General features: G+C 47.3%; 3 protein-coding genes, 3 long non-coding RNA genes and 3 other non-coding genes across 22 annotated transcripts; 4 read left to right on the top strand and 5 right to left on the bottom strand.

The window, feature by feature from the left end:
* The first annotated feature begins 39,467 nt into the window (after positions 1-39,467).
* Positions 39,468-107,737, top strand: LEPR (leptin receptor). The gene is made up of 19 exons (XM_039914687.1): positions 39,468-39,541; positions 51,052-51,110; positions 55,258-55,587; positions 59,008-59,131; positions 64,024-64,235; positions 72,267-72,412; positions 73,334-73,481; positions 81,941-82,231; positions 83,406-83,523; positions 86,571-86,770; positions 88,219-88,367; positions 89,016-89,178; positions 89,284-89,366; positions 95,055-95,271; positions 97,614-97,796; positions 101,239-101,334; positions 103,857-103,962; positions 105,083-105,158; positions 107,465-107,737. Exons 2-19 carry the CDS (start codon positions 51,071-51,073, stop codon positions 107,480-107,482), a joined length of 2,700 nt encoding a protein of 899 aa, XP_039770621.1. The 5' UTR covers positions 39,468-39,541; positions 51,052-51,070; the 3' UTR covers positions 107,483-107,737.
* Positions 46,912-48,024, bottom strand: LOC120638986. Its single transcript, XR_005661065.1, has 2 exons — positions 47,961-48,024; positions 46,912-47,088 (listed from the first exon to the last, which is right to left on the bottom strand). It is a non-coding gene; the product is annotated as an uncharacterized LOC120638986 (long non-coding RNA).
* Positions 81,658-81,796, bottom strand: LOC114805541. Its single transcript, XR_003753513.1, has one exon. It is a non-coding gene; the product is annotated as a small nucleolar RNA SNORA7 (small nucleolar RNA).
* A 38,019-nt stretch (positions 107,738-145,756) lies between the features above and the next one.
* Positions 145,757-440,622, top strand: PDE4B (phosphodiesterase 4B). 7 transcript variants are annotated; one of them, XM_029083418.2, is made up of 17 exons: positions 145,757-145,954; positions 189,360-189,469; positions 194,238-194,473; positions 343,587-343,781; positions 345,286-345,322; positions 346,263-346,333; positions 350,634-350,683; positions 394,473-394,585; positions 421,395-421,488; positions 426,049-426,227; positions 427,877-427,975; positions 428,917-429,081; positions 431,246-431,345; positions 433,280-433,434; positions 433,816-433,938; positions 434,971-435,153; positions 439,803-440,622. In XM_029083418.2, the coding sequence occupies exons 2-17, from the start codon at positions 189,428-189,430 to the stop codon at positions 440,151-440,153; spliced, it is 2,193 nt and encodes a 730-aa protein (XP_028939251.1). In that variant the 5' UTR covers positions 145,757-145,954; positions 189,360-189,427; the 3' UTR covers positions 440,154-440,622. The 7 variants fall into 7 exon arrangements, with proteins under 7 accessions (XP_028939251.1, XP_028939250.1, XP_028939249.1 ...); XM_029083417.2 differs by lacking the exon at positions 145,757-145,954 and adding an exon at positions 155,401-155,424; XM_029083416.2 differs by lacking the exon at positions 145,757-145,954 and adding an exon at positions 188,521-188,544 and having other exon boundaries at positions 194,241-194,473.
* On the bottom strand, positions 208,065-208,202 carry LOC114805582. Its single transcript, XR_003753553.1, has one exon. It is a non-coding gene; the product is annotated as a small nucleolar RNA SNORA7 (small nucleolar RNA).
* On the top strand, positions 224,948-294,418 carry LOC114818266. Its single transcript, XR_003766119.2, has 2 exons — positions 224,948-224,987; positions 293,990-294,418. It is a non-coding gene; the product is annotated as an uncharacterized LOC114818266 (long non-coding RNA).
* LOC120638967 lies at positions 234,732-242,920 on the bottom strand. Its single transcript, XR_005661031.1, has 2 exons — positions 242,727-242,920; positions 234,732-234,997 (listed from the first exon to the last, which is right to left on the bottom strand). It is a non-coding gene; the product is annotated as an uncharacterized LOC120638967 (long non-coding RNA).
* Positions 247,579-247,716, bottom strand: LOC114805531. The gene has a single exon (XR_003753503.1). It is a non-coding gene; the product is annotated as a small nucleolar RNA SNORA7 (small nucleolar RNA).
* A 27,383-nt stretch (positions 440,623-468,005) lies between the features above and the next one.
* SGIP1 (SH3GL interacting endocytic adaptor 1) lies at positions 468,006-566,447 on the top strand. 8 transcript variants are annotated; one of them, XM_029046843.1, is made up of 25 exons: positions 468,006-468,059; positions 492,151-492,214; positions 497,846-497,870; positions 501,833-501,904; positions 505,395-505,451; positions 507,437-507,491; positions 509,098-509,273; positions 514,548-514,559; positions 520,944-520,955; positions 522,907-522,931; positions 524,405-524,456; positions 526,542-526,627; positions 528,221-528,313; positions 529,914-529,988; positions 534,494-534,922; positions 540,804-540,931; positions 542,778-542,904; positions 548,403-548,462; positions 554,788-554,899; positions 556,074-556,229; positions 557,659-557,791; positions 561,237-561,439; positions 562,120-562,184; positions 563,018-563,182; positions 565,180-566,447. In XM_029046843.1, the coding sequence occupies exons 1-25, from the start codon at positions 468,050-468,052 to the stop codon at positions 565,200-565,202; spliced, it is 2,415 nt and encodes an 804-aa protein (XP_028902676.1). In that variant the 5' UTR covers positions 468,006-468,049; the 3' UTR covers positions 565,203-566,447. The 8 variants fall into 8 exon arrangements, with proteins under 8 accessions (XP_028902676.1, XP_028902673.1, XP_028902680.1 ...); XM_029046840.1 differs by having other exon boundaries at positions 534,467-534,922; XM_029046847.1 differs by lacking the exon at positions 501,833-501,904.
* The last annotated feature ends 10,269 nt before the right edge of the window (positions 566,448-576,716 follow it).

Raw genomic sequence — 576,716 nt, 5'->3', positions numbered from 1 at the left:
CTATTTGAACACCCACACGAGAGTTAGAGTTAAGCGGAATGAATAGAAATTCATGTCTGTTGTTTTCGAGGAATGAGGCATTTCCAAGTTCTCACTGAAATGAAATGAGACGTGGCCAAATGACTTTTAAATAGGAGGTTTTGTTGGTGCCACATGCCAACGAAGGAATCAGATAGTCATCGCCTCCCGAAGATTCCGTTGACTAAATATTAAGTTTTTTCTTTGGAGCAGTGCAGGCGATGTGACCGCATGAATCCGATGGAAAACGTTCCGAGGCATTTCTCTTCTGCTTTTAGCTGCCAAGAAATCGTTTTTGTCACCAAAATGATGACCGCCTTCTCTGATGCTTCTGGGAGGAATTTGTAGTTTGTTGAGGTTGGCATCCCATGTACTGTGCCTGCAAAATCCTTTTTGGCCCATCCACTTTCCACGAGCACCTGACCAACTTCTCTCTCTGGACTTGCCTTTTCCCCTCGGCTGGGTGCGAGGGAAGAGGTCATCCTTTCAAAAGCAGAAATCGGTCGAAGAACAGTGTTTATCGAGCGCTTACTCTGTGCAAAGCCCCTTACTAACTGCTCGGGAGATAGCCATCGATCTCCGTGTCGAAAGAATGGCATTTTTCCTGCAGTGACCTCTTTGACCCTGCAAGTCTTAGCGGCTTTTTTCACATATGGATACCCTCAAATATAGCACCCTCTATTTCTTCTTTATGGTGTTCGTTAAGCACTTACTATGTGCCAGGCTCTGTACTAAGCGCTGGGGTAGATACAAGTTAGTTTGGACGCGGTTCATATCCCATTTAGGGCTCACTGTCTAAACGCCTGTTGTACGGTGAGGTAACAGGCGCAGAGAAGTTAAGTGACTTGCCCAAGCAGACAGTTGGCGGAGCCGAGATTAGAACCCAGTGTCAGTGAAGTCAAATACCATTTAAAAAACCCCTCAAAAACCCTAATGTACTCTCCCAAGCACTTAGCACAGTGCTCTGTGGTGGAAGGTGCTCAGTAAATAGCACCGATGATGCTGATGATTGTCCTGCTTTATACCACTACAGGGATACATAGAGAGAACAGCATGGCAGAGCGGCTAGAGCACGGCCTGGGAGTCAGAAGGTCATGGGTTCTAACCCCAGATCTGCCACTTGTCCGCTGTGTGGCCTTGGGCAAGTCACTTCACTTCCTCTGTGCCTGAGTTAGCTCATCTGTAAAATGGGGATTAAGAGCGTGAGCCCCATGTGGGACAGGGCCCGCCGTGTCTAACCCCATTTGCTTGTAACCACCCCAGCGCTTTGTCCAGCCAGTGCCTGGCACACAGTAAGTGTAGAAGAAATACCACAATTATCATTATTGTAAGCGCTTAACAAATACCACAATTGTTATTATAACATCTTAAATGGTGCTGGCCAACTGTGGTCACCCCGGCGGCTCTCTCTCGAACAGAATTCCTTAACCTTGGTTAGAAGAATAAACAGCAGGGTTTTCTGGGCACAGACAGGCAGAATTATCAATCGATTAATAGTATTTGAGTGCTTACCATGTGTAAAACACTCTAGTGAGCGCTTGGGAGAATACAGTACGAGCGAATTGTGCAACAGAACAAGTCCGGATCATTTAGGGTTTCCCCCTGAAGAGACTAAATTAAGTCAAGGGAGTGTAGAAGTGCTGGTCATTAAGTGGGTTTCCCTTATTGGCCCACTTTCTCTCCTAAATCAGCGCTTAGAACAGTGCTTGGCACATAACGAGTACTCACATACCATTATTATTATTATTATTATCACTGTTCATATGGCTCGTTTCCATCTCCACCTCCCTTGTCCAGAGCCAGCTTCTCTCCCTCCAAGCTGAAAGGCCGCTGGGTGAGACTAGGTCGGAGTCTAGACTGTCTAGACTGTGAGCTCATTATGGGCAGGGAATGTGTTTATTGCTGCATTGTACTCTCCCGAGCGCTTAGTACAGTGCTCCGCACACAGACAGCGCTCAACAAATTCAACTGAATGAATGACTTGACTATAGGGCCGCCCACCCTGGGGCGCATTGTCAGCTGGGAATGTGTCTATCAACTGTGACGTATGGTTCTCTGCCAAACGCTTAGTACAGTGCTTCTGCAACGGTAAGCGTTCAGATCAGTGTCACTAATTGATTACACTCAACAGATTTCCTCCCCCCCCCCCATTCATTCATTCATTCATTCAATTGTATTTATTGAGCACTTCCTACGTCACAGCACTGTACTAAGCACTTGGAAAGTCAGTTTGACAACAAAGAGAGACGATTCCTGCCACAGCGGGCTCACAGTCTAGAAGGGGGGGAGACGGACATCGAAAAGCTGGAGCACCACGGTGAGAGTGAGGAATCAATTAATGGCATTTATTGAATTCCTACTAAGCACCCCTCTAGATTCCTAACCTCGTTGTGAGCAGGGAAATGTGTCTTCGTGCTTAGTACGGTGCTCTGCACACAGTAAGGGCTCAATAAGTACGATGGATTGCAGAACGCTTGTAGTAAGCGCTTGGGAGAGTAAAGTGCGGCAGAGTTGGAAGACAACTTCCCTCCCCAAAAAGCGCTTACAGCCTGGAGGAGGCAGGCATTAATATAAATAAATAATTCATAGTATATAATTTGTAGAAGACTTAGAGATAGAGCCGGGCTCATTTTCCAACCTATCCTTGCATTTTTCACGATCGCAGGAAGAGATGCTTTCAGAAGCAGCATGGCCTAGTGAAGCAGCTCGGCCTAGTGGCAAGAGCCCGGGCTTGGGAGTCAGAGGTCGTGGGTTCTGATCCCACCTCCGCCACTTGTCTGCTGTGTGACCTTGGGCAAGTCATTTCACTTCTCTGTGCCTCAGTTACCTCATCTGCAAATGGGGATTGAGACTGTGAGCCCCACCTGGGACAACCAGATCACCTCGTATCTACCCCAGCGCTTAACACAGTGCTTGGCACCTAGTGAGCGCTTAACAGATACCATCGTTATTATTCGGGTCTGGAAAGAAACGTGGATCCCAGGGCCTGGCACCCAGTTTGGCTTGGTTTGGGCTTTTCCAGCCCGACACTTGGCTTGGATTTATGATTTGGGTGCTTAATGAGGACAGATCTGAGTAACGGTCAGTGACGATTCCACCACTGCCCCTCTTATCCTTCAATGGCCTGTCTGGTCCCACACTGCCACTCGGTTATGGGCCCGAGCCTAATTTTATTCTCCTCCTTAAACTCTTTTGCGAGGTGCAGGTAACGAAAGAGACTGGGCTTAAAATCATTATCAAGATGGATCGATGAATGTTTTCCTGCAGCACTTTGTAGAATCACATTAGTCGGTTAACATTTTCCCAGGTTTTCTGCAAGCTTTTTAAGCGTATTAGAGTTGAATTTATCACTTTGACTCTGAAAGAGTAAATGAAGGAAAGGTTTCGGGGGGCTATTTGAGCATTTAGGAAATTCAAATGACCCCAAAAGGAAGGCCCTGTTTCAGATGAGGGTTTCGTTCATCCCGTGCTACTCCAGAAACTGCCCCCAGATCAACCAAGAGCCCTTCCCCGTGTCTGACCTCGACATAGCTGTCTTCATTCAGTCAGTCAGTCATTCAGTTGTATTTATTGAGCGCTTACTGGGTGCAAAGCACTGTACTAGGCACTTGGGTGAGTGCGATGTAACAATAACATATTCCTCGCCCACGATGAGCTCACAGTCTTTAGTCCTCGAAGATGCCCCTGAAGTGTCGTGAGACGGGAACGTGTCTGCCAGCTCTGTTCTACTGTGCGCTTAGTATGGTGCCTGGAACGTAGTAAGCGCTTAAATACCACAATTATTATTATTCTCCCAAGCGCTGAGTCCAATGCTCTGCACACTGGAAGCCCTCAATAAATACTATGGATTGATGTGGCCAAAAAAGCCCACGCAGGATTCAAGGCGGCAACCCTGTGTCGGTACACACAGTCCCTAGCTGGGCTGGCCTGAGCCGTCCGGCCGTTGGCCTGCGGCGAGGGCATCGTTTTCGCGTTCGCTTCCAGATCTTTATAGACCTCTAGACCGAAAGCCCTTTGTGGGCGGGGAGCCTGTCTGTTATACTCTCCCCAGCGCTTAGTAAAGGGCTCTGCGCGCAGGCAGCGCTCAATAAATACCATTTATCGATTTGGACTCTGCTCCAGAAGAGCCCCTTTGTCTTTGGATTGCCAGGATGCCCTGCAAATGGCTCCCGGGTCCCAGCTGGGACAAAAACATTCGCTGAGGCTCTGTTTCACTGTGTCCCTTTAATGTTCCCACTGTCCTCCACACAAATGACAGCAGAGTGGCCAGGTTAAGAAGCGACAGGGGCAGAGGAGGAAAAGACAGGAATCTCTGGAGGGACTGTTGCTAGCATTAGGAATGCAAAGGAGTAATCCACGTGGAGACGTTCTCAAAGTAAGCTTATTGTAAACTTGTGTTGAATCAACAATTGACTGGATAGGTTTTTCAATTGATATATATATCAATATATAATCTATCTATTCAATCAATTGTTCCTTGACTGAACGATTGTTCAATTGACACACATGTATAAACACACACACACACATATATATATCTATATATATATATGTGTGTATTTGTGTTTAGTCAATTGACTGAACTGAACAATTGACATAGAATGTATTTGCATATAGATGTGTGTGTTTGTGTGTACATATTCATATGTGTATATAAATATGTATATATATATATATCCTATTTATTCAGACTTAACTGTTTGCAAAGCTCCGTACTAAGTACTTGGGAGAGTACAGTATAACAACAAATAGACAAATTCCTGCCCACATCGAGCTCACAGTCTAGAGGACGGACGAGCTCACGGTATGTGTGTTTGTGTGTGTAATAAGTGCTGAGGGTGGGTATAATTAAGTCCGTAGGTGCTACCTAGTCCATTATCTGGCCGGTATAAACATGAGAGTTAGAACAAAGAAACTTGCCTTGATATGTTCGTTCAATCGTATCTATTGAGCGCTTACTATATGCAAACCACTGTACTAAGCACTTGGAATGTACAATTCAGCAACAGATAGAAACAATCCCTCCCCAACAATGGGCTCACAGTCTAAATGAAAAGAAAATATACAGAAGCACTTCCCTGCCTCAGTTTCCTCATCTGTAAAATGGGGATTAGGAGTGGGGGACATGTGGGACAGGGACTGTGTCCACCCGATTTGCTTGTATCCACCCCAGCACTTAGTACAATACCTGGCACATAGTAAGCGCTGAATAAATACCAGAATTATTATTATTATTATTATTATTACAGGTGGTTGGTGGGGCTAAACAACTCGGAGTGCTGGGTATTAATTGGGGAAGACCATTTGGAGCAGGTGGAATTTCAGGAGGGCTTTGAATATGGGGAGAGCTGCGGTTTGTCTCATTTGCGAGGGAGAGGATCCCAAGCTGGGAGAAACACGGGAGCAAGGAGACAGAGGCGGGAATAGTCGGGAACGAGGGGCAGACAGGGCAGGTGCGGACAAGAATCACAGAGAGGTTTTCCCAGTGTTTGAGAATTTTTTTAATGGCATTATGAAAAGTGTTTACTACGTGCCAGGCACTCTACTAAGCACTGGCATAGACACAGGTTAGGTTGGACACAGTCCCTGTCCGACGTGGGGCTCCCAGTCTCAATCCCCGTTTTACAGATGAGGGAACCGAGGCACAGAGAAGTGATGTGATTTGCCCAAGGTCACACAGCAGACAAGGGGCAGAGTCAGGATTAGAACCCAGGTCCTCTGACTCTCTGGCCCGTGGTCTCTGTCACTTGTCAGCTGTGTGACTGTGGGCAAGTCACTTCACTTCTCTGTGCCTCAGTTACCTCATCTGTAAAATGGGGATTAAGGGTGTGAGCCCCACGTGGGACGACCTGATTCCCCTGTGTCTACCCCAGCGCTCAGAACAGTGCTCTGCACATAGTAAGCGCTTAACAAATACCAACATTATTGTTAGACCGCGCTGTTTCCAAGGTGTTAGTGTTCCACCCTAGCAAGGAATACACCAAGGAATTCTAGGTGCAGCGGGATCTATGGGGAGGTCTACTCCGTGCCCTTGGGAAGCCTGCGATCTTCTTAACAGAGGAAAAGCCCAAATTTTTATGGACTTGTTCCTGGCAATTTCCCCAGCCCTTTGTGAAGAGAGCTCAACCGCGGTCCGTTATCTGAACGATACCTCAAGAGTCTGTCTCGTCACAACGGGAGCAGAAGCCAGTCCGTGCCAAGACGACTTGGCAGGAGGAGAGGGGGAGACACCGCATTAAAGCCTCCCAACGGCAGCGGTTTCCAAACCGGATGTGGACAGGACGGAGTTGTGGCCTTGGGACTGCGCCCTGGCCACCCCCATCACTTGACCCGTCTCGGGGTGATTTCTCAACGTGGGAAGTGGTCAGAAACAAAGTTTATGCTACTCCCCCTCCAACTGTTGGGAAGACCTGAGAACGGCCAGCCAGATGGAATAATAATAATTGTGGAGTTTGTGAAGCGTTTAGTAGGTGCCAGGCACTGTGCTAAGCGCTGGGGTAGATACAAACTTTAATGTTGGTATCTGTTAAGCGCTTACTACGTGCCCAGCGTTGTTCTGAGCGCTGGTGTAGATGCAAGGTAGGTTGTTCCACGTGGGGTTCACGGTCTTCATCCCCGTTGTACAGATGAGGTAAGCGAGGCCCAGAGAAGTCAAGTGACTTGAAACAGACTGGGTTGCGCGCAGTCCCACGTGGGGCTCACAATCTCCATCCCCATTTTACAGATGAGGTAACTGAGGCCCAGAGAATAATAACGACGGCATTTGTTAAGCGCTTACTACGTGCCGAGCACTGTTCTAAGCGCTGGGGTAGATGCAAGGTAGGTTGTCCCACGTGGGGCTCACAGTCTTCGTCCCCGTTTTACAGATGAGGTAATTGAGGCACAGAGAAGTCAAGTGACTTGCCCGATGTCACACAGCTTATAAGGGGCAGAGCCGGGACTGATTGATTCATTCAATCCTATTTATTGAGCGCTTGCTCTGTGTGCAGAACACTGTGCTAAGTACACTTCAGCAATAAAGAGAGACAGTCCCTGCCCACGCTTAGACCGTTAGGGATGTTGGATAATCTACCCAAATCCGTGAGGGTGGACGTCCGGGAGGGCAGCCTCAAAATCGGCCTCTGAGCGTCCGGTGGCTCGGGGGGCCAGAGTCCCGGGCAGTTTGGCTACCAGTGTGACCCGGGCTAGCTTGGCTCCCCGTCTTATGCGATGAGGAACCCGCACGCTGAAAACCTGAAATCTCCACAGCTCTTCCCTGCCGTGAAACCCTAGGCAACGGCATGCGTATATGGGCCGTCTCGCTAATGACACGTTTCCAAAAGCGCCTCCGTACTGCCGGGGTCGATGTCAGAACGTCACTCCCGGAGGGCCGAGGCGGCGGCGGCCGAGCCACTCCGTACATCACGCAGTCCACCGCCGGGGGCTAAGGGGGGCAGCCGTGGAAATAGCCACTGGCCTGTAGGCTCGGAAGAAGCGAGGGCAGACCGGTGGAGAATCCGCCGGCGGGTCACCTGGAAGTCGGGCAGTGGACACTCTTGCCTCTCACTCGATCCATCGATCGGTGGACTGGAAGCTCGTTATGGCCGGGGAACGTGCCCGCTTATTCTGCCGCACTGGACTCTCCCAACCGCTCAATACAGTGCTCTGCACATAATAAGCGCTCAATAAAGGCCGTCGATTGGTATTTATTGAGGGAGAGTACAATCCAATGAAGGGGGTAGACAAGATGATCCCTGGCCTCAAGGAGATTCCAGTTTAGAGTAGGGGTGGGCCTCAGGGATAACCACAGGGGCCTGGCTCACCAACCCCTCAGAAGTTAGAGATTGGATTCTCTTCACCTGGAAGCAGAGGAGGTGGGGAAGAAGGGGGATCAGATAAGAAGTCTCGCTGCCCAAATGACCCTTGAAAATGATTTTCCAAATCAGGGAAGGGCACCGGGCAATATTTATTTATTCAATCCTATTAATGTCCATTCCCCCCTTTGGACTGTAAGCTGGTTACGGGCGGGGAATGTGTCTGCTAATTCTCGTCCTCTCCCAGGCGCTTAGAACACTGTTCTGCACCTACTAAGCGCTCAATAAATGCCATTGATTAGTTAACGTCAGCGATGGACATTCTGGACACCAAAGGACTTGGCTCTGTGGACTGTAGGTGAAGAAGAGGAAGTGTTGGGAGGGACACCAGAGGGAGAAATTTCCGTGGGAGAGACAGGCTCTGTCTGTCCCAGAGCCTGGTGGAATTGCACCTTTACTCTGTGGCAAGTGCTGGGGTGGGATGCAAGCAAATGAGGTCAGACGGTCTCACGGGGGGGGGGGGGGGGGGGGGGGGGGGGGGGGGGGGGGGGGGGGGGGGGGGGGGGGGGGGGGGGGGGGGGGGGGGGGGGGGGGGGGGGGGGGGGTGGGGGGCTTTGATGAGCTGTCTTTTGGGAGACATTTTTTTTAGGGTAGGGTACTTTGCTATGTGCCAGGCACTGTACTAAGCGCTAGGGTGGATACGAGTTAATTCAGGTTGGACTCGGTCCATGTCCACATGAGGCTCACGGGCTTAATCCTCATTTTACAGATGAGGCGTAGAGAAGTGAAGTGACTTGCCCTAGGTCACACAGCAGACACGTGGCGGAGCGGGATTAGAATCCAAGACCTTCTGACTCCCAGGCCCGGGCTCTGTCTACTGGCCCACGCTGTTTGTCACGCTGCTGCCTTTGATGAAAATCCTCCGAGTTGCCCCGATGGAACCCAGTCAACAGAAGGGATGTTCAGGGGTCTTAACTGAGACAGTAAGCTCAGTGGTGGACCACCACCCTCCACCACAGGCCACCCACCACCGCTCATTTTCTCTTCCCGCAGGAGGTCGGAAAGAGCACTGGGGCCTGGGTCAGGCAGCAGCAGGGTCCAAACCTCACCATGCTAGAGAGGAAGCAAAATAGAGAATAAATATAATAATAATAATAATTGTGGTATCTGTTAAGCCCTTACTATATGCCAAGCACTGTACTGAGCGCTGGGTAGCTACGACTAGATCAGGTCCGGCACGGTCCCTGTCCATATGGGACTCACAGTCCTAATTCCCATTTTACAGATGAGATAGCAGAGGCACAGGGAAGCGAAGTGATGTGCCCACGGTCACGCACAGGAGACAAGGGGTGGAGCTGGATCAGAACCCAGGTCCTTCTGACTCCCAGGCCGGGGTCTAGCCCCTAGGATACGCTGCTTCCCCTGGGGTCTCATCTGGAGACAACTGAAGAGGGAGGAGGGAGAGAGGCGGGCTAGTCAAGAGCCCTTGGCAATAATTTTCCAGCCACTCGGTGGGGGCCTCGGCGCGGGTGTCGGAGCGATGTTCGTGTGTCTTCCCGACGGGCGCAGAACTCGCCGCTGGCCCAGCGCCAAGAAGCCGGAACCCCGGCTCGACATTTGCCCAGCTTGAGAGACTCCCAGCGGACCCCCCCGGCTTTCCAAAATAACCTCACGGCGCCGCTGTCTCATTAATGTCTTTGGGCCCACCGCTTGCCCAGGGTGGCCCCGGTGAGCCGGAGGGGAGAAAATGAGAAATCTCACCTCGCCCGTGTACTCAGAGAGCAGCCGTGATATTTGCCCGGAGATTAGCTCGGACGTGCCCCGAAAAGCCTGCCAAGGGCAGGATGCGCGGTCGGGAAGATCCGAAAATGGCCCGGGAGAGGGATCCCATCTCTTTTTTTGAGGTTCGAGGAGAAGGCCTCCCCTGCCCAGCTGTTCTCTTCCTCTCTGTCTCTGCCAGAGAGGCCTCCGTCTCACGGGCAGCCAGATGTTCGGCTGGGGAGCCGCTGACCCCCTCTGGGCCCCTCCCACAGAGCCCGGCTCCGCCACCTGTCAGCTGGTGACTTGGGGCAAGTCACTTACCTTCTCTGTGCCTCAGTTACCTCATCTGTAAAATGGGGATTAAGACCGTGAGCCCCACGTGAGACAACCTGATTACGCTGTATCTACCCCGGTGCTCAGAACGGTGTTCGGCACGTAATGAGCACTTAAATACCAACATTATCATTGTTCCCCGCCAAGTGTCCATACAGGGAGGCAGTTTGGCTTAATGGAAAAGCCCCGAGGTCAGAGAACCTGGGTTCAAATCCCAGCTCTGCCACCGGCCTCCTGTGTGACCTAGGGCAAGCTACTTCACCTCTCTGGATCTCAGTTTCCTCATCTAACAATAATAATTGTGGTATTTGTTGAGTCCTTGCCGGGCACTGCACTAAGAGCTGGGGTGGATACAAGCAAATCGAGTTGGACACAGTCCCTGTCCCCGTGGGCTCACGGGCTCAATCCCCGTTTTACAGATGAGGTAAACTGATGGCCCAGTAGGGAGTTGAAGTGATTTGCCCAAGCTCCACAGAGGGCAGGCTAAAGTGGGGGAGTTATGGAGCCACATGACCCTTCCGACTCCGGCCAGGTCCGGCGCTCCATCCACGTAGGCCCGTGCTGCTATTTCAACCGTATAATGAGGATAAGGTATCGGCTTCCCCTCCCCTTAGGCTGGGACCCAGGGTGGGACAGGGTCTTGGGTCCAAACCTGATTACACTGAATCTACCTCAGCATTTAGTACAGGATTTGGCAACGTAGTAAGGCCCCGTCGTCAGTTAGCGTAATTAACTAAATTAACTAAATTCCTGGCTGTTTCCTGAAGCTCCGCAGTTCCAAAGTAGGCATTACCTGGAGAAGGAGTACGGCGCCGGGAGTCAGAGGACCCTGGGTTCTAATCCCAACTTCCCCCGCTTGTCTGCTGTGTGGCTTAAATTCTCCTGCGCCTCAGTTTCCCATCTGTCAAATGGGGATGAGGACTGTAAGCCCCATGAGGGGCAGAGACGCCGTGTCCAACCTGATAGCTTGCATCTAGTCCCGGCGCTTAGTAGAGTGCCTGCCACAGAATAAGCGCTTTATACAATGCCAACAGTTGTCATTAGTAGTAGTAGTAGTGTATATTAATGTTCCGAGGATGTCAGAAATCGAATTCTGTGGCTCAGTTGAGAAGCTTCTGCTTACCGCTTTTGTAGCTCAACAGGATCAGACCATTCTTATCGAATAGCTGGGGTTTTCAGTGACATCCCACGCCCAAGACAAGGCAACCGTGATTCCATCGTAGCTTGCCTTTAGGAAAACTCATGTGGCAGCATTCACCCCATGCCTGATACCGCACACGGGTAGATATCTGGGTTTCTGACACCTCTTGCACCTGCCCTGAAGGCCTGGGTTCTAATCCCAGCTCTGCCGCTTAACTTCTGGGTAACTTTGGGAAATCGCTCAACTTCTCTGAGCCTCGGTTTCCTCATCTATAAACGGTGATGAAAGACCTGTTCCTCATCCCCCTCGGATTGTGAGGTCCTTGTGGAAGGGGACTGTGTCTGACCTAAACATCTCATGTCTACCCCAGTTTTTAGCACAATGCCTGGCATGTAGTAAGTGCTTAATACCATGTTTTAAAATTATTCTCTCCTAACACCCAGCACACTATATCCAGACACACACTGTTGGATTTAGTAATTTATATTAACATCTGTTTACCTCCCTAAACTGTAAGCCCATTGTGGGCAGGGAACATATCTACCAACTCTGTTATACTGTACTCTTCTCAGCTCTAGTACAGTTCTCTGCACACAGTGGGTGCTCAATAAACTGCATTGATTGATTGATACAAGTGCTGGCACATTGTAAGTACTTAACAAGCGCCATTAAAAAAATACTCTACTATAGAGTAGTCTCAACTCTTAGTAAAGTGCTCTGCACACAGTCAGCGCTCAACAATGGGGATTGACTGGAAGAACCTTCTGTAATTCTGCCAGTGAATTCTAGCCAAAATCATTAGCGATACCCCGTGTTCTAGCAGAACTGAATTCCGAACAATCTACAAAGCATCGTGTTGGATATCCCTCCAAGCCTGTACTCCGCTCCATCTACTCTCTGGAAGGCACACCGCCCCTTTTTTTTTCTTTCTTTTTTAAAATAGTATTTGTTAAATGCCTGTACTAAGTGCTAGGATAGAAACAAGCTAATCAGGTAGGACACAGTCATGTCCCACATGGGGCTCACAGTCTTAATCCCCATTTTACAAATGAGATAACTGAGGCACGGAGAAGTGACTCTGCCCATGGTCACACAGCAGCCAGATTTAAGAAACCAGGCCCTTCCAGGTCCCAGGCCCGTGCTCCACCCGCTAGGCCTCACTGCTTTCCACATCTGCTAAGAGATTGAAAAGATGAGGACTCTTCGTGTGTGAGGTGCCGGCCGAGAAGGGTCGTTATTGGTTTACAAAGTCGTAAGGGCGAAAGGGAGGGCGAGAGACCCTACTGCAGTAGGAGGAGGAGGTTGGTTTTAAACAAGAATAAAGGAAATACCTTTTCAACCCAATGGATGGAAAATAGGGAATTTGTGACCAGAGAAAACTGTGGACAGGAAAATACTAGTAGCTTGCAGAGGGGTTAGGAGAAATTCATGGGTGGGAAACCCACTGTGCAGAAGCAGCGTGGCTCAGTGGAAGGAGCCCGGGCTTAGGAGTCAGAGGTAATTGGTTCGAATCCAGCTCCGCCGCTTGCCAGCTGTGACTTTGGGCCAGTCACTTAACTTTTCTGTGCCTCAGTTACCTCATCTGTAAAATGGGGATTAAAAAAAACTGGAAGCCCCACGTGGGACAACCTGTTCACCTTGTATCCTCCCAGCGCTTAGAACAGTGCTTGGCACATAGTAAGTGCTTAACAAACACCACCACTAGTATTATTATTACTGTTATTGTGGAGTACTAAAGGGAAAGGTAGAGTGTAGAGGGAAAAGGTGGAGATGGTTAGCGTCTCCATCTTTAATCACACTGGAATGGGTTGATTTATCAACTGTTCTGTCATGTAGGCTTTTCCCAGCCTCTATCTCCAGGTTTGAAGAGAAGGAGCGTTTTTTTCTGGGAGAGAGAGTAGGGAAATCCGGATCGAAGGTGGCAATATCCAAGACAAACCCCTAGCCACTGTTCCCTTTCCCGGTGTTTTTCTCTCTTGTAAAACATCTCCTCGACAGTGAGGCAGACGACTCTGAGCCTGTAAATACAGAAAGACCCATATCAAATCAGGGTTACTGGGTAACTGCACCCGATCTCAAGGCTTGCGCCATGAACACAGTCAACAGGACTTGTGAAGAGAATGGATGACGACCAGATACCCGAGCACACACCGGATGGGGACACGTACCACCCCGGAAGGTGGAACACGGCGTGGCCTAGTGGGAAAAGCACGCGCCTGGATTCTAATCCCGGCTCCGCCACTCGTCTGCTGTGTGACCTCGGGCAAGTCACTGCACTTCTCTGTGCCTCGGTTCCCTCGTCTGTTGACTTAATAATAATAATAATAATAATGTTGGTATTTGTTAAGCGCTTACTATGTGCCGAGCACTGTTCTAAGCGCTGGGGTAGACATAGGGGAATCAGGTTGTCCCATGTGGGGCTCACAGTCTTAATGACTTCAAAGTTCCAGGTCTATGAGACCGGAAGTGAAGAATAGTCCTCAATGATACGTTCCCCGAAGGGTGCTCAAGAGCTATTTCATTTTCATAGGGGCAGAGCAGCTCTTTAAAAAAATCCTTAAAAAAAATGACTCCCCAGCAGTCATTCGGTGGCATTTATTGAGTGTCTACTGTGTGCGGAGCACTGAACTAAGCACTTGGGACAATACAATATAGAAGACACGGTCCCTTGCTCTCAGGGAACTTGCAATAATAATAATGAAGGTATTTGTGAAGCGCTTACCATGTGCCAAACACTGTTCTATGCGCTGCAATCGAGCAATCCATTTTGCGCCTTAAAGGTTTGCTCTCTTGCTGGGAAGGAGCATGGCGTAGTGGGTAAAGCACGGGCCTGGGAGTCAGAAGGTCATGGGTGCTAATCCCAGCTGGGCCACTTGTCTGCTCTGTGAACTTGGGCAAGTCGCTTCACTTCTTTGTGCCTCACTTACCTCATCTGTAAAATGGGGATTGAGTGTGTGAGCCCCACGTGAGACAGGGACTGTGTCCATCTCCATTTGCTTGTATCATAGTTTAGGACAGTTTCTGGCACATAGTAAGTGCTTAACAAATACTGCATTTATTATTATTATTATTATCATTACCTGTTGACATTTGTTGAGTCCCAAGGTTGTGTTTTCCAGAATTCTCTTTCTGAGTCCGCCTACAAAAAAAGTCCTGATTTGAAGTGAGAAATGAGATCATAGGACGACAAAGAAGCTGCAGCTGGCTTTCCCATTTCCAAAAAGCCTTCTGGTCCTGAGTCCTTGGTCTGGGTTTCAATGATTACAAACGAAAAAGGTTTTCCGACCTGTAGTTTGAGCATCTTTTCAGTTCTCCGTACGATCCCCGGTGGCCGGGTCTTATTAGTTTCTGATGTAAAAATAGGAATTTGAAATCATAGGATTTTGGAAGAAATGGTTTCCAGTTGACTCCAGACCTGGCCGACAAGTTTCCGTAGGGGAATTCATCTCCCCGGATCGCCTGTGAAATGGAAGGAAACTTCCCAAGCAAAGAGTGGCCGCCAGGACTTCATCGTAAACAGTCGATCCAGGCTTGAGTCACGCTGGATTGGCTTCCCAGATGAGGAACGAAGTAAAGCATTCCTTCTTTGGAAAGGGATGCTCGGCTCTGAAGTCCGATCCAACAGCTGGAACGAGACAGCGAGTAAATACGAGGTTCGGCCAGAGGGTCTGGTGCGAGGAGCAAGGAGGGAATGAGATCGGTCCTCTAGTTCGTGGACGCGGAGAGAAGAACCGGACGATATTCGGAGGGAAGACACCCCAAACGCAAGCTACAGGAAATAAGTGAAAGTGTTTGGCCTTAATATTAATCGTAGAATTTTTTTAAACACTTACTCTGTTCCAACCACCGTAGTAAACCCTGGGGTAGATAGAGGATAATCAGACTAGGCACAGGGGCTGTTCCCTGTTCCTCATGGGGTCTCAGTAGGAGCGGGAACAGGTATTGAATCCCCATTTTACAGATGAGGAAACTGAGGCCCAGAGAAGTCAAGTGATTTTCCCAAAGTTACCCGGAAGGTAAGTGGCAGAGCTAGGATTAGAACCCAGGCACCAATAATAATAATAATGATAATAATAATAGTAATGATAATAATAATTGTCATGTCTCCTTGATTAGGCCACACTGCTTCTCTAACTCCCAGACCTTGGGGGAGACTTTGGGGCTTTCAAGGCCGTGTCTGTGGCAGTCCAGTGTGGACCTTTAAGTGGGCCAGCCAGCTGCCACTGGTGATCTGCATTAGCTTGGCCTAGTGGAAAGAGCCTGGTCCTGGAAGTCCGAAGGACCTGGGTTCTAATCCCGGCCCCACCACTCATCTGCTGCGTGACCTTGGGCACTTCACTTCTCTGGGCCTCAGTTACCTCATCAGGAAAATGGGCAGTAAGCCTGTGAGCCCCATGTGGGACGGGGACTGCGTCCAACCTGATCAGCTTGTATCTCTCTCGGCACTTAGTACGGCGACTGGCACGGAGTAAGCGCTTAACAAACGCCGTGAAAAAATTGGTTTATTATGATGCTGATCAAGTGCTTACTGTAGGATAAGCCCTGGACTAAATGCTGGGCTAGAGAATCAATAGCATCGATGGTATTTATTGCGCCCCGACTGAGGGCGGCAGCCTGTACCACCTTCTTGGGAGACGCAGGGAAAGAGTCTGTTTATTATTGCATCGTTCTCTCTCAAGGGTTTAGCACGGTGCTCGGCACATAGTAAGCGCTCGCTTAATACAACTGACTGACACCACAGAAGTCCGTGCCATCTGGTGGAAGGGGCTACTTTGAGCTTCCAAAGGTCCAGAGGGGGTGGATGTGGATAAGGCCTTCCCTGACTAAGCCCTCCTTTCCTCTTCTCCCTCTCCTTCTGCGCCTCCCTGACTTGCTCCCTTTTTTTCCCGCCCCCCTCCCAGCCCCAAGGCACCTACATCCATATCTGTCATTTATTTCTATTAACATCTGTCTCCCCGTCTATACTGTGAGCTCGCTGTGGGCAGGGGATGTGTCTATTTATTGTTCTTTTGTACTCTTCAAGCGCTTAGGAAGTGCTCAGTAAATAAGAGCTTAAAAAGACCCCTTGGCAGGACGGGGACGCCAGGCCATCAGGAGGCAGCAGTCCCGCCAGCGGTGACTCCTTGGCACACATCCCAGGCCCCCCGGCATTCCTCACTGACCCCTCTCCAGGATCAAATGTGTGTGTGTGTTTCCACCGTCCTGCCCATATCCCCACCGAAGCCCCGGGCTTGCCCACGTTTGCAACTCTGTGAATAGTCCAGCACAGTTTTCCGGGTTTCTCAGTTCACATCCTCCTCCTCCCTAGAGCTCCTAATTTGTGAACTCTGCGAGCGAACTTCGTAAGTGGCAGCGTACTGCTCTCAGGGCTATTTAAGCTCATTTCCCGCAGCTTTGCATCCCTCCGGTGTGGCTTTCAAAGTTACTTAGGGCGTTCTGGGGAGAGGACATTGGCGGCTATTTCGGTTCCGGGAGCGAAGCGCAGCGGGAGGTGGCTGGACGCTATTACGGCTAAAACTATGCAGCTCCAACTTCCCCGTTGGCTGGGGGTTTCTTTGAGGTCTGCCTTTTGCCTAAACAGGTTATTTCCCAAGAGCAGGATGTGGATTTGAAAACACGAATCTCAGGTCGACTCGGGCTGTGGGACGAGGAGAGTTCTGTCTGTTTATTCCACTTCCATTATTCAATTTGTTTCTTCATTTTATGATTACTTTTGTTGAATCTCTCATTTGCCTTTGGTTCCCCTTTCGCGTACCCCGTCTGTGCTTGCCTTTCCCCTCTACTGGACTGCAAATCAATCAGAGGTATTTATTGAGGGCTCACTGTGCTCAGAACACCGTACTAAGCACTTGGAAGAGTACAAGATACAACGGAGTTGGAAGAAACGTTCCTTGTCCATAAGGAGTTTAAGGTCTAGAGGGGGAGACAGGCATTAATAGAAATAAACAAATGACGGATAGGTACATAAGTGCTGTGGGAATGAGGATGGGGTGAATAAAGAGTGCAAATCCAACTGGAAGGGAGTGGGAGAAGAGGAAATGAGGGCTTGTTTGGGGAAGGTCTCTTGGAGGAGATGGGCCTTCAGTAAGGCTTGGAAGGTGGAGCTCCAGGCCGGAAGGTAGACGTGGGCGAGATGATGGCCTGGAGATAGACGAGACCGGAGTTGAAGATAGCATTTAAAGTAAGCTACTCGGAAGAGGGTCTTCCCTCTAGACTCTAAGCTCGCTGTGGGCAGGGAAGGGGTCTACCAACTTTGTGATATCGCACAGTCCCAAGAGCTTAGTACATACGGTAAGCACTCTCTGCATACAGTAAGTGCTCATTAATTATGATTAATCGATTCTATTTTCATTTCACGTTCCCAAGCATCTCAAACAATTCTCCGAATCCAATAGAAGCAACACGGCGTAGTGGATAGATAGAGCAAGGGCCTGGGAGTCAGAAGGACATGGGTTCTACTCCCTGCCCCACTCTTCGTCTGCTGTGTGACCTCAGGGGAGTCGCTTTGCTTCTCTGGGCCTCTCTTCCCTCATCTGTAAAATGGGCCGAAGACTGTGGATACAAGCCAATTGGGTTGGACACAGTCCATGTCCCACATGGGGCTCATGGTCTTAATTCCCATTTTACAGATGAGGTGACAGGCCCAGAGAAATGAAGTGACTTGCCCAAGGTCACATAGACACGGGGCGGAGCCGGCATTAGAACCCAGGTCCTTCTGACTCCCAGGCCCGGGCTCTAGCCACGAAGCCTAGATTAGAAGACCTGTGTGAGACGGGGACCGTATCCCCCCGATCCTTAGATATGCCAAGCCAGAACGGGCACATAGCACGCACTTAATAGCGTTAAGAGGGGTCATTTCAGGGGGCAGCGTACAGTTCACTAGCCAGCCTATGATTCAGTAGCCTTCGGACTGGTTTGGAGGGCCCCGATCTCTGATCGAGACCTGAACGGAGCGTTGGATCAAGAGCTCCGCAGAAAGTACAGTGCTCCGCACACAGTGCTCAATAAAGATGAGTGAACGAATGAAATAGTTACACGTGGACTGGAGAGAGAACATCTGGACTGCGTGTTTCAAGGTGCGCAAACGTTCTCCTAAAGGGGGATCCCGGGGAAGCTGGCCTGAAGCATTAATTAGCCAGGACCATTCAGGAAGCGGTTAGAGTCAACCCAGACACGTAGCTACAGGTTCACGTCTGCCTGGGGCAAAGACAGTACCTCCAGCCAGACCCCGAACCAGCAGCAACGGCAGGAGAGATTCCCCACCACCCCCTTTCATTTTGGGAGGAAATCCAGTGAGAGCATGGAACTGGGGGGGGGGGGGGGGGGTCAGGAAGTCATGGGTTCTAATCCTGACTCTCCTACCTGTCTGCTGTGTGACCTTGGACAAGTCATTTTACTCCTTTGGGCCTCAGTTACCGCATCTGGAGAATGGGGGATTGAGACTGTGAACCCCACGTAGGACAGGGACTGGGTCCAACCCAATTTGTTGGCGTCCACCCCAGAGCTTAGAACAGTGTCTGGCACAAACTAAGCAGCGTGGCTTAGTGGGAAGAGCCCGGGCTTGGGAGTCAGGGGTTGTGGGTTCTAATCCCGGCTACGCCACTTGTCAGCTGCGTGACTTTGGGCAAGTCACTTCACTTCTCTGTGCCTCGGTTCCTTCAACTGTAAAATGGGGATTAAGACCGTGAGCCCCACATGGGACAACCTGATTATCTTCTATCTACCCCAACATTTAAAACAGTGCCTGGCACATAGTAAGCGCTTAACAAATGCCACTAACAGATACCGTAATTATTACTGTTATTATAGCGACCCTCAGAGCAAGCAAGTTGTTGGCTAAATGAGCTCTTGTCAAATGCCTGTTGTTTCCTCTTTCCGATCCCAAGTTGTCTTATTTTTCTGCTCTGTTCCAAAAGCAGATTATGAATGACACAGCCCCTATTGCCTCCTATTACCCCCAATTTATTCACTCAGCCCACGATGTTATTCCAACGCAACCGCGTCGGAGCAGAAATGTTCTTTCTGGAGGACTGTGTCCTTCCTGCCCGTTTTCACAATATCGACCGAACAGAAAGTACAACGCGAGAAGAATGGGAGCGGGCGGAAAACAATCAGGCTCGTTGGAGGAGCTGCCATCCTCCTCCTCGGGGCCCAGCAATGGCCCTGGGCTCTCCCTCGGTGTCCTTCACTGTCCCCCTCACTCACTTAGATCATGCCTCCTCCTCCTCCCCCCCCCGGCCCCCGGCCGGCTAATTCTTGTCAGCCCAGGTCACCGTCCCCCCGGGGGAGCCGATGGAGGTTATTGAAATCTTTTTTTTTTTGCTTAAATGGTATTTGTTCAGCACTTACTAGGTGCCAGGCACTGTACTAAGCGCTGAGGTAGATATAAACTAATCCGGTTGGACGCAGCCCACGTCCCACATGGAGCTCACAGTCTTCATCCCCATTTTACAGATGAAGCGACTGACGCACTGAGAAGTGAAGTGACTGGTCCTGGTTTAGGAGAAGCGGAGTGGTTTAGTGGAAAGAGCCCGGGCTTGGGAGTCAGAGGTCGTGGGTTCTAATTCAGGTTCCACCAGTTAGCTGTGTGACTTCGGGCAAGTCGCTTAACTTCTCAGTGCCTCAGTTGCCTCATCTGTAAAATGGGGATTAAGACCGTGAGCCCCACATGGGACAACCTGATCACCTTGTATCTATCCTAGCGCTTAGAACGGTGCTTGGAACAGAGTAAGCGCTTAAAAAATACCATCGTTACTATTATTATTATACAGCAGACCAGTGTATTATTACGCAGCAGAACCCAGGTCCTCTGGCTCCCGGGCCCGTGTACTTTCCACTAGGCCAGGCTGCTTTCCTGAGAGTAGGGCTCTGAAAATACCTCTGCAATTTTGTGAGGCTTCGACCGATCCAGGCAGGAAGCGGGACCCGCACATCCCAGGACTAAATCAGTGCCGAGAGCTACTCGGAGAGACCCACCCTCTTTCCTCTCCCCACCCCAAGAATGGTGGTGACGGCCCACGTCGCTCACCCACCTTCAGGGAGATGAACCAGCCGGCCGGGAAACCCTGCACTGCTCAGGCTGTAGACCCCAGACTTGGGAGTCAGAAGGACCTGGGTTCTAATCCCCGCTCCGCCACTTGTCTGCTGTGTGACCTTGGACAAGTCACTTCACTTCTCTGGGCTTCGGTTACCTCATCTGCAAAATGGGGATGAAGACTGTGAGCCTCACGTGGGACAACCTGATTACCCTGTATCTACCCCAGCGCTTAGAACAGTGCTCTACACATAGTAAGCGCTTAACAAATACCAACATTATTATTATTATTATTACAATTCGGCAACAGATAGTTGGGGTGGGGGCTTCTCTGAAGGGCAGAAGGGTGGACCCCCTCCAGTTGTTTTCTACTGACTCTGGCCAGTTAGGCCCAGAAAAGACTATCAAGTTGGAGACCGAGGTAAAATACATGAGGGAAAACCAGCCAGGCTTGTCTCCTGTTAATCCCTCCCACCCCTGCCCCCGGCCCTGTGGTATTTGAAAAGTGCTCACGTATGCCAAGCACTGTTCTAAGCGTTGTGGTAGATATAAGGTTGGACACAGTCCCTGTCCCACATGCAACTCTCAGGACAAGTATGAGGAAGACCAGGTATTGAATCCCCTTTTTACATTTGAGGAAACTGGGGCATAGAGAGAAGCAGCGTGGCTCAGTGGAAAGAGCACGGGTTTGGGAGTCAGAGGTCATGAGTTCGAATCCCAGCTCTGCCACTTGTCAGCTGTGTGACTGTGGGCGAGTCGCTTAACTTCTCTGTGCCTCAGTTACCTCATCTGTAAAATGGGGATTAACTGTGAGCCTCACGTGGGGCAACCTGATGACCCTATATCTACCCCAGCGCTTAGAACGGTGCTCAGCACATAGTAAGCGCTTAACAAATACCAACATTATTATCATTAAGTGACTTGTCCAAGGTTACACAGCAGGCAAGTGGCGTAACCTGGATTAGAACCCAGGTTCTCTGACTCCAAGACCTGTGCTTAATCCACTAGGCCACGTTGCTTTTCATTTCCTGGACCCCTACCGCCCGCACCTTATTCATCCCAATCTGCTTTCCTTCTCTCCCTCCCTCCCTTCCACCGGCTCCCCACAGATAGGACCCAGTAGAAAGCAGATCTGGAAGTCAGAAGGACCTGGGTTCTAATCCTGGCTCCACCACATGTCTGCTGGGTGGCCTTGGGCAAGGTACTTCACTTCTCTGTGCCTCAGTTACCTCATCTGTAAAATGGGGATCGAGACTGTGAGCCCCCCTTGGGACAGGGACTGTGACCAGCCCAATTTGCTTGTATCCACCCCAGCGCTTAGTACAGTGCCTGGCGCATAGTAAGCACTTAACAAATACTATAATAATAATAAGTCCCAAGTGAGACAGGGACGGTGTCCAATCTGATTAACTTGTATCTACCCAGTGCTTCTGACAGCGCTTGGCACATCGTTAATGAGTATTATAATTATTATAATTATTAGTAACCGCTGCAGCCCCCAGATTGTGCCACCTCTCCCACCTCCCCTGGGCCATGAGTCTTTCCTGCTTGCCTTGAGACCTTAATCATCGTCCTCAACATCATCATGGTATTTAAGTGTTTACTTTGTGCTAGACACTGTGTTCTAATCACTGGGATGAGTACAAGCAAATCGGGTTGGACACTGTCCCTGTCCCAAATGGGGCTCACAGTCTCAATCCCCATTTTACAGATGAGATAATCGAGGCACAGAGAAGTGAAGGGACTTGCCCAAAGTCTCACAGAACACAAGCGGTGAAGGCAGGATTAGAACCCATGACCTCTGACTCCCAGGAACGTGTTCTATCCACTAGGCCACGCCGCTTCTCCAATCACTCGCTCAACTCAATTATATTTATTGAGCACTTACTGTGAGCAAAGCACTGTACTAAGCGCTTGGGAGAGTAACTAAAATGGAGTTTTTAGATACAGTCCCTGCCCACAATGAGCTTACAGTCTAGAAGGGGAGACAGACGTTTCTATAAATAATAATGTTGGTATTTGTTAAGCACTTACTAGGTGCAGAGCACTGTTCTAAGCGCTGGGGGATATACGGGGTCATCAGGTTATCCCACGTGAGGCTCACAGTCAATCCTGATTTCACAGAAGAGGTCACTGAGGCACAGAGAAGTTAAGTGACTTACCCAAAGTCACACAGCTGACAAGTGGCAGAGCCGGGATTCGAACGCATGACCTCTGACTCCCCAGTCCGGGTTCTTTCCACTGAGCCACGCTGCTTCTCAAATAATTCAGCGGTACCACCAAAGAGTTCCAGAGCAAAGCCCGACGTTGCAGCCATAACTCCAAGATGGAGGGGAGGAGACACTGCTCAGTGAACATCACCGATTGACAGGCCCAGAAACAGTCACCCCCAAGGCGGCCTGCAAGCCGCAGAGCAGTTGGAAAGCTCCAATTCTACTCAGAGACAAAATGTACATTTTCCTAGGCACTTAAGTGAGGCAGCAGAAGGGACTCTTCAGATAACTGAGCTGAAATCCTGAAAATGAAAGAATGCTTTTCAGTGCAGCGGGAGTTGAAAAGGCAGCAATAAAATTCTCCTCGTTTCCATTGAAAGCGAAGGGGGTTGAATGCAGGCCTGTGCTGTGATTCGATTCCCAAGGCTGGGAAATGATGCTATCAAAGACTCTCAGAAATATCGGTTGGCGTCGACGGAGAACTTGACCCGGTAGCGCGGGCGGTGACGTAACATCCAACTCCGGGGGGCTTACCAAGTTTCGGTCTTCGGGGGTGTGCGGAAGAGATGGAAGGCAACAACCGATTTCCACGGATACCATTTCAGCGTACGGTGACACCCGAAGAAAACGCGGCCTGCTCGGTTGAAGCAGTAGAGATAGTATTTATCGATCCCTCGCTAGGTGCGGTGCTTTGGGGAAGGTATGAGTCGTAGTGGTGAGAATAGTAGTAGTAATAGTAATAATGATTAATAATGACGGTATTAAGCGCGTACTAGGTGCCAAGCACTGTTCTACGCACTGGGGTAAATACAAGGTAATCAGACTGTTCCACGTTGGGTTCACAGTCTCAATCCCCATTTTACAGAGGAGGTCACTGAAGCCCCGAGAGGTGAAGTTACTTGCCCAAGGTCACACAGCAGACAATAATATGTTGGACACAGTCCCTGTCCCAAGAGAGGCTCCCAGTCTTGATCCCCATTTTACAGATGAGGTCACTGAGGCCCAGAGAAGTGAAGTGACTTGCCCAAGGTCACAGAGCAGACAAGCGGCAGAGCCGGAATTAGAACCCGTGACCTTCTGACTCCCAGGCCCGTGCCCTCTCCACTATATAACGCCAGTGTTTGATAGTGGTAGTAATAGTATTTATCAATCAAGCGATTGCTGTGAAACAATTTGTCGCCGACCCTAGCCCACATCCATCTTTGGCCTGGAACACCCTCCCTCCTCCAATCCGACAAATCCAAATCCCACCCCTTCAAAGGCTCCTCCGAGAAGCCTTCCCAGACTAAGCCCCCCCTTTTCCTCTCCTCCCATTCTCTTCTGCGTCTCCCTGACTTGCTCCCTTCGTTCTTTCTCCCCTCCCAGCCCCACAGGACTTACGTCCACATCTGTCTTTTATTTATTTGTATTGATGTCTGTCTCCTCCCACCTAGACTGTAAGCTTGCTGTGGGCAGGGAATGTGTCTGTTTATTGTTGTCTTGTACCTTCCCAAGGCTCAGTGCAGTGCTGTGCGCACAGTAAGCGCTCAGTAAATACGATCGAATGAATGAATGAATACACAAGTGGTCTCTCGGTGGGGCTCAAAATCTAAAAATAGAAAGGAGGGGAGAAGACTGGAGACGGGCACATGAGAGATGAATCAACACCAAGAAGTGACATGTTCACTGCCTCAGAGGAGCTTATATGCAGGGAATGTATCTGTTAATTGTTATATCATCATCATAATAATAATACTTACGATTTTGTTAAGCACTTACTATGTGCCAGGCACTGTACTAAGCTCCGGGGTGGGTACAAGCAAATTGGGTTGGATACAGTCCCTGTCCCACATGGGTCTCACAGTCTCAATCTCCATTTTACAGATGAGGCAAACTGAGGCCCAGAAAAGTGAAGTGACTTGGCCAAGGTCACACAGCAGACAACTGGCAGAGCCAGGATGAGAACCCACGACTTTCTGACTCCCAGGCCCGTGCTCTAACCGTTAGGCCATACGTTCCCAAGCACGTTGAACTCTTGAGTTATGAAAGTTGCAACTTGGGGAGAAATATTTGGGCCCCGCCACCCAAGATTTGGACTAAAGTCTGGACATCAGAAAAACTTCAGAACCCACAAATTCAGGGTTGAGCAGTTCAGAATTGTTTATTAGAGAGGAACTGAGGCAAATACAGGGAAAAAGGGAGGGATGTTGGGTGGCTTATTTCTAACCATAAGGATGGCTGGGCACAAGTTTCCACCAAATATCTTGCTGTCTGGGCAGGAGAGAGACACTAGGCTGGATGGACCACTGTCTGGTCTAATCATTCAATCAATCAATGGTAGAGAAGCAACGTGGCTCAGTGGAAAGAGCACGGGCTTGGGAGTCAGAGGTCATGGGTTCGAAACCCAGTCCTGCCACTTGTCAGCTGTGTGACTGTGGGCAAGTCACTTAACTTCTCTGTGCCTCAGTTACCTCGGCTGTAAAATGGGCATTAAGACTGTGAGCCTCACGTGGGACAACCTGATTACCCTGTATACCCCAGCGCTTAGAACAGTGCTTTGCACATAGTAAGCGCTTAACAAATACCGACATTATTATTATTTACTGAGGCCTTACCGTGTGCAGAGCACTGTACTAAGCTCTTGGGAGAGTATAAGGCAACAGTTGGTAAGAACGTTCCCTGTCCACAGTGAGCATCCAGTAACGGCATCATTTGGGTTCTCACGATGAACAAACTTAATGTGAGCAGGGAATGTATACTGGACTCTCCCAAGCAGTTAGTTCAGTGCTCTGCACACAGTAAGTGCTTCAAAAATGCTATTGATTGATTCAGTGGCAAGCATTAGCCTGACCTTCAAGGGAAATGATTCAAAGGACCTTCACAGGCCTCCCATGTCAAAATGTCATCCTCCCCAACCCAGGAAAAAAATCAAATTCAGAAACAGAGCGGGGAATGAACGGATTGTAAACCCTTTTTTCCTTGTGACTGCTTTGCCACTCCATATTTTAGCCTCTTACAATAGCCCGCAGAGGACCTGCACTGAAGTGCAAAGATTTCTGGAAATGCATTAGGGAAAGAGGCACTCTGGATGGTGGACCTTTTAGTCATAATGGTTTTTAAAAAGTCAAGTACAGGGAGGCTATATAGTTCTCTTTAATTCTCAAGAAGACCCCACAGAAACGCAACCCCGCCCAAAATGAGGGAGAGCAGGTACCTATCCCATTTGACAGATGAGGAAACTGAGGCCCAGGCTGGTGAATTCTCTTGCTGGAGGTCATACAACAGATGAGTTTCAGAGCTGGGATTAGAACCCAGACCTCCTGAATCTCAGGCCCAAGCCCTTTCCCTAAACACGCTGTCTCCCTCAAAATCTGGGGGGTTGCACTGCTCAAGGCCAGGGTCTTAGATCAGGGGCAGTTGGGAGCTGGGGAGAGAGAGAGAGAGAGGGGCAGGTCACCGCTAATTCTCTCAGCCGAGTTCAGATAAGCAACCTCTAGCTGATCTGAGGGAACTTGAAAGAGCTTTCCATTGAACTTGGAAATGGGAAAATTACTGATCATGTGCCGAGTTCCTCCTCCCTGTCCCAGGCAGGGTCAACACGGCTCGTCTAGAGAAGCTGTGTAGCCCAGTGGATAGAGCACGGGCCCCGGAGTCAGAAGGACGTGGGTTCTAATCCCAGCTCCTCCACTTGCCTGCTGTGTGACCTTGGGAAAGTCACATCAATTCTCTGTGCCTCAGTTCCCTCAGCTGTAAAATGGGGATTGAGACTGGGAGCCCCACGTGGGACAGAGACTGTCTCCAACCTCATTTGCTCGTATCCACCCCGAAAGCTTAATACGGTGCTTGGCACATAGTAAGTGCTTAGCAAATACAACAATTATTATTATTATTATTCTAATAATATTTTTCTAATCCTGGCTCCTCCACTTGTCTGCCGGGTGACCTTGAGCTAGTCACTTCACTTCTCTGGGCCTTAGTCCCCTCATCTGTAAAAGAGGATTAAGACTGTGAGCCCTATGTGGGACAGGGACTATGTCCAACCCAATTATCTTGTGTCTACCCCGGAGTTTAGAACAGTGCCTTGCACATAGTAGGCGCTGAACGAATACCACAGTTATTATTTTTACCACTCATTTTTAACATAAAAGGAACCGTAAAGTCAGGCCAACTCCCTGTCTTTCAGGTTTTTCTCTATGATGCAAACAGCAGTTCATCTTGTTGCACCCCATGTCAGTAGATTCTGACTCCAAAGGTCTGGAAAATGTAGGTTTTTTTCCTTGGCTGCCTAAACTCCTGGTTATTCTGCTTTCTTGGCTGCATATTTGGAGAGGAGAAACGAAATAAATTATTTCTAGGTTCTTTCTTTCCTTAGCCATGATGAGAATAGTTCTGGCAGGTATTCTGTGGGCGTGAGTTGTTGGGAGGTCGGATTTGGGGAGTTCTGTGGCCGGTTGAGGATAGCCAGGAGGGTCCAGAAATTAACCAGACCCTCGAATCCCCTGACGAGCCTTCTTCAAAGCCCTTTGAAAAGTCCCCCCTCAAGGTTTAGTGGCAAGAGCACGGACCTGGGAGTCACAGCTCGAGGGTTCTAATCCCAGCTCCACCACTTATCAGCTGTGTGACATTGGACAGGTCCCGTAACTTCTCTGAGCCTCAATGACCTCATCTGTAAAATGGGGATTAAGACTGTGAGCCCCACGTGGGACAACCTGATTACCTTGTATTTACTCCAGCGCTTAGAACAGTGCCTGGCGCATGGTAAGCGCTTAACAAATACCTTCATCGTCATCATCATCCAGGAACCTTCCCTGATGAATCCACCACGCCCTAGTTTCATCACCTTTAGCATTTAAGGAAGCAGCGTGGTTTAGTGGAAAGAGTACGAGCCTGGGAGTCAGAGGAGTTGCTTTCTAATCCCAGCTCTGCCGATTGCTGTGTGACTTGGGCAAATCACTTGATTCCTCTGGACCTCAGTTGCCTCATCTGTAAAATGGGGATTAAGTCCTCTCCCTCCGCTTAGACTGTGAGCCCCATGCGAGACAGGGTCTGCATCCAACCTGATGATCTTATATCTCCCGTAATTAGTACATTGCTTGGCACAGAATAAGTGCTTCACAAGCACCATTAAATAAAAATAAACTAATAAAATAGGTATTTTACTTCTATCCTCAGAACGTATGTGCCTAAGTAAATTTATTTGAATTATCAATGACTTATTCAGCTATTTCATCTGACCCATCTGTAGTTTTTTTCTGATATATCATTCTTCTTAGTGCTCTCATGCTTTGTAAATAATTTTTTCTGTCTGTCTCCCCCATTGGATTGTAAACTCTTTGAGGGCAGTTAACATAGGTCTTGCTTCTGTTGAACTCTCCCAAGCATTTGATACAGTGCTCCGCATTCAGTAGGTGCTCAGTAAATACTATGGATTGATTGAAGCAGTGTGGCCTAGTGAGAAGCAGCATGGCCTAGTGGGTAGAGCACGATCAGGAAGTCAGAAGGACCTCACTTCTCCGGGCCTCAGTCACCTCATCTGCAAAATGGGGATTAAGTCTTTGAACCCCATGAGGGACATGGACTGTGTCCGACCTGATTACTTTGCATCTACCCCAGTGCTTAGAGCAATGTCTGGCACATAGTAAGCCCTGAACAATTACCAAAAATTGAAGTCGGGAGAGAGACCCGCCATGAGACGATGCCTCTTTGTCCAACATTTTTCTCCAGTTGCTTGGGCACAGCGTGGTGAAACTGCGGCCGTAGCAACCACCAGAAATAACTAATCGCGGCAGGACAGAGCTGGCCTTCCCAACCGGAGCAGACGGCTTGACCCTGACATAACAGAGCGGCTTTTCTTTTTCCGTTCACATTCCTGACCCTTGACGCCACTTAGAATTGACTTGTAGGCCTGTGAATGGGACTCAGAATCGCCATTTGGTCCCGGGTGAGCTCGCAGAATTAGTTCGTAGGATTGGTATAGATCCAACAGTTACTATGCCGAGGCGGCCAAAGTGGTGGCCTAGTGCCCAGCCACTCGACTTTCACAGTCTAAGAGGCAGGGGAGAGTAAGAATCTCTGGCCTAGTGGATAGAGCCCGGGCCTGGGAATCAGAAGGACCTAGGTTCTAATTCCGGCTCCTCCCTTTGTCTGTTGTGTGGCCTTGGACAAGTGTCTTCACTTCCCTGGGCCTCAGTTACCTCATCTATAAAATGGGGAATAAGACTAGGAGTCCTATGTGGGACAGGGACTGTGTCCAACCCAATCCACCCTGGCGCTTAGAACAGTACATGACACATAGTAAGTGCTTAACAAATACCCCGGTTATTGTTATTGTTATTATTCCCTGAGCCTCAGTTCCCTCATCTGTAAAATGGGGATAAAGACCGTGAGCCCCATGTGAGACAGGGACTGTGTCCAACCCGATTGGCTCTACTCCAGCGACTGGGACAGTGCCTGGCACATAGTAAGTGCTTAACGAAATGCCATAAATAAAATATCTTATCCCCTAGATAGAGACGAGGAAAGCGAGACTCAGAGACTTGCCCCAAGGCAGGCTAGCGGCATAGCTCGGATTAGGACCGAGGTCTCCGGTTTCCCAGGCCCGTGGTCTGTCCACTAGGCCAAGCTGAAAAAACAGTGTCAAAAATAACAGATAAAAAACATTTATTTCTTCACGGCCTTTTTCTTAGTGGCTGAAATCTGAGAAGAAGTCTGGCAGGGGTCTTCCTTTTTAGACTCAGGGCAACCCTGCTGGGGTCTCGGGGGGGGGGGGGGATGCTTTGCTCAACTGCCTACTCAGCATCTGCCTCCACACTTGGGATAGAGAGGAAATGTTTCAGGGTTCCTCAGAGAACTCCGCGGTCATCTCCTGCAAGAAGGGAGGGGAGAGAGCCAGCAGAAACGATGGCAGACGCTCACCACTGTCCATCGCTGGTGCATTCTTAGCTGGAATCCTTCTGGACCATGGTAGAAGAGCACTGTTAACCCATCAAAGTGTGGCTTAGTGGAAAGAGCCCAGGCTTGGGAGTCAGAGGTCGCGAGTTCCAATTCTGTCTCCGCCACTTGTCTGCTGTGTGACCTTGGACCATCCACTTAACTTCTTTGTGCCTCAGTTACCTCATCTGTAAAATGGGGATTAAGACTGTGAGCCCCATGTGAGACAACCTGATTACCTTGTATCTACCCCAGTGCTTAGAACAGTGCTTGGCAAATAGTAAGTGCTTAACAAATACCATAATTATTATTACTATTATTGAAGGCACACCTCCTCCAAGAGGCCTTTCCTGACTAAGCCCTCCTTTCCTCTTCTCCCACTCCCTTCTGCATCGCCCTGACTTGCTCCCTTTATTCATCCCCCGGCCCAGCCCCACAGCACTCATGTCCATATCAGTCATTTATTTATTTATGTACAGATCTGTCATTTTAAAATTTCAATTAATGCCTGTCTCGCCCCTACCTCCTGCCAGACTGTCAGCTCAATGTGGGTAGGGATTGTGTCTGTTTATTGTTATATTGTATGCTCCCAAACACTTAGTACAGTACTCTGCACATAGTAAGTGCTCAATAAATATGAATGACTGACCTACTGTCTTATTATACTCTCCCAAGCACACAGTACAGTACTCTGCACACAGTAAGTGCTCAATAAATATGATTGACTGACTGTTAAAATGCACTCTCCCAAGCGCTTAGTTCAGTGCTCCACACACAATAAGCGCTCCCTAAATACGACAGATTGATTCGTTGATAGATAAGTGCTAGAGGTGACTGCTGGACTGATAATCCTTGGGGTGGTGGGCACGTCCATCCTCAGGGAAACTCAACAGGTTGGGAGCATCATCATCAGAAAACCTTGAATCCTCCTGCGAGAGCTGTCTCGGACCGGGCCTCGGGAAACTCACTCCCAAGGAGACGGGTGGACATTTGGAAGCTCTTCCCGGAATCAGCGGAGCCCGACAGATTGACGGTTAGTCCCAGGAACACCGACGTAGGTATCAGTTTGCGCTTGGCAAGTCGCCCTCCCCAGTGGAGCTGAATTCCACCGGACAGCTAAGGGGCCATCTTCCATATCTCCTCTCTTGTCACAAACACAAGCCAGCACCTTTTGGGGACATTATCCTGGAATGTTTTCACTTATTTGCTCCTTTCACACATTTCCCACCCAGTTCTTTTTAACAGCAAGAGAGTTCTCCTCAATTTGATTTGTGTACAAAGTGGCGAGAAGTTGAGGCTTCTCTTCCTTCCCCGATGCCCAGTTCTGGCACCAACAAGTAAACAGGGATGACTATCATACTTTCCCAAGTGCTTAATACAGTGCATGTAGTAAGCACTACGTAAACACCATTGACTGATTGAATATATTACCTCTAGCATGCAGGATAATAACAGGAAATATTTCCGGGAGGGAAAGAAGGAATTTCAAATCAGAACAGGCTCCCGTGTGGTTGATAATCTGCTTTATAAATAAATAGCTGTCCTTCGAAATCGAAGAAGATGCCATTTGATGGTGAAGTTCATTTTTGAATGTGTGTGTGTGACTAGAAATGCCCTTAAAGAAAGACATAACCCCAGCCTCATTGGGCACCCAGAAAGGTTGTCCCTCTGTTGCTCTAATTCAAGTTTGGAGCACATCGATAAACTAACAAGCCCTGTTGAATGGATTGCCAACTTTGTCAGCTCTGGGAAGTTTTCTGGCAATAGAGCCCACAGATAGATCCTATTTGTGAACAGGTCTCTGTCTACCTCCTGCTTAGAGTGTATAACTCCACATAAGAGGCGAGTATATAATAATAATAATAATAATAATAATGATAGTATTTGTTGAGCACTTAATTTGTGCCAAGCACCATTCAAAGTGCTGGGGTAGATCCAAATTAATCAGGTTGGACACAGTCCCTGTCCCACATGGGGCTCACATTCTTTGTCCCCATTATAAAGATGCGGTCACTGAGGCCCAGAGAAGTGAAGTGACTTGCCCATGGTCCCACAGCAGATATGTGGCGGAGCCAGGATTAGAATCCAGGTCCTTCTGACTCCCAGGCCTGGGCTCTAACCACTAGGCAATGTTGCTGCTTTTTCTGTTGTATCTCCAAAATGCTTAGGATAATGCTCGGTACTCAACAGGTGCTTAATAAACACCAGTATTATAATTACTACATAATTGCTTTCCCCTCAATCGATAGATCAATATTTATTGAACACTTGCTACGTGCAGAACACTGTAGTTAGCACTCGGGAGAGCACTAGACGACAGAGTTAGCAGACATGTTTTCAGCCCACAGCGAGTTTAGGTCTAATGGGGGAGACCTCAGACCTGACTAGCACTGTAGTCTGGGGGACATCAATAAGTGACCCCAAGTGAGCCACTGTGGACAAGTTTATTGTTATATTGAACCCTCCCAAGCGCTTAGTACAGTGTTCTGCACAAAGTAAGCGCTCAATAAATACAATCAAATGGAAGAATGAATGAATGGAAAAAGGGAAATGAGTCTGTGGGAGAGAAATAGGCAACAAGGGTCAAGAGTAAAAGATTAGGCGTCAGGAGACTTGGGTTCAAATGCCGGATATGCCACTGCCCTGCTGTGTGACCTTGGGCAAGTCATTTAACCTCTCTGGGCCTCAGTTTCCTCATACTGTAAGCCCGGTGTGGACAGGGATTGTCTGTCTTTATTACCAAACTGTACTTTCTAAGGACTTAGTACAGTGCTCTACACAAAGTAAGCGCTCAATAAATATGATCGAATGAATGAATGAATGAATGAATCTGTAAAATGGGGGTACCTGATTCACCCCACATAACAAGGATGTTGTAAAGATAATTTGAGATGACTGATATGAAAGCACTGAGGAAACATGGAAGTACTCTATAAAAAACAAGGTTTTGTCATCATCATTGTTATTATTATTAGTAGTAAATCTATTGCCTCATGGCAATGCTGTCCTTATCCAGAGCAAGGGCCCGGGCGTGTTAGCTGCCTGGAGTGCTAAAAACCCCCGGAATAGTCCAAGTTCTTAGAATTCCTCATGGCAGAAGAGCAAGTTTCCTATAATAAACATGAAATACAGCTGCAAAAATACCTCCATTTTCCTTTGCCTCCCAAAGAGTCACAGAATAATTATAAAAAGGGTTGCACCGTTGCCAAATCATTTCAAAATTTCCTTAAGGGACAAGAATCAACTGTAAGCTGGTTGTGGGCAGGGAACACGCCTACCAACTCTGTTATTATTTTGTAGTCTCCCAAGTGCTTAGTACAGTGCTCTGCACACAGTAAGTGCTTAATAAATGCCATCGATTGACTGATATTTTATCCTCAGTACTTTATCCTCAGTTACCTTAATCTTGGTACTTATGTGTTTATATGCAACTTATATGCAACTAAAATATTTATAATTTTCCTTCATCTCTGAGGAAACCACTGATGGTGAAATCACCCACAGGTGCAGGTGACTGAGAAGGCCAAGTCGGGACACAGACTGTACTCACGAAGACCATCACTCGGTATGTTGTCATGTTTATTAGTAGTAATAACAATGATGGTATTTGATGATGATGGTATTGGTCTAGCGCTTACTGTGTGCCAGGCACTGTACGAAGCGTTGTCGGGGAATACAAACAAATTGGGTTGGACACAGTCCCTGTGTGACCTTGGGCAAGGCACTCCATTTCTGTGGGCTTCAGTTTCTGCATCTGTAAAATGGGGATTAAGAGTGGGAGCCCCATGTGGGACAGGGACTGTGTCCGACTTGATTATCTTGTATCTACCCAGTGCCGAGTACAGTTCCTGGTATTTAGTAAGTGCTTAACAAATACCCAGGGCTTAGAATAGTGCTTGGCACATAGTAAGTGCTTTACAAGCGCTATTACTATTATTATTATTATTGTTAACTGGGCTGCAGCATTGTCTGAGCTTCCAGGAATCAGTGCTGGGCGCATAGTAAGCACTTAACAAATACCATAACTATACTTATTATTAATTAGACTAGCCAAGCACACACCTAAGAGTTGAGAAATTCTATCCACGTCCGCCCCAAGGAAGCTTGTTTCTGCCCTAGCTAAGATTTATGGATGGGTGATGAATGTGGCCCAGACTCACTTTTCCATTATTTTCTATTGCCACAGCACAGCGGATACCCTCAGTTAGAAGCAGCATGGCAGAGTGGCTAGAGTCCAGGCCTGGGAATCAGATCATGGCTTCTAATCCCAGCTCTGCCACTTGTCTGCTGGGTGACCTTAGGCAAGTCACTTCTCCTCTCTGTGCCTCAGTTACCTCATCTGTAAAATGGGGATTGAAACTGGGAGCCCCTCATGGGACAGAGACTGTGTCCAACTCGATTTGCTTGTATCCTCCCCAGCACTTAGTACAGAACCTGGAGCATAGTAAGCGCTTGATGAATACCATTATTATTATTATTATTGTTACCTTATATGCTCCCAAGTGCTTAGTACAGTGCTCTGCACACAATAAACGCTCAATATTACTGAATTCATTCACTCATTCACTCGATAGTATTTATTGAGCGCTTACTATGTGCAGAGCACTGTACTAAGCGCTTGGAATGTACAATTTGGCAACAGAATTAATTGAACATCATTGTTCAATCATGAATTGAACAACTGAATGAACATCATATGTGAAAACTTGGCATTTGGGGTAGTCACAAACTGATAATTACAGTGACCATTCCATTGCTTTAAAAAATTGCTTTGAAAACCAGTTTAGAGCATAACAAAGAATAGATGAGTTTTACCTCTTTTAATCCCTACTTCATTTTATTAATAATAATAATAGTAATTGTGGTATGTGTTAAGCTCTTACTATGTGAAAAGCACACTGTACTAAGCTCTGGGGTGGATACAAGCAAGTCGGGTTGGACACGGTCCCTGTCCCGCATGGGGCTCACAGTCTTAATCCCCATTTACAGATAAGGTAACTGAGGCACAGAGAAGTGAAGTGTCTTGCCCAAGGCTACACAGCAGACCATTGTACACTAGGGGTTGACTGTTTTGCAAACACCATTCATGATGTCACTAACCACAACGTTTGAACAAAATCCTCCTTCACTTCTTATTAAACGTTACTATGGATTCAGACCCTCGGACTGCTCCCTGCTGGATTGCCGTTTGGGTAAATAAGCCTATTATGCATTCAAAAAGGATTAGTGTCATTACACTTCCTTTCTTATTCCAAACACACTTTTTGGCTTTCTGACTGAGCGACTGGGGTTACTTGCTCTCAGCAAGACAATTCCTCGGGTCCTTTTTTCTAGCACATTTTCCAACGCGGCCGATCGCTGTCTAGCAGGCGGATGTCATAAATTCTTCCCACCCCTCCACCCTTGTGGGTTCAAATGTGGGTTCGCACCGGTGAGAGCTTGCTTTAAGCGTCTTCTAGAGTGTGACTCCTCAACACAGTTTGGGTTGACAGACCCACGGTATCTACCTGAGGGACGATTCTCTGTCCATGTGTGTTTGTAGCCGCCCCCCCCCCCAGTCTTTTAATTATTTGCAGAATAATAATAATAATACTTGTGATATTTGTTAAATGCTTACTATATGCCTGGCACTGCACTATGCACTAGGGTGGATACAAGCAAATCAAGTCGGACACAGGTCCTGTCCCATAAGTGGCTCACCGTCTCAATCCCCATTTTATAGATGAGGGAACCGAGACCCACAGAAGTGAAGTGACTTGCCCGAGGTCACACGGCAGACAAGTGATGGAGCTGGGATTAGAACACATGACCTTCTAAGTCCCAGGCCCGTGTTCGATCCACTCCACCATGCTTCTTTTCAGGATGATAATAATAGTAATAATAATAAACCTTGTGGTACATTCACTCCCTTTTGCGTCGCCCTGAGTTGCTCCCTTTATTCACCACCCCCTCAGCCCCACAGCACTTATATCCATATCTGTCATTTATTTATTTCTATTAATGTCCATCTCCCCATCTAGGCTGTAAGCTCGTTGTGGGCAGGGAATGTGTCCATTCTTCTAGTGTACTCTCCCAAGCACTTAGTACAGTACTCTGCCCACAATAAGTGCTCCATAATTAGGATTGAATGAATGAATACAAGAGAATCAGGTTGGACACAGTTCCCATCTCTCTTGAGTCTCACAATCCCAAGAGAGGCATTTATCCCCATTTTACAGATGAGGTAACTGAAGCCCAGAGAGGTGAAGTTGCCCCTCGTCACACAGAAGGCAAGCAACAGAGCCGGGATGAGAGCCCAGGTTGCCTGATTCCCAGGCCCTTGTTCTCTCTGCCGCTTCTCTCCTCTTCTCGGCCCTAGAGCAAGGAGTTGCTATGGATTGAGGCTCTTTTGTATCTGGCTTCTACCAAAATGCACCTCCCGCCCCCTGCCTGACTCCTCTTCTAGCCACTTAGTCAGATTTATTGAGCGCTTACTGGGTGCAAAGCACTGGACTAAGCGCTTTGGAGAGGACAACAGAACAATAAACAGACACGTTCTCTGCTCGCAACGAGCTTCCATTTTAGAGACGACCCATCGCTTCCACTGCCTCCTTCTCTAGTCCAGATATGAGCCCCATGTGGAACGGGGATGGTGTCCAAACTAATTAGTTTCTATCTACCCCAGCGCTTAGAACATGCTTGACACATAGTAAGCGTTTAACAAATACCATCACTATTGTTATCTGCTTTTTCAAGGATGTGGTGACCCTTTCCCCCCTCCCACACTTCTCGGGTGACATCCTTTATTTCAACAGCCACATCGCTTGACAGGCAGAGGCAGGCAGGCAGAATAGGGTCATGGATACCCTGGATCGGAAAGGACCACATCAGAAGTCAGAAGGACCTGGGTTCTAATCCTGTCTCCACCACCTGTCTGCTGCATGACCCTGGGCAAGTCACTTCACTTTTCTTGGCCTCAGTTACCTCATCTGGAAAATAAGGATTGAGAATTTGAGCCCCCTGAGGGACAAGGACTGTTTCCAACTTGATTAACTTGTAGCTACCCCAGCGCTTAGAAGAGTGTTTGGCACACAGTAACTGCTTAACAAGTATCATAATGACAATTATTATTATTATTGAAGTCCCTCAAGCTCAGCTCCCCATCTAGACTGCAAGCTTATTAATCACTGTGGTATTTTTTAAGTGCTTACTGTGTACCAAGCACTCTTCTAAGCGCTGGGGTAGATACTAGGTAATCAGGTTGGACATAGTCCCTCTCCCACATGGGGATCATGGTCTTGTGGACAGAAAATGTGTCTACCAATTCTGTTGTATTGTACTCTCCTAAGTGCTTAGTATAGTGTTCTGCACACACTAAGTGCTCAATAAATTCCACTGATTGACTGAGTACTCACTCCATGAGAGCACTGGACAGCCAATCGGGGTCACCTTAGGTCTCCGACAAAACCTGAGACTTTCCAGTCTGGACTGAAAACACCCACAATGATGACTTTCTGACCCATTAGCTATTTGAAGTCTGTTTTTTATAGCATTTGTTAGGCGGTTACTATGGACCAATCACTGTACTAAACACTGGGGTAGATGCAAACTGTCTTAATCCCCATTTTCCAGATGAGGTAACTGAGGCCCAGAGAAAGGAAGTGACTTGCCCAAGGCCACACCAGTAGACAAGGAGCTGGAATTAGAGCCCAGGTGCTACTGACTCCTAGGCCTGTGCTCTATCAACTGGGCCACACCACTTCTCTATTCACTAGGTCATGTTGTTGCTTTTTGATCCTCACCCAACCCCAAATCCTTGTCCCCTTGTCATCCCCTCACTTATTATGAAAAGTTATTAATAAATAATAATAATGATAATAGTGGTATTTGTTAAACGCTTACTTTGTGCCAGACACTGTTCTAAACGTTTGGGTAGATACAAGTTAATCAGGTTGGACACAGTCCCTGTCCCACAAAGGGATCACAGCCTAAACACCCATTTTACAGATGAGGGAACTGAGGCCCAGGGAAATGAAGTGACTATGTCTGTCCTGATTTGCTTGTATCCTCCCCAGCGCTCTGTACAGTGCCTGGCACATAGTAAGCACTTAACACATACCACATTTATTATTATTGTTATTATTATTATTAATACAGTTTCCCCTCACCCTTTAGACTGTGAGCCCCATGAGAAACAGGGTCCGTGTCCTACCTGATTATCTTGGATCCACCCCAGCTCCTGGCTGGCTTGACTTCCTTTGTTTCAGAAAAGCAGCGTGGCCTAGTGGAGAGAGCACAGGCTAGGAGTCAGGAGGACCTGGGTTCTAATCTTGTCTCTGTCGCTTGTCTCCTGCGTGACCTTGGGCAAGTCGCTTAACTTCTCTGTGCCTCAAATACCTGAGCTGTAAAACGGAGATTAAGACTGTGAGCCCCATGTGGGACGGGGACTATGTCCAACCTGAATTGCTCATATGCTTAGTACAGTGCCTGGCACATAGTAAGTGCTTAACAAATGTTACAGTTATTTTTATTATTCATAGTAGTAGTACGGTGCTTGACTCAGAGCAAGTCATTACCAAATATAATAATAAAAGTCAGGGGTCCTGCAGCCTCCCCAGCCGTTCTGGAGCTCGTCGCGGGCAGGGCTGGTCACTTTTTATGGCTGTATTGTCCTCTCTCAAGCTTTCAGTCCAGTGCTCTGCACACAGTAAGTGCTCAGTAAATGTGATTAATTGAATGAACCAGACCTGAGCTTTGAAAGACTGTGAGGGAGGCAGAGGAGGAGCCCCGAAAGAGACTCACTGAGCACTTACTGGGTGCAGAGCACGGTTCCTTCTCCAGGAAATCTGCCTAATCTGGAAACCCAGACTTTTCCAAAAGTGCATGTGTTTTTTCCAAGGATAACTTTTGAGGTGCAACTTTTCCCTTGAATCCCGAGACTCTCTGTGTCTCTAGAAACCCCCCAGCTGTGGGGCCATGCCTCCTGTGGGTAGCTAGGGCGGGAGGGACCCAGGAGTCCAAGGTACTCCAGCGGGTGATGGGGTGGCTCTGCCCGGGTTTTGGCTGGGCCCAGGGACCTCAACTCCCTTCTTCTCGCTCCCCTCAACCCCTCTCCCTCCTGACCTTCTTTCCCTCCCCTTCCCACCCTCTTTCCCCCTCCTGTCTCCCCTCCTTCTTCCTATGTTCCTTCCCACCCTCCTTCCCCTCTCCTTCCTGCTCTCTTTCCCCTGTCCTTCCCACCCTCCTTCCCCTTTCCTTCCCGGCCTCCTTCCCCTCTTCTTCCTACCCTACTTCCCCTCTCCTTCCTGCCCTCCTCCCCATCTCCTTTCCCTCTCCTGTTTACACTCCTTCTCTTTCCTATCTACTTTTCTCACCCTCTCCTTCCTTCGCTCCTCCTCTCCTTCCTGCTCTCTTTTCCCTGTCCTTCCCACCCTCCTTCCCCTCTCCTTTCTGCCCTCCTTCCCCTCTGCTGTGTACCCTCCTTTCCTTCTTCTTCCTACCCCACTCCCCCTCTCCATCCTGCCCTCTTTCCCTCTTCCTACCCTCCTTCCCATCTCCTTCCTACCCCGCTTCCCCTCTCCTTCCTTCTCTCCTTCCCCTCTCCTGTTTGCACTCCTTCCCCCTCCGGTCTACCTCCTTCCCCTCTCCTTTCTGTCCTCCTTCCCATATCCTTCCTGCTCTATTTCCCCTGACCTTCCCAACCTCCTTCCTGCCCTCCTTCCCCTCTTTTCTACCCCACTTCCCCTCTCCTTCCTGCTCTCTTTCCTCTCTCCTGTTTGCACTCCTTCCCCCTTCTGTCTACCCTCCTTCCCACCCCACTTCCCCCTCTCCTTCCCCCTCTCCTTCCCCTCTCCCTCCTTCCCATCTTCTTCCCACCCTCTTTCCCCTCTCCTTCCCTCCCTCCTTCCATCTCCTTCCCATCCCGCTTCCCCTCTCCTTCTCCCTTCCTGCCCGTGCCCCCTTTACCCCATCCCGCCTCCCTCTCCCATCTTCCCACCACTTCCCTCCCGCCCCCACCCCCCTTTCCCTCTTCCTCCTTTCCTGCCCCCTCCCCTTTCCCTTTTCCCCTTTCCCCCCCGTTTTTTAATTCCCGTCCTCTTCTTCCCATCCCTTCCCTTCCCGCATCCTCCCGGAATAATCGGGCGGCTGCCCGGGAGACGGCGGACAGAAGGAGGCGGCTCCTCCTGGGGTGGGGTGGGGGTGGGGGGGAGGGGAAGGGGAGGTGTGCGCTCTGGGTGTGCACTCTGCGTGTGCCCTGCGTGTGCACCGCATGTGCCCGGCGGACGGCGAGGCTCCCGTGTCCACCCTGGCTTCTCCCTGTCCCCCCAAGGACCCTGGCCGGAGCCGGAGAGCGGAGTGGGTGAGTGGGTGGGTGTTTTGGGGGTCGGGAAGGTGGTTGCACCAGGGGGACAAGGGGCTCAGAGCTGGACAAGGGGCTCCGACCACCCCCAAATCTGCCTCCTCTCCAAGCTGGGGGTGGGGTCCGGTCTCCTGGAGCCGGCGGGGGTCGACCCCCCCCCAAAACCCATCTTCCAACCTGGTCCCTTCAACTTCCCAAACGTCCTCCGTCCCAGCCGGAGCCTCTCGGGATCCAGCCTGGAGAAAATGGGGCGCCCCCACTCTCCATCCCCCCCCCCCAAGTCATCCTCCCTTCTCCCCTCCCTCTCTCCTTCTCATCCCCCTCCTCCCCCTCTTGCAACCCAGGCATCCCAGGCCCCCAGTGTGCGCCTGGGAGGGCTGGAGAAGCACTTGGATGGATCCCGGTCTCCCCAACAAATTCCAGTAACGAAACACATTTATCCCAGGGTGGACCGGTGAGCTATTTGGTGGGGGGACTTGAGCAAGGGGCTACAGCTGCTGCTGCTTGGGGGGTAACTCTCACCCCTTGCCCCCTCTCCTATCCCTCCACCCCCGGCAGGGTCCATCCTTTTATTCCACGCTCTGGGAAATGCTGAGTGTTGGAGAAGCATCCCCTCCTTCCTTTTCTATCATCAGCTTCTTGGAGGTTCCAGTTCCCCGGAGCAAAAGCTCCCTAAGTTCGCAGGGAAAAACTAGCTGGAGGAAAGGGTATTTGCGTCTGAGCGATGCTCCGAGTTTTAAGGATCAAAAGGAGGAAACGTGGGAGCAGCACAGCATCACACCGATCCATCTTTCGTCCGAGCTGCTCGCTGAGACCCACTGCCCAACCCCACCCCGTCTCTGAGGATCGAAATAGCAAACCTTTAAATGTTTTAAGTGCTGAGATGTTTATCAGACAAACCATTCACCTTGGATCCTGGCGGTTATTAAGGGGTTCGACGTGGTCCACTTGGTTGAACGGACAGTTTAATTTGGAGTGGTGGGGGGAAAGGGGCTTTATGTTTTCAGTTAATTGTGAAGTGTTTGCTTCTCACTTTCTGAAAAGTTACTGTGTGTGAAGAATGTTGAGGAAACAGTTTGAATCCCCCGTGCCAAATGAGTAATGCGTTTAGCCCGCCGGGAATTAATCCCAGAAAATTACAGAGGTTAACTAAACATATAAACCACAGATTCGGAGCTGGCGAAACAAAATCTCGTGGAAAAGGACGGAAGATGTATTCAACTGGTCCACTGAAAGGATCCTTTTTCTTTTTACATCTCGTTCAAGAAACAACCACCCGGACTTGTCCGCCGCCTGAAAATACAAACTATTCGGCTAACGGGCCCTGGGCATTTCGTGTACCTTATGCCCAACGCTGTGGTGAGGGAGATGCAAGATAGTCAATATCAGAGTCCCTGTCCCGCAAGGAGCTCACCGCAGTTTCAAACTGATTTGAAACATGAGTAGCATCGTTTAGTCGGAGTTTGGGATGACTCCGGGCAAGTCTGTGGTGCGTTTGAAATTGCAGTGACCTAACAGGAATCTCATCTTGGCCAGATCGGGTAGTTGCATAACTTGAAAGAAGAGAGTCAGTGTAAAATGATCTGCTTCTGTTGTGGTGGTGGTGTGATGGGGTGTGTGTGTGCATGTATGTATGGGTGGGTGTGTATCTGTGTCACCCGTGTGTTTTGGGAAGAGCATAAGGAAAGACAAAATCTTAGTGTGCCGGCTATATTGCACTGAAGACCTGATCAGTAATATTTTCAATTTATTAAAACGTTTCCTCTTTACATGTCAGAGCTTCCCATTAGAGGCAGTCGATGTGTCAGTGGCATATACTGAACACTTACTCTACCCAGAACGCTGTACTAAACATTTGGAAGAGTATGGTGTAGAGGATAGATCACGGGCCTGGGAGTCAGAAGGCCCCGGGTTCTGATTCCAGCTCTGCCTCTTCTCTGCTGGGTGGCCTTGGGCAAGTCACTTCATTTTTCTGTGACTCAATTCCCTCATCTGTAAATTGGGGATTAAGACAGTGAGCCCCACGTGGGACAGGGACTGTATCCAACTCGATTTGGTTGTATCCACCCCTGAGCTTTATTCAGTGCCTGGCACATAGTAAGCGCCTAACGAATACCACAATTATTATTATTATTATGATATAACAGAATTGGTAGACATGTTCCCTGCCCTTAAGGAGCTTACAGTCTTGAGTGGGAGACAGACATTAACATAAGCCCGGTGTGGGCAGGGATTCTCTCTCTTCATTGCTGAATTGTACTTTCCAAGCATTTAGTACAGTGCTCTGCACTCAGTAAGTGCTCAGTAAATAGGATTTAATGAATGAATGAATGAGTAAACGAATAAAGGACAGTTACGGACATAAATACTGTGGGATTAAGGGTGGGGTAGACAAAGGGTGAAAACCCAAGTGCATCTGATTCATCTTTGTCGTTGTCACCTCAGATAGGAAGGGGAAAATAAGCTCTCTCCTGTCACAGCACGTTTTGGCTATAAAGCTGTTGGGGGAGTAAGAGAATATTTGTCCGATCTCAAGTGTCTGCATACAGCGTGACAGTGTTAGAGGAAATGGTTGTGCCCATGCATGCAGCATTAGATATGTGCCAAAAACCACAATCACCTTGTGGGCAGTGTTCATGCTTTTCCCCTTTGTTGAACTGTCTTAATTCTTTGGTACCATGCTTGTCACACAGTGGGTGCTCAATAAACAGGATGGACTGATTGGATGAGTGCAGAGAATCAGTCAATCAATAGTATTTAGTGAGTGCTCACTGCATGCGGAGCACTGTATTGAGCAGTACAGAGCAGCAGAGTGGATTGATCACAGACCTGGGAGTCAGAAGGGTCTGGGTTCTAATCCCAGCGCTGCCACCTGTCTATGTGACCTTGGGCGAACCACTTTACTTCTCTGGGACTCAGTTACCTCATCTGTAAAATGGGGATTTAGACTGTGAGCTCCATGCGGGACGTGGACTGTGTCCAACCTATATAGCTTGTATCTACCCAGGGGTTAGTACAGTGCCTGGCACATAGCAAGTGCTTAACAAATACTTAAAAAAAGCAGTGCCTGGGAGTATACACTTCAACAGAGTTGGTAGACACTTTTCTGCCCAGAGGGAGTTTACAGCCTAGAGCACTGTACTAGAGAAGCAGAATGGCTGAGCGGCCTTGAGCAATTCATTTCACTGCTCCCTGCCTCAGTTTACCTCATCTGTAAAACAGGGATTATGACTGTGACCTCCATGTGGGACAGGGACTGTGTCCAACCTGATTAACATGTATCTACCCCAGTGCTTAGAACAGTGCTTGGAACATAAGGTTAGCACTTAAATATTATTATTATTATGAGGGTAAAGGTGTTGCTGATGGAGATACATTTTTTAAAAAACATGACCACCAGGAACATTTTCTATGCCTATTTAGTGTTTCTCATTACCCTGAGGCAAGCTTTTGCTGAGTGACTTGGTCAGTCCTTCTAGGCTGTAAGCTCACTGTGGGCAGGGAATGTGTCTATCAACTCCATCATATTGGACTCTCCTAAGTGCTCAATACAGTGCTTTACACACAGTAAGGCCTCAATAAATGTGATTGAATGAATGAATCAAAAACGATAGTTGTGAGCGTGCGTGCTCAGGTCTGGATCCAGAGCAAGTTTTCCTTAAGAGGGGATTCTGCAAGAATGTCACCCCTTCGTTTTTGGAGGACGGTACAATATTTAGTTTGGTGCTCTGCACACAGCAGGCATTCAATTAATCCTACGGATTGACCAACAGATTGATCGAGGTACACACCTGGACATTTCCAAAGGTTTCGGCGAATTACAGAATGTTCTGAGCCTCATTGTTCCACTATTGGTATATTCATAGTAGATATATTATTGCTTTGGTAATATGCTTTAAAAATGGGAACTCATGTTTAAGAACAGCTGTTACCGTGCCTCTGTTTGCCGTGAAGGCAGGAAGGGTTTGGGTGAACACAGAATTACATTCTCATTTTGCATTACCTAGCAGCTGTTATTTTAGGTGACCACATCCACAGAAATGAAGAAACTTTAAGCATCGGCTAATTGAGCAATTGGATTTCTACCGACACCAGAAACCGTTTCTGACTCAGAATGGCCAGTTTTCGGCAAATTAGATAAATGAAAACAACAAAGACTAGCACTTTTTTTTTTTTGGTTGGCGGGGGGGAGGGTATTGGCATCCTTCCAATCTTTTGGGATGCCTGATCCTTATCAGTTAATCAATCAACCAATCAGTAGTGTTTATTGAGAGCTTACTGTGTGTAGAGCACTGTATTAAGAACTTGGGAGATCGCAGTACATCAGAATTGATAGACACATTACCTGCTCACAGAGAACTCACCATCGAGAAGAACCTTGATGGCAACTCTCCATTTTTGAAAGTGCTTTTAATAATGGTATTTCTTAAGCCATTACTGTGTGCCAAGCACTGTTCTAAGCACAGGGGTAGGTACAATTTAATCAGGTTGGACACAGTCCCTGTTCCACACGGAGCGCACAGTCAATCAGTGGTTGTTCCCCCCCACCCCTTTCCCTCTGCTCCTCCTCCCCTCTCCTCCCCCCGCCACTGCCCTCTGCTCTTCCCCCTTTCCCTCCCCTCAGCACTGTGCATATTTGTATATATTATTTATTACCCTGTTTATTTGGTTAATGAGGTGTATATCTCCCTGATTCTATTTATGCTTGATGATGTTGTTTTGTTCTGTTTTGCTTTGCTGTCTCCCCCATTTAGACTGTGAGCCCTTTATTGGGCAGGAATTGTCTCTACCTGTTGCCGAATTGTACATTTCAAGTGCTTAGTACAGTGGTCTGCACATTTAAGCACTCAGTAAATACTATTGAATGAATGAATATTTGCCGAGAGCTTACTAAGTGCAAAGCACCGTACTAAGCGCTTGCGGGAGTACAATACAACAAAATTAGCAGATGTATTTACTGCCCGTAATGTGCTTACAGTTTATAATCTTAGTAGGAGAGAGTAGGATTTAATCCCCACTTTATAGATGGGGTACCTGAGGTACAGAGAAGATGTAAGTTGTAACTTTAAAAAGTTAATGTGAAAGTGTGCTGATTGTCTTGATGCTTTCTCCCTAATTCTTTTTAAGGTATCTGTTAGGCCCTTACTATGTGCCAGGCATTGAACTAAGCACTGGGGTAAGTACAAGCTAATAGGTTGGACATGGTCCCCGTCCCAAACGGGGCTCACAGTCTTAAAACCCATTTTAGAGATGAGGTCACTGAGGCACAGAGAAATGAAGCAACTTGCACAAGGTCAAGTCAATTTAGTGCCTGATTTAGCAACGTGACCTAGTGGAAAAAGCATAGTCATGAAGGACATTCATTCATTCATTTATTCAATAGTATTTATTGAGCGCTTACTATGTGCAGAGCACTGTACTAAGCGCTTGGGATGAACAAGTCGGCAACAGATAGAGACAGTCCCTGCCGTTTGATGGGCTTACAGTCTAATCGGGGGAGATGGACAGAGAAGAACAATGGCGATAAATAGAGTCAAGGGGAAGAACATCTCGTAAAAACAATGGCAACTAAATAGAATCGAGGCGATGTACAATTCATTAACAAAATAAATAGGGTAATGAAAATATATACAGTTGAGGTCATAAACAATGGTTAGAGGGATGGCTTACCCAACTTAGGCTTCTGCCTCCAAACGTTGGGAGTATCGAAGTAGTGGGTGCCGATTACACGGGAGTGTCCTTCCCTCATCCCTCTTCACCCCCGCCCCCCGGTGCTTGGGCTAGAATAATAATTAATAATAATTATGGTACTTGTTAAGCATTCGCTATGTACAAATCACTGTTCTAAACTCTGGGGCTAGATTCAAATTAAGCAGGTTGGACACATGGGGCTCACGGTCTCAATCTCCATTTTACAGATGAGGGAACTGAGGCCCAGAGGAGTGAAGTGACTTGCCCAAGGTCACACAGCTGACAAGTGGCGGAGCTGGGATTAGAACCCATGACCTTCTGACCCCCAGGCCCGGGATCTAGCCATTAGGCCATGCTGCTTCTCTGATTCAAGGTTAGGGATTAATCAGTCGATCAATCAGTAGAACCATCATTCATCATTCATTTCATTCATTTATTCATTCAGTCAATCATATTTATTGAGTGCTTACTGTGTGCAGAACGCTGTACTAAGCGCTTGGGAGAGGACAATGGAACAATAGACTGACAGACTATTATTGTCTTACGAGCTGACTGTTACTGTCTACAGTCTATTACTGTCTTACAAGTCTAATATGAGCTTATAGTCCAAAGGGGGAGAACAGACTAGAAAGGGAGAACAGTGCTCACTGTGTGCAGAGCACTGTATTAAGCACTTGGGAGAGTACAATATAAGAGAGTTGGGAGATAAGTTCCCTGCCCATGGTGGACCATTAAAATCCTCCCCCACCCTCTACTTTCCACGTCCATCCCTAACTTTCCCTCCATTGGACCATTTTAGACCTCTTAGATGTATCCATGATAATGGAGACCAAACAGCTCGTTAAGCAGGAAGGAAGACGGTTTCAGGTTTTTCCAGGAATTCCCAAAAGACTGGGACTTAAAAAAAAATAATGAGAAAATGTGTTATCTTGATAATTCTCCCTCATTTAATGGCTAATTTAACAGCATGGCCTAATCTTGGTATTTGTTAAGCGCTTACTATGTGCCGAGCACTGTTCTAAGCACTGGGGTGGACACAAGGGAATCAGGTTGTCCCACGTGGGGCTCACAGTCTTAATCCCCATTTTACAGATGAGGTAACTGAGGCACCGAGAAGTTAAGTGACTTGCCCAAAGTCACACAGCCGACAAATGGCCGAGCCGGGATTTGAACTCATGACCTCTGACTCCAAAGCCCATGCTCTTTCCACTGAGCCACGCTGCTTCCATGGCCTAGTGGAAAGAGCATAGCCCTAGGAGTCGCAGGACCTGGGTCCTAACCCCAACTCTGCCACGTGTTTTCTGAGGGACTTTGGCAAGTCTCTTCACTGTGTCTCAGTTACCCCATCTATAAAATGGGGATTAAATTCTACTCCCTCGTGCTTAGACTGCGAGCCCCATGTGGGACAGGGACTGTGTCCAACCTGATGAACTTGTATCTACTCCTGTGCTCAGAACCGTACTTAGCATACACTAAGCTCTTAAGAAGTATCATCATTATTTATTTATTCATTCATTCATTCAATAGTATTTATTGAGCGCTTACTATGTGCAGAGCACTGTACTAAGCGCTTGGGATGAACAAGTCGGCAACAGATAGAGACAGTCCCTGCCGTTTGACGGGCTTACGGTCTAATCGGGGGAGACGGACAGACGAGAACAATGGCACTAAACAGCGTCAAGGGGAAGAACATCTCGTAAAATATTTATTTAGAGGTCTTCTCCTTAATCGATTCAGGCCCCATCAGAGTCATAAAGGACCAGTAAAATATTTCCCAGTTAACGAGCGTGGATCTCAGTGTGCCTGCCCTTTCATCATTTGAAAGTCATCGGGTAGAATTCCAGATCTTCTTTGCACTGCAGAGAAATGAACCATCAGAAGATCGATCTTTTCCACAAAATCTTCATTAGATCCAAATGGAGAACTGAGTCATATACGCGGTGTAGCTCATACTTACATGCTGTTGGTTTTTTTAAAAATAATTCAATTAACTGCCATGAATCTATTATAGCCCAGTCTTTACACCAAGGAAATAATTTTCCAAATCACTTTTGTCCTTCAGCTTTGATTCCATTCCTCTCCCAGTGTCAGTAATTGATCTTTGTTAAAATGGTTGTCATTAGTTTGTGGATGATTAGATACACCATCTATCAATCTCCATTACTAGATTGAAAAATTCAGGGTCAGAAAATTGGGCTTTAAACTTTCTTCCGGTGGGTTGAAGTGGGGTTTGGATAAATTCTTGGATGAGAGGTCCAAACTGAATATTCAGAGAAAAAAGTTAATCAAGGGCATTCACTGAGTACTTACTGGGTGCAGACACTGTATTAAGCACTTGGGAGAGTATAATATAGAAGAGTGGGTAGGCATAAGGAGTTTGTGGTTTAGAGGGGGAGAGTGGGAAGGTAAGTTAAGGCTAAGAGTTAGAGTTAAGGTGTCACTAACCATTAATAATAATAAATTATTAAATAACTATGGTATCTGTTAAGTGCTTACATTGTGCCAGACACTGTACTAAGTGCTGGGGTGAATACAAGCAAATTGAGTTGGCCACAGTCCCTGTCCCACGTGGGGCTGCCAGTCTCAATCCCCATTTTCCAGATGAGGTCACTGAGGCCCAGAGAAGTGAAAGGACTTGCCCAAGGTCACACAGCAGACAAGTGGCAGATCTAGGATTAGAACCCATAACCTTCTGACTCCTAGGCCTGTGCTCTATCCACTACCCCACCTTATGAAAGAGGGTTATCATCAGCCAGCTCCTCCATTGCCTCCGTCGGAGAGACAGAATCCTGGGCTGGATAACCTGTCGATCATGGCATTGTTTATGTCACGATCGTGTAATCGAGGCATTGAACACGTGTAGTTCACAACCAATCTGCAATCTAAAACTATTGCCGTAATATTTATCGACTGCTCGACCATCTGCAGAGCCTTGTACAAGGAGCTTGGGAGAGCACACCAGAAGTAGCTCAAAGAGCTACCCATCTAATTAAAGGTTTGTTGATTTAATTATAATAAAAGTTCACTATGCTTCCTTTCTTTGGGCCAAGGTAGTTCAAGTCAATCAATCAGTCGGCTGGGTGTGGAGAACTGTACTAAGTGCTTGGAAGAGTACGATTAATAAATAGACACTATCTCTGCCCTTGTGGAGTTTGTAATCTAGTTTGGGAAACAGACACTAAAAAAATTTCCAGAAAAAAGAGGGGATAGGTTTTTTTGTGTTTTTTTTTTAAGGTACTTGTTATGTTACTATGTTTCATAAACTTACTATGTTTCAAACGCTGTTCTAAGCTCTGGTATAGGTATGGGTTAGTTAGGTCGGGCCCAGTCCCTGGCCTGCAAGGGCCTTGCAGTCTAAGGAGGGAGAACAGGAATTGAATCTCCATTTTAAGTTGGGGAAACTGAGGCATAGAGAAGTGAAGTGACTCACCCAAGGTCAGGCAGTCGACAAATGTCAGAGCTGGGATTGGAAACTAGGTCCTCTGACTTCCAGGCCTGTGCTCTTTAGAGAAGCAGCATGGCTCAGTGGAAAGTGCACGAGCTTGGAAGTCAGAAGTCGTGGATTCTAAACCCGGCTCCGCCACTTGTCTGCTGTGTGACTTTGGGCAGGTCATTTAACTTCTCCGTGCCTCGGTGACCTCATCTGTAAAATGGGGATTCAGACTGCGAGCCCCTCCTGGGACCACCTGATAACCTTGTATCTCCCCCAGCTCTTAGAACAGTGCTCAGTACATAGTAAGCACTTAACAAATACCATCATTATTATTTCCACTAGGCCATGTTGCTTCTTAGTAGATAGTTGCATAATATTTGCCTGAGTCAGTCCTTAGGTAGAAGGGTTTGTGAGATGTGAATTGAACCGCTACTGACTTTTGTGGGCCCCGCAGTGCTTAAGAGATGCCGGAGTTCTAAAGTGATCTTTGAGGGGACTAAAATCTGGGGAAGATGAGACATTAATGGGAAAAGTCCTCTTGGAGGAGGTCACTGTATAGCATTTATTGACTCCTTACTGGATGTGGAAAGATCAAAGACGTGATCATTTTCTACAGTTCGTCCAGCCTCTGTAGAGTGCATACTCCTTGTAAGCAGGGAACAAGGGGCTTTTTGGTTTTCTACTTTGAAGCACTTATTACAGTACATCGCACCAAGACTATTACTACTACTAGTCAGTCATTCGTATTTATTGAGCGCTCGCTGTGTGTAGTGCACTGTACTAAGTGCTTGGGGGAGTACACTAGAATAATATAAAACACATTCTTCCTCCTCCTCCTTCCACCACCACTTTTATTCCTCAATTCAAAGTGGGGACGTAGTCCGAATTGCTCCTGAACAAAATCCCGGAGTTTGGAGTGCGTGTTAGCCATGTTGGTGACAAACTCGAGGGAAAAAAAATGGAGACTTTTACTTCACTTCCTAAACAGTATTCTTCAGAGACAATGCACACCCTATCTGATAAACATACGTTCATTACTGTGTCCCACCTGGTTATCTTGGATCTACCCCAGCGGTTAGAACGGTGTTTGACACATAGTAAGTGCTTAACAAATACTGTCATTATTATTATTATTTTCCATTAGGCTCATATAGGCACCCAGCAGCCCAGTTATCAGCAAAACATTGTAAAAATCAACCCCAATAATGATTGTGGTCTATGTTCAATGCTTAATACGGGCCAGGCACCTTACTAAGAGCTGGGGTTTATACAGGCAAAGTGGGGTGGACGCAGTCCTTTTCCCACATGGAAAGGTTCACAGTTTGAATCCCTATTTTACACATGAGGTAACTGAAGTCCAGAGAAGTGACATGACTTGACTAAGGCCACACAGCAGACAAGTGGTGGAGCCGGAATTAGAACCCGTGATCTTCTGACTCCCAGGCCCGTGCTCTATCCGCTGCACCATGCTGATTCCCTAACCACGAACAACAATACTCATTCATTCAATAGTATTTATTGAGCGCTTACTATGTGCAGAGCACTGTACTAAGCACTTGGAATGTACAAATCGAGAGGATGAGTTCTGTTCCCCAAGAACTCCAGCCCCTCAGGGGAACAGTTCCACTGACGTCGGCATTCACAGCAAATTTTCACAGGTCATCTTGTTGGGAATGCATTTCAAGACCGTTTGGAGTAGGGGTCAATCATTCATTCCTTCAATCTTATTTATTGAGTGCTTACTGTGTGCAAAGCACTGTACTAAGCACTTGGAAAGAACAATCCAGCAACAGATGAGATGGCGCTTTGCCCCTGGAAATCTGTCAATTTGTAGGTGCTCAGTCACTGGGTCTTAATTGAATTCTGCAGCTAACTCTCCACCGTTAAAACCTTAGCCCTCCTGTGCAGTGAACAGTGACCATGTACAGCGATGCGGCTGAAATAAGGTCTGCCATTTGGACATGAATATAGGGCAGTCACCTTCACTTTCCTGAAACAGGGAGATCTAAAGGACTGGGATAAAGACCTAGACGGAAAGGGACCTGGAGTTCTTCGAAAAAATGTAGATGAACTGAAAAATGAGGTCCCGTTGGAACGATGCTACACTGGTGGTTCCGTTTTGAATGACCACTTGGCTCTTTACTTCCCCCACTTACCTAGGAAAAAGGAGCAAGATGACTTGGGGATTATTTCTGTTTTTTTCTTGAAGTTGTGCTGGAATATGGGGGACTTATGCAGAGCTCTTTCTGGCTAATGCTGAGTGTTTTATGAGAGGTTCTCATGGGAAACCCAAGGGCACAAATACACTTAGACGATTGCCTCAACAGAATCTCCCATTTCATCATTTCTCAGTTTAATTTTCTTCATGAAATCTTTTGTGTTTCAGATCCGCCGTTCGGAACGCGATGTTTCGGCCTAGGCTCCTTGCTGTCTTACTGCAGTGGGGTAAGTCGTCGGCCAGCGTGGTGAGGGACAGGTTGGGAGAGGTCTGGTCCTCCTGTATTATGTACTTGTTAAGCACCTACTATGTGCCAAGTACCGTTCTAAGATCTGGGGTGGATACAACCTAATCAGGTTGGACACGGTCCCTGTCCCACATGGGGTTCACACTCTTAATCCCCCTTTTACAGATGAGGTAACCGAGGCCCAGAGAAGTGAAGTGACTTGCCCAACATCACACAGCAAAACGTCAGAGTTAGGATTAGAACCCAGATCCTTCTGAGTCCAAGGCCTGAACTCTATCCACTAGGCCATACTGCTTCTCAACTTCTCTGACCCTCAGATGCCTGCAAAATGGCAATTAGCTTTGTGTTCTCCCTCCTACTTAGGCTGAGACTGTCTGATCTGATTCTCTTGGCTCTCCCCTGGCTCTCGGTACAGTGTTTGGGACATAATAATAATAATAATTATAATAATAACCATGGTATGTGTTAAGTGCTAACTATGTGCCAGTCACTTTACTAAGCACTGGGGTGGGTACAGGTTAATCAGGTTGAACACAGTCCCCGTCCCACGTGGGGCTCATAATCTCAATCCCCATCTTCCAGATGAGGGAACTGAGGCCCAGAGAAGTGAAGTGACTTGTCCAAGATCACGCAGTAGACGGGGGCAGAGTCAGGATTGGAACATAGTTAGCGCTGCATAAATACCACTGTGATTGTTCTTCTTCTCCCTAAAGGTGGCGGTGAGCTGGGCTGGCAAAATGGCCATTTCCAATCCAGCCCACTCACCCCTTCATCGCTCCTCTCCCTGAGCCCCTTTCCAGCTCAGGTCTCTCCCTCGAACATGGTGCACCAGCGTTGTCCTCAACCCCCTGTTGTCCACGAAAAAGTCTCCAATAACCAGCCACCCTGCTTGGCACCCCTCTAGACTACAAGCTCGTTGTGGACAGGGAATGCATCCGTTACTCTGTTATATAGCACTCTCCCAAGCACTTAGTACCACACTCTGCACACAGTAAGCTCTCAATAAATACAACTAGCTGACTAAGAGGCACGTTCATCCAGATGATCAATCTCTCTGTTGCCTACACAGACATACTGCTACGTTCTTGTCATTTCAATATAATCATCATCAGATTGCAGGCTCATTTTCTGTTCAACCAACTGAATCCTCCAACTAGAGTAAAAAAAAAAATGATCATTACATCTTTTTGGCTTTGCGTGCCAAGAATGAGGAAAGCAGCATGGCTGGGAAGCAGTGAAGCTTAGTGGACAGAGCCCAGGCCTGGGAGTCAGAAGGTCATGGGTTCTAATTCCGGCTCTGCCACTCATCTGCTCTGTGACCTAGTGTAAGTCACTTCACTTATCTGCACCTCAGTTGCCTCATCTGGCAAATGGGGTTTAAGAGGGTGAACCCTATGTGGGACAGGGACTGTGTTCAACGTGATTAGCTTGTATCTTTCTCAGCGTTCAAAACAGTGCTTGGCACATAGTAAGTCCTTAACAAGTACCATAATGGTTATTATTAATTATTTTTACACAATCACCCCAAAAAGATCAGGCCTGAAAGGGTGAGAATCTACTTCTTCAGCCTCCTCCTGTTATTTGCCAGTCTGGTTTAAAAATTCTGAATTTGTCATCTGGGTTGTGACTGAGCCTCATTTATTATGAAATCTCTAAGTTATGTATTATGAATTATTCATTTATATCAATGGCTGCCTCCTCCTCTAGAACATAAGCTTGTCTGGATAGAACAAGTCTTTCAAATCCACTGCACTGTACTCTCCCAAGTGCTTAGTATAGTCTCTGCACACAGTAAGTGCTCAATAATTACCATTGATTGATTGAGTGAAATCGAGATTTTTTTTCACCCCCAAATTTGCCTTTCAGTGCCGCCTTTAAAATTTTACCCATTTGGTGGTGTTATGGGCAAAAGGTCAAAGGATAAAGCTCCTATGCATCTGTCTGTAGAGTATTTCTCAGAGTAATGTTGGGCCAGAAATCAGGTTCCTAGTTTGCCACCATTTTTGAAATATCCTGATTATTTAGGGGCTTCATGTCCAGTTTGTGGATTATTCAGCCCTCTTGTTACAAAGAGTTCTAGAAAATCATGCTCCTCGCTTGATTTAATTATATTTTTGAGACAAGTACACTCTCTGAAAAAAATAGCATCATGTATTTGGAGCAAGCTCTTAGTGGGTCCATTAACTACCCACTGTTTCTGCATCATAAAATGTGGTGTCTTCACTCTCGCATTTAACACTGGGCAGCAGTTTTCCACATTACAACAAGAAAGATGCTTGTTTTTCTTAGCAAGACGTGGTTGACCTTGGGGCTCCAGTGGGGTGAGGGACTTTTTTTAAAAAAAGGAGGTCAGGGATTATAGCCTGAAATTATTTTAGGATAACAATCTACTCTAGACTGTAAGCTTGTAGCGGGCAGGGAATGTGTCTGTTTATTGTTGTACTCTCCAAGCCCTTAGTACAGTGCTTGGCCCACTATAAGTGCTCATTAAATACAATTGAATGACTACTATTACTACTAATAATAACAATAATAACTATGGTATTTATTAAATTCTTACTTTGTACCAAGCACTGTACTACATTCTGGGGTTGATACAAGCTAATGAGGTTGGACGCAGTCCTTATCCCACATGGAGCTCACTGTCTAGGGAGAACAGTTATCGAATCCCCATTTCACAGATGAAGAAAGCGAGGCACAGAACAGTCAACTGACTTGCCCAAGGTCTCACAGCAGGAAAGTAACAGAGCTGATTTTAGACTCGTGGGCTGCACTGCTGCTCTCATTTCCTTGAGTTTGTTTTCACATTCAACTCTCAAATCAGACTCTCCCAATCTATTAGCGACTCAGTGCAGAGGAGGATCGACAAATCGGCCGGTCAGTGGTACTTACTGAGCACTTTGTGCAGGGCACTGTACTAAGCATTGGGGAGAATACAGGGCAACGGAGTCGATAAACCTGGTCCCTGCCCACAGGGTGCTTGCATTCTAGAGATAGAGTGACTTAGATTACTTGGTTAGTTAGTTCCGCCCAGGCTCTGGGAATGGGGCCGTAAACGTTAGTTGCCCTGCTTCGAGAAGTGAAACCGAACTGCTGGGAAGAAAGAGGACCCAGGCAGCCTCCAGAGCGGACATAATAGATAATCCCTCATGGGCAGCACTGAGCACTGTGCTAGATATTATGTAGACACATGGTTTGTGTCCAATGACATGCTTAAAGCCTCGATGAAAGAGCCCCTTGCATATGACTCAGTTCAGATGCAGTGTGTCACCATGGGGAAGCGATTTCTGCTAGGTTTCCTATTATTTTTATATTACTGTGAAATGCTACAGGGCGTCAGTTGTGGTATGCCGAAGTAGCATATAATGATTATTACATTTAAAAGTAATTACTAAATGCCAAGCACTGGGCTAAGCACTGGGCTAGAAACCAGATAATTGGATTATCAATCGGTGGCATTAATCAGGCACTTACTGTGTGCAGAGCACTCTACTAAGCATTTGGGAGAGGGAAATGTGCCTGCTAATGCTGTTGCACTATCTGAAGCGCTTAGTACAGTGCTCTGCACACAATAACCACTCAATATATGCCATTGATTGGAGTACAGTACAGTGGAGTTGGTAAACACATTCCCTGCCCATAATAATAATATGAATAATAATAATAATAATAATAGCAGCAATTGTGATACTTATTGTTTGCTCTGAGCCAGGCATGGTACTAAGCACCAGGGTGAATACAGGCAAATCCATTTGGACACAGTTCCTTTCCCATATGGGGCTCACAGTATTAATCCCATTTTCCAGATGAGGTGACTGAGGCCCAGAGAATTAAAGTGACTTAACCAAGATCACACAGCAGACAAATGGAGGAGCTGGGATTAGAACCCAGGTCCTTCTTTCTCCCAATCCCGAGCTCACAACAAGCTTACAGTCTAGAGGGGTGATCAAGCCCCTTCCCCATCCCACATTGGGTTGGTATTTTCGATTACCATTACATCACACACAGTCCTCGTTAGATATTGACACCCTATTTGTTTAGGTTATCATCATTACACGGTAGGCATAACCCATTTTAGATCACATATGGTCATTATTCTGTTTTCTTACTCTCTTTTGTCCTCCCAGATTTTATCCAGCTGCTGGTGGCCCGGGACACGACATTCCAAATCCCCCCTTGGAGTTTCACCTGGTCATGCGTGGCCCCAGATCAAACCTCGGAATTCCCCGTGGCCGTGGAGGGGTCGTGGAGCGGTCGGCGGCTGACCGGGGACCAAGGGGCCATGGAGGCGAGGTCTAATTGGAGCGATGCCTCACTGCTCCTGCTGGAGTCCAAGGAGAGCCTCCGCTGCTGCCTCTGGAGCAGTCAACAGAAAAATCGTTCCTTGCCCGGAGACGGCCTAGAAGAGAAGTCTTGCATTTCTTCACCAGTACCCACCTCTGCCCTTCAGCCAACTGGTAATAATAATAATAATAATGGTATTTGTTAAGCGCTTACTATGTGCCAAGCATCATCCTAGGTGCTGGGGTAGATACAAGTCAATCAGGTTGGCTCACAGTCTTAATCCCCCTTTTACAGATGAGGTAACTGGGGTCCAGAGAAGTGAAGTGACTTGACCGAGCTCACACAGCAGACAAGTGGTGGAGCCGGAATTAGAACCCAGGTCCTTCTGACTCCCAGATCTGTGATCTTTCCACTACACTATACTTCTTCAGCAGTAGATCTGAAGCAACCTACCTTATCAGGCGAAGAGAGTTTTGAGGGTTTTTTTGTGGTATTTGTTAAGCCCTTACTATGGGCCGGGTACTCTACTAAGCCCTCGAGTGGATACAAGTTAAACTGGTTGGACACAGTCCCTGTTCCAAATGGGGCTCAAGATCTTAATCCCCATTTTATGGATGAGGGAATTGAGGCACAGAGAAGTCAAGCAATTTGCCTAAACTCACACAGCAGGCAAAGGGTGGAGCCAGGATTAGAATCCAGATCCTTCTGACTCCCAGGCCCGTGCTCTATCCACTAGGCCATACTGCTTCCCTGAGTTGGTTTCCCATCCCACTAGAGTGAAACAACAGTAGAAGTAGAATGGTGTAGTGGATAGAACATGGATCTTGTCTGTTGTGTGACTTTAGACAAATCACTTCACTTCTCTGTGCTTCAGTTCCCTCATCTGTAAAATGGGGATTAAGGCCATTAGCCCCATTTGGGACAGGGACTGTGTCCAAACTCTTTATCTTGTATCCACTCCAGCATTTAGTAGAGCACCTGGCCCATAGTAAGTGCTTACTTACTATTAAATAAATTAAATAATACCATTAAATAAATTAAATAAATAAAGAATACCATTAAATAAATACTTACCATTAAGTACCATTAAAAAAACAGAAGACCCTATGTGCTGATAGGGATGCCTACCCACTGAATTCAAAGTTGGGGTTTCCATTTGATGGGTCCCCAGTTCTGGCCTCTGACCATATGCAGGGCAGTCAGAAGTCCAGTGAGCCCAGACCAAAAGGAAGAAATAATATCGATAATAATAATGTTGGTATTTGTTAAGCGCTTACTATGTGCAGAGCACTGTTCTAAGCGCTGGGGTAGACACAGGGGAATCAGGTTGTCCCACGTGGGGCTCACAGTCTTCATCCCCATTTTACAGATGAGGGAACTGAGGCACAGAGAAGTTAAGTGACTTGCCCACAGTCACACAGCTGACAAGTGGCAGAGCTGGGATTCGAACTCATGAGCCCTGACTCCAAAGCCCGTGCTCTTTCCACTGCGCCACGCTGCTGGTCATTTTGCAAGGCAATTTCTTTCTTTCAGCTCTATCTTCTACATGAAAGAATGCTTAAATTCACCTTAACATTGGGGCAAAATGTTCCCCTTTGCCTGTTTTCAGAAAAAAAAAAAACCACAAACAAAAAATCCATTGGAATCATTTTCAGTCAGTCAATCAGTATTGACTGAGAGCCTACTGAATGACTTGGGAAAGCCTTGTCTTGTCTTTTGCTTTCGAATCATCTCCGACCCATAGCGAGGCCCCGGGCACGTCTCTCTCACAACGCCCCGCTCTCCATCTGCAATCGTTCGGGTAGTGGATCCGTAGAGTTTTCTTGGTAAAAATAGGGAAGTGGTTTCCTTTGCCTACTTCCATTCAGTAAACTTGAGTATCCACCCTTGACTCTCTCCCGTGCCGCCGCTGCCCAGGCCAGGTGGGTTTTGACTTGTAGCAGATTGTCTTCCCCTCGCTAGCCACTGCCCGAGTTAGGAATGGAATGGGTAGGCCTCTGTATGACTCTCCCTCCCGTAGCTAAGACTGGTAGCTTGGGACAGTACAGTTGAATTATACCGTATTATAATAGAATTCTATTAATAATAATAATGTTGGTATTTGTTAAGCGCTTATTATGTGCAGAACACTGTTCTAAGCGCTGGGATAGATAAAGGGTAATCAGTTGGTCCCACGTGAGGCTCACAGTTAATCCCCATTTTACAGACGAGGTAACTGAGGCACAGAGAAGTTAAATGACTTACCCACAGTCACACAGCTGACATTACAATAAGTACAATAGAATTATACTGCACTCTCCCAAGACTGAGCAGACATCATCCTTTCTCTCAAGGAGCTTATAGTCTAGCAAGGGAGACACACTAAAATACTCTATAGATACGGAAGAAGATGGAGTACAGATATGTTCTCTTGACTGTAAGCTACTTGTGAGAAGGGAATGTGTCTAATAACCCTGTTATATTAGGCTCTCCCAAGTGTTTAGTGCATATATAGCACCGTAGAAAAGATCCATTGATTGATGTGTTGATGAACGAGCACTTAATAATAATAATAATAATAATAACGTTGGTATTTGTTAAGCACTTACTATGTTCAGAGGACTGTTCTAAGCGCTGGGGGAGATACAGGGTAATCAGGTTGTCCCACGTGAGGGTCACAGTTAATCCCCATTTGACAGATGAGGTAACTGAGGCACAGAGAAGCGAAGTGACTTGCCCACAATCACAGAGCTTAAGGAATAGAGTGTGGGCCCAAAAGCACTATGGGTAGTTGTGTCTACATAAGTGCCTATAGAAAGAAAAATAAAAGCTCGCAAGCAGAATAAGGTGGAATTAATTTGTTTTTTTTTGATCGACTGATCCCGAATTAGCCTATTTGCTGGGCCAACTCTGATGTGAATTTAATACTTTTTTAATGCTCAATATTCAAAAGGAGACACTGTTTTCTGGAGGAGGGAGGCATCCTTATCAGTGATTTTTACTGAGTGCCTATTGTATACAGAGCAGCGTACTCAGCATTTCAGAGCACAAGAGTAACAATAATAATAATAATGTTGGTATTTGTTAAGCGCTTACTAATGCAGAGCACTGTTCTAAGTGCTGGGGTAGAGACAGGGGAATGAGGTTGTCCCACGTGAGGCTCACAGTCTTCATCCCCATTTTACAGATGAGGGAACTGAGGCAAGTTACACAGCTGACAAAGGGCAGATGTTCCCTGCATTCCGGGAGCTTAGAACTTAATGAGGTAAAGGGGTGGAAAGAAATTATGAGCAAATAGCAGAAGCAAGAAGAACAAGAACTGAAGAAGCTGCAATGTGCAGTGGAAAAGCCCATGTAAGTCATTTCGCTCGTGTGCCTCAGTTTTCTCATCTTTAAAATGGGGATTCAATTCCTATTCTCCCTCCTACTTAGACTGTGAACCTCACGTGGGACAGGGACTGGGTTCCACCTGATTAACACATTTCTATCTCCAAACTTAGAACAGTACCGGATGCGTAGTAAGAGCTCAAATACCATGTTGATAATAATAAGTACAGTGCCTAGCTCTCGAAAGGCCCTCAGCGTATACTGTAATTTGTTTGTTTTTTACTCAGTTGCAAGTTGGAACATCCTCTGTTGGACGAAAGGAGACTTAAAGACTTTCATTTGCCATCTAACGACATTTTCTAAGATATCTTTCAAGAGTTATGACTTCAGGCTTCGCCTTTTATACGTCATGTAAGTACTCAATAAGCAGACTTGGTTCCCTTGCATAATACAATTCTTTGTTACGCATCTTGAGATCCAAAGAGTGGATTTCCTCTTCTCCCACTCCTGTGGTGTCCTTGCACTTGGACTTCCTTTATTCACCCCGCCTTCAGCCTCACAGTACTTACATACATAGCCATAATTTACTGATTTCTACTAATGTCTGTCTCTCTCTCTACACGGTAAACTCACTTTGGGCAAGGGAATGTGACTGTTATATTGTTATATCATAGTCACCCCAGCGCTTAGTACAGTGCTCTGCACTCGGTACATGCTCAACAAATCCAATCGATCGATCGATTGAATTTTCCCGAGTGCCAGTGGAGAATTAGGGCACATTTTTCCAACAGCGTACAGCTGTCTGGACAGAACTGGATGCAGCGTTGGAAGGATCGGTCGTGGACGGATCTGGTCAGAGAGGTCAATTAGAATGTGGGGTTAGAGGAGAGCTGAGTGCGTTCCATCCTCAGATGGTCATTTGGTTATCATCTGTTTCGAACACAAGGCAGTCAGACCCTCATGGGTATTCATTACCCCACTGAAGCGGCATGGCCTAGTGGATAGAGCCCGGGCCTGGGAATCAGAAGGACCTGGGCTCTAGTCCCGGCTCCTCCACTTGTCTGCTGGATGACCTTGGGCAAGTCGCTCCATTTCTCTGGGCCTCAGTTCCTTCATCTGTAAAATGGGGATTAAGACTGTGAGCCCCATGTGAGACAGAGACTCTGTCCAACCCCATTTGCTTGTATCAACCCCAGGGCTTAATTCAGGGCCTGACACATAGTACGCACTTCTCATGTCACAACTCTTATTATTATTATCATTAGTAAATAGCAGAGATATGATTAGAACCCAGGTCTTTCGACTCTCAGGATCATACTTAATCCATTAGGCCACGCTACTTCCCACCAAGGAGGCAGCAAGGCCTGTTGGGGAGAGCACGGGTTGGTTTCACTCATTCATTCATTCAATCATATTTATTGAGCGCTTACTGTGTGCAAAGCACTGTACTAAGTGCTTGGAAAGTACAATTTGGCAACTGATAGAGACAATCCCTACCCAACAATGGGCTCATAGTCTAGAAACGGGCTCACAATATACAGCAGTAGGCTTGTTATGAAATGTTGCTTTTCATTACCACCTTTTGATGCTCCAAGGCATTGATCTGTGAATCTGTGCCTTTTTATCACTCCCTCTTGGCATCAGGCATTGGTCTGGGAGGCTGCCCTTCTCTATTGCCCCTTGGTGGTACTAGGGCATAGTTCTGTTACCCTGCAACTTTATATCACCTTCCGGTGGCAATGATTTTTTTTTTTCCCATGGTGTCTGTGAAGCCCTTGCTATGTCCCAACCACTGAACTAAGTGCTGGTTTAGAGATAAGATCGTCAGATTGGACGGAGTCCAGGTCCCACATGGGGCCCCCAATCCTAATCCCCATAAAGATTAAAGGGGAGTTGCAGCATGGTTTCAATCCCTGCTCTGCCGCTGGCCTGCTGAATGACCTTGGGCAAGTCATTTAGCCTCTCCGGACCTCAGTTTCCCCATGTGTCAAATGGGGATAAAATACCCACTCCTCCCAATCCCTCAGATTGGAAACTCCATGTGGGACAGGGTCTAGGTTAGTTCCGCTCCTTACTTATCAACCTCAGGACTCAAGTCCACACTTGGACCATAGTAAGTGTGTAAATACTTAGTAAATGCCATCATTATTATTGTTGAGGTAATTTCTATTCAGGAATGATATTTTGGAAGAGCTCCCTTCCCCATAATTGATGCATTCTTTCAGAAAGAAGCCAGGGCCTTGGAGACTCATATTTGGCTACTGACGTTTTTTCCTCCCCGCAAAAAAATGGCCCACTGGGGAAAAGGCTAGAGAGTCAACGACCCCCCAAACCATTCACTGAGTTGGCCAGGGAGAGGTGGGAGTTGGGGAAAAGGTTGTGAAGGATTTAGTGCGGGTTGTCGGGGCGAGGCGTTGGGCTTTTTACAGGCTGCATTTCCCAAGCTCTTTGTCCCCTGGCATTTGAAACCAGTGTGTATTTGGAAGGAAATTGAATCTGCGTGGATTTGATTTGTTTACACTTAACAAATCAAAGTTTCAGAAGGATTGTTTGATGTCCAAAAAAGTCTTAGGATCGTTTCTGGAAGTCTTTCGTCAGGCGACCGAGGAAAAGTATTTGCTCAGTTGACCAGCCAGAAAAATTGGTGGATTATCCCTTTCAGACCGGCTGGAACCTGGAAAGACTTTCACCCCCTCAAATGCCAACTTCTGCTCTTTGCCCTTGACAAAACCCGATCCCTTGAGTAGGTGGGAGAAGAGACAGGCCCTGTAGGAGGAGCTCATGCACAAGTATTGAATAATAATATTAATAATAATAATAACTGTGGGATTTGGAGAAGCAGCATGGTGTAGTGGATAGAGCACGGGCTTGGGAGTCAGAAGGTCATGAGTTCTAATCCTGGCTCTACCACTTGTCTGCTGTGTGACCTTGGGCAAGTCACTTTACTTCTCTACGCCTCAGTTACCTCAATGCCTCAGCCCCACATGGGACTGGAACTTTGTCCAACATGATTTGCTTGGATCCACCCCAACGCTTAGTACAGTGCCTGGCACATAGTAAGTGCTTAACAAATAACACAATTATTATTACTACTACTATTATTACTACTTGGCACTTAACTTGTTGCCAAGCACCGAACTAAGCACTGGAATAGCTACAAACTAATTAGTTTGAACACAGTCCATGTCCCACATGGGGCTCACACTCTTAATCCCCATTGTACAAATGAGGGAACTGAGGCCCAGAGAAGAGACTTGACCAAGGTCACACAGCAGACAAGTGGAGAATCAGGATTAGAATCCAAGTCCTTCTGACTCCCAGGCCTGGGCTCTATCTAATAAGCTACGCTATTTCTCTATCATTGCCTTGTCTCTCTAGGGAAGAGACGAGGTAACAAAGCCCTCCAGTAGAGCTCTCCTTATCCTCCCACCTTCCCCTCTGCAAAATTCCAAGCCTCAGCCCTCACCAGTTCAACCCACAACTTGTGGGTCCCTCCCTCCCTCCTTCCCTGCTTCAAGGAGTTCCAACTGCCTGATCAACCTGGTGGCCTTTCTCTGATCCCACCCTCAGCTCTCAATCAATCAATGGATCAGGAGTTCTTTTCCTGAAGGCCTACTGTGAGCAGAGTTTGGGAAACTCCAGAAGGATTTAATAGACGTATCCCTGCCTTTAAGAAGCTTTTAATCTAATGGGGGAGGTGGAGTCCAGAGTAAATTGCGGGTAGGAGGAAGTGCTTTGATGGCAAAAGAAGGGCCGATGGGGAAGTCGGGGGAGAGAGAATGAGGAGATCGGAAATCAATCAGGAAAGCCACCTGTAATTTCAGCTTTGAAAAGCCACCTGTAATTTCAGCTTTGAAAATGGGAAGAGTGGTGATTTGGCAAGCATGAAGGGGGAGGGAGTTCCAGGCGGGGGGTGGGGAGGGCTTGAGAAGAGGTCGGTGGTGGGAGAGATGAGGACGAGGCCCAGTGAGTCGTTTAATCATGGGTTTAGGCCTCCGTCAAGTCCTTCCTAAATTCTGACGGACCAGATATTCGAGCAATGTTCGAATAGCACGGTTTTCAAGCACCTCTCTTAAGAGTGCCTACCTGGGTCTCCAGCACCTCCAGATTGACTCCAGAAGTGCCTTGAAATTTCCTCGATGCACCCTGTGCCTCCTCTCACTGGGAAAATAGAAAAAGAGGAGCCACTGAGAGGGAAATAAACCCTTTCCATGCTAGGAAAATTGCACATCTGCTCCTCCCACCCACTCCTTCCAAACTTACTCTCTCCACTCTTCCACCTCCATCTCCCTGCACATACTGGTCCCATGGCTGGAAATCCTCTTCCTCCCCCGTTCGGCAGACCACCACTCTCCCAATATTCAAATCCCTTTTAAAATAAAAACCCTCATCTCTTCCTACAAGCCTTCTCTGCTTAATACCCAATAGTCCAAACCATACCACCCTACCAGCCACATCCAGGACTTATATAATGATTTCTACCCATTCTGGGTATTCCGTCTATATTCACCATTCACGTAGATATTTCACTATGCATGTGATTACTCTAGTTGTAAATATTTTTTATGTCCATCTCCTCCTTTAGAAGGTGCGTTCCTTGTGGGCAGGGAACCTGTTATTTCTTTGTGTTGTACTTTCCTGATGTCTAGTGCAGTCCATTGCATCCAGAGGCTGGTCAGTAAATACAAGAATTGGAATGTGCCTAAGTTTTAGAATGGCATGGTGCCAGAAGAGGCTTCTGGTCTGAAAGAGGAGGTGCCAGTGGGCAGAATGTCAGGATCAGGGTCAGGGAAACAGCATAGCCTACTGGATAGATCACGGGCCGGGAGTTCAGGAGATATTGGGTTCTAATCCCAGCTCCTCCCCTTGTCTGATGTGCGACCTTGGGCAAGTCACTTTGCTTCTCTGGGTCTCAGTTGCCTCATCTGTGAAAAATGGGGATTAAGAGGGTGAGCCCAGTGTGGGATGGGGACTGTGTCCACCCTGATTAACTCGTATCTGCCCCAGGGCTTAGAATAGTGCTTGGCACCTAGTAGGTGCTCAACAAGTACATGTATATATATACTTGTATATATCTGTAATTTATTTATTCATCTATCTGTCCATTTATTTGTTTATATTAATGTCTGTCTCTCTCTCTGGACTGTGAGCTCGTTGTAGGCAAGAATGTGTAAGTTTGTTGTTATATTGTACTCTCCCAAGTGTTTAGTACAGTGCTTTGCACACAGTAAGCGCTCAGTAAATCCGACTGAATGAATGAATAAAAGTACCATAATTGTAATTATTATTATGCTCCCACACAGGTCAGAATTGCCCCCGGAAGACTCATCAATGATGCCCCAGAAAGACAGTTTTAAGGTCATTCCGTGCAACTGCCGAGTTCCCGAGGGCTGTGAATGTGAAATCCCCCTGCCTGCCACGAAGCTCAACTGCACTCACATCCTGTACTTGGAAATCCTAAATGAAGTGACATCTCTTCAGTCTCCTATCATGGCAACTCAACCCATCAACGTAGGTGAGTCTAAAACTCACGCGGACCATCTCAGCCCTCACTTTATAGCTGAATTCAACGAACATCCTTCCGCTGGCACGTCCAGTTTTAACGGGTGATGTCTTCTGGATCCATCCGGTCCTTTCCGCCCACATCGAGGCCACCCTGGTCCATGCTCTGACTAGACTATTATCGCATCGGCCTCCTGGCCGATCCCCCAGCCTCCAGCGAGAGGCTGAGGGATGCAATCGATTCAGACCAACTCCCTGAAGCATCGCGTGGCCCCCAGGCGAATCCACTCATCCAAACTCTCCAGTGGATCTCTGTGTCTCTTCACCTCCAACAAGAACTCCTCACCACAGCTGCTAAAGCTCCTCACTATCTGTCCCCACCTTACCTACCTGCTGTCTTCACCAATTACGCTTCAACCGTCTGCCTTCGCTCAACGCCAGAGGCGGGATGTGGGTGAGGGGTCGGTAGCGAGAAAGATGAGAGCGAGGTACAGTGATTAGATTGGCATTAGAGAAGCAAAGTGTGCGGGCTGGGTTGTCCAAGGAAATTAGGAAGGTGAGGTGGTGGATGGTAAAGACTTCCTGTCTGATGCCGAGGTGGATGACAACCACTGGAGGTTGTTGAGGAGCGGGGAAACATGGACTGAAAAATTTTGCAGAAAAATGATCTGGACTGCCAAATGAAATCTGGCCTGTGGTGCGGAAAGACAGGAAGGTCAGCAAGGGGGCTCATACAGTAATCAGGATGAGGTAGCAGAAGGGTTTGGAATAATGTGATAGCAGTTTGGATGGAGAGGAGAGGGAGGATTTTAGCGATATTGTGAAGACGGAACTGACAGGATTGAATATGTGGGTTGAATGAGAGAGGTGAGTCGAGGATCACGCCAAGGTTGCGGCCTCGTGAGAAAGAAATGATGGTGGTGTTATCAACAGTCACAACAGTGCTGTCAAAAGCAGCGTGGGAAGCAGTGTGGTCTAGTGGATAGAGCACGGGACTGGGGAGTCAGAAGGACCTGGGTGCTAATCCTGGCTCTGCCAAATGTCTGCTGAGTAACCTTGGGTAAGTCACTTAAGTTCTCTGGGCCTCAGTAACTTCATCTGTAAAATGTGGATTAAGACCGTGAGCCCCATGTGAGACAGGGACTGTATCTAACTCACTTAACTTGTATCTACTTCAGTGCTTAGAACAGTGCTCAATTCATAGTGAGCTCTTAACAGGTACTATTCTTATTAATTATTATTATTTGTGGATGATTTCCGGGGGGGATGGGGGGGAAACACTTAATCTATCTCAGACCCAGTGGGTGAGTGGAGATTTTTTTTCCAAAAGCATCTTCGGTAACTGTGGTCAGTAATTAAAGATCTCTAGAAGCTGAAGGAAGCTAGAAATGAAAAGCGAATATGAACAGAAATGCAACTTTGGCTCGAGGTCCAAAGCCATAGCAACCAAATACATAGCAACAGAGTGAAGAGCGCATCACCGCCACATTGATCCAACCCAGTGGGGAGACCGAGGGATGGATTTATGTGTTTTTGCGTTGCTTTTTTTTAAGAAATGCCTCTCTGACCCGTAAAGAGCTCAACGAAGATCTTGCTGGCAGCATTTCATTCTCTTTAACCTGCCCTCCACCCCGGGCTAGTTTATGGTGCATGCCAGTCAATCAGACCATCGTAATTATTGAGCGCTTACTGTGTGCAGAGCACTGGACTGATCCCCAGCTGGTTTTTCAAACTGGGACTGATGAGGGGGAGGAGGAGGTATACCCTGTTCGAAGTCTCCTGTTTGGAGAAGCAGCATGGCTTAGTGGATAGAGCCTGGGTCTGGAAGTCAGAAGGGCCAGGGTTCTAATCCCAAGTCTGCCACATGTCTGCTGTGTGACCTCGGGGAAATCCCTTCATTTCTGGGCCTCAGTGACCTCATCTGTAAAATGGGGATTAAGACTGTGAGCCCAGTGTGGGACATGGACTGTGTCGAAACCGATTAACTTGTATCTACCCCAGCGCTTAGAACAGTGCTTGGCAAATGTAAGCGCTTAACAAGTCCTATAATTATTATTATTATTACTATAATTAGTATTATAACAATATAACAATTAACAGACACATTCTCTGCCCACAACGAGCTCACATCTTGAAGGAGAAAGGTGAAAGATCAGATGGCATCAGCCATTGAGATGTCTCACTATCCAAGTGCTTAGTACAGTTCTCTGCACACAGGAAGTGCTCAGTAAATACGATTGAATAAAAATTGAATGAAAATGAATGAATGAATACATATGTTTGGCATCACTCCTTGGAGAGGGAAGGGAGAAAAAGCTGGTGAACCGATGGGTCCTGGTATGATGGAGATTTTACACCAAGCAGCATGGCATAATGGATAGAGCGCGGGTCTGGGAGTCAGAAGGGCATGGGTTCTGATCCTGGCTCTGCCACTTGACTGCTGTGTGACCTTGGGCAAGTCACTTCAAGTCACTTGGGGATTGAGATTGTGAGCCCTGTGGGGGTCAGGGACTGTGTCCAACCAAATTTGCTTATATCCACCCCAGCGCATGAGTACAGTGCCTGGTATAAAGTGCTTAACAAATATCATTAGTATTATTATGATTTTTATTTTACGGTGTCTGTGGTGGGAGCTCTTCTAATTTTCTCCCCCCACCTCCCAGGCCCTGCCAACTCTGCCAGGTAATGGAACCTCGGTAATCACATTCGGGGGCAGGATAATTTCATTTTCCTGAAGAGGAGTTGGGAAGCTGAGCCGGCCCTTCCAATGGGGCTCCCAGCGGCAGGGAATGGTTATAGATAATAATTCCAATCTGTATTAAACATTTACTCTGGGCCAAGCACTATGCCGAGCCCCTTGGGGTGGCTACCAGGTACTCCGATCGCGCACAGTCCCCACCCAACTTGGGGCGAGCTGTCTGAGGAGGACAAAGTGGAGCAGGTATCTTTTCTTCGTTATGCAGGTGAGGAAATAATAATAACTGTGGTATTTGTTAAGAGCTTACCATGTTCCAAATGTTCTAAGCACTGGGGTAGATACAAGGTAATCAGATTGACCCTCGTGGAGTTCCCCATTTTCCAGACGAGGTAACTGAGGCACAGAGAAGGGAAGTGACCTGCCCAAGATCACACAGCAGGTATGTGGCAGAGCTGGGATTAGAGCCCACGTCCTCTGACTCCCAGGCCCGGGCTCTTTCCGCTAGGCCATGCTGAGGCATGAAGAGATTTGATGATTTGTTTAAGGTGACCCGGCAAGCCAGTGGCAGGGTGGGGATTAGAACCCAGGTGCCCTGATTCCCAGACCCGTGCACAGCCTATTAGGCTTCACAGCCTCTCCAGCTCAAGTTCAAACTCGATTCCTGTTCTGAGCCTTGGGCTACACCGTATGACTGCATCGATTGAATAATAATAATAATAATGTTGGTATTTGTTAAGCGCTTACTATGTGCCGAGCACTGTTCTAAGCGCTGGGGGTGGATACAGGGTCATCAGGTTGTCCCATGTGAGGCTCACAGTCTTAATCCCCATTTTACAGATGAGGGAACCGAGGCACAGAGAGTTAAGTGACTTGCCCACAGTCACACAGCGGACAAATGGCAGAGCCGGGTTTCGGACCCATGACCTCTGACTCCCAAACCCGGGCTCTTTCCACTGAGCCACACTGATTGAAGCAGCATGGCCTGGTAGGTAGATCCCGAGCCTGGGAATCTGGAGGACCTGGATTCTAATCCTGACTCTGCCACCTGTCTGCTGTGTGACCTTGGGCAGTTCACTTTACTTCTCTAGGCCTCAGTTACCTCATCTGGAAAATAGGGATTGAGACTGTGAGCCCCACGTGGGACGGGGACGGTATCCGACCCAATTTGCTTGTATCCACCCCAGCGCTTAGTACGGTGCCTGGCACACAGTAAGTGCAGAGAAGCAGCGTGGCTCAGTGGAAAGAGCCTGGGCTTTGGAGTCAGAGGTCATGGGTTCGAACCCCGGCTCTGCCACTTGCCAGCTGTGTGACTTTGGGCAAGTCACTTAACTTCTCGGTGCCTCAGTTCCCTCATCTGTAAAATGGGGATGAAGACTGTGAGCCCCACGTGGGGCAACCTGATTCCCCTGTGTCTACCCCAGCGCTTAGAACGGTGCTCGGCACATAGTAAGCGCTTAACAAATACCAACACTATTATAAGTGCTTCCGGGATTCCGCAGCTCTCTTCTCCGAGTGACAACCGGCGCCAAAGCAGCTCCCCAGTCGTGGGAAAACCTGTCGCCTCCTTATCCAGCTTCCCCAACCTCCAGGAGTTTGCTTCTTTGGAAACGTCGAAAGAAGTTTCCTTTACTCCTCGAGGGCGTCTACCCACTTTATTGTATTGGACTCCCCCAAGTGTTCAGTTCCGAGCTCTGCACACTGTAAGAACTCAAGAAACGCCACCGATTCACTGAAACGTGCATGTGCCTCCAAGAGGCCTTCCCCGATTCAGAACAGACCACCCCCCGAGACACCCTGTCCCACAGCTGCCCTCTGCACAGACTCGACAGTTACGTAGACGCGCTGATGTATTTCTTCATTCTGCAGCTTCATTTCCATCCGGTCCCTCTAACGTCCTATTTTATCCTCGTTCTCGCTCCTCCTCCCGCTGTTTGTGCCGGTTCTTTTGTACTGTACTCGCCCCAGAGCTCGGTTCAGGGCTCTGCACACAGTAGAGTGCTCAATAATATCATGGATTGATTGATAAGAGATAGCGGCATCGGTCTCCCCGTTAGATTGCAAGCGGGAAGGCAGGAGACAGATGTCTTTTGCTTTTGTTGTCCAAGCTTAGCCAAGCACTTTATTAATAATAAGAATAACAATAGTAATGATAATTATGATACTTGTGGTATTTGTTAAGCGCTTACTACGTACCAGGTACTGTACTAAGCCCCGCAGCGGATACAAGCAGCGTGGCTCAGTGGAAAGAGCCTGGGCTTCGGAGTCAGAGGTCGTGGGTTCGACTCCCGGCTCTGCCCCTTGTCAGCTGTGTGACTGTGGGCAAGTCACTTAACTTCTCTGTGCCTCGGTTCCCTCATCTGTAAAATGGGGATTAACTGTGAGCCTCACGTGGGACGACCTGATTCCCCTGTATCTACCCCAGCACTTAGAACAGTGCTCTGCACATAGTGAGCGCTTAACAAATACCAACATTATTACAAGCAGATCAGGCTGGACTCGGTCCCTGTCCCTCTTGGGACTCTCACAGATTCGGTTCCTCTTTTACGGGTGAGGGAACTGAGGCCCGGAGAAGTGAAGTGACTTGCCCAAAGTCACACAGCTGATAATTGGCAGAGCTGGGATTTAGTACAGTGGCAACACAGGGCCTGAGTAAGTGTTGGATCAAACCCATTGATTGATCCATCGATTGATTTACTGGCCTAGCAGGAGAGCAGTTGCCTTCATCTTTGGGGTTTATGAAACGAAAACAAGATTCCCGAGGCCTTTTGGTGTTTCCCTGACATAGCCGCGGTGGAATGAGATGTTTGTTTGCCTGCAGTGACGCAGTTATCAGATTTTAAAATAATTGAAAACTCTCCTTGGTGAAATGTGACCAATTCCATTTCAGCAGCAGTTCAGGACATCATGAGCTTATCGGTGAGTCAGATTTTTCCGGCTCCTCAGTTATTTCCTGTGAATCCATCTGGTTGTTAGGAAGGGCTCATTAACTCTTTCGGGCCAAGGGGACTCCAGGTTCCCGCCACCCGGCCCCAAATGGAATCTGGTGGTCTGGAAGGATACGGTGATCCATGCTACCGTTCCCTCTGGTGGAAGCCAGGGGAGGGCGTAGCAGAGAGTGTGAGAAGCAGCGTGGATAGTGGATAGAGCACGGGCCTGGGAATCAGAAGGTCATGGGTTCAAATCCCTGCTCCACCGCTTGTCTGCTTGGGCAAGTCACTTCACTTTTATGACACTTCAGTCACCTCATCTGGAAAATGGAGATTGAGAGCCCCACATGGGTTGGGGACTGTGCCCAACACATTTGTTTGTATCCTCCCCAGCGCTCAGTACGGTGCCTGGCACATAGTAAGTGCTTCACAGATGCCATCATTATCATCATCATCATCATCACCACATCCCAGAAGAGGCACTGAGTTCAGTGGAAAGAGAGTAGGACGTGGGAGTCCAATGACCTGGATTTAGTTCCTTCCCGCTGGGTGACCTCAGGCAAGAGACTTAATCTGGACCTCTATTTCTTCTTCTTCTTCAAATGCCATTGAGGTATTTCTGACCCATCTTGACTCCATGGACACACCCTTTCGAGAATGTAATAGAAATAGTAACAATGGTATTTGTTAAGCGCTTACTATGTTCTAAGCACTGGGGAAAATACAAGGTAATCAGGATGTCCCACATGGGGCTTCCAGTCCAAATCCCCATTTTATGGATGCGGTAACTGAGGCACAGAGAAGTTAAGTGACTTGCCCAAAGTCATACAGCTGACAAGTGGTGGAGTCGGGATTAGAACTCATGATCTCTGACCCCCAAGCCCATGCTTTTTCCACTGAGCCAAGTTGCTTCCCATCTTCTGTCATTAAGTCGTTCCGGTATGTGTCTCTTTAGAGGTTTCTTGGTAGAGATAAGGAAGTAGTTTACCAATGCCCCTTTCTGCGCTGTGAAAACTGGAGTCTCTGCGGTTGTCAATCAACTTTGTCTGACGCTTTGACTTAGGCCTTTCCATTAGAGATGTTCCTATATGGCACAGTTCTAAGCTTCATCAACACACACAAACTCTCCTGCCACGATAAAATGTCGAGCCATAGGAGAGGGACCTCTATTTACTTGCCTCTAAAATAGGCATAATAATACCTGCTTCTGATGGGAATGTTGTGAAGATAAAATGAGATCTTTGAGGTGGAGAGTGCTTGGAAAATTCAAAGTGGGTTACAAATTCAGTATCTATATTTTACGGTACTTGTTAAGTGCTTACGTGTGACAGGCACTGTACTAAGCACTGGGGTAGATACAAAATAATTGGGTTGGGCTCAATCTGTGTCCCACATAGGGTTCCCAGTCTTAATGCCCATTTTACAGTTGCGGGAACTGGGCCCCAGAGATGTGAGCTCGTTGTGGGCAGGGAAGGTGTTTGACGTTATAGTACACTCTCCCAAGTGCTTAGTACAGTGCTCGGTACACAGTAAGTGCTTGATCAATTCGATTAATAATAACTGAAGTGATTTGCCCAAGGTCAAACAGCAGATAAATGGAAAAGTCAGGGTTAGGACCCAGCTCCTCTGCCTTTCCAGCCCATGCCTCTGGGCCACACTGCTTCTATTGTTAGAATGTGGATATCCTGACTCCAGTTCTGTGATTTAGTCCTGCTTTTCATTCCCCCAACAAAGAGCAGGACCCCCACATTGGTAATGAGCTCACTTTAATAATAATAATGTTGGTATTTGTTAAGCGCTTACTATGTGCCGAGCACTGTTCTAAGCGCTGGGGTAGACATAAGGGAATCAGGTCGTCCCACGTGGGGCTCACAGTCTTAATCCCCATTTTACAGATGAGGGAACTGAGGCACAGAGAAGTTAAGTGACTCGCCCACAGTCACACAGCCGACAAGTGGCAGAGCTGGGATTCGAACTCATGAGCCCTGACTCCAAAGCCCGTGCTCTTTCCACTGAGCCACTTTCAGAGCTGTGTAGTTAAAAGAAGAAGCAGAGTGGTCTACTGGCTAGATCCTGGGCCTGGGAGTCAGAAGGACCTGGGTTCTAATCCCAGCTCTGCCACTTGTCTGCTGTGTGACCTTGGGCAATTCACTTCTGAATTTCTCTGTGTCTCAGTTACCTCACCTGTAAAATGGGGATTGAGACTGTGAGCCCCTGTGGGACAGGGACTCTGTCCAACCTGATAGTAAAATTGTAAGAGCTTAACAAATGCCACAATTATTATTATTATTAGGTATCCCAGCGCGTAGTTCAGTGCCTGACACATAGTAAGCGCATAACAAATACCACTAAAGAAAAAAAGGAATCCGAAGATCGGACTTTTCCTTTTCTTGAATTTTCCTTTCTGCTTGGTTGATAGTGAAACCCGATCCGCCGATCCGTTTGCAAATGGAGATGGTGGAATATCGCCAACTGAAGGTCTCCTGGTTGAGCCCACCCCTGTCACCCTACCCGCTCCGGTACCAGGTGAAGTACTCGGTGAACACCACCAAGACGGCAAAGCAGGTCAGTGGGGGTTTAGACCCTAAGCGTGACATGGTCAGGGACTGTACCTAGCGACTCTGTTGTGTTGGACTCCCCCAAGCACTCAGTCCAGTGCTCTACACATAATAAGAGCTCAATAAATAGCATTGATGGATTGATTGATTGAAGAAGGAACCTGGTGGGTGAGAGAGGGTCTGAGAGGGTGGTACCGGCATGGGGCCCCTGACCCAGGCATCTGAGGAGTGGCCAGCCAGCGCCTCGGGGAGCCCCTACGGTAGGGTGGCCATGGGGTGGCAACGGTTAGAATTTGGGCAACACCAGGCAGGGTGGGAAATGGGGCCTGTGGGAGCTGGAGCCTGGGCAAAACGCTAATGGCTCTGGAGAAAGGGGTGGGGGTGGGGGTCGGTCCAGGGGCGCCATCCATCCATCCCTTTCCCCCGAAGAAATGGTTTCGGTCTGGGGGGCTCAGGTGTGTGGTGTCACACATGGGAAGCAGCACGGCCTAGGGACAAGAGCACAGGCTTGGGAATCAGAGGATGTGGGTTCTAATCCTGGCTCTGCCACTTGTCTGCTGGGTAACCTTGGGCAAGTCACTTCACTTCTCTGTGCCTCAGTTACCTCACCCAGAAAATGGGAATGAAAGTTGTGAGCCCCAGGTGGGACAGGGATAACCTTATAGGAACCCCAGTGCTTAGACCAGTGCTCGGCACATAGTAAGCACTTAACAAATACCCCAGTGATCATTATTATTATTACATTGCCCAGCATACGCAAGCGGCACAGTGTAACCCTGGCATCCGCCACGGGACGGGGGAGGCTGGCCACTGAAGGGGGAGTGAGAACTACAAGGCAACGTGCACATCCTCCAAACCCAGTTGTTTAGCTAGAAACTCGCTTTCACGGGGGTCTCGATTTCTCTTATTTTTTCTAAACAAAACGTAGCAGGTTGCTGAGGTGGTGTCGGCCACCTCCCTGTTGGTGGACGACGTTCTGCCTGGTTCTTCATACGCAGTTCAGGTCCGGGCCAAGAGACTTCAAGGTCCAGGTCTCTGGAGCGACTGGAGTCCTTCCCACGCCCTCAACATACAAGGTTCGTGATGCAAGTCGAGGGGCTTCTTCGGGCGGGGGGAGTCGATACCCAGGCTCATCCTTGGTTTGCGGGACAACCAAGATTAGGTTGGGGTGGATTGGTGGGCTATAGGTGCAGAATAAGAAAAGCTAAATTTAAATGACCCCTCTCAGGGTCGCACCTGGAGAGTTTTCAGTACTCTACCCGTCTCCACTACGAGACGGGGAGTCAGACAGAGGCCTATCCACTCCGTTCCTAGCTTAGACAGTGGCTAGTGAGTGGAAGTCGATCTGCTACAAGTCCAAAGTCACCCGCGCTGGGCAGCAGCAGCACGGGAGAGAGTCGAGGCAGAGACTCAAGTTTACTGCACGAAAGGAGAGGATGGTAAACCGCTTCCCGATTTTGACCAAGAAAACTCTGTGGATCCACTACCAGAATGATCGCAGATGGAGGTGGGACGTTCTGGGAGAGATGTGTCCGTCGCGTCGCTGTGAGTCCGAGACCACTCGTCAGCATAAGACAAGACAAATTTAAATGGAGAGTTCAAGTGGAAGCTCCTTGTGGCTGAGGTTCATATCTTGTGCTTCTGTTGTATCTCCCAGTGAGTCGTACAGTGCCTGGTGCTTAGTATAGTGACCGACACCCAGATGGTGCTCAGAAAATGCCGTTACTACCAGTTTTGAACTGGCAGAGAATCTTGCTTGTCCAACCGTGACGCCTAGGTGTTGCTTTTTCCACCACCGGACTCTTGGTGGCCCAGACCAGGGCTCATACTTTACTGGACACTGTTATAGGCTGTGCCTGACTATCTTTAGGACTCCATCCATCCTTGCATGTTTTTACTTCTTCCCTGGGATAACCTTGCTCTTCCAACCATCTGTAAATTATGTTAGTCTATCTGCCTCTCCTGCTAATTATGGTATCTGTTAAACACTTACTACGTGCCTGGCACTGTACTAAGCACTGGATCCAAGCAAATCGGGTTGGATGCAGTCCTCCCACTTGGGGCTCACGGTCTCAGTCCCCATTTTACAGATGAGGTGACAGAGGCACAGAGAAGCGACTTGCCCGTGATCTAACAGCAGACAGGTGACAGAGCCAGGATTAGAACCCATAACCTTCTAACTTCCAGGCCCATGCTCGCTCCACTACACCATTCTCACTAGAATACAAGCCCCTGGGAGCAGAGGATGTGGGCCTCTCTCTGTTTCTGTTCCTCCTGGGTCTTGAAATACTGCCTCGTTTCTACCTTTATTTCATCATCATTGTTATTGAGCTCCTACTGAGTGCGAAGCACTCAACTAAACAAGATGCTCTTTCACTGCCCTCAGGAAGCTTATAGTTCTAATGGACAGACAGCAACCAGTTAGAGTAGGAATAATAATAATAATAATGATAAAAAATAGTAATATTTGTTAAGTGCTTACTACATGCTAAGCACTGTACAAAAGGCTGAGGTAGGTACCTGATACTAAAGTCCCACATGGGGTTCATGGTCCTAACTCCCTCCTACCCGGATTGTGAGGCCCACTTGTATCTGCCCCAACACTTAGAACAGTGCTTGCCCCATAGTAAGCGCTTAACGAAGCCAATCATAATAATAGAAAAGGGAGCAAGGATTGAATCCCCAATTTGTAGTTAAAGGAACTGAAGGATGGAGAAGGGAAGTCAGTCGGTCAATCGTGTTTATTGAGTGCTTATTGTGTGCAGAACACTGTACTAAGCACTTGGGAGAGTACAATAATAGCAATAATGTTGGTATTTGTTAAGCGCTTACTATGTGCAGAGCGCTGTTCTAAACACTGGGGTAGATACAAGGTCATCAAGTTGTCCCACGTGAGGCTCGCGGTCTTCATCCCCATTTTACAGATGAGGTAATTGAGGCACAGAGAAGTTAAGTGACTTGCCCACAGTCACACAGCTGACAAGTGGCAGAGCTGGGATTCAAACCCATGACATCTGACTCCCAAGCCCGGGCTCTTTCCACTGAGCCACGCTGCTACAAGTGAAGTGACTTAGTCAAGGTGGCACAGCAAGTACCTGGAGGAGCTGGGATTAGAACTCAGGTCTGGTGTGCCTTCCACTAAGCCATGCTGCTCCTCAAGAATCAGGAAGAACTAGAACAGAACGGGCAATTTCCTAGATATATGGAAAGCAGCGTGGCTTAGTGGAAAGACCTCGGGCTTGGGAGTCAGAGGTCATGGGTTCTAATTCCAACTCTGCCACTTGTCAGCTATGTGACTTTGGGCAAGTCACTTCACTTCTCTGTCCCTCAGCTACTTTCATCTGTAAAATGGAGTTTAAGAGTGTGAGCCCCACATGGAACATCCTGATTACCTTGTATCTACCCCAGTGCTTAGAACAGTGTCTGGCACATAGTAAGCACTTAAGAAATACTATTATTATTATTATTATTATAAAGCAGTGGCCACATCTGCCTACCCAGCTCATGTTTATGCTTCCCTTAATCGGGCAGAAATTCATTCATTCAATCCTGTTTATTGAGGGCTTACTCTGTGCAGAGCAAGCACTTGGGAGAGTAAAATACAAGAATAAATATACACCTTCCCAGAAATGTGAATTAGTAAATTACACTGAGAAAGTGTTCCGTCTGCTTGGATCAGTCCCTCTAGACTGTAAGTTCGTTGTGGGCAGGGAATGTGTCTGTTATATTGTTCTATTGCACTCTCCAAAGCGCTTAGTACAGTGCTCTGCATATAGAAAGTGCTCAATAAAAACGATTGACTGACTGGGGGTGGGGTGGTGAAACATGTTTTGAGTTTGTCTCTATTTTTGAATTTTTGAAGGGCAAAGCCTTGTTTGGGTTTTAGAACAGCTCATTTTTCCATCTTTTAGAGAATCGCTCAGACAGACTGTTCGAGGCTGTGCTGTAATGGAGGGCTTTTGGGAGAGGTCAACAAGCCATCAGACCCAAGCTAGGCCCCCTCCTCCGCCCGCCTCCCCGCTCTCAGCGGTCGGTAATGCATAAATGCTGGTGGGGGAATCTCAACCCACACAGATAAAAATCTAATGGACGTGTATTCTCCACTCTGCTTTGAACTGCGTAGCTCGACACAGTTCCGGTTCTACCCTAGACTGAGAAAACCCAAACATCTCTGGAGAAATAATAATAATAATAATAATAATAATGATTGTGACATTTGTTAATTGCTAACTATATTCCAGGCACTATACTGAACTTGATTCTATTTAGTTGCCATTGTTTTTACGAGATGTTCTTCCCCTCGACTCTATTTATTGCCATTGTTCTTGTCTGTCCATCTCCCCCGATTAGACTGTAAGCCCGTCAAACGGCAGGGACTGTCTCTATCTGTTGCCGACTTGCCCAAGCGCTTAGTACAGTGCTCTGCACATAGTAAGCGCTCAATAAATACTATTGAATGAATGAATGAATACAAGCCAATCGGGTTGGATACGGACTCTGTACTACGTGGGATTCACGATCTTAATCCCCATTTTACAGATGAGGGAACTGAGGCACAGAGAAGTTAAGCTATTTGATCAAGGTCACAGAGCAGACAATAGAGGAGCTGGGATTAGAACTTCTGAATCCCAAACCCAGGCTCTTATCCACTAGGCCATGCTGCTTCTTAGCAGAATGAAACTGAGGGACCAAACTATAAAGAAAGCCTAGAAAGAGATTCTGAATAATAATGAGAAGAATAAATGTGGAATTTGTTAAGCGCTTACTGTTTGCCAAAGCACTCTGTTTAGCATAGGATAATCAGACCGCACAGTGGGCTCACAATCTAAAAGGGGACGCGAGGAGATAAGCCCTTTGTACAGATGAGGAAACACCGGCACAGAGGGGTGAAGTGACTTGCCAAAGGCCACACAACAGGCCTGAGCAGTGCACAGCCGGTCTCCTGGCTCCCAATTCCTGATATATTACACTTTCTACTAGGCCACCCTGCCTCTGAGGCGATGGAGTCTAGAGGTTTGTCTACAAATGAACCTTGCCCTCACGCTAAAAGCAGGGGCAAGCATGAAAAGTACATGAATTATTTAATTAATTAATTCAGTCGTAGTTATTAAGTGCTTACTGTGTGTAGAGCACTGTACTAATAAGCGCTTGGGAGATTATAATACAATAAACAGATGCAATTCCTGCCCACAACAAGCTTACAGTCTAGAGTAACATGTCCCTGCATTGTTGCACACTCTGTTGTGACTGATAAGTAAATTGTAATAGTTTCAGTCTTGTTGAGGCTAGCTCGCTGGTGGCAAGGAAAGTGTCTGTTGTACTCACTGTTGTACCCACCCCAGCGCTCAGTACAGCAAGTGCTCAATGAATATGATTGATTGATTGATTTTCATTAAGATGAATGGAAGCTTCATCCTGAAAGCAGTGAGTTGGGTGGGTGGACATTCCGACTGCTGGCAAAAAACGGCTAAACTTCACAAGCAGCGTGATTAGTGGATAAAGCCCGGGTCCGAGAGTCTAAAGGACCTGGGTTCTAACCCCACCTCCGCCACATGTCTGCTGTGTGTGACCTTGGGCAAGTCAATTCACTTTTCTGGGCCTCAGCTCATCTGTAAAATAGAGATTAAAAGTGTGAGCCCCATGGGGGACAGGGATCGTGTCCAACCTGATTAACTTGTATCTACTCCAGTGCTTAAAACTGTGCTTGGCACAGAGTAAGGGCTTAAGAAGTGCAGTTATTCTTATTTTTATTTTAATATTATTTTTATTATTACGAGCCAGGCTGCTGAGTCCTAAAGACAGAGTTTCAGAAAAACGTTAGAACGTTCAAAAACTTTCACTTTGTTTTGCCAACACTCAAACGTCCACCCACCCGACTCACTGCTTCTCTTGGGGAACCGGGGTGGAGATTTTTATAGCATCTCCTCTTCAAAGAGAGACAAGAGGCAATCTTTGAAACAGTGCGTATTTCAGTGCCTGCCACGCACCCTTAATGCATTTTGTGGCTGCTTGTTTCTCAAGCAGCAAAACTACGAGAAAAAGACCATCAGTCCATGAATCATATTTATCGAGTGCCTACTCTATGCCAAAAACTATACGTGATATTTGGAAGAGTACAGTGAAAGTTAAAGACGTAGCACCCGTCCTCAACAAGTGTATAATAATAATAATAACAGTATTAATAATTGTGGTATTTCTTAAGCATTTACTATTTGCCAGGCACTTTACTAAGCTCTGGGGTGGATAGAGTTGAATAGATATGGAGTATTTACCAACAGTAAGAGTGGGAGAAAGAAGAGTATTGTAAATTGATCATTCAAAAGACCTTTGTGTATATTTCAGTCAATCAATCGATTATATTTATTGAGCACTTACTGTGTGCAGAGCACTATAAAGAGTGCTTGGGAGAGTACAGAATAGCAATATAATAGACACATTCCCTGCCCACATTGAGCTTCCAGTCTAGAGGGGGAGACACAAATTGATATAAATAAATAAATTACGGATATGTATATAAGTGCTCTGGGACTGGGAGGGGGGATGAATAAAGGGAGAAAGGCAGGGTGATGCAGAAGGAAGTGAAAGGAAAGGAAATGAGAGCTTAACCAGAGAAGGGCTCTCGGAGGAGATGTGCCTTCAATAAGGCTTTGAAGGGAGGAGAGTAATTGTCAGATAGGAGGAGGGAGGGCGTTCCAGGCCAGAGGCCGGAAGTGGGCGAGAGGTCTGTGAGGAGATAGACTAATAATAATAATAATAATGTTGGTATTTGTTAAGCGCTTACTATGTGCCGAGCACTGTTCTAAGCGCTGGGGTAGTCACAGGGGAATCAGGTTGTCCCACGTGGGGCTCACAGTCAATCCCCATTTTACAGATGAGGTAACTGAGGCACAGAGAAGTTAAGTGACTTGCCCAAAGTCACACAGCTGACAAGTGGCCGAGCCGGGATTCGAACCCATGAACTCTGAGACTAGACTGTGGTACAGTGAGTAGGTTGGCATTAGAGGAGCGAAGTGTGTGGGCTGGGTTGTAGTAGGAAAGTAGCGAGGTGAGGTAGGAGCGGGCAAGGTGACTGAGTGCTTTAAAGCCGGAGGTGAGGAGTTTCTGTTTGATGTGAAGGTGGATGGCAACCACTGGAGTCTCTTGAGGAGCGGGGTGACATGTCCAGAACGTGTTTCTTGAAAAATGATCCGGGCAAGCAGACTGAAGTATGGACCGGAATGAAAAGAGACAGGAGGCAGGGAGACAGGGAGGTCAGCATCAAGACAGTGCTTGCATTAGTGGTAGAGGCACTTTGCAGTGTCCTCACCCCTTCCCATCTAATTGCTCATTGCATTCCAGACCCCAGCAGGAGCAAGGCTGGCAGGAAAGAGAGAGGGCAAGTGATAGAATGCTACCGACATGGCTTATCAATCAATCAACTGTATATATTGAGCACTTACTGTGTGTAGAGCACTGTTCTAAGCTCTTGGAAGAGTTCGTTATAACTGAGTTGGTAGGCACGTTCCCTGCCCACAAAGAGCTTACAGTCGAGAGGGGAAGGCAGACATTAATAGAAATAAATTATGGAGATGTACAGAAGAGACGTGGGCTGAGGAAAGGGTGAATAAAGGGAGCAAATCCAAGTGCCAGGGTGATGCAGAGGGAGAAGAGGAAATGAGGGCTCAGGGAAGGCCTAACGGAAAGAGCATGGGCCTGGGAGGCAGAGGACCTGGGTTCTAATCCCCACTCTGCCATTTGCCTGCTGTGTGACTTGGGGCAAGTCACTTAACTCCTCTGGGTCTCAGTTTCCTCATCTGTAAAACAGGGTCTGAATACCTCTTCTCCCTCCCAGTTGTGAGACAAGAACTGTGTCCAACCTGATGATCTTGTATCCACCCCAGTGCTTAGTACAGTGCTTGGCACTTCACAGACTGCACTGTGTTTTAAAAAGGAATGTCCGAGACAAGTTGATTATTACTAGCGCTTCTTCCAGCACTGGTAGGGAGAGGCGGTTGAGCGGCAGAGACTCCCTTGCTAGTCAAGGCCAGTTCAACTTCAAGCGATACAGAGTTTCTTTATATCCCGTTGGTCCAACATTCAAACGATCAGAAGAATAAAATACAAGAGAAATACTTTAGGATAGAAAGAAGTAAGACCCTCTGGCGTTTTCTGTTCAGCCTTGTTCTTGCTTTGTTCTGGTTGATCTGATACTGCTGTTAAGCAGGGCCAGGGGTCTTGATGAACTCAAGGGAGTAGTTTCATGGCATAGTGGATGGGCCTGGGAGTCAGAGGGTCATGGGTTCTAATCCTGGTTCCAGCACTTGTCTTCTGCGTGATCTTGGGCAAGTCACTTTACTTCTCTGTGCTTCAGGGATCTCACCTGTAAAATGGGGATGGAGACTGTGGGCCCCTCGTGGGGCAGGGACTGTGTCTAACCCGATTTGCTTTTGTATCCCCCAACACTTAGTACAGTGCCTAGCACATAGTAAGAGCTCAATAAATACCATAATTTTTTTTCCTTTACTCAAATCTAGCACGGCTACTCGATTTGAGTCGATCGAATCATCAAGTTATTTGACTTAAATAGCCAGGCTTAGCTTGCGTATATCACATCTTCGGGCACACCCAGAGTGGTCAAGCAAGCCTAGGGCAGAGGGGAAGTTCAGAGAGAAAAGGGAAAAATGCAGGACCTTGACCATTGTGCTTCCACAGCGCATTACAATGAGAAGCAGTATAAGCTAATGGATAGAGAACAGGCCTGGGAGTCAGAAGGACTTGGGTTTTAATCACGGCTCTGCCATCTGTCTGCTGTTTGACCTTGGACAAATCACCTAACATCTCTGGGCCTCATTATACCATTTGTAAAATGGAGATTAAGACTGTACATCCTATGTGCTCTGTGCACAGTAAGCGCTCAATAAATACAATTGAATGAATGTGGGACAGAGACTGTGTCCAACAAGATTAACTTGTCTTTACCCAGCACTTAGTACAGTGCCTGGAACATAGTAGGTGCTTAACAAAGACTATTAAAAACACGCCATCATCACTGACGTATGCTGTTGAATCATTTCTGACCCATAGCAACTCCAGGGACACATCTTTCCTAGAATGCCCCATCTCCACCTGCAAACACTCTGGTAGTGGATCCAGAGAGTTTTCTAGGTAAAAAAGCCCAAAGTGGTTTACCATCACCTTCTTCCATGCAGTCAACTCGAGTCTCTACCCTTGACTCTCTCCCGGGCCACTGCTGCCAGGCACAAGTGAGTTTTGACTTGTAGCAGATTGCCTTCCACTCACTAACTACTGGCCAAGCTAGGAATGGAATGGGTATGCCTCCGGTTGACTCTCCCTCCTATAGCCGAGACTGGTAAAGTACTGGAAACTCTCCAGGTGCCATCCTGAGCAGGGCCATCATCATTACCAGCGCTATAATCAACTTCTCTCAGTCCTGAAGTCTCTGTGCCCTGTCTGAGGCGTGTCCTTTCCCCATTGAGGCGATTCATCTAAAAATGTCTTCTTCCCTTGTTTCCCTCTTTCTCCTCCCGTACTACAGAAGTCATGTACTTCCCCCCTAAAATTCTGGCAAGTGTTGGCTCCAACGTTTCCTTTCGCTGCGTTTATAACAACCAAAACGAGAGCATCTCTTCAAAGAAGATTGTCTGGTGGTTGAATTTAGCCGAGAAAATCCCCCCGAGCCAGTATCAGATCAGGAACGACCATGTGAGTGAAGTAACCCTCCTCCACCTGAACGCCACGAAGCCCAGAGAAAAGTTCATGTACCACGCGGTGTACTGCTGCCATGACAACGAGTGTCATCACCGCTACGCTGAACTGTACACAGTAGGTAAGCCTCCATGCTTTTTTGGCAAGACGGTCGATCCAGCGGAACCTCCAAAAAAAAAAACTGTGGTACTTGTTAAGCGCTTACTAAACAACTGTTCTAAGCGCTGGGTTAGATTTAACCAGTTAATCATGTGGGGACATTCCCTGCCACACGTGGGGCTCACACTCTTAATCCCCATTTTACAGATGAGGGAACCGAGGCCCATTCATTCATTCAATTGCATTTATTGAGCGTTTACTGTGTGCAGAGTACTGTACTAAGCACTTGGGAGAGTACAGTAGAACAATAAACAGGTACTTTCCCTGCCCACAGTGAGCTTACAGTCTAGAGGGGGGAAGCGGATATCAATACAAATACATAAATTACGGATATGCAAAAAGTGAATGAAGCGACTTGCCCAAGGTCACACAGCAGACGTGACGAAGCTGAAATTAGAACCCAGGTCCTTCTGATTCCCAAGCCTGGGCTCTATCCACTAGGCCACACCAGTTCTTTACAGGTGACCCCAATGGCCCTCTGATACTTAGAACCTGGGGATACATGCTCCACCTTTAGCTCGACAAACCCCCAAACTCTGGAAGCTCCAATATCTTCGGGATAAGTCACTTCCTCTGCCCATGCCTTCCTCCGCTCTACCCACCCACCCCGCCCTGCACACTGGGGGCACCTGCCCCACTCTTGCTACAGTTAGGGACCCAAAGACCCTCCTCTGGCACAGGGTAGCATCAAGAGGGTGCAAAGGGAAGAGGTAGAAAAAGGGCTGCGAGCAAGGGGGGAGAGGGATGGTGCCATTCACCTGTGCCGGACATACATCCCAAGCAGGAAGATGTACCAGGCCACCCAAGGAGGACCCCCAAATCATCAGGTAACCACATTACCTTAGGATCGAGTCACACTTTTAATTTCTTTCCCAAACCCAACAATAGTTTAGTGTTGTCAAGCATCCCGGTAGAACCTATCGTTTGTCCAGAGCTTTGAGAACAGATCCAAATTTTATAACACACCTATTTCTGGAAAAAGACCCCCGCGGTGAATCAGCCACATTTTCTAGGAACTTAGCCCTACTATATTAGGGGGTGTCTGGTATTCTGAATTCCAGTTAAATACTGAAAGTCTTTATTCTCCTGAAACGTTCTGTGCCATTTCCCTTCACAATGTAATTTGTTTCAAATAGATGTCAACATCAATATCTCATGTGAAACCGATGGCTACCTAACAAAAATGACCTGCAGATGGCCTGTGGACCCAAAGACATTGCTTACCGGAAGTACTTTGCAGTTACGATACTATAGGTGTGTATCTTTTATCTTTTGGCATCAAACTTCTTTTTTCTAAGTTACTTTTGGAGCAGTAGGTCCATGGACTCTATTCTAGTCCATGGGTAGAATTAATTTTTAATTAATGGCAAGTCAACCCAAATCTCTCCTGTGAATAATTTTCTTTGAGAAAATCCTGTGGCTTTTCCCCCCTCCTCAAAAATCTCCAGTGGTCACCCATCCACCTCCGATTCAAACAAAAACTCCTCACCATTGCCTTTAAAGCAGTCCATCACCTCAAAGCCTCCTACATCACCGTGCTTCTCTCCTTCTACAACCCAGCCCACACACTTCGCTCCTCTAATGCTAACCTTTTCACTGTGCCCTGATCTCGCCTGTCTTGCCGCCGACCCTTGGCCCACGTTATACCTCTAGCCTGGAATGCCGTCCCTCCTCAAATCCACCAGTCACTCTCCCCACCTCTCCACATCTCCTCCAAGAGGTCTTCCCAGACTAAGCCCCACTTTTCCTCATCTCCCACTCCCTTCTATGTCGCCCTGACTTGCTCCCTTTGCTCTTCCCTGCCCCCGCAGCCCCACAGCACTTATATATATATCTGTCATTTTATTTATTTGTATTAATGTCCGTCTCCCCACCTCTAGAATGTGAACTTGTTGTGGGCAGGGAACGTCACTATTTATTGTTGTACTATACTTTCCCAAGTGCTTAGTACAGTGCTCTGCACATAGTAAGCACTTAATAAGTACAACTGAATGAATGAGTGAATGGATGGATGAATGAATGAATAAGAAACTCAGTGGCAAAACAAGAAGATTTGGGACTAGGTAAAAACATTTATTTTCCATTAAAACCAATTGAAAATATGTACCTGCATAATGAATGGAAGGCACTGGACTAAGTGCTGGGAAGTATGATAAAAATACAGATGTATTCCCTCTCCATAACAGGCTTACGCCCTAAAGAGGGGGAGAAACATAGAAATACGTACAAACAGGGGAACAGAATAAATAAAATTGAATGTTCAGTCAACTATAGAGGTATACACCTGCTGATGATGGGTATAAACCACTGCCAATTTAAGTGCCAGAGTTGTTTGAGAGAGCAAGAAACAGCTTGAGAAGCAATGTGCATCTGGATTCTAATCTCAGCTCTGCCACTTGTCAGCTGTGTGACTTTGGGCTAGTCATCTCACTTCTCTGTGCCTCAGTTACCTCACCAGTAAAATGGGGATTTAGACTGTAGAACAGGGACTGTGTCCAACCTGATTATGTTGTATCTGCACCAGTGCTTAGTACAGGGTCTGGCACATAGTAAGCGCTTAACAAATGCTATTAAAAGAAACATGAGTTTTGATTATTTTGGATTCTCCCAAGTGCTTAGTGCAGTGCTTTGTGTTCAGTAGGTGATCAGTAAATACCATTGAGCCTTTTTTGAAGTCACGTACCATTACTATGAAAAAAAATCCATGCATCGATCAGTCCATCAGTAATGTGGATTTACTAGGAGAGTACCACACCACGTAAATATATGTACATATTTATTATTCTATTTTATTAATGATGTATATATATATATACTATTTATATTGATACTATTGATGCCTGTCTACTTGTTTTGTTTTATTGTCTGTCTCCCCCCTTCTAGACTGTGAGCCCGTTGTTGGGTAGGGATTGTCTCTGTTGCCAAATTGTACTTTGCAAGCACTTAGTACAGTGCTCTGCACACTGAAAATGTTCAATAAATCCGATTGAATGAATGAATGAAGAGGAAAACACAGTCGCTCCCCACAAGGAGATGCTTACAGTGTAGTGGAGGAGGCAGGCATCAAATAATTTACAAATGGGAAGAAGTTACCAGTGGCTTTTTTATACCATATATTAGCTTTGCATCCCCAGGCCCTGCATCCACCAGTGTGGCATCCTCCGATATTGCATCTGCCAGGGTTGAAGAGCACGCTTCCATTTCAGCTGAACAATAGACTAGACTGGGGCTTGCTGGGATTTTTCGGAGTCCATTCTGGTTAAGAACCCAGTCTTCCCGGTGCCTAAGTTTAATTCGAGGTGGCCACTGAGAGGATTAAAGAATGCCAAATATCTCCCCTCTAGACTAAAAGCTCCTTCTGGGAAGGGAACATGTCTATCAACCCTCTTGTATTGTACTCTTCCAAGCACTTAGTAATAATAATAATGATAGTACTTATTAAGCGCTTACTATGTGCCAAGCACAGTTCTAAGCGCTGGGGAGGATACAAGGTGATCAGGTTGTCCCACAAGGGGCTCACAGTCTTAATCCCCATTTTACAGATGAGGGAACTGAGGCACAGAGAAGTGAAGTGGCTTGCCCAAAGTCACACAGCTGACAAGTGGCGGAGCAGGGATTAGAACCCATGACCTCTGACTCCCAAGCCCGGGCTCTTGCCACTAAGCCACGCTGCTAAGCCACACAGAGTACAGAGCTCTGCAAACAGAAAGTACTCAGTCAAGACTATTTGTTGGTTATCTTACCCGCTGTGTGAGCTAGGCCAAGTCACTTAGCTTCTCTGTGCCTCAGTTTCCTCAACTATAAAATGTGGATTTTTATTTTTATTATTATAACTGGGGTATTTGTTAAGTGCTTACTATGTGCCAGGAACTGAACTAAGCACTGGGGTGGATACAGGCAAATCAGATTGGAAATAGTCCTTGTCCCACGTCGGGCTCAATACCTCCCTTTTACTTTCACTGTGAGCCCCTGGCGGTCCCTGATGATCCACGTATCTACCGCAGAGCTTAGAACAGTGTTTGGCACATAGTAGGTTTATTATGTCTCTGCTCCCGTGGCCCACCTGGATTCAGTTCCCGGTAGGCCTCAGTTACCTCTTCTGGAAAATGGGGCTAAGAAGGTTACACTCCTTCCCCCACAGAGATGTTGCACTTTCCAAAACTCAAAGGCAGTTCATGGGGCTGGTCAGGTGACGCGAAAAGCAGAGGTGTCGGGAAGCTGCCTTCTCCTGGGTGCTTTTATTGTCGACGGGGTTCCGAGGATGACTCCTCTCTGACGGATGCCTCTCATCTCTCTTCAAGGAGCAGTCTCTACTGTGCTGACTTTCCCAGCGCTCACCACGCCACAGATGCAAAGGATTGCCGTTTTCAGGACGAAGGTTTTTACGAGTGCACATTTCAGCCCATCTACCTCTTGTCGGGATACACCATGTGGATAACGATTAGTCACCCATTAGGGACCCTGGAATCTCCGCAAAAGTGCGTGGTCCCCGACTCTCTGGGTAAGCACAGCCTTCTCTTCTGACTTCCTTTTCCAAGAACAGGTTTGGACGGCACATCTATCGGGGCTAATAGTGGCCACTGGGGAAAAATGTGTTCTCCCTGCAGGAAGATAAATAGACATCACCATTCTGAACTTTCCAATCATACTTTGCTTTCAGCCCCCGGCTTACTATCTTGGGGAAAGTAACTGTTTGTCCCCCACCCCGGCCCCCGCTCCTAACCTTTGGCTGAAAAATAGGTTTTCTCCATTCTATGGGAATTATCTTCAGACCATTAAGGGAAATGAAAGTCAGTACAGAAACTGTAAATATGCTCCTGATTTTTTTGTTTGTTTGTTTCTTTGGATAGATCTTTTTTAAATGCCCCCAGATCAATCCTGATTTCACCCGTAATTTGGGAACCTTGATAAAGCAATTGGAGCTTTCATAAGTGAAGGAGTTAAAATAGTCAAAGCCCAGGCCTTAAAAGATCCCCAGATTCAATGTGTGAGTGCATTTGTGTTTGTGTGTGTGTGTGTGTGTATCTGTGTGTTAATGTAAGAGAATCAGCATGGCATAATGGGTAGATCATGGGTCTGGGAGTCAGAAGGTCATGGGTTCTAATCCTGATCCACTACTTCTCTGCTGTGTGACCTGGGACCAGTCACTTCACTTCTCAGGACTTCAGTTTCCTCATCTGTAAAATGGGGATTGAGACTATGAGCCCCATGTGGGACATGGACTGTGTCCAACCTGACAACTTGTAGTGATCCCAGAACTTAGTACAGTGACATACACATACAGTGCTTAACAAATACCGTTAAAAAAAATCAGTCAATTGTATACATTGAGCACCTACTATGTGCAGAGCACTGTACCAAGGGCTTGGGAGAGTACAATACAAGAGTTGGTAGACAATTTCCCAGCTCACAAAAAGCAGTTTAGAGGAAATAGGCAGTTCTTTTACAAGCCGCCCCCCAGCCCCCAACCCCAAAGTGTGTATTTCATACTGTGTGGGCACAGCGATGCCTTGAAAGGGCTGCCCTGTTTGTACTTAGTGACCTAAATGGAGGACACTAGGTCAGTCAATCAACAAATCAATTGTATTAATTGAGCTCTTACCAGGTACAGAGCACTGTACTAAACACTTGGGAAAGTACAATATATCAGAATTATATTGTTGAGAAGGATCGAGGCTTAATGGAAAGAGCAAGGGCTTGGGAGTCAGAGGTCTTGGGTTCTAATCCCAGCTCCGCCACTTATCAGCTGTGTAACTTTGAGCAAGCTTCTGGGCAGGGATCACGTCTACCAACTCTATTAGAGCGTACTTCCCCAAGTGCTTAGCACAGTGCTCTGCAAATAGGCACATGGGAAATACCAGTGATGGATTGAGTGGAGGGCAATGTGAATGTCTGACAAACATTCCTTAGTATTAATGATAATAAGAAAGGCTGTCTTCAAATTTCTAGTAAAACCACTGCCTCCCTCCAGTATTAAAGCAGAAATCACCGTGTACACCGGCCTGCTGAATGTAAGCTGGGAGAGACCGACCTTTCCTGAGAACCATCTGCAGTTTCAGATCCGCTATGCCGTGCGGGGAAAAGACGGGCAGTGGAAGGTATAATTTTGGACTTTCGAGCCGAGTGTCTATGTCCTTCAGTGCTACCACCTATTTACGGCATTCGCAAATGCAGACCCCTTTTTAACAGGCAGCACTGACCCTAATCAGCACGTTCTGGGTACGGGATGTGTCTGCGAATTCTCCTGTATTGTTCTCTTCCACACGCATAGTACAATGCCCTGCCCTTAATAAGCACTCAATTAATACTGTTGATTGATCAGATTAATGACAGGAAACCAGCATGGAGTAGTGGATAGAGTATGGGCCTGGGAGTCAGAAGTTGTGGGTTCTAATCCCACACTTCCACCACTTGTCTGCCCTGTGACCTTGGGCAAGTCACTTCACTTCTCTGTGCCTCAGTTCCCTCATCTGTAAAATATGGATTAAGACTGTGATCCTTAGATGGGACAACCCAATTACCTTGCATCTACCCCAGGGCTTAGAACAGTGCCTGGCACATAGTGAGTACTTTACAAATTCCATACCTCTTCTTCTCTGTGCCTCAGTTCCCTCATCTATAAAATGGGGATTGGGACTGTGTCCAACTCGATTTGCCTGTATCTACCCGAGTGCTTAGTACGGTGCCTGGCACACAGTAAATGCCTAACAAACATCATCATTATTTTTGTGTGTCTCGTTTGGCAGACGTATTTGCACAGCCCTAAGGCCAAGTCCGAATCTGCCAGCATAGAGGTGCTGGACCTCTGCGTGGTGTACGTCGTTCAGGTTCGCTGCAAGAGGTTGGACGGGCTGGGATACTGGAGCGAATGGAGCAATCCAGCCTCCACGCTCATCAGGGACGTTAAAGGTCTGCCCAAATTTTGGTGAACGCACTTCGCGTGCTGTTTTTTCTGGAACCCTTTCCCCTCCAGGAGCCACTGACAGCCCGGACTTCTGTTGTGCCATTTTGCAGCTCCTGTAAGAGGACCTGAATTTTGGAGAGTCATTAAAGAAGACTCCGGGAAGAAAGCGAGAAATATCACGTTATTCTGGAAGGTATAACGCTTTTGGCTCTGCTGCCTTCGCTAAGTTTCTGCCTCTCGATTGTAAGCATTGCTACTTCATTCTTGTGAGCAATGATCCTCTGAATTCTGTGGTCCCCAAAAGTTACTTTAATTTGACAGTGGAGAAAGCACTGAGGAGCAGGTTGGCCTAATGGATAGAACCTGGGCCTGGAAGTCAGAGGACCTAGGTTCTAATCTTGGCTCCAATACTTGTCTGTTGGGTGACCTTGGGTAAATCACTTCACTTCTCGGGCTCAGTTGCCTCATCTGAAAAATGGGGATTAAGACTGTGAGTCCCATGTGGGACATGGACTGTGTCCAATTTGATTAGCTTGTATCTACCCCAGTTATTAGTGACTGGCACATAGTAAGGGCTTAGCGAATACCATAAAAAAGGCAATGAAAAGAGTAGGGGAATAGGAGTTTGGAAACCCAGATTCTAGTCCCTGCCCTTCCCCTGGTTTGCTGTGTGACTTTGGGCAGGCCAATTAATATCTTGGCGGCCTCAGTTTCCTTAGAGAAGCAACATGGCGTAGTGGCTAGAGGATAGGCCTGGGAGTCAGAGGTCAAGTGTTCTAATTCCGGCACGCCACTTGTCTGCTGTGTGACCTTGGGTAAGTCACTTAACTTTTCTGTGCCTCAATTGCCTCATCTGTAAAATGGGGATTGAGAATGTGAGCCCCATGTGGGACAAGGGACTGTGTCCAACCCGATTCGCTTGTATTCATCCCAGAGCTTAGTACAGTACTTAGCACATAGTAAGCGCTTAACAAATTCCATAATTATTATTATCTATAAAATGGCGGTAAGATACTTTCCCTCTCCACCTTTAGACTGGGTGGTCCTTGTGGGACAGAGACTCTGTCTGATCTGATTACCGTCTGTCTAATTCAGCACTTAGCACAGCACTTTAGCATACCAGCATTATTAGTATTTGGATGAAAACATGTAAATGATAGAGAAGAGCAGGAAAATATTCCATTTGATTATTCAACAACAGTGTAGAACAATCTACACTCCCATCTCCGCCAGATACTAAAGGCAATTTAAAATAAGATGCAGATCAAACAGTGGTATTGATTGAGCACCTACTGAGGGCAAAGTGCTGTCCTAAGCACTAAAACTGAAAAAGGAGTCCTGATGATGATGTTGGTATTTGTTAAGCACTTACTATGTGTCAAGCACTGTTCTAAGTGCTGGGATAGATTCAAGGTAATTAGGTTGGACACAGCCCCTGTCCCATATGGAGCTCACAGTCTTTATCCTCATTTTACTGATAAGGGAACTGAGGCACCGAAAAGTGAATAATAATAATAATGGTATTTGTTAAGCACTTACTATGTGCCAGTCCCAAGGTGACATGGCAGACAAGTGATGGATCAGAATTAGAACCAAGGTCCTTCTGACTCCCAGGCCCGAGCTCTATCCATTAAGGCACACTGCTTCTCCTGAAAGTGAATCAGCCAGGTAGATGCAGATTTGAAAGCATAACCACTCTCTCTCGAAATAGATCAGTTCATTTAGGTTGCATGGATTTAGCTGAGGGAAGAAATTAGGAAATCTGGGGCTAAAAAGCTCAACATTTATTGAGCACCCACTGGGTGCAGTATACTGTCCTAAGCACTTGGGAAGTACAAAATAGGGAGGTGACATATTCCCTAATCAATCAGTGATTTGTTAATGTGATGTACATCACCTTGCTTCTATTTACTGCTATTGTTTTTGTCTGTCCATCTCCCCCGATTAGACTGTAAGCCCGTCAGTGGGCATGGACTGTCTCTATCTGTTGCCGATTTGTACATTCCAAGCGCTTAGTACAGTGCTCCGCACATAGTAAGTGCTCAATAAATACTTTTGAATGAATGAATGAATATATTGAGTGCTTATTTTGTGCAGAGCATTGTATTAAGCATCTGGGAGAGTACAATGCAGTGGTGTTGGTAGACATGATCCCCATCCACACGGAATTTACACCCTAATGAAAGAGGCAGGCATAAACATATTTACAAAGCAAATAATCCAAGTAAATGTCCTCAAGTGCAGAGGATGGTAAAAATAGCCACTCTCATCCACAGCGTGGATATTTGAAGATCGACTGTTCGCTTAGTTTTTTTCTGGGGGCTATTACCCGTTGTTTGTTGAAACTGGGAATCGCCAGAAGCCGTCAATCCGATGTTCAACCCAGCATCTGCCTTTTGTCCATAAATAATACCACTGCTGCATTATTCTTCTCCATTCAAATCACGTATTTACAGTTCCAACTGAGGCAGCATCACCCATGCCCTGTCCTCAGATAGGACGAGTAATGGATGCTCACAGATTTTGCCCGTGAAAGGGGGCTCGGTGCTTTAGAAGCACTTCATTGGCGAGGGCTGATAGCCAGCAGTAGCCCATCCCCACTCTGTTCAGCCAGGCCCCTCCGCCCCTTGAAGTCAAAGGGTGAAACCTGGACATTCCTTGCCTGAAATTTCTCTATTTGGCCAGTGTGTTCCAGACCACGGAAGGGGGTCTGAGGAGCGACGGGGAAGGGTGTGGGTTTGAATCCCGGTTCCCCCTCCATCAGGCCAGAGCTATCCCCAAATCCCCCCGCCCTCCCTCTCACACACTTCGCTCCTCTAATGCCAACCTTCTCACTATACCTCGATCTCATCTCTCTCGCCGCCAACCCCTCGCCCGCATCCTGCCTCTGGCCTGGAACTCCCTCTCTCGTCATGTCCGAAAGACAATGACTCTCCCCCCCTTTCAAAGCCTTACTGAGGGCATGTCTCCTCCAAGAGGCCTTCCCTGACTAACCTGTACTTTCCACTTCTCCCACTCCCTTCTGCATCACCCTGACTTGCTCCCTTTCTTCATTCCCCCTCCCAACCCCACAACACTTGTGTATATATCTGTAATTTTAATTATTTATAGTAATGTCTGTCTCCCTGTCTAGACTGTAAGCTCACTGTAGGCAGTGAATGTCTCTGTTTCTTGTTACATTGTACTCTCCCAAGGGCTTAGTACAGTGCTCTGCACATAGTAAGTGCTCAGTAAATGTGACTGAATGAGTGAATGAGTCAGCATGGTCTGAGCAGATGGGAGTATAAGCAAATAGTGCAACAAGAAAAACAAATAGGAGCTCAGCTGGGGGTGAAATTGTTTAAAAGTTAATAGCCTGTGGCAAGAGGATGAATCAGAATCACAGGTTTCATTCTTGTCTGTTGAGATTCTCACCTCGGTTAAACCAAGCACTGGATCAAATAGTAATAACTGTACTTACCGAGCACCTAATGCACTATATTAAGTTGAGCACTTGGAATTGAACAACAGATCCACAAGACATCTCTGTCCACAGGGAGCTTACATGTTAAACAGGAGAGACAGGCATAAAAATTCAGACAAATAGAGAAATCGGAATGACTCATTAAACATATGACTGACTATCTCTATATTCACAAGAGCTGAGGAAAGTTTAGAGGCGGCTGCTGGATTCATATGACTCGGGGGTTGGGAGTTCACTGAGGAAAGTTTGTTGGATGAAGGTGGGATTTTAGGAGCTCTTTGAATATGAGGGGAATTGTAGCCTGCTGGGTTTGGAGGGCAGGAGTTCTTAAGATGGGGGAAGCCAGAGGATGAAGAGGGGAAAGTTGAGAGTGTGTTGTAGCAAATGCAGTTAGCAGGTTTTCTTGGGAGGAGGGAAGAAAGCAGGTTGGACAGTAGTGGGTGAAGAGAGCAGATAGATAAGGTGGAAACTGGAATCAGAGAGCCTGGAAACCAGTTAGGAAATGTTTTTACCTGATGTGGAGGGGAAGAAAAAGTCAGTGGAAGCCTGGGGAAAAACCAGTGCTAGGGCTCTGGAGACAGTGTGGTAAAAATTGTGGTTCTCAATGACCTGATCCATTCTATCTTGGATCTGTGACCCGTAGACATTTGATGTTCGCCACCCCCTCCCAACCCAGCCCAGCCCCACAGACCTGTATTCATATCTTTAAATTGTATATTGCAAAATTACTCATTTCTTTATATCTATGTCTGTCTCCTCACCTAGACTGTAAGGTCATTACGGGGAGGGAACGTGCCTGGTAATTCTGTTGGATCAGACTCTCCCAAGCGCTAAGTACACTGCTTTGCACATAGTAAGCGTTCAGTAAATACCACTGATGGAATGACTGAGAGGATGGGCGGGGGCATAGCACATTGCAAACAAAGCACATGCAATAGTAGAAAATAGTAGTTATTATGTATATACTGTGTGCAGAGCACTGTACTAAATGCTGGGCGTGCAGCCTTTACCTGATTTATCTGACCAAATGTTCTTGTGCCTGTGCCGCTGCTTAGTACAGTGCTTGGCACCTAAAAATCACTTAATAAGCACCACCAATTATTATCATTATTGTTATTACTTGCCCATGTTGGCAAGCTATAGGCAAACCCTCTGCTAGAACCCAGTCTCCCAATTGCCCGAGTGGCTCTCTTTCCACTGGACCCACCACAGGGAAGACAAGACCGACAAACAACACATAGCCAGCACAAATTGTTATATCATTCTATTATACTCCTAAGTGCTTAGTACAGTGCTCTGCACATATTAGGCACTCAATCGATACAATTGATTGACTGACGGGTAGCCGTGTGTCCTGGTAGAAAGAACACGGGCCTGGGGGTGGTCAGAGGGCCTGAGTCCTAATCCCAGCTTCACCACTTTCTTCTTGAGTGACTTTGGGCAAGTCACTTAACCTCTCTGGGCCTGTTTCCTCATCTGTAAACTGGGAATTCAAAACCTGTTCTCCCTCCCACTTTAGACTGCAAGCCCCATGTGGGACAGGGACAGCATCCAACCTGCTTATCTTGTATCCATCCCAGCGGTTAGTACACAGTAAGCGCTTAACAAAAATATCATCCTCATCACCGTCAAGCCAAACAAAGATAATTATTGGCAGAATGGGTTAAGGGAGAGAAGTGGTCATGGGTTGTGTTGAGTTGAGCTGGGCTGCCTGAAGGGGCCTCTTTTCCAATAACAATAATAATAATTATGGTACTTGCTAAGCACTATGTTCATTCATTCATTCAATCATATTTATTGAGCACTTACTGTGCGTAGAGCACTGTACTAAGCACTTGGGAAGTACAATTCGGCAACAGATAGAGACAATCCCTACCCAACAATAGGCTCACAGTCTAGAAGGGGGAGATAGGCAACAAAACAAAACAAGTAGATAAGCATCACTACCATCAAAATAGATAAATAGAACCATAGATAAATGTACATCATTGATAAAATAGAGCAATAAATATGTACAAATATATACAAGCGCTGTAGGGAGGGGCAGAGGGTAGAGCAGAGGGAGGGAGTAGGGGTGATGGGGAGGGGAGGAGGAGCAGAAGGAGAGGTAGGGCTCAGTGTCAAGCACTGTTCTAAGTGTTGGGATAGATACAAGATATCAAGTTGAATACAGTCCCTGTCCCACATGGGGCCACACTCTTAATCCCCCTTTTCCAGATGAGGTAACTGAGGCCCAGAGAAGGGAAATGACTTGCCCAAGGTCACCCAGCAGGCAAGTGGCAAAACTGGGATTAGGCCATGTGTCAGACCAGGGATTAGAACCCAGAACCTTCTGGCTCCCAGGTCTGTGCTCTAACCATGAGGCCACACTGCTTCTCTGACAGCAGGGGCGGGGTTGTGGGGTGGTATTTCCCGCAGCCGCTGACCAGGAACCAGTCTCTGTGTAGCGTGAGAAGCTATTGGGTGGAGCATCACACCTCCAACCAGGTGACCTGGACCCACGATGCAGGAAACAGCACCGAATCCACCTTCCCCTGGACGGGGCAGGATCACACCGTGTCCGTCGTCGCCACCAACTCCGTCGGTTCTTCCTCGGCCAATTTCAACTTGACGTTCTCACGGCCCATCAGCGAGGGTAAGAGCTGCCTGCCGTCGCCCTCCCAGCAGCTATTTCCTTCTGAAAGCCTCTTCCCTTTTGAGACCAGAGTTTCTAAAGCTAATTCTCCTCTCTTTCCCTAGCTGCTGTAACTCCTGCTAAAGTCAAGATAATAATAATTGTGGTATTTGTTAAGCACTTACTATGTGCGGGCCCTGTTCTAAACGCTGGGTGGAGACAAGCAAATCAGGGTGGACACAGTCCCTGTCTTACATGGCATTCACATTCCCCATTTACAGATGAGGTAACTGAGGCTCAGAGAAGTGACTTGCCCCAGGTCACACAGCAGATGCGCAACAGAGCTGGGATTAGAGCCAGATCCTGCTGATTCCAGGTCCGTGCTCTATCCACTAGGCCATACTTCTCAAGATAAACTCCATGTAAAGAATAGATTAGGTGCCCTACCCCTGGCTATAGATTGTCTTACTATTTAATTTGGGTGTGTTGTGCTTTGCTATTTCCACCATCCTAATTGGATTCCTTGGAATCAGGAGTCATAGGAGAAGTCTCTGGCATAATTCTCCTGAGTAACTGGGAGAAGCAGCACAGTCCAGAAGAACAGAGCTTGGGCCTGGGAGTCAGAAGGACCTAGGTTCTAATCCTGGCTCTGCCACTTGCCTGCTGTGGGACTTTGGGCAAGTCACTTGACTTCTCTGCACCTCAGTTTCCTCATCTGTAAAATGGGGATTTAGTACCCATTCTCCCTCCTACTTAGACCGTGAGCCCCATGATTATCTTCTACCTACCCCAGTGCTTAGCGGCCCATAGTAACTGCTTAACAGATACCACTATTATTTTAAACCATTATTCTTCATCATCATTATTATTATTGCTAATAATATATTATATTATTATAGTACTATAAATCATTATATTATTGCTAATATAACCAACTGCATCATGGAAAGTTATATCCTGCTTTTCTACATCTGTAGTTGTAAAAACGCTTTCACCCTTATCAAGGAATGCAATGCACCTACAGACTAGTTTGCTCTCTTAACTGATCCTATGAAAATAGAGTGTTAAGCCAAAGAGCGCTAGATCGACTCTGTTTTCCCGTAGGAAATAATTAGAAGTGTTTTAATGTGTTCCCTAGATCTAAAAAAAACCTTGGCTATTTGATAATGTAACTATATTTATCGGAATATTTCATCAAAGTATTTTAACATATTTATGTTATTTGGGTCCATGTTTTGGATCTTGGGAACACATTAAAATAAATTTATATTGTTTCCTAGGTGAAGGATATCCTTTAGCACTGTTTTGCTCAGTGTATTATTTTTATGGAATTAATTGAGTGCTAATCTTGGGTAGAGCAATGTAATGGAGGATTCCTGTATTTAGCAGGTCACTAGAACCATGACTTTATTTTTTTAATGGTATTTGTTAAGTACTTATTATATGCCAAGCTGTACTAAGTGCTGGGTAGATACAAGATAATCAGGTTGGACACAGTCCCTGTCCCATATGGGAGTCCCTGTTCCATATGGGCCTCACGGTCTTCATGGGTTCTGATCCCACTCTGCCACTTGTCTGCTGAGCGAGTCACTTCACTTCTGTGTGCCTCATCTGTAAAATGGGGATTAGACCGTGAGCCCCATGTGGGACAGGGATCGTGTCCCACCCGATTTGCTTGTATTCCTCTCCAGTGCTTAGAACAGTGCCTGGCACATAGTAAACGCTTAACAAATACCACAGTTATTAATTCTCATTTTATAGATGAAGAAACTGAGGCTCAGAAAAGTCAAGCAACTTGCCCAAGGTCACACAGTAGTCAAGTGGTGGAGCCAGAATTAGAAAGCCAGATTTTCTGACTCCCAGGACCGGGTTCTTTCCAATAGGGCACACTGCTTCTTTTGAAACTTACTTTTTTAATCTCATTTAAGCTCCCTAGATTTAATGTTCTCTTCTTAGGGTTGCACCTGGAGAGTTTCCAGTACTCTACCAATCTCGACTATGGGAGAGAGAGTCAAGCATTCCATTCCATTCCATTCCATTCCATTCCATTCCTAGCTCGGGCAATGGCTAGCGAATGGAAGGCCATCTGCCACATGTCAAAAGTCACCTGTGCTGGGCAGCAGCAGCACGGGAGAGAGTCGAGGGCGGAGACTCAAGTTTACCACGCGGAAGGAGGAGATGGTCAACCACTTCCATATTTTTACCGAGAAAACTCTGTGGATCCACTACCAGAGCGATCGCAGATGGAGAGTGGGACATTCAGGGAGAGATGAGCCCGTGGCGTCTCTATGGGTCGGAGACGATTCAGTGGCATAAGGCAAGATTTAATGTGTTTTCTTTTTATTCGTCTTTGTCCTCCCCAGTGGACATCGTGCAGTCCCTTGGGGCTTACCCTTTAAACAGCAGTTGTGTGATTCTTTCCTGGGTGCTCTCCTCTCACGGGTACAACCTGAAGTCCTTTGTGATCGAATGGAAAAATCTTAATGAAGATAATGAAATGAAGTGGCTTAGAGTGCCCACCAATGTTAACAAATATTACATTCATGGTAAGTTACACATTCGTTGGATTCCTTTGCTTTTGGGCTCCTTTTCCTTTCTCATTTCTGCTCACTTGACACCATTCAACCCAGGTGACCAGATTCATGAGTTAATCATTTCTTTGTGGAAACTTCCGAAAGGAAAACAAAATGAACGGTGTGGGCCTGACAAAGCTTCCAACCGGTTTAATCAGTCCCAAGGGAGCTTCACAAATTCCCATGGATAGTGTTCTGAGCTGACCTAGTGGCCCATAATTCTACAGGAAGACCTCAAGAATTCAGACCCCACTAACTGAGAATTTGCTCAAATTTAGACAGGTTTGACTGGGCAACCATTTAGAGTAGTCACTGGCAAAATCTGCCGCAGACAATGGTTGTAGTAGGGAAGAGGAAGTCAGAAAATGGAAAGGCTTGGGATTAGAGGTAGGGCAGAAGACAGTGGAGAGACTAGAGAGGGGAAGAGCAGAACGGAAGATGCAACAGGGCGATTTTCAAACATCAGTGATCCTAGGATTTGGGGAAAGGTGTGGCTGCGGTTATGTCAATACTTGAGAACTGTCAACATCTCTGATTCTTCCTCCCTTCCCCCTGGCGAATCAGTTTTCTACAGAGAAAACATCCATACTGCCTTCTTATTTCTGATGGATAATAATAATAGTAATAATAATGATAATTACATTTATTAAGTGCTTACTATGTACCGAGTACTGTTCTAAGCTCTGAGGTAGATACAAAGTTAAGCAGCTTGGACACAGTTCTTCTCTCACATGGGGCTCACAGTCTACAGAGGAGAGAGGACAGGTATTTAATCTTCATTTTACAGATCCCGTAATCCAGTGAACTATACCTGATTTTCAACAAATTGGTGTGTATGTTCTTCCCCTCTAACTCAATCATTTTGTCAGATTTAGTGGAATTGGATCTCCTAAGACTCTTATTTTTTATGGTATTCCTTAAGCACTTACGATGTTCCAGGCACTGTACTAAGTACTGATGTAGACCCAACCTAATCGGGTTGGTCACAGTCCATGTCCCACATGGCGCTCACAATTTTTATCCCCAGCTGAGGTAACTGAGGCTTAGAGACGTGACTTGCCCAAGGTCACCCAGGAGACAAGTGGCAGAGCCAGGATTAGAACCTAGGTCCTTCTGACTTCCAGGGCTGTGCCCTATCCACTAGGCCATGCTGCCACCCCTGAGGAGCTGGGGTTAGATCTTGAGGGGTGACGGTCAGCAGGAGGGTTTATCTTCTTTCCCAGGGACAAAGGGGACCCACCCTATGATGGCCACATTCAAGAAGACCGAGGTGAACAGTCGGTGTCCAGGCAAGGGATCAGACTGCTTCCCAGCATCCCACCGTGCCAGTCAGGCCTCACTAATATGTTCAAACGCTTAGTATGGTGCTTGGTACTCAGTAGACACCCAATAAATCCCACTGACAACCATTCCATAAAGAGGAAGTTGAAGATGACAGTCGGACAGTCACCAGTCAGTCATATTCCCCCGATCTCCCCCGATTAGACTGTAAGCCCGTCAAACGGCAGGGACTGTCTCTATCTGTTGCCGACTTGTTCATCCCAAGCGCTTAGTACAGTGCTCTGCACATAGTAAGCGCTCAATAAATACTATTGAATGAATGAATGAATGAATATTTATTGAGCACTTACTATATGTAGAGCACTGTACTAAGTGTTTGGGAGAGCATAATATGACCGAATTAACAGACACATTCCCTGCTCATGATAAACTTACAGTGTAGAGAGAAGCAAGCCCCAGGCGAGAAGAGCGTAAGAGTAATGGTGCAGGCTTCGGACATGGACACCCTGAGGAGAGGAAAAATCCACCTCTGCCCTGTAACATATTAAGTCATTATTCATTCAATAGTATTTATTGAGAATTTATTGTGTGCAGAGCACTGTACTAAGAGCTTCCTGTACATGAGCATGTGCTTGAAAGGAGCAATCTCATGAAGAAATCATTGTCTCTATTGCTGAATTGTACTTTCCAAGCGCTTAGTACAGAGCTCTGCACACAGTAAGCGCTCAATATATACGATTGAATGAATGAAATCCTTTTGTTCCTCAATCAATCAGTGATATTTATTGGCCATTTACTAGAGTGTGCAGTACTCTATAATGCTGCAAGGTGTACGATACAAGAGAACTAGCAGATATGGCCCCTGCCCATGAAGAGCTTACAGTCTAGAGGGGGAGACAAACATTAATAGGAATAAATAAATTATGGAGCTGTACATAAATGTTTGTGGGGCTGAGGGTGGATTCAATCACGGGTGCAAATCCCAGTGTAAGGGTGATGCAGGAAGGAGTGGAAGAGGAGGAAATGAAGCAGAGTGGCTTAGTGAAAGAGCATGGGCTTGGGAGTCAGAGGACGTGAGTTCTAATCCCGGCTCCGCCACTTGTCTGCTCTGTGACCTTGGGCAAATCACTTCACTTCTCTGTGCCTTGGTTACCTCATCTGTAAAATGATTAAAAATGTGAGCCTCAAGTGGGACAATCTGATTACCCTATGTCTACCCCTGTGCTTAGAACTGGGCTTGGCATATCGTAAGCGCTTAACAAATACCATAATTATAATGATTAAATGAGAGCTTCGTTGGGAAGGCCCCTTGGAGGAGACGAACTTTTAATAAGGCTTTGAAGGTGGGAAAAAGGATATGAAGCCGGGGGAAGTTCCACAAAGGACATGGGCAAGGGGTGAGGGGCAAGATAGACGAGATGGAAGTACCGCAAGTAGGTTAACATTAGAAGGGTGAAGTGCGGTGCAGGCTGGGTTGCAGTAGGAAAGCAGGGAGGTAAGGAAGAAGGGGAGAAAAGGAGATTGACTGCTTTAAAGCTTTAAACCATCTGGTCCCATCTGCTCTCTAACCCTCAACTCAGTCTCAATTCCTCCCCGCTAACCTTCTGGCTGTTTCTCACCCTTTATTCTTCCATCTGATCCCTATGCTCCCGCTCTTCCCAATCTATCAATCGATCGATACCCCAGCTTGGACCTCCCTCCCCACCAGGTCTGAGAGACTGAGCCCTCCCCACGTTCAAAACTCTCCTAAAAACCTCACCTCCTCCCACAAGCCTTCCCCAATTAATTCCCAAATAATCTGTCACACCAACCAACAACCACCTCTAGCACTTGTCTTAATTTTTATCCTTCCTCTTCACTTTAGTCTATAGGCTTAGTCAATGATAAAGTCGGTTGTTTACTTAGAGATCATTTATAAATATTTTCATGGCTGTTCACCACCCCTTCCCCTCGCCTTAGAATGTAAGTTCTTTGAGGGCAGGGAACACATCTTGAATATCGGTCATACTTTCCCAAGTGCTTAATAAGGCACACTGCTCCACAGCTACTACTCTGTGCCCATGTTAAAGAGCTCCATGTATTGATGGTGTTGAGGTGGTGGAAGATGGATGTGTATGACCTATTTTCTTTTCAGACCACTTCATTTTCATTGAGAAGTACCAGTTCACTCTTTACCCAGTGTTTCTGGAAGGAGTTGGGAAACCCAAAATGACCAACCAGTTCATCAGAGGTAAAACTGCTCTTCTCGGCTTCGGCTTTCAGTTTAAACAATTGGGCCTGTTTCTGGCTAAGGGTGCCGTCTGGGTAGGGATGCTTTCTCCGGTGATTACAAAAATATGCCTAAAGAAAAAGAGAGGTAGAGATGCTCAGTGAAAATTTGGCTGCTGGAATTTTCTCAGAACGGTGGAATTTCATATCTGTGGCGTTTTGGGGTTTTTTTAAAATGGCATTTGTTAAGCACTTACATGTGCCAGGCATTGTACTAAGCACTGAGGTAGTTACAGGCTAATTACTTTGAACACAGTCCATGTCCCACATTTTATGAATGAGGTAACTGAGGCCCAGAGAACTGAAGTGACTTCACACAGCAGACAGTTCCCTCATCAGTAAAATGGGGATTAAGACTGTGAGCCCCATGTGGGACAGAGACTGTGTCCAACCTATCTTGTACCTACCCCAGTGGTTCAAACAGTACCTGGTACATAGTAAGCTCTTAACAAATACCATCGTTATTATTAATAATAGAAACAGTGTGGCTCAGTGGAAAGAGGATGGTTGGGAGTCAGAGGTCATGGGTTCTAATCTCAGCTCCACCACTTGTCAGCTGTGTGACTTTGAGCAAGTCACTTAACTTCTCTCTGCCTCAGTTACATCATTTGCAAAATGGGGATTCAGACTGTGAGCCCCACATGGGACAATCTGATTACCTTGTAATGCCCCCCCACCCCAGTGCTTAGAACGGTGCTTCACACATAGTAAGCGCTTAACAAATGCCATTATTATTATTATTATTATTATTAATTATTATTAAATGGTGGAGTAGGGTTAGAACCCAGTTCCTTCTGACTCCCAGGCCTGTGCTCTATCCACTAGGCCACACTGCTTCAATAAATGTGGATGGGTGAGTTAGGAGGGAAGGAGGGAAGGAGGAAAAGGGGTTATGAGAATCCTTAATAATGAAGGGTCTGAGAGCAGAGTTGGCACCTTTGAGCAGCTGTTTGCTCTGGAGAGTGAAGGGCAGGGCAACTCTTAAGCATCCTCCTCTTTCCACATTCTTTTCCACAGCCTAGGAGTTGGCTGTTGTGGCTTTTCCTTCTTGCAGACTGTTGATATTTATCGAAGCCCCTTAAGTCCCCCATGCCACCCCCCCCCCCGGCAGATGCTTAAAGGTTTCTCAGGATAAAGGAAACTCCTGTGCTATCCTGTGGGCCCCTGTGGAAATAACAGTCCTGACAGGGAGAATTGGGAGAAAGAGGAGGCTCAAACAGGTCCTAGGGAAAGGAGGAACTGGTTCAGGATGAGTACCAGCCTGGAGTAACTACCCTGCTAAGGTGGGGGCTTTTCAGTACTTTGGGGATAATTTATAAGCGGTATTTGTTAGGCCCTTACTATGTGTCAAACACTTTTCTAAGCGCTGGGGAAGGTACAAGTTAATTCAGCTGGCCACAGTCCCTGTCCCCCATGGGGCTTACAGTTAAAGTAGGAGGGAGGACAGGTATCCTCATTTTACGTTTGAGGAAACCGAGGCCCTGAGAAGTTAAGCGACTTGCCTAAGGTCATACAGCAAGCAGTTGGCAGAGCTGGGATTAGAACCCAGGTCCTCTGACTCCCAGGACCATGTTCTGTCCACTAGGCCATGCTGCTACTCGATAGGGCTGTAACCCCGAGCCCCATTTTAGTTCCTGGGCAAAGACCATGTCCCCTCCCATTCTCACATTACGAATCACAACTTCCAAAGTTTCAGCAAGATTTCTACCCCATCTGAATGCATTTCATTATGGAACAAGTCTTTTATCTCCAGACTTTCAAAAGTTCCATTTCCCATCCAGAAAGGAACGGCAAATTCCTTCCCCGTCAGCCTTTCCTCAGACCTGAACCAGTTTCCTCCCTCAGAGGCTGGTACACTTGCTTTTCAAAGTGCTGGGGTCGCCCAGTCGGATCAGCGGTTTAATCGTAAAGGAGCCAGGAGAAGGGAATTGACATGTGGGTGACATGGGGCCCACGCTCTGGGGACATTCTTTCCGGTGATGTAGCAGGAGCCTCCTTCAAAGTTCGTCCGTCTGATCTGTCAGCAGTATTTATCGAAGGAGCAGATGCCCCGAAGGCAGGTAAGGTCACCTGGATAAAGCGGGGAGCCAATTTGAGAAAATGATATTTCTCCAAGATTATCCCAAGGTTTCTGTAGTTCTTGGCTCCGAGCAGGTAAGAGTTGTCTTACATGTAGTTTTGGAACATTCCGACGGCTAAGTTATAGCTGTGGAAACTGCTGCTCTCCTTTTCGGTTCAGGAGATCGTCTGCTAATCAGCTATGTGACTTTGGGCAAGTCACTTAACTTCTTTGGGACTCAGTTCCCTCATCTGTTAAATGGGGATTAAGACTGTGAGCCCCATGTGGGACAACCTGATTACCTTGTATCTACCCCAGTGCTTAGAACAGTTTTTGGCACATAGTAAGCGCTTAAAAACTACCATCATTATTATCATTATTATTCATCAACATTCTCAACGACGTGCCTTCAATTTCCTTTCTAGATGAGAATGAAAAGCGTCAGAGTGATGCTGGGTTGTATGTGATTGTGCCGATAATAATTTCCTCTTCAGTCTTACTGTTTGGGACATTGCTGATATCACACCAGAGGTATGCAGTCTTGTTTTTTTATGGCAAGATTAGTTAGTCATGGTATTTATTAAGCACTTATAATAATAATAATAATGTTGGCATTTGTTAAGCGCTTACTATGTGCCGAGCACTGTTCTACACACTGGGGAAGGTACAGGGTGATCAGGGTGTCCCACGTGAGGCTCACAGTCTTCATCCCCATTTTACAGATGAGGTAAATGAGGCACTGAGAAGTTAAGTGACTTGCCCAAAGTCACACAGCCAACAGGTGGCGGAGTTGGGATTAGAACCCATGACCTCTGACTCCTAAGTCTGTGCTCTTCCCACTGAGCCACGCTGCTTCACTTATGATTTACCAAGCACTGTGCTAAGCTCTAGGGTAGATGAAAACATGAAAGCCCACGTGGGGCTCACAATCTAGGTGGGAATAATATTAGTACTAGTGGCAGAAACACAAGATTCCGAGACAAACCTGAATTTGATCTTGCAGAAAAATTAGGATTCCCAATTTGGGCCCAGCAATGACAAACCTTAAAAAGGATTTGTTCAAGGCTGCACAGTGAGGGGGCCGGAGGTGTGACGATTGACGGAGGTGTCCGCGGGAGGGTCTGAAAATGCTCCAACCATCCCACGGAGGGCCAGGAGAGGTAGTTGGCCTCAAAGGGTTCATTTGTTCCTCCGTTGGGTGCTATTTCGCTCTAAAGCGGTTCCAAATGATTTGGTTTGGCTCCCTCCCCCGCTGGGTCTAAATCCACCAGAGAATTCCCAACCCTCAGATCAACTCCGCACCCGGCAGGGCATTTTTCTCCTTCCTGGCTCACCCTTGGATCAAACCCTCAAGTGAGACAGAGAGCTGGATTCTGGGGTTTAATAGCATCATCCCGTTGAAGCGGGCTGGACGGTTGTCCCCTAGAATGAAGTTTTGAGTGGAACTAATTCTCACACTTATTTTTTCTAGCTAGACTGTAAGCTCGTTGTGGACAGGGAATGTGACTGTTTATTGTTATATCGTGCTGTACCAAGCACTTAGTACAATGCTTTGCACACAGTAAGCGCTCAATAAATACAATTGAGCGAATGAAAAAAACACATAACCATCCCCGCTTAAGTGCCCGGTTGAACTCCCTCTCCTTTTCAGAATGAAGAAGGTGTTTTGGGAAGATGTTCCGAACCCCAAGAACTGTTCCTGGGCCCAAGGGGTGAACTTCCAGAAGGTTCGTATGACTGCCCTCTCTTCCCCGCAGTCCTTTCCCATGGTTGGAAACTGAAAACGCCCGAAGAACCGAGCAGGGTAAAGGCTTTGGCTCTTATCTCGAGCATCACTCAATCCAGTAGGGCAATTTTATGGTGCCAGAACCTAAGCCCCTCTAGAATTCTGATTCTGCAGTTATTTTTCACAGCCGAGATCTGACAGTAGGTAGTAATCAATCCATCAGTCATATTTATTGAGCGCTTACTATGCGTGGAGCACTGTACTAAGCGTTTGGGAGAGTACATTATAACGAAATTGATAAACCTGTTCCCTGCCTACAACCAGTTTACGGTCTAGCATAGTAGTCCCCGTGTTCGTGGACTATCTATTAGGTGCAGCATGCAGGGTGTCCAGTACAGTGGCAGCCCACGGTACATTCCCTACCCACAAGGAACTTACACTCCTAAAAGGGAGGCAGACATAGAAATATTTTCAAAAAGAGGAATTAGGATAAATAAATGCACTTACAATTGAATATACATAAAGACCAAGAATGAATACAAATCATTGCCTAAGTGTTAGAGGTGGTGGTCGTGTTTGCTGGGAATTACTTGGCCAGTCAGTTAATCCGTTGTATTTATTGAGCGCTTACTGTGTGCAAAGCACTGTACTAAGCTCCTGGGAGAGTACAATAGAATAAGGGTCTCGGGCCTCAGCAAGGACCAGCTTAGAGTAGGATGGCCCATTCAGGGGTTCTCTGGAAACGAATATCCGGGTTCATCTTTTCCTGAGGAAAGTAGGACTGACTGTCTCCAGGCAAAGGTTTCAGTCCCCATTCGCTGACCCCATAATCATCCCCATAATTGCCGAAATCAATTTGAACACTGTACACGCAAATGTGTCCTCGAACGTGGCAGCCGGAAAGCTAAAATCAGCATCACCACGATGCTAACTTTTATGCACAACCTTCCACTCCAGGCAAAGCCATCACAGTCAATTAGCTCATTAGTGGTAATTAAAATAGTTTCTGTTTTTTTCCGGATTGCACATTTTCCCAAGAAGCTTGAAGAGGTTTACTGTTGAACTTCATTAATTCTCTGTTTAACTGAAAAATGGACCATCATTTATTATAATGGTATTTACTGAGTGTCCTGCACACAGTAGGTGCTCAAAGCAGTGCCCGCCTCACCGTCGGTAATGCGTACAGCGCCCTGTAGGAAGGAGACGCCCAATCCATTGCTCTCTCCACAGAAAGAGCTCAGTCCAGTGCTCTGCTCATAGAAGGTGCTCAGTACAGTACACTATATTCCGATGAATGCGTGGATGAGGAAAGGAGGGCATGAGGAAGAGGTGATGGTTGACTCTACGGTGGTTGTTGGCTCACCTTTTCTTATCCCCACAAGGCAACAGTACGGGGAAATGGGCCTGAATTGCAGCTGGAGGGATTCAGGTCTGAGTGGAGGAAGAACCAGCTGCCAGAAAAAAGCCTAGGCCCTGGCAGGAGTTCCGGAAGGAGGCTGGAGAATCCCTTTCCCCAGAAAGACTTCAAGCAGCATGGCCTAGTGGATAGAGCATAGGCCTGGGAGTCAGAAAGACCTGGGTTCTAAATCTGACTCTGCCACTTGTTGCTGTGTGACCTTGGGCAAGTCACTTCACTATTCAGTGCTTCAACTACCTCATCCGCTCTGTTTATCCTGTGAGTGCTGTAACTTCTTGTTTTCCTGGTAATGCTGGGGCTGAAGTGAATCTTTTGAGTGCCCACCCTGTGGCTTTGGTGAAAATGTGACTGGAAGACAATTATTGGGTGGGGATCTCTGGCAGGTATGTTCCCCTCCTCTGCTCCTCACCAATGAGAGGATCTTTGGCATTTCTTAAAAGGTATTTATTAAGTGCTTCCTATGTTCCAGGCAGAGTACTAGGCACTGGAGTAGATACAAGCTAATCAGGTTGGACACAGTCCATGTAATAAATGGGGATCACAATCTTAAAGCCCATTTTAAAGATGAGGAAACTGAGGCCCAGAGAAGTAAAGTGACTTGCCCAAGGTCACGAAGCAGGCAAGTGGCAGAGCCACACGAGAACCTAGGTCCTCTGATTCCCGGGCCCGTGCTCTTTCTACCAGAGCATGCCACCTTCCCCAAATCAACGAGAAGAGTTGGGGGCATATGAAGGCCACGTGGGAGCTGATCTGGAAAGCCAGACAGGAGGAATTGGCCGGGCCAGGCCACAGCTAGGCTAGAGAAGGTCATGTGCTGGCAGACAGAATTCCGGGCTTAAAACCTCCAGCCTTTGATGTCTTGTTTTTCATCTCTCATTTCATTCAAACAGAGAGTGGACATTCTTTGAAGTCTATGCATGATCTCTACCCGCTGAGCCATGTACCGGCTTCCTTTACAGAGTTGTTAGAAGATTTTTGTGCTGGCGTTCAGAAGGAGGGCAACACACACACACACATACACACAAACACAGACATGCCCCCTTCCGCACCCCCATATGCTTATCTGTGCTGCGCCACACGGTTCCAAATCCACCCCAGAAGAAGTCTTGTTCCCAACTAAGGAAAGACCCACAAAACCCAGGTCAGTTGCCTCCCTTGCAGTCCGACGGTGTGAGTTTGATTGGTTTCCGGTCTCCCCAGAGGAAAGACACTTGATTCTTGAGGAGTCGCCGAACAACTCCCCTCAGACGAGGGCTTGGACCTGGGGCTTTTATGGTTTCACACTCTCAAATCCTTTCCTACCGGTCCTTCAGACACTTTCCCAGCATAGGAGTAAGCATCCTTATTGGATGCCCCCAGTTCCCTTGGATGACACTCACAATTCCCACTGGTGCCCCTTGGAGTGGCTCTGGGTGGAGGGCAGTAGACGGCCAGTCAGTCATTTGTATTTATTGAGCGCTTACTGTGTGCAGAGCACTGTACTAAGCACTTGGGAGCGTACACTATAACAATATAGCAGACACATTCCCTGCCCGCAGAGAGCTAGCAGTCCAGATGGCCGACTGCGCAATGGGACGGTTGCTTGAGGCAGACTACCAGCTGGCCTTGCTTGGCCCAGGTATCTGACAAGACCGGTTCTAAAGATCCAAAATGGGGGCTTTTGAGGCCTGTCCCTTCCCAGTCTCCATTTCCCCTAATATCCCTTCCCTCTCCCTGCCCCCTCACTCCCAGTGAGAAGTTGGAAACTTAGTAGTTCTGGGCCTGGTCTACCCGTCGTATTGCCTGCCAACTGGTATTTGTGGGACAACTCATCACCGATCAAGGTGAGGGACAATTAACTGGTGGTATCAACTGAAAATATTCTGCATTCAGAGCACCATACCAAGAGATTAGAAGGGTACAATAGAGGTAGAAGACACAGCCCCCGCCCTCAAGGAGCTCCCGATCTAGTAGGGAAACTGGTTTTGCTGGGCTTTGATTTTTGACTTTTTGATATGGTCCAAACTGTCCCATTGACCACCAGTGATAAAGTCCAGGGAAAGTGGAGTTGGAGCCTGATTTTGTAGCAGTGGTCAAGAGACCACCATGTTTTCCCTGAGAGGATCTCCGGGTGTGACGCCCAGCAGCCTGTACCATCTGTTCTTCACTACTCTGAATGTCACAGGGAAATGATCATTTCCCAAGAGGCAGAGTGCTCACTCAAGTCCAGACCGGGAGAAGCACAAAAAAACAATGAATTGCTCCGATTCACTCCTTGTGTCTTTCCCCCATCCATGGTTGTGAACGGATTGCCCCGGGACATTTAAAATGAAAAGTTGGGAAAAGGAAAATCAGTTCATTTCTAGCCTATGGAGCTGTGTTTTAAAGCACATATATGCTATTCATCCCGAGAGCAGGGAGAACGTGAAAACTGCCGACGGAAACATTCAAACAGCCTGTGGACTTTTAAGCTAGGGTTTCGAGCCGGCTGCTGGTCCCTGTTTGAAAAAGCCAGGAGACTGAATACAGCTAAGATGGAAATCCCTTTCAGAAAATAATAATAATAACTGTGGTATTTGTTAACCACTTACTATGTACCAGGCACTGTGCCAAGTGCTGGTGGATACAAGCAAATCAGGTTGGGCACAGTCCCTGTCCCACATAGGGTTCACAGTCTTAATCCCCATTTTACAGATGAGGTAACTGAGCCTTAGTGAAGTGAAATGACTTGTCCAAGGTCACCCAGCAGACAAGTGGTGGAGCTGGGATTAGAATCCAGGTCCTTCTTACTCCTAAGCCTGTGCTCTCTCCACTAGGCCATGCTGCTTCTCTAAATCTGACAGTCATGAGAGCCATGAGAGCACTGGCCAATGTCCATACGGGGAAGCAGGATTATTTGGTTGCAGCATATCACCCAGTTCCCGTTATCTGTAAGTGAGGCGGAGCAAAGTACGATGGAAGTCAGGTATGCCAGCCCAAGAATTCCTGTCAGTTTAGCAGGATTTCATAAAGTAGCATGCTTAACATGCAATCTGTGGAATTCTTTCCTGAATACAATGAGGATGGGACTTAAAACAGTACACTGACATTATGCAAATAAGGTTGCATTTTGCAACCGCTTCAGAATAAAACTATGCAGAAGCCACAGAATCCCTTTTAATCTCTTTAAGCAAAAAAAAAAAAAAACAAAACATGTTTAAAAAAATTTCTGGGACTGTTTTATGAAAATCATAATATTCTGACAGAAGGGTGTCGTAAATGGCACAGTAGCAAATTTCTTTCTCTGTGCCTTACATTCAAAGGGTAGCCTGAAAAGTTTTTTTTCATGGAATATTGGTTCTATTGTGAATTATAGCTTACTTCGATAATATCTATATAGACAAAGTAGTTTTGTTTTCCCTGCTGTTTAATGTACTTAAGTGTTTTATATGTCCTGTAGTTGATTCAACAGGTGGACACTTGGCTTAAGGAATTATGGTTTTTTTGTATGCAACGCATTCGACATTATAAGCAGTAGTCTTGGCAGACCACTAAGTCAGAGAGCATTTCTGAATCCAGACTTTTGGGAAGGGAAGGGACATTTCACAAACGCGTAGCGTAGCGGGTAGCCCGTTGGTTTGAAAACGACGATTTGTGGCCGTTGGTTGTAAACCCAAAAGTTTTCAGTTTTGCACCTATCCCTTTGCTACGGTGTCACTCATAAAATATGTCATGACAAGCTTCTTCCAGGCACGGTTCTGGCTGCTGCAGAAGGGCGTCTGTTGCGATGTGACATCTGTCTGGTTTGCCACTATAAACAAAATCTGTTGTTTTTCATGTCTTGCTTTTTATTTGTCTCCATACCATATGTCACCGTGCAAGATCGCCGTAAGCGAGTCTGGTGATCGGCGATCCGTCAATCCGTGCCGCCACATTTCACCTTCACACCCCCGCCTCCCCTCGCAGGATTGGCTAAAACTCATCCATCGGCACGAGAACGATCGTTGGAAAAGCGCGGCCGTGGTCATTCCCCGGGCCTGAAAATCCATCCTGGAGGGGCCCGGGAGAGGCCGCCCGTCCAGCGGGTGCCCCGTGAGGGTCAAATCTTTCCTCCGAACCTTCCCCGCCTCCTCCTCCTCCACCTAGCCACCATCTCACCTCCGCTTCTTCCTGGAGGAGGGCGCCGCCCAGGACCGTGGGAGGATGACTGAGCATTTTTAAACCGTGTGTTTTCTTCCAGCCCGAAAGCTTTGAGCAGCTTTTCACCAAGCCCCCGGAGGCCGTAGCCTTCGGCCCCCTGCTCCTGGAGCCCGAGGCGGTCTCAGAGGACGTCACCGTGGACAGCCCGTGGAGCGGCGAGGGGGAGCAGTACTCGGTCGCCCACGCCTCGCTGCTGCTGCTCGCCGGGACCGGAAAGGCCCAGCCCGGCTCCGCTTGCTCCAGTGGCCCGCGGGCCGGCTCCAGCTTCTCGGAGGGCCGTGGGCCGGGGAGCCCCTGGCGGGCGGCCCGGAGGCCGTCCAACGTCAAGTACGCCACCCTAGTGAACAACTCCAAGTCGGGTGGCCTCGACGAGCAGGACAGGGGCGCCAGCGGCTCCCTGGGCCGTGGCTTCTCCAGCAAGAGTTCCCTCCTCAGAGGGGCTCAGGACGGGGAGTCTGAGGCCCGTCCGCCGTATCCGTTACCCTCCTCCAGTGGCCTTCCGGAAGCTGTGGCTCAGGGGGTCCGCCGTCCTCGGGACGGCGGCCCTGGCCAACCTCTTTACTACCCCAGTCTCCCCCTGGGGAGGAGTGGCCAGAATGAGGCCTTAGTCGCAGAATCTCCTGGGCTCACGCCCGGCCCGTCCGCTGCAGACCCCGGTGGCGGGGGCGCTCCTCGGGACGCCGGCTCGGAGTTCAATCCCTTTGTGGAACAAGACCCCCAGATGGGTGCTCCTGGGAAGAGGACCTTTGTCTCCTACATGCCTCAGTTTCAGCGGAGCACCGTCAGAGCCCAGGAGGCCGCGGAGAGCAAAACGTGTCACTTGTCCGCATAACCGCACGCTAGAGCTGCTTCTGCTTGCTGCCATCATGGAGGGCGGAAACCCGCCAAGTTCCTTCAAATATTTCTGATGAGGAGAGGATGGGGAGAGCAGGCCTCCTTGAGATCGGGAGCAGGGTCCTTCCTGGTCACCCACCAGTCCGCCCGGCCCGGGGCGTCATCTCCGGTGGGGGTAACGGGGCACCCGGAGGAAGCGGGGCCCGGCGGCCCTCCTGGACCCCCACCTCACGGTTAGGGAGGGCCTGGGTCTCTTCCTCCCAACTCCCCGTCTCTCAAAGCCATCATGGGACTCTCTCACGTGCATCCATCGTCCAAGTCCTTGAGCCTTTGCCCATGCCCAGTTGTCCATCCAAACCTTTCTTGACCCCAAAGTTGAACCGGATCCCCCAGGACCAAAGCTTCTCTCCGGGAAGAAGCTGTCCTTGCTCCTTTTCTAGGCAAGATTTCAGTTCTCTGCCGATGACAGAAATCCACCGTCGGGGGCCCTGGCATCCCCGGTCATGGGGGCCGGATAGGGCAGGGAGAGCCAGTTCCGGGGCAGAGATGGGGCCAGTGGGGCTGGGAGCATCCTCGATTGATCAATCATATTTATTAAGCGCTTACTGTGTGCAGAGCACTGGACTAAGCACTTGGGAGAGTACATTATGACAATAAAAGACAGGTTCCCTGTCATCCCTCGGGGCCCCAGGCTAACCACAGCGTGGCTCTTCCCCTCCCAGAAAGAGACAGCCGCCTCCATTGATCCTTCAGTCATCCCCCGGGCAGGAGTGACCAGGTCCTTGGTTTCCTCGACAGGTGGGGCCCTGGGAACCATTCCTCCTTCCTTGGGAAGTGGGGTGTCCTGCTTGAGTGAGGAGTGGACACGGCCCGGGTGTTTCTTGGTCTGCTGCCACCCCCACGACCAGGGGTACCCCAGAGGGTCCAGATCCCAGCAGCGAGGTCTCCCCTCTCGTGTGGGGCACCCAGGGATGCAGCCTGGAGCGGCGTGGCGGAGGTGTTGTCCGGCCGGCGATCCCCGCCCAGTTCTACCGGGCCCGCAACAAGAAAGGGCTCCGGCTTGCAGAGGGTACCGTGGGTATTCTCTGGCCCACGTATTCCCTATTTGGGCACTGGTTCTCACCCACGCCGGCCCAAGGAAGTCACAGCATCTGCTAGCCAGTTGGTGCCTCAATGGAGACGGGATAGCATCATTCCCGTGTTGGCGCATTTGGCATCCAGAAAGCCAGGGAAACCCTGGGGAAAGACGGGTGGAGTGAGAGAAAAACATCCGGTCTAGGATCCGGTCCTGGGTTAGAGATTTGTCTTTGCCACCGGGCTGTGTGACATGGGACAAGTCCCTTAACCTGTCTGAGCTCTCTGAGCTGCAGCTCCCTCACTTTAAAGAGGCAGATGGCTTTTGTGTCATCCCCACCGCCGCCCCCCACACCTCATCTTCTGAAGGACCGACTGGCCCTAAGTGGCCAAGCTTCACACTTGGAGAGGCGGGGAAGTGAGGGGTCCCCACCCTCTCCCTCTCCCCATATCCAGCCTTCGTCCTTTCCTTCCCTCTCCTCCACCCTCCCCTCAAGGAAAGGCCCAGACTCTGTCCAGCACCTGCTTCAGCCTCCCACCCCTCAGCTTGGGCCTGCAGGCTCGGAGCCCATCCCAGAGTCTGGGGCTTGAGAGGGAGGGAGAGGAGGCCCAAGGAGGCATGAGGTACCGGAGGGCACTTCTCGCTCCTCAGAAGCCAGGGCCCAAGTCACAGAGAGACAGCACCCCATGGGCATCGGCTAAAAAAGGCCAGAACTGCAGGTGTGGACGGAAGGCCCCCATCTTCAACCGTGTGCCAGAACCCCGGGGGAAGCTCCCTCCCTCCCAATCTCCACAGGCCTCTCTGGGGACCAAATTAGGAGACTGGCACATCTCAGTGGGCCTAGTCCCCTCAAGTCACAAAGATACTTGATGCATGCCGCCAGCTATGATTTTCCCATCAAAATCCTAGCTGGCTCAGCCTTCCGTGGGGTCGGAGGGGCTGAGCATGAGTCGGGAAAGAGCCAGCCTGGAGCAATTTTCAGAGGTTTACCTTCTTGGGAAGCAGGGTGGCCAAGCTGTTCTCGACGGGGTCTTGGGGGGCATAGGGGCTTGAGGGGGTCCTCCCGCCAACCTAGAAGGGGGCCCTTCGAGGCCCACAGTGAGGCCAAGGCTCCCTCTGACCTCAGATGGCCTCTCAGCACCCTTTCCTGGAAATCACTGATTCTCCAGCCAGCCTAGCCTATTGCTTGGCCTACTACCCCTGGTTTCACCCCTCCCCTCCTCCCTGCTCCGTAAGACCACCGTGGAAAAGAGCAGCTTCCCGCTATCCCCCAGCCTCGTACCATCGGCCATTCTCCCACCGCCGCCGCCCTCTCCCTCCTACCCTAAGGTCACTGCATGTGCCGGAGAGGAACTACACGATGGTTGTCTCTCTCCCTGATCTGCCCCTCCTCACCTTGTCCTATCCCACCCCATCCCACCCTACCCCAACCCTTCCCGGCCTCACCACCCCCAGCTCTGCCCCAACTCTCCCTGTTTGTCCCCACCCCATGCCACCCACCCCAACGGATCTTATCCAGGTGTCCCTCGCCAGCAGTGGAGGATTTGTTCTCCGGGCATGCCAAACGCCCACTCAGGAAATCAAGGCTGGGAGCTGGGCCCCGAGTAGTCGATCCTGAAACCCAGTGGGGGTTTGGAGGATAGTCCTCAAAGGGGACCGAGAGGAGGAACAGGGTTGGGATCCACTGTTTCTCCAGGAGGAGTGGAGACAGGGACGAGAACAGCATTCCCTGCTCTTCTTCCCACAGTCCTTTGCTTTTTGCTCCAGTGTAGCTAATAATAATAACTGTGGTATTTATTAAGTGCTTACTATGTGCCTGGCACTGTACTAAGCACTGTGAGGGGGAGTACAAGCAAATCAGTTTGGTTACAGTCCCCGTCCCCCTTGGTACTCCCAATCTTAATCCACATTTTACAGATGAGGGAACTGAGGCCCAGAGAAGTGAAGTGACTTGCCCAAGGCCACACGGGCAGACGAGTGGCAGAACTGGGATTAGAACCCATGACCTTCTGACTCCCAGGCCTATGCCACTATGCCATACAGCAGCTGACTGAGGCCTGGTACTTGCTGCCTTCTGCATATGTCGGGGCTCAAGTCGACCTTCCTTAGTGTTTTTTCCTCGGGAAACTGCAATTTATGATGTAACCTTCCAGCAGAGCTAACTCTGGGGCTAGTTCAGCCCTGTTAACTCCTTAATGTGGGTATTTATTAGCTCTGACTTTATGCTAAGTACCGTGTCAAGCACTAAGGTAGCTTCATGATTATCAGAGCAGACACAGACAGTCTCTGACCGAGATGAGGAAAGGTCAAGGGGAGGGAGACGAAGTATCTCATCCCCATTTTACAAATGAGGAAACTGAGACCCAGAGAGGTTTAGTGACTTTTCCAAGGTCACACAGAAGGCTAGTGGCAGAGCCGAGGTTGGAATTCAAGCCTCCTGAGCCCCAGTCCTATGCTGTTAATACCACTAATAGCTGTGGTATCGGCTAAATGTTTCCTATGTGCCAAGCACTGTGTTAGATGCAAGATAATCAAGTGGGACACAGTCCCCTCATGGGCCTCACAGACTAAGTAGGAGGGAGAAGAGGCATTGAATCTCCATTTTACAGATGAGGGAACTGAAGACCAGAGAAGTGAAGTGATTTGCCCAAGGTCACCCAGCAGGTAAGTGGCAAAGCTGGAATTAGGATCCAGGTCCTCTGACTCCCAGGCCTGTGCTCTTTCCACTAGGCCACGCTGCCTCCTGGTAGCTCCAGTCTTCCCAGGGAAGAGAGTCACAGGACCGTCAGGTAGAGCCAGGTTTCCCTCTCCTCGACCTGGACCCTGACCCTTCCCCCTTGGCCCCCAATATTTTTTTATGGCATGTGTTAAACGCTTACTATGTGCCAGGCACGGTGTTAAGCACTGGGGTAGATACAAGCTAAGCAGGTTGGACGCAGTCCCTGTCCCACATGGGGCTAAAAGTCTTAATCCCCATTTTGCAGGTGAGGTAACAGGCAGGGAGAAGTGAAGTGACTTACCCAAGGTCACACAGCAGAGGAGTGGCAGAGCCGGGATGAGAACCCAGGTCCTTCTGACTTTCAGGCCCGGTCTTCAGTCACTAGGACATGCTGCTTCCCAGGGTGGTCTAGTGGACAGAGCACAGTACCGTGATGGACTTGAGGCCCCAGGACTCCCAGATGTCCCTCGACTCCGGGTGGTGGCGGCGGCCCTGCCCTCTCCTCTGCCAGTTACCCCTCCCCACTGCCAGGCCCACTGCTTTGCCCGCTTTCCACCCTGCCTGAGAGGCATCACAGGGCATTTCTGACTCCCAAAGTGGAAAGCAGAATTGGGACTGCTCACTCTCTTGCTCTCCCAAGTGCTCAGTATAGTGCTCTAGGCACGCTGTCGGGGCTCGGTAAATATCACTGGGTGGAATGTGTTTGGGTTATAGGGTCATCAGCAGCACAGCAGCAAGAACCAATTATCATCTTCAAATTGGAGGAGCCGAAGGAACCGTCCCTGGCCAAGTTAGAAGGATGTGGGACTTTTAATTTCCTCTCTCCCACCTCTACTTCCTCTTCCTTTTTCTCCTCCCGATCCTCTCCCTCCCCCTTCTCCTCCTCCTCTTCTTCCTCTCCTCCTGCATATCTTCCTCCCTGGCAACAGGTGGGGAGGGGCCTTCCTCATGGCCCTCACAGAGCAGTTTGGCTATTTCCCCTCCAGGAGCAGGGCGGGACTTCTGCTGGCAGTGGTGGAGTCTTCCAGCACTCTCACAATGCCTCCCTCCGACCCTTGGGAGTTAGAACCACTCCCCATTTTGCACAAAAAGTGGTAGAGGGCTGGGGAGCGATGAAGCACGCAGCAAGATCCCTCCCAGCTGGACGGCGTGACTCAGTATGGCCATGGGAGGTCAGTGACCGTGACTAGAGGCTTTGGTGGCCGGACCCGGAGGCAGCGGGTCCCCCAGTCCGTCTATCCGGCAGCACCCCATCGCTGCAGAGTATGCGGCCTTCTGCCAGCAGGCCGGAGTTGGAAATAGTCATCAGACAATCAGCGAAGCCTAATGGAAAGAGTCTGTGCCTAGGAGTCTGAGGACCTGGGCTCTAATCTCAGCTATGCCACTTGTTGACTGCGTTGCTTATTTGCTCTAAGTCACTTAACTTCTCCGTGCCTCAGTTTCCTCAACTGTTAAATGGAGATTCAATACTTAGACTGTGAGCCCCATATAGAATAGGGACTTTTTCCAGCCTGATTAATTTAGAACAGTGCTTGACATATAGTAAGCGCTTAACAAATGCCATTAAAAAAAATCAGTGGTGTTAATGAGCCCCTGGAGTAATAAGAATAATGATGGTATTTTTTAAGTGCTTACTATGTGCCAAGCACTGTTCTAAGCCCTGGGGTAGATACAAGTAATCAGGTTGTCCCACATGGGGCTCACAGTCTTAATCCTCGTTTTACAGATGAGGTCACTGAGGTACAGAGTAGTTAAGTGATTTACCCAAGGTAACACAGCAGACAATGCTGGTTTTTGTTAAGCGCTTACTATGTGTCAAGCACTGTTCTAAGCATCGGGGTAAAAGGGAATTACGTTGTCCCACGTGGAGCTCCCAATCTTCATCCCCATTTTACAGATGAGGGAACTGAGGCCCAGAGAAGTTAAGTGACTTGCCCACAGTCACCCAGCTGACAAGTGGCAGAGTCGGGATTAGAACCCATGACCTCTGACTCCCAAGCCTGGGTTCTTGCCACTAAGCCAAGCTGCTTTTCTGGGGTGTGCAGAGCACTATACTAGATGCTTGGGAGAGACCAATACAGTAGAATTAGTAGGCATATAGTTTCTCTTCTCAAGGAGTTCACAGTTTAGTGAGGGCTTATAGACACTAAAATAGCCTTCAGAAGGAAGAGCGGATCTGGAGATGAGTGCAGGTTCAAGTAATGGCCCAGAGAAAGTTACTAGGTGCAGAAGAGTGCATCATCATAATTTCTACTTCTCCATAATAATAATGATACTTGTTAATAAGCACTTACTATGTGTCAAGCACTGTTCTAAGCACTGGAGAGGATAGAAGTTAATTAGGTTGGACACAGTCCCTGTTCCACATAGGACTCATAGTCTTCATCCCCATTTTTAGAGGTAATTGAGAGAAGTGAAGTGACTTGCCCAAAGTCACAGAGCAGACAGGATTAGAACCCAGATCCTTCTGATTTCCAGGCCCGGGCTCTATCCACTAAACCATGCTGCTTCTCTGTTTCCCCTCACTAGTCTGGGGGCAAGGAGGACACAGGGGAGTCTTGCAGGGAGGAGGCTTCCAGAGAGCAAACAGGCCGCAAAGCCACCATTTTGGAGTTCTCCGCTCACCCTTACCCCCTCCAAAATGGAAACTCTCAGAGACTGTCAGCGACCTGGGGTGAGTGAGGCTGGGAGCCGGCTCAGATGTTTCACTTAGGGGGGCCATCATGCCTTGGACCCCTGGCGGCAGGCACCTCTGCTCCGGGTGATGGTGACAGGGAGAAACCAAGTGTGGAATTGGCACAACGGGGCCGCTCCATCGGTAGCTGGCCGGACATAACCTGAGGAGGTGGGTTTCCAGGAGGGCTTTGAAGCTGGCAGAGCAGAGGTCTGGCGGGTCTGAAGTGGGAGGGAGAGCCGGGGGGTGTGAGACGAGGAGGACATAATAAGATGTGACAACTTTGGGAGTGATTCCTTGGGCAGGTCACGTCTTAGTGCCTCTATGCCTCAGTTACTTCCTCTGTAAAACGGGGATCGATACTGTGACTCACGTGGGACAGGGCTTGTGTCCAGTCGAATTTGTTTGTATCCACCCTAGCACTTAGTACAGTGCCTGTCACATAGTAAATGCAAATACCATAATTATTATTCTTATTATTACTGGGGTCTCCAGCTCCTTCTCGGCCTTTCCTCCTCCTCCTCTTCATCCTCCACTCCCTGGCTCCTACCTGGGGTCCTGAACCAGCCCAGCCCCTTCCCCCCCTGAACCCCGACAAGTCTTCCTTTTTCCAGGGAACAGCTGGGGCCGGGGTTGGGCGGAGGTGGGCCCTGTGTGGCCCCTCTGGGCCGGCGGACCCCAGCTTGCACATTTTAGGGGACAGCGTGGCTCTCAGCTCTGGGTCTTTCGGCCCTCTCACCCTGACCCAGTCAGCCCACCCCCACCCATGGCCCTGGGCCTATCCCACCGAGCCCAGTGTCTGCTTGCCGTGGGTCGTGGATCTGGGCCACCTCCTGCCCCCCAAGATATGGAAATCTGTGGGCCCTGGTCAGGGGGCTGGGCATGGGACAGGCTCAGAGGTTGGCATGAGCTGTGAGAGCTGGAGGGGAATGATATCACCCCTTCCCCTAACTGGACGTTTAAAGGAAACACACGGCCCAGCTCTGCTACCTCATCCTGATGACTGCAAGGGAACCCCAGAATTTCCTTCCACCCATGCCCTCCCCCCCCCACTTTTCTTCGTCATGGGTCCACACTCCTTCTACTCCTCCTCCCCCGACAACTTTCCCTGAGTCCCCCTTTCTCTTTCTCCTTAGTTCTTATCTACAGGATGATAAAAATAATGCTGTGGTCCAAATGATCAAATATCCCTAATTTGAGGAGTCTAAATTATTGAGCTTTTGTTGTTTCCAAGTTGGGAGAAAAATAGGGAGCTGATGAATAGGAATGGTTACGACATTTATTAACTGTTTACTGCGTGCTAATTTATAACTGCAAAGTTATAAGCCGACCTGAGGCTCACAACCTACCTTATCCCCATTTTACAGATGAGGAAATTAAGGCCCAGAGAGGTTAAGTAACCTGTCCCAAGGTCAACAGCAGACTAGAGCTGGGGTTAGAGTCTAGGGCCCCCCTCTAGACTATAAGCTTGTTACGGGCAGGGAATGCATCTGTTATATTGTTATATGGTACTCTCCCAAGAACTTAAGTACAGTGTTCTGTACACAGCAAGCACTCAATAAATTCGATTGACTGACCGACTGTCAGGGCCACCGACTACCCAGTACTTTCAACTGGGCCTCGCTGGCTTGAGAGCGGTCAACCTCCCCCATGGTGAAAGGGGAATCTGGGTTGGTGGAGAGAGAGCTGTGGATGCCGAAGGTGCTCTGGAGATGCTGAGAGAGAGTGCCAGAACAGTATGGATAGAAGCCACGCCAGCCTGGATATCAGCTGCACCCTTCTGGGGAGAAGCCCAATCAGAAGTCTGGGGTAGGCCCATTTTTCGGTTGCCTCCAAAACCACCCTGGAACTCTCTGGGACCTGCATCCGTTTCGGGGCAAGGCAAGACCCAGTGCAGGGGGAGGGAGCGATCTGTTTGGTCCTTGTGTCGCTGTGCAACCATTTGTCCCCGGAGCTGCTTGGCATCCCTGTAGCCGGGCGGTCCGGCCTCCAACAGCAGGGTGCTGTGAAACCTGTGGCTTGGGGGTCCTCCCCACTCACCGTTGGAGGGGCTCCTGCTTGCACCCCAGCTGTAGCTCTCGAGTCGTGCTCTAGGATCACGAGGGTGATCGCCGCGGAGAAGTCATTTTGTATCTATTTTTGTGAATAAAATGCTAATTGTTGAAGCTGAATGCTCCTCCTTCTCCTCAGCATCAGTATACAGAGAGCTTTCCCTCTGCTCAGAGGGCTTTGATAATAATAATTAAAAAAGGGTATTTGTTAGGTGCTTACTACGTGCCAAGCACTGTTCTAAGTGCTGGGACAGATACAAGGTAGTCAGGTTGTCCCACAAGGGGCTCACGGTTCTTAATTCCTATTTTACAGATGAGGTAACTGAGGCACAGATAAGTTAAGTGACTTTCCCAAGGTCACACGGCAGACAAGTAAAGCACATCTCCTCCAAGAGGCATTCTCTAAGCCCCCATTCCCCCACTCCCTCTTCCTTCTGCATCACCCTGGCACTTGGGTTTGCACACTTTATTCATTCCATCCTCAGCCCCATGGCTCTTCTGTCCACATCGCTAATTTAATTAATTTTATTTAGGTAATTTTTTTATTGGTAATTCCATTTTACAGTCCTCTAGACTGTAAGCTCCTCTTGGGCAGGGAATATGTCTATCTACTCCATTATATTGTACACAGTACAGTGTTCTGCACACAGTAATCACTCGATAAATATGATTGATTGACAGCAGGAGGCCTCTGGGGCAGGCGGAGATGGAGAAATGAATTGATATAATATTTTCACACCTCATACCTCTTTTGCCCCATAGCATCCCTGAGAAGGAGGAGAGGGTACTGTTAGCTCCATTTTAAAGATGGGGAAGGAGACTCAGGGAGGTTAGGTGACTTGTCCAAAGTCATCCAGCAGGGCAGTAGTGGCAGTGCCAGGGCCTCTTCCATAGACCACACTGTTCTTTTGGGTTTCTTTAGCTGGAGAGAGCAGATGTGAGGCAGAGACTAGCTACCCGAGAGTCCTACGGATGATAAAATGTGGAGACTTTTCTGTGCCAAAACAAGTCTCGGAAACAAGCCCTGTACATGGGAACTTCTTGGTTCTTGTATTAGTGGCCATGGAAGGTCCTTCCTGCTTCCCTCTCCAGCCTGGCACTTCCTATCTTTCCTCCCTCCCCCTCTCCTTCATCCCCCTTTCCCCCCCTCCTCTCTCCTCCCCATCTTTCCTCTCTCCTCCCCTTCTTCCCCCCCTTCCTTTCCACCTTCCCTATCCCTTCTTCTCCCCTCCCCTTCCCTTTTCCCCCTTCCCTTCTTCCCCTTCTCTTCCCTTCTTCCCCCTCCCTTTCCTTTCTTCCCCTTCTCTTCTCTCTTCTTTTCCCTTTTCCCTTTCTTTTTCCCTTCTTCCCCCTCCCCTTCTCTTCTTCCCCCTCCCCTTCTTTTCTTCCCTCTCCCATTCTCTTCTTCCCTCTTCCCTTCTTCCCTTTTTTCTTCTTCCCCCCTCCCCTTCCCTTCTTTCCCCTTCCTCTTCCCTTCTTCCCCCTTCCTCTTTCCTTCTTACCCCTTCTCTCTTCTCCCCCTTCCCTTCTTCCCCTTTCCTCTTCTTCCCCCCCCCATTTTCTCCCTCCCTTCCTCCCCCTTTCCTTTTTTCTGTCTCCCTTCCCTTTCCTTCCCCCCCTTCCCTTTTCCCCCTCCTCTTCTTTCCTCCTTCCTCTTCCTTCCCCCCTTCTCCTCTTCCCTTCCCCCCGCCCATGTCTGAGCAGGACATGAGGGTGAGGGGCCCCCCGGTTGCAGCCGCCACTGGCGCTTGCCCCCTGGCAAAGGCAGGGAGGCGGCTGGCAGACAGGCAGGGGGCACCTGGGGCAGTGCCTGCTGTGGCAATGCCTGCCTGTGGCACCGCACACCAATGGGAGCCAGCTGTGCCCAGTCACCGGAGAGATGCTGGGCACCTCGACCCCCACACCCACCCAGGAGACGTCGGAGCCCAGAGGCCAGAACGGAGGTGAGGGTCCCCCCACCTGATGCCAGGGAGGCCCGGCTGGCCTGCCACCAATAACAATAATAATAATAATACCGTTACTTGGTAAATGCTCAATATGTGCAAGCACTGTTCTAAGGTTAAGTTAATCAGGTTGGACACAGTCTCTGTCCCACATGGGGCTCATACTCTTAATCCCCATTTTACAGATCAGGGAACTGAGGCCCAGAGAAGTGAAGTGGTTTGCCCAAGATCAGCCAGCAGACATGTGGCGGAGTCGGGATTAGAACCCACGTCCTCTGACTCCCAGACCTGGGCTCTAGCCACTTAGCCACACTAATCAGCTCTTCCAACAGTCCTCAGCACTTAGAACAGTGCTTGCCACATAGTAAGTGCTTAAATATCATCATTACGGCAGGTTGGGCACAAGAGGAGGCTGTGGGGGTCTCTGGGCGCCTCCCACTGCCAAGGTGAGAGGGAACGACAGCCCACCGGGCCCGGGCTACTCCACCTTTTGGAGACAAAATGAGGTTGGGCAGGGGTCGTTCCAGCCTGGCCCCGGGTGGCAGCTGGGGGGCCAGAACTCCCAATTCAGGCCCAGAAACTTTCAAGGACCTGCAGGCTCCTCTGCTCAGTGCAATGCGGGTGTGCGCTACTCACCCACTAAGGGGAGCAGGAGGGTGAGCAGAGTGTGCCCTGGGGGGCAGGGTGTGCAAGATGCGGTGCTGTGGACGAATCGGGGTGGGCTTCCTGGAGGAAGTGGGTCTTCAATCTGGGGAGAGAGCATGGGTCTTGCAGCTTTTTGGGGGGTGGGAGTCGCGGGTCTGGGTGGAGCGGGCCAACTGCTGGAATGGGAGCTAGGAATAGCGTCCCACCAATTTGCCCAGTTTTTCCAAGTGCGATATTGGGTTCACCCCCCAATTGTGAGTTTCCAGATTCCCCCGTGGCCTGGTGTTCCCGCCTTGTCGGCAGACCACGGGGGCTCCGGCGAGGGCTGAAGGTGCTGAGCACCAATGACTCCTCCCCCACAAAAAGCCTTACTGAAGACCCATCTCCTCCAAGGGGCCTTCCCAGACTAAGCCCCACTTTTCCTCCTCTCCCACTCCCTTCTGCATCACCCTGACTTTCTCCCTTTGCCCGTCCCCGCACACCCGCGCAGCACTTATGTATATATCTGTCATTTTATTTATTTATATTGATGTCTGCTTACTTGTTTTGATGTCTGTCTCCCCCAGACTGTGTGCTCACTTTGGGTAAGTATTGTCTCTCTATTGCTGTACTGTACTTTCCCAAGGGCTTAGTACAGTGCTCTGCGCACAGTAAGTATGACTGAATGAATGGGTGAATGACCGGCTGTTGCAGGAGGAAGGCTTCTCTGTCCTTGTGCAAGCGCTGAACTTGAGCCAGCCTCTGCTGCCCTCAACTGGCCTTTGTCTCTGTGCTGCCCACGGGGGCCAGTTGGTGACTGGCCGGGCTCCCCCAGGCCCAGGGCTGAGCTTCCTCATCCCCACCTGCAGGTGTTGTTCCCTGTGGACTAATAATGTTGGTATTGGTATTAAGCGTTTACTATGTGCAGAGCACTGTTCTAAGTGCTGGGGTAGATACAGGGTCAGCAGGTTGTCCCATGTGAGGCTCACAGTTAATCCCCATTTTACAGATGAGGTAACTGAGGCCCAGAGAAGTGAAGTGACTTGTCCAGCGTCACCCAGCTGCCAAGTGGCAGAGCCGGGATTCGAACCCATGACCTCTGACTCCCAAGCCCGGGATCTTTCCACCGAGCCACGCTGACTACCCCCGATCAGGGCTGGCAACCTCTTTCCCTTCAGCTGGTAGCCCAGCCCCTGCTCTAGACTGGAAGCTCCTTTTGGGCAGGGAACGTGTCTGCTAACTTTGAGAAGCGGCGTGGCTCAGTGGAAAGAGCACGGCTGTGGGAGTCACAGGTCATGGGTTCGAATCCCAGCTCTGCCACTTAAATAAAATAAATGTTGGTATTTGTTAAGCGCTTACTATGTGCCGAGCACTGTTCTAAGCGCTGGGGTAGACACAGGGGAATCAGGTTGTCCCACTTGGGGCTCACAATGGCAACTGTGTGACTGTGGGCAAGTCACAACCTCTCTGCGCCTCAGTTACCTCATCTGTAAAATGAGGATGAAGACTGTGAGCCTCATGTGGGACAACCTGATTACCCTGTATCTATCCCAGTGCTTAGAACAGTGCTCTGCACATAGTAAGCACTTAACAAATACCAACATTATTATTATCATTAACTCTGTTGGATTGTTCTCTCCCAACGGCTTGGGAGAGTGCTCTGTAAACTAAGCTATTTTTAGCTTAGTAAGGGCTGTGGTGGAGTGGAGAGCAGTAGCTGGAGAATAATAATAATAATAATAATGATGGTATTTGTTAAGCGTTTACTATGTCCCAAGCACTGTTCTAAGACCTGGGGTAGATACAAGGTAATCAGGTTGTCCCACATAGGGCTCGCAATCTTTATCCCCATTTTCCACATGAGGTAACTGAGGCCCAGAGAAGTGAAGTGACTTGCCCAAAGTCACACAGCTGATGAGTGGCGGAGCTGGGATTAGAACCCGTGACCTCTGACTCCCAAGCCTGTGTTCTTTCCACTAGGGATTGGGACCAGTGCTTTACTGGGGGCTCTGCCATCTCTCCTGGGGGCTTTTTCGAGGAGAAAGGGGCTCACAGAGAGAGGAGGGTGGACCGGGAAGGGACTGTAAGGTCTAGACTGTAGGCTTGTTGTGGGCAGGGAATGTGTCTGTTAATAATAATAATTATATAATAGTAATAATTGCTGTTGTGATAATAATAATTTTGGTATTTGCTAAGTGCTTACTGTGTGTCAGGCACTGTACTAAGTAATGGAGTGGATGCAAGCAAATCAGGTTGGACACAGTCCCTCTCCCACCTGGGGCTCACAGTCCCAAGCGCTTAGTACGGTGCTCTGCACAAAGTAAGTGCTAAATAAATACATTCGACCCACTGAGGGGAAGGTAGAGAGCGTCAGCAGGTAGACTGAGGGGGAGGGAGGCATGGTAGTAATCAGAGGATTTGTTGAGCATAGCACACTACCTTTGTAAATATATTATAAATTATTTATTAACGTCTCCCTCTCTAGACTGTAAGCTCGCTGTGGACAGAGAACATATCGTCCCACTCTGTACTCTCCAAAACACTCATTACAGTGCTCCGCACGCAGCGCTCAATAAATATTCATTCACTTGTATTTATGGAGTGCTTACTGTGTGCAAAGCACTGTATTAAGCCCTTGGGAGAGTAATATAACAATAAATAGACACATTGCCTGCCCACATCGAGCTCACAGTATAGATGATGGTGATCAATAAGTACGTCATTGCTAGAGAAGGCTGCTGGGAGCTGGGAGTTAATCAGTGAAGGTTTCCTGAAGGAGGTAGGATTTTAGGCAGGCTTTGATCTCATGAGGATTTTAGGTCTGGAGAGGAACAAGGTGGGCAAATCCAGCACCCAAACCCTCCATTCATTCATTCACTCATATTTGAGCGCTTAATGTTTGCAGAGCACTGTTCGAAGCTCTTGGGAGAGTACAATACAACAGTAAACACACATTCCCTGCGCACAACGAGCTTACAGTCTAGACGGGGGGGAGACAGACATTAATATAAAACAATAAGTGACAGATATGTACATAAATGCTGTAGGGCCGGGGTAGGAGGGAAGAACAAAGGGAGCAAATGTTGGGGTGATGCAGAAGGGAGTGGGGGGGGGGCTTAGTCAGGGAAGGCTTCTTGGAGGAGATGGGGTCTGCGATAAGGCTTTGAAGTGGGGGGAGAGTCATCGTCTGTCGGATGTGAGGAGGGAGGGCGTTCCAGGCCAGAGGCAGGACGTGGGCCACGGGTCGGCGGTGAGACAGACAGTGAGTGAGCCTTTGTGAGGCAGCAACAGAGTCTGATCAGATTATCCTTCCCCCACCCTAGCACTCAGCATTTAATAAGTGCCTAATAAATGCCATCATTAATTACTGTGAGCCCCACATGGGACTGGAATCGTGTTTCCTCACGTCTGACAGATAGTAAGTGCCTGCGATTTCAGATCTGTAATTTATTTATATATCTGCAATGTATTTATTTTCTTGATGTCTGTCTCCCCCCTTCTAGACTGTGAGCTCATTGTGGGCAGTGAGTGTGTCTGTTATATTGTTCTATTATACTCTCCCAAGTGCTTAGTACAGTGTTCTTCACACAGTAAGTGCTTAGTAAATACAATTGAATGAATGAATAAGAAGGAGGGAGGATAGGAATCTTATCTCCATTTTACAGATGGGGCAACTGAGGCTGAGAGAGCAGTTAAGTGATTTGCCCAAGGACATACAAACAGCGGGCCAGGGGAAGAGCTAGGAAACTTGTGCTGGAGGCACAAGCTTTCACTAATAATAACAACTGTGGTATTTGTTAAGCTCTTACTATGTGCCAGGCACTGTACTAAGCGCCGAGCTGGATACAAGCAAATCAGGTTGTCAGCATGGCTGCTTAGCAGAAAAAGCATGGGCTTGGGAGTCAGAGACCTTGGGTTCTAATCCTGGCTGTGTGATTTTGGGCCGGTCACTTCACTTCTCTGTGTCTCAGTTTACCTCATCTGTAAAATGGAGATTAAGACTGTGAGCCCCATGGGGGGGCAACGTGTTTACCTTGTATCTACCCCAGCACTTAGAACAGTGCCTGGCACATAGTAAGCACTTAACAAATACCATAATTATTTTTATTATTATTATTACACAGTCCCTGTCCCACGTGGGGCATTTCCTCCCCATTTTATGGGTGAGGGAACTGAGGCCCAGAGAAGTGAAGTGAGTTGCCCCAAAGTCACACAGCAGATGGGTGGCAGGGCCGGGATTAGAACCCGTAACTTTCTGACTCCCAGGACCCAGCTCTGTCCACTAGATCCTGCTGCTTCCCTACCATCCCCTGAACCGGCACCCCTGACTCCCCAAGCTGGAAACCCCAGGCCACACTGAGAGGTGTCGTCCTTTAAACCCAGACGGTCTCCCGAGGTGGCGTCACGGGAACTACAAATCCCAGAGATTGGAATGCAGTTGCCCTGCTGCTCTGGGCCCTGCATCTCCTTGGCAACAATCCTGAACAAAGCCCTCCGATACTGGGTCACGGTCAGCTGCCTTTCCTCTCCCAGCCCGGGAAGCTTTCCTGGCGGACCTGATGCTAAGCCAGGGACACCTCGCCTCCTCAGTGCAGACGGCTTTTCCTCCCTTAGACTCGACTTGCCTCCCTGGCTCTCCCTCGCCTGCCTAGCCCTGTGTGTGTGTGTGTGAGAGAGAGAGTTTTGGTCTCCCTGGCCTGCCTAGGCCGTTGAATGTTGCATTTCTGCTGGTCACCCTCTGCTTCCTTCCCTGGCTTTCCCCCACCTCTCCAGGCCTGTGTGCGTTTCACTTCTGGCCTCCACAGGATCACCTACTTTCCCCCCCATATCCTGGGCTCACGTGTCCACCCAGCCCTTTCCCGGAGAAAGAATACTGGGGTGGTTACCCCAGACCCCACCCTAGAGAAGCAGATCCTGAATTTGTCCCCAAGAGAGCAGTCTAAGTGAGGAACGTCTGTTCCAGAAAGTACTTCTGATCTGTAAAAGAAGCAGAAAAGCAGTGTGGCTTAGTGGAAAGAGCATGGGCTTGGGAGTCAGAGGTCCAATTATCACCTGTGTGACTTTGGAACTTCTGTATGCCTCAGTTACCTCATCTGTAAAATGGGGATTAAGACTGTGAGCCCCACGTGAGACAGCCTCTTTACCCTGTATCTACCCCAGCGCTTAAAACAAGAGCTTAACAAATACCATCATTATTATTATTATTATAGTGGGGATTGAGTGGGAGTCCCATGTGGGACAGGGACTGTGTCCAACCTGATTAACTTATTTCTACCCCAGTGCTTAGAACAGTGCCTGGCACATAGTAAGTGCTTAACAAATACCATAATCATTATTCAAATCCTTCCCCCATTTCTGCCTCTGGGATTTCCCCTCCCTCCCACCCCCTGGCACTCTGGCACTCTTCGATGACCTGGCTATTTCGTCTTCGGAGCGGCTGGCCCCATAGAGTGAAGGGAAGCCATGTCCCATCTTTCAGTTTTGTGGCACCATAGGCGGACACGGTCCTGAGACGCTCGGCGAGGTCGTGGCCTCGACACAACTCTGTCCGAGAGCCTTTTCTCTCTCAGTCCCTGAGCTGCTCTCCGAGTCCTCTCCATTACTGCGTCTCCCCGGGGACCACAGGTTCAGGGATGGGAAACCGTGAAATGGATTCTGATGTTGAACCCAGCCTAATACAATGACAGGGAGAGAGGCTCTGGATGAGCTAGTTAAGTTCTTTCCAGATTTCAAAGACGGCTAAGGCTGTCTTCCTGTCTGAATCATTTTCTAAACCAAGGGAAGCCGGCTTTGAGCTCTGCTCCAGTGAACCTGAGGTCTTAAGTAGAAATCCAAGAGAGAAATTTCGGTCCATAATTGCGGCTTGGAAGGAGCAGAGAGAATCCCCCCCACAGAGGAACCGGGGGCGGGGTGGAGGGGTCACCGAATTTCCCTTACAAATAGGACCGGGGCACTCGATCTAAGAGGTAAAAAGAGCGGGTGGTCTATCTAAGAGGTAAAAAGAGCAGGTGGGGTAAGTCATTTTACAGATGTAAAATGTACAGTTGTATTGTACTTTCCAAGTGCGTAGTACAGTGCTGTGCACACAGTAAGCACTCAATAAATACTATTGATCCAATGAACTCCGATTTCCCTTGGCCTCAGGCAGCTAAGAAGCAGGCCCATCCTCCCCCTCCGCTCCAAGCGGCTCCTTCCCTCCCTCCCCTTCTCCCTCCCTTCCAGCTGGCCAAGAAGGGCATTTTAGTAGCCGAACACAAAGGCCCACGTCCCCCTGGGTCTTTGGCATCTCCCGCTTCCTGCCCGCCATCTTGGGCTGTGGTTGCTGCTATTGTCATTGTGAGGAACAGGAATGAGCGTCGTGTGTCCAGAACAAGGTGGTGTTTCTCTCCAGGATCCTATAGGCTGGTGGGATGGGAGGGGGTGCAGGTTGCTGTGGGATGCTGAGGTGGGACCCTCCTCCTGTAATCCCTTGAGGTCCCCACTGCCCACCAACTATTGCCTCAGCCAAGTATTGACCCCTCAGTTGGTTCCTTAGATGCTCTAACCCCTGCTTTCCCCCTCCCTTGCCCCCTTCAACTGTGGTTGTTTCCAACCCCATCTCCTGGTAAACTCAAAGGTGGAATGCTAAGATAATTATGGTACTTGTTAAGCACTTGGGGAAGCAGCGTGGCTCAGTGGAAAGAGCATGGGCTTGGGAGTCAGAGGTCATGGGTTCTAATCCCGGCTCTGCAGCTTGTCAGCTGTGTGACTTTGGGCAAGTCATTTAACTTCTCTGTGCTCAGTTACCTCAGCAGTAAAATGGGGATTAAGACTGTGAGCCCCTCATGGGACAAAGTGATCACCTTGTATACCCCTCAGTGCTTAGCACAGTGCTTTGCACATAGTAAGCACTTAATAAATACCAGCATTATTGTTACTTACTAATGTGCCCAGCTCTGTTCTAAGTCCCAGGGTAGATACAAGTTAATCAGTTTGGACTCAGTCCTTGTCTCATAGGGGGCTCACACTCTTAATCGCCATTTTCCAGATGAGGGAACTGAGAGAATAATAATAATAATAATCAATAATAATTATCGTATTTGTTAAGCACTTACTATGTGCCGAGCACTGTTCTAAGTGCTGAGGTGGATACAGGGTAATCAGGTTGTCCCACAAGGGGCTCACAGTCTTAATCCCCATTTTCCAGGTGAGGGAACTGAGACCCAGAGTAGTGAAGTCACTTTCCCGAGGTCACACAACAAACAGGTGGCAGATCTGGGATTAGAACCCAGGGCCTTCTGACTCCCAGACCCGTGCTGTGTCCACTAAGCCTTGCTGCTTCCCTATATTAAGCACCAAGCGCTGTGCTAAGGAATGGGGTATTTATGAGGCAGTCAGATGGGACACAGTCTCTACCACATGAGACTCACAGTCTAGAAGGGAGAGCTGGTATGTTACCTCCATTCTATGGGTGATGAAACAAGCTCAGAGAGGTCAGATGACTTGCCGAGATCACACAGCAAGCCAATGACAGAACTGGGAGTGGAACCCAGCTGTCCCGATTCCCTGACCTGTGTTCTTTCCACTAGGCCATACCGCCTCCCTCCCTCAGGGAAGTTGGTGAGGGAGCTTGGCAGATAAAGACTAGGAGGAATTAGCTTGCTGTGGAGAGAGAGAGGCTGATCCAGGGAGAGACAGAATTTATTTTTGATTAAATTACATCCTTGTGAATCCCTGTGACAGCCTGGACTTTGTCTGGGAAAAATAAAAGTCTTTGGATTTCTGCCTTAGCCTATGCCCCCTCAACTGTTAAAAGAGAAAACTGTGGGCTGGCCAACTCCAGCCTGGGTCGGGGGGGACCCCTGGGTTTCTGTGTGCGAGGTTGGGGCTCAGAGAGGGGGCCTCAGAAGCAGCATCATTAAAAGCTGTGCTCTCCTGCCGGAGAAGAACGGAGCCGTGACAGAACAAAGCTTTTATCTGCAGGGACACTGTGTGCGTGGTTTGCAGGCCCTCTTAGCTCTCATCTCCAACTAGAGAAAAGAATTCAATATGCAGTTATCTCTCTAAGAGTTAAAGAAAACCATCTCCGTTGGAAATTTCTGTTCAGGCTTGGCTCATCAGCACCGGAGATTGAATCCCCAAGACCCTCTCAGCGGGATGGGGGTCTTGCTTTCATTTAGGTTTCTTGAGTCAGAATTTGAAGATCTATCTCCTGGGGTGGTCTCCACTATTCCCCCACCGTTCAACGATTTCCCCCAGATTGTTGAGGGACACAGGGGAGTGTTACTTAAGGGCAGAGAACTGAGGCACCCACCCGAGTTCTCAGTTGAGTGCTTTACACTCAGGTGCTCAATAAATACCGTTGATTGTAAACTCCTTGAAGGCAAGAAACAGTGCTCTTGATCTGTGGAACTTCCCCAAGCGCTCAGTAGAGAGCTTTGCATTCAACAGGTGGTCAATAGATGCCAATGATTATTAAGCTCATTGCGGGCAGGGAATGTGCCTGTTTACTGTTATATTGTATTCTCCCAAGTGTGTAGTGCAATGCTCTGCACACTGTAAGTGCTTAATAAATGTGATTGAATGAATGAAAAGCACCTTAAGGAGCTGGTTATAATGTCTCCCAGCTCTGCCAACTTTCCCAAGTGCTGTGGTTCTTTGAGGGCAGGATGTTGCGTCTACCAACTCTACTGCCTTGTACTCTCCCAAGTACTTAGTACAGTTCTTGCGACATAGTAAGCATTTAACAAATACCACCGTTATTATTATTATTATCATCAGTCTGTGATACAAAGTGTGTGCCTGCTGAGTGCTAAGCTTGTGCTTTTTGGGACAGATATCATTTCCCTCTCCAGCCCCTCCTTGATTGACCCACCCTCATGTCCTTCACCAGCCCAGCGTCACAGAGTTGGGGGGAGGGGGAGGGACAGTCTCCCTGGGGTTGGCTCCCATTTTTTTTTTTTTGTGGTCTTAGTTAAGCATTTACTATGTGCCAGGCACTGTACTCTGCACCAGGGTAGATACAGGATAATGGGTTGGACACAGTCCTTGTCCCACATGGGGCTCATCACTTTAATCCCCATTTTACCGATGAGGTAATTGTGACCCAGAGAAGTGAAGTGACTTGCCCAAGGTCAGACAGAGCCAAAGTGGTGGAGTCAGGATTAGAACCCGGGTTCTTTGACTCCCAGGGCCGTATTCCTTCCTCTAGGCCAAGCCCCTTCCAAGCCCCCATATCCTGCTTTCCTACACACTTAGCATCAAACAGCAGACTCTTTTCCTTTCCATTCCAACTGTCACCTCAAGCACTAGGTCTCATAGTAGTAGAACAAAGACAATAGGACACTTTTTGTATCTTTTGTGCTAAAATAGAATACCTGTCAGTCACCAGGCTACTAGTGATAGACAGAGGTAGAAGACACACAGCCTCCTTGTTTCCAAGAAAAACTTGTCTTTCCTACCCATTCTATCTCTCCCCCTCCCCTTTTCTTTCTCCTCCCCCTGGCTCTCCCTCGGATATTCCTTCTTTATTAACGGGATGCGGATTCTTCACGTTGATTTTAGAAACTTTTTGTCTTTGGTCTCCACATTTCGCCTGAAGTACGTCTCCTCTGCCCTTACTTGCCCAAAGCCTCACAGCAGCCGGCCAGGGGCTGATTTGGGGCTAGAGAGCTTGGGTCTCTCGACGCCTCTCCCCTACCCACGCTGCCCACCAGGCCACACTCTCATGTAATGGTTGTCATTCCTGGGCTTCCAGAGGAAACTTGTCCTTCTACCAGGGCCTTGGCCTGTGGAGGTGTAAATGGGGTTCCCAAACCCACCGGGTAGGGCCGGCAGAGCCTGTCAGGGTGGAGGCTTCTAGGAGGATCATAGGAAATGGCTTCTGATTCTATTGCAGCAGGCTAGGAGGGTGTCTGGTGCTGCTGGATCTGATGCCAGCTGGGTGCATTTTGTGGCTGCTACTTTTGTATCCTGTCCTCGTCGGGGCCGGGCTCTCAGCTGGGGGAGGGGGTGCCGTCTGGTGACAGGAGGCCTCCAAGACACAGCCAACCAGGCCCAGGATGGGCCTCTTTCAGGAAAGCAAAACACGGTGGAAAACAGGCTCCCATTTTGTCCCTGCATCCAGGTTTAAAAAGGAGGCAGAGGGATCTACAGGAAAGGGTGTGGGACCGGGAATCAAGAGAGCTGGGTTCCAATCCCAGTTTTGTCACTGACCTGCTATGTGACCTTGGGCAAGTCACTTAACCTCTGTGGGCCTCAGTTTCCTAATCTTTATAGTGGGGATAAGAGCCGTGCTCAAAAGTCATGAGTTCTAATCCTGCTCTGCCACTTGTCTGCTGGGTCACCTTGGGCGGGTCACTTCACTTCTCTGTGCCTCAGTTACCTCATTTGTAAAATGGAGATTGAGACTGTGAGCCTCACGTGGGACAGAGACTGTGTCCAACCTAATCTGCTTGAATCCACCCCAGTGCTCAGTAGAGTGCCTGGCACATAGTAAGCACTTAACAAATGCCATTATTATTATTTTTAGTCTGTGAACGCTGTATGGGAAAGGAATTGGATCTGATCAGATTATCTTGTATCTGTGCAGTGTTTAGTGGGGCTGGGCCAGGGCGGCAGGAGCAGAGTGTACCAGTGTCCAGGTTCCTCGAGGGCACCACCTTGTCTACGCCCGCCTGTTCCCTGCAGCCTCCAGAGACTGTGCTATAAGTACTTACTATGTACCAGCAACTGTACTAAACTTTGGGGTAGGTACAAGCTAATCAGGTTGGATGCAGTCTCTGTCCCAAATGGACCTCTCAAATCTTATCCCTATTTTCCAGAAGAGGGAAATGAGACCCAGAGAGGTAAAGTGATAAAGCGACTTGCCCAAAAATCACACACAGCAGTCAAGTGGCAGAGCTGGGCTTAGAATCCAGGTCCTTCTGACTTCCAGGCCCCGGCTCTATCCACTAGATCACGAGATGTGCCAGCATCTGTTGTCCAACCCCTCCAGGCAGGACCAGACCCGTTGAACTGGTGGCTTTGAGGGAGCTCCAAGGGAGATCCAGAGGGATTTTAGAAGCCAGATTCGTTCAACTTTGTCCTGGCTGCCTCCCGCTGGCCTCAGCTGCAGACACCAGTCCCCCAGGGGAAGGAGGTGTTTTTGTAGAGGGAATTTGTCTTTGCATTTCACAGAGATAGATGAAAGAAGCTTGGAGCCTATTTATCCCTTCCTTCTGTAGGCTCTGAAGCTCATTCCCTGCTAGCATAATAAATTTCACTGAGTGTATTGTGTAGATTTCTGGGGTCTATTAATTTTGTGCTCCCTATCTCCTCTTTTTTTAAAAAAAAAAGAAGGTATTTGGTGAGGGCTTACTATGTGCCAGGCACTATGTGAAGCGCTGCGGTAGATACAAGTAAATCAGGTTGGACACAGTTCATGTCCCATATGGAGCTCACAGTCTTAATTCCCATTTTATCAAAGTGACTTGACTTGCCCAAGGTCACACAGCAGACATGGTGGAGCTGGGATTAGAACCCAGTTCCTTCTGACTCTCAGGCTCATCCCCTACCCACTAGGCCACTTCCCAAACGTGGAGTACAGTGCATGGCATCAGGTAGGTGTTCAATGAATGCTGGAGAAGCAGCGATGCTCAGTGGAAAGAGCCCAGGCTTGGGAGTCAGGGGTCGTGGGTTCTAATCCTGGCTCTGTCACTTGTCAGCTGTGTGACTTTGGGCCAGTCACTTAACTTCTCTGTGCCTCAGTTCCCTTACCTGTAAAATGGGGATTAAGACTGTAAGCCCCATGTGGGACAACCTGATTACCTTGTATCTCCCCCAGTGCTTAGAACAGTGCTTGGCACATAGTAAGTGCTTAACGAATACCATCATTATTATTATTGCTATTACCAACACTACTGAAAGGTCAGGGATATCCAGCCTGGCAGAAAGAGCACTGGCCTGGGAGTCAGAAAACTTGGATTCTAATCCTGGCTCTACCACTTATCTGCTGGATGGCCTTGGGTAAATTATCTCACTTCTCTGGGCCTCAAGTTCCCTGATCTGTTAAAAAAAATAAAAATAAAATGGGGATTCATTTCATTAGTCCTACTTAGGCTGTGAGATCCATGTGGGACCTGATGATTTTGCATCTACCACAGAGCTTAGTGTAGTGCTTGGCACACAGTAAGCAATTAACAAAAAACACATTATTATTATCTCCAAAACTCCTCCCAGAGGCCTTCCCTGCTTAAGCCCATTTTTCTCCCACTTCTCTCTCCCTTCTGCATTATCTATGCCCTTTGATCCATTACCTTTGGACAGTTGATATTCACTTCACTCCAAACCCTAAAGCACTTATGTACAGGTACTTAAATTATATATTATACATTACTTATTCATGTTTATGTCTGTCTCCCCCTCTAGATTGTAAACTCTCTATGGGTAGGGAACATGTCTGCAAGCTCTGTTGTACTTACCGTTCCAGGTGTTTAGTAAAGAGCTCTGCACATAGTAGGCACTTAATGAATACCATTTTATTATTATTATTATTATGATTGTTATTTTCAGCAGACCTCTCCAGAGATTTCTGAGTTGGATTTGCTCGAGAGCTCTTCTTGCATTCATTCCTGTTGTCCCTTGGACATGAATGTGTCTTGTAGTTTAACTGCTCATTCAGAGGTAAATTGCACCTAGCTTAAGGCTAATAACAGCAATACAAGTGAGAAGAATTGTTGTATTTACCCTGTGTTTAGTATATTGCTTGGCAATAGTAAGCGCTTAGCAAACACCAAGATCATCTTTCCCAGGTTCCTTTGACCCTTTGGATAGATAAGACCCTCACCCATATAACCTCTCCTCCAGCTCTGCCCAGGCAGGACCATTTATGACTTTATTGGGGAGCATTCCACCTTTCTTTCCCACGGCACATTTTACGCGACAGAGATCTGGGAGGAAGATACGTGGGTAACACCATCTTTAAAAGCATCCTAGAGGAAGCCTCCAAAACGAGGCGTCTCCCATATGGCACAGGACATATTTAGTTCCAAAGGCCTGGCTTCTTATAAAGAGAAGTATCTTTCAGAAAAGAATCTATCTAAATATAAATCTTTTAGAGTTGCCTTTGACAGGAAGGAGATGTTCTCTGAAGGTGTCAAGAATGGGGGTGACCACATGTGGCCTTTTACCACCTTATTGGAATGCCTTGAATCCACAAAAGTTCTAAAATGCTTTGATTTTCTTCAAGCCTCATGCTACAAAAACCCAAGCATCTTTTTTTTGGTATTGTCCTCACCATAGTGATGATGATGATGGTATTAAATGATATGGCAAGTGCTGGTGTAGATCCAAGGAAACCCCTGGAAGAATGTTTGCAATCTGAGAGAAGGAAAGCAGGTACTGAGTTCATTGTCAGAAATGTGGATGGGCAACCGTTGGATATTTTTGAGTGTTGGGGAAATGTGTGCTGAAGAATTTTGTAGAGAAATGATCCAGCCAGCAGAGTGAAGTATGGATTGGAGCCGGAAGAGACAGGAGGCAGGGAGGTCACTGAGGAGGCCGATGCAGTGGTTGAGGTGGGATATGATAAGCGCTTGGAGTAATGTGATATCAGTTTGGATGGCCAGGAAGGGATGGACTCCAGAGATTTTGTGAAGATAGAACTGAAAGAATTTTAGTGGCTGAATACATGGGTTGAATGAGAGATTCATTTATTCAATCGTATTTATTGAGCGCTTACGGTGTGCAGAGTATTGTACTAAGCGGTTGGAAAGTACAATTTGGCAACAAATAGAGACAATCCCTACCCAAAAACAGGCTCACAGTCTAGACGGGGGAGACAGACAACAAAACAAAACAAGTAGGCAGGCATCAATAGCATCAAAATAGATAAATAGAATTATATACACATCATTAATAAAATAAATAGAATAATAAATATGTACAAATATACACAAGTGCTGTGGGGCGGGAAAGGGGGTAGAACAGAGGGAGGGAGTAGGGGCTATGGGGAGGGGAGTCGAAGCAGAGGAAAAGGGGGGCTCAGTCTGGGAAGGCCTGAGAGATGAGTTGAAGATGATGGCAAAGTTATGGTCTTGAGATGGGGTGGTGGTTGTGTTGTCTACAGTAATGGGAAAGTTGGAAGAAGCAGAGAGTTTGGGTGGGGAGAAAAGTTCTGTTTGGGACATGTTAAATTTGAGGTGTCTGAGGACAGAAGCAAAGTTAGGGCTCAAATCTGAGTCTCCTGATTTCTGGTCCATGCTGCCTCCTTGTCTTACTGAGTCCCTAATTGGTGCATAGTCTTGTCCTGGGCACTCTCGTTAAAAAGATTCAATATAATAATAATAATAATGATGATGATGATGGAATTTGTTAAGTGCTTACTATGTGCCAGGCACTGTTTCTAAGCGCCAGAGTAGATACAAGGTAATCAGGTTGTCCCACATGGGGCTCACAGTCTTAATCCCCATTTTACAGATGAGATAACTGAGGCACAGAGAAGTTAAGTGACTTGCCCAAAGTCACAGAGCTGACAAGTGGCAGAGCTGGGATTAGAACCCATGACCTCTGACTCCCAAGCCCATGCTCTTTCCATAAGCCAGGCTGCTTCTCACCTCTTCAGTCGTTTCAGCTGGACAAAAGCAGGGCATTTTTCAAAACTGCAAAGCGGAAGTTTGTAATCAGCAGCATTGAATGAGCGTCTACTGAGTTCTGGGCACTTGGAAGCACAGGAATAAAAGATGTGATCCCTGCCCGCAAGAAGCTTCCAGTCTCACGGAGGAGGCAAGCAGACACAAGTGGTCAGACGCACAAAAAATCCTGCAGCCTACCCATTCTGCTTGGTTCCGGGGAGCTCTCTAGAGGATACGGAGTGCCGTTATTCCCCCCGGCAGCCTCATTTAGAATCATCTAGTTTATGAAATAAGCTTGCTAACTTGCGTCATTCTTGGGCTCCATGCCTGTGCTCTGCACTGCCTCCCACCCCCCATTTTATCCTGCCCTCCATCACACTGTGACTTAATGAGATAGACCCTATTTTCAGTCCTGCATTTTTTCCGGTTTGAATCAGAGCCGAGGTCCATCCGGCCCAGTTGTTTGTCTGGCAGTGGCAACAGAATGTTTGCGGGGGGAGTGCTGTAAGGTTTCCTTCTTGACAGCTCCATTTTAACAGTTCTGGTTGCACCATCTAACACTCTGAATTTTTCCCTCTACATCTTTCGTTTTCCTCCTCATCCGTGCATTTATCCAAATCGCTCCTGAACTGGCTGATATTTTCCAGCTGCACAATTCCCTGTGTAACAGATCCTTCCGGATCTGACTCCTCCAAGCTGGATGGAGCGGATCCTTGTTTGGACTCTCCTCCCGACCCTGGCCCTCAATCCCTGTCAGGGGGGCTTTAGTGAACAATGACTCCGAGTCCTACCCGCCCTCTCCACTCCTGAATTTTTAAATTTCAAATCCCATCCCCTCTCAGCCCATGTGTTGCTGAAGATTCTTAGAGAAGTGATATGGCCCAGTGAAAAAAGCCCCAAACTGAGATTCAGGAGACCAGGCTTCTAGTCCCAGCTTCTTCACTTGCCTTATATGAGATGGGAAATTCACTTAACTTCCCCATGCCTCAGTTTCCTAATCTGTAAAACGGGGATCTGTTCTCCCTACCTCTTAGTGACTCCGATGTGGGATAGGGTCTGTGTCTGATTTGATTTTTCTGAGCTTAGTGCCTAGTAAAAGCTGAACAAATACCTCAGCTAGTATTATTATTATTATTCTCTCAATAATAAGCACTTAACGGGCCATCCCCTGCCACTTTCTCCTCAGGCTATCTTCCCCAGTCCCATATCCCGTGTGGGTGTTCTTTAGCGCTAAAGATGCTGGAAAGGGAAAGAGTTTGAGGAAAGATAACCTCATTGTGTTGGCCTGTCTTTCCATCACTAATTTGCTGAGCTCATAAAGCACCTGACCTGTATGTGACCCCAGACAGCAAGAAGAGATGGCTGAGGATCATCTAACACTGTTGAGATTTCACTTGACATCTTGAATTTTCCTCCTTGTCCGTGCATTTATCCAAATCGCTTCTGAACTGACATACTTTCCATACACCCAATTCCCTGTGTAACACATTTTGTCAGATTGGCTCCTCCGAGCTGGGTGGAGAGGTAGTTCCTTGTTTGGACTGTCCTCCTCTCTCCCCGGCCCCTACAAGTTTTCGCTCATGTCCAGCACAGGTAATGCCATCCAGCTGGGGAAAGTGCTGATTATCCAGTAGTTTACTGAGCAAATTCCTAAATGCCCTGCTGTAATCCCACCCCATCAGCGTGAATTAATCCTCCTCCAACACCTCAGCTGCTGACAGTCAAATCACTGCCTCTCGGCTCTGGCTGGGAGGTGCTAAATTCCTAATAGTAGCCAGTTAGTCAATCGTATATCTTGAGCGCTTACTGTATGCAGAGCATTGTACTAAGTACTTGGGAGAGTACACTGTAATAGTATAAAAGACACATTCCCTGCCCACAATGAACTGACAGTCTAGAAGTGGACACAGACATTGATAGAAATAATATTTTTGGCAAACCTACTGAATGTAATGCATTGTACTAAGCACTTGGTAAAGTCCAGCAAAAGACATGTTCCCTTCCCAAGAGTTTATGTTCTAATAGGGGAGGTGGGTGTAGAAAGGTTCACAAGCACTGAAAGAAGAAGTAAAACTGCATGTTCTGTTGACTACACAGCTGCACCCAGGTGCTGAACATTGGGATAAATAGAAGCAGTGTGGTCTAGTGGATAGAGTCCAGGCCTGGAGGTCAGAAGGACTGCAGTTCTAATCTCTACTCCACCATTTGTCTGCTGTGTAGCCTTGGGCAAGTTACTTGACTTCTTCTGGCCTCAGTTACCTCATTTGTGAAATGGGGATTTAACCTGCAAGCCCCATGTGGGACAGGGATTGTGTCCAACCTGATTTGCTTGGATCCACCCCTGTGCCTGGTGCATAGTAACCGCTTAACAAATACAACAGTCATTAGCCTTGAAGCCTATGCTAGGGGATCTATGCTTGATACGGAGGGAGTTGGGCAAGCAGCGGAGGGTTTTCGGGAGAGGGGAGACCAATGCCGAGTGACATTCTGTGAAGAAGAGCCTGGCAGCAGCGTAGATCATGGGCCTGAAGTGGGTAGAGGCTGGAAGCGGGGAGACCAGTGCCGAGGCCAGTAGAGTAGTCCATTCGCAAAGCGACCTGAGTTGGGACCACCAGCATGGCTGGGCTAGTGGAAAGGAAGGGGCAGGGGCTACAGATGTTCTGAAGAAAGAGCAGAGGGCTTGAGTGGTGCCCTGGCTGTGAGGGCAAGAATGACAGTGAGGAGTCAAAAATGATGAATTGAACAAAGGTGGAAATGTAGCCATAGGGGAAGGAGGAGGCGTTGAGACCGGGGCCACCTTCGGACATTTGACTCCTCAAGGCTGGACTGATTTGCGGCCATCTCCCATTCCATATGGTGTCATTATCTTACTCTGAGCATGCGGTGGAATGTGATAAAGTCATGTGGAAGCCACCAAAATGTAGTGTTTCTTGTGTGTGTGTGTGTGTGTTTGTGTGTGTTGGGAGAGTGGTAGGGAAGAATCACCCCGACCCTCCCCCCATCCATGCTCTGAAGCCACTGTTTCCCCACGCAGTATGGCGCAGTGTATATAGCATGGACCTGGGAGTCAGAAGGTTATGGGTTCTAATCCCGGTCTGCCCCTTGTCTGCTGTGTGACCTTGGGCAAGTCACTTCACTTCCCGGTGCCTCAGCTACCTCATCTGGAAAATGGGGATTGAGACTGTGAGCCCCACTTGGGACAGGGACTGCATCCAACTCAATTTGCTTATATCCACCCCAATGCTTAGTACAGTGCCTGGCACATAGTAAGCACTTAAAAATACCATCATTATTACTTCTACCTCATGTGCTTTCAAACTTTCTACCAATGACACTGCCCCACGGTCCCCTCCTCTGCCCCTACTGTGCCCTGAGGCGACAGCTTCCTCCCACTGTGGCTGTCGGAAGCCGGCCCCCAGTGCTCTGCTTTCACATTGGCCGGATGGGCACAGAAGCAGACTCACATAAAAGACTGATTTTGAGCTAAGAGCAAAGGAGTAATAGTACAAATACTACCGATTGATACTATTAAGCACTTGCTGTGTGCGGAGCACTGTACTAAACACTGGGACAAAATACATAGGTGGGAATTAATCATGGTCCCTCTCCCTCATGGGGCACACAAGCTAAAAAACCAGTGGAAACATTGGTTTTTCTGGACTCCCTTTCTTTGCTCTGTAGCACTTATGTTCATATCTGTAATTTCTAGAAATTCTTCCCCTCCAGACCGTAAGCTCATCGTGGGCAGGGAATGTGTCTGTTTATTGTTATGTTGTACTCTCCCAAGCACTTAGTACAGTTCTCTGAACACAGTAAGTGCTCAATAAATATGATTGACTGATTTGCTGGCTCTAGGACAGCAGGCTCACGCCGGGTGGGGTTGTCCTTGGAACCATCTCCTTCAAGGTGGCTGCCAGGCTGTTTCCTACCCCGGGCGCGATGACTCCATCTTCCTTCCAAGGCTGTCGTTCCCGACACTGGCTCCAAACCACGCGGTGATGAAAAGAAACGATTCCGGCCCCGTGCTAACCGGGTGACTCATCACCGTGAATACCACCCCCTGATCCTGCACTGGGAGAAGGGAAGGGGGCAAAGTGGTGATATTATTCTCATGGTTCTGGGGCCTGTCCCATCCCCTCCCACCGGATTAAAGAGGGTTGGTAGGAATCGGAATGTCCCATTGCATAATGTTGGCACACAGTTGGAGGGTTTTGCCCACCCAAACCCTGATGGCATGCTTTTCTGTCCACGATGGAATTGCCCGAGAGGCTCGCTTGCAAATGGCACTACTTTATGGACAGAAAGGAAGTGAGAAGCAGCATAGCCTGGTGGATAGAGCATGGGCCCGGGAGTTAGAAGGACCTGAGTCTAATCCCGGGTCTGCCACTTGTTTGCTGTATAAACTCATCTCTAGGCTTCGAGGTCATTGTGGGAGTGTGTCTGCTATATTGTTAGATTATATTCTCTCAAGGACTTAGTACAGTGCTCTGCACACAGTAAGCACTCAACAAATACAGTTGACTGCTTGACCTGGGACAAGTCATTGCACTTCTCTGGGCCTCAGTTCCCTCATCTATAAAATGGGGATTAAGACTGTGAGCCCCATATGGGACATGGAATCTGTCCAACCTGGTTACCTTGTATCTACCCCAGCGCTTGGAACAGTGCCTAGCACATAGTAAGGATATAACACAAACCATAAGTCATTCATTCAGTCGTATTTATTGAGTACTTCATTTATGAAGAGCACTGAACTAAGCGCTTGGGAGACTACACCATAACAATAAGCAGGCACATTCCCTGCCCACAGTGAGCTTACAAAAAAGTACAGCTTTAATGGGGTTCATCCTCTCGAAGGAACCTTCCCAGGAACAGTTCCAACTCCCCTCACCCTCCTCAGGCAGGAAAAGGCTCTGTGACTAATCCGCCCGACACCCCTCCCTCTCCCCGCCACCACCCCCACAGAGGAAAGAGGCAGTCACCACCATTTTACAGATGGTGCCTCTGTCAGAGCCAGGATTAGAAGCAGGGGATCTCTGGCTCCCTGCCCCCTGCTCAGAGACACTGGCATTCCCTGTCCTTGGTCCGGCCTGGCCTGCGGGGGTGGAGAGCAGACATGAATCTGCCGGTCGTGGTCCGGCCTTCTGTCAAGAATGGCGGATGAGCCTCAATCAATCAATCGTATTTATTCAGTGCTTGCTGTGGGCAGAACACTGTACTAAGAGCTTGGGAGAGTACACTATAACAGAGTTGGTAGACACGTTCTCTGCCCACAACGAGCTTACAGTCCAGAGAGGGAGACTGACATTAATATAAAGAAATTATGGATATGTACATAAGTGCTGTGGGGCTGAGGGAGGGTTAAATAAAGGGTGCAAATCCAAGTGCAGAGGCGGTGTAGAAGGGAGTGGGAGGAGAGGAAATGAGGGCTTAGTCAGGGAAGGCCTCTTGAAGGAGCTGTCTTCACAAAAGCTTGAAGAGGGGGGAAGAGTGAATGTCTTACGGAAATGGAGAGAGGGCGTCCAGGCCAGAGGCATGATGTGGGCGAGAGGTCAGAGGCGAGGTAGATGAGATGGAGGAACAGCCTCGGTTCTTAGATTCCAGGAATCTGCGTGGAGGAATCAATCAAAGCCTTCTCCAGCCTCTAAGTTCTATTTCAATAGAGGAACCAGAACCACTCCTGCTGCAAGCTGCCTGGGGATGGGGTGGGGGGGGAGTTCTGGAGACAGGTCACGTCTCTTCCGGGAGGCCTTCCCCGATTAAGCCTTCTTTCCCCGGACTCCCTCTCTATTCTGTATCATCTATGCAGTTGGATCTGTACCCTTCAGGCACTTAGTATTCAGTTCACCCTCAACTCCACAACACTAACACACATATCCATAATTTATTTATATTGTCTGAATCCCTTTCTAGACTGAAAGGTCACTGTGGGTAGGGAATGTATCTGTCAACTCTTGTATTCCCACGAGTACTTAGTTCAGTGCTCTACCCAGAGTAAGCACTCAAATGCCATTGATATATGGATTTATTTACTGAGGTTTTTCCCTGCAGAGCTCCATACTTTAAGTTTGGGAGAGCATATTGCAACTGGGAGATCTGTGCCTTGGAGAAGCTTCAATCTAATAATAATAATAATTATGGTATTTCTTAAGCACTTACTAAGCGTCCAAGCACTCTACTAAGCACCAGGATAGATACAAGGTTATCAGTTTGTCCCACGCAGGGTTCTCAATCTCCATTTTACAGATGAGGTAACTGAGGCACAGAGAAGTTAAGTGGCTTGCCCAAGATCACTCAGCAGACAAGTAGAGGAGCAGGGATTAGAACCCACGTCCTCCGACTCCCACGCCCTTGCTCTTTCCACTAAGGATTAACTCCAGGTGTAGACTGTGAGCCTCACATGGGACAGGGACTGTGTCCAACTCGATTTGCTTGTATCCACCCCAGCACTTAGTACAGCGCCTGGCACATAGTAAGCACTTAACAGATACCATTATCACTATTAGAGGATTGCGCTCGAAGACCCACCGGGAAAGGAGTGCAGCGAGCAGGAGAGCAGCAGGCACTGGGCAAAGGTCTTGGGGGCACTGGACTCTGTCACGGCCCAAGTGACGACAGCACAGTGCTTCTGCAGTTGCGGAGAGCCGTGACCTGGCGGGCGTCTTGGTGGGAGCTGTATCTTCAAGGCCACGTCGGCCTGCTGTCCGGATTCCCGCTGGGCCCATCTCCTTCCCAGAAGCAGTGTGGTCTAGTGGGTAAAGCTAGGGCCTGGGAGTTAGAAGGACCTGAGTTCTAATCCTGACTCCACCACTGGTCTGCTATGAGACCTTAGGCAAGTCACTTCGCTTTTCTGGGCCTCAGTGACCTCATCTGTAAAATGGGGATTAAGACTCCATGTCCCACTTTATTAGTTTGTATCTACCCCAGAGCTTAGTAGTGTCTGGCACATACTGGAGAAGCAGCGTGGCTCAGTGGAAAGAGCACGGGCTTTGGAGTCAGGGCTCATGAGTTCGAATCCCAGCTCTGCCACTTGTCGGCTGTGTGACTGTGGGCGAGTCACTTAACTTCTCTGTGCCTCAGTTCCCTCATCTGTAAAATGGGGATTAAGACTGTGAGTCCCATGTGGGACAACCTGATTCCCCTATGTCTACCCCAGCGCTTAGAACAGTGCTCGGCACATAGTAAGTGCTTAACAAATACCAACATTATTATTATTATTATTATTATGGAATGGGAGGGGAGTCTACAGGCAGATTCTGATGCTTCCACTTGACGGGACCAAACGATCCCCTCTGTGCGTGCTGGTGTTGGCTGAACCACGTCCAGGCCCAGGTTGGGCTGGCTGGGTTCTGCAGTGTTGCCGCCGGGATGATCTTGTGCTTTCTCTGGCATGCTTATCTCCTTGGAGTTGGCTCTCCATATCCATAGCTTGAAGCATTTCCGCATTCCCCAACTTTCATATTTGGAGAGAAAATGAACCAATTTGGGGCCATTAGATGCTAGGGCATGTTTACCTACACACATGGTTATATACGCAAACACGCACACACACATGTACACAGAGTCACTGTGGCTCGCTACACTTTTGGGGAGAAGGGGAACATAGTCACTGTGGCTCGCTACCTTTTTTGGGGGGTGTCAAAAAGTCACTATGGCATGTTACATTTGTAAGGAGAAGGGGGATACACAGTCACTATGGCTCGCTACCTTTTTGGGGGGGACACACAGTCACTATGGCTTACTACTTTTTTGGGGGGACACAGTCATTATGGCTCACTACCTTTTTGGGGAGAGGGGGGGACACAGTCACTATGTCTTGCTACCTTTTTGGGGGGACAGTCATGACTCACTACCATTTTTTTGGGGGGGGACACACATAACTGTAGCTTTCTACCTTTTTTAGGGGGGGACACAGTCACTATGGCTCGCCACCTTTTTGGGGAGGGAGGGACAGGTCCCCATCCTACCCAACCACCCCCTCCCCAGAAACTTCATCATCACCATCCCCCCACTGTGGGTTAGACAGAACCCCTGGCCCGTTGTAAGCTCCACCCCAGGTCCCGGGGTGCGGCTGCAATGCGCGCAATGGGGGTGGGGGGGTCGGGGTCCTGGTCCTGATCCTTTGGGGCCGGGGGGGCTACCTTGCAAGCCCCCCAGAGGACCACGCGTGCCCGTGGCCGGTCTGCATTGGGCACCGCTTTGTGCAGCGGGAGGAGGGGGGATGGGGGAAGGGGAGGAGGAGGAGGAGGAAGGATGGAGGGAGGAGGAGGAGGAGGAGGAGAAGGAGGAGGAGGAGAGGAGCCGGTGGCTGAATGGCAGGTGAAGCGCGCATGCCGGGCTCCGGGCTGGGGGAGCTGGGGAGGGGGCTGGGGGGCCGAAGGAGGGGAGGGGGCTCCCTCATCCTGGAGGGAGACTCGGGGGGGCCCGGGAGGGGACGTTTCCAACGGGAGCCCTAGGTTTCCCGCTTGGCACAGGCCAGAGGGGCTACGAGCCACCGGCTGGAGAAGGACCGGCTGGTGCGCGCAATAGTGGTGGCGAGGGGGCCGGGGACCGGGGGCCTGGGTCCTCCCCACCCCGCCCGACCACGCCTTGGACCCCCGGAGGACGGGCCCGGAGGGGCTAGGGCACCTCGCCCTGGCCGGGGTGGGCACCGGAGCCTCCCCCGTGCCCCCCACTCCCCCCATCCCTCCAGGCGAAGGAAGCCAGCCAAGGTAAGGGGCGACTGAGACCGGGCCGGGGGCGACCCCAGCCCCCCAACCACTAGCCCGGAGAGCTCTCCGCACGCCTTTCCCATCCATCCAATTTCGGGCCAGAGCGTTTTGGGGAGGAGGAGATGCCTGGGTGGGCCCCCTTGTCCATCCCACCCTCCTCCACCCCCCATCTGTCCCGGGGGTCTTCTAGACTGTGAGCCCGTTGTGGGCAGGGATTTCTCTATTTGTGGCCGAATTGTACTTTCCCAGCGCTTAGTACGGTGCTCTGCACACGGTGAGCGCTCACTAAATACGATTGAATAATGAATAATACTAAGGAATTTGTTGCTGAATTGCACTTTCCAAGCGCTTAGTACAGTGCTCTGCACACAGTAAACACTCACTAAATACGATCGAATAATGAGTAATACTAATGAATTTATTGCTGAATTGTACTTTCCAAGCGCTTAGTACAATGCTCTGCACACAGTGAGCGCTCAATAAATGTGATAGAATATTGAATACTAATGAATTTGTTGTTGAATTGTACTTTCTTTAGTACAGTGCTCTGCACACAGTAAGCGCTCAATAAATACAACTGAATGAATGAATGAATGAATGAATGGGTCCCTTCAGGGCGGGCCGCCCCGCTGGCCCAGAGCCAGGCAGCGGTAGCCACCCACCGCGGGGTAATAATAAATTAATAATGATGGTATTTGAGAAATGCTTACTATGTGCCAAGCGCTATTCTAAGCACTGGGCCAGATACAGGGTCCCATGTGGGACTCACGAACTTAATCCCCATGTTACAAATGAGGGAACTGAGGCACAGAGAAGTTAAGTGGCTTGCCCAAAGTCACACAGCTGACAAGTGGCAGATCCGGGATTAGAAACCAAGACCTCTGACTCCCAAGCCCCAGAAGGGAACCAGATCGGGGAAAACTGGGGATGAGGAGAGTGTCCATTCCCAGGCAGGGAAGAGGAGGCCCCCAACGACAAGTTTGTTCCCACCCTGGCACTGCCTGCCCGGATCTCAGATGAATGTCTCGTCTCCACCTCGGCGCTTAGCACAGTGCCCGGCACGTGGTAAGCGCTTACCAAATAGCACTGTTGTTCATTCAGTCGTAGTTATAGAGTGAACAACAGTGCTATTTGGTAAGCGTTTAACGTGTGCAGGGCACCGTTCTAAGTGCCGAGTGGTTAGCATCAGGTGCTTTCCCTGGTCTCACTTGGGTTTTCCGGAGTGGAGGGAAGGGGGCACTCTGGTCTCTTTCCAGAGCTCCCTAAGAAGTCAGGGGACTCTCAAAATGCTTGTTTTGGTGGTCGTCATGCTTTCTGGTTATTGTTTCTGGTAATCTCCCCTTTCTGCCCCACTCTCCCCAAGCCTACTTTGCTCATTGTGGACAGTGAACCGGCCTCCCAACTCTGTCATCGTGTGCTCTCCCAACCGCTTAGTACAGTGCTCTGAACACCGTAAGCACTCAATAAATACAATTAATTGATGGCCTTCTGTGAGGGGCATGGAGTCCAGGTGCTGCTTTTCAGCTCCTACGATTGCATCTCCCCCCCCCCATGCTCCCTTTCAGTAACCCCCCCACTTTATGAGTGTGGGTGTACGTGAGAAGCAGAGAGGGGCAGGGAATACAATTGAGCTTTCTTACCCAATGAGTTCGATGGTTCGGCGCTGTGCTCGGAGTAATGTTCATCCCATAGGCTGGAGCGTTGAACATAAATACTGTGCTGCTCGCAGTACCCGCCACATTGTTTCCGTGGTTCTAGTCGTTGACCACCTCTGAGCTGCATGGGCAAAATCCTAATGCCGAATAACTTTTCGTTATTTTGTTTTTAGCCTGGAGTCGCACCCCAAAAGGAAACCTGTCCAATTTTTTTTCCTGTTGAAAGCTAATTTTTGTGCTGTCAGTCTTAATGAAAAAAGAAAAAAGGATTGCTCATTCACCTCAAAGGGAGATCTACTATGATAGGCAGAGGGGCGGCAGGGGAGAGTTCACCCAGTAACAGGAAGGGGCCCATTGTCCCCTCGGGTCAAGTATTCCTGTCCCCTCACCTTCTCTGACCAACCCCCCCTCCTTGCCCAAGAATCCCACTTGTTTATAGATGCTCCTCATCCTGCAGTGTGATTCCCAGGAGAGCAAATTCCCCTTTGAACCTGAAAGCACTTGGTTCTAGTCCCAAAGGGAGGGTTCACCCTCCTCTCCCCTGGACACAACAAAACGGAACAGAACTGTAGGAACAGTTTTTTCCTGCCCTTTCCACACATGTGACTCATGCACAACTAATGTGCAAAAGAGTTGCCTTGATTTTTCCTAATTCACTTAAAACACACACACACTCATACACAGAACACACACCAAGAAACACATTTCTGACCAAGGTACGTTGGTCTAGTGGAAAGACCGTGTCCTGGGAGTCAGGAGACCAGGGTTCTAGTCCCAGCTCTGCTATTGGCATGCTGTGGGTAACCTTGGGCAAGTAATTTAGCCTCTCTGGACTTCAGGGTGAGATTAAAATGCCTGTTCTTCCTCCTTGTTAGACTGGGAGGGCGGTTCAGGCAGAGATTTTCTCTGACCTGATTATCTTTCCTCTTCTCCAGTGCTTAGCACATAGCAAACACTTAATACTTCGATACTCACCCCACCGCCTGGCTCTTCTGTGCATGTCATTATACTCTGTGGCTTACTCTGTCAGGAATTTATTCTAGCCTTGTCCCCACTAGATTGCAAACTTCTCGAGAGCGGGGAATCATGTCTACCAGCTTTATTGAATAGTCCCTTCCCAAGCTTTTACTACAGTGCTTTGCTCAAAGTAAGTGCTCAATAAAAAGCAGGACTTCCATTATTTTGAAACGTTTCCTCAGCTCCAGAGGGCACTGCGTCTCAGAGCTTTTGTGCATTTATGGTCGGAGTTGGTTTGAATAGGGGATTAAAAGGGACATCCAGTGTGGTCTTTGCCAGAAGAACCTCATGGTCATGGCTTCCTTCTGGACCCTCGTTTCTTCCTGCTACCCTCCAAGCACTGAGGCTCAAAAACGAGGAGGAAACCAATATCGACGGTTCCAGGTCGATTCAGAGAGGATGGATTCCTGATCCTTTGACGCGCGAGGCTCCCGGTGGCCATGAGATCTATCACAGTTTCCTTGAGTGGTAAGACAGGATTTGCAGGAAAAGTTCTTAATGAAGAGAATCCTCGCAGGACCTGTAGGTTGTAAGGTCCTTGTGGGCAGGGATAGTGTTTACCTATTCTATGGTACTGCACTCTCCCAGGGGATTAGTACAGTGCTTTGCACATAGTTAGTGCTCAATAAATGTCACCAGTCTACTGACCAGACCTGCTAATGATGGTGGTACTTGTTAAATGCTTCTTAGGTACCAAGTACTTTGCTGAGTGCTGGAGAAGGTCAATCATCAGTGGTATTTATAGAATGCTTACTATGTGCTGAGCACTGTACTAAGCGCTCGGGGGAGTACAACAGTTATCAGACACTTTCCCTGTCCACAACGAGCTTACAGCTTAGAGGGAAGATATGAGATAAACCGGCACAGTTCCTGGCCCAAATAGGACTTGCATTGATGTTTTGCTTTATTTTTCTCAAGCTCCAGATCCAAATAAGATGATGTTAAAAATCGTACCCCTTTGTATCTGGTAAAGGGGCAGGCAATCGTCTGTGCTCCAGACAAAAACAAAACAGCAGGAGTCATAGCATTTATTGAGCGCAGTGCACCCTGCTTAATGCTTGGTGAATACAAAACAAAGTGACATGGTTCTTATCAACAAGGAGCTTCCACCCTAATAGGAGAGACAGACTAAAATCATTTATAAAACCTAAATCTCTACTTGATTGAAAGTTTTGGCGAATCTCCACTATTCTTCCTTCAGGTTTGTTGGCTGACTGCTGTTTTCACCTGTTGCTCTCTCCATTCCTTTCATCTCCTTCTCTGGAAACTCATTCTAACAGATTTCGGGTTGACGTGCTACTGAATTTAAGCATTCGGCTGCTGTCAGCAACTAGAATGTTCATTTCAGGTGACTAAAAGATTTCTTTTTTCCTCTAGATGCATTGGAATGATTCCTCTCATTCATTCATTCTATTATATTTATTGAGAGCTTACTGTGTGCAGAGCACTGTACCGAGTACTCGGGAGAGTACCATATAGCAATAAACAGACACATTCCCTGCCCACAGTGATTCCTGTTAAGTCCCCATGCTTTCCCCTGTTCACATTATTTGCAAATAATTTTTGTCTATGTCCCCTATTAGGGAGTTAATAATAGTGATAATAATTGTGCTATAGAGAGCTTATTATATGCCAAGCACTGTCCTGAGTGTCAGAGTAGATACAATATAAGCTATGACACAATCCCAGTCTCTCATGGGGCTATTAGTTTATGGGGGAGGGAGACCAGATATCTTATCCCCATTTTTTCTACAGATGAAGAAACCAAGGTCTAGAGAAGTTAAGAGACTTGCCCAAGGTCACACTGCAGGCAAATGGCAGAGCCAGGATTAGTGGGCAGGTTTTCTGGCTATCGGGCCTGGGCCACACTCCTGGGAAACTGTGTTTCTTGCTTTTTATTCTTCTGTCTGCTTTAGTTCCCCGCTGTGGCCTCAGTAGGCCTAGAGAATCAGTAGGGAGTAGTGGACAGAGCACAGGCCTGGGAGTCAGAAGGTCATGGGTTCTAATCCCGGCTCTCCCACTTGTCTGCTGTGTGACCTCGGGCAAGTCACTCAACTTCTCTGTGCCTCAGTTACCTCATCTGTAAAATCGGAATCAAGACCATGAGCCCCATGGGGGACAGGGACTGTGTCCAACCTAATTGGCTTGTATCTATCCAGGCACTAAAAACAGAGCTTGGCACATAGTAAGCGCTTAACAAATACCACAGTTATTATTATTATAATTATTTCCCTAAGCTGGCCACGGAGCTGGTGACACCTGCCGATGGTTGACAGAGGCTACCGCCTCCGCATTCCGAGCCCCGGAGACTAAGATTTTAGCTGGGTTAGGTTCTGTGGGTGGGTAATAATAATAATTGGGGTATTTGTTAAGCACTTACTATGTGCCAAGCACTGTTCTATGTGCTGGGTTAGACACTAGGTAATCAGGTTGGACACAGTCCCTGTCCCCCATGGGTTTACAGTCTTATTGCCCATTTTACAGATGAGGGAACTGAGGCCCAGATAAGTAAAGCAACTTGCCTAAATTCACACAGCAGGCGTGGGGCAGAGCTGGGATTAGAACCCAGATCCTTCTGACTCCCAGGCCTACTAGGCCAAGCTGCTTATTATGTTTTTTCTGTACATATGGCATTGCCGTTTGTAACCAAGCACCTGGGTCAGGTCCTCATGGATGGCAGAATATGCCATCAGAGAGGGTTTGGGTAGGCAAAACTTTCTGACAGTGTGCCAGCATTGTGCTTTGGGAGCAGCATGGCTTATTGGAAAGAGGAATGGCTAGGGAGTCAGAGGGCGTGGGTTCTAATCCTGGCTCTGCCACTTACCAGCTGTGTGACTTTGGGCAAATCACTTAACTTCTCTGTGCCTCAGTTCCCTCATCTGTAAAATGGGGATGAAGACTGTGAGCCCCACGTGGGACAACCTGATTACCTTGTATCTATCCCAATGCTTAGAACAGTGCTTGGCACATAGAAAGTGCTTAATACCATTATTATTATTATTATATTCTGCTTGCCACCCCTTCAGAGGCCTCACACAGGCAGTGGGTCAGAAAGTCACCACTCTTCATCAGGACCCAAAAGAGATAACACTCTCAGGGCTTGGCAGACACCAGGGGTGAGCCAGTTCAGCTTTGATGGGTGGGTGTTGTGGGGATGGGGGGTGGGGGCCCCATCGCCGCCTTCCTATGATCCCTATTGATGGGGGTGAAGTAAATGAGCTCTCTAGATGGGTTCAGTTATGCCTGGTTGATCCTTGAGGCAGACTCTGTTCGCTTAAATACCTATCTTGTGTGTACTCCCAAGAAACCATGGAGTCATTCTGGGCCAAGCACTGTTCTAAGTGCTGGGAGCCCCATGCGGGACAGGGTTTGTGACCAACCTGATTACCTTGTGTCTTAAGAGAAGCAGTGTGGCTCAGTGGAAAGAGCACGGGCTTTGGAGTCAGAGGTCATGAGTTCGAATCCCGGCTCGGCCACTTGCCAGCTGTGTGACTGTGGGCGAGTCACTTCACTTCTCGGTGCCTCAGTTACCTCATCTGTAAAATGGGGATGAAGACTGTGAGCCCCACGTGGGACAACCTGATTCCCCTGTGTCTACCCCAGCGCTTAGAACAGTGCTCGGCACATAGTAAGCGCTTAACAAATACCGACATTATTATTACTCCAATTCTTGGCACATAGTAAGTGCTTAATAAATACCACAATAATAATTATTATAATTCAATCATTCAATCACATTCACTCTGGGCAAAGCACTATTCCCCTCCCCTCAGCACTGTGCTCATTTGTATTCATTATTTATTACCCTATTTATTTTGTTAATGAGGTGTACATCCCCTTGATTCTATTTATCTTGATGATGTCTTGTTTTTGTTTTGTTCTGTTTTGCTTTGCTGTCTCCCCGGTTTAGACTGTGAGCCCGTCATTGGGCAGGGATTCATTCATTCATTCAATACTATTTATTGAGCGCTTACTATGTGCAGAACACTGTACTAAACGCTTGGAATGTACAAATCAGTAACAGAAAGAGACAGTTCCTGCCCTTTGACGGGCTTACAGTCTAATCGGGGGAGATGGACAGACAAGAACAATAAAAAAAAATAGAATCAAGAATCAACAGAATCAGGGATTGTCTCTATCTGTTGCCGAATTGTACATTCCAAGCGCTTAGTACAGTGCTCTGCACACATTAAGCACTCAAAAAATACAAATACGATTGAATGAATGAATGAATGAACAAACACCTGCTTTGAGGGGTTGGATGTTGCAGGGTGTCTTTGTTTCTGGATTGGGATTCCAGGGTGAAGTCTGTTTTGGTTCGATTTAGCTTTCATTTCCCTGTTCGGAGTCCTTATCGGCAGCATACGAAATGGAAATGTTATTCTCAGAAATGAATTAATTTTGGCAGAAGCAATTTTGTGTAATCGCAAGGTGGATAACCTCAAACACCCTTCAGAGTGGCACTGTGCAAAGAGGGCAACTAAGTGCTGTGCCCGCTCTAATTTCAGCCAGTCCTCCTGCTATCGATATGCTTCCAGCTCTTATGTGAATCCCTTGGACCATTAGTTAACAGAGCACGTACTGTTCCAGGAGTGGTGCCCTGTGCCCCGCGGATATTGATATTTTCACTGCACTTTTTCTCCAAGAAGCAGTGTGGTCGACAGGAAAGAGCATGGGCTGGGAGTCAGAGGACCTGGGTTCTAATTCCAGCTCCGACACTTGCCTGCTCTGTCAGGGAGTCAGGGGTGCCGGTTTGGAGGATGGTAGGGAAGCAGAGGGGCCTAGTGGACAGAGCAACGGGCCTGGGAGTTAGAAGGTCACCGGTTCTAATCCTGGCCCTGCCACTTGTCTCTGTGTGACTTTGGGGCAAGTCACTTCACTTCTCTATGCCTCAGTTCCCTCATCAGCAAAATGGGGATTCAATACCTGTGCTGCCTCCCACTTAGGATGTGAGCCCTATGTGGGATCTGATTAACTTGTATCTACCCCAGTGCTCAGTACAGTGTTTGGCACAGAGTAAATGCTTAAGAAATACCACAAGTATTATTATTAATAATAATATCTTCTTGGTTAGTTTCTGGTATTCTACTTGCAAGTTTTCCTTTTTTAAACTCAATCCGTAGTGGTAGTTTGGTCTGAGTTGTCTGTATCAGGGTTGCACTGAGTTCCATTAGCTGGGCCTGTTTTTTTTGTGTTTTTTTTTTAATGGTATTTGCTAAGTGCTTGCTCTTTGCCAGGCACTGTACTAAGCACTGGGTAGATACAGGCTAATTAGGTTGGACACAGTCCATGTCCCTCATGGGGCTCACACTCTTAACTGCCATTTTAAATATGAGGTAACTGAGGCCCAGAGAAGTGAATTGACTTGGCCAAGGTCACGCAGCAGACAATAGGAGGGAGCAGGAATTAGAACTTAAGTGTTTCTGACTCCCAGGCCTGTGCACTAGTCACTAGACCACACTGCCTCCCTGGGTTGATCTCGGACGTAGTTCTGCATAGTTTGTTGGGGGCTCAGTAAATCCACCGACTACTTGCTGGATTCCAGGCTCTTTAAGATGACTCAGGTCCAGGCTCCTCTCCACAGAATTGCATGGCTAATCAGTGTGGTAGAAGAGCTGGGGGAAAAGTCCAAGATTGCTCCAGCCATTCTCAAGCTATTGTAGTCTTAGTCTTAGTCCCAGGAATTCAGTTATAATACCAAGGGAGAAGAAAGGCGAGAAGCCGGGAGGCCTAGCCAAAATAAAATGGCCAGGGACTCGGAGGACCTGGGTTCTAAAATAATGTTGGGATTTGTTAAGCGCTTACTATGTGCCGAGCACTGTTCTAAGCGCTGGGTAGACACAGGGGAATCAGGATGTCCCACGTGGGGCTCACAGTCTTAATCCTCATTTTACAGATGAGGTAACTGAGGCACAGAGAAGTTAAGTGACTTGCCCACAGTCACACAGCTGACAAGTGGCAGAGCTGGGATTCGAACTCATGACCTCTGACTCCAAAGCCCGTGGTCTTTCCACTGAGCTCTAGATGGGAAGTTTTTGGTGGACGGGGAACGTATCTACCAACTCTCTTATAGTGTACTCTTCCAAGGGCTTAGTACAGTGCTCTCCACACAGTAAGCATTCACTAGCCAGTTAGGTGACACTGGGCAAGTCATTTCACTTCTCAGTTTCCTCATCTGTAAAATTCCCCTTCCCCCTTAAACTGTGAGCTCCAACTGGGACAGGGACTGTGTCTGAGCTGATTAAATTGTATCTACTCCAATACTTAGTACATATTTAGACCATAGTAAGCCTCTAACAAATGCCACAATTTGTTATTATTAGTGTTATAGTTATTAGAAAGGCGGGCCAGATATAAATATTTTTCCAACTCTAGTTATACAAGCTTTAGTAAGTAGATGTTTTCATAAACACACAAAATCAAATAAATGCGCAAACTTTCTTGGACCTGAACTCTGGGTTCACTGCCTGGAGACAGTAGAGCGAGAGGAAGGGAAGGAGGGAGGAAGAGAGAGGGAGTCTCCTGAATTTAAAATCTCTGCCCACTTGCTGTGTGGCTGGTTCCATCTCATTGTATCTCATCTTATTCTCTTTCCTCCAGACTGTAAACTCGTTGTGGGCAGGGATCATGTCTACCAATTCTGTTATATTGTACTCTTTCAGGTGCTTAATACAGTGCTCAGTTCACAGGAAGTACTCAAATGTGATTGATTTCAGGAGGGTCCAATGTTCCAGAGGATTCTGTGAAATACGGTATTACTGGCTCCCAGAAAATGTAGTATTGGGGAAGGCGAACACGGTAAGAATAAATTTACCACCCTTTCTCAGGTCTTTCTGATTACCATTACTCCAGCCATATAAACCCGAATGTTCCTGCCAACATCTTATGTTTATATCCTCTTTGAGAGACTCCTCTGTATCATGTCGACCAATCAGAGGTATTTATTGAGCGCTTACTATGTGCAGAGCACAGTGTAAGCACTTGGGAGAGTACAATCCATCAGAATTAATGGACACATTCTGTGCCCATAACGATCTTACAGTCTAGAGTATCTATTCAGGTGGCTTCCCTGTCCCCTCAGGCTTGAGGGTGTGTTTGTGGTGAAGGAAAGCAAACCTGGTTAGCATTTCCCATCAGCATCATTGGCATTTACTGAGTGCCCATCATACCCGCTCCACCCACCCCAGCTGCCTACACCGCTCTCCCTTCCTCTCTACCCCTGGCTCTCGGTTCCTGCCCAGCAGGAAGGAGAGCAAAATTGTCTGCTAATTAGTCCGTTGACTCCCTGGTTGGTGGTGTTGGCCTGAGGGTGTTTGACTTATCCCTGGAGATGCTCAGAGGGAAGAAAGCTCAGATCTTCAAGGGGAATTCAGCAGAGCAGGACCTGAGGTGTTTTTAGAGCCAGGTACCACATCTTAAGGAGGGTGGCTTTAACTGGGTTTTGTGGTGAATGTCTGTCAGGTTAGATTTAGAGACATAGGTGCTAATTCCATAAGGGAAACTGGGACTCTTATGCCTGTGGTTTATAATTTTCACCCACAAAATTGCCTTTTTTGGTGGGGAGAGGGAGGGAAACTTGGAGCCCCTCTGCTTCCCTCTTGCCAGGTGTCCATCTGGGTCTGAAAAACCCCAATCAGGCCTTTCTAGTAGTAATGATGATTGTGAGAGTTAAGTGTTGACTATGATCCAAGCTTTGTAGTGAGTGCTGTGGTAGATAGAAGATAATCAGGTTGGATGCAGTCTGACTGATTGACTGACTGACTGACAGCCTAAGTAGAAAGGAGAACAGAGATTAAATTTCCATTTTACAGATGAGGAAACTGAGGCCCAGGGACACTAAGTGACTAGCCCAACTTCACCCAACGGGCTAATGGAAGAGGCAGGATTAAAACCTAAGTCCTCTGCCTCCCAGTCCCGTCTTCTTTCCACTAGACCATACTGCTTTCTGTCCCAATAACTCCTTGAAGCCTACTTATCATTCTCAAACCTACTTCTCCTGCACCCTTCCTCCAAGTCCCCACTCTTCCCCGCCCCACAATCCTCCTGAACTCACAGTCGGGCAAGGTTTGAATGCCCGCTGAGAGCAGGGCACTCTAGTAAGCGCTTGGGAAAGTATGACACAAAGAAGTGAGGCTATTCCATGCTCCACGCTGATTCCATGCTCAAACAGGAAAACCAGACATGAAGACCTTTACACCTGGAATGACATAAATAATTAACCAGATATCTAAGCAAAGGTGCTGAGGGGGATGTGAATAAATGTATCAGTGCTAGGGATAGGGAGTCTGGGATTAAGCAGGGATGGCTTCTTGGAGGAAGTGGGGTTTGAAGAGGGGTTTGACTATGAGGAGAGCTGTGGTCTGATGGATGTGGGGCATTAAGGACGGAGAAGCAGCAAGGCCTAGTGGATAGAGAGCAGGCCTGGGAGTAGGAGGACCTGCGTTCTAATCCTAGCTCTGCCACGACTGCTTTGTGACCTTGGGCAAGTCACTTAACTTCTCTGGGCCTCGGTTACCTCATCTGTAAAATGGGGATTAAGACTGTAAACCCCATGTGGGACAGGGACGGTGTCCAACCTGATGATCTTATATCTACCTCAGTGCTCATTACGATGCCCAGTACATAGAGATTAACAAATACCATAAAAAAAAGGAGTTTCAATTTGAGCACCAAGAGGGAATGAGAGTTGGTAGATGTGATCCCTGCACTTAAGGATCTTACAGTCTGCTGTGTGCAGATTGATGAACTAAACTTTTTTTATGGTATTTAAGCGCTGATTATGTGCCACACATTGTATTAAGCACTGGGGTAGATACAAGCTAATCAGGTTGGGCACAGTCCAAGTCCCACATGTGGCTCACAGTCTTCATCCCCATTTTACAGATAAGGGAAATGAGGTACAGAGGAGTGAAGTGACTTGCCTAAGATCACCCAGCAGACAAGTGGCAGATCAGGATTAGAACCCAGGCCCTCCTGACTCCCAGGACCGAGCTCTATCCACTAGGCCATGCTGCTTCTCAAAGTAAGGGAGGATCCAGCGAAGGTGGGGAAAAAAGTCGCCAAAACAAGCAATAGCAAGGTGGGATTGTTTGAACCGCTGTTCTAGAAGCTCGAAGACATTCTCATGGGAGACGGTGTCTGTTTGTTTTTCTATTGTCCTCTCCCAAGTGCTTAGTACAGTGCTCTGCACACAGTAAGTGCTGAATAAATATGATTGAATGAATGAATGAAAGTTCTGGGACCTCGTTTCTGAGCACGGCAGGGAGGTGTGGAACTGGCAGCAGCCCCAGCTTCTAGTTTAGCGGAGGACAAGGCACTACAGCTTGCTTCCTGACAAGACCCATCCCTCCTGCAGAGTGAAAGCCGTTGTCGGATCTGAGCTACTTCGATCCGTCCGCATTGTTGGCAAGCAGGCTGAACGTTATCCCTGAACAGATGGGCAAGCTAAGCCTCAGAGAGGTCACGTTCTTTGACCTGAATCCCCAGCGGATCTTGGAGAGGAGGGCAGGCAATCAATCAGTGGTTTTTTTGAGCTCTTGCGGTGTGCAGAACACTGTACTGTTTGGGAGAGTTGTAAGAATAATTGTGGTATTTTTTAAGCACTTACTATGTGTCAGGGACTGTACAAAGAACTGGGTTAGATACAAGACAATCGTGTTGGACACATTCCCTGTCCCGCATGGGGCTCACAGTCTTAATGCCCAATTTGTGCATGAGGGAATTGTGGCACAGAGAAGTGAAGTGTCTTGCCCAAGGTCACACAGCAAACAAGTGGTGGAGCCGGAATTAGAACCCGGGTCTTTCTGACTCCCAGGCTCGTGTTCTATCCACTAGGCCATGACAGAGTTGGCAGACACGATCCCTGCCCACAAGAAGCTTCCAGTCTAGAGAGCTCGTCAGCCAGCCCCTTCCCCACTCACACCACCATTTCCAGCAGGCTTTGAAGGCTGAAAAAGGAGGAAGCTTATTTTTTCAATTGGATAGCCTGGATTGAAAGGAAGAAGAGAGCAGTGACAGAGAAGCGACATGGCCTAGTGCATAGAGCACAGGCCTGGGAGTCAGAAGTCAAGTGGTAGAGCTGGGATTTGAACCCAGGCCCTCCTGACTCCTAGGCCCATGCTCTATCCACTAGATCACGGTGCTTGTATGAGGTACTATGTGAGCACACTGTGGGCAGGGAATGTGTGTTTATTGTTATATTGTACTCACCCAAGTGTTTCTGAACAGTGCTCTGCACACAGTAAGCATTCAATAAATAAGATTGAATGAATGAAAGCATAACATGGGTCCTAAGAGCTTGAAACGGTGCATTGGAACCCATTTAGAGATGGGGAAGAAGTGGATATCTATAGGAGCTTGTGCTTAATAGTAGGATATTAAAATCGGTGTTTGCTGACACATTACAAGTGGTTGAGCTTGCTCAAGTGTATAGTTGGAGCAGTGTAGGTCTGAAGAGGTAGTTGTGGGGATGATTATTGCCTGGTGCGGGGAGGGGCAGTGAATCTGGGAAGGCTTCTGGAGGAGATGTGATTTCACCCTGGAGTTTTGTCAACAAGCAATCGGGGCAGGACAAGCTGCCCCCTCCTAATGCGTGTGCGTCCTGCCAAACCCTACCCGCAGACCCATTCGCTCTGGAACATTTCTGCCTCCTGGGTTCTTCTGGCCTCTCCCTGGAGGAGGAAGAATTGCAGGTGTTTCCTAGGGGAAAAATAGACCTATTTGCAACGTGCCATTATTTTGTTGTGATTCAGCTTCCTAATGAAATCATTCCTGGCTCAGAGACTTGGAAATTCATGTCAGACTCCTCTTTCAGCCATTCTCTGGGGCTGCCCTGCGTTTCTTCCCAATACCGTTTCCCCAGCAAGGACAGTGAAAGCAGTCACAAATCACACTGTCCCAAATATTTAATGATACATGGGAGGGGGGTGGGGGAAGGCGTTTGTTCCCCCTCCTCAGGCAGGCAGTCTGTGAAAAGAAAAAACAAAACAAAACTCCTGGCAGGGCTCCAGCTTGTCTGCTGTTCTGTTCGCATTCGGGGTTGGAACAGCAACAGTTCCTGCAGTTTGGGAATTACCTTCCCACTGTGGCACCCCCCTCCTCCGGTCGCCCTCCAAATAGGAGCAATTTATGGGGTTTTTTTTGTTTGTTTGTTCTTATATCATTTGCTAAGCGTTTACTATGTGCCAGGCACTGTTCTAAGCGATGGGGTAGATTACAAGGTTGGACACAGACCCTGTTTTACGTAGGGCTCATGGTCTTAATCCCCATTTTATAGATGAGGGAACTGAGGCCCAGTGAAGTGACTTGCTCAAGGTCACACAGCAGACAAGTGGCGAAGCTAGGATTAGAACCTTTGCTCTATCCACTAGGCCAGTGTGCATCCAGGTAGATGTTACATCTTTGCCTTTCGAAAGTCCTTCGTAGGAGCCTTATCTGCAGGCAGAGCTGAGTTTGCCCAGGTGGGAATAACAGGGGCTGAAGTGGTCCTGTGGCGGGGGGGAGGTGATGTCATCTCAGTAATGGCTTTTCAAGGAACCTGGGTGATTTGGGTCAGGGTCTTACCCTCTCTGTTCTTTAGCCTCTCAGTCAACAACCACGATGATAGAACCCGAACCTGGGAGACAGGAGACCATCTTGTAAAATGGAGATTAAGATTGCCAGCGGCAAGTGGGACTGGGATTGAATCCAACCTGATTAGTTAGTGTTTACCCCATTAGAACAGTGCCTAATAAATAGTCAGCACTTAACAAATTCCACAAAAATAAAAAGGGAAGGTGGTGGTGGGGACACTGTTCATTCTGAGAACTCTATCTGTAGGTCTGTCTTCCCTATTAGAGCTTAAGCTCTTTGTTCATTCATTCATTCAATCATATTTATTGAGTGTTTACTGTGTGCAGAGCAGTGTACTAAGTGCTTGGAAAGCACAATTCAGCAACAGATGGAAATAATCCCTACCCAACAATGGGCTTTGTTGGCAGGAAGCCTGTCTTGATTATTTTGTAACTTGCCAAGGGCCTAGTACAGTGCACTGCTCTAGGTGGATGCTCAATAAATGCTGTTACTTTGACTTGATTTACCTTCAAATCTGAAGTCCTCCCCAAGTCCCAGGCCCTTGCATCACAAGTGCCTGGGAAGCAGAGTGGCCTGGTGAAAAGAGCATAGGCCTGGTAGTTAGAGGATCTAATTCTGGCTCTGCCAGTTGTCTGCTGTGTGACTTTGGGCGAATCACTTCACTACTCTGGGCCTCAGTTACCTTAACTGTAAAATAGGGATTCAACCCTTGTTCTCCCTTCCACTTAGATTGGTAGCCCCATATGGGACAGGAACTGTGTCTGATCTGATTAACTTGCTTTTCATTGTTAATATTAAGTGCCAGAGGTGCTGTAACTGGGGACGCACCAGATGCCCAGGAAATGGGGCTCATTAGCTTAATCCCCAGCCCACCTTGGCATCCATCTTTAGTGCTTGTAGTAAATTCCACAGGTTTGTAGATGATGGGTTGGGGTGGGGTCAGCTACCCCTATCCGGGCCCATTTTGGGGCCTGAGTGTCCCAGGGGAGGAGCGGAGGGAAAAATCAGGCTTATTTAGAACACCAAATGTGTGACCTTGGACAAATCACTTCACTTCTCTGTAACTCAGTTACCTCATCTGTAAAATGGGGATTGAGATTGTGAGCCCTCTGTGGGACAGCGACTGTGTCCAACCCAATTACCTTGCATATACCCTAGCTGTTAGAACAGTGCCTGGCACGTAGTAAGCCCTTAGCACATATCACTATTATTATTATTAATAAAATACTACTAATAACTATTAGCTGTTACATTTGGGGATGAGGAGTGGGGGGTAGGTGGCCTTCAAAGAGCTCATAGGCTAGAAATCCACCAGTCTAGGGTTTTCAGCACCGATCAGAAATGTTCAGGACTTGTCAAAGGCCAGAAATGAGCATTATGGGAGTCTAGATGGAGAAGCCGAGGAGGTAGCAATTGCCTCCATTGCCCAGAGGTAGAGCCGGGATTGAAACAGACCTCTCAAATCCCCATCCTGGTATCTTTCCACTAGGTCTCACTTCCTCCTGGCAGGGAAAATGGCAGTGGTGGATTCTCAAATGGCTGATCGTGGTGGGCGGTGGCGAAGCAGAGAAGGCTTCACCCCCCCTGCAAGACTGTCCAGATTTTGGTCAATTTAGGGGGGCAGTTGCAGACAGTAGAGCAGGTTTTTTAGCCATGTCAATGTTACCACATATTCCCACCTTTCATACTTAGACTGTTAGAACTCGTGAGCTGCTCCTTGCAAAATCTAAACTTACCTTACTTGGGCAGGGAAGTGATCTGCAGCACATCACTGGGTTTTATTCCAATTTGCTTAAGGAAAGGTTTGAATTTGGGAGCATTTTGTCATTTTCATTGTGTTTTATTTTTCCTCAATTAGAGATTATTCTCTTTTTTCTGTCAGGAAATTAAGTTAGCCCCCATCGTACTCGTAGTCTTAATCCACCTTTGCCGGTCAGCCTATGATTATTGGGTCTGTGGTCTCATTCCTGGAAATTCTACTTTCCAGCTGCAACGGGACACAGGGCTCTGTCAAGATGACCACCCTCTGGGAGAACAAAGATAAATGTTTTCTTAGAAGATTCATCCTGTGATGGGTTCAGAGAAACAGCCTCTGATTGTTGTTTTACTCTGCGGAAGCTGGATCCTCTCTGCAATCGATTATATGTGGGCTGTGTTTTCACGGAGGTGGATTTGGTAGGTAAAAGGGGGTCATCGCTGACCGGTGCTGTGGGCCCCCCTAGATGCCACCCCTTGTCTGGACCCTTGTGTGGCCAGAAAAGATATGCCCTGTGGCTGTTCCAGGTTAGAGTCGTCTTTGATCCGTGCCTCTTGGGGCGGGCTAGGTTTTCAGTTTGCAGCAATTAAGGTCCCAAAGCTCAGCCTCTCCTAGACTATGGTATTTGTTGAGCACTTACTATGTGCCAGGCACTTTGTTAAGTGCTGGGTTAGATACAAGGTAATCAGGTAGGACACAATCCCTGTCCCACATGGGGCTCCCAGTCTTAATCCACATTTTCCAGATGAGGGAACTGAGGCTCAGAAAAGTGAAGTGATTTGCCCTAGGCCACACACAGCAGACAAGTGGCAGAGCTGGGATTAGAATCCATGACCTTCTGACTCCCAGGCTTGTACTCTATCCACTAAGCCGTGTTCTCCTTTGGCCGCTCGGCTAGGAAAATGGTTGAACGGGCAATTTGGCCGAGTTAGATAAGGTCACGGCTAAGGAGTGTCCCACCTCGGGGTGCTCTGCCAGTCTGTTTCTTCTCTGGGGATTGAGACTGGTCAACAAAAAGGGAGTCACTCAAGTACGGCTTCCCATCTCCACCTTTGCACAGACAGGAATCTCTTCTGGAGTCGAGACACCTCACGGTGGAGTTGGGGGCAGGGGCAGGAGCAAATGGCCAAAGAAAACATTTTAAACCAGGCCTACTCCAAATGGTCCTCCCTGACAGGGGTAATATTGTCGTTATATGATGCTCAGTGTCAAACAACAGCTCAGGAACAGTAAGGGGTATTTATCGAGTGCTTACTAGATGCAAAGCACTGTAGTAATAATAATAATAATGGCTATCTCCTGCCCCTCTAGACTGTAAGCTCACTGTGGGCAGGGAATGAATTTGTTTATTATTGTATTGTACTCTCCCAAACACTTAGTATAGTGCTCTGCACACAATAAGGGCTCAGTAAATAGGATTGAATGAAATATGATTGAATGAATTATATTAGTGGTAGTTTTGATACATTTACTGTGTTCTAAGTACTGTACTAAGTTCTGGGATAGAAGTTAATCAGGTTGGACACAGACTAGTACCTAGTACAATGCCTGGAACACGGTAAGGGCTTAAAAAAATCATAATTACCATTATTATTATTATCATTGCAAGATAATTGGGTTGGACAGTCCCTCCCTGTCCCTCTAGACTGTAAGCTCACACTGTGGGCAGGGAATGTATCAGTTATATTGTACTCTCCCAACTGCTTAGTACAGTGCTCTGCACACAGTAAGCACTCAGTAAACACGATTGACTGACTGACTCATCGGGCTCATAGTCTAAGTAGGAGGCAGAATGCTTATTAAAGCCCCATTTTCAGATGAGGAACCTGAAGCCCAGAGAAGGTAAGTGACTTGCCCTAGGTCACATAGCAGGCAATTGGCAGAATCAGGATTAGAATACAAGTCCTCTGACTCCCAGGAACGTGCTCTTTCCATTAGGCCACATGCCGGAGAGAATACAATACAATAAAGTTGGTAAACATGATCCCTGCCCTTGAGCTTAGAGTCTAACTGGGGAGGCAGACCACCAAAGGAATCCTGGAACGCTACCAGCTCTCCAGCATTGAGGCAATAACCCCAGCATCCCAGGGGAGGTTATCGAGAGGAGGCATAGAAACAGTAGGACACCCAGACAGTTATCCTTGGGGAATTGGATTGTTGGTGGAGGGGAGGAGGAACAGGCCACCCTCGAGGATGGAAAAGTGTTTTGAAGAGAGAGTAAAGCACAGTCTCAAAACAATGAGGTCATCGTTTGAGTTGAGTAGGCAGCAATCAGGAGAGGAGCTGCTGCTGTCCTAAAGTGGAGGATGCTGGAGATTGCTGCCGTGGATCACCAGCTGACCAGGCAGAAATCAGGAGAGGGGCTGCTCTCCTCCAGTAGAAGATGCTGGGAGCCACTGCCTTGGGCAGACCAACTGGGGAAGCAGCAATCAGTTGAGCCAGCGTGGCTCAGTGGAAAGACCTCGGGCTTGGGAGTCAGAGGTCATGGGTTTGAATCCCAGCTCTGCCATTTGTCAGCTGTGTGACTGTGGGCAAATCACTTCACTTCTCTGTGCCTCAGTTCCCTCATCTGTAAAATGGGGATTAATTGTGAGCCTCATGTGGGACAACCTGATTACCCAGTATCTACCCCAGCGCTTAGAACAGTGCTCTGCACAAAGGAAGCACTTAACAAATACCAACATTATTATTATTATTATTATTATTATTATTATGAGCTGTTCTCCTCAAGCGGAGGATGCTGGGAGACCGTTGAAGCTCTCAGACCAGCTGGGTGGGCAGATATTGGGACCAGGGTTGATTTAATGTTGTCATTTAAGAGCTTACTTTGTGCAAAGCACTGTACTAAACACTAGGGAGGGTACAGGTGATCAGGTTGTCCCACGTGGGGCTCAGTCTTAATCCCCATTTTTCAGATGAGGTAACTGAGGCACAGAGAAGTTAAATGACTTGCCCAAAGTCACACAGCTGACAAGCGGCGGAGCCGGGATGTGAACCCATGGTAATCCATGATAATCATGAACCCATGATTTCCCAGTGGCGGGCTCCAAAACAGAGACAGATCAAGTGAGAGACAGTCACCGACTCCTGTGGGATCCAGCCGTTCTTGGAAGCAGAACGGGAAAGAGTGTTGGGTAGAATCTCACTGTCAGGAGCTCCATCTCTGAAAACAGGGACAGCTACATGTACTGATCTATTTGTCCTCCCCGTCTTATCATACAAACACTGGGAGAAAAAGGTTTCAGCTTTTGTCACTTTAAGCAATGCATCATTTGGGAACAAAGATCTTTACAATAACTTTAGCTCACAGGAAGTGATTTCCATAGCAACCTCCTCCTCACCTCCTTTAGGTATGGATCTGGTAGCAGGTTGTACCTTTGAAGAAACATTCCTGTCTTGAAAGTTTAAAACAATTGACTTGAGTAGCCTTGAGACTGAGTTAAGTCTATGGTATTTACTGAGGGCTTGGAAGAGGGCAGCGGAGAAGCAGCGTGGCTCAGTGGAAAGAGGCCAGGCTTGGGAGTCAGAGGTCACGGGTTCTAATCCTGCCTCCGCCGCTTGCCAGCTATGTGACTTTGGGCAAGTCACTTCACTTCTCTGAGCCTCAGTTCTCTCATCTGTAAAATGGGGATTAAAACTGTGAGCCCCATGTGGGACAAACTCATCACCTTGTATCCCCCAGCGCTTAGAATTGTGCTTTGCACATAGTAAGCACTTAACAAATACCACCATTATTATTAAAAGTATAACACAGCAACATAGCACTCATTCCCTGCCCACAACGTGTTCGGGTGGGCTGCCACTACTAATCAGTCAATCAGTCGATCGGTGGTATTTATTGAGAACTATTTATTGTGTGGGAGCGGTAGGGAGAATAAACCACACGTTGGGAGACCCGTTCCCCGCCCTCAAGGAGCTTATGGGCTAGAGGGGGGAGTCAGACAGTAAAATAAATTACAGATATGAATATAAGTGCTGTGGGAATGGGCTTCATATCTACCCCAGAGTGGAGGTTGCTGGGAGACTGCTGCCATGGATGACAGTACCTAGCACATGAGAAGCGCTTAACAAATACCATAAAAAAGGGTTTAAAGGGGATAGAACCAGTGTAAGGGCAGCATGGCCTAATGGATAGAACACAGGCCTGGGAGTGAGAAGGACTCACTCACTGTCACACGGCAGATGAGTGGCGGAGCTGGGACTAGAACCCAGGTCCCTGGACTTCCAGGCCTGTGACCTTTCCACTAGGCCAAACTGATACCGATCTTCAGTTCTTGGGGATCCTCTTCAGAGACGTGGCTGGCTATGGTGTCCGCCCTGCCGGATTGTACTTTCCAAGTGCTTAGTACAGTGATTGAATGAATGAATAAATGAATGACTCCACAGCTTTTATATTAGCTCCACCAGGGTAAGGTCGTCATGCTGGGGGATACAACGAGGGAGGGATCCCGTTGCCAGTGGCGGCAGAATGCCATTAATCCCTTTGGGGGAGACTCTTCCAATTTGAGCACCATTAAATGGCTCAGAGACAGCTTCCAGGAGGTGGTTGTTCAATGCCCATGGAGCATTCTCACAGCAAGAGGCAGGAAGATGTGCAAATGATTGGGAATATGGATGCCTCCCCCTTTGCTCCTTTTGCGCAGGGAATGTGTCTCCTAATTCTGCTGTATTCTACTTTCCCAAGCACCTAGTACAGTGCTCTGCACAGAGTAAGCACCCAATAAATATGATCGATTGATTTATTGGACTTTAGTCTTAGTAGGTAGTGGTGTCCTCGAAAATGAAGGACCAGGTGCCAGGGCGTTCCAGTTAAGTCACTCCACACTTTGCTCCTCTAGTACCAACCTTCTCACTGTACCTCGATCTCGTCTATCTCTCTGCCCACCTCTTACCCACGTCCTGCCTCTGGCCTGGAACGCCCTCCCTCTTCATATCTGCAGATCATCACTCTCCCCACCTTCAAAGCCTTACTGAAGGCCCATCTCCTCCAAGAAGCCCTCCCTGACTAGGCCCTCCTTTCCTCTTCTCCCTCTCCCTTCTGCATCGCCCTGATTTGCTCCCTTTATTCATCCTTCCCTTAGCCCCAGAGCACTTATGTTCATATCCATTAGAGAAGCAGCATGGCTTAGTGGAAAGAGCATGGGCTTGGGAGTCAGAGGTTGTGGGTTTTAATCTAGGCTCTGCCACTTGTCTGCTATGTGTCCTTGGGGAAGTCACTTCACTTCTCTGGGCCTCAGTTAGGACTCAGTTAGCTCATCTGGAAAGTGGGGATTAAGACTGTGAGCCCCACGTGGGACAACCTGATTACCTTTTATCTACCCCAGCACTTAGAACAGTGCTCGGCATATAGTGGTGCTTAACAAATACCATTACTATTATTATTATCTGTAATTTATTTCTATTACTGTCTGTCTCCTCCTCTAGACTGAAGCTTGTTGTGGGCAGAGAATGTGTCTACCAACTCTGTTATATTGTACTCAGTTACCTCATCTGTAAAATGGGGATTAAGACTGTGAGCCCCACGTGGGACAACCTGATTCCTCTGTGTCTACCCCAGTGCTTAGAACAGTGCTCTGCACATAGTAAGCGCTTAACAAATACCAACACTACTCTCCCAAGTGCTTAGTATAGTTCTCTGCACTGTACAATTAAATCAATCTTATTTATTAAGCGCTTACTGTGTGCAGAGCATTGTACTAAGTACTTGGCAGAGTACAGTATAAGAGAGTTGGGAGCCCCCTCAGCCCCCAAAGGACAGGGACAATATCTATTTCCACCGATGTATTCTCTGTCACCTCTTAGAAGGTGAACTGCACATAACAAGTGCTTCATAAGTATTATTACTAATATTAACAACTATAATTGCCGATATGTACATTCCAAGCACTTAGTACAGTGCTCTGCACAAAGTAAGCGCTCAATAAATACTATTGAATAATTGTGGTATTTAAGTGCTTACTATGAGCCAAGCACTGTGCTAAGTGCTGGAGCATATTCACAAGATAATCAGGTCCCCCATGAGGCTCACACTTTAAGTAGGAACAGAGAGAGAGTGGAAAGCACAGAGAAGTGAAATGCCTCGCCCTAGGTCACAGAAGAGGTACATGGTTGAGTCAGGATTAGAACCCATGTCTTCTGACTCTCAGGCCTGGGCTCATTCCACTAGAACATGCTCCTTCCCTACTACTGCTACAACACGCTCCCTGCCCACAAGAAGCTTGTGCTTAGAGGGGGAGATGGACATGAGGTGAGTTTGGGAGAAGCTAGTGAAGAGAGCTGCAGTGTTAGATCGTCATCAGCGATATTTGTTGAGCATTTACTGTGTACAGAGCACTGTACTAAGTGCTTGGGAGAGAGGACGATACAACAGAGTTGGTAAACACATTTCCTACCCTTATAGTCTTGGAACAAGTTGGTCTTGAGATGAAAGTACCGGTGATACTGGTTGATTCCAAAGGTTTCATCTGTGCTATTTGTTTTTCTAAAATGGTATTTGTTAAACCCTTACTATGTGCCATGGGAGGAGGTAGTGAAGAGAGCTGCAGTGTAAGATCGTCATCAGCGATATTTATTGAGCATTTACTGTGTACAGAGCACTGTACTAAGTGTTTGGGAGAGAAGACAAGAGTTGGTAAACACATTCCCTACCGTTATAGTCTTGGAACAAGTTGGTCTTGAGATGAAAGTACCAGTGATACTGGTTGATTCCAAAGGTTTCATCTGTGCTTTTTTTTTTTCTAAAATGGTATTTGTTAAGCCCTTAGTATGTGCCAGGTACTGTTCCAAGTGCTGGGGTAGATAAAAGGTAATCTAGTTGGACACATGCCCTGACCCATGAGGGGTTCACGGTCTTAATCCCCATTTTACAGATGAGGGAACTGAGGCCCAGAGAATAATAATAATAATGTTGGTATTTGTTAAGCCCTTACTGTGTGCAGAGCACTGTTCTCAACTCTGGGGTAGATTTACAGGGTAATCAGGTTGTGCCACGTGAGACTCACAATCTTAATCCCCATTTTACAGATGAGGTAACTGAGGCACAGAGAAGTTAGGTGACTTGCCCACAGTCACACAGCTGACAAGTGACAGAGCTGGGATTCGAACCCATGACCGAGAAGTGAAGTGACCTGCCCAAGGTCACACAGCAGACAAGGGGCAGAGCCCGGGTTGAGAACACTTGTCCTTCTGACTCCCAGGCTCAGGCGCTTTCTACTAGGCCATGCTGCTTCTCCACCCACTACCTTCTCATGGCAGAAACTAGCGTTACCAGGGTTTATCAGACCCAAGTCAGCTGAGCCCCTCAGTGTTCTGGCAGACCGACCAACCGGGGGTACAGACCGGGCAGGCAGAGACTTCTGGGGGGGGCCTCCGCTGGGAGCCTCTCCCTCTCCTTCCACTCCTCCCCTCCCCTACTATAAAAATAATAATGATGATGTTGATATTTGTTAATTACTATTATGTATCAAGCACTGTTCTAAGCACGGGAAAAGATACAAGCTAATCAGGTGAGACACAGTCCCTGTCCCACAAGGACCTCACAGTCTTTATCCCCTTTTTACAGATGAGGTCACTGAGGCCCAGAGACGTGAAGTGATTTGCCCAAGGTCACACAGCAGACAAGTGGTGGAGCCAGGATTAGAACCCGGGTCCTTCTGACTCTCGGGCCCTGGTTCTAGCCACTAGGCATGCTGCCCCCCTCTGCCCCCAGTTACCCTAGAGGCAGTGACAGTTATGAGCAGAGGGGCTGGGGGTGCATGGAGCAGCAGGCAGCTCTATGGAATGGCAATGGCGAGGGGAGCATTAGTGACCCCTGGGGAGGAGGAAGAGGAGGGACCCAACTTTTATAGAACTGCTTTTTGCTTCGTTTGTCTTAAATGTCACCTCTGTGCTCTCTGCCAGCTCGCTCCCAATCTCTAGAACTCTCTGTCCAGTCACAAACATAAATGGAAATCAGATTTAAAGCCAGGTTGATCGTGAAAGGAAATTGGCCAGAGGCTCACATGACAGAGGTTCACTTAATCTGAAAATCAGCAATATGTCTTGACCTTCATCTTAGGTGGAAGATCCATATATTCGTCGCCGTTGTTGTTCTGGTCATTTTGCTCTGTTGGACCACAAGGGGAAATAAAGCCGTATCTATTTCTTTTGCCCACTTTTTCCACATTTTGTGTTCCTTTCCAGCATATTCTCTATAATCGTAGTTGTTCCTTCGGCTCGGCCAGGCCGTGTGCTTTCACTTTGCAGAATGGCTGGAAAGCAATGGCAGAATTAAGGAATATCCTTCTGACAACGCCCGTCTGATTACAATGCCTCATGATGTTTTGTGCACACGTGTGAGTCGTTGGAAGAGGTGAGGATATTGTTGGTGGCAGAGTGAGAAGATCCCGTTTCTGGGAACTGGGAGACCTGGATTCTGGTCCCGGCCACACGCTCAGGAAAATGTTTGCTGAGGCTGAGGCATCCAGTGCTTAGTACAGTGCCTGGCACGTGGTAAGTGCTTAACACATAGCTTCATTATTATTATCAGTGGGAGAGGCCTCTTTTCTTTTTTTTAATGACATTTGTTAAGCACTTACTAAGTGCCAGGCGTTGTACTAAGCTCTGGGTCATGGGTTCTAGTCCTAGCTCTGCCACTTGTCTGCTGGGTGACCTTGGGCAAGTCACTTCACTTTTCTGTGACTCAGTGACCTCCTTGAATAATGGGGATTCAGACAGTGAGCTCCATGTGGAACATGGTCTGTGTCCAACCTGACTAGCTTGTATCTACTCCCGTGGTGAGTATAGGGCCTGGCACATAGTAAGCGCACACCAAATAACATAAAAAATGATCACACCCTCCATTTGTGGCAGTTTGAATGACAAGCAGGTAAAATAAATATCAATCAGTAATCCTGATTGCAGAGTACTATACTAAACATCTGAGAAAGTACAAGAGAGTTAGTACAAATTAGTATGACAGATAGTTAATTACTCTCCCCCACTTCAAAGCCTTATTGAAGGCACGTCTCCTCCAAGAGGCCTTCCCTGTCAAAACCCTCCTTTCCTCTTCTGCCATTCCCTTCTGCATCACCCTGCCTTGCTCCCTTTATTCATCCCCTCTCCCAGCCCCAAAAACTTATGTTCAGGTCTGTAATTTATTATGTTGTCCGTCTGTTTTCCACTCTATTCAGGAAGTTCGTAATGGGCAGAGAATGAGTCTGTTTATTGTTAAATTGTATTCTCTCAAGTGCTTATTATAGTGCTCTGCACATAGTAAGTGCTCAATAAATATGATTGAATAAACAAATGTCTTAGGAGAAATTCTGACCCTCAAGCTTCCAATCTAGCAGGGGAGACAGACAGTAAAATATTTTACAGACAGGAGGAGGTGTGGGGGAGAAAAAATTTCTACATATATGTACATGAATGATATATGTACATAAGAGCTATGGGAGGGGGTGAGTGGACAAATATCGAGCAAGTAGATAGAGGAAGGCATGGTTATTACTGTTGTTGCTGTGGGGAATTTGCTATGGGAAGAAGAAAGGCTTACCGACAGCTCACATTCTGATGCTTTATCTTTGGCGTCCGCTGTTCTTCTTTCTGTCTATCAGATTTCCAGCCCGAGCTACAGAATGTGAAAATTGTATGCTGTTCCCTTCCACATCTTCAGAAAGTGTCATTTCCTCTTACACCCTTTCTTTTTGGAAAAAAAAAAACCCAAGAAGTCAAAATACCTAGCTTTATGCTGAAGGAAAAAAGATATGTGGGTGTTGTTTTGACTGTACCACTTAGCGATGAAATGACCATTAGAAAATTTTCACTGGAAATTGCAGCAGAGAGGGAGTGTGAGAATGGGAAGATAAAATTGCGCAAGGATAATGCCATCTTTGGGTCAGACCAGTGACCCTTCCATTACAGGCTTCTGTCTCCAAACACCAAACGGGATGCTGGGAGGATCTAGGTGTTTTTGTGGATATTCATCTTCCTGGCTAACCATCGGTCAGTTATGTTTATTGATTGCTTATTATGTAAGCTTGTTATGGGCAGGGAATATATCTGTTTACTGTTATATTATCCTCTTCCAAGTGCATAGTACAGTGCTCTGCACACAAAAAGTGCTCAATAAATGAGATTGAATGAAAGAGTGTTCAGAGTACTGTACTAAGTGCTTGGGGGAGAACAGTAGAGATGAGAAAACATGGTCCCTGCCCTAAAGGAATGCCAGTATAGCTGGGGAGATGGGTCTTCCTGATAGGAAGAGGAAGGGAAAGGGGAGAGTTAATATTAATAAATTATAATAGTAAGAATAATAACAATGGTGTTAAGCATTTACTACATGCCAAGCACTGCACTAAGCACTGAGATGCCTGATACAGGATGATCAGGTCCCACATGGGCCTCACAGTCTAAGTAGGAGGAAGAAACAGGTATTGAATCTCTATTGCAGATGAGAGAACTGAGGCATAGAGAAGTGAAGTGCACAAGACTGCCCTTGCCAAAGAGTTGTATGAGTTAGTGCTTAAGTAATAAAGGGGGTGTATTTAGGGTGTGATGTGTTGTCACCCATTTTGAACCCCTCATTTAAGAATTTCTCCAAGCCCCTCTTAAGCCGCCTGCTTGGTGCAGCCTGAGCCATCCCCTGTCTTAGCAAATTCCATATGTGTGAAGAAGAAGCAGAATAGCCTAGTGGATAGACCATGGGCCTGGGAGTCAGAAGGACCCGGGTCCTAATCCTGACTCCACCGCTTGTCTGCTGGAGGACCTTGGGTGAATCACTTCACTTCTCTGGGTCTCATTGACTTCGTCTGTAAAATGGCAATTCAGACTGTGAGCCCAAGTGTTCTGCACCCAGAAGGCCTTAATAAATATGACTGATTGATTGATCCCCAGCGCTTAAAACAGTGCTTGACACATAGCAAACACTTAACAAATACCATCATCATTATTATCATTATAATTATGATTAAATATGGGACAGCACCAGGTTGTTAAGACTATCAGAGAATAGGTGAAGTTCCTTAGGACGTCCCTGTCATCTCCGGCTGTGAGGTAATCTGCTGGAGGCCCGTTTCATACCTTTGGGTGGCAGAGGGACAATGTCCCTGCGAGAGCTGCTGTGGCCATCTAAGCCACCTCTGATGGTCTAGCCAATGCCAACACTGCCCCTCGGTGCCCTGGGACCATCAGATGGTGGACTCAAACTCAGACCTCGGAGGCTTGCATAGCACCGGCACCATTCTCCCTGCTGACTCGGAACATGCCCCGCCTCTGGAGGTCCGAGTGGGTGGGCCTCTTGCCAATGTTCCTCTTTATTTATATTAATAATAATAATTGTGGTATTTTTTACGCACTTACTATGTGCCAGGCTCTGTACTAAACACTGGGGTAGATCAAGATAATCAGGCCGGACACACTCCCTGTCCCACTTAGGGCTCACAGTCTTAATCGCCATTTTACAGATTAGGGAACTGCAGCCCAGAGAAGCGAAGTGACTTGCCCGAGGTCCTACAGCAGACAAGTGGCAGAGCCGGGATGAGAACCCAGATTCGTCCGACTCCCAAGCCTGGACTCTAGCCACTAGGCCACGCTCCTTCTCTTTCCTGACTTGTGCACCGTGCCGGGGGCAGGAGGCCCGGGAGAGGAAAAAAAAGCCAAAATTGCTCTTTTAATGGCTGCTAGTTCCATTTTTCGTGCCTAATTTCCCAGGCCTGCCTACGGGAGCAGGGGAGAGTTCATTGTTCATCAACGTCCTCCGGGCCTGTCACTGGTTAATTATGCTTTTCAAATGACTGGGGTTTGACTGGTTTTTACAAATGCCAACTCTTACCCCATTTAGAGGAAAAATCACTCACATTTGGAGAGAGAGGCGAAGTTGTTTTTTTTCCGAATGTTCTTGCCATGTTGTTTTGGATTCCATTTGAAAACATTTTCAAGAGCAATGGTCACATCTGTGAGTAATGAAATTTGTGTTTCATCAGAGAAAAGGTAACGATCAGTGACAGAAAGTGAACCCGGGCAGGGACAGATTCGGCCCTTGAGCCCCAAGATGCCATCGATTGAGATATTTCTTAGTTAGGCCGGCATCTAGCCTGATGGGAGGCAGTTAAAGGTCACCCCCATTGACGTCAGCAAAGGTCAGCAGGAGCCGATGATGCTTTTGAGAAGCGAGGGAAGGACTATGGCAATATCCCAGGGCAAACTGACTCTGTTCTCTGCCTCGATTGGTTGGGGGCACGGAGGAAAGGAGGAATTAGTGAAACATCTGGCTTTGGCATCCCGGAAAGCGGCAATGTGAACTCCAAGGGTGGGGTCGTGGTGGGCAGGATACTGGGGCAGCTGAAGGATATCGAGCGAGCAGTACTGATGAGTCCCCACTGTGCACAGAGTCCTGGCCCAAGAATGTGGATCCCATACAAAAAGGGGGCAAGACCCAGCCACTGCCCTCAGGGTCCTTCTGTTTGAGAGGGAGGGAGGCAGAAGGAAGCAGTGTGGCCTAGTGGCTAGAGCACAGGCCTGCGAGTCAGAAGGACCTGGGTTCTAATCCTCAATCTGCCACTTGTCCTCTGTGTGACCTTGGGCAACTCACTTCACTTCTTTGGGCCTCAGTTACCTCATCTATAAAATGGGGATTAAGATTGGGAATCTTATGTGGGTCATGAACTGTGTTCAATCTGAATACCTTCTATCTTCCCCAGTGCTTAGTACAGTGCCTGGCACATAGCAAGCACTTAGCAAATGCCACTATTATTGTTATTACTCCCGGGCCCATGCTATTTCCACTAGGCTATGCTGCTTCTCATTATTATCCTGGCCATTGGCTAAACAAATGGTTTGATGAGAGTGTTATCTTCATTCTGCAGTGACGAACATTTTCAAATGTTGTCTCAGAGGTTATTGGGTTTGGTAGTCATCAACAGAATGTGACCTCAGAGGATGAGCAATAGCATTAGCATTATGGGCTTCGTGATCAGTGCATCGCCTCCATTCCCAATCCCTCTACTCAGCAACCGCTTCTCGGTTCATTCAAAAATCAGGCATCTGCTTTTAGTCTCTGTTCCTCTGCCCTCAAGCCGAGGGGAGTGAAATTGAGCTGTCTGGTGTGGTAGACAACCTTTGACTGTTCCTTGAAGCTTCCAGGGGTGTGAGAAGTCAGAGATATAAGCCACACTGCTTTTCTTTTTGGCCTTTTCTGCCCGCCTCCAGGAATTTAAAAGTGGGCCTCAGGAGGTGTCGGCGATGGGGCCTCCAGTGGAGGACGGAGTGGTTGAACCTCAGGCTGGGGCTTCCGGTTGTCCAGGAGATGCATTTGGAGGCTGAGGCACTGGTCACAGGCTCTCGACACATTTCTCTCTGGCACCTGCCCTCAGCGCGGTCAGACCGAGTGGTGGTCCTGGCTCCGGGAGGACCCATCTTGTTGCCTGCGTTCCCACATGGATTTACTTTTCAAGCGCTTAGTACAGTCCCCTGCACACAGTAATTGCTCAGTAAATATGACTGAATGAATTCCCACAGCTAAGTCACTGTAGCTCTTCCACTTGGACAGCTAGGGCTCAGCCCTCCAGAATAGATTGTGTTGGGCCTCCTCTTATTGTCAAGTCAGTCAGTCACATTTATTGAGAGCTTACTGTGTGCGGAGCACTATACTAAGCGCTTGGGAGAGGACAAAAGAACAAACAGATACATTCCTCTGGGGCCAGAGGATAGCCCAGAGGCAGCTCCTTGGGGTCTGAGACCCCACAGTACACTGGGAGCTTGGTGTCTGGGACAAGGCCAGCCACTTGTTGCCTACCGTTGTCTGCCCGCTGTCTGTCCCCATTGGCACAGTCAAGGGGTTCGAGGCACTGTCGATAGCAGTGTGGCCTAGTGAATTGAACCCGGGCCTGGGAATCAGAAGGTCATGCTCTGCTGCTTGTCTGCTGTGTGACTTTGGGCAAGTCACTTCACTTCTCTGTGCCTAATTTCCCTCATCTGTAAAATGGGGATTATTAATAATAATAATAATGTTGGTATTTGCTAAGTGCTTACTATGTGCAGAGCACTGTTTTAAGCACTGGGGTAGATACAGGGTAATCAGGTTGTCCCATGTGAGGCTCACAGTTAATCCTCATTTTACAGATGAGGTAACTGAGACAGAGAGAAGTTAAGTGACTTGCCCACAGTCACACAGCTGACAGGTGGCAGAGCCGGGATTCGAACCCACGGCCTCTGACTCCCAAGCCCAGGCTCTTTGCACTGAGCCATGAGCCCCTTATGGGACAGAGACTTTGCCCAACCCAACTATCTTGTATCTATTCCAGTGCTTAGAACAATGCTCTGTCCATATCACCATGGTATGGTATTTGCTAGGCACTTATTATGGGTCTCAGTTCCCTCATCCAAAAATGGCAATAATAACGCCTGCCTCTCCCTCCCATGCGGGGGTGTGGGGAAGATGAAAATGAGACCGCTGACGTGAAAGTGCTTTGGCAAAATTATTAATCACCACTAAAAAAAAGAGGTATTTTACTTAGGCTTCCTGATGAGAGGATTTGAAACGATGCCATTCCTACACCACTCTGGATGGTAGACGTTTGCTAGAACACCCAAATCTTGCAGGATTTTGAGCAGCTCATTTTTCACCAACCGCTGAAAGTTTGGGCCAGGTGATGAGAATGAGAAATCCATGTTGTTTCTCTGACGCAAATCTGTTAGCCTAACGACCTCAACCACTCGATGCTGTCTGAAATGAAAATGTTTAACAAGAACGACTGTGATCACAACAAAGCTATTGACCAAAAGATGAAAAAGAGAAAGGGTCTGGTGTTGCAGCACCTGATCCAGAAAGGTGAAAGTGTATCTCTGAAGTGAAAGCAAGTTGTAGACTTCTCCTTCTGGAGAATTCCTTAACTCTTGGTTTCCCTATTCAAAGTAAATTCCATTATCTCTAGTATAGAGTATCAGCAAGTCCTAGTGGAGAGAGTACGTGGCCTGGGAATCAGAGGACTTGGGTTCCAATCCCGGTTCTGCCATGTGGCCGATGTATAACCTTGGGCAAGTTCCTTAACCTCTCTGGGTCTCAGTTTCCTCCTCTGTAAAATGGAGATTCATTGCCTGTTCTCCCTCCTCTTTAGACTGTGAGCCCCTTGTAGGACTGGGATTGTGTCTGACTTGATTGATGGATCAAAGCACTCAATCCCCTCACCCCCTCTTACAATCCAGCCCACACACTTTGCTCCTCTAAGGCCAAACAACTCACTGTACCTTGATCCTGTATATCTCACCATCGACCTCTTGCTCACATCCTGCCTCTGGTCTGTAACACCTTCCTCCCTCACATCCGACAGACGGTCTCTCTCCCCCACCTTCAGAGCCTTATTAAAAGCACATCTCCTCCAAGAGGCCTTCCCCAACTAAGCTCTCATTTCCTCTTCTCCCACTCCCTTCTGCATCACCCTTGCATTTGGGTTTGCGCCCTTTATTCGCCCCTTCCTCAGTCCCACAGCACTTATGTACAGCCCCATAATTCATTTATTCAGATGTATGCCTGTCGTCCCTTACAGACTGTAAGCTCCTTGGGGGTAGGCAGTGTGTCTACCAAATCTGTTATGTTGTACTCTCCCAAGCACTTAGTACAGTGCTCTCTGAACACAGAAAGGCTTAGTACGTTTGATTGATTTTCACAATGCTGCATGTGTTCAAACCCTGAACTCTGATTGTTTCTCCGGGGGATCCTAACCCACCCTCATCCATGGAAAGCTGAAATGTTCCCCTCCCAGGCTCCTGGGGACCCCGAGATGTGGGGTCACTCAGAGCCTTCAGAGGTGGGGGCACACAGGAGCGAGGAGACTGGAGAGGAGAGAACGAGGTCCGACAAGAAGCTTGGCCTGGGAGTGGCAGCAGGGGAGGAAAACAGAGAGGCAGAGCTGGGCCCCAAAGGTGGCTCTGGGCTGTGGACACAGGGTGGACTGGGGCCTGGCTGGCCTTACCCCACTCCCACGGGAAGACAGCCCTTCCTTCGACTTAGGCTTTAATACCCTTATGGGGCCGGTACTGTGTCTAACCTGGTAAACCTATATTTACACTAGCTCTTAGAACAGTGCTTAGTACAGAACATAGTAAGAGCTAAACAAATATCACTAAAAACAAGCTAACAGACAAAAAAATTAAAGAAGACTGGCATCAGCTGTGTGGCCTGGGGTGGCTTCCGTTGGATCCCTGGGAGGATGGGGAACCCCAGCGATACCTCCCTCCAGGTTGGCCACTGTTCGTCCGTCTGTTCTCGATTCTTTCCCGGTCGCTCCCAAATGAAGTGTGTTTTTCTGACCTGGGTGGTCTCTTCCTTTGACAGAAGAAGAAAGGAAACGGGAACATCCCGCTGGTCTCATTAGTGTTCAGTACCCAAAAGCGGAGCCACTAGCATTTACCGGTTTCTAGGTGATAGTGTAAAGCGACATCTTGTGTACCTCAGGAAGCAGCCTCCATCTGGGCTGCGCTACGACAAGTGAACAGAGTGGCGCATTTATTGATAAGCGACCGTCCGAAGTCCATCTCAAGGATGGTCCTTCCTGAGGATCATCACTGTTCTCTGCCCCAGGCTGGGAATTTTTCCCGGGCCCTGTAGATGTCGAGGAGTAAGAATAGTAATGGTATTTATTGAGCATATTTGTGGGTGCAAGGCTCCATGAGTACTGAGCAATTGAGAAAGCACATTAGAAGAAATAGGCCCATTCCCTGCCTTCAAATAGAGCAAGCAAAGTAATTGATTGACTGTATATTGGTTTGCAGAAGCAGAGAAGCTTTTTCTGTGAGAAACAGTGTTGCCTAGTGAATAAGAGCATGGGCCTGGGAGTCAGAAGGTCATGAGTTCTAATCCCGGCTCCACCACTTGTCTGTTTTGTGACCTTGAGCAAGTCACCTCACTTTTCTGAGCCTCCGTTCCCTCATCTGTAAAATGGGGATTGAGACTGTGAGCCCCACGTGCGACAGGAACTGTGTCCAACCCGATTTGCTCGTGTCCACCCCAGTGCTAAGTGCAGTGCCTGGCACATTATTATTATTATTATTACAATATAACAGAGTTGGTAGACATGTTAATAATAATAATTATAATTATGGTATTTGTTAAGTGCTTACTATGTGCCTGGCACTGTACTAAGCTCTGAGGAGGATATAAGCAAATCAGGTTGGACACAGTCTCTGTAACACATAGGGCTCACACACTTAATCCCCATTTTACAGAGGCCCAAAGAAGTGAAGTGACAGTCAAATGGCAGAGCTGGGATTAGAACCCAGGTCCTTTTGGCTCTCAGACACGCGCACTATCCATTAGGCTTCTCTACCCTCGACGAGCTTATAGTCTAGAGGGCATGAGGCGGTCTCTTCTTCAGATCCTACCAATGTTGAGCCTTGGCGACTTTGGGCTCGAGAGATGGTTGTCGGCTGATCAAGGTAGTTCCTTCAAAAGAAAAGATCTTTTGGCTTAGCAAACACTCCCAGCTGAATACACACTGGCACATTTGATCATGCGTGAGTCATTTCTCAAAATAAAAGCCAGCTACTTGTTTCACTGGTCAGTGGGGATTTACTGAGGGCCAAGTGTGAGCACAATACTGAACTGGGTGTGGTTTTCATTCATTCATTCATTCATTCATTCATTCAATCGTATTTATTGAGCGATTTCTGTGTGCAGAGCACTGTACAGAGTCCCGCCGTGAGAACGTCTTTGAGCTTCTAAAACAGCGGCTCAGACCATCCCACCTTGCTATCGCTTGTTCTGGTGAAATTTTTTCACCACCTTCACTGGATCCTCCCCTACTTTGAGTAGCAGTGTGGCTTAGTGGATAGGTCTCAGTTCTGGGGTTTTCTTTGTGACGGGGTCATTTATGACAAACCACAGGGAGAAAATGAAGTAATCCTAGTAATAATAATTGTGGTATTTATTAAGTGCTTACTGTGTGCCAGGCACTCGTTCAAGCACTGGGGTGGATACAAGTAAGTCAGGTTGAACACAGTCCCTGTTCCACACCGGGCTCAAAGTCTCAATCCCCATTTTACAGATGAGGTCACTGAGGCCCAGTGAAGTGACTTGCCCAAGGTCACACAGTAGACAAGTGATAGATTAGAACCCATGACCTGACTCCCAGGCCCGTGCTCCATCCACTACACCATGCTGCTTCTCTTAGTTCTACTACTGGTCAAAGTAATGTTGCTTATTGAGCACCCACTGGGTGTAAGATACTTTAATAAACTCCTGGGAAAGTCAGAAGCACAGGCGTGTTTCCTCCCCTCAAGAAGCTTGCACTCTCTCTGTTGCAGGGGGAGACGGACAGTACTCTCAGTGGAATAGAATTAACTGGCTGAAAGTTCAATCGTCTGTGCATAAAATAAAAACACAGGCACACAAATACACAACTGGGACTAAAGAAATGCCTAAGTGTTCAAGGTGGCAGTGAATTGATAGGATTCTGGTTGATGGGAATTGATTGAGTAAGGCTTGTTGGAGAGGCTGGGATTTTAGGAGGGCTTTAAACTTAGGGAGAGCAATGGCCTATTGGACCTGTGGGAAATGGGAGGAAATTCCAGGAAGGGGGGATAGAGACAGAGGAAGTGGGGAGGGAGTTTAGCTCAAGAAGAACAAGGAGACCAAGCTGGAGAGGAGCAGATGAAAAGTCAGTATGGTAGGAGGAAAGAGTCAGTGGAGAACTGTTTTTTGTGGTCTTTGTTATATGGCAAGCACTGTTCTAAGTGCTGAGATAGATACAAGTCAATCAAACCTGACACAATTTTTGTCCCACATGGAGCTCACAGTTTAGGAGGGAAAACAGGTATTAAATCCCCAGTTTGCAGTTGAGGAAACTGAAGCACAGAGAAGTTAAAAAAGCCTTGTCCAAAGTCACACAGCAGGCAAGTGGTGGAGCAGGGTCGTCTGGCTTCCAGGCCCTAGTTTCATCCACTAGGCCACTGGAAGTCGATCACGAAGAGTCGATCTAACATTTTTTTTCCTCCACAACTAGCTTGTAGCTAAATACTAACACCCTCTGGTGGGTGGATGTTAAAAAAAAAATCCAATTTTCAAGTATAGAAGCAAAGCTTTTTTCAGTGAAATATTATCCCAATTCAACAGAAGTCTAAGGTAAAGTTTCTGTTCCTCAAGATGCTTTAATCTTTACCTTACCTGTAGGCATTATCTGACTCTTTGGTGAAAGAAAATCCCATAAACCCGGTTAAGTGTTTAGTTATTACATCCAGCAGTTTAGAATTAACGTGCCATTTTAGAAAAAAATCCTGAATCTACGCATTTCTTAATGATAATCATTCAATCCATTTTTGAGTGCTTACTATGTGCAGAGCACTGTACTAAGCACTTGGGAGAGAATACCAATCTTTTCAGCCCCGTTTTAAGGACGGGTAAGGATCTTTCATTCATTCATTCAATAGTATTTATTGAGCGCTTACTATGTTCAGAGCACTGTACTAAGCACTTGGAATATACAATTCAGCAACAGATAGAGACAATCCCTGCCCAATGATGGGCTCACGGTCCAATCGGGGGAGACAGACAGACAAAAACAAGACAACATCATCATGATAAATAGAATCAAGGGGATGGACACCTCATTAACAAAATAAATAGGGGAATAAAAATATATACAAATGAGGACAGTGCTGAAGGGAGGGGAAGGGAGAGGGGAGGAGCAGAGGGAAAAGGGGCTTAGCTGAGGGGAGGTGAAGGGGGGGAAGGGGAAGGGAGCAGAGGGTGGAGGGGCAGCAGAGAGGGAGCAGAGGGAAAAGGGGTAGCTCAGTCCTGGAAGACCTCTTGGAGGAGGTGAGCTTTCAGTAGGGCTTTGAAGAGGGGAAGAGAGTTAGTTTGGTGGATGTGAGGAGGGAGGGCATTCCAGGAGAGCGGTAGGACGTGGACCAGAGGTCAACGGCGGGATAGGCATGAACAGGGGACAGTGAGGAGGTAAGCAGCAGAGGAGCAGAGTGTACAAGGGTGGGTGGTAGAAAGAGAGAAGGGAGGTGAGGTTGGAGGGGGCAAGGTAATGGAGAGCCTTGAAGCCAAGAGTGAGGAATTTGTTTCGGGTGGGGGTCTTGACGTTGTACACTTGAGTCTGTTTACCAGAATTAGCCGAGACCGCCATCTCCTGGTTATAATAACAATGATAATAATAATGATATTTAAGGACTTACTATGTGCTAGGCACTGTGCTAAGAGCTGGGATAGGTACAAGGTAATCAGGTCGGACAGTCCCTGCCCTCCACGGGGCTCACAGTCTTACTCCCCATTTCACAGCTGAGGTAACCGAGGCCCAGAAAAGTAAAGTGACTTGTCTAAGGTAACAGAGCAGACAAGTGGCAGAGTCGGGATTAGTATCCATGTCCTTTGATTCCCGAGCCCGTGCTCTTGCCACTAGGCCGTACTGCTTTTCAGGTTTATCCACCCTGCTGACGGTCCATCGGATATAACCTGGTTCGGACAGCATGCGATTATCCTCTCCGCATTTCACTTGTGGATTTAACTTCTCCAAATCCTTCTTGGTTCAAAAGATGGAGGCCTTGGGGGTTGAGTAGGTGGGTGGGCTCAGAAAGGAGTTGGCGGGATGGGTTCCGTCTGTCTCTGGGTTATATTCCTCCAGGGCACATGAATTCCACTATGCGCAGAAGAGAGCTACAGGGCGAGGAACGAGCATTTTACCCACCATTCTTCTCTCTCATTTCCATCCTCTGCGGTTTAAAATGTCTCCGGAAGATATCGTAAGAGTTGGTGGCCACTTATACCCCAAAAGTCTATGTGGCATTGTCAGACATTTCCCCACCCTGTTTTGTTACAGGGTAGTAAAGAAGGTAAGTCTAAGAGAAGGCACCAGAGGAGGCTTCTCCAAATATAAATAAAGAAGGATGTGGCAGGGATAAAAAAATGTAATGAAAACAGAACCATTCACACACTCCCTTGCGGCATGTTCAGAATGAAAAATAGTAATTTGTTGTGTTTTCCCAAAGATTCAGCTTTTAAACACTTTTCTCTGCTTTCGGCATAAACTCATTTCGACCCTCATTAAAACATTCTATCTAGGAGAAGGGATTGAGTGTGACTATCTTCCACTGTTTCGCTTGTGTTATTGATGATTAAGATGCAACCCAAGGAATCCCACACGGAAAATGATTTATTTTGGCCTTGTCACCGTGTGTATTGATTTAACGTTGGCGCCCCATGATTAATATGCAGATGATGCAGCATGCAATAAAAGCGGTCGAAAGTGGTTCGGGGGAGGCAGACTTTGTGTCGTGAATTACTGAATTGTAGCTGTGTGGCTGGTAATGAGGGAGAGAGGTGTCTCAGAGTGGTCTATGAGGCGTTTCTTCTTCCTTTCAGGATGGGCTAATGGGGGAAGTTGTTATTTCTTTGTATTTCTTTGTGTTTCTCCTGTAAGTGCTGAGTGCCCATTATTGAATTCACCTCAGTCACGACTTCCTTCCCATCACCCTCACCCACGGAGGAGAGTAGGCAGGAAGGAAAATGTTGGGACTGATTCTCAGTCAGTCAGTCAGTCGTACTTATAGAGGGCTTACTGCGGTGCAGAGCACTGTACTAAGTACTTGGGAGAATCCAATATAATAATAATGGTATTTGTTAAGCGCTTACTATGTGCCAAGCACTATTCTAAGCATGGGGTAGATACAAGGTAATCAGGTTGTCCCACGTAGGGCTCACAGTCTTCACCCCCATTTTACAGTTGAGGTAACTGAGGCACAGAGAAGTTAAGTGACTTGCCCAAAGTGACTCAGCTGACAGGCGGCAGAGCCAGGATAATGATATAATAGACACAATATGATTAATGATGTTGGTATTTGTTAAGTGCTTACTATGTGCAGAGCACTGTTCGAAGCGCTGGGGTATACAAGGTAATCAGGTTGTCCCACATGAGGCTCACAGTCTTAATCTCTATTTTACAGATGAGGTAACTGAGGCACAGAGAAGTTAAGTGACTTGCCCAAAGTCACACAGTGAACAAGTGGCAGAGCTGGGATTCGAACCCATGACCTCTGACTCCCAAGCCCATGCTCTTTCCATTGAGCCACGCTGCTTCGATATAATGATATAGTAGACACATTCCCTTGCCCTCAACGAGCTTACAGTTTAGAGGGGGAAACAGTGTGGTTTAGAGCATAGGCTCTGGAGTCAGAAGGGCCTGAGTTCTAATACTGTCTCCACCACATGTCTGCTGGGTGACCTTAGGCAAGTTGTTTCACTTCTCAGTGCCTCAGTTACCTCATCTGTAAAATGGGGAGCAAAAGTGTGAGTCCAATGTGGGACAGGAACTATGTCCTACCTGATTATCTTTTATCTACCTCAGTGCTTAGAACAGTGCTTGGCACAGAGTAAACACATAACAATCACCACACTAATTATTATTATTATTGTTATTGGGGGAGATGGACATAAATATAAATAAATTAGCTGAAAAGCAGGCCCAATGAATCAATTGGTCCTGCTTTCCACTGTGGCCCAGTGGATAGAGCCTGGGCTAAGGAGTCAGAGGACGGGGTTCTAGCCCCGGCTCTGCCACTTGTCTGCTGTGTGACCTTGGGCAAGTCAGTTAACTTCTCAGTGCCTCAGTTCTCTCATCTGCAAAATGGGGACTCAGTATCTATCTCTCCCTTCTCCTTAGACTGTGAACTTCATGTGGGACCTGATGAACTTGTAGCTAACTCTGCACTTAGTATAGTGCCTGGCACATAATAAGTGCTTAGCAAATAACATTTAGAAAAAGACAATCAATCAGTGGTATTAATTGAGCACCTACTGGGAGCAGGGCACTGTACTGAGCACTTGGGAAAGTAAAATAGAAGACATGATTCTTGCTCCAAGGAGCTTACAGCCAAGTTGGGGGAAAAGGTACAAAATAGTGTGCAAAGTATCTGTAAGCTCCTTGGGGGTAATAATAATAACACTGATGGTATTTGTTAAGCGCTTACTATGTGCCAGGCACTGTACTAAGCACTGGGATGGATACAAGCAAATCAGGTTGGACACAATCTCTGTCCCTCGTAGGACTTAATCTCGATCTTCATTTTACAGATGAGGTAGCTAAGGCCCAGAGAAGTGAAGTGACTTGCCCAAGGTCAGACAGCCTACAAGTAGCGGATCAGGGATTAGAACCCAGGTCTTCCTGACTCCCAGACCGGTGCTCTATCCTCTAGGCAGTAGGTAGGTAGGAATGCCGCAGGCGGTGAGATGCATGTCTCTTGCCCATGTTAGTCTGGCTACGGGGAGGAGCTGGGGCTCGAACCCAGATGGCGCCTCAGAGGGGCAGCCCCTGTGCCCCTACTTTCGTCTCGGTTCGCCCGCCTTTTGTCCAGGGAGGACTGAGTTCCAGATGGAACATTCTGCAGAAAAATGATCTCCAAAAAGAAGGCTCGGCCTGTGTCGATCCGGCCTGCCAGCCGTGCATAATTCCACGGGGTCTTGACCGGAACAGCAGTAATGTGCGAGCGTATATATATAATTGATAGATCCATGTCTGGCTCTCCACTTATCCACAGATACTCATTTATCTTCTCCTTTGTGTGGGCAAGGAGGTGCATGTGCATCCTAAATTGGTGGCTAAATTTAGAAAGTCGCCTGAATGCATAATCGCTGAACGTGATCCGGTCTCTCGGAATTGGCCGGGGGCCAAGATTCGCATTAAAAATTAGTGATTCCGGAGCAGGGATGGGCGGTGCCAGTAACTGTTCGCTAGACCGTTTCTCCCCACGATGATTATCTCGGTAGCGGAACGGGCTTGACACCCTGTCTGCCCACGTGCTGACGGTAAGCTTGTCGAGGGCAGGGCACATATTTACCAACTCTGATATTTTGTAGTCTCCCAAGTGCTTAATTTAGTGCTCTGAATACTTAAGCGCTCAATAAATATGATTGATTCATTGATTGATGTCCCTGGGGGCTCAGCCCTTGACGGTGGGGCCAGGTGCCAGGTTGGCAAGGGTAGCTTCGCAGTCCCTAACATAAGCACTTAGTACAGTGTTTCACACACAGTAAGCACCAATAAATGCAATTGAATAATAATAATGATGGTATTTGTCAGAGCCACAGTGGAAGATTTTTTGTCCTATGGTATTTGTTAAGTGCTTGGCTTACTATTTGCCAGGCACTATACCAAGTGTTGGAGTAGATACAAGCTAATCAAGTTGGACACAGTCCGTGTCCCACCTGGGGCACTCAGTCTTAATCCCCATCTTACAGATAAGGTAACTGAGGCCCAGGGAAGTGAAGTGACTTGTCTAAGGTCACACACAACAGACAAGTGGTGGAGCTGGGATTAGAAGCCAGGTCCCCTGACTCCCAGGCCCAGGCTCTATCCAAAGCCGGGTCCCCTGACTCCCAGGCCCAGGCTCTATCCACTAGACCACACTGCTTCTCATAGATGATAAGTGAAATGGTGGCTTTTAGACCATGAGTTCTGAGGGGGCTAGGGTCTGTATGCTCACTTGGAGAAGGGTCCCCTCAGTTCTCCCATAGAGTGCAGATGATATTCCTGGGAATCCTGCCTGGTTTTATTCCTGAGAAGCTTGTCCCTTCCTACCTTACCTCTCATTTCCTACTACAACCCAGCCCACACACTTCACCCCTCTAATGCCAGTCTACTTCTCTGAAACTCCATCTCGTCTATCTCGCTGCCAACCCCTCACCCATGTCCTCCCTCTGGCCTGGAACTCCCTCCTTCTTCACGTCCGACAGACGTTCAGTCTCCTCACCTTCAAAGCCTTATGAAAATCACATCTTTTCCAAGAGGCCTTCCCCGACTAAGCCCTCATTTGTTCTTCTACCATCTTATACCACCTTGTATCACCCTTGCACTTAGATTTGCACACTTTATTCACCCCTCCCTCAGCCCATAGTACTTATGTCCATATCTGTAACTTAATCACATTATTGTCTGTCTCCCCCTATAGACTCTAACCTTACTATGGTCAGGAAACATGTCTACCAACTCTGTTATATTATACTCTCCCAAGCTCTTGGAACAGTGTTCTGTACACAGTAACCGCTCAATAAATACGATTGATTGATTGTACAAAGGGCTTGACCTGCACCTCATTCTCCTGAAGGACCTGTCTCCTTTCTGATTAGCAGTATAAGTACTGCATTCTTAAGCGCTTACTATGTGTCAGCACCTAAGCGCTGGGGTAGATACGAATTAATTGGGTTAGACACATTCCCTGCCCCTTGTGGGGCTCACAGTTAAGCTCACCTTCCAGTGCCTATTTGTCTGCCCAGGCTGATGTGGGTTGTTGGAAGAGCCTTCCCAATAAACAGCCTTCTACCCAAATAAGCAAGACATGCATTTTGAAAGAACTGGGTACATCGATCTCTGAATTCAACCTCCCTGTTGCTTCCTGCTCATTGATCCGTGTTAGAAGAAGCGCTACCATCTTTCTGTCTTCTCTAGAGTGTAGTGGTAGGAATAATAGCATGAGAAGCAGAGTGACTTATTGGATAGAGTGCGGGCCTAGGAGTCAGAAGGACCTGGGTTCTAATCCTAACTCTGCTACTTGTCTGCCGTGTGAACTTGGGCAGGTCACTTTTCTGTGCCCCAGTTACCTCATCTGTGAAATAGGGAGCCCCATGCGGGGCAGGGACTATGTCTAACCTGATTATCTTGTATCTACCCCAGAGTTCAGAACAGTGCTTGGCACTTAGAAAGTGCTTAAAAAGGATCATAATTGTTATAATTGCTATTATTAGGAATAGTATTTATTCATTGCTTACTATGTGCGGAGCACAGTACTAAGCACTGGGGAAGAATACAGTGATAGGAATTAGTCATGGTCCCTGTCCCTTGAGGAGCTCACAGTCTAGGAATGTAAGCGGGGGAGAGGAGGCTGGAGACAAATGCATCTGGAGCGATGAAACTGTAAAACATTAAAGGAGGAAAAAAGACAAGAACAGGCACAAAGCACAAAATGAAAATGAAATCCATAGAGCGGGTGAGTAGAGGAGCAAAATTTCCGGCTCCTCATGGCTCAGGACCTAAGTCCCACCCATAACCACAGCAACTTCTACCATAGCCACAAAACCAGAGGGGTCTTTCTTGCTGACATGTTCTAGCCAACGTCTGAAACCCCCCCAGCCAGCCTCATCTCTAGGAAATCGGTTCCAGTCGAGTAGAAACTCATCTGAGCGGCATGGGCTGCCAAACCTCTTCCTAGAAGTTTTCCAGCGAGGCCAAGTGATCCCTGCTCCTCTACACCGTCCCTGCCACGTGCCTGTAAGCATGCCCACGTGTGTGTGTGTGCGCGCGCGCACACACACACACACACACACACAGAGTCTCCTTGCCTCTCTTGAGCTGCAACCTCAGCTCCCACAGACTCCATCTGAGCAGTCCCACGATGGCTTTGTTCTAGCCCGCACCCCCGGTTTCCTGGGCGATGATGCAGTCTCGCTCCTTAGTATTCCCAGGCACAGAGTAAAAATTCCATCGTGCGCCTCGCCTACATATGTATATATATCCTGGTGGCGGAGGGGCCCCCCCCCCGGATACGGAAATGGGCACAGAAGGAAGCTGCGGAAGCTCCGGACATCTGCCTGAGGCCGAGCGGAGATGCAGAACGCCTCCATGGTCCAGGTTGGCGGGACCAGGCCAGACGGGATCGGTCCTTTCCGGTCAGGGGCCCACGGGCATGTCTCTCTGCCCACAGGGATGCAGTGAACACCAAGGGCCTGGGGAAGCCCCCCCCAGACCCTCCAAGTGGCTGAGTTTTGGGGAGCTGGGAAGCTGAAGCCCCATCCCTCAGACTCTGGCACATCCACACTGATCTGGCTGAGGAGATCATTGGCCAGTGAGTCAAATGGGGAGAGCTTCCTGGAAGACTGGCCCTTTTCTCGGGGACACCATGTGGGTGCCGTCGTGTCTAGAACCTCGAATTACTAGGTGTCAGTCCATGTGTGGCCCTGATTCTCAGGAGAACAAACACTAAGGAAGCTTGGGAATTCTGCCTCCTTCCCTGTGTGGGTAGGTGAGGTGGGGGGATCGTGTTTGGCTTGGCCTTGGGGGCAACACCGGAAGGACCGTTCCTATTCCTGATTACGCCCGGGATTGAGGGAGAAGGGGGAGCTTAGTTCTCGATTCATAACTTCATGGTGTTTGAATTTCCGAAATGGATTATTAATAATAATAATAATAATAATGGCATTTGTTTAGTGCTTGCTATGTGCCAAGCACTGCTTGTCAATAGTTCAAGAGTTCTTTTGGAGTGAAAAGTTGCTATCATTCATATCGCTTTGAATTTATGTCTCTGGGGTTTTTTATTCTTGTGTTATTCTTTTAATTAATATACCATTAATTGCTGCTTATTAGCTTGGAGGTCGGGGGACAAAAAACATTGCTTATGATATGAAAATGTTGACCTCTTCCTTTTTTATTTTGTTTGTTTTGGGTAGGAGTTCAAATTGGGACCTGGTGGAATTCAGTGGTTGTTTTGAAAGAGGGAGCCATATCCATCTCTAGGATGAAGAAAAGCAGGAGCGTCATGACGGTGACAGCTGATGATGTGAGTTCAAAGATTTGGCTTTTCTCAGCTCTCAATCAATCAATCAGTCATATTTATTGAGCTCTTGCTTTGTGCAGGACACTGTACTAAGCACTTGGGAGCATGCAACACAACTATATAGCATACACATTCTCTACCCACAATGCTCTTACAGCCTAGAGAGGGAGACATCTCCCCCTTAGATACCCACAGCTCTTTGTGAAAATAACAGTCATCATTGTGGTATTTTTAATTGCCTACTCTGTGCCAGCACTATACTGCAAAGTAAATGCTCAATTAATCAATCAGTGGTATTTATTGAGCTCTTACTGGGTGCTTACTAAGCACTTGGGAGAGTACAGAGTTGTTAAACACATTCCCTGCCCACAACAAGCTTACAGCCTAGGGGAGGTGACAGGCACTAATATAAATAAACAATTTACAAATATGTACATAAATTCTGTGGGGCTGAGGACTGAGGTGAATATCAAATGCCCTAAGGGTAAAGATCCAAGGGAGTAGTGGTGAAGAGGGAGAGGAACTTGGGGAAGAGAGGGCTTAATTAGGGAAGGTCTCTTGGAGGAGATGTGACATTAATAAGGTTTTGAAAGTGGGGAGAGTGGTGGTCTGGTGGATATGGGAGAGATGGGAGTTCCAGGCAAGAGGGAGGATGTGGGAAAGGTCTCAAAGGTGAGACAATTGAGAATGGGGCTCGGCGAGTAAGCTGGCGCCAGAGGAGTGAAGAGTGCAGGCTAGCTTGTAGTAGGTAATCAGGGAGGTGAGCTAGGAGGGGGCGAGCTGAATGACCACTTTAAAGCCAATGGGAAGGAATTTCTGTTTGATGCAGTGGTGGATGGGCAACCACTGGAGGTGTTTGAGGAGTGGGGAGATGTAGACTGACCTTTTTGTAGAAAAATGATCTGTGCGGCAGAGTGAATGAACTGGAGTGGGTAGAGATAGGAGGCAAAGAGGTCAGCAAGGAGGCAGATCAGTAGTCAAGGTGGGATAGGATAAGTGTTTGGATCAGCATAGTAGCACTTTGGATGGAGAAGAAAGGACAGATTTTAGCGATGTTGTGAAGGTAGAACCGGCAGGATTTGGCGACATTGAATATATGGGTTGTTTGAGAGAGATGAGTGAAGGATAATGCCAAGGTTGCAAACCTGTGAGATAGGGAGGATAGTGGTAGTATCTACATTGATGGGAGGACAGGGTTTGGGTGGAAAAATAAGGAGTTCTCTTTTACACATACTCAGTTTGAGAAGCAAGGTGGCCTAGTGGAAAATGTATGGGCTTGGGAATCAGAGGACCTGGGTTCTAATCCCAACTCTGCCACTTGTCTGCTCTATGACCCTGGGCAAGTCACCTAACTTCTCTGTGCCTCAGTTCCCTCATCTGTAAAATCTGAACAGGGATTGTGTCCAGCCCCATTATCTTGTATCTACCCCAGCACTTAGTACAGTGCCTGGAACCAAGGTGGCACTTAAATACCATTAAAATAAAAAAAGTTTCCTCGTGAAAGCAGGAGGAAATGTGAGACTGCAGAGAAGGAGAGAGGTCTGGGCTGGAGCGGTAAATTTCAGAGTCATCTGCATAGTGATGGTAGTCGAGGTTATGGGAGCAAAATAGTTCTCCAAGGAAGTGGGTGAAGATGGAGAATAGAAGGGGACACAGAACTGGGACTTGAGGGACCCTCACTGTCAGAGGGTGGGAGGCAGAGGAGGACCTGGTGAAAGAGACTGAGAAGGAGCGGTCAGAGAGATGGGATGAGAGCCAGAAGAGTATCAGTGAAGCGTAGGTAGGAGTTCAATTTTATGATCCCAAGAACTTATGCACAGGAAGCTCTTAATCAATCCTGGTAACAGTGGGAGAAGAATCCAGAGGAGGTGCCTAGGAAAGAGAGTTCATCAAAAAAAATTTCCTAAATCTATGGAAAACTTTTTTTCTGCCCTCTGTCCCTGAGCACATCAAAATCTTCCCAAAAGAAATAGAAAGCAACTTCTGTAGGGAAAAAGATTGTGTTTGTTAGTCACCCTGTCCACTGAAAGGCAGTGTTCTGCTCCAAATCCTTCATGGAAGAAATCAATAAAAGGCTTTAGGCTTAGTTTTAGTGCAATACTAAAATGAGGACAGTAGGAACATAGAGTTTTTATTAAGCACTTTCTATCTTTGTGTCTAACCAAGCCCTGGTGTAGATGCATAGATGCAAAGCTAATCATATCAGACAGAATTCTTGCCCTACTTGGGGCTCATAATCTAAAAGGGAAGGGGAGCAGGTATCTTGTGCCCATTTTACAGATGAGAAAACTGCCTCAGAGAGGCAAACAAACTTGTCCAGGGTCACGCAATGGGCCAGAGACAGAACTGGAAACAGAACTTGGTTTCCCGGTTTCTGGTCCCATATTGTATCCATTCATTCATTCAATCATATTTATTAAGCACTTATTATGTGCAGAGCATTATACTAAGCATTTGGGAAAGTACATTGCAGCAATAAAGAGTGACATTCCCAGCCCACAACGAGCTATCCGTTAAGCCTCATTGCCTTTTTTGAAACTGATGACAGCAAAAGTATAGCTAGAAGAATAAATGGTCTAGTGGATAGAGCCTGGGTATGGAGTCAGAAGGTCATAGGTTCTAATCCCAGCTCTGCCACTTGCCTGCTGTGTGACCTTGAGCAAGTCACTAAACTTTTCTGAGCCTCAGTTACCTCATTTGTAAATGAGAATTCAATCCCATGCCCTCCTATTTCAACTGTCAGTCCCATGTAGGACAGGGGCCGTATCCAATCTGATTCTCTTCTACCTATCCCAGTTCTTAGTAAGCACTAAACAAATACCACAGTTATTATTATTAATAATGATAATAATCCAGTGGCTGAATGTGGGTGTGGAAAAGTATGTGTGCCCTGCTGCTGGATATCTTGGTACCTGTTTTAGATGTAAAAATGGATAGGGTTTTCCCCCCTCTTATCTTTAACCTCTTCTCAAGTAGTCATTGTCTTTTCCTCATCAGATAGCTCCTCTCCAACCCCCTGAACATTTTGTATCCAACAGGGGCCTTTGTATTGCAGGCTTTTCCCTTCCCCGTTGGCCACTTTAGATCCTCTCCTTTTTTGAACCATGCTTCTCCTCGCATCTGATGCGATTTTTTATCCTTTGAATGGGCTTTATTGTTATGAGGAATATTCTGAATGAACGGATTGCTTTTCATAATGCAAATCTGTGCCTGGCAAAAATGTCACCTAATTTATTTATAAACCCAGATAGATTCGCCACACACCCAGATCTCTGGCACTGGGCACCTTTTCGATTCAGCTGGATCGCAGGGTTTGGCAATCCAAAATGATTGACCGTGATGGAAGTGAGACCATGTTAAACTGAATTCTGGTTAAAAATTCTCAAGATGAGGTTGCAAAAATCCCCAATGAAAATGCGTGAAGCCACAGTTCAAGCTGCTGCAGAACAGCCCCAAACAGGTCGTATCTCTTCAGGAAGTGCAGAGGGTAAAAATAAAAGCGTCAAAATGAGCCTCCTGTACTGTACTGAATATCCAAATGTGGTTCTAACTCTGTTTCCCCTTAAGCTGGGGCTTTAATCAGTCAATTGTATTTATTGTGTTCAGAGAACTGTACTAAGCACTTGGGAGAGTACAGCATAACAATAAACAGGCACATTCCCTACCCACAATGAAATTACAGTCTAGAGTGGGGCACAGACATTAATCTAAATAAATAAATTACATGATGGATGTGGACATGAGTGCTGTGGGGCCAGAGGGGTGGGGATGAATAAAGGGAGCAAGTCAGGGTGATGCAGAAGGGAGTGGAAGAAGAGGAAAGGAGGGCTTAGTCATGGAAGGCCTCTTGGAGGAGATGGGCCTTCAATAAGGCATGGAAGTTGGGAGAATAATTTAGATGTTTGTGTCTCCTTAGCACATCTTAGTACAGCGCATGGCATATAGTAAGCACTTAACAAATACCACAGATACTATTATTACTATTAGACTGTGGCCTTCATGTGGGAAAGGGGCTGTGTCCGATCTGATGGTACTGTGTCTACCTGAGTGCTTAGTTCAGTGCTTGGCTCATAGTAAGTGTTGAACAATTATTATTATTATTAATAGAGAAGCAGCATGGCCTAGTGGATAAAGCCCAGACCTGGGTACCAGAAGGACCGGGGTTCTAATCCCACTCTCACCACCTATTTGCTGTGTGAACTTAGGCATGTCATTTCACTTCTCTGGGGCTCATTTCCCTCATCTGTAAAATGGGGATTAAGACTGTGAGCCCCCTCTGGGACGGGGACTGTGTCCAACCCGACTTGCGTGTATCCACCCAGTACTTAGTACAACTCTTGACACATAACAGATGCCAGTATTATTATGATTGCTATTATTATTAACAGTAGGAGTATTGCAGCATGGTGTAATGGATAGAGCACAGGCCTGGGAGTCAGAAGATCATGGGTTCTAATCCTGGCTCCACCACTTGTTCACTGTGTGACCTGGGGCAAGTCACTTCCCTTCTCTGAACCTCACTTATCTCATTTATAAAGTGGGGATTGAGACCGTGAGCCCCATTATAGGACAGGGACTGTGTCCAACCTGATTTGATTATATCCACCCTGGCGCTTACTCTGGTACCTGCCACGGAGCATGTGCTTAACAAATACCAAAATTATTATTATTATAGTTATTAAGAAGAACTTGCTGGCTACTTTGGCTAATTGTACTTCTCTCCCTTGCCCCCTCGCCCCTCTGCCATTCCGGCTCGGCATCTCGGGCCCAGCAGGCCAGGGAGGATGTGGACTGCGGCCTGAGTAAGTCGTACAGCTCGTCCAGCCACACCCTGGGCATCGACCTGTGGAGAGGCCGGCGCTGCTGCTCGGGGAACCTGCAGCTGCCCCCGCTGGCCCAGCGCCAGACGGACACCGCCAAGACCCCCGACGGAGACCTCTCCAGGCCCACCACGCTGCCCCTGCTCACCCTCCCCAGCATCGCCATCACCAGCGCCAGCCTGGAATGGTGAGTGGTCGCGCTCTTCTGGGATCTGGGGGCCGGGGCCAACCGTGGCGGTCCCCGACTCTAGTGGCCCGCTTTGGGATCCGCCGCGAAACACGGGTCAAGGCGGTTGGTTGTGGCCGGAACGGTGGGCTGTGGCCGCGGCTGGACTCGGTGGAGTGGTCCAGCCCTGTGGCCGAAACGAGAAGAGTGTTCACGCGTGTTTGCCTGGGCACGAAGGGTCACCAGAGGAACATGTCCAGACAATGAATGGGGCGGGGGCGACTGTGTCTCTGGGAGAGATGGAGACGGTCGCTAGCCACAGGGCTAGCGAAGTGTGGATCTGGCAGTTCAGTGGACCTGGGGATCGGGTCAGGACTCGGGGCTGATAGGAGTTTTGGAAGGATGCTGGGATGCAGGGCTTTTGGGGGGCCTGGGGAAGGCTGGCCTAGAGCATAAAGGAAGGAACACAGGTTCTGGCTCAGGGAGGAGACATGTTGGTGGTCATTGTGGGCTGTATGGGTCCGGCCTAGCCCCAGAGAAGAAGGAAAGGATCAGAGTGCAGCTCCAGAGCTCTGGTTTTGAGGGGAGTGGAGGGTAGGGGGGTCTTGATCTCTTTCTGGGTAGGTTTTCACACCTTTTAGGGACGCCATCAGTCTACCCAATCATTAAGCCCCCTCTAAACTGTAACCTCGTTATGGACAGGGAATGTATCTGTTTATTGTTAGCTTGTATTTTCCCAAGTGCTTAGTACAGTGTTGGGCACAAAGTAAGCTCTCAATAGATATGACTGAATGAAGATGGAGTGTGGGCTTTCAGCTTTAAAAGGGATCTAGACTATAAGCTTGTGTGGGCAGGGAATGTGTCTGTTTATTCTTAGGTTGTACTCTACCAAGTGCTTAGTTCAGTGCTCACTAAATATGATTGAATGGATCTATTATGGGGAGCTGATGATCATATTTAATCCTTTGTGAAACAGTGTGGCTAGAGGGGCACTACTCCATACTGTGCTTAATAAATATCATTGATTGATTGAAGGATTGACTGAACTCCAACCCAGCTTTCTTGAGGTGGCGGAGAACCTGCCTCTTCTGCTGAGATGGAGGTGATGGAAAAAACCTGCTCCATTGCCTTCAATCGTCCCGGCCAGAGTTTGGGTGGGCCTTTTTGTTGACAGAATTGTGTGTGTGGTTTTTTTAAGGTTTGCTACTTGCTAAGTACTGGGGTAGTTACAAGGCTATGAGATTGGACACAGCCTCTGTCCCACCGATGGCTCACAATTTATTTTATCCTCATTTTACAGATGAGGAAGCTGAGACCTAGAGAGTATATTGTATTCTCCCAAGCGCTAAGTACAGTGATCTGCACACAGTAAATGGTCAAATAGTCTGGGAAACAGCGTGGCCTGGTGGAAATAGCCCAGGCCTGTGAGTCAGAGGACCTGTGTTCTCATCATGGCTCTGCCCCGTATCTGCTGTCTGTCCTTGGGCATGTCTCTGGGCCTCGGTGACCCCAGCTGTAAAATGGATATTAGAACTGTGAACCCTATGCGGGACATGGTCGGTGTCCAATTTCATTCATTCACTTGTGTTTACTGAGCACTTACTGTGTGCAATTGGATTATCTTATACCTATCCCAGTGCTTGCCACATAGTAAGCGCTTAAATGTCATTAAAACAAAAGACATGACAAATATCACAATTGTTAATGTTTGCTTTAGGGCTCTGGTGTTCTTAGAATTTTTTTATTCCACTACACGTACCTATTTGTGACTTTGCTCTGAGGTGTTGTTTGTGAATGCTCAGCTCTTATCCTTCCCCGGCCTCCCACTAGGCTCAATTCTAGTATGCAGGTAGAGGATACTCAGGAGACTAAGCACTTGGGAGAGAGAACAGTATCGGTTTATTATGAGGAGCATCCTCTTACTAACTGTAAGGTCCTTATACTAATTCTTTTTTTGTTTAATGGTATTTGTTCAGTGCTTACTATGTGCCAGGCACTGTACTAAATGCTGGGGTAGATACAAGGTTGGACCCAAGTCCACGTACCATAAAGGGCTCACAGAGAAGCAGCGTGACTCAATGAAAAGAACCCGGGTTTGGGAATCAGAGGTCATGGGTTCTAATTCCGGCTCCACCACTTGTCAGCTGTGTGACTTTGGGCAAGTCACTTAACTTCTCTGTGCCTCAGGTCCCTCATCTGTAAAATGGGGATGAAGACTGTGAGCCCCACGTGGGACAACCTGATTACCTTGTATCCTCCCCAGTGCTTAGAACAATGCTTGGCCCATACTAAGCGCTTAACAAATACCATCATCGTCCTCCTCATCATCATCATCACAGTCTTAATTCCCATTTTACAAACGAGATAACTGAGTACCCTTGGAAATATGTTTTTAAGATTCTACTTTTCCCCCTTAGAGGCGAAATGAATCGTATTTGTATTTTATGATATTTAAGTCCTTACTCAAATAAGTAAGACTTACTTAAAAAAATAAGAGTAAGTAATAAGTTCTCCTCCCAGCTCTGCCACTTGTCTGCTGTGTGACCTTGGGCAAGTCACTTCACTTCTCTGGGCCTCAGTTACCTCATCCATAAGATGGGGATTAAGACTGTGAGCCTCACGTGGGACAATGTGATTACCCCATATCTACCCCAGCGCTTAGAACAGTGCTCTGCACATAGTAAGCGCTTAATAAATACCAACATTATTATTATTATTATCATTATGAAGACTGCGAGCACCATGTGGGACAGAGACAGGGTCCCACCTTGCATCTACCTTGCATCTTAGTGCAGTGCCTGGCACAAAGTAAGCGTTTAATAGTTACCACAATTGTTAATCGTTATTATTATTATTGATTGATTGATTGATTGCCTCCAGACCCTTGGAGGATGGCTCAGGAAGTGATTGGCTTCTGGTCAATCAGTTTCTTTCAGAACACAAGGGGGAGCTGCCGCTCCTCTCATCGAAGGCAGAGCTGGGTTTCTTTGCGCAAAAACCTTCCATCAAAAGCTCATCCAGCTGCACCTCACTGTGAAACAAAATTTGGCAACAGTGTTCCCCGAACCGCGCCTGGAGCTGTTCTCTCTCTGCTGTTGATCTGCTGGAGAAGCAGCGTGGCTTTTAGTGGATGGCGCACGAACCTGGGAGTCAGAAGGTCATGGGTTCTAATTCCGGTCCCACCACATCCCCTCCTTGATCTGTGGAAAGTCACTTCACTTTTCTGGGCCTCAGTTATCTCAACTAGAAAATGGGGATTAAGGGTGTGAGGCCTATGCGGGACAGGGTCTAACTTGTATCTACCCTAGTGGTTTGAACAGTGCTTGGCTCGTACTAAGTGCTTAACAAGCACCAGAATTATTATTGTTGTTGATATCATCCCGGCTCTGCCCCTTGTCAGTTGTGTGACTGTGGGCAAGTTACTTAATTTCTCTGAGCCTCATTTCTCTCATCTGTAAAATGGGGATTAAAACTGTGAGCCCCACGTGGGACAACCTCATCACCCTGTATCTCCCCCAGCGCTTAGAACAGTGCTCTGCACATAGTAAGCACTTAACAAATACCAACATTATTATTATTATCTCCAGGAACCCATTCCAAAGGTTTTAGGTGAAGCACCTAGACTGTAAAATCCCCTCTAGACACTCAACTTCTTGTGGTCAGGGGACAGCTCTACCAACTCCGTTGTATTCTCTCCCAGTCAGTCAATCATTCATTCATTCAATCATATTTATTGAGCACTTACTGTGTGCAGAGCACAGTAGAAAGCGTCTAATCCCAGCTCTGCCACTTGTCTGCTGTGTGACCCTGGGCAGGTCACTTAACTTCTCTGTGCCTCGGTTACCTCATCTGTAAAATGGAGACAAATTTTGAGCCCCATGTGGGACAGGGACTGTCTCCAACCTGATTTGCTTGTATCTGCCCCAGCGCTTAGTACCGTGTCTGGCACACAATGAGTGTTTAACATACCACATTTATCATTATTATTATTACTACTACTACTACTAATAAAATATAACAGAGTTGATAGACACATTCCCTTGTGTGCAGGGACCATGTCTACCTGCTATATTGTTTTATTGTACTCTCCCAAGCCTTAGTACAGTGCTCCACACAGAGTAACCGCTCACTAAATACAAATGATTGATTCCCTGCCCGCCTAGAACTCACAGTCTAGAAGGGGCTCACAGCCTTCAGGGAGTTTACAATCTAGGCCCAGTGCTTAGCCTAGGGCTCTGCAACCAATAAGCGCTCAATAAGTACGATTGCTACATTGAGCAATTGAGTGAAGCAGATGGATCAGCGGCCCTCAGAGAATGTGAAATTCACCCGGAGGTTTTCACTGAGGATATCAGCCTCCCTTGAAAACGTTCTGTAATTTTTCTCCATCTGTTACTCTCGGGAACCATATGTACCCGAGGCCCAGAGACATCAGATTTTTAATCCACTGAGATCTTGGGACACAATAAAGCTCTCCATCCCCTTGCCCCCTTCTACCTCACTTCCCCTTTCTCCTTCTACATTCCAGCCCACACACTCCACTCCTCTGCCACTAACCTCCTCGCTGTGCCTCGTTCTCGCCTGTCCCGCCATCGACTCCTGGCCCTCGTCCTACCTCTGGCCTGAAATGTCTTCCCTCCTCAAATCCGCCAAACAACCACACTTCAAAGCCTACTGAAGGCTCACCTCCTCCAAGAGGCCTTCCCAGACTAAGCCCCCCTTTTCATCAGGTCCCTCTCCCCTCCTCATCGCCCCTACTCGCTCCCTTAGCTCTGGTCCCCTTCCCCAACCCCATACCACTTATGTATATATGCAAATAATATAATTCTATTTATATTAATGCCTGTTTACTTGTCTTGATGTCTGTCTCCTCCGCCTCTAGACTATAAGCCCTTTATTGGCAGTGATTGCCTCTACTGCTGAATTGTACTTTCCAAGTGCTTAGTACAGTGCTCTGCACACAGTAAGCGCTCAATAAATACAACTGAATGAATGAAGGAATGAATGAATAAAGAATTACCAGATATACTGTCAGCTCCTCAAGAGCAGAAGCAAACCTGCTAACTCTGTGGTACTCTCCCAAGTGTTTAGTATAATGTGCTGCAAATAGTAGATGCTCAAGAAATTCTATTGATAACAATAACAGAGCTTACAGTCCAGAGGGGGAGACAGATAGAAATAAATAAATTACAGCTATGGACATTGGTGCTGTGGGGCTGAGGGAGGAGTGAATATAGGGAGCAAATCCAAGGGCGAAGGCTACGCAGGAAGGAGTAGGAGAAGAAGAAAGGAGGGCTTAGTCAGAGAAGGCCTCTTGGAGATGTGCCTTCAGTAAGGCTTTGGAGGTCAAGAGAGTGATTGTCTGTCAGATATGAGCATGGCTCAGTGGAAAGAGCACGGGCTTGGGAGTCAGAGGTCATGGGTTCGAATCCCAGCTCTGCCATTTGTCAGCTGTGTGACTGTGGGCACGTCACTTCACTTCTCTGTGCCTCAGTCATCTGTAAAATGGGGATCAAGACTGTGAGCCTCACGTGGGACAACCTGATTACCCCTGTATCTACCCCAGCGCTTAGAACAGTGCTCTGCACACAGTAAGCGCTTAACAAATACCAACATTATTATTATTATTATATAAGGAGGGAGGGTGTTCCAAGCCAGAGGCAGGACGTGGGCGAGAAAGGTCAGCAGTAGTAGAGATGAGATAGAGATAGAGTGATTAGGTTGGTATTAGAGGAGTGAAGGGTGTGGGGCGGGTTGTAGTAGGAGAGCGGTGAGGCAAGTCATTTTACAACTATCTTAGATCATGGCCGGATCAGAGGACCGCAGCAATCCCAGCCCAGAGAGCTTTCCCTGCCCTCTCCCGACCGAGGCTCAGCGGGATTCATGTTTTCAGGAAAGATCTCTTAATATTTTCAGGAACGAAGGTAGGAGGTGACCTCGATATCTCTGTTCGGTTTTGTGGTTCCTGCCAAAACACACTGGGAAATTGTGATTGTGTCTGCGTGGAGCAGGCCTAATGGCAGATGGGAAAATTTTTCCCAGGCTCCAGCGGTGTCTTTGCGGTACTAATGGTCTCCGACTCGTTATCTAACTAACAATGAGGAGGATTGCTGCTGATACTTCTTTGTTGGCTTTCAGCAGGCGGGGACTGGAACCCAGAGAGGAGTTGTCCAGTCAGGGAAAGTTTGGCATGTATTTTTTTAATCATAGGAGTCTGCCCGATGACATCAGCTAGCAGGGATAACATGGTGGTAGTTAATACGCGTTTACTATGCTCCAAGGGCTCTGGTAGATGCAGAATAATCCGATCAAACTTGGGCCTCGTCCCTGCCGAGACTCACAGTCTGAGTGTAAACTCCCCTCTAGTCTGTAAACTCACTGTAGGTAGGGAATGCGTCTGTTTATCATTGTATTGTCCTCTCCCAAGCTCTTAGTACAGTGCTCAGCACATAGCATGCGCTCAATAAATACAATTGACTAAGAGGAAGGGAGAGCTGGTGGCCTATCTCCATTTTAACAGAGAGAAGGCCCATAGAGGTTAAATGGCTTGCTGGAGGTCACCCAGCAGGCCAGTGGCAGAACAGAATGAGAGCTCAGGTCTCCTGAGTCCCCAGGAGTATGTTCTTCCCAAAGGGCTACAGGGCCACACTAAGGTTATGTTTTCCCAACCTCATCCTGGGGATCAGCTGGTGTCATCTGGAGGGTTGAGGGGACCAGGATTTGGGGAGCAGGATTCTAGGAAGGATGGTGCGGTCAATCCAGGCCTCAGGCCAGCAAGGGCTCAAGCATTCCCCCTGCCCCTACGCCCCTCCCCGCCCCCCAGCCTGGAGAACCACTGTCTGCCACCAAGTCCCCCAACCCACAGCTCTCCCCATCTTCAAAGCCCTCCTAAAATCCCAACTCCCCCAGTTGTAGCAACCCAGCTCATTCAATCGTTCACTCATTCGATTGTATTTATTGAGCACAAAGCACTGTACTAAGCGTTTGGGAGCATACAGTAGAACAATAAACAGATATATTCCCCTATAAGCACTTATGATTATTTAGCTCCATCCTCAGCCCCTTGTGTGCATGTATCTTTTCTTCTGTTTACTCCATTTGCAGATATTCTGTGGCTGTCTTCCCCCATCGAAGGGTAAGCTCCTTGTGGGCGGAAAACCCGACTTATTCTTCAGTGGTTCTCTCTCAAACACTTAGCCCAGTGCATTGCACCCAGTGGATGCTCAGAGAATTCTGACTGCTCACCCCCATCTAGAAGAGGGTGCCCTGTTTCTCAGTTGGGCATCCCAACAAATTTCCTAGTAATAAAATAATTATGGTATTTGTTAAGTGCTTACTATTTGCCAGGCACTGTTCTAAGGGCTCGGGTAGACAGAAGGTAATTGATTTGGGCACAGTCCCTGTCACAAATAGGGCTCACAGTCTTAATCCCCATTTTACAGATGAGGGAACTGAGTCCCAGAGAAGTGAAGTAACTTTCCCAAGGTCATCCAGCAGACAAGGGGCAGAGTAGGGTTTAATAATTATGGTATTTGTTAAGCGCTTACTATGTGCCAGGCATCGTTCCAAGCACTGATAATATTTGTTAAGTACTTACTATGTGCCAGGCACTGTGCTAAGTGTTGGGTGAATACAAGCAAATAGACGCTGGGTGAATACAAGCAAATCGGGTTGGACACAGTTCCTGTCCCACATGGGGCTCATAGTCTCAATCCCTATTTTACAGATGCTGTAACTGAGGCACAGAGAAGTTAAATGACTTGCCCAAGGTCACGTAGCAGATAAGTGGCCAAGCCAGGGATTAGAGACAGGTCCTTCTGTCTCCCAGGCCCGGGCTATATCCACTAGGTCTTAAGAGCCAACATGAGGAGCTTAACCCCATTTTGCAGGTGAGGAAACTGAGGTTCAGGGAGGGTAAACGATTTGCTCAGGGGACGGATAATTTGCCCAGCAACACATGGCCAATGAGGAAGCAGCTAATGATGATGACCTAAATCCTCTTAGTGCAACCAGCAGGCCCTCCTCCTGTTTGATTGCCATTTGACTTTTCAGGGCCTTAATTTGTTTTCACAGAAGACTTCTCACACACAGACACTTAATTATTCGAGTTAAATACGCAACTCATGTTTGAAAAGACGGTTGCATTTCTTTGGGCCTACACTTATCTCAGAAAAAAAACACGCAGGTCAAGAATACTCCTTAGGAAATATAATGTGGTCTATGGGAAAATGGTTCTTAATTATAATGCGGTGGTTCTGGACCGAATAAATGATAGCTTGGAATTGAAAGGAGAATTACTGTGATTACCATAAGTCTCCTTGACAACAAGCTAGATGTCATGAATATCAAATTTTTTTTTTCTGGATGCAGGTTTCAGGGTGACATGTCTCCTCTTCTGTCTGTATCTTGGTGCTCTGAAATGCTTGCAAATTCCAGACAAGGGCCTTATTTTTCTATTATCTTTGGGTCACCCGGTTCTCTGGTATTTTGGGTTTTTGGTTTTTTTTTACCTTTTCCTGAAGTTCACATTCTTCCAAGTACCGCCTCAATCAATCAATCAAATCATTAGTATTTACCAAGCACCTAGAGCACCGTGTTAGCGCTTGGGAAATTGTAACCCTCTTTGCTCTCACTGAATCGATCCTCAGTATTTACTGAATGCCGATTTTGCACTGAGCACTGATCTAGAAGCCCGAGGGAGTACGAGAGAGTCAGTAGATATGATCCTTGCCCTCAAAGAGCTGACAGGCTGGTGGCAGAAACAGATACAAAAATCACTTGTAAGTAGGAGGCAGCAATTGAATGTCAAGAGATATACACAAAAGTGTTGTGGCAGGTGGTGGGAGGAACGCAAGTAATGATGTGGCAGAAGGGGAGAAGGGAGACGATAGCTTCATCAGGGACGACCTCCTGGAGGAGGTGTGGTTTTAGGAGGGCTTTGAAGAAGGGGAGAGAAGTGGTCTGCCAGATATCAGTCAGTCAGTCAGTCAGTCAATCGTATTTATTGAGCACTTACTGTATGCAGAGCACGGTACTAAGCGCTTGGGAGAGGACAATATAATGTGAAGCGGGAGGGAGTTCCAGGCAAATGGGAGGGTGAAATACAATTGTGTATATTGGTTTGCACACCCTACCATTAATGATGATGATGATGTTAGTATTTAAGTTTTTACTGTGTGTCAAACACTGGGCTAGATACAAGTTAATCAGGTCCACACAGTCCCTGTTCCACATGGGACTCACAGTCTAAGTAAAAGAGAGAACAGGTATCGAATCCCTACTTCACAGTTGAGGAAACTGAGGCACAGAGGAGTTAAACGGACCCAAGGTCACACAGCAAGCAAGTGGCTGAGTCGCGATTGGAACCACTAGAATGTGTCTACCAGTGCCATTGTACTGCCCCAAGCGCTTGGTATAATGCTCACTAAGTGCTCACTAAATAACACTGATTTTGATGACGGAAAAGTGACCGACCGGAAAAGCGACATGACAGGGTCAACTTAAGAGAAGGAGTGTGACCAAGTGGGTGGAGCATGGGCCTGGGAGTCAGAAGGACCTGACTCTTGTTTGCTATGTGACCTTGGGAAAGTTATTTCACTTCTCTGTACTTCAGTTCTCTCATCTGCAAAATGGGGATTAAGACCGTGAGCCCCACTTGGGGCAATGGATTGTGTCCTCCCTGATTAACTTGTACCTATCAATCAATGGTACTTCTTGAGTGCTTATTATATACAGAGCACTGTACTAAGCGCTTGGGAGATTCCAATCCAGAGTTAGCAGACTCATTCCCTGCCTGCAAGGAGCTTATGGTCCAGAGGGGGAGGGAAGGGTCAATAGAAAGAATTCTGTACTGAAGCCACGTTTGCTCACCTCTCACTCCAGCCTCCAGATAGCCTCTGCCCCAGCGCTTAGTACAGTGCCTGGCACATAGTAAGCGCCCAACAAATACCACCACAAGCACACAGAAAAACCTACCAGACTCCATTCATCGCTTAGTACTGGCTTTGGCTGGGATCCCAGAAGAGATCCCAAGAAATGACAAAGTTTATGAGAGGGTAAGGGCTATCTGCTCCTATTGTTCTCCCTCTTCCTGGATCTAAATCTCATTCCAAATAAGGACTTCTGTGGATGACCTGGGAAATAAAAAAATTCCTGCCCTAAAAATCGTTCACTACCTCCTGACCACTGGTCAGAGTTCAAACCCCAATCCTTTATTATTACTTATTTATTATTGTTATTATTATTATTATTATTGTATTTGTTAAGCATTCACCATTGCCAAGCACTGTTCTAAGTGCTGGGGTAGATACAAATTAGTCAGGTTGGCACAGTCCCTGTCCCACTTTGGGCTCACATTCATTAAGAAGTCTCCATTTGACAGATGAGGGCATTGAGACCCAGAGAAGTGAAATGACTTGCCCATGGTCACAGGGCGTGGTGCCCTGTCAGTTGCGGAAAGAGCACGGTCTTGGGAGTAAGAGGTCGTGGGTTCTAATCCCGGCTCCACCACTTGTCCGCTCTGTGACTTTGGGCAAGTGACTTAACTTCTCTGTGCCCCAGTTACCTCACCTGTAAAATGGGGATTAAGACTCTGAGCCCGATGTGGGACATCCTGATAACCTTGTATCTACCAGTGCTTAGAACGGTGCTTGGCACATAGTAAGCACTTAACAAATACCATCACTATTATTATTAGTAGTAGTAGAACCCATGACCTTCTGACTCCCATTCCCAGGCTCTTAAACCCAGAGCTCTCCCTGAGATGGTTTCCTCTCAACTCAGAACTGGCAGTCTCTAGTGTGAAGCTGCGTTGGCGCTCCGGGAATAGAACGGGGAGATGAAATTTGATTGTTGGAGTATGCCTGCTCTCTCAGCAACGTTCAACCGGCTGAGCATTCCTAATTAAGGCATTTATCCATCGGGGAACCCTTTTTGAGAGGGCTGGACTCTTCCTCTCCCAAATTCCACTTCACAAATTCCACAAGCATCTGAGATCTGCTGGGATCCCAGAAAAGCACCGGCATGTCTTCGAAACTGTCCGGGGCAAAAATTGCATTTCTTAAAGGAAAAATGGGTGTCTTCTAATTCTGGAACCGCCGCACTCATTGCATCAGCAGAGACCAATTATACCCATCACTTGTGGATCGGTTGTTTTCAGAAGGCAGCTCTTAGAGGGTTAATAAAATAAAGAATCCGGCCTGGACAACTCAACTGGGTGGGTTTTTCGAACAACGGAAAATGGATGGATCCCAGGGCTGCGGCTGGCTTTCTTCAGTGCTCAGCAGCCTTTGTAAGGAGGCAGAGTGCTTGGGGTCTCTGGTTCTGAGGCCTGGGGTGTGATCTCATGGTTGGAGAAAAGAATCGGATGGAAGTCGTGGGCACAGTCTCAGGCTGTGGATTTGAGAATTTCAGTCATTTGCTCTGAAGTCGAGCCTTGTCTTCTCCCCACCGGCTTCTCATCCGAGCCTTCCTCGGTTTGCGGTATTTCAAGCATTTTAAATGCCTTTGTTTGGGCTTTTTTTTTTTTTTTGATGACGGTGGAAGTTCTGTTCGCTTAGAACCCGGGCGGTAGCAGGACCTATTAATTTTAATGGAAATGCTACCTATGGATCCCACACAGTGGGGGAGGTAGTGGGGAAAGCTGAAGGTGCGGAGGGACCCCAAAGGAAGCGAAGATTTAATGAATCCTTTAAAGGTTGGCCTTAGTTGGTTAAGCTGAAAGGGTCAGAGGGAAATAAATTCCATATCAGTGGAGCTAAATTAGGTTCATTAGCAAAAAGCTGCAAAGATGATAGAACAATGTCATTCAGGTTATTACCGCCCACAAAAAGAAATAGAAAAATACGGAAAGTAGAATTGTAGAAAAGCCAGCACCAACTAAGACGATGACAATCTAACCCTAATCATAATGAATTTGGGAACCTTTCCTGTCCTCTTTGATAGGTGACTGGAGTGTATTAGGTGCCTGGCGAGTCACCCTATCATTCATTCATTCGTTCAAATTGTATTTATTAAGCCCTTACTATATGCAGAGCACTGTACTAAGAGCTTGCGAAAGTACAGTACAAGAATAAACAGTGACAATGCCTGCCTACAACGAGCTCACAGACTAGAGGGGAGGAGAGCAGACCAATACAAATAAATTAAATGACAGATATATAAGTAAGTGGCATGGGGCTGGAAGGGTGGGGGAAGAGCAAAGGGAGCAAATCAGGGTGACACAGAAGGGAGTGGGAGATGAGGAAAATGGGGTTTAGTCAGGGAAGGCCTAGTGGAGGAGATGGGCCTTCAATAAGGCTTTGACGGGGAAGAGAATCGTTGTCTATCGGATTTGAGGAGAGAGAGCATTCTAGGCCAAAGGAAGGACATGGGCCAGAGGTCGGCGGCGAGAGAGGTGAGATTGAGGCACAGTGAGAAGGTTGGCACCGTCCTCCTTGATAGGTGACCAGAGTATAGTAGGTGATCGGCGTGGTGCCCTGTCAGTTGTCAATTGTACTTATCAAATGCTGTGTGTAGAGCACTGTACTCAGCTCTTGGGAGAGTACAAGATAACAACATAACAGATACGTTCCTTGCCCACAACAAGCTCCTCGTTAGGTGACCGGGGTGTAGTAGGTGTAGGATCTATCCTCCTCAATAGATGATGGGGCTGTAGTAGGTGCTCTACTTGGAATGGCACCCTGCTCAAAGGTCGGTGTTAGGCTTGATGTGCTACCCGCCGTAGTTATTCAACTGGCACCTCATACCCGGTGGGGACTTGGTGCCACCCCCTGCACACCATTAGCATGGTCGATTCTGCAAGGCCATACTAGGGAGAGGCCGCCCTGAGGTGGAGAGCCCATGGATTGTGACAGAAACACGAAAGCCTGTGTGTTGTCATCGTGAGGATGGAGGTACAGCGAGCTGGTCCTTGGTCGTCCACAAGACCATCTCAGGAGCCCGTCAGTCAATCGTATCTATTGAGCGCTTACTGTGTGCCAAGCACTCTACTAAGCACTTGGGAGCGTACAGTATAACATTATAACAGACACATTCCCTACCCACAATGAGCTTACTTTCTAGAAAAGCCCCAGCCGAGGAAACGGGAATAAGGGTCTGGCCGATTTTCCTAGTAACGTACATCAACGCGCAGTGGGTGGAGATGGGAGAATCACGAATGTAGAGAACGGGAGCCTGGTTGCAGCAGGTTGGAGGTTTGTGTGTGTGGTTGGGTGGGTGGGAATTGAGGCTTCAGATTGGATTCTGGGAGCAGCTGGGTGCTGGTGATGGAAGGCTGGTGATGGACTCTACCACTGAGAAGGCTTGATGAACCTCAGGGCTGAGATTTAGGTGTTGTGAGTAGGGAATGTGTCTATTTATTGTTCTATTATACTCTCCCAAGCCCTTAATTGTCGTCTTATGCCGTCGAGTTGTTTCTGACCTTTAGCAACACCACGGACACATGTCTCCCAGAACACCCCGCTCTCCATCTGCAATCATTCTGGTAGTGGATCCAAAGAGTTTTGGTAAAAATACAGAAATGGTTTACCCCTGACTCCTTCCATGCAGTAAACCTGAGTTTCCGCCCTTGACTCTCCCCCGTGCCGTTGCTGCCCAACATGGGTGAGTTTTGACTTGTAGCAGATTGCCTTCCACTCACTAGCCACTGGCCAAGCTAGGAATGGAATGGGTAGGCCTCTGCTTGACTCTCCCTTCCATAGCCAAGACTTGTAGAGTACTGGAAACTCTCCAGGTGCGACCCTGAGAGGAGCAAGCCCTTAATACAGTACAGTTAATACAGTGCTTGGCACACAGTAAGCACTCATGTCTCCTGTGTGACCTTGGGCAAGACACTTCACTTCTCTGGGCCTCAAATGGGGATCTGTAAAATGGGGATGAAGAGTTTGAGCCCCATGTGGGACAGAGACGGTGTCCAACCTGATTCCCTTGTAACAATAAATAATGATAATTATGGTATTTGTTAAGGACTTATTATGTGCCAGGCTCTGTACTAAATGCTGAGGTAGACCCAAGCAAATTGGGTTGGACACAGTCCATGTCTCATGTGGAGCTCACAGTCTCAATCCCCATTTTCCAGATGAAGTAACTGAGGGCCAGAGAAGTGAAGTGACTTGCCCAAGGACACATAGCAGACGGGTGGCGGAGCCAGTATTAGAACCCATGACCTTTTGACTCCCAGGCCTCTACTCTATTTACTACGCCATGTATCTACCTTAGTGCTTAGAATAGTGCTTGGCACCAAGTAAGTGCTTAACAAGTAGTATATTAATAATAACAGTGATTGATTGGTTAGTGATGACAATAATGGTGGCGTTTGGTAAGTGCTTACTGTGTACTGAGTTCTAAGCCCTGGGGAAGATCCAAGATAATCAGGTTGGACACAGTCCCCGTCCCACATGGACCCACCAATCTGAGTGCAAGCAGCAAAATAAAACCCAGGATGTCTTTTCTGTTTCCACCAAATGATCCCCTCCAGGAAGCCTTCCTGGATTAATTCTCCACACCCAAGTCATGCCAAACCAACAGCCACCCCGAACCCTTAGGTATTTCCACCTTGTCCCTAGCCCTTATGTGTGTATGTGTGTTTATTTGTGTTTTTATCTACTTTATTCTACCTGATACAGTTGCACTAGTACCATGTTTATCCCTGTTCTTCTTTCTGCTTCCAATCTTTGTCAATCATTTCTGGCCATTTTCCCTATTAGAGGGCAAACCCCCATCCTCCAGAGGCCTGGGAATGCATGGTTTGCTTCAGCTGCTCTCTCCCAAGCATTTACAACAGTGTTTTGCACTCTGCAGGTGCCCAGTGAATACTGTCCATTGACCAAATCGATCAAAGGAAATAGGGTCCCCCCTCCCACACCGAGTGAAGAGGCAGGTGGAATTTGAGTTCGGTATGCTCCACGTGCCCCTTAAGGTCATGGCCATCCGAAGGGATTGTGCTAGAAACTGCTAGCTTCTCCACATTTCTTGTTCATTTAAATATATGGGGCGACACCTGTGAAATGGGCTTATTCTCTGTTCTCTAAGTCTGTCTGACTTTCCTGGGAATGGTGAGAACCAAGAGGGCTGCTTTAGGGAAGAGAGACTTCGTGCGCTCCCAATCAGCTGTCTGGAGTTGTTCCAAGGGTCCTTAGGGGCAGTGATGCCTAGTGGAAAGACCACGGATCTGGGAGTCAGAGGACTTTGGTTCTCATCCCGGCTCCACCATTTGTCTGCTGTGGGAACTGGGACAGTTCTCTGGGCTTCAGTTTCTTCATCTAAAAAATGGGGATTAAGACTGGGAATCCAATGTGGGACAGGGACTGTGTCCAACCCAATTATGTCATATCTACCCCAGTGCTTAGTACAGTGCCTGGCACATAGTGATCGCCTAACAATTACTACAGCCGTTTTTATTATAATTATTATTATTAACCCCCGACCGGTTACCATTTGCCCGTTGGCCCCGGGGAATGACAGTAGGTTCTGCTGAGCCGTTTCTCCCAACACCTGATCTCTGAGCTGTTTCCTCTGTCCGTGGGTTCTGACTCATCCTGGCTAATGTCTCACCCTGTTACAATGATCCGGAAAGCCGAAATTCCCTTTCTTGGCCGGGTTTGTTTAAATCATCTGCCTTCCCCCGGGGCTCCTCGCACAAGAAGCTCCCGTTTCCTCTCCCAGGAGACAGAAAAGATGGAGAAGAGCCAAGTCTAATGGTCCTTCGCATCCAGATCCCCCTGGCCCGAGTTACGTGGCTGGGGATAAGTCCTGCTTTATATGCCATGCTGGGTCTTGGCAGACAACACAGAATAATAAACCCAGTCCTTGATGCGGAACGAAGAGGTTGGATTTGGAGAAGTCCCAGGGGAGGAGGTGTGGGAGGCAGAGTGAGTATTTATTGAGCGCTTACTGTGTGCAGAGCACAATACTGAGCACTTGGAAGAGTACAACAGACATATTCCCTGCCCGGTCCATTCCCTGCCATTCCTGAGACTTTTCCATGGGGACGGAGTCCGGTTTTGACCAGCATGGCCTAGTGAATAGAGCACAGGCCTTAGAGTCAGAAGGACCTGGATTCGAATGCTGCCTCCACCACTTGTCTGCTATCTTACCTTGGACAAGTCGCTTCACTTCTCTGGGCCTTAGTTATCTCATCTCTAAAATGGGGATTAAGACTGGGAGCCCCATGTGGGACAGGGACTGTGTCCATTGATTTGCTTGGATCCAACCCAGTGCTTAGCAGTGCCTGGCACATGGAAACACCCAACGAATGCCACAGTTATTATTATTGTTACTACCAAAACTCATATTCTGAGTGCAAGTGAGGGGTAGAAGCTTTTCTGTGATACGCAGCTTGGGACTCCAGAATTCACTCCGTGAAGGGCCACTTGAGAAAGCTTCTTTCTCTTCGGCATAAAGTGCTCAGATCATTAAAGAAGTCACTTCCTGAAGTCTGTTTAAAAGACTTACCACTGTCGGTGCCTTCTTCTTCTTCTTCAAATGCTGCTGAGTCATTTCCAACCCAGAGCGACTCCATGGACACCCCCTCTTCAGAACATCCCATCTTCTGTCACAAAGTCATTCTGGTATGTGTTTCTGTAGAGTTTTCTTGGTAGAGATACGGAAGTGGTTTACCATTGCCTTCCACGCAGTAAATTCTTCAGTCTCGGCCGTTGTCTTTGATCAGCATTTTGATCACTTGATCTTCCGGCTTTGACTCTTTCCCATGCTGCACAGGTGAATCGACTTTGACGCTTTGGCTTAGTAATATTAATAATTATTATTATTATGGTATTTGTTAAGTGCTTACTATGTGCCAAGCACCGTTCTAAGCGCTAGGTAGTTACAAGGTAGTTGGGTTGTCCCAAGTGGGGCTCACAGTCTTCATCCCCATTTTGCAGAGGAGGTAACTGAGGCACAGAGAAGTTAAGTGGCTTCCCTAAGGTCACCCAGTTGACAAGTGACGGAGCCGGGCTTAGACCTTTCCATTCTGGGTAGCCCTATGTGGCACAGCTCCACGCTTCATCAGCGCACACAAACTCTCCTGCCACGATAAGGCATAGATTCATAGGAGAGATTGGTGCCTTAAAGGATGCTTATTTCCTACTATAGAGAGATTCTGGAAGAGGAGTCAGTTTGGTCTGCAGAAACGCTGGAGAGCGAAGTCTTAAAATATAATAGCTATGTTTAGCGGAGAATGTAAGTATCTGAGCAGAGTGGATTGGCCTCAACCACTCCTGGTTGAGGTTCCTGTGAGCCTGTGGGTGTTACTACGTGAAACGGAAGCGTAGGCCTTTTCCGCCAAGATATTTCGTTGCCGTGGTCTCAAGTAGTCCCTTTGGCGACTGCTTTTAGGGTGCGGTGACCACATCCACAGGATTTCGGCCGGGCAAACGGTGTGAAGGAATGAATGGTGTTCCACGTGGACAGCCGGGGAGGGGTGGTGGGTGGCGGTGACTGAGACAGGAAGATGGGGGTAGTGTTCGCTGTTAGCGTTCTGGGGATGGGAATGACCTCAGAGAGGGGAAGTCAGAGGAAACGAGAGGGAAGAATTGACAGAGTGAAGAGCGAGGTTAGGAGGTGATGTCAAAGGGAAACCAACCAAAGGAGAAGCCATCAGTCCTATTTACTCTCCTTTTAGACCGTGAGCCCATCGTTGGGCAGGGATTGTCTCTATCTGTTGCCAAATTGTACATTCCAAGCGCTTAGTACAGTGCTCTGCACACAGTAAGCGCTCAATAAATACGATTGAATGAATGAATTTACTCAGCACCTACTATTATTGCTGTTAATAGTAATAATAATAATAGTAGGGAATGTGTCTGTTTATTGTTATATTCCCAAGCACCTACTACAATGCTCTGCACACAGTAAATGCTCAATAAATAAGATTGAATGAACGAATAATAATGATGGTGGTGTTTAAATGCTTACTATGTGCCAGGCACTGTACTAAGCACTGAGGTAGATACTAATTAAGTTGGACACAATCCCTGTCCCACATTAGACTCGAAAGTCTTAACCCCCATTTTATAGATGAAATAACTGAGATACAGAGAAGTGACTTGCCCAACATGACATAGCAGACAAGAGGAGGAGCTGGGATTAGAACTCAGGTCCTTCTGACTCCCAAACCCAGAAAGTGCAATAGAGTTAGTAGTTAGAATCCTTACCCTCACAAAGCTTACGTCTTAGTGAGAGGGAGACCGTAAAAAAATTGACTTGAAATTTAAAATGATTTAAATTTGAGAAGCAGTGTGGCTTAGGATAGAGCACAAGCCTAGGAGTCAGAGGACCTGGGTTCTAAGCACGGCTCCGCCACTTGTCTGCTGTGTGACTCGGGTAAGTCACTTCTCTGTTCCTCAGTTACCTCATCTGTAAAATGGGGATTAAGGCTGCGAGCCCCATGTGGGACAAGGACTGTGTCCAATTTGACTAGTTTGTCTCTACCACAATGCTTAGTGCTTAATAATAATAATAATACTGATGGTATGAGTTAAGCGCTTACTATGTGCCAAGCACTGTTCTAAGCACTGGGGGCAGGGGGATATAAGGTAATCAGGTTGCCCACTTGGAGCTCACAGTCTTAATCCCCATTTTACAGATGAGATAACTGAGGCACAGAGAGGTTAAGGGACTTGCCCAAAGTCACCCAGCTGACAAGTGGCAGAGCCGGGATTAGAACCCATGACCTATGATGACTCCCAAGCCGGGCTCTTTCCTCTGAGCCATGCTGCTTCTCTGAAGCACCAGACCCCATCCTGGCTAGAGCCAGGAGTCTGACCTGAATCTCCGGAGACATTAGAATGCGTCTTCCTTCATTCATCCCTGATCTTAATCCTTAGCATTTCACTTCCTCCGCCCAAACTCCCTCACCACATTCAACTTCATGTTGCCTTTCCTCCAACGTATTTCTAAGGCCCGGTGACTTTCACGTGGCACGCTGACAACTGGTCATCGGGGTCCTTTTTATTTTTCCAACCCGATTATTCAGATGATTGCCAAAAATGGACCGTAAGGGATTTCTTTCAAAAAAAATCCGCTAGTGAACCCCCTGGTAACTGGTATCAGCATAGTATTTATTTTTGCAGCCAGAACATTCAGTCGATCACAAAAAAATGTACTGTTAGGGATTTCTTTCAAACCTAACCCCAGGTGAGCTACAAACCATTTAGCTGCAACCTGAAAGTTGCGCTAAAATCTCCACCCTTCTTTTCCCCTTTGGCAGTCCTTAGGCAAGTGCGAGAAATCAGTCGTACTATTTATTCTCATTATCTGTGTATATCTATCATTTATTTATTTACCTATTTATTTGTTGCTATAAATGTCAGTCCCCTCACCGCCCCCCCACCACAAGACTGTGAGCTCCATGTGGGCAGGATTGTGTCTATTTGTTGTTATGTTGAACTCTCCGAAGTGTTTAATACAGTGCTTTGCACACAGTAAGCACTCAATAAATACGATTGAATGAATGAGTGTGTGTGTGTGTATGACTGAAAAGGCCAATGTGGGCCCCACCGTTCCAGCCGCACTGTGCACACAAAAAGCCTGAAAGTTGTGTTGCCCTGCTCGATGTTTGCCGGGCCGTTACTGTTTTTGCTCTTGCCGCTTTGTTTCAAGGTTCTGGTGCAATTCCCCCAGCTCTTAGTACAGTGCACTGCACCAAGGTGCTTAATAGATACCGTCATTATTATTAGTACTACTATTCAGGTGGTTCGGAATGGTAGTTTGGAAAAAATTGTGTCTTCCCAGTCAAAGTTTTCAGGGATAAATGTAGACCATCCCTGTCTACATGTCTTCTTTCAAAGGTGCCCCAAGGCTGCAGCACGAGCCATGGAGAGTGGGGTGCAGTCCCCCCTCAAAATCCCTTTCTTAGTGACCCTTATGTTGGTTGCCGGGCATAAATGTATTTCCGTGGTCTTCCCCTCCTTTTTGGGGGAGGGGAGGGGGGTATTTAAGTGCTTACAATGTGCCAGGTATTGTTCTAAGTGCTGGGGTAGATACAAGCTAAATCAGGTTGGACACAGGCCATGTCAAAATGGGGCTCACTTATTCTCCATTTTACAGATGAGGTAACTGAGGCACAGAGAAGGTCATTGTTTCTTGTTTCCTTTCTCTTCCCTCCCCCAAGTACTGGAGCCCCTGTTATGTGACCTTGGTCAGCTTGCTTAATCTCCCTGTGCCTCAGTTTTCTTATCTGTCATATGGGGAGGAAATTTTAGGTCTCCCTTTCTTAGACTGCGAGCCCTTTGTGGGCCAGGGACTGTGCCTAACCTGATTATTTTGCATCTCCCTCAGTGCGCAACACATAGTCAGCACCTACTATCATTAATATAAATGAATAAATTAGGGGATCTGGTTGAAAAGGCCAGCTTTTCACCTTTATTTAAAAATATCCCCTGCTCACACCACCTGTTGAATGCCTCCTTGTTCACTTGGGTAAATTTTAAAGAAATTGCTTTTCTTTTATGACAGCATAATGAGAGTCATAAATCATTCATATTTTCAGTCACGCACCCACCAGATTGCTAAGAAATAATGAATGATGTCATTGTGACAGGCCCTAGTCCCGGATTCAAACTTCAAAGTGTGGTCCTTTATTAATTTGATTAATTGGTTATTATTTATTTAGCAAAGAAGACATGCACGAGGCGTGACAGCCGTGACACTGAGTTTAATCCACCAATAGTGCTTATTGAGTGCCTTCTGAGTTCAGAGCACTCTATTGAGCGCTTGGGAGACTAGGGAAGCAAGGTGGCCTAGTGGATACAGCATGGATAGAGAAGCAGCGTGGCTCAGTGGAAAGAGCCCGGGCTTTGGAGTCAGAGGTCATGAGTTCGAATCCCAGCTCTGCCACTTGTCAGCTGTGTGACTGTGAGCAAGTCACTTAACTTCTCTGTGCCTCAGTTACCTCATCTGTAAAATGGGGATTAAGACTGTGAGCCCCACGTGAGACAACCTGATTCCCCTGTGTCTACCCCAGCACTTAGAACAGTGCTCGGCACATAGTGAGCGCTTAACAAATACCAACATTATTATGGGCTTAGGAGTCAGAAGGACCTAGGTTCTAATCCCGGCTCTACCACTTATCTGCTGTGTGACCTTAGGCAACTCACTTCATTTCTTTGGGATTAAGACTGTGAGCCTCATGTGCGGCAGGGACTGTGTCCAACCTGATAAGCTTATATCTACCCCAGTGCTTAGTACAGTGCCTGGCACATAGTAAGCACTTAACAAATGACACAATTATTATTATTATTATTACAGTTGAGTTAGCAGACATGCATTCCCCCCGCCTGCCTTCAAAGTGCTGACAGTTAAACCGTACACACAATCTTTCAATTGTAGATGAATTGGGGGTAGCTGTTCTGGGATGGTTGCTCCTAAATTAGAGACGGGGTCCCTCAAGGAGTTAAGGGTCTTGCTCCTCCCCTCCCATGAGTCTCTCTCTTGTCAGAGGCCACCTTTGGACACTGCCTTTTTTTAAATGATATTTGTTAAGCATTTACTAGGTGCCAGGCATTGTACTAAGCGCTGGGGTAGATATAAGATAATAATAATCATGGTATTTGTTAGCACTTACTATGTGCAGAGCACTGTTCATTCATTCATTCATTCATTCAATAGTATTTATTGAGCGCTTACTCTGTGCAGAGCACTGTACTAAGCGCTTGGAATGGACAAATCGGTAACAGAGACAGGCCCTGCCCTTTGACGGGTTTACGGTCTAATCGGGGAGACGGACAGACAAGAACAATAGCAATAAATAGAATCTAAGCGCTGGGGTAGATACAGGCTAATCAGATTGTCCCCCGAGGGGTTCACATTTTTTAATCCCCATTTTTACAGATGAAGTAACTGAGGCCCAGAGAAGTTAAGTGACTTGCCCAAAGCCACACAGCCGACAAGTGGAGGAGCCGGCATTAGAACCCCCAACCTCTGACTCCCAAGCCTGTGCTCTTTCCACTAAGCCACGCTGCTTCTCATAATAATAATGATGGTGCGCTTACTATGTGCCAAGCACTGTTCTAAGCGCTGAGGTAGACACGAGGTGATCAGGTTATCCCACTTGGGGCTCACGATCTTAATCCCCATTTTACAGAGGAGGTAACAGGCACAGAGAAGTTAAGTGACTTGCCAAAGCCACACAGCCAACAAGTGGTGGAGCCAGAATTAGAATCCACAACCTCTGACTCCTAAGCCCGTGCTCTTTCCACTAAACCATGCTGCTTCTCCAAGATAATCCAAGCATCTCCAAGATGCTTCTACAAGATATCAGGATGGACACAGTCCCTGTCCCACATGGAGCTCCCAGTCTTAATTCCCATTTTACAGATGAGGGAACTGAGGCCCAGAGAGGTTAAGTGACTTTCCCAAGGTCACACAGCAGAGAAGTGATGGGGTCCGGATTAGAACCTGGATCCTTCTGACTCCCAGGCCCGGGCTCTAGCCACTAGGGCATGCCTTGTGCGTGAGCCTTGAGCCCTCAGTAGTTGCTCAGAGATACTGCGTCTCTTATCTCAGTCCTGTGGGTCTGAATGATAATGATAAATATGGCATTTGTTAAGTGCTTACTATGTGCTAAGCACTGTTCTAAGTGCTGGGTTAGATACAGGTGGGAGACAGTCCCTGTCCCCTATGTCCAAGTGGGAAGTAGAACAGGTGTTGCATTCTGCTTCGGAGTCAGAGGGCATGGCTTCGAATCCCGGCTCTGCCACTTGGCAGCTGTGTGACTGTGGGCAAGTCACTTAACTTCTCTGTGCCTCAGTGACCTCATCTGTAAAATGAGGATTAACTGTGAGCCTCACGTGGGACAACCCGATGACCCTGTATCTACCCCAGCGCTTAGAACGGTGCTCTGCACATAGTAAGCGCTTAACAAATACCCTTGGGACAGGTGAGGAAAGTGGTGAGGCCCGGAAAAGTGACTTGACCAAGGTCTCACAGCAGACGCGTGGCAGAGCCAAGATAAAGACCCAGAATTGCTGCCTCCCAGGCCCATGCTCCTTCCACTAGGCCACACTGCCACTGTAATGAAGTGGCTCAGTGGAAAGAACCCGGGCTTGGGAGTCAGAGGTGGTGGGTTCTAATCCTGCTCCGCCAATTGCCAGCTGTGTGACTTTGGGCAAGTCACTTCACTTCTCTGTGCCTCAGTGACCTCATCTGGAAAATGGGGATGACGACTTTGAACCCCACATGGGGACAACCTGATTACCTTGCATCTCCCCCAGCGCTTAGAACAGTGCTTGGCACATAGTAAGCGCTTAACAAATACCATCATTATAAGCAGTTAGTACAGTGCTCTGCACACAGGAAGCACTCAATAAATAGCTCTGCGCACAGTAAGTGCTCAATAAATATGATTGGATGAATGAATGAATGAAGCACTCAATAAATATGATTAAATGAATAAATAATAATAAATATGATTGAATGAATGACCATTGTGACCGCTTAACAAATACCATCATTATTATTATTGTTGTTAAATGCGATCGAAGGAATGGATGAACATAGGAGTGCTAACAAAGGCCATCATTATTATTATTATTACTGTTAAATGCGATCGAAGGAATGAATGGACATAGGAGCGCTAACAAATACCATCATTATTATTATTATTGTTAAATGCGATCGAAGGAATGAATGGACATAGAAACGCTTAACAAATACCATCATTATTATTATTATTGTTAAATGCGATAGAAGGAATGAATGGACATAGGAACGCTTAACAAATACCATCATTATTATTATTATTGTTAAATGCGATCGAAGGGATGAATGGACATAGGAGCGCTTAACAAATACCATCATTATTATTATAATCGTTAAATGCGATCGCAGGAATGAATGGACATAGGAGCGCTAACAAATACCATCATTATTATTATTATTGTTAAATGCGATCGAAGGAATGAATGGACATAGGAGCGCTTAACAAATTCCATCATTATTATTATTATTATTATTATCATTGATAAATATGATTGAATGAACATAGTAAGCACTTCAGAAATACCATTATTATTATTATTATTATTATCATCATCATCATCATTAGAAGCAACATGGCTCAGTGGAAAGAGCTCGGGCTTGGGAGTCAGTGGTCATGGGTTCTAATCCCAGCTGTGCCACTTGCCAGCTTTGTGACCTTGGGCAAGTCACTTAGAGAAGAAGCGTGGCTCAGTGGAAAGAGCCCAGGCTTAGGAATCAGAGGTCATGGGTACTAATCCTGGCTCCGCCACCTGTTAGCTGTGTGACTTTAGGCAAATCACTTCACTTCTCAGGGCCTCAGTTACCGACTGTGAGCCTCAGGTGGGACAACCTGATGACTCCGTATCTCCCCCAGCACTTAGAACGGTGCTCTGCACATAGTAAGCGCTTAACAAATACCAACATTATTATTATTATTCGCTGGGCCTCAGTTTCCTTATCTGTAAAATGAGGATTAAAACTGTGAGCCCCACGAGGGACAACCTGATCACCTTGTATTCCCCTCCCAGCGCTTAGAACAGTGCTTGGCACATAGTAAGCGCTTAACAAATATTATTATCATTATCGGGCCAGTCACTTAACTTCTCTGTGCCTCAGTTCCCTCATCTGTAAAATGGGGATTAAGACTGCGAGCCTCAGGTGGGACAACCTGATTATCCTGTATCTCCCCCAGTGCTTAGAACAGTGCTTGGCACATAGTAAGCGTTTAACAAATACCAACATTATTATTATTATTATTATTCGCTGGGCCTCAGTTACCTTATCTGTAAAATGAGGATTCAAACTGTGAACCCCCACGAGGAACAACCTGATCACCTTGTATTCCCCTCCCGCTGCTTAGAACAGTGCTTGGCACATAGTAAGCGTTTAACAAATACCAACATTATTATTATTATTATTATTATTCGCTGGGCCTCAGTTACCTTATCTGTAAAATGAGGATTCAAACTGTGACCCCCACGAGGGACAACCTGATCACCTTGTATTCCCCTCCCGCTGCTTAGAACAGTGCTTGGCACATAGTAAGCGCTTAACAAATATTATTATTATTGTTATTATTATTATTATCATCACTGTTAGGGAAGCTTTGACCGGCTTGGGGATGGGGGCGTGGCCAGGGCTGACGTGGGGGGAGGGGTGGGAATTGGGGGCGTGGCCAGGCGATGACGTCCCCCGGGAGGGCGGGGATCGGAGGAGGGCGGGCCTCGGGGGGCGGGGCCTCATTTGCATATTAATGAGCGGTCCCTCCGCCCTGCCGCATTTTCGGAGGGACCGACCGAGGACCGGCCCTGGGAGCCAAGGCGCTCGCAGCCTCGCGGGGAGGAGGAAGGGTGTCGGCGACATGTCGGGCAGGGACACCCGCCAGGGACTGTCGGCTCCCGACGGCCAGGTTTGCATCCGGACTTTCAAGGAGCAGATGCACCTGGAGCTGGAGCTCCCGAGGGCGTCGGGGAAGCGGCCCACCTCCCCCAAGATCTCCCCGAGGAGCTCCCCCAGAAACTCGCCCTGCTTCTTCAGGAAGCTGCTGGTCAACAAGAGCATCCGCCAGAGGAGGCGTTTCACCGTGGCACATACGTGGTAAGACTCCCCCCCTTCCAACCCCACCCCCCCAAAATAATAATGTCGGTATCTGTTAAGCGCTCACTATGCTCTGCTCTAAAAGCTGGGGTAGACCCAGGGGAATCGCGTTGTCCCACGTGGGGCTCACAGTCTTCATCCCCATTTTCCAGATGAGGTCACCGAGGCACAGAGAAGTGAAGCGACTTGCCCCCCAGTCACACAGCTGGCAAGTGGCGGAGTCGGGATTCGAACCCGTGACCTCTGACTCCAGAGGCCCGGGCTCTTTCCACTGAGCCAGGGCCCCACGTGGGACAAGCTGCTTCCCCTAGGTCTGCCCCAGCGCTTAGAACAGTGCTCGGCACATAGTAAGCGCTTAACAAATACCAACATTATTATTCTCTATGATTAAAATAAAGAAACTCAGCCCGCAGGACCGGCCGGGTAACTGTTGAGCGCCCACTGTGTGCGGAGCGTTGGGCTTAATAATAACAATGATGATAGTATTTATTAAGCGCTGGGGTAGATGCATGGTGATCGGGTTGTCCCACGTGGGGCTCCCAGTCTTAACCCCCCTTTTTACAGAGAAATAAATGGTGGTATCTGTTAAGCGCTTACTATGTGCAAAGCACTGTTCTAAGCACTGGGGGATACAAGGTGATCAGGTTGTCCCACGGGGGGCTCACAGTTTTAATCCCCATTTGACAGATGAGGTCACTGAGGCCCAGAGATGTGAAGTGGCTTGCCCAAGGTCACGCGGCTGACAGGTGGCAGATCCGGGATTAGAACCCACCACCTTTAACTCCTAAACCCGTGCTCTTGCCACTGAGCCACGCTGCTTCTCGTAGCAATGGTATTTGTTAATAATTACTTCTTAAGCGCTTCCTCTGTGCCAAGCACTGTACTGAGCGCTGGGGGAGATGTGATCAGGTTGTCCCACCGGGGGGGCTCCCAGACTTAACCCCCGTTTTTACAGGTGAGGTCACTGAGGCCCAGAGGAGTGAAGTGGTTCGCCCAAGGTCACACAGTAGACAAGTGGTGGAGGCGGGATTAGAATCCACAACCTCTGACTCCCAAGCCCGGACTCGATGAACTGAGCCACGCTTGGAAGAAAGGGAGGGTTTGATGTTGAGCTAGAGGGGACGGGGGGGGGGGGGGGCAGTGCTGTTTCCCCTGTTTTGGGGGGGCTCCTCGGATATCCACTTGGCCGTCGCTTCAACTGGCAGAGATGGGGGGTGGGAGAGGGTCTGGGAACGCACATGGACTTTTGGGGTCACCCCCACCCCTGCCTTCAACGCAGGGAGGATCTCAGGGATGGAGAGAGACAGAGATTCAGAGAGAGACAGAGACTGACGGAGAGAGGGTGAGAGACAGAGACCTGGAGCCACAGAGACAGAGGCTGAGAGGCAGAGACAGAGAGAGACACTGAGCTGGAGAGAGACAGAGACAGAATCCTAGAAAGAGACAGAGCCCGAGAGAGTCGGACACCTACAGAGAGAGATTGAGCCAGAGAGACAGAGACTGAGTCAGAGACAAAGAGGGTCAGAGATCTACAGAGAAACAGAGCCAGAGCCGAGAGAGACAGAGCCCAAGAGACACAGAGACCTACAGAGAAAGAGATTGAGCCAGAGAAAGAGACAGAGAGACAGTGACTGAGACTGGGAGAGAGATTAACCCAAAGAGACACAGAGAGACAGAGATTTACAGAGAGACTGAGCCCGAGAGAGATTGAGCCAGAGAAAGAGACTGAGCCAGAGACAAAGAGGGTCAGAGATCTACAGAGGAAGAGACAGAGACTGAGAGAGACAGAGCCCGAGAGACACAGAGACCTACAGAGAGAGATTGAGCCAGAGAAAGGGACAGAGAGACCGTGACTGAGACCGGGAGAGAGATTCACCCAAAGAGACAGAGACAGAGAGAGTCAGAGATCTACAGAGACTGAGCCAGAGAAAGAGACAGAAAGACAGTGACCAGAGAGACAGTGACTGAGACCAGGAGAGAGATTCATCCAAAGAGACAGAGAGAGACAGAGGGAGTCAGAGATCTACAGAGAGAGACTGAGCCCGAGAGAGAGATTGAGCCAGAGAAAGAGACAGAGACTGAGAGAGAGAGAAACATCCTGAGAGACACAGGACCCAAGAGAGACAGAGACCTACAGAGAGAGACCTAGCCAGAGAAAGAGACAGAGACTGAGAGAGACAGTGATTGAGACCGAGAGAGATTCACACAGAGACAGGCCCAGAGAGACAGAGAGAGACAGAGCCCGAGAGAGTCAGAGAGCTAGAGAGAGAGACTAAGCTCGAGAGAGAGATTGAGCCAGAGAAAGGGACAGAGACTGTGACTGAGACCGAGAGATTCACCCAGAGAAAGAGACAGAGACTGAGAGAGAGGGAGCCTGGGAGAGACGGAGCCCTAGAAGGAGTCAGAGACTTACAGAGAGAGACTGAGCTCGAGAGAGATTGAGCAAGAGAAAGAGACTGAGAGAGGCAGAGAGAGACAGTGATTGAGACCGAGAGAGATCCACCCAGAGAAAGAGACAGAGACAGAGAGATATAGCCTGGGAGAGACAGAGCCCTAGAGAGAGACAGAGTCTGAGATGTAGTTAGAGACAGAGAGAGACAGGGACAGAGCCCGAGAGAGACAGAGACCTACAGAAAAAGACTGAGCCTGAGAGAAATTCTGCCAGAGAGAGCGAGACGGTGACTGAGACCGAGAGAGATTCACCCAGAAAAGAGACAGAGACTGAGAGAGATAGACCCTGGTAGAGACATTGCCCAAGAGAGAGACAGAGCCCCAGGGAGATTCAGTTGGAGAAAGAGACAGAGAGAGACAGAGACAGAGAGAGAGTGATAGAGCCCGAGGGAGTCAGAGACCTACAGAAAGAGGCTGAGACCAAGAGAGAGAGATTCAGCCAGAGAAAGAGACAGAGAGACTGAGAGACAGACACAAAGCCCAAGAGAGACAGAGACCTACAGAGAGAGACTGAGCCAGAGAGACAGAGACAGTGACTGCGACCGAAAGAGATTCACCCAGAGAAAGAGACAGAGAGTGAGAAAGATAGAGCCTGGGAGAGACAGAGCCCTAGAGAGAGACAGAGAGAGAGACAGAGACAGACAGGACTGAGTGACTGAGAGGGGCAGACACAGAGACCTACAGAGAGGCAGACAGAGATGGAGAGAGACAGAGCCCGAGAGAGTCAGAGACCTGCCGAGAGACACGGTTCCCTAGAGAGACAGACATCGAGAGAGTTAGAGACCTAAAGATAGAGACCGACACCTACCGTGAGAGACAGAGACCTATGGAGAGAGACTGAGATAGGCAGAGATAGAGAGGGATAGAGGCCGAGAGAGACTGAGTTCTAGAGAGACAGAGACTTGCAGTTAGAGACTGAGACCTACAGTGAGAGACAGAGACCAAAAGAACCAGAGAGAGAGGCCGAGATCCAGAGAGAGTCAGAGACCGAGAGAGAGACCTAGAAGGAGAAAGACCTATGGAGGGAGGCAGAGACTGAGAGAGACAGATCATATGAGAGATAATAATAATCATGGTATTTATTAAGAGCTTACTATGTGCCAGGCATTGGGGTGGGTACAAGCAAATTGGGTTTTACCTTAGGGGGAGACCCAGTGAGTTTGGGCTTTAGTCACCTGGAGGCTTTTGGGAGAAGGGAGGGTTCAGCCAAGTGAGATGAAGCGAGGGAATGAAGAAAAGCCATTCATTCGAGCGTATTTGTTGAGAGTTTACTGTATGCAAAGCACCACACTAAGCGCTTGGGAGAGTACAATATATGGAAACCGAGGGAGGAGATGGGGTGGAATCTGTAACTGGAGATGGAGACCGAGAGAGAGGCAGAGAGACAGAGAGAGAGAGCACCCCGGTTTGGGCACTCCTCACTCTAGTGTTTGTTGTTTTATCCCCAGGAGGTATCATTTAATGCAGAGGGTGGAATGATGCTCTGCCTGATCTGGGGTACATCAGACCCGGAGGGATTTACCTGTGGAGAGAGTGTTGGATAGCCTTAGAGTCAGGGAGGTGGCTCTCTGAGCTGCTTCCCCTATTTGAACCTGTCATTAGGAAAACTCGGCTCTGCTATCGTTTTATTTCCTTAACATCTTCCCCCTCATCATTTCCACTTCATCTTCATTTGTGCCCGGGTCATTTCTCTTGGACCCGCAAGACCTTGAATTTGCGACTTCGGCCTCACCGTTATTGGGAGCCAGCCAAGGGCAAGGGAGAGGGGCTTCTCCCTCTGAAGGGGAAGGGCGGGAAATGAGAATTTCCCCCCAGAGGTTTCTGGCTGCCATTATCAAATCGCAGACTCAAAATGCATTTGGGAATTTGGGGGAAGAGCAGGAAGCCATTGGGATTTAGAACTTCCCGAGAAGAGAATGAGCACCCGCGTTCCTCAGTGGCTGTTGGCAGTGACTGCAGAGGGGGCCGTGGGCCAGTTCGGAAATCTGACGGAAGGAAAATGAAAACTGCAGCCGGCCCAACTTTAACGGAGAGAGCGGGGAGGCCGGGTGGACGGAAGTTTACGGGGGTGGGCGTTCTGATGTCTCTGAGACGTTAAGCGTACCCTTCCAAATCAGTCTTCCCCGGCTTCAGAGATAGGTGTCTCTGCCAGTGGCCATTTGGGTCACACAGGGTCTCTCCCGTCTTGCGGCTTCAGCCGGCTCCTGGTCCCTGCTCGGATGCCTTTTCACTTGGCCCCGCGTCTTCTGATTTTGGATCCTGTGTTTTGCCCTCTCCCGCTGCACCATGGATTGATAGATTAAAATTAGCTCTGCTCCGCTGCAGCCTGCTGTTCAGGGAGACACAGTATAATTAGCAAACGGAGGCATACTTTGATTAAACACGGGAGACGTTAGGCGGGACTCTTTTAATAGAATACTTTGGGCATAAAAATTCTCTCTCTTTCCTTGATGACCTAAAAACCGATTGTGATGAATTTGTTCACTTCCGCTATTCATTCGGTTACGGCCCTGCTACGACCCTCCTGGTATGTGTATCTTTTTCTAATGTACCAATAATAACTTTCCTAGAAAAGGAAGGTTTTCCATAGAAGGGTAGATGAGATAAGCATCTAATTATTCCATTTCTATGGGGTCAGAGTGTTTCCAGGTGATTTGTTGAACTGTCTAGCTGAACAGGAAGATGGGTAGGCGTTTGGCTAAACAGTTATTAGGGAAACACCTAGCTGCGATTCTGTGGTTAAACAGCCCTCAGATGCATTCCTTTAATCAGTATTTTGACCAGGGGCAAAGCATTGTGGTGATTTTAATCAGCCGATTTTCAACAGAGGAAATTGAACTGGATCTCTGCGAACATAATGGTTTCAGTCAGGTGAAAGCATTCCGATCGGCTCAGATTATCGGCAGCTTTCAGGGGCATTTTAAAGAGAACCACCATTATTTGACGCAGGTGACGGTTTTCTGTCTTTCTTCGAAATCAATCCACTGGGGCCTGGATTACCATTTGTGTTAATCTCCTGTCAGGCAGAAAATTTAAGGCTGTTCCATAATGGACCACACTTCCCTCAGGATCAGGAGGGCCGAGGCAAGTTCAGGAAAGGACGATGAGTAGATGTTAGCCGGAGAGGCCGAGGGAATCAATCGGTCAGATTCACGGATAAATGAACTTTGTTGTCTTAATCTAAAAATGAGAAAAATCCACTATTTTTTTTTGGGGGGGGGGTCTAGGTATGTAAATATTGAACTCAACCCTTTCACCGTCAAATGTAAGAAGAACTTGAAATATAGTGTTTGATTTCTACCTCACGACGACTCCCGGGTGCCTACTGCCGGTTCAGTGCTCTGAGCCCCTCGGGTGCTCACCAACACACCTTCTCTTGATACAGTGCTCTGAAACTCTTGGGTGCTCACCAGCACACCCACTCCTAGGTATTATTCTCTGATTGCTGCCTCCGTCTGGGACAGCGGACGCTCAGTAATGCACGCACTTCTGGGACAGTACTCAGAATAATAATAATTATTATGGTATTTAAGCACTTACTATGTGCCAGGCACTGTACTAAGCGCTGGGATCTCTTGGGTGCTTACCAACGGGTCCATTCCCAGGACAGTGCTCTGAAACTGTGGAGGCTCATCATGCCATTTTGGGTCCAGAGCTGCTCAGCAAATACTTGTTGATAGACATATCAAATGACTCGTAGGAATTCACCTTATAAAACGGTATTTGACACTTGATCTGCTGCTTCCCTTTTCTCCATTCCAGAAGATCTTTAAGCCTTTATATCTTTTGTTTAGCCCCGAGATCTATTCCATGCCCACTCTGTGGAGCTATGCTTTCGGAGGTCATTTTTTCCACGCAGCCATTAGAATTTTCTGGGGTAAATTTCTTTTTGCTTACATAAGTGTTCAGTTTTCTTTGATCTGTGAAAAATGGGTAGTCATTAATTAAGACTGGCATCTTCAGAAGTTGATATTTAAGTTGGAAATAGATGTGCCCGATTTTTTTTTTTTTAAAACGGGTTATTATTCTCACATAAAAGTCAATCTTCTTTCCGTGAGTCTGAGCCATTATGATTCTTGTTTGGAAGTGAAACTAATCCTTGTGTGGAAATTAAACACTCCAGAGGGGGCAGTTTTAGTCCAGCTCTTCGAACTGGTGTTTATCTCTCTAATTATTTGAAGATCTTTGGTTCATTGTCGCCCGTGGAAGTTTTCACATAGATCACTGTCAGATGGGCCCGTTTGTTTTGTTGATACAGCTAAATTCATTAAATTTTATTTATTGAGCACTTACTGTGTGCAGAGCACTGTGCTAAGTGCTTGGGAGAGTAGAACAGACACATTCCCTACCCACAAACAGGGTAGGCTAATGACAACCTGTTAGACTTCAAGTGGTCAATCAATGCAGCAGGGAACATGTTGACCAACTCTGCTGTACTCTCCCAAGCCCTTAGAACAGTGCTCTGCACACAGTTAGTGCTCAATAAATGCCATTGATTGACTCATGCTATTTACTGAGGTCCTACAGTGCTAAGTGTTTGGGATAGGGCATAAACCTCCACTCTGATCAATTAGTGGTATTTACTACGCACTTAACATATGCAGAACTCTGATCATTATGATAATTGTAGTATTTGTGCTTACTATGTGCCGGGCAGAGCACTGTGATGGTTATAAGCAAATCGGGTCAGACAGTCTCTTTTGCACATCACAGTCTTAATCCCCAATTTCCAGATAAGGTAACTGAGGTCCAGAGAAGTGAAGTGACTTGCCTAAGATCACATCACAGATAAGTAGAGGAGTGGGATTAGAACCCAGATCCTTCTGACTTCCAGGCCCCTGCACTATCGTTTAGGCCATGCTGCTTCTCTGTTGATTGGTCCCAGTCTTTGGCCTCTAAGCAGATCCCTCTCTGTGCCAAAAAACGATACACCTGTCCTATTTACCCAGATCTCCGGACAGGGAGATCCGTCCCAGTATCCTCTCTTCTGTCTGACCTGAATCCCCCAGGCTGTCACAGTTTCAGCCCATTTCCTGGTGTCCTGTCCTCAGGGGAGAGGACGAACTGCCCGTTCCCATCCTTGTTGAGACCATTGTGAAATCGCTGCTCAGCTACATCTGCCCCAGGAGGAACCGGCTAGCATTTCAGTAACGTTTTTTTCTGTTTTTGAAGCTCGAATCTTCCTTGGGGGCCTCCTCTGACTTCTCTCCTCTCCGGGATTGCAGGCTTTCCTTGGGTTGAGGACCGAGGGTAAAGTGTAGAGAACCTCTCTCCACCACTTGCCTGCTGTGTGACATTGGGCAAATCACTTGCTTCTCTGTTCTTCAGTTTCCTCAACTGCAAAATGGGAATTTGATGCCTGCTCTCCCTCCTACTCAGACTCTGAGCCCCATGTGGGTCAGGGTCTGTATTGACTTGTATCAACTCCACTAATTAGAACCCAGGTCCATGCTCTATCCATTATTCATTCATTCAATAGTATTTATTGGGCGCTTACTATGTGCAGAGCACTGTACTAAGCACTTAACACTGTACTAGACCACGCTGCTTAACAAATACCATTTAAAAACAAACCAAAAACAAAAAACAAAGCTGCCTCCCAGTTCCTTCATTCTGACCACCTCCTTGGGTCCTACCATGGTTGGGATAGGTTTGCCAATGACTGTTTGTTACCACCTGGTCGGCTTGTTGCCAACTCTGATTCCTGTATTATTTTTTTAAGCTATTTATTGTTAAGTGCTTACCATATGCCAGGCTCTGTACTGAGCACTGGGGTAGATATAAGCCCCTCAGGTTGGACACAGTCCATGCATGGGGCTCACAGTCTTACTCCCCATTTTACAGATGAGGTAACTGAGGTCCAGAGAAGTGATGCGACTTTCCCGGGCTCACACAGCAGACAAGTGGCGCAGCCGGGCTGAGAATCCGGGTCCTTCTGCCTCCCAGGCCTGGGTTCTATCTAGTGGGTCGTGCCTCTTCTCTGCCTCTACTTCTCTTCTTTTTCTGCCGGCTTAGCACACCTGGTCTTTTATCCTAAGTGGCTTTCCCCACTGCAGTCGTTGGGGCTCAACTCCGTGCTTTGGTTTCTGAGCAATTCGGTTTCCAACTTTGAACTTGGATTCTGTCTTCCAAGTTCCGAAGCTCCTTCTCTGGAGGCCAGGAGGCCACTGCAGGCTTAAGAAGCATGTTATCTGCTCCGTCAGATGAACCTTTTTAAACGGAGGCCAGGGCCTCCCCTGCCTGGCTCGACCCCCGAAAGGTCAATGGACATGCCAGCCCCTCTCATACCGCATCATTGCCTCATGGATGGAGTTGGGAGTCAGGAGGACCTGGATAATCCCCGACTCTGCCACTTATCTGCTGTGTGACCTTGGGCAAGTCACTTAAATTCTCTGTGCTTCAGTTACCTCATCTGTCTATCCCAATTTGCTGGTATCCACCCCAGCGTTCAGTACAAATCCTGGCACATTGTAAGTGTTTAAAAAATACCATTATTATTATCACTGATGCAGTGAGGCCTAGTGGAAAAACTATGCATTTAGTCTCGATTTCATCTGTAAAATGGGGATGAGGCACATTTTCTTACCCTCGGTGTACAACCTGGGAGCTCCAGGTGGGAAGGAGCTGTGTTGCATCTGATTATCTGTATTAATCTCAGCACTTTGCACCTTCAGCCCTTTGGCTGAAAGGAAGAACTTGATAAAGACCATAATTATTACTATTATCAGTACCCTAGCGTTAAGCACAGTGCTTGGCACTAGTAAGAGTGGTACTAATAATGATATTTTGTAAGCATTAGTAAGTGTCTAACACTGTTCTAAGCACTGGGGTTGATAGAAATAAATCAGACTGGACATAGTCCCTCTCCCGTGCGGGGCTCACGGTCTAAGTAGGAGGGAGAACAGGTTTTCAATCCCCATTTTACAGTTGAGGAAACTGAGGTGCAGAGAAGCGAAGTGACTTGCTCCAGGTCACACAGCTGACTTTTCTCAAATGATCAGTGAAAGCTGTGGGTTATTCTGGAGCAGTGATGGGTCTTCTAAAGCCAGGTTGTTTCATACCATCTGGGAGTAAAGAGGTCAGAGTTCAGCTAACTGGGCTAGGTTTAATCTACTTCTTAGTTGCATTTGGGTCTTGGTTCGGCCTCTTAGTCACGGAAAGAATTGTTCTGTGGTTGAAAGCCATGCCTTCATTTCCTCACCTATAAAATGGAGCCAGTGATGTTAGTTCTTGGCCGGCCTAAGGCTTTGAGTGAATCAATCAGTGGTGTTTATGTAGCGCTTACTGTGTGCCAGACACTGAACTAAGCACTGGGGTTGGACACGGTCCCTGACCCACCCACAGCTCACCATCTTAATCCCCATTTTACAGATGAGGAAACTGAGGCACAGAGCAGCAAAGTGACGTCCAGGGTCACACAGCAGACCAAGTGACAGAGCCGGTATTAGAAATGAGGTCTTCTGACTCCTAGGCCCGTGCTCCGTCCACTAGGCCAGACTGCCACAGAGAGCGCAAGCAAGCTGTCTACTTGGTGGACTAGTCAAGAGGCCAGGATCCAACCTGCCTCCCTTCCCTCCTCCCCTGCCAGAGCCCCCTTAATCCAAGCTGTTGGCAATCTTCCAATAGCCAATCTCATTAAAAGTCTTGTTTTTCCGAACTGACCCTGCTCTGGCTGAGCTTTATACCTCTCCAAAATGCCGGCCTACTGGGGGGCCCTCAATAAATAAACAGCCGTGGGCAGGGGTCTGCGAGGACCCCTTGTCATCGCACCTCAGGGGCTCGAGCCAAGGCCTGAGCTGTGAAAATGGAGCAGGACCCACAGGTGTGAAGGCAGGAGGGTTCTGAAGGTCTTGGTCCCAGATGCCCCTAGAACGCTATCCAGACAGCCCACTCGCTGGAGGGAGACATTAATTGGCACCATCGGTGCTGATTTTTCAGAGAAAAACGGTTTAGGAGGTCTCATTAAACGGGACCATTTCCGGAGGGCCGCCTTCCCAAGGCTGCAGAAGAGCGACAACGCAAGTAGTCGGAGCATTAATGAATCGACCTGGAGTTCAGAAAAAGTTCGGTTAGATCTGCCTCTCCACTAAAGGGCTCAGCTAGGGGTTCCCCCCGAACCCTCCCCTCTACCGTACCCCACCAACCCACCCACTCTCCCCTCACTCCAAGCCCTCAGTCTCCCCCCGTCTAATCTTTCCCTGATGAGTTCATGCACCTGCTCCAGCCTCTGTAACCTTGTGTTTCTCGCTCTTCTAGTGCCTCCTCTCCTCAGGCTTTCTTTTTGCGTCATCTGTCAGTCAATCGTATTTATTGATCGCTTACTGGGTACAGAGCACTGTACTAACCATTTGGGAGAGTGCAATACAATAATAAACGGACACATTGCCTGCCCATGATGAACTGTCTCCTTTCTTTCCCTTTCTTTTTGCCCTGGATCCAGATCTCTCATTTATTTCCAGTGGTTTTATGATTACAGCAGTGCCATGGTTCATCCAGCCCAGATTTCTGTCTTCCACCAACCTATCAATTTTATTTACTGAACATTTACTGTGTGCAGGGCACTGTCCTAAATACTTGGGTGAGTATAAAAGAGCAGAGTTGGTAGATCCATTCCCTGCCCACAAACAGCGTAAAGTCTAGTGGGAGAGACAGATATTGATAGAGAGAAATAAAATATGAATGTGGGGGTTAAGTACGGTGGGATGTTGAGCTGCTTTCGGTGTTTGGAGGAACTCTGTGATAGCTGCTTATTCATTCATTCAACTGTATTTATTGAGCGCTTACTGTGTTTAAAGCACTGTACTAAGCTCTCTTGGACATCCTTCCCCAAGGTTTTATGGATTGGACACTGTCAATGTGAAGGGTCCGGTAGCTTAGTACAGTGCCTGCAACATAGTAAGCGCTTAAATGCCACAGTAACAATATTACTTTATTATTATTACTGGCTAGTGAATATGCACTAATCAAGACATGGTACTTAGCGAGGAATTTACAGCCTAATGGAATGCATCTACTGACTCTGTTATATTGTTCTCTCCTAAGCGCTTAGTATGGTGCTTAGCACAAGGTAAGCACTTAACCAGAATACCACAGTTTATCATTATCATTCTGAGGGCCAGGGTGGGGTTCTGGAAAAATCTGGGCACAGGGATAGAAGGCCCAGGGATTAAGCCCCAGCTCTGCCACTTGCCTGTGACCTTGGGAGAGTCGCTTAGCATCTCTGGCCCTCAGTTTCCTCGTCTGTAAAATGGGGAGAAAATTCCCTGCCTCTCTCTACTTCACAGGGATGTCACGAGGACAAAAACGAGATGTTGTGTGAAAACAGTTTGGAAATTGTAGTACCTTCTGAATTCGAGGGGTTTTCTGGTAATGTCACCAGGTCCCTCCCAATCCCACGTTTCATTTTCCCTTTGCCCGGGGTGCTCGGAGGCAAGAGGAGACTTAAAATCAAGGTGGAACAACAAAGATCCACTGTGTGCACAGTTGCAGGTAACCTTTCTCCAAATGACTTGGAGATATTTAAATTAAATTTCACCTTTCATCTCCGTTGCCACCACGGTCGGGCAGGAGGGGAAAACAAAGGAGAGAGCTTATCGTGTCTCTCCTGCCCAAGCCTTCCCCCTTCTCCCAGTTATCACTGCCCGGGAGTCCTGCTAATCAGGAGGTCTCATCTCACAGATTGTGGGATTGGGTTCGGATGCACTGGCATTTCACTGAAAATACCGCTTCCGAAGCAGGCTTAGAAAAGGCAGACAAGAAAAGGCTACTGGACAGTGTGGAGAGTCGGGGGGCATGGGTCTCGATGATAAGCAGCGTGGTCTAGTGGGTAGAGCCCGGGCCTGGGAGTCAGAAGGACTTGAATCCTAATGCCAGTTCTGCCACTTGCCTGCTGTGTGACGTTGGACAAGTTACTTCATTTCTCTGTGCCTTTGTTATGTCACCTGTAAGATGGGGATTGAGATTGTGAGCCCTAGGTGGGACAGGGTCTGTGTTCAACCTGATTAGCTTGTATCTACTCTAGCACTCGGGGCAGTGCCTGGCATATAGTAAGCGCTTAACACATACCACAATGATTACTATTATTATCATGTCGATTGGCGGGCCGAAGTCAGACTGCGATGAGAAAGCCGACAGGTCGACCGGGTCGAGTCCTTTCCACATTTTAGCATTCTTCATTAGCAATTAACTCATTAATTCAGTTGTATTTATTGAGTGCTCCCAGTGTGCACTGTACTAAGTGCTTGGGAAAGTTCAATACAACAATAAATAGTCACATTCCCTGCCCACAGCGGTAAGGTGCTAAGGCATTTCTTTCAACTCTCTCACTTGATAATCCAGCAAAGTTTACTTTGGTCTAAAAACCTTACTTCCTTTCCTCTTGACCTTTTTGAAGTACTCTGAATGATTGGAAAGTGGTGGTGGAGGTGGGGGATGAAAAAGCCCACTTGAATGCAGAATTAGGTAACATATCTATTTAGCATAGATAATGGCAGATTCTAGGTGTTTTTACAGGGTAATTTTAAACTGAATAGAAGGGAAAGAAAAATGTTGTAAAAAATCACTTAGTTATGTAAGAAAGAGAGACTTTAAGGCATTAATGTTGGTGAAATTCACCCAGGCTTGCCTGTGTGACTATGGTAGAATTTGCTAAGTAGATATGTAAAAAATCTAATTCATAGTCTTTTATCATTCTTACATGTTTGATATTATCTGATCATGTAATTTTGCATTGTTTTTATCACTGTTCTGTAGTCTAGGTAGATTGTTTTGATCAGTTTTTTGGATCTGAGGAATGCATTAATCTACATTGTTTCCTATGGGAAAGGAGACTTCCTTGTGCAGTATTCATTCATTCAGTCGTATTTATTGAGCACTTACTGTGTGCAAAGCACTGTACTAAGTGCTTGGGAGAGTATGATATAACAACAAATAGACACATTGCTGCCCACAGTGAGTTCACAGTCTAGAGACAGACATTAATATTAGACTGTAAGCCCGTCAGAGGACAGGGACTGTCTCTGATACCGATTTGTACATTCCAAGCGCTTAGTACAGTGCTCTGCACATAGTAAGCGCTCAATGAATACTATTGAATGAATGAATTAATATAAATAGATAAATGAATAAATTACAGGTTTGTACAGAGAAGCAGTGTGGCTTAGTGGAAAGAGCACAGGTTTGGGATTCAGAGGACGTGTGTTCTAATCCTCCCTCTGCCACTTGTCTGCTGGGTGACCTTGAGCAAGTCACTTAACTTCTTTGTGCCTCAGTGACCTCATCTGTAAAATGGGGATTAAAAGTGTGAGCCCCACCTGGGACAATCTGATTACTCTGCATCTACCCCAGTGCATAGAACAGTGCTTAGCATAGTAAGCACTTAACAAATACCATCATTATTTTTATGTGCTGTGGGGATGGGCCGGAGGCTAAATGTTGGAGCAAGTGAGAGCGGCGCAGAAGGGAGTGGGAGAAGAGGAGAGGAGGGCTCAGTCAAGGAAGGCTTCTAGTTCGCAATAGTTCAGACTCCTCAAGTTTCCTGGAACCAGTTAAGGGTGTGAAGTGGGGTAGAGCGGTGAGTGAGGCTTGAGCCTGGTAGATCTGCAGAAATCTGGAGCTGCGGAGAAAAAGGGCGGGTGCTCAAGGTTGTATTTCCAGCCTAACCACCATGGGGTTGAACCAGCAGCCGCCTGTCTTCCCCTGGCTGAACATCTAGACATAATAATAATGACCTTAGCAGCAGCATGGCTAGTGGATAGAGCCCAGGCCTGGGAGTCCAAAGGACCTGAGTTCTAATCCCGGCTCCACCACCTGTCTGCTGTGTGACCTTGGGCAAGGCACTTCACTTCCATGGGCCTCAGTTCCCTCATCGGTAAAATAGGGATTGAGACTGTGGGCGTGGGACAGGGTCTGTGTCCAACGTGATTCGCTTGTATCTACCCCAGCGCTTAGACCAGTGCCTGACGCATAGGAAGCGCTTAACAGTAAACACTGTGCTAAAGGCTGCGGCAGATCCGAGATAATCCGGGTCACGTAGGAGTTCTCAGTCTCAGAGGTGAGGGAGCAGACTGAAGTAGCTCTGAAGCCAAAGAATGTGGGGTGGGGGTATTTTTATCTGAATGTGGGCACCGATCACATGGCCTGTGCACATCTAGGCCAGCCTCGGCCTTGGGTTCCCAGAGAGCCGATGGGCACTTAGCAATTAGCCGTCAGGAGGAGTCAGACTGTAGTATTTTAAGTGAAAGCTTTGGGAGGGATGGAAGAAGCACTGGTGTTACGATCAGCCTATTTTTATAATGAGAACAAAAGGGAGAGAGAAAAATAGAAATTTAAAAGCTGTGCGGGTCTCTGGTCTCTGCTATAAATACCAGGGATATTCATAAGTTGCTTTTAGAAATAGACTCCACAGATTCCAATAAGTGAAGAAATGGGTCCTGTAGGCTGTTAGCTTCAAATGTTTTTCTGGGTGAAATTCTGTTTTCCACTTTCTTCCTGGTGGTGCTTAGGGAGGCCATGAAGCTCAGCAGAAGGGGCACAGGCCTGGGAAGGAGAATGGAGAGCAGGAGGTCCAAATTTGATTATTATTACCAGTATTATATTAAGCACTTACTAAGTGCCAGGCACTGTACTAAGCGCTAGGTTAGATACAAGCAAATTGGGTTGGACCCAATCCCGGTCCCACATGGGACTCAGTCATAATCCCCATTTTATAGATGAGGAAACTGAAGCACAGAGAAGTGAAGTGACTTGCCCTAGTTCACACAGCCTACAAGTGGTGGAGCGGGGATTAGAACCCAGATCCTTCTGGCTCCCAGGTCTGGGTTCTATGCACTAAGCAACACTGCTTCTCAAATGCTAGTCCCAGCTCTGCCCTTGATCTCAGTCAAGTCACTTCACCTCCCTGCAACTCTGTGTCCTTCCCAATGCCTAGCACAGAATAAGAGCTTAATTAGCACCTTAATAATAATAATGATGATAATAGTGATATTAAGCATCTTCTAACCTTTCTCTTCCTTCTCCCCTTCTGTCTGCCTTTTTTCTTCTCTTTTATTTCCCTCCAGCTCCCCTTATTGCTAAACTCAATTCTTATATGGTCCCATGTAATAGCCCCTCTCCTGTTTTTTAAGTGCAAAAATTATCCTCAAAAGTGGAGTGGTTTTGTGAGTAAACACGTTAGATAGTGGGGCAATCAAGTGCATTGATCGCCGAGGTACCCGGGGGATCTGTCAGAAGGACCTGAGTTCTAATCCGGGCTCCGCCACTTGTCTGCTGTGTGGCCTTGGACAAGTCACTTCACTTCTCTGTGCCTCAATTTCCTCATCTGTAAACTGAGGATTAAGACTATGAGCCTCATGGGAGACGGGGACTATGTCCAAGCCCATTTGCTTGTATTCATCCCAGTACTTACTACAGGGCATCTAATAAGCACTTAACAAATACCACAATTATTATTATCTGTAGCAGTTGTTTTGCTGAACACCCAAGGCAAAGTGATGACATCGTAGGTGCCATTTTATGGATGTATGTGGAGTTTGTTTGACCCTAGAGTGTTTCTCTGGGGAGGGAGGGGGCTGTCCTCTCTTGCTCCCATCCTGTGACCCACGCTCTCAGGCTGACACATTCCACTCCCAGAGCCCCTAGGGGTTCAAGCGCCACTACTGAGCCGTGGACCTCAGCGGCTGACATCATGGCCGAGGGAGACTGGCTGTGAAAGATTAAAAATATCTGGCATAAAACCATTTGGTGCCGTATCCTTATCGGTTAGCAGAAAGACCACCGAGGATAACACCAGGCAATTAGTCACCTGAGGAGCAACGTGGTCTCATGGGTAGAGCATGGGCCTTGGAGTCAGTAGAACCTGGTTTCTAATCCCCGCTCTTCCACTTGTCTGCTAAGTCACCTTGGGTAGGTCACTTCGCTTCTCTGGACCCCATCTGTAAAATGGGGATTAAGACTGTGAGCCCCTTGTGGGACAGGGACTGTGTCTAGATTGATTACTTTGTAGCTACCCCAGTGCTTAGTACAGAACCTGGCACCTACTAAGAACTTAACAACTGTCATAAAAACAAAACATAACCCCCCAAAAAAACTATGTGGTAAGCACTGGGGGGAGATACAGAGTAAACAAATCTTCCTCCCAAAATATCGAGTTGTGTGTCGAGAAGGAGGTAGGGTGGTTTCTGTTGAAATATTTTTTTGCTGTCACGTTGGAAGATAGGGAGGAAGGAGAGGGGACAGGGATTATTTAGAACAGGATGGTGTTATAACAGGACGGTAGTTAAAAGGTGTCCACCCCAACGGGGTAAGGATTTGGAAATGATTCAGTTCAAAGAATTACTAGGACATGCATACATGAAGGAAAAGGCCTTCAGTTTTCTTGTTGTCTACTGCATGTACCTGTAAAATGCTCTGTCAGCTAAAAGGACGGGATTGATTTGGGCGTGAAGGCAATGGATGAGAATCCAGATAAAATGACATCTTTTGTAAGGGAGATATTATCTGGGGAAAGGTGTACCCCACCTTTCTGTTTTAAGAGGAATTAGCATCTTAAACAAAGAGGAGAATTTAACCCTGTTTTCCTGGCTTAAACACAGCCCAGTGATGACTCTTCATCCCCGGTCCCTGACTGGGCCAGCTCTTGGAATTAAGAGCCGACTGCCTGTTTGATTTCCATTTTATTGCAGCAACAAGCCAAAATTTATCAGTGGTTTTTGGAGGTAAAAGAGCAGAAGCCAAGACCCTCCAACCTACTTTATTAACACCATCTTTTGGAGGCCTGGAGTCTGAAGTTCATAGCTGTAATATAAGGGGCCCGTGATGATCTAAAGGCAACTTTAGTGGGTGAATTCTTCCTCCAGAGAGTTCACCCACTAAAGTTGCCTTTAGATCTCCTTTTTACTGTAGACTAATAATAATTATAACAGTAATTAAAATGAGAAGCAGCATGGACTAATGGATAGAGCATGAGCCTGGGAGCCAGAAGGACCTGGGTTCTAATCCCAGCTCCGCCACTTGTCTGTTGTGAGACCTTGGGTGAGTCACTTCACTTCTCTGTGTCTGTTACCTCATCTGTAAAATGGGGATTGAGATTATGATCCCCATGTGGGACAGGGACTGTGTCCAACCTGATTAGCTTGTTTCCACCCCAGCGTTTAGAGTTGTGCTTGATGCCCAGTAAGCGCTTAACAAATACCATCATTATTATTGTTATTAATAGTATTTGTTAAGCACTTATTATACACCAAGCAATGTTCTAAGCGCTGGGGAAGGTACAAGATAATCAGGTCAGACACAGTCCCTGTCCCATACAGGACTCACAGTCTAAGTAGAAGCAGGGACAGGTATGGAAACCCCATGTTACAGAAGAGGTAATTGAGTCACGGAGAAGTTGTGGCTTGGCCAAGGCCACCCAGCAGGCACGTGGTGGAGTCAGGATTAGAACCCAGGTCCTTTGACTCCCAGGCCCCGGCTTTTTCCAGTAAGCCACGCTGCTCCTAAGGCATTGTTTTCTAGGAGTTCCACGCTGCTTCCTCAGTGATTCACAATCATCATTCTCATCCTAGGCTGTGTCTCTTCCCCCAACTCAAGTTCTTCTCCTTCCTCAAAGCTCTCTTTACTTGCCTTGCAGTGCCAGTTAATCAGCGGCGAGTATTTACTGAGCCCCTGTTGGGTGCAGAGAGTTGTTCTGAGTGCTTGAGAGATTACGGTATCTTTATAAGACACTATCCCTCCCTTCAGGGAGTGTAACCTGTAGCAGGGAAGGTAGATAGAGTAATTCACAGAAAGGAAGAGCAAGCAAAGCAGGTAGACTGTGAGCTTGTTGTGGGCAGGGAAGGTGTCTGTTGTTATAGTGTACTCTCCCAAGTACTTTAGTGCTTTGCACACAGTAAGTGCTCAATAAATGCTATTGAACTGAATAATAATAACGTTGGTATTTGTTAAGCGCTTACTATGTGCAGAGCACTGTTCTAAGCGCTGGGGGAGATACAGGGTAATCGGGTTGTCCCATTTTGCAGTTGCGGGAACTGAGGCACAGAGAAGTGAAGTGACTCGCCCACAGTCACACAGCTGACAAGTGGCAGAGCCAGGATTCGAACCCATGACCTCTGACTCCCCAGCCCGGGCTCTTTCCACTGAGCCACGCTGCTTCTCAACTGAATGAATGGATATGTAGGTGTGAGGGCATAGGTTGTCAGGCGTGTGCAAAAGTACTATGGGTGGTTGACACAAAAGTGCTGGGGTGTTCGCTGTGGGATGAAAACTGGAGGAGGAGAGAAATGAGTCAGGAAAGACCTCCTGGAGGAGGAGGAGGGATTTCAGAAGGGCTTAGAAGATGGCGAGAGCTGAGGTCTGCTGGATATGAAGATGAGGGAGAGTTCCAGGCAATAAGGAGATGGCAAGGGGTCTCAGTTGTTACTAAGGGCTAGAGTAATTTATTAATATTAATGTCTTTTTCCCCTTCTAGACTGTAAGGTCATTGTGAACAGAGATTGCTATTTTGTACTCTCCCAAGCACTTGGTAGAGTGCTTTTCACATAGTAAGCACTCAGTAAATACCATTGAATGAATGAGTTAATGGGTAAATTCAAGATAATCAGGTCCCATATGAGGATCGCAATCTAGGTAGGAGGAGGAACTGGTATTGATTCCCCATTTTGCAGATGGGGGAAATGATGTATAGAGAAGTTAAGTGACTTGATTTAGGTCACAAAACAGGTTTGTGGTGGAGCTAAGATGAGAACTCAGGTCCTCTGACTCCCAGGTCCAGGGTCTTTCCACTAGGCCATGCTGCTTCCCTATATCAAATTTTTTCAAGATCTGGAGCCCAGAATAACGTAACACTGGGAAGGGAGGGAATGCTATAAACTGCAATTAGATTGATTTTCTTTGGTCTACGTCATCCTCAGTTGAATTTGATGTACAATGTTAAATATTTATTCCTTTACTGAAAAAGAAGTTAGAGGTAGGCTTTTTTTTATATATTCTCAGTGAAGAGGAGAGCAATCTTCTAGAAAGGGTGCATTATGTCTCTACCTATTTATTTTTCTTCCACAGCTTTGCAAGCATTGATTATACTTTTGTGACCGTGAAGAATTTCTGACTTTGGTTGTGGAATTTCAATCATGATCATTATTGTCCAAGCCACATTTGATTTCTTCACACACAAATATATCTGCTCAGAATCCATGTTGACTGGCGTTTCAGAAATCAATCAATCATATTTATTGAGCGCTTACCGGTTGCAGCGCACTGGACTAAGCACTTGGGAGAGTACAATATAACAAAATAGATACATTCCCTGCTCACAACTAATTTACAGTCTAGAGGATGAGCTGGCAAAAGAGAAAGGAGGTTTGCCGAATGGTGAATAATAATAATAATAATAATGGCATATTTGCTTGTATCCACCCCAGCGCTTAGTATGGTACCTGGAACTTAGTAAGCACTTAACAAATGCTATCGTCATCATCACGTTCCAGGCACTGTACTGAGCACCGTGGTAGATACAAATTAATCAGATTGTACAGTCTCTGTCCCACATGGGGCTCACAGTCTTAATCCCCATTTTTCAGATGAAGTAACTGAAGCATGAAGAAGTGAAATGACTTGCCCAAGTTCACAGAGCAGACAAGTGGTGGAGCTGGGATTAGAACCCATGGGAGAGTATGGTACAACAATAAACAGACATATTCCCTGTCTCCTAAGAGCTTACAGTATGGAGAGTCTTATCCCTTGTGGGATAAGGACTGTGTCTGATCAGGTCAACTCGTATCCACTTCATCACTTAGTTCAGGCTCTTGGCAGATAGTAAGCGGTGAATAAACGCCGTGATAATAATGATCATATTTTGATTATTGCCTTTGTTGGCAACCTTATCTGGCATCAGGCCTGTGGGCTCCCCCTTTCCTGAGGACAGTCCTAGTAATAGTGTATGGATTTTTAACTCTTTGGGCACATACGTTTCCACTGGACACAGACTCAGTGTGTCGTTCTAGCAATAAAGTGTTTCAAAGAACACTAAGGGATAAAGCACGGGCCTAGGAGTTAGAAAATCATGGGTTCTAATTCTGGCTCGTTCTAATTCTGGCTCTACCACTTGTCTGCTGTGTGATCTTGGGCAAGTCACTTCACTTATCTGGACCTCAGTTACCTCATCTGTAAAATGGAGATTAAGACTGTAAACCTGATGGACAGGGACTGTGTCCAACCTGATTTACTTGTCTTTCCCCCTCCTCCTGCCCCCCAGTGCTTAGTGCAGTGCCTGGCACATAGTTAGAACTTAACAGATACCACATTTATTATTATCATTATTATTGTTACTAATAATATGAAATTTCTACTCTCATGCGGAAAGGTTTAAGGGTCAAGCCTCCTTCCTTGCATGAGCGAAGGGGATGTGTGAGGCCTAATTATATCTGGAATTACTCATTGAAGGGGAAAGGATCTTAGGAAATGAAAGATTTATAAGCTCCTCGCTAAAACATCCCTTTTAGCTTCCTGCATGGCTTAATTTAGCTTAAAAATTCATTAAAAGTACATTTTTCACTCTCCGAAACTCTCTGCCCATTACACTGACAGAGCAGTGAAAAATGGAGAGATATGGGGTGCACCAAAGGTAAAAGTGAATTTCTTTTACATTTTGTTAAGACTAGCCCCCTCATAAAACCATTCCAGAGTCACGTACACTACGTTCTCACAGAAGGAGGGGGTTACATTCTCGATGTACCTTGGGTTGAGAAAACTTCATTCACAATGCCCGGGCCCATTACATGGCTAGGCACGTGCACATGACCATTTCTTCCATCTATCTGGTCCCGCCCAGTCTGGATGGACACCCGTTGGGAGAATGCTCCCTAATTAGACCTTTACACTCCAGCCTAAATGGGAGTGGTCAGTTTCTTGTGTTTTTTTTTTAAAAAATTTAATGGCATTTGTTAGGTGCTTACTTTGTGCCAGGCATTATAGTAAGCGCTGGGGTAGATGCAAAATAATCAGGTTGGAAACATTCATTTCCCATGTAGGGCTCACGGTCTTAATCCCCATTTGACAGATGAGGAAACATAGGTCCAGAGAAGTGAAGTGACTTGCCCATAGTCACAGAGCAGACAAGTGGTGAAGCTGGGATTAGACCCAGGTCTTTCAGACTCCCAGGCCCCGGCACTGTCGACTAGGCCTCTCTATGTGCCTCACTTACCTCAACTGTAAAATGGGGATTAAGACTGTGAGCCCTACCTGGGACAACCTGATTACCGTGTATCTACCCCAGCACTTGGAGCAGTGCTCGGCACATAGTAAGTGCTTAACAAATACCGACATTATTATTATTATTACTTTTCAGGGGGCTGGGTAGTCCTGTTGTCAGTGGCACCGTTACCTGGATTGGTAATCCCAGGTTTGGGTTCGGTGGGCATCTCCTGTCTCAGTCGATCACTCAGTGCTACTTACTGGATGCCCACAGTGTGCACACCACTGTGCTAAGCATTTGGGAGGGGACAGTTGATGTTGAAGGCACTAGAGGAGTGGACAGTGTGGTCTCATCAGAGCTACTTACCTGCAGGGCCAGTTGTGGCTATAGCAAATGCATTCTTTCTTTCCTCTCCTGGTTTCTTAGTAGCCACCATTAGAGGGGGAGACACTGAATGAGGGAGAATTTGGAGGTCAGAGTGGGGATATTAATAATAATAATATGTGGCTCAGTGGAAAAGAGCCTGGGCTTTGGAGTCAGAGTCATGAGTTTGACTCCCGGCTCTGCCACTTGTCAGCTGTGTGACTGTGGGCAAGCCACTTCACTTCTCTGTGCCTCAGTTACCTCATCTGTAAAATGAGGATTAACTGTGAGCCCCACGTGGGGCAACCTGATTCCCCTATGTCTACCCCAGCGCTTAGAACAGTGCTCTGCACATAGTAAGCGCTTAACAAATACCAAGATTATTAATAATAGTATTTAAGCACTTACTATGTGTCAAGCACTGTTGTAGGCGCTGGGGTAGATACAAGGTCATCAGGTTGTCCCCCATGGGGCTCAAAGTCTTAAATACCATTTTACAGAAGAGGTAACTGAGGCACAGAGAAGTGAAGTGACTTGCCCAAAGTCACACAGCAGACAAGTGGCAGAGCCGGGATTAGAACCCATGTCCTCTGACTCCCAAACCCGTGCCCTTGCCACCACACCATCTTGTTTCATTCTGGTCTTTTTCAAGCACTTACTCCGTGCCAAGATACAAGGTGTTCACATTAGATATCAGGCCCTGTCTCCCACAGGACTCACGTTTTAACAAGTAGGGCGAGCAGATACAGATGGGAAGACCGAGGCCCAGGGAAGTTGAGGCTTGCCCAGGGCCACTCAGCAGGCCAGTGGCAGCACTGGAGTCCTGGCCTCCTGATTCACTGCCTCCTGCCCTTCCCAAGATCCTTGCTGTCTGCTGGGGCAGTTCAAGCAGCGGGCACCCGAAGCGTTTGGCATTAGGCGCCAGCCGTTAAAACCCTTGTCGATCAGCCTCGGAACGTTGCCATTTTTCTGCCAACTGATACTCCTCGCCTATTTGCATTTAGATCATGACTCAAAATTGGCCCAGTGCAGCCCCTCTGTCACATCTTCCCTTATATGTTGATCTTCTAAAGGCCCAGCCTGAGGCCTGGGGGAGGGACTTATTCATGGGTTTTGTTTGGATGACATTTCCCTTCCCCAAACCTTCAGAAAACATCTTATGGAGATTGAAGTGGGCGTGTGGCTGTTAATACAGGATGAACTCCTTATTCCTGTGGTATCTTGAAGCTGAGAGGGCTTTGTGATTTGGAACCGACCTGAAATTTGGGTGAAATCAGGGGTGCCTGCAGTCAATCACTCAATGGTATTTACGGAGCACTTACTGTGGGCAGAGCACTGTAATAATGTTGGTATTTGTTAAGCGCTTACTATGTGCAGAGCACTGTTCTAAGTGCTGGGGTAGACACAGGGGAATCAGGTTGTCCCACGTGGGACTCACAGTCTTAATCCCCATTTTACAGGTGAGGTAACTGAGGCACAGAGAAGTTGTGACTTGCCCACAGTCACACAGCTGACAAGTGGCAGAGCCGGGATTAGAACCCATGACCTCTGACTTCCAGGCCCATAGTCTTTCCATTAGGCCACGCTGCTTCTCAACTCTACCAACTCTAATGTGCTCTGCCAAGTACTTACTACAGCTGGGAAGCAGCATAGTTTACTGGAAAAAGCACGGACTTGGGAGTCAGAGGTTGCGGGTTCTAATACCGGCTCTGCCAGTTGTCAGCTCTGTGGCTTTGGACAAATCACTTAACTTCTCTATGCCTCAGTGACCTCATCTGTAAAATGGGGATGAAGACTGTGAGCCCCATGTGGGACAACCTGATTACCTTGCACTTAGAACAGTGCTTGGCACATAGTATGCGCTTAATAAATTCCAGCATTATTGTTATTATTACAGTATTCTGCATCCAGTAAGTGTTCAGTATAAATCCCTTTGATTTATTGATTGACTAACCATGATACTCGGGGGAAATTTATTATGTATTATGTCCTAACTAACCTCGTAGCCTTGCACCAAAAACTGGAACAGTTGGTGCTGATGATTCAGCTACCTATTCATTTGAGAATAAGCCCACTGTGGGGGGTGGCAACTATTATGTCAAAAAAAAACAACCCCAAACTCCAGGGAATATATAATATTTTCCACTGCACTGGGTGGGAGTCAGGCATTGAAGTTTAAACCTATTGTCTGACAACTGGTGAAAAGAGGGATAGTTCAGACTGTAAACCTGTCCTGTAGACAGTTATGGGCAGGGAAAGTGTCTGTTGTACTCTCCCAAGAGCATAGTACAGTGCTCTGCACATAGTAAGCGCTCAATAGATAGCATTGATTGACCAAGGGTGTGAATTAAGAATTAAGGGTGTGACTTCATTCGAAGGTATGTATTATAGAATGTATATAACTGTGTCCAACTTGATTAGCTTGTACCTACCCCAGTGCTTAGAACAGTGTTTAGCACATAGTAAGTGCTTAACAAATTCCTTTTTATTATAATTTACCACCGGGGTACAGGAGTAGTAGGGGCTGGTTAGTCCAAGTGTCTGGTTAACTGAGAGTCAGGGCTGACTGGGAATGAATGGCTTTATATAGGGCCAGTAAGGGCTAGCAAGAGTCACTTAATTCAGAATGGAGTCTCTACACTGCCTGAATCAATCGATCAGTGAATCAGTGGTACTTATTGAGCACTGTACTAAGTGCTTGGGAGAGTACAATACAAGAGTCGGCAGATGTTTCCTGCCCTCAACAAGCTCAAAGTCTAGAGGGGGAGACAGGCATCGATAGAAATCAGTAAATTATGGATACAAACATAAGTGCTGAGGGGCTGAGTAGGGAGTGGGAGAAGAGGAAATGAGGGCTTAGTCAGGGAATCAGTCAGTTGCATTTTTTTGAGGGCTTACTGGGTGCAGAGCACTATACTAAACGCTTGGGAGAGTATAATACATATAACATGGTTGGAAGGCACATTCCCTGCCCACAGCGAGCTTACAAAATAGAGGGAACTTCAAAAAGCCTTTGGGTGCTGAATTTGGAAATCCCCCAGTTTAGTACAGTACCTTACATATAGTAAGCACTTAACAAGTACTACAATTACTATTATTATTATTATGTGCCAGGCACTGTCCTAAGCGCTGGGGTGGATACAAGCAGATCGAGTTGAACACAGTTCCCGTCCCTTGTAGGGCTCACAGTCTCATTCCCTATTTTACAGATGAGGTAACTGAGGCCCAGTGAAGTGAAGTAACTTGTCCAAAGACACACAGCAGACAAGTGGCTGAGCTGGAATTAGCACCCATAACCTTCTGACTCCCAGGCTCGTGCTCTAGCCACTATGCCATGCAAGGATCATATAATCCCCTCCACCCCACAGCTAACTATCTGAGCTACTAGCCTTAGCTAATCATATGCTATTGCTTTTCTCTTTCTAGAGTAGGGAGTTGAGGCGGAGGCTAAGGATTCCTTTGTGTTCTCTCTCCCTCTCCCTCCCTCCCTCTCTCTCTCACACACACACACACCCCACACACCCCCAGTGCTGCTGGCAACAGTCTAGGCTTTGGAGGAAAAAGAGCTTACCGTTGTTGGGTAGGTATTGTCTCCGTTGCCAAATTGTACTTTCGAGCTTAGTACAGTGCTTTGCACACAGTAAACACTCAATAAATAAAACTAAACAAAGGGTCTTCCATTCATTGGCACCAATAAAATGATCTAAAGAGTCTGAATACAGTCCTGGATTTCCCTCTCCAAAAGAGTGGAAAATTATAATCCCGTTAGAGACAGATATCTCAGTTAGTAAAGAGGGTTCAACATTACAAAAAAAAAATTAGAATTGCTATGGACCGCCTGGTGAATTAATTACGTTATTTAGTAAACACTTCACTCTCTCGACTTTCCCCTTATGCTCCTCCTAAGGGTATGGTATTAAATGCTTACTATGTGCCAAGCGCTGTGCTAAGTGCTGAGGTGGATAATCAGGACTCACAGAGTCCCTGTCCCATGTGGGGCTCGCAGTCTAACATGGAGGGAGAGCCTGGATTTTTTTTAATCCCATTTTAGAGATGAGGAAATGGAGGCACTGAGCGGCTCAGTGATTCCTCTGTGGTCAAACAGCAGTCCAGGGATAGAGCCAGGCTTAGAATCCTGGTCTCCTGCCCCCCCCCAGTCCCTTGAGTGTCAGGAACAAGGAATTTCACACTGTAGTTTTGAAGAGAAGGTAGAAAGGGTACTGTGGAAGTGCCTATTACAATCATACAAAGTACCTAATTTTGCTCTGAGGTTTGGAAAATGAAATAGGGATCGCTAGCTGTAGGAATGTTCCTTCTGTAGGACTAAACACACCGTTATATTTTTACTTCTGCATTTACCCCTCAGAGCAGGTATTTTAAGACACACAGGTCTTGTTAACAATTAGGCTGTCTGCAGGGAGTAGATATTCATTGAGTAAGAGCATTAAATGCAGGGCTCCAGAATCTGCCTGGATTTTCTTTGCTCAGAACATCCCGTAAACTCTCAATAAATACGATAGATTGATTGTGCTGATTGTGCTCTCCCTTGCCAAGCTTGGTCCCCCTCCTCCCACCTCACCTCCCCCCTAACAACCTTCTCAGAGCAGGGCACAGGAGAGGTGAACATGGCTTTTCTCTTCGGCCGGATCGATTTGAGCGGGACCGATTCCATTAAGGGATAATCTCACCAGCAACTTTTAAGTGTCGGCTGAAGGGATTTGAAGAGCTCTGGCAGCCGTGGGGCTGGAGCCGGCTTCTGAGGTGAACGTGGGGGCGGGGAACATGCCTGCTAACTCTGTTATGGTGTACTCTCCCAAGCGTTTAGTACAGTGCTCTGCACACAGTAAGCGCTCCATAAATACGACAGATTGATCTCATTGTGACTGAGGTTTCCTGGCTTCTACCACCAGCCATCTTCTTGGACTAAAACCTTCGGTCTGTGTTTCCCCACTCCTCCAGTGGTTGCCTATCCACCTCTGCATCAAAAACACTCCTTACCATCAGCTCTAAAGCAGTTAATCATCTTGTCCCCTCCTATCTCACCTCGCTACTCTCCTACGACAAACCAACCCACACACTTTGCTCCTCTAATGCCAACCTACTCACTACCTCACGCTTAATCTCATCTATCGACCTCGCTCCCAGATCCTGCCTCTGGCCTGGAATGCTCTCCCTCTTCATAGCCAGCCGACAATTACTCTCGCCCCCTTCAAAGGCTTACTGAAGGCGCATCTCCTCCAAGAGGCCTTTTCTAACTGAGCCCTCATTTCCTTTTCTCCCACTCCCTCCTGCGTCACCCTGATTTGCTCCCTTTCACCCCCGCCACCAGCACTTATGTGCAAATTGTCTTGTCTTATGCCGTCAAGTTCCTTCTGACCCATAGCAACACTACAGACACATCTCTATCAGAACGCCCCGCTCTCCATCTGCAATCGTTTTGGTAGTGGATCCATAGAGTTTCCTTGGTAAAAATACAGAAGTGGTTCACCATTGCCGCCTTCTGCGCAGTAAACTCAAGTCTCCACCCTTGACTCTCTCCCATGCTGCTGCTTCCCGGCGTGCATAAGTTTTGACTTGTAGCTGATGGCCTTCCACTCGCTAGCCAGTGCCCAAGCTAGGAGTGGAATGGGTAGCCCTCTGCTTGGCTCTCTCTCCCGTAGCCGAGACTGGTAGAGTACTGGAGACTCCCCAGGTACGACCCTGAGAGGGGCTATGTGCATATGCATCATTTATTTATATTAATGTCTGTTTTCCCCTCTAGATTTTAAGTTCATTGTGGGCAGGGAGTGTGTCTGCTGTATTGTTAAACTGTACTTTCCCAAGCACTTAGAACAGTGCTATGCACACCGTCAGCGCTTAATAAATATGATTGACTGGACACCACCTTCCCATCTCCCCCAAAATACCATTTTCCACCATCAGTGCAGTATAATGAACGATATTGAACGGTTTTGTTTTGTTTGCAAACATACTTGGCCCCGAATACGGGTTTGATTTTTATTTCCCTTTAATAACTGTTGATGGGGGATAATGACTCAGCTGGTTCCGAATGGTCTTTTGTGTCGGTGGCCAGAGGCAGGAAAGAAGGCTGGATAGGGGCACTGCCGTATCCATGACACTAATGACATCACTCAGCAGCAACAGCATTGGGAACACTTGGGAGACAAAAGAGCCGTTCCCCTGGCTTTCTGCAGAAGAAGTCGGCAGGAGGGCTCAGAAAGGAAATGCGCAGTCTTAATTGCTCTGCCTGTTATGTGTGGGAAAAATGAAAACTGTAGTTGTTGGGAATTTCTGTTATCAGAACTTGGGTAGAAGAGGGGTGACGTGGAGATATAGAAATATGAAAATCCCATACCTGATTCTGAAAGTGATACATTTAATGTCATAAGACTCAGGAAGGAAGATTTTTTTTAAAATGGAATTTAAGTGCTTACTAAGTGCCAGACACTGTACTAAGCGCTGGAGTAGATACAGGCTAATCAGGTTAGACACAACCCATGTCCCACAGTGGGCTCACAGTCTTAATTCCCATTTTGCAGATGAAGTATCTGAGGCACAGAGAAGTGAAGTGATTTGCCCAAGGTTGCACAACAGACAAGTGGTGGAGCAGGGATTAGAATCCAGGTCCTTCTGACTTCCAGGCCCAGACTCTAGGCACTAGACCACCCTTGCTTCTCTGTTTTCTCACCTGTTGGTCCTGATGCCAGTCAGGAACCTCAACATATGTTCCATAAAAGATACAGATGCTTTTTATTTATGGTGTTGGTTAAACACTTATTTTGTTCCAGATGCTTTACTAAGCCCTGAGTTAGATACAAGCTAATCAGGTTGGACCCAGACTCTGTCTTGCATTGGGCTCACAGTCTTAATCCCCATTTTACAAGTGAGGGAACCGAGGCACAGAAAAGTTTCTTGATTTGCCGAAGGTCACACAACAGACAAGTGGCGTAGCCGGAATTAGAATCCAGGTCCTTCTGACTCCCAGGTTTGTGTGCTATCCCTTAGGCAACACTGCCTCTCAAGGCTCAACTCTTCAGCTATTCTGAAAGGCCAAAGGAATAGGGCCTTCATCTCTTCCTAACGGAAATGAGCGCAGGCCAATTCACCGGAAATTGTCAATGAAAGCACAGGGGGTTCAAGCTCAGAATTTCTGACAGAAGCCCAATATCCTGACCCCTTTTGGTTCTAAGCATCCTGCCCCTTTGACCCAGGTCACCCGGTCTCCTTATGTTACAAGTGGAACGTAAGCAGTGGCGGCCTAGTGGATCGAGCATGGGCCTGGGAGTTTCAAGAAAACTTTCTCCTCACCTTCTACTCTCAATGAGCACAAGCCAAATCCAAAGACTGTCCGTCAAAGCCAAAGGGAGAATGGATCAGAGAACGTTGTAACCTAAGATTTAACAAATGGAGTGCAAGGAGAGAAGGCATATGGGAATGAGAATCAGGAAACCTGGGATTGTAGTTGTGGCTTTGCCCCTGGCCAGCTGGGTGACTTTGGACAAGACACCCCTAGGCCCCAGTTTTTTCCTCTGTGAAATGGGGATAGTAATAACTGCCCCTCTATACCTTGTGGAATGTTGTGAGGATGAAAAGAGATAATAGATGAGAAAAACAAAGATGCTATACCCCCTGTTCCTCCAAAAACAAATAAGGTTATTTTCTCGATGCCCATGGAAGCTTTGCTGATTATTTGTAAAGTGAATGAATAAATGGTGAAAATGATTATTTTGGACTTTTAACCTCACTTCAAAAAGAACGAAATTTTTAAATCCTCTGATAAGTATTATTCATAGGCTTGTTTTCTGGTTGTAGACAGCTTTGAATAAATTCAGATAGCAAAATTGATATTAATCACCCTTTTGATGTGTGTGATTAGACTTAAAAGAGAGAGATTGCTTCCAGAGAAGGTATAATATTCTCTGGAATGATTTAGATTTATAGATGCATATTATTCAGGGACTTGTTTTGTGCCTTAAGTTCATTTTCAGTTGGGAAAAATTTATATGAAGCACTTCTTCTGCCCGTGTCTAGCATTGGAAAGTCATAGTTAAATTGCAAGAATGTCTCAGCGTTTTAGGTCTATTACAGAATCGAGAAGATTTTCTACTTTTATTTGGCTTGTCCACATTCATGGAGATTTGGGGTGCTCTGTCCAAACTTATTTTATTACTAATAATGGTAATTTATGAAGCACTTATTATAAGCAAGAGGTGTACTAAAAAGACACTGGGATAGATACAACATTATCAGAATGGACACAGTCCCTGATACCGAGTCTCAGAATCTGCCCCCCCAAAAAACAAATGGACTGTTATTAGTATTGCCAATAATAATAATAATCGTAATATCTGTCTCCCCCTCTAAACTGTAAGCTCATTGTGAGCAGGTATGGAGCTCTACAGACATTAGTCACTCAATACCATTGATTGATTGAACATCATGAATCCTGTTATGCAATCCCACCTCTTTTCCAGAAGGGTCTTCCCTGTTAAAGTTTTGTTAATTTTCTCAAGAGCCTGTTGAATTCCATGGAGTCTGATATTTTCTTGTCGTCAAATGTAAAACAAATTAGGATATGATATTCTTGTCATTTTCTGTTAGCTGGCAGAGGGAGTAATGTGGTGGAAATGTAATCTGCCTTGTTTCAACTCAAATGTGTTTAGCTCTTGCTTGAAGGGTCGAGCTTTTTTTTTTTTGGTTGTTGTTTTTTAATGGTATTTGTTGAGCTCTTACTATGTTGCAAGCACTATTCTAAGTGCTGAGATAGATACAGGGTAATTGGGTTGGACACAGTCTCTGTCCCACATGGGGCTCACAGTCTTCATCCCCATTTTCCAGATGAGGTAACTAAGGCACAGAAAAATGAAGTTACTTGCCCAAGGTCACACAGTGGCAGAGCCAAGATTAGGACTCAGGTCCTTCTGACTCCTAGGCTGTGCTCTATTCACTAGACCACACTGCTTCCCAGTCTACTCTTTGGTACAATGGATCCCTAACGTTTTTACAGTTGGCATCAGAGAAAGCAAATAGTTGGTCTGATTTTGCTGGCCTCGAATCACCCCTCCAATGGAGCTCCAGCCTCAGTTTATCAGGTCCCTCCTCTCCATCCTCCCCCCACCCCCACCCCAACCCCTCCCCAGGGAACACCTGCTACCCTTTTTCATTCAGCAACTCTTCAGTCCAGAAGGCTGAGCCATCTCTGTTATAACCATGTCCTCTTCTCATCCCATCTATAAATTACTTCAGAGTCTGACTCCCCTATTTAAAGTGTAAACTTCTTGAGGACAAGGATCCTCTCCACTAACTCTATTCAGTCACTCAGCAGTATTTACTGAGCACTTCCTGCATGAGAAGAGCACTGTTCTAAGCACTTGGGAGGGTACTACATGATCCCAGCCTTCGAGGAGCTTACAATCTAGCAGAAGAGACAGTTACTAAAGTAGAAGCAGCGTGGCTCAGTGGAAAGAGCTCGGGCTTGAGAGTCAGAGGTCATGGGTTCGAATTCCGGCTCTGCCACTTGTCAGCTGTGTGACTGTGGGCAAATCACTTCACTTCTCTGTACCTCAGTTACCTCATCTGTAAAATGAGGATTAAGGCTGTGAGCCTCACATGGGACAACCTAATTACCCTGTAGCTAACGCAGCACTTAGAACAGTGCTCTGCACATAGTAAGCGCTTAAATACCAACATTATTATTAAAGTAAGTTACAGGTAGGGGATGTGTATCTAAGAGCCGTGCGATACTGGGGTGGCATAATAATTATAATAATTTTGGTAATGATTATGGCATTTAGTATTTACCAAGCACTGTTCTAAGTGCTGGGGTAGATACACAATAATTAGACTGGATACAGTTCCTGTCCCTTATGGGGCTCACAGTCTTAATCCCCATTTTACAGATGAGGGAACTGAGGCACAGAGAAGTTACACGATTTGCCCAAGGTCACACAACAGACAAATGGGGTAGCCAGGATAAAAACCCACATCCTCTGACTCCCAAGACCATGCTCTTGCCACTAAGTCATGCTGCATCTGTTATATTCATTATATATATAGTATATATGTATAACATAGTAAATGTTATATTCTCCCTCTCTAGACTGCAAACTCATTGTGAGCAGGGAATGTGTCTGTTTATTGTTATATAGTACTCTTCCAAGCGCTTTGTACAGTGCTCTGCACACAGTAAGCACTCAGTAAATGTGCTTGATATCCTTCCAAGTGCTTAGCACTGTGCTCTGCAATAAATGCACTTAATTGATGGATTGATTATCACCTCCACCCCACATAAGCAGGTTCTAAGGCCCTCCAAGAAGAGCCGGCCAGAGGAGCGCTCTGAATTTCCCTTCAGCCTCGTGGCCCTGGCCTCCTTCTGGTTGGGGACAGAAGAGGATTGTGGGAAAATCCTGGCTGTAGATAAGTAGGCGGATAGGAACCCCCTTCTACCCTGAGTCCCCCAGGGGCGTCAGGCCAGCGACTCAGGATTCCCATGGCATAATAGACCGTTTGGCTTCCTGGTGGAGATGGCTCAGTTCCCCAGTAAAATGCCCCAGGAAGACTGAGTCATGGGCTTCAGACTTGCCAAGGGCCATCGTTCAGTTCCTGCATCCAATCCACTGTGGAGGCCCACATCCTTTTGGATCTCAGGGACCCCAGCCAGGAAATGAGATTGGTTGGCAGGCATTCACCTGGCGTCATCCATCACCCCGCTGCCAGAGTTTATGGACTGGATGACTGGGAGATAGTGGATAGACGATGTTTTCATTTGTGTTTTCTTATCTCCTCCTTCCATGCTCTTGATATTGTAGCAGGGGATATTACCCCACCCCGCTTCTGCCTAAGCCCTCCCAAATCAGGGGATTGCATAGGCTCAAGGTAAGCCTTCCTTTGATAGGAATTGGACTTTTTTGTGCATGTCCACAGTGTAGAAGAGGAACGCAGACATGTAGCAAGATCTTTACCTGGAAATGAGACCACTCAGGTGACAGCTCACTCCAGAGTAAAAAAAGAGCAGAGTTTTATGGCATAGACCATGGGCCTGGGAGTTAATAGGTTACGAGTTCTAATTCCAGCTCTGCCACATGTCTGCTGTGTGAACATGGGCAAGAGACTTCACTTTTCTGGTCCTCAGTTCCCTCATCTGTAAAATGGAGATCGAGACTGTGAGCCCCACATGGGTCAAGGATTCTGTCCAACCCAATTTGCTTGTATCCACCCAGGTGGTTAGTACAGTGCCTGGCACATAGTGCTCAACAAGTACCACAATTATTATCATTAATAATAATTATTATTATTAGGGATAAAGAGATGGCAAAGATCATCAGAGGTGAGACCTTCTGTTCCACCCATCAGCTCAAAGCTTGCTTTTCTTTCAGGTCGGGTTTTATCCTCACGTTAATTACTTCATTAATGTCTTCTAGATTGGAATCCTCTTGTGAGCAGGGATCATGTCTACAAACTGTACTGTACTGGTACTCTGAGTTGTACTGTATTGTCCTGAGAAGCAACTTGGCCTAGTGGCAAGAGCATTGGCTTGGGAGTCAGAGGACCTGGGTTCTAATTCCATCTCTGCCACTTTTCTGCTGTATGACCTTGGGTAAATCACTTAACTTCTCTGGGCCTCAGTTCCCTCATCTCTAAAATGGGGATTAAGAGTGTGAGCCCCATAGGGGACAGGGATGGTGTCCAACCTAATTACCTTGTATCTACCCCCTCACTTGGCACATATTAAAGCAATTAATAAATGCCATAATTATTATTAGGCTCCTAACCACTTAGTACAGTGCTCTGCACCCTGTAAGTGCTCGATAAATACTATCGCTTGATTAAATTTCCATTGGGAAATCACATTCCCCCAAACTCCCGAGACTTAAAAGAGCCAGGCTTCTGGTCATTTTCATCGGATTGATGATTTGTTCGCGAGCCTCTGAAAGACTGTGCTTGAAATGAACCGGGAGTGGGAGGAGGGATGCGAGAGCATGTTAGGCTGAGGAAGGCTTTTGTTCCTTGATGAGCACCTCTCAGTTGAACTTCAAAGGAGCAGCTTTCTAGCCACCGGTCTATTGAAAACTTAGTGTCTTCTGGGTTGCACCTGCCTGAAAGGTGTCTTTTCACTTCGTGTCTGACCCAGAATTACTCTGCAAGTTGCTGGGTGGTCCCCATTCATGGGAGTGGGTTGGAGGTGGGGCATATATTTCTCCCCCGACCCTCCCCCACCCACTCCAATTTCCCTGGTTGCTGGTGAGAGCTCGTTTCAGAAAACCAGGTGAGGCTCCCAGGAGCCCTCTCACACCTGAAATCCCTCTGGTTTACACAGCACCTAATCTGTAAATGAGAATGATGATGGTATTTGGTAAGCACTTACTATGTGCCAAGCATTGTTCTAAGTGCTAGGGTAGATACAGGGTAATCAGTTGCCCCACGTGGGGCTCACAGTTTTAATCCCCATTTTGGAGATGAGGTAACTGAGGCAAAGAGAAGTGAACTGATTTGCCCAAGGTCACACAGCTGACAAGTGGTGAAGCTTAGATTAGAATCCACGACCTCTGACTCTCAAGCCTGTGCTTTTGCCACTAAGCCACACTGCTTCTCTGGGTATTTATTGAGGGCTTACTGGGTGTAAAGCACTGTTCAAAGCATTTGTTTATATTATTTATTACCCTATTTATTTTGTTAATGAGATGTACATCCCCTTGATTCTTGATCCCCTTGAAGGGAGAGGGAGGAAGGGGAATGAGGGGTTAATGCATTCATTCATTCAATCGTATTTATTTGGCACTTACTGTGTGCAGAGCACTGTACTAAGCACTTGGAATGTAGAATTCAGCAACAGATAGAGACAGTCCCTGCTCAACAACAGGCTCACAGTCTAAACGGGGGAGACAGACAGCAAAACAAGTAGACAGGCATCAGTAGTACCATCAAAATAGATAAATAGAATCATAGACATATACACATAATTAATAAAATAAAGTAATAAGGGAGTAGGCTTTTGGAGGAGATGTGATTTAAATAGGGCTATGAAGGTGGAGGGTAATGGTCTGTAGAATATGAAGGAGATAGGATTTCCAAGCCGAAGGGAGAAAGGAGTCCCACTCTTAAGCAGGAGGGAGAATGGAGATCGAATCTCTATTTTACACATGGAGACACCGAGGCATGGAGAAGTTGAGTGACTCGCCAAGATCGCCCTGAAGCAGTATGGCCTCGAGGAAAGAGCACAGGCTTGGGAGTCAGAGGACCTGCGTTCTTCTAATCCTGGCTCTACCGCTTGCCCGCCGTGTGACCTTGGATGAGTCACTGCACTTCTCTGGGCCTAGTTCCCTCATCTGTAAAATGGGGATTAAGACGTGGGACAGGAACTGTATCCAACCTGATTATCTTGTATCTATCCCAGAGCTTAGTACAGTGCCTGGCACATGACTGTCTCTATCTGTTGCCGACTTGTTCATCCCAAGCGCTTAGTACAGTGCTCTGCACATAGTAAGCGCTCAATAAATACTATTGAATGAATAAATACTATTGAATGAACATGGTAAGCACTTAACAAATACCCCATTTATTATTATTATTATTACCGGAGTAGAACCTATTGGAGGAAAAAGGGAATGGGAAATGCTTAATAAATACCACAGTTAATATTATAACCGAGATTAAAACCTATTGGAGGAAAAAGAGAATGAGACGTGCTTAACAAATACCACAATTATTATAATCATCATTATAACTGGGATTAGAACCTATTGGAAGAAAAGGAGAATGGGAAGTGTTTAACAAATATTACAATTATTATCCTAACTGGGATTAGAACATATTGGAGGATAAAGAGACCGGGAAGTGCTTAACAAATACTACGATTATTATTATGACCGGGAGTAGAAACTAGTAGAGGAGAAAGAGAGTGGGAAGATAGCGAGGTGGTTAAATGAATGCCTAAATATTAGTGCCTTCCCACCCTCCCCCTACCCCTCTGCCCTCCCCTTGCTCCCCGCCCCCCTGGGCCTGCCCGTGAGCATGCAAGCCACCCCCAGGCTTGGCAGGAGAACATTGGCGCCTGTGTTCTGAACATCGAAATCGGTGTTGGAAAAGGTCAAGATGAACACCAGGCCCTCTCCCCACCCAGTGCTTAACCGGCTCGAGCCTCTGGCAGAGCCGCCCCCACCGGGGAAACACCGGCCTACGTTGTTGTGCAAACAGGCCAAGTGTTATTCAAACAGAATTAATTTTTCTCCTTTAGTGTTTCTCCCCTCACCATCACTCCAGCTCCTTCACGCACTGGGTTCCTTTCTCAAACCCGGCCACATGACTCTCTGCCGCTACTGATTTGCACCCCATTTTAAGCCCTCTGAATCTAGCAGCAGGGCCGAGGGGATAGAGCCCGGGCCTGAGCGTCAGAAGGACCTGGGTTCTAATTCCGGCTCCTCCACTTGTCTGTTGTGGGACCATGGGCAAGTCAGTTCACTTCTCTGGGCCTCAGTTACCCCATCAGAAAATGGAGATTAAGACTGTGAGCCCCATGTTGGGGACAGAGTGTGTCCAACCCGATTAGCTTGCATCTACTCCAGTGCTTAGTACAGTGCCTGGCACAGAGTAAGCACTAAACAAATATCATCTAAAAAAAAAAAAAGAAGCTGGTGACGGCTTAATTCTCCTAGAACCTGTTTGTTCACTCCTGATTTGGCTGGAGACTAACACATAGTAAGCGCTACAAATACCACAATTATTATTATTATCTCTCCTATCCAACCTTGCCCCCTTACCATTGTACCACTTAACTGGAATGTGGCAGTTTTGGGTGAGGCTGCAGCTACCCTGGTAGCTTTATGGAAAGGGCATGGGGCTGGGAGTCAGGAGACCTGGGTTCTAACCTGTTGGATGATCTTGGGCAAGTCACTTAACTTCTCTGTGTCTCAGTTTTCTCATCTGTAAAATGGGGAATCAACACCTCTTCTCCCTCCTACTTGGACTGTGAGCCCCATGGTGGACAGGGACTATGTCTGACCTGGTATCTGCCCCAGTACTTAGCACAGTGTTTGGCACAGAATAAGTGTTTCTTACAGTTACTGTAATGTAAGCTCGTTACGGGCAGGGAATGTATCTGCTAATTATTGTACTCTCCCCAGCGCTTAGTACAGTGCTCTGCGCCATAGTAAGTGCTCAATAAATAGCAATGATTTATCGACTGATTAATCATTGGAAGTTGGGCCAAGCGGCTTGTTCACTTCTGTCCTTTGTGTCTGCTGCGGGAGAGGAGCACAAAAGAATTCCCAGCCTCGCCAAAAATAATTGTTGATATTTCTGTTGAGAAAACCAATTTTACCTCTGAATCCAACCTCCCCGCTTTGAAATTAGCTCTGTGGAAATGTCAGTGGGGAGGTGATGCGTCGTGGGCTTTGAGAAAAAGGTCAAGGACGATGTGAGATTCCAGGTGGTTGGCTTCATTGTCTCTTTCCAGTATTCCAGCATGCTTTTCCAAAGGATTCTGGAGTCTCCATCGTGGCCGAGGACTTTTAGATTTTATGCCTGATCACCTCCTGAAGAAATCCAGGCTTTTGGAGATGTGGGGAGAGGAGTTTAGGTCCAAACGCTCAGTCACTCGTGTTTATTTTCGGAGCTCTTCCTGTGGGCAGGGCACTGAACTTGGTGCTTGGGAGAACACGATAATAATAATAATGATGGTATTTGTTAAGCGCTTACTTTGTGCCAAGCACTCTTCCAAGCGCTGGGATAGACACAAGGTAATCAGGTTGTTCTATTGGGGCTCACAGTCTAAATCCCCAGTTTACAGATGAGGTAACTGAGGCCCAGATAAGTGAAGCGGCTTGCCCGAGGTCACACAGCAGACAAGTGGTGGAGCCGGGATTAGAAGCCACGTCCTCTGACTTCCAAGCCCGTGCTCTTGCCACTAAGCCACATTGCTAATGTAAGAGGGCAAGATCCCTGTGTTCAACAATCCATACCCACTTTCTGGACCCTCAAAGAATTAACCATCTAATGGTTGCAGGGAAGTGCCAAACTAGTTTCCCCTTTTAGACTGTATGCTCGTTGTGGGCGGGGAATGTATCTGTTTATTGTTGTATTGTACTCTCCCAAGCGCTCAGTTCAGTGCACTGCACAAAGTAAGTGCTCAGTAAATACAATTCACTGTCTGAGATGGGGAAAACATCAGGACAGGGAACTGTGCTCAGCAACGGTGAAAAGAGATATAACGATCGGCCTTATGGTGTCGATGGAGGAGGCGATCGATGAAATCATTTTCCCCTTGAAAATTTGTCCAAAACTTTTACTCCACCGATTCTCTTTCGGCCATGAAAATTTGGTTTTGGGCTGGAAGTTTTGGGGTAGTTTCCATTGCTCCTCGTTGGCCATGGGGAAAGAATGGGGATGGCTTGTGGAATTTTATCCTAAAAAAAAAAAGCGGACTAATTGAAGTTTCCATGGAAACAATTAGCAAAGTATCGATCTTCCAAGATAGATAAATGAGCCTTAAAGAAAGAGGTTGTTTCTATGGAAATGGAGCCATTTGAGAAAACACCCCTTAGGAGATTCTTGGTTGTTTTTTAGCGTGTGTCTCTCTGGCTTTTGCTTGTTTCTTTTGGTCAGAATTTCAGATTTTTTTTTAATTTGTATTTGTTAAGCACTCACTATGTCCTAATGACTATGCTAATCACTGGGGCAGATGCAAGCTAATCAGGTTCGACACAGTCCTTGTCCCACATGGGACTCAGAGCTTTAATCCCCATTTTACAGATGAGGGAACTGAGGCCCAGAAAAGTGGCCCATTCTGACCCTGACTGAAAACAACACAGGGTTTGTTAACTCTCTGCTTTGAATGTTTTCCGCAAGTACTGGTTTTTTAGGGAGGGGGAGGAGAAAGATATGGGACATTTATGGGATGTGATCAGGTTCTTCAGTAAAAAGATGAAATAGACAAATTCCTTCCAACCAGCCTTCCCTGATTAATTCCCAGGACCCCGAGCTGTTCTTAGATTATGAACCCTCTGAGAGACAGGGACTATATCTAATGTATTACATTATAAATTACTTATTTATCTATATTAATGTCTGTCTCCCCCTTGAAACTGTAAGCTCATTATGTGCAGGGAAAGTGCCAGCTAATTCTGTTATACTGTACTCTCCCAAGCACTTAGTACAGTGGTCTGCACATAGTAAGTGCTGAATAAATACGATTGATTGAGAAGCAGTGTGATCTAGTGGATAGAGCATGGGCCTGAGAGTCGGAAGGACCTGGATTCCGATCCCGGCTCCTCCACTTCTCTGCTATGTGGCCTTGGGAAAAACACTTTGCTTCTCTGGCCCTCAGTTACCTCATCTGTAAAATGGGGATTAAGACTTCATCCCATTTTTACAGATGAGGGAACAGTAGCGCAAAGAAGTGAAGTGACTGGATATTGCTGTAGTAAGCATTGGGAGAGAATACACAGGTGAAAATTATTCTGTCTTTTTAATGGTACTTATTGAATGCTTGCTATGTGCCAAGCGCTAAGGTGCATACAAGCAAATCAGGTTGGACACAGCCCTTGACTCATGGGGCTCAAAGTCTCAAGCCCCGTTTTACAGATGAGGGAACTAAGGCATAGAGAAGTGAGATGACCAGTCCAAGGTCGTTCATTTAGTCAATCGTATTTTTTAAGCTCTTACTGTTTGCAGAACACTGTACTAAGCACTTGGGAAAGTACAGTACAACAATGAACCGTGACAATCCCTCCCCACAACACGCTCACGGTCTAGAACGGGGGAGACAGACATCAATACAAATACACAGACATCAATACAAATACAAAAAATGACAGATATGTACATAAGTGCTGTTGTGGTGCTGGGAGTTGGGGAGAGCAAAAGGAGGAAGTCAGGGTGATGCAGAAGGGAGTGAGAGATGAGGAAAAATGGGGATTAGTCTGGGAAGGCCTCTTGGAGGAGATGGGCCTTCAATAAGGTTTCACAACAGACAAGTGATGGGGGATTAGAACCCATGATCTCCTGACTCCCAGGCCCATGCTCTATGCTCTTAGCCATGCTGCTTCCACGTACATGCATATCCAAGCACACAGGGAAGCTCACTATGGTAAGCTTACTATGGTCAGGGAATGTGTCTGTTATATTGGACTCTCCCCAGCACTTGGTACAGTGCTCTGAACACAGTAGACGCTCAATAAAAATGATTTACTTACTGACTGCTCACACAAATGCATACACACATACATCCTCCTACTTAGACTGAGTTTAATGAAGGCCAGCGACTGAGTCTCTGGTATTATCCTATCTTTACCTCCGCCCTTAGTACGGTGATTGTCCCATGATAAGTGCTAAATAAATGCCATTATCATTATTAGTATTAGTATTAGTATTGCACACATATAGGCTCCCATATCTTCTCAAAGAAAGGAACCCTATAACAGCTTGCCGTCTGTGGCGCTCGAGGATATTTTGGGATGTTTGCACGTCAGCTTAGTTTACAAGGAAGGGGAGAGAGTGTTATTTTTAAAGCACGAATTGTTGTTATAGAGAATCTAGTTGAACTCTCCAAGGAGTTGAATATAGAAAGCAATGGGGTAGGGAGGGTGACTTAAAGTTGGTTATTTTTCAAGACTTAAAGGGAGAGTAAGCTTGTTTTTCTTTAGTCACTCTCATTCCATTATTCACCGATTTATTTGGAAGATGACCCTTTGAATAAAAATAGTGGCATTGATCCATCCATGCTATTTAATAATAATGGTATTCGTTAAGCACTTAACTATGTGCCAGGCACTAGTATTTGCTGAGTGCAGAGCACGGTACTTGGGAGAATAGAATATTATAGAGTCAGTGGCCAGGAACCCTTAGTACAGTGCTGTGCAGTAAGCGCTCAATAAGTGTGATTGAATGAATGAGTGATGGAATGAACCCTGACCTCAATAGGCTTTTGCACTAGAGGGGATAGAGACCAACCGCCCTGCTCAATCCTAGAATAGATAGATGTTTATTGTTGTATTGTACTCTCCCAAGTGCTTAGTACAGTGCTCTGCATACAGTAAGCGCTCAATAAATTCGATTGAATGAATAGTTACTAGAGCAGGAGATTTGACCCAGTCTCCGTCTCCATCTCACATGGGATGCCCAGTCTGAGAGAGGAAGAATAGGCAGATTTATCCCCATTTAAAAGATGGGACAACTGAGGCTCAGAGAAGTGACTTGCCCATGGTTGCACACAGGCAACTAGGAGAGCTGGGGCTAATAATATTAACTGTGGTTTGTGTTAAGGGCTTACTACATGACGAGCATTGTACTAAGCGCTGTGGTAGCTACAAGATAATCAGGTTGCAGAGCAGTAGGACACAGAGACAACGGCGTGGCTGGATCCGATCAGTGACCCTCAAGGGCGAGAGATGCCCAAGGAGTAGAGAAAGAGACACCTTCCTCCTGGTAGCTTTCGTAGTTTTCATTGTCATCATCATCAACAGCATCACTTGAGCCTGGACTGTGTGCATGTCAGGGGTCATGTCTGCCGTGGTCTAGTGGATAGAGCTCAGGCCTGGGAAGCAGATGCACCGCTTGTCTGCCGGGTGACCTTGGACGAGTCATTTCGCTTCCCTGGGCCTCAGTTACCTCATCTGTAAAATGGGGATTAAGATGGTGAGCCCCTTGGGGACATGGACTGTGTCCAACCTGATTAGCTTGTGTCTTCCCCAGCGCTTAGTACTGTGCCGGGCACAAAGTAGGGACTTCACAAATAGTATTTGAAAAAACAAACACAAAAGTAAATATGGCATCTCCACTCATCACTAGTTCAGGTGGAGCCCCCATCTGATGGAAGTGATGCAGTGGGAAAGCGCGTGGCTTCTGTGTCAGTGTGTCCCTGCTTATTGTGCCGGCCGGATTTTGGGGGTCAAAGGGGCATTAAGGGCCTTGAGCACCACATGGAAGGCTTCTGTTTGACCACCTCAGTTTATTGTGTGATTCGGAGCATCTCTGAAGGCAAAAGATCCGACGGAATATTTTTCTGCCCCAAAATCACTTTTTGTTGGAGATTTCCCAAACCTAAGTGGCCATCAGGTCTTGGGGCTTTTCCTTTTAGGGTGAAGGTCATAAAATCCAATTTTTGAGAGAGAGCCCAGGCTTGGAAGTCAGAAGGGGCTGGCTTCTAATCCTGACTCTGCCTCTTGTCTGCTCTGTGACCTTGGCCAAGTCATTTCACTTCTCTAGGCCTCAGTTACCACAGCGGGGATTAAGACTGTGAGCCTCAATGGACTGTGTCTGATTTGATTAGCGTGTATCCACCCCAGTGCTTAGTAACACTGCCCGGCACATAGTAAGCACTTAACATAGACAATAAAAAAAGAAACAAATAGAAAAAAAAAAAGAAGCAACCCAGCAAAAGCGGGAGAGAAATGTAATCCCAGGGAGCTGCTTTCTGGAAAGGAAGAACCTCTTGACAATGGATGTGGGAATTTGAGACATAAGGGATGGGAAGGAAGTCCTTGGTGGGATTTGAGAGGGGGAAGTATTTAGTAGAACACCAAGAGATGGGAGGAATCTCACTGTGCAACTGGGAGGGGGCAGAAGTATTGATGAAAGAGAGCTGGAAGGCTTGGAAGGATAAAAATAAGCACACCGCATGCACATTCTATATATATTAGTGTCTGACTCCCCCCTCTAGACTGTAAGTTTTTCTAGAACTGACAGGGAACGTGTCTACCGATTCTGTTGTATTCTTCCAAGCATTTAGTACAGTGCTTTGCCCACAGTAAGTGCTCAATAGCATTGATAGACTGATGGATTGGTTTGGAGAGCTTGAGAAATGAAGCGCAAGTAGCAGCATGGCCTAGTGAGATGTGGGACAGAGACTGTGTCCAATGGCTTAACTCGTATCTACCCCAGTGCTTGGAACAGGTATATTGTCCTTTCCCAAGTGCTTAGTTCAGTTCTCTGCACCCACTAAGAGCTCAATAAATACGACTATATGAATGAATGAACGGTGCTCGACACATAGTAAAGCATAACAAATACCATCATTATTTTTATTAAGGGCGAGTCCCAGTTTGGGGAAGGAGGTGCCCGTGGGGAGAGGAAGAGAAATGGGTGAAGTGTAACACTTTGTGAGACTGTTTTACTGGGACAAACCCTTTCAGGCTGTTAGATTGAGCGGACGTTCTGTCTGGCTTGGGAGCCCAAAGGAAACTGAGAAGGAGAAGAAAAAATGGAGTTAGGAAAAGGAACAGATGGAGTGGAGTGTTAGAATCAGGAACGTATCTTAATGAGGGGAAATATTGTAGTTTGGAGACAGCCCTGTCGGTGGTGAGATTACATCCATGCGTGTGTGTCATCGAGAGAGACTCTTGCACGCTTACTCACTTCAAAGTGAGAAGCAGCGTGACCTAGTGGATAAAGCACGGGCCTGGGAGTCAGAAGGATCTGGGTGCTCATCTCGGTTCTGCTACTTTTCAGCTGTGTGACCACGGGTAAGTCACTGCCCTTCTCGCTGCCTCTCTTCCCTCATTAGTAAAATGGAGTTAAAGACTGGGATCCCCATGTGAGACTTGGACTATATGCAACCTGATTAGCTTGTACCTACCCCACAGCACTTATGTACATATCTGTAATTGGATTTATTACAATTAATGTTCTCTCCCCCTCTAGATGGTAAGCTCGTTGTGGGCAGGGAGTGTTTGTTATATTGTACTCTCCCAAGTGCTTAGAGCAGGGCTTTGCACACACTAAGCGCTCAATAAATATAACCTATATAACAACAAAAAACTTGCACACTAGGCCATGAACACAATTTTGCTTTTACTATCATTGTCTTATGCCGTCAAGTCGTTTCCGACCCATAGCGACCCCGTTGACACATCGCTCCTAGAATGCCCCGCTCTCCATTTGCAATCATTCTGGTAGTGGGTCTTTACAATCATTAGAAATAAAATAATATTAGTAATAGGAATAATGGCCACAGTAGGATGGCAGGAGAAAGGGGGCTTTTGTTATTTTGGCCATTATCAAGTGTGGTGTGCAGAAGGTGAATGGGAATCAGCATGTCCTAGTGGATAGTGCATGGGCCGGGGAGTCAGAAGAACCTGGGTTCTAAATCCGGCTCTGCCACTTGTCTGCTGTGTGTCCTTCGGCAAGTCACTTCACTTCTCTGGGCCTCAGTTACCTCATCCAGAAAATGGGGATTAGTCAGCGCTTAGTCCAGTGCTCGGCACATAGTAAGCACTTAAATACCGTTATTATTATTATTAAGCGACAGCAGATAGGCAAGACAGTGCCCAACTGCTATCCTGTCGGAAATGGCTACGCCAGAAGAGTATCCCCCACGGAACCTTTCCCCATCAGCCGGATCCATTTCCCAGTAGGCCGGGCGAAACCCAAAGTGTAGAATGCACATCTTTCAGGGGCTCCCGCAACAAGGTGTTGTGACGGCTCATCGAGGCAGGCACCGCCGCGGGGGATGAGCCAGCCGACCCACGCAGCTTTTGTGTTGGATTATCTCTCATTTGTTTGTTGCTGGTTTTCACCGGCACAACACAGGAATCGGAAGAAAGAGCCGAGCCAAAGCCACCCGGCTGCTTATACGCGGTTGCTGCTTAAATGCCGCACTGGGATATTGCTGGGCTCCAACTGCAATCGCCGCACTAATGCGGCCATATCTAGGCAAGGATTGTTTATCAAGTCTGGGGAATACAATGCCTGGCACGCGGTCGTTCTAAGGGAGGAAGGGAGCCGTTAAAAAAATGCCAGCGGGGTTCGAATAAAATGATGCTTATATAGCCTAATATGGAGGCATGCATTTAGAAACTTGTTCAAAGTAGGGATGATATTAGCTGACCGCTTACTGAAAAGCAGCGTGGCATACTGGATAGAGCACAGACCCGGGAATCAAAAGGGTTCTAATCCTGGTTGGCCACCTGTCCTCTGTGTGACCTTGGGCAAGTCACTTTACTTCTCTGGGCCTCAGTTACCTCATCTCTAAAATGAGGATTGAGACTGGGAGCCCCATGTGGGACAGGACCTGTGCCCAACCCGATTTGCTTGAATCTGCCCCAGTGCTTGGCACATAATAAGGGTTAACAAATACCATAGTTATTAATTATTATTATAATTACTAAGACCTTGAGAGATATTGCAGTAGTAGGAAGCCCATTCCCTGTCCACAGGGAGCTTACTCTCCACCCGGGGGCTGGGAGTGGGGTGTGGGGGTGGGGAAATGACATTGAATTGTCAACTTTGCTTAGATCCCTGAGCTCCAATGATCAATCAGTCAGTCAACCAATGGTATTTATTGAGAGCGTACTGTGTGCAGAGAACTGTACTAAATGCTTGGAAAAGTACAGTACAATAGAAGTAGGAGTCATGTCCCCTGCCCAGAACGAGTTTGCAGTCAAGCCATTCATAGAAATAAAATTTGTAATGTATGATTTAAAGATAAGTAAATAAGTGGTGATGTGGGATTGGGAATGGGGTGAATATGAACTATCCAAAGGTACAGATGTCACAGATCCAAGGGCATAGGAAATGATGATGACGATGGATGATCTTTTGAGGATATGTAGAATGAGACACGATAGTACTGCAAGGGTGTCTGGCGTGGGTGATGACCTCCTTTGTTAAGGAAGCCTCTCATTTAACAATAATAATAATAACTGTGGAATTTAAGTGCTTAGTATGTGCCAGGCACTGAGATACAAACAGGCAGAAGTCATTTCCAAATAGCAGAGGGATGCATCGGGAGAGCAAAGACAGAGGAGGAAAAAGCGCAAATTCTGTAATTCAACTTGTTGAGGAATAATCATGCTAGAAACAGCGTGGCTTAGCAGAAAGCGCCCAGACTTGAGAGTCAGGGGACCTGGGTTCTAACCTTGGCTTTGCCACTTGCCTGTCGAGTGACCTAAGATGAGTCACTTAACTTGTTTGTGCCTCATTTTCCACATCTGTAAAATGGGGATTCGATCAATACCTGTTTTGCTTCCAACTTGTACCATGAGCCCCATGTCGGACAGGGCCTGTGTCTAGCCTGATTGTAATAATAATAATAACAACAGTAATCATAATATTAATAATAATAACTGTGGTATTAAGCACTTACCAAGTGGTGACCACTATCCTGAGCACTAGAGTAGATACAAGATAATCAGGTACCACATGGGGCATGCAATCTAAGAGGAAGCACAGGTATTGAATTCCCATTTGCAGATGAGGGAACTGAGGCACAGAGAAGTGAAGTGACTTGTCCAAGGTCACTCAGCAGATAAGTGGCAGACTTACCAAGTTCTCTGACTCCCAGGGTCTGGCTCTTTCCACTAGGCCATGCTATCTTGTATATTGCCCAATGGTTAGTACTCAGCTTGGCCCATAGTAAATGCTTGACAAATACCATTATTATTATTTAATATTGGTAGCCCAGAAATATCCAGATTGTCCACCTAGACAGGCCTGAATTGAATATGTAATTGCTCAGCCCACGCCCTCCTCTGGTCGCTCTGAAATGGGCCAATGTGCTCAAGGGAATAGGTTCTCTATGGTATTTCAAAGAAAATAAGTTCTTTCCGATTTCAGCTCTTAAAATGTGATTAGGCTTCAAGATCAGAGGAGATGAGCAGACATCTGACTGTGGGCTGTTTAATGGTTTATTGAGGGTTCGTGACTATTAAGTTTATAGGATAATAAACTAAATTGGCTGAAGGGTTGACAGTTCTTTTGTGAATTATTAATGACTTTCAAAGAAGTACACCAAATCTTCCTCGTGGTGCACTTTTCATGCATAAATCTGAACCCTGCCCCAAGGTGAGCTCATTGTGGGCAGGGACCGTGTCTACCAACTCGGCTACATTGTACTTTCCCAAGTGCTTAGTACAGTGCTCTACACACAGTAAAGTGCTCAATAAATGCCTTGATCGATTGATAGCATATATCCAAACCAGGTTGGCGGTAACCTGTGATTTAAGAGCACAGAGACTTCTAGAGAAAGTATACTTGAAGATCCTTGATTTATGAGCAGATAACTCTACAGGCACTCATAATTCCATTGGAGTTAATGGGTTAGGGGGTAGGTGGTTTGAAGTGACCATCTTGACCGATATTTTAAAACACAAACACCTATATTATTTTTATGTCCCCCCAAAATAATGGTGTTTTTTTAAATCAGTTGTATTTTTTTTAATGTGGTACTTAAGTGCTTACAATGTACCAGGCACAGTTCTAAGTGCTGGGGTAGATAAAGAGAATCCAGTTGGACACAGTTCATGTCCCACATGAGGCTCATAATCTTAATCCCCATCTGACAGATAAGGGAACTGAAGCCCAGAGAAGTGAAGCGACTTGCCCAAGGTCACACAGCAGATACATGGCAGAACCAGGACTAGAACCAGGTCCTCTGATTCCCAAGCCAGTGGTTTTTCCACTAGGCCTTGCTCCTTCTCACCCAGACCCAACTTCCTCCCCTGAGCCCATGTCCCGCCCACTGGGTTCTGGTCTTTCTCTCTGTCTCTCCTCTGTTTCCTTCCTCTCTCTCTTTCTTCCACCAGGCTGAGAGCTCCCTGTTCATCACTAAGCGCTTGGGAGAGTACAGTATAACAGAATTAAAAGATACGTTTCCTGCCCATGACGAGCTAAGTGCTTAATACGGGCCAAGCAGCATGGCTTGGTGGAAAGAGCATGGGCTTCGGAGTCAGAGGTTGTGGGTTCTAATCCCGGCTCTGCCATTTGCCTGCTGTGTGACCTTGGACAAGTCACTTAACTTATCTGGGCCTCAGTTCCCTCATCTGTAAAATGGGGATTAAGACTGTGATCCCTACGTGGTATAACCTGATTACCTTGTATCTACCCCAGCTCTTAGAACAGTGCTTGGCACATAGTAATGGGCCCAACCCCTGTCCCATGTGGAGCTCACTAGCAGAATCAGTCAGTTAGTGCCCTCCTTTCTTCTTCTCCCATTCCCTTCTGTGTCTCCCTGACTTGCTCCCTTTGTTCATCTCCCTTCCCAGCCCCCTATTGATTTCCATTAATGTCTGTCTCTCCCTCAAGACTGTAAGCCTCTGGGGAGGGAAATTCTCTTTATTGGTCTGTTGTACTCTCCTAAGTTCAGTGCTCTGCACACACCAAGTGTTTAATAAATATGATTGAATGAATGAATGCGTAAATGAATTGATGCTCAATAAAATCCATCACTGGTACCGCTAGTTTGGCTTATTTGTATATCCAGGAACCTAAAATATGCCGAAGGAGAACCATCGTAGGTGGCAGTTTAATGATCTGACTGTTTGTCTTTTAAGAGAGCCGGCTGAAAAGCTGAAGACGCGTCTCTGTCGGCGATTAGCTTGAACAGATAAATGCATCCTTCATTTTGAAAACCCCCAAAGCGCAAGAAAACAGGGTGGAGATTATCATCACAATAGCCCACAGGAATGGCTACCCATCATGTTCATGGTTTTATTACTTCTCAATAAATAGAGTTCCCCCAGATAGAATTATTCGGGTTTCCCCGAGTGCCTGGAGGAGTATAAAACCAGGAAAAATGAGGTTCCTCTGTCAGGGGACTTGCACCCTGGAAAATTAAGATTGCTGAGACCAGGTCCCTAGGGACAGCACACATGTCTCTGGTCACCCGGACCTTATTTATTCATTCAGTCTTATTTATTGAGAGCTTACTGAGTGCAAAGCACTATGCTAAGCGCGTGGGAGGGTACAAAACAACAACACATATTCCCATTCCTCTCTGCATCCAAAGGGTTCCATTTCACAGTCCGAAGAGAGCCCTCTCTTTGGCATTTTGGACGTTGACTCTCCTCGCCTTTAAAGACAGGCGAATCTCCTTCAAGAGGCCTTTCCTGATTAACCCGCACTTCCCACTTCTCCCATACCCTTCTGTGTCGTCCTGACTTGCTCCCTTTGTTCATCACCCTCCCCGCCCAGCCCCACTCATGTCCATATCTGTAATTTATTTCTATTAATGTCTGTCTCTCCCACACCCCACCAAGACTGTAAGCTCGTTGTGGGCAGGGAATATGTCTGTTTGTTGTTCTGTTGCACTTTCCCAAGTGGTTATACAGTAATGCTCAATAAATATGACTGAGTAAATGAATGAATTGGGGGACCAGTGGAAGCAAAGATGAGACTTCCCTCTTGTCACTGGGGGTGAACTGTTAGGAGACTCGATCCCTGCTTTACCCTGTCCCTCTCTCAAATGCCTCAGCAGGCCCCCATCCTGTATATAGCTATCACCCTCAAAGAACCCACTGCTATCAGACATAGGACCGGTGGGACTGAAATGACCAAGGCAGGACCATGGTGTGGTAAAGTGCTTACTCTGTGCCAGGCACTGTACTAAGTGCACGGTCTTATAGGGTTGGATACAATCCCTGGCCCACATGGGGTTCACAGTCTCAATCCCCATTTTACAGATGAGTTTACTGAGACCCAGAGAAGTAAAGTGACTTCTCTAAGGTCACACAACAGACATGTGGTGGAGCCAGAATTAGAACCCAGGTCCTTCTGACTCCCAGACTGGTGCTTTATCCACTAAACCATGGTCCTGGCTGCCCCCCTGCCTCCACATACATACTCTCTCTCCTTTCTCTCTTTCCCTCTCTCCATCCCTCTCTCCCTCCCTTTTCATGTTGTCGTGTCTGAAGCTTGCCAAGCAGGTTCCTGTTTTCACACTTGAGACCTTGTTCCTTCAGTCGATTGCAGTGCTGCGTGCTGGCCCCTCTGCAGCAGCTGGGACTCCCAGCTTTAAGAGCACTGTAGTGAGTGCCCAGGAGAGTACAATAGGAGACGTGATCTCGGCCCTCCGGGAGCTGTCAGCCCGGGGTAGGAGACAGCTATTCAAGTAAATTACAGATAGGAGGGAGAGAGAAAAGTGGAAATGGAGATGAGTAAATCCTTAAATAACAGGGCTGGTAAGCCTCTCCTTTGAGAGGTTTTGTTGGCAAGGGTGAGGGCATTAAGTGCTTAGATGCCAAGGAGGTTGTATGTGGGAGATGTGGTGGGAAGGTCCTGCCCCATCCCGGCTTATCAGAAAGGAGCCTTGGTTGGTTGGGGGAGCAAGAGGTGGTATTCCTTTCTGCTTCTAGCCCTCACGCAGGCTGCCAAGCCCCAGGGAAAACTGTGATTTCAATCGCCTAAAACGCAGATTGCATAATGTGAGGAAAATGAGTTGACTAAAATTGTAATTAGCATCCTTCCAGGAGGACGGTGTCTTTCCCTCCCACTGCGTGGTAGACACTCGCCAGCTTTGTTGTGCGGCCTTCCCCACCCTGGCTCTGTCGCACGCCTCGGTGCCCCCCGCCCCCATCTTGCCGCAGGGGTCCGGGTTTTGTGGATGTTGAGGAGATGCCGTCACCTCGGGAGGGCGGGTGTGGCATCAAGCTACGGGGAGAAGCCGTGGCAATCAGCCCCGTTGGAAGGGGGGGAGGGACGCTCTGGCATTTCCCTAGGGTATTGACCTCTGGTAGGCAGAAGGAACATGGAGCAGACCAGGCCTGAGGATCCAGCAAAAACATCGTTCTTCCTGGCCTTCTCCTCTTTGTGGGGCCTGGAATTGGAATTTTCCCTCTGTTCACATTCCTTCATTCATTCATTCATTCATTCAATCAATCATATTTATTGAGTGTTTTCTGAGTGCAAGAGCACTGTACTAAGTGCTTGGGAGAGTACAGTAGAACAATAAACTGACACATTCCCTTCCCACAAGGAGCTTACAGTCTTAGGGGGGAGACAGACATTAATTCAAATAAATAGAGATATGGACATAAGTGCTGTGGGGCTGGGAAGGGATGTTGAATAAAGGGAACAAGTCAGGGAGACACAGAAGGGAGTGGGAGAAGAGGAAAGGGGGCTTAGTTAGGGAAGGCCTCTTGGAGGAGATGTGCTTTCAGTAAGGTTTTGAAGGGCAGGAAGAGTCATTATCTGTTGGTTTTAAGGAGGGAGGGCATTCCAGGCCAGAGGCAGGATCCATGTTGGATGTCAACAGACCGAGGCTTAAAGCCTTCCCTGGCGCTCCAAGGGGGGTGTATTTAGACTCAGGGAGGGGGATTAGCATAGTGAGAAGGGGGACCTCCCCCCTAGGCTATAAGCTTGTTGTGGGCAGGGATTCTGTCTCTTCAGGTATTGTTATATTGTACTCTCCCAAGTGCATAGCACAGTGTTCTGCCGAAGGTAAGCACTCAATACATATGATCGATTGCTTGACCCTAAGACACCTGGCGGGGACATTGGGTGTGTCTCCAGTTTGCATTCCTCTGTCTTGTTAAATGAGTGAGCAACTTTGCCAGGTGCCTAGATGCTAAGATGGACAGAGACTGTTAACCCCATTTTACATATGAAGAAACTGAGCCCCGGAGAGACTAAATGATTTGCCCAAAGTCACAAGGGAGGCCAAGGTACCATTTGTGAGATGGATCCGGCCTTCTTCTCCCAGGATAGCTACAAAAAAAATTGAAAAAGCTGCCCCAGCCTCATCCTCCCCAAACTCCTTCTTCCCTTGGAAGTCTGGGCGGATGGTCACTCTACGACTCCTCTTATACTGCTAGCCTTCCCGACCCCCCCAGCTAGTCGATCCGTTTTTAGTTCATCACCCATTTAATAGCAACAGGGCCACCATGAATTTATGTTGTACTTTCTTAGCACTTTGAGATAATTCATCTCATTTTGTCCTCTCGGCAGTGCAGATGAATCAGGTCGAAAAAGGCTGAATGAATACGAGCGCAGAGGATACAAGTACAGTGCGAAAGGGCGAAGTGTGGGTGGTGGATCTGAAGTGATCGGGGTGTTGGGAATTAACCGGAGGAGGTTTCCCGGTTGGGGGTGGCGTGATCAGAGGGCTCTGAAGATGGGGGTGAGCCGGGTTCTAAGGGGATAAGGAAATTCAGGGCAGAGGGGAGGGGAGGGAGAGACCAAATGGTTGAGATTGTAGAATAATTAGGTGCTTGGTAGGAGCAAAAAGAGTGCAAGCTGGTGGTGCAGGAAGGGAACGTGTCTTCCAACTCTGTTGTAGTGAACTCTCCCAAGCACTTAGTACAGTGCTCCGCATACAGTAAGTGCTTGATGAGTGTGATTTATTGATTGTTAGGCGGCAAAAAGAGCCAACACTCAGAATGGAGAAAGCTTTTAGAGGGTCTCGTAGACAAGGGTGAGGAACTTCTCGTTGATGTAGAAGGAGATGTAAGGCATATGGGGGTGTTTGAGGGTTGCAACTAGGGAATGTGTCTGTTTATTGTGGTATTGTACTCTTCCAATCACTTAGTACTGAGCACTACACACAGTAAGTGCTTAAAAAATACAATTGAGCAAATGAATGAATGTTCCGAGACAGACTGAAAGAAGATGATCCAGGTAGTAGCCTGGAGTATGGACTTGAGGAGAGGGGAGAGACTGGAGGCAGGGAGACCGCTGAGGAGGCCGATAGCAGTCTAACCATTACTGTGGGAAAAAGGGACGTTGACTTTTCAAAAGCTACCTCACTTAGACACTTCCGGCAGGTGACAGAAAAGAGATGGTGGCTCTCAATTTGCTCTCCTCTCCTCCCCCGCCTCATTGAAACACCGTCGCGAAAGGCGGGGAATTTGCAGTCAGAAGTATCAAGACTAAGTGACTTTTCCATCTAAGGATATAAATCACATGGGTAAATGGCAACCCAAAGGTTAATATGTTTATCCAAGGAGAACATTTTGCACTGCCGATAAAACTCCGAGATTCATTACCGCACAACTCCAGATGTCCTGGGTTTGGAGGAGCTTTATTTGCATTTAATATTTTAAAGCGAATGATAAATTTACAATTGTAATTGCTATAGAGATTTTATTTTAACTGGCATTTTGCAAGGGAAAACATCAATTTACATCGTTTTGCAATGAGGAAAAAATACTTAATGAATTATGAAAAATTGGTTTTAATTAAAGCTGGAATAAAATTGCTGTTATTGCTCTAAGTTATAATCATTTCATAGTACACGATCCCATTATTTTCCTACATATGTTTTACGTTCTCTGCGCTAGTCCATAATAAGATAAATGTAGTCATTGAATTCCATAACAGCGCTATCAAAAGTAGTAGCACAAATATGAACGAGGAAATGGACCATTGGGTTGTAAAATGCACATCATAAGGCCTCTTTGAGCAGCATTAGAGAATAGATTTACATAGATGATAATTGCGAATTTGTGACTTGGCTGAATTTTCTCATTTAGCACTCATTAGGCAGTGAAATTGGCACATTGACATTATAATAATAATACTAATTATGGCATTAAGCGCTTACTATATGCCAGGCACTGTACTAAGCACTGGGGTGGATACAAGCAAATGGGGTTGGACGCAGTCCCTGTCCCGCACAGGACTCACAGTCTTCATGCCCGTTTTACAGGGAACTGAGGCAGAGAGAAGTGAAGTGGCTTGCCCAAGGCCATACAGCAGACAAATGGCAGAGCTGGGATTAGAACCCATTTCCTTCTGATTCCCAGGCCCGTGCTCCATCCACTACGCCAGCTGCTTCTCAAGCTTAGAGCTGCCAGGGGAGGAAGAGAGGAGATTTTTTCTGCCCTACTGATCCTCTTTCTCCCTCCAGACTCCCCTCCGCTCAGAGAGCAGGTAGGAAGGGGTCAGTCTTCCCAGTATCTTCCCATTCACTGCCATTCATACTGGTGGGATGGTCACCCATCTGGCTGTTATAGCAAACATCCACTGGACATTGGAGAAGCAGCATGGCTTAGTGACAAGAGCATGGGCTTGGGAGCCAGAGGACGTGGGTTCTAATTGTGGCTCCACCACTTGTCAGCTGTGTGACTTTGGGCCCGTCACTTAACTTCTCTGTGCCTCAGTTACCTCATCTGTAAAATGGGGATTAAATGGAGATGACATGGGACAACCTGCTTACCTTGTATCTACCCCAGAGCTTAGAACAGGGCTTGGCACATAGTAAGCGCTTAACAAATACCATCATTATTATTATCATGAATCTATGAACAGCCCAGGCTGTGGCCTATGCAGTTGGGAAAGAGCATGGAGGCCAAAAGAACCAGAAACCAGTTACCTCAGTTGTAAAATGGGGTTTAAGCCTGTGAGTCCCATGTGGGACAGGGACAGTGTCCAATCTGGTTAGCTCGTGTATACCCTAGCACATACCAAATTCCATTAAAAATAAATAAAACACCATTAAGGAATTAATAAATCAGTGGTGTTTATTGAACACTGAACAAATACCATTAAAAAAAAATCAAGGAATTGATCAACTAGTGGTGTTTATTGAGTGCTTACTATGTGCAGAGCATTGACTAAGCGGTTGGGAGAGTCCAAGTATTCTCTGAAGAGCTTAGTACGGTGTTTTGCACACAGTAAGCACTCAATAAATACGATTGAAAGAATGAATGAATTAGCAGGCGTGTTCCCTGCCCACAGCGAGTTTACAGTCTAGAGTGGTGTTACAGACAATATGAATAAATAAGTTATTTATAACATATTTTAAAGATATGCATAAAAGAGCTATGGGTTTTGGGGGTCGGGGAAGCATAAATGGAACAGCAAAGGAAAGGCACATGAAAAAGCCCAAATGCAGTGTAAAGATGGGGCCAGGCTGGGGCTGGAGTGTGATAAACTCTTGGTCCCTGGCCCAGTGATCCCTGCACTAATTCCAGCTAGCTGCTTATTAGACAAGCGGAGTGGCAGGAGGGCATGCCTCCCCATGGACTTCATTAGGACATCCGAGTGTCTCATGTTTGTGGATTATTGCCATTTGTATCTCTGATACTTCCCAAAGTTCCTCTGCGACAGAAGCATATTGGCATAGGGGATATAGCATGGGCCTGGGAGTCAGGAGGTCATGGGTCCTAATCCCAGCTCTGCCACTTGTCTGCTATGTGACCTTGGATAAGTTACTTCACTTTTCCGTGCCTCAGTGCCCTCATCCGGGCACAGGTGCCAGGTCCTGGACTTCTGTACCAGAAACTCTTCCTCTCAGCTGCTGTTCCCCTCTCCCTGCTTCCTGGTTACTCAGCGTTCATCTATCTCAGATTAATCCTCTCCAAGCTCTGACAGACCACGTGACCGCTCAGTCCCCCCGGGCTGGTAAACTGAGGGTCCTGGGTTTCCTCCTTGGGCTCAATCAGTCAGTGGTATTTATCGGGTTCCTCCTGTGTGCAGAGCACTGTACTAAGCACCTGAGAGAGTACAATAGGAATAGTAAACACACTTCCTGCCCTCCCGGAACTTTACATTTGAGCCGCAGAGGCAGACTCTAAAATAAATTCCAGACTGGAGGAACCAGGAAAGGGGAATCTGTACGTGAGTGAAAGAGATAAGGAACAGGAACCCAGGCACACGCTGGTCAAGATGGCAGTAGGGCAGGGGTGGTAGGGAAGGGGGTGAAGGCCCCCACTGTGTCCCGGCGATTGGGTTCAAGAAAGCAGAATATACTGTGCCCTCATTGGGGTGATTTCTGTCTAAAGGGAGGGAGGGAGAGGTAGAGAAATAAAGAAAGGAAAATAAAAGAAATGAGAGCGATGAGGTGTGTCCTGAAATGGGGAGCGATTTTTCCCCTGCTCACCTCACTAGTCTCCGTTTTTGTTCCGGGTTCCGGGGAACACCCAGCCGATCGCACCTTGGCATTTGGAAAGGTGTGTGTTTTTCCACCCACGCCTCGGCACTTTCTTCCGTCCTGACCTCTCATTGTTCTGGCAGCAATGTGGCCAAGAAGAGAAAGTCGTCAAACTCAAATCCACCTTCAGAATAGTAGTTTCAACCCTGAGTCTATTGAGGGTGGTGAGTATAAACTTGACCTTTCTTTGTAACTGCCTTATTTTCTTTTTTTAAATGTTTTTGTAAAGTGCTTACCTTATTCCAAGCACTGTTCTAAGTACTGAGGTAGATATTAGTTAATTAGGTCTGATGCAGTCCCTGTCCCACACGGGGCTCACACTCTTAATCCTCATTTTATAGTTGAGATAACTGAGGTCCAGAGAAGTGAAGCGACTTGTCCAAGGTCACACAGTGGACGAGTGGTGGAGCGGGGGTGTCCCTATCCACTATGCCATGTTGTTTCTCAACTTGGTAATGTTGTTGACCGTGATACAAAAGTTAGGAGTCATGTAAGAAGCTCTTAATGCTCTTATCATTTTTTCTTTTGATTGAGCATTTTAAAAAATCCAGATGGACAGTTGAGATGAACTCATTTCAGAGATGATCCAATTAAGAATTCGGGTGATTTCCATTTCAATATTTGGCACATTGAAGCTGCGTGTATTGAATGGGTTGACTGCAGTCAAACTCAGTGAATTTTTGTATCGAGTGTTGCTTCAAGTGTTGAAATTGCTGGTTTTGAATATTTTTCTGGATTAAAATAGGTTGAACCTGGCTCCAGCTACCAAATATATTTTGCTTAAAATTCTGTTCGTCTAAGGTGAGTTTTGTTTCCAAGGAAACTAATGTGCTACACTTTCATTGCAAGAAATATTTTGTATAAAAAAATAAAAAAAAATCCATAATTCAGCTCTGGGGAGATAGTGTCATTAAAATGTTTTCTGAAAAAGGATTTCATTTTTATCTCTTAAAATTCTCTGTGCATTGGTGAAAAAATGACTTGAATGGATTCCCACCACACAGCAGAGGCATTGTTGTGCTTTTATTATTTATCCTATAATGCAGTTCCTTGAGAGAGAGATTTTTCCCTTTCTCGACTGGATGTTCAAGCTTGTTGTGGGGAGGGAATGTGTCTGTTTATTGTTATATCGTACTCTCCTAAGCACTTAGTACAGTGCTCTGTGCTCAGTAAATACAATTGAACGTGAAAGGTATGCAAGATGCAGAAGGAAAGCTTCCTTCCATGCCATTCCTTTTCATAAAGATGATCCCTTCTGCTCCACAGGAACAAGTTTAAGGCAGCGTCTTAAGCAAGGGAGGTTTGAAAAAGCTTGTCAACTGACTGATCAATCCATCGGGGATTTTAATTGCGCTCCTGCTGTGCTCAGGGCACTGTACTGATCACACGGGAGAGTCCAGAGGAGTGAGTAGCCTTCGAGGAGCCATCAGTCTTGGAACTCCTCCTTTGCTGGTCCCCTCTAATCTGTAAACTCGTTGTGGGCAGGGATTGTGTCTGTGTATTGTTATATGGATCTCTCCCAAGTGCTTAGTATGGTGCCTTGCACACAGAAAGTGCTCAATAAATGATTTAATGAAGACCGAGTGGATATCAGGAGCTGGGCAGGTGGGCACATTTGGACTCTGGTGCTGGGCAGAGTGGTCGTTGGCTCGATGCCTGACTGAGTGGGCGATAGAGGGAAGGGAGATGGTGAGGAGCGATTCGGAAAATTCACTGAGATTGAGGTCAAGCTTCCCTGGACTGTCATTTAATTAAGGGGGATGAGACTCAGTTGTCTGGGAAAGCCTGTGTCCGGAGGTGGATGGAAGGAAAAAAAGAGATTTTGGGGTGTGGGGTTATGCCAGGCCAACTCCACGCTAGGCTCCAAGACCGCTTCGGGCCGGTTTGGGGGTTCCTGGGGTGGCGGAGGGCTGACCTGCAGACCCCTCCACGGCCTGCGGCAGGGATCAGTAATCTCCTCATTACCAGCTTTAATTCCCATGCCTTGGCCCAGAGATGAAGACTCTGGGATAGGACTGCAGGCCCCCCAAGACTGTAATCTCCTTATTCTTTTTTTAAAATTCATTTTTTATGGCATTTGTTAAGTGCTTATTATGTGCTGGGCACTGTACTAAGAGCTGGGGTAGGTACAAGCTAATCAGGTTGGACACAGTCCATGATCCACATGGGGCTCACAGTCTTAATCCCTATTTTACAGATGAGGGAACCGAGGCACAGAGAAGTAAAGTGACTTGCCCAAGGTAACACAGACAAGTGGCAGACCTGGAATTAGAACCAAGGTCCTTCTAACTCCCAGGTCTGTGTGCTATCTACTAGGCCAGACTGCTTTTCTAAAGACACAAAAACTTGCCTTAGCCAGGGTTTTTCGTCTTCAGCTTCACTTAGTTGCATTCCCTCTAGTATAGATGACTAAAATAGTTCATAGAAAGGTTTGGTTTTAAGGCAAGAGAAGTGCTACAGATGATGGACAAAGAGAAGCAGTGAAGTAGGATGGCCTAGTGGAAAGAGCGCGGGCCTATGATTCAGATGGACTTGGGTTCTAATGCCGGCTCCTCAACTTGTCTATGTGACTTTGGACAAGTCACTTCACTGGGCCTCAGTTACCTCATCTGAAAAATGAGGATTAAGACTGTAAACCCCATGTGGTACGTGGACCATATCTAAACTGATTAGCTTTTATCTTCTACGGTGCTTAGTATAGTACCAGGCACATAGTAAGTGCTCAACAAATGCCATAAAAAATGACCATCAATCTGCTTCTTGGAGGGTGTGAAATTAGATGAACACTATAAAACTCTTACAGTTGTTGTTGTATTTATTAAGCGGTAACTATAGGCACCTACCTAAGCACTGGGGTAGATGCAAGAGACCATGTCCGACCTGATTATCTGGTATCTACATCAGAGCTTAGTATGGACCTTAGCTCGTAGTTAATCACATAATAATAATTAATAGCAATTATGGTATTTGTTAAGTGCTTAGTATGTGCCAGGCACTGGACTAAGCGCTGTGGTGAATACAAACAAATCGGGTTGAACACAATTCCTGCCCCAAGGAGGCTCACAGTCTCAAACCCCATTTTACAGATGAGGTAACTGAGACACAGAGGAAGTGAAGTGACTTGCCCATGGTCATACAGCAGACAAGCGGCAGAGCCGGGACTAAAACCCGTGACCTTCTGACTCCCAGGCTTGTGTTCTATCCACTATCCATGCTGCCTCTCAGAAAATAACAAATATCATATTCATTCAGTTGTATTTATTGAGCACTTGCTGTGTGCAGAGCACTGTACTAAGCACTTGGGAGAGTACAGTACAACAATAGACATATTCCATGCCCACGATGAGCTTACAGTCTAAACCACCATTTTTATTATTAGTTTCAACACAGTCCCTCCCTCATCCACAAGGGATTTGTAATTTGTAGTCTCAGATGGAGGGAGAGTAGGGATGTTATCCCAATTTTACAGATGGGGAAACTGAGTCCCCACAAGAAGTCTAATGACTCTCCCAAGGTCACACAGCTGGCCGGTGGCAGAGCTGGGAATACAACCTAGTCCTGACACTCAGTTCTACGCCCTTTCCACTAGGCCACACTGCCCCAGTGATAAGGGCCTGGTTTTCTGAAAAAGAGTGGCTGGTTGGAGAGCCCTTCTCCTATCAATCAAACAGTCAATCATTTATTGAGCACTTAATGTGTGCAGAGCACTGTCCTGAGCACTTGGGAGGGTACAAGATAAGAGTTGGTAGACACGTTCCCTGCCCACAAAGAGCTTCCAGTCTTTACCTTCCTGTTCTTGGTCTTTCCAGCACTAGTGCCACACACCCTCTTGGGAACTTTTCGTTTTGAAGCCTGCGAAAGAGATTTAAAAACAGCCTCGCACCGTTTTGGGCCTCCGCCTGGGTACCATGATACCACACACGCTCGCTCTGGCAGCTGCCACGGAAGGATTTGACTCCTTGCCACCTGCCTGCAATTCCAACTGGCTGAAAACCCAAATGAACGGCGGGCTGGGGAATTTGAGTTGTCGCTCTTTTTAGCTTATAGAACGTTTAGGAGATTTTAAATGCCAGAGCTGACTGTAGTAAGCATTGCCCATATGCCGCTGTAACTTTCCTCCCAATTTCCCAGAATCCATCCAGGCTTTGGAGGATGCCAGTATGGCCCTGGGTGGGAGTGGACAGGTTTGCACAGGGCAGGTGAATTTTATGCTGTAATAATAGTGATCGATTGAACAGCAGTAATGGTATTTATTGAGTGCCCCTTGGGTGCAGGGCACTGTATTAAGCACTTGGGCAAGTTCAACGGGCACACTTTTTTTTTTTAGTGGTGTTTAAACACTTACTATGTCCCAGGCACTGAACTAAGGGCCGGGGTAGATGCCGGGTTGAAAGATTGGACACAATCCCTGTCCCACGTGGGGCTCACAGTCTTAATCCCAATTTTACAGATGAGAGAACTGAAGCACAGAAAAGTGAAGTGACTTGCCTAAGATCACAGAGTAGAAAAATGGCAGAGCCAGGATTAGAACCCAGGTCCTTCTCACTCTCGGGCCCGAGCTCTAGCCATTAGGTCAAGCTTCTTCACATTCCACAGCAGATGCAGACATAAAAATAGTTACAAATTGAGTAATCAACACAAATATGATCATTGACTGGTAGCTTCCTTGAGCTGTTGGCTCTTCGGAACCTCTCTCCTCCTAGTCCCCCTCGCCCCCTCACTCACAATGAAAAGTTGGCCCCCTACATCTGTGTGGCCATGAAATCTGACAAAGAGGCCCAGAGAGAAGCAGTGTAACCTGGTGGAAAGAGCAATAGGCCAGGGACTCAGAGAACCTGGCTTCTAATCCTGGCTCTGCCACCTGGCTGCTGGGTAACCATGGGCAAGTCAATTACCTTCTCTGGGCCTCAGTTTCCTCATTGTAAAATGGGGGTTCAATTTATGTTCTCCCTCTACTTAGACCATAGGTCTGTGTGGAAAAGGGACCGTGTTTGACCCTCACCTGTAAAATGAGGATTCAGTATCTGTTATCCCTGCTATTTAGACGATGAGCCTCTTTGCTGACCTCCCAGCCTCCTGTCTCACCCCTCTCCAGTCCATACTTCACTCTGCTGCCCAGATCATTTTTCTACAAAAACATTCAGGACCTGTCACCCCCGTCTTCAAAAAACTCCAGTGGTTGCCCATCCACCTCCGTGTCAAACAAAACCTCCTCGCCATTGGCTTTAAAGCTCTCCTATATCACCTTGCTTCTCTCCTACAACCCAGCCCGCAAACTTGGCTCCTCTAGTGCTGACCTTCTCACTGGGCCTCCATCTCGCCTGTCTTGCCGCCAGCCTGTGGCCCACATCCTGCCTCTGACCCGGAATGTCCTCCCTCCTCAAATCTGAGACAATTACTCCCCCCCCTCCCCGCTTCAAAGCCTTACTGAAGGCACATCTTCTCCAAGATGCCTTCCCAGACTAAGCCCTGCTTTTTTCCATCTCCCACTCTCTCCATGTCACCCTGACTGGTCCCTTTTGTTCTTCCCCCCTCCCAACCCCACAGCACTTAAGTACATACCTCTAATTTTTTTTTATTTGTATCGATGTCTGTCTCCCTAGCTCTAGACTGTGAGCTCATTGTGGGCAGGGAATGTCACTTTATTGTTGTACTTTCACAAGCGCTTAGTACAGTGCTCTGCACACAGTAAGTGCTCAATAAATTCTAATGAATGAATGAATATCTTGTATCTACCCCAGCACTTAGTACAATACTTGACACATAATAAGTGTGCAACAAATACCGAAATTGTTATTATTATTATTACAAACCCCTGCACCTACAAGCTTGATGCATATTTCTTTCCTTACCTCACTGCTCTTCTACCTTATCTCACTGTTCTTCTACAAGCCAGCCCACACACTACGCTGCTCCAATGCTAACCTACTCGCTGTACCTCGATCTCATCTATCCCGCTCCCGACCTCTCGCCCACGCCCTGCCTGTGGCCTGAAATGCACTGTCTCTTCAAATCCAACAGATGATCACTCTCCCCGACTTCCACACTTTATTGAAGGCCCATCTCCTCCATGAGGCCTTTCCCCTACTACGTCCTCATCTCCTCTTCTCCCACTCCCTTCTGCGTCACCCCTCCCTCAGTCCCAAACCCCTTATGTACATTCCTGTAATTTATTTATTTGTATTAATATCTGTCTCCTGCTCTAGACTGTAAGTACAATGTGGGCAGGGAATATGTCTACCAACTCAGTTATACTGTACTCTCCTAATCTCTTAGTAAAGTGCTGTGATAATAGCAAATGCTCAATAAATAAGATTGATTGATACTAGGCGTTTAAATACCACAACTATTATTATTATTAATATTGTTAGAGAGTTGATATAAACTTTTGGGAAGAGAAAAAATAGGCTAATTCTGTTGTATTGTACTCTTCCAAGTGCTTAATACCGTGCTCTGCATATAGTAAGTGCTCCAAAAATACGATTGAAGATGATGATGATGATGAATTCTGGATTAGGAGCAGCATGGCATAGTGGATAGAGTCCAGGCCTAAGAGCCAGAAGGTCATGAGTTCTAATCCCAGCTCCACAACATGTCTGCTGTGTGACCTTGGGCAGGTCAGTCACTTCACTTCTCTGTGCCTCAGTTACCTCAACTGTAAAATGAGGATTGAGACCCTGAGCCCCATATGGGACAGATTTGCTTGTATCCACCACAGCACTTAGTACAGTGCCTGGCATGTAGTAAGCCCTTAACAAATGCTATTATTATCATTATTATTATTTTGGCGTGATCAGGAGTCTGTGTACTTCTCCCAGCACATGGAGCGGCTTCCTTCCGGATTCCGACCAAATTGTGTTTGTTTTCTTGCTGAAATGCCTCCCCTGCCCTCCCCGCCCCCACGCGTCCCCCCACACGTCCTCCTCTCTCCCGTTCCCCCACCGAGCCCCTCAGGGTCCCTGTTGCTCTAGTCTGGCCCTCGCACACCAACTCGACCTTAAAATGTCAGAACATCTCAGCCCTCAAAAAGGCCCTGCATCACATTCACCAGATTGGCCATTTTGTTCCTTGTCTTCCCAAATTAACCGCGCTTCCCTCTTTCGCCAAGAAAGCGGTATGCAAATATTTTCTAATGAAGAAAAACTATAAGAGGACTTGTGATTCTCTTGTACCGTGCCAACATACTGCACGAGGTTTTTTTGGTGCTTTTTTTTTTTTTTAGGAAAACAGGGAACAACATTAGACAGCAAAGCACAATAGAGTTCATTTACAGAGACACCTGCTGGAAAAAGGGCCCTTTTGTTCAGAGAAAACGCTTCACAATAAATAGCTCCACGTCATGGAACCGAGTATGGGGGTGGATCCACAAAGGCGGACACCCCCAGTTTTCCCAGGCGGAGGGGGTGGTGGGCCACAGAACCCCACGTTCGGGAAGACCCGTGGTGGCGAACCAACAATGTCTGCTGCATGTGTATGCATGGCTGCTTCTTCCAGCACTGCGATAAACATTCCCTAATCCCAACAACAGCAACCTCGATATGCTTCTCATGTTGTAAAAATATGGACCACAGCAAAACCAAATGTAGGCCGTCAGTGCCGCTTGAGTGTCTGAATAATGATAAGAATTGTGGTATTTGTTATGCACTTACTCTGTGCCGGGCACTGTACTTAGTACTGGGGTAGATACAAGTAAATTGAATTGGACACAGTCCCTGTCCCACATGGGGCTCACAGTCTCAATCCCCATTGTCCAGATGAGGTAACTGAGGCCCCAGGAAGTGAAGTGACTTGCCCGAGGTTACATATTCTCAACCCCCAAATCTGACATTTCTTCCCCTTCTTAATGGTGCCCCTCTTTGCTGGCCACCGTGGATGTGAAAGCTTGGGTCTAGATGGCAGTGATGAATCCAGGATCAAGAGCTCAAGTACCCTTATCCCCCCCTTCCTTCGAAGACTTATTGAAGGTACTCCTCCTCCAAGCGGCCTTCTCTAAGCTCCCCTTTCCTCTTCTCCTTCTCCCTTCTGCGTTGCCCTTACTTGCTCCCTTTATTCACCACCCTCTCCCGTCCTACAGCGATTATGTCCGTATCTGTCATTTATTTCTATTAATGTCTGCCTTCCTGTCTAGACTGTTGTGGGCAGGGAATGTCTCTTATATTGTTGTATTGGACTCTCCCAAGCGTTTAGTACAGTGCTGTGCACTCAATAAGTGCTCAGGAAATACAGTTGACTGACTAACGGGCTGCTCGGAGCAGCTATTTTAGAGACCCTTGCCACTCCATGGCTCTCACTCATTCTTGCTGAAGGCCACATGAAGCCCAAGAGGAATGACGGCCTGCCATCTTGATTGCAGCTCCTTGCTCAATTTTATCAGGTGCTGGGCTTGTCATGCCCTGGTTAGGCTCGAATTGTTTTCCAACTTGGGTTTTGGCCTCTGGAGAATCTAGAAGAGGGTAACACCCACTCCCTCTTTCCAGACAGTCATTGCTGGGGGAGGGGTTAATGATATTTATTGAGCACCCACTGGATTCAATCCACTTCACTAAGCTTTTGGGAAAGTACACCCAAAATATGACACTCATTCCCCGTTCAAAGGGAGCTCAGAGTCTGATGTAGGAGACTGATACTAAAAATATTTACAAATATTATACATAGATGCATCATTAGTGGAGACCTTCTCCTTCTAATTATTGCCTTGGTGGCTTATGATTCCAAGTCATAGAGAAGCAGCATGGCATAGCGGATCGAGCATGGGCCTGGGAGTTACAAGGTCATGGGTTCGAATCCCAGCCCCACCACTTGTCTGCTTTGTGGCCTGGAGCAAGTCATTTCACTTCTCTGGGACTCAGTTCCCTCCTCTGGAAAATGGGCATTGAGGCTGTGAGTCCCACAGGGACAGGGACTGTGTCCAACCCGATTAGCTTGTATCCACCCCAGTGCTTAGTACGGTGCCTGGCACATAATACTTGCTTAACAAATGCCATGATTCTTATTATTATGAAGTCATTTTCCCTGCTCCTCAGAAGATAATTCTGTTTCAAATTTGTTTTGACAATTGCCGGGATTTTATTCTTGTTCTTCAGTTTCCTTGGTTTCTGAAGAATGCCCAGGGAGAGGGGAACATCCAGCTGGAGAGGAGGGGAAACAGTCTTTAGTCAGAGCCCACCATTCACCTGATGCTAGTTTCTTGTGTAGACCTGAATCAACAATTATCTCTAGGATCACTGAATACTGAGGAAAGATACAACCAGGTGGGGGAAAAGATTCATTTACTCACTCATTCAGATGTATTTATTGATTGCTTATCCGGTGCTGAGCACTGTACTAAGTGCTTGGGAAAGTACAATACAACAATCAACCATGACATTCCGTGCCCACCACGAGCTCACGGTCTTGAGCTGGGGAGACAGACATCGATAAAAATAAAAGAAATTAGAGATATGTACTTAAGTGCTTTGGGGCTGGGAAGGGGGAAGAGCAAAGGGATAAATAAAATAACAGATATGTTCATAAGTGCTTTGAGGCTGGGAAGGGGAAGAGCAAAGGGAGCAAGTCAGGGCGATACAGAAGGGAGTGGGAGATGAGGAAAAGTGGGGCTTAGTCTGGGAAGGCCTCTTGGGGATGGGCCTTCAATAATTGATTGACACCAATCAATCGATGGTATTTATTGGGTGCTTGCTTTGTGCAGAGCGCTGTACTAAGGGCTTAGGAGATTTCAATACAGTGGAATTGGTAGTAATAATAATAATTATGGCACTTGTTAAGCATTTACTTTGTGCCAGGCACTTTCCAAGTTCTGGTTTAGATACAAGATGGGTTGGGCACAATCCCTGTCACAAATGGGACTCCCAGTCTTAATCCCTATTTTATGAATGAGCTAACTGAGGCCCAGAGAAATGAAGTGACTTGCCCAAGGTCACACAGCAGACATGTGGCGGAGCCAGGATTAGAATCCAGGTCCTTCTGACTCCCAGGCCCCGGGCTTTATCCATTAGGCCATGCTGCTTGTTACTGTTTCATCACCCCTGATATGTCTAACTCCAGTCCCTCCTCCTCACTTCTGTCAATCAATTGTATTTGCTGAGCACTTAGTGAGCACTGTAGCAAGTGCTTGAGCCTCCAAGGGGCAGGGATTCTTACCTAGCACTCAGTAAATTCTATCAATTGATTGATTAAAGCTCCCTCTCCAGGTCCACCCCATTTCCGACCGGAAGGCCTGTTCTAGCCTGGGTTCCCTGAGTCTCCGGGTCCTGCTTTTCTGCTCTCCCGCCCTTTGCCAGAAATATTCTGATCCAGACTGACTTTCTCGGTTGCATAAGCCTGGGAGTTAGAAGGACCTGGGTTCTAATCCCAGCCCTACCACATGTCTTCTGGATGACCTTGGGCAAGTCACTTTATTTCTCTGTGTGTCAGTTACCTCATCTGTAAAATGGGGATTAAGACTGTGAGCCCCATGTGGGACAGGAACTGGGTCCAACCTTATTAGCTTGTACCTACCTTGGTGCTTAGAACAGTGCCTGGCACATGGTAGGCACTTAGCAAAGAGAAAAAAAAGTGTGGTGATGAATTCTCTCAAGTACTTAGTACAGTGTTCTGCACCCAGTAAGCATGAGCTTGCTGTGTGCAGGGATTGTCTCTCTTTATTGCTGTATTATACTTTCCTAAGTGCACGGTACAGTGCTCTGCACACAGTAAACGCTCAATAAATATGAATGAATGAATAAATGAATATATATGATGGATTGGTTGATTGATTTTCCTTCTGTTGCTACACCGGCAAAGCGGTTAATTCATTTCAGAGTGCACAATCCATACTGAAGTGAAAGCATTGTTTTCAATGCAGGCTTGTAGTTTTTGGGGGTTTTTTTTTTTAAGCATGGAGGCATAGACCTCCTCATTTGAATGTTCTTTTCATGGAAATTAATTCTGGTGGACTGGGATGAAGTGATTCATTGTGCTGTTGGACTTTGAAATGCAAATGAAAAAGTGATTTTCCCCGTCCCCCGATTTGTAAATGAAACAAAAAGACTCTTCCCCCAAAGTTAGCCCTGAGCCAGGCAGCGGGGCATCTGCGGAAAATGATTTCTCTCTCCTCGGAGTTGGAGAAACTTGTTTTTGGCTTTTTATTTGCCCTCGAAGAGTCTCTCTCATCGAGAAGGATAGCAGTGCCTCGGTCGCTGGCACAGAGACCCGAGAACCTCGAATCCACGCGGGAGGATTGGTCATTGTGGTTTGTGCAGTGCCACTCTCTAGACTGTAAGCTCATTGTGGGCATGATCTATAATTCTATTGTAATAATAATGGTATTTGTTAAGCGCTTACTATGTGCAAAGCACTGTTCTAAGCGCTGGGAGGGGATACAAGGTGATCTGGTTGTCCCACGTGGGGCTCACAGTCTTAATCCCCATTTTACAGATGAAGTAACTGAGGCACAGACAAGTTCAGCGACTTGCCTACAGTCTTCCAGCTGACAAGTGGTGCAGCCGGGATTAGAACCCATGACGTCTGAATCCCAAGCCCATGCTCTTTCCACCGAGCCACGCTGCTTCTTCTTGTACTCTCCCAAGCGCTTAGTATAGTGCTCTGCATCCAGTAAGCGCTCAATCATACTTCTGACTGATGGACACTCTCCCTCAGCCGTCCCTACTGGTCGTGGTCCTGATGGCCACCTGCAGCCATGGGCTCACAAGCGTTTACCTCGCCAAGCCAGCGGAGCACCAACCCTGAGAAAGGGTATTTAGTCTACTGCACAACCGCTGCCAACTGTAGTCGGCAGGGAACATGTCAGTCGACTCTGCTACATTGTCCTCTCCCAAGGCCTTCGTACAGTGCTGGGATTCGAACTCATGAGCCCTGACTCCAAAGCCCGTGCTCTTTCCACTGAGCCACGCTGGAAGGCTCTGCACACTATAGGCACTCGGTAATAGAAGCAGCGGGGCCTAGCAGCTTGGATTTGGGAGTACTTTCCCAACTGCTTAGGGCATTGCTGTGCACACAGTAAGCGCTTAATAAATACGATTGAATGAATGAGTCGGAAGGACCTGGTTCGAATCCTCCTTCTCGCCTCTTATCTGCAGTGTGAACTTGGGCAAGTCACTTCACTTCTCTGTGCCTCAGTTACCTCATCTGTAAAATGGGCATTAAGATTGTGGGAAAGGAACCGTGTCCAACCTGATTAACTCGTATCTACCCCAGCCTTCAAAACAGCGCCTGACACATAGTAAGCGCTTAACAATACCACAAGTGTTACTCTTATTATTTACGTTGATTACTTGCAGAGGTGTCGGAAGTATAAAGCGATGAAAACCAAGCGGTCTCACAGAAGTTTTTTTAAAAGAAAGAGGCCTCCACACAAGATTGGATTATTTAAAAAAATAATTTAGTGTCAAACTAATCAAACGGAGAGCAGCGTAGCCTAGTGGATAGAGCAGAGGCCTGGGAGTCAGAAGGATCTGGGTCCCATTCTCGGCTCCACCACAAATGCTTTGTAAGGTTGGGCAAATCACTTCACTTCTCTGTACCTTCGTTACCTCATCTGTAAAATGAGGACTAAGACCGGGTGCCTCATGTGGGACGTGGATTGTGTCCAACCTGATTAGCTTGTATCTACCCAGTGCCTAGTATATTGCCTGGCACATAGTAAGCACTTAACAGGTACCATTAAAAAAAAAATACAAAACTGGAGTTTTAATCATAAAAGAATTCAGAAACTCATTTTTAGTTATCTAGGAATTCTTTAACAATAATTTTCTACCCCAACAAAGCACTTGTTTCTTACTTTTTAGAACTATCATCAAAGCAGATTTCATCTTTCCTGTGGCCCTGTGCAGCACCTTCCTGGTCTTGCAGTGTCATTCTTTTGAAGAGATCAAAGCCCAATCTAGATGTTATCTCGCTAATCCTTACTTAAATTCCACATCGGTATTAATTTATTCCCCTGCAAATGCAGCCGTGGAGTTCCCCCAGAAAGAATCGTAATGGAGTCGTCTAATTTTACAGTTCTATTCCTCTTCATCTAGGTCATAAAATTGTTCTGGAGCTATATTGATCCCTGAAAAGGAATAATGCACTGCAACGCGATACCATTTTGAATACCACAGCACCCGATTAATAATACATGGTGGAAGACAGCCGTGAGACTCCATCTCACACTCGTAAAAGGGGAGGTAGTTATTTTGGTCAGCACGACTGCCTGTTCTGAAGCTGTTTGTGGTTGACCCCGCAAGAGGCAGAATGGGGCTAGGTGGAGGCGGGGGAAGACGTTACCATAATAAAGCTTCCTGTAACTGCCACTTGTAATTTGTTCAGTCACAGTTGATGCCTGGATCCAAGTCAGAATGAAATGCCCGTTTTAGAAGAAGAGCCTTTAAAGCCCACTACGCACTTGGAATTTTAAATGGCGACATCGTGCTCCTAAAATATTTTTCTTCTCTCGAATTCCCATTCAGCGACAATAATGCTTACGATTGCCCTAAGGGTTGGGTATATATGACAAGCCATGGGGATGCAGGATAATCAGATTGGACAGGGCCCCTGTTCTCTTGGGGTTTGTGATCTATGTGTTTGGGAGAGCTGATGTCTTACCCCTGTTGTATGGATGAGGAAACTGAGGTCCAGCAAGTAGTTCATTTTGGGTTTCGGTTCACAGGAGAGTTGGGTCCGTGCATGGTGTCTAAACTGAGTTGCCATTCCAAGGGCCCCAGGATGGCCTTGACTTACTGGTGGGGGGTGGTGCGTGTTTTTGTTTTTTTTATGGTATTTGTTAAGCGCTTACTCTATGCCAGGCACTGTACTAAGTGCTGGGGTAGATAAAAGCAGCGTGGCTTATTGGCAGGAGCCTGGGCTTGGAAGTCAGAGAACATGGGTTCTACTCCCCGCTCTGCCCCTTGTCTGCTGTGTGACCTTGGGCAAGTCATTTCACTTCTCTGTGCCTGTTACCTCATCTGTCAAATGGGGATTAAGACTGTGAGCCCCAAGTGGGACAACCTGATTACCATGAATCTACCCTCTTTGAACAGTGCTTGGTATATAGTAAGCACTTAACAAATAGCATTATTATTATTATTACTAAATAGGTTGGACACAGCCCCTGTCCCACATGAGGCTCACAATCAATCTCTCTTTAAAAGATGAGGGAACTGAGGCCCAGAGAAGTAAAGTGGCTTCCCCAAGGCCATACAGCAGACAAGTGATGGAACCAGGATTAGAACCCAGGTCTTTCAAATTCCCAGGCCCATGCTCTGCCCATTAGGCCACGTTGCTCCAATAGGGTTTGTCTCTGCATGGGGGATAGGGCTAAGCCCCTGAGGATTAAATGCCCAGTCTTAGAGGTACTGACCTCTAAGAGCTTCCAGGGCAGGAGTAGACTGTAAGTTTGTTGTGGACAGAGAATGCGTCTGTTTATTGTTGTATCGTACTCTCCCAAACACTTAATACAGTGCTCTGCACACAGTAAGCAGTAAGTAAATATGATTGAATGAATGAATGAATGAGTGTGAAGGATCACCAGTGAATGAGCCAAAACGTGCTTATTCAATTAAAGGTTTATCATGGGGTGCAAATAATGGAAGTCTTGGGGGTCAACACCCCTTTTTTAAAATGGTGTTTTGTTAAGTACTTACTCTGTGCCAGACACTGTTCTAAATTTTGGAGTAGATACAAGATAATCGGGGTGGATACAGTCCCTATCCCACATAAGACTCACAGTCTTAATCCCAATTTACAGATGAGGGACCCGAGGCACAGAGAAGTGAAGTGACCTGCCTAAGATTACACAGTATTCAGGAGGTGGAGCCAGAGTGAGAACCCAGGTTCTCTGACTCCCAGGCCCGTCCTCTTTCCACTAGGCCACGGTGCTGCTCTTAAATAAAGTGGAACTTGGGCCAAAGCTGAGGAGAAAAATAAAAAACACTTAGGGTTAGGAGAGAGGGGAATCTGTGGAGAAAATTTCAGTTTTAGTCCTTTTTTTGAGGGAGGTGGGATGTTGTTGGGAGGGAAGGACCATGTACACCTCCCTTGGAACATCACAGAATTCCACCAATCCCAAGAAACCCTGGCCTGGTGACACCAGTGTCCAACCACATAGAGGTAGTCAGAACTTTCCAGCAGATGCTAAGCCACATGGACGGCAACAGCCAAGTCAGGTGGGGCAACCGTAAGGCCTTTGAAAGGTGAGACGAGACCCAAGCCGGCTTCACTTAGCTGCGAGGCCGCAGGCCTGGGGAACAAGGTCCCCCGGGCCTTGTTTTGGACCTTTCACTTCTCTTCGTGCATGGCAGGGACTGGGGTGGGAGGGCCCTAAAAGGCTCCATCCCCCTTCCCCCACCCACCCGTGCAAAGGGGAAAAAGAACTGCTACACGCAGATGACAGTGAGTGAACAGTCACCCCCTGCCTCAGGAAACTTGCAACGCCCTTTTTCTTCAGACAAATTCTCCTTTGTTCATCCGGAGAGCCACAGGCCGAGTAAATCCCTTTCCGGGTTGGCTGAAGCTGGCGTCTTCCCCATTAGGCTGAGATTGAAGGGGGCAAGGACTGGGGTGGTTCTCTCTTCAAAGCTTCCGGGTACCCCCGACATCCAGGGCGGATCCTCAGCTGAGCTCGGTAACTATTTAGTGATGGGGCCCAAAAGGAACCTTAGCCCAGCTTCAATTTATTATTATTACTAGCAATAATGATAGTAATATTTGTTAGGTTCTATGTGCCAAGCACTGCTCTATGTGCTGGGGTAGTTACAAGGTAATCAGGTTGGACACAGGCCCTGTCCCATATAGGGCTTACAGTCTTTTCCTCATTTTACAAATGAGGTAACTGAGGCACAGAGAAGTGACTTGCCCGAGGTCACACAGCAGGCAAGTGGCAGAGCCGGGATTAGAACGAGTGACTTTCTGACTCCCAGGCCCATGCTCTTTTCATTAAGCCATGATGAATTTGTGAAGTGCTTGCCTCTTTACAAAGCCTCTTCGTATCCCTGTGTTCAAAGGCTTCCTGAAATACCACCTCCCTCAGAAAGCCTTCCCCGATTCACTCCCACCACCGAGTCACACTCTCCCACAGCCGGGTCTGGCACTGACGTCTTTATTCATACGTTTCTTCCTCGGCAGTCGCTTGTAGATGTATAAACGAGGGTACAGTCAATTTTTGGATGACTTCATTTGTAAATATTTTAAGTCTTCCCGTTAGTGGGTAAGCTTCTCTCGGGCAGTGAGCATGTCTTTTTTTAAAAATGGTATTCGTTAAGCACTTACTGTGCCAGGAACTGTACCAAATGCTGGAGTTGATATAAACTAACCAGATTGGACACGGTCCACTTCTCACATGGCATGGGGTTCAAAGTCTTAATCCCCATTTTACAGATGATATAACTAAGGCCCCGAGAAGGGAAGTGACTTGCCCAAGGTCCCATAGCAGACACATGGCAGAGCTGGGATTAGAAACCAGGTCCTCCGACTCCCGTGATCTTTCCACTAGGCCACACTGCTTCTTGTGCATCTGCTTGTTTAGGGCTAGAGCATGAGCCTGGGAATCAGAAGGACCTGGCTTCTAATCCCAGCTCCACCACTTGTCACTTGTCTGCTGTGTGACCTTGTGCAAGTCACTTAGTTTCTCTGTGCCTCAGTTCCCTCATCTGTAAAGTAGGATTAACACTGTGAACCCTATTTGTGTCCACCTGATTACCTTGTATCTACCCCAGTTTTTAAAACAGTGCCTGGCACATAATAATAATGATGGTATTTGTTAAGGGTTTGCTATGTGCCAAGCACTGTTCTAAGTGCTGGGCGAGATACAAGATTATCAGGCTGACCCGAGTGGGGCTCACAGTCTTAATCCCCATTTTACAGATGAGGTAACTGAGGCACAGAGAAGTTAAGTGACTTGCCCAAAGTCACACAACTGACAAGTGGCGGAGCTGGGATTAGAACCCCTGACCTCTGATTCCCAAGCCTATGCTCTTTCCACTAAGCCATGTTGCTTCTCAATAATAATAGGCGCTTAACAAATACCATAATTAATAATTATTAGTACAGTGCCTTGTATCACTGGGCTTCCAATAAATGCTATCCCAGCTACTACTGCTCATTTTTGTCATCCCCATGGCCCATTTTATTCCCATTTTACTGGGGAGGCAGCTGAGGTACAGGGAGATTAAACGGCTCACCTGAGGTCTCCCAGCCAGGCAGGGACAGAGGTGAGACTAGAACCCATATCTCTCCTCACCAACCCCTGACCGGACCCTTGCCCTTTCCACTAAGCAGTGCTGTCTCCTGTTATGACTGGAGAACTCTGAGTTCAAAGGCTGCATTCAAACAGTCTTCTGGGAGTCAGAAGATCATGAGTTCTAATCTCTGCTCTGCCCCTTGTCTGCTGTGTGACCTTGGCCAAGTCACTTCCCTTTTCTGGGGCTCAGTTTCCTCATCTGTAAAATGGGGGTGCCTTTGGTGTTCTAGGAGTTTAACCTGCAAGAGCCAGTGAGCTTGGCCTAGTAGAGCATGATGTTGTTGAGATAATGAGATAACTCTGTGCATTTCTGCAAGTGGAGTCCCAGTTGACCAGAAATGAAAAAACAAAAGGCCATCCCCCTTCTTCCCATTAGCACTAAATTAGCACCTTGGCTAAGCAGACAGAACTAGGGGGAGACACTGCAAGAATAAAACAGAATCACTTGATGCTAATGAAAGGACAGAAAATCCATGAACTTAATAGGAGAATATTGGCAGTATTGATTACCTCTGCCTCAAGAGACCACGAACAGACTTCATTTCTATGGGAATCTGGGGTGTGAGCACTAATTAGTGAACTGGACTAATACCGCCTCTGAAAGACTGTAAAGAAACTGACTTTGAATATCAAGTATTAAAGTCTGCCGTCTATCCAGGCTGAATCTTAAAAGGACTTGGGTGACCATAAACAATGTCACTCGAGGTTTGGAGATTCTGTTTCTGAAAGTGACAGCGGGAATGTGCTGGAGGATTGTGCGATGTCATCTGGCATTGCCCTCCTGGACATCTATCCTTAAAGTTGAGAAGCAGCGTGGCCTAGTGGAAAGAGCCCGGGTCCAGGAGTCAGAAGGACCTGGGCTTTAATCCTGGCTCGCCCACTTATTTGTTGTGTGACCTGGGGCAAGTCACTTTAATTTCTCTGTGCTTCAGTGCCCTCATCTGTAAAATGGGGATTAAGACTGTGAGCCCCATGTGGGACATGGACTGTGTTCAATCTGACAACCTTGTACCTATCCTGTTCCTGAGTACAGTGCCTGGCACACAGTAAGTGCTTAACGAATACCGTTTTTTTAAAAAAAGAAGTTTAGGGATGGAGCATCCAACATCGTTAACTCTTTCCTCAGTGAATTCGTTAGGTATTGTTTGCCTGAATTTGTCCAAAGATTTCTTAAACGACTGATATTTCCAGCCTGGGGAAGACTTCCATCTGCTACCCACCTGCCGGATGAAAAGGCGATTCCTTTGTTCTGCTTTGAGCCGAGAACCTTCCGGCTTCAGGCTTCAGCCCCTGACCTCCGAGAGCAAGGGATTGCAAAACCGAACGTTTCTCTCCCCACTTCGTCCAGTTTAAAAATCGCCGCAGAAGAGCGGAGCCAAATGAGTCGTGTTTTAACATGCAGAGCGATTTCTCATCCCAATAATTGGTACATTGTCATCTAAAATTGCACCGAGGATGATCACAATTAGTGAAACGAAGGCAGCGCTGATGCGTGTCGGGTTCTTATCTGTCCTGCCTGGCTGTCCATCACATCCCAGATTGCAGATGGCAGGCAGCCGATGGAAGACACGCTTCCTGCGTGGAAGCGTGACTCAGTATTAAACGCTCCTCCTTGCTCAACCTGGGTTGTTTTGGTGTCTTTCAGGCTGTTGGGTGGCTGATGGGCAGCCTGCCGTGTTTTGGGGCACTTAGCATTAATTCCTCGTCGCTGCACTTCCTCGTGACTTTTAAGCACAGCTCAGGAGGTGGGGCCCATGACAGCACAGAGTCCCTGCTAAAGTTCTACTTTCTTGGAACTTAGAGAAGCAGCGTGGCACAGTGGATAGAATACAGGCCCAAGAGTCTTGCCCAGGAGGCAGATGAGGAAGGCAGGCTTGGTGTCAGGAGCCTCCTGCCTGGCACTGCCCCAGATCTGTTCCAGCGCCACTCTAGACCTTGTGAGGTTTTGCTGCCTTCCCTCCACACCCCAGAACCTCCTCCTCGGGCCAAGGTTACCGCCCCCGTTGCGGTTGAGGCCTGTGAGGAAATCCCACATCACACAGAGCCGTATGTTGGCAAGCCAGTCAGCCGGGTGACCCCACAGCCGTCAGCTCCTTGTAGTAATACTAATAACAATGGTATTTGTTCGGCAGTCACTATGTGCCAGGCATTGTACTAAGCGCCGGGGTGGATTTGAGCAAATCAAGTTGGACACAGGCCCTATCCCGTGAGGGACTCAGTCTCAATTGCCATTTTACAGATGAGGGAACTGAGACCCAGAGAAGTGAAGTGATTTGCCCAGGGTCACCCAGCAGAGAAGTGGTGGAGCCAAGATTAGATTAGCCATGACCTTCTGGCCCCCAGAACCGTGCTCTATTCACTACACCATGCTGCTGCTTGTAGCTATTGTCGAGAGCCCGGCATCCCTCACTGCCTAAGGGGCCCGACTATCCCTGGTCACTGGACGGGGAGAGGGGATCGAGTGGGCTCACTGGTGGCAGAGCCCACCCAAAATCACCCTGCCCCCAAAAGGGTGCGGGAAGACCATAGCTAATGTCCTTAGCGCCTACTCTTCATGTGAGTGCCAGAGGGCGTCTGAATTGACACCCAAGATGCCAACCCCTGGCAGCAGAGAGGGAGAGAATGGGGATCAGAAATTTGGGCGAGCACGTAAACGGGGAGGAAATGGGAATGGATGAAAACTGAGCCAAGTTCCTGAGGGGCGAAAGACCGCGTTCCATCTCGGAAGATGTCGAACGTGAACAACTCGCCCCACGGACGTCAGTCACGGATACAGTAGGTGCTTGCGATTGATTGGCCGTCCGAGGGAAGGAGCCGGGGAACGGTGTCATTTGGAATCCCACAGAGCAACAGGTACTTAGTCGCGCAGAATTCTGAACGGGGAAGCAGATGTTTTGGTAAAACTGTCAGCTTAGGGAAAATATTTTTAACACAGGCATAAATTCTAGCTCTGAATGTCTCGTTTCTTGGTTTCCTTGTTAGAGCAAGAACTGTAATAATGAATCGCTGAACACCATTCGAGATTTGAGTGTTAAGAATAAATTATGGTTTTTTCTCTGCTGTTAAGTGTTTGACTAGAAAGCGTAGTGGTTTTTTTTAATCCCTCGCACAGTTCTTTAATTGAAAGAATATAGATTTCAAGGGAAACTCAGGCCTCAAACGATGCGTCACGTTTCCTTAAACACCCAAAGATACCTCCATTTTCTGTTTACAAGATGGTTTAAATGGAAGTTGTTTAAAGAGAGATTTCTAGGGCAGTGCCCTTGAGTTATAACAGAATCAATCAATCGGTGGCATTTTTTGAGTGCTTACTGCGTACAGGGTGGAGGAGTCACTTCCCCATTAGGACAAGTGACGACCAAGATCATACAGCAAGCCAGCTGCAGAGCTGGGACTGGGATGTGAATCTTCTGCCTCTCAGATCTGTGGTCTTTCCACTTAGAAGGCACTGCCTCCCATCAGTGCAAACGTTACCCTGAAATACTGGCACGGTAAAGCCACGGTAAACACCACTGATTTTAACATTTCCATTATACTGACTCACAGCATTTGTTTTCCTTCACCATATGACCACCTGAAGGATGCAGGCTCTTTTAATGGAGGAATTCAAAATGTACGGCTTCCCAAAAAATAATGTTTCAGTGTAATCAGTGGAAGTTGCTTAATAATGTAATGTGTGGAATGAGGCTAGCTATTATTAGGAATCAATCAATTAATAGGATTGAGTGCCTATTGTGTGCAGCTCACTGTGCTAAACACTTGGGAGAGGGCAATACTGCTAGTGGAAACAATCCCTGTTCTCAAGGATTTACTGTTTACTGTTTGCAGAGCATTTAATAATAATAATGTTGGTATTTGTTAAGCGCTTACTATGTGCGAAGCACTGTTCTAAGCGCTGGGGTAGATATAGGGTCATCGGGTTGTCCCACGTGAGGCTCACAGTTAATCCCCATTTTACAGATGAGGGAATTGAGGCACAGAGAAGTGAAGTGACTTGCCCACAGTCACGCAGCTGACAAGTGGCAGAACCGGGATTCGAACCCATGAACTCTGACTCCCAAGCCCAGGCTCTTTCCACTGAGCCACGCTGCTTCTCTAATTTGGGAGGGTACAGGAGATTGACTGAGTGATGATCCTTGCCTGCAAGGACCTTACAATCTAACAATCTGAGAAGCAGCATGGTGTAGTGGATACAGCACGGGCCTGGAAATCAGAAGTCTGTGGTGGGCAGGGATTGTCTCTGTTGCTGAATTGTACTTCCCAAGCGCTTAGTACAGTGCTCCGCACACAGTAAGCGCTCAACAAATACAATTAGGACCTGGGTTCTAAACTCAGCTCTGAAATTTAATAATAATATCATCATCATAATATTGATGATGGTATTTGTTCAGTGCTTACTATGTGCCAAGCACCACACTAAACGCTGGGGTAGATACAAGTTTACCAGATTGGACACAGTCCCTGTCCCATGTGGAGTCCACAGTCTTAGTCCTGTGGGGCTCACAGTCTTAATCCCCGTTTTACGGATGAGGTAACTGAGGCACAGAGAAGTGAAGTGACTTGAGCAAGGTCACACAGACTACTGGTGGAGTCGGGATTAGAACCCAGGTCCTTCTGATTTCCAGGCCCATGCTCTATCCATTAGGCCACATTCATCACTTCACTTCACTTCTCTATGCCTCAGCTCATCTGTAAAATTGGGATTGAGATTGTGAGCCCCATGTGGGCCAGGGACTATGCCCACCCTGATTAGCCTTTATCTACCCCAGTGCTTAGTACAGAGCCCGGGCGCATAGTAACCGCTGAACAAATACCATTAAAAAGGGGAGTAGAGCATAGTACATTTCATTCTTTTGAATGAGAACAGCACTGAATGAACGGATGTTAACCAGTCAGAACAATAAAGACTTGTCCGTCCTTGATTCACAGCCAGTGATGGATAAATGGGCCTTTTTTTGCACCGTGGCAGACCTTATATAAATGGTATTTGTTAAATGCTTACTAAGTGCCAGGCACTGTACAAGCAAATCAGGTTGTACACAGTCCCTGTCTCACTCGGGGCTCACGTTCTCAATCCCCATTTTATGGGTGAGTTAATTGAGGCCCAGAGAAGTGAAGTGACTCACCCAAGGTCATACAGCAGACAAAGTGGCAGAGCCAGATTTAGAACCCAGGTTCTTCTGACTCCCAGGACCTTCTGATCCAGTTGCTTTCTGGGTTCACATATCTGCCTACCACCCAGTTTGTCCTGTGGCTCCGTGAACCTGGGTGAAGCAGGTGAGATTCCACCAGATTTGAATGGCCTTATTTGCTCCAAGATAACACATTCTTTACAGTACTCGGCACACAATAAGCACTCGATAAATGCACTAAAGCCGAGAGCCTAACGGTCCTCATCACCGAATTGACTAAAAACATCATGAGCCTGCATTGCCACCTTCTCTCTTTCCACTCTCATTCATTTAGTCATTCAATCGCATTTATTAAGCGCTTACTGTGTACAGAGCACTGTACTGAGCACTTGGGAAAGTACAATACAGTATACAGTGACAGTCCCTGCCCACAGTGAGCTCATAGTCTAGCTTCCACTCTTTTGCCCCCAGAACCATCTCTTGCCCATCAGTGGTATGATGTGGGGCGGGGGCACCTCTGAATCAGCTGTCCCAGGAACCTCCCCCCCACCCATTTCTCTTCCCGAGTGCTTGGGAGACTATAACATAACAGTTAGTAGATATGTTCCCTGCCCATAAGGAACTTCCAGTCTAGAAGTTCTAGACTGTTGCATGTGATTTCTGCAGGGCCTGGCACTACTTGATTTGGCTTCTCTCACACAATCCTCTCATGGAGTCACTTCTGTCCGCGCCTACCGGTCAGTCAGTCAATGATATTTATTGAGCGCTTACTATGTACAGAGCACTGTAGTGAGGTCTTGGGAGAGGACAGTATAACAGTAAACAGACTCATTCCCTGCCCTCAAGGAGCTTACAGTCTAGCGGTCTGCTGGCCACGGTGGTCTCCCAACTTTCATCCGCGGACAGTGTGGTCCTGCTGGTGACTCAGATGGGGGGCAGAGTCATGGAGTTCCACAAATCATCTGCGGATCCTGGGTCTCCAAATCTGGGCATTTGAGATTCCCCATCTCTCTCCTCTAGCTTGATGTGGGCAGGGATAATCATCATAATCATGGTATTTAAGTGCTTCCTACGGGCCAGGCACTGTTCTAAGCGCTGGGGTGGATACAAGATATCTGGGTTGGACACAGACCTTGTCCCACATAGGGCTCACAGTCTTAATCCCCATTTGACAGATGAGGGAACTGAGGCACAGAGAAGTGAAGTGACTTATCCAAGGTCACACAGCGGACAAGTGGCAGAGTTGGGATTAGAACCCATGACCTTCTAACTCCTAGGCCCGTGCTGCAATTGTGTCTGCTATATCGTACTCTCCCAAGGGGTTAGTACAGGGCTCTGCACACAGTAAGAACTTAATAAATACGATTGACTTGATTGACTGGGAAAGTACTACATCGTATGGCCTCGAAGGACAGATGGCATTGGTTCATTCATTCAGTTCTATTTATTGAGCACTTACTGTGTGCAGAGCACTGTACTAAGCACTTGGAAGAGTACAGTACAACAATAAACAGACCATTCCCTGCCCACAATGAGCATTTCAGACAGAGCCTCTTCATTTTTTTGAAATACCCTTAGAGTTTGACTCTTCCCAAGAGGACTACTCTTCCTACAGGCTCCCAGCAACAGCTGTGGCTCTGTCTCCTGTCCATTTTGCCGTGTTTCAACGGCTCTCCCATCTCGGGGACTTCAGCCGGGCCATCGGGCGTCAGAAGGAGACCGACTTAATTTCAGGGAGGTCATTTCTAGTCCCGTTTTGATGACAGTCAATCCAGGGGAGTGCAGTTTCTAAGAACACAATCGCTTCTTAGCAGTTCACGAATGGGGCCCAGGTGTCATATGGACCACTTGGAGTGTTAATAACAATCAGGGCAGTGAAGATGGTGATGGTAATAACCCTAATTATAGCAGAATTCTTTCTTTTCTTTCCTCAAAACCCTTCCCATCAACAATGTCATCTTATCGTGGCAATGTTGACGAGAGTTAGGGAGAAGAAGGTAGAATGTTTCCTATTTTGCAGAGGAAGAAGCCAAAACCCAGGACAGGGCAAGTGACTTGCCCAAAGACATACAGTAAACTAGGAATAATAATAATAATAATAATGATATTTGTTAAGCACTTACTCTGTGCCAGGCACTGTACTTCAGCGCTGGTGTGGATACCAGCAAATCAGGTTGGACACAATCCCTGTCCCGCATAGGACTCACGGTCTTATTCCCCATTTTACAGTTGAGGTAACTGAGGCACAGAGAAGTGAAGTGAATTGCCTAAGGTCACTCAGCGGACGAGTGGCAGAGCTGGGATAAGAACCCATGACCTCCTGACTCCCGAACCTGGACCCTATCCACTACACCTTGACATCATCATCAAATGCCGTCGAGTGGCTTCCGAATCATAATGACTTTATGGATTTCATCCGTAAAGTTTTCTTGGTGAAATAAGGAAGTGGTTTACCGTTGCCTTCTTCCACAGAGTAAAAACTTGAGTCTCCGCTGCTGTCTTTGATCAAGATGTTGATCACTTGATCATCCAACTTTGATTCTTTCCCGTGCCGCTGCTGCCTAGAAGAAGTGAACCAACTTTGATGCTTTGGCATGGACCTTTTTCCATTCTGGCTAACCCTGGTGAGAGAATATCTCTCAGTGGCACAGCTCTAAGCTTCATTAGCATACGCAAACTCTCCTGCCATGATAAGGCACTGATTCATAGGAGAGTGACATCATCGATGGATAAATAAGCCCGGACGTTTGATTGATTGCTCAGGTGAGTCAGCCGAGCACTGGATCCAAGGCCCCTCTGAGGGCTTCTGGGAAAAGCCAACCTGCGTCTCACCTCAGCGGCTTTCCTGGGAATGGATCTGTGGGAGGCAGGATACCCGGGAAACCTGGATGACGCGACAGCTCAAAGCCAGTCCTGGTTCTGGGTATATCCTGAATCAGGCAGGGCTCTGCCCAGCGTCGAAATTGATCGGTAGTATTTATTGAGTGCTTCTACCTTGCGCGGAAGGCTATACGAAGCACTCATTTTGGGGGTTTCTAAGTACTTGTATAGAGAAGCAGGATGGCTCAGTGGAAAGAGCATGGGCTTTGGAGTCAGAGGTCATGGGTTCAAATACCGCCTCGGCCATTTGTCAGCTGTGTGACTTTGGGCAAGTCACTTAACTTCTCAGTGCCTCAGTTACCTCATCTGTAAAATGGGGATTAAGACTGTGAGCCCCACGTGGGACAACCTGATTCCCTTGTGACTACCCCAGCGCTTAGAACAGTGCTTGGCACATAGTAAGCGCTTAACAAATTATTATTATTATTATTATTATCTGGGTCCCCCTCTGGAAGGGGATCTTTTTGTGGGCAGAGCATGTGTCTGGTTGCACTTTCCCAAACCCATAGTCCAGTGTGTTGCCCCCAAGAGTTGCTCAATACATGCAGATTGCCTAATGGCTGGAGCCCGGGCCTGGGGGTCAGAAGGACCTGGGTTCCAATCCCGGCTCCACCACTTGTCCACTGTGTGACCTAGGGCAAGTCACTTCACCTCTCTGGGCCTCAGTTACCTCATCTGCACAATGGGGATTAAGACTGAGAGCCCCATATATCCAACCTGACAACCTTTCATCCACCCCAGCACTTAGTCCAGTGCCTGGCACATAGTAGACGATTAACAAATACCACAACAACAACAACAGCAACAATAATAACTGTGGTATTTCTTAAGCACTTACTATGTGCCAGGCACTGAACTAAGCCCTGGGGGTCAATACAAGCACATCAGGTAGGACACAGTCCCTGTCCCCCGTGGTGCTCACAGACTTAATAATGATAAATTGTTATTAATTACCATTATTATTATTAATAATAATGGATTTATTACTACTCCTTGGAGAGTACAGAAGAGGTAATAGGCCCAGGCCCTGCCCTCAAGAAGCTAACAGTCTGCATGACACTTGAGTGACTGAAGAATCCAGCTGGCACAAATCATCACCCTATCAGCTGGTTAAAACTTCGTACTTGCTGGAATACAGGAATTTAATCGATTGATAATTGGAAAACAGCAGAAAACAAATGCTTTAAATAGAGCCCCTTCTCTGACCCCCCCCTCCAAATTGATCTGTGGGACTCTAAAACCGATGAAATACAGTATATTGAAAGAGAATTGGACCATAAAATGAGTAGGCTATCTGTGACTGCAAATTAGGAATTCATTTTAGAATTACCACCCTTATATTTGCTTTCCCAGAAACAATGCCACTGGTAGTTTGCTCTATTTCAGCTGAACACTCCTCCTTAATTTTGACATTATTCTCACGTCAGCCAAGAAAAATGTAAACCCAACCATAATACTTCATTTTACATCTATTCTACGAAGGGCTTTGTACAGTGCCCTGGACACAGAAAGTGCCCAGTAAAGATTGATGTCTCCTCTACACCCGTTACCTACTTTGGGAGGGAGCCCTGCTAGTTAAGACTTTGAGATCTGGGGATTTGCTTTGTGCATCTTCAGGGAAATTCATGGCTCACTGGGGCTTTGGGCTTTCTTGGCCTCCTCGAGGTGGAAAGTCATTTTCAAGCTTTTACGTGGAGGAGCATTTTCAGTTCCTGCTTTTCGAGTCAAGATGTGAAAGCCTGCAAGAGTTTTTTCTTGTTTTTTGTGGGATTTTTTTTTTTAAAGTATACCCAGTACTTTTGGGGGTTGTGCCTGATTAGTAATCTGGTTCTGATAAACAACAACAATGGTGCTATTTGTTAAGCACCTTCTATGCATCAAGCACCGTTCTACGTGCTGGGTTAGATACAAGTTAATCAGATTGAACAGAGTCCCTGCCCTGCATGGGGTTCATAGTCTTAACCCCCATTTTACAGATGAGGTAACTGAGGCACAGCGAAGTGAAGTGACTTGCCCAAGGTCTCACAACAGAAAGGCGACAGAGCCAAGATTAGAACACACATCATGTCTGACTCCTAAGCCCGAGCTCTATGCTGCTTCTCTGCCTTGAGCACGAGGTAAGCGTTAGGACTCCTGGGGTTTGGTCTTAGGGTTGTATAAATGCTTCTTCCTACCACAGACCCTCCAGGCGGGAGCAGAGAAGCACCGTGCCCTAGTGGCAAGAGCCCAGGCTTGGAAGTCAGAGGACGTGGGTTCTAATCCTGGCTCTGCCATAGGTCTGCTGTGTGACCTAGGGCAAGTCACTTAACCTCTCTGTGCCTCAGTTCCCTCATCAGTAAAATGGTAATTAAGATTCTGAGCCCCATGTGGGGCAGGGACTGTGACCAACCTGATAAGCTTCTATCTACCCCAATGGTTAGAACAGTGCTTAACACATAGTAAGCGCTTAACAAATACCATTATCATCATTCTCTTACCTTGTCCAGAGCTAGTTGGAAGGCGGAGGGGCTCCCTATCCACCTGCAGACAAAAGGGGTTCTGGGGAATGGATTTCAGTCCTCAATAATAATGATGATATTTGTTAAGCGCTTACTATATGTAAGCACTGCTCTAACCGCTGGGGTAGATACAAGGCAATCAGGTTGTCCCATGGGGGGCTCACAGTCTTAATCCTCATTTTACAGATGAGGGAACTGAGGCACAGAGAAGTTGTGTCTTGCCCAAGGTCACACAGCAGACAGGTGACGGAATCGGGATTAGAACCCACAACCTCTGACTCCCAAGTCCCTGCTCTTTCCACTAAGCCATGCTGCTTCTCAATTCCGCCTCCTCCTTCTCTTGGGAGATATGTAGAACGATTAAGAGACACTAAACTTGCCGCTGCCGCCGAAGGCCAAGGCGACGGCTAGAAACTGGGACAGATCGGAGTCCGGACAACAAACTCCCCGGGCTTTGGGATGGAAGCAGCCCCGCGAGGCCTGCCCTGCGAGAGCGTCTGCCTCGTTGCCTGGGAGGAGGCTGGGTGAAGCTACTGCAGTAACATCTTCTGCTTGCGGGGTCTCTTGATTCCTCCGCGGGCGGCCGAGGGTCCTGAGTGAAGCCTGGGGGTCGGGGGAGGGAAGAAGGAGAGACAGAAAGAAAGAGAGAGTGACTTTTACTCTGTACACAGTGTTTTGCAGTGGAAGGGCAAATGTTTTCCTATGCACAAGGAGGGCTTTCTGAAAAACAATGACTGTTCTGTTGGAGTGAGCTTGCCTCTGTTCCCGGAGAAAGTGCTGGGCTTTGATGCGAACACCAATGCTGAACAATCACATGATTCTTTCTTGCCAATTCGGACCATTCCCAGAAAAAAAATAAAAGAAAAAGACATCTCTCTTTAGCTAGTGGAGTTAATGCAATGGATGGCGTTCGTGGGTTTTGTCTTTTTTTCTTTTTCCCCTGAGACGAGCTCCATTGCTAAGCTCTGCTGATAATGAAGCGAAAATCATTTAGGGTAATGGGGCTGACTGGCCCCTGGAAGGGAGAGGAAGGTTATGGATTGAAATGCCGGGTCCTCCTCTTATCTGCTGTGTGACTGTGGGCAGGTCACTTCACTTCTCTGTGCCTCAGTTACCTTATCTGTAAAATGGGAATTAAGACTGTGAGCCCCATCAATCAGTTGTATTTGTTGAGTGTTTACTATGCGCAGAGCACTGGACTAAGTACTTGGGAGGGTACAATACAGCAGGATTAGCAGACACATTCCCTGCCCGTAACGAGCTTCAGAGAGACGTGGGCTGCGTCCAACCTGATTATCTTGTATAATGTTGGTATTTGTTAAGCGCTTACTACGTGCAGAGCACTGTTCTAAGTGCTGGGGTAGATACAGGGGAATGAGGTTGTCCCACGTGAGGCTCACAGTCTTCACCCCCATTTTACAGATGAGGGAACTGAGGCCCAGAGAAGTGAAGTGACTTGCCCACCGTCTCACAGATGACAAGGGGCAGAGCCGGGATTTGAACTCATGACCTCTGACTCCCAAGCCCGGGCTCTTTCCACTGAGCCATGCTGCTTCTCTTGTATCTACCCCAGCGCTTAGTACAGTGCCCGACACACAGGAAGCGCTTAACAAATACCATTAAAAAAAGAAATAGAAAAGAACCCTTTTACAGGCCGTCACGCATTAACAGAAAGACAGACATTGTATACTTCTGAGAATGTGGTCTTTGTTGTCGACTCAGGGTGAAGCAGCGTGGCTTAGAGGATAGAGCCCGGGCCTGGGAGTCAGAAGGATCTGGGTTCTAATCCTGACTCTGCCACATTTCTGCTGTGAGGCCTAGGGCAAGTCACTTCCCTTCTCTGGGCCTCAGTTACCTCATCTGTAAAACGGGGATTGAGACTGTGAATTCCTGTGTGGGTCAGGGACTGTGTCCAACCTGATTACCTTGTATATTCCCCAGTGCTTAGAAGAGTGCTTGAAACTATTATTATTATTATTATTAGGTGATTCATAAAGGTGGCCCTTCATACTCCCACTCCCATCCCCCTGCTCCCTGAGAGAGGCAATAGACCTTAAGTTTGCGGAAAGGCAGGGTCTGCTGCAGGACGTAAATAATGGCAAATCGAATGTGGATAACTGGGACATAGAGGCTTGTGCAGAGATGCAGACCACGCAGAACCGTCTGGATCTAATCGTTTTCCATGTCCTTCGGCCTTGGCCAATTTGGTTAGCGCTTAGACATTAATGATTCTCAATGTCCCTGCCGTCTAGTCTTACCTGGTTGTGTTCTGGCTGAGAATTCCAGCCTGGCTCAGTTTGGAGATGGAAATCCTCAGGAGGTCATGTTGGCTAGTGGATAGGGCACGGCCCTGAGAGTCAGAAGGACCTGGGTTCTAATCCTGGCTCTACCACTTGTCTGCTGTGGGACCTTGGGCAAGTCGCTTCACTTCTCTGGGCCTCAGTTCCCTCATCTGTAAAATGGGGATTAAGACTGTGAGCCTCATGTGGGACATGAACTGTGTCCAACCTGATTATATCGTATCTACCCCAGCACTTAGAACAGTGCTTGGCACACAGTAAGCACTTAGCAAATACCATAAGAAAAAACCCAACAATGATGGACAGGAGAAATAACGGAAGGAGTTGGGCGTTCAGTTAAATGCTGTTATTGTTACTGCTCTGTGGTGGGACCTTGTTTGTCTCTCAATCAATCTATCAGTGGTATTAATTGAGTGCTTACTAAGCTCAGAGCATTGTACTGAGTGTTTGGGGGAGTCCAAGATAAGAGTTGGTAGACACATTCCCTGCCCACAACGAGCACTCCCCACTCCATTACACTCTCCTCCGTTCTGCTCGATCTCGCCTGGGTTGGCTGCCTGCTATCAGAGCTAATGTTGTATAGGAATTTGTAGCAAAAACCATCAGTTGTTAGGAGAACTTTGATCCATCTATGCCTCCTAACCCAACTCTCTGTGTCCACTCAGTGGTTACTCTATCGCTATTCTCCTGACGTGAGGTTTTCAAAAAAATCAGCCATCCCATTTTAAGGAGACTCCCTGCATTTCTCTTTGTATTTTTGGTCTTTCTGTTGGGCCCACTTTTTTTTTTTTTTTAGGATATACATTAAGCACTATGGAGTGGGTATGAGCAAATCAGGTTGGACACAGCCCCTGTCCCCCATTGGGCTCACAGTCTTAATCCCCATTTTCCAGATGAGGTAACTGAGGCACAGAAAAGTGAAGTGACTTGCTTCAGATCACGCAGCAGACAAGTTTTTACTTGTCAGTAATTTCTGCCTGTCTTCCCCCATTGGATTGCAAGCTCCTCGAGGGCAGGAAATATGTGTCTAGCTCTGGCTTTCAGGAGAGCGCTTCGCTCTTAGGAGGTGCCCTGGAAACACCATTGATTGGTTGAGATCATGATCATTTGGTAAAACGATGCTGAAGTTAGGACCGAGTTGAAAAATAGTGAGAAATCAATGCCCTAGATGCTCAACACCTAACCCGGGGCAAACCAGGGCTTCTTTTCAGAAATAAAAAGAAAAGAAGGGAACAGTAATGCTCGGAGCGAGGATGTCATTTTCCCTTTGTTGTTTCAGATTTAAATTGGAAAAGTCATCCGGCTTTTGGGTTTGCACTTGGGACTGAAAGAGAAAACTAACAAAAGGCAAACACCATCGAACAATACCTTTGGGCCCCATTTGATATATACTGACGCGGCTCCAAAATATTTCCTCCCACATCGGAAAAACGCGGGACTTCTGACGGGTTTGCACACCGTCTCCGGTGAAAAAGATAAAGGGAACAGCTCCTTCCTTGAGTTGAACTGAACTATTCTGATCAGCATGGGCCCTGGTCGGATGAAACATCGAACGAACGATCCCCTTAATTGGAGCGAACGCAAATATTCCTGGGAGGAGAAGGTTGGGTCAGGCCCTCTGTGGGTTGGAAGCTTTTGCCATTTTGAATGACAACGTACCTTCGATTTGGAGGAGAGGGGAGGGGGTGCCAGGAGGAGATCTGTCTCAAATGTCACCCTGAGAGAAAAGAAGAAAACCTCGGTAGACACGGCGCACTGCAGCTGTCTAGCTGAGCTCTAATTTCGCTGCCCTATTGACGTCATTGGGAGGTTTCAAACCAGTCTGGTGTGGCTAGTAAACTTGCACATAAATGAAATGAAGAGACTGGAAAAAAAAATGCAGCAAGGCAGCTCACCAAATTGGAGAGTCAGGGCCAGGGTAAGGTAAAGGTAGTTACTTCCTCTCTCAGATCCGGGGCAGATCTTTCTTTATTTCATCATTTTCTGATATCTGAAAAAATGTGAAAACCTTAACAGGCCTCTGAACCATGAAAATCACTCAGTGGTATTTATTGAGTGCTTATTATGTCCCGAGCACTGTACTAAGGACTTGGGAAAGTACAATTTCAATGTGAACGAAATAAATTCTATTGAATAAATACAATACAATGGAATTAGCAGACACTTTCCCTGCATGTAACGAGCTTCCAGGCTGGAGGGGGAGACCAACATTAATATAAATGAATGTTATAATATAAAATTTAAAGATATGTACATAAGGTGCTGTGGGATGGGGAGTGGGGTGAATAGCAACTGTCCAAAGGTCACATATCCAAGTGCATAGATGACACAGAAGGGAGATCAAGCCCGGGGAAAAGTGGACTTAATCAGGGAAAGCCTCTTGGAAATGTGACTAGTATCAAGCCATTGTAGAAAGTGGATTATGTAGGGACAGATTCTCCATCTTTCCTCGGTGCCTCAGTGTTTCCTCAGTGAAGCTTGTTTCGATGATTCATCCGACGAAGACCCATGCCGATCAGAATAGTTCAGTTCAACTCAAGGAAGGAGTTGTTCCCTTTATCTTTTTCACTGAGACGGTGTGCAAACCTGTCAGGTCCCGGCATTTTTCCGATGTGGGAGGAAATATTTTGGAGCCGCATAGTTCGCACCCAGAGCTGTGTCTATCGACTCTGTTATATTGTACTTGCCCGAGTGCTTAGTATCGTGCTGTGTAAACTGTAAGCACTCAGTAAAAGTGATTGGTTGAAAGCTGTGAAACACAAGGGATTTTTGACAGGGTGTTTGTCGGGGGGCAACTTTTTCTGGAGGTCATTAATTTCTGTTATCTCACCAAGTCCCTTGGCTTGAGTTCCATTTTAGGTGCTTGGGGAAGTACAGTGCCTGGTTAACAAATACCTTAAAAAATAAGGAAAAGCATGTTTTCCAGGGTCGACTGTGAACTCTGTAGCCTCTTTGGGTAGCATGTGTACCAACTCTATTATATTGTACTCTTCCAAGCGCTTAGTACACTGCTCTGCACCCAGTAAGTGCTCAGTAAATACTACTGAATGATTTACTTACCTTAAGAGACCTGGAGGATAACGCCAAGCAGACATGCTCCTTGTCGGATTAAAGCAATAAACGCCACCAATTTTGTTTGTCTCAAAGTTTAGTGTGGAGAGTGTTCTCGTGAGCTGCCGTGCCCTGATTTAGTGAGCTGGCTAGGAACAGCCAAAGCTCGTTCTGAAACTTCCAAGAGGTAATGAGGTCTAAATGTCCTTTGATAATCCACCCCCTACCTGCTTCTCCCAGTGGAGAATCACAACCAGTGTGCTGAGGCCGTGCCCCAGACAAAGATTTACACTGGATCAGAAGGGCCAAACACTCTTCTTCTTGGGAAATTCTGGGATGGGCATTCTGATGGTGGAGGGAATGCGTGGAGTGAGTTGAGAGCAGGGGCTGTGGAACCTAGAATCCTTTGCTTCTGTCTGTCAAATAGTCTCTCTCCCATTTGTTCAGAGAGGCCAGACCGCTTCAATCAATCAGTGATATTTATTGAGTGCCCAACTTTGTGCAGAGTGCCATACTGAGTGCTTGGGAGAGTACAGTTCCATAGAATTCCCATGCTCCCCTGCAGTTGCCACCCTCAGGACCTGGCTGGAGGGGCGAATGCTGGGGAGGGAGAGACTGTGAGCACGTCATTGGGCAGGGATTGTCTCTCTGTTGCCGAATTGTCCATTCCAAGCGCTTAGTACAGTGCTCTGCACATAGTAAGCGCTCAATAAATACTATTGAATGAATGAGAGAGTGATGAAGGGGGAGGGGAGGGGAAGGCAGCAGATAGGAGGGAGATGGGCAAGAGAGTGAAAACAGGGGTTCAGGGGGCAGGGGGGGAGAATGAAGGGGGAAGGGGAAGAGAGAGAATGGGGTGATCATTGGTAATTAGCCTGCCGTAAATTATTCAGTCAATCAATGGTATTTATTGAGCGCTTACTGGGGGCAGAGTAGTATACTAAGGACTTGGGAGAGTGCAATATAACAGAATTGGTAGACATGTTCCCTGTTCAAGAGTATTCAGTAGTATTCAGCCAGCTGATCGTGTCTACTGAGCGCTTGATGTGTGCAGAGCCCTGTACTAAGCTCTTGGGAGAATACCATAAAGTAATAAATAGATGCATTTCCTGCCCACAGTGAGTTAATAATAATAATAATAATGGTGGTATTTGTTAAGCACTTACTATGTACAAAGCACTGTTCTAAGCGCTGGGGGAATACAAGGTGATGAGGTTGTCCCACGTGGGGCTCACAGTTTTAATCCCCATTTTACAGATGAGGTAACTGAGGCACAGAGAAGTTAAGTGACTTGCCCCAAGTCACAGAGCTGACAAGTGGCAGAGTCGGAATTAGAACCCTCGACCTCTGACTCCCAAGCCCGTGCTCTTTCCACTGAGCCATGCTGCTTCTCTGAGTTTATAGTCTAGAGGGCTTCAGTAGAAGCAGTAATGGACCAGTGGGAAGCAGTGTGGTCTAGAGGAACGAGCACAGGCCTGGGAGTCAGAGGACCTGAGTTCTAATCCCGACTCTGCCATATGTCTGCCGTGTGACCTTGGGTAAGTCACTGAACTTCTCTACACCTCAATTCCTTCATCTATACAGTGAGATTCACCACTTTCTCTCCCTCCTATTTAGCCTATAAATTCCACATTGGGAGAAGCCTGTCCAATCAGATTAGCTTTTGTCTGTCTCTGCTCTTAGTATGGTCTTTGACTCGTAGTAAGTGCTTAACAAATACGACTATTAGACTAGGTTAAAGAATGATTTTGATCAACGCTTCTATTCTGTTCCCTAGCCCTTCAGGGCAGAGGAGAGCTCAACATGTCATAAATTCAGTAAAAATGTTCAAACCTAGTTAATATACCCATGTCAAAAAATCTGGGAGAATGTGAAAGAGAAAAGCCCTCAGAAAAATGGTCCTGAATAAGTTAGTGTTTGTACCAGTGGGAAAGCCCTGAATGATAATAGATTTATTAAGTAAAACAACTGAGAAAACATTTATTAAGACGTGCAGATGCATAGGTTAAGAATCTGTTTCTAGAAGGTGGGTGATTGTTTTGAATCAGAGGCAGATAATGTTGAAGCTGCATTTCGATGTGACATTTGGAAAATAGTTTGATCATGACTAGTAACTCTGTCGTACTTTCCCCGTTCTTAGTTCAGTGCTCTGCACACACTAGATTTTCAGTCATTACCCTTAATTGTTTGGTCATTCAGTATGATCTGAGTTGTGAACCCAGCTTTTGTAATCACAATGAGGCTAGGATCCATTCAAAGTCAGGGGTTTGGAAGAGTTCTCCTTTTATGAATGGTTTTCAGGCCTAGAAGAGTATGAATGAATGAAAGGATGAATGAAAGAATGTTTGAGTGTCTTTTGCCTTTGCGGCTGAGAATATGGAGTTCAAATGGTGAGAGGAAGATATTGAGAAATATAATCATTGTGCTTTTAAAAATGTTCAAAGGAGAGGTGTTTCACATGGGAAAGAAACCCATTGTTTTGCAGTTTATTTCTCATTGAAAAATTTGCATTTTCCATTTTGCTTCCTGTGGTGATTTCCACTTTTATGCTAATACATCACACATTAATATACATTATGAAAATAGTACTAAGCTCTGTATTGGAAGTCAATAAAAATGATACCTAGGGTACAATTGCCTCACGATAATGGGAACTTCTTAAGAAGTAATGCTTTTTATTTGTTGGTTTTTATACTCTGCATAATTATGAGCCATTAATGATTTATGGTGTCTATTCCATTCTGGGAGTAATTTATATAAATGACTCATATTAATCCATGGTGGTTTTATTATGCACATGCATTTAAAGCCAGTTGGGACTCCAGGGGTTTACAGAACCAGAAACTGGATTTTTCTGCAAGGCACCCAGAATCATCTTGTCCTGGTTGAACGACAGAAACTGTCCCTTTGGGGAGGGAATGCTTCAAAGGCAACTAGGGACTCCGTGAAGGTAGAGAAATGTGGGGAACCACCAGAGTGGGTCTGAATTCAGTCGAATCAATAGAAATCTCTGGTAATGACCTCGGTTTAATGATGATTTAATGCCTTCCTGTAGAACTGAAATTTTCAATCCTAAGAATAAGCTTGCTGTAGGCAAGGGATATGTCTACCATCTCTGTTATATTGTACTCCCCCAAGTGCTTTCATTCATTCATTCATGCATTCAATTTTATTTAGCACTTTCTGTGTACAGAGCACTGTATAAGCGCCTGGGAGAATATAATACAAAAATAAATGGAAATATTCCCTTCCCACAACAAGCTTACAATCCGAGACAGACATCAATAAAAATAAATAAATTATGCATATGTACCGAAGCTGTGGGACTGGGATGGGGGAAGAACAAAGGGAGCAAGATAGGGTGACGCCGAAGGGAGTGGTGAAGGAGGAAAGGGGGACTTTGGGAAGATCTTTCAGAGGAGATGTGCTTTCAATAAGGCTTCGAAAGGGGGAGAGTGCTGCACACAGTTCTGAACAAATGGGATCATCTCCTGAGGGAGCGAGCCTCCTTGACAGATGGAACCAAAGAATTTGGGGCTTCACAGCCCCTGCCCTCACCCCGAGGGCCGATGCTCCCCTGAGAGGCCAGAACCAACAGCAATGATATCTTCCTGGACCACAGTCCAACCACCATGAGAGCCGGGTTCTAGTTCCACCTCTCTGCCACTGCCTGGTGTGTGACCTGGGACAAGTCAGTTAACCCCTCTTAGCCCCAGTTTCCTCATCTGTAAAATAGGGAAGATCCTCTAGACTGTAAATTCCTTGTAGGTGGGAAATGCGTCGGTTTATTGTTATTCTGTACTCTCCCAAGAGCTTAGTCCGGTGCTCTGTGCACAATAAGCCCTCAATAAATACGATTCAGTGAATGAATGATCCCTGCTCTTCTCAACCAATCAATCTGTTGTATTTATTGCACGCTTACAGTGTGCAGAGCACAGTACTAAGAACTTGGGAGAGTACAATACAACAGTGTAACAGACACATTCCCTGCCCACAACGAACTCCCAGTGTAGAAGGGTAGATAGATATTAATATAAATAAATGAACTACAGATATGGATGTAAATTCTGTGGGCTGAGGGAGGGGTGAATTAAGAGAGCAAATCCGGGCGACACAGAAGGGAGTGGGAGAAGAAGAAATGAGGGCCCAGTCAGAGAAGTCCTCTTGGAGGAGGTGTACCTTCAATAAGGCTGTGGAGATGGGGAAAGTGATCGTCTGTCGGATGGGTGGAGGGAGGGCGTTCCAGGCCAGAGGCAGGACGTGGGCGAGCGGTCGGCAGCAAAAGAGACAAGATAGAGGTCAGATGAGAAGGTGAGCGTTAGAGGAGCAAAGTGTGCTGGCTGGGTTAGAGTAGGAGATTAGCATGGTGAGGTAAGATGGGTCAAGGTGGTGGAGTGCTTTAAAGTCAGTGGTGAGGAATTTCTGGAGTTCCTCACCACTTAGTTTGGGAGCCCCCAAGTGGGACAGGGAATGTGCTGGATCTGATGATCTTACATTTACCTGAGTGCTGTAGCACAGGGTCTGGCACAGACTAATTAATATAATAATAACAAATCTACCCAGATCCCAGCGGGGCCTGAATTAATGTCTGTCCATATCAAATCCCTCGGCTCTTGGCTCACCCGCCATCTCGGCTCGCCCGGGCAACGATTTGTCTTGGCTGAGTTAGCGAATCCGCGTTTCGTCCCAAATTATTAGTCACATGTATTAAGCATCTCCAGTAGGCAAAACCCTCAATGGAGGACAGGGGTGATCCCAGGAACATCCATCCAGACTCAGTTCCTGGATGTCCCCTCCCCCGTTACCCCCATTACCCTATCATCCCCCCCTTTCGCACCCACCCCAGGGGCTCGATGGCAGAGTTGCACAGAGAACAATGAGGACACAGTCCAGAGAGCAGGAAAAACTGGTTAAAATCCAGCAGTTCAAAACAACAGGAAAATAGGATAATAAAACACTGTGCTCCGTTCTCCTCTCTGAAAGTGTCATGTTTCTGACAGCCTGACACTGAGGAAAACTCAGAACATAATACCCATGGCTTCCCTGGCACCACATGCGTGAGCAAACCGACTCTTCCTCTAGACTGTAAGCTCGTTGCAGGCAGGGAACGTGTCTACCAACGCTGTCGTATCGGACTCTCTCAAGTGCTCAGTCAAGTGCCCTGCACACAGCAAGCACTCAATAAGTACTTTTGATCGATCGATTCTGACATCACAGCTGCATTCTACCCCAGGCAGGCACGTGCTGCCTCGATAACATTCCCGAGTTTTCCTGACGGCGTTCTGCCCGAACCACGTTGTGCAAACGTGCCCCCCGGGAGGATTGGGGCTGAAGGGGAGGGTTGCCCTTGGGGGTTCTTCCCCCGCCGTCCCATTCCGGCCCTCTTCCCATTGGGTCACTAGGATTAGTTCTCGGTCAGCGTCTTCTCTGCATATGAAGGGAGAGGCAGACAGAGACTCCACTGCCCAAGTGACGAGGCGGAGTCAAGCAAAAGTCTAGAGAATTTCAGCCGAAGGTGCCAGGAGAACAGATCAGTTCTCCAGAGCCTCGGACCTACCGATAGTATATATTGAGCTCCTCCTGTGTGCAGAGTGCTGTACCGAGAGCTAGGGAAATGAGAAATATGTCAGCACTCGGAGCCCAAAGATTACGAATTCAAAGTCTCTCGGCCCCACTATTTCCCCACCACGGAACGCGGGGGCCTGTTGATTGCAAGAGCGCTCTGAGGTTTAAATCACGTGGCTTTATTTATGAACAACAATTAAGCAGTAGCCCTTCTTTCACATGGAGATTAGCCAAGTGAGGAACATAAGGAAGAACTCCGATTTCAGAAGGCTTTTGCGATAATAATGCTGTGTTTTGTTCACAATGTCGAGACCTTCTAAAAGAACAGCTTCCTCCATCATTGTACACTGAGCTTGAGGAATTTCTCCCTGCTGCTTTACACATCCTGGAGCCTACATGGAAGCAGGGAGTTCATCCTGGCAGTGATACTGGCTTAATAATACGGATGGTATTTATTAAGCACTTACTGTGTGCCAGGCACCATATTAAATGCTGGGATGGATACAAGCAAATTGAATTCTACATGGTCCCTGTCCCATGTGGGGCTCACAGCCTCAATCCTCATTTTAGAGATGAGGTGACTGAGGCCCAGAGAAGTGAAGTGGCTTGCCCAAGTTCACACAGCAGACAAGTGCAGAACTAGGATTAGAACCCATGACCTTGGACGAGTGTGGATAGTTTGACGTTAGCAATCAGTCAGTGGTAATAATTGTGTTGTACTTTCCCAAGTGCTTCCTACAGTGCTCTGCACACAAGTGCTCAATAAATGCCATTTTTAAGTGACATTTGTTAAATTCTTACTATGTTCCAGGCACTGTGCTAAGCGCAGGGGTAGATTCAAGCTAATCAGGTTGGACACAGTCCATGTCCCACATGGCTCTCATAGTCTTAATCCCCACTGTACAGATGAGGTAACTGAGGCCCAGGGAAGTGACTTGCCTAAGGTCACAGAGCAAAAAGTGGGATTAAAATCCAGGACCTTCTGTCTCCCAAGCCCGTGCTCTCTCCACGAAGCCACTCTGCTTCTCATTGATTGATTGATTGATTATTCAGTGATTCGCTCAATCAGTGGTACCTGTTGAGGGCTTACTATGTGCAGAGCATTGTATGAAGTGCGTGGGAAAGTACAGTACAATAGAGTCGGTAGCCTGCAGATGGCTTATAGCCTAATAGTAGAGACAAATGTTAAAATAAATTACAAATGGGAGGGAGCAGTCGAGTATAAGGGTATGGACGTAAGCGCTGCATTTTCTGAGGGAGTCGATGACTCTGAGACCCAATAGATTTCTGAGGCCGAGGCCTCCATTACCAAGGGGACCTTCCCCTCCCCCCCAAAATCCCCGGATCATCTGAGCCATTTAGGGGTTTGGGCAAACCTGTCAGATATTTGATCTTCATTAAGGAATAAGGAGATAGCCCACTCTGCGATTAAGTGTTGGCAAAAGGCAGCATGGATTTCAATCGATCAATCAATCAGTGGTATTTTTTGAGTGTTCATCGGGTGAGGAACACTGTACTAAGTGCTTGAGAGATTTCTCCAGAAACCGAACGGCTTTCCTCACCCGGGGTTCCGACTTGACTGTTTGGAAGGGCAGGGGTGGGGAGAGAGAGAAGAACCTGAGCTCATTGTGGGCAGGGGATGTGCCTGTTGTTGTATTTTCCTCTCCCAAGGGCTTAGTACAGTGCTCTGCACACAATAAGCTCTCAATGAATATGAAGGAATGAGAAGAAGCTGAGCTCACTTTATCACACCCTCAGGTTGGAATTTGTCCCTGTTTTGCAAGTCCAGTGATGCAAGGATAAACAAGGAATTAGAAAACTACATCAGGAAGGCTTTTGTCAGCCCCTTGGGAATCGGCTTTAAGGGAAGCAGCGTGGCCTAGTGGAAAGAGCAGGAGCCCGGGAGTCAGAGGACCTGGGTTGTAATCCTGTCCTCGCCAAATGACATAGTGGATGGAGCAAGGGCCTGGGAGTCCGAAGGTTATGAGTTCTAATCCTGGCTCTGCCATTTGTCTTGTGTGTGATCTCGGGCAAGTTCACTTCTCCGGGCCTCAGTTCCCTCATCTGCAAAATGGGGATTGAGACTGTGAGTCCCACGCCGGGCAGGGATGGTGTCCAGTATTATTTGCTTGTATCCAGGCCAGTACTTAGTACGGTGCCTGGCACATAGCAAGTGAAGCAGCGTGGCTCAGTGGAAAGAGCAAAATGGGGATCAAGACTGTGAGCCCCACGTGGGACAACCTGATTCCCCTATGTCTACCCCAGCGCTTAGAACAGTGCTCGGCACATAGTAAGCGTTTAACAAATACCAACATTATTATTGAGAAGCAGCGTGGCGCAGTGGAAAGAGCATGGGCTTTGGAGTCAGGGCTCATGAGTTCGAATCCCAGCTCTGCCACCTGTCAGCTGTGTGACTGTGGGCAAGTCACTTAACTTCTCTGTGCCTCAGTTCCCTAATCTGTAAAATGGGGATGAAGACTGTGAGCCCCACGTGGGACAACCTGATTCCCCTGTGTTTACCCCAGCGCTTAGAACAGTGCCCTGCACATAGTAAGCGCTTAACAAATACCAACATTATTTATTATTTAAAAGTGCTTAAAAAATACTGTTATTATTATTATTATTAGAACCCAGGGCAAAGTTGGGGAATAGCAGCTGAAGAGGGTAAACAGGTAAGGCAGGGCCAGATGGTGGGGAACCTTGAAGTGAATTTTGGGGAGTTTGTGCTTGTTGCGGAGAAACCTGAGGAAGCAGTGAAACTCTGTGGAGAGATGAAAATGGAGAGCTAAAAGAGGACAGGCAGTAGAAATACTCCTGAGACACCATAAAGTAAAACCTCTGCAGTGTGGCAGAACAGCCGACGGTTGATATGCAGACCAGAAAGTGGCACAGCCCCAGGGGCTTCGCAAAGATCTTTACAGGAAGACTTTCGGAGAAGGAACAGAAATGGCACCAGGCAGTGCAATGAAAACTGCAATATGGAAGCAGGAGGGCTTGTATTTACTCGCTCAACTGTGTGGAAGGGATTGGACATTCTACAGTCTGGTCAGCCAGATACACACACACACACCGATCAAACTCGCCCTGCCTGCCGTCATCTTTGGGCCCAAAAGACACACACACGTATTGATAAAAGTCTCTGCCCATAGTTCTCTTTGAGCCCAAATGATGGTAATTGTGGTACCTGTTAAGCATTCGCTCTGTGCTTAGCACTGTGCTAATGTCTGGAGTAGATAAATTATAATCAGATCAGATGCAGTTGTTGTCCCACACAGAGCTAATGTCTGACCTGTTTGTGATTTTTCTACCCCAGATAGCTACCCTGACTCACACGGAGCCCACGGTCTAAGAGGAAGAGAGAACTGGTATTTATAATCTCCATTTTCCAGGTGAAACAACTGAGGCACCGAAAAGTTGAGTCATGCCCAAAGTCACATTAGAGGCAAATGTATGTGTCAAGATTAGAACCCAGGCCTCCTGCTCACTCATTTATTCATTCAATCGAATTTAATTTATTAAGCACTTACTGTGTGCAGAGCACTGTACTAAGCACTTAGGAAAGTACAATATAGCAGTAGAGACAATCTCTGCCCACAGTGAGCTCACAGTCTAAGCCCGGGGGGCGCAGGAAACAGACATCAATACAGGACTCCCAATAATACTGTGCTCTTTCCACTGCTTCCCTAAGACCACACACACCCCCAAACATACATACACACACATACTTTTGCACTTATGCCTGCAGACACATTCATGAACAAAGAAGGCCTCAGTGTGTCTGTGAATTCTTCTGAATACACCTTTCTTAACTTATGTCAATGAAGGACCGAGAGAAAGAACATTTATTTTGGTTTCTGTTTCCTGATTTTAGCACCCAGTTCATATCTGGATTGTGCCCAGACTGAATAAATGAGGTTAGAGGGTATCTGATTAATCGGTTTGATTTTAGCATAATAATAATAATAATTGTGGTATTTAAGTGCTTAGTATGTGCCAAGCACTGTACTAAGCGCTGGGGTGGATACCAGCAAATGGGGTTGGACACAGTCCCTGTCCAACTTGGGGCTCACAGTCTCAATCCCCATTTTACAAAAGAGGTAGCTGAGGCACAGAGAAGCAAAGTGACTTGCCCAAGTAACACGGTAGACACCCGGAGGAGCTGGGATTAGAACCCATGACCTTCTGACTCCTAGACCCGTGCTCTCTATCCACTGTGCCATGCTGTAAAGAATTAAATTCGTCCATCCTGGGGTGGGATGGGATGGCCTAATTGGTAGTTCCCCTAAATTGCTCTGGGCCCCACATTTCCAGCATCTTCTCATTCCATTGCCACAAACCCCCTAGACTGTAAACTCATTGCGGGCAGAGAATGTGTCTGTTACATTGTCATATTGGACTGTCCCAAACGCTTAGTACAGTGCTCTGCACACAGTAAATGCTCAATAAATACGATTGAAAGATTGAATTTGTACTATAATTTATAGACCTGTATATAAGTGCTTTGGGGCTGAGGGTGAGGCAAATACTAAGTGCCCAAAGGTCACAGATCCAGGTGCAACTTGAGCCTTAGAGAAGATTTCCAGTACAGGTGGCACCAAAGAAAACGCTGGACGGTTGGTTTTGGAAGGAAGTTACCCTCCCCAAACGTCTTATTTGAGGAGAGGGAAAGGGACTGGGGAATCAATCATTGATGAAAGAAGGAGCCTCTGAGCGAGAGGAAGGGAAGCAACAGCATGGCCTAGTGGAAAGAGCCCGGGCCTAGGAGTCAGAGGACCTGGGTTCTAATCACTACCCTGCCACTTGTCTGCTTTGTGATCTTGGACAAGTCACTTCTCTGTGCCTCGGATACCTGATCTGTAAAATGGGGATTAAGACAAGAGCCCTAAAATTGGGACAGGGATTGTGTCCAACCTGATTAGCTTGAATCTACCCCAGTGCTTAGTGCAGTGCTTGGCACATAGTAAGCACTTGACAATATCGCAGTTATTAGGATTATTATTATGGGGCCGGGACTGAGGCCAATCTGATTCTCGTATATCTACTCCAGTGCTTAGCACAGTGCTTGGCATATAGCAAGGGTTTAACAAATATGACAATTAATATGCTTATCATCATCACACTAGCATAATTCACAGGTAAGGAGGAAGATTAAAAAGGGGCTCTGTAGGTGAGAGAACACTTAAGTAATGGGGTATGATTCTTTTAGGAGATCCTGAAGTGAATTCAGTGCTATTGATGGAGGGGAACATGTATGGGAAAATATTTTGTCCTCTTCTTCCCCGCTGCATCATTTCAGCATTGGAGAAAGCAGCATGGCCAAGTCTCACATTCTGGATAGAGCCCTGTTCAATCTTGGCATCGGCCAATGTTAAATAAACCCTCTTTTCTGTACGAAAAAAGGAAAATAGCACTGAACATTCCCAGGAGCTGCCAATAGCATTTGGACAGGGTTGCCTTTTTGAAGTGACATTGGTAGGAGGGGAAAAACATTCTGTCTTGCCAGTATTTCTGGCTCATCGCGAGAGCAATTAAAACTCTTTGGACCGAGGGCAAGGATCATTGCTTCTGTGTGTTCACCAACCGCCTGGTATAGAGCTGTGCATATAGAAGGCTCTCGGAATCGCCGGTGCTCACTACAGTGCTCTGCACACACTGCCCTTCTAGACTGTGACCCCGCTGTTGGGTAGGGATTGTCTCTACTTATTTCTGAATTGTAGTCTCCAAGCTCTTAGTACAGTGCTCTGTACAAAGTAAGCGCTCAATAAATACAATTGAATGAATGATTTGGGTGGTCTGAACAGTGCGCTGCACACAGTAGACATGCAACATGGAGCTCGGCGCATGGTGGATATAAGGTTCAGTGTTCAGCACATAGTGAGTGGTTGGCACATTGTTCTGCACACAGTGGACACTTGCTACAGTCCTTTTGTGCAGTAGATACTCAGTACAGCACATGGTACATCTCCCTGTCCAATACACACCCACACAGTCACGGGGCAGGCAGTGTTGCCTAGTGGATAGAGCACAGGCCTGGGAGACAGAAGGACCTGGGTTCTAATCGCGGATCCGCCACTTGTCTGCCGTGTGGCCTTGGGCAGATCACTTCACTTCTCTGTGCCTCAGTTACCTCATCTGCAAAATGGAGATTAAGACTTTGAGCCCCATGTGGGACAAGGACTGTATCCAACCTGATCACCTTGTATCTGCCTCAGCACTTAGAATGCTGCCTGGCACATAGTAAGTGCTTAATGAATACCATTTAAAAAAAAAAACCCAACACATTTAACTTCTCTGTGCCTCAGTTTCCTTAACTGTAATGTAAAATGGGGATTTGATACTTGACCTTCCTCTTATTTAGAACGTGAGCTCCTTGTGGGACAGGGACTGTGTCCGACTCTATCATCTTGTATCTCCCTCAGGGCTTTATACAGTGCTTGGCACAAAGTAAGTTCCGCCCTCCCCACCCCACAGCACCTGTGTATATATGTGCATATTTATTATTCTTTTTATTTTATTAATGATGTGTGTATATTGTGTTTATATCTATAATTCTATTCATATGGATGCTATTGATGCCTGTTTACTTGTTTTGATGTCTGTCTCCCCCTTTCTAGACTGTGAGCCCGTTGTTGGGCAGGGATTTTCTCTATTCATTGCTGAATTGTACTTTCTAAGCACTTAGTACAGTGCTCTGCACACGGTAAGTGCTCAATAAATACAATTGAATGAATGAATGAATGAACAAATACCACAGTTATGAGAGGTCAGGGCTAGAAAAATAGATTTGAGCATCAACTGCAGGGAGGTGATAGATGTTTAGACTGTGAGCCCGTTATTGGGCAGGGATTGTCTCTGTCAGTTGCTGAATTGTACATCCCAAGCGCTTAGTACAGTGCTCTGCATATAGTAAATGTTCAATAAATACTATTGAACAAGATTGTAAGCTCCCCTGCTACACTGTCAGCTCGTCTTGGGCAGGGATTGCGTCTGTCGGCTCTGTTATACTGTACTCTCCCAAGCACTTAGCGCAGTGCTCTGCAAACAGTAAGCACTCCGTAAATATGATCAGTCGAATGATTGAAAGCATTACAGACGCTCACACCCTAGAGAGTGGGTCTAGCATGAGAAGACTCAAAACTGCTCCTTGGGGGGACTCCCACCGTTAAGGATGAGAGGTTTTGAGGCAGACAGGTGGATGGATCCGATAAGTTCAGACAGTTCGGAAGAGAATCGGGTTAGTATTGTACCCACTGGGGTCTCCAGGGAATCCTTCCTTCCTCATATCGAACAATGACTCTCTCCCGGCTTCAAAGCCTTATCGAAGGCCCATCTCCTCTAAGAAGCCTTCCCTGACTAAACCCCCCTTTCCACTTCTCCCACTCCCTTCTGCATCATCCCGACTTGCCCCCTTTATTCATCTTCCCTCCCAGCCTCACAGCACTTATGTCCGTATCTGTAATTTATTGTCAGTATTAATGCGTGTCATCCCCTGTAGACTGCAGTCTCCTTGTGGGCAGGGAATGTGTCTGTTTATTGTTATATTGTACTCTCCCAAGTGCTTAGAACAGTTCTCTTCACACAGTTAGTGCTCAATAAATATGATTAACTGGCTGATTGACTGACGGTGTCAAAGACAGATGAGAGGTCAAGGGCGATTGATAAGAGAGGCCCAAACACAGCTCTGAAACGGTTCCAAAGCAGCCCGTTAATAATTAATAATTAAGAATTGGGGTATTTGTTAAATGCTTACTATGTGCCAGGCACTGTACTAAGTACTGGGGTAGATACAAGGTAATCAGGTTGTATACAGTCCCTGTCCCACACTGGGCTCACAATCTTAATCCCCATTTTACAGGTGAGGGGACTGAGGCACAGAGAAGTTAAATGAGTTGCCCAAGTTCAAACAGCCGATTGCCCCTGTCCTCTCTGTGATCTTCCCCACCCACATCAGCCAGCTGTTTTTCAGGATTTCCGGTGGCCTTGTCCTCAGCTCTCAAAACCTGGGCCTTTGAGAAACAGCATGGCATAATGGGTAGAGCATGGGCTTGGTCGTAAGAAGGTCATGAGTTCTAATCCCGGCTCTGCCACTTGTCTGCTGTGTGACTTTGGGCAAGTCACTTCACTTCTCTGGTCCTCAGTTATCTCATCCGTAAAAGGAGGATTGAGATTGTGAGCCCCACCTGGGACAGGGACTGTGTCCAACCTGATTTGCTTGTATCCACACCTGCGCTTAGAACAGTGCCTGGCATATAGGTAGCACTTATGAAATAGCATAATTATTATTATTACTATTGTCCCTGGTCCCACAGCAAGGCTGATGCCTCACTAGCGCTTGGGAACAAATCCTCTTTCCCCTCAGGGCCCTGACCCAGGTCCAAAAACGGGATCCATCAAGGCGAGGTTCCTGGTTTGGTGCAACAAACGGAGGAGGTCCAAATGCCTCCCCCTTCCCACGCCGCACTGAGCACAGAGGAACCTGAAAAGGCAGTCACCTTGACGTCTGTCAGAGCATAGACAGGAGAAGGCTCAGAGGAAGGGCATATTTTCTCTGTTCCATCGGTTTAGAAACAACGACAGAGTTTAGAGACGCCTCCCCACAGGGCCGATAAAAAGAGCCAGGGAGGGGAGGGGGTCGGGGAGGGCTGAGGAGGAAGGGAGGGGTAGAGGCCCCGCCGGAGGTCTGTATTTTCCTCCGCTCTTCTTGCCACCATCGACTGGGTTCTAGACTCCCGTCATCACATCGGATGACGAAGGCTTCCGCTGTTATTCCATGCCACTTCCGGGTTCTGGAACCCATTTTAGATTTTTGAGGCAAAGAGTCATTCTTCGGCCCTCAGTCAATTCTTCAGTCAATCAGTGAGACTTACAGGGCACTTGTACTAAACGCTTGGGGAAGTGCCACTTGTCTGCTGCCTGACCTTGGGCAAGTCGCTTCACTTCTCTGTGCTGCAGTGACCTCATCTGTAAAATGGGGGTTAAGACTATGAGCCCCATGTGGGACACGGTCTGTGTCCGTCCTGATTACCTTGTATCTACCTCAGGGTTTAGAATGGTGCTTAGCACTAGTAAGCGCTTAACAAAACCGTAAAAAAAGGAGAAAGGGGAGTAGGAATGAGCAGAGGATGAGGAAATGTTAGATTAATCGGGGAAGGCTTCCTGGAGGAGATGTGATTTCAGGGGGGCTTTGAAGATGTGGAGAGCAATGGTTTGTTGGATGTGAAGCAGGAGGGCGTTCTGGGTAGAAAGGATGGTGCAAATAAGAGTCTGGGGGGAGAGGGATGAGAAGGAGGTGCGGTGAATTGCGTGGTTTTCAGAAGAGCAGAGCATGTGAGGTGGGGTGTCGTGGGAGAGGAATGTTTACAAGATCTTTCATCAGGTAGGTAGTGAGAGATGAGCCTTTGCAGGGTCCTTTATCAATCTTACGATATTTGTTAAGTATTTACTATGTGTTAAGCACTGTTCTAAGTGAGGTGGGGTGGATAGAAGCTAATCAGGTCAGACGTGGTCCCGATCCCATATGGGGCTCACAGTCTGAGGAGGAGGGAGAGCAGGTAGCGAGTCCCCCTTTTAAAGTTGAGGTAGCTGAGGTACAGAGAAGTGATAATAATATTAATTGTGGCATTTGTTAAGCATTTATTAGATGCCAAGCACTGTACTAAGCATTGGGGTAGATACAAGATCCCACATGCCCAGAGGAGGGAGAACAGTATTGAATCCCCATTTCTGCAAGTCAGGGTATTGAGGCATAGAGGAGTTAAGTGACTTGCCCAACATCGCACTGCAGTCAAGTGGATGAGCCGAGATTAAAATTCAGGTCCTTCTGACTCTCAGGCCTGTGCTTTATCCATTAGGCCACACTGTTTGTTTCGTGTTGACCTGGTGGGATTCCTTCCCCCACTCCTCATTTGGGTTTATCTCAGCTGCCATTGAGTTGTCGCGTGGGCAGCGGGATCTCTGTCATTAGAGTGGAAACTCTCTGTGGACAGGAAATATGGCTTCTGTGGCTCATCACAAGCGCTTAGTACGGGGCACGGCGTTCAACAGGCGCTCAGTAAATGCTGTTACTAGGCCGGGAACATCAATTAGGTCAACCATCGTTTTGGTCTAGCCCAACTGTTGACTTTCAAAGTCTAGTCTCTGTTAGAAACTAACAGAAACTCCTCGCCGTCGGCTTCAAGGCATTCATTCACCTTGTCCCCTCCTACCTTACCTCATCGCTCTCCTACTCCAACCCAGCCCACACATTTCGCTCCTCCAATGCCAACCTACTCACAGAACCTCGATCTCGTCTATCTCGCCGCCAACCTCTCGCCCACGTCCTGCCTCTGGCGTCGAACGCCCTCCCTCTTCATATCCGACAGACGATTACTCTCCCCACCTTCAAAGCCTCACTGAAGGCACATCTCCTCTGTGAGGCCATCCCCGACTAAGCCCTCATTTCCTCTCCTCCCACTCCCTTCTGCATCACCCTGGCACCTGGATTCACTCCCTTTGTTCACCACTTCCTTAGCTCCATAGCACTAATGTCCATACCCGTAATTCATTTATTTCTATTAATGTCTATCTCCTCCTCTACACTGGGGAGGGAAAGTTTCTACCAACTCTGTTATCGTGTACTCTCCTAAGCGCTTAGTACAGTGCTCTGCACACGGTAAGTGTTCAGTAAGTACGATTGATTGATCGATGGTTCCTCAGAGGGCAAAAGTGACAGAGCCACACTGAGAAGCTGCTTGCGTTGCCCTGACTTGCTCTCTTTATTCATTCAATAGTATTTATTGAGCGCTTACTATGTACAGAGCATTGTACTAAGCGCTTAGAATGTACAATTTGGCAACAGATAGAGACAATCCCTGCCCACTAACGGGCTCACGGTCTATTCGTCCCCCCTCCCAGCCCCACAACACTAATGTCCACAGCCATCATTTATTTATTATATTAATGTCTGTCTCCCCCTCTAGACTGTAAGCTCGTTGTGGTCCCGGAATGTGTCTGTCTATTGTTCTGTTATACTCTCCCAAGTGCTTAGTACAGTGCTATGCACGCGGTAAGTGCTCAGTAATTATGATTGAATGAATGGAAGCGGCAAGAAGCAGCATCGTTCTCTGGCGGTGGGGGAATGCAACAAGCCTCCAAGAAGGAAAGGCTCAGGAGCAACAACTGCATGTTCACCACCAATCAGTCAAGAAGGGGCACCACATCGGTCATGACCCAATGGGTGTCAACCGAACAGAGTCACGCCAACCATGACAATCTCCCCGCTTATGGACACCTTCCCTCAGACATATTCTTCCGCTCTCGGTCCTCTTCTCCATCTGCATCCTTCCATGACTGGTTGGATGTGCTGGGGTCTGCTCCTCTCTGTGGCGCCTCCCCCCAGTCTCCTGGTTTCAACTGGTTTCAACTAGGGTCTCATGGTAGGTTCTTCCTTCCATGCGCCTTGTGGAATCTTTTCTTCTGGAGGGCAGGCCTAACTTGTGCTCCTCTAGACTGTAAGCTCAGAGCGCGCAGGGAACACCTCTCTTATATTGTTCTTTTGGACTCTCCCTAGCACTTAGTACAGTTCTCTGCACACGGTAAGTGCTCAATAACTATGACTGAATGACTAACTTGTCATCTTAGTCCCGGCTTTCCACCTCCTAGTGAGAAGCAGCATGGCCTAGTGGATAGAGCGCGGGCCTGGAACTCAGAGGGCCTGAGTTCTAATTCTGGCTCCGCTACTTGTCCGCTGTGTGACCTGGGGTGTGTCACTTAATTTTTCTGTGCCTCTGTTTCCTCATCTGTAGAATGGGAATTAAGACTGTGAGCTCCATAAGGGACAGGGGCTGTGTCCAAAACCATTATCTTATATCTACCCCAGCAGTTACTGCAGTGCCTGGCGTATAGGAAGCGCTTAACAAATACCACCATTATTATTCCCTGCCTTTCAATGCATAAGCCTACATGCCTTCTCCTTCGTCTATGCCTACCCCTACAGTCTCCTCTACCTGGATTGTGAGGAAAGAATTCATAATACTTTGCCCAGAACATCTTCAGCAACAGCAACTGTGGAGCGTATTGCAAGCATTGTCTTTATCTCTGAGTGTGTGTCTCCATGGAAAAAAGGAAATCAAAACCCCAAGCCCTCCCAACAGCTTATATGAATCAATGGTATTTACTGAGCGCTTACTATGTGCAGAGCACTGAACTAGGCAGTTGGAGTACAGTGCAACAGAATTAAACTGTAAGCTCGTTGTAGGGAGGGATTGTCACTGTTTATTGTATTGTACTTTCCCAAACGCTTAGTACTGTGCTCTGCAAATTCATTATGGACAGGAAATGTGTCTGCTATTTCATTCATTGAATCATTTATTGAATGAATGAATTAGCAGACACATTCCCTGTCCATAACGAATTTGCAATTACATATTTTCATCCGTTTCCAGGGAATCCAGGGAAAATGACTAGAGAAAAAGACAGGGAGGGTGAAAGAGGAATTGATTGAGGGTTATTTTTTTTTTTAATGAAATTCTGGAACCGTTTTACCATTGAATCGAAGACTCATTAGCGTTTCTGTGAATTTCAAATATTTCTGTAAATAATACCCAGATCCGAGGCGAAGGAGTTACCATTCTGACACCGGTTATTACTCGATCGTATATTTTTTTAACAGCGTTTCAGTTAGGCATGTGCATAACATGTGGGGTAATAGCCATTTAAACCTAAAACAGTATTTCACCACGGCTCACTGAAGATCTAGGTTGTAACTGTAGACAGACAGCTCATTACCTCTCCCCAAAAGCAACTTTTTCAAAGCTGTAGTTTTCTGGGTTCTGAAATAACCGCATAATAATTTTTATCCCGATGGGGTTAGTAGCTGCCCTCTCCGAAGCTGAGCCCCTCTCTTCATTTAGTGAGAATTTTAGCTTAATTTCTTGTGTGATTCACAGACGCATGACTATTTTGGGCCATGGTACCATGCTAGTGGTGAGTCACCGGCTTCAGCTCCAGTAATGATCGGAGAATCTATTTATCACCGTCCTCCTAAGCCTCTCTTAGAGGCTCATCTAGAAATTATGTAATTATTCCTCCTGGATGGTCTTTCTTATTGGTTTGTAATTACAAAATATTCTTTGAACACTTCTGTAGCCTGAAATTAAGCCTTCAGCCGCATAAAGACGCCTGGGTTTTGGTCTCATCTCCGAGCATTGTGTTTTATTTCACCAATTAGTAGGGTAGCTTTCTCGAGGTTAAATTATATCTTTCACGTGTTTCAGATGGTGGCGGGTGGGGTGGAGGGAGCCCCTAGTGCCATCCTGAACCCGATTTCAAAAATCTAAAAAAGTTTCTTCAGAGGGCTTGCAACATTGGGGAGGTCAGATTGAAAGCTGGTGCAGGAAGCTGCAGCAGTTCAAGATTCCATTTCATGGTCCATTTGGCTTTTCCTGCTAGTTATTAAACGCTGACTCCGGGCCAAACACTGTACTAAGCGCTAGCATAGATATAAGATAATCAGACCGGATGCAGTCCCTGTCCCACATGGGACTCACAGTCTAAAATCAACCCATAGTATTTATTGAGTGCTTACTATGAGCAGGACACTGTACTAAGCGCTTGGGTGAGTATAATATAACAGTCAGTGAGCATTTTCCCTGCCTACAGCGAGCTTACAGTCTAGAGGGGGAGAAAGACATCAATAGGAATGAATTACAGATATGACATGAGTGCTGTGGGGCTGAGGGAGGGGTGAATAAAGAGAGGAAATCAGGGTGATGCAGAAAGGAGTTTAAAAGGGAGGGAGAACGTGTCTCTTGTTTCCAGTTTACAGATATGGAAACGGAGATTCAGAGAGGCTAAACGCCTTACCCAGGGTCACACAGCCAAGGAGCGGTGGAACCAGTATTAAAACTCAGATCTCCTGACTCCTGGACCCGGGCTCTTTCCTTAGAGAAGCAGTGTGGCTCAGTGGAAAGAGCACGGGCTTGGGAGTCAGAGGTCATGGGTTCTAATCCTGGCTCTGCCACTTGTCAGCTGTGTGACTTTGGGCATGTCACCTAACTTCTTTGTGCCTCCGTTACCTCATCTGTAAAATGGGGTTAAGATTGTGAGCCCCACTTGGGACAACCGCATTACCTTGTATCCCCCCAGCGCTTAGGACAGTGCTTAGAAAATAGTAAGCGCTTAACAAATACCATTGTTATTATTATTATTTGGCCCCACTGCCTCCTAAGCGCTTTACTAAGCATTTGGGAGAGTACCATATAACAGAATTGGTAGACCCAATCCGTACCCTCAAAGAGCTTACAGTCTTCCATGGGTGCATTCTCTGGCGAGGGAGTAACGGAGAGTAAGTGGGATTATTTGTGTTCCTGAGGACCACCTTGGGTCCAGCTGCAATCAGTTGTATTTACTGAGTGCTTACTATTGTCAGAGCACTGTACTAAGCTCTTGGAAGAGTACAATATGACAGAACTGGCCTGCCCGGAACGACATTACTGTCTAGAGGCAACTAAGCAAATGATCAAATTTGCCAGTGTGGAAAGTCCAAAGTAGTTAAAATGCCGTGCAATTCCCTGCCATCTGCCTCCACTATAGAAAGGCAAAGGGGCAGCTTCTATCCTCTAGTTCTAACCTTCTCATTGGACCTCAATCTCATCTATCTCACCACCGATCCCTTGCCCACGTTCTTTCTACCTCTGGTCTGGAACACCCTCCCTCCTCATATCCGACAGACAATTGCTCTTCAACCTTTCAAAACCTTATTGAAGGCATATCTCCTCCAAGAGGCCTTCCCTGGCTAAGCCCCCCTTTCCTCTTCTTCCACTCCCTTCTGTGTCACCCTGACTTGCTCCCTTTATCCATCCCCCTCCCAGCCCCACAGCACTTACATCCCTATCTATAATTTATTTATTGCTATTAATGTCTGTCTCCCCCTCTAGACTTTAAGCTCGTTGTGGGCAGGGAATGTGTCTACTTATTGTTATATTATACTCTCCCAGGCACTGAGTACAGTTCTTTGAACACAGTAAGCACTCATTAAATATGATTGAATGACTGAATGAAGCTGTGGATGACTCAGACAGACTTGCCATAATCAATCAGTTATATTTATTGAGCACTTAGTGCAGAGTACTGTGCTAAGTCCTTGGAGTGTTCAATGCTTAGAACAGCTCTTGGCACATAGTAAATACTTAAATGCCATTATTATCGTTATTACAATTCAACAGAATTAGCAGATACCTTCCCTGCTAGAGGATGAACTTACAGTCTACAGTGTATAATGCATGTTTATACTAGGAGTTTTGGGTAACCACAGCCAGAAAATTAGTGATCTTCCAAGACCCTCAGTTACCTCATCTGTAAAATAGGGATTATTCATTCATTTATTCAGTCGTATTTATGGAGCGCTTACTGTGTGCAAAGCACTGCATTAAGCACTTAAAGCTATGAGTCCCCTTTGGGAGATGGAATGCATCCAGCCCGATAACTTTGTATGTACCGCACATTTAGAACAGTGCACTTAACAAGTACCATAAAAAAAAAAAAATGGGACACATAAATTGTAGCAGGAAGGACAGCCACACTATAAACTCCTTCAACACAGGGGCTGTCTCCCCTAACACTTTTGTACTCTCCCAAGTGCTTGCTCAGTGCCCTACCCAGAGTATCGATTGGCTGGTTGATCCTGCCCGAATGAGTCCCTCCCCAATTAAGTGATGGATGCAGACCCCCACCCAGCCACCACTTAGCCACCAAACAGGGGCCACACCTGAAATCAATTGGGTGTATTTACTGAGCACCAACTGCGGGCAGAGCACTATGCTAATCCCTTGGGACAGCACAAGAGAGTGAGTAGACAAGTTCCTTGCCGCCAAGGAGTTTACAAACTAGTCGGGAGACAGATGCTCAAATAAATAACAAATAAGGGAGGGAAGGAAAGGGGGATTTGTATGTGAGTTAGGGCGAAAGTAACAGGACTTGTAGGGTGTGAACAAAAGTGCTACAGGAAGTTGCGAGGTCGAAAGTTCCCAGGTGGTGCAGATGGGCTGAATAGGCAGGAGAGGGGATGTAAGCAGGGATGATGAGAAATCAATCAGGGGGGCATCACCTGGAGGAGGTGGGCTTTTTGAAAAGGGGGAGAGAAGAATGGTCAGGAAAATTGGAAGGGGGAGGGAGTGTCAGGCAGGTGCAGGTGGGGAGGACAGGAAGAAGACATCAGCAATGGGAGAGATGAGAACCAGGCATAAGGAGTAGGTTGCTTTGAGAAGAATGAAGAGTGCAAGCTGGGGTGTAGTGGGAGAAGAGGGCAGTTAAGTAGTGGGGAGAGAGCTGTTAGCTTTAAAGCCCAAAGTCAGAAGTTTCTGCTTGAAACTCCTCCATGCCCCTCTCTTCTCCAACCTTTCCAGCTCCCCTTTCCCCTTCCTCCTCTCCCCCTTCCAGTGGGGAAATAAGATTCGCTGAGTTTTAGGACAAGATGCTGATTATCCCAGGCTGGGCCTGCTCCTGCTGGGCTTCCTTCCTTTAGTGAAAATGGGCTGTGTTTTTCTGGGCAACACATTTCCCCCACTTCCCGAGAGATAAGAATGCGCTGTGTTTCTTGGTAACAATTTTAGCAAGAAAGGATTTCTCCTGTTCCCGAAATTGGACTAATCACTTGGTCCAAGTTTGTCGGCATCTACTTATATAACGGCGTGCGAAAAAAGAAAAAATCAATGAGATCTTCTGATCTATAATTTATGCCCTAATACTCGGTGCCGTTTCATCGCATTAAGAGATCGGAGGAATGAGAGTCGTCAAAGCGAGGTGGCAAAGGAGTGACAAAATCTAGGTAGCGTTCAGTCCAAATAAGCTTTTATTCATTCAGGCCGCTTTACGATACGGACAGTCTCCCCATGCTTCCCACCCACACAATCCGTTTCGATGTACGCATTTAGCATGGAAGCCCTAGTAATAATAATAATATTATGACATTTGTTAAGTGCTTACTATGTGCCAGGTACTGTACTAAGCGCTGGTGTGAATACAAGCATATCGGGTTGGACCCAGGACCTATCCCACATAGGGCTCATAGTCTCAATCCCCATTTTATAGATGAGGTAACTGAGGCCCAGAGAAGTGAAGTGACTTGCCCAAGGTCACACAGCAGATAAGTGGCAGATAGTTATGGGACTGAGATCTAGACTCTAAGATCACTGTGGGCAGAGAATGTGTCTGTTTATTGTTGTATTCTCCCAAGCACTTACTAAAGTGCTCTGCAAGTAGTAAGAGCTCAATAAATATGACTGACTGATGGGACGCGTAAAACTTCAGGCTCAATCTTTTGAGATGACGATGTTATTTGGCTTCCGATTAAGAGACCCCCATAATGGTCAACAGTGACAAACCTCGCTCTTCACCCCGGTTGCGTTTTTCCATTTGAAAAATAATAATTGGGGTATTTGTTAAGCACTTGCCACGTCCCAGGCACTGGATTAAACACTAGGGTAGATATCAGCTAATCGGATTGGACACGTCCCACATGGGGCTCACAGTCTTAATCCCCATTTGACATTTGAGGGAACTGAGGCACAGAGAAGAGAAGTGACTTGCCTAAAGTCACACAGCAGACAAGTGGCAGAACCGGGATTAGATCCTAGATCCTTCTGACTCCCAAGCCCTGGATCTAACCAATAGGCCACACTGCTTCCCTCTAGTGCTTCTGAAGGGTCCTCTGACGCTGCAGAAGATGGTGAAATATCAGCTGGCGCAGGGCTACTTAAGGATCTTCCTAGAGACAGTCAATCAATTGTATTTATTGAAGATTTACTGTATGCAGAGTGATATTGAAAGCTGTACGATAGAGTTTCCAGAGCTTATGGGGCATTCAGTCATTCAATTATATTTATTGAGCACTTACTATGTGCAAAGCACTTGGGAGAATACAATAGAGAAATAAGACTTATTTCCTGCCCACAACGAGTTTATCCACTGACCCCCCTCGTCCCGACGTCCGGATTTTCTCCGGCCTCATTCTTTCTGGGGGCAGAGTCAGTCCTCACCTCCCTGGTTCTGGGCACCAAGAAGACCACCGTTCCTCTTTTTTTTATGGTATTTTTAATCGCCTACTGGTTGCCGGGCACTGTACTAAGTGCCGGGGGAGATGCAAGCTAATCAGATTGGACACAGTCCCTATCCCCCATGGGGCTCACAGTCTTAATCCCCATTTAACAGATGAGAGAACTGAGACCCAAAGAAGTGAAGCAACTTGCCCAAGGTCACAGAGGGGACAAGTGCTGGAGCTGGGCCCGGGCTCCATCTGCTAGGCCGCACTGGTTTTAAGCGGAGAAGAACAGTTACTGGCCAGTTTTCTGAAGGGAGAGATCACAAGGGATCACTGCTGGACAGAGGGCAGAGATCTTGTCTGCTGACTCTGTTGTATTGTACTTTCCCCAGTGCTTACTACAGTGCTCTGCCCAGAGTAAGTGCTCAGTAAGTGCCTTTATTTTATTGAGTGACCGAATGATGGTGGGCCAGTGCACTGGGACTTTGACATTCAGCGTGGCTCAGTGGAAAGAGCACAGGCTTGGGAGTCAGAGGTCATGGGTTTGAATTCCAGCTCCACCACCTATCAGCTGTGTGACTGTGGGCAAGTCACTTCACTTCTCTGTGCCTTAGTTCTCTCATCTGTAAAATGGGGATTAAGACTGTGAGCCTCACGAGGGACAACCACATAGCAGGCATCTAACAAATACGAACATTATTATTATTACTCCGACCAGACTCAGATCAAGCATACCCTCAGACTCCGTAATCTCCATTTGGCTGGTGTAAAGGAAATCAAAAATGGAAAAGCAGAAGAACAGAAAAGGAGTGTTTTCTTGTTACATCCCAGCCAGTACCTGCAGCAACTGACGTGTTAAACTCCATCCCCTTGTGAGGGAAGATTTGAGATTCCTGGAAAAAGGTGATGCTGGGGAGCCCTCTTCTGGCTTATCCTGGAGTAAATTTTGCCCTTGAAATCAGCTTCTTCCTCCGATCAATCAATCGATCATATTTATCAAGTGCTTTCTGTGTACAGAGCCCTGTAGTGAGTGCTTGGGAGAGGACAACACGACAGATTGGTAGATACATTCCCTGCCCACAACGAGCTCGCAGTCTAGAGGCGGGAGACAGATATTAATAGAAATAAATGAATTATGGTTATGAACAGAAGTGCTGAGGGATGGGTGTAAAAGGGAGTAAATTCCAGTACAAGGATGACACAGAAGGGAGTGGGAGAAGAGAAAATGAGGGCTTAGTCAGGGAAGGCCTGTTGGAGGAGGCGTGCCTTCAATAAGACATTATTATCTTGTATCTATCCCAGTGTTTAGATAATAGTTTTTCCTCAGTTTCCTAGAAGCCCAGTGTTACTTCCAACCGTTTAATCAATCTATCAATCGATTGTATTTATTGCATGCTTACTGTGTGCAGAGCACTGTACTAAGAGCTTGGGAGAAGACAACCTAACAATATAATAATAATATTCGTATTTGTTAAGCGCTTACTATATGCAGAGCACTGTTCTAAGCGCTGGGGGAGATACAGGGTAATCAGGTCATCCCACGTGAGGCTCACAGTTAATCCCCATTTTACAGATGAAGTAACTGAGGCACAGAGAAGTTAAGCGACTTACCCCCAGTCACACAGCTGATAAGTGGCAGAGCCGGAAGTCGAACCCATGGCCTCTGGCTCCGAAGCCCAGGCTCTTTCCACTGAGCCACGCTGCTTCCCTATAACAATGTAACAGAGTGGTAGTCACACGCCCTGCCCACAGTGAGCTTGTAGTCTAGAGGATAATATTATTAAGTCCCTGCTGTGTGCAGAATGAAGTGCTAACCTCTTCAAGTTGTTCATGAAGTAGACATGAACCCTGCCCTCCAGGATTTTCTCATCTAGTGGGTGAGATAGTAAATTAAGTTGAGGAGAAAGAAGAAAAAGAGGGTAAGTACAAGAGTTGGTGCTTTAGTAATAGAATTAAGTGCTTAGGAAGTACAGAAGTGTTAAAGGTGGCAGTTGGAGTGATATAAGCAAAGATGAGAAATTAATTGGAGGGAAATTAGAAATGACTCCTGGAGGAGATGTGGAAAATGGGGAGAGATCCGAAAGATTTGAAGGGGAAGGAAATTGGAGGCAAGTGGGAGGGAGTGAGCAGGGGGTCGGCACTGGGAGAGATGAGAATAAGGCATAGTCAGAAGGCTAACTTGAGGAGATTTAAGAGTGTAAACTGGGACCTAGTGGGAGAACAGAGTGGATAAATAGGAGAGAGAGAAAGAGAGAGAGAGAATGAATGAGAATGAATATACCAACGGATTAGATGCCATAATGCCAGGATAATGTCAAGTGTCTGGATCAGCATGGTGGCTATTTAGATAGAGGAAGGAGTCAAGCATAATGCCAAAGTTAGAGTCTTCAGAAATAGGGAGGATAAAGTAGAAACAGGGATTATAGGGACAAGAGAAGCAGTATGATCTAATGGCTACAGCATGGGCCTAGGAGTCAGAAGGACCCAGGTTCTAGTCCCAGCTCTACCACCTGTCTGCTGTGTGGCCTTAGGCAGATCACTTCACTTCTCAGGGCCTCAGTTTCCTCATCTCTAAAATGGGAATTAAGACCGTGAGCCCCATATGGAACAGGGACTATGTCCAACCTGATTAACTTGTATCTTCCCCAGTGCTTATACAGTACCTGGCACATGGTTAGCCTTTAACTTCTCCCCTCTAGACTGTAAACTCATTGTGGGCATGGCATGCATCTGTTCTGTTGTGTCATGCTCTCCCAAGCACTTAGTACAGTGGTCTGCACACAGTAAGCACTCAAATACGATTGATGGGTTGATTGATTAACAAATACCATAAAAAAAGGGAATCCACATTTTCCAAATCCCTTATTCTCCCCAAGGTTCAACCTCTTTCTCCAACCGACCTCTTTTCACTGCTGCTAGTAAGGACCTGAATTAGCAGAACTGAGTTTGGCCTCTCTCTGCAAGTGCTGTGCAGAAGTAAAGGGAACCTCCATGAGATAGCTCGTTTGGGGCAAAGGAATTTTATTGTCCTCTCCCAAGTGCCTAGTACAGTGCATTTCACACAGTAAGCACTCAATAAATACAATCGATCGAATGAATCCAGTCTCAGGAAGGAGGAGAAGCCACGGGCCTTACTAATCCACCTGGAAAATCAGGTCCTGAATCATTCATTCATTCATTCATTCCATAGTATTTATTGAGCGCTTACTATGTGCAGAGCACTGTACTAAGCGCTTGGAATGTACAAATCGGTAACAGATAGAGACAGTCCCTGCCCTTTGACGGGCTTACAGTCTAATCGGGGGAGACGGACAGACAAGAACATTGAATCATTGAGTAGAACTGTTTTTTTATTCCTGCATTGCTCCAAGATCCTGGCCTTGCTGGTCCAGCAGGAGGTAATAAGGTATTATTCTGTGCAATCTAATTTGACTTGCGAATTATGCTGTATCCACATGGCATTATCTTTACCCCTAGATCTATAAGGGATGCTTTAGAGATTCCAAACGCCATGAACCCGTTGGTTAGAATAGGAGGAGGCAAAATTTCAGCCGGGGGTCCGGTGAATCAAACAGCTGTCCGTTATAGCATCTTAAAAAATGGGACTTTGGTTTCTGTTGATGTTACTTATTGAAGTTGCTACAATAGCATTTTGTTCCGTACACCAGAACAAAAGGATGTGTTCATGCATTGGGACTTTGGTGTTGTAAATTAGAAAGCTTCCTGCTCTCTCAATCGCCGGCCTTTTCATGTTGTTCATTTATCACCCTGCCTTTGATTTATCTCCAGTTGCGTGTGTGTGCGCGCACACAATTTCTCTCTCTCTCTCTCTTACACACACACACACGCAGAGAAATATGTGTTGCTTTGACAGAGTTATTTTTTCCTTAGTAGTTGTGATTTGGATTTACTGTGAAATGGCTGGGCAAAAATAGTGCCTCAAGCAGGTGTCTTGAATTTATACCAAGCTTTCCCTGATTCGAAGTGGCCAAGATAGAAGTGACAGCAGGGTGGTTTGAAAAAGGGGGTGCATCCCCAAGGAGGAGACGCAGGTGTGACCCCTTTGCGAATCTCCCAGGAGCTGGAAGGCAGCCACATCAGCTCCTCCCACTGTTCCTTGGGGCCCGTCAGAGACGGAATCTTGAATTGTGTGGGCCTGGGCTGACCCAGGGGGGCTCAGGGAGGCCAGTTGTCCATTTGTGAAGTGGACAGTCTATTTCATAGCTGGTCTGCCCCTTGACTGGTCCCAGGTACTTAATGTCCATTTGTATTTTCAATTGCTTGTCAGTGGTATTCATTGAGCGCTTACTCCATGCAAAGCGCTATGCGGAGAGCTTGGGAGAGGCAATGAAGTGATTGTTTGGGTGCCTAGATTCTCTCCTCCACAGTTCTTGCACTGGGTTTTGCATCTGGGGTGTGAGGGCCACATCCGTATGGACCTGGGAGGGAAGGGCACCGGCTTCTGGACGTGTTGAGAGTTAAGTCAGTCAGTCAAATGTATTTATTTAGCGTTTAATGTGTGCCGAGCATTTGGGAGAGTATAATATAGCAATAGACAGACACTTTCCCCGTGGGGTGGACACAACAAGCTTTATCTCCAGTTTATCTAGAGGGGGAGACAGACATCAATATGGAACGCCCTCCCTCCTCATATCCAACCGACAATTACTCTCCCCCCGGCCCAATGCCTTATTGAAGGCCCATCTCCTCCAAGAAGCCTTCCGTAACTAAGCCCTCCTTTCCTTTTCTCCCACTCCCTTCTGCATCTCCCTGATTGTTTCCTTTATTCATCCCCGCTCCCAGCCCCACAGAAATTTTGTCCATAGCTGTCATTTATTCACTTATATTAATGCCTGTCTCCCCCTCTAGACTGTAAACTCATTGTGGGCAGGGAATGGGTCTGTTAAATTGTTATAGCATCCTTTCTCTAGTGCTTAGTACAGTGCCTGGCACACAGTAAGTGTTTAACAAATACCACAATTATTATTATTATCATTATCATCATTATTTTTTACTGGCCCCGGCATTTACTGCACATGGCAGCTTGGATCTGTCGCCCTGGGAGGGGGACAGACTAGACTGACAGCATCCTACATTCTTGGAAAAAGTCACCGTAATCTGTCTCCAGGGGCAGAGGGTGGGAGGACACTGTTTCCCACTGGCCACAGTGGATAGTGTGAAAGGAGTAAAAATAATAATAATAACTGCGGTATTCATTAAGCGCTTACTATGTACCAGGAACTGTACTAAGCTCTGGGGTGGATACAAAAAAGCGGGTTGGGCAATCGGTTATTATTATAATTATTATTATTGTATTGGTTATTTTGTGTCAAGCACTTTTCTAAGCTCTGGGGTAGTTACACATGAATTAGGTTGGACCAAATCCTCATTTCTGTTACTTTCTCTCCCTTCTGCATCACCTATGCACTGGATATGGATCTTTTAAGCACTTCACATCCACCCCATGTTTAGCACTTATGGACATATCCATCATATATTTTAGTACCTGTCTCCCCCTCTCGACTGTATTCTCCCTGTGGGCAGGGAATGTGTCTACCAACTCTACCAAGTGCTTAGAATAGTGGTCCATAAATGCCATTAATTGATTGATTGATTGACCGAGAACTGGCCCATGGCCCCAAATGGGAAAGGTTTTTGAACGTCCACCACTTGCTTTTCGATAGCATCATTTTGTCTCCTGAAATGTTGGGAGAAAAGGATGAAGACAGGAGGAGCCAGGGTGGATGGGAAAATAGAATTACACCGTAATCTATTTTCCACTGGACGAAGCCCTACAGATGTGAAATGCAGAAATGCTGATCAGCGGACAAGCTGGAAGGTGGATTTCAGGCCGAATGAACCCTGAGCTTTTTATCAGGCTTCTCTCTGCGGGGGCAGGAGCCGCCGAGCACAGATACCAGGCCTCTAGGGAGCAGATAGGAGAGAGCATCTAGTGACCTGATTTCGGCAAGAGCGATTGAACGGGGGGAAGAGAGATGGGGCCATTGAGAAGCCATGTGATGTCTACGAGGGGCTTGCAAAAGGCCAACAGGAGAACCGAAGAGGTTGTTCCCGGTGTTTCGGGGGGTGGGGAAGAGATGACAACTGGCACTGGAAGTAATAATAATAAGAATAATTATAGTATTTGTTAAGCGCTTACTGTGTGCCAGGCACTGTAGACCACCGAAGAGGCAAACGGGCAGCCTAGAGATAGAGGATTGTTTGATCTGTGGGATTTCTTTCATTCAGTTGTATTTATCGAGCACTTACCATGTGCAGAGCACTGTACTAAGCACTTGGGAGAGTTCAATAGAGCAATTCCCAGTCCGCAATCCTTTCCCCAGACTTTCACTTTCACTTCTCATTCCGATAAATCATTCAGCCAAACTATGTGAAGATGATGGGAATTTTCCTTCATTAGTCCCTCCCCTCGGTCTGCAAGATAGAATAATGCACTGCGCTAACAAAATCCCCCAAACTATATGGGGGATATAGATGTTATATAATATACTATAATATAATGGCTTTAATGATATGTTGGTTTTAATTTCATTCTGACTTTATTTCTTAAGCGACAGGACCTGGTGCAGAAGAGCCATTTTGTAAAAGGTCTTGCCCCCGAGTTAAATTTATCACTCCAAATAAACCCAATTCGAGGTCATTACATGGAGCAAAGGGCAGAGGGTGAATCCTTGCTTAGAAAAAGCTGAAAGGAGCACTAAAAATCATATAGAAGCTGTTCCCAGTGGGAGCTCAGGACCAAAGGAATCCCCCCAGTCAGGTGATAATAATAATAATAGTATTTTTTAAGTGTTTACTATGTGTCAGGCACTATTCTAAGCTAATCAGTTTGTCCCATGTGGGGCTCACAGTCTTAATCCCCATTTCACAGATGAAGTAACTGAGGCACAGAGAAGTTAAATGACTTGCCCAAAGTCACAGAGAAGACAAGTGGAGGATCTAGGAGTAGAACCTAGGACCTCTGATTCCCAGGCCAGTGCTATGTCCACTAGGCCATGGTAGAAACTTGCCTAGCAAACTGGCAAAGGTCAAGCTCCTTAGGGTCCGGGGTGACGATGAAGAGGGCGAGAGGAAGAAATGGGTAGAACCAAGCCCCGTCCATTTCCCCACCTCCGGGAAGCCTTCACTGATTAATTTACATCTCCCAAGTCATGTCAGTCCAACAGCCACCCTCTGCACGCATGAATTTCATTCCTGTCTTTGGCACATGAATATATGACTCTACTCAAGGAGCATATTTCTCATCTCTGTCATATTGTATTCTCCCAAGTACTTATAGAGTGCTCTGCACATAGTAATCACTCAAGAAATACCACTGATTGAGAATTCCACTTTTCAGTCCTCTCATTCAACCCGGCCTCTCTGCTCTGCTCCTTGTTCTACCTTCCGTTCCCCCATTTGCAAATCATCTTTGCGTGACTGTCTCCCCCTTTAGACTGTAAACTCCGGGAGGGCAGGGGCTGGCTGCTCGCTTCTCTCGTGCTCTCCCAAGGGCCCGGTACGGTGCTCTGCACTCAGCCTCTCAAGAATTAGGTTCATTGATGAGAATGGTGAGCTCCCTTCCCCTCAAACAAAGAACAGAGGTCATTCACCTAAGAGGCCATAAACCCAAAGCGGATGTGTATGTGGGTTTTGGGGCGTGTTGTGAGTTTTTAACTGGAAGAAACAAGCATTTAACTGGAAATTCCACATGTGTGACTCAGGGAGAGACCCAGAAAGTGAAACGACTTTCCTTCGGCAGAGCCGGGGGTAGCGGGGTCAGGCCAGAAGTGGGTTTGCGTGGCCAGCAGCGGACTACGAAGGGACTGGGCTTGGCATTAGCCCATGACCTAGGTTGGTGGCCACACTAACCAAATTGCAGCGATGGTTAGACCCTCTGTGGAGTGCCAGTTCGCTCCTAGACCTAAATTCAGCCATTAAAATATCTTGGCGTAGTGGAAAGAGCCCAGGCCTGGGAGTCAGAAAGTTCTAAACCCAGCTCTGCCACTTGTCGGCTGTGTGACCTTGGGCGAATCACTTCACTTCTCTGGGTCTCAGTTACCTCAACTGTAAAATGGGGAATGACACCGTGAACCCCACTTAGGTCAGGGACTGTGTCCAACCCGATTTGCTTGGATCCACTCCAGTACTTCGTACAGTACTTGGCACCTAGTAAGCACTTAACAGATGCAACAGTTATTATAATTATTTATATTAATAATAAAAACACTCTCTCATGGTGGGGAGGCAGTGTGGTCTAATGGGAAGAGCTTGGGTTGGGAAGTCAGTCGTAGCAAGCGCTTACTCTGTGCAGAGCACTGTACTAAATGCTTGGGACAGTATGCTATAACAATAAACAGGTTCCCTGCCCACAATGAGCAGACATTCTAGGCGTGGAGACAGACATTAATAGAAATAAATGAATTACAGATGTAGACATAAGTGCTGTGGGGCTGGAGGGGGAGGTGAATAAACGAGCAAGTCAGGGTGTTGCAGAAGAGTGTGGGAGAAGAGGAAAGGAGGGCTGAGTCAGGGAAAGCCTCTTGGAGATGTGCCTTCAAGTGACGAACAGAATTTATGTACATATCTATAATCCATTTATATTAATGTCTGTCTCTCCCTCTGGACTTTGAATTTGTTATGGGCAGGGAACATGTCTACCAACTCTGTTATATTGTACTTTCTGTTTTTACGATATTTGTTAAACACTTATCGTGTGTCAAGCAATGGGGTAGATACAAATCAATCAGTTGGGACACCAATCCCTGTCCCGTATGGGGCTCACAGTCTACTTAGGATAGAGAACAGATGGTATCGAATCCCCATTTTACAGTTGAAGAATCCAAGGCACGGAGAAGTGAAGTGACTTGCCCAAGAACACCTAACAGGCAAGTGGTGTTGCTGGGATTAGAACTCCGACTCCCACGCCCATGTTCTTTCCACTAGGCCAAGCTGTTTCCCAGTGCCATACAATACAAACTACTGTATTCTACTCTCCCAACTGCTTAGTACAGTGCTGTGCACACAGTAAGTGCTCAATAATAATAATAATAATGGTATTTGTTAAGTGCTTGCTATGTGCCAGGCATTGTACTAAGCACTGGGATGGACACAAACAAATTGGTTTGGAAAAAGTCCCTGTCCCACATGGGGCTCACAGTCTCATTCCCCATTTTACAGAGGAGGGAACTGAGGCACAGAGAAGTGAAGCAACTTGCCCAAAGTAACACAGCAGACTTGAGGCAGAGTCCGAATTAGAGCCCATGACCTTCTGACTCCCAGGCCCAGGCTCTCTCCACTAGGCCATGCTGTCAGTAAATACGATTGATCGATGCATTTGCTGATGAGTGGCTGAGGGCGGGGAGCAGAGGGGTTGTCAGCCAGAGGTCAGCGGAGTTGAGGAATGAAAGGAAGCGGCCAGCCGAGGGGTCAGTGGGGTCCACTAAAGGGGGAAGCTGAACCCCCCAAGGATCAGAGTACGATCTGAGCCCAATTCAGTCACATAATTTTTGGTGAATGTGTCCGTTTATTGTTGTATTGTCCTCTCCCGATGGCCTAGTACAGTGCTCTGCACAGTAAGCACTCAAAAAATACGATTGAATGAATGAATAATTTGCTTGGGAGTCCGGAACAGTAAATCTATGCAAAAAAGCAGATGTCTCTCCCACCTCTTCTCTCTACCTCACTCCTTCTCCCCTCTTTCTCCCCCTTTTCTCTCCTTTCTCCTTCTCCCTCCCGCTCTGTATCTGTCTCCAATCACTCAATCAATCAATCAAGGTTATTTATTGAGCACTTACTGTATGCAGAGCACTGTATTAAGCATTAGTGAGAGTACAATGCACCAAAGGTGCCATTCATTCAATGGTACTTTTTGAACACACACTGTACTAAACGCTTAGGAAAATACATTATAACAGTGAACAGACACATTCCCTGCCCACAGCGAGCTCACAGTCTAAAAGGGGAGGCAGACATAAACATTTCAACTCTCTATCTCCCTCAGGATTTTTCACGTATTAATTTTCATCCCTGATTTAAGCTCCTGTTCCTCCTAACTGTAAACCGTTGTGTGTCTGCTTCCCCTCTAGACCGTAAGCTGTAGTACAGTGATAAGCCCTCAGTACGCTGCTCTGCACACAGGAAGCTCTCAATAAATTCCAGTGATTGAGTGATACAATTGATTAAGTTCATCAGTTTTCCACCCATGGCAGCCTGGTGCTGGGGGCTTGGCTGAAGGGGGAATTTATGTGGTGAACCCGCTGACTCCGTGATAGCAGAACACGTATGTGATGACTGCTCTGACCCGACCGTAATGGGACATGTATATGATGGACACGCTAAGCACACAGCGGGACACGTATGTGATGGACAGGCTGACCCCGTGGCAGCGGACATGCGTGTGATGACTGTGTTGACCCCGTGGCACTGGGACATGTATGCAGCGGGTGCACTGACCCCACCATAACAGACCCGTATGCAGTGGGTGCACAGACCCCATGGTGGTGGGAAACATGTGTGAGGGGTGTGCTGATCCCGCATCAACATTTATGCACTGGTCACATGGACCCTATAGTAGCAGACACGTATGTAGTGGGTATTCTGACCCTGTGCTAGGAGAAGTGTCAAGTGGAATCAGTGGCCCCGCAAGAGCAGACAAAAATGTGACGGGTGCACCGACCTGCAGCAGGCTACATGTATTTAGTGGGTGCACTGACCCCTCGGTAGGGAACATGCATGAGTGGGTAGGGCGAGGGCCTGGGAATTAGAAGGTCATGAGTTCTAATCCTGGCTCTGCCACGTGTCTGCCGTGTCCACGTGTCAACTCACTTCACTTATCTGGGCCTCAATTCCCTCGTCTGAAAAATGGGGGTTGAGACTGTGAGCCCCATGTGGGACAGGGACTGTGTCCAATCCGAGCTCTCAGTACAGCGCCTGGCATCTAGTAAGTGCTTAACAAATGCCATTATTATTATTATGAAGTGGAATCACCGACCCTGTGGAAGCAGACACATCTGCAATGAGCATGCTGACCGCGGTAGGGGACGCGTATGCAGTGGACCCACTGACCCCGCGGTAGCTGACACTTTTGTTGTGGGTAAACTGACCCCACATTTAGGGGACTGCAAGCTCCCCGCCTAGACTGTGAACCTGTGGGCAGGGAACGTGTCTGTTATATTATTGTCCTCTCCCAAGCGCTTATTACAGAGCTGTGCACACAGTGGGTTCTCAATAAATACCACTGTACGCATGAATGAGCAAACGACACGAATGCAGTGGGCGCGCCGACCCCACGGGAGCCGGAGATAGTCTCCACACTGGACCCACGGTGGAATGTTTTCCTTGCAGTTTCGACGTGGAGAATGGGCCATCTCCCGGAAGGAGCCCCTTGGACGGACAGGCCAGCTCGTCCTCTGGCCTCGTGCTCCACACGTCCTTCTCGGGCCACAGCCAGCGTCGGGAATCCTTCCTCTACAGATCCGACAGCGACTATGACTTGTCCCCCAAGGCCATGTCCAGGAACTCGTCCCTCCCCAGCGAACAGTAAGTGACCGAGGGCGGGGGCATTTATAGACAAAGAGTCAATCATATTTATTGCGCACTTACCATGTGCAGAGTAAGCGCCTGGAAGAATACAAACTGACAGGAACATTCCCTGACCACAGTGAGCTTACGGTCTGGGGGGCAGAGAGACGATAATGGATGTAAATAAATTACAGATATGGGCATAGCTGCCCTGAGGTGGGGAAGGAGAGAGCGAGCAGAGGAAGTTTTGCTGGGGAGTGATTAAAGCAGGATATCAAGGTAGTCAGCTTCCAAAGCGGATTCTGAACTAGCAGCTCCCTGAGGCAGAAATATGTTTTTATGATATTTGTTAAGCATTTACTACATGCCAAGGACCATACTAAGCACCGGGATAGATTCCAGATAAGCGGGTCGGACACAATCCCTGTCCTACATGGGGCTCCCAGGACTAATTCCCCATTTTACGGAGGAGGAAACGTGTCTGCCAACTCTGTGGTATTGTACTCTCCCAAACGCTTAGTACAGTGCCCTGCACACAATAAGCGCTTGCTTAGACTAGTGCCTGGTACAAAGTAAGCGCTTAAGAAATACTACTTAAAAGACAAAATACTATTGTTGATTGTTGAAACCGAGGCACAGAGAAGTTTCAGTCACTTGCTCAAGGTCACAACCGGAGCAAAGATTAGAACCAAAGTCTTCTACTTTCCCCCAGGCCACCGTTACTTCCCTCGATATTCCCGTGGGTGTGGAAGCTTACACCTTGGCTTGGCTCACACCAGGCTTTCCCAGAAACATCAATACTTCTCCATCCCATCCCATTCACTTTCAGAATCTTTTTTTTTCCCCCACCAGAGGTTCCTCAGAAGTCATAGCAAAACCAAAAGTAGTGGAATTTACCAGTCACCTGGGTTTCAGTAATATCCAACCAGTATAAATCAGCACCGAGTCAGGAAGCTCTAGATTAACCTTTTCCCTAACTGTTAAGGAGTTTCTCCAACACTGTTTGAGAGGCGTGTGGTGGTATGTGAGTGGGCATGGGGGAGAGGAGGCAGGGAAGAGAGGATCAGAGATGGAAGAGGAGTAGAGATAAGGAAGAGAGAGTAGGGTGGGAGAGCGGGGAAAGGGTCAGAGGGAAAAATGAGGGAAAGGGCAAGAGATTTTTGAAAGTTTAAAGTAGGTCTAAAACAATGATAATAATTGTGTTAAGCGCGCTTACTGTGTGCCAGGCACTGTACTAAGTACTGGGGTGGATACAAGCGAATCAGGAATCGGCGAACCTGGTTATCTGAATTTTTTAGCACTGGAGTCTTCTTCGGAATAAGATTGAATTAAGGGTCTCAGATGCTCATAGAGGAAGTGCCTTCAGACCTGAGCCTTTCTGAGCTTAACAAATATCATAAAAACATATCTAGTCAGGCACACCAACAATTTTCCAGTTAATGTTCCAAACTTGAATCGTTTCCAAAGAACCAGGGGCAAAGAAGGGAGAGTTGACCCGGCTTTTTTGTTCTGTTTTCCGCAGACACGGAGATGACCTGATCGTCACCCCTTTCGCCCAGGTGAGTGTCCGTCGGCTACCTACTCTGGGACCGAGTCGCCCCACAGATGCCGGAGGGCGGCCCGGGCTCATGCGGGAAAGTGGCACGGCCTAATGGAGAGAGCGCAGGTTCGGGGGCGTGGGGGTCAGGGGTCCTGGGTTCTAATTCCAGCTCCACCTTGCCTGGTAAGCTCCATCTTGCTAAGGTCACTTAACTTCTGCAGGTTTTGGTTTCCTCATCTGTAAAACGGGGATTCAGAACCTATTCTCCCTCCTACTTAAGTTTTGAGCACCAGGAAGAACAGAAACTGTGTCCGATGTATTATTTTGCCTCCACTCCAACGCTTAATATAGTGCTTGGTACTTAGCAAGCACTGAATGAATACTATTATTACTATTATTATTAATAGTAATGGTGATGATGGTATTTGTTAAGTGCTTACTGTGTGCCAAGCACTGTTCTAAGCGCTTGGGTAGATACAAGGTCATCAGGTTGTCCCACGTGGGGCTCAGTCTTTATCCCCATTTTACAGCTAAGGTAACTGAGGCACCGAGAAGTTAAGTGACTTGCCCAGGGTCACACAGCTGACAAGTGGTAGAGCCGGGATTCAAACCCACGACCTCTGGCTCTCAAGCCCGTGCTCTTGCCACTAAGCCAAGCAGCGTGGATAGAGCAGGGTCCTGTGAGTCAGAAGGATGTGAGTTCTATCTGTTGTGTGACCTTGAACAAGTCACTTCACTTCTCTTTGCCTCAGTGACCTCATCTGTAAAATGGGGTTTAAGACGGTGATCCCAATGTGGGACAGGGACTGTGTCCAACCCAATTAACTTATATCTACCCCAGTGCTTAGAACGGTACTTGGCATATAATAAGCACTTAACGAGTGCTATTAGAACAAGTACCGTCATATTGTCATTGTTATATTGTTGTTATTAATTATTATTCTGTGTTTCCTTCGCAGGTCTTGGCCAGCTTACGGAGCGTAAGGAACAACTTCACCCTCCTGACCAACCTACATGGCACTGCCAACAAGTAAGCTGCTATGGGGTGGGAGCAAGAAAGGTAAAGCTCGCGGCTCCTCCAAGTAACCTCGTCTATAAAATGGGGATTAAATCCTACTCCCTCTTTCTTAGACTGGGAGCCCCATGTGGCACAGGGACTCTGTCCAACCTGATTATTCATTTATTCAGTCGTATTTATTGAGCGCTTACTGTGTGCAATGCACTGTACTGAGTGTTTGGCAGAGTAGAATATAACAAGAAGCAGGCACATTCCTGCGCACAGTGAGCTCACAGTCTAGACAGGGAGACAGACATTAATATAAAGAATTAAATAAATAAATAAATAAATAAATAAATAAATAGCTTGATTAGCTTGGTCTACCCCAGAGCTTAGTACAGGGTTTGATATATAAAAAGTCCTTAAACGGATACCTTCATCATCATCATCATCATAGAGAAGCAGCAAGTGGAAAGAGCCCGGGCTTGGGAGTCAGAGGAGGTGGGTTCTCATCCCAGCTCCGCCACTGGGCTGCTGTGTGATCTTGGGCAAGCCACTTAACTTCTCTGGGCCCCTGTGACCTCATCCGTAAAAGGGGGATTAAGACTGTGAGACCCTCGTGGGACAACCTGAATACCTGGTATCTACCCCAGCGCTTAGAACAGTGTTTGGCACATAGTGAGCGCTTAACAGATACCACCATTATTATTATTATTAGTCTGCTGTGTGACCTTGGGCGAGCCACTTCACTTCTCTGGGCCTCAGTGATCTCATCTGTAAAAGGGGGGTTAAGACTGTGAGCTCCTCGTGGGACAACCTGGGTACCTGGTATCTACCCCAGCGCTTAGAACAGTGCTTGGCACATAGTAAGCGCTTAACAAATACCATCGTTATTATTATATTATCGTTGTTCTTATCCTTATAGTATAAGGATAGTATAGTGTAGTGTTTGATTCTATTTATTGCCATTGCTCTTGTCCGTCTCCCCCGATTAGACTGTAAGCCCGTCAAAGGGCAGGGACTGTCTCTATCTGTTACCGATGTGTCCATTCCAAGCGCTTAGTACAGTGCTCTGCACATAGTAAGCTCTCAATAAATACTATTGAATGATTAAATGACTACTAAAATCCTTATTAGTATTTTGCCAGATTTCCTGGTGGCTGCTGGTTGCCGTGGCGCACTTCCATGCTTGTCCACTAGGTGGGGCGCTTGGCCCGGTTTCTGGTGAAACCAGGACAGGCTTTCAGCAACGAGGAACTGATAATAATAATAATAATAATAATGTTGGTATGCGTTAAGCGCTTACTATGTGCAGAGCCCTGTTCTAAGCGCTGGGGTAGATACAGGGTAATCAGGTTGTCCCACGTGAGGCTCACGGTTAATCCCCATTTTACAGACGAGGGAACTGAGGCCCAGAGAAGTGAAGTGACTTGCCCACGGTCACACAGCTGACAAGTGGCAGAGCCGGGATTCGAACCCGTGACCTCTGACTCCCAAACCCGGGCTCTTTCCACTGAGCCACGCTGCTGATATTGGATGCCTTTCCTGGCGGCCTCTGGGTCCAGTACATAGCCCGGGTCAACTGCATACCCCGGGTCCAGTTCATGCATGTGGCTCACCCGGCCCCCCTCACCTGGCAGAACATCATCCTGCAGGTCCTCAGCCCATCCCCCCTTTCCGGTGTTCCCCCCCCCCCCCCCCCCGGGATCCCCCCACGCCCCCAGGACGCTGTCCTAGCAAGTCACTTGCTTCTGCTCCTCAGTTCCCTCATCTGTAAAATGGGGATTAAGACTGTGAACCCCAGGTGGGACCGGAACTGTGTCCAACCGGATGAACCTTTTACCTACCCTCAGCGCTTGGAACAGTGCTTGGCACATAGTAAGCGCTTAACAAGTACCATTATGGTTTGGTTTTTTGGTCCTGCGGGCCTCCAGCCTTCCCGAACCGTATCCCACAAGCCTCCAGCTCCTGGTGTTGCCGAAAGCGATGGCGATGTCGAAGAGATGACACTCACATACCTCCTAGCTGGGTGTGGGGGCGGAGGCCACGGGAGAGTATTGCCAGGGGTTCCCTTCTCCGGTGGGTGGTGGAGACATCGTATCGTATCACCTCCCCCCAGGGGCTCCCCCGGACCCTAACTGTACGACACGCTGGAGCCTCAGGGAGCCCATGGGGCCTGCAGGCTGGGCCAGGATAGGCTGCCACTCCTCATAATAATTATAATAATAATAATGAGATCTGTTAAGAGCTTACTGTGTGCCAGGCACTGGACTAAGCACTGGAGTGGATACAAGCGAATCGGAATGGACACAGTCCTTGTCCCACTGGGGTTCACAGTCTCAATCCTCAATTGAGGATGAGGTAACTGAATCACAGAGAAGTGAAATGACTTGCCCAAGGTCACACAGCAGACAGATGGAGGAGAGGGGATTAGAACCCATAACGTTATGATGCCCAGGCCCGCGCTCTATCCACTACGCCACGCTGTTTCTCATCCACCTCAGGCCATGCCAGACCTGGGGCAGGTCTGGGCAGGGAGACAGGTGGGTTGGGGAGATGCTATTCCCTCCCTGCCCTTGGGGCCCAGCCTTCAGGAGCCCCTGCCCCTCCTAGCACAAGACACAGTCCAGGGCAGGTTGGTTAGTCCAGAGCCCGGGAAGCAATGGTTCAGAGGAGCAGTGCCTCAATAATAATAATAATTGTGGTATTTGTTAAGTGCTTACTATGTGCCAGGCACTGTACTAAGCGCTGGGGTAGATACAAGGTAAATGGAATGGACACAGTCTCTGTCCCACATTGGGCTCCCCGTCTTAATCCCCATTATACAGATGAGGCAACTGAGACACAGAGAAGTGAAGTAACTTGGCCTCAGGGTACAAGTGGCAGAGCCAGGATTAGAATCCAGTCCTTCCGATTTCCGGGCCTGTGCTCTGTCCGCTAGGTCCCATAGCTTCTCTGGTCTCATGGGAGCAGTATCTCATGGGAAAATTGTACCTGAGAACAGTGTCTCAGAATAATAATAATAATAATTGTGGTGTTTGTTAAGTACTTCCTATGTGCCCGGCACTCTACTAAGCACCGGGGTACATGCAAAGTAAATGGATTGGACATAGTCCACGTCCCCCACTGGGCTCACATTCTTAATCCCCATTTCACAGATGAGGCAGTTGAGGCACAGAGAATTGAAATGACTTGCCCGAGATCACGCGGCAAAGTGGCAGAGTCAGGATTGGAACCCAGGTCCTTCTGACTTCCAGGCCTGTGCTCTGTCCACTAGGCACCATTCCTTCCCTGGTCTCAAGAGAGCAGTCACTCATGGGAGCAGTGTCTCATGGGCTCTATTTGGTGGGGGTGATGAAGTAGAGTACGTCACCCGTCACTAAGAACTAGGATCCGAATGTGCCCTGTCCCCCAGCCGCCACGAACTCCCGACAGGAGTTACCACCCACCATCCCATTTCCTCCCCCAAAATACACCATTAACCTTGGTTCCACTCAGTCCAGCCAGTGGGGGCTCAGTAAATGCCGTATTTTTTCACTGGTATTGGTTAAGCTCTCCTCTCCAGTGCTGTTCTAAGCGCTGAGGTACATACAAATCAGCTGTGTGACCGTAGGCAAGTCACTTCACTTCTCTGTGCCTCAGTTCCCTCATCTGTAAAATGGGGATTAAGACTGTGAGCCCCACGTGGGACGACCTGATTCCCCTCTGTCTACCCCAGCGCTTAGAACAGTGCTCTGCACATAGTAAGCGCTTAACAAATACCAACATTATTATTATTACAAATCAATCAGGTCAGGCACGGTCCCTGTCCCTCCCAGTCTAAGTAGACGACGCCCATTGGCTGGCATTGATGTCGGTCTCCGTGTGATGACCGATGGTCCTCTCCTTCTGAAACCCTGGCCCGTCACGGGTGACTTGGTGGAGGCGGATTGAGATCCACTCTAAACTGCAAGGCCGCCAACACCGAAGCTCTCTGGGGAGTCCCTAGAGGCTTCCCCTCTAGACTGTAATCTCACCATGGGCAGGGAAAGTGTCTGTTATACCGTACTCTCCCAAGCGCTTAATACAGTAAGCACTCAATAAATACGATTTCCCGACTGAGACCGAGCTAAGTGACCCTTCCTGGAATCTCAGCCATTCCGGTGGCTCCTTTTGCACAAATTCCAGCGCACGGGAAAATCACAGAGACAATTTCCCCTTTATTATAAACTCCAACTTCCCGGCCCAGGTCGTTTCATTTGGAAACCGATCGGCCCGCCTGAAGCTCCGTAAGGGAGACGGGTCCCAGTTCCTCCACGGCTCCTGAAAATGTCTGTCCTCCCTCTGTCCACAGAAGGTCACCGGCCACCAGCCAGCCTCCCGTCTCCAGAGTCACCCTGCAAGGTAGGAGCTGACCTCGTCTCAGTGGAACAAGCGCTTCCCTCTCCACCTCCGGGTGGAAACGGGTTCCTCTTGGGCAGATCTTGGGTTGTCCTCGGATGGGGGTCTTGGGTGAACTTTCTCCCCACACCTCCCTCCTCCTCCCCCGAGCCTGGATCGCCCTTCCCCTTCAAATCCACCGGGCCGTGGCTCTCCCCACTAAGAGAGCTTCCGGAAATCCCACCGCCTCCGGGAGGTCTTCCCTGACTACACCCCACCTTCCCGGTGGTGTCCGTCCCCCAGTCGCCCTCGACGCTTGTGCTCAGGTGCCCCGTTGAACCTATTTGCGACTGATTTATTTATGTTGCCACATTCCTGCCGCCAGCATACACGGTGTCTCTGAGAGGCTCGTGTCCCACATGAGCCCATTTCTTGTTAGTAATTGTGATTTTTTTATGGTATTTGTTAAATGCGTACCATGTGCCAGGCACTGTTCTAAGCACTGCGAAACTGAACAACGCGGGATAATAATAATACTGATCATAATAATTATGGTATTTGTTAAGCACTTACTATGTGCCAGGCACTGCCCTAAGCACTGGGATGGATACAAGAAAATCGGATTGGACGCAGTCCTGCCCCATGTGGGGCTCTCACAGTCTCAGTCTTCATTTTATTCATTCAATAGTATTTATTGAGCGCTTACTATGTGCAGAGCACTGTACTAAGTGCTTGGAATGTACAATCGGTAACAGATACAGTTGACATAACTGAGGCACAGAGAAGTTAAGTGACTTGCCCAAGGTCACACAGCAGACAAGTGATGGACTTGGAATTAGAACCCGTGACCTTATCACTCCCAGGCCTGTGATTCATCCACTACGCCATGGGGCTTCTACAATCAATCAATTGTATTAATTATCGACTGTGTGCAGGGCCCTGAATTAGGCACTTTTTATGGTACTTATTAAGCACTTGCTCTGCCAAGCACTGCACTAAGCAGTGCGGTATACTTGGAGAAGCAGCGTGGCTCAGTGGAAAGAGCCCGGGCTTGGGAGTCAGAGGTCACGGGTTCGAATCCCGGCTCTGCCACTTGTCAGCTGTGTGACTGTGGGCAAGTCACTTAACTTCTCTGTGCCTGTTACCTCATCTGTAAAATGGGGATTAACTGTGACCCTCATGTGGGACAACCTGATTACCCTGTACCTATCCCAGCGCTTAGAACAGTGCTCTGCACATACTAAGCGCTTAACAAATACCAACATTATTATTATACGCACTACACAGATAATCAGGTTGGACATTTTCCCTGTCTCCCAGATTGTTCTCTCCAAAGTGCTTGAGAAGCGGCGTGGCCCAGTGGATAGCGCATGGGCACGGGAAACAGGAGGACCTGGGTTCTAACCCCAGCTCTGCCACTTGTCTGCCATCTGGCCTTGGGCAAGTCATTTCACTTCTCTGGGCTTCAGTTTCCTCAACTGGAAAATGGGGATTAAGACTGTGAGCCCTATGTGGGACAGGGATTGAGTCTGACCCTATTTGCTTGTATCTTCCCCAGAGCTTAGTACAGTGACTAGTACATAGTAAGCACTTAAAAGATAGCATAAAAAAGTGTTTAATACAGGGCCTTGCACACACAGTTGTCGCTCAATCACTGCAATTGATTGATCCCACATTGCTCAGTTTTGCAAGCCCGATTCATTCCTATCGCATTCACTGAGCGCTTACTATGTGCAAAGCACTGTACTAAGCCCAGTGAAAGATGGCAGTGCCCGCTGTTTGTCATGGGAGTCCCAGAGAGCCGGCTGGATGCGGGTGTGGGGAGCCAATTGTTCTGGGATTCGGGGCAGAGGCCACTGGTGCCTGGGGCCCACTTGACTTGCCGGCCCCCAGCGAGCCACAGCGTGGCCAAAACGATGGGGCCGGCTCTGTCCAGACTGGTCTCTGGGGCATCCGGCCCTCGGCCACCCGGGGCCTCCGCGAGATGCCCCCCCACCGGTGTCTCTGGTCAGGGACCAGTATGATGAACTGGTAGGCGGGCAGGGGCCAACCCAGGCCAAAGGGTCCAGGGACGCAGCCCCGGAACCATGCTGCTGCAGTGCCACCCTGCCCCAGCCCCTCGACCGGGTACCTCGGGGGGTGACTGACGCAGCCTTTGCCAGGACCTGTCCGGGAGGTGGCACCCCCAAGCCGAGAGGCTTCCCTATCGTCCAGAAGTGAGGGAAGAGACTTCCGCCCACCCTCTGCCCTTGACAGTTAGGGGCTTCACCCCGACATTTGGAGGAGGATTGGGGGAGGGAGGCAGCAGCGGACCCCGTGCCGTTCCCAGGGCCTCAGGGTGTGGACACTCTGAGCTGTGCGCCATCCCTAGACCTTGTACCCCCTGAAGAAACTCTCCTAAGGGTGTGTGTCCCAGGTGGTGACGGGGGTGGAGGAGGAGGAGGAGGTAGCCTGTGCTGTGTTCTTGCTCGTTTGCTTCAGGGGGCTGTAAAGGAGCCCTGCCCATTGTAAAGGGACTGTTGGCTGTGGGATTGTGTCAGGTCAGTCCATCAGAGTGAGAGAGAACAGAGAGAGTGTGTTTGTGTCTCTGTGTGTCTGGTGTTTTGAGAAGCAGCATGGCTTAGTGGAAAGAGCAAGGGCTTGGGAGTCAGAAGAAGTGGGTTCTAATCCCAGCTCCGTCACTTGTCCGCCGGGTGACTTCGGGGCAAACCACTTCACTTCTCTGTGCCTCAGTTACCTCATCTGTAAAATGGGGCTTAAGATTGTGAGCCCCAGTGGGACGACCTGATTCCCTTGGCACTTTGAACGGCGCTTGGCACATAGTAAGCGATTAACTAGTACCGTAATTATTATTATTATTATTTTGCTTCTCTGTTCTGGGTCTGTTGGCTCTTCTGAGAAGCAGCCAGACCTAATGGCAAGAGCACAGGCTTGGGAGTCAGAGGACATGGGTTGTAATCCCAGCTCCACCACTTGTCTGTGATGTGACCTTGAGCAAGTCACCGCACTCCAATGGGCCTCAGTTTCCTCACCTGTAAAATGGGAATTGAGACTTTAAGCCCCATGTGGGACAGGGACTGAATCCAACCTTCTATCTACCCCCAGAACTCAGAAGAGTTCTTGGCACATAGTAAGCGCTTAACAAATACCATTATTATTATTATTACTCCCCACCTCTTCAGTGAGCCTCAGGCGCAAAGGCCAAGTTCTCCCCAGTGAAAAAACATTAACAGCCCCGGCCTTTCTCCGGGGAGCAGGCCCAACTTCTCTCTTGGGGGGAAAATGAACCACCTAACAGTTCTGGGGTGTCTCCCCCAACCCACCTCCGCCCCTGGAGCTGATGACAGCAATGAGTTCCCAAAGGGCCGAGGGGCAAACTCTCACAGCTGCATCTGTGGTCTGAGATCCATCCCCTATTAACAACATTAATAATAATAGTACTTGTTAAGCTCTTACTATCTGCCAAGCGCTGTTCTAAGAACTGGGGTAGATAACAAGTTAATCAGATTGGACACAGTCTCTGTCCCACGTGGGGCTCGTACTCTTAATCCCCATTTTGCAGTTGAGGTAATTGAGGCCCAGAGAAGTGAAATGACTTGCCCAAAACCACACAGCAGGCACGCGGCAGAACCGGGATTAGAACCCAGGTCCGTCTGACTGCCAGGCCTGTGTTCTATCCACGAAGCCATGCTGCCTCTCGCCATTAGCTGACGACTTATGGTATCCAGTAGGCGCTTATTCCACGCCCGGCCTGTTCATTTCAGCCTCGTATCTAGTGGGCGCTTAGTCCACGCCTGGCCTGTACAGTTCAACCTCCGGCCCTGGCTGTCACGGTCCTCCCAGTCTAGTTCGGGGAGGAGAGAGCCGTGGGAAAGAGAAATAATTGACAGATAACAGGAGCGATTAAAAAAATCCAACCATCAAAAATGAGGGCAGCAGAGCTGAGTAGGCAACACTAGAAGGAATCTCCGTCCACGGCCCTTGCTTCCAGTCTTTGCTTCCAGTCCTTGCTTCCATTTCCCGACATTTGAACAGAGACCGTTTCAGCTCTCCAGTTCACTCACACTTAATAAGTACCGTTACAATAATAATTACAGAACTTGTTAAGCCCTCACCGTGTGCCAAGTGCCATTCTAAGCATTGGTAGATATGAGTTTATCAGGTTGGATACAGTTCATGGGACCCATATACTACTACTCAGTCAGACAGTAGTATTTATTGAGTCTTTACTCTGTGCAGAGCACTGTGCTCAGCACTTGGGAGAGGACGATAGGCGACTCGATCTCTGCCCTCGCGGAGCTGACGACTGTGAGCCACACGGGACTCACGATTTGTTCGTATCCACCCCAGCGCTTAGTACAGTGCCTGGAACATAGTAAACACTTAACGAATACCACAATTATTATTATTATTAGTGGGAGAGACAGACTTTAAAATTTCAGGTAGAGGTTGGCGATAGTGTATAAAGACAGGCACAGCTCCTCCCAAGAGGTCTTCCTTGACGAAGCCTTAATTTCTTCTTCTATCACTCTGTTCAGTATCGCCTGGCACTTGGATTTGCTCCCTTTAGAGAAGCAGTGTGGCTCAGTGGAAAGAGCCCGGCCTTAAGAGTCAGAGGTCATGGGTTCTAATCCCGGCTCCACCACCAGTGAGCTGTGTGGGCAAGTCGCTTAACTTCTCAGTGCTTCAGTTCCCTCATCTGTAAAATGGGGATTCAGACTGTGAGCCTCACGTGGGACAACCAGATTGCCCTGTATCTACCCCAGCGCTTAGAACAGTGCTCGGCACATAGTAAGCACTTAACATCTACCCTAGTGCTTAGAACAGTGCTCGGCACATAGTAAGCACTTAACAAATACCAACATCATCATCATTTATTCACTCCTCCCTCAGCCCCACACCACTGATGTGCATATCCATAATTTATCTATTTCTATTAATGTCAGTCTCCCCTTCTCGACTGTAAGCTCCTTGTGGTCAGAGAAGCCATCTACCAAATTCTGTTATATTGTATTCTCCCACATGCTTAGTGCAATGTTCAGCACACGGTAAATGCTCAATAAATATGATTGACTGATTGATATAAGCACCACAGAGGGGAGCAAGTCCCCAAGTGTTTATAATAATTACGTTTTTTCTTAAGCACTTATTTTGTGAGAAGCAGCGTGGCTTAGTGGAAAGAGCATGGGCTTGGGAGTCAGAGATCATGGGTTCTAATCCCAACTCCCCCTCTTGTCTGCTGTGTGACCTTGGGCAAGTCACTTAACTTCTCTGGGCCTGTTACCTCATCTGTAAAAATGGGGATTAAAAAATGTGAGCCCACGTGGGACAATCTGATTACCCTGTATCTACCCCAGCGCTTAGAACAGTGCTTTGCACATAGTAAGCGCTTAATAAATACCATAATTATTATTATTATTATGTGCCCAGCACTGTACTAAGCGCTGGGGTAGAGACAAGCAAACCAGGTTGGACACAGTCACTTTCCCACATGGAGCTCAAAGTCTTAATCCCCATTTTACAGATGCGGGAACTGAAGTGATTTGCCCAAGGCCACACACAGACAAGTGGCAGAGCTGGGATTAGAACCCGTGACCTTCTGACTCCCAAACCCGGGCTCTATCCACTATGCCACGCTGCTAATGTGATGTGGAAGAGGGGAAGTGGTGGTTGTGGGGGCCGAGGGGGCGTGTAGGGTGGGGAGGTGAGAGACAAATCGGGGAAGGCTTCCTGGAGGAGGCTGCTTTGAGGGTCGGGGGTCAGTGATTGATGGACGGGAAGTTGGGAGAGGGGGTCCCTCTTAGCAGAAGGAGTTCTGGGCCCCCCACCCTGAGGGACCTCAGTCTTTCCACCATGTTACTCTAAGTACCTCGACCCCAGGAAGTTCATCCGCTCCCGGCATCCAGAAGAGAAGGTTCACCCCAGCTGCAGCCAGTTCTTTGTGGGGCCGGGGGATGGGAGGTGAGGGCAGTGTTGGAAAGGAAATAGCCTTTTTAAATTTTTTTTTTATCTTAAACTGACTACTTCAAGAGTTTGCCAGCCAAGCCTGGTGTATGGAGGAGAAGGAAATGAAAAAGTTCTTTCTCCAAAGACTTCAAAGGCCCCAGTGCGTACTGTCCTGTTTTCTTCTCAAGTTGCGCATAAGGAAGCAGCAAAGAAGGTTTTGAAATGAAGCTGGTGCTTGTATCCTTAGAGATCAAAGAAGGTAGTTTTGAAACCACTGGCATTTTCATTGTGTTTGCTTAGCAGAAGACGATGGGTCTTTAGATTTCTGCCCACCGAATCTGTGGATTCAGCCACGGGATTTGACGTCAGTTTGAATGTCTCCCGCGGGCCGTCATCTCTTTCTTGACTTTACTAATGATCATCTGCGTCACATGAGGGGCAGAAAGACAAAGTTCCTGACTGTGAAAATGCAAGTCCAGGTTATGAAATTCCCCTAGGAAAGATGATCCCATAGATTCCTTAGCCAAGAGAGCTTGGCGATATTCCCCGAAACCGGCAGATGTTTGGAGGACTTTTAAATCTACATTTCATATGGATTTTCATATATATATATCTTTATATAGATAGATGTGTATTCCATACTGATCAACAGATACCGGTGCAGATGCACAAAACAGCAATTACATCGTTCCTTTCTCTATCTCTGTTGGCAGTAGGGTCAAAGAAGTGACGAGAAAATATAGAAACACCAATTATTATGTAATTGCAAGTTTCAGAATTTTCTTAATGTTGTTACCATGGTCAGAGGAGGAAGGATCAGACATACATCCTGTGTTTTGTTCTTATTATCAGCGCAAATAAGTCTGGCAGATTTTTCCTGTTATTTTAATATATCAGCATATGACAAAGAGAACCGTCTCTTGAATCCAATAGAAACGTTAAAGGGAGAATTCCAGTGTGGTGAAAGTAACTCTCAAAGGCAAGCTGAGGATCATTTTTTATTCAATCAACCAATGATATTTATTGAGCGCCTATTGGGGCAGAACACTGTACTAAGCACTTGGGAGAGTACACTACATCAGAGTTGATAGGCAAAAATTTGTTCCCTGCCCACAGTGAGCTGACAGTGTAGAGGGACACATTTAAGATCGTATTTGCAAAATAATGGAGTCACTTCCCGTTTGGCTGTCTTATGGTTCCCGTTTGGCTGTCTTATGGGTGGATTCTCAAGTGTCCGTGTTTGAGATCTGCCTGAGTTTGATCTAATTTATGGGGTGGGTGAGTGTGTTGTGGAGGGGGAGTGGGGGGCGAAGGTTCTCTTGTTGTGCTGTCCCATTGTTTATTGTGAGTGACAACTTGTGTGTGGATAAGTGAGTTTGACAATTCAGCAGGATTCCTCAAAGCACTCTCTCTGAAAGTGGTAGCCCTCCCCTCTATTCCCTCCCATTTACAGAATAATAATAATAATGGTATTTTTTAAGTGCTTACTATGTGCCAAACACTGTTCCAAGCTGCTGGGGTAGATACAAGGTTATCAGTTTGGACACGGCCCCCGTCCCGCATAGGGCTCAGAGTGTAGGTAGAAGGGAGTAGGATTTTATTCTCATTTTACAGGTGAGGAAACTGAGACTCAGAGAAGCTTAGTGACTTCCCCAAGGTCACACAGCAGATATGTGGCGGAGCCAGGATTAGAACTCAGGTCCTCTGACTCCCAAGCTCATGCTCTTTCCCGATCGTATTTATTGAGCACTTACTGTATGCAGAGCACTGTACTAAGTGCTTGGGAGAGTACAATGTAATACAATAGAGAAGTCAGTGAAGGAAAGGAAGAAGAAATTGCTTCAGAAAGAGGCTCTGAAGCGTCTCGATGAAGGTAAAGGGATCCATACTACAGTGCCTACCACGTAGTAAGCGCTTAACGAATACCATTATCGTCATTGTAAAAGCTAAATGTCGGAAACTCTGGTTAAATTGACGTGTTCACTGATCATGAACTGACCTAATTTACTAGAAAGTGAGGGTTACCAAAGAACAGGCTGAGGGGGCCTTCTCCTTAGTGATAACCTAATTTTCATTGAAACTGATGAAATTGTCTGCCTTGGTGCTGAAAATCCATTCTTCTGTGACGACTTTTCAGCAGAAAAATGCATTAATTTTGTGAGCAACCCCAGCTATCTGCTGGTCAGATCTCTTCCTTTTCTGGGGACCTGATGCAACACTTTTAAAGGCAAGTTTGAAGCCCTCCCCCTGAGCATATTTGTGTGGAGAAAAAGCGGAAGCTGATCCAGGTGCAAAGGACAGAAAAGGAACATGTGACCCTTCCTGAACATGAGAATTAAGGCCGAACAAAAACATCCACCCATTGTATTTAGTGAGCACTTTTACTGTGTGCAGAGCACTCTACTAAGCTCTTGGGAGAGTACAATATAAACTGTAAACAGACACATTCCCTGCCCACAACGACCTTACAGTCTACAGAGGGAGACACTTTAATAGAAATAAGTTACAGATAGGGACAGATATATTATGGGGCTGGGAGGGGGAGGATGAATAAAGGGAGCAAGTCAGGGCGACGCAGAAGGGAGTGGGAGAAGAAGAAAGGAGGGCTTAGTCAGGGAAGGCCTCTTGAAGGAGATGGGCCTTCAATAAGGCTTGGAAGGCGAGGAGAGTCACTGTCTAAGAAAACATGTCCTGCTGTTTAGAATAGACGAGGGACCTCAGGTCACTTGTTTGGTTAGCACTTCCCCAGCGCTTAGTGCAATACGTTGCACCCAATGGCCTCTCTATAAATGAGAAGCGGTGTTGTTCAGTGGAAAGAGCCTTGGCTTCGGAGTCAGAGGTCATGGGTTCGACTCCCGGCTCTGCCACTTGTCAGCTGTGTGACTGTGGGCAAGTCACTTAACTTCTCTGTGCCTCAGTTCCCTCATCTGTAAAATGGGGATTAACTGTGAGCCTCACGTGGGACAACTTGATTACCTTGTATCTACCCCAGCACTTAGAACAGTGCTCTGCACATAGTAAGCCCTTAACAAATACCAACATTATTATTATAAATGCTTCCTCTAGACTGTAAGCTCGTCATGGGCAGGGAATGTGTCTCTTTATTGTATTGTGCTCTCATAAGTGCTTAGTACAGTGTTCTGCACACAGTAAGCGCTCAATAAGTACGATCGAATGAATGAGTGAACATTACTACCATCGCTGCTGTTGCTACTGATTAGGAAACCCCCTCCCTTACGCCCCCACTCCCGCCCCCGGTCCTCTGACTCCCAGGTCCGTGCTCTTTTTACTAGGCCACACTGATGAATATGTATATGAGTTGATGAATATGTATCTCTGTCTTTCATGTTCACAGATGATGCTTTTGGTGGGGAGATATTATCAGTGTGCGTGGGTGTTATGAACAATGCATGACTGACAAACCCCTTCCCCCTCAAGTGCAGGAAAATATCGGTTCCTGTTGTCCCAAATGCATTCGTTACCATAATGCCTGGTGCTGTTTTCCTTCCTCCCCTTATGTGTCACGATCGATTATCCCGAAACTTCTCTTTTTAAGACACGATTGAATGAATTAATAAGATGGTCCTCCCCATTTCCGATAGCTATAAGTTAGGCTGCCCCGGCTTCTCACGCTATTTCCTAGTGGCCTGCTGCTGAGCCAAGCCGTTCGAGGTTTTGTTTCATCAGTCAATCAGTGGTATTTACTGAGTGCTTACTGTGTGCAGAGCGCTCTACTAAGTGCTTGGGAGAGTACAGCACAACAGAGTTGTGTTCAGAAGCAGCGTGGCTTAGTGGAAAGAGTCTGGGCTTGGGAGTCAGAGGTCGTGGTTTCTAATCCCAGCTCTGCCACTTGTCGGCTGTGTGACCTTGGGCAAGTCACTTCCCTTCTCTGGGCCTCAGTTACCTCATCTGTAAAATGGGGATGAAGACTGTGAGCCCCATGTGGGACAATCTGATTACCTTGTATCTACCGCAGTACTTAGAACAGAGCTTGGCACATAGTAAGTGCCTAACAAATACCAACTTTCTCTTGATGATGTTGTCTTGTTTTGTTTTGTTCTGTTTTTGCTTTGCTGTCTCCCCCGTTTAGACTGTGAGCCCTTCAATGGGCAGGGATTGTCTCTATCTGTTGCCGAATTATACCTTGCTTAGTATAGTGCTCTGCGCATAGTAAGTGCTTAATAAATACTTTTGAATGAATGAATGAATGAGTTGGTAGATACAACAGGATTTCAGTCTAGAGACTGTTTCATTTTGTTTTTACTGGGTTTCTTCTGTCTTTCTGCTATCTGCACACCTTGTTTCAGCTCTCCACAGAGCAGCCGGTTGGATATCCTGCTGTCGTTCACTGTCCTCTTGTGTCCTGCTCAGCGAAGGCGGAATGTGATTAATTGGAAAGAAAGTGGCCCTGGGAGTCAGAGGACCTGGGTTCTAATCCTGGATCTCCCATTTGCCGGCTGTGTGGCCTTGGGCAAGGCAGCCAATTTCTCTGTGGCTTAATTTCCTCACCTTTAAAATGGAGGTTCAATATCTGTTCTCCCTCCTCCCTAAACTGTAAGCCCCACTGGGTCAGGGACCATATCTGACCTGATTACGTTACATCCACCCAATGCTTAATTCAGGGCTTCCCTCAATATCTATGAATTCTAAAGCAAGTGAAAGTCAAGGATCTCGAAGAAAATCACATAATCTGGAAGCAGTGGAGAGATTGGGGGATACAGGTCTCTGACAGTCAAGTGTCCAGATGACCACAGGTGTAAGAGACCAGTGAGCTGCCTCTTCCGCTGCCCTATTTTGTGAACAGTCAACCTCTCTGGGCTTCAGTTTCCTCAAGTAAAATATGGCGCAAACACCCCCTACTACTCCTTACCTCCCAACGATGTTGAGAGGGGAAAGTGCTTGTGGTGGAAAAAGATGAGGAAAAGTCAGAGTGGCCCATGAATTCAAGGGACATTCGCTTCTGCTCCAGAATGTGTTTTCATGCTGTTTTGGTCAGAGCACTGTTGGGAAATGAGGGAGGTTTTTTAGTCGGTCAGTCAGTCGTATTTATCGAGCACCTTACTGTGTGCAGATCACTGTACTAAGCCCTTGGGAGAGTATGATATAACAATAAACAGGCCCATTCTCTGCCCACAACAAGCTCACAGTCTAGAGAGAGAGACAGACATTAATAGAAATAAATTACAGATATGTACGTAAGTGCTGTAGGGCTTTTAGGAGGATGAATAAATGGAGCAAGTCAGGGTGACGCAGAAGGGAGTGGGAGAAGAGGAAAGGAGGGCTTAGTCAGGGAAGGCTCCTTGGAGGAGATGGGCATTCAGTAAGGCTTTGAAGGGGGAGAGATTACCTGTCTGTCAGATATGAGGAGGGAGGGGGTCCCAGGCCAGAGGGAGGATGTGGGCAAGACGACAGCGGTGAGATAGATGAGATCAAGGTAGTGGGGTTAGTATTAGAGGAGTGAAGTGTTCAGGCCGCTTTGTAGTAGGAGAGTAGTAAGGTGAGGTTGGAGGGGACAAGGTGATTGAGGGCTTTAAAGCCAATGAGGAGCTTCTGTTTAATGCGGAGGTATATGAGTAACCACTGGAGGTTCTTGAGGAGTGGGAAGACATGTCCTGAATGTTTTTGTAGAAAAATGATCCAGGCAGCAGAGCGAAGTATGGATGGAGTGGGAAGAAACAGGAAGGATGGAAGTCAGGAAGGAGTCTGATACAATCAAGGTGGGGTAGGATGAGTGATTCATTGTACTGCCGGCCTTGTGAAGAAATGGCCCATTTTTTTATGGTATTTGTTAAGTTCTTACTATATGCCAGGCATTGTACTAAGTGCTGGGGTAGATACAAGCTAATCAGGTTGGCCACAATCCACGTCCCATGAGGGTACAGTCTTAATCCCCATTTCACAGATGAGGGAACTGTGGTCTATGGACAAGCCTGAGACCAAGCCCTTGAGCCAGTCTGTTGCCTGGGGTTGGAGTGAGGTGAGGGTTACAGAGCATCATGTTGTTGGGAAGAATCTGTCCTTTGCACCTCAGGAAAACTGGCCCCTGCAACCCACCCTGCCTGAAGAATCCGGTCCCTGGGTGGGAAGGGGCGGCAGGCAGGCAGAGGGAGGCCCCCTCCTAGGAGGGTCAAAACAACTTCCTTTACAGTCAGTCAATTGTATTTAGTGAGCACTTACTGTGTGCAGAGCACTGTACTAAGCATTTGGGAGAGTCCAATAGAACAGAGTTGGTGGACACATTCCCTGCCCACAAGTTTACAGTCTAGAAGGGGAGGCAGACATTAATAGAAATAAATTATAAAATAAGTAAACAATAAAATAATTTTGGTATTTAAGCGCTTACTGGGTGCCAGGCACTGTATAAGTGCTAGGTTGGATACAAACAAGTCGGGCTGGACACAGTCCCTGTCCCAAATCAGGCTCACGGTCTCAATCCCCGTTTTACAGATGAGGTAACTGAGGCCCAGAGAGTCAAGTGACTTGCCCAGGGTCACCCAGCAGACAAGTGGTAGAACCGGCATTAGAACCCATGTCCTTCTGACTCCCAGGCCCCTGCTCTAACCACCACGCCATGATGCTTCCCATAACCCAGTTGAGGCCCAGAGAGGATAACTGACTTGCCTAAGGTCACTCAGCAGGCCAGTGGCTGAGCTGGGACCAGAACCCAGATCTTCCGAATCTCAGTGCCCTGCTCGCTTCATCAGACCTGAGGGCACAACGTCTCCAGACCTGCACCCGCTCCTCCGTCCTGTGGGCTTCCACATGTCTGCGTGGTTTTGGCTCCACACGTCTGCCCTGGTTCCGATGGGGTGACCCTCGGTTTCCCCAGCAGTCAGGGATAGAGCGGGGATGACAACCAGGCCCTTTGCAGAAAGGAGGGAATCGAAGCCATGTCCCGCCCAGCTTGGGCAGACTGGTCACAGCGAAAGCAAGGTGAAAGGAGAGCGCCAAACCCCGGGGCGTCGGCAGACAGTGCCAAGCCAGCAGCGGCGATGACATTTGGACTCCAAAGAGCCCCGTCCCCCATCTCCACAGCGCAGCCAAGGTGCCCAGCTATTTTTATTTATTTACAGTTTTTCATTTCTGGCTAAAATGAACTCCAGGTAGTCTTAGAAACGTAACAATTAGCTGGAGTGTGAACTGTTAAAATATTTTCCTCGAACAGCTAGCTCCAAGTGGCCAAAAATAAAACTCCAACCTGACGGTGGATCGCACCAGCCCGGGATTCATTTCTGGACCTACCCGGGGTCCTGCCTGGCTCCATTCCAGAATGGATCTGGTTTAGATCAGCTCTCGGAACCTCTGACTGTCTACCCGAAGGAAAGGGGAGTTCGTTCCCCGGCGGCTCCGGTTCACATTTTCTTTCCATCCAGAAACACCCCCCCCCCCCACCCCCCTCAAAGTTGGAATCATGCATGTTAGTAAGTATTTCAGTTATGCTATTGACGTCAATGGAGTCATTAAATAGATTTGTGGCCCTCCCAACTGCAAAACTTCTGCCAGGGACCTAGATACAGACACGTTTTTTTTAAAAAGAAGACCGTCAGGTTTTCTTTTAGCAGTAGGCGAGAAGACGGGAAAAGTTTATTCACTGGAGCCCTTTCTTGTCTCCTTTTTTTTAGTCTTTTTTCTTTTTTTTTTGGTAGGTCTCAAGTAGGGGCAGAGGGCACTGAGCGGTGACTAAAATATTGTTGTTGAATTTGGCAACCAGTGATATTATTGAGCGCTTCCTATGTGCGGAGCACCGTATTGAACATTTGGGATCGTACAATGCGGTAGGGTTGGTAGACACGTTCTCTGCCCACAAGGAGCTTGCAGTCTAGAGGGCGAAGACTGGTATTAGAATAAATTATGGATATGTGCATAAGCGTTGTGGGGCAGAGGGTGAGACGAATATCAAGTGATTAAAGGGGACAGATCCAAGTCGCATAGGTGACGCAGAAGGGAGAGGGAGTAGGGGAGATGAAGGCTCAGTCGGGGAAGGCCTCTTGGAGGAGATGTGCTTTTTGGAGGGTCTTGAAGGGAAAGGGTGTGATGGTTAGTCATTTAGAAGCAGCATAGCATAGTGGGTAAGTATGGGCCTGGGAGTCAGAAGGTCAAGAGTTCTAATCCTAATTCCGCCACTGGTCTGTTGTGTGACCTTGGGCAAGTCACTTCACTTCTCCAGGCTTCAGTTACCTCATCTGTAAAATAATAATAATAATGTTGGTATTTGTTAAGCGCTTACTACGTGCAGAGCACTCTTCTAAGCGCTGGGGTAGATACAGGGGAATGAGGTTGTCCCACCTGAGGCTCACAGTCTTCATCCCCATTTTACAGATGAAGGAACTGAGGCACGGAGAAGTGAAGTGACTTGCCCACAGTCACACAGCTGACAAGGGGCATGAGAATTGAGACTGTGAGCCCCACTTGGGACAGTGTCCAACCCGATTTGCTTGTATTCACCCCAGCATTTACTACAGTGCCTGGCACATAATAAGCATTTAAATAGCATAATTATTATAATTGTTTTATATCAAGGGGGAAAGAGTTCCAGGCTTGAGGGAGGACATGGGCAAGGGGTCAGAGGCGAGGTAGTCGAGAGCAAGGTACAGTGAGTAGGTTGGTGTTAAAGAAGCGAAGTGAGCAGGCTGGGTTATCCCTTAAGTACCCCATCTAATCTCCAGGAAGCCTTCCCTGATCAACTGCTCTTCTCCCCAGACTTTACACCCCCAACTGTCACATCAGCACTTCTGCACCAACACACTTGTATATCCACATCCTCCCCAACTGCACACTTTTGCACCCACAAACTCCTGTAGCATTTCTCTTCGTGGCTCTATGTACCTTATTACTTAACACATCGACTCTTCTGCAAATTCACCTTCCTTCTTCCTATCGGTAAATTATTTAGGGTTTGACTCCCCTACTAAGTTGTACGCTCCTTGAGGGCAGGGATCATGTCTACTAACTCTACCGTACTCTTCCAAGCACTTAATACAGTGGCCTGCACCCAGTAGACTGTAGGTGTCTTGAGAACAGAGATTGCAACCCCTAATTCTGTTGCCAGTCGATCAATCAGTGTTATTTATTGAGCGCTTACTATAATAATAATAATGGTATTTGTTAAGCACTTACTATTCATTCAATAGTATTTATTGAGCGCTTACTATGTGCAGAGCACTGTACTGAGCGCTTGGAATGTACAAATCGGTAACAGATAGAGACAGTCCCTGCCCTTTGATAGGCTTACAGTCTAATCGACTGGTACTTACTATGTACCAAGCACTGTTCTAAGCCCTGGGATAGATACAGAGTAATCAGGTTGACCCACATTTTCCAGATGAGGTAACTGAGGCACGGAGAAGTCGAGTGGCTTGCCCAAGGTCACACAGCAGACAAATGGTGTAACCAGGATTAGAACCCACTTCTTCTGACCCCTAAGCGTGACGAGCCCGGCTAGCCACCTGAAAATGTGGCGGGATTGTCCTCCGAGGGATTAGACTTCGGCATCCGAGGTTATCCTGGCTGTAGTTGTGCCCCCCTCCCTCCGGCGAGCTGTCTGTAATGAATAAAGGTGACTCACAACCGAGAGCGCAGAGAAGATCCTTTGACTTTATCTCCCAGAGCAATACTAGGCCTCCGGAGGCAGAATCCTAGCCGCGGGCTTCGGCGGGCCCGGGCAGAGTGACTTGGTGGGGGATTTTTTTTCCCGGCCCCGGTTTCAGGGACTCTGAAACTCTGAGAGGCAAATGGACCTGCCTTGTTGGGAGCTGTTATTAGTAATATAGCCATGATTCAGAAATCAGACAGCGCTGCGCAGGGCAGTGATGAGCCTGAGGTTACCCACTCCCTGGCTGGCCCGGATGGAGTTTGCCACCCGCCTACCCCGCCACATCGCAGCCCTCGGCCCCTCCCGCATCTGAGATGCAAAATCGAGGCTCCCAGGTCTGGGCAGAAGCAGGGGTTGCTAGGAGGAAACTGCCATGTCCTGTGCCTGGGCATTCATTCAGTAGTATTTATTGAGCGCTTACTATGTGCAGAGCACTGTACTAAGTGCTTGGAATGTACAAATCGGTAACATAGAGACAGTCCCTGCCCTTTGGCGGCCTTACAGTCTAATCGGGGGAGAGGGCATTGGGCCGGTGTGAGAAAGGGCACAAGGCGTCTCCCTATTTTTGGGGTTTTAATGGTATTTGTTAAGCGCTTACTACTTACCGGGCACTGTTCTGAGCTCTGGGGTAAATACAAGCTAATCAGGTTAGACACAGTCCCTGTCCCACTTGGGGCTCCACAATCTTCATCTCCATTTTAAAGATGAGGGAACTGAGGCCCAGAGAAGTAGGGGGACTTGTCCAAGGTCACACAGCAGACGGGGAGGATCCGGAATTCGAACCTAGCTCCTTCTGACTCCCAGACCCGGGCTCTCGCCACTAGGCCTCGCTGCTTCTCAACTCCCTTGCCGCTTGCTGGTTGTTCTCGTGAGACTTCCTGGAAACAGGCTGGGAGCTACAGTTCTGAGCAGCAACACTCTACTGTATGCTTGATTGTAAGCTCCTTGAGGGCAGGGCTGACTAACTCCATCATACTCTCCCAAGTGTTCTGGAGAGTGCTTTGCACATAGAAGACCGGAAGCCCTCGAGGTCAGGAATCGGGCCCACTCTACTTATGCCAAGCAGTGTAAGGAGCGAGGGCTGCGGTGAATATTAAATAGTCTGGTCGGGCACAATCCCTGGCTCACAGTGGGTGCACAGTCTCAGTAGGAGGGAGAACAGGCATTGAGTCGCAGCAGGCAAGAGCCAGAGGCGGGATTAGGACCTAGTTCCTCTGACTCCTAGTAATAATAATAATTGTGGTATTTGTTAAGCGCTTACTGTGTGCCAGGCATTCTACTAAGCACTGGGGTGGATACAGGCAAATCGGGTTGGGCACAGTCACTGTCCCACATGGGACTCACAGTCTTAATCCCCATTTTACAGAAGAGGGAACTGAGGCCCAGAGAAATGAAGTGACTTGCCCAAGGTCAAACAGCAGATGAGAGGTGGAGCCAGGATTAGAACCCACGACCTTCTGACTCCCAACCCCGTGCTCTATCCAAAGGCTCTTTTCACTAGCTCACGTCAGTAGAGCATCAGGTTTTTAATCTGAAGGTCCGGGATTCAAATCCTCTTTGGGAGGAAGTTTTACTAGTTAGTGCCCTGAAGTGAACGTACACCAAGCTATACTCCACGTACCCCGAGCCCCCCAAGATGGGGGGGGGGGAGTCATGGGTCACAGAACCCTGCCCTCAGAAATCCGGAGCACTCACTGAGCTTGACCCTTGACCTCCAGCACCGGCTGCCTCTCCTGACCCCGGGGGCCCCCTCGGATCCGACAGATTGCCGCTGTCGGAGGCGCTCCCTGTATCTCCCTGACGACATTCTAGCCAACACGTACAGTGGAAACACTGCTGCACTACCTATATTTCTCTAGAGCAGATTCTACACTAGCACCTGCCCCGCCGGAGGATATCCCAAGCGCTCAGGACAGTGGTCTGCACACAGTAAGTGCTCCCTAAATACAACTGAATGAATGAAGGAAGGAAGACTAGCAAACTGGAAAACCCTTCCATTACTGCAGAATTGTCTGCCACTCTGCCTCTTGCTCAGCAGTGATTTAAGGTAATGATAATAAGAAATGTCATATTGGTTAAGCGCTTACTATGTGCCAGGCACTGTAGATAGATACAAGATAATCAGGTAGGACACAGTCCCTGTCCCACACAGGGCTCACAGTCTTAATCCCCATTTTCCAGATGAGGGAACCAAGGCCCAAAGAAGTGAAGCTCATTCATTCTTTCATTCATATTGATAAAGGGCTTTCTGTGCAAAGAACACTGTACTAAGTGCTTGGGAAAGTAAGATACAACAATAAACAGACATTCCCTGCCCACAGTGAGCTTACAGTTCTAGTGGTAGGGGAGACAGACATCAGTACAAATAAATAAAATTACAGATATGTACATAAAGGCTGTGGAGTGACTTGCTCAAGGTCACACAGCAGACAACTGGCATTGACAGGATTAGAACCCAGGTCTGTCTTTTTTTTTCTTTCAGTTGTATTTATTGAGCACTTACTGTGTACAGAGCACTGTACTAAGCACTTGGGAGAGTGCAATATAACAATAAACAAACACATTCCCTGCCCACAAGGAGCTTACAGTCTAGAGGGAGAGACAGACATTAAAGGCCCTAGGCTCTGTCCATGAGACCACGCTGCTTCTATATGTTCAGTAGCAGGCGAGTTTCCCATGACCGGAGAAGCAACTGACCCAGGGGGGATTACCGATTCCCAGAGAAAGTAGGCCATCGTGACGCCATCTCCCAGAACATACTGGAGCCAGCGTTCCGCCCCTGAGAGCCGCCAGGAGATTAGTACAGTGCTCTGCACACAATAAGCACTCAATAAATACGTTTGAATGAGTCAGGAGGAGAGGCAGCATGGCCTAGTGGATACACCCCAGGCCTGAGAGTCAAAAGGACCATGGGTCTAATCCCGGCTCCGCCACCTGTCTGCCATGTGACCTTGGACAAGTCACTTCACTTCTCTGGACCTCACTTACCTCATCTATATCAGTGCTTAGAACAGTGCTTGGCACACAGTAAGGGCTTAACAAGAACTCAGGACCGGGAGTCACGAGACCCAGGTTCCAGTTTCGGCTCTGCCCCAGCCTGCTGTGTGACCTCGGGCAGGGCACTTAACCTTTCTGGGCCTGGGTTTTCTCATTGGTCAAATGAGGATAAAGCATCTGTTCTCCCTAGTTCGTAGACCATGAGCTCCGTGTGGGTTGGGGATTTATGTCCAATCTGAGTAAGTCGCATCTGCTCCAACACTTAGCTCAGGGTAAATGCTGAACAAATTCCATAATTATTTTTATAATGAGAGAAGGCCTACGCCAAGCGACACACCCAAGGGGGATTTTCTAGCTTGTCGGGCTCGCTCGCAAAGGTGCGGAAACTCTGTTCTGGGACTGCCCCCCTGGAATGGGGAATCCGGGGAAGGCCACTGCCCCCTGCACCTAGAATGCCGACTTGGGCTTCACCCTTGCGCCCATCTCCTTCCCCGAGCCTGCATTGGAGGGGCCGTGGGAGGGGCTGAGCACCCAAGAGCTCCAAAGCGCCAATGTGATATTAGCAGGGCCGATTGAGTGGGGAGGACAGAAATTAATCGGGGAAGGCTTCCTGGAGGAGACAGGATTTCCAAAGGGCTCTCCAGAGAGGAAGCGAGGCACCTGCCGAATGGGAAGTGGAGGAATGCCCGGAGAAAGAGAGGGAGTGGGCAAGCTGTCGGTGGCGAGGGAGACGAGAACAAGACAGGGGGAGTGGGTTGGCCTGATAGGAGCAGAGCGTGCAAGCCGGGGTGTATGAGACGAGAACAAGACATGGGGAGTGGGTTGGCCTGAAAGGAGCAGAGCGTGCAAGCCGGGGTGTATGAGACGAGAACAAGACATGGGGAGTGGGTTGGCCTGAAAGGAGCAGAGCGTGCAAGGCGGGGTGTATGAGAAGCAGTATGGCTTAGTGGCTAGAGCATGGGCTTAGAAATCAGAACGACCTAGGTTCTAATCCCCTTTCTGCCTCAAGTCTGCTGTGTGACCTTGGGGAAGTCACTTTACTTCTCTGGGCCTTAGTTATCTCATCTGTAAAACAATGGGGATGAGTGTGAGCCCCAGGTGGGACAGGGACTGTGTCCAACCTGATTAACTTGCATCTACCCCAGTACTTAGAACAGTGCTTGGCACATAGTAAGTGCTGAAGAAGTACCATAATTATTATTTTAATTATAGTGGGAGAAAGGGGTGGAAAATTCGGGGATTGCCGATAGACAGTCAGTGGTTTGGAGTGTCTAGGTGATGCGGAGAGGGATGAGCAACCATTGGAAGGTTTGGAGGAGTGGAGAGACATTAGTCACCTGACGTTTTAGGGAAATGATTCGGGCGGCAGAGTGAATTTGGACTGGGGAAGGGAGAGACTGGACAGAGGGAGGAGGCTTCCACACAGGAATGTGTCTATTTGTTGTCATATTGTGCTCTCCTAAGTGCTTAGTACAGTGCTTTGCGCACAGTAAACGCTCAATAAATACGATCGAATGTGAAATGTAGGCTGATGCAGTGGTTGAGTCCAGGATTGACTAGTGCCTAAACCCAAAAAACTGGCCGCTTGGATGGAAAGGAAGGGGGTGGTTCTAGAGATGATGTGGAGGAAAAACCAGGAGGATTTTGGTGACTGACTTAATATGGGTGTTGAAAGGGAAGGAAGAGTCAAGGATTAAGCCGAAGTTATGGGCTTGAGAGATGAGGCCAAAGAATTTATTTGTATTTTGGCAGAGGAGGGATTCCCCTTTGATGCAGCCCAGGGAGGGAGTGAAACAGGCAGACTGGGCGGAGGACAGGGAAGAGGAAAAGAGAGGGGAAAGGAGGTAAAGAAGTTCTAATCCCGGTTCTATCGCTTGTCTGCTGTGTGACCCAGGGCAAGTGACTTCTCTGTGCCTCTGTGTCCTCATCTGGAAAATGGGCATTGAAACTGTGAGCCCCATGTGGGACAGGGACTGTTTCCGCCTCAGTGCTTAGAACAGTGCCTGGCACATAGTAAGCGCTTAACAAATACCACAAAAAGTTGGGGAGGGGGTCAGGAAAGGTAGTAGTGGGGATGGTAGGATTAGGGAGAAGCTCTCTCCGGCTGCGAAACAGTCTCTCAAATCAGATGTGGTGAGTCACCCGATTTGGCTCCGGCCCTGGGGACTGGTCAGTCAGTCGTATTTATTGAGTGTTTACTGTGTGTAAAGCGCCATGCTGAGCACTCAGGAGAGTACAACAACACAGAGACAATTTCCTGCCCACAACGAGCTCACAGTCTAGAGGGTAGGAACCCAGCCAGGTCAGAGAACTCCTTTCTACCACTGCCAAGAGCCACCAGGTCTTGGGTTTTCCAGGCCGGTGCGGTTTCCACCTGACTGGCCGGACCCAATCCATCCCGCTCCCCCTACAACTCCACCTCTTCCAGGAAGCCCTCCAAACTAATCCTCAGCATCTCAAACTGTAGAAGCCCACCAGGTCTCCCTCATACGTCTCCTCAGCACTGGGGAGATGCTCCAGAAGCCAAAGGGCACCACCCTGGCCCGCAGGGGAGCTTACAGTCCAAAGAGGAGATAGAAAAAGTGACTCCTGGATCAGATAGAAAGGTGGAGAGGTGAATGAAGAAGTATTTAACCTGCAGACTGCATGAATCCTGGCCCCACCATATGTCTGCTGTGTGACTGTGGGCAAGTTACTTCACTTCTCTGGCTCTCAGTTCCCTCATCTGTAAAATGGGGATTGAGACGGTGAGCCCCATGTGGGACAAGGACTGTATCCGACCTGATTCTCTTGTAAGCGCTTAACAAATACCAAAACTTTTATGATTATCAGGGTGTACACCAGGGCTGTGGGAGGTTGGAAGAGAACGAGTGGGGCAGAAGAAAGATTCCTGGATGAGTCTGGGTTCTAATCCTGGCTCCACTGCTTGTCTGTTGTGTGATCTTGGGCAAGTCACTTAGCTTCTCTGGGCCTCAGTTCCCTCATCTATAAAATGGGGATTGAGACTGAGCCCCGTGTGGGACAGGGACTTTGTCCAACCTGATTTGCTTGTATCTACCCCAGTGCTTAGTAGAGTGCCTGGCACATAGTAAGCACTTAACAAATACACAATTATTATTACTATCATTATTATGGGGTGTGGTCTCCCAGGGGTACTGGTCCCCAACACTCTGCGGGCTAGATCCCCCCCCCCCCCAAGTTCCCCCGCTCACCACTCCGGAGAGAGAAGTGGCATGACCTAGTGAGAAGAGTTTGGGACTAGGAGTCAGAGAAGTGAAGTGACTTCAACAGAGTCACACAGCAGGCAAGTGGTGGAGCTGGGATTAGAACCCAGGTCCTTCTGACTTTCAGGCCTGAGCTCTAGCCACTCTGTCACACTACTTCTCTTGAGCCAGACCAGTAAGAGCTAGAGGCCATCAGCTCCAGTGAGGCTCCCGCTGTTCCCATTTTGTGAATGGATGCCTCTGTCTGAACATCGCTTTCATCTTCAGAAGCTCCTGGCTTTGATACTTTAGAAAATAACTTGTTGTTTTGCAGCCTCTCAGAGAGCCCGCTGTGAGTTCTTTCAGAATTTCCTTGTTTCTCCGAGGCTGCGGCAGACTGGGGCAGCTCCTTGGGTCTCCTCCAAAGGGAGCCCATTTTACCTCGGGGCTCAGTCTTAATCCCCATTTTACATATGAGAAAACTGAGGCCCAGAGAAATCAAGTGACTTGTCCAAGGTCACACAGCAAACAAACGGTGTTGTCGGGATTAGAACCCAGGTCCTCTGACTCTCAGGCTCGTGCTCTTTTCACTAGGTCACGCTGCTTCTCTGAAAGGCTTCCTGGAAGAGGTGAGATTTTAGGAGTCGGTCAGTAGTGTTTATTAAACACTTACTGTGTGTAGAGTACTGTACTGAGCACTTGGGAGAGTACAATATAACAATAAACACATTCCCTGCCCACAATAAGCTTACAGTCTAGAGGGGAAGACAAATGTTAATATAAATAAATGAATTACAGACCGGTACATAAGTGCTGTGGGGCTGGAAAGGGAGGATGAATGAAGGAAGCAAGTCAGGGTGATGCAGAAGGGGATGGGAGAAGAAGAAAGGAGGGCTTAATCAGGGCAGGCCTCTTGGAGGAGATGGGCCTTCATTAAGGCTTCGGAAGGGGAGAGAGCCACTGTCGGTCGGACATGAGGAGAGAGGGCGTTTCAGGTCAGAGGCAGGATGTGGGCGAGAGGTTGGCGGTGAGATAGGAGTGATCGTGGTACGATGAGAAGGTTGGCATTTAGAGAAGCTAAGTGTGCGGGCTGGCTTGTAGTAAGAGAGTAGCGAGGTGAGGTAGGAGGGGGCAAGGAGATTGAGTACTTTAAAGCCAATGGTGAGGAGTTTTTGTTCGATGTGTACGTAGATGAGCCACCACTGGAGTTTCTTGAGGAGTGGCAAAACGTAGCCTGAACGTTTTTGTAGAAAAATGATCTGGGCAGCAGAGTGAAGTAGGGACTGGAATGGGGAGAAACAGGAGGCAGGGAGGTCAGCAAGGCAGGGTAGGATAATAATGTTGGTATTTGTTAAGCGCTTACTATGTGCAGAGCACTGTTCTAAGCGCTGGGGTAGACACAGGGGAATCAGGTTGTCCCACGTGGGGCTCATAGTCTTAATCCCCATTTTACAGATGAGGCAACTGAGGCGCAGAGAAGTTAAGTGACTTGCCCACAGTCACATAGTCACACAGCTGACAAGTGGCAGAGCGGGGATTCGAACCCATGACCTCTGACTCCAAAGCCCGTGCTCTTTCCACTGAGCCACGCTGCTTCTTGATAAGGATAAGTGATTGGATTAACAGGGGAGAGCTTTGGCCTGCACTGCCCGCTGGCTTCTGCCTTAGACCGCAGTTCCTGGTTGCCAACGCTATAGGGCCGTAAGCCTGACCACCCGGCTCCCCGGCGTTTCTCTCCAAGCCTTGCCCCAGGTAAAGGGCAGCAGACAGGGAGAGAGTGCTTCTGTGCCACCCACAACCTGGAGCAGAGGAAGCGATGAAAATGACCGGCAGGGGGACCGACTGCACCCATCCGTCAGAGCATCCGGGTGGGATGGGCCGCCAGCCTCAGTTGCAGCTAGTCTCAGCCGGGCCAGTAGGCCTCTGGAGGAGGCCGGAGCGGAAATAGAAGCCACGGTGTGGAGAGATGTAGGTCACGGGAGAGGGAGTCTCAGTGATTCACTTTGCCAATTGGCTGAGGGCTCAGAGTCCGTGCTGGGGAGGTGTGGACCCCATCCGCAGGATAGTGGCATGGCTACAACCTCACTCTCTCCATCTCTTGCTCTCTCCCTCTCCTCTTTCCAGTCTCTCTACTCTATCTCTCCTTCCCTCCCTTCCTCTTTCTTTTTCTCCCCTCTCTTCTCTCCCTCTCTCTTTCAGTCTCTCCCTCATTGACAGATGAGGAGGGATTGAGGAAACTTTCCAGGGTTTTCAAACCCCACACAGAGTTTCTCACAAGCCAGCGAGATGGCTGTTCACCCAACAGAGTGCAGCTGTCTGAAAGCCTCCATTAGCCCGCGAGGCACGGGGTGCCTTCAAACACTCCCGGCATTAGGCTCAGAAATGACAGCAGACCAGGAGGCAGCGAAACCTAATTAGGCCCCGGCTTGACAGAGGCGGTCGGTTGGTCGGTCTCTGATCTGCGCCCAGGTTTTTTGATCCACCGCGGCTTTTGGGGAGAGGGGAGGAGCCCCTCACGGGAGAGATCTGCAGGAAAACAACCCTCCTTCAAAGCCCTGGCTACGAGTGGATTTTGAGCTAACTGCAAAGCAGAGGAGGAGGAGGATGGAGGAAAGGCCCCCGGGGAACGGGAAAGGCGGTCTAGTGGAGAGAGCGTGGGGTTGGGAGGTAGGAGACCCAAGTTCTTTCCCCGGCTCTTCGGGTGGCTTCAGGCAAATAAGTTAACCTCTCTGGGTCTCAGTTTCCTCATCTGTTTTTATTGTTTTTTGTGGTATCTGTTAAGCGCTTACCACATGTCAAACACTGTTCTAAATGCTGGTATAGGTACAAATTAATTCGGTTGGACACAGCCCCTATCCCTCATGGGGCTCACTGCCTAAGTAGAAGGGAGAATAGGGATTGAATTCCCATTTTACAGCTAAGGATGTGTCTATTATATTGTTAACAGACATAACCTTGTTAACCTTGTATTGTACTCTCCCAACTGCTTAGTACAATGCCCTGCACACAGGACATGCTCGATTGTTCGATTCAGGAAACTGAAGCATAGGAAAGTGAAGTGACTTGCCCAGGGTCACAAAGGAAGCAATTATCAGAGCCGGGATTTGAACCCAGGTACTCCAACTCCCAGATCTGGACTCTCCACTAAATGGGGATAGCTACTTGTCAGCTGTGTGACTGTGGGCAAGAAACTTAACTTCTCTGTGCCTCAGTTACCTCATCTGTAAAATGGGGATTAACTGTGAGCCTCACGTGGGACAAACTGATTACCCTGTATCTACCCCAGCGCTTAGATCAGTGCTGTGCACATAGTAAGCGCTTAAATACCAACGTTATTATTACTTGCTCTCCCTCACTCTTAGACATCGAGCCCCAGGGTGGCAGGGAGAGGGATTGTGACCCGTCGCATTATCTTGTCTCCAACCACACCGCTCGGCACATAGGAAGGGCCTTGGAAATACCATGCATGTTCTTGTGACAAGAAACAGGGTCATCTTGCCCAAACCCAGAAGATAGAACAGTGACACTGAGCATGCTCAGAGCAGGTTACAGCCATTCCTCATCCATCTGGGGTTGGGGTCTCTTTCTCTCTCTCTCTCTCTCTCGGGATTACCTTAGGATGCGTCAGAAACCTGGCCAGAGCATGCTCAATATCACTGCTCTTTCTTCCAGGCTTGGGCACGGTGACCCCATTTCTTGTCACAAGAACACTCACGGTACTTACTAAGTTCTCTCTCTGAGAGTTTATCCAGGCTGTTCGTCACTCCCAAACCTCAAGTCCCTGTCCAGGGAATCGACTGCTCTGGGGCCTGACGTAGTAGTAGACGTCCCTCGGGGGCCGAGGAGGAAGTGTGTGAGCAAGGGTCACTCAAACCTGCATTTGGACAGGAGGGAAATGTTGGCAATGTTTGAAAGGCTTCAACGGGGTGTTGACTTTTGACACAAACCGTTTTAAGAACAATTAATAATAATTATGATTATTTTGACATTTATTAAGCACTTCCTAAGTAGCCAACACTGTGCTAGGCTCTAGGATAGATAAAAGATCATCAGATGGGCCCCAATCCCTGTCCCACGAGGGGCTCATCACCTAGGAGATAGGGAGAGCAGGTGTCTTATCTCCATTTTACAGAGGAGGAAACTGAGGACCAGAGAGATTCATTCATTCAATCGTGGTATTTATTGAGCACTTACTGTGTGTAGAGCATTGTAATTAATTAATTATGATACTTGCTAAGCACTTACTATGTGCCAAGCACTGTTCTAAGCACTGATGTAGATACGATCAGGGCGGACACAGTCCCTGTCCCTCGTGGGGCTCACACTTTTAATCCTCATTTTACAGATAAAAAAAAGTTGGTATTTGTTAAGCGCTTACTATGTGCAGAGCACTGTTCTAAGCGCTGGGGTAGACATGGGAATCAGGTTATCCCACGTGGGGCTCACAGTCTTAATCCCCATTTTACAGATGAGGTAACTGAGGCACGGAGAAGTTAAGTGACTTGCCCACAGTCACACAGCTGACAAGTGGCAGAGCCAGAATTTGAACCCATGACCTCTGACTCCAAAGCCCGTGCTCTTTCCACTGAGCCACGTAAGGTAACTGAGGCCCAGAGAAGTGAAGTGACTTGCCTAAGGTCACACAGCAGACAAGTGGAGGAGTCAGGATTGGAACCCAAGAAGACCTTCTGACCCAAGTCTGTGCTCTATCCACTAAGCCAGGCTGCTTTTCACTGTACTAAGTGCTTGGGAGAGTCCAATATAGCAATAAACAGAGGCATTCCCTTCCCACAATGAGTATGCAGTCTGGAGAGTTTACAGTCCTTAAGGAGCTCATTGTGGGCAGGGCTTGCCTCTATTGCTGTATTGTACTTTCCCGAGCGCTTAGTACAGTGTTCTGCATACAATAAGCACTCAGTAAATTCAATTGAATGAATGAAAAGACTTCTTTACTCCTTAATGAAGATCAAACACCCAACAGGAGATGAGTTAATGAACCATAGGAGCTATAAACGATGAGCTATTCCCCCGTTATTGGGCAGAGATTGTCTCTATCTGTTGCTGAGTTGTACATTCCAAGCGCTTAGTACAGTGCTTGGCACATAGTAAGCGCTCAGTAAGTACTATTGAATGAATGAACAGAAGGACCTCATGATATTGTATTTATTTATATTTATTCCTACTAATGTCTGTCTCCCCCACCCCCAGTCGGTGAGCTCGTTGTGGGCAGGGAATGTGTCTACCAACTCTGTTGTAGTGTTCTCTCCCAAACGTTTAGTGCAGAGCTCTGAACCCAGTAAACACTCAATTAACACCATTGATTGGTTGATTGATTGAAGTTGTGAGCCCTTAAGTTGTGTGCTTAGAGGCACAGAAGTGCTGAATAGGCAGTAGGGGGGCTATATGAAGTGGGAAGTTGAGAAGTGAATTGGGGGAAGGTTTTTGGGAAGAGATGTAGTTTTAGGAGAGCTTTTAAGGTGGGGGGGGGGGGGGGGGGAAGCATGGTGGGATTTTTGGGTTTTTTTTTTTGCCTATGAAGTAGGAGGGAGCTTCAGGCTAGAGGAGGTAGGATGGGAGGAAAAAGTCAGTGGTGGGAGGAAGACAAAAATGAGGCACAGTGAGTAGGTTGGTTTGTGAAGGAGCATGGCCTAGTGGAAAGAGCTCAGGCCTGGGAGTCAGAGGACCTAAATTCTAATCCCAACTCAGCCACTTGTCTGCTGTGTGACCTTGGCTAAGTCATTTCATTTATCTATACCTCAGTTTCCTCATCTGCAGAATGGGGATTCAGTACCGTTCTTCCTTTCACTTAGACTGTGAACACCATGTGGGACTTGATTGTCTTCTACCCCAGCACTTAGTACAGTGTTTAGCTTGTAATAAGTGTTAAACCAAAGCGAGTATTATTGGCATCATCATGTGGGGCAGTGAGGGGCTTAGGGGATCAGGGGGTGACATGGACAAAAATTCCAGGGAGAAATATCAGAGTAAATGACTGAATGTTCAACTGACTTGACATATATAAACAAGTGCTGAGGATGGATAAAAATAAATACATAAGTGTTAGAAGAGGCTGTTGGGTGGCAAAATGGGCGTCTTGTTTGTTTCCCTTAACCACCCCCCCCCAGGACCAAAATACCTTTGGGAGCTGAAGATTCAAGGCGAGGGGGCCATAAGTGGTTGGGGAATAGATGCAGAGGAAGAACCGGCTGGATTTAGCAGTCCGTGGAACGTGAGAATTGAAAGACGGAGAGGAGTCGAATATGATCTCACAGTGGTGGACTTTTGGGGCTGGGAGGATGGTAGTGCTGTTGTTGACAGAGATGAGGAAGGTTAAGAGGAGGAATGGGTTTAGAGGGAATAGTGAGAAGTTCCATTTTGGACAGCGGAGTTTGAGGTGCTGGAAAGACCAAGGGGAGATGTCCCTGGGGCAAGAGGAGAGGCGGGATTGTCGGTTTTGTGAGAGGAAGGTTTGGAGTTGGCTGCTAGAGGTGGAAATGAGGGGCTCCTTGAGAGAGCGAGTGTAGAATGGGAAGAGTCAGGGGGACCCAAAACAGAACCCGCAGTTAGGTGTCTAGGGGTAGCAGGGAAGCCAGTGAACAAAACTGAGGAGGAGAAGTCAGTGAGGGAGGGATAGTGCCAGGTCAGCAGAACTAAGGCCTGAAAGGAGGAGGGGATGGTCTCCAGGAACAAAGGGGGAAGAGTGGTCAAGAAGGATTAGGACAGAGCAGAGACTGCTGGATTTGGCCGTGAGGTAAAAATATAATTCTGTTTTGTGTTAATGTTAATGTTATGGTATTTGTAACATAGCACTTGCTATGTACCAAGCACTGTTCTCAGTGTTGGGGTAGATAGAAGTTAATCAGCATGGCATAGTGGATAGATCCTGGGAGTCAGGTCTTGAGTTCTAATCCCGGCTCTACCACTTGTCTGCTGTGTGACTTTGGGCAAGTCACTTCGCTTCTCTGTGCCTCAGTTACCTCATCTGTAACATGGGGATTTGAGGCTATGAGCCCCAAGTGGGACAGGAACTGTGTCCAACCTGATTTGCTTGTATAAATCCAAGTGCTTAATACAGTGGTTCGCACCCAGTAAGTGCTTAACAAATACCACAATTATTATTATTAATCAGGTTGGACACAGTCCCTGTCTCACATGGGGCTTACATTCTTAATCCCCATTTTAGAGATGAGGGAACTGAGGCCTAGAGAAGGGAAGTGGCTTGCTCAAGGTCACACAGCAGACATTTGGCAGAACCCGGGATTAGAATCCAGGTCCTTCTGACTCCCAAGCCCATGCTCTATCCCCTAAGCCACACTGCTTCTCTGAGGTGACTGAGGAGTAGAGGTGGAAGTGTTACTTCTTTGGGGCTGGTGAATGGTGTCCACTCTGATTTTCTCGTATTTACTCCAGCATGATGCTTGGCATACCGTGAGAACCAAATAAAATACCAAATGAGGTCCTGGTTCTCCAGGCACCCTGGGGCGGTTACTTCATGTGCCTACGTTATACGGCTGAACAAATTGGGTAGTGCCCGCTCTGTGGAGCTGCGTCAGCCAGAACGTTGTGCCTCGGGTCGCCGGCCAGATCACGAGTTGTTTGGATTACTGCATCGCTTGGTCAACACCTCCCCAGGCAGACAGGGCCCTGATGGGCTTTCCGGAAGTCTTTTTCCAGAATTCATTGCTCCATCTTGCCCCATTCTGGGAATCCAGAGCAGGAAGAGAAGAAGGCCTTGTGAGGGCAGAGTGGCAATACCTTCTGGGTGGCCTAAAATTCCTTTTCCCTTAGCAACAACGAAAGCGTTTGATTTTGACTTTCCAAATCCAAACCGAGGCCGAGATTGATAGCGGAAGAGCATGCTCAGTTTCCTCTGAGGAGGTAACAGAGAATGGGATTTATGCACTCCCCAGTCTGTCCTCTTCACTCCTTCCCAAATCATGCCCTAATAGTACTTTGCTCCTGACTCTCCCCCTGGAATATATCTGTTATATTGTCCTATCCCCAGTGCTTTGCACGCAGTAGGTGCTTGGTAAATATGATTGACTGATTGGCATTATTGCTCTATCTTGGAGGATCACTCCCTACCACCAAATCTGCTGGCCCACAGTCCTCCTTTTACAAATCTCTCTCTCTCTCTCACACACACACACACACACACACACACACACACCCGCCCCCCACCCCTCTACTCCAGGAAGCCTTCCCTGATTATCTTACACCCCAGCTGCATCAACCGGGGCTTTCCTTGTGTACTTTAGACGTCTCCTCAGCTCTTAAGCACATACGCATACTCATGTATTCAGTTATTTACACAACTATTTCATCGTGCCACATTTGTGTTGTCACTTTTTTTAGTTAAGTATTTGCTATGTGTCAGGCACTGTACTAAATGTTGGGGTAGATAGAGGTTAATCAGGTTGGTCACAGTCCCCCGTGGGGTTCACAATTCTCTATTCTCATTTTACGGGTGAGGTAACTGAGGCCCCGAGAAGTGAAGTGACTTGTCCAAGGTCACAGAGCAGACATTTGGCAGAGGCAGAATTAGAACCCACGTCCTTCTGACTTCCAGGCCCTTGCTTTATCCACTAGGCCACGCTGCTTCTCACTCCTGTTGTGGTAATGGAAGGAGCTTGATCTTGGGAGTCAGAGGACATAAGTTCATTCTATCGGCCCCTGGGATCCTGGTATAGACCCCTCCCTGACATTCAGAAAAGGTCTGGGATGGACTAAGGGGAGAGCCTGGGGGCTGGGGGTGCTCCCACCCCAGAATCCATCTATACTGTAAGGTCGTTACGGGCAGGAAACGGGTCTGCTAATTCTGTTGTATTGAACTCTCCCAAGTACTTAATTCAATACTCTGCACATAGTAAGCGCTCAATAAATATGATTGATTGAATCAGGGACTCCCACTCTCAAACATGGGGAGAGAGAGTAGAAGTTCCATCCAGCAAACATTGGCCCTCTCCCTTAGGTTTGCTTCCACCGAGGTGGAATCATCAACTTCTCTAACTCTCCTTTTAGAAACCCAGCATGGACTGCTCTTCTCTCAGTCAATCCATCTGTCAGTCAGAGGGATTTATTGAGCACCGCCTCTGTGCTGGCCACTCGCTGTCTTTCTAGCTGGACCTCGCTCTTTAATTTCCCATCGCCATCCCCTCACTCACAATATTCCCTCAGGCTTGGGACTCCCTCCCTCCCCACATCAGGTAGACTACAGCTCTCCCCCTAATTCACAACAGTGTAGTGAATACAGCAGGTGCCCAGAGTCAGAAGGTCATGGGTTCTAATCCCACCTTTGCCACTGGTCTACCATGTGGCCTTGGGCAAATTACTCCACTTCTCTGGGCCTCAGTTTCCTCATCTGTAAAATGGGGATTAAGACTGAGAGCCCCTTGTGGGACAGGGACTGTGTCTAACCTAATTTGCTTGTATCCACCCTAGAGCTTAGTACAGTGCCTGACACATAGTAGTGCTTAACAAATACTATTATTATTATTACTATTATTATTATTAAAATCCCATATCCAAGAAACTCTTCCCAATTAATTGCCCAGCCCCCTCAGCCATACCATCAGACTGTCCTTTTGACTGAAAGTTCATTGCGGCAGGGAACATACTAATAATTATGACATTTAAGGGCTGTACTATTAAGTGCCAAGCCCTGTTCTAAGCACTGGACATATGGTCAGCTGTGTGACCTTGGGGAAGTCACTTAACTTCTCTGTGCCTCAGTTACCTCATCTGTCAAATGGAGATTAAAACTGTGAGCCCCACTTGGGACAACCTGATCACCTTGTATCCCCCAGCGCTTAGAACAGTGCTTTGCACATAGTAAGCACTTAACAACTACCACAATTTATTTATTTTCATCTACCAGCTCTTATATTGTATTCTCCCCAGTGGTTAGTACAGTGCCCTGCACACAGCGCTCAATAAATGCAATTGATACTGTTTCAGCAGCAACCCTGGCACTTACCAATGTATTCATACCCATCCTCAGCACTCCTTTATGTGCATTCATTTATTTTGACCATTCTAGTTGCAAATATTTTTACGTTTGCCTACCTTGTTTAGAGTGTCAATCTCTTGTGGCAGGAAACGTGTCACTTCTTTTGGTTTTGTACTTCCTAAACCTCTAGTACTGTGCACTGTCTCAAATGGGTGTTCTGTAGATGCTGCTGCTACTCAAACTGCTGTACTGAGCGCTTGGGAAAGCACAGTAAAGGACACAGTCCCTGCTCTCCAGGGGCTTGCCCTCGAAACCCTCATTGGCCCCCCACTGTCATTTTCAATCCAACATCCTCTGGAAATGTGAATTCCATATGCTGACCACCCTCTGAGGAAAAGGTTTTCCTTCGATTTGGAAACAACTGGCTTTTTAAAATTGGTCTTTGTCAAGCTCTTACTATGTGTCAGGCACTGTTCTAAGCGCTGAGGTCGGTACAAGATGATCAGGTTTGAACACAGACCCTGTCCCACATGGGGCTCACAGTCTTAATCCCCATTTTACAGATGAGGTAACCGAGGCCCTGAGAAGTGAAGTGACTTGTCCAAGGTCACAGAGCAGACGGGTGGCAGAGTTAGGATTAGAACCCAGGTCCTTCTGACTCCCATGCCCATGCTTTTTCCATTAGGCCACACTGCCAGGTAACCCTCGCATATTTATCTGTGGCCAGACCAACCAGGGGGCAGAAACTCATTCATTCCTTTATTCATTTGTATTTATTGAGCGCTTACTATGTGCAGAGCACTGTACTAAGCACTTGGGAGAGTACAGTATAACAAAAAACAGACACATTCTCTGCCCACAACAAGCTCACAGTCTAGAAAAGCAGCATGGCTTAGTGGAAAGAGCCCAGGCGTGGGAGTCAGAGATCGTGGGTTCTAATCCCATCTCTGTCACTTGCCAGCTGTGTGACATAGGGCAAGTCACTTAACTTCTATGCCTCAGTTACCTCGTCTGTAAAAGGGGGATGAAGACTGAGCCCCACATGGGACAACCTGATTACCTCGTATCTATCCCAGTGCTTAGAACAGTGCTTGGCACATAGTAAGCGCTTAACAAATACCAACATTATTATTATTATTATTATTAGAGAACAGGCTGGAGGGGGCTGGGAAGATGTCTCTACTTCCCTAACCGTCATGTGGTGGTCGCCGTGCCCAGGGTCAACCCTCAGAACCTTGACATGGAGGAGGATGTGGGGAGGCAAGGGAGGAAAGAGTGGGGGAAATTAATTTGTATTAATGACTCTCTCCCCCTCCAGTCTGTGAGCTCGCTGTGTGCAGAGAATGTGTCTGCTTCTTGTTATTGTACTGTCCCGTGTGCTTAGTACAGTGCTCTGTACCCAGTAACCACTCAATAAATACGATTGACTAACTGACTAAGGGAGATTCCCTCCACTCACACATATGCACAGAGGCACATTCCCAGCAAGGATAGTGATCCCAGCCCAGTGGTGGTGCTCACAGGCTTCACCGACATCCTGGCCTAGTGGAAAGAGCTCAGCCTTGGGAGCCATCCATTCATTCAGTCATATTTATTGAGCGCCTACTGTATGCAGAGCACTGTACTAAGTGCTTGGGAAAGTACAATACAATGATAAACAGAACAATAAAATAAAAATAAATAAAAACAGAGGTCCTAGGTTCTAATGCCGGCTCTGCCACATGCCTGCTGGGTGACCTTGGGAAAGTCACTTCACTTCCCCGAGGCTCAGTTCTCCTGTTCTCCCTCCTATTTAGACTGTGAGCCCCTTGTGGGACAGGGACTGTGTCGCTCTCACTTGTATCTAGCCCAGCACTTAGAACAGTGTCTGACACACAGAGAGCAGTTACCAAATACCGTAAATAAAAGCAGGGGCTGTTAATCACACCTCGGTCTTTACAGCCATAGATGGATAAGATCAGCCTCTCAGACTTTACTGTCAGTAATGTCATCGTTGGTTCATTTTCGGTCACGAAGGACAGCTCTCAAGGTATTTCTCTCTATCTCTCCCTCTCTTTATATGTTTATATATACCCACATACATATATGGTCCAAGATGATGCTGCTGATGTTCATTAAATCATATTTATTGAGCGCTTACTGTGTGCAAAGCACTGTATTAAGCACTTGTTATACATATATATCTAAGTGGTGTTCATTGAGTACTTATTGTGTGCAGAGCACTGTACTATGCACTTGGGAGAGTACAGTATAACAGAGTTGGTAGATGTGTTCCTTGCCCACAAGGAGCCTTTTAGGAGAGTGTCACTTTGAAAGATTATAGTCAGATAGAGGACCATCAGCAGACAAGATAGAAACTATTTTGACAGCTCCCGGAGATTTTTCCTTTTCTGTGTTTGAGGGGACAAAGAGATGAATTAGGAGGGAGAGAGTAAAATGTGTGTGTGTAAATACGCCTACCTGTCCTCCCTCTTTCTCATTACTGTATCAATATAATTTCTGTTCATTCTTCTTTCGTGTCTTTCTTTTGTTGTGTCTGTTGCCCCCCAATTCCCCTTGCTTCCCCTCCCCCATCTTATTCTTGGATTGGGAGCCCCATGGGGGGCCAGGGACTGTATCTAATTCTCATCTGGGGTTCTTTTTTCCCCAGTGCTTAGTACCGTGCTTTGCACAGAGGAGGTGCCTAATGAATACTGTGGCTATCGTGACTATACCTCTTCCCAGTGGGGAAGGGGAGTGCAGTGTGTCTTGGGCACCTTTGTTGGCTCCCGTGGGGCCCAGTGGGATGACATCTGTGGGCAACCAGTTGCCTTAGAGGCTAGAGCACGGGCCTGGAAGGATCTGGGTTCTTACCCTGGCTCTGATGCTTTGCTGTGTGACCTTGGGTAAGTCGCTTCACTTCTCTGGACCTCAGTTCCCTCATCTGTAAAATGGGGATGAAGATTGTGAGCCCCATGTGGGCCAAGGACTATACCCAACCTGATTTGATTGTATCCACCCAGCGCTTAGCACAGTGCCCGATACATAGGACGTACTGAACAAATACCACAATTATCATTATCGTTATTGTATTCATTCATTCAATCATATATTTTGGGAGCTTACTGTGTGCAGAGAACTGTACTAAGCGTTGGGGTAGATACAGGGTAATCAGGTTGTCCCACATGAAGCTCACAGTCTTAATCCCCATTTTACAGATGAGGAAACTGAGGCACAGAGCAGCAAGTGACTTGCCCACAGTCACACAGCTGACAAGTGGCAGATCTGGGATTCGAACCCATGACCTCTGACTCCCAAGCCCAGGCTCTTTCTGCTGAGCCACTCTGCAATTTGGTAACAGATAGAGACAATCTCTACCCAACAACTGGTATGGGAAGCAGCATGGCACAGTGGATAGAGCACAGGCCTGGGAATCAGAAGGTCATGGGTTCTAGTCCAGGCTTCACCACTTGTCTGCTGTGTGGCCTTGGGCAAGACACTTCGCTTCTCTGTGCCTGTTTCCTCACCTGTAAAATGGGGATTGAAACTGAACCCCATGTGGGACAGGGACTGTGTTCAACATGATTTGCTTGTATCCACCCCAGCGCTTAGTACAGGGCAAGTAAGCACTTAACAAATAGCACAATTATTGTTATTATTGTTATCATCCAGTGGAACCAGCGGTCATTTCATTTCACGGAGAAATATCGGGGGCTACCAAGAGTTGGTTTCCACGGTGCCCCATTTCAAGTTTCAGAAACCAGGGCACCCTGGCACTTATTTCTGGGCAGTGACTTTGAATCTGCCAGGGTGTTTTCACCTGTGGTTTGTCCCCCACCTTGGGTGGAGCCTGAGGGTCTGGCCCAGGGGCTGCCTGCTTTCCCTCAGCTTGACACAGAAGAAATGAGAAGAGCTCCCTTTGCAGAGACGGAGAAAGACAGAGAGATGGGGGAAAGAGAGACATGGGGAGAGAGAAATGGCATAGTGGCTAGAACATGGGCCTGGGAGTCAGAAGGTCATGAGTTCTAATTCCCGGCTCTGCCACTTGCCTGCTGTGTGGCCTTGAGCAAGTCACTTCACTTCTCTGGGCCTCAGTTACCTCATCTGTAAAATGGGGTTTGAGACTGTGAGCCCCATACGGGATAGGAACTGTGTGCAACCCGATTTCCTTCTATCCACCCCAGTGCTTAGTACAGCGCCTGGCACATAGTAAGCGCTTAACAAATGCCAGAATTATTATTATTATTCTATAATTATGAGAGAAACACACAGAGATATGGGGGAGAGAGAGAGACAGAGAGGAGATGAGGGATAGCGAGAGCAAGATAGAGCACGGAGGCACCACTTCTCTACACAACAGACGCCTCTGCCCGTTGGGTCACCGTTTCCTCTTCACTGTGGCTTTAAGATTTTAGGGAAAGTGACTGGATTTTCTGGAAGTCACTCAAAGTGGGAGTGGGGCTGGGAGAGGGGGAAGGGGGGGCTTGCTGGGGGAGAGGAGAGAAAGGACCAGGGAGTCAGAGACATTAAAGAGAAGGACAGACGGGGAGAGAAAGAGGTAAGGACCACCCCTGCAGTTGAGAGAGACAGCCCCTCACAGAAGAGGGCACTCCCTAACCATCCTACCCGGGGCAGAATGGCTATGGTGGGCACAGGGCAGCGGTGGGGATGAGGTGGTCGTGTTGGGGACGCGATGAGCATTGGGCAACAGCCACAATCAATCAATCCATCATATTAACTGAGTTCTTACTGTGTGGCTGTGCTTACTATACTTAGAGCTCTTGAGAAGCAGCGTGGCTCAGTGAAAAGAGCACGGGCTTGGGAGTCAGAGGATGTGGATTCTAATCCCAGCCCTGCTACTTGTCTGCTGTGTGACCTTGGGTAAGCCACTTCTCTGTGCCTCAGTTACCTCATCTGTAAAATGGGGATTAAGACTGTGAGCCCCATGTGGGACGACCCGATTATCTTGTATCCACCCAAGTGCTTAGAACCGTGCTTGGCACGGAGTAAGTGCTAGACAAATACTGTAATTATTATTATTACTGGGAGAGGACAATATAACAAATAAGACACGTTCCTTGTCCACAGTGAGCTTACAGTCTACAGGGGATTGGGCAGGTCTGGAGGATATGGGGCAGAGGCCAATTTCGGGAGGTGGGTGTGGGGAGGGGGTGAGGTGCAGCAGCCTCTGCCTTTCCTCCCCTTTCGGTGTTGCTGCTAGGGAAGGGTCCCCAGGGCTGAGCCCACCGGCCTTGGCTCAGCCCAGGCCCTGCTCCACTTGTCTGTCGGCGGAGGACCTCCTGCCTAAGTGGATCGAGCCCTCACCCCCAAGCCAAGGAAAAGTTCTGGAGGGAGCTTTTGCACCCATATTAAAGAGTTCTAGGGGGGAAGTTTTATATCTGGATTGCAGAGTTCTGGAGGGAAGTTCTGTGTTCAGATTGCAGAATTCTGTGTAGAAGTTTTGCATCTGGTTTCTAGAGTTCCTGCGGGAGGTTTTGTTTTTGGCTGCAGTTCTTCAGGGAAGTTTTATTTCAACACTGTAGAGTTCTGGAGGGAAGTTTTGCTTCCGGATTGCAGAGTTCTGGAGATAATGATATTCTCTTAGAGTCATGAAGTCGTTTTTCCTTTTGAAGGTGTATGGGAGAGCCTTGGGGAATCATCCAGTGGCAGTCATTGGAGCCTGCTTGTGGCTTCAGCTCCAATCCCCCTCACCTACCCAGAATGTCCCCCTGTTCATTCATTCAATCGTATTTATTGAGCACTTACTGTGTACAGAGCACTTTACTAAAGGCTTGGAAGAGTACAGTATGACACTAAACAGACATTCCCTGTCCACAATGAGCACTGTTTTCACCTGCTCCTTTTAAATAGCTTGTTCCTATGTGCAAATCAAATCTGCTCATAAATGAGAATAATAAAAATAGTAATAGTATGTGTTAAGTGCTTACTATGTGCCTAGCACTGTTCTAAGTGCTGGGATAGATTCAAGGGAATTAACTTGGCCCTGGTCTCTGTCCCACATGGAGCACACACTCTTATCCCCATTTTACAGATGAATAATTGAGGCCCAGAGAAGCTAAGTGACTTGGCCAAGGTCACACAGCAGACAAGTGGCAGAGCTGGGATTAGAATCCAGGTCCTTGACTTCCAGGGTATGTAGTGGGGCGGGGGGGGGGGGGGGGTGCAGCACCTGAGGGTCAGGGACAAACAATAGTCCCCATGAAAACACTTCAAAGCAAAAGAAAGAGAAATTTAAGACTGTGTTGGGAATTCTTTTCTTCTTACCCCCAAAAGAGATCCTTATACTGAGGGTCCAGGAAAAAAATCCATCCATTCATTCAGAATGCACTCCCTTCTCAAATCCAATGGACAATTATGTTCTTCAAAGTCTTACTGAAGGCACATCTCCTCCAAGAAGACTTCCATGACTAAGCCCTTCTCTCCTCTTAATAATAATGATGGTATTTGTTAAGCACCTACTATATGCCAAGCACTGTTCTAAGCGCTGGGAAGGATACAAGGTAATCAGGTTGTCCCACGTGGGGCTCACAGTCTTAATGCCCATTTTACAGATGAGGTAACTGAGGCACAGAGAAGTTAAGTGACTTGCCCAAAGTCACACAGCTGAAAAGCGGCAGAGCTGGGATTTGAATCCATGATCTCTGACTCCCCAGCCCTTGCTCTTTCCACTGAGCCACGCTGCTCCTCTTCTCTCTCTCCCCTTTGCATCACCCTGACTTGCTCCCTTCGTTCATCCCCTTTCCCAGCCCCACAGCACTTACGTATTTATCTGTCACATTCATTTATATTAATGTCCATCTCCCCATCTAGACCATAAACTCCTTGTGGACAGAGATTGGGTCTATTCGCTGTTATATTGTGCTCTCCCAAGCGCTTTTGTATAGTGCTGTACACACACAATAAGGTTTCAATAAATATCGAATGAATGAAAGGTATTTATGGAACTCCTGCAATATGCAAAGCACTTGGGGAAGAAGACAATAAAGCATAAATAAAGTTGGTCCCACGCCCTGGAGAGAGGGTAGGGCGCAATCTGAAAGGTTGGGGGCGGGTTGAGCTGGGAAATGGGTGCTAATCCAGGAAAGGCCTTGTAGAAGGAGGGGCTTGAAGGGGGATGGAGGAGGGGTATTAGGGGGGGGGGGGCTCCCAGACAGTCATCAGAGAAAGGCCACTGGTCCATTTTGGGTCAATTGGTTGGTGGTCCTACCGGCTCCTCCTTCGGGCAACTCAGCTCGGAAAAGTGAGAAAGAATTTGAGGAAGTTACCTCCTCCGGCGGTTTTGTGGGTTTTCTAGTATGACATACAGGAAATTAAACGTTAACCCCAGTTTACACTCAAGTTTAGATTTGGCTTTTGGTAAACAAGGGCCTGTTCTTTGAAACGGGGTTCCTAGAGCCGAGCAGTCTGTTTCCGATGAAGAAGACCTTTTTTGGTCATAGGGATCTGAGTGCCGAACTAATCGAATGATCCATCAGTAGCATTTATGTAGCGCTTACTGCCTGTGGTTCAAATCTACGATGCGGCTTTATTTGAGAGACGGTGCTCATGGTAAATATTATTATTGTACACTAAAAATCAGAAGGCTTGTGGGAACGTTTGGGCCTTTTGTTAATAGGCCTCAGTGTGCAATGAATTAAGCTTTGCAGTGATGTTAATAATTATGAGATTAACCGCTTACTATGTACCAAACGCCGGGGCGATGCATGTTAATCAGATCGGACACGGCCCTGCCCCACGTGGGTCTCAGTGACTAAGGGTAAGCCGTTGACAGATGAGGAAACTGAGGTCCAGAGAAATTAAGTAACCCGCCCAAGGCTGCAGAGCAGGCCAGAGCCGAGCTGGGATTAGAACCCGGGTCTCTTGACTTCGTCCTTGTGCACTTTCCATTAGGGCACACTGCCCCTATATTATAACTGCTCTAATCTTGCCCTCTGGTACGATTCTTGTCCCTGGGGGTTCCCAGTTGGGATTTTCATATATCTGGTGTTCCCTAAAATCAGCTCCATTAACTCTTTCCTCACTGCCCTGCCTTAAGGCAGACCCTTGCCCCCCTCCAAGTGAGAAGTCATCTTCCCTGTTCCCCAAAGCGGGCACATGAAGTTTCTTTGGGCGTGTGTGTGGAAGCTCATAATGCCCATCCCAATTTGCAAAGGTTTTGCCGTCGGGGACCCAAGTGGCCTGCTCTCCACCAGGAGCAGGGGCCAGCGGCTTTCCGCTCCTCCCGAGACTCCAGTTCGGAGTTTCCCTAGGCTCCTGGCACGGGACGAGGGGAAGTTTTCGCTTTGTTTAAAGGCTTGGTTCCCTCTCCCCATAAACTCCCTTTGCTCTTCTAGAGCGTTAAACAAAGCGTCCCGGGAGGGGAGGGGGCGTTGAAGCGTTATCGGGGAGCCCTCATATAACACCTAATTGGAAGGAAAAAAGACCCCCCCAGATCACCTGCAGCCCTCTGCACCAGTGTACTTGTTGCACATTTATGCAAGGACCATCCCCCGTGCGGCTTAGCCCCCCAGGGACTCCCCGGTTTAGGGGTGTTGGGGTGGGGGCTCATCAGGGAGATGATTTTTGCCCAATGCACCCCATCCTCTCCCTCCCTCCCTCAACCCCCCGCAAAGACCACAGCTTCCCTTCGGAGAAAAGCGGACCCTCCCCTTGGTCCTCGGACGCCAGCAAAGCCCTGCTTGGTGACATCATTGCGGACCGCGTGGTCCGGGCTGACTCAGGCCGGACAACCCACCGGACTCCCGGGAGGCCGGTTCCGTCAGGCCCCAGGACAGATCGCCCCCAACCCTTCCCTCCTTCCCCCACCTTCTCCCCTTCCCTCTCTTTTTCTCCCTTCTCCTTCCTTCCCTCTCTTCTTCATCCCTTCCCTCTCTTTCTTCTCCCTTCTCTTTCCTTCCCTCCCTTCTCCATCTCTTTCCCAACTTTCTCCCTTTTCTCCGTTCTCCCCTCCTCCCCCCCCAACTTTTCTCCCTCCCCCTTTCCTCTCTTCTCCATCCTTTTCCCACCATTCCCCCTTACCTCTCTCTTTCTCCCTTCACTTTCCTTCCCTCCCTTCTCCATCTCTTTCCCACCTTACCTCTCTTGCCCCTCTTTTTCTCTCTTCTCCCTCCTTCCTCCCCCGAACTTTTCTCCCTCCCCCATTCCCTCTCTTCTCCATCCCTTTCCCACCTTCCCCCTTTCCTCTCTTGCCCCTTTTTTCTCCCTTCTCCCTCTTTCTCCCCCTCCAACTTTTCTTCCTCCCCCATTCCTTCTCTTCTTCTCTTTCCCACCCTTCCCCCTTGCCTCTCTTGCCCCTCTTTTTGGGAAGCAGCGTGGCTTAGTGGAAGCAGCGTGGTTTAGTGGTAAGAACATGGGCTTGGGAGTCAGAGGTCATGGGTTCTAATTCCGGATCGGCCACTTGTCAAGCTTGGGCAAGTCACTTCTCTGGGCCTCAGTCATCTCATCTGTAAAATGGGAATTAAGACTGTGAGCCCCACGGGGGACAACCTGATTACCTTGTCTCTACCCCAACGCTTAGAACAGTGCTTGGCACATAGTAAGCGCTTAACAAATACCATCATTGTTATTATTCTCCCTTCTCCCTCCCCTCTTCCCTCTCTTCTCTATCCCTTTCCCACCCTTCCCCTCCTTACCTCTCTTTACCCTTTCTCCCTTCTCTCTCGCTCCCTCCTTCCCTCCTCTCTTCCCTTCCCCTTTTGCCTCTCATTCATTCAATCCTATTTATTGAGCGCTTACTGTGTGCAGAGCACTCTCTTCCCCCTCCCTCTTACCTCTCTTCTCCCCCCCCTTCCTCCCTCCCCACTTTATTGAGACGGTCCCATGTGAGACAGGGACTGTGTCCAACCCAATTTGCTTATATCCACCCCAGCACTTAGTGCATGGCACAGAGTAAGCGCTTAACAAATACTATTATTATTATAGTTATTATTGCCCTTCTCCCTTCCCTCCCCCTCACCTCCCTTTCATCCTTTCAGTCGTATTCATTGAGTGCTGACGGTGTGCAGAGCACTGTACTCAGCGCTTATTCTCCCACCCCACCTCTTTTCTTCCTTTATCTATTCTCCCTCCCTTTCCTTACCTTCTTTTCATTTATTCAGTGGTATTTATTGAGCACCTACTGTGTACAGAGCACTGTACTAGGCACTAATGCTCCCTCCCCATTCTCCTCCCCCCACCTCTCCTTACTTCTTCTCCCTCCTTTTCTCCCCCCCACCTGTTTCATTCACTCTGTGGTATTATTGAGCTCCTACTGCGTGCAGAGCACTGTACTAAGCGCTTATTCTCCCTCCCCCCACCCCTTTTCTCCCCCCCCCCCAGGTCCCTTCCCCTTACCTCTTCTCCCTCCTTACCTCTTTGACTCAGTGGTACTTACTGAGCACCCACTGTTTGCAGAGCATTGTACTAAGCACTTATTCTCTCCCCCCCACAAGTCTCTTCCCCTTACCTCTTCTTACTTTTTTCATTCACTCCGTGGTATTTATTGAGCGCCTACTGTGTGCAGAGCACTGTACTAAGTGCTTATTCTCTTTCCTCCCACCCCTTTTCCGCCCCCCCACAGGTGCCTTCCCCTTACTTCTCCTTACCTTTTTCATTCACTCCGTGATATTTATTGAGTGCCTACTGTTTGAAGAGCACTGTACTAAGCGCTTATTCTTCCTTTCCCCCATCCCTTTTCTCCCCCCCACCCCCAACCAGGTTCCTTCCCCTTACCTCTTCTCTGTCCTTACCTCTCTTTCATTCACTCAGTGGTATTTATAGAACACTGTACTAAGCGCCTATTCTCCCTTTCCTCACCCCTTTTCTCCCCCGCCCCCAGGTCCCTTGCCCTTACCTCTTCTCCCTCCTTACCTCTCTTTCATTGTCAGTGGTACTTACTGAGCGCCTACTCTTTGCAGAGCACTGTACTAAGCGTTTATTCTCCCTCCCCCCACCTTTTTTCTCCCCCACAGGTCCCTTTCCCTTACCTCTTCTCCTGACCTTTTTCATTCACTCCGTGGTATTTATTGAGCGCCTACTGCGTGCAGGGCACTGTAGTAAGCTCTTATTCTCCCTCCCCCCACCTCTTTTCTGCCCCACAGGTCCCTTCCCCTTACCTCTTCTCCTTACCTTTTTCATTCACTCCGTGGTATTTACTGAGTGCCTACTGCGTGCAGAACCCTGTACTAAGCGCTTATTCTCCCTCCCCCCTCTTTCCTCCCCCACAGGTCCTTTCCCCTTACCTTTTTCATTCACTCCGTGGTATTGAGCGCCTACTGCGTGCAGGGCACTGTACTAAGCTCTTATTCTCCCTCCCCCACCTCTTTTCTGCCCCACAGGTCCCTTCCCCTTACCTCTTCTTACCTTTTTCATTCACTCCGTGGTATTAATTGAGCGCCTACTGCGTGCAGGGCACTGTACTAAGCGCTTATTCTCCCTCTCCCCACCTCTTTTCTCCCCCACAGGTCCCTTACCTCTTCTCCTTACCATTTTCATTCACTCCGTAGTATTTACTGAGCGCCTACTGCGTGCAGAGCCCTGTACTAAGCGCTTATTCTCCCTCCCCCCCCTTTTCTCCCCCACAGGTCCTTTCCCCTTACCTTTTTCATTCACTCCGTGGTATTAATTGAGCGCCTACTGCGTGCAGGGCACTGTACTGATCGCTTATTCTTCCTCCCCCCCACAGGTCCCTTCCCCTTACCTCATCTCCCTCCTTACCTCTCTTTCGTTCACTCAGTGGTACTTACTGAGCGCCTACTGTGTGCAGGGCACTGTACTAAGCGCTGGGGAGAGGACACCAGAACAGTCAAGAGCCACACTTGCAGCCCGCAACGAGCTCCCTCCCTCCTCCCTCCCCTCCCTTTGGCCCTCCCCCTTCTCTCTCCCTCCTCCCCCTTCCTCCTTCTCCTCCCCCTGCCCTGGTCACCCCGCCCCCTCCGCCGGCGGGCAGCTCTTCTGCCAAGTCCCGTGGGGTTGGTCTTTTGGGGTCTGCCCAGCGGGAGAGCAGAGGGTCAGCTGTGCCCTGCCGCGGCGCTGCCCCTTAGGCTTCCCGACCGATTATGGGCCTGCAGCAGCTGCAGCAACGGCAAAGACGGCGGCGACGGCGGCAGCTCCTGGACCCTAACGCCCGGCCCCTCTGCTTCTTTGCAGAAGAACCCTACCAAAAACTGGCCATGGAGACCCTGGAGGAGTTAGACTGGTGCCTCGACCAACTGGAGACCATCCAGACCTACCGATCCGTCAGCGAGATGGCCTCCAATAAGGTAAGAGATGGACAGGTGGATTGGGGACGGGGGGGGGGGAGGAGAAAGACAAAATAAAGCCCCCAAATCACAACCCACCTGGAAGCCTGCAGACGAAATCGTGTCTTTAAAGGGTCTCCACCACCCTGCCAAAAAACAAAAAGAGTTGTGTCCCCAGAGACTGTTCAACTATTGGGTCTTTAGAGTGTCTCCTCCAATCTGCCAAAAAAAAAAGAGTTTTATCATCGGGTCTGTTCAACTACTGGGTCTTTAAAATGTATCCACTACCCTGCCGGAAAAAAAAGGTTTTATCCTCGGGTCCTGTTCAAGTATTGGGTCTTTAAAGTGACTCCACCACACTGCCAAAGAAAGAGTTGTATCCCCCGGTCCTATTCAATTATTGGGTTTTTAGAGTGTCTCCACCACCCTGCCCCCCCCTAAAAAAAGAGTTTTATCCTCGGGTCTGTTCAGCTATTTGGGTCTTTAAAGTGTCTCCCCCAACCCGCAAAAAAAAAAAAAAGTTTTATCCCACAGGCCTGATTTAAGGTGGAAACAAAATTGAAGTTTGAAGTCCACATTGTAAACTCACTGTGGACAAGGAACGTTATCGGTCAATCACTCAATCGTACCTATTCATTCATTGTCATATTTATTGAGCACTTACTTTGTGCAGAGCACTGTACTAATCACCTGGGAGAGTACGCTACAAGATTTGGGAGACACTTTTCCTTCTCACATCGAATATTGTACTCTCACAAGCGCTTAGTACACTGACCCTGGCTCAGTCACTTCACTTCTCTGTGCCCCAGTTCCCTCATCTGTAAAATGGTGATTAAAAATGTGGGTCCCATGTGAGACGGGAATTGTTCCCAGCCTGATTAGCTTGTATCTACTTCGGTGCTTAGTACAGTGCCTGACACATAGTAAGCGCTTAACAACTACCACGATTATTATTATCACTATTATTATTACAGTGCTTAGTTCACAGTAAGCACTCAATAAATAGGATTGCCGATCCAGTTCCCGTTTTTCATTAATTTCCCCATAAGAAACCCACTTCCCAAACCCCAGAATTCCTTTAAAAATTAAAGCTGCGTCTTTACTACTTGGCTGGCGTAGGTCCCCGGCCAGCATTCGGGGGTAGAATTTCCACTTTTTCTCCCGGATGAGGCTGTGAGGATGAGAATGACTCTAGCCAAACAGTCATACTGCCCTGTATGAGGTAAAAGACCTTTTCATTTTGGTAGCTGCTAAAGACCAGAAGCCCACCAAGTCTTCTCAGTATCATTTTGTGTGAGCGAATTTAAAAGTCAAGTTGATTTTGAAGCCAAGGATGATGGATTGACCGCTTAAAAAAGGCTGCGTAATGGACTGATGACACTCAAATCAGGATTTACTGAGTTCGGTTTCAAATGTGGACGCTCAAAAAGTTTAAAGAGTGGGCATCAAAGTATTTGCTTCACTGTCACCAAAGCTTCTCTTGCTCAGCCAGACGCCCATCCCCTGAAGAATAGTCGGTCAGTCACTTGTATTTATTAATAATAATAATAGTATTTATTAAGTGCTTACTATATGCCAAGCACTTTTCTATGTGCTGAGGTAGATACAAGGTAATCAGGCTGTCCCACATGGGGCTCACAGTCTTAATCCCCATTTTATAGATGAGGTAACTGAGGCACAGAGAAGTCAAGTGACTTGCCCAAGGTCCTACAGCTGATAAGTGGCGGATCTGGGATTAGAACCCATGTCCTCTGACTCCCAAGTCCATGCTCTTGCCACTAGGCCATGCTGCTGTGTGCAGAGCACTGGACTAAGTGCTTGGGAGAGGGCAGTATAGCAATATGAGACGTATTTCCTGCCCAAAATGAGTTTACAATCTGGAACTGGATGTCTGGGCTAGTGTGAGTCCCCTCGACCCCCTCCCTTTCCTAGAAGTGTTCAGCTTTGCAGAGACCCAACACCTCTGTCTTGACGTCCCGGACCCATGTATGGCAATGACCGGTCCCCCTATTCCTACCCTGGCCAGACATCTTACTAGAAAATCCCTGAGTGACTTTCCTTCCCTTGTGCCCCCTCCCCAGTGACTCGAGAGGAGCCCACCCTGACCGATGATGATAATGCTATTTGTTAAGCGCTTACTGTGTGTCAAACACTACTCTAAGCACTGAGATAGATACGAGATGATAAGGTCGGAAACAGTCCCTGTCCCAGAAGAGAAATACTTTCACTCCAGCTTAGCATCCCTTCCTCCGCAGCTTCTCTCTGCAGAAGCCGACTGACCACCACAGGGCAACTCTGTGCTGGACCCAGGATGGCGTTGAGGGCTGGAAGCTAAGTGGTTAATCCCGGGAGGCCCAGAAAACGCTGCATTTCCACCTCTTAAACTATCTCCCCCTCTAGATGTAAGCTCAGGGTGGACAGAGAACATATCTACCAACTCTTGTATTGTACCCCAGCACTTAGTACAGTGCTCCGCAAATGGTAAGCGCTTAGCTCTCTGTGGGCAGGGAACACGTCTACTAACTGTTGCATTGGCTTCTCCCAAACACAGAGTAAGCACCCTGTAAATACGATTGATTCTTTGATTAAACTAGTTGGTTTAAACTCATCCCATGTATTACATTTCCAACTCCAAATTAGTTTGTTGTGCAGAAAGGCAGTTTTGCCTGGATTTGCTTCTGTGTCGGGCAAGTTGGAAAGAGATTTCTCCCCCTCCCACTGTCTTACATCCAACCTGCTTATCACCCAATCAATCAATGGTATTTATTTTGTATGCAGAGCACTTGACTAAGCGCTTCGGAGAGTACAATCTGGCTTAGTTGGTAGACGCGTTCCCTGCCCATGATAATCTTACAGTCCAGAGGGGGAAGACAGGAATGAATATAAATAAATAATTTTATAGATATGTTTATAAGTGCTCTGGGTGAGTACCAAATGTCCAAAGGGCACAGATCCAAGTGCATAGACCATTCAGAAGATTATGGGGTGGGGAGAGAGAATTGTTGCTGAATTGTTCTTTCTAGGTGCTTAGTACAGTGCTGTGCACACAGTAAATAATAAATATGATAAAATGAATGAATAATCGGGGAAGACTTCTTGGAGGTGATATGCTCTGGGTAAGACTTTGGAAGTGGGGCGAGTGGAGGTCTGGGATATATGGGGGGGAGGTGGGAAAGATTCAGCAGCGGGCTACACGAGATGACTTATTTGTGAAGGTTTGCGAGATCGAGGATTGATTTTCGGTGTTCAAGGAACGCATCCTATAGTGTATCCTACGGTGGCTCGGGCTTCCTTTCCTGTGAGAGGTGCCGGCAGGAAGCAATGAAAGTTAAATGGAGCCGCCTCCAAAAAGGGCTGAATTCCAGTCGTTGCCGCCAGGATTAACTCCAGCCCTGCATAGTCCCTGTGGGGGCCCAGCCTAGGTGTAGGGATAAGGGTGGGTTGGAAAGTCCAAGAATTTTCCAGGACACCACCCACCCAAGCCAAAAAACACACCCGACTTCCTCCTCAGTACCTGGGTGTGAATTTTGCGGGTAACAGGGATTGTGGTCGACCTGATCGTCTTTAATCTATCCCAGTGCCTAGTACAGTGCTTAGCAGATACCAAAGTTATTGTCACTTTGGCCACCCATTCCCATTTTTCCCTGTCTGAGGAAGCCCAACCTAAATTCCACTGGGATGTCTCTGTTTTGGGATCTTCTGTCATCAGAAGCTTTTCCATTGGGTTAAAGGGAGCAGCGTTTCTCTCTGTCTGGGAAGTGGAGGCTTTGTTCAGATGAAGTGAGATTTAAATTCTCTCTTGTTGGGTTGTAGTCAGATTGAAGCAGCGTGACCTAGTGGAGAGAGCCGGTCCTTCAGGGAGACAGAAGGACTCGGGTTCTAATCCTGGCTCGGCCACTTGTCTGCTGGGTGACCTGGGACAATCCTCAATTCCTTCATCTGTGAAATGGGGATTAAGACTGTTGCCCCATGTGGGAAATGGAATGTGTCCAGCCCGCTTAGCTTAAATCAACCCCAGTGCTTAGAACAAGTGCCTGGCACACAGTAAACACTTCAGAAATACCATTATAAAAATAGAAAAATATTCCCTTCTCCCAATATTTTTTCAACTTATATGCAGTTGCGTGCCACATCAGAGCCACCTTGTTATTGAGGAGTACCAGTGGCCCATGTCTTTTGGCAAAAAGATTGTCCCCAAAACATCCCCGTAAGGCGGGAAAGGGTCCCGGAGCCTTCTTCCCATGTTACAGATGGGTATTACAGATGGGTAAACTGAGGTCCAGCTGCGGAAAGTTCCACGGGTAGGAGAGGTGGAACTAGAAACCTGGTCTCCAGCTCTCGGTTCAGTGTTCGCCCAAGGGGCCGGCTCCTTTTGTGCTGGCCAAACTCCAAAAGTCATTTCCAGGAATCCAACCACACCAAAACCAGCCCAAGGGAATGGGCGCATAGTCATATCGGCTTTATGGGACAACTGGATTGTTTTTTGTGGTGTACAGGGAGTAAATTAAGGTCATTCATCTTAATTACGTTACGTGTCCATTCATCCCTTCCTTTTCAATGTTTTCACACCCCCCCCCCGCCACTCCCCCACACACAGACACACACACACACCATGAAGAATGGAAGTTGGCATAAGTTACAGGGAAATAAATTCCTTAATGGCAAAACAGTCAGATGTTTTGAAAACAGGATGCTTTGACTCCAAATTATAAAAGAGAAACGGAAAAAGAAACAGTATAGAAAGGAAGAAAGCTAATACCCGCAGCTCGATCCCCAGTGCGACAACAGTATAAACAGTGACCTATCTTCCTGACCTATGCCGGGGCTGAGTTCCTGACCTTGTGTCACCAAAGCCAAACTACGTCATTGGAGAATGATAGCAGGAATGGCTCAGCTGCTATAAGTGTGACTCGAATTTCCTGTCTCCTTCCTGACAGACAGGCCGAAAAGTCCAGAGTTGCGACAACAACAGGGGAGTCCACAAAGACGCACCACCAGGGAGGGGTTGTCTCCTCTCCTGGGTTCCTGGCCGGTAGCGAGAGAAACTTTGGAAGAGAGTTTTTTTGTGGGGTTGGGAAAACACCCTGGCATTTAACTCCATTGGGGCCCAGTCGGGAAAAAGTAGCAAAAGTAGAAGTGGTGCCTGTGTGTGTTTAGTGCAGATCAGAAATGAGGCAATAGTTCCCAGGCTGAGCTCAGGGCAGGTTAGGCGAACGTTACGTAAGCTGTCTCCTACCTCTCCCTGTCCGATGTGGTCCTTCTTTTCACCATCCTCCTCCACCCATCCGGGGCCCCGCTTTGGCCAAATTGAGGTGCGCCGTGAACCCACAGACACGATCGGTTAAACACTTCCCCACCCCCAAGAAGGGCAGGGTGACGCTGTGTGAGGATTAGTGAAATCCTTAGGACGTACTGAGCGCCGGCTGTGTGCAGAACACTGTGCCAAGCAGTAGGCATGGTCTCTGAGTTTGAAGAGTGTTTGCTGGGAAGGAAATCCTTGGGATCCTCAGCCTCAGACGTGTTTAGGAAGTTTGTAGGAGCTGAGTTCTGGTGGACTGAAAAGGGAAATGAGGTCATTTTTCTCCTTCGGCCCCCACAGCCCCGGCCCACACCTGCAGCCGACACCTGTCCAGGGCACGATCGGCCTCATTCTGCTGCCGGCGGTGGAGGGGGAGAGGGGCAGTTCTTCTGGACAGTTCTGCCACTGCCTAGGCTTTTTGGGGAGCAAGGGGGCTGTGCAGGGAAGCCAGAGGGTGTGAGTAGATGTGGGGGGAGCTCAGAAAAGCCTAAGCCCCCTAAGAAGCAGCATGGCTTAGTGGAAAGAGCATGGGCTTGAGAGGCAGAGGTCATGGGTTCTAATCCCAGATCGGCCACTTGTCAGCTGTGTGACCTTGGGCGAGTCACTTCATTTCTTTGGGCCTCAGTCGCCTCATCCGTAAAATGAAGATTAAGACTGTGAGCCCCACATGGGGCAAGCTGATAACCTTCTATCTATCCCAGCGCTTAGAACAGTGCTCGGCACATAGTAAACACTTAAGTAAGCACATAGTACCATCATCATTATCATTATTATTATTATTACTACCCCAAATCTAGAGGGAGACGTCGCCTGGTGCCCTGAGAGAGCCACGAGCCAGGAAGCTGCATGGCTAGACTTTAAGCTCCTTGAAGGCAGGGATGGGCTTAGTGGGAAACAGCCTGGCCTAGTGGATAGAGCCTGGGCCTGGGAAGTCAGAAGGACCTGGGTTCTAATCTTCCGGCTCCACCACATGTCGGCTGTGTGACCCTGGCAAGCCACGTCACTTCTCTCTACCTCAGTTACCTCATTTGTAAAATGGGGATTAAGACAGTGAGCCCCATGTGGGACAGGGACTGTGTCCAATCAGTTTAGCTTGTATCTACCCCAGCGCTTAAAACAGTGCTTGACACGTTGCAAGCGCTTAACAAATGCCACCGTTACTAATCCAAGTGCTCAAATCCAGTGCTCCTCCCAGAGTCAGTGTTCAATACATCCGATTGATTGATTGACTTCAGTGCCCTCACCCCTAGTGTTCAGCCAGGTGTACAAAGAGTGGGACAGGAAGAGGGGAGGGAGCAAAGAGGGAGGGATAGGTGGGGAAAGGTGTTTTCATTCTCAAGGCCTCAAACTGTGACACCACCTGCCTCCTCCCTCACTGGGGCTGCACAGACTCACCCGCCCACACACCCTCCCTCCACGTAGCAACACGAGTCATCCGTTGGTATCTATTAAGCGCCTCCTGAGTTGCTGAGAGCACTTTACTTAGAACAGTCCAGTGCTTAGAACAGTGCTTGGCACATAGTAAGCACTTAACAAATACCATCATTATTACTGGTGTTCGGAATTGGGAGTTCAAGTGCCACAAGCTGTTAGTTCATTGTTTCTAAGAAATGTGCTTATAGTATTTGTTAAACACGTACTACATGTCAGGTGCTGTACTACGCGCTGGGGAGGTTTCAAGCAAATCGAGTTGGACACAGACCCTGTCCCAAGTAGGGTTCACAGTCTCAACCCCCATTTTCCAGATTCATTCAGTTGTATTTATTGAGCGCTTACTGTGTGCAGAACACTGACCCAAGTGCTTAGAATGTACAATTTGGCAACAGAGGCAATCCCTGCCCAACAACGGGCTCACAGTCTATATATTATTTATTATTCTATTTATTTTGTTAATGACGTGTATATATCTATAATTCCATTTATCTTGATGATAGTGACGCCAGGCTAGTTGTTTGTTTTGTTTCGTTGTCCGTCTCCCCCGTTGTGAGCCCGTTGTTGGGCAGTGATTGTCTCTCTCTGTTGCCAAATTGTACATTCCAAGCGCTTAGTACAGTGCTGTGCACATAGTAAGCGCTCAATAAATACTTTTGAATGAATGAATAAAAGGGGGAGACAGACAACAAAACAAAATGAGCAGACAGGCAGATGAGGCCCAGAGAAGTGAAGTGACTTGCTCAAAGATACACAGCAGACAAGTGGCAAAGCTGGGATTAGAACCCATGAGCTTCTGACTCCCAGGGCCATGCCCTATCCACTAGGATGCTCCTCTTCTGTGATATTTTTCTGCTGTGTTAAGTGCTGCTTATCACGAGGTAACCTGAGATAAAACTTCCCCTGAAGCAATAGGTCAAGAGCACTACCCTCAGGCTTGAGAGAGCACAAGAGAAGCAAGACGCTCTTTCCCTGCCTTCAAGGCATGCAAGGCAAGGGAGATACAGGACATCGCATACTGGCACTATACTAAGCGCACGTTTGCCCAGATGGACGCTGTCTTTATGCAATTCACTGAGAGGCAATTCCTCTGTCCTGGTCCCCGGCTGAGCGTCCTGTTTCCCTGAAGATTTTGGTGTTTGATTCATGTTTGCATTCATAACAATGTCTGACTCCCCCTCTATACTGTAAGCTCTCTATGGGCAGGGAAGGTGTCTGCTACCTGCCACTTGTCTGCTGTGTGACCTTTGGGCAAATCGCTTCACTTCTCTGTGCCTTAGTTACCTCAGCTGTAAAATGGGGATTAGGACTGCAAGCCCCACATGGGACCAGGGACTGTGTCCGACCTAATTTGCTTGTATTCACCCCAACGACTTAACCCTAACAAAGACCACAATCATTATTATCATTATTATTTTGTGTCATTTGTTTTTGGGGGGGTTTATTATATTTCTTAAGCACTATGTGTCAAGCACTGTTCTTAGCGCTGGGGTCGATGCAGGTCAGTCAGGCTGGATACAGTCCTTGTCCCACATGGGGCTCACCGTCTTGGTAGGAGGGAGAATAGGTCATGAATCCCCATTTTGCAGTTGAGGAAACTGAGCCACAGAGAAGTGAAACAACTTGCCCAAAGTCTCACAGCGGGCAGGTGGATGAACCATGATCTGAACCCTTGTCCTTTGGCTTTTAGGCCAGTGCTTTATCCACTAGGCCACTCTGCTTCCTCATTACCTGTTTAATGAAAGCCTCCCCCGACCCCACCCCAAAAGGACAAAAAATAAACTTGAGATCACGGGGATGAAAAGGCGGCATCTTTTGTTCCTTTATCGTGGCCCCATTTTTCCTTTCATTTGTCGTGTACCTGACTTCATTTCCGAGAAAGTTTTGTCTCAGCTTACCCAATGATAAGGAAATGCTGTAGGAACAATAAACTGCCCATTGCACTTGAACTCCCAATTCCAAACTCCAGGGTAGGTGGAAATTACAGCCCACAGTCTACATTTTACAAGGTTTCAAATCAGTTGTTGTAATTGGATTAAAGTGCACCTTCCCCTCTAGAGTCATTTGGAGAGAGAGAAAGAGAAAGCTGGCTGCAGCTGGCTTGGGAAAATCTAGCAAGGGGGAAAAAAAACAGTTTTGGAGAGCGAAGCTGGTGGTGACCTGCCTGCTAGAATAGAATATAATCATCCAGCTAATAATTGTGGTATTTGTTAAGCACCTACTATTTGCCAAGCATTGTGCTAAGGGCTGAAAGCTGGTGGTAACCTGCCTGCCAGAATGGAATATAATCATTAAAATAATTGTGGTGTGTGTTAAGCACTCACCATTCATTCAGGCATATTTATTGAGCACTTACTGTGTGCAAAGCACTGTACTAAGCCCTTGGAAAATACAATTCAGCAACAGATAGAGACAATCCCTTCTCAACAACAGGCTCACTATGTGCCAAGCATTGTGCTAAGTGGTGTACGTTTGTGGCCGGCAGGGAATCTGTCAGTTTATTGTTATAGTGTACTCTCCCAAGTACTTAGTGCAGTGTTTTGCGCACAGTAAATGCTCAGTAAATACGATTGAATGAATGAATATGGTAGATATAAGATGATCAGGTCCCACATGAGGTTCACGGTCTGTCGGAGGGAGAATAGCCTACAAATCCTTATGGAAGGCTCATCTCCTCCAAGAGGCCTTCCCTTACTAAGCCCCCCCTTTCCTCTTCTCCCACTCCCTTTTGCATCGCCCTGACTTGTTCCCTTTGTTCTTCGCCCTTCCCAGCCCCACAGCCCTTATATCCATATCTGTCATTTATTTGTATTGATGTCTGCCTCCCCCTCTAGACTGTAAGCTATACTGTACTCTCCCAAGCGCGTAGTACTGTGCTGTACACACAGTAAGCGCTCGATAAATATGATTGAGTGAATGAATAATGATGATAGTAATGATGGTATCTGTTAAGCGCTTACAATGTGCCAAGCACTGTTCTGAGCACTGGGGGAGATATAAAGTAATCAGGTGGTCCCACGTGGGGCTCACGGTCTTAATCCCCATTTTCCAGATGAGGTCACTGAGGCACAGAGAAGTTAAGTGACTTGCCCAAAGTCACACAGCTGACAAGTGACGGATCAGGGTCTAGAACGCATGACCTCTGTCTCCCAAGCCCATGCTCTGATGTCGAGTTGCAGGGGAGGCACGATGGGGGCAGCATTTTAAGACTACCTTTTGTCCCAAATTGAGGCATGTAAGTTTCCTTTGCCTCACTGTCTGGGTGTTTTCCCACCAGAGATTCTCCCGAGGCTTCTCACTTTGGGGATTATTAGCCCGTGGGATTCATTTGCAGCTGGGATAGAAGTTTAGGGCTGAGTGTTTAGCTGCCAGAGCACAGAATTAGGGAAAAATAGCCCCCACTGGAATGTGCAGAGAAGACCTAGAGGAAGCCAGCAGACGGAGGATGGGGTGAGGGAGGGACAGTTGCCATTCATTTGCACTGCAGCCAGCTGGCTTCCAAGGGATTTGTCGTCCCATAATGTACGGGAAAAACCCTTTCTCGATGGTGGCCCCAACTTGGAAAAAACCGAAAACCCTAGCTGTCACCAGCCAGCCTGGGGAAATGAGTCTCTGACATGAAATGCTTCCATGCGATCAGAGTGATTCAGGTCGAACAGCAAATCCACGGAATTTAATAAGCACCCACGGTGTGCCGAGCACTGGACTGAGTGCGAGTTAGCAGACATCGACCCCTGCCCTCAAGGAGGTGACAGTTGAGCTGCGCGGAGGCGGATGCTGAACTGATTTATGATCAGGAGGAAGAAGAAGTGGATGCGGATATGAATATGTCCTTCAGTGGATGGGCACGCCCATCTGTATGTGCAGAATTGCTTCCGCCAGTTGTGAGTGAACAAGTGTGTAGCTGGTGAGAAGCAGTGTGGCTTAGTGGATAGAGCACGGGTCTGGGATTGAGAAGGACATGGGTTCTAATCCCGGCTCCGCCACATGTCGGTTGTGTGATCTTGGGCAAGTTACTTCACTTCTCTGTGCCTCGGTTACCTCATCTATAAGAGGGGAATAAGAGTGTGAGCCCTGCATGGGACAGGGACTGTGTCCGGCGTGATTAACTTGTATCTACCCTTGCACTTAGAACATTGCTTGGCACATGGTAAGTGCTTAACAAGTACCATAATAATAATGATAATAATAATACTTATTATTATGAAGTGCTCCTGCCAGTTGTGAATGCACAAGAGTGTAGCTGGTGCAGAAATTCTCCCACACTGGATGTCAGTGCTCAAAGGTGTAGCGGGTCAGAAGTGATCCCGCCAGTTGTGAGTACACAAGGGTGTAGCTGGTGCAGAAGTTCTGAGGGGGCAGGTGGTCAGGGGAAGATGAATTCATTGGGGAACACTTCAGATGTTCTTCTCCTTGCCTTGGAAAGAAGGACACCCACCCCCAAAAACGGGGGGTCTGGGCAAGGAAGAGCCAGGATGGGCTTCGGATGGGTGGGCTTCACCAGTAACTTGGAGGGGGAGCCCAGCTCCCGGAGATGCCCAACCATGGAGGAGTAAGGACTGAACATGATGATAATAACAGCAATTTTGGTATCTGTTAAGCACTTACTATGTGCCAGGCACTGTACTAAGCTCTGGGGTAGATGCAAGCAAGATGGCATAGTGGATAGAGCCTGGGCCTGGGAGTCAGAAGGATCTGGGTTCTAATCCCGGCTCCGCCACTTTGAGAAGCAGCGTGGCATAGTGGATAGAGCATGGGCCTGGGAGTCTGAACGTCATAGGTTCTAATCACGGCTCCACCCCTTGGCTGCTGTGTGACCTTGGGTAAGTGACTTCACTTCTGTGCCTCAGTTCTCCCTTCTGTCAAATGAGTATTGAAACTGTGCCCCATGTGGGACAGGGACTGTGTCCAACTTGATTTGCTTGTATCCACCCCCGCGCTTAGCACAATTCCTGGCCCATAGCACTTTATAAATATCATAATAATTATTATTATTATTTACAAGCAAATCAAGTTGGATACAGCCGCCGTTCCACATGGGGTTCACAATCTCAATCCCCATTTTACAGATGAGGCCCAGAGAAGTAAAGCGACTTTCCCAAGGTCACACAGCAGACAAGTGGCGGAGCCAGGATTAGAATGCATGACCTTCTGACTCCCAGGCCCGGGCTCCATCCACCAGGCCACGGCCCTAATGTAAACCTCGGTCATGTTCCTGGACTCTCTGACGCCCCAAAAGGGCAATAGGCCAATGCCTATGTGCCTCCTTGCACGCCGTCCACCGCAGCCATCCGTCAGACCTGCCAGCCTTGCCCTCTCGTACGTGATGTTTCCCTTGAGCGGGTCCAAACTGTTTAGTCTTTGGGTTATTTTGCTGTCACTTCCTTTGTTTGATTTGCCTGGAAGTGGCCAAGGGGGTTCCTTAAAGAAAGGGTCGTTAAACCATCTCTGAGGGAGGAAGGCGGACACTCCCGGGGGTTTCGGGCTCTTCTTTGTCGGGCTTTGTTCTATGTGTATGTGTGTATGTGTGTGTGTGTGTGTGTGTGAGGGGCACAAATGGGCTGTGGAGCACACGTCTTCTCTTACCTCTCCCTGCCCGTCACAAGACACTCACCATTGTGTTTGAGACATCAGGTCTCCTCAGTGGAATTCAGACACCCACAGCCACTCTGAACTAATTTTTGAGGGACCACAGCTCCCTTAAAAGCCGCGCTGCCCTCACCTCAGGCTGCCGGCCATGGGGTCTGAATTTGAAACCCTCCCGTGGCAGATGGGCGTCACTCAGTGGGCGTTTGCCAGTTTGGTCTTTCCACAGGGAGCAGTGAGGCTTCTTTTCACTTGAAGAGACATTTAAGCCACGATGTAAGCTCATTGTGGGCAGGGAATGTGTCTGCTTATTGTTGTATTCTCACACGTGCTTAGAACAGTGCTCCGCACACAGAAAGCATTCAATGAATGCAATTGAATGAATGAATTGGGAATTTTGAGAGGTTTGTGTGTGTGTGTGGTGGCAGCAGCAGCCGGGGGATGTTGCTTAGATTACTGGTTCGTTATGGGTTTGTTTTGCATCTCAGCAAGTTTTGGCAGCGCCTCTCACTCCCACAAGAGGCGAGATCAGGCGACTGGAGGCAATTCAGGAAAATTCAGAATCGTTTGTCCATCCCAGTCGTGTTCCCTGTACGGTTATTCAGTTTTCTGACTCACCTTGCGCTGTCTCCACTGCTCAGTTTAGTCCTTCAGTGGTATGTGTTGAGCATTACTGCATGCAGAGCACTATTCTGAGCCCTGGGGAGAGTAAAATACAAGAAAACCGGTAGGGATGACCCAATCAGTTAATCAATTGATTGTATTTATAGAGTGCTTACTGAGTGTGGAGAACTACACTGAGTGCTTGGGAAAGTATAATATAACAGAGTTGGTAGAAAAGATCCAGTCCCTTCATCAATCCATTGTATTATAGAGTATTTACTATTTGCAGAGCACTATACTAAATTCTTGGGAGAGTACAATATAACAAAATTGAATATACTTCCCTACCCATAATGAGCTGACAGTCTAGCTGGGGAGACAGATATTAAAATATATGAAGATGGGAGAGTATAAAGCAATTGGGGGTGGTGTAACAAATTAATAATAATAATAATAATTATGGTACTTGTTAAGCACTTACTATGTGCCAAGCACTGTTCTAAGTGGTGGGGTAGATACAAGTTAATCAGGTTGGACACAGTCCCTGTCTCACATGGGGCTCACAGTATTAATCCCCATTTTATAGATGAGGTAACTGAGGCCCAGAGAAGTGAAAAACTTGCCCAAGGTCACACAGCAGACATTGAGGAGCCATCCCCTTAAAGGGGACTCCTTTCCGTTTCCAAGCTCCTGGCTACCCTCTCCTTCTCCCCAACGAACACTGGGGTGTGTGATGGAGAGGAAAGCTCTGCTTCAAAAGGCACCATTTGTGGGGGTGGCAGACAGATGTAAGCATACCTAGAAATAGAGGCACCCAAGTGAATGAATGTGCGCATATTCAAATGCTGGCAGAAGTCTATGTAAACTTAGGTGGGGAGGGAGCAGAGAGGGTGGATACCAAGCACTCCCATTTATGTAATTTTAGGATTTCAGGGTTCCCAAGGGATACACCTGGAAAAAAATTCCCACACACAAAATAGACATTCCGGGAAAATTTTTACATAGCCGGCTAGTTCCCCTGAAATGCAGAGTAAACACCTGATGCTGGGGGAGAGAGGGAGGGTCAGAGCGTTCAGGGTGGAAAAATAGAATGAAACGCACGCTTGGGCCTGAATGTAAAAATGACTGTTCAGCTCAATCGCCCCCTGTTTTCTTCTTTATTTTCCTTACTGCAGAAGAATTCTAAAACTGTTGATTATGGTAGTTGTTCCATGTTGATTCTCTGCCAAGCCCTGTGTTAAGCACTGAAGTAGGTATGAACCAATCAGATTTGACCAGTTTTGGTGTGGGGTTCAGTGTATAAGAAGGAAAGCAGGTATTTTATCCCTGATTTACAGATGAGGAAACTGAGGCCCAGAGAGGTTAAGCGACTGGCCCAAGGTCACACAGCAGATCAGGGCAGAGCTGGAACTGAAACCCAAGTCTCCCGACTCCCAGGAGTCTCTTTCCACTAGCCTATGCTGCCTAGAGTGAAGGTTTAAATGAAAGAGAATTGAGGAAAGATTTTTTATTTCTGGGTGGGTGTGGGCCTGTAGCTGACTGCGGGAGACCAGAGTGGCAGAGCTCTGGCATTCTGGAAGTTTGTTAGGGGTCCAGCGCTTGGGATTTTGCGGGGGAGTGGAGGTGGCCGTGGCAGAGTTTCGAGGAGCTGATGGAGGTGGAAGGCAGGTCCTGGCCTGGGTCGGCGAGGGTGTGAGTGCAAGCTGACCCCATCTCCTCTGCTCCCCATTGCCAACTTCCCGGGACCGGGGGGACCCTGGGCCATCTCGGGAGGCTGGACTGGCTCTCCACTCAGCCAGGACTTCATTGTCTTTGGAAAGAAGATAAATATTAATTCCCATCTTCTCTCCTGGCAGCCACCGCCTGGAAATTTTCTCCCTGGCTGGATCCCCAGGGACTTCGAGAGGGGTCTGGTTGATTGGTTTCCAGAAAGTAGGAAGCCATCTGCCCCTCTCCCTGGGGGTCCTCCCACCCACAGGCCCTGTTCGCTAGCATCCCTCCGCAGTGCTCCTTCTCCCTCCATCAGAACTTTGTTTATGACTGCTCCGGACGCTTGCCTCCCTAAGGCGGAAGAGTCTTGCCTTTCGGGCCTCGTGAACTGACACGTTCCTTGTGGCTTCTGGCATGGCCGAGACCCTAGGTCTGTTCCAAGATGAGGAGGGGGGGAAGAGAAGTGTGCAAGGGGATTTTTTGTTTGTTTCCAAGAGATAGAGAGGGAGTTATCTCCACCCTGATTTTGTTACTTTGTTTCATGTGGAGATATGTTCCTCAGCTGTAAAGTGGAGATAAGAGTGTGAGCCCCATGTGGGATAAGGACTGTGTCCAACCTGATTAATTTGTATAATAATAATGGTAATTCTTAAGCGCTTACTAAGTTAAGTGACTTACCCAAAGTCACACAGCTGACAAGTAACAGAGCCACATTAGAACCCAAGACCCTTGACTCCCAAGCCCGTGCTCTTTTCACTGAGACACGCTGCTTCTCTATGGCTTGTATCTACTCCAGTGCTTAGAACAGTGCTTGGAATGAAATAAGCACTTAACAAGTACCATAATCATTATTATTACCATCATTATTATTATTGTTCCTCACAGGCTTTCTGTTTCCTGCCCAAGCCAAGTGATGGTGTGCAGTGGTTTTTCCCTTGAGGAGCTTCTCTGGGGTTGGGGACCTGGCAATTGCTGCCTTGGATATATGCCCTTCCCCTCCCTGCCCCTTAGAAACAGCATGACCTATCAGAGTTTGGGCCTGGGAGTCAGAAGGACCTGGGTTCTTATTCCGCCTCCACAGTTCGTCACTATGTGACCTTGACCAAGTCACTTCATTACTCTGGGCCTCAGTTACTTCTTCTGTAAATGGGGACTGAGACTGTGAGCCCCATGTGGGACAGGGACTGTGTCCAACCTGATTAGCTTGTATCTACCCCAGTGCTTTGAACAGTGCCTGGCACATAGTAAACGCTAAGCAAATATTACAGTTATTATTACCCTCTTCTCAGAGCAAGGGGGTAGGGAATTTCTCCTTGGGAGTGGGGGATGGACTTCTGAGAGGGAGGGGCTGGGCTTCCAAGAGCAAACGGGTCATAAAGCCATCATTTTGGGTCTTTTCAACCCCGACTGGAAACTCTCAGAGCCTGTCAGGGTCCTGGGTTGAGGGGAACCTCTATGCCTCCCCCCATCTCTGTGGTTTTTGATGTTTCATGGATGGGACCCTGAAAGGAAATAGGAAATAGAAGGAAATAGACTCTCTCAGTTTAAGAAAAGAAATAATATTTGTGGTGTTTCTAAAGTGCTTACTCTGTGCCAGTTGCACTCTTAATTCCCATTTTACAAATGAGGAAACTGAGGCATAGTGAAGTGCCTTGCCCAAGATCACAGGGCAGAAAAGTGGCAGATCCAGGGTTAGAATCCAGGTCCTCTGACTCCCAGGCCCGTGCTCTATACATTAGGCCACGCTGCTTCCCTCAAGAAAAGAAAGAAAACTGAGCCTTCTGTAGGCCACTTTCATTCATTCCAAGACATTTATTGATCACCTATTGAGTGCACAGCACTGTACCAAGTGCTTGGCAAAGTTCTCCAGAAGCAAGCACTCACTCCCTGCCCACAAGTGGCTTACAGTCCACTGGAGGAAATATACGTGAGTCCTGAATAGTGGGAACAGGAGGAAGAACAAAGAAACTGCGGATCAACACAGGCATGTCAGCACCAGATAGATATCTGAGTAAATAACTGACTAAACAACTGAGTCGCCCCTCCCCCAACCACCTCAGCACCATGATGGTACTTGTTGAGCCCTTACTTTGTGCCAAGAACTGTACTAAGCACTTGGATAAATACAAGGTAATCACATTGGACATAGTCCCTGTTCACATGGGACTCACAGTGTTCATCCCCATTTTCCAGATGAGGTAGTAATAATAATAATGTTGGTATTTGTTAAACATTTACTATGTGCCAAGCACTGTTCTAAGAGTTGGGGTGAATACAGGTAATTAAGTTGTCCCACGTGGGGCTCACAGTATTCATCCCCATTTTACAGGTGAGGTAACTGAGACACACAGAAGTGAACTGACTTTCCCAAGGCCTCACAGGAGACAAGTGGCAGAGTTGGGATTAGAACCCTTAAGTCACCTTAGTATCAGATCACTTCTTTGCCAGTATTTGTATGAACCTGGGAGGATCAACAGCAGCTGGAGGGGTGAGATTCCTCACATTGTTGTACTTCTTTATATCCGTCCTCAGCGCTTGGGTTTATCCAGCGCTTAGTACAGTGTCTCCAGTGCTTAGTGCAGTGTCTGGTAAATAGGAAGCACTTAACAAATGCCATAATTATTACATGTAGAGCCAGGCGTTCACTCAGCGAATATCTGAGCTGCTTACTTTATTTCTCTTATCTTTATGTCTGTCTCCCATGCGGAGGCATCTCATAGGCAAAGAACTTGTCTTCTGTTTCTGGTGGATTCGCCCAAGCGCTTAGTACAGCCCTTTGCACCCAGTGGGTGCTCAGTAAATACCATTACCAGAACCTGCACACAGTAAGCGCTCAATAAATGCGATTGATGGATCGATTGCCAGCCTGAGGCCTTCAATGGGAGCAGAGTGCCTCTGACCCCCTCACCATCTCTCTCGGAGGTCACAGATCAGACTCAGGATGCTAACCAGCGTGGCTCATTGGAAAGAGCATGGGCTTTGGAGTCAGGGCTCATGGGTTCGAATCCCAGCTCTGCCACTTGTCGGCTGTGTGACTGTGGGCAAGTCACTTAACTTCTCTGTGCCTCAGTTCCCTCATCTGTAAAATGGGGATCAAGACTGTGAGCCCCACGTGGGACAACCTGATTCCCCTATGTCTACCCCAGCGCTCAGAACAGTGCTCGGCACATAGTAAGCGCTTAACAAATACCAACATTATTAACCGAGCACAGCAGCTAGTGTGGAGCTGTCTCCTCTAGGAGGCGGGACTGTTTCCAATTCTCTTTGTCGCCCTGGCTGGCTTCCAGATTCTGGCCTTCAGGGCACGGAAAGCCTTTTTCAGTGTGTGGGGAGAGCCCATACCTGACACAGAGGCTGAAAGGCATGGACCTGGGAGTCAGAAAGTCATGATTCCTAATCTGCTGTGTGGCCTTAGGCAAGTCACTTCACTTCTCTGGGCCTCAGTTACCTCATCTGTAAAACGGGGATTAAGACTGTGAGCCCCTTGTGGGACAGGGATTGAGTCCAATCCGATTTGTTTGTATTCACTTCAGTGCTTAGTACAGTGCCTGGCACATAGTAATTGCTTAACAAATACCATAATTAATTCCTCTAGACTGTAAACTCGTTGGATGGTACTCTCCCAAGCACTTAGTACAGTGCTCTGCACACAGTGAGTGCTCAGTAAATACAATTGAATTAACGAGCTGACATACCAGTTTCTGGGAAAGAGTGTAGAGACTTTCTGGGATTCTGGAGTTTCCCCAGAAGGTGATTTCACCCTCCTGGTGCTTCCCCAGCACCAAGGGGGTGGGGGGTGGGGGGTGGAGGGGTGGATGTCTGCTTGAAAGGTTCTTGTCAGGAAAGGACCTGTTCCCTGTTAACCCCCACCTCCTCCCTCCCTTGGGGGCAGTTGAGAAAGAGTACAAAATAAAGGAAATGTTTTTCCACCCAGCAGAAGGTGAGCATTCAGAAAGTTACAGAAAGCTGTTAGCCCAGGAAGCTGGGAGAGTGGAAAACTTGGGTAGCCTAGGAGAGGGTTGGGACGAACTCCTGAAGTCGCGGATGTGGAAATAAAATTGGCAAGTGGGGAGAGGGGTCAGATTGATGCGTGGTTGGCAGGCTATGATTTGTTCCTGGAGTGGGAATTTTTGAGCTAGATATTAGGTGGTCCCTGTGGAGTCCAATAGTAATAATAATAGTAATAATGATTGTACTTGTTAAGTGCTTACTTTGTGCCAAGCACTGTTCTAAGCACTGGAGGAGACACGAGTTAATCAGGTTGGGCACAGTCCCTGCCCACATGGGGCTCATATTCTTAATCCCCATTTTACAGATGAGGTTACTGAGACCCAGAGAAGTGAAGTGACTTGCCCCAGGACACGCAGCAGACGTGGCGGAGCGGGATTAGAACACAGGTCCTTCTGAGTCCCCGGTCCATGCTTCATCCACTGAGCCATGCTGCTTCTCACACTGGGAAAGTCCAAGAGAAGGATAAGACACATTCCTGACACATAAGAATTGCATACCAATGGGAGAAGCAGCCTGAAAATACATACAATCAGTCAATCATATTTATTGAGTGCTTACTGTGTGCAGAGCACTGTACCAAGCTCTTGGGAGAGTACAGTATAACAGACATATTTGCTGCCCACAATGAAGTTACAGTCTAGACGGCGGGGGGAGATAGATGTTAAATAAATAAATTACAGATATGTTTGTAAGTGCTCTGGGGCTGGGGATGGGTGGGGGGAGGATGAATAAATACAGCAGGTCAGGGCGAAGCAGGAGGGAGTGGAAGAAAAGGAAAAGAGGGTTTATTCAGGGAAGGCCTCTTGGAGGAGATGTGCCTTCAATAAGGTTTTGAATGGGGGGGAATCGTCTGTTGGACAGAAAGAGGGAGGACATTCCAGGCCAGAGGCAGGATGTGGGTGAAAGTTCAGCGGTGAGATGGACGAGATGAAGGTCCAGTGAGTAGGTTGGTATTAGAGGAGCGAAGTGTGTGGGCTGGATTGTAGTAGAGCAACCAGGTAGGTAGGAGCAAGGTGTTTGACTGTACAGATGGAAGAATCAGATTAGGTATAATAATAATTATGGTATTTGTTAAGCACTTACTATGTGCCAAGCACTGTTTAAGCACTGGATAGAAGATCTGACAATCGATTACCCATCTACACATAAGAGCTGGGGAAAGGCACAGATGACTAGACAGACGAGACAGAGCTGGTGAGGAATTTACTGGCCCAGGCTGATGGCTGGTGGTCCGAGTAGTGCTTCTCTGTGTCCAGCAGACCAAAGAGCTATCCAGGGGCTGCGTTCAGTCAATCAATCCTATTTATTAAGCGCTTTCTGTGAGCAGAGCACTGGACTAGGCACTTAGGGGAGTACAGTATAAAAGAGTTGGTAGACATATTCCCTGCCCACAAAAAGCTTATGGTCTAGAGAGGGGCGTTCTTCTTGTAATAGCCACAGGTACGGTGTTGATCTAGCAGCTATCAAACGCAAACGCACAATCGCCACCCACGGCCTGTTCCTTGGCCACAGGGAACTTACACTCTAATGGAAGCTTGTAAGATCTGGTAGAGGATGATCGGTTCAGAGACTGGGATGGAGGCTCCCAGGTGAGGCTGCCTCCCTTCCTCCTTCCCCCTTCCCTTTCTTTGTCTCCTCCCTCCCTCTTTCTCTCTCCACAAATGTGTCTCACTTGGAGCAGCAGCATGGCCTAGTAGATAGAGCCCGGGCCTGGGAGTTAGAAGGTCATGAGTCCTAATCCTGGCTCTGCCACCTGTCTGCTGTGTGACGTTGGGCACATCACTTCCCTTCTCTGGGCCTCAATTCCCTCGTCTGTAAAATGGGGATTAAGACTGTGAGCCCAGTGTGGGGCAGGGACTGTGTCCAATACGACTTGTTTAGATTCTCCACCGGTGTTTAGTACAATGGCTGGCCCATAGTAAGCGCTTTACAAGTAGCACAATTATCACTATTATTATTATTGAAAATTTGTTGTCGGTGGGCACGCCAATCTTGTCCGGTCAGACCAGGCTTGTGCCTCCAGGCTTGGGAGCAGGCTTCCAAGATGGCTTTCTTTACGTGAGGCTGGAACACAGTAAGCAGATGCTATCTCTCCCCCAAAGATAAGTGTGCTGGACACACAGGTAATCCTGCTTTTTCAGAGTTGTGGAAATAAAGGAATGTGCAAAATGCCATGCTTAACTGAGGTCCCCTCATGACCCCTAGGATATTGGTCATTCATAATATTATACTGAATTCAAAACCTTCTATTATACTGAATTCATTTCAACCCAATACCCCAAATCTGGTAAACAGCGTGTTTTGATTTTTGAAATGGAGCAGTGTGGTCCAGTGGAAAGAGTGTGCATATGTGTGTAGGAGTCAGAGACCCAGATTCTAATCCCAGCTCTGCCTCACTGCATGCTATGTGCCTTTGGACCAAACATTTAAACTCTCTGGGCCTCAGTTTTGCATATGTAAAATGAGGCCAAAAGACCTGCCCTCACCCTCTAAATATGTGAACCCCAGGATAGGACAGAAACCGGTTCCCATCTCTTATCTACCACCCTGATGAGCACAGTGCTTGGCACTAGTAGGTGCTCCATAAATACGATCGTGCTTGTCATCATCATGCTTTTATGTGGATTATAATAGAACAGAGATTTCCATCCCCATTGGAAGACACCCTGGGAAAGCAAAACGCGTAAATTGACATGGTAAAAAACCACCCTAACAGTCGATCCTGGTGCCTTGCATTTTCTAAGGTACGATTGATGAGATGTCAGGAAGATTGCCACTTAATGGAGGTGGTTTTTTTCAGACCTAGAGCAAGGGCCCCACTCTGTCAGAGACCACGGGTTGGAGAAATCTAAACATTGGGAAATGAACCAGCTTTGGAGTCATTCTCTAATCCTCTCGCGAAGCGTCGAACGCACGCCAAGTTATATATAAAGCTTAAAAGACCCACGATGCATCTTCCTCCCTTCCTTATCAGGAGGGGCGAGATTCCAAATCTACGCTCTTCAACCTCGGGGTGTTTGTCATCTAGCCTGACGGGGACTGGATGGGATTTCTGAGTGGTTTTTCAAGGGGCTGGCTGACCCATTAGGAGGAATTACACACATTTTTAAAGAAGGTGTATTTCGGGTTGGCCGTTAAGAGGATTTCCAAGAAAACGTGTCAGCAGCCCCAAGCCACGAGGTTCGTCTCGAGTGGATGAGGAATCGTTCTCCAATTTCCAAACTCAAGACTCCACTTTACCAGATCATCCGTGTTGAAGGTGTCAGGAGACCCGGGCGGCCGTGCCCGTTAAAGACGTAGTGAATGTCTCTCGTGTCAGGTTGGCCGTGACGTTTGAATTACGGTTTTTATGTCAGCAGCGGTGGTGACTGGTATCTCGGATGGCGTGTCAGAAATCCCAGGGCGGTTAATCGGACCGTGGTGTTTGGTTGCGTGGTCACTGAATGGGCAAGGAGCATGAATGGGGCCTGGCCTTTACTGAATGAATGAGTGAATTCGATAAACAGTGGTACTTAAGTCCTTATGTGGAGAGCACTCTGCTAAGCACAGGGGTAGATACAGTACAATCAGATTGGACACAGTCTCTAATAATAATAATAGCAGCAATGATATTTACTAATAATAATGATGGTATTTGTTAAGCGCTTACTGGTTTACAGTGCCAGTTACTGTACTAAGCGATGGGATAGATATAAGGTAATCAGGTTGGACACAGTCCCTTTCCCACAAAGGGTTCACAACAGTAATAGTACTTTTTGTTAAGTGCTAGCTTTTTTTATAGTATCTGTTAAGCGCTTACTATGTGCCAGGCACTGTACCAAGCACTGGGGTAGATGCAAGCTTTTCATTTTGGACACGGTCCCTGTCCTACCTGGGGCTCAGTCTCCTTCCCCATTTTACAGATGAGGCAACAGAGGCACAGAAGTGAAGTGCCTTGCCCAAGGTCACAGAGCAGGCAAATGATGGGACCAGGATTAGAACCCAGGTCCCTCTGACCGTAAGGCTCGTGCTCCCTCCACTAGCCCATGCTGTTTCTTCCGCTGCTCACTATGTGCCGAGCACTGTACTGAGCTTGGGAAATTCATTTAGCTAAAGACTCCTCCTCGGCACTGCCCCCGCCACTGTTTATGAGCGGTCCACAAAGCCCCAAATGCTCGCCCCTCCCCGGCAGCAGTACAGACAAAATAGCGAAGCGGTTGAGAAAGAGACAGTAACTGTCAGTGGCACCTCAGCTTGAGGAAAGTCGAAACCAATAAAGCAAATGGTTTTACCCAGAGAGTAGCTGCTTCTGAATTTCCCCGTGACTCTGCCCAACACCACCAGATTACCAAGGGAAGTCTTTAAACAAGCATTGAATAGCAGCCTGGGTTAATAAAATCAACTGCAGGGAGGCGAGATCATGCAGTCCTTATTGTTGGAGCCATAAAACTGTCTTGCATTCACCTCAGCGCTTAGTACTGTACTTGGCACATAGTAAGGCTTTAATAATTACTATCAATCTTATAATTATCGGTAGTAGAAATATCACTGTAACAGGGTTAATGGCAAAAAGGTCAAGGCTCAGTGGTAATTTAGAAAAGCGATGAAAGCAATCAATCTCAATAGTATCTATTGAGCATTTACGCTGTGCAGAGTACTTTATTATGTACCCTTGTTGTACAAAGGTATGCTCATTGTGGGCAGGGAATGTGTCTGTTGTATTGTTATATTATACTCTCCCAAGCGTTTAGTACAGTGCTCTGCACACGGTAAGTGCTCAATAAATACGACTGGCTGACTGCAAGAGAGTTAGTAGACATGATCCCTGCCCTTAAGTAGCTTGCAGTCTAGTGGATCATAGCACAGTGTGGGGAGGGAGGGAGACAGCAGGTATCTTATCCCAATTTGACAGATGAGGCGACTGAGGCCCAGAGAGGTTAGGCGGGCCGGCCAGAGTCCCACAGCGGGCCGGGGGCAGAGCTGGGATTAGTGTCCAGGCCTCCTGACTCCAAATCCTGCGCTCTTCCCTTCCCCCTCAGACCAGGCTGTCTCCTTGGGGCTGAATCTGCCCTTCTGTGCCACCTGGGTAATTCCTGGCCCAATAGCTGGCACAAGAGGACTTTTTGCTGGCGATGAAGAGGAGAAGCCCTCTCCCAAACATTTTTAAGGGGAAACACACCCGATAGCCGACAGGCATGTTTCCCCACCTCTGGGATGGGGTCAGGGTGGAGGAGGGAGCCCGGAATTGGGAAAGTGCACAAAAAATGCCCAGGAAGCAACCGGGCCCCAGGCTGTCTCTTCAAGTTAACCCGGATCCTACCAGCATGAACTGCTGGATAGAGCCTGGGCCTGGGAGTCAGAAGGCCATAGATCCTAATCCCGGCCCTGCCATTTGTCTGCTGTGTGACCTCGGGCGAGCCACTTAACTGCGCTGTGCCTCAGTTCCCTCATCTTGCAAAATAGGTGGGATCTGGACCATATCCAATCTGATTAGCTTGTACCTACCCCAGTGCTTAGTATAGTGCCTGGGGCATTGTAAGCCCTTAACAGATACCCCCCCAGAAAGGTTCCTGAGTCTGTTGGCCGGCCCCCCATCTGTCCTTTGGCCCCAACCTGTGATCCCCTGTGGCAGTTGGGCTGTCAGGACTCAAGGAGGATGGTGGTCAATCCCTCCAGATGAAGAATGGCTTCCTCTGACTTAGACCAAGTGATCTGACACTGGGTCTGAGCATCTCCGGGCGGATCCCGGCACTTGAGTTCTTTGGTGGGGGAAGAGGGGCTGTGCGTGATGCTAATCTGAAGGGAAACCTCTCAGTCAAGGAAGCCAGTTGCCATGTGATGCCGTTGCCATGGTACTTGGATATTCTCCCGACTTGCTGTACTTGAACTCCTGGAGGTTGGGGGAGAGCTGCGAGATTGCGGGGGGAGGGGGACGGAAGGTATCTGCGGCAGGGCTAGTGACTCGTGTCTGGTCTCCCATCTCCAGGAGAACACGGCGGGGAGGGGAAGGGAGAGGACCGGGGGGAGGGGGAGCGAGGGAGAGAAGGAAGGAGGAGGGAAAAGCCAGAGAAAGCAAGGGAAGGAAATCCAGTCAGATCAGTCAGATCAACCAGAACCACTGAATAGAGAAAATCGCTTCCTCTGTTCGACGGGCCGTAACGGGTGGTGTGAAACGTGGTGCCAAGATCCTGGCCGTGATGCCTGATCACAAGCCATTTGTCATCCCCTGGTACCCGATGTCCGCGGTAAACGGGGCCGAATGGAAGCCAGGGTCCCGAGGGGGCCCGGACCCCAAGCTGGGCCTTTGGTCTAACCGCGTAGGTGAGGGAAAGGCTCGGCGGGCTGGATGATGTCTTTCAGAGGCCCCGATGGAGACCCGCGTGGTAGGGATGGCCCCAGCTGGGACCCTTAGGCTAGACCCTCTGACAGGCCCCAGAGAAGCAGCACAGGCCTGGGGAGTCAGAAGATCATGGGTGGGTTCTAAGCCCCGCTCTGTCACTTGTCTGCCCTGTGACTTGGGGCAAGTCACTTCCCTTCTCTGGGCCTCAGTTTCCACATCCGTAGAATAGGGATTAAGACTCTGAGCCCCATATGGGACAGGGACTGTGTCTGACTCAATTTGCTTGTGTCCACCCCAGCGCTTAGCGCAGGGCCTGATAAGCACTTAACAGATACCACGATTATTATCACCATCACTGATGGGAACAAAGCCGACCGGTGGAATCTCTCAGAAACGCCCATTTAGCCGTGGCGAACCGAGCCGGTAAAATCTCTTTTTCTCCCTCCTGATCTCCCTGGCTGGACATTTGGGGCCCAGAGGGGTCAGGACCAGGCTTCTGCCCAGCAGAGACGGTTAAACCCCGATCCCCAAGGGACAGCTGGGTGCACTGAATGTGCTCACGCTGAGCGATCGATTGGTTCCAAGCCAGCAAGGGTTAAAGAACACCTAACTGCTAGGAGGGAGCAGAGCTAAGGGAGAGAGAGAGACACACACACACACACACACACACACAGCATTAGGGCCAGAGGGGGAGGGTGTCTACTTTGGAGCTCCTTAAACATGCCCAGGATTTCCTCCATTTTCATCCTCCCCGGACTGTCATCCCCCTCAAGAGGGAACCATCACCGCTCCCTCGTATAGGTGAGCCAGGCAGGACGCGACGACCACAGGAGCCCCTGCGGCAGCTGAGGCAGCTGGACGATTCCGGATTCCCCAGGGCTTGGCGGCAGCTGGCCGGAGGCAGGTGGCCGGATTCAGGCGAGGCAGCCTCGGGCGGTCCCCCCTGCCCGCGCTCTCCGGCTGGCCGGCAGCCCATCTTCGTGGGAAATCTCCGCCGCTTCTGACCGGGGTCCCTTGTCCATTTTGGAATTCTCTCTCTCCACCCCGCCGCCGCACGTTCATTCTTGGGGAGCTGCGGACCCTGGGGGTGCTCCAAAATGCCGGAAGCGAACTATTTGTTGTCTGTATCTTGGGGTTACATCAAGGTGGGTGAAAATGTCAGAAGACAGTAAGTCTGTGAGTCTGTTGTGTGGTGTGTGTGTGTGTGTTTCATGTGTGTTTGGAGAGGAAGGCTGAAAGCCACATCTTTCATTCCTACCTGGAAATTAAGTTCATTGTTTGACACTTTTTTTTGGCATTTCGCCGTGAGATATTTGATTGCATCTGTAGCTCATGAGAATCCCCAATGTGTACTGCCCCTCTACCCTTGACACCAACCTACCCATATCCCCCTTCCTCCCCAACCCTCCTCCTAGAGCGGTTGGGGGTTTCTCGCATTCTGTCTGGAGGAGAAACCTTGACTCCTCCTGAATAGGTGAGGGTGACTTAATTCCCTTTCAGAGTTCATTGCCACAAAACGAAATGGCCCTAGAAGATCGAACTCGGCAGCCAAGTCAGTCGTCCAGATGCATTTCCCCAGACCCGCTTGGGGAAAAGATCTGTGTTCCCTGCGTCTCCCCAAAGAGCCCCGGACGTTCCAACCTTAAGGAATCGGGTTTCTTTTCCCAGGGGACCAGCAGATCCTGACTCATTCGGGGGTTTTTATTGGTTTCAATGTGCACAAAACCTCCAGAACCTGTTGTACTTTCTTCCTGTTTGGAGTCCCTCCCTCCCCGGGGTCCCCGCGGGGGAAAAAAGACAGAAGTCTTTTCAGTGGGGCTCTTGGTCCCTTGATCAGGTTGATTGAGTGATTTCTTTCTCCCCCTAAACAGTTCAAGAGAATGCTGAACCGCGAGCTGACCCACCTGTCCGAGATGAGCCGGTCTGGGAACCAGGTTTCCGAATACATTTCCAACACATTTTTAGGTAAGGCAAATCCCGGGACCCTCCTGGTCCACTGAGGCAGGACTCGCTCAATAACAAGTCTCCTCCTCCTCCTCTTCCTCATTCTCCTCCCCCTTCTCTTTCTTTTCCTCCTCAGAGGGTCCTGAGTGTCTGGCATCGTATTCTTGCAGCTATCTGTCTTAGGCAGGCACAGTTTTTCTACCTGGGCATTTGTTCATTTTCAGTGGCCTAGCTTGAAGCAGCCTGGCTTAGTGAATAGAGCTCGGGCCTGGGAGTCAGTGGGACCTGGGTTGTAATTCTGACTTGGCTACATGTCTGCTGTAAGACCCTGGGCAAGTCACTTCACTTCTGTGAGTCTCAGTTCCCTCAACTGGAAAATGGGGATTGAGACTGTGAGCCCCATATGGGACAGGGACAGTGCCCAACCTAGTTAACTTGTATTTACCCCAGCATTTAGAACAGTACTTGGCACATAGTAAGTCCTTAATAAGTACTATTATTATTATCATTATGGGGAGAGAGGAGGGCAGGGCAGGAGAGGGGATGATTTCAAGTAGTCAATTTTGAATCAAAATGAGCATAATGTTCAAATAAGAATATTATCAAGGTACCTACTCAAACTAAGGACTTTTCCTCAGGGCTCAGCCAGCCTTCTATATGTCGCTCCAAAAACTTTGGGACTTTAGTGAAAATCTCTGTAGGCTAGGAGAAAAAAAAAATGCCATCACCCCCACCTTCCCAGATTGGCCGTTCTGCTTCCGGCAGTTTTGTTTCCCAACAGACTGGTCCAAATCGTGACCCCGGGCTCCTTCGGAAAAGCACCGGTGTCTGTCTTCCGTATGGCCTGGGAAACGGGCTGCCTCATCAGCTGCCTCACCATCCATTTTTCTGTGTCATTTTGGGGTGCCCCCACCAAGCCCCACCATGGGTTGGGCTAAACCGGTGAAACTGGTTTAGTGAAGCCTGCAGGAGCAGGCGACCTCCCCAGTCAGTCGTTCAGTAGTACTTGCCGAGCACCTGCTGGGTGTGCAGAGCACTGGGGGAGCCCTCGGGAGAGCACGATAAATAGACACATTCGGGCCCTGCCCTCAAGGAGCTCGCGGCTTAGCCATGGAGACAGACGGTGAATTAATTCAGCAGTCGGGGGGAAATGAAGGGAATGAGGAGATGAGTTAGAGCTAGGGTAGTGGCTCTGTGAGGTTCTGGGAAGACACCTTGGGACCCCTGGCATAGGGGAGAGCAGGGGCTGGGCTACTCGGGGCCTGAACCGCTCCCATGGCTGTCATGGCCCAGAGCAAAGCAAAGGAGAAAAAGGACAAGGGCAGGCACTTGCATTTTTGAACTGGCAGGGTGAAGCCAAATGGAACCACAATTCCCATGTTGTAAGGGTGATGGTCAGCTTATTAGTTGGAGTTTACTTTCTCTGTTGCACTGAGAAGATAGTCATTCATGTGCAACCTCTGAGAAACTGGGGATAGGCTCATTATGGGCAGGGAATGTGTCCAAGTCTGTTTTATTGTACTCCCCCAAGCGCTTAGCGCGGTGCTCTGCACATAGTAAGCACTCAATAAATATGATTGATTGATTGACAGGACCGGCTGGCCCGGCCTGCTGCCTCCATGCCCCTGCACCTGATTAAAGGAGTGCTTCAAGGACCGGATGAGCCAAGGTGCAAGATGGCGCTTGTCTAGGTTAAGAGCGCTCCGCTCAATCCGTCAGTGATAGAATTCTGAAGCTCTAGAGGAGAGAAACCAGAGGAATTTGCCACTGTAGAGGCCCTTCACTGAGCAGGAGCGGCAGAAATGCAGCCTCGCTCTTCATCGGGCATTTGTTCACCCCTGGTGTTCGGCCCAGGTTTTGTGTACGATCTCACCCCGGAGGAGCAGATCTTCCGGATCCGGACCCCGAAAGCATTGGGTGGAATGGGTAAACCGGGGCCCAGGCTGAGCTCCCTGGCATTCCTGGATCTCCGCATTGAACCGAAGTGGGGGTGGAGAGAGATATCCAGCCGTCATCCCCATCCGGGCGGAGGGAAACTCCTACGGCCTCCAGCCAGGCTTCTTTGTGAATGACTGCAGGAGGGGGGAGATCACCTCATTCTCTTGCTGCCGAAGGGTTCGCTCTAATTAAGCAGAGAAAAAGCGGGGCTGCCGCTGCCGCTGCCACCGCCACTGACATCATTCTGCCGAGATCCGGGCCCGAGAGACCGAATAAGCCCAACTGACAGCACCGGGCGGAGGCTGGCCACAGGAAGAAAGCCGGCCCACCGTCACCTTCCTACGTTTTAACACAAGAAGACGATGGTCACGGAAAGGATAAAAAGGCCCAATTAGCCATGAGGGGAGGTGAAAGGCACGTCTGCCCTTATACAGAAAAACCATTTCAAATCAGTGGCCTCAGCGGACTCAGCTGGGCGTTTCTGCAGCCTCCAGGACTAGGCGAGTGGGCAGTCGTGATGGGGAGAGGGTATCGGGATTACCATAAGAGTGACCGGCGGTCGCCAGCCTGAATGAATCGCTCCCGCTCCCGATGGCCATCGCTCCCGATGGCCTTTAACTGACCAGCGGGCCGCGCATCAGCCCCGATGTCCACTTCAATCCTCAGGACCTTGGCGGGGCCAGACGCCCAGGAGTTCGCTAGGGAGACAGTGGTCTGGAAGCTGACCTTTGACCGTAGGCTGAGACAAAGCTTGGAGCCAATTAAGCCCCTGGTTGAGATCAGAGACATTACTTATTTATTCCTATTAATGTCTGTCTCTCTCTCTAGATTGTAAGCTCATTATGGGCAGGGAATATGTCTACTGACTTTATTGTATTTTTGAAATGGGATGGTGATGCCAAATGGAACCACAATTCCCATGTTGCAAGGGTGATGGTCAGCTTTCTGGAGTTTACTTTCTCTGTTGCACTGAGGTGCTTAGGACAGTGCTCTGCACACAGTGAGCCCTCAGTAAAAACCACTGATTGATTGATTGAGGGGTCAGTTTCCAGACAAGGTGAACCCCTCCCAGAGTAGGAGTGATGGTATTTATTGAGCGCCTACTGGGGGCAGTTTACTGTAATAATAACGGGGGCATTTTTTAAGCATTTACTATGTGCAGAGGACTATACTAAGCACAGGGTGGATACAAGATCACTAGGTTGGATACAGACAGGGACTCACCCACATGGGACTCGCAGTCTAAGTATGAGTAAGTAGGACCTAATGTACTGTACTAAGCACTTGAGGTGTTTGTTCAGTAAGTTATTTATTGAGCGATCACAGTGTGTAGAGTACTTGGGAGGGTACAGCACAGCAATATAACAGACACATTCCCTACCCACAATGAGTTTACAGTCTAGAAGCCCTTATATTTGTGTCTTTTCGTGTTCAAAGCAGAGAAGTGGCCTATCACTCTACCGGGAAGACAGCTGTGGTAATATCTACCAATAAAGTAGCCAGAGTATGTGATTGACATGAAAATCTCTACCAATAGGCAGGGTATGTGACTGACATGGAAATCTCTACCAATAGAGGAGCCAGCGTACGCGATTGACATGTTCAGTAGATTGAACGTGGCGTAGAGGGTAGAACACAGGCCTGAGGCTCAGAATGTCATGAGTTCTAATTGCAGCTCCTCCACTTGTCTGCTGTATGAGCTTGGGCAAGTCACTTCACGTCTCTGTGCCTCAGTGATCTCATATGTAAAATGGGGATTGAAAGGGTGAGCCCCTTGTCGGACAGGGACTGAGTCCAACCCGGTTTGCTTGTATCCACCCCAGCACTTAGAACCAGGCCTGACATAGAGTAAGTACTTAACAAACATCACAATTATTATAAACGTGTGCAGAAAAGCGGGAGGAGCTGCTGGGTAAGGGCAGAATGGACAGTCCAGTCCAGCAGAGTGCCTATGGGCCTCTTCTTATGAGAAGACGCATTGTGGCCCAACCCCAAGCTTAACAAATGCCATCATTATTGTTATCGAGCATGATGTTATTTTGCTATCTTTTGCTTAAAGCCCAGAGAAAATCCTCTTGCCAAAACCAATTCTTTCTCCTCTGCTTAATAAGAACTCTCAGAACCTTGAAGGCAGTTAGCTGAAGGCAGTTTATTTAGATTAATGTCTGTCTCCCACTCTAGACTGGTATTAACATAGAAGGAACCTTTTCATGTAAGTAGAAATAGTATTTAGGCTGTAGACTGAAAGCTCTTTGTGGTCAGGGAATGTGTCTTCCAACTCTGTTACATTGGGGAAGCAGCATGCCCAGTGAAAAGTGCACAGGCCTGGAAGTCAGAGGACCTGGGTTCTAATCCTGGCGCTGTCGCTTGCCTGCACTGTACACGGTAAGCACTCAATAAACATGATTGATTAACTGGGCCTCCATTGTGTTCGGAGCACTGAACTAAGCGCTTGGGAAACAGAACAGACTCTGTTCCCTGTCCGACAGCCTGCGTATCGAGGCTGTTCTTCTGTCTGGTTATTGTATGATTGCTTGGTCTCCGCTTTGGAGAAATCCTGCCACCAGGCACGTTTTCCCATACCGAAGTGGCCCCTCGGCTGGGAGCCGCTGTGCCAAAGCCACTCCCCTTTCTGTCCTGCAGACAAACAGAACGACGTGGAGATCCCATCGCCCACGCAAAAAGACCGAGACAAAAAGAAGAAGCAGCAGCTCATGACCCAGATAAGCGGCGTGAAGAAGCTGATGCACAGCTCGAGCTTAAACAACACAAGCATCTCGCGCTTCGGGGTCAAAACGGAAAAAGAAGACCACCTGGCTAAGGTGGGTGAAGGCAGGTGGGGGGCTGGTGGGGGCCTGATTGGGGGTCGGTGGGTGGCCCAAACATATGAGCCCGTTTTTGGGTAGGGATTGTCCCTATTTGTTGCCAAATTGTACTTTCCAAGTGCTCAGTATAGTGCTGTGCACACAGTAAATGCTCAATAAACACGATTGATTGAATGAATGAATGAATTCCCCAAACGGTTCTCCAAAAAAAGCTTGCTGGGGCCACTCTGCAGGTCCCCTTGACCTGTCTGTGGACACGAGTTTTAAAGTCAAGCTAATGACATCTCTCTGGGGAAAGATAATTGCCATTAGTGTAATATAGAACAGAAGCACCGTGGCCTAGTGATACCTGGGTTCTAATCCTGGCTCTGACACCTGTCAGCTGTGTGACCTTGGGTAAGTCACTGAACTTCTCTGTGGCTCAGTTAGCTCATCTGTAAAATGGAGCCTAAGACTGGGAACCCCACGAGGGACATGGACTCTGTCCAACCTGATGAGCTTGGGTATATCCCAGCACTTAGCACATGCCTGACTTATAGTAAGTGCTTAACAAATGCCATTAAAGAAATACACACACACACACACGCACATATATATATACACACACACATCCTTTTATATATGTATATATATATCCTTTTATATACGTATATATGTATTCAGCCCTTACTGTGTGACAAGTACTCTGCTCAGCACTGGGGTGGATATGAGATGATCGGACAGGGTACAGCACCATTCCCAAACGGCACTCATGATCTAAAAGGGAGGTAAAGTGAGCCGCTTAGTCCCATTTTTCATATGGGCAAACTGAGACTCAGGGAAATTAGGTGCTTCTCCAAGGTGGGCCAGCAGCAGATCCAGAAGTAGAACCCAGATCTCCTGACTCCCAGCCCCTGCCCTTCCCAGAGGGACCCGTTCTGGCTTCCTCCGAGTTCCCGTTCGTATCACCATGTCCACGGCAAAGGGGTCCGGATGGTGCCGAGCCAGAGAGTCGACAAATAAAGGAAGAGAAACTTGTCGGTCTTTGTCGGCGGTTGCTGGGGGCAGTTTGAAATTGCCACCGTTCTGTTCCCCCTGCCCTTCCTGCCCTGCTCAAAAAGAGGAAATTGGAGGGTGGGCGGGAGAGGAGCTTTGCCTGCCAAAAGGGAGAGAGGTGGAAGAGAATGAAGGAAAGATTTCTTGGCAGTCATCAATGACAGGAGAGCAGGCTATTATGATGGCCTGACCAGAGGGTCCCTGGAAAAAAATCCCCCAGTATGGTTAGAGACGGTCTTGCTTGAAGGATGTAAGCTCCTTGCACAGTGCTCCCCCAACAGTGTGAGGTAAGTAAATCGACCCATGGCATTTTTTGAGAGCTTACTGTGTGCAGAGCACTGCACTGAGCATTTGGGAGAGTTGGCAGACACCTTCTCTGCCCACAAGAAGCTCACAGTCCATGTGAGCGAATGAATGAATCAATCAGTGGTATTTATTGAGTGCTTACTGTGTGCAAAGCACTCTACTATGCTGTTAGGAGAGTCCATACTGTCCAACAGAATAGGCAGACCCAATCCCTGTCAATGAGGAGATTGCAAACTAGAGGAGGAATTTACATGAATGAGTGAATTAATTAATTAATCCTCTAATTGAATTGACCTCTGTTACAGGAGCTTGAAGATCTGAACAAGTGGGGACTAAATATCTTCAGAGTGGCTGGATATTCACACAACAGGCCTCTTACCTGCATCATGTATGCTATATTTCAGGTGAGTGACATTGAATCAATCAATTAATCATATTTATTGAGCACTTACTATGTGGATAGCACTGTACTAAGCGCTAGGGGGGTACAGCACAACAGAGTTGGTAGTCACATTCCCTACCCACAATGAGCTTGCAGTCTTGGGAGCGTGACAGACATAATATAAATGAATAAATTCTGGGTATGGGCATATGTGCTGTGGGGTTGAGGGAAGAATAAAGGGTACAAATCCAAGTACAAGGGTGATGCAGAAGCGTGTGGGAGAAGAGGAAATGAGGGCCTAGTCAGGGAAGGCTTCTTGGAGGAGATGTGCCTTGAATAAGGCTGTGAAGGTGGGGAGAGTGATCGTCTGTCGGAAATGAAGAGGGAGGGCGTTCTAGGCTGTTTTGTTTTGTTGTCTGTCCCCCCGCCCCCCTTCTAGACTGTGAGCCCATTGTAGAGTAGGGATTGTCTCTGTTACCGAATTGTACTTTTCAAGCGCTTAGTACAGTGTTCTGCACACAGTAAGTGCTCAATAAATATGATTGAATGAATGAATGTGGCGAGAGGTGGGCCGGGAGGTAGTTGAGATCCATGGTAACGTGAGGAGGCTGGGATTAGAGGAGCCAAGTGTGAGGGTTGGGTCGCAGTAGGAGAGTAGTGAGGTGAGGTAAGAAGGCGCAAGGGGATTGATGGCTTTGAAGTCTATGGCAAAGAGTTTCTGCTGGATTTGGAGCTGGATGGGCGCCAACGGAGTAGTGGGGAAACATGAACTGACTGTTTTTTAGGAAAACGATCTGGCCAACAGAGCGCAGTATGGGCTGCAGTGGGGAGAGAGAGGAGGTAGGGAGGTCAGCAAGGAGGCTAATGCAGCAATCGAGGATAATTGAACCCTTCGCCAGCTCAGAATGGCTCTTCCATCCCAATTTATCCCCTCCTTTAACTGGGCCTGTTTGTGTTAACCAGGAAAGGGACCTGCTGAAGACCTTCAAGATCTCGTCGGATACGTTTGTGACCTACATGATGACGCTGGAGGACCATTACCACTCTGATGTGGCCTACCACAACAGCCTGCACGCGGCAGATGTGGCCCAGTCAACTCACGTCCTCTTGTCTACACCAGCGCTCGATGTGAGTAGTTGCCACTTGGCTCCCTCTCTTGGCTGAGGTGGGCTTTTGGGGAGAGAAGCAGCCTAGTGACCTAGTGGATAGAACACTGGCCTGGGAGTCAGAAGGACCTGGGTTCTAATCCCGGCTCTGCCACTTGTCTGCCGAGTGACTTTGGGCAAATTGCTCTGGGCCTCAGTTCCCCTGACTTCTTAGTCTAGTGGTCTGCCCCCAGAAAGGGCTCGGGGAGCACTGTGCATGAGGAAGGTGATCCTGTATATTCAGTCGTATTTATTGAGTGCTTACTGTGTGCAGAGTACTGTACTAAGTACTTGGAAAGTACAATTCAGCAACAAATGGAGACAATCCTTACCCAACAACAGGCTCAGAGTCTAGAAGGTGGCTATTTGGTTTTCACTGATGGTATTTACTGAGTGCTGAGTGCTTACTCTGTGCAGAGCACTGTATTAAGCACCTGGAAGATATACAATAGAGGTGGCAGATGCATTCACAGCCCAAGAACTTAGAGTCTCAAGAGGGAGATGGACAGTGATGTAAATGAATAAATTAAGGGTATGTACATAAATCCTAGGCTGAGGGTTTTAGTTATCTGCACTCAAATCAGGGCCTCCCTTGGGTCTGAACCATCCTCCTCCTCCCAGGCCCCCATCCCCCCCTTCCGTGGCTGGGTTCGGGAATTTCAGTGCCTGAAAGAGTTTGTATTCCTTCCTCGGCCTCGATATACTCCCAAGGGCTGCTTTAGACAGAGATGACTCAGGGTTTAGAGATTATGCATGTTAACCAGAGGACTATCAAGTCAGTGGTTTTTCACCTCTTAGCCTATTTCCTTGAAGAATTATTCCACCTGTTGTTACTACACTTTAAGTGCTCAAGGGGCGAGCACTATTCTAGATCCAGAGCTTGGGCTCTAGACTGAGAATTTACTGAGGGCAGGGAACGCGTCTACCAACCTTGTTCTCTTGTACTCTCCCAAGTGCTCAATTCAGTGCTCTGCACACGGTAAGCGCTTAATAAATAGGATTGATTGGTTGAGACCATCCCTGTCCTATACAGGGCTCGTGATCTTAGCAGTGGGGAGAGAAGATTTCTTACCCCCATTTTTCAGATGATGAACGTGAGGCCCAGAGAGGTTATGTCACGCAGCAAGCCGGGGGCAGAGCTGGGATCACAGAAGCTTTTGTATCTCTTTACCTGATGAGAAATTGCCTCATGAGTTTTCTTGTGCGGTTCTTATTGGAATTCAGCTTCAGTCAGTTGTATTTATTGAGTGCTTACTGTGTGCACAGCATTGTACTATGCGCTTGGGAGAGTACAATATAACAAAAAAAGACACATTCCCTGCCCTGTTGTCCCAGGCATTTAGAGAGGAGGGGGAAGACAGGTCAGATGGGGAGCCAGAGATGTGGCCTATGTCCTTCCTTCTGTCATTCATTCATTCAATCATATTTATTGAGTGCTTATTCTATGCAAAGCACTATATTGAGTTCTTGTCCTTGAAGTGTCCCCGCCGGAGAAATTGTGAAGGTGCCTACATACGGCACCGGTGTCATATGGGTTGTGAGGACCGCAGGGCCGAGAAGTTTGACCGACGACGGAAAATAGTTTAGGACAGCTACCTGACCAGGGCAGCAAAACTGTTAGCCTTTACTGAATGCCCTCTGAGTGCAGAGCACTGTTTAGAGCGCTTGGGAGAGGGTAAGAGAAGACACGATCCCTTCCTTCCGAGAGCTTGTGACCGAGCAGAAGAGACTGGCACAAAATGAATGAAAGAAGAGAAGCTGTCAGTAGACAGTAGGGTGTGTAAGTCGATCTGTACAGTGGGGTGGGGTGGGATGGCAGTGCGGATGTGTGTCGGAGGCGGGGTGTGAGCCGGGGAGAAGGAAGATTAATCAGGGAAGGTCTCTTGGGAGAGATGCCATTTCTAGAGAGAGGCATTTGAAGAGAGGTGGGAGTTCCGGGCAGAGGGGAGGCGTGAGGAAGAGAGCAGAGGTGGGAGAGATGAGAGAATGAGGCGTGATGAAATGAGAAGGTGTGTTTTATTCCAATTTTAAATCTCCCTTCCCTCCCCACTCAAGACATTATCAGAAGGGGAAAATGGTTTGTCTCAAAATTTCCTTGCTGCAGCATCAACGGTGTTGTTGTTGAGTGCCGCCATTTTGTTCCCTAGGCGGTCTTCACTGACCTGGAAATTCTGGCAGCCATTTTTGCTGCCGCAATCCATGACGTGGATCATCCGGGAGTCTCCAATCAGTTTCTCATCAATACCAGTGAGTCTTCGTTTCCCTCTGTTTCTTGGGGATAGGAAGTGTGGGGAATTCTGGGCTTGTTCAGCCACTGTAAAATACATACTGTGCCAGAGGCATCCCCACCACTCCATTGAATTCCCAAGCCTGGTGCTGGTCAGCGATGGCCATCTTAAAAGCTCGGGCAGATCCACTGGGCATTTGCTCTCGTCCAGTTTGTAAGAAGACACCTGACGGAATCATTCCCTCGGTAGTCAAGAAATCCACTTCCAGACGGCCAGCTAGGAGCAAGCATGGCATTGCTGCTTATTTTAATAATCTTGGTATTTGTTAAGCGCTTACTATGTGCAGAGCACTGTTCTAAGCGCTAGGGTAGATACAGGGTAATCAGGTTGTCCCACGTGAGGCTCATAGTTAATCCCCATTTTACAGATGAGGTAACTGAGGCACTGTAGAGAAGAAGGAGGGATGGTCAGTGGTCCAGCACTAACCATGAGGATGGATTAACACGGGGTTCGTCCACACCCTAGGGCCGCCCCTGGAGGCGGCATCCTGGTCTATTGAGTCCGACTGTGACATCATGGCTTATTGGCTTGTGCCACAGGAGGGAAAACTTTGAGCACCAGCCTCCTGCCAATGCCTCCAAGGCTGGAGTTGTCCTCTGACTGACCATTCATTCAATAGTATTTATTGAGCGCTTACTATGTGCAGAGCACTGTACTAAGCGCTTGGAATGGACAAATCGGTAACAGAGACAGTCCCTGCCCTTTGACGGGCTTACAGTCTAATCGGGGGAGACAGACAAGAACAATAGCAATAACAATAACCATTTGCAAGTACAACGGTACACTCTGTTCTCCCAGAATTCAGTCATTTATTGAGCGCTCACTGTGTGCAGAGCACTATACAAAGCGCTTGGGAGAGTACAGTATAACAAAAAGACACATTCCCTGCCCACAGCGAGGTTACAGTCAGTGGGGTCTGCATTGCTGACAGTTCCCCCTTTAACAAATTCTCTCTGTATGATAGTACGCACATATACCATTGATTGATGGTATTTGAGTGCTTACTATGGGCCAAGCACTGTACCAAGCACTCAGGAGAGAACAATATAACAGAATTAGCTGACATTTTCCCTGCCCACAACCGTCACTTTTAATGTCTCTCCAGAGAGCTGTGCCTTGTTGGCAGAAGGTTCCTTAATTCCCCAACAGAGTTCTGTCCAAATGCCCCAGTGAAAACATGTTTTGGGAGCAACTGGGGTATTGGCTAAGCGCTTATCATGTGCCAACTATTGCCCCTGATCAGTCCCTCAATCAAAAGCACTTTGTGTTCAGAGCACACTTGGCCGAAGCAGCATGGCATAGTGGCTAGTGCCCAGGCCTGGGAGTCAGAAAGTCATGGGCTCTGTTCCCAGCTCCACCTCTTGTCTGTTGTGTCCCCTTGGGCAAGTCGCTTCACTTCTCTGTGCCTCAGTTAGCTCATCTCTAAAATGGGGATTAGAGACTGTGCACCCCATGTGGGACAAGGACTGTGTCCAACCTGATTTGCTTGCATCCACCCCAGCACTTAGTACAGCACCTGGCACGTAGTAAGCACTTAAATATCCCAATTAATATTATTTTAGAGGTGTATTGCTGCTCTCAAAGAGCATACAAATTTAATCAATCAATGGTATTTACTGAGCGCTTACTATATGTAGAGCACTATACTAAGCACTTGGGAGAGTACAATATCACAGAATATTGCAGTATTTGTTAAGCGTTTACTGTGTGCCAGTCACTGTACCAAGCGCTGGGGTGGATACACGTAAATTGGATTGGGCAAAGAACCCAGGTCACGAGGGATTCCGATCCCGGGATAAAAACCCCAGAGAGATTTATAAACTAAGCCTCAGCTCTAGCCGATGAGATTTCCCCTCCCCTCCGTTAAAACCACGGAACGTTGGTCATTTTTAGATTCGGAGCTGGCCTTGATGTACAACGACGAATCGGTTTTGGAGAACCACCACCTGGCCGTCGGCTTCAAACTGCTGCAGGAAGAGCACTGCGACATCTTCCAGAACCTGGCCAAGAAACAGCGCCAGACACTCCGCAAAATGGTGATCGACATGGTGAGGCCCTCAGTAACCTCCCCACAACCACTGACCCCCGACTCAGCCCTCCTTTCCTCTTCTCCCACTCCCTCCTGCCTCGTCCTGGCTTGCTCCCTTTATTCATTCCCCCTCTCAGCCCCGCAGTACTTATGTCCATATCTGTCATTTTATTTATTTCTACGAATGTCGGTCTCCCCTTTTAGACTCTAAGCTCGTTGTGAGCAGGGAATGTGTCATCGTACTTTCCCAAGCGCTTACTACAGTGCTTTACATAGAGTAAGCACTCAGTAAATACGATTGACCGACTGACTGACCCACCCCCAGCCACAGCGAGAAGGAAGAAGACTGGTTGGGGGGCTGGTCAACTCACCCCCAACCCCTTTTCCCTTTGTACCCAAGGTGTTGGCCACCGACATGTCCAAGCACATGAGCCTGCTGGCCGACCTCAAGACCATGGTGGAAACCAAAAAAGTCACGAGCTCGGGTGTCCTCCTCCTGGATAATTACACGGATCGGATACAGGTGAGTGGCAGTAGAGAGTGCCAAGCTCTGGTCTGCTAGGTTTGGGAGTCGAGGGCAGTGCCCCGTCAGACGCTGGCTTCCCGTTAGCTCTGCCTGGGTGTCAGAAGAACCTGGGTTCTAATCCCAGCTCTGCCATTCATCTGCTGGATGACCTTGAGCAAGTCACTTCATGTCTCTATGCCTCCGTTACCTCCTCTGTAAAATGGGGATTAAGACTCTGAGCCTCATGTGGGACCTGGATTGTGTCCAACCTGATTAACTTGTATTTACCTCTGCGCTTACTACAGTGCCTGGCACATAGTAAGTGGTTAACACATACCATTAAAAAAAGAGAGAGAGAGCCTGTCTTGCCCCAGGCCTGGACTCGGTTAGAGCACGCCCTTCCTTCCTTCCCTAATTCATTCATTCCTTCAGTTGTATTTATTGTGTTGTGTTTACGGTGTGCAGAGCACTATATTAAGCCCTTGGGAGAGAACAAAACAACAATAAATAGACACATTTCTGGCCCACAGTGAGCTTACAGTCTAGAGCCGGGGGAGACACATTGATATTGATAAATAAGTTACAGTTACGTCCCTCTCCCATCAAAGCCCAGAAGCGCCGGAAGCGCTTAATTAGCTCAGACACGGTCCCTGTCCCATATGGGGCTCACAGTCTGAGTAGGAAGGAGAACGGGTATTTTACAGTTGAGGAAACTGAGGCACAGAGAAGTGACTTGCTCAAGGACACACAGCAAGCAGTTGGCATTAGAACCTAGGTCCTTCTGACTCCCGGACCTCTGCACTTTCCACCAGGCCACGCTGTCTCACCCGTGGCTTGCCCACAGTGAGCCTATAGTCTAGAGGGAATCAGAGGCCCAGGCTCGGGGCGGAGCCGGGGCTAGAAGTTGGGTCGCCTAATGCCCAGCCCTGCTCTCTTCACCCCAAGGTCCCCCTGCAGACGCCCTGGGGGTGGGGGGAAATCAGCCATCCCATGCGGGTCTGCCCTGGCCATCCCGCCCTTTCATCAGAGATGCCAATGGTCTCTTCCCAGGTCCTCCGCAACATGGTGCACTGTGCAGACCTGAGCAATCCTACCAAGTCCCTGGACTTGTACAGGCAGTGGACCGACCGCATCATGGAGGAGTTCTTCCAGCAGGGAGACAAGGAACGGGAGAGAGGCATGGAGATCAGCCCTATGTGTGACAAGCACACGGCTTCCGTGGAGAAATCTCAGGTACCCACCCCAAAACTCACCTCATCTGCACCTGGCGTGGGGCGAGACTGACTCCGTTTTTGTTCCTGGGGAATATGAATCAGTCGCGTTTACAGAATAACACCATGAATAAGAATAATTGTGGTAATTATTAAGTGCTTACTATGTATGTGCCAGGCACTGTTCTAAGCTCTGGGGTAGATACAAGATAATTGGATTGGACATAGTCCTTGTCCCACATAGGGCTCATAGTCTTAATCCCCATGTTACAGACGAGGGAACTGAGGCACTGAGAAGTAAAGGGACTTGTCCAAAGCCATAGAGTTGACAAGTGGCCGGATTTTAACTCAGGTCCTTCTGACTCCCAGGCCCATGCTGTATCCACTAGGCCATGCTGCTTTTCACGCAAAGCTTACCATGTGCAGAACTCTTTACTGAGTGCCCAAAAGCAAGTACAATAAAGTAGACATGATCCCTGCTCTGAAGTAGCTTATAATTTAGAAGGGGCGATAAGCATGACAACAAATCACAGATGGTATGCTCAGGTTGGAAGGGGCAAGTACCAAAGAGCTCAGTGAGTACGGATCCAAGCGCCTAAGTGATGCAGTAAGAGGATAAAGAGGATGGAGAGATTAGCCAAGCAAGGCATTATGGAGAAGATGTGATTTTTCATGGGTCTGTTGGAAGGGGTGAAGAGTGTTCCAGGCAAGGTGGATGGAATGAAGAAGGGTAAGGAGTTGGGGGAGATTTGGGGTGTTTGAAAGCAGAGGGAGAGAGTAAAGGTGGCAGAAATAGGAGGGAGTGTTTGTAGAAGATGGGAGGGGTTAGGATCTGAGACCCGAGTAGTGTGGGGTGGATTTATGTGTCAGGCTGGAGATCTCATGGGAGAGACCTGGAAAGTTGGAGAAAAATGAGGAAGCAGGAGTAAAGTGTGTGGGGGGCAATGGGGAGATTTGATCAGTTTTTATCAACACAGTAGTCGGGGGTAAGGTGGGAGGTGGGGCCTTCAGGAGAGACTTGGAAGAGCTGGTGGGTGTTGTGGGCTTGTGATTCATCAATTGCAGTGTTCGCTAAAAGTTACTATGGGTGCTAGGGTAGGTATGATCCCTGTCTCACTGGGATCACAGTCTAAACCCGGGGGAGAACAGATATTTGAATCCCCATTTTACAGATGAGGGAAGTGAGGCACCGAGAAGTCAAGTGACTTGACCAAGGTCACCAACAGATAGGTGGCCGAGCTGGGATTAGAGCCCAGGTCTTCTGAGTCCCAGGGCCGTGCTCATTTCACAAGAGAGGGATAATGGAGTTGTCAAATGGGAAATGGCCCAGTTAAAGCCCAACCGAAAACCAGAGTAGGAGAAGTCGGCCCGGAAGCCTGGGTTTCCTTCAGCCGAGGGAGCGGAGGAAACGGACGGTGGCACTCATCCAGGGCTGAGGGTTGGAGGGGCCGGGGGCGGGTGACGGAGTTGAGAGCGGCGACTTTGGTGGGGAGGGGTGAATCCAGGTCAGGTTTGGTGGTGGGTCTGTTAGGAGGAAGCGGTGGTCCCCGAGGAGGATTGAATCCCAGGAGCAGGTGAGATGGACGGGGGCCTGGGGTGAAGCTTGTAAGGGGAAAGTGGTAAGTCAGAGCTGGCCAGGTTAGAGATGAGGCGACAGGAGGAGGAGGAGGTTAGATCGAGAATGTGTCTAGGGCAGTGAGTGGGTTTAGGAAGAGGTCCATGGAGTAGAAGGAGAGAGGAAGTGGGCAAAAGGGAGGACGTCAGTGGGATCGTTATCGGCGAGGTTGATGTCCCCGAGGATCAGAGAGGGAGAAAGAAGGTGAGGAAAAGCATCGAAATGAGCAAGGGAGGTAGAAGGGCAGAGGCTGGTAGCTGGTGAGGGTGGGAGAGGCAGATAGGGATTCAGAAGAAGGAAGAGGAGAGAGACAGCAGCCAGGCCCATTTCCTGGCCCAGTCAGTAATAGATTTATTGCTATAATTCTGCCACCCAGCAACTCCCTTTTCCCCCCCTCCTCTACCTCCCACATCCGCTGCCCACCGTTCCCCCCTTAACTCCCTCCTGAGACCCCCTTAACCCCCAGTATTTTCCCTTTTCTGCCCCCAGATGGACCTGCCAACCACTCTGTTGACCAAATCAAAACCATCCACTACGAGTTCCCCCAAATCTCCCTTTGGCCTCCCCAGTTCCCTCCCATTCTCTCCTTTTCAAGAGATCTGCCCGCTTTCAAAATCTAGGCCCCTCCCCTTCTGACTCCATTCTCTCACACCGTCTGAACCCCCCCCAGTCTCGCTCTCCCTCACCCGTCTTGCCCCACTGACTCTGTCTTGGCTGCTTCTTCCTCTTTGCCTCCAAACACACTCCCAACTCCTCCATCTCCTCTTACGTCTGGACCCCACCTCAGCCTCCGCCCCATCTCGATCCCCTTCGCTCTGCTGAGACGGTTTTCCCTTAGGTCACCTGTGACCTCTTCCGTGACACAACTAGGATCTCTGGCCAACTTAATGGCAAAACTTCTTCACAGCAATTGTGTTACTCACTGTTTGCTGTAGGCAGAGCGGTGTTAGCGGCCACCTTTTTGAGCACTCACTGAATGCAGTGCACCTTGCTAAGCGCTCGGGCTGTTCCACAGAAGCACAGGCTGTAGTCAAAGCCCACAATGCCGAGCACCAGATACAACCTAATCAGACTGGACACAGTTCCCATCCCATTCGGGGCTTCCAGTCCTGGGTCTTCTCCCCATTTCACAGGTGAGGACACCGAGATCCTCCAGAGAAGTTACGAGGCTAAGGCCCAAAGTCACACAACAGGCCAGCTGCACGGGTCATCAACCACCCGGCGATGCTTAGTGAGCACTCCCTGTGGGCAGAGCACTGTCTGAGACTCTTGGGAGAGCACGACACGGGTCACTCCTCACCCTCCTTCCCCCCAATCTAGGAGATAGCAGGCGGTAGTTCTTAGAGCAGCTCTGCGAAACCCGAGGTGAGGAAAACAACCCCATCCTCCTACACCAAGGGCCGGTGCCGTCTCGTGGTCGTTGTCGAGATCCTCTCACAGACACCTCACCCCGGTGGCGGCAACGCTTTTTTCTTTTCCCAGAGGAAGTGCAACAAATGAAAAGGGGTGAGGGGGAGCAGGGAGGGAGGAGAGAGGAAACACCTAATTCAGCCTTCTCTACTGAATAAAATCCATAAGAGGGTGTCTTTGCCCAGAGGGCATGGCCAGCCATATTGAGGGGCGGCCAGACTGCCAGGCTAGCTGCTCTCGTGGTTGGTGTGTGTGTAGCCGGCCCCTCCTCACTAAAAAGGGATCTCCACTGCACATGTGGGGCCGGGGGGATGGGGAGGCGAGTGGGAGAGGGGGAATTCCATTCCCTCATCCCCTTTGGGACTAACTGCCTCTCTTGCTCCAGGACTTCCTGTTTTGGCAGACAAAGGAGAGGTCAAAGGCAGGCTAGGGGTGAGCTGGCTCGTGGGCACCGAGGCGGATGCGGGGGCCCCGCTCTGAGCCGGAGTGACGCCATGGGCCACGGAGGTGGTCCCTCAAAGTCCCATCCCCCTGCCGGAAGACGTTTGGGGGTCAGAGGACCTGGATTCTAGGCCTCAGCTCCGCCACTTACTGCTGTGTGATCTTGGGCGAGCCCCTTACCTTCTCTGTGCCTCAGTGTTCCCATCTGTAGAATGAGGGTGAAATGCCTGTTTTCCCTTCCTTGTAGACCATGGGACAGGGACTGTGTCTGACCCAACTGTCTGGTGTGTACCCCACATAGGAGTTTAACAAATAGCACAATTATGATTATTTTCACAATATGAGGGTAGGGGAAGTGTTGAGCAGACAGATGTTTACAGGTAGTGGGAAACAGTGACTTATAACAGGATGAAATAGCTGAGTCAGTCCTAAGGGTAGTGGGAGAGTTGAGAGGGAATACTCAATCACCTGGGAGGGCTTCCTGGAGGAAGAAGGGTTTCAGGAGGGTGCTGAAGGGAAGGAGAACTGTTGGCAGGGAGAAGGAGTTCCAGAATTGGGTGACGGAGTGAGCAAGGGGAGAAGCAGCGTTGCCTAGAGGATAGAGCCCGGGCGTAGGAGTCAGAAAGATCTGGGTTCTAATCCCAGCTCTGCCACTTGTCTGCTGCGAGACCTCAGGCAAGTTGCGACACTTGTCTGTGAGTCAGTTACCTCATCTGTAAAATGGGGATTCGGACTGTGAGCCCCACTAGGGACATAGTGTTTAATTTTGTATGTATTCTAGTGCTCAGCACAGTGCCTGGAACATAGTAAGTGCTTAACAAAAACCATAAAATTTTTTTGGGGGGGTTAAGGGGTTGGGGGCAGTAGCAAGAGAGGCCAGAGGGAACTATGGTTTAGAAGCGGGGACGAGAGAGCAGGTGGAAACTCCTAGAGCACGAATCCCATCTCCCAAGCCTCTGCCCCCCCCCCCCCCCCCGGGAGGCACTCAACAAACATACTACTTACTGAGTGAATGGAGGTCTTGAACCCATGGCCTCCACCTTTGCCATGGGGTATGCTTTTCTCCAGCAGCAACCATGCCAGGGAGGCAGGGGAGGCCCCCTCCAAAGGTGAGCCAAGGCCAGCTTGTAGTCCAGAGCAGGGGGCTGGGTGGACGTGCACCTGGCTCTCGGCTAACGTCCGGCGGGGGCTGTTCTCTTCCCCAGGTGGGCTTCATCGATTACATCGTCCACCCGCTGTGGGAGACGTGGGCCGACCTGGTGCAGCCGGACGCCCAGGACATCTTGGACACGCTGGAGGACAACAGGAATTGGTACCAGAGCATGATCCCTCAGAGCCCCTCCCCACCTCCGCTAGACGAGCAGGGTCTGCCCGGCTCCGGGACGCTCACGGACAAGTTCCAGTTCGAGCTGACGTTGGAAGAGGACGATGACCCAGAAGGCCCGGACAAGGAAGGGGAGGGAGTCCACTACAGTGCCGCCACAGAGACACTGTGCGTGATCGACCCGGGCTCCCCGGAAGAGGCCGGGGACGACGCGTCACCGCTGGACACATAGTGGCCGCGGCCGCTGTCTCCTTGTCCTCCTCCTCCTCTCCCCCCGCCCCCCTCCTCCCGGATCTGGGGGAGGACACCCAGCCGTCGGCGATCCCACCGGCCGCCCCTTCTAGGGGGTCCGGCTCGACCCCTGCCGGAGCCGAGGGAACTCTCCGGCCAACCGGGGGCCCCCCGCCCCGATTTTGAGAGAGGACAGACAACTGCGTCCTCGAGAGACTGCTCGGCCCTTCGCGGTCTGCCCGCCCGACCCCCACCGAAGAACCTACCCATCCGTCCTCCCGTCTGCGAGACCTGTGTGCCTTCTTTGAGATCCCCCGCCCGTCTCTTCTTGCCCCACGCACGCACTCGCGTGGTATGGCCGCCGCCGTGTTTCTGGAAGCGAGGCCCGCTCTCCCCGTTCTCTGTGAGCGAGAAATCAGTCTTCCTCCTCTCCCGGGTCGGGCCTCTCCCCTTCCGGATGCCGCTTCTTGCACGCCAGGAGCGCTGCGGGGGGGAGGGCCGGGCCCGTCTCTCGCCCCCGTCCACCCTAGTCCGGTGACCCCGTGTCCAACATCTCTTCTGTTTGCTCGCCGGGAAGGGCGGCAGGTGGGGGGGAGGGAGCTTCCCTCTTCTACCAGTTTCACCTCTGCTGCGCTCAACCTCTTGTCTGCTCTGTGACCTTGGGCGAGTCTTCTCTGGGCCTCAGTTGCCTCATCTGTAAAATGGGGATTGAGACTGTGAGCCACCCGTGGGACAGAGACTGTGCCCAACCGATTTGCTTGTATCCACCCCAGTGCTTAGTACAGTGCCCGACGCATAGTAAGCGCTGAAGAAATGCCACAATGCTTATTAACAGGCACCGAAAACAAAAAACGGGGAGGCGACTTAGATTTTGAGCGCCCGGCTTCTGGCCCGTCTGCAACATGGCACGCTAAGGCGACGTGTGTTGTGGTGTGTGTGTGTGTGTGTGTGTATGTGGGTGCGTGTGGTGCGTGTGCCCTCTCCCCCACGCCCTCTCCTCCTCGCGCCCCGGCTTCTCTTCTCTCGCCTCCATCTTCACCTCCGGGAGATTGCTAGATTTAGTGATGTCGTCTTTCTTTTGCACTGCCTTGAGCTCTAACCCCCACCCCCCCCACCCATTACTGTTTATAACAGTGTATTTATTACTGAATGTATATAATGTAATGTTTTGTAAGTTATTAATTTATATAATGTAACAAACATTGCCTGCCAATGGTGGTGTTGATTTGTGTAGAAAACTCTACGTAAGAGTTGCGCCTTTTTCTTGTAACCTTTTGTATGGCATAAAACAAACAAAAAAAGAATCGAAAAAACCGAACGGGGCGGAAGAGACATGGAACCCCTCCAAGGAGGGTGGGGGAGGGGGGCTTTCCTTCAAGTAGGCCGCTTCTCCACTTTTGCCCCTCCGCGGCTCGGCCCAGTCCACTCTCCCCCACTCCCAAAAGGCCGGGCGGCCAGCGGGAAAGCCAACGCCGGCGAGAAGGAGGGTCCCGACGGAGACTCCTCGAAGGAAATGTGAAACTGATGTCCTAATTATGCTAATGTGAAGCTGCTTCAAACCAAACCCGGTCTGCTCCTCTCCCCCCTTGTCGGTCCGTCCGTCTGTACACTCCGTTTCAAGCTTTTAGTCCAGACTCGTGACTAGTTGATGAGAAGTTAGCACAGTTGTGCATGACCAATGGGTTTGTATGTCTATTGAACACTGCATTGTTCCAGGTGGATATTTTATTGTTCTCCGAGGTTTCTCACGGTGTATGTTATAGTATTATTCTATATTGTGTTAAGATGCATTCTTAAGAGATTTTTATATGAAGTGAATAAACGAGAGCATGAGGAGCCAGGCTGGGGTTGGAGAGTCGTCTGTCGGTCTGACTCGGAGGCGACGGGAGCCCCGGGAGGCTGCGTCCGGGTGAGCGGGAAGGAGGGAGGGACGAGGGTCTTTGAGGGAGAATCTCGCAGTCACACGCTCTATGCCCCCCCGATATCCCGGCAGGCACCTCAGAGAAGCAGGGTGGTTTAGTGGATAGAGCACGGGCTTGGGAGTCAGAAGGACCTGGGTTCTAATCGCAGCTCCTCCACTTGTCTGCTTTGTGACCTTGGGCAAATCACTTCACTTCTCTGGGCCTCAGTTACCTCAACTGTAAAAGGGGGATTAAGACTGTGAGCCCTATGTGAGACAGGGACTGTATTTGACCCGATTATCTCGTATCTACCCCAGAGCTTAGAACAGTGCCTGGCACATAGTACGTGCTTAACAAATACCAAATCATATTGCTAAAGCACCAGTGGTTACGAGGTGAAAGAAAACAACCTACTTTGTTAGCAGGATCTGGGCTTGAACTGCTCTTGCAAGAGTGGGGATGGTGTGCCCTGCACTATCCACACTCTCTCACCACCACCCCCTTGGACCTGTTTTAAAATCCAAATCACCGTGAAGATTCAACATTGGCACGCTGCCCCTTCCGTGCCCGCATCCACTACGTACTGTGTGTCTCAGTGGTGCTTAATAAATAGCACTGCCATAGTCAGGCTCCCGCACCAGGGGCTCAAACAGTCATCTGCCTGGGTGCTGAGCACTGTACTAAGCACCCAGGAGAATACAATGCAGCCAGACTGGCATTCCCTGTCTTCCAGAAGCTTGCGCTCTTACAGGGGTGTAAGTGTCCTGATTCCACTCTGGCCAGGGAGGAGAGAAAGCGAGGCCTTGGAACCAGGAAAGTCTAACCGGAATGTTTGCCCCAAGTTTCAAAAATGAGGGGGAAGGAAAGGGGCCGGGGTGGGGGAAAAGAGGCAGAGACAATGCTGGGTGTGGGAGAAGAGAATCGGAGAGAAGACTCATAATAATTGTGGTATTTGTTGAACTCTTACTACTGTGGCAGGCACTGTACTAAGAGCTGGGGTAGCTACAAGTTAATCAGGTTGGACACTATCCCTGTCCCCCATGGGGTTCACACTCTTAATCCCAAAGCCGTTTTCCCCCTTGCCTTGCTCTCTTCCCATCCTCAGCCCCCATGGCGGGATAGCTCCGGAAGCTGGGCATCCCAGGACAACTGGCCAGAGATTCCAGTCGAACCGGAAGCGGCACCCCCCTCCTCTGGCCCCAACATTGACCTGAGCCGAGAGCCCTCCCTCCGGGGGGTGCAGGGAAGCTGCCCCCTCCCAGCTGGTTCGGTGCCACGCGCTGCCGGGAACCCCGGGGCCGACGGGCCAGAGGCCGGATCTGGGAAACCCAAAGTAGGTTGTTTTCTTTCACCTCGTAACCACTGGTGCTTTAGCAATATGATTCGGTATTTGTTAAGCACGTAACGGCACCCAACCCCGAGGTGACCGGACCGGCCGAGCCCTGCCGCACTCTGCCCGGTCCATGGTCCCAGCCGGGGCCAAAGGAGTCCTTCGAGCCAACCGACCGTGTGGCCTAGTGGGTAGGGCAAGGGGGTCAGCGGGCGGGAGTCAAGAGAGCCACCACCTCCTGCTGTGGAAACTTGGGTGAGTCACTTAACTTCTCTGGGCCTCAGTTTCCTCCCCTGTTAAGTGGGGGTCAGCTCCCTGTTTGCCCTCCCTCAGACTGTGAGCCTTCTGTGGGACAGGGACAGTGTCCAAGCGGTGGTGTCCAAGCGGTGGATAGACCGTGGACCTGGGAGTCAGAGGGACTGGGTTCTAATCCTGGCACCGCCACTTGTCTGCCATGTGACCTTGGGCAAATCACTTCTCTGAGCCTCAGTTCCCTCATCATGTAAAATGGGGATTAAGACTGTGAGCCCCACGTGGGACAGAGACTGTGCCCAATCTGATTAACTTGTATCTGCCCCAGTGCTTAAAACAGTGCTTGGCACATAGTAAGCACTTAGCAAGTACCATCATTACTATTCATTCAATTGTGGTTAATCGAGTGCACACTCTATGCGGAGCACTGTATAAAGCTCTTGCGAGAGTACAACACAACAATAAACGGACACATTCCCTGGCCACAACCAGCTATGCATCCTAGGGTTTAGTGCACTGCTTTGGCATAGAGTAAGTGCTCGATAAGCCCCATAGTGAGAATAACCATCATTAGACAAGGCGTTAAACCGTTCCTGGTGTGCTATGATTTATTTGGAATTTGAACAAGCAGGGCTGTCAGCCAGCTGAGCAAGGAAAGGACAGGGGGAAGTCAGTCAATGGTATTTACTGAGTGCTTACTGTGTGCAGAGCACTGGTCTAAGCAGTTGGGAGAGTATGATATAACAATGAATAGACAATTCCCTGCCTGCAATGAGCTCACAGTCTAGAGGGGGAGACAGACATTAATAGAAATAAATTACAGATGTGGGTTTTGTGGGGCTGGGGTGGGGGGTGGTGAATAAAGGGGTCTGGGACCTATTTATTACCCCCCTCTGACCGCACGCCTCATGCTCACCCCTGTTTTGAAAGACTACACTCATTAGGGGGAGAGGAGGGTACACAAGATGGAAGAAGGAGAGGCAGATAGAGACATAGAGGGCAACCTGCCAGCTTGAGGGGGCCAAAGGAGGGAGTCTCCAGGGGTAACCACCCCCCTTCCTGATGCAGCCAGTGCCCACACACCCGCCTCCTGGAAGCTGCACGGGAAACTCTGATCTGGAAAATCCCCCTCCGAAGGGCAAAAACAAGCCGGCGGACGCCAAGTTGGAAACAGAAGTGGAAAGAAAGGTGGGGGACCTGTTTGGATGGTGAGACCTCCCCCCTAACATCCCCAACCCCGGCACAGCCTCCTCGGCACTCCCCAACCTCCATGCTGGGTCGCGGCCAGGACAACCGGGTTCAGAGGCTTGGGAAATGAAATTCATCTATTCGATCGTATTTGAGTGCTTACTGTGTGCAGAACAATGTACTAAGCACTTGGAAAGTACAATTTGGCAACCCTTGTATGACGGCAGGCAGCAGGCCCCAGCCAATCTGGCCACAAAGGTGCCTACTGGAGGAAGTGGCCTAATGGAGGAGGAGGAGGCGGAGAAAGAAGCAGGAGCTTCCATCTAATATTTATAATTATAATTCTATTTATTTTTATTAATGATGTGAACATATGTATAATTCTATTTATAATGATGCTACTGATGTCTGTTTACTTGTTTGACGTTTATCTCCCCCCTTCTAGACTGTAAGCCAGCTGTGGACAGGGATGGTCTCTGCTGCTGAATTGTACTTCCCAAGCACTTAGTCCAGTGCTCTGCACAGTAAGCACTCGATAAATACGACTGAATTAATGAATGAAGGAGCCTGAAGTCCCTCTCCCCCAGTCTTTTCCTGATACCGACCTCGCTCTTCCTCCTGCCATTCTGTTGTCATGAGTGAAACTTTTTTTCCAGAGCTCCAACCATCTGACCTCCCCCGATGGGGTTAAAATCAGCTCCGAGCACAAGCACGCAGGGACCTGCCCCCACAAGCCACTTCAGATCATTTTTCCCCGACTCCCTGAAAGCTCAAGTCAGCCAATGTTTTGGCCAGAGCTCCAGCCCTCCGGGGCCCAAACAGGGCCTCACATCCTCTCCCTCTCAATCATCTCCAAATTTCCCTGAGCACAGAGAGAGGAGATCCAGGTGATAGCGGATTAAAACAAGTCCTAGCAAATACTCCTCGTTTATCAATAACCGCTTTCCCAGCTGTCTTTGCATTCCTCATCAACCATTGCCTGAACCAGTCAAACTTCCAATGGAGCGTTCTGAAATCACGGCCCTGTGGAGCTGCCTCAGTCGCTCCGCCGGGCTTGGGGCATGTTGGGGAATTTTCTGTTTTATTTGCTCTCCCCTCCGTTCAAAGCCATATTGAAGGCCCATCTCCTCCAAGAGGCCTTCCCTGACTAAGCCCTCCTTTCCTCTTCTCCCACTCCCTTCTGCACTGCCCTGACTTGTTCCCTTGATTCATCCCCCCTCCCAGCCCCACACCACCTATATAATGGTAATGATGGTATTTGGTTTTTTTGTTTTGTTTTGGTATTTGTTAAGCGCTATGTGCCAAGCACTGTCTAGGCGCCGGGGTAGATACAAGGCAATCAGGTTGTCCCATGTGGGACTCACAGTCTTAATCCCTATTTCACAGATGAGGTAACAGACACAGGGACGTTAAGTGGCTTGTCCAAGATCACACAGCAGACAAGTGGCGGAGCCAGGATTAGGAGCCACGTCCTCTGACTCCCTAGCCCATGCTCTTTCCACTAAGCCAAGCTGCTTCTCTAATATCTACTTATTCATTTATATTAATTTATTTACACTAATATCTTTCTTTGTACAGTGTCCCCCTCTACACCGTAATGGGCAGGGAATGTGTCTCTTATTGTACTGTACTCTCCCAAGTGCTTAGTACAGTGCCCTGCACACAGTAAGCACTCAATAAATATGATTAACTGTTGACTTATTCCAGGCTATGGAGGTCTCAGGGGCATCCCAAGAGGCAACCCCCCAGGTGGCACCCATTCTCCCTAAAGGTCACGTTGCAACGTGGGTTTCTGGGCCCACGAGGTCCTGCTACCCACTGAGAGAGCGCAGAGGGTGCAGCTCGAGTCATCCCCACTACTGCCAAAGCAACTCCACTGCATATCCTGCTGGAGGTAAAGTGGAGTTTGCCCCTCTTCAACACTGATTTCTGAGCAATGCTCTCCAGAACAGAGAGCATGACTGAACTTTTTAAATGGGCACCGAGCACAAGAGGGCAAGGAAGAGAGGCTTGCTGGTTATTATTATTGTTAATAATAATAGTTCTCGTATTTGTTGAGAGCTTACTACATATATATGCTAGGCACTGTATTAAGTGCTGGGGTGGATACCAGCAAACCGGGTTGGACCCAATCCCAACCCCACAAGGGGCTCACAGTCTCAATCCCCATTTTACAGATGAGGTAACAGAGGTACGGAGAAGTGAAGTGACTTGCCCCAAGGTCACAAAGCACATAAGTGGAAGAACAGGGATTATTCATTCAATAGTATTTATTGAACGCTTACTATGTGCAGAACACTGTACTGAGCGCTTGGAATGTACAAATCGGATTAGAACCCATGATCTTCAGATCCCCAGACCCGTACTCTAGCCACTAAGCCATGCTGCTGCTCCGACACGCCCACACCGTTGGCCATGTCATGTTCAAAATGAAGGTCGACCACTCTTAATTCCCACCTACGCATTTTCTACCTGTGTTTAAGATAGTGCTCTGCCCGCGGTAAGTGCTTAATAAACATCATTATTACTATCACCCCTATAACAACAACCATGGTAATTTGTTTAGCACTTACTATGTGCAAGGCACTGTGCTAACCACTGGGGTGGATACAAGATAATTAGGTTGGATCCAGTCTCTGTCCCACGTGGGGCTCACAGTCTTAATCCCCATTTTACAGATGAGGTGACTGAGGCACAGAGAAGCTAAGTGACTTGTCTAAGGTCACATGGCAGACAAGTGGAGGAGCCAGAAATAGAACTAATGTCCTTCTGACTGCCGGGCACGGGCTCTATCCACTAAGCCACGCTGCTTCTATTATCTGCTAGGGGGATAAAGGGGGAGGGAAAGAGAGAGATGCTATCCATATTGTTTACCGTACTCAAACGGTGCTGTGCTTCAGGGGAAAACTGGGAGTGGACAGCTGAAGACCAGCATGGTATCCACTAAACCATAACCTTAAAGGAAGAAAGTTATTCCAAAATCAGGGATGCCCAAAGAGGTCAGAACAGAGGAAGGCATCGCATCTTGAGGGGATGGAGCTGGGAATGAGCAGGGAACCTGTCTGCTAATTCTGCTGGATTGGGCTCTGCACACAGTAAGGGCTCAATACCATTAATTGATTGATTGATTGAATGACAGGGAGAAGCGCTTTAATTCCAGCTCGGGGCTGAGACCGTGACTCTTCAGCGCCACCTGGTGAACGAATCGGACACGACACTGGGCCAAGGTAAGGCTGCACATCCTGGAAACTCAAAACTGACTTTTAAAAGAACAAAACTAATGGTTTTAGGCCTTTCCCCCACTAAAAACACAACCCGGATTATAGCGGACGAACCTCCGCAACACCAGGGTGGTCAATCATCCCGCTGCTGGCCGCACAGTCAGTTCTCAGGTGGCCACCGGAGTGGACATTCTAGCGTGGCATAGTGGAAAGAGCACAGTTTTGGGAGTCAGAGGACGTGGGTTCTAATGCCAGCTCTGCCACTTGTCGCTGGGTGACCTTGGGCAAGCCACTTAACTTCTCCGTGACTCAGTTCCCTCATCTGTAAAATGGGGATTAAGACTGTGAGCCCCACATGGGACAACCTGATTACCTTGTATCTCCCCCAGCACTTACAGCAGTGCTTGGCTCACTGTAAGTGCTTAACAAATACCATCATCATTATCATTTTTACTATTATGATTGGCAAGGAATTTGTCTCATACTTCCATTGCATTCATTCAACTGTATTTATTGAGCACTTACTATGTGCAAAGCACTGTACTAAGCGCTTGGGAGAGTACAACATACACATTCTCTGCCCACAACAAACTTACACTCTTGTTTTACAGTTGCACTTTCCGAGTGCAATCCTAATCCTGGGAGTCGCTGCAGTCAGAGCAAGAATGCTGGGCTGAAGGGACCATGGGTCTGACCCAGGAATGGTAACTTCTTGGTCTGTTACGGATTTGGCAACAGGAGAGGTAGCGTGGCCTCGGGAAAAGGGTATAAGACCAGGAGTCAGGAAACCCAGCGTGGAGTACCAGCCCCACCACCCCTCCCGCTTAGACTTTGTGCTCAATGTGGGACAGGGAGTGTGTCGACCGATTATTTTGTATCTACGCCAGTACTTAGTACAGTGCTTGGCACATTGCAAGCATTTCAATACCACTATTAGGGAGGTTACGTGTCTTAACCTCTGAGATGCAATATGGCCCAGGACACAGGGCTGGAAGTCAGAAAACCTGCACCTATTGAGACTGTGACCCCGACAGGGACTCTGTCCAGCCCTATTTGCTTATATCCACCCCAGCGCTTAGTACAGTGCCTAGCACATAGTAAGCGCTTAAATACAACAATTATTATCCTAAGTCCGGCTCTGTCACTTACCTCCTGGGTGACTTTGGGTCTGTGCTCAGTGAAGAAACGAGGATTAAATACCTGTTCTCCCTGTGAGGCCGATATGGGACAGAGACTGGGTCCAATTGGATTCTTTTATATCTTCCCCAGCACTGAACATGGTGCTCGAGGCATAGTAAGAGGGCACCAGACGTGGCTCAGTGGAAAGAGCCCGGGCTTGGGAGTCAGAGGTCATGGGTTCAAATCCCCACTCTGCCACTTGTCAGCTGTGTGACGGTGGGCAAGTCACTTCACTTCTCTGTGCCTCAGTCACCTCATCTGTAAAATGGGGATTAACTGTGAGCCTCACGTGGGACAACCTGATGACCCTGTATCTCCCCCAGCGCTTAGAACAGTGCTCTGCACATAGTAAGCGCTTAACACCAATATTATTATTATTATTCTCCAGATTGGGCAGATTTGGGCTTTCCACAAGGTGGTAGCAAGGAGCTACCTTAAAGCCAAACAGGCTCTTTCCAGGAAGAACTTGGGAGAAGCAATGGGAAAGACGGACAAGGAGCTGGAGCTGAGAACCCCTTCCTCCAGCAAGAAGATTCATCCATCCCTCTGAGCCTCAATTTTCTCATCTGTGAAATGCAGACGAGATAACTGCTCTCACCCCTCTCACATTGTGAGCAGTGTGGGACAGGGATTGTGTCCCAGAATGATATATATGTCCTGATACGACTATCTGTATCTATCCCACATCTTACACAGTGCTGTGGTACCTAGGAAGCACTTAATACCCTAATCATTTCAGTATTTGTTAAGCACTTCCTAGGTACCAAGCACTGCATTAAGCGTTGGAATAGATAAAAGATAATCAGGTTGGATATAGTCCCTGTCTGTCATGGGGCTCACAGTTTAAGTAGGAAGGAGAACGGGTATTGAATCCCCACTTAAATGAGGAAACTGAAGCAGAGAGGTTAAGTGACTTGCCTAAGGTCACACAAGAAGGAAATGGCAGAGCCGGGATTAGAACCTAGGCCCTCTGATTCTCAGACCAGTGCTCTTTCCATTAGACCACACTGCTTCCCTAGAATTATCAATACCATAATTATTCTCCATTCTATAAGCTCCTTTCTGTATCTCCAACAACTTTTCCCTACTCCGCTTTTCATTGTTTGTAAAGCCTGCTTTGCCTCTCAACTTGCATTCCAATCTCCACTAGAAAGAGTCCAGAAAACCTCCATTGGCTTCCTAGGAATGGTCCAAGCCATAGGTATTGCCATGGCAACCGAGCATTTTCTGCCTCTACCTTCCATGATGTCACAAGCAGCTGACATTACCGTAGCAACGGGATAATGTAGCTGCTTTCCAGGTCCACTGGGAACTGTACCATCATCACCCAAGAACACTGACCGGATTCCTACTCTAGGCCTGGCATAGAGTCTCTCTGTGCCTCAGTTCTTCTGTGCTGGCTGTGCACTTGTTATAATTTGAATCAATGAGTGGTATTTTCTGAGTGTTTACTATGTGCACAGCACTGTACTAAGCATTTGAGAGAATATAATATAAAAGAATTAGCAGACACGTTCCCCACCATAATGACCTTACAGTCTAGAGAGGGAGACAGGCTTATTTCCACAGAGGGTTCCCTTCTGTTCTCCATCTACACCCACTCTTTTTTATGGTATTTGTTAAGTGTTTACTATGTGCCAGACACTGAACTAAGCACTGGGCTAGACACAAGCTAATCAGAGAGTTGGACACGGTCCCTGTCCCACATGGGGAACACAGTTTTAACCCCCATTTTACAGATGAGGTAACTAAGGCACAGAAAATAACAGCAGTTGAAGTATTTGCTATATGCTTACTACCTGCCAAGCACTGTATGTAGTGCTCGGATAGATACAAGATATTCAGGTTCGAGACAGTCCCAGTTCCACATGGGGATCACAGTTTTAGCCCCCATTTTACAGAGGAGGTAACTAAGGCACAGAGAATAATAATAATAGTTGTATTTGTTAAGCGCTTACTCTACGCCAAGCACTGTATTAAGTGCTTGGATAGATACAAGATATTCAGGTTGGACACGGTCCCTGCCCCACAGCCCAGCCCGCACGTTTCCCTCCTCCAACCCCAACCTACTCACTGTACATCATTCTTATTTATATTCCCACCAACCCCCTGTCTTTATCCTCTCTCTTGGGTCCAGGTTTCCTCTCCCGCCCTTCTGTAACAGATCACCACTCTCTCCACCTTCAAAGTCTTAAAAATCACATCTCCAAGAGGTCGTTCCCTACTAAGCCTCCGTCTCCCTTACTCCCTCTCCCATCTGCATGGTCTGTGCGTTTGGATCTGTACCCTTTAAGCACTGGATAGTCATCCCACCCTGAGCCCCACAGAACTTATGTCCATATCCTTAATTTATTTCCATTAATGTCAGGCCTCCCCCTCTAGATTATAAACTCCTTGTGGGCAGGGAACGTGGAAGCAGTGTAGTCTGGTGAATAGAGCACGGGCCTGGGAGTCAGAATGACACAGGTTCCAATCCTGGCTCTGCCACTTGTCTGCTGTGTGATCTTGGGCAAATCACTTCATTTCTCAGTGCCTCAGTTCCCTCATTGGTAAATAGGGATTAAGACCTAGAGCCCCATGTGGGACAGGGACCCGATTTGTTACTATCTATCCCAGTGCCCGACACAGAATAAGCACTTAACAAATACCACAATTATTAACTCAGTAGTACACTCCCAAAGGCTTAGTACACTGCTCTGCATATAGTAAGTGCTCAACAAATACCATGATCGATTGGGAGGAAGTAGTATGGAATTTGTTCTCATAAAAGGATGTTCGGACCAAAATTATCAGGGGATTCATAAGATTCTTTGATACATTCAGCACACAACAGTCCAATTAGAGGTTCTGGATTGAAAGCTTGATATGTGGGATGATCTATTCCTAACCAGGAAGATGCCCATTATAGTCTAGATCAATCAGTAGTATTTATTGAACAACCATTCTGTGAGCAGAGTCCTGCAATCCCCATCCTCAAGGATGGTGGGGGAGACAAGCACTAAAATAAATTGTAGCCAGAAAAGTAAAGTAAATTCTGTCAGAAGCAGACTATTAGATTCAGTGGACCAACCAGGCCCAAGTATGTTGCTGCTTATGGTTTTGTGGAAGCAGTGGAAATAAATTATTCAGATGAGGAGGGTTGGAACAGAAGGTTGGAGGAGGACATAACTAAGCAGAGAAACTGTGTACATTTATGGCCAAGTCAAGAAGAAATTATATTTTAAATCCCAGAATAGATTTTACCCTGAGGCTCAACACTTTTCTCCCCCACTAGATTTCATATCCTATACAAATTCCTAAACAATCCTTTCCCTGGGCTATCCAGGCATCAAAGTCCATTGATCCTCCAGATATTTACATTTCTTGGAAGGAAAAATATCATCCTTGAGATCTGTTCCGAGACTGTTGGCGAAGAGACAGAATTGCAGGAATTGGCATCCATATTTCAAAAATGCCCAAAGCAAGTCTAACCCTTCTCCTTATCCTCAACATTCCCATATTGTGGCTCAAGCAGAAAATGAGCCAATGAAATTTCAGTTCCACCGGGGGCGATGCTTATTTTATCATCTTCTTATCTGACTTGAAGTGCATTTGAAAACGGTGACAGGATCTCAACCCTCTAGTCCGTAAACTCATTGTGGGCAGGGAATGTGGAATACAGGGAATACAGTATCCTTCCAAGCGCTTAGTACAGTGCTCTGTACAGAGTAAGCTCTCAATAAATACGATTGAACGAATGGCCTGTCTCCTCTCCTCGAGAAGGCTGGTGGGTTAACAAGATTTTTATGCACGTGGAATTCCTGGTGTCACCTGGCCTTGCCCTGGTCTGGATTATCCCTGCAATTCACACCTCCTTACCACCTGATCTCCATCCTGCCACAGTCACCTTGCACCTGGACAAAGGAGGTTCTCCCCCAACTGCCCAAATGTCAGTTTCACAGGTGACTATGTCTAATCTAATCAATCCTATATAGTGAGTGTTTATTATGTGCAGGGGACTATACTAAGTGATTTTTAAAAACTGTATTTAAGAGTTTACAATGAGCCAGCGCTGTACTAAATGCAGGGGTGGATACAAGCTAAACATTCCACGTCCCACTTCGGGTTCAGTTTTATTCCCCATTTGGCAGATGAGGGAACTGAGGCCCATAGAAGTGAATTGACTTGTTCAAGGTCACATAGCAGACAAGGGGCAGAGAGGGATTAGAACCCCAGGTCCTTCTGATTCCAGGGCTGGTGTTTTTGTCAGCTGTGTGACTGTAGGCAAGTCACTTCACTTTTCTGTGCCTCAGTTCCCTCATCTGTAAAATGGGGATTAAGACTGTGAGCCTCACATGGGACAATCTGATTACCTCCTATCTACCCAGGCGCTTAGAACAGTGCTCTGCACATAGTAAACGCTTAACAAATACCAACATTATTATTACTGGTATTCTATCAACTGGGTCACACTGCTTCCCCACACTTGGGGGAGTAAATACAAACAGAGTTGGTAGACACATTCCCTGCTTACAAGGAATTTGCAGTCCGATTATCTTGCCTCTACCCCTATGCTTATTACAGTGTTTGACCCATAATAATCTCTGAACAAATACCACAATTATTGAGTTCTTAGCCTTCAACAAAACCACATCCCCCCCAGAGCAGAAACATCCCCCACTCGAAGTATTACTGTGGGCAGGGAATTGTACTCACCCAAGTGTTGTGTTGTACTTTCCAAGTAGTCAGTACAGTGCTCTGCACACAATAACTGCTCAATAAATCCGATTGAATGAAGGGGGCATTTGTCGCGGTAAAAAAGATGGTGTAAAGGAAGCCAAGCTTACCTGATCTGTGGGGGTCCCCATGGCAGGACCCGATTTATGGAAGCGCAGATAGCCAGGCAGGGTGTCCCCCTGGCCTTATCCCCCACTTACGACTTCATTTGCTGCAGCTGGGACAGCTCCTGGCTGCACGAAGAAGGAAGAGGAGCCCATTCGGTTTAAACGACTCCTTAAGAAAGGCAAATCAAGCCGGTGTTTGGAAAGCCTCGACTGCACGTGCTAATTTCTGGTGTTTGAAAGCCTCGACTGCACGTGTTAATTCCAAAGGAAGGCATTGCAGTTTAAAGGTGCAGAGCTGGCAGAGGCCCGGATGGGAGGAAGGGGAGTGGAAAGGCAGGAGAGGGAGGGGAGGGGGAAAGGTGGAGAAAGAGAAGAAGAATAAAAGAGGTGTAAAAAGAGGAAGGGAGTGGGAGGAGGAAGAAGAGGAAGGGTGGGGTAGGGACAAAGAGGGAGGAGGAGGAGGAGGAAAAACAGGAAGGGAGGAGGGGAAAGGAGGATGAAGAGCTGGAAGGGGAGGAGTAGAAAGGAGGAAGAACTGGAAGGGAGGAGGAAGAAGAAGAACAGGAAGGGAAGAGGGAGAAAAAAAGAAAAGAGGAAGAACAGGTAAGGAAGAGGGTGAAAAAGAAAGGAGAAGAAGAAAGAACAGGAAGGGAAGAGGGAGAAAAGGGAAGGAGGAGGAAGAATAGGAAGAGGAAAAGGGAGGAGGAAACACAGGGGAGGGAGGAGTTCCAAAGATAAGAAGAAACACTGGTGGCTAACTGTGGCTTCTAAAGGTTCCAGGATAGATTATTCTCCTATTCAAGTCTCTCCTCTCCAGTGCAAAGAGTCTGAAGAGTCTGACAAGCCCCCTTGGGTTGAAGGGTGCTCTCTTGGCAGCCTGTCTCTGGGAACCTGAGATACCAACTAAAGGGCCTAGTGAGTCTTCCTCCAGCTCCCCTGCACCTTTCTCTTCCATGGCAGCCAGCCAGGCAGCAAGTCTCCTAGAGGTATTGCCAAGTTTTGTATATTTTTAAACCTTCTCCTACTGCAAAATGAACCAAATGAATCCCATTTGCTCCCTTTATTCACTGCCCCCCCCAACCCCCTGGCACTTATGTCCACATTGGTACTTAATATTACTCATTTCCCCCAATAGACTGCAAACTTCTTGTAGGCAGGGAACATGTTCACCGACTCTGTTCAGTTGTACTCTCCTAAGCGCTTAGGACAGGCTCTGCACACAGGAAATGCTCGGTAAATTCAACTGATTGAATCCCAAACCTTTGGGAGTTTGGGGAGGTGAGAAAATAAGTGAAAAATGTGCTTACCCTTCTAATTCCTCCCCTGCGGAGCAACTGAGGAGAGAGAATGGGAAGCAGCTGCGACTGAGGACCAGGACAGCTAGAACAGCTGGTGAAATGGGTGTGTAACTGATTGAGACTCTCTGGGTTCCTGCTGCTTCGATTGTAACTTATGGCAGGAGGGCAAAGTAGGGTTATTTTACAGTTTTCTCACTATAGCATTAACAGTATCTATTGAGCACTGAGGGCCAAGCTGCAATACCCAGGTAAGAATTAGGGTGGCCTCCGATCAAGCAATCAATGTGCCCCAATTTTCTCAACCCAACTGGTTGTATCGTTATATCCCAGTGCTTAGTTTGGCACTCTGTATAGAAAATGCTTGACAAATACCATCATTGAACACCGCTTGGCACATTGTAAGGGATTAACAAATATTATTAGTGTTAAAATGATCATTCAATACATGATCCTCTTCAAGCATATTTATTGAGCACTTATTATCTGCAGACTGAGGAGTTGGTAGACGATCTCCACTCAGGAGTTTACAATCTGATGAGTCTTTGGCTTCTCATTGGAAGGAGGGGGCATGTTGAGAGGGGAAGAAATGAGGGAAAGTAGCTTGGCTCAGTGGAAAGAGCCTGGGCTTTGGAGTCAGAGGTCATGAGTTCGATTCCCGGCTCTGCCACGTGTCAGCTGTGTGACTGTGGGCCAGTCACTTAACTTCTCTATGCCTCAGTTACCTCATCTGTAAAATGGGGATTAACTGTGAGCCTCACGTGGGACAACCTGATTACCCTGTATCTACCCCAGCACTTAGAACAGTACTCTGCACACAGAAAGTGCTTAACAAATACCAACATTATTATTATTATTATTATGTACTACTGGCCTCCTGTGTGTCACTGGGCAAGTCAGTTAAACACTCTGTGCCTCAGTTTCCTCATCTGTAAAATAAGGAACTGCCCAGGGGGGCAGCAGTTGCAAAGGGTTGTTGATGATAATGATATTAAGTACTGATTATGTGTACCAAACACTGTACTAGATGCTGGGGTAGATAGTTCTTGCTCCACGTGGGGCCCACAGAATAAGAGGGGGCACAGGTATTGAATGATCATATTATTATTAGGCATTTGCTATGGATTTATGTGCAAAGCACAAAACTAAGCGCTGGAAAAGAACAGTGCCATCAGGGCTTGTTGTGTGCAGGAAACATGTCTACCAACTCTGCTGCATTGTACTCTCCCAAGCTGTTGTTAGTACAGTGCTCAGCCCACAGTAAGAACTCAGTAAATCCCACTGATTGATCATCTGAGGAAATTGGGAGAAGCTAAGTGATCTGCCGGAGTTCACCCAGAAAGTAGTGGCAGAACCAGGATTAGAAGCCAGGTCTTCTGACTCTCAGGCTGGTGGTCTTTCCACTAGCCCATGCTGCTTTCTGATGGGAGACTGATTTGCATTGTATTTGGGTGGGTGACTCTGTGTTCTATCCCTAGCCATCCCCAACACACTCTGACACCTGTCGTAGTGGCTAGAGGACAGTCCTGGGACTCAAAAGGTTGTGAGTTCTAATTCCGCTCCGCCACTTGTCTGTTGTGTGGGGAAGCAGCGCTCAGTGGAAAGAGCCTGGGCTTCGGAGTCAGAGGTCATCGGTTCGACTCCCGGCTCTGCCACTTGTCAGCTGTGTGATTGTGGGCAAGTCACTTCACTTCTCTGTGCCTCAGTGACCTCATCTGTAAAATGGGGATTAACTGTGAGCCTCACGTGGGACCACCTGATTACCCTGTATCTACCCCAGCGCTTAGAACAGTGCTCGGCACATAGTAAGCGCGTAACAAATCCCAACATTATTATTATTGTGTGACCTCGGGCAAGTCATTTCACTTCTCTGTGCCTCAGTTCCCTCATCTGTAAATTGAGACTGTGAGCCCCACGTAGGACAGGGCCTGTGTCCTACCTTGCTTGTATCCACCCCAGCGCTTAGTAAAGTATCTGGCACATAGTAAGCGCTTAATAAATACCATAATTTATTTTATTTTGATTTATTATCCCGCCCTGTCTCTCGGAGCCCTGGGTGTTCTTTCGGTAGCTGACCACTAGGTGGCTCCCAAGAAGAGTAGCTTGATCCAGATAAGGACAGTGGACAAACAAAATCTTTCCTTCTGGCCAGGAAATATGCTTTGAATTTCTCTTGTAGTAATGTTGGTATTTGTTAAGCGCTTACTATGTGCAGAGCACTATTCTAAGCGCTGAGGTAGATACAAGGTAATCGGGTTGTCCCACATGAGGCTCACAGTCTTAATCCCCATTTTACAGATGAGATAACTGAGGCCCAGAGAAGTTAAGTGACTTGCCCACAGTCACTTGTAATAATAATAATAATGTTATTTGTTAAGCGCTTACTATGTGCAGAGCACTGTTCTAAGCGCTGGGGTAGATTCAGGGTAATCAGGCTGTCCCACATAAGGCTCACAGTCTTAATCCCCATTTTCAGATGAGGTAACTGAGGCACAGAGAAGTTAAGTGACTTGCCCACAGTCACACAGCTGACAAGTGGCAGAGCCGGGAATCGAACCCATGACCTCTGACTTCTAAGCCGGGGCTCTTTCCACTGAGCCACGCTGCTTCTCGTACTTACCCAAGCGTTTAGCACAGTCCAGAGCACTCAGTAGATGCTCGAAAAATACCACTAAGGATTTCTAAGGATTTATGGGGGAATCAGAAGGACCTGGGGTTCTCATTTCGGCTCTGCCACTTGTCTGCTGTGTGATCTTGGGCAAGTCACTTATAAGCTTCATTTTTAGTATGGGGTGAAGTAGGGGTAGGGCTTCGAGAGGGGATGGGGTGATCAGAGGTGCGGCTTCCAGGGATAGAAGCCCCACCTTGGTCTCCGGGGTGCGAAGATTAGGGAGGAGAGCGGCTCAAAAAGCTCTGATTGGCCCCAGGGATTGGGGGGAGGCTAGGAGATAAATCCTGTCTCTCTGTCCCAGGACACCCAAAAAGTTCCCAGTCAGCACTGCAGTCCAGTGGCTCACTGAACACTTGAGTGAGGGGAGGCCCTGGGTTATATCCAGAGTCTCTGCCAAGCTCGTTGGCCTGGCATCCTCATATCTATCCCGGATCTCCCCCCCTTCGAATCCTCCTCCCTCTCCACCTTGATCATTATCATCATCAGTGGTATTTACTGAGTGCTTACTGTGTGCAGGGCACTGTACTAAGCACCCGGGCAAATACAATATACCAGCTTTGGGAGAGAGATTTCCTGATCAGTCAGCAAAGGTGAGACTAAGATGACCAGAATTCTGGTGACCTTAGGGAGGCAGGGGTGGGCCTTAAAATGAGCAGGGCCAGATGGGCACAGAGAAGGGTGAGGGGGGAAAAGAGGGCATGGGAGAGTAAAAGTTTGGGCCCCACTTTTGGCTCTTTTTCTAGCTCCAAAGTTCAGACCACCTACATTCATTCAATCGTATTTTTTGAGCACTTACAGTGTGCAGAGCATTGTACTAAGTGGTTGGAAGACTACAATACAACAATAAACAGCATTTCTCCTGCCCACAACAAGCATACAGTCTAGAGGGGGAACCAGGCATTAATATAAATTACAGATATGGACATAAATCCACTTGATCATCTACCCACCCTTACTACTGCTGGCTCGGCCCTCCCTCTCACCTTCCTTCTCCACTTTCTATTCCCTCACCCTCCTTCTCCGCTTTCCATCCTCCCACCCAAAAAGCCACCCCTGCTTCAGAGGTACTTCCGAATCCAATCAGCACATATTGGCTTTGGGAAGACTATGAGAAAATAAAAATCTCATTCGGGTAGAAATGGAGCAATTGTATCTCCCCCTCAATTTTATCAGTTAGAAGGTAGGGAAGCCATGACCTCAGAGAGAAATGGCCTTCCCCAATCCCACTTCCAAAGGAAAAACAGCAAATAGATGATTTTGACGAAGGTGGGGAAGGAACATGATGATGGAGGTGTTCTGATAGAAAGCATTTGATTTAGTTTGTTAGACACTCAAGCCTCTGAGTTTCAAATTTGAATCCCACATTGGCACATTCAGACTTTTCTGGAAACCCGTCAGCTACAGGAGAAGCCATCATTCCAGCTATTTTTGCAACTAGATCAATAGAGGGAATGTATTTGCGGTTTTAGGGGTCATTGGGAGGTTCTTTTCTTTGGTGCATGTACGGCTGGAGAAAGACTTGGAAGTTACTAGTCTCTCTGCCTTCAGTTCATCAGTAAGAGTTGAGATTTGCAAGAAGTGAAGGCAAAATGAACAGTGTTTGTTTCCTCTTAAGAAGATGTGAATTTAGGGTAATCTAGTGAATAAAACAAGGGCCTGAGAGTCAGAAGGTCCTGGGTTCTAACCCCGGCTCTGCCACTTGTAATAATGTTGGTATTTGTTAAGCGCTTACTATGTGCCGAGCACTGTTCTAAGCACTGGGGTAGACATAGGGGAATCAGGTTGTCCCACGTGGGGCTCACAGTCTTGATCCCCATTTTACAGATGCGGGAACTGAGGCACAGAGAAGTTAAGTGACTTGCCCACAGTCACACAGCCGACAAGTGGCAGAGCTGGGATTTGAACTCATGAGCCCTGACTCCAAAGCCCATGCTCTTTCCACTGAGCCACACTGCTTCTCCACTTGTCTGCTGTGACCTTGGACAAGTCACTTAAAATCTCGGTGCCTCAGTTAACTCATCTGTAGAATGGGGGATTAAGACCATGAACTTCATGTGGGACAGGGACTGTGTCCAACCTGATTAGCTTGTATCTACCACAGAGCTTAGAACAGTGCTTGGTCCATAGTCAGCATTGAACAAGTACCATAAGAATTGTTATTTTTAAGGACCTTTAAGTCTTAAGAGGCAGTGTTGCCTAACAGAAAGAGACCAAGTTTGGAAGTCAGAAGACCCTAGTTCTAGACCTATTTCTGCCGTTTGCACCCAGGGGAGTTCTCCCTCCACTCTCTGGAAGTGGCCTCTCCTCCTTCCAAGACTACTTGAAATGTCACCCTCTCCTCAGAACCATTTTTTGACTCAGAGAGAGAAATAATGCATATCACATTACCTTCCATGCTTAAAGGTGACACTATTGTTGATTATTTTGATTCATATTTCCTTTCTCCCATGAGTGTCACAGTTTTAGGCATCTATACCCACTCTTTTTTTTAATGATATTTGTAAAGTGCTTACCTTGTGCCAGGCATTGTACTAAGCAGTGGGATAGAACAAAGCTAATCAGGATGGACACAGTCCATATCCCACATGGAGCTCACAGTCTTAATCCCCATTTTACAGATGAGATAACTGAGGCACAGAGAAGTGAAGTCACTTGTCCAAGGTAACACAGGTGGCTAGTGGCAGAACTAGGATTAGAACCAGATCCTTCTGACTCTCAGGCCCATGCTCTATCCATTAGGCCACACTGCTTCCCTATGGATAGCTTTGGTAAAGATTATTCAAAGAAATTTAGCCTAATGAATAGGCGCAATAGTAATTATCATGATCTTAACAGTTAAATACCATAACAACTGCATCTCACGCAAAAACAATTTTGCTCTTCTTTGAAACCTATCATGCTTTTATCAGGCGCAGGGACTGTACAGCATCCATCCAAACTCAAAGAGAAGCCAAGCAACATTCTCTTCTGTAGAATAACAGCACCCAAGGGGATTGAGAAGTTTTGGGGTTGGCTTGTTGGAGGACGTAGGATTTTAAGAGGGCTTTTAAGTTGGGGAGAGCTACTATCACATTCTATTATACTCTTTCAAGTGCTTAATACAGTGCTCTGCGCAGAGTAAACGCTCAGTAAATACAATTGGCTGACTGTAGGCCATCAGAATGGGTAGGAGAAGAACTTCCAGAGGGTACTGTACTGTACAATATTGAATTATTTTTATCACTCTCCCAAGTGTTTAGCACAGTGCTCTGCAGACAGTAAGCACTCAATATATAGCATTGATTAATGGATACCTGAGAAACAGCATGGCCCAGTGAAAAGAGCATGGGCCTGGGTGTCAGAGGTTTTAATCTCAGCTCTACCACTTGTCTGCTGGGTGACCTTTGACTAGTCATTTAACTTCTCTGTGCCTCATTTCTTCATTCAATTGTTTTTATTGAGTGCTTCTGTGTGCAAAGCACTGTACTAAGAGCTTGGAGAGTACAATATTAACAATAAATGGACCCATTCCCTGCCCACAACGAGTTTGTCATCAGTAAAATATTAAGACTGTGAACTCCATGTGGGACATAGACTGTGCCCATCCTGATTAGCTTGTATTTACCCTAGCTCTTAGCAGAGTGCCTGGCACATCATCAGCACTTAAAAAATACTATTTAAAAAAAGATGTGAGAAGTTTGTGCCTTGCTAGAATATGAATGTTTTGCTTTCCCCCCTGCAATCCCATTACCCATTTATGTCCAATTAGTCTGCAAAGTTTTCACTACGCACATTTGAAAATAAAAACCTGACCAGGGAAAACATTGAGCTAGGCTGGCCCCATGACCACTAATCGTTAAGAGATTCTCTGGATAGTGGGATCTCTGTCCATAAACACAAACTTCCTTTCTGGGATGGCTCCAGGCAGGGAGAACCGTGTCGGCTAAGGGGGTCAGAGGTGGGAGCAAAGTAAGATCAAAGCTTCGCTTGGGAGGAACAAAGCATGCAACATGACCCAAGGAGAAATGAGTGAAGAGCAGAATTCACTGGAAAAATGCAGCCTGTCTCCCTCTTCATCAGCCCCATGTGACAGGATCTAGTTGGGGGAATGAAGCTAAAATATGACACCTGCCCTGGAGGGAGGCACCGTGGCTAATACTAAACTCCTGAGACAGACCCTCTCTCCCTGTGTGTGTACATTGGAAAAAAAAAATCTGTGAGGGTTAGTTTTGGTTACTGGGATAAATGACAGATCAGTGTCAAGCAGCATGTGCTGAAATGTAAATAATTCATTGCGTTACCTCATTATTTCCATAAAGATGTGGAGATCTATCGTTACCGGCTCCCGGCCAGGAGACGGAGCTGAGGGATTTAAGCTTTCTTTAGCAAATCCTCTCCATTCAGAATCCAGTGCTGCTATTCTCAGCTACAAGGATCCCAAAGGCACCTAGTCTCACCCCTATGTGGCCTGAGAGTCAGGAAGACCTGGGTTCTCATCCCAGCTCTGCCACTTGTTTGCTTTGTGACCTGGGACAAGTCCCTTCACTTCTCTGTGCCTCGGTTACCTCATCTGAAAAATGGGGATTAAGACTGTGAGCCCCATGTCGGGCATGGACTGTGTCCAATCTGATTAGCTTGTGTCTACTCCAGTGCTTAGTACAGTGCCTGGTATATAGTAAAGTGCTTAACATATACCATTAAGGAAGAAACGAAGAAAACAAGATGACAGTACAATTTTCCACTCTTCCACTATTGCACGGGGTGTTTCCATGACAGCCACAGTGCCAAGCATTAGAGGGAAGGATGATCCCCAGTCGAGGGGAAACCTCTGGAAGGGGGTGTCCATATGGGGCGGGGTGGGTCCACCAGGGGGAAGGGGTGACGCAACCTGGGCAAACTTTGGAATTCTGTGTGTTCTCTGGCTATTGGAGTGATGGGTGTTGGGAAAATAATCCTTCAGCTGACATGGCCTGGACCATCTATTTGTGTGGCTAAAAAAAAGGCATAAAGCAGGTGCCAGCTGTGTCCTCCTTTTCATCAGTGTCGCTTCCTCTAGATCACTACTCTCCGTACACATCTCACTGATCATTAGACTCTTGCCTTTAAAGTCTCTGAGTGATGTATATGTGTTTTTTAGCTCTCAAAATAAGAAACTAAAGTCCTATGCTAAATTGTTTCTCCCTGATGAAGAGAATGACAAGACCTATGTTTAGTGCCCTGAGTGGAAATGATTGACAGCCTAAAGTTGTGTTGTGTTTACCAACAAGCTTTCTGAATCCTCTCCTTTTCCCTGCTGAAAATAAAGATCACCTCTTAATCTGAGCCTGGTAAAGATCAGTCTCTTTTACGGGCTTCTCCTCTGCCTCCTAACCCCCTCGTGAGTCCCTCACAGATCGGTTCTGGATCCCCTTCTATTCTCCATCTGCACCCATTCCTTTGGAGAACTCATTCACTCCCATGGCTTCAACTACCATCTCTGTGTGGATGATTCCCAAAATCTACATCTCCAGCCCTGATCTCTCTCTCCTCTGCAGTCTTGCCTTTCCTCCTGACTTCAGGACATCGCTACTTGGATGTTCCACGGACACCTCAAACTTAACATGTCCAAAACAGAACTCCTTATCTTCCCACTCAAATCTTGTCCTCCCCCTGATTTTTCCTATCACTGTAGACAGCTCCACCATCCTCCCTGTCTCACAAGCCTGTAACCTTGGCCTTTTCCTTGGCTAATCTCTTTCATTCAACTGACATATTCACTCTGTTGCCAAACCCTGTGATTTCAACCTTCACACCATAGTTAAAAGCTGCCCTTTCTCTCCATCCAAACTGTTACCATGTTAATCCAAGCATTTATCCTGTCCTATCTTGATGACTACTTCTGCTGTCTCACTGACCTCCCCGCCTCCTGTCTCTCCCCACTCCAGTCCATACTTCTGCCCGGATCATTTTTCTACAAAACCTTTCAGTCCATGTTTCCCCCCTCCTCCAGGACCTCCAGTTGCCCATCCACCTTCACATCAAACAGAAACTCTTTACCATCAGCTTTAAAGCACTTAATCACCTCGTCCCCTCCTACCTCACCTCACTATTCTCTTACTATAACCCAGCCTGCACACTTCGTTCCTCTAATGCCAACCTACTCACTGCACCTCAATCTCATTTATGTGGTTGCTGACCTCTCTTCCACATCCTACCTCTGGCCTGGGACGCCTTCTCTCCTTATATCTGATGGATAATTACTCACCCCACCTTCAAGGCTTATTAAAAGCACATCTCCTCAGGGGCCTTCCTATACTAAGCCCTCATTTCTTTTTCCCCTACTCCCTTCTGTGTTGCCCTTTCAGTTGGATTTGCATTTATTTCCATATATGTAATGTATTTATATTAATGTCTGTCTGCCCCTCTAGACTGCAAGCTTGTTGTGGGCAGGGAAGGCATCTATGTTGTTTAGTGCTTAGTGAGTGCTCTGCACACAGTAAGTGCTCAATTAGAATGATTTATTGATCCCCTCTGAAGATAGGTGAGGCATTGAGTTTGAGGCCCAAGTCATTTCTGTCTCTTCTGGGGAATACTGATAGGAATATAAATCCCTTTAAAGATGCCCAATTTTTCACCAATAGAGAAATTAGATACACATGGAAGGATTGAATGGAGCATTGCAAAATGGGAGAAAATTTTACCCAAGAGAGGGAGGGCTAAAAATGAAGCAGTGTGGATTTAGTCTCATGAGGTAGCACCTGGGAAAATTCAACATGGAGAGACAACCCTTGCCCCCAAAAAGCTTATACTCAAATTGGGGAGACAGACTTAAATGTATTTATGAGCAAAGTAGTCAAAATAAATGGGAAGCAGTTTAGTCCAGTGGATAGAAAACAGGCCTGGCAATCAGAGGACCTAGTTTCTAATCTCGGTTTTGCCACTTTTCTGCTGTGTGACTTTGGTTAAGTCACTTCTCTTCTTTGTGCCTCAGTTGTCTCATCTTTAAAGTGGAGATTAAGATTGTGAGCCCCACTTGGGATATGGACTGTGTCCAATTTAATTAGCTTGCATCTACCCAATTGCTTATTACTGTGCCTGTTCCATAATGGTGGTATTTGTTAAGCCTTACTGTCTGCCAAGCACTGTACTAAATACTGGGGTAGATAAAGGATAATCAGGTTGCACACAGTCCTGGTACACATGGGGCTCATAGTCTAAGCAGAAGGAAGAACAGGTATCGAATCCCTGTTTTACAGGTGAGGAAACTGAGGCACAGAATAGTTAAATTCTAGAGAAGCAGCGTGGCTCAGTGGAAAGAGCGTGGGCTTGGGAGTCAGAGGTCACGGGTTCTAATCCCGGCTCCGCCGCTAGTCAACTGTGTGACTTTGGCCAAGTCAGTTAACTTCTCTGTGCCTCAGTTACCTCATCTGTCAAATGGGGATTAAAACTGTGAGCCCCACGTGGGACAACCTGATCACCTTGTATCCCCCAGTGCTTAGAAGAGTGCTTTGTGCATAGTAAGAACTTAATACTGCAATTTATGTATTTTATTTATTTTAAATGACTTGCCCAAGGTCACGCAGCAGATAAGTGACAAAGCCGGGACTAAGACCTGGGCTCTTTCTAGTAGGCCACGCTGCATCTCATAATAAGTGCTTGAGAAATACCATTAAAATTGAATAAACCTAATTTCAGAACTATTGAGGATGGGTATAAATAAGTATGATGCTCTAATGAATCATCTTAGTTTGGTTGCTCTTCCCACTGCGAACCAGGGGTTTATTTTTCTCACTGTGGTGTAATAGAGAAGCATTGTGTCCTAGTGAAAAGAGCATAGACCTGGGAGTCAGAGGACTTGGGTTCTAATCCCAGCTCCATTTGCTGTGTGACCTTGGACAAATCACTTACCTTCTCTGTGTCTGTTTCCTCACCTGTAAAATGGGAATCAAGACTGCTGAGCCCCATCTGGGACATGGACTGTGTCCAACGTGATTATTTTGTATCGATGCCAGTGCTTAGGGTAGTGGCCGGTGCATAGTCAGCACTTAATAAATTTAATTAAAAAACAAAACCCAAAATAGTGAAAATTCTGACGATGGCTGAAACGCAGGCAAAAGGTTCAGATCATAGTAGTGACTTGGAAAGTAGGCCCTTTTTGTTGTTGTTTGGGGTTTTTTTTTTTGTTGTTCTCTGTGACAGGCTGGGGTAGATACAAGATAAAATCGGGTTGAACACAGTCCCTGTCCCAAATGGGGTTCACCGTCTTAATCCCCCTTTTACAGATGAGGCTGAGGCACAGAGAAGTGAAATACTTGCCAAAGTCACACAAGAGACAAAGGGTAGAACCAGGGTTAGAACCCAGGTCCTCTGACTCCCAGGCCTGTGCTCTTTCCACTGGGCCACGCTGCTTTCTTTTGGTCCTTGGGAGTGTGTTGCTTAGATTGGATCCTATAGTCCTTAATGCTGAACCTTCCCAGAGTTCCCAAGATTGTAAAAATTGGAGTGGGACTTATGGGGCGTGAAATCCATCTTGGAATCCTGTGGTCCTAGAGAGGGTAATCCAGGCAGTCTATATCTGGATTCTATCCCCGGCTCTACTGCTTGCTTGCCGGGTGACCTTGGGCAAATCACCAAATTTCTCTGGGCCTCATTTTCCTCATCTGAAAAATAGGGATTCAGTGCCTGCCCTCCCCCCTAAGAATGTGAGTCCCATGTGAGCCAGTGGCTGGGTCTGATTCATAAAAATAATAATAATAATTATGGTATTTAAGTGGAAACTACGGGCCAGGTACTGTACTAAGCGCGGGGGTGGGTACAAGCAAATCAGGTTGGTCACAGTCCCTGCCCCACATGGGGCTCACAGTTTCAATCCCCACTTTACAGATGAGGTAACCGAGGCCCAGAGAAGTGAAGCGACTTGCCCAAGGTCACACAGCAGTCAAGTGGTGGAGCCGGGATCCGACTGTATTGTTGCCCAGCGCAAGGTACAGAGAGGCACGCACCGAATACCATCTTTTTTTATTATCACGTGATAATCATTATTATTAGGCAGGAAGAAAACCACCTGGTTTGGGAGTGGAGGGGGAGGGAGGGCTGTTGGGCTTCCCACCAGGATTGATGTGGGCCGAGCCAAATCCCTAGGGAAGGATGCACGTGTAATGGGGGGGGGGGGTATGTGTTGTGGGTGGACAGTCCACCCCCCCGTCCCCCAGGCTGAGCCTCTCCCTCGATTATGCGTGTCCCTTGCCCTCCTTCCCTCTTTTTCCCGGCAATTTCCGAACCCCCAAATTCCCTAGCAGGCAGGGGGCAGGTCCTCCTTTGCCCTCCATCCATCCCTTCCCCCCCTGCCCCCCCGGGTTTAAATTGCTTCTGTCGCCCACAGCCCCCCACCCCAAAACACACACACACACACACACACACACACCTGCACTGGGGATTTCCCTGCAGCAAGGCCAGCCAGCACATCCCCGCCCCCCCTCATTAGCCTGCCCTTGGTTGATCACTAATCCGGCTCTCCCAACCCTCGGATTATTGGGGGGGACACAGACACCCACACAGACAGACAGACACAGAGTCTGGAAAGGATTCTGGGTTTGGGGGGGGGGCCCGCTGGAAATAGGTTCTTGAGTATTCTGGGGAGGGGAGGGGGCGGGCTAACTGTGTCAGGAGACGCAAACCGGCTGCCATGTGACAAAGGCCAGATAGCAGAAGGGATTGGGCGAGCCCCGGCAGGCGTGTGAGCTCAGCGAGCTGCTGGCCCGCCCTTCATCCCTCCTTCCTCCCTCCCTCCCTCCCTTTCCTCCCTCCTCCATCCCTCCCCCATCCCTCCCTCCATCCCTCAGCATCCTCCCGCGGTCCTCCAGGTGGTACAGGAGGACGGCGGTGGCATCGCATCCCCTGGTCCAGATCTGCCCCCAACCCCAGCCTTTGGCTTGGACATCTGTGCAGACAAGAAGGCCAGGACCCCTCCCCTCCCCAACGCCCCCCACCCGGAATTCCATCCCTCCCCATCCCCCCCCCCTCACCGCCACCGTCTTCCTTCAGGCCTCTTGGAAAGTGAGGAATGCAATTCGGCCACCATGATGGAAGGTAAGGTGAGGAGGGAGAAGATTTCAGAGCATCCATGGGGGGAAAAAACCGTGGGGGCTAAAATTTGGGCGCCTGGAGGGGGCGATTGCCGGCTCAGGTGGTGTGGGTGGCCCCAGGAGTCCTGGGTTCCCAGCTTTTGGAATCAGACCTCCGGGTCTGGGCTTTAAATCCAGGGAATGGATTTCCCCCCCTGAAGCTTGCCCTTGGCAGAGAGTAAAGTCTCTCCTAGGGTGGACAGGAGCGGGGAAATAACGGGCAGAAGACGGTAGGCATCAAATGGGAGGCTGATTTTTTTTTTTGTTGTGGTTGTTTTTTAATTCCTCGCCTTGCACTGACAATGGAAACTCCTTTTCTAAATCTGGCTTTTCACTCAAAATGCTCTCCCCGTCAGTCCCCACCAAAGTCTCGTCGTTTTCTGTTAGCTTTTGGTTCAGGGTAGGATTTTTTCCTTAGTTTATGAGATGGGTAGCTGTATTTCATTTCGATAGAATTAAATCTGAGTTTTCCTCACCTTGGTATTAGATTTGGGGTTGTTTTTTTTTTTTTTTTTTTTTTTGGTTAATTTCGCTGAGATGAAACGGGACTGTGATAGAAACCCTGAGACGTTTCGGTTTTCCGAAGATGTAATTTAGTGGCTCCAAATTCCAGTCTTATCTGGTCAGATCCTTCCGTTTCACCACTGATTCAACCTGTGTCACGGTTTAGTGTTGTGGGTATTTTAGTAGAGAGAGGAACTTTACTGAGGGAGATGGTTTATGAGCTATATTTTATTCTAATTGCCCTGAAATTCCCAGGTGAACATCAGCCACCAATCCCTCTAATATGGCCAGACGATAAAGGAAATGAACAGGCGGCTTTATGCCGCCTTTGGATTTTTCTCCATTTTCACACCATTGAATGGTGCAAAAATCCTGGCCTTTCTCAAGATGACAAGCAGAATTTTGAACCTACTTAGATTTCACAATACCGAGCACAGTCCATAATGATATCAAAGCCACCGCTTAAAGATAGATGGCATTTTGACTAATCGAAGATGTATTGCCTGGATTTTTTAATATGCATGTTTTAAACTTATGTAAACCAAATAAGGTTAGAAAACTGACGTTTTGAGTGATGGAGCACCGACGGCTTTGGCAGAAGCCAGATCCTCTTGCTCTTTTTCTGGTCTACTCGGTTGAGTCGTTGATATTATGTAGAGATGAGGAGGCATGAAAAGAACAACTAAGTTGTGGCACTTAGATGACAGAAGATGCCTTTGAATTAGGTCCCATTTCAGTAGGGGATCGGCTTGTGAGGCCCAAAAGCTCCAAAGGCATCCCTTTCAGTTCGGGCCTGAAAATTGAGATCACAGGGTTCTGAGATGGGATTGCTTCTGAGATCTCCAAACACAGCAAAGCTATGGAAAGCACATCAAGACACAGAGACTGAACCCCCGTAAAGGCAGGTTTGACGTCCATTTCGGCTCCAAGGGGAAATCTTGGCTCTGGAGCTCAGATCGACAGCGTTCCGTGGGAAGGGATGGGATGGGCATCCTTCCGCCTTGTGCTATGACCTCTGCCATGGAAGTCAACATTTTTTCTGTTTCACAGTCCGTCTAGGAGGCATGGTGGCTAAAATATCTTCCCTGGAAGGGGAATTCTTGCTGACTCGCATTTCTGCTTTCTCTCACCTTGCAGTTCCTGGTTCACCCAAGATTTTCGGCTCAGGGATAAGCTTATTGGAGGTTTGCCCACTCAAATGGGAATCGTAACCAAGACTCGATCTTGATATTTAATGTGAACAATTCTTATATAATGGCGGGTTATCTCTTTGGATGACAACCCTGACATGAAATATACCAGACTCCTTAGACTCCCTTTCCTTTGACAGAATGTATAAAGACCATTAAATCAAAAAAAAATTAAATCAGGCATGATCTCATGGCCGTTTAACAAATGAAACACATTTATTATCGGATTGTCCTCTTCTTTTATCTCTGACTAGTTCTTCTTCAACAGCTTCCTGTGCTTTTTAATGCTTCTGTGAGCTTAAAAAGGAAGCAGAAGGGAAGAGAATTAATGGTTAAACTCCTTAGCAAGTTTGGCAGCGCTACGGTCCAAATTACAGGCACCATGTCCTGGAATCTATTTCTGGAGAACTGGCCTTCAAACCTTGCTTTTGGGATATGTTTGTCAGTTTATAATTTGGGGTCTCGTAGTTAAACGTCTACACTGATTTTGTTGAGAGTGTGTATATATGCTGAATGTATATAAATGTTTATGTGTGTGTGTGTGTTTAACGTGTGTGTATTTGTATGTTGGCAGGACCTATTTTGGAGGCCATTCTACATGTTGCACTGTAACATTCTAGAGCATAATGGACAGCCATAAAGTGTTGTACTGGACTCTCCCAAGTGCTTAGTACAGTGCTCTGAACATAGTAAGCACTCCATAAATACTATTGATTGATTTGACAGGAAGAACATGACAACTGCCTGCCAGAAACAGCCCTACTCCTGACTGGCAATGGCCTGGAACACCCTCCCTCCTTAGACAGATAATTGGCTCTCCCCATCTTCAAAGCCTTATTAAAGGCACATCTCCTCCAGGAGGCCTTCCCTTACTTAAACCCTCCTCTCCTCTTCTCCCACTCCCTTCTGCGCCACCCTGACTTGCTCCCTTCATTCATCCTCCCTCCCAGCCCCACGGCACATACATATCTATAATTCATTTATTTGTATTAATGTCTCCTCCCCAAGACTGTGATCTCATTGTGGGTAGGGAGTGTGTCTGTTGTTGTACTCTACTATCCCAAGCACTCAGTACAGTGCTTTGCACACAGTAAGTGCTCAATAAATACGATTGAAAGAATGAATAAATGAACTTTGAGTGCAGGCTAGAAATTGACTGGATATCTGAAGATATGATATCTTGACCTTGAGCCATTTTTGTGGTCTTTGAAACAAAAATATTTTATTTTGAGCTGCTGCTCTTGAACAGCATGGGCTTTTTTTTTTCTGTGTTATGCCAACCATTTGGGATGGAAATAAATAAATATGCAGCAGAATAGTCATGGAGACAGGTGGTCATCACCCTTTTCTTTAAAAGACCCCCATGTGAGACAGGGACTGTGCCCAATCTGATTGTTTTGTATCTACTTCTCACATAGAAAGTACCTAACAAATACCAACAACAAAAAAGAGGGAGGTTAAAAGACTCTCCCATTTTGAAGTTTAGACACCGCTTAACCTACTGGAAAAAGCCCAGTCAGAGGACTGGTGTCTAATCCCTGCTCTGTTATTTGCTTGCTGGGTGGCCTTAGGCAAATCATGTAACTTCTCTGTGCCTTATTCATTTATTCACTCATCCAATCGTATTTATTGAGCACTTACTATGTGCAGAGTACTATACTAAGCACTTGAAAAGTACAATACAGCAATAAAGAGAGTCAATCCCTGCACAATGGCAGGGAGTCTAGAGTGGGGGGAGACAGGTATCAAAGCAAGTAAACAGGAATCAATATAAATAAATAGAATTACAGATATATACATAAGCCTGTATCCATCCCAGCGCTTAGAGCAGTGCTCGGCACATAGTAAGCACTTAACAAATACTAACATTATTATTATTACAAATATTACATCACAAATTACTTATATGAATGCCTGTCTCCCCCTCTAGACTGTAAGCCTCTTACAGACAGGGGATATGCCTGCTACTTCTGCCATATTGTACTCTCTCAAGCTCGTAGTAAGTGCTCTCAACATAGTAAGCACTCACTAAAAGCGAAGCAGTGTGGCTTAGTGGAAAGACCACGGGCTTGGGAATCAGAGGTTGTGGGTTCTAATCCCTACTCTGCCACTTGTCAGCTATATGACCCTGGGCAAGTCACCCAGCTGTTCCGTACCTCAGTTACCACATCTGCAAAATGGGGATTAAGACTTGAGTCCCACATGGGACAACCTGATAACCTTGTATGTCTCCCAGTGCTTAGAACAATGCTTGGCACATAGTAAGCGCTTAAATACCATCATCATTATTAAAAACTACTGCTTGACCGTTTGATTCACGTTCTCATGCTGCATGACACTTCAGACAGCCCCTTGAGTATGCCCCTTCAAAGAACTTAGGTATCCGCTCACTCCAAATCCGTAGTGCCTATACGCATCTTGATTCTATTTATTGCTATTGTTCTTGTCTGTCTCCCCCAATTAGACTGTAAGCCCATCGAAGGGCAGGGACTGTCTCTATCTGTTACCGATTTGTACATTCCCAGCGCTTAGTACAGTGCTCTGCACATAGTAAGCGCTCAATAAATACTATTGAATGAATGAATAAGTGCTGTGGGGGTGACGGGGGAAGAAGCAAAAGGAGGGAGTCGAAGTAACCTGGAAGGGAGGGGGAGCTAAGGAAAAGGGGCCTTAGTCTGGGAAGGCCTCTTGGAGGAGGTGCACCTTCAGTAGGGCTTCGAATGGCGGGGAGAGTCCCTGTTTGGCATTTCCTCATCTTCATAAAGGATTCTTATGTGGGACAGGAACTGTCCGCCCTGATTATCTTGTATCTAACCCAGTGCTTAGTACAGTACTTGGCTCATAGTAAGAGCTTAACAAATATTAATATTATTATGATCATTGTTTTTATGATTGCTACTACTGTAGACAGAAAAGACCTCCACATCATGTCATGGAGAGGAATTTTGTTTTTATCCCACTGATCCATCAATCACTGATATAGCTATACAGATAATGCTATTTTAAGACAATACTGCTAACAGGGAAATCCTCTCCATTCATGTGTGACAGAAGAGACTGATCCAAGGGCCACCCCCACTTCTGCACTGGAGTGGCCAGTTGTCCAGTGTTACAGTGGACAGCCCAGTTTTCATCTGGTTTCTTCCCTGATGTGGCACCAAATCCTCTTATGGCCACGGCTAAAATTTTCAGCACTACCCCTCCCTCCCTGGGGCTCTGCCCTCTGGCTCCTGAGAAGCAGCGTGACCTAAGGCAAAACAGCATATCCTAGTGGATAGTGCAAGGGTCTGGGAATCAGAAGGACCTGGGTTCCAATCCTGGCTTCACTGCTTGTATTCATTCAATTGTATTTAATCGTAATAATAATAATAATGTTGGTGTTTGTAAAGTGCTTACTAGGTGCAGAGCACTGTTCTAAGCACTGGGGTAGATACAGGGTAATCAGGTTGTCCCATGTGAGGCTCACAGTCTTAATCCCCATTTTACAGAGAAGTTAAGTGACTTGCCCACAGTCACACAGCTAAGTGGCAGAGCAGGGATTCGAACCCATGACCTCTGACTCCCAAGCCTGGGCTCTTTCCACTGAGCTACGCTGGAGCACTTACTGTGTGCAGAGCACTGTACTAAACACTTGGGAGAGTACAATACCAAAATAAACACACGCATTCCCTACCCACATGCTGTGTGACTGTGGGCAAGTTACTTCACTTCTTGGGCCTCATTTACATCATCTATAAAATGAGGATTAAGACTGTGAGCCCCAGATGGGTCTTGGATTGCGTCCACCTGGATTAGTTTACATCTACCCCAGCGCTTAGTACAGTGCCTGGTGCTGGTAAGTGCTTACTATGGACCGGGCATCATATTAAGCACTGGGGTTGATATAAGCTAATCAGGTTGGACACAGTCTCTGTCCTTTAAGGGGCTTACATTCTTAATCCCCATTTTACAGATGAGGTAGCTGAGGCACAGAGAAGTGAAGTGACTTCCCCAAGGTCACATAACAGATAAGTGGCGGGGCTGGGATTAGAACCCAGGTCCTTCTCGCTCCCAAGTCCGTGCTCTGTCCAGTAGGCCACGTTGTTTCTCTTAAATGAAATTCTGGACTTGAAATAGATCTTTCAATAAGAAGTGGATAAAAGTCGGATAATAACAATGATGGGTCTCCAGACTAAAGAATGTTACAATCAGATTGTGGGCTTGTCAGTAGTAGTCATGGTATTTATTAAGTGCTTACTGTGTGCAAAGCACTATTCAAAGGGCTGGGAATGAGTATACAAATGGGATTTAGACACAGAGAAGCAATGTGGTCTAGAGGTCAGACTGCGGGCCCAGGAGTCAGAAGGACTTGGGTTCTGCTCCCAACTCTGCCACTTGTCTGCTCTGTGACCTCGGGAATGCCACTTCAATTCCTCAGTTCCCACATTTGTAAAATCGGTATTAAGACTGTGAGCCCCATGTGGGACTTGGACTGTGTCCAATTGGATTAGCTTGTAACTACCCCTGCTCTTACTACAGTGACTAGCAGATACTAAGTGCTTAGCAAATATAAAAAAAAGGGCCTGTCTCTTCAGTGGCTCACAATCTGGGGCTCTTCGGAAGTCAGAATATGCTTTTTCCCCTTCTGGGCATGTTTACAGTTAATTTGTTTTGTGTAGCACAGGCCTGGGAGTCAGAAGGACCTAGGTTCTAATCCTGGCTCCACCACTTGTCTGCTGTGTGACCTCGGGCAAGTCACTTTACTTCTCCATGCCTCAGTTTCCTTCATCTGTAAAATGGGGATTGAGACTGGGAGCCCCATTTGGGACAGGGTCTGTATCCAACCCAATTTTCTTGTATCCACCCCAGTGCTTAGTACAGTGCCTGGCACACTGTAAGCATTTAACAAATACCACAATTATTATTATTATTACTTGACAACTTGGGCCCAGGTCAGGGAAAAATCCAGGCTTGATCAATACCTTGTCCTCCTGTATCTCAGGAGCATTTTAGGTTCCTTAAAGTGAACAGAGTAAATACCCTTCCTCTCTTCCTTTAATACAATTTGACTCCCTGCTTATTTAATTCCTTTCCTATTTTACCCTAAAGGCATTCTGTAATTCCTTAAACGTATGCCTTTAGTCTCCTTAGCCTTCAGAAGCACTTCGTGTGATCCAAACACTCATCTTTCTTCCTATTTTGAATTATCTTGTGTCTGTCTTCGCCACTAGATTGATAGCTCTTCTAGGGCGGGGATTGTGTCTTCTGATTCTTTTGAACTCTCCCAACCGCTCCCCACACCAGTCCATGCTTCACTCTGCTGCCAGATCGTTTTTCTACAAAAATATTCAGACCGTTTTTCCCCACTCCTCAAGAACCTCCAGTGGTTGCCTATTCACCTCTGCATCAAGCAAAAACTCCTCACCACTGGCTTTAAAGCACTGTCACCTTGCCCCCTCTTACCTCACCTCGCTACTCTCCTACTACAACCCAGCCGGCACACTTCGCTCCCCTAATGCTAATCTTCTTACTGTACCTCGATCTTGTTTATCTCGCTGCTGACCTCTCTTCCACATCCTGCTTCTGGCTTGGAATGCCTTCCCTCTTCATATTTGAGACATAATTACTCTCCTCCTCTTCAAAACCTTATTGAAGACGCATCTCCTCCAAGAAGCCTCCCTGACTAAGCCCTCTTCCTCTTCTCCCACTCCCTCTGCATCCCCCTGACTTGCTCCCTTTATAATAACGATGGTATTCGTTAAGGCCTTACTAGGTGCTAAGCACTGTTCTAAGCTCTGGGGTAGATACAAGGCAATCAGGTTGTCCCACGCAGGGCTCACAGACTTCATCCCCATTTTACAGATGAGGGAACTGAGGCACAGAGAAGTGAAGTGACTTGCCAAAGGTCACAGCTGACAAATGGTAGAGCCGGGATTAGAACCTGTGACCTCCGACTCCCAAGCCCCTCCCAGCCCACATCATTTAAGTCCATATCTGTCATTTATTTATTCATTTATTTATTTATTCGTAGTAATGTCTGTCTCTCCCTCTAGACTGTAAGCTCATTGTGGGCAGGGAATGTGTCTGTTGTTGTACTGTACTCTCCCAAGAGCTTAGTACAGTGCTTTGAACACAGCAAGTGCGCAATAAATATGATTGAATGAATGAACTGCTCAGTACAATTCTGGGGGCATAATAGGCACTCAATAAATATGACTTTTGAATAGAATTACACTAGCTCTTTGACTTCTTATATAAACCAGGATTGGCCTAGAAAGCATCAGGAAAATATCTGTGTCTGTGAAGAAGAGTTTCAGAGGACTCGTTTGAAAATGCTTTTTATAATTGTGACATTTATTAAGCTTTTATTATGTTCATTCATTAATTCAATCCTATTTATTGAGCGCTTACTGTGTGCAGAGCACTGTACTAAGTGCTTGGAAAGTACAATTTGGTAACAGAGACTATCCCTAACCGATAATGGGCTCAGAGTCTAGAAGGGGGAGACAGACAACAAAACAAAACCATGTGTTTAGTGTTGGGATTTAATCAAGGCTATGAGAAACAGGAGGAACAGTGGAGCCTAGAGGAAAGCACGTGGGCCTGGGTGTCAGAAGACCTGGGTTCTAACCCCGGATCTGCCGCTTGTCTGGTGTGAGACCTTGGGCAAGTCACTTAATTTCTTCATGCCTCAGTTACATCACTTGTAAAATGGGGATCGAGACTGAGCACCCTGGGTGGGACATGGACTGTGTCCAACTTGATTAGCTAATCTCTACCCCAGAACTTTGTACAGTGTCTGGCACGTATTAAGACTTTAGAGCAGTACAGTCCTGTGGTTGGTATCGTGGAAAAGCATAGCTCTGGGAATCAGGAAACCTGGGTTCTAGTCCCCACTAAGCCCGGCATAGGGTTGTGCATCAGTGGGGAAGGGGTTTCTGGCTGATGAACCACATAGCACATTCTGGGAAGTGGACAGGCCCAAACCTGACAAATATTCATTTATTCAATCATATTTACTGAGCTCTTACTGTGTTCAAAGCACTGTACTAAACAGTTGGGAGAGTACAATGCAACAATACACAGGCACATTCCCTGCCCACAGTGAGCTGACAGTCTAGGGGGGGAGACAGACATTAAAATGAATAAATAAATAAATGACAGATATCGACATGAGTGCTGTGGGGCTGGGAGGGACGATGAATAAAGGGAGCAAGTCAGGGGGATGCAGAGGGAGTGGGAGAAGAGGAAGGGAGGGTTTAGTCAGGGAGACCCCCCTCGGAGAAGATGTGTCCTCAGTAAGGTTTTGAAGAGGAGGAGAGTGTCTCTCAGATATGAAGAGGGAGGGATTTCCAAGCCAGAGGCAGGATGTAGGCAAGAGGCCGGTGGCGAGATAGGCAAGATCGAGGCTGGCTAGCGTGGGTGCACAAGACCACGGCGGCTACTAAGCAACCGCCTGCTGGGTCGGGGGACTACGGACATAGGCCTGTGATCACTGTAAATAGATCCCAAGCATGAAAACCCGTGTGTACACATCACATCCCACTGTACCCCTTCCCAGTCCCAAGCAGGACCACTCCTTTATTGGAGCCATGTGGGGAAATACAGTGTACATGATCCCCAGTGAGGCATGTGTACTATAGCATGAGTTTTCCTTAGTGCAAAATCTGTCAGAACCATAACCTCCCTCATTCTAAAAGAGGGTCTATTTTTGTCTAGACCCGTAGTGGGTTTCGGATACCGCCATTGAATCCCGCTTCACCTAGATTCCTCATTTAATATGGTGTCTCAGGTGTCTGAGATAGCCGTCTCGGGGAAGGGAAGCCCTATCGTATCAACACAGGGACCCCGTTGAGGACGACAGGGAGTTGCATGGGTGACTTTTGGTTGCTTTGGATCCTGTTTTCTTTGGGTTTGTGAGGCCCTCTACCACTTATGTCCATTATGTATTCACAAAGGTTTTAAATATTTGTACTTTCAGTAAATTTGTTCACCTGTTTCCTCGTGTTCTCTTTCTTGTTTCATTCATGCTCTTCTTCATGCTTTCATTAATGGTAAATAATGTTTATCTAAATGTCTCCCCCCTTTTTTATGGTATTTAAGTGCTTATGTGTCAAACACTGTTCTAAGCGCTGGAGTAGTACAAGGTAAATAAGATGGACAGAGTTCCTGTCCCGCATGGGGAACATAATCCAAGCAGGAGGGAGAAGAGGAGAATTGAGGCCCAAAAAAGTTAAGTAACTTGCCCAGGGTCACACTGCAAAGCAGAGGCAGCATTAGCACCCACATCTTCTGACTCCAAGGCCTGGGCTCTTTCCACTAAGTCTCTTCTTCTCCACGAAGCCTTCCCTGATTAAGCCCTCTTTCCTCCAGCTCGATCTCCTTTCTGCACTTAGATTTGTGACCTTTGGACATTTGGTGTTCACCCCACCCCCAACCCCACAGCATCTATGAACATATCTTTATTATAAATCATTCATATTAATGTCTGTCTCACCCTCTAGACTGTAAGCTCATTATGGGCGGGGAAGGAGTCTGCTAATTCTGTTGTACTCTCCCAAGAGAACAGTGCTCTAGCCATAGTAAGTGCTCAATAAATTCCATTTTTTGATTGATAGGCCATGCTGCTTTTCCCCTGTTAAACTGCTCCTAGAGGATAGGTAATGCTCTTCCTCCTACTGTTGTTTTCTCCCAAGTCTCAGTACGGTGTCTAGCACTCAGTAGACACTCTATAAATTCCACCAGTTGGTTGATGGTTCACCCTTTAGTTAGCAAAAATAGGCTTTATGGGTAACTTCCTGCAGTAGGGTAATAGTGATAGTATTCACAACGAGCTTACAGTCTAGAGCACTAGCCAACATTTTACATTGTTGTCTGTCTCCCCATCTAGACTGTAAGCTTGCTATGGACAAGGAACGTATCTGCTAATTCTGTTGCATAGTACTCTTCCAAGTGCTTAGTACAGTGCTCTGCACTTAGTAAGTGCTCAATAATACCATTGATTGATTGCAGTTTAGAGGACAAACATACAGTCTGCACAACAGACCAGTGGTAAAAACTGGGATTAGAACCTGGGTCTTCTGATTCCAAACCCAGGCCCAGTGGAGGTCCATAGCCATGAATCAGTCAATCAATCCTATTTATTGAGCGCTTAATGGGTGCGGAGCTCTGTACTAAATGCTTGGGAGAGTCCAGTACAACAGAGTTCGTAAAAACCTACCCTGCCCACAAGGAGCTTACAGTCTAAAGGAAAATACAAACATCTCCATGCAGGAGGGCAGATTTAAAGAAGGGTATTTTCTTCAAAAGCAACCTCAGGAAAGGCAGGTCTACAGACCCGCAAAATCACAGAGCAGCTCGTGCAAGAAGTCAGATTTTTCTTCCCAAGGTGGATGGCAGCGTGACCTAAAGGATAGAGCCGGGCCTGGGAGTCGGAAGGTCATGGGTTCTAATTCCGGCTCCCCCACTTGTGTGCTGTGTGACCTTGGGCAAGTTACTTCTCTGGGCCCGTGTCCAATCCAGTTTGCTTGTAATCATCCCAGAGTTTAATAGAGTGCCTGACATACAGTAAGTGCTTAATGAATATCACATTTATTATTGTTATTATCTATTCCACAACTGAGTGGCCTTCAAAGATGCCTTCTTAGTTTCAATCAGTCAATCATATTTATTTAATTGTGGTATTTGTTAAGTGCTTACTATGTGCCAGGCACTGTATTAAGCGCTGGGATGGTTACAAGCAAATTGGGTTGGACACAGTCCCTGTTCTATATGGTGCTCACAGTATTAATCCCTGCTTTACAGATGAGGTAACTGAGGCACAGAGAAGTTAAATGATTCGCCCAAGGTCACAGAGCAGATAAGTGGAGGAGCTGGGATTAGAAAATAATAATAATAATAATGGTATTTAAGTGCTTACTGTATGCCAGGCACTATTCTAAGCGCTAGGGTGAATATAAGCAAATCCAGTTGGGTACAGTCCCTGTCTCACACGGGGCTCACAGTCTCAATCCCCCTTGGCCAGATGAAGTAATTTAGGTCCAGAGAAGTGCAGTGACTTGCTCAAGGTCACAGAGCAGATAAGTGGAGTAGGTGATATTAGAACCCAGGTCCTTTTGACTCCCAGGCCTGTGCTCTGTCTGCTAGGCCACACTGCTTCCTGTGGCAAAATGGCAAGAGCTGCAAACTGCCTCATGCCTCTCATTGCCTGGTAGAACTTCAGACTTTGTTCCTGCTTTGTACTCACGCTGGTGCCCAAGGAAAAACCCACTGTCACATGATTCCCCCCCCCCCCCCCCAAAGCACCTGGCCTTGACAATGAGTAGAACTATTTGAGAAGCAAACGAGCTCTCTCTCCAGATTGAAACTTTCAGAATATAGAATGAGTCACAGCCATTGTCTGAGCTGCCGGAGTAGGTGCTTATGAAGATGTTGATTCTCTTGGATCAGGAGAGGGCCTTAACCTTCAGGTCTCCAAATTATCCAACAACAGACAGGAAATATTTTCTCCTCACCCAGTCCTCACCGATCCAGACAAAGGAGAGCTTCTGCTGGGTGAAAGTTCCATTAGGCTCTCCATTTCCAAGCTGCAGAGGCAGATTGTCAGAACCAATCAATCGTATATATTGAGTGCTTACTGTGTGCAGAGTGCTGTACTGAGCACTGGGTGAGTACAACATGACAGAGTACCAAGCCATCATGGAACTTTGTGTACCCTTAGGAATAATAGGGTTCTGCCTCTTCTTCCTCCCTCCCCACAACATCCATTGGTCAGTTGGCAGAATTGGGACACCTACTGTGTACTGAGCACCAAACTGTATCCCCTCCTATTTAGACCGTGAGCCCCATGTGGGGAACTGTCTGTGTCCGACCTGCGTAAGTTTTATCTATCCCAGCACTTAGGACGGTGCTTGACACGTAACAAGCCCTTAACCAATACAATAATATTGCGACCAGCCCAATCGAGAGCCGTAGCTTAGTTTTTGGACTGCAGTACTAATTTTAAGCCATGTCCTTAAGGCCTGGTCCGTCTGTGTTTTGTAAAGATTTATGGTGAATGACGTGCAACAGCTCTTTCCTCTTAATGGATTTCTTTTCTTGACCCAGGGGGGCCTTAATTTCCCCTTAATGGCCTTTTGACAGGAGGTTTCACTGTCTTTTCCCTCCCCCACAGATGCTCCTTGACTAAGACCCTGCTGTGCTCTTTGCCTCTCATAGCCTCTTCTCTCTAATGGGTGGTGTTAGTGAGATGAGGTCATTAATTTTCCTCTTGCTTTCTTGGGGTCTCGCTCATAGGGGGTGCCTTTGGGCTGAGTTGAGCAAGCTGTTTGTAATATGTGACCTTTCACACAGAGCGGCCCTAGCGGATAAAGCACATGTGGGTTCTAATGCCGGATCTGCTGCTTGCCTGCTGCATGTGACCTTGGGCAAGTCACTTCACTTCTCTAGGCCTCAATTTTCTCAGCGGCAAAATGATGATTCATTCATTCATTCCATCGTATTTATTGAGCATTTACTGCGTGCAGAGCACCGTACTAAGAGCTTGGAAAGTACATTTCGGCAGCAAATAGAGACAATCCCTACCCAATAACGCCCTCTGACTTAGACTGTGAGCCCCACGTGGGACCTGATGATTTCGTATCTAAGCCAGCGCTTAGTACAGTGCCTGTTACATATCAAGTGCTTAACAAACACCACTATCATTATTATTTCCATGTTTTAAAATCGGAAGACAAAACCAGTGCCTTTTGTACTGTGAACAACTGACTCCACCACCTCAGTTTTGAAAGTGGACTCCCGTGAGAGTAGGCTTCAGCAAGCATCACCTCTGTTTAATAGAATCTCTTCGAAAGAGTGCCTGATGAATTAATCAGCCATATCTAATTCCCTTCTGAGTATTTTCTCCCAGTGCTTAAAGTGTGCTGCACACAGTAAGTGCTTAATAAATACTCTTACTATTAGAACTGTGCAGGTGCTGTATGCAGAGCACTGTGCTAGTAAGTACAATAGAGCTGGTGGGCATAATCCTCATAACCTTCCTCATAACTAAATTATCTCATTGTCTCTTTCCCAGGCTAGATTGTAAATTCCTTGTTGTCTAACCCTATTATACTCTCCAAAGCACTTAATACAGTGCTCTGCATACAATAGGAGCTCAATAACTACTATCCCCTGAATGATCATTTGATTTCTTCTCAGAATGCTTAGTTTGTATATGCCATGTGTTATAAGGCAGTAACATCTTCCATTCAGAGAGAGAAAGGAAAACAGATGTATTCCCAGTTCTGCTATAACACAGGTTTTCATTTTACAGTTTGGATATAACATTCTTCCCACAAATCAAGTCTTTTCTGCTCTCATGTGTGGTACAAGATGGTGCAACTTGTCCGCATATGTATGACATCCATCCATCAATGGTATTCATTGAGTGCTTACTGTGTGGAGCGCTTGGGAGAGTATAATGCAACAGAGTTGGTAGATGCGTTCCCTGCCCTCAGTGAGCTTATAGCGTAGAGGAAGAAGGCTCGAAGCTGCTGTATTTCGTCCATTCCCCTCTACCATCACGGTTCTACACCCTCCTGTACAACTTTTCACTGTTTAATGTAATAAAATAACCAGAAATGGCAAGGATGTCAGGGTTATCCTTGTGGTAGCCATCATAATGGTGTAGGAATTTGTGGTGAAAAATGTCATTCATGATGATGTCTTCTTATCCCCCAGTATAAAAATTTTTGTATGGTATATAAGCGCTTACTATGTGCCAGGCACAGTATATTATTTATTTTATTTACTTTATGGTATGTGTTAAGTGCTTATTATGTGTCAGGCACAGTATTAAGCGCCATGGTAAATACAAGATGATCAAGTTGGACACACTCCTTGTCCCACGTGGGGCTCACAATCTTAATCCACGTTTGCAGGTGAGGTAACTCAGGTTCACAGAAGTGAAGTCACTTGCCCAAGGTCGCATAGCAGATGAGTGGCAGAGCTGGGATTAGAAGCCACGTTCTCTGATTTCCAGGCCCCTTCTCTATCCACTAGGCCACGCTGCTTCTCTCCTAAATGCTGGGGTTGGATACAAGGTAATCAGGTTGGACACAGTCCCTGTCCCACATGGTGCTCACACTCTTAATCCCCATTTTGCAGGTGAGGTAACTGAGGCATAGAGAAATGAAGTGACTTGCTCAAGGTCACATAGTAGACATGTGGAAGAGTGGGGAGTAGAACGCAGGTCCTTCTAATTCCCAGGCCCGGGCTCTTTCCACTGCTCTGAGGCCTCACTGCTTCTCACTGAATCACTGGTTATTAAAATGTGGGTCTTCTGTAAAATGGAGGTCTTCAAGAACACAACGTCCATTATAAAGGAACTCTCTGGGTATGCGTGAGAACTCCAGGCTATAAGCAATGACATCATGGGTCAGTCACCATCATCATCAGTGGTAATTACTGAGCACTTACTGTGTGTAAAGCATTGTACTAGTGCTTGGAAGAGTCCAACATAACCCCCATTCTGTACCCAGCCCAGTATTGTGTTTCTTCAGGGAACACCACCGGACTCTTTGAGGAAAAATGGGAAGTAGCATGGCCCACTGGATAACTGTGGTATTTCTTAAGCACTTACTATGTGCCAAGCAGTCTGTTAAGCGCTGAGGTAGATACAAATTTGTCAGGCTGGACTCAGTCCCTGTCTCACATGGGGCTTACAGTCTAAATCCCCATTTTACAGACGAGGTAAGACTATTGGAAGGCCCATCTCCTTCAAGTGGTCTTCCCTAACTAAATCCTCTTTTCCTCTTCTCCTACTCCCTTCTGCGCTTCCTTGCCTTCCTCCCTTTATTCATCCCCCCTTCCAGCCCCATGGAACTTATGTACAAATCTGTCATCTATATCAACGTGTTTCTCCCCCGCTAGGCTGTAAGCCCATTGTGGGCATGGAATGTCTCTCTTACATTGTTGTACTGTAACAATACAGTCTAATTAGGTGATACATTCCCTGCCCATAAAGACCTTACAGTCTAGAGGGGGAGAGAATGTGTCTGTTATATTGTACTCTCCCAAACACGTAGTAAAGTGTTCTGCCCACAGTAAGCGCTCAATAAATGCACTAAATAATACACTATCATAAATAAATCGGACTAATTGATCCTCTCATCCTAATGGAGTGGCTCCATCTTTATTATATCCATCCATTCCATCACCGAGCTGTGGTCCCTGCTTCTACCAGCTACAAGGCTCACCACTTGGGCACGAGTGAGCCGCACGTAATAATTGCTGCATTTCTGCTACCTCTATTTCTCGAACACTCGTAAAGCGGCCTGGAGCGAAACCCTGTCTTTATCCTTCCTGCCCATCCTCCCTCACCCATTCTCTCTTTCCTTTCTTTTCCTTAAAAACAGATGAAGTAAATTTTCCCGTTCATTTGGTCTTACATGTATCCCCGGCACTTTACAAAACAGTTCCTCTCAAACATTAATGATGGTATCATGTTTTTGTAATGGTTATTTAGGTCCTCCTCGTATTAGTGGAGATATTCAATTACTCAGGTCACAGAAGAGGCTGCGTTTCATGCCTCGCTCAAAGAGGTAGCTTAAGGATGGTCCATTGTCAGAAAAAAGCATCAGTGGCTCCTTGGCACGCTGCGCATTTGGGGGTACTGTCATCTTTTATTTCCGTGTACACTTTGGGATCTCCCCACCTTCAAAGCCCTACTAAAGTCACATCTCCTCCCAGAGGCCTTCCCTGATTAAGGCCTCTTTTCCCCAACTCCCTCTCCCTTCTGCATCATCTATGCACTTGGGTCTGTGACCGTTGGGAATTTGATATTTGCCACACCCTCAATCCCAGAGCACTTTTTGTTTTAGGATATTTGTTAAGCGCTTACTATGTGCCAGGCACTGTATTAAAGCACTGGAGTAGATACAAATGAATCAGGTTGGACACAATCCCTGTCCCACATGGGGCCCAGAGTCTTTGAGGAGCAGCGTGGCTTAGTGGAAAGAGTCCGGGCTTGGGAGTCAGAGGTTGTGGGTTCTAATCCCGACTCTGCCTATCAGCTGTGAGACTTTGGGTGAGTCACTTAACTTCTCTGTGCCTCAGTTACCTCATCTGTAAAATGGGGATTAAGATTCTAAGCCCCATATGTGACAACCTGATTAGCTTGTACCTACCCAAGTACTTAGAACAGTGCTTGGCACATAGTAAGCACTTAACAAGTACCATCATTATTATTATTAATCCCCATTTTACAGATGAGCCGTTTGAGGCACAGAGAAGTGAAGTGACTTACCCAAGATCACACAGCAGACAAGTGGTGGGCCTGGGATCTGAACTCAGGTCTTGCTGACTCCCAGGCCTGTGCTTTAAACACTAGGCCACATTTCTATAACTTGTATATTATAACCATTTACATTAATCTCCGCCTCCCCTTCTAGACAGTAATCTTTTCGTGGGCAGAGAACACGTTTAACAGCTCTGTTGTAATGTACTCTCCCAAAGTGCTTAGTACAGTTCACCGCACACAGTAAGTACTCAAATCCTGATAATGATGATGTCTGCAGCAGCTCATTCGAATCAAAGATGGTGGTGGGCCAAAACAGAGATTCCACCACTGTCATCCTTTAATCCCTTTCCTTCCACTTTCCTGCATTCCTAAAGGGGTAATTGGGTGAGCGTAAATGAGTACACGGGTTGGGAAGCACTGATGGTGTACGTGGTTCTGTCACGATCTGGCCACTGATTTGGCTTGTGTTCTTGAAGCGACACTAAGAATTTTAATATCAATGAGGGAATTTATTTCACATTTTACTGGGTGTCGAGTACCCTGCTCTAAAGCTGGGGTAGGTGCAGGATAATCACATCAGTCACAGTCCATGTATCGCATGAGGAGGTTGTGAGAACAGGCCTCTTCTGCCCATTTTTAAGAAAAGGAAACTGAGGCTCAGAGGGGTTGTGACTTGCCAGAGGTCATAGAGCGGACCAGTGGCCTTGCTGGTACTCAAACCTGCTTTGGAGTGGAAATAATAATAATTACGGTATTTGTTAGGTGCTTACTATGTGCCAAGCACTGGTCTAAGTGCTGGGGTAGATACAAGGGAATCAGGTTGTCCCATGTGGGACTCATAGTCTCAATCCCCATTTTACAGATGAAGTAACCGAGGCACAGAGTAATTAAGTGGCTTGCCCAAGGCCACACAGCAGACAAGTGACAGAGCCGGGATTAGAACCCATGTCCTCTGATTCCCAAGTCCTTGCTCTTTCCACTAAACCATGCTGCTTCTCTGGAAAGAGCACATGCCTTAAAATTAGGGCACTTGGGTTCTAATCCCAGCTCCACCATTGGCCTGCTGTGTGACCTTGGGCAAGTCACTTCAAATCTCTGGATCGCAGTTTCCTCATCTTGAAAATGGGGATTAAATATTCTGTTTTCCGACCCACTCTTAGACACTGAACCTGTTGTGAAACAGGGGCACAGAGGAACTCCCTCCCTCTTCAAATCCAACAGATGATCACTTTTCCCCCTTTAAAGCCTTGTTAAAATCACATCAACTCCAAGAGGTCTCCCCAGAATGAACCCTCTTTTCCTTTATTCCTTCTCCCTTCTGCCTCACCCTTGCACTTGGATCTGTACCCTTTATTCACCCCTCTTCTAGCCCCACGACACTTATCCGCATATCCAAATTTATTTTAACGTCTGCCTCAACCCCTCTAAACTGTAAGCTCCTTGTGAGCAGGGAACTTGTCTACCAACTCTGTGATACTGTAGTCTCTCAAGCCCTTAGTATATTTTATTATAAAAGTAATTTATTCATATTTAATGTCTGTCTTCCCCCCTAGACTATAAGCTCATTGTGGGCGGGGAATGTGTCTGTTATATTAATACTCTGCCAAGTGATTAGTACAGTGCCCTGCACACAGTAAGTGCTTAATAAATATGACTGACTGGCTTAGTCTAGTGCCCTGCACAGTGAGTGCTTGATAAGTACGACTAATTGGCAGAGCCTGTGTCCAACCTGATTATCTCGTATTTACTCCAGCATTTAGTACAGTGCTTGTTATATAGTAAGCACTTGTAATTATGATGAGGCTTTCCATTCTCACCCACCACCTGGGCCAGGCCTCTGTCTCTCAGTAGGGAGGCTCACTCCACACATGTATACTTTGCCTATTCACCGCATGTGAGTGTCCACACAACATCAGTGCTCCACCAAGGAGTTGGGATTGCTGATTTTACCACCATCCTGAATATTTACTCCATTTAAAGACTTTAGGAATTAGGAAAATTGCTTGCTTTGCGACCTTGGGCCAATCACTTAACTTCTCTGTGTCTGTTTCCTCATCTGTAAAATGGGGATTAACGCTGGGAGCCCTATGGAGACAGGGATTATGTCCAACCCAATTATATTGTATCTACTCCAGCGCTTAGTACTGTGCCCGGAACATAGTAAGTGCTCGACAAATACCGCTATTATTATGTGATCCTGTTGCTGGGCAGGGATTGTCTCTATCTGTTGCCAAATTGTGCATTCCAAGTGCTTAGTACAGTGCTCTGCACATAGTAAGTGCTCATTAAATACAACTGAATGAATAATTAGTAGGAGCACATCTGGATTCTTTTCTCTATCATGCTGACTTCCTAGATTAATCCCACAGCACCTTGATCTTGCTGCTGTCCTTGGTTTCAGTCCAAGTTGGCCTTGATGTATAACTTGCATGTTCAGTGTCTCAGATATACATTTTTTTGGACCCCTCTTGTACATCTGAATGACTCCCTGCTATAACTTTGTGGCCACTCAATAAATACCATTAACTGAACTGTTTCCAGCTTTTGCATATACATGTACACAAATCACTAGTATTTACTGAGCACCTACTGTGTGCAGAACACTGAGCAATAGAATCAGCACCTGTTCCCTCACCTCAAGATGCTTGCCATCTAATGGGGAGAGAAGCACAAAATCATTTACAGACAGGAGAAAGATAGTGGAAAGATGGGTAAGTGGAAAAGCAAGCCCTTGCATAGTATATAAATTGATATGTATTAAAGTGCCACGAGTGGTATGTGAAAGCTTGAAAGCAGAATGCTTTTTATCTTCCACAACTCAGAAAAATCTTTAAACTTAAATACCGACTCACTAAAAAGCAAATATAGGTATATCGGATTGGGTAGATGCTTAGATTTAAAATTTCTCCGTAGTGTATGCCAGAAGAGCTTATGCTTTTTTTAAAGAAAGGAGACGGTAATTGAAAAGTCTACGTTCTCTTCATATTTTGGGATCCTTGTGTATTTGTTACTCTATAAGTTGAAACTCCCTCCCACTTTAGGTGTCCTGAAATACAACTCCTGCTTCCTACAGGGCCCTTTTGAAGGGAGTGTATTTACCAACGCTGCTATATTGTACTCTCCCAAGCACTTAGTACAATACTCTGCACACAGTAAATGCTCAATAAATACGATTGGTTGGTTGAAAAATCCACCTTCTCCAAGATTCCGAGAGCCATATTAATATTATATTAATGTCTAACTCCCCCTCGAAACTGTAAGCACGTTATGGGCAGGCAACTTCTCTTTTATATTGTTGTTTTATATTGTACTCTCCCAAGTCTTTAGTCCAGTGCCCTGCGCAGAGTAAGCGCTCAATAAATAAAATTGATTGATAGTAGTAATTTTTAAATACTGTGTGTACTGTGTGTACGGCACTGTAGCAAGCACTGGAAAAGAATACATATGGGGAATTTAAAAACAAAAGGTACTATGCTAAATGCTTCAGAGAACACAATAGCAAACACATTCCCATCCACAAGGAACTTGCATTCTAGCTGAGGAATCTAGAGTGTAAATTTACTGTGGGCAGGGAATGTGTCTGTTGTACTCTTCCAAGCGCTTAGTTCAATGCTCTGCACACAGTAAGCACTCAATAAATACGATTGACAAAATAATTTATAAATAGGAAGAAAGGAGCTTAAACATCGGAACATGTAAACCAGAAATGTAAAAAATGTGAGGAGAAATAGTGAGTTGAAATAAGCCATAGTGGTTAAAAAGTGCCGAGGTAATAGGGAAGATGTGAGCTGAGGAGAAGAATTAATCCACGTTTACCACTGAAAGGAAGCGAAAATGCAGCCAACTTTAATCCTTTTGGACACACATCCTCTAAGCTGGGTAATGAATGGACCTCCTTGGTCTGGCTTTACAGATGTTGTCGTCGATGTATTGCATTTTGCTTAAGCAAATTGAGTTTGTCTGTTTTGCATTACCGAGACCAAATGTTTGGTTTTAGTTCCTGCGCTAAAGTAATTCCATGACACGGGATCCACATCCTGCATAATCATCAAAGCAGATGGAAAAACCAGATGGGAAATTACCTTTACGGAAAAAACCAAAGTGACCTCCGTGTCGATACCTCGCTCGGCCAAAACACGTGTCTTTAGCAGCGAAACGTCTTATAAAGAGATAGGGAACTACAAAGCATCTGAGGTGGTTTTTCGACAGCGTTACCTGTTTTTCCAAAGATCCATTTTCGCTCAAACGTTATTTCTTCATTGTACCAGACGTACATACAGACAGACATACAGAAGTAACTTGGCCTAGTGGATAGAGTGCGGGTCCAGGAGTCAGAAGGACCTGGGTTCTAATCCCAGCTCTGTAGTAATAATAATAATAATAACGATAGTGTTAATGCCCTCTGAGGGATGCACATGGAGAGTTTCCAGTACTCTACTAGTCTCGACTGCAGGAGGGAGAGTCAAGCAGAGGACTACCCATTCCATTCCTGGCTTAGCCAGTGGCTAGCAAGTGGAGGGCAATCTGCTACAAGTCCAAATTTACCAGTACTGAGCAGCAGCGGCATGGGAGAGAGTCGAGGGCGGAGACTCGAGTTTACTGCGCAGAAGGAGGCGATGGTAAACCACTTCAGTATTTTTACCAAGAAAATCCTGTGGATACGCAACCAGAACAAATGCAGATGGAGGTGGGGCGTTCTGGGAGAGATGTGTCCATGGTGTCGCCATGGGTTGGAAATGACTCAACGACATAAGACAAGATGAGTGTTTGTTAAACACCTATTATGTGTTATTATGTGGTGGTGTTATGTGTTGGGGTAGAAAAATGTAGACAAGTTGGACACGGTCCCTGTTCCGCATGAGGCTCGTAATCTAACAGTAGCAACAGCATTTACTGAGCACCTACTAGAGCACTGTATTAAGCACGTGGGAAGTACAAACAAACAAGTGACGTATTCCCAGTCCCATAAGGAGTTTTAACGGATGGAATGGGACATGGCCTAAGGGATAGAGCACAGCCCTGGCAGTCACAAGGACGTAGTTCTAATCCCAGCTGTGCCACTTGTCTGCTGGGTGACCTTTGGCAAGTTACTTCCCTTCTCTGTGCCTCAGTGACTTCATTTGTAAAATGGGGGTTAAGAGCCTCACGTGGGGACTGCCCAACATGATTAGCCTGCGTTTACCCCAACACTTAAGTCAGGGCCTGACATATAGTAATTGCTTAATACCATTTTTAAAAAACCTGTTTTCAGCGTCATCATCACTAGGGGTATTTACTAAGTGCTTTCTGTAAGCAGAGCACTATGCCAAGTAGCAGCGTGGCTCAGTGGAAAGAGGTCACGGGTTCGACTCCCGGCTCTGCCCCTCGTCAGCTGTGTGACTGTGGGCGAGTCACTTCACTGCTCTGTGCCTCAGTTCCCTCATCTGTAAAATGGGGATTAACTGTGAGCCTCACATGGGACAACCTGATTACCCTGTATCTCCCCCAGCGCTTAGAACAGTGCTCTGCACATAGTAAGTGCTTAACAAATACCAACATTATTATTATTACTTGGCAGAGTAGAATATAACCGAGCTGGTAAACACGTCCCTGCCCACAGTGAGCTCACCTTCCTGAAGAGAGTATTTAAAATAAATAATTGCATATACAATGGAAGCAATCAATAAATTGTATTTATTGAGCACTTACTGTATGTAAATCCCTGTACTCAATGCTTGGGAGACATCAATAGAATCAATAAGCATGAGTCCTTCTCTCAAGGAGTTATAAATATTTACATAAGTGCTGAGGGTAAGTATAAATGAGTGCTAGATATAGCTATATATATGTACACACATACACACACCTATATAATATATATATACATATGTTTAGCACTTGGGATATATAGAGAGCACTGTACTAAGCACTTGGGAGAATACAATATATCAGAGTTAGTGTAAGCTCCACAAGTTAATGTAATGTAGCTTACAGTCTAGAATAGCATTTATTGAGCACTAATCCTCTTTGGAAGTTTAGAATAATGAAGTGACATTTTCCCTGCCCATCAGAAGCTTTCACTCTAGACCCAGCCTGTAGGTGCTCAGTAAATAGCTGTTGAGGAAGAAGACAAATTTTCTAACTGTGCACTCAGTTCTGACACAGTGTGCTTTCTTAGAACATGTCTACCTTCTTTGTTGCACGGTACTCTACCAAGCGCTAAGTACGGTCTGAAGCAGAAGATCTTAGAGCACGGGCCTGGGAGTCAGAAGGTTGTGGGTTCTAAACCCGGCTCTGACATGTATGTTGTGTGGCCCTGGGCAAGTGACTTCACTTCTCTGTGTTTCAGTTTCTTCCTCTGTAAAACAGGGATTGAGACTGTGACTCCATGTGGGACAGGGTCTCTGTCCAACCCAATTTGCCCGTATCCACCCCGGTGCTTAGTACAGTGCCTGGCGTATAGTAAGTGTTTAGCAAATACCAGCATTATTAAGCGCTCAGTAAATACCATTGAGTGATTTTCATTGTGCATTTTGAGACATGGCATGGCCTAGTGGAAAGTGCACAGTCCTATAAATCAGAGGGCCCGGTTCCAATCCCGGTTGTGCCAGTGGCCTGCTGTGTGACCTTGGCTAAGTCACCTCACTTCTCTGGACCTTAGTTTTCTCATCTGTAAAATGGGGATTTGATACCTGTTCTCCCTCGTACTTACACTGGAGGACTATGTGGGATGGGGTTTGTGACTAACCTGATTATCTTATATCTACCCCAGAACTGAGTATATGCTTTGCTTAACGTGTATCACCATCATCATTATCACTGTTTATTATTATTATTATTATTGCAATGGGGAACAAAGAGTATTCTTCTGACAACAGGAGACTATTAGGACCTATATGCATCACCAGAGTGAGCGAGCAAAACACCTCCGTTTCCCTGGCATGAGATTTCAAGAGAGCGTCACCTTTGCGTTCTAGTGGTGCAGGGTGGACATCCAAACAACTGACCCTACCTTGCCTTTGCGGACCCAGATGTTTGAACTGTACATCGTCTCTTTAAGAAGACGTGTTTAGCGGCGTATTGTTGGTATATCTGTCCCTGACCCTTCTACTCTCTTTCCCCAGGATTGAAAAAACGAACCAGGAAGGCCTTTGGAATACGGAAGAAAGAAAAGGACACTGATTCTACGTACGTGCCTGGCGGGGAGTGGGTCTGGGAAGAAATTTGTTCCCCAGAGTTGTGATTTTCAGAGACCTCCATCTTCCAGTCAGACCTGTTCTCTGGCGGGCAGTGTTTCTGCAGGGCTAGCCCAGCAGTAGTCAGGTGTGCGTTGCACACCTGCACGGTGATAATGTATACTTGGCCCTCTTCCTCTTCCAAACCCATCAAACGAACCCTTGGAAGAGAGAGGTCAGTAATGTGGTGAGAGCTGTAGAAGGCATAGCAGTGTGGCTTAGTGGAAAGAGCCCGGGCTTGGGAGACAGAGGGCGTGGGTTCTAATCCCGGCTCCGCCGCTTGCCAGCTGTGTGACTTTGGGCAAGTCACTTAACTTCTCTGTGCCTCAGTTCCCTCATCTGTAAAATGGGGATGAAAACTGTGAGCCCCACGTGGGACAACCTGATCACCTTGTATCCCCCAGCGCTTAGAACCGTGCTTTGCATATAGTAAGCGCTTAACAAATACCACCATTTATTTATTTTTTATTTATTTACATTGTGGGGTCTCTCTGCCGATGTCAATACGGGATAGATATCACTATCGTCATATTTAGTGAGCGCTTACTGTGTGCAGAGCACTATACAGTCCTTTAGACTGTACGCTCATCCTCTGGGCTGTAAGCTGGTCACGGGCAAGGAACACATCCACTAATTTTCTTGTATTGTACTCTCACAACACTTAGTGTAGCTCTCTGCACAACTTAGAACAGTGCTTACTATGTGCACTTAAATGCCATTATTATTATTATTGTAGCAAGTGCCTAATAAGTGTCATTGATTAATTGTACTAAGCATTTGGGAGAGTACAATGCAATGGAATTAATAATAATAATGGTATTTGTTAAGTGCTTACTATGTGCCAAGCACTGTTCTCAGTGTACACAAGGTAATCAGGTTGTCCCACGTGGGGCTCACAGTCTTAATCTCCAGTTTACAGATGAGGTAACTGAGGCACAGAGAAGTGAAGTGCCCTGCCCAAACTCACACAGCTGACAAGTGGCAGAGCTGGCATTCTAACCCACGGCCTCTGACTTCCAAGCCCTTGCTCTTTCCACTAAGCCACATTGCATCGTCCCTAATAATAATAATTGTGGTGTTTATTAGGTGCTTTCTATGTGCCAGGCACTGTCCTCAGCATTGGGGTGGATACAAGCAAATCAGGTTGGACACAGTCCCTGTCCCACATGGGGTTCACAGTTTTAATCCCCATTTTACAGATGAGGCAACTGAAGCACAGAGAAGTGAAGCGACTTGCTCAAGGTCACCCGGCAGACCGGGGGTGGAGCCGGAATTAGAACCCAGGTCCTTCTGACTCCAAGGCTCTAGCCACAAGGGCATGCTGCTTCCCACAGCGAGCTTACAGTCTCGAGAGAGTGGTTGAAATGGTGATTGAATGAATGATTGAATGAATGAATGAATGAATGGCATTCCCACCTTAATGCACTTTAAAACTAGGAGAAGTGACCTTTCCTCTTCCTGGCCTGTTCACCATGGGCCCGGGATGGATAGAACTCTGGCCTTGGAGTCAGAAGGAACTGGGTCCTAACCCTGGCTCTGCCATTTGCCAACTGTGTGACCTTGGGCAAGTCACTTCATCTCTCTCTCTGCCTCAGTTACCTCATCTGGAAAATGGGGATGAAGAGTGTGAGGCGGGTGGGACAGGGACTGTGTCCAACCTGATTAGTCACCCCAGCTCTTAGGACAGTGTTTGGCAAATAGTAAGCACTTAAATACCATTAAAAAAATGAAGGTTAGGACAAGAGGGAGTGAAGGTGGCAATTAAAAGGGGAAGAGGCAGTGTGGTTTAGTGGAAAGAGCACAGGATTGGAAGTCAGAATGTCCAGATTCTAGTCCCATCTCTGCCACTGGCCTCCTCTGTGACTATGGGCCAGGTACTTAACCTCTCTGGGCCTCAGTTTCCTCAGTTGTTAAATGCTTTCTCTCCTTCTTAGACCATGAGCCCATCTTGGGGCAGAGACTGGGTCTGATCTAATAATAATAATTGTATTTATTAAGCGCTTACTATGTACCAAGCACTGAGTTAAGCATTGGGGTAGATACAAGGTGGTTGAGTTGGACACAGTCCCTGTCCCACATAGGGCTCACACTCTTCATCCCCATTTTACAGATGAGGTAACTGAAGCACAGAGAGAAGTGAAGTGACTTGCCCCAGGTCACACAGCAGACAAGTGGTAGAGCCTGGATTAGAACCCAGGTCCTTCTGACTCCCAGGCCCGGACTCTAGCCACTACGCCACGGTGCTCATCTTGTATCAGCCCCGGGCCTTAACACCGTGACTGGCATTTCATAAATGCTGAATAAATGCCATCATGATAGCAGAGGCAAAAGAAGAATTGGAGAGCGAGAGAGGGAGATGGAGCGTTGTAAAGAACATCATCATCCTAGATTACCGGTGTGAGGTAGGAAGCGAAGGTCGACCAGCAGGCTGAGCGCTCACGCCACCCACACAGGCTAGTTTCCATTAAAAAACAAAACAACTCCGTTGCCAGCTCAGAGCGTAGCAAAACGTAGGGACTCTGTGCTCTGGATTTCTTCAGGAGCAGGGACACTACCCCAATTCCTGCTCCAGAATCCCCATTGCCTGCCACGTTGTTTGTGAAGAATATGTCAGTCCGTCAATCATATTTATTGAGCGCTTACTGTGTGCAGAGCACTGTACTGAGCGCATGGGAGAGTACATTACAACGATAAACAGATCCATTCCCTCCCCCGAAGGAACTTACATTTAGAGGGAATATGGACATTTCCGGGCATCCGAGAGTCATGAGGTTGTGGCTGGTTCAGTGAATCTTCCCGCTGCAGCAATTCTTGGTCTCTCAGTGTGCGCCTTGAAAGCAGGGTGACCAGAAATCTGGTTTAATAGCGGACTTGACCCTGTTTGATAATGTGTGCTTGGGGATCGGGGAAGTGCTGTAGATGCCAACTTTTCTCCTTGATTGTGGGGGCTTGAAGTGGGCATGGGTTTAGGGGAAGTGGGGATTGGGAGAGAAAAGGCTTCACTGAGCAGACAGGCCAAGCTGCCCTTTGGGACCTTTTTTTTAGGGATTTAAGTGCTTAATATGTGTCAGGCAGTGTGCTAAGAGCAGGGGGAAATACCGGTTCAGGTTGCACCTAGTCCCTGCCCCACATGGGGCTCGCAGTTTTAATCCCCATTTTACAGATGAGGTAACCGAGGCACAGGGAAATGAGGTGACTTTCCCCAGGTCACAGAGCAGACAAGTGGCAGAGCCGGGATTAGAACCCAGGTCCTCTGACACCCAGACTCGTGCTTTACCAACTGCTTCTCTGGCCTTTCCAGGCCTTACTGGAACAATAATAATAGTAATAAATTGTAGTATTTGTTAAGCACTTAGTATGTGCCAGGCAGTGTACTAAGGACTGAGGTAGATGCAAGATAATCAGGTTGGGCACAGTCCTTGTCCCACAGGGGGCTCCCAGTCTCAATCCTCGTTTTGCAGATGAGGTAACTGAGGCACAGAGAAGTTAAGTGATTTGCCCAAGGTCACACAGCAGGCAAATGTCAGAGCCGAGATTAGAAACTCAGGTCTTTCCAGAGATCTGGGATGAGGGAGTCCGAGGGCCAGCTGAGGAGGCCACTACCTGCTTCAACCCATAAGGAGCTGGCACCGATGGCGCCCGTATTCTTGAGTGCTGTCGCTGACCATTCTACTCCATTGACCACTTGCCAAACATGGGTCACCAGACACTTCTACTTGCTCCTCTTCCAAAGTCTTGGCTCCATCCTTGAGGGTCTCCATTTTCCCCTGGGAAAGGTTCAGCTTCCTACCCAAGAATGTGGCATTGCTGACAGCTTAGGCCTCATGGTAACTGTGTGCCCCTTCAAGTGGAAAGACTTCTTTTCTGCCAGGGAAAAGGCCATTTTAAGCAAAGAGATAGCTGGGTTTCAGAAACAATGGTGACCAACGGGTCCGGCTGCTCCAATTTCCTTTTTACCTAGAGCACCCCAATTTTCCTGGAGCTCAAAGTGGGGTGCGGGTGGGGACAGGGTTAGTGGTCCTGGCATGGATGGAGAGGGGAAAAAGAAAGGGGGACAGACAGGCAGGTGTGCACACACACGCACACACACACATCCAGCTCAGTCAATCAGTGGTATTTACTGCGCACCCTCCGTGGGCAGAGCCCAGTGCAGTCGCACAAAGATATTCATTCAAAGTCCGCCCCAACCCACACACCTCCAGATCCATCAGTCATTGGTGTTTACTGTGCATCCGCTATGTTCGCAGACGTGCAAAGATGTTCATTCAAAATACACACCAAAAGACGCAACCACTGCGCAACCATTAGCAGAGGCTCAGTTGCTCACCCACACAAACACGTGAAGCAGAGCAGAAAGCCGTGGGAGGAGGACGTTTCGCTACGGGGGTAGCCCAGCCTACCCACCACCATAACTGCTTGACAATGAGGTAGTGAGGGCTTGCGCTTGATGTGCCATCCCAGACTAATGCCTAGAGTTCCCTCCATGTCCCTCGGGCCTTCGGAGTTGGGAGACAAAAATAAATCGATCAACGATATCGATTGTCTACTGTCAATATCGTCTACAGAGAGACAAAATGACTTGCCCCAGGTCATGTAGCAAGCAAATGGAGAAGCCGAGACTAGAAACTGGATATACTGGCTCGCAGTTATCTGCTCTTTCCACTGCGCCCACTGCCTAGATCAGAGTTTTGGGAGCCATTTTGTGGAGAAGGCCAGTAGAGAGTTCAGTAGAATTAGGAGACACAATTCTTGCCCTCAGGGAGCTTCCAGTTTGGTGCGGAGACCAATCCCACCCTGCAAAAGAAATTATGTGGAGGAGGAAATGGAGTATGAAAGATGGATATGAGGACGAGCAAGTGTTTAAATAGTGTGCAAGGTGATTTGTAGTCAGTTAGTCGTATTTATTGAGTGCTTACTGTATGCAGAGTACTGTTCTAAGCACTTGGGAGAGTACAATGCAACAATAAACAGACGCATTCTCTGCCCACAAATTGCCCACAGAGGGACTGTGGGTGACTGTGAGTGCAAAAGTACAGAGATGGCATAAAAACGCAAAGAGCGGTAAAGGGACTTGATTCAGGGAGAAGAAAAATCAATCGGGAAGACCTCCAGGAGGGGGTGTTCAGGAGGGGAGGGGTGTTCAGGAGGCTTTGAAGGTGGGAAGTGCTGTGCTCTAACATATTTGAAGAGGAAAGAATTTCTGGCAGGAGGGTGTGGGTCATTTTGTTGTTTTCTGGTCACCTGTGTTAAAGAAGTCACGAAAACACTGCCCATTAGAGAAAGGGACACTCAGAAAAGTAAATGGGGAATTGCACATGGTGTCAACTTTGAGCAGACTCCTGGTGAACTTCCCTTTGATCCTCTCCCCCCGCATCTAGCCCCTGCCTGCCTGTGGGGAGGAGAGATTTATCTGAAATTCGTAGTTCCCTTTAGAGTGTCAGAGTTCTCCATCCTCCTCACAGCCAACCAGGGCTCTTCTTGCTTGACAGTTGCCAATTTCTGGTCCATTTCTATCCTGGTGCTATGTGTCTGAGAGGTCAAAGTGACTCCTCCTAATAGCTGTCCTTTTTCTCCTCTGTTTCAGGGGTTCCCCAGATAGGGATGGAATCGTAAGTATCTAAAAAACATTCTTAGAACATTTGGGCTCAGACCTACAAGGAGGGCTGGTTTGGGGTTTTTTTTTTTTTGAAGTTGCTTTCCTCTTCAAAAATACCTGAAATGACCTTCTCCTTATTTTTATTTAATATGTGAAGTCACTTCAAAAATACATTCCTGCTTGAAAAGTGGGTTGATGACGAAGCTCCAGATTTAATTATCGAGGACACCCGAGTCACCCTGAGGGATTGGGGTGTGCCCTTCACAAGCCATTATTCATTCATTCATTCATATATTCATTCATTCAATCGTATTTATTGAGGGCTTAAAGTGTGCAGAGCACTGTACTAAGCGCTCGGAAAGTACAATTCAGCAATAGAGACTGTCCTTGCCCACACCAGACTTAGGAGAGCTGAACACATCAAATATTACTGTGCATTCATTGATCATCAAGCCACACCTTCTCTGTCAGAAGGTCCAAGTTCTTCACAGAGTTTAACTATCAAGGTTTTGGTTTTTACCCCCACTGTGTGGGCGACGACACGTTATTCTATATTAAATTCAAAAATGGGAGAATGGTCTGAAAAGTTCTTCTGTCTCAGATTATGACTGGATACATTTCCAGGTTTACTTTGATTCAGGGGACGACTCTGACTCCTTCCTAGAACTTGACTCCCGCCGGGCAAAGAAGTATGTTGGGTCCAGACCTGAATTATCCAAAGAGTTGGTTTGAGGGAAATCCTACTTAGCTTTGAATCGGAATCAGAAGCACATTCTAAATGTTCCACCAGACTAGCTGCCCCTGGAAACAGAGGGCCCACACCTGCCCTAAGTTTAATTCATTCAATTATTCAATTTTATTTATTGAGTGCTTACTACGTGCAGAGCACTGTACTAAGCTCTTGGGAACGTACAATACAACAGAAAACAGTGACATTCCCTGCCCACAACGAGCTTAATGAAAATGTAAAAAGTCCTTCAGGAGGGCCAAAAGATCATAATATCTCCTCATCTACAGCTGGGCCCAAATTGGGATTCTTTTTTTTTCCATCTGGCCCAAGATCCTTAGCTCCGAAGATACCCCTTGCATTTATGTTGTCCTTGCCGTTAACTGCCGAGAGACAAAACAGAAATCCTGGCCATTGGGTTGCTCAAGGCTCCATTCAGCAGGGGCAAGGGCAGATCCAAAAGACTCAGCTTCTGTTCACTTTTGCTTCTGTCCCTCCCCACCATCTTAACTCTGGCCCAGGTTCTCCCTCCATCTCTGGCTCATCTTCTGGTTTTCTGGGTGTTGGTTCTCCTGGGGCTCTGTGTGAGGCTCACCCTGTTTCTCCCCCTTTTGCTTCTTACCTTGCGACTTTCTCTTGCCCCTCTTGCTGCCCCCTTTGCCCTCCCTGACCAATCACCACCACCGGATGTGCTCTCACATCGATAAGCTGTGTCTCAGCTTGGCTCAGCTGCCCCCCCCCCCTTCCCCCGTGCTTTTCAAGACGACCAGTGATTAGGAAATGTAATAACAGTATTTACTGAGAGCCCACTGGGTAATAATAATGTTGGTATTTGTTAAGCGCTTACTATGGGCCAAGCACTGTTCTAAGCTCTGGGGGAGATACAGGGTAATCAGTTTGTCCCACGTGAGGCTCACAGTTAATCCCCATTTTACAGATGAGGGAACTGAGGCACAGAGAAGTGAAGTGACTTGCCCACAGTCACACAGCTGACAAGTGGCAGAGCCGGGAGTCGAACTCATGACCTCTGACTCTGAAGCCCAGGCTCTTTTCCACTGAGCCACGCTGCTTCCCACTGCTTCACGCTGGGTGCAGTGCACCCTACTGAGTGCTTAACACTGTTTGTCCAACGTCTAGTTTATCATGAACCCTGCTATCCCAGAGCATTCCATTCCAGGCTGCTAATTCCCCCCTGGACCTCTGACTCTTGGGCTCTGTTGTGGACAGGATGAGTTACTTAGGATATTTATTAAGAATATACTCTGTGTGAAGGGTTGGGATTGATACCAGATTATCAAATCAGAGCCACTTCCTGTCCCACGTGGGACTTACACCTAAGACAGGGTGAGATCCCCATTTTACCGATGAGGAAACCGAGGCCCAGGGAGGTTAAGAGATTTGCCCAGCGTCACATTCAGGCCAATGGTACAATCCTGGTCTCCTGGTATCCAGTCTCAGGGCCTTTCCCTTAGGAAAATCCTGCAACATTTCACTGCCAGAGAAGGGCCCCAGTTTGGCTACGTGAATCCACCCCGGGGGACTAGCAGGCCAGTTCATTGGACTGCATTCCCCTTGAGACCCACCAGTTTTGGGACATTTCTGGTCCATGACTCCAGGCTCCAGCCTCTGGAAGTTATTCAAAAGCCACCGCTCATTGGCATTTATGGTGAATTCCCCTACAGCACAAAACGTGATTGTTGGGGCAATGCTGTATAATTGTACCTTGACACCAGTACTTTCTTTCTAGCCTAGACTCCACCTGAAGTAGAAAAAGTCTTGAGAGAGCCTGGACCCTGTCAACAAAATGGATCCCAAAACTCTTACCGAGGCAATATGGCCAAGTCGAAAAAGCACAGGATTCAGAGCCAGGAAATACGGTTTCTAGTACCAGCTTCTTCACTTGCTTGCTGTGTGGCCTGGGGCAAGTCATTTTGTCTCTCTGAGCCTCAGTTTATCTTTTTAAAAATAGAGATACAATAACTTTTCTCCCCCCCTCTTAAACTGAAGCCCTTGTAGGATAAGGGGTTTGATGCATAACACTTTATTATTAATATTCTCAGTCTGCAACAGTCAATTGATCGCATTTACTGAATGCTTACTGTGTGCAGCGCACTGTACTAAGGGCTTGGGAGAGCACGATATAATGATCACAATAGTAATGATAGTGCATTTGAGTGCTTACACTTACAGTGCCAGGCACTGTACTAAGCGCTGGAGTAGATACAAGCAAATTTGGTTGGACACACTCCCTGTCCCACGTGGGGCTCACAGTCTCAAAACAGCAGTTGGTAGACAGGCTCCCTGCCCACAGTGAGCTTACAGTCTAGAGGGGGAGACAGACACTAATATAAATAAATGATGGATATATACGTTAGTATTGTAGGGCTGAGGATGGGGAGACTAAAGGCCTTAGCAGCCAGGAAAGTGCTAAGCAGGTCTTCCCACATTCACAGAGGCCAAAGCATATATCGTACCTCAGCCCTGGGACTTTCTTTTCCGATAAACCAATACCCCTTTTACACAGCCCAGTTTACCTCGTGTTTCAGGCCTCATTCTGAGAATTTGGGTCCATTTGCATGGTCGGTGCTGGCTTTTGCTGCCTCTGATCTGGTCAGAATCAGCACCAACAATATCCATGGGGTACCTGTTAAGTATGGAGAAAGGTACTCAGTGGATTTCACCTGGAACCACTCCTGGATCTCCCCCCAAGCAGGGCATCCTGAGGTGATTGCTACTCTGGCTTACTGGCCCTGCCTGCAGTTGGGGCTTGGAAAACCAAAGATGTGGGTGGAGGAGGGGGTAGTTGAAAGGAAGCACCTTGGTGACAGAAGCTGAGTTCTACCCTCTGAGAAATGGAAAGGTTTCACTCCTAGTTGGTCACCTATGCGTAAATAAGCACAGGCTGGGTGAGGAGCTAGCCTCTGCCTCATTCCTCCTCCTTGTTCAGACCTATGCTGTGCTTGCTACCTGCTGCTCTGTCCCACTTTCTCTCCCCTCCTCATTCTCCTTCTCACCCCTACCCTGGCCCTGCCATGTCTGCTGAATTGAGCCTTGTTACCACCCCAAAGCACCCCTTCCTCGAGAGGGAGGGGAGGCTCCCGCCGGGGGCGATCAGCATCCCAAATCTGGCCTGGGACTTTTTTCCTTCTCTGGTTTGCTTGCTAACTCCGTGTGATTCTTTTATATGTGTTTCCAAAACCAGTTGATTCTTTAATCATTCTTTTCTGCATCAAAAAACTCAATTCCAGCAACCCAGTGCTCACGAACCACCCTACAGTAACAAAGCAGAGTGCGCGCGGGAAGGAGGAAAAAAAGTGTCGGTAAGGAACCAGATTTTAGTTTTAAGTTTCCAAGGGGTTGTTAGGTGCAGTAAGTATAAACCAAATGCGTTGGAAGACAAGACAACAGCCGAACTGGCTACTTAGGTAGGCTGTTTCTGACTATTGGATATGTCCACGCGGGTTTTGAAAAACTGGGGTAGAAAATTAGATCCTGCCATGTACCACTGTCACTTAAACAGGCCCGGTGGTGGCAGATCAGCTTTTCTGGGGATGTAAGCACTTTGCCAAGACCCTCTGAGTGTGTCAGGGGAGTGGGAAGGATGTCTTCGATCGTAGGAGAATGAATTAGATTGAATATTTTAATATTGCAACACTCAAAACTGTGGCTTTAAAACTAGTAGTCATAGTAATAAAAGTAGCAATAGAATTTATTAATTAACAATTAAGTGAGAGTGTTTCTTAAGCGTTTTGAGCAGGGCACCCTATGAAGCCCTGGGAAATAAGTCCTAGGTGTGAATTAGACACGGTCCCTGACATTCAATGGGCTCACGTTTTAAGACTCTAAATGGAGAGAGAGAACTGCTGGTAAACACAGAAGGAAATATGAAATCACAAAGCACTAAAACTAGCAATAATTCACTTGGATTTTACTAAGTAAATATTACCCCAGAAATATCAGTGATTTGGTGAGATCTTTGGGGTAGGAAAAGTGGGGCAGTTTCAATCTTGTAGATGTTGGAATCAAGATTAGTGGTGTCTATACTCAGGGCTACTTGCGTGTCCCGGAGAGCAACTATCTCTTGGTTTCTGCAAGTTCCATATATTCAGTTCTCTTATAAGGTGGGGGGGTCCCGTATCCTGACGGACCCTCAGTTCAGGAAAACATACTCTACGGTAAGTGTGCCTTGTATGCAACTCTTTGTTCCAACACCACAGCCTGTTTTGTCTCAAAAGGCATGCAATGTTGGGAGGATGTTCCCCAATTCCCCAAAAGCGTTCAGTCAATCCATGGTATTTATTGAGCATCTACTGTGCTCAGAGCACTGAATCGAGTGCTTGGGAAAGTACAACACAACAGAGGTGGTAGACTTTTTCCCTGCCCACAACGAGCTTACAGTCTAGAGGGGGAATCAGACATTAAAAGAAAAAATTTGCTGATCTAAACCTAAGTGCTATGGGACTAAGGGTGAGGTTAATATCTAGTGTCCAAAGGGTACAAAGGGTACAAAGTTCGATCCCAAAACATATAGTTATGGAAGAACTGTCACTGGACTGGAAGGTTGGTTGGCAGTTTTGTTCCTATGTCCTTTTATATGATTGGTGATGTCCCAGAAAAGCAGACAAGAAACCATTTTGAGCTCCCGAAAGGAAAAGCATTGTCAAATACAAGAAACACCAGAGCTGATCCCTGTAAGGTCAGGGGGTCAATCGATCGTATTTACTGAGCGCTTACTAGGTGCAGAGCACTGTACTAAGAGCTTGGAAGAGTACAGTATAACAGAGTGGGTAGAAACGTTCCCTGCCCACAAAGAACTTATATTTATAGGAGGCCGGTGCTTCCAAGAGGAGCTCAAGGCTTGGAGACATATATAGCCTAGCAATTAGAATGGAAATTTACAAGTAAGGCAAGCTTACAGATACCTGGACCAGTTCAGGCCATAGTGAAAAGAGAATAGTGCAGGCCATGATTTTCACATGTCTTTCTTAATTTCTTGGTCTGGGAGTTTAACAAGAGGCTTGTTTATCGATGAATAACCCCTTTCTAGAGGTTATTTCTGACAGACTCTCAGATCTTTATTCTGACTCTTTCAGAAGAACCTGAGAATTGCAAGAATTCACCAGTAAGGCTAAACGTCACCGGTTCCTCCTTCATAAAGCACCGTGTGTTTGAGTGTATGGGTATGCGTGTATATGCAGGTGTGCAACTGCTCCATAGAATGGCTTTTGGTTTCTCTATGTCTCGTGTTCATCTTTAACTGGGCCAGTTTTGGCTGAAAATCTGTTTTTGGTTGGTTTCTGCTTTTCCTTCACCTAAACCTTGTCATCTGTTTCCATAGAAACTGTGAAATGTTTCTCTTCAGCACATCTGGTGCAGGCAGGACCACTCTCTCCCCCACAAAACCGGGAAGTTAGGGGGAGAAATTCAGTGTCGTCATGTGGTACTGCTCCAAAGGGCAAACTCTGTGTTGATTGGTTTCATCCGTGGTGAAACCCATTTGTCATGAAACGAGACCAGGGTATTTTAAGGGGTCAGAATCCCCTGGCTGATGTAGAGCTTCCAGCCCCATCTGCAAACTTGATGAAGTCTGGGATCCAGCAGGCACATTGTGGACTATTGATAGCCTTGCCGCTCTAGCCACAGAGCCAGGGGCTTTGTCCATCTGTGCTTGGATCTATGACCATTGGACATTTGATATCCACTCCCACCCCCAACTCCACAGCACTCATATATATCTTTATCTATTATAAATTACTTATTTATTCCTATTAATGTCCGTCTCCCCCTCTAAACTGTAAGCTCGTTAAGGGCAGGGAAGGTGTCTGATGATTCTCGTGTAGAAATAAATTACAGATTTAGGGAACCCAGATCCTTCTGATGCTCTATCCACTAGGTCAGGCTGCTTCCTTTCCCCGTGGTTGGGGCCTGGGAGCGAGGAGGGATGATCGCAGGGTCATCCGGGATTGTAACCTGTATGCCCTCTTCCCAGAGGAAAAGACTCAACTTCCAAAACTTCCCAGGGGACCCTATCCATGCGTTAAGCTTTTCCTGTCTGGGCCCAAGCCCCAGTTCATCGCCGGCTTTGAGTGGAGGAAAGTGGGAGTGAGGAACCCCTCCCTGGTGCCGCACCTCAACCTCTGCCAGACCCAGTCTCTGGACCGGAAATGAGACCTGGGCACCCCCAAATCTCTGGCTTCTGTAAGCCCCCCAGATCTATTCAGAGAAGTGCCAGTGGGTCATCTATGTTTGCCAAAAAACCCCAGTCATCAGTTTCGATTCCCTTATTCCTCACCCTTTCAGCCGAAATGGATTGATTTGCAATTGATCACCAATCATTTCCTGTGCCAGTTCTTTGGATGGGGGCAGCAGGGAAGCGGGGGAGAAGGAAGGCTCTCTAAAGAAGGTGAAAAGTGAGCCAGGGCAATCCACAGCCTGGCAAATCAGTCGCTCGGTGAGTGAGAACAAAGCGAATAGGAAATCGGAAGTTCAAGCTGGGCTTTTTTCCATTTCAGAAAGAATCCCATAAATAAATGTGATTGTGAAAGTCAACGGCAGGTGCTAACTCAACCATGTTAGCTGTAACTCTCCCTGGCTGGGACCTATGGGCAGTGTATCATTTCCATACCGTGAGGCTTTACAGACAGTTGTACTCACTCTTAAAGTTAGCATGGTTCTCTACTATTTAACTCTTGTTTGGCTCCCCCCTGCTATGAGTCGATAGCTCACGCCAGATTCAGAAGAGATGTAGCGTCATTTGTCTCTCCCCCTCAAATCCTCCTCCCCCTAAGTTTGTTTTCAAATCTATTGCAGAAGAAAAGCAATGGAGCCCCAAATGGGTTTTACGCCGAGATCGACTGGGAAAGATATGTGAGTATCTGGAGAGCCTGCTCATACTAATCGACTTTTCGGACTAAAGTTTGACTCGGATACAGGGAACACTTTCTGTCACATGCAGAGGTGGGGGGGGGGGGGGGCGAGCACACTCCTCAGTCATGGGGGTGTTGTGGAAGCAGTTAAGGAAATAGCATGGCCTAGTGGGAAGAGCACAGGCCTGGGCGTCGGAAGGACCTGAGTTCTAGTTCTGACTCTGCCACCTTTCTGCCGTGTGACCTCGGGCAAGTCACTTCACTTCTCTGTGCCTCAATTACCTCGTTTGTAAAAGGGGGATTAAGACTGTGAGCCCCATGTGGGACTGGAACTGTGTCCAACCTGATTAGCATTCATCTGCCTCAGTGCTTAGAACAGTGCTTGACATGTAATAAGCACCTAACAAATACCATCCTTATTATCATCTCAGGAAGCCCATGTGCGCAATTTACCATAGGGGCTGAACAGCAGGAGAGCAGATCAGCGGCCTGTCCTTCCTCAGTGATCTAGCGGGCTGTGCTGGCTGACTGCCCACTCCTCAGTTGTTCTAGAGTGCTGGGCCAGCTGCCCACCATTCCCTCAGTATTCTAATAGTATTAATTATAATTGTGGCATTTGTTAAGCGCTTACTATGTGCCAGGCACTGTACTAAGCCCTGGGGTGGTTGCAAGCAAATCGAGTCGGACACAGTCCCTGTCCCATGTGGGGTTCACAGTCTCAATCCCTATTTTACAGGAATGTAAATCTCTGGCACAGAGAAGTGAAGTGACTTGCCCAAGGTCACACAGCAGATTAGTTGTGGGGCCAGGTTTAGAATCGGAAACCTTCCGACTCCCGGGCCTGTGCTCTATCCACTTCGTCACGCTGCTTCCCTACAGTCTGGCCCAGCCATCCACCACTTCCTCAGTGCTCTAGAGGGCTGTGCAAGCTTACTGCCCCTGCCTCACATGTTCTAGAAGGCTGTGTCGTCCACCCACTCCTTCCTCAGATGTTCTAGAGACCTGAGCCGACCACTCACCCTTTCCTCAGGGTTCTAGGGGTCCGGCCTGGCCACCCACCCACCTCCTCACATGTTTTAGAGGACTCCCTGGTCTGCCACCCCCCCTTCCTCTGATGGTTTAGAGGGCTGCCCCATCCATGAGCATCCTGCCAGTGCTGAATCATGTATCTGTAACTCAGGCCTCTTCCAACATCCGCAGCCAGAGCAGATGTCAGTGGTCTCTTCCCTATCCTTGGCAGCGCCTGCATCTGCAACCGGAAAAAAACCCATCAGCACCAGGAACAAGATCCTCCTTCTGACCTCTTCCGAGACCCAGCCTGCTCCAGGTGTCTCGGTGGCTCCCTGCCCCGGAGGAGCCCCATTTCAAGGGGCGTCCGGGAAGATCCTTGGTTTTTCCAGGAACAATCCCGCCCCATTTCCTAGAAACAGTTTGGTTAATGCCCAGAGACAAATATTCTTAACCCTTAGCTATATATAATTCATCGGATTTTAAGTAACAGGCTTTTGCTCAAAGCATTCTACATCACATCTCATTTTTGTCCTAACAACATCCCTGTGAGGTAGGAAATGCAAGGTATTATTATCCCTACTTCGCACATGAGAAAATTTAGACCCAAAAGTGACTTGCCCAAAGTCAAATGGGAGGTCAGCTGCGGGCGCTATCTCTGTCCCTCCCTCCCCTTTGTCTTCCCTCCCCCGGCTCCGAATTTCCCCTCTCCTTTACCCGCATTTTCCTCTTCCTCCTCAGGCCCTGTACCTTTTTTCCCACTCCATCTTTATCTTTTCCTCTCCACGCTACTCCTTGAAAATTCTGGGTCTCCTATCCTCCCTTCTTATCGAGTGTGAGCTCGTGTTACCCTCTAGACCGTAAGCTCATTGTGGACAGCGAAGGTGTCTTTTGCAGTATTCTCTCCCAAGCACTTAAGATAATGCTCTGCACACAGTAAGCTCTCAATAAGTACCTTTGATTAATTGTGTTTTCCAGAATTCCCCTGAGCTTGATGAGGAAGGTTACAGCATCAGACCCGAGGAACCCGGCTATATCCTTTCTTGATCATCACCACGCCGCAGAGAGCTCAAGCTTGTGGGTAATGCAGGGCCAATGAAATTGTTCTCTGGGGGCTTCCTCCCTGTATATTAAAGAAGACTAGCCTAAGCGAAGACCGTGGCTTCACTCTGCTCTATTCACAGAGGGAGTAATTACCCCGGCAGAAAGTGCCCTGAAAAACAAATTTTTCAGTGGTACTCTATGCAGTGTGCTTAGAACAGATGGGATTACGCTGGTCAGGTGGACCAGGGATAGACTTCTGCTCTCCCATTCATTCACTCATTCGTTCGTTTGTATTTATTAAGTGCTTACTGTGTGTAGAGCACTGTTCTAAGCACTTGAAAAGTACAATTTAGCAACTAAAAAGAGACAATCCCTGCCCACAATGGGCTAACAGTCTAGAAGGGGCGAGCCAGGCATCAAAACAAGTAAATACACATCAGTAGCATCAATATAAATAATTGGATTATAGATATATGCTCATCATTAATATAAATAAATAGAATTATAGGGTTTGGGGTATAGAATTATAGCCTATAGCTTTATAGGCAGAGAAGTCCCACACCCCCGCTGGCATTGGCCCAGGTTCTAGCCTGGTCTGCTCCAAGAGTGGAAGGCCCCGAACCTGCGGGTCCGGCTGCTTCTGGCTGGATCTGGCACAGCGAGCCTGAGTCCCGTCCCTCCGTGGCTCGGCCTCGTGCCGCCGCCTCCGGGCATCCCTCTGCCGCACGGGGCCAGTCCTTACCTGCGCCCGCAGAGCTGCGCCCTGCCACACCAGCCTCACTCTGCTTCCAGCCATTCTGCGCCTACCCAGAGTCAGCTGCTGCCCCCCTCCTTAGTTTCTGCACTGTGTGGCGTGTGAGTGAATTCAGTGGCACCTGCTCAAAGAGTCAACCATGGGCAACTCGCGGCGGGGGGATACTGATGAGTGCCGTCTTCTGAAATTCACCCTCCTATAAGCTAGAGTTCCCCAGCAGTACACTTCCAGCAATTTCCTCCTGCTCCCCCTATTTGAAAAGAGACTGTTCCATAATAAAGTCACTTTTGAGTGCAGTAGTTCATTCATCCATTCAATTGTATTTATTGAGCACTGATTGTGTGCAAAACACTGTATTAAGCGCTTGGGAAAGTACAATATAAGAATAAACAGACACGTCCACTGCCCACAATGAACTTATGGTCTAGAGGGGAAGAAAGACATTAAATAAATAAATTACAGGAAACAGGCCTCTTGTCCTCTCCCAAGAACTTTGTGCATATTTCCCTCTCAGTGGACGCTCCGTCGGTACACTGAAATGCCCTAAAACCTCTTCGGTATGTTTGCCTTTGCCTCCTAGCAGGGTTATCGATCAATCGTACTGAGAGTTTACTGTGTGCAGAGCACTGCACTGAGCGTTTGGGAGAGTACAATATAATGATATAATGGACACATTCCCTGCCCACAAGGAGATTACAGTTTAGAGGGGGAAGTAGACATTAATATAAATAAATTACGGTTATGGACATGAATGTCGTGGGGCTGGGGAGGAAATCCCGATGCCGCAGAAGGGAGTGGGAAAAGAGGAAATGAGGGTTACATATCTTTAACTGTGGTGTACCTACCAAAGGAAAGCACTTTTATTCTTCAAGTGAATCAGAAGAGGAAGAAGAGTCACATAAGAAATTTAACATCAAGATTAAGCCTCTCCAGGCTAAAGACATTCTTAAGAATGCTGCCACAGTAGACGAATTAAAGGCCTCAATCGGCAACATCGCACTGTCTCCCTCTCCAGTGGTGAGTAGCTTATTTTCTCAGCCTTTAGGGAGGAGGGGAAGGGCGATAGGGTTCCACATGAGAATCTCCTGACAATTGGGAAGCCTCCAGGTGATTTTTATTCACAGAGCCCAGTTTGAGTTTGCTCTGGACCGTTTCGGTTGACCTTTTGGTGGAGCAAGGGTGATTTGGGATTATTCTCAGAGTTTGCCTTAATTCTCAGTTCTTAGCCTTATTAAAAAAACAACAACAGGTGAAATGTTTGTGGGAGTTATCCCAAGGAATCGAGGTGCTGTGGAAAAACATACTTCAGTTTGTAGCTCTTCAGAAACTCATCTGACCGCATTTCTGAAACTATTTGGCAACAGACCAACAGGGGTCTTTCTTCCAGATGTGGTATTTTCAGGCTGCTCTAAGACGTGTGAAGAGAAAAGGCACAAGGGAGATAATACGAACTGTCCAAATTTTCTCTCTCTATTTTCACTTCTGTCCTCCCGAGCACAAAGCTATCACATTCACTCTCCAATATTTTAGAGTGTACATTATCAATCAATCGTATTTATTGAGTACTTGTTTTGTGTAGAACACTGCACTAAGCGCTTGGGAAAGCACAATACAACAGAGTTGGTAAACAGGCTCCCTGCTCACAAGGAACTGTCAGGCTATTATCATTGATTTCATTCAATCATATTAAGTGCTTACTGTGTGCAGAGCACTGTACTAAGTGCTTGGGAAAGCACAATTGATTTAGTAATATAATAATAGTTGTTGTACTTGTCAAGTGCGTACTCTGTGCCAAGCATCGTACTGAGAGCAGGGGTGGGAAGCAGCACGGTCTAGTGGATAGAGCCCAGGCCTGGGAGTCAGAAGGACCTAGGTTCTAGTCCTGGCTCCACCACTTGTCAGCTGTGTGACCTTGGGCAAGTTACGTCATTTCGCCATGCCTCAGTTACCTTGTCTGTAAAATGGGGATTAACACTTTGATCCCCATGTAGGACAGAGACTGTGTCCAACCTGATTTGCTTGTATCTACCTGGTGCTTAGAACAGTGCCTAGCACATAGTAAGTGCTTGATAAATACCAAGTAGATACAAGGTAATCTTGTTAGAACCCGTCCCTGCCCCACATGGAGCTCATTCCACTCTCTTCCTATCAAACCAAGCTGTGACCTGCTGTGACCTCATGTACAAGTGCATCAGGGGTGGGTGACAATTCTCCCGGTGAAAGGACGGGTGTGTCCAGCAGCAGAGGTCACTGAGCAACTGGTACAACCTTCTCACTGTGCCTCAATCTCACCTGTCTCACCGTCGACCCCTTGCCCACATCCTGCCTCTGGCCTGGAACGCCCTCCCTCCTTAATTCCTCCAAGACAGTTACTTTTCCTCCCCTCTTCAAAATCTTATTGAAGGCCCATCTCCTCCAAGAGGCCTTCCCAGACTAAGCCCCCCCTTTCCTCTTCTCCCACTCCCTTCTGCAACACCTTGACTTGCTCCCTTTGTTCTTCCCCGCTACCCAGCCCCACAACACTTATGTCCATATCTGGAATTTATTCATTTGTATTGAGGTCTATCTCCCTCACTGGAGACTGTAAGCTCACTGTGGACAGGGAATGTGTCTGTTTATTATTGTATCGTACTCTCCCAAGTGCTTAATACAGTGCTCTGCACACAGGAAGTGCTCAATAAATACGATTGAGTGAATGAGTGATGCTCATGGGAGAGGTGGGTGGGATGCTGACCCTGGGCTCTTGAGCACCTCTGCCCTGTTTCTCACGCCTTCAGGGGGTGTCTCCTGCCCAGGTCCAACATATTTCCACAGAGACCGGAGGAGTTGTCATCGGGTTGTGCTCTAGGAAGATGCAAATTCTGTTCAGACTCTGGGAACAATCCCAACGTGTAGTTCACCTGTCCTGTGGGTTGAAAGATGACGGTTCAACTGTTGAGACTTTAGTACTGGAAAGCTAATAAAATTGATGCTGATCGATCCATCAGTAGCAAAATTGATGCTGATCGATCCGACAGTAGCATTTATTGATTACTGACAGGCTGTTCCGTCTTCAGTTCATTTAACAGATAACCGTCCATTTAGCATAGGGATGCAGGAAAGCGCTGGGCCGAACCGTCCTTTTTATGATACAGAAGAAAAAGCTACATGGAGTAAGGTCACTTTGGGCTACTCGGTTTAATCCGTGTCTCCTGCCAGAGCGCTCTGAGACCGGCTTAATTCAATTGAGAGGGGATGGGAATGGAAATGTTACTTCCTGACAGTGATGTGAAGAGGCCACGTCATCGGTCTTCTCATCCTAAGCGTGGGAGGTTGCCATTAATACTATTGATGATAATGCTAATGAAATACCAGCAGTGTCAGCAGCTTAAAGGGAGTATATGCCAGACCCGCAATTAACTCCACCCTATTATCTTGCTCACACAAACATAACTCTCTGAAGCTCGATTGGCCCCGTAGCAACCAAGAAGCCTCCTTACAAGGACCAGTGACTCAATAATGAGTTATTTTTTTCCTTTAATCGACACACTCACAAGAAGTTGGTTTTGAGTCTTCCTCTTCGAGTACCTGATTGGTGGACCAAGCTTATTCCTCCCTGGGCCAGCGGGTCAGTGTGGCCTAGTGGATAGAGCCCGGGCCTGGGAGTCAGAAGGTCTTGGGTTCTAATTCTGGCTTCACCACTTTCCTGCTTGTCCCTAGGTCCCTAGGAGTCACTTTGCTTCCCTGTGCCCCAGTTACCTCATCTGTAATAATAATAATGATGGTATTTGTTAAGTGCTTACTATGTGCCAAGCACTGTTCTAAGCACTGTAAAATGGGGATTAAGACTGTGAGCTCCATGCGCGACAGGGACTGCGTCAAACCCTATCCGCTTGTGTCTACCCTAGGGCTTAGTACAGTGCCTGGCATAAAGTAAGTTCTTAACAAATACCATCATTATTATTATTATAATTAAGAGGCGCCCTTCCCCAGCCTATTCCCTGGGCCACTGGGAGAGACCATCTCCCCTAGCCTATCCCCTGAGCCGTTGGATCACCCCACTGGCCTACGGGGTAATCAGGGGGTGTCACCCTCTCCCAGTGGACAAGGGGTGAAACATTCTCTCCCATTGGTCCAGAGAGGAACAGTCTCGGTCCACCGGTCCTGAGATGAAATACAGAGACCTTGGGAGACCATCGCTCTTGGTACTAAATGTCCAACCTGATGAACTTGAATCTACCCCAGCACTTAGTGCCTGGTGTATAGTAAGCACTTAACAAATACCACAAAAAATAAAAAAAAGACACGAGGAAGGGAGAAGTCAGCTGTCCTGGAACTGGGAGATGGCATCCTCGCCCTCTACCTCAGGCTTGGTTGGCAAGGCTTCCGCTCCTGTAGAGTGAAAGCAGTTTCTGTGTTTCCCTGAGTGGCATGGAGCAGAAAGGTGCCAGCAGGAATCTAACCCTCATCCACAGAATGATGGTTTTTATTGAGCACTTACTATATGCTGAGTGCTGAGGCCAATACCAAATAATTATGCCCAACTTGGAGCCCACAGTCTGAGAGAGAGAGGGAGCGTATATATTCTCCTCATTTTATAGATTATTATTATTATACTTAATAATAATGGCAATTTTTAAGTGCTTACTATATGCCAGGCATTGAACTAAGCCCTGGACAGGAGGAATACAAGCAAATTAGGTTGGACAAAATCCCTGTCTCACATCGGGCTCACAGCCTTCATTCACATTTTACAGAGCAGGTAACTGAGGCCCAGAGAAGTGAAGTGACTTGCCCCAGGTCACGCAGCAGATAAATGGCTCATTTGATAAGCCCTGACAGTGGGCCAAGTGCTTTTCTAAGCACTGGAGTAGATCCATGTCAGCCAGGTTGGACGCAGTCCCTGTCCCTCATGGATTTCACAGTCTAAGTAGGAGGGAGAATGGGAATTGGAAACGGAGGCCCAGAAAGGTTCTGGATCTCAGAGCTGGAGTTTGAAGAGGAGATGTGCCCTCAATAAGGTTTTGAAGTGGGGGAAAGTAGTTGTCAGATTTGAGGAGGGAGAGCATTGCAGGTCAGAGGCAGGACGTGGGCTAGAGGTCGGCGAGACAGGTGAGATGGAGGCACAGTGAGAAGGTTAGCACCAGAGGACCGAAATGTGCAGGCTGGGTTTTGTAGAAGGAGAAAAGTGAGGTGAGGTAGGGGGGAGCAAAGTGGTGGTCTGCTTTAAAGCCAATGGTGAGGAGTTTCTGTTTGATGTGGAGGTGGATGGGCAACCACTCGAGTGTCTTGAGGAGTAGGGAAACATGTCCCGAATGTTTTTGTAGAAAAATGAATCCAGGCAGCAGATGAAGTATGGACTGGAGTGGGGAGAGCAAGGAGGCTGGGAGGTCAGCAAGGAGGCTGATGCAATAATCCAGGCGGGATAGGATGAGTGATTATGTTAATATGGTAGCAGTTTGGATGGAGAGGAAAGGGCAGATTTTAACGATGTTGTGAAGATGGGACCGACGGGATTTAGTGATGGATTGAATACGTGAGTTGAATGAGAAAGAGGAATCAAGGATATCGCCAAGGTTACGGGCTTGTGAGACAGGAAGGATGGTGGTGTCATCTGTGGTGGTGGGAAAGTCAGGGGGAGGATAGGGTTTGGGTGGGAAGATAAGTTCTGTTTAGGACATGTTAAGCTTGAGGTGACGGGAGGACATCCAAGTAGAGATGTCTTAAAGTCAGGAGGAAATGTGAAACTGGAGAGAGGGAGAAAGATCAGGGCTGGAAATATAGATTTGGGTATCTTCCGCATAGAGGTGGTAGTTGAAGCCATGGGAGCGAATGAGTTCTCCAAGGGAATGGGTGCAGATGGAGAATAGAAGGAGACCCAGAACTGAACCTTGAGGGAACTCATAGGCCGAGAGCCTCTTGTAGGGACAGAGTCCGTTCTGATCTGATTTTCTGATATCCACATTTGGAACCTTGTAAGCGCTTGATAAATACCACCGTTGGCATCACTAGTACGTTGGAAAACCAGACTTGGACATTGTGATTATCTTCCTGTCGATAAACGGAAACCCTGACTGGGGGCTTCAGCAGCACGTCAGCGCAGCAGACCGAGGCGCACATCCAAGGCTTCTGGTGGCCTGGCTTAAACCCTGAAGCAGGAGAAAAGTGGTAGCCACCCCTATCCTGCTGGCCCGACTGGCCTCTAGCTGACCTCGTCCAGCCTAGATGTTGACACTGATGCATTTGAGTGTTCCATTTTCTCTTGTGCTTCTTCCTTACCACTCGTTTTCTTTTTTACGGCTGCACTTGCAGAGGAAAAGTCCGGTAAGAATTCATTGATTCCCCCCTCCCTTCCCCTGCCCATCTGCTTTCTCCAGCTGTTGGCTAATCCCTTTTTCCCTGTTTAGTCTCCCTTGGGCCAGTGAGGACCAAAGCAGGTCCAAGTAGGATGCAGCAAGTCAAGAGGAGGGCCGTGGTCTGGTGCTGTGGGAGAGAGGGCTGTGGGTGAGAGGTCATTCTCCAGGGCCATACCTGTGAGGGTTGGGGTGCTTGGCCCTGGACTCCCCCCAAATCAGAGGGAAATACTGGACTCACCCAACCCCAACTTGCACTTCCTCAAGAGTCTCCCTTAAATGTCTCATTAACCTGCATATATGCAAATCATTTAAGCGATCTCAGAAGCGGGATGGTATAGGAAACTGTAAGTTCATTGTGAGCAGGGAGTATTTTTTTATTGTTATATTGTATTCTCCCAAATGCTTAATACAGTGCTCACAGTAAGCACTCAATAAATACAGTTGACTGACTGACCGTAGAACACACAGTAACAAGAGGGTCTGGATATCCCTCTCTGAAAGGCATCCAGGGGGCTTAGAATGGTGGGTGGGAGGGAGCCACAGATTCAGCATTGCAGCAGTGCTTTTTTATTTTTAATGGTAGTGTTAAGCACTTACTGTGTGTCGAGCACTGTCAAGTTAATTAGGTCAAACACAGTCCCTGCCCCTCATAGGGCTTACATTCTAAATAGGAGGGAGAATGAGTATTTAATCTCCATTTTACAGAGGCACAGAGAAGTGGAGTGACTTTCCCGAGGTCACAAAGCAAGCAATTGGCAGAGCTGGGAGTAGAACCCAGTCCTCCGACTCCCAGGCCTGTGCTCTTTCCACTAGGCCTCCGTTCCTTTGGTAAGATAGAATTAGAGTGTTTGGGAGTGTTTACAGTGGACTCAGTACTAGCTGGACTAGTTGGGAGAGGAAAAGATGAAAGTTAGACTCATTCATTCATTCAATCATATATATTGAGTGCTTACCATGTGCAGAACACTGTAGTAAGCGCTTGAGAGAGTATAGTATAACAATAAACGGATACATTCCCTGCCCACAAGGAGCTTACGATCTAGAGGGTGGGAAAAACATATAAATAAATAAATGACCCATATGGACATGAGTGCTGTGGGCTGGGAGGGGGTATGAATAAAGAGAACAAGTCAGGGCAAGGCAGAAGGGAGTAGGAGAAGAGGAAAGGGGGCTTCTTGGAGGAGGTGTGCCTTCAATAAGGCTTTAAAGGCAGGGAACAGTAATTGTCTGTCAGATATGAGGAGGGAGGGCATTCCAGGCCAGAGGCAGGACATGGGTGAAGGGTCGGTGGCGAGATAGACAAGATGGAGGTACGGTGAGAAAGTTGGCACCCAAGGAGTGCAGTGTACGGGGTGGGTTGTAGTAGGAGAATAGCCAAGTGAGTTAGGAGGGGGCAAGATGATTGAGTGCTTTGAAGCCAGTAGTGAGGACGTTCTGTTTGATGCGGAGGTGGATGGGCAACCACTGGAAGTTCTTGAGGGGACAGGAACGTGGTCTGAACGTTTTTGTAGGGGACACTAAAATGGCCAGGGGTTGGCAAGGTGCAGGAGAATCCATGAGCCAGGGTAACCAGTGTATCTGTGTGACACCAAGGTCTAGGGTAAATAACCATATCCCACCCCGTGCTACAGGGTTGGGCAAAAGCTGTGCCTGTCAGGGGCCCAGTGAGCATTCTAAGAGAGGCCAGAGGCAGTTTGCTTCTCAACCTGAACTGTGGCCTGGAAGCTTCAAGCTGAAGTTGAGGTGAAACCAGGAGTTTTTGATGATGATGATTCTCCCCCATCCCCTGCTCTTCTGAGGTTCTCTGGGGTAGGACTGGGCTGCTCTCAGGGGCACCAGAGGCATCGGGAAGATACAGGCATCGGGAAGGCCTGTATCCTTGGGGCTCACCCCTGCCAGGGCCCCTTTAAGGTTACCAGGGAGAGATCCCAATGTAAGGAAGAGAGATCGGGGCTCTGGGGATGGCAGATGGGGAGACAGAGAAAACTTTGGCCAGAGGGGACCACTACAGCCCACCAGCCAATGCCCCCCAAAGTCTTGCTGGGGCGGGCAGGAGGGGGGAAGGTTGGGAGAAGCAGAGAGAGAGAAGAGTATGTGTGTCTGTGTATGCATATCCCATGCTATAAACCTGTTTTCCTTCTTCTTCAGCCTCTATTCATTGACTGTTATTTTTATTATTATTATTGTTACAGTATTTAAGTGTTTAGTGTGTACCAGGCACTGTACTAAGAACAGAGGTGGATACAACCAAATCAGGTTGGACATAGTCCCTGTCCCACATAGGGCTCACAGTCTTAATCCCCATTTTACAGATGAAGTAACTGAGGCACAGAGAGGTGACTTGCCCAAAGCCACATAACAGACAAGTAAACATGCTTTGTTGTCTTGGCCAAATCTTGGAGTTCCCTGCAGCAACAGGAGCTTCCCTTTTTCCTTTTTTTTCTTCTTATCTTTTTATGGTATTGGTTTAGCACGTGCTGTGTGCCAGGCATTGTACTAAGCACTGGGGTAGATGCAAGCTAATCAGGGTAGGCACAGTCCCTGTCCCAAATGGGGCTCACAGTCTTAATCCCCGTTTTACAGATGAGATAAGTGAGGCACAGAGAAGTGAAGTGACTAGCCCATGGTCACACAGCAGATAAGTGGAGGAGTGGGTTTAGAACCCAGGTCCTTCTAACTCCCAGGCCATGTTCTATCCACTAAGCCATGCTGCTTCCCTTCCCATATTCCACACAAGCGGATGGATCCCTGCAGAAGCTGATGAGGGGAATTATAAAACTCATTCACAGCCTGACAGGGGACTGGGGTTCACTCAGTCAATCGTATTTAGAAATAAAATTGTTTAGTTTATTAATTGAGTGCTTACTGTGGGCAGAGAACTGTACTAAGTGCTTGGGAGAGTACAATATAGCAGAGTCAGTAGACACATTTCCTGCTCATATGGAGCTAACAGATGGCACCGTCAGCAGACAAGTGGCAGAGCTGGGGTGAGCAACCAGGTCCTTCTGACTCCTAAGCACATGCTCTAGCCACTAGGCCATGCTGCTTCCTCATCGCCTTCCTGCAATTTGCCAGTGTGGCCGGCCCCATCCCTCCAAAGATTGAGCGTCCCACACCCCTCATTGAAGTGCTATCCCGTCACTTAGGAAGCGAGGCAATTGTGCGGTTCAGGAGTCAGTGGATCCGGTCTGATCAGGGCAGAAATCAGAGCAGCTCGGGCTTCTTTCCCTCAAGAAAAGAGGCCCCCCAGAGTGGCGAGATTAGAAATGTGTGAAAAACATCACCGCAGAGACAAGGTGGGAGGGGGCGCTTAGGAGGGGTCGAGATCTAGGGGGTGGATGTGATTTTCTGGAGGAACCAGTGAATTCAATTTTTATTTTGGAATGTCTGGGCAGAAATGTTGCTGGGCTGTGTCACCCTGTATGCTACGGCAGGGTTAAGTGGAGCGTGGATATACTCTCTTCCTTTCCTGAAAATCTATCCAAGATGAACGGTTGAATGTTCAGTGTCTGCCTGGATTTGGGGAATGATCCAAAATGGTGATAGTCTTAAACCAGACACCGGCAACTCTGATTCCATCCTCATCCTTTGTGTCCATTCTCTTTCAAGCCAAATTAGATTTTGTGCAGGCCCTAATTATTGTATTGTTCAGATCTGAGGACTTACTCTGACCAAAATTCTAGATAGAGGTGAAGGGATTTTGCCAAAGGATTTTCTAAATCCCTCCATATTTAATTTTTTTGAGGGCTGGGATCATGCACTGTACTCTCCCAAGCACGTAGTGGGCTGCTCTGATCATAGGCACTCAATAGATACTATTGATTAATAAACGTGGTGGGTTTTGAAGATTTGATGTTAAGCCTTTGAGAGCTGAGGAAAATATAACTATTAACTAGTTAAACACAATTAAAAGCAGGCCTATTGGAAATAAGGAAATAAATATTTATGCAATTTCATAGTTTTTGAAAATGCATCACATGTTTTCAAGACACTATCCTCAACCTCCTTAAATTTTTAATTAACTTGAGACTGAAGTTTAGGTTTTGTGTGAAGCTACCCTCACACTGACCTGTCTTCTTTCTTTTTCATGCTCTATTTTTCATGAACTATTTGAAGTGAAATGGCCCGTGAGTCATTATTTTCCCCTTTTTCTCTGCTGGAAAGGAGACTTTCTTGTAGACTTGGGTGCTGGAGAGATAACATTACCCTTCAATGATGATGATGGAATTTGTTAAGCGCTTACTATGTGCCAAGCCCTGTTCACCCCTAAAGCTATTTTGGCAGCTAACCTTAGGGTGAATGTATGGTAAATAGTCCTCAGAATGCTCCAAAGACTGAATACGAAAGTGAATTTAAAGCCCACTGAAATAGATAACTCATTCTTTTTGGGGTGCTGTGAGAGTACAAGATGGATCCCCTTGCCCCCAGGGAGTTTACAATCTAATGGGAGAGGCGATCAGACAAAAGCGATTTAAAGATAGTGAAAGCCAGAGGAAGAACAGCATAGAGCAGGAAGCAGTTACAGCCCACCAAAACAGCTGAACAAATCACTGACTGTACAATTGCATCAATGAAAAAATATATAAATATGTCTTTATATAAAACAAAAATTAAATATGTAAAAACAATAATCCATCATATATTTATATATTTGAATCTATTTGTATATACATAGGTATGTATACAAATGCTGATGATAGGATTTGAAGTCAGGAGTGATGTTCTATCAATCAGTGGTATTGATTGAGTGTTTACCATGTACAGAGCACTGTACTGAGCACTTAGTCTTCCTCTGGATTCTCCATTCCTGGATTTGCCGCAGTATTTGGGGGGTTCTTAAGGCAAAACAGAATCCAAAAAGGAGGTCCAGGATTGAGTTTGTTCCCCTCCCTGCCCACTGTTGTCTAAGATACCCAAATTACAAAACTAAGGCTAGTAGAGGCCTGCAAGGAGCAAATAGGGGAATCAGCATGCCCTAGTGGCTAAAACATAGGCCTTTGAGTCTGAAGGACTTGAGGTCTAATCCAGGCGCCGCCAATTAGCTGCTGTATGACCTTGGGCAAGTTATTTCACTTCTCTGGGCCTCAGTTACTCCATCTGTAAAATGGGAATTAAGACTGTGAACCCCATGTGGGACAGGAACTTTGTCCAACCTGATTACCTTGTATCTACCCCAGCGCTTAGAACAGCGCTTGGCATGTAATAAGTACTTAACAAATACATTAGGAAAAAATAAAGATCTCCCTCCCCAACATGGATTCTCTGGAATAGCCAACAAAAGCAAAGGAAAGTCATATTGGAATTCATTTGGCATGTTCATTCATTTGTTAATAATAGCATTAATGGCATGTATTATTAAATGATAAAGTTGTCAGATTAGACATAATCTCTCCCCTGCATGGAGCTCACGATTATCCCCATCTTTACAGATAAAGAAACTGAGGCCCAGAGAGGCTGTGACTTGCCACAGGTGGACAAGCTGGGACCAGAACCTGGGTCTCCTAATAATAACTGTGGTATTTAACTGCTTACTATGTGCCAGGCACTGTACTAAGTGCTGGGATAGATACAAGCTAATTGAGTTGAACACAGACCCTGTCCCACACAGGGCTCACAATCTTAATCCCCATTTATAGATGAGGTAACTGAGGCCCAGAGTAGTGAAGTGAGTTGCCCAAGGTCACACAGTAGACAAGTGGCAGAGCCAGGACTAGAACCCAGGTCCTTCCTATTCCCAGGCCCAAACTCTATCCACTAGGCCACACTACTTCCCTGATATCCCTGATATCAGGGAAGCAGGATCAGACCCTGATATCAGGGTCTCGTGGACCTGGAAGTCAGGAGGACCTGGGTTATAATTTCAGCTCCTTCACTTGTCTGCTGTGTGACCTTGGGCAAATCACTTTACTTCTCTGTGGTTCAGTTATCTCATCTGTAAAACAGGGATTAAAACTGTGAGCATTTGGGACAGGGACTGTGTCTAAGCTGATTAGCTTTTATCTCACCCGGAACAGTACCTGGCCCCTAGTAAGCCCTTAATGAATACCATAATTATTATTATTAATTATTATGATATCTAGTCGCTAGTTCTTCCCACTAGGGAACGCTGCCTCTTAGTGCGGACATTGACTTAGTAAATTAAATGGGTTTCTGGTGTCCAGGAGGCACCTGCAGAGAAATCTCAGTCCTGCCACATTTTCCAGAGGGTTTTTTGGGCCTGCTCGAGTAATGGGAGGGGGTGGAAGCAGTATTATCGTGCCTCAAAATATGAAACCTTCTCTTCCCCAAACCTGTTTACTGATCTGTCACTCTCTGACTAGGTGTCTTCTCTCTTCTTTTTTGCTGAACACAGAGGCGCAGCCCGGTAAGAACTCTCAATGGTTTTTTTTTTCTTTTTCTTCCTCTTTTTATAATGGTATTTGTTAAGGGCTTACCATGTCCCAGGCACTATACTAAGTGCTGAGGTAGATATGAGTTAAGATACAGTTACAAACTGGCTGTCAGGTTGGACACCATCCCTGTCCCAGAGGGGGCTCACAGTCTTCATCCACATTTACAGATGAGTTAACTAAGGCACAGAGAAGTGAAATGACTTGCCCTAAGTCACACTGCAGGCTATTGGCAGAACCAGCATTAGCACCCAAGTCCTTCTGACTCCCAGGCCTGTGCTCTATCCACTAGGCCATGGTGCTTCTCTGCTTACTCGGTGCAGAACACTGAACTAAGCACTTGGGAAAGTACACTATAATAGAGCTGGTATAGAGCTTAGAGAAGCTGCTTAGAGAAGCAGCGTGGCTCAGTGGAAAGAGCCCGGGCTTTGGAGTCAGAGGTCATGAGTTCAAATCCCGGCTCTGCCACTTGCCAGCTGTGTGACTGTGGGCAAGTCGCTTCACTTCTCTGTGCCACAGTTACCTCATCTGTAAAATGGGGATGAAGTCTGTGAGCCCCACATGGGACAACCTGATTCCCCTGTGTCTACCCCAGCGCTTAGAACAGTGCTCGGCACATAGTAAGCGCTTAATAAATACCAACATTATTATTATTATTATTATTCACTTCTCTGTGCCTCAATGACCTCATCTGTAAAATGGGGATTAAGACTGTGAGCCCCACGTGGGACAACCTGATCACCTTATATCCCCCCCAGTGCTTAGAAGAGTGCTTTGCAAATAGTAAGCGTTTAACAAATGCCATCATTATTATTATTATTATTATACATGTTCCCCACCCACAAAGAGCTTATCAGTCCAGCTGAACTTCCTGATCATCCCCCATGCTATTTTTTGAGCTCTTGCTGGGTGCAGAGCACTATAATATGTTCTTGGGAGAGTGCAATACCATAGACTTGGTAGACATGATCCCTGCCCTCAAGGAGTTTACAATCTGCAGCAGACGACAGAAGGTCTCTTGGAGGAGAGGTGATTTTAGGATACAAGTAGGGCCTAGGCTGTTTGAGTCTTCAAACCAATGTAGCACTGGCTACATGTCAGATGTATTTGAGGGAAACTTAGTTTGTTTCATACATCCTGCAGCAGTCCGTGTCCAGCCCCCGAAAACTATCCAAACCCAGTCAGTATAATAATAGCTGTGGTATTTGTTAACCGCTTACCATGTCCCACGCATTCTACTGAGCATTGGGGTGGATACAAGCAAATTGGGTCCGACACAGTCCCCGCCCCACGTGGGACTCTCAGTCTCAATCCCCATTTTACAAATGAGGTAACCGAGGCACAGAAAAGTGAAGTGACATGCCCAAAGTCACCCAACAGACATGTGGCAGAGTCGGGATTAGAACCCATGACTTTCTGATTCCCGGGCCCAAGCTCTATCTTCACTATGCCTTGCTGCTTCTCAGCTAAGAGATTCATCTGGCTTAGATACCTGGGAACTTTAGGGGTCACTTGTTTTTTCCCAGAAGCCTCCAGCCTGGCCCCCGATCCAGGTTCAGAATCAACCACGAGAGTCACTTCACTTATCTGGGCCTCAGTTACCTCAGCTACAAAGTGCGGATTAAGACCATGAGCCCAATGTGGGACTTGGACTGTGTCCAACCTGATTACCTCGTAGCTACCACGGCACTGAATATAGAGACTGGCACATAGTAAAGCGCTTAACAAATATCACATATAAAACAAACAAAACAAAAATGAAAGCGTGTGGGAGGGGGCACTGGTCACGGAAGCCTATCCCTAATGTGGTTTTGACCTGGAAGTCTGCCTGTTAAACCTTCGCGTGGACGATTCTTAGCCTCGGCTGCTGGAGGCGTCGACAGTGACTGTGTGTATCTAAACCTCAGTGTCTGTTTCTGATTCTAGGGCGCGATTAAAAGGAACTTATCCAGTAAGTATGTTTCCGCACGCAGAAATAGCCCACTCCTACTGGGAACCTCGCTCTCTGGCAGAGAGACAAGGCGGGGTCTGAGACTTTATGTCTTCAGCGCGTCGGAAAGCACTCACCCTTTGCCCTTCCCGACAGTGTAGCCTCCGATGTGGAAGGCTGGAGGCTCTGGGTTTTTCAGCCCAGTTTCTTGGGGTCCTCTTCTCACCCCCCCAAGTCTGATTTGGTGCCCCCGGCAGAGGGGTGGGTAGGGGGACCTCACTTGAGGTGAAGGGATGGAGGGAGGCCTGACTCCCCCAGGTCTGGGCCACTCAAAGTGGCATTGGTGAACCAGGGGCTGGAGTGGGGGAACCTTTTGGAGTGGTCACTCCTGACCCACACCAAGGAGGGGGTCTGGCCCCTCTCATGAGTGAGAGCTGCCCTTGTGTGGGAAGACTGGAGTGGTCACGTGTCCAGGGCTTCTTTGACCCTCCTTCCTGTGGCCTTGTGTGATGACACTGCTCTGGAGTCCTGTATGCCAGAGGGGCTGCATCCCCTGGGACGAAGGGGAGGGGGCTGGGAAGGGGAGGGTCCTTAAGAACTGCTGCTCTTGCCCCTACCAGGCTGATGTAACCCCACCCCAGGCTAGCTGCCCCGGGCCCCGCACCCCCCCAGTCCCAGCCCTCCCGACCACGCAGCGTCTTTGAGGGCACCAGAGGAGTCTCCTTTGGCTTCAGTACAGCCTGGTGATTCTGTGCCATTTGGTGGTTCCAGAGAGGCCCAGGGGCAGCTGCCATTCTGCTCAGGACATGTGGGAGCTGACTGGCCACGCCATCAGGCAGCGGGGAAGCAGAATTAACCTTCTGCGGGATGCGGGGGGCCTCTGGAGCCGGCACTTCCAGGAGTGGGTGGTCCCGGGGTGGAGGTGCGTGATTTGCCGCCTCCTGCGCAAAGGCTGCTTGGACCTGTCCCCTTTGACTGCACCCTCTAACATCCGGTGGGTGTCGAACTCCTGCCCCAGGGTGGCTTTGGCCTAGCAAAGGGCTCAGGTGGGGCGGACTAGGTCCCCTCTAAACCCTGAGGCCGAGGGGAAACTGACTCCTGTGGTAGAGCCAAGATGTCCGTGATCCACTTCTGGACTCCACTAACTTTCATTGCAAGTTGGGTGTGGTGAGTTGTCCCTGGATCAGGGCCTTTTGCCCAATGCTGGGTGGCACCTACTGAGAGCAAATTCCATGGGAGTATTCCCAGGGAGAAGGTAAGGTACCCATGGAGACACCACCCCTAGGAAGCATAGCTCTGGGGTGGGCACCCAAGGTGCTCTGGTATCACCCCAGGAAGAGAGGTTCCCCCCTCCAAATCCATGATACCACTAGCCACAGGTGCAGCCTGGCTCTATCCTTGGGTGTGGGCACTGGGCTCGGAGCGGATGTCCCGACAGGGCTGGTCGGAAAAGGGTCGGTCGGAGCTCTGAAACGGCCTTGTCCTCTGCCACAGGTGAAGAGATAGCGAGGCCCAGGCGCTCGACACCAACTCCGGAACCTGCAAGGTCAGTATGAAAGCAAACAATTAATGTGAGATCCCCCGATGAAAGACAGGGAGCATAAAAGTACAGGGTAACACTCTTCCCATTGGGAAGAATGGAAAACGTGAGGAATTTTGTTAGCACACTTGTTGGAAGTGTAAAGAAACCTTAACAAAGATATCTGGAAATGAGTAACCATTCATTCATTCATTTAACTGTATTTATGGAGCGCTTACTGTGTGCAGAGCACTGTACTAAGTGCTTGGGATAGTATAATATAATACAGACACATTCCTCGCCTACAATGAGCTCACAGTATAAAGGAGGCCCTGGAAATTGGAAACAAAATGATTCCACTCTGCAAACTGAGGCTGTTTCTTGTGAGTGGAGCACTGTATTAAGCACTTGAGAGAGTACAGTGTATCACGGTCGGTAAACACATTCCCTGTCCTCAGTGAGCTTACAGTCGAGTCAGCATTTTTCTTTTTATGATATTTGCTAAACACTTACTTTGTGCCAGACCCTGTATTAATTGCTGGGCTAGATACAAGGTAATCAGGTTGGACACAGTCCCTGTCCCACTTAGGGCTCACAGTCTTAATCCCCATTTCACAGATGAGGTAACAAAGGCACAGACAGAAAAGTGGTGGAGATGAGATTAGAACCCAGGTCCTTCTAACTCCCAGGTCTGGGCTCTTTCCATTAGGCCACACAGTGTCTCAGTTGAATTGAATTCAACTTAATTATTCAACTTAATCCACCAATCACTGGGATTGATTGAGCACTCTCTGTGGTCAGACCATTGTGCTAAACTGCTTGAAACAACAATAATAATAATAATAAAGTTAGTATTAGTTAAACGCTTACTATGTGTCAAGCACTGCAGTAGATACAAGATAATCACATTGGACCGAGTCCCTGTCCCAAGCCAGGCTCCCAGTCTAAGTGGTGGTATTTATTAAATGCCAGTTCTTTGTCAAGCACTGTGCTAAGTGTTGGGTTAGTTCGTCGGATTGGGCATAATCCCTGCTCCACCTGGGGCTCACAGTCTAAGAAGGAGAGAAAGTGGGGATCTTTTCCCTATTTTGCCGATTGGGAAACCGAGGTATGGAAAGGTTAGTTGATTTACCCAAGTTCACACAGCAGGCCAGGGATAGAGCTGAGACTAAAACCCAGGTCTCCTGAACCTCAGCCCCATTCTCCTTCTCCTTAGGCCACTCTTCCCTAGAGATGTGCACTGCCCCCCATAAAGTGATACCCCGCTTTCATCCATCCACAGCTGCTGGTTTACAAGTAGACTGGTCATGGTCTCTGTAAAATCATCCTAATGAATTATTTTTTTTCTCCAAAGTGAAGTCTGGGGGAAGTATTTAATGTGGGGATGTCATTGTGGTAGAGGGGCTGGGGACAGAGAAGGGTGGCTAGAAGAATCACTCAAACCAGCTTACTATCTTGTTAAGCACTTACTACATGCATGACACTGATCTAAACACTGGGGTTGAAAAAATAATCCGGTTGGACACCACCCCTATCTCACATGGGGCTCACAATCTTAATTCCCATTTTACAGATGAGGTAACTGAGACACAGAGAAGTGAAGTGACTTGCCCAGGGTCACCCAACAGACAAGTGGCAGAGCCTGGATTAGAACCCAGGTCCTTCTGACTCCCAGGCTCATGCTTTAGCCACTAGGCCATACACAGTGCTCATCTCTCAATGACTGAGTTAGGGTCCTCTTCACTCACTTCTCCTATTTATGCTATGTCAGTCAGCCACTGAATCATATTTATTGAGTGTTTACTGTGTGTAAATGTCCATACTAAGTGCTTGGGAGAGTACAATATAACCACAAATGCTTTCCCTGCACAATGAGCTTACAGTCTAGAGGGGGAGATGCTTAGTACAGTGTCTGGCGCATAATGAGTGCTTAACAAATACCATTATTATTATTATTTGTTATTATAAATACATTGCAGGAGATATTTCAAAAGAGGCTTGACATTTAGGAATTTTGGGTGAAAGGGGTCTGTGGCATTTATGTGACTCATAATGCAACCCATCTTTTTGTTTTGTTTTGTTTTTCATTCGCTGGCAATGCTTCCGATTTAGCAAAAAGGCCCCGGAGGATACAGTGGCTCTGGCCCCCCTGTTCGGCCCACCGCTCGAGTCGGCATTTGAAGAGCAGAAGACTGAAGGTAAGAAAACCTGAAACCCCCTGGCTGTCTGCCCGAGGTCTGATGACCAGTTAGGGGACAGGCACAAAGGTCTCTCTGAGTTCCCCGGATGAAAGACAGGGAGAGTAGCAGTACAGAGTATAGAGCAGTACAGAGTAATAGTATTCCCACTGGGAGGAACAAAAAACTGTGGAATTTTGCTAGCATGCTCGTTGAAAGTGTGAGGAAGCCTTAGCAAAGATGACTAGGAACGAGAAACCGGTCATTCATTCATTCAATCGTATTTATTAAGCACTTAACTGGATGCAGAGTGCTGTACTAAGTCCTTGGGAGAGAATACTACAATAATACAGACACAGCCCCTGCCCACAATGAGCTTACAGTCTGGAGGAGGCCCTGGAAACTGGAAACAAAATGATTCCACTTTCCAAACCGAGGCCGTTTGTATGACCAGAGCAGGCAGAACCAAAGCAAACTCAGCTGACCTATCAGGTGCTCAGTGCACCTGGAAAATCAGGCCAGGAGTGATACCATTCCTGGGTCAGAGCACTAATCCATCTGGCCCAGGATCCTGGCTCCAACGGGACATTTGGAGGATGATGGTTACCTTCCTGGGCATCTATCTTCATTGTTACCACCTACCATCCACGGTCTAAAAGTTTTCCTATCTCATCCCTTCTTTCCTGTCTAGTGTATATTGTTGGCATTCATTGAGCACTTACTATGTGCAGAGAACTGTACTAAGCGCTTGGGAGCGGACAATACAACAGAGTTGGTAGACACGTTCCCTGCCCTCAGTGAGCAGCTGCTGCTGCTGTGTTGGTCTGACCCAATCATGGCATTGTACAAAGTCTCACGTTCCTATGGAGAAGAGGCATGAACCCAGGCCTAGTCTGATTGGGTTTTCCTTGAGATTTGGAAGTCTGCAGGAACGAGCCATTAGGACTGCCAGTTTTTTGCATTTACTCCTTCCCAAATTTACCATTGCTCACCGGGCTCCTCCCCTCCTGATCAGTCTGTTGCCCCTTTCTCCTTCCTCCTTGTCGTTTCCCCTTCCTCTCTTCTCTTCCCCCCCTCCTCATTCCCCACTTCTTCCTCCTCCCCTCCCACCTTCCCCAGAGCATAAAAACTAAGGATGTTTAATTTCCCACAGATCCTAGGTAATAGATGAGTTGTTCTCCCTTGAAGGTCATGAAGATCAGTTGTATGTGTTGGTGGAGGGTGGGAGGAAATGCTTTAAAATATCCAAACCAATAGACACCAAGGAATTCACCTTTTCCATTTTCTTTTCGCTGCCCTGAACCAATGAAATTAAATGAACTCAGAGAGGAACTAAGCCAGCGTGATGGATTTTTTTCAGCCAAGCGCCAGGCCCTGGGCCCTCAAGTGGTATTTGTCAATACTGTGTTGGGGGTGCGGGGGGTGCTTATCCAGAAAGAACCAATAGCGTCTCTACTTTTATGGCCTTTTGTTGCCTTTTGGCTGTGGGAAGGGGGCTGAGAATCCTTAGTCCTTTCCCTAGTTGGAAATGCAATTTAAATTCCAAGGGAGGTCCTCACATTGAGAAATTTGATCTCCGTGTCCCAGATCTCCATTTGTGTGTGTTGTGTTCAGTTCCTCTAGGTCAGCCGGAGATCTGGGGTTCAGTCCAGCCTGTCAGTTCCAGCCTCGACTCTCCCAAACTCCCAAGACCTTTTCCCACCGGAAGTAAGTGCGAAGTCGTTTCGTGGGAGACATCAGTGATTCGTTTTACTGTCTGACTCCCACCATCCGAAAGGGACACTCATATCAAAACCAAAGTAATGAGACTGGTTTGCTTTAATATGGTAAGACCTGGAGGGGGTCTAGAGCCAGGTGTGACCAAGGGTTAATTCTTCTCACACCCTGCCGAGGACATGGAAGGAGGCATTGACTGTCTCTCTATGCCAGCCCATTCTGACCCACGTCTGGTCATCTTGTCCAGCCCCCTGGATTTTAGGTCATGTAATAATGACAGTGGTATTTTTTAAGTGCTTACTATGTGTCTGGCACCACATTAAGCACTAAGGGAGATGCAAAGTAATCTGGTCGGACACATTCCCTGTCCCGTGTGGGACTCACAGTCTTAATCCCCATTTTACAAATGAGGGAACCGAAGCATAGAGAAGTGAAGTGACTTGCCCAAGGTCACACAGCAGACAAGTGGCAGAGGCAGGATTAGAACCCAGGGCCTCCTGACTCCCAGGCCTTTGCTCTATCCTCTAGGCCATGGTGCATCTTCAGGCTATGTTTTCAATTAATCAGTGGTATTTACTGAGTGCCTATCGAGTGCAGAGCACCATACACTTGGAAGAGTTCCAGAGAAGCAAAGCACACATTTCCTGCCCTCGAGGAGCTTACAACTCTTGCATGGGAAGAAGAAGAATTATTAATCAATGGTGGAAGTAGCAGGAAGAGCAAGAATGTGACAGGCATTAGCATACATATGTCAGGATGAAACAGTTGAAAATAGAATTGAATGTAGGACTAGATATAGAAAGAAGCAGAAGTGCTGAGGGTAAAATTTAAATGTGTAAATGCTAAGATTGGTGGTTGGGGTGTTGCATGTCGGGAATTAATTGGGGAAGGCTTCTGGGAGGAGATGGGATTTTAGGAAGGCTTTGAAAGTAGGGGTTGCAGTGTTCCAGAAGAGGGGATTTGTGGGAGCAAAGGGTTGGAAGTGAGAGGGTTGCCCTAGTGCTAAGCATTAGGCTTACACTGGGAAAGAACCAGATTGTTATTATTATTGCATTTGTTAAGCACTTAACTATGTGTTAAGCACTATTCTAAGTGCTGGGGTAGATACAAGTTAATGAGATTGGAAACAGTCCCTGTCCCACATGGGGTTCACAATCTAAGCAGGAAGGGGGATGGTCATTTAACTCCTATTTTACAGTTGAGGAAAACTGAGGTACAGAGAAGTGAAGTAACTTGCCCAAGTCACACAGCAAGCAGTTGGCAGAACCGGGAGGAGAACCCAGGTCGTCTGACTCCCAGGGGCCCATGCTCTTTCCACTTAGGCCACGCTGCTCCACTCTGCTTTTCGTTAGATCCTGGGAAATTCCATCTGTCGGTTGGTCAGTAGGTCGATCGTACTTACTGATTGCTTACGGTGTGCCGAGCACTGTATTAAGCGCTTGGGAGAGTACAGCAGACCAGTATAACGGACACCTTCCCTGCCCACAGTGAACCTACAGTCTAGAGGGGGAAACAGATATTAATATAAATAAAGGAATTATGGATATGGACGTAAGTAATGATACCTCTGCCTTCTGCCTTTTTTTGTCAGCACCTCCGCCTCTTCCTCCTAAAAATGTGCCAGCTACGCCCCCCAGAACAGCTTCTCCCCTAACCGTTGGACTCGGTAAGAGTAAACGTTAGACGCTTCTCGACCGCGCTGCCACTCTGGGCATAGGTAGAGGAGGTGCTTCTTGGTTTGGCAGAATCGGTTGATTTATCATTCAGAACAGTATGGTTGACGTTGATGCATTCATGTGTTGATTTCCTTTTTCCTTTACAGACGTTTTAGAAATCTAAAATTGCATTTAAAACTCCAATTTCTATCTTGATAGGGACTCTTTGACTTTTTCAAATTGTCTTCTCTGGTCCAGTCAGAGAGTTGCTTCCACCTTCCTTTTCTTGAGCTCTAGGAAAAGAAAAATGAACATTTAGTAGGGAACTTTAATCACGTAACAGTATTTTTAAATCGTACTAAAGCACTCACTGTACTAAGTACTGGGGGTATATGTCATATATCCTATGCAGTCGAGTCGTTTCCGATTCATAGCTACTTTATCTACACTGGGGTAGATACAAGACAATCAGGTTGGACAAAGTCCCTGTCCCACGTGGGACTCACAGTCTAAGTAGAAGGGAGGAGGATTTAATCCCCATTTTACAGATGAGGTAACTAAGGCACAGAGAAGTTAAGTGACTTGCCCGAAGTCACACCGCACACAAGTGGGAGAGCCAGGATTAGAACCCAGGTCCCAGCGTGGCATAGTATTGGGTCCCAACTGTGTTATAAAGCTTGGGTGAGCACAGAGTTAGAGCACTTGATCAATGTACACTAGCCGATTTCATTTGATCTAATTTTACGTACACACAAAAATGAGATCTCGTAAAATGATGCCGCTCCTCTTTCTTGCACAGGCCTAAGGAAAAGGCAATAAAAGGAAAATCATGTGGTCCGTGGCGAATAGTAATTGTATATTGGTATTTAATGAACACAAGCCGGGCAGATGCACTGTACTAAGCGCTTGGAAAATACAGCAGGACGAAACACAGTACCTGGCTACAAGGAGCTTCTGCTCCTCCTGGCAGGGTCAGACATAAAATGATCTACGAATAGGAGAAATATGGTTTTGAGGTAACTAGAATACTTGTAACTATGGATGCTCCAAGTTACGACTGAAAAATTAGGGGACGAGGCCAGGGATTTTCATTCATTCTTTTCTTCAGTCGTATTTATTGAGCACCTACTGTGTGCAAAACACTGTGCTAAGCACTTGGGAGAGTACACTATAACAACAAACAGACACATTCCTGCCTACAGCGAGCTCACGGTTTAGAGGGGGAGACAGACCTTAAGATAAATAGATAAATTACAATAATACAGTAAATAAATTACAGATATATACAGATACCTATATATATGTTCTGTGGGAATGGGAGGAAGGATGAATGAAAGAGCAAGTAAGAGCAAGCCAGAAGGGTTTGACAGCAGGGTAGAGAGAACACAATTCCTTTATGCATTTTATTTACACTGTGTGCACATATTTATTCTTCAGAACCATGTAATAATGAATCGATGCCAGACACTGTTCCAACAGGCTGCTGATTAAAGATTGATAGTCCAAGGCTGGCACTAAGAACTTTTGTTCTCACTGTTTTGTTTTGTTCCAAGGCACAGATTTATTTTATACTCTGTCAGAGTGAATATATAGCACAGTCTCTTGTGGCAAAGTGGTGCTGAGAGGTGTATTAATGCTCAGAAGATGGCACTCTCGATCCATTGGGTTTATTTATTGAGTATCTACTATGCAATGCACCGTTTTGTTTTTTGCTTTTATGGTGTTTGTTAATCGCTTATTATGTGTCAGGCACTATTCTAAGCTCTGGGGTAGATGCAAGATAATCAAGTAGGACACAGTGCCTGTTCCAAAGGGGTTAAGGTCCTAATCCCCATTTTACAGATGAGGTAAATGAGTCACAATGAAGTTAAGTGATTTCCCCAAGGTCACAGAGCAGATGAGCAGCGGAGCTGGGATTAGAACCCAGTTCTTTCTGACTTTAAGGTCCGTGTTCTATCCACTAGACCACGTTTCTTTAAACTAGGTCTGAGCCAGTGGGAGAGTACCTTAAAGTTAAAAGGCATTGTCCTTTTCCTCAAAAAATTTATCATTTAGCAGAAGAGACAGACACAAAGTAGCCTACATGTAAGAGGAAGAAGGCAATGGAAAGCTGGATCTGTAGATGAAGAAGAGTTTAGATAGTAGAGTCAGTCAGTCAACTGTATTTACTGAGAGCTTACTTTGTGCAGAACGTTGTACTAAGAGCTTGGGAGAGTACAATATAGTAATATAACAGACACATTTCCTGTCCACAATGAGCTTACGGTCAAGGTGGGGAGACAGACATTAATAAAACAGTATACAGATGGTTGGAGGGCCAAGATGCTGAGGTAATAATAGGGAAGATTTGAGCTGGGGTGAGAGAAAATTCACCAGGGAAGGCCTCCTGAAAGAGATGAGATTTCAGGAGTGTCCAGTTTTATTTCAATGTTGGGTTAAAGTGAGAGCGATCAGAATGCAGTACAGAAGAGTCTGGATTTTCTTTTCTGGCAGCTTCAGGTAGGAGTTGTAATGAATAAGTTTCTAGATTGTTAGGATGCCAGTGTAGGGAAGATCAGCCACCGTTGTCCTCGGAAAGGTCTTTGACTATTTAGATCATGGGTGTTTCTTTCAAAAAAAACTAAAATGACTTCTACATAATTTACTCACCAAAATATATACTAAGGATATGAAGCTGGTATATTTTCAACGAGAGTATTACTTAAATGTTGTCCAAAAATAGAAATGCTTGAAAAAATATTTGCGATTCACAGTTTTGGGATATGTATATTTTAGGAGATACATTAGCAATTTAGATATAGTTTTCTAAATAACTGAATTTGGCCACTTACCACTCTAAGAATGTGGAAAATTGCAGCGTAACATTTGATACGGTTATTGTATCATATCTGAAGACATTTTCCCACTTAGCCTAATGCCTACTTTCCTTACCGTTTATGTTTGATTGATATTTTGGGCCAGTTTTTCAGAGGTGAGGAGGGGATGGTTGGGGTGGTGGTGGAGGAGTGGGAGGATGGAAGGGGGTAGAGAGGGAGGGGAGAAGGTGGGGCAGAAGAGGGGTGAGGGCATTTGTGGTGGGCCTTAAGTGCTTAGTATGGTGCTTTGCACATGGTAAGCACTTAATAAATACGATTGAGTGAATGAACGAATCAATAAATGAATGAAAAGTGCAACCACCTGCAAGGATAATGCTCTGTTCTAAGCACTCTGTCACAATCTTGTTGTTCAGAAATATTAATAGCAGGGTGATTTACAGACTCTCTCTCTTATTCTAAGGTGGCACTGCAGTGTTTACTCTGGCTTAAGCACCTCCTTTTTCTCCTCTTCCACCACTGAAGTATTTTGACTGTTATTTTGATCTACTTGGAGAGGAGTGATTCAAGTCCTTTTCCATTTAGCATTAGACAGCGGCAGATCTATTTAGCATTGATTTTGGCAGGTCTTCATTTCATTCAATTGTATTTAATGAGAGCTTACTGTGTGCAGAGCACTGTACTAAGCACTTGGAGGAGAATGGTACAACGATAAACAGACACATTCCCTGTCCACAGCGAGCTTACAGACTAGTAGAACAGTCAGTTAGCACAAGTTGAAAAACAGTAATACTTTGAAAATTAAGGATTTATAATTATACTCACAGATAACATCCAACACGAAATCTTTCGTTCCTTGGAAAAAATTCATTGCCATTTGGTCTTGTATTAATATGAATGTTGTGCTTTTGATCACTGGTTTTTAACATACATTGTTTTTTGCTTTGGGAGTGTATTAATGTGCTCTACATTATTTTCTGTGGGAAACTAGACTTTATTTAGCATTCTTTCACTTAACCCCCTATTTTCATGGAGCTGTTAAAGAGAATTAACAGGTTTTAGCAATATACTTGCCATCAATCTTTGACCATTCAGCCCCACTTTGCACTTTGATTTGGGGGAAAGCTTGCTAGTTGGGTTTGAGGGGAGCTTCTCATTTTGATGTGCAGTCTAGAGAGGAGGCATATATTGATATAAATGAATAAATTACAGATATGTACCTAAGTGCTTTGAGGCTGACAGAGCCCAAAGGGTAGAGCCCCAAGAGCATAGATGACACCAAAAGGCGAGGGAGTCGGAGAAAGAGGGCTTATTCATTCATTCATTCAACCTTATTTATTAGGTGCTTACTATGTGCAAAGCACTGTATTAAGCACTATGGAGAGTACAATATAACAATAAACAGCACATTCCCTGCCCACAGCAAGCTTAATTGGGGAAGGCCTCTTGGGGTCAGTAACTGCAAAGGTAAGCAACATTCAGAGAAAATGATTTGCCTCAGAGAAGTCTTAGGGGCCGCCTTCGGGTGTTGGAGTAACATTCCACGGTCATTCCTTCCAAGAAAGAATTTTTCCAAACCAAGACAGTTGGGATAAAGCTGATCCTTCCTCTGCCCTGTTGCAGGGTAAGGTGTGACACATTCTCGGCTCTCAACTCATTTTTCTTTTTTGTCAAAGTTAAAAATCCCCCTCCTCTGACCACAGGAAGTGACCCGCTAGCCCCAGAGGTCAAAGGTGAAAAACTACCATCAATCAGTGACTTGGACAGCATTTTCGGGCCAGTGTTATCCCCCAAGGCCGTTGCCGTGAACACGGAAGAGAAGTGGGTCCATTTTTCTGACACATCCCCGGAACACACCACCCCAGCTTCCAGGGAAAAGGCGGCATCCCCCCAGCCCCCTGCGGCCGGAGCCCCTCGCGCCGTCCCATCGCCGCTCGATCTAGAAGAGGTCCAGAAGAAAGTTTCTGAGCAGGCCCTCGTGAGGGATGAGAACTTGGAAACCTCCGCCTCTCCCAAGGAGACCGGGGTGGTGGGCCAGAGGGCTACGCCTCCCCCGCCTCCTCCGCCGACTTATAGAACTGTGGTGTCGTCCCCTGGACCGAGTTCTGGAGGTGGCGTGGGCGGTACCAGTGGTACGTCCGTGGCTTGAGTGTCCTCTGTGCTGCTGCTGCTGCTGTGCCACCCGCCACCTTTCAGCCCGCTGTTCGTTGGCTTCTGAGCGTCGCTCATTCCCCTCGTTCGCTTGTCCCTGTGGCTCCAGATGCTTTTTCCCTTTCATCCAGTGCCCCTCGGGTCCAAGCCCAATTGCTTGTTTTTCCGGGTTTTTTGGATGATAATGATGCTATTTGTTAAGTGCCCAGTAAGTGCCCGGCACTGTTCTAAGCACTGGGGTAGATACAAGCTCATCAGGTTGGACACGGTCCATGTCCCACAGAGATTACAGATGAGGGAACTGAGGCCCAGAGGAGTGACGTGACTTGTACAAGTGGCAGAGCCAAGACCAGATCCCAGTTTCTTCTGACTCCCAGGCCCAGGCTCTAGCCACTAGGCCATGCCGCTTTGCTCCTTAACGATGTGGACGTGGCCCCGGGGCTGCCTTTCTGGGGGGAGATTGGGGCATGGTGGGTCAAACTCAGAATCACAATTATTATTATGATTGTTATGTTCCGTCCAAGCTGAGCTATCTTGAGAGAGGTGCCCGTGGGCGCTTCAACATCAGAATGGATTCCATTGGGATGTGGGAATGGATGGAAAATCCCCTTGGAAAACAAAGACAGGAGGCTCTCACTCTTGGCAGAAGATGGGGAAATAATAATAATAATACTTGTGGTATTTGTTAAGCGCTTACTATGTGCCAGGCACTGTACTAAGCCCTGGGGTAGATACATGGTAATTGGGTTGGACACAATCCCTGTCCCTCATGGGGCTCACAGTCTTCATCCCCATTTTCCAGATGAGGAAACCGAGACACAGAGAAGTAAAGTGATTTGCCCAGGGTCATGCAGCAGATTCGTGGAGGCACCAGGATTAGAACCCAGGTGCTTCTGACTCCCAGGCCCGTATTCTACCCAGTAGGCCACTCTGAAACCTGTACCGTTGGCCGGAGAAGTGGCTGGGTTTATTTCTGGAGATGTCCCCTCCTCTTCTTCCCCTGCCGATCCATTACATCACTGCTTGAGCTTGGCTGCTGCCCTTTCCCCCGGCCTCCCGACCCAACACCCTGACCATTCACGCCGTGGGAGCTGTGCATGTGTCTGGGGGTGGGTGGGTATGTGTGTTTGTGTGTGTGGAGGGGGTGGGGGAATTGTTCCAGAATCCTGTCCAGGCATGTTCTGTTCAGAACTGCTGGGCACTGATTTCTGTGGTTTCTGCTGAAGAGGGCGCTTATGGTGATTTGCTAAGGCCAAAAAAAGAATACAAAATCCTAGGAGAAAAAAACACCAAACCAGACATTCCGTCGCGTCAGTCTCGATTTCCGCTCCCTTTACTGTCCGGTAGCATTTTGTCTAGGCTAGCAAACTCCGCTTCAGAGATGGAATTGGCCATGCTGATGGAGAACTGAAGGCATTCAGTGCTGTCCTGGAGGTTCCCAAACTTCTGGAAAGACACTTCAAACCGGAGTGCTGGGTCAGAGGTGTAGGACGGATTAAGAACGTGTCATCTGCTGGGTTTCCTCTGCTAGTGGGGGAATGTGTCTCAGTTTCACACTAATAGGTTTATTTTGACCTCTCTGAAGACTTTCGCTTTAAGAATATTGATCCTTTCTCATTGAAATGGGAAAAGAAAAACCACCCACTGCTGATGTCGGGAAATTGAATTTCCCAGTGGAATGTTGAACTGGGTCAGAAGAAAAACTTGAATTACTAAAACTTTGCATCTATCATCCCCTTAATTAGGTCTCAGTTTATATGCTTTTAGTCTTTTATTGATGGAGTATGTGGGAGAAATGCAGAAATGGCTATCTGGTATTCATTCATATAATTTGATTTATTGAGCACCTACTATGTGCAAAGCACTGTACTAAGTGCTTGGGAGAGTACAACATAAAAACAAACAGACACATTCCCTATATGTGTTGTGGGGATGGGATGGTATCAAAACAGCAGGCACAACGCCGTGTTTTAAAGCTGGGTGAAGAAGACACGCCATCCAAATCAGCTTGATTTCCATGCATTTCCCAAGCAATGAGAAGGCCTTGGTGAGCATTTTGATTCACTCGGACCTAGCTTGCCAACAAGAACAGGTGCCCGCTTTTCACTATGAGTGCAGGGGTGAAAACAGGGTAGGGGTTTGGGGGCAAGGGGCAGAGAGCAAGAGGGATGGGGTTGGGGATGGATGACAGGTTTTGGAGAGTCAGTCAGTTGTATTTATTAAACACTTACAGTGTAGAGTCAGTCAGTTCATCGTATTTGAGCCTTTACTTTGCGCAGATCACTGTACTAAGCACATAGGCGAGTACAATAGAACAATATAATGGACATATTCCCTGCCCACAGTGAGCTTACATTCTAGAGGAAGAGCTTACAGACCTGATTGGTGATGTCTCAGGGCAGTTGTTTTTGGGTCCTGTTGGAGAGATGCATAGCCAGAACGTCCCCCCAGAAGACAGCCACCCCCCTTATTGCTAGACTTTGCAGCCCTACACCTCCTTCTGGCTTCTACAGAAGGCGCTTCTGCACCGGCATTTCTGTTGCTGGCCGAGAAGTCAACTAACGTCTCAGTTGGCTGGAGACAGACAAGATGGCTTCTGGAGACACCATCTTGGCCTCTCCCAACCCTGCGCACCTCTTGGGAGATAGTGGGAGAAGACAGGTTGAGCAGAGGTAGAGTCTAAGCACCTCCTGGAGCTCATTAGTGCCCTGTGGGGCTGGGGGCTAGTGGGGGTGTCAGGGGTGTCCACGGAGCTTGGGGAAGACCCTGTCTCTCCCTGGGCTGCAGTTTCCTTTTGCTTCCAGAATTATTTCTCACCATTTTGCCCATTCACACTTGACTCTGGGCTGTGGCTGTCAATTTCTGAATCCTGGAATGCATCACCAAGGCTTTAGAGCCCCTACTTCTGGAGATGATTTTTTTTTTTAAGTGTTCTTAGCTTTTACCTAGATGCAAGTAGAGGGCAGTACTGTCCAGAGCAGGCTGGGGGTCTGGATAATAATATTGTTCCCAAGCACTTTCACGCCAATGAACTCATCCTTTCTGTCTCTACCCCACAAGTCCCTTCCCACCCTTTGGTAGCAAAACAAAAACCCCACAGAACCTCTGGGCAGTGACTTCTGCTTTTCACATAGTCTCTGCGTTAATAATGTCAGCCCCAAGACCAGTAACTCCCAAGGACAGCTTTGGATTTGAATTTAGCCAAGAATAGCAGCCCACAGTCAGCAAAGGACAGAGGGTATCAAGATAATAATAATAATAATAATGGTATTGGTTAAACTTACTATGTGCCAAGCATTGTACTAAGTTCTGGGGTAGATTCAAGATAATTGAGTTGGACATAGTTCTTGTCCATAGGGCTCACAGTCTTAATCCCATTTTATAGATGAGGGAACTGAGGCTCAGAGAAGTGAAGTGATTTGCCCAAGATCACACAGCAGACATGTGGTGGAGCCGGGATTAGGACCCAGGTCTTTCTGACTCCCGGGCCTGGGCTCTACCCAGTAGTCCACACTGCTTCCTGTTAAGAAGTTAAGGAAGGCCACTGAAAAGAGTATAGGAAGGGAACAGCGCAGCTTGATTCGGGAGGAGTGAAGCTGGCCAAACCCCAACATCTGGTCCACAACAAGTAAAGAGTGGCTTTTCCTGGAGTACAGAGAGGTTGGTACTGCTCCTTATAGCATCGGTGGAGAATTTTCTTCCTAAAATCTGGGAGCCTATTTTCTGTGATGTGACCCTGCATGTTAGTTAAACATGCATTCAGAATCAGTCAAGCAACTGCAATTCTTGAGAGCTTATGCAGAGTACTCTACTGGCTTGACTGTCCCGAAATTCACCTACAGACTCTGTAGTATTATTCATTCATTCATTCAATAGTATTTATTGAGCGCTTACTATGTGCAGAGCACTGTACTAAGCGCTTGGGATGAGCAGGTCGGCAACAGATAGAGACAGTCCCTGCCGTTTGACGGGCTTACAGTCTAATCGGAGGAGACGGACAGACAAGAACAATGGCACTAAACAGCGTCAAGGGGAAGAACATCTCGTAAAAACAATGGCAACTAAATAGAATCAAGGCGATGTACAATTCAATAACAAAATAAATAGGGTAACGAAAATATATACAGTTGAGCGGACGAGTACAGTGCTCGCCCAAGTGCTTAATGCAGTGCTCTGCACACAGTAAGCACTCAGTACAGGCCACTGATTAACTCATTGCTTCAGAGAATGCTGCATCATGATGCCCGAAATTCCAAAAGATTAGGTGTTTCACCATCTGAAAACGTTAGGATATGCAAAATGACAGAACCAGATTTCTCAGATATTTATAGGGGGAGAAAGACCACCTGTCAGATTTGCTTGTTGTTCGTATTTTCTTCTTCCAGCAAAAACAAAGAAATCACAGGGGAGCCTTGAAACGCAAAGTAATGGGAAGGGAGTGGAGAGAAAATCCAATTTCCTTGAACATGATAAATGGTTTGGCTTGAATCCTTAGGCTCCAGCTTTTCCTTTAGAATGAACAGGTGAAAAAGCAGGTAGGGATTTTAGGGACGACGGAGTCTGAGGGAACACAGACTTCTGAGAAGGAAACAGGCCAGAAAGTTGCCATTTTGGATCTATTTAACCCTGATTGGAAACTCTCTGGTCTTGTCCAGGGTCGGGAAGAACAGTTTAAAAAGCTGTGGGGGTGATTGACCCTTTGTCCCCGTAGTGGGGACACCTAGGTTTGAAACTTAATGTGAAGTTAAGGCCTTTGCCAAACTATTTTATCTGTAATCACACATGCGGTGTGGGTGCCCTAAATAAAATCCAAGGGGCTGATGTGGGCACCTCTGAAGGACTTCTTGGCATGGAACTCTTCTGGTTCTGGTTTAGAACACTTACTGCTTTGGCACCCTGCAAGGAAAATCCAAGTAGACTTTTCAGGGGAGCAAAATAATAATAGTGATAATAATGATATTTGTTAAGCACGTACTATGTGTCAAGCACTGTTCTAAACCCCCATTTTACAGATGAGGTGACTGAGGCCCAGAGAAGTGAAGTGACTTGCTCAAAGTCATTCAGCAGACATGTGGCCGAGCCAGGAGTAAAATCCAGGTCCTTCTGACTCCCAGGCCTATGCTCTATCCACTGAGCAAAGCTGCTTCTGACATTATTTTACTAGATGTCAAAGAACGCTCTAAGCGCTGAGGTTGATACAAGATAATCCACTCAGATACAGTCCATCAGCAGAAGGAAGAGTATCTGATCCCCATTTTACAGATGAGGAAACTGAGGCCCAGAGGGGTTAAGTGACTCACCAGTGGCAGAGCTGGGATTCAAAGTTGGGTCTCCTGGTTCCCAGTGCTTTTCGCTAGAAGCTCCTAAATGGGCCCGGTCCTTCGGTTTAGGCGATAGCCACCTGCCAAGCCCAAGGAAAGCGAACAGCAATAACAATGATGATTGTGATATTTGTTAAGGGCTTACTATGTGCCAGGCACTGTCCTGAGCGCTGGGGTGGATACAAGCAAATTGGGTTGGATACAGTCCCTGTCCCTCACGGGGTTCAGTCTTAATAAGAGGGTGGGTGGATGTCAAGAGCGCAAGGAAGGGCAAAATGTCCTGGAGCCGGCCGACTCTCCTCGAAAAGGACTGAGCTTTTACTGAGTGTCAACTGGACCCAGAGGCCATGAGCACCCACTTCAAGCATCCGACTGGAACTTAGAGTAACTTTTGGCAAGGTGCAACCAGGCCGAGCGTTGCTGCGGCCCCTGGGGCTGGGCGATGAAACCCAGGGACCTGGGAGCGGAGGCCCGACTGCCCCGGGGGGGTCGGGGGAGTGGGGCGGAAGAGTTGCCAATGGATTTCCATTCTCTGTTTCAGGGGCTTCATCGCCCGCCCGGCCCGCCACACCTCTGGCCACCTGCAGCAGCACCACCCCGCCGCCGCCCCCGCCTCGACCTCCGTCTCGGCCCAAGCCACCCCCGGGGAAACCGGGAGTCGGAGAGGTGGTAGGTAGTCAGTCCTGAGGGGGAAGGGGGACGGGCGGGAGGTGGGGAGGGAGTTGGACGCGACTCGATTCACGTAGGTAGTTCTGAGATCCAGGGAATGCTTGCTGTGCGCTGAGCACTATGGTAAGCATTAGGTGGAAACCAGATGGTCACCAGGGATTCTGTCCCTCACAGGGGTCTCACTTGGAGGCGGGGGAGAGGAGAGAAGCAGAGAAAAGAGAAATCGATTGTAGACGACAAGTTACAGGCAGTGAGATCATTTAAACTTTCATTCAGTCATACAGTCATATTGATTGAGTACTTACTGTGTGCAAAGCACTGTACTAAGCTCTTGGGAGAGTGCAATAGAATAGTAATCCTGCCCACAATGAGCTTACAGTCTTGAGGATGAGTTTATGCCAGAATCGTTAACCCAAGGGTTGGATAAAGCTGGAGAAAATGGAATTGTAGAACCACTACGCTATCTACTTGTCACTACTGAGCCCCAAATTAAATTTCGATCCTGTCTGGTAATGTAGTCTCCCAAGCACTTACTACATTATTCTCACAGAGTCAGCACCCAATAAATACCATGGATGAGGATGATGACAGTCAGGTTGATAAATGGTCCTCAGAGTCAGCCGTTCTCATGGGAAGCAGCATGGTGTATTGGATAGAGCACGGGTCATGGGTTCTAATTCCGGCTCTGCTGCTTATGTGCTATGTGGCCTTGGACAAGACACTTAACTTCCCTGTGCCTCAGTTATCCCATTTGTAAAATGGGGATTAAGATTTTGAGCCCCATGTGGGACATGGACTGCATCCAACTTGATTTGCTTATATACACCCCAGGACTTAGTGCTATGCCTGGCACATAGTAAGGACTTAACAAATCACATTATTATTAGTATTATTATTATTTAATGTCCTCCCTCCCCCCACCTGCCCAGTCACCAGGTCACTGTCCTTGGATCTAAACTGTCATAGTCTTCCCCAAATTCCAAGGCATAACTCCACCCCCTCCCTCTCCCTGTTCCTGACATTTCCCTGTTCAAACGGCTGCTTCCAACAGGCTGGGGGATTAAAATTTTTAACCACAGCTGCTATGAAGCTGCTTTCCCCGTAAAGCCCCCCCCCCCCCCCCCCACCATCTGCCCCTCTGAGATCTCTGTCAGATTCCTGTCAGAAAACCCTGGGACAAACGCCTGACCATCTCATTTATTCTCTGAAGGCTGCCCCACTCCGCCAACTTAGAATAGCTGTCAACCACCCTCTGAAAGACTAACCAATCAGTCAATCAGTCCATGATATCTACTGAGCGCTAACTTTGTGCAGAGCACTGTACTGAGCACTTGGGAAAGTACAGTACAGTTGGCAGGCAGAATCCGGATCCACAAGGAGTTTATATTGGGAAAGCTTCTTGAGGACAGGGATCATGTCTGCCAACTGTATTGGACTGTCCCAAGGACTTAGTACAGCGCTGTGCTTACAGTAAGTGCTCAGTCGATACTACAGGGCTGATCGAAACCCAAAGTTAATAATAATTGTGGTATTTGTTAAGTGCTTACTATGTGCCAAGCGCTGTTCTAAGCAATCAGGTTGGACACAGTCCTTGTCCCACATGGGACTCACCCTCTCAATCGCCATTTTACAGATGAGTTAAGTGAGGCCCAGAGAAGTTAAGTAACGTTAAATTAAGTTGAATAAATCAGTTGTATTTATTGAGCACTTCCTGGGTATGCAAAGCACTATCCTAAGCACTTGGGAGACACAGAAACAGAAGCATTCCCTGCCCACATTGAGCTTACAGTCTAGAAGGAGACACCACAGCTTGCTTATGTGTAACTCTCTGTCTCTCCCCTCACAGTGCCGGCCTTTCAGCCCTCCCATTCACTCGTCGAGCCCTCCGCCGATAGCGCCCCTGGCCCGGGCTGAAAGTACCTCTTCGATATCATCCACCAACTCCTTGAGCGCTGCCACCACTCCCACAGTTGGTAAAAAAAAAACAACAAACAAAAAAACCCAAAACTACACACACACACACCCCAAATCCAAGCTTTTCTCTTTCATTCTGGGTCGGTTTGATCGGCTTTTCGGCACAAAACCTTGCAGGGGCTAAATTGGCTGTGTCTGGGGACAGAATGTCTCTTTGTGTGGTGGCGTCTTATTCTTTTCTAAAGTCCCTCCTCAGCAAAGGAAGCCGAGGGTGTCCCCGCCAAAGTACAAAGTTAACTAACCCCTGTGTTTTGCAGAAGGTTTCTTAGCCCGTAGAACTATTAATTGCAATTTGCTAAAGTAGAAGATCACTCCAAACCAGGTACTGTATTTTAGGTTTTGTTCGCTTTCCACACTCTTCGCCTCAAATCTTCTTCATCTGGGGATGGGGGAAGGGGGTATAGGGATATGGTTTTTGTGTATTTATTTATTTAGATTCTCACAGTGTGGCATGCTGGCAAGAGTCATCCTTGAAACTTTGATTTAAAATCTTCCATTCTGACACTTATGTTGTTGGTTCTTAAGTCGAAGGGTTAAGTCATTCATTCAGTCGTATTTATTGAGCACTTATTGTGTGAGGAGCACTGTACTAAGGACTTGGGAAAGTACAATACAGCAATAAACAGTGACATTCCCTGCCCACAACAAGCTTATGGCAGAGACATTAGAATTCTGGGTTGTCAGTGAGTTTGTGATGCCACACGGTAGAATTTTTAAAAGCAGTTAGGCCACTGACTGTCAAAAGTGTCTTTAGATTTCTCAAAGAGTTAGAAGCAAAGATTGAAGACTGGCCACTCGGCTGGATTGTTTCTCCCAAGCATAAATCAGTTGATCTACCGATGGTCTTTAATGAGTTCTGACTGTGTGCTGAGCGCTTTTACTCAGTGCTTGGGAGTGTCCAGCAAAAATAAAAGACACAATCCCTGCCTACAAGGAGCTTAAAATCAAATCGATCAAGTGTACTTATTGAGCACCTACTGTGAGCTGAACACTGTAGTCAGCTCTTAAAGAGTCCAGCAGAGGTTAAGACACAATCCCCGGAATCAAGGAGTTTACAGTGTAATGGGGAAAATGCTCCTTTGTCTTTTTCTGGAAATTCCTCCCTCTTTCCCAAAATAACACTCCCTTGGTTCATTTTTGTCATCTTATCTCCTCTTCTACCTTGTGCATGTCCATGGTTTTGTGTTGTTGTTTTTTTTGTGTGTGTGTGTGTTGGCTTTCTCCTTTCTCCTCCCTTGCCGTGTTCAAGATGCTTTCTGTTGTGGTTTTCTTGTGCTTTGGGTTTCCTTCACCCCTCTTTTAAAAATAGAGGATATATACATGAGTTAGCGCTTGTGTAAAAGGACCCGTAAAGATGTGCCAAAGTACTGCAGGAGTTTGTGAGTATTTAAGTGCTATGGTGATAAAGTGCTGAATGAGCAGAAATATTTGTATTTGGTTAAGTGCTTATTTTGTGCTGAGTCCCATGCTGGTGTAGATACGAGTTATTGGGCTCGACATAGTCTCTGTCCCACGTGGGGCTCATAGTCTGAAGGGGAAGAACAAAGATTTCATCCCCATTTTACAGTTGAGGAAGCAGAAGCACAAAAATCTATAAGCCGCACAGCCTAGTGGAAAGAGCATGGGCTTTGACAGTAGAGCACCTACGTTCTTATCCTGACTCTGCCACTTGCTGCTTCTGTGTGACCTTAAGCAAATCTTCACTTCTCGGTGCCTCAGTTGCCTCGTGTAAAAAAGGGATTCAATACCTGTCCTCCCTCCTATTTATACTGTGAGCACCTCTGTAAGACAGGGACTGTGTCCGATCTGATTTTCTTGTATCTACCCTAGCACTTAGTACAGAGCCTGGCACATAGTAAGTGCTTAACAAATACCGCAATTATTATTAATATTCTTATTATTAGATCAGAAACAGTCTCTGCCCCATAGAGAGGGAACAGGTATCTTATTCCCATCTTTACAGATGAGGAACTGAGGCATAGAGAAGTCACTCACACAGGGTCACACAGCCGGCAAGGGGAAGAGCGGGATTAGAATCCAAAGGGTCAAGCGCTTAGTACAGTGCTCTACACATGGTAAGCACTCAATAAATACCACTGATTGATTTCAGACTGGATCCAGTTTGGGCCTCATGTGTCCATCAACCCTGCTGTGGGACTCCCAAACTGTGGCACTTGGCTTCCCTTCCCAATGCCGTAAACTTTCCAGAGAGTTCAATGCTTTATCTTCCCAGAGTTCAATAACAATAATCGTGGTATTTGTTAAGCACTTACGATGTGCTAGGCACTGTACTAAGTGCTGGGGTAGATGCAAGCAAATCAGGTTGGACACAGTTCCTGTCCCACATGGGGCTCACCCTCTCAATCCCCATTTTACAGGTGAGCTAACTGAGGTACAGAGAAGTGAAGTGACTTGCTGAAGTTCAAACAACAGACAAGTGGCAGAGCTGGGATTAGAACTCATGACCTTCTGACTCCCATGCTCTACCCACTACACCATGCTTCATCAAAGCATGAAAGCCATTCTCCTCACTCCCTGGCCCTCCACCCTCCACCCAGCATTCTGTTTCACCTCATTTCAGACTGTGTTTTTAAATTTTGGGGTTCATTTTCCCATCCTGGCCCCCACCAAGGTGTTCTTCCTCCCCAGCCTCGGCCGATTCCCAATCCAGTGGCTTCTCTCTGAAGTCGACTGTCCATCCAATAGTTAGTTGCTCAATGGCTCCCTCGCTTTACAGACGAGGGAACTCAGGCACAGAGAAGTCGAATGATTTGCCCCAGGCAACACAAAAAGCAGTGTTGCCTAGTGGATAGAGCATGGGCCCAGGCGTTTAGAGGATATGGGTTCTAATCTCAGCTTTCCACTTGTCCGGTGTGTGGCCTTGAGCAAGTCACTTCACTTCTCCGTGCCTCAGTTACCTCATCTATAAAATGGGGATTAAGGCGGTGAACCCTATGGGGGACAGGGACGGTGTCCAACCCAATTATCTTGTAACTACCCCTGTGCTCAGTACAGTACCTAGACATTTACACTTCTTATACCATAAAAAAGAGAGAGAGGTGATATCATAGATAGAGAGAACTGTTGGAAAGACTTAAGGCAATGATAAGGAGTTTTTTTGTTCGTTTGCTGCAGAGGGAGATGAGAAGCCATTGGAGATTTTTGAGGAGGAAAGAGCAGAGTTCTGAGCAGCATTTCAGGAAATTGATCAGGAGTGGAGAATCAAAGAGGAGAGGGGCTGGAAGCAGAGAGGTCAGTGAGGAGGCTGATAGAGCAGATAGTGAATTTTGGAGTGGGAAGGGAAGGGCAGATCTGGGAAGAGTTGACAGGATTCAGCAGTATTTGGCATGTGAGAGCTGAAATCAGTCAATCAGTGGTATTATTTGAGCATCTACTATGCGCAGAACTCTGTACTAAGAGCTTAGGAGAGTACAATAAAGCAGAAATAGACTCGTTCCTTGCCCATAATGAGTTTACAATCACTGAGTCGTGAGGTCCTGGGACTCGAAATATTCGAGTCGCCTTCAAGCAGGGGAATGGTTGGTGAGGGGAATTTGGCTTCTGCTCCTGCTATTCTCTGGGAGAGGGCCAGCCTGCCAGCAAGAGGGAGACAGAAGCAAGCGGAGATCTTGGTGTCGAGAACGGAATCAGGGTCCAGAGACTCAGCCCAGAAAAGACCGCCTCTGGGCCGGACCAGAAAGAACCTCGGGGCAGTTGAAGTCCAAAGCACCAATTTGTCGTCCAACCTCGCATCCGCAAAAACAGATCTTCCTGTATCACTTTCAGGCTCCACAGCCCAGTCAGCAGCTGACCAGGGTGCCGTTGGGCTGTAATAATAATCAGGGCGCAAGACCGCATGCTGTGAAAATACATCACCTGACTTGAAAACGCCTAGGAGGTGTGGTGACTACTTAGCTCTACTGAAACTCAGGGGTTTCTGGGGGTACATTGGATGTTCGCCCCACCCCCAACCCCACAACACTTATATGCATATCTTTAAATTATATAGTATAAAGTATGTATTCATATAAATGTCTGTCTCACCTTCTAGATTTGGAGTTTGGACTGGGCAGGGAACGTGTCTGGTAATTCTATTGTATTGTACTCGCCCAAGCGATGTGTCCTGGACACAGCAGTCAGTAAATATCATTGATTGATTGCTTGGAGACTGAAAAGCATCAGACTTGTTCACCCATGGTTCGACTCACCATCTTTTCCCTTCAGCCTTTGACCATCAGCCAGTCACTTGTATTTATTGAGCACTTAACCGTGTAGCACAGCGCTGTACGAAGGGCTTGGAAGAGCACGATATAACAATATAACAGATACCGTCCCCATCCGCCGGCAATTGCACTTTTCCTCATTAAGACCACTCCTCGTGTTTTGTCAGTACGGTGCACTGTTGAGTTCATTTGGGATTTGTGTTTGTGTTTCCCCCTCCTCCCCCGGCCTCTGGCCTTTTATGTTTCTTTGGCCCGTGGTTATCAGAAGATGATGTTTTTAATGACAAACTGCCCGTGTTTGACAGACGCTGGGAATCGCCTGCAGGTACAGTGCTAGCCAAGCGGCTCCCAGAAACCTAGATTAAAACTCCAAGCCATCCCACCATCCGAATGCCTGTCAACCTCACGGACATGCTCTTCACCTCACTCGGGCCCTGGGGCCTCCGACACATTCCGTTCTTACCTGTCTGGTCGGGGGAACTTGCCCCACCCACGATTAAACATTCTTTTTTTAAAGAGCAGCAAGTTGCATGACAGTTTTCTCAGTGAAAAGATTTGAGAAAGGTGAGGTGCTCTCGCTCTGTGGATTTACAAAGGAAGGAATAATTTAACTGCTCAGCTGTGAACGTCCAGTGATTTATTATTATTAACATTATCATTAATATTTTTGAAAGCAGGGCAGTGTTTAAGGTTATCTCTCTGGCATTTCAAGGGCTTTGGGTCTACCGGTGGGATTTCATATTGTGGGGAGGGGTTTAGACGTCTTCTGAAAGACTCACCTGACCTGTGATTCTGGTTCTGATATGAAAGCATAATTTAAGAAAAGGCAAAACCCAGACACCTTAACCAATTGTTGACTCCAGTAGCTGTTGTTTGAACTCTGAGAGGGGCAGCGGCTTAGAGGGAGGGAGACGCAGTCTGGAGATGAAACAGAGAAGGTAATTACTGGATGACAGTTTGCCCAAACCCGTGCAGTTAAAATATCTTGAAGCTCCTTCTGCATCATGCCCACAGGCAATAAAGTCTCAAAAGGCCCAAGCTCTCTCATTCCTCTGGGTTTCCATAGCTTGCTTTTGCTCCTGTTTTCTGAGCCCTCCTCCTGCGGAAGACTCTTTTAACCCTTCCCGCTCCCTTCTCCCTGCACGTTAATGGCATGCAGCTCTTCAGCCTAATCCTGTAGTGAGAGAAATGTCCTGCTCTGTGACTCACACTGTGTCCTTCTCTCTCCCTTCTCCTTAACTTTTCCCATCCCGCTTCAACTCCTCAACTTACAGAGAATGAGCAGCCTTCTCTCGTTTGGTTTGACAGAGGAAAGTTTTATTTGACCTTTGAAGGTAAGTAGTGCATTAGCATCCCGCTCCGATTTTTCCTCCTCCTTTTATTTCCCCCTCTCCAATTTTCAAGCGCTTAGAGTTTCCTTCAAAAGGTCTCTTCTCACTCTCGAAATGACAATGGTACGGCCACTCGGAAGAAATTGAACGTTGGGCCAAAAATCTATTGGATTTGTGTCTAATTTTCCTTCAATTTTCCTGTGAAAATTATAACAGATAAATATACTGGAGGCCATATTGCATATGCGGACAACTGTGGTTTCAAAAAGTTTGCTGAATTCTCTGGAACCAGAGCTTTGATTTTCGGCTAAGGAACTTATCTCTGTCAACCTGGGCTTCTTTCATAACTCTTTTGCAAGACAATGACTGTCAAACACAGCACAGTGACTGCAGGTGCCTTTTTTGTTCCCTTCCCATTTCCTATTGGCTTTTACCCTACTGTGGAGAACGCTTATCCCAGCCCCTTTGCCTCTTAACGTTTAAACTGATTAGACTGTAAGCCCGTCAAACGGCAGGAACTGTCTCTATCTGTTGCCGACTTGTTCATCCCAAGCGCTTAGTACAGTGCTCTGCACATAGTAAGCACTCAATAAATACTATTGAATGAATAAACATCAGTGCCGGGCTACGCCGTGGTGCATGTCTGCCTGGAATCGGTGTAATGACAAAAAGATTTAGCAAATTCAGATGTTTCACTCATGAAAGTGGAGTTTGTAATGGATCCAGAGCAATAAAGGGTGATTACTGGGCTCTGACAACATGGTGGACAATTCGGTGTTAACCTCCTGTCCATCTTTTAGGGTTAGAGTGGGCATTTATCATTACTATTCTTATTGCTAATGATTATAATAATGTATTATTATTGCTAGTAATAATGATAATAATTGTGGCATTTATTAAGCACTTATTGTGTGCCAAGCACTGTACTATATGCTGGGGTAGATATCAGATGGGGTATAGTCACTGTCCCACATGGGGCTCACAGTCTACGGAGGAGGGAGAACAAGCATTAAATATTACTCAGATCTGTGCTGCAGTGACAACCTAGTATTCATCTGGCTCTGTCCCTCTCTGGTGCTTAGGGGCAGTGGATGATTAAGGGCTGTCTTTTGGTTCATTCATTCATTCAGTCAGTCATATTTATTGAGCGCTTACTGTGTGCAGAGCACTGTATTCAGCGCTTGGAAAGTACAATTCAACAACACAGAGACAATCCCTGCCCAACAATGAGCTCGCAGTCTAGAAGGGGGGAGACAGACATCAAAACGAGTAAAAGGACATCAATAGCATCAAAACAAATAAATTGAATTATAGATCATTAATACATATTAATAAAATAAATAGAATAATAAATATGTACATATATACCTAAATGCTGTGGGATGAGGAGGGGGGTAGAGCAGAGAGAGGGAGTCGAGGCGATGGGGAGGGGAGGAGGAGCAGAGGAAAAGGGCTTAGTCTGGGAAGGCCTCCTGGAGGAGGTGAGCTGTCAGTAGGGGTGTTTGTCTTGAGGGTGGAGGTGAAAAGGGGAGAGGAGATGGGCAAAAAGAGAAGCAACGTGGCCTAGTGGGTAGAACACGGGCCTGAGAGCCACTGGGGAGTCCCAGTGGTCTGTTCTGGATGGTTTTTAACTAATGTCCTGGAGGCAGGGTTCTGAAGCATGGCATAGTGGCTGGAGCACGGGCCTGGGAGTCAGAAGATCATTCATTTTATGGGAGGGTTTTATGGTATTTCTTAAGTGCTTACTATGTGCCAAACACTGTTCTAAGCACTGAGGTAGATACAGGCTAATCAGGTGGTCCCACGTGGGGCTCCCAGTCTTAATCCCCATTTTACAGATGCGGTCACTGAGGCACAGAGAAGTGAAGTGGCTTTCCCAAGGCCACACAGCAGACAAGTGGTGGAGCCGGTATTAGAACCCACATCCTCTGACTCCCAAGCCAGGGTTCTTGACACTAAGCCACCCTGCTTCTCGTATTCTTATCTCAGCTCTGCCACTTGTCTGCTTTGTGACCTTGGGCAAATTACTTCTCTTCTTTGGGCCTCAGTTACCTCAGGGTAAAATAGGGATTGAGACTGTGACACCTGGGACAGGGACTGTGTCCAACCTGATTTGCTTGTATCCTCCCCAGTGCTGAGTACCGTGCCTGGCACATAGTAAGCGTTTAACAAATACCCCAGTTATTATTATTATGAGTTCTTAAGGTTCCTTCCAGCAGCAGGATTGTTTGATTCTCTGATTTTATGATTAACCAGGATGCATTAGTCTAAGTCTTCTCTTGTTTTTTCGTCTGAGCTATATATCTCGGCATGGTGCCTCAAAATATGGGCCTTATAAATGGACTATATTTCAATGACTATAGGGTTCTTCTTTTCTCTTCTCTGGGCCTCAGTTACCTCATCTGTAAAATGGGGATTACTCCGTCTCTCCCAATCTCTAACTCAATTTCTCCTTCTCATTCAGATTCTCCCTCCCTCTATCAAGCTCTCACAGTCACTCTCTATCTTGCTCTTAATCTCTCTGTCTCTCCCTCATGGGATCTCCCTCCTTCTATCAAACTCTCTCAATCACTGTCTCTCTCTTTTGGTCTCTATCTCTTCCTCTCTCACAGGGCCTCCCTTTCATTCATGCATGCATGCTCTCTCCCTCTGTCCCTCCCTCTCTCCCTGCTTTAATTCAGTTCTTTAAAAAAAAAAATGTACAAACTCTTAGGTTGGTACCTCTGAGAGATCCCTTGTGTTGGCTGGCTCGTGTTACCTTTTTTCCTCCGTGAATTTAGAGAAGAGGGTGATCCCAGAAAGACACAACTTCCATCTTGTGCCTCAGAGAGAGCTTGAAGGGGCCTTGAGTGGGTAGCTGGCCTGGCCAGAAACCACCAAGGCTCATAAAACCTGGACCTCCCCGAGTTACAAGGAACCTGGAAGTGGGCAGGTGCTCCACAGGGCACTTGAGATATCTGTTTCCTGAGATAACCTGGATGTCAGTGACACCCCTTCATTTGCAGTTCTCACAGAGCAGCTAATTGATAAAAAGCATTTTAAAAATCAGTGGTCTGTATTGAGCGCCTACTGAATGCTAAGCACTGTCCTAAGCACTTTGGAAAATGCAACCAAAGCAAGACACAAGTATCCAGCTTACTAAGATTTTATAATCTAATGGAGGAAATAGCAGACAAAAATGATCTATAAATAGGAGCAGGAGGAAGAACTGAGGACTAGCAGAAAGTGGAACAAGTGAATATTAACTGTGTGTTTGGGCGAAGACTAGATCTTCTTTGAAGCCTGCTAAGAATCCATCCCTGTAAAGAGAAGCATATAAGAATAATAATAATAATGGTATTTGTTAAGTGCTTACTAGGTGCTGAGCACTGTTCTAAGCACTGGGGTAGATACAGGGTAACCAGGTTGTCCCACGTGGGGCTCACAGTCTTAATCCCCAGTTTACAGATGAGGAAACTGAGAAGTTAAGTGACTTACCCAAAGTCCCAAAGTGATTGGGAGAGAACAATAATTAGCTAGTTCTCTTCCATAAGAGAATAACCCATTATATGGATTAATTAAAACTGAGATTGAAGAAAGGATGTCCATGTAAATTCTAGCTGCCTCAAGGCACAAAAAGTAGACAAGCATCGGAGTTGGGTCTGGGTTCCAGTCCCAACTTTACCACTAGCCTGCTGTGAAACCTTGGACCAGTCACTTAACCTCTCTGAGCATTATTTTTTGGTGGTATTTGTTTAATGCTTACTATGTGCTAGGCACTGCGTTAAGTGCTTGGGTAGATACAAATTAATCAGGTTGGTCACAGTCCCTGTCCCGCACAAGAGTTACAGTCTTAGTCCCCATTTTACAGATGGGGTGACTGAGGCACCGAGAGGTTAAGTGACTTACACAAGGTCACACAGCAGACAAGTGGCAGAGCTGGGATTCTTCTAATCTGTAAAATGGGAAGAAAGAGCTGCTGCCATCTACCTCAGAGAGATGCTGTGAGGATAAAAATGAGAAGACAGGTGGTGGAGCCAGGATTAGAACCAAGATCCTTCTGACTCCCCAGGCCCATACTCTAACCACTAGGCCATACAGCAATTGTACTCTCCCAAGAGCTTAATGCAGTGCTTTACATCCAGTTAGCCCACATAAATATGATTGATTCATTGAAGGCACCCAAGTGGATCAATAACATCATTAATCATCACAAGTCTACTGAGTGCAGTAACTCTACATGGAAAAAAAGAAAGGCAGCATTACCCATCCGCTGTCCTCAAGGAACTTCCAGTCCAATGGTGGGGGGGGGGGGGTGGCTGACAGAAAGGATTTTCCCAGAATTTGGAGGAGGAAGAGTGAAGATTAACAGATATACAAATGCAATCCGTGGATCAATAATTTAATATGGTTCTGTATATAAGGGCTGAGGTTAGGTTTAAAATGCATAATTCCCTTTGTACATTTCCACCCCCACCCCCCACCTCTGCCTTCCCTGACTTCCACAAGCTTCCAGTCCATCCCTGCCTGGACACCATTCTCATTTTAGGATGATTTTTTTGTTGTTTTCTTTGTGTTTTTGAACTAAAAGCTTTGTATTTCAAAGATTCATCCTGCCCTTGCTTCTAGGAATCTGATCTGTGCTTGTTTGATGACAGCTGTGGTGGGAAATATCCTTTCAGAAAAAGCACATGCCCCAGATACATTAGAAACAGAGTCTATATTCACATAGCTCAACTTCAGCTACAGCTACTAGTCACCTTCCAAGCTCCCTGGGAATAGTTCCATCTCATGAAATAATCCCATTTCATCAGCCAGCATGCCCTCGCTTGGAAGAGCTGAGTGGAAGAAAAAACACGATCTCTGCCCTCAAGGAGCTTTCGATCTAGCAGGGGAAACTCACAAAGTAATTTCCAGAAAGGAGGAAGAAGAGCTTAAATAGGAATGCTGTATAAAAAGGTCCTATTCCTGGGTTCTACTCCTGGCTCTGCCTCTTGTCTGTTGTGTGACTTTGGGCAAGTTTGTTTATGGTATTTGCTAAGTGCTTACTATGTTTTAAACACTATTCTAAGCACTGGGTTAGGTACACGTTAATTAGGTAGGACGCATTCCTTTCAAATCACTGCACCTCCCTGTGCCTCAGTTCCCTTATGTGTAAAATGGGGATTAAGACTGTGAGCCCCACGTGGGACCTGGACTGTGTCCAACCTGAATACTTTGTACCTACCCCAGTGCTTAGAACAGTGCCTGTCATCCAGTAAGTGCTTAACAAATACCACTGTGCTTAGAACAGTGCCTGGCACCTAGGAAGTGCTTAACAAGTACCATTAAAAAGAATGAGAGGTGTCATAAAAGCAGAAGTGCGCAAATGGCTACAGTGATCAAGGGATGTGATCTGGGGAGAAGAAAAAGTAGTCAGGGAAACCATTAATATTTAAAAACCTCCATCAGCAGGAGGTCTTGTCAAGCACTGGATGAGTAGGGTTCAAGATGGCCACGGCTCCCTCAGACTTCCAGTTTGAGGGCAGAAAACAGAATTAAAATAATAATATTTGAAGACCCCTATCAGCAGGTGATCTCGTCAAGCACTTTTTGAACCGAGTTCAAGATGACCGCGGCTCACTGAGGCTTCCGGTTTGAGGGAAGTCTCAGCCCCACACCTCGGAGGAAGCCTGCCCACAACAAGCTAACCAGAAATGCTTTTTTTAAATAAAAATGGTGCTTGCTAAGTTCTTACTTTGTGCCAGGCCCTCTTCTAAGTTCTGGGGTAGATTCAAGCTAATCAGGTTGGACCCAGTCCCTACCCCACGTGGGGCTCCCAGTTTTAATCCCCATTTTGCAGATGAGTTAACTGAGGCCCAGAGAAGTGAAGTGACTCACCCAAGGTCACACAGCAGGCAGGTGGCAGAGCCGGGATTGGAACCCAGGTCCTTCTGACTCCCAGGCCTGAGCTCTATCCACTAAGCCGCGTTGCTTTTTTACCTCCAGTTGGAATCTAAGACCCTCATGTGCAGGGAACCCTGTTCCCAGAAGTTTCTCAACAAGTACTATAGGCATCGTTGCGGCTCTGTTCGAAGCATTGTGCGAAGTGCTGGGGCAGATAGAAATATGATCCCTTCGAGATGAAGCATTTCAGTGTGCCCGGTATGGAGCAGGCCAAGCCGAGCTGGAGAAAAACATTCTCGGGAGAAAATCTGGGCCGGGAGAAAAGTACTGCTCACGTGAAGCTTTGGAGCACGAGTCCTAGGTGGAAGCATTTTCAATTGATCTTTTTCCTCCCCTCTCCCCGACAGTGTGAATGTTCATTTTTGCGGCATATTTAGTGGGGAAAATGTTCTGTCTGTTGCAGGCTCTTCTCGGGGTCCCAGCCCTTTGACAATGGGCGCTCAGGACACTCTACCTGTTGCGGCTGCATTCACAGAGACGGTCAACGCCTATTTCAAAGGAGCAGACCCCAGCAAGTAAGTTGTAAGAGTCAAGATAAAGAAGCAGCGTAAGAAGCAGCGTGGCCTAGTGGATGGAGCCCGGGCCTGGGAGTCAGAAGGTCATGGGTTCTAAGCCTGACTCTGCCACTTGTCTGCTGTATCGTCTTGGACAAGACACTTCACTTCTCTGTGCCTCAGTTATGTCATCTATAAAATGGGGATTGAGACTGTGAGCCCCATGTGGGACAGGAACTGTCTCTAACCCGATTTGCTTGTATCCACCTGCTTAGTACAGTGGCTGGCACATAGTAAGCACTTAATAAATACCACAATTATTGTTATGATTCTGCTCTGGGCCTCAGTTACTTCATCTCTAAAATGGGGATGAAGACTGTGGGTCCCATGTGGGACATGGACTATATCTAACCTAATCAGCTCTTATCTACCTCAGCGTTTAGTATAAGTGCCTGGAACATAGTAAGTACTTCTAGACTGTCAGCTCACTGTGGGCAGGGAATGTGTTTGTTTACTGTTGCACTCTCCCAAGCACTTAGTACGGTGCTCTGCACACAGTAAGCACTCAATAAATACGATTGAATGAATGAATGAAATAGGAGAGAGAACAGGAGAAATGAGGCCCGGAGAAGTTAAATGACTGGCCCAAGGTCCCACAGCAAGCAATTGGCAGAGCTGGGATTAGAACCCAGGTCCTCTGACTCCCAGGCCCTTGCTCTTTCCATTAGACCATGCTGCTTCTCACCCAGTGGGCGTAGGATAATTCTGATCTCTCAACTATTAGCTCATTGTGGGCAGGGATGTCTACCAAATCTGTTGCGTTGCACTCTCCCAAGCGCTTAGTACAGTGTGCTTGGCAGAGCACAGTACAACAGAATCAGTAGACACTTTCCCTGCCCACACGAGCGTACAGTCTTGACGGGGAGACAGACCTGAATACAGGCTTGGCCTGGTGCTACGTCTCTGGCATATTGGCACTGATACCGTGACTCTGGTGTTTGGGCATTGGTACTTTGACCCTAGTTCACCGAAACCGGTATCTTGACTCTGGTGCTGTGGCATTGGTACGTTGCCCCTAGCAACCCTGGCACTGGCTTCTTCACTGCGACACTGGTACTGTGCCCTGTTTGCCCTGACGCTGGTACTGTGATCCTGGCACATTGATGGGCCCCTCTCCCTTCCCTCGCCGGGTCAGGTGCATCGTGAAGATCACCGGAGAAATGGTGCTGTCCTTCCCCGCGGGCATCACCAGACACTTCGCCACCAACCCAGCTCCGGCGGCGCTGACTTTCCGGGTGATGAATTTCAGCCGGTTGGAGCACGTCCTGCCAAACCCCCAGCTGCTCTGTTGGTAAGAACCGTTTTCCCGCGAGCACTTCAGAGACGAATGGAAGTGATGTGACCTAGTGGGTATGAGTGGGCCTGGGAGTCAGAAGGACATGAGTTCTAATCCCAACTCTGCCACCTGTCTGCCGGGTGACCTTAGGCAAGTCACTTCAGTTCTCCAGACCTCAGTTCTCTCATCGATAAAATAGGGATTAAGATTGTGAGCCCCTTGTGAGACAGGGACCGTGTCCAATCTGATTAGCTCGCATCTAGCCGAACTCTCAGAATAACCTTCACACATAGTAAGCGCTTAACAAATACCATCATTCTAAATGTTTATTATTATATGGGCTGTTGGGGTATTTATTATTTTAAGGACTGTTGGGGTGAGGTGAATATCTAAGGGCTAAAGGGGTAATAATCATAATAATAATTTATTTATAAATATTATATAAATATAATGATGTGTATATAATGATAATTAATATAATAATAAATATATCATGTGTTTATAAATAATAAATAAAATAAATATATTTATTTATAATTATTATGGTATTTGTTAAGCACTTACTATGTGCCAAGCACTGTTCTAAGCACTAGGGTAGGTACGAGGTTATCAGTTGTCCCGTGTTGGGTTCACAGTCTTCATCCCCATTTTATAGATGAGGTAACCGAGGGCACAGAGAAGTTAAGTGACTTGCCCAAAGTCACACAGCTAACAAGTGGTGGAGCTGGGATTAGAACCCACGACCTCTGACTCCCAAACCCGTGCTCTTTCCACTAAGCCATGCTGCCTCTCGTGGGACTTAGCCCTTGGATCGTGCGACAGAGTGGGAGAAAAGGGTGAGGAGATGAGAGATTAGTCCAGGAAACGTGGTGGTTTAGTGATCTTAGTGAAGGATGGTGAAGCTCTCAGATTAGACGAAGGGGGCTCAATCCTCAGACTCTTGCATCGGCTCTTCTCCAGCAACCCCGCAGAAGCCCTCACTCTACCGCTCCTGCTCCTCCTCACTATACTTGAGCAAAGCCTGACGGGAGCCTTGGATGAGGGGTACAGGTGTCAGCCGTTAGTCTGTCCCGATACCCCTGAACTCGGACAGCTAAGTAGATGATGCAAATATAAGGTAATATAGTTATTGGTGTGCTTGTTATCTATCCCATCCTACCACCCATCACAAGCATTCAAAGGGAAAGGATTTAAATATTTTGGGCCCAAACTCCAAGATGTTTAGTCTGGTAAAATATGGTGGAAAAAAAGAAGAGGGGTAATTAGGTGGTTACTTTTTTGCCACCTTCTCCTTTGGTCACGATTAAAGTTTAAAGGGTCATAATTAGGTGGTTACTTTTTTGCCACCTTCTCCTTTCGTCACGATTAAAGTTTAAAGGGTCACTAATATATGAAGTCAGTGTTTAAAGCATAGTTGAATCGTTTCTTCTTTTATACGAAATAGCGATGGTACACAAACTGATGCCAGCACCAAGGAATTCTGGGTAAACATGCCAAATCTGATGACGCACCTGAAGAAAGTGTCCGAACAAAAGCCACAAGCAACGTATTACAATGTGGATATGCTCAAGTATCAGGTACGGCTGTTCGCTTGCATCCGAAGGTAAAACACATTAGAGCCGCCCTTTCCGAAATTTCAAATAACCTTCGATGACTCATCTCTCCCTCTGACCTAAAAAACTGGGAAATAGAAATTGCCTGTTTTTCTCTAAGTGTCTGGTTATGGTAAAGCGACATGAATCTGCATTTGCAGTCTTTCTTTTTAAAATATTTTTATCCTCGAATAGTCAGAGCGAAACCTTTCGAGGAGATAAAACCGAATAGGGAGCAGTTAAGATTCCAGCCGACTATATATGGCATGGCCTAGCTTAGCACAAGGAAGAAATTGCTGGTATTTAAGACTCCAATCTTAGGTAATTGCTTGTCTCTGAAAAACTCCGAGATGAACTTTTCTAATAGGCTGGCAGTGCTCAGTTCAGCGGCAGATAATTAATGATGGAAAGTATTAAGTGTATACTGAAAGAAATCTGAACACTTTAACCAGCCACTGTATAAAATATTAAGAATTTATTTTGTGTCGATCAATCAGTGGCATTTATTGAACACCCATTGAGTGCTAAGCGCCGTACTGAGTGCTTGGGAGAGTACAATGGTAGCAGGACATATGTTCCCTGCCCTCGAGGAGCTTATAATCCAATGTGCCCGGGTCTACCACATGTACTAGACTACAGCTATCATATATGTATACGAGACAGGGAAAACGTACATCGTCTATGCTGTCAAATACACTAACTCTAATCTTTAAAGCTAATGCGTTAAAGTGGGTTTTTTTTCGGGGGCGGGGGTTGAGGAAAGGAGGGCTTTCCAAGGTATACCCTTGGTCCCTGCTCCCTTTTAAATTGGTTATTTCTGATCTCGAAGGATTCATTCATTGAATAGTATTTATTGAGCACTTACTATGTGCAGAGCACTGTACTAAGCACTTGGAATGGACAATTCGGCAACAGATAGAGACAATCCCTGCCCAATGACGGGCTCACGGTCTAATCGGGGGAGACAGATGGCAGAGCAAAGCAGAACGAAACAAAAACAAGACAACATTATCAAGATAAATAGAATCAAGGGGATGATTCACTCATAACGATCCAGCAGCCAGTATTTATTGAGCATCTTTTTGGCATCTTGGGAGAAGGCAGTTTAGGCTGGTAGAAAAGACCTCGCATCTGGGTTTTAGTACAAACTCCGCCAACTCCGAGCCTAGGTTTCCTTAGCTGAAAAGTGAGAAACAATATTTGCTCTCTCCTTCTCTTAAATTGTCAGCTCATCTTGGAGTGGGGACAAGATCCAATTTGATTATGTTGTGTCTCCCCTACTACGTAGCACAGAACTGCCACATATAGTAATTGCTGAATAAAAGCCATTATTTTTTGTCCATCCTGCTGTGGTAAACATGGTAGAAATTTAAGGTTAAATTTAATGCCCAGCCCCTGCTTACTAAAAATCTACTATCTCAAAGTTATAAATAACACTCGTTTTGGGCAGGGAATGTGTCTGTATATTGTTGTATTGTACTTTCCCAAGCGCTTAGTGCAGTGCTGCACACATTAAGCGCTCAATAAATACAACTGAATTAATGAATGACACAGATAACATGAATAATACGTTGAATTGTGAACGTGTTTATAGTGTAAACATGTTCACTATTTTCTTTCCAAACTTTTTGAATGTTTCAGGTCCTGATTTAGGATGAATAAAGATAAGGTTTATTACATTTCATCTGGAAATGCCAAGCACCTTGTAGCCTCAATGTGACCCAGCCTGAAGAAATTAACAGAGAACTGTAGGTTTTCTTCAAAAATATTGGTTGCAAATCTACAACTAATATCTTTGAAAAAATATCAGTCTTTGAACTGAAACTTAGCATCTTATTTTCTTTCCAAATCCATGTTGTATCTTGTAATTTAATAACCTCTGAAATGCCTTGAGCTGGAGTCACTGAAAGGATCAAAGAGAGCGATGCCGTTTCGTGATAAATATTAATGAACACAGGAGATTCTTTCAGGGCTTGCATCCTTGTAATGTTAAAGTAAAACTATCACTACGTTCCTGTTTATAGAAATCTGCCTAAATGAATTAGAGGAAAACTAGCAGGGATCATGAAAGATTCACTGGATTTTTGCATATTCCTTGTCTCATTGTCCCTCTCTTTGTCTCCCTATTCGTCTCTTCTTTCCTCCATAATTACCTGGTGTTTCCCTCCCCCACACTCTTTCTCATTCCTTCTTTTTCTCTCTCTGGGTCTCTGAGTCTCTCCCATCCTCCCATTTTTCTTTGATTTTTCTCTTTCTCCCTTTCTTAGGAGGGAGTAGGATTTAATCCCCATTTAACAGATGAGGTAACTGAGAGACAGAGAAGTGTCCAAGGACAAAAAGGAGCACTGTTGCCTAGTGGATAGAGTACAGGTTTGGGTGTCAGCAGGACATGGGTTCTAATCCTGGCTTCACCACTTGTCTGCTGTGTGACCTTGGGTAAATCATTTCCCTTCTCTATGCCTCAGTTCCCTCATCTGTAACATGAGGATTAAGACTGTGAGCCCTTGTGGGACATGGACTGTGTCTAACCTGATTAGCTTGGATCTACCTCAGTGCTTAATACAGTCCCTGGCAAATAGTAAATGCTTAACAAATACCATTAAAAGGAAAAAAAGCCCTGCTGTCCCCCTGGAGCCAGTTTCTGGATGCGTGGATATGTCAGGGGTTCAGCCTTCCACAGACTCCAGCCAGCCTGCTTCTCTGAAGCCTAAAATTCCAGTTTTGTAAAGTTTTGGGAAGCATTATGGCTTAGTGGAAAGAGCATGGGCTTGAGAGTTTGAGGACCTGGGTTCTAATCCCAGCTCTTCCACTTTTCTGCTGGGTGACATTGGGCAAGTCACGTCACTTTTCTGGGCCTTAGTTTTCTCATCTGTAAAAGGGGCATGAAGACTGTGAGCCCCATGTGGGACAGGGACTGTGTCCAATCCAATTATCTTGTGTCTACCCCAGTGCTTAGTACAGTGACTGGCACAGAGTAAGCTCTTAATAAATTTGATTAAAAAAACCAAAAACTTGCCCTCCTCATGCCAGCCGGGCCCCAAAGGGAGGAGGTGCCGTGCCCGTGTCCTGGCTCCAGGAGCCCCCCGAAAGATCAGTGGAGCACCTTCCAGGGTGGGGCAGTGGACACTGCATGGACAAGGGGCATTTCGGGGGAAGGAGGACTGTGGGACAAGAGGCAATGCACAGAGACAGCGGTCAAGAGGTGAGCTCCAGGAAACCTTCTGCCTTGCTTAAACCTATTAACTTCCGTATAACAAAACAGCAGTCATTTTCCTCGATCAATCAATCGATGGAAATTATTGAGCGCTTACTAGGGGCAGAGCACTGTTCAGCGCCTGAGTGAGCGTAACACGACAGACTCAGCCTTCACGTTCCCCTGCCCCCCGAACGACCTCCCTTAATGGCCTCCCCTTTCCTGTCGCCTCGCCAGGTATCCGCTCAGGGCATTCAATCCACACCGTTAAACCTGGCAGTCAGCTGGCGTTGTGAGCCCACGAGCACCGACCTGCGCATCGACTACAAGTACAACACCGAGGCCATGACCACGCCGGTGGCCCTCAACAATGTCCAGTTCCTGGTGCCCGTCGACGGAGGCGTGACCAAGCTCCAAGCCGTGCTCCCACCTGCCGTCTGGTACGCAGCTTTAAATGGCAGCCGCGGGATTCTCACCGAGGGCTGCCCCTCCTGCTCCTCCTGAGGAAAGGCCATCGTGTGATTGAGGGAGCCAGGGTTGAGCCACCCAGTAAATCCTCCTGTGTCTTCTTTAGGATGTCAGGGGTTGGGGAGGAGCTTTGAAAACACCCCTCCGCCATCCTTACTTTCAAACAATTATTTATTCATTTCATTTATTTCCATTTTTCTGTCTTCCTTTCTCTCTTTTTCTTTTTTCTTTCCTTCCTTCCTTCTTTCTTGCTTTCCTTTTTTCTTTCCTTCTTATCTATTTATGTATATAAATGTCTGTCTCCCCTCTAGTCGGTGGGCTGGTTGTAGTCAGAGAATGTGCCTGTTAATTGTTATATTGTACTCTCCCAAGCTTGTTTTGCACACTGTAAGCACTCAATAAATACCACTGAATGAATCAGCTACTTCTATCGTCAACTGTATTTTTTTGGACCCTTGCTGTGTGCAGAGCACTGTACTAAGTACTAGGGAGAGTGCCCTATAACAATAAACAGACACATTCCAAAGTTGCCCCCAGATTAAGATTTTTTTCAAGGTCCTCTCTGCCATTACAAGTTCTTTCTGGAGGACATTTGGAAGCACTTTCTACACCCTGCTTGCGTTGGGTAAAAGTCTCATTTCCCCTTTTGTAGGAATGCCGAGCAGCAGAGAATATTGTGGAAGATTCCTGATATCTCCCCCAAATCGGAAAATGGAGGTAAAACACTTTCGATTTTATTTAAGCCCATAAATCTGAAACATTTTAAGAGATTAATAATAATAAGAATGATATTTGTTAAGAGCTTATGTGCCAAGCACTGTTCTATGCACTGGGTTGGAGAAGCAGCGTGGCTCAGTGGAAAGAGCACGGGCTTTGGAGTCAGGGCTCATGAGTTTGAATCCCAGCTCTGCCACTTGTCGGCTGTGTGACTGTGGGCAAGTCACTTAACTTCTCTGTGCCTCAGTTCCCTCATCTGTAAAATGGGGATGAAAACTGTGAGCCCCACGTGGGACAACCTGATTCCCCTATGTCTACCCCAGTGCTTAGAACAGTGCTCGGCACATAGTAAGCGCTTAACAAATACCAACATATATACAAGGTAATCAGCTTGTCGCTCATGGGGCTCACAGACTTAATCCCCATTTTACAGATGAGGTAACCGAGGCACAGAGAAGTCAAGTGACATGCCCAAAATCACACAGCTGACAAGTGGCAGAGCTGGGATTAGAAGCCATGACCTCTGAATCCCAAGTCCATGCTCTTTCCACTAAGCCACGCTGCTTCTCCTGTAATCAATTGCAACTCAGGCTCAAGTCCTAGAACTAGACCGATCAAGGACAGATCTTTGTCCTTCCTGATTCTTTCAGTTCAGTGAAAGAGTCGAATGTGGCCTAGTGGATAGAGCCCGGACCTGGGAGGAAGAAGGAGCTGAGTTCTAATCCCGGCTCCGCTACCTTTCGGTTGTGTGATTTTGTTGGACAAGTTGTCCAGCTGAAGTGTACAGAGGCTATGTGCACCCGTAGTGACCTGTGGAAATGTGTCTCTCACAGGTGTGGGATCTTTGTTGGCCCGGTTCCAGCTATCTGAAGGCCCAAGCAAACCGTCCCCATTGGTCGTGCAGTTCACCAGTGAAGGAAGCACTCTCTCCGGCTGTGACATCGAGCTGGTGGGAGGAGGGTATCGGTTTTCACTCATTAAAAAGAGGTTTGCGGCAGGTAAGTGGGGAACGAGGAGTGTTTCTTTCCTTTTCCATTCCTTTTCCATTCGTTTATATTTATTGAGCAGTGCAGAGCACTGTATTAAGCACTTGAGAAGTACAATTTAGCAAGAGCCAATTCCTGCCCACAGTGGGCTCACAGTCTTTCGTTTGGTTGAGCCCTCCTCCTGGGAGAGGGAAGAGAGAAGAAACAGCAAGCCCTGGGTCTCTAGCTGCAGTTGCTTAAGGGATGACTGTGGGGATCCCAATTTTTTTTTTCAGCAAAGGAAACCAAGTCTAAGGCTCCTGTCAGTCAATCAGTCAATTAGTGATTTTTAGCTTACTGTGGGCAGAGCACTGTACTAAGCGCGTGGGAAAGTACAGTGCAAAAGAGTCAACAAATACAATCCATGCCCACGAGAAGCTTAATAATGGTGTTATTTGTTAAGCACTTACTGTGTGCCAGGCACTGTACTAAGCACCGGGATGGACACAAGCAAACTGGATTGGACACAGTCCCTGTCCTACATGGGGCTCACAGTCTTAATCCCCACTTGGAAGATGAGATAACTGAGGATCAGAGGAGTAATGTGTAATGTGATGTGATGTCATGTGTGCCGGGATAACACGTGACATCGCGGACCTCTGCCCAGTGTCCTCAAAGGCCATCAGGCCATCCATACTCTTGTTCCCTGTAATGGACTGAGAAGGGATTTTTAAAAATCTTTTTGTTTTCCCCCAGTGTATAGCCCCCTCCTCTCTTCTGAACTGGGTCAAAATTGAAAATCCAACCTCTGGGAAGACAGTGCAAGTGAGATTTTTCCAAACCATCTTATTAGCTGTGCGTTTGCAGGTGGAAACCAAATGTTGTGTCTGATCACATGGATTTTGGCAATTGTCAGGGAACCCAGAATTTATTAGGCTAAACTGTGCTTAATAATTAATTCATGGTTTTTGTTAAGTGCTTATTATGTGCCAAACACTTTTCTAAGTACTGAGGTAGAACCTAGGTAATCAGGTTGAACACCGTCCCTGTCCCACATGGGGCTGACGGTCTGAGTAGTGTTCATTTGTTAGGCTAAAACTGCTGTTAAACATTTCTCATCCTCTTTTAGCACAGGTAACAGAAGGAGGGAGAACAGTTAGAGAATCAGTTTTCCTAGGTGTCTGGTACAAAAATTTGCATCTCTGCCCAACTCCAGAAAAGAGAAGCCGTAAGGCCTAGTGGATAGATTATGGGCCTGGGAGTCAGAAGGACTGGAGTTCTAATCCAGGCTCTGCCATTTGTCTGCAACCAAGTAGTCACTTCACTTTTCCATGCCTCAGTTACCTCATCAGTAAAATAGGGATTAAGACTGTGAGCCCTATGTGGGACTGTATCCAAGATGATTAGCTTGTTTTATCGAGTGCAGTACTTATTACAGTGCCTGGCATATAGTAAGTGCTTAACAAATACCAGTGTAAAAAACAAAAGAGCAAGATGGCCTCTTCTCATCATGGGAATCATTTGGGAGAATGGAGTGAAGGAGGAGGTGAATTTCTTCCCGATCTTCCCCTCTTCTTTTTAGGATTTCTCCCTCCCCAGCTCACAAGGAGTAATGGAAGAACCGATTTTATTGACGACACATTTCCTCCAAGAGGCCTTCCCTGACTAAGCCTCCCTTTCTTCTTCTCCCACTCCCTTCTGCGTCCCCCTGACTTGCTACCTTTAATCATCCCCCCTTCCAGCTCCACACAGCAGTAATGTCATTTATTCATTTCTATTAATGTCTATCTACCCCTCTAGACAGTAAGCTCTTTGTGGGCAGGGAATGTGTGTCTATTTATTGTTATTTTGTACTCTCCCAGAGGCTTTGTACAGTGCTCTGTGCATAGTAAGCATTCAGTAAATACAACTGAATGAATGAATTTCCCAAGAAGTCGGGTATTCCTTTTATCTCTCCATCCGGGGCAGATTGAGGTTTGAGATGGCAAGGTGGCCCTTGATAACCAGTCATCCCAATGTGTCTTTTCCAGGAAAATACTTGGCTGATAACTAACGGAACCCTATGCAAGTCTACAGAGGATCCAGACAACTAAGGACTGCTGGACACGGAACAGGTTTTAATTAGGGTTTAATAGGAAAATGAACCAAATTCTGCACTTGGAACTTTTCTGTTGGAGGTGTCCGTCACTTTCAGCAATCATTTTCCCTCAGACAACACGGTGTCGATCAGTCCTACAGTATTTACTTCTAGATGTAACACTGTTAATGGTTTTAAAATGTAATTATTGTATTTGTAAATTGTATTCATTCCCGTAAGGCTGTATTTCGGCAGTTAGGTACTTGAGTTTTAGCATTTTACCATTCCTGAAATGGATGTACTTTAAACTGTGGTATATAAATTTCATAGTGGTACTGTTGAATGGCACAATGCTTACAGAGGTAGATTGCATTTTGTCAGTATATAAAAATTTAAATACAATATCGATAGCTGTCATGAAGGGGGTGCCTCCTATAAAGAGACTTAAGTTGAACCTGGAACAAACTGGTTTACTTTTCTCTTGTCCTTAGATTGTCTTACTCATAATGTTAAACTGAAAGCTCTATCTATGAGTGGTTAGTGGATTTAAATCCAGAAAATATTTCAGTAAATTCTGAGGTTTCAACATAGTTCCAAAATAAAAAACAAAACAAAAAAAACAAGGGATACCATTTTTTAAATGCTTTTTTTTTCAAACTGCAAATTTCATAAAAATGCAAAGTGTGTAAACAAGGCCTCTTATTTTTATAACTTGTGTACAAAGGGAGTGCAATTCATATTTAAAGCTGAAGTATATGAGATTGTAATCGATTTAAAATGGGGGAATCCCAACTAATTGCCCATTTTCTAATGCTTGGCCCATGATGAGCTTTTGGAAGAAACAATCCAGCAGAAACATTTGTTGTGATTTTCAGATTTCGGCCTCTGAATTTCTAGAGAGAAAGTGATGAACGATTCCCGCTCAATTGCCATAGGCACAAAGTGTCTTCTGCAGCCAGCAGAGTCGGGCTTCATATCCTCCTCCTCCTCCCTCCATCCAGGTCTGGAGGCACCTCATCTGTGAGTGAACTTTAAAATCCGCTGCTTAGGTATGAAAGAAGGTTTTTGAATTCTTGTCATGCTTTGCAATTCCAAAAAAGAAATTGTGTAATTAGCACCCTATCAGACGAACACAATTTTATTTGGAAATCTGTAATAATAATAATCATAACTGTGATATGTCTTAAGCAGTGTTCTAGGCGCTGAGGTAGATTCAAGATCATCAGGTCCTACATGGGGCTTGCATTGTAAGTAGGAGGAAGAACAGGTATTGAGTCCCCATTTTACAGATGAGGGAACTGAGGCTCAGAGACGCCAAGTGACTTGCTCAAGGTCACCCGGCAGACGGGTAGTGGAGCCAGGATTAGAACCCAGGTCCTCTGACTCCCAGGCCCGTGCTCTTTCCAATAGGCCGTACTGCTTCATGGTGTATCGTCTTAAGCCTGCAATCTTAGCCTTTCTCTCAGAACTCTTCAAAAATGGGATAGAAAGCTGATTTGACCGTCTCCCCGGCAGTCATCTGGCAGGGTCAGCACCTGGGCAGATTCACAGGGACAGAAGCACTTCTGGAGCCCATCAACACACTGTGTTGATCGAGCACTTACTGTCCCTAGAGAACTATACTAAGCGCTTGAAGAGTACGCTACAACAGAATTGGTAGACACGATCCCTGTCCACAAAGAAAATATAGTCTACAGCTTACTTCAAAGAGGCCAGCCTTCCCCCCTCCCTAGCAACGAAGAACGCTCTTGTTTAACACCCTGCAATAGTCCCCATTCAGTACCGGAAGCAATTTATTGTAAACATCTTAATAATTCTATTTATAATTAGCTGCTGCTCTCTTTATTCTTAAATTAGACCAGAATTTGAAAAGTTGCTTTTAATCTCTCTGGCAATCGAGCATATTTATTGCACACCTATTGTGTGCAGAGCACTGTACTAAGTGCTTGGGGGAAACCCAAATGAGTCAGAAGACACAACTCCTGCTCACAGGGAGATTACAGTCTAGCAGAAAAGACCTCCCTTAATACCTATCTGGAAACTGGACTCTGGCCTGTAAGTGTCAACTCCTTAACTAGAAGGAAAGGAATGGGAAATTTGCGCATCTTGACCAGTGATCCTTCTGAATGATACACTTTAATTTCCCAGAAATTCCTGGGAAATGACCTGGGAGAACCAGGCCATCCAGTTGTATCCGGGAGGGAAAAAATTGTAGATCAATCGGGGACAATAACTGAGCACTTGCCATGTGCAGAGCACTGTACTAAGTGCTAGTTTTGATTGCAAAGAAACAGAGCCATTCTTCATGCCCAAAACTCAGCTTCCCTGACCTGATCTTGTTCATTTGAAATAATGACCCTAGCCAAGGCAAGCAACACTGAATAAGATACCAATCTGGGGTGGGGATATTTATAATGTGTCCTTTGAATACGCAATTGCTGAAAGACAGAATTTACTGAAGAGTAATCCAGAAAACATAGTCAAAACTTGTAAATATCATTTGTTCTCACATGTCCCTCTCTTTATATTTGACTCAACAGATTTAGAATGAACTGAGTGATGTAAGCACTAACTGTGGTGACTTTTACAAACACCTTTTTTTGTTTATATTGTAAAAATTGTAATTAAAAAGAGATATAAAATATCCCTACTATAACTTGGATGTCTTCGGTAATTGAATTTGAAAAGGGAGAAATGTATTCATTCCTAGACCCCTTGTATGTGGTAAATCTTGAAGATGTCCTTAGACCTCTAAATACCAAGACACAGTTATAATGAATACTGTAATAATAAACTCTGTCGATCTCCCCACCTCCCAGCCCGCCCCCTCCCCAGAAACCTCAGGCATGGAAATATATTTTCTTTTTCAAAGGAGTTCCATGCACAGAACTTTGCTTTCACAAGGAATTTTTTTTTAAAGAGATTGAATAATGTCTTAAGGAACACTAAGGAATTTACAGTGTTGGCAAAAATAGCTTGTTCTAATACGAAATCAATTTTATACTTCTGGGAGGGTTCTAATCTGCCATCAAACTTGGTATGGCTCAGCTGCTTCTGTTGTTCTGCAGTGGAACAAACTCTATCATTGTTTTGGCATGATGCTAGGTTTGTAACCAAGTCTTTCTAGGTCTGAGATGGATCAGTGTATGTGTCTATAAGAACAGCAGACCAGGTTCGGGTATTTTAGTATTTTAAAAAATATCTTTATAAAGAAGGAAAAACTTAGCTCTGCCTCAAGTTTGAAGTTAATAATATTAGAAATAATAATTGTGGGATTTATTAAATATTTCCTCTGCGCTAAGCTCTGGTACCAAGTTATGAGATCAGACACAGTCCCTGACCCAGGCAGGGCTCACCATTATTCTTTTCCCCATTTTACAGATAATAGTAATAATTAGGGTATTTATTAAGTGTTTACAAATGTACCAAGCACTGTTCTAAGCACAAGTAAACACAAGATAATCAGGTTGGACACAGTCCCCGTCCCACATGTGGCTTACAGATGAGGAAACTGAGGCCCAGAGAGATGAGGTTTTGTCAGTTTTAACAGAAGGCAGGCTCCTTTTCCAGGGCCAGTAGCAGCGAGGTTCAACTTTGATTTGGGCTGGATTTTTCTTGCCTAATTAATTTACCTGCAAAGTTCATCTTGAGTCCTGTTACCTTGGCCAAGAGCTTCACTGTGCCCCCTAAAGACAGTGTGGGGGAGCCAGATGGGTTGAAAAGGGGAACTTGATCAAAGCAGCTCTAATAATGATCTCCCAGCAGCTAGCCTCCACCTTTTTTCCACGTGTTGTCTCCATGTTCCTCTATCCGTCTAACCATCATTTTCCCCTGCCTCGAAGAAGCGTATGCGTTTGTGGCCTTTTCCCAGAAAAAAAAAATCCCCAATTTTTGCCTGTGCATCACTTCATCTTTGACACTAAGTGAAATTCTGAGCCCCTACATGGCAGAGCACCCTGTACTCAGTGCTTAAGGATGGCAGGGAGAAAAATCAGATCCAGTCCCTGCCCTCGAGAAACTTCCCGTCTAAGGAGGGAAGCACATATAGGAAGTGTGAACACTGGGGATTCCAGTGACAATCCTGAAATTGAAAACCCAAGGCTGCCCTACCCCAGGTCTCTATCCTAGTTTCCAAGGAGCAGTGGGATTCTGCACTTCGTTCCACTAGTGGGCTTGGGGTTTTTTTTTCAGTATTTAAGTGCCCTGTGCTAAGCGCTGGGGTAATACTGAGGTAATAATAATAACTGTGGTAGTAGTTAAGTGCTTACTATGTGTCAGGCACTGTACTCAGCATTGGGGTGGATACAAGCAATTTGGGGTAAATACAAGATAATCAGGTGGGTCCATTTCCCATGTGGGGCTCAGTTTTTTGGGGTTTTTTATGGTATTTGTTAAGCGCTTATCATGTGCCAGGCACTGTACTAAGTGCTGGAATAGATATGAGTTAATCAGGTTGGACACCGTCCCTGCCCCACATAGGGCTCATGATCTTAATCCCCACTGTACAAATGAGGTAACTGTGGCCCAGAAAAGTGAAGTGACTTGCCCAAGGTCACACAACAGAGAGGTGGTGGAGCCGCAATTAGAGCCCAGGCCTTTCTGACGTCCAGGCCCACGCTCTATCCACTAGACCACCCTGCAACTGAGGCCCAGAAAAGTTGTGACTTGCCCAAGATCACACAGCAAACGAGTGGCAGAGCCAGGATTAGAAACCAGGTCCTCTGCCTTCCAGGCTCATGCTCTTTCCACTAGTCCACACTGCTTCTCTGGGCAGAGTCTCCAGGGAGTCGCTACAGTTGCATCGGAAGGAGATCCAAAGCTCTTTTCTGGGAGTGCTCAAGAAATTGCCCTTCCTCTTGGGTTATTGAATGGGCATGGTTGGACACAGGCGGCTTGAAGATATTGAATAATAATAATGATAATTGCAATATTCGTTAAGCGCTTACTATGTGCCAGGCATCGTGCTAAGCGCTGGGGTGGATACAAGCAAATTGGGTTGGAAACAGTGCCTGTCGCATGTGGGGCTTGTACTCTTAATCCCCATTTTACAGATGAGGTAACTGAGGCACAGTGAAGTGACTTGCCCAAGGCCACACTGCAGACAAGTGGCAGAGTTGGCATTAGAACCCGTGACCTTCTGACTCCCAGGCCCATGCTCTATCCTCTACGCCATGAACACTCAATGGCATGAGCACAGCAAAGAGTATGAGAATAATAATAATAATAATAATGTTGGTATTTGTTAAGCGCTTACTATGTGCCGAGCACTGTTCTAAGCACTGGGGTAGACACAGGGGAATCAGGTTGTCCCACGTGGGGCTCACAGTCTTAATCCCCATTTTACAGATGAGGTAACTGAGGCACAGAGAAGTTAAGTGACTTGCCCAAAGTCACACAGCTGACAAGTGGCAGAGCTGGGATTCGAACTCATGACCTCTGACTCCAAAGCCCGTGCTCTTTCCACTGAGCCACGCTGCTTCTCTAAGACAATGAGAAGACAATATACTACGCTCTGGGGTAGGTACATGCTAATCAAGTTGAACACATTCGAACACAGTCCCTGCCCCAAATAGGGCTCACAGTTTTAATTCCCATTTTACAGATGAGGTAACTGAGGCCCAGAGAAGTGAAGCGATTTGCCCAAGGTCACATAGACATGTGGCAGAGCCAGAATTAGAACCCAGATCCTTCTGACTCCCAGGCCCGTGCTCTAGCCGCTAAGCCACGCTGCTTTTCATGATGCTTTTCCCTAGTTGCAACTGGTCATTCAAATCCCAAGGAAGGTGGGAACAAAGCCAATGCTACCTTCTATCCTTCCCCTCAGGTTGATTAACTCCCTGCATTTAAAACTGCTCTGGGCAGCATCCTAGAGATCTAAATGGACTCATATTACCCTTCACGAGACAGTCTGGTTGTCATAGGAGAAGAGACATGAGCTTGATTTCCAAAGGCAAAATGAAAGCGTTGGTATGAACTGAATACCTACAAGCATAGCAGAAGAATAATAAAGTTCAAGAAAACTTTTTTTTAAAGTGGCACATTTGAAAACTAGGTTTTAATAGGAATGCGGATTGTAAACCAAGAAAATCCCAAACCTCTAGTGCATGTTAGTTACCGTTGAATAACAGAACCGTAATTTTCTTCTGTTGCATTTCCACTGTGTTGGCAAGATTCTGTAAGGAGTTTAATAGACTCATCTCTGTGCACTTTTACCTTTTTATTCTCCATGTGATAGATGATGGTCAGAACTATCTTTCCATTTCCTGTGGATTGGACGCAATCATTATCTGTTTACTTAGAATATTTGTTAAGCGTTTACCAGGTCCCAAGCACTGTTCTAAGCATTGGGGGGGATTCAAGTTTATCAGGTTGGACCCAGTCTCTGCCACGCCCAGAGTTTACAGTCTAGATAAGAGGGAGCAAATTATTCATTTGCTGCTCTAGCTGAAAGCTATAAACTGTTGTGAAAATAGTAAAGAAATGAGAGAAAAATTCATTCGGTGAGGGTTTCAAGGACTAAGGGTCCTTGGCATTTTAATGTTCTGCCTTGCTGTGTCCTGGTTAGCGTGAATTGCCTTTCATTCATTCTGGATACCATTTCTCAAGGAGGTCAAATTGAAAGTTTTACCAAGATGACAGCTTCCCTTTGAAAGTGCTGCAGGGCTTTTATTTTTAATCATTAGTTCTCATTTGAAATATAATCTCCTCTTGAAGGGAGGCTCTTTTCTCAGAGAATTACCCATCATTTTTTAGGCATATCAATCCATTTTGTTACGAATAATTTCCTGAGAATGATTACCCCACAATAACTGCCAAACTTGACTTTCAGTTTTTTCTCTCGCTTTCGCGCTGTGCATTTTGCTCATGAGCATTTCCAATAGTAACTCTCCTTCTCTTCTCCGAACAGGTTTTAATCCCCTGGCAGAAGTGATTTGTTTATGTACCGCACAAAAGTTGGTTTATATCCTAAGAGTTTAGAATCTGTCCTCCCCACATCTTCAGATAACGTCAAGTAGAACCAATTAAAATGATCAAATATGTAAAGTTTTTGCAAATGTGTTTACATTAGCACAGAGGGAATAGCCATTTTTTGATTTGAACTTCCATAGGTTTAGATGGTCAGATCAATGGTTAAAACTAATCCCACCCCCGCCACCACACACACACACACGTGAGCATGTCCCAAGATGATGAAACAATGAAATAGGAGAAGGAACCATCATTCTACCCGAGGCATAAATGTTTGATGATTCTTGCAGCACAGATGTAATGCTTATAAACCATTTTTTCTTCTCGAGTATGTTTTTCAGAGAATTAAATGCGATAAGGGAACACTGGCTTAATTTTTAAAAAAATCACTTGCTAGGAACCCACAAACATCTTTAAATAAAAATGATCGCCTTTAACAGCATTAGAATCTGAGTTCCTACCCGAGTGCAGAGCACTGTTCTAAGTGCTTGGGAGGGTACAATGGGGTTGGTAGGCGTGATATCTGCCTTCAAGGAACGTACAGTCTGGCAGGGGAAATGGTCACTAAAATCATCGACAAATAAGAGGAAAACGGAAAAGAGTGTAGGTGCATGAGTTAGTGCTTCAGTAATAAGTACATGAGTGCTCTATTTGGTGATGAGCATATAAGCATGCAATTATTTAGGATAATGACTGCAGAATTTTCAGACTTGTTTCTTGAGTTTTCTAACTCTTCAGTACGTTCGCATGGAGTCAGCTCTAGAGTTCCTTTATAGATGTGTTGGATGATTCACCAAGCATCAGCTAGAGAGAGAGCAAACAGAAGCACTTGACACTTCTCTAAGTACAGTTCGGAATATCCACTTGGGCATACTGTAACTTATTTTAATAGGTAATTGACCAGATCTAAATCAAAATGCTCACTTTGCTGCAACATGTTCATTGACCTGGACATGTCATTAACCTTTGGGGAGTTTTGCATTTTCTACATTAACGTTTAATGTTCCCTGAAACCATCTGTAATCATTTTGAACCTTTCAGTATCTCCCCAAAGGACCTCTCTAGGACTTCTGTCTTGGATCATATGCCTGGATTCTCCTTTCCTTGGCAGTCGCTGGTCCTACGGAGCTGGATTTAGAGGGCAGCATCTTCTCCTGGCCAGTATTTTAGTTCTTGCATCATTAAAATTGAGAAGAATGAGTGGGAATTCTGTTTCAGCTCTCCTTAAGCTAAGGGAGTTGAAATGATGAACCACTTCTCTCAGCCAGCTAACTGTCGGTATGAAGCTGTAGGCAAGAGGATGACCTGCATTCGGGATCTCACCACAGAACAAGTGGGCTGTGGTGTAGAATCTTTCTCTCAGCTTTTTCAGAGGCTTGGGCTATTGCCGTGTCTTAATCGAAGAGGATTTTTGTTTTTCACTTTGCATGAAACGTGTCCAGGAGGAACAAAACACTCTGATTTCATTTTCATCCCCATTCCGTGGTGAGGTAAGTCCCACAATCCTATGTTCACTGCTCATCTCGCCGGAGACGACTCCGGTGAGATATCTTTAGGAGGAATTGTGTGACTTCTTGAAACTCATCTTCCCCCAAAAATATTCTGCCCCAGGGGTGGGGAGGGAACGGGTGGTTGGCTTTGAGATCCGATTAGGAGATCATCTGGTCTATTTAATTAATCCGTCTCCTTGCCTCACACTATTGCCACAGAAGTGGAGTGACAGCCCCTCTCTTGGCCCTTGTACCGAGTGATATCATTTTATAAGCTACCTTGTGTATAAAGTGTTTATAAAAAAGAACTGTGGATTCAAATATGCAAGTCTATTTTTAAAATTTAAGTTGAGATGTGAACCCCGGGCTTTTTTGCCTCCGGGTGCAATCCGAGGTGGAATAACTTTTATTCTGGGAATGCCCGTTACTGCTTAGTTGTGTTGAAAGCTTTATTGTTTACCCAGTATTCTCAGAGATATATTGTCAGAGATGCAAAGGCTAGTTGCATTGGAAGCATTGCAACGAAGCTCTGAATTGAACACTGGTGCTGTGAATGTGTTGTATTGACTAGTGGAAGATAATCATGAGACAGACAAATATATTTTGAACATTACTTGCCTTATAGGTTACAATATAAATATGCCGCTATTATTTTGTGTAAATAATGATTTTTACCAATGTTTCTCCCACATCATTTTTCCCACTTTCCCATTTCACCAGACCCTGAATATGCAATTATTTACCATAACTCATTCATTTATAGCAAACAGGGTTCCCGTTTCAGAACAAAGTTTAATAATTCTATACAGAAGAGCAAGATTAAAATGCCTAAGTTGTATTTTAAATGTATTTTTTTTCTGGGAAATAAATGAAAAATATAAAAATGTGGGGAGTGAATCGTGGATTTGTACTGTTTTCCCGCCACTTAAAAAGGAATTGTTTTCTACTTCCTCTTCTCTTTCTCAAACTGTTCTCTGCTCCAGGGACCAACTTCTTCTGGCCTTGGTTTGGATGGACTTGGTTTGGGTGGGAGGTAATATAAGGGGTGATAGTTCCACTATTTCCACCCTCCCCAGCAGTAATAAGTAATGATGGTATTTGTTAAGTGCTTACTATGTGCCAAGCACTGTTCTAACCACTGGGGTAGATACGAGGTAATCTGGTTGTCCCACCTGGGGCTCACAGTCATAATCCCCATTTTACAGATGAGGTAACTGAGGCACAGAGAAGTGAAGTGACTTGCCCAAAGTCACACAGCTGACAAGTGGCGGAGCTGGAATTAGAACCCATGACCGTAGAAGTATTTGTTGAGCATCCACTGGGTGCAGTGCACTGTACTGAGGCACTGAGGCCTTGAGAAGCAGTGTGGCCTAGTGGAAGGAGCTCAGGCCTGGGTTCTAATCTTATCTCTGCCACTTGTCTGCTATGTGACCTTGAGCCAAGACAGTTAACACCTCTTTGCCTCAGTTTCCTTATTTATCAGTTAAAGAGGATGGACCTCAGGTGACAAGGTCTGGCATGGAGTGAAACGGAGATTGGACAATTATCCAACTTGATGCGAACTCAAACTGGGGCTGTTTGAGCCTGCCCAAATGGCAGTGGGGGGCCAGATGCTCTCTGGGAGCAGTCTACAGGAGGGGAGCTACAGGGATTATTGATCCACTTTCACCTTCATTCTTTTGGGCTAGGTAAATCCAGGTCTTCCCCATGCAGCCGTGGTGTCCAGGCCAACCCACCCACCCCTGCACCACCATAAACGTCCCCATCCCCCTCTCTTCCCTCTCTCCCTCCCCTTCTTTCTCTCTCCCACACTGTGCCTCTTTCCCTCCCTGTGTCTCCCTCCCTGTCTTTCCCTACCTTCTGTCCCTTTCCCTCCATCTCTCTCTCTCTCCCTCCCTGTCCCTCTTCCTCTCCCCCTCTGTCTCTCTTTCCCTCCATCTGTCTCTCCCTCCCTTTCTCTCTCCATCCCTCCCTTTCTCTCTTTCTCCCCCTCCCTCCATCCCTGTGTCTTCCCTCCAGCTGTGCAGAGGACGCGGGGGCGAGCTCAGAGCGGGAGCGCGGTTTAGCACGGGGGTCGCCATGGCAACCGAGAGTCGCGCCTCGGCAGGACCAAAAGCAAGCCAGGGGCTGCACCGGGCTCCTCCTCCTCACACCCTGCGTATGCACTTGGGAGCTGGGGGGGTGAGGATCTTGGGGGGAAGGGGTGATGAGGGTTTGTGAGGGGTGAGAGTCTGGGGGGGGTGGGGTGAGGGGTGAGGGTCTGGGCTGTGTGTGTGAGGGATGAGGATGTGGTATGTGGTGGGGGGAGGTGAGGGTGTGTGTTGTGGAGTGAGAGGTGAGGGTCTGGGGTGTTTGTGTTTGGGGGAGAGGTGAGGGTATGGTCTGGGGGGGACAGGGTGGAATGTGCAGGGTGGACTGAGCTGGGGTGGGGATAGAGTGAGTTAGCCGTAAGTTGGGTGTCCAAGAAGCCTGAGCTGTGGAGGCCCTGGGGGCAAAACCCTTGACCACTGTGGTCAGGACCATACCTATGGGCCAAGTTTTCAGGGAGAGGGGCCCTGTGGGGCAGGGGCTGGTTGGGTTGAGCCCCGGAGTCCCCCCTAATCCCTTAGCCCCCGGCTTCATGTCCGGATGGTCCCGGACCTGGCCTCCATTTGGAGAGAGAGAGTGTGGGGAACTCCTGTAGCTTCAGGAATTTCCCTGTCCGTCCATCCACCCACAGGCCACTTCGGTCCCCTCCTTGAGCCCTTACCCCACCCAAGGAATGCCGAGTCACAAGATAATCACTTGGCAGTAACAACTATAGTCTTAGGGCTGGTCAAAGATTTCACTTGAAGTTCCCATTTTATGAAGTCCTGTATGTTACAGTCAGATTTATGTCTCACTACTATCAGTTGGTCAGTCACTGGTCTTTATTGAGCGCTTACGGTGTGCAGAGCCCTGTGCTAAGCGTTTGGGAGAGGACAATCCAGCAGAGTTGGTAGACACGTTCCCTGCCCACCACTGGGTGTACATTTCCATCTAAAGAAAGTTT

The sequence above is a fragment of the Ornithorhynchus anatinus genome, chromosome 18 (genome assembly GCF_004115215.2).
Source record: "Ornithorhynchus anatinus isolate Pmale09 chromosome 18, mOrnAna1.pri.v4, whole genome shotgun sequence".
In the NCBI taxonomy this organism is placed as follows: Eukaryota; Metazoa; Chordata; class Mammalia; order Monotremata; family Ornithorhynchidae; genus Ornithorhynchus; species Ornithorhynchus anatinus.
The sequence above is the reverse complement of the archived record's forward strand: the minus strand, read 5'-3'. Positions and strand labels throughout refer to the sequence as shown.

Excerpts from the sequence above, each read along its gene's own strand:
- SGIP1 (XM_029046840.1), top strand. Across the intron at positions 524,457-526,541 it reads CCAACTCCGGAACCTGCAAG|CAAAAAGGCCCCGGAGGATA; the intron begins GTCAGTATGAAA and ends CTTCCGATTTAG. Across the intron at positions 540,932-542,777 it reads AACCGGGAGTCGGAGAGGTG|TGCCGGCCTTTCAGCCCTCC; the intron begins GTAGGTAGTCAG and ends CTCCCCTCACAG.
- LEPR (XM_039914687.1), top strand. The coding sequence starts at position 51,071 with ATGTTTCGGCCTAGGCTCCTTGCTGTCTTACTGCAGTGGG. Across the intron at positions 73,482-81,940 it reads CCACGCCCTCAACATACAAG|AAGTCATGTACTTCCCCCCT; the intron begins GTTCGTGATGCA and ends CCCGTACTACAG. Across the intron at positions 89,179-89,283 it reads GCTCATCAGGGACGTTAAAG|CTCCTGTAAGAGGACCTGAA; the intron begins GTCTGCCCAAAT and ends GCCATTTTGCAG.
- PDE4B (XM_029083418.2), top strand. The coding sequence starts at position 189,428 with ATGAAGAAAAGCAGGAGCGTCATGACGGTGACAGCTGATGAT. Across the intron at positions 194,474-343,586 it reads ACCAGCGCCAGCCTGGAATG|TTTCGACGTGGAGAATGGGC; the intron begins GTGAGTGGTCGC and ends TTTTCCTTGCAG. Across the intron at positions 431,346-433,279 it reads TCAGTTTCTCATCAATACCA|ATTCGGAGCTGGCCTTGATG; the intron begins GTGAGTCTTCGT and ends GGTCATTTTTAG.